At 47.7% G+C, this 535,793-nt stretch overlaps 27 protein-coding genes, 2 non-coding genes and 1 pseudogene across 79 annotated transcripts; 16 read left to right on the top strand and 14 right to left on the bottom strand.

Moving 5' to 3' along the window:
• Positions 1-20,353: 20,353 nt before the first annotated feature.
• S100A16 (S100 calcium binding protein A16) lies at positions 20,354-25,815 on the bottom strand. 4 transcript variants are annotated; one of them, XM_055324247.1, is made up of 5 exons: positions 25,602-25,815; positions 24,833-24,957; positions 23,058-23,274; positions 21,193-21,368; positions 20,354-21,039 (listed from the first exon to the last, which is right to left on the bottom strand). In XM_055324247.1, exons 4-5 carry the CDS (start codon positions 21,343-21,345, stop codon positions 20,881-20,883), a joined length of 312 nt encoding a protein of 103 aa, XP_055180222.1. In that variant the 5' UTR covers positions 21,346-21,368; positions 23,058-23,274; positions 24,833-24,957; positions 25,602-25,815; the 3' UTR covers positions 20,354-20,880. The 4 variants fall into 4 exon arrangements, with proteins under 4 accessions (XP_055180222.1, XP_055180221.1, XP_055180220.1 ...); XM_055324246.1 differs by lacking the exon at positions 23,058-23,274; XM_055324245.1 differs by lacking the exons at positions 23,058-23,274; positions 24,833-24,957 and having other exon boundaries at positions 25,602-25,813.
• A 987-nt stretch (positions 25,816-26,802) lies between these two features.
• S100A14 (S100 calcium binding protein A14) lies at positions 26,803-28,898 on the bottom strand. Of its 2 annotated transcripts, none has more exons than XM_055324243.1 (4): positions 28,823-28,898; positions 28,313-28,429; positions 27,740-27,886; positions 26,803-27,501 (listed from the first exon to the last, which is right to left on the bottom strand). In XM_055324243.1, the coding sequence occupies exons 2-4, from the start codon at positions 28,340-28,342 to the stop codon at positions 27,364-27,366; spliced, it is 315 nt and encodes a 104-aa protein (XP_055180218.1). In that variant the 5' UTR covers positions 28,343-28,429; positions 28,823-28,898; the 3' UTR covers positions 26,803-27,363. The 2 variants fall into 2 exon arrangements, with proteins under 2 accessions (XP_055180218.1, XP_055180219.1); XM_055324244.1 differs by having other exon boundaries at positions 28,313-28,393; positions 28,823-28,891.
• Positions 28,899-31,199: 2,301 nt separating this feature from the next.
• On the bottom strand, positions 31,200-40,703 carry S100A13 (S100 calcium binding protein A13). 2 transcript variants are annotated; one of them, XM_055324252.1, is made up of 3 exons: positions 40,568-40,703; positions 39,466-39,625; positions 31,200-31,422 (listed from the first exon to the last, which is right to left on the bottom strand). In XM_055324252.1, exons 2-3 carry the CDS (start codon positions 39,616-39,618, stop codon positions 31,279-31,281), a joined length of 297 nt encoding a protein of 98 aa, XP_055180227.1. In that variant the 5' UTR covers positions 39,619-39,625; positions 40,568-40,703; the 3' UTR covers positions 31,200-31,278. The 2 variants fall into 2 exon arrangements, with proteins under 2 accessions (XP_055180227.1, XP_055180226.1); XM_055324251.1 differs by lacking the exon at positions 40,568-40,703 and adding an exon at positions 40,108-40,241.
• Positions 40,704-40,869: 166 nt separating this feature from the next.
• S100A1 (S100 calcium binding protein A1) lies at positions 40,870-44,681 on the top strand. The gene is made up of 3 exons (XM_055324256.1): positions 40,870-41,001; positions 42,944-43,096; positions 44,394-44,681. The coding sequence occupies exons 2-3, from the start codon at positions 42,956-42,958 to the stop codon at positions 44,535-44,537; spliced, it is 285 nt and encodes a 94-aa protein (XP_055180231.1). The 5' UTR covers positions 40,870-41,001; positions 42,944-42,955; the 3' UTR covers positions 44,538-44,681.
• Positions 44,682-45,614: 933 nt separating this feature from the next.
• CHTOP (chromatin target of PRMT1) lies at positions 45,615-54,372 on the top strand. Of its 3 annotated transcripts, none has more exons than XM_055324239.1 (6): positions 45,615-45,887; positions 46,340-46,421; positions 47,750-47,903; positions 50,420-50,603; positions 51,385-51,522; positions 53,151-54,372. In XM_055324239.1, the coding sequence occupies exons 2-6, from the start codon at positions 46,357-46,359 to the stop codon at positions 53,354-53,356; spliced, it is 747 nt and encodes a 248-aa protein (XP_055180214.1). In that variant the 5' UTR covers positions 45,615-45,887; positions 46,340-46,356; the 3' UTR covers positions 53,357-54,372. The 3 variants fall into 3 exon arrangements, with proteins under 3 accessions (XP_055180214.1, XP_055180212.1, XP_055180213.1); XM_055324237.1 differs by having other exon boundaries at positions 50,417-50,603; XM_055324238.1 differs by lacking the exon at positions 45,615-45,887 and adding an exon at positions 46,026-46,182 and having other exon boundaries at positions 50,417-50,603.
• A 9,290-nt stretch (positions 54,373-63,662) lies between these two features.
• Positions 63,663-65,183, top strand: SNAPIN (SNAP associated protein). Its single transcript, XM_055324236.1, has 4 exons — positions 63,663-63,934; positions 64,145-64,191; positions 64,284-64,402; positions 64,553-65,183. The coding sequence occupies exons 1-4, from the start codon at positions 63,792-63,794 to the stop codon at positions 64,652-64,654; spliced, it is 411 nt and encodes a 136-aa protein (XP_055180211.1). The 5' UTR covers positions 63,663-63,791; the 3' UTR covers positions 64,655-65,183.
• Positions 65,184-65,300: 117 nt separating this feature from the next.
• Positions 65,301-72,471, bottom strand: ILF2 (interleukin enhancer binding factor 2). Its single transcript, XM_055324235.1, has 14 exons — positions 72,345-72,471; positions 72,053-72,112; positions 71,918-71,960; positions 71,467-71,571; positions 71,111-71,188; positions 70,256-70,358; positions 69,598-69,663; positions 67,851-67,967; positions 67,292-67,370; positions 66,895-66,982; positions 66,436-66,497; positions 66,246-66,360; positions 65,946-66,036; positions 65,301-65,800 (listed from the first exon to the last, which is right to left on the bottom strand). Exons 1-14 carry the CDS (start codon positions 72,347-72,349, stop codon positions 65,640-65,642), a joined length of 1,173 nt encoding a protein of 390 aa, XP_055180210.1. The 5' UTR covers positions 72,350-72,471; the 3' UTR covers positions 65,301-65,639.
• A 202-nt stretch (positions 72,472-72,673) lies between these two features.
• On the top strand, positions 72,674-72,745 carry TRNAM-CAU (transfer RNA methionine (anticodon CAU)). Its single transcript has one exon. It is a non-coding gene; the product is annotated as a tRNA-Met (tRNA).
• A 6,646-nt stretch (positions 72,746-79,391) lies between these two features.
• NPR1 (natriuretic peptide receptor 1) lies at positions 79,392-93,277 on the top strand. 2 transcript variants are annotated; one of them, XM_055324233.1, is made up of 22 exons: positions 79,392-80,173; positions 80,639-80,838; positions 81,241-81,354; positions 81,774-81,909; positions 82,274-82,365; positions 83,049-83,184; positions 83,412-83,496; positions 84,291-84,411; positions 85,205-85,279; positions 85,387-85,464; positions 85,862-85,966; positions 86,212-86,283; positions 86,386-86,542; positions 86,811-86,966; positions 87,221-87,389; positions 87,974-88,120; positions 88,221-88,344; positions 88,518-88,586; positions 88,833-89,007; positions 89,240-89,338; positions 92,063-92,154; positions 92,327-93,277. In XM_055324233.1, the coding sequence occupies exons 1-22, from the start codon at positions 79,459-79,461 to the stop codon at positions 92,387-92,389; spliced, it is 3,180 nt and encodes a 1,059-aa protein (XP_055180208.1). In that variant the 5' UTR covers positions 79,392-79,458; the 3' UTR covers positions 92,390-93,277. The 2 variants fall into 2 exon arrangements, with proteins under 2 accessions (XP_055180208.1, XP_055180207.1); XM_055324232.1 differs by having other exon boundaries at positions 86,209-86,283.
• Positions 93,278-110,604: 17,327 nt separating this feature from the next.
• On the top strand, positions 110,605-149,427 carry INTS3 (integrator complex subunit 3). Its single transcript, XM_055323640.1, has 30 exons — positions 110,605-111,200; positions 118,707-118,790; positions 120,285-120,368; positions 126,260-126,373; positions 126,567-126,651; positions 128,235-128,301; positions 131,023-131,167; positions 132,032-132,161; positions 133,434-133,531; positions 134,897-135,088; positions 135,959-136,046; positions 136,501-136,580; positions 136,942-137,033; positions 137,303-137,409; positions 138,100-138,219; positions 138,513-138,642; positions 139,021-139,075; positions 139,288-139,391; positions 140,095-140,139; positions 140,290-140,409; positions 142,670-142,823; positions 144,457-144,525; positions 145,212-145,287; positions 145,670-145,783; positions 146,107-146,155; positions 146,980-147,147; positions 147,451-147,551; positions 147,664-147,736; positions 147,892-148,048; positions 148,153-149,427. Exons 1-30 carry the CDS (start codon positions 111,057-111,059, stop codon positions 148,228-148,230), a joined length of 3,123 nt encoding a protein of 1,040 aa, XP_055179615.1. The 5' UTR covers positions 110,605-111,056; the 3' UTR covers positions 148,231-149,427.
• Positions 149,428-149,731: 304 nt separating this feature from the next.
• Positions 149,732-153,873, top strand: SLC27A3 (solute carrier family 27 member 3). Of its 2 annotated transcripts, XM_055323643.1 has the most exons (10): positions 149,732-150,424; positions 150,662-150,871; positions 151,144-151,302; positions 151,755-151,879; positions 152,066-152,260; positions 152,363-152,453; positions 152,562-152,760; positions 152,959-153,056; positions 153,141-153,271; positions 153,549-153,873. In XM_055323643.1, exons 1-10 carry the CDS (start codon positions 149,857-149,859, stop codon positions 153,723-153,725), a joined length of 1,953 nt encoding a protein of 650 aa, XP_055179618.1. In that variant the 5' UTR covers positions 149,732-149,856; the 3' UTR covers positions 153,726-153,873. The 2 variants fall into 2 exon arrangements, with proteins under 2 accessions (XP_055179618.1, XP_055179617.1); XM_055323642.1 differs by lacking the exon at positions 151,755-151,879 and having other exon boundaries at positions 149,763-150,424; positions 152,406-152,453.
• A 24,228-nt stretch (positions 153,874-178,101) lies between these two features.
• Positions 178,102-272,903, bottom strand: GATAD2B (GATA zinc finger domain containing 2B). Of its 2 annotated transcripts, none has more exons than XM_055324011.1 (11): positions 272,750-272,903; positions 194,079-194,414; positions 190,064-190,193; positions 188,175-188,306; positions 187,707-187,838; positions 187,138-187,308; positions 186,324-186,639; positions 183,591-183,793; positions 182,380-182,490; positions 182,174-182,291; positions 178,102-181,640 (listed from the first exon to the last, which is right to left on the bottom strand). In XM_055324011.1, exons 2-11 carry the CDS (start codon positions 194,411-194,413, stop codon positions 181,507-181,509), a joined length of 1,782 nt encoding a protein of 593 aa, XP_055179986.1. In that variant the 5' UTR covers position 194,414; positions 272,750-272,903; the 3' UTR covers positions 178,102-181,506. The 2 variants fall into 2 exon arrangements, with proteins under 2 accessions (XP_055179986.1, XP_055179987.1); XM_055324012.1 differs by having other exon boundaries at positions 186,324-186,636.
• Positions 272,904-275,867: 2,964 nt separating this feature from the next.
• DENND4B (DENN domain containing 4B) lies at positions 275,868-288,731 on the bottom strand. 5 transcript variants are annotated; one of them, XM_055324130.1, is made up of 28 exons: positions 288,603-288,731; positions 287,024-287,363; positions 286,341-286,593; positions 285,801-285,870; positions 285,485-285,654; positions 285,165-285,409; positions 284,823-284,889; positions 284,671-284,729; positions 284,350-284,494; positions 283,945-284,120; positions 283,732-283,832; positions 283,172-283,387; positions 282,686-282,831; positions 282,297-282,436; positions 282,088-282,214; positions 281,510-281,716; positions 281,143-281,271; positions 280,216-280,396; positions 279,776-279,943; positions 279,134-279,522; positions 278,852-278,974; positions 278,542-278,711; positions 278,319-278,460; positions 277,862-278,098; positions 277,262-277,379; positions 277,003-277,168; positions 276,852-276,916; positions 275,868-276,745 (listed from the first exon to the last, which is right to left on the bottom strand). In XM_055324130.1, exons 2-28 carry the CDS (start codon positions 287,338-287,340, stop codon positions 276,600-276,602), a joined length of 4,473 nt encoding a protein of 1,490 aa, XP_055180105.1. In that variant the 5' UTR covers positions 287,341-287,363; positions 288,603-288,731; the 3' UTR covers positions 275,868-276,599. The 5 variants fall into 5 exon arrangements, with proteins under 5 accessions (XP_055180105.1, XP_055180104.1, XP_055180102.1 ...); XM_055324129.1 differs by lacking the exon at positions 288,603-288,731 and adding an exon at positions 287,853-288,311; XM_055324127.1 differs by lacking the exon at positions 288,603-288,731 and adding an exon at positions 288,068-288,311.
• A 945-nt stretch (positions 288,732-289,676) lies between these two features.
• Positions 289,677-298,531, bottom strand: CRTC2 (CREB regulated transcription coactivator 2). Of its 2 annotated transcripts, none has more exons than XM_055324497.1 (14): positions 298,273-298,531; positions 295,688-295,789; positions 295,498-295,610; positions 294,973-295,038; positions 294,312-294,380; positions 294,026-294,129; positions 293,895-293,924; positions 293,660-293,724; positions 293,530-293,576; positions 293,174-293,424; positions 292,467-292,873; positions 291,063-291,332; positions 290,443-290,629; positions 289,677-290,314 (listed from the first exon to the last, which is right to left on the bottom strand). In XM_055324497.1, the coding sequence occupies exons 1-14, from the start codon at positions 298,423-298,425 to the stop codon at positions 290,094-290,096; spliced, it is 2,085 nt and encodes a 694-aa protein (XP_055180472.1). In that variant the 5' UTR covers positions 298,426-298,531; the 3' UTR covers positions 289,677-290,093. The 2 variants fall into 2 exon arrangements, with proteins under 2 accessions (XP_055180472.1, XP_055180471.1); XM_055324496.1 differs by lacking the exon at positions 298,273-298,531 and adding an exon at positions 297,845-298,106.
• A 500-nt stretch (positions 298,532-299,031) lies between these two features.
• On the bottom strand, positions 299,032-302,653 carry SLC39A1 (solute carrier family 39 member 1). Of its 2 annotated transcripts, XM_055323466.1 has the most exons (5): positions 302,590-302,626; positions 302,334-302,434; positions 301,875-302,093; positions 301,579-301,709; positions 299,032-300,544 (listed from the first exon to the last, which is right to left on the bottom strand). In XM_055323466.1, the coding sequence occupies exons 3-5, from the start codon at positions 302,059-302,061 to the stop codon at positions 299,888-299,890; spliced, it is 975 nt and encodes a 324-aa protein (XP_055179441.1). In that variant the 5' UTR covers positions 302,062-302,093; positions 302,334-302,434; positions 302,590-302,626; the 3' UTR covers positions 299,032-299,887. The 2 variants fall into 2 exon arrangements, with proteins under 2 accessions (XP_055179441.1, XP_055179442.1); XM_055323467.1 differs by lacking the exon at positions 302,334-302,434 and having other exon boundaries at positions 302,590-302,653.
• Positions 302,654-305,013: 2,360 nt separating this feature from the next.
• CREB3L4 (cAMP responsive element binding protein 3 like 4) lies at positions 305,014-311,535 on the top strand. 5 transcript variants are annotated; one of them, XM_055323721.1, is made up of 9 exons: positions 305,017-307,846; positions 308,181-308,418; positions 308,547-308,668; positions 310,253-310,345; positions 310,485-310,591; positions 310,678-310,746; positions 310,858-310,942; positions 311,124-311,220; positions 311,338-311,531. In XM_055323721.1, exons 1-9 carry the CDS (start codon positions 307,505-307,507, stop codon positions 311,529-311,531), a joined length of 1,347 nt encoding a protein of 448 aa, XP_055179696.1. In that variant the 5' UTR covers positions 305,017-307,504. The 5 variants fall into 5 exon arrangements, with proteins under 5 accessions (XP_055179695.1, XP_055179696.1, XP_055179699.1 ...); XM_055323724.1 differs by having other exon boundaries at positions 307,759-308,115; positions 311,338-311,535; XM_055323723.1 differs by adding an exon at positions 307,929-308,073 and having other exon boundaries at positions 307,767-307,846; positions 311,124-311,531.
• Positions 311,536-311,647: 112 nt separating this feature from the next.
• Positions 311,648-314,381, bottom strand: JTB (jumping translocation breakpoint). Its single transcript, XM_055323729.1, has 5 exons — positions 313,998-314,381; positions 313,854-313,891; positions 313,608-313,690; positions 312,604-312,683; positions 311,648-312,195 (listed from the first exon to the last, which is right to left on the bottom strand). The coding sequence occupies exons 1-5, from the start codon at positions 314,081-314,083 to the stop codon at positions 312,039-312,041; spliced, it is 444 nt and encodes a 147-aa protein (XP_055179704.1). The 5' UTR covers positions 314,084-314,381; the 3' UTR covers positions 311,648-312,038.
• Positions 314,382-314,507: 126 nt separating this feature from the next.
• Positions 314,508-321,952, bottom strand: RAB13 (RAB13, member RAS oncogene family). 3 transcript variants are annotated; one of them, XM_055323727.1, is made up of 9 exons: positions 321,471-321,952; positions 320,141-320,201; positions 319,307-319,367; positions 318,995-319,072; positions 318,798-318,887; positions 318,654-318,719; positions 318,514-318,567; positions 317,456-318,310; positions 314,508-315,761 (listed from the first exon to the last, which is right to left on the bottom strand). In XM_055323727.1, exons 1-8 carry the CDS (start codon positions 321,592-321,594, stop codon positions 318,233-318,235), a joined length of 612 nt encoding a protein of 203 aa, XP_055179702.1. In that variant the 5' UTR covers positions 321,595-321,952; the 3' UTR covers positions 314,508-315,761; positions 317,456-318,232. The 3 variants fall into 3 exon arrangements, with proteins under 3 accessions (XP_055179702.1, XP_055179700.1, XP_055179701.1); XM_055323725.1 differs by having other exon boundaries at positions 318,822-318,887; positions 321,471-321,724; XM_055323726.1 differs by lacking the exon at positions 321,471-321,952 and adding an exon at positions 319,751-319,977 and having other exon boundaries at positions 319,307-319,668; positions 320,141-320,174.
• Positions 321,953-323,817: 1,865 nt separating this feature from the next.
• On the top strand, positions 323,818-325,086 carry RPS27 (ribosomal protein S27). Its single transcript, XM_055323719.1, has 4 exons — positions 323,818-323,977; positions 324,252-324,360; positions 324,519-324,629; positions 325,001-325,086. Exons 1-4 carry the CDS (start codon positions 323,972-323,974, stop codon positions 325,027-325,029), a joined length of 255 nt encoding a protein of 84 aa, XP_055179694.1. The 5' UTR covers positions 323,818-323,971; the 3' UTR covers positions 325,030-325,086.
• A 153-nt stretch (positions 325,087-325,239) lies between these two features.
• On the bottom strand, positions 325,240-406,680 carry NUP210L (nucleoporin 210 like). The gene is made up of 40 exons (XM_055324386.1): positions 406,481-406,680; positions 405,273-405,409; positions 395,020-395,151; positions 393,802-393,895; positions 392,726-392,876; positions 391,239-391,371; positions 390,177-390,335; positions 385,150-385,218; positions 384,470-384,576; positions 383,518-383,658; positions 380,833-380,970; positions 378,862-379,017; positions 375,518-375,716; positions 373,453-373,598; positions 366,540-366,761; positions 364,649-364,822; positions 360,401-360,593; positions 357,241-357,329; positions 356,913-357,017; positions 356,512-356,613; positions 355,472-355,600; positions 355,017-355,144; positions 353,845-353,977; positions 352,680-352,742; positions 352,128-352,307; positions 351,679-351,759; positions 351,462-351,593; positions 349,059-349,217; positions 348,046-348,137; positions 346,612-346,786; positions 344,404-344,579; positions 343,575-343,792; positions 340,509-340,645; positions 333,934-334,060; positions 330,770-330,919; positions 329,224-329,474; positions 328,358-328,562; positions 326,002-326,106; positions 325,649-325,723; positions 325,240-325,563 (listed from the first exon to the last, which is right to left on the bottom strand). The coding sequence occupies exons 1-40, from the start codon at positions 406,678-406,680 to the stop codon at positions 325,460-325,462; spliced, it is 5,667 nt and encodes a 1,888-aa protein (XP_055180361.1). The 3' UTR covers positions 325,240-325,459.
• LOC129508717 (ubiquitin-60S ribosomal protein L40-like) lies at positions 361,615-362,080 on the top strand. Its single transcript, XM_055323718.1, has one exon. It carries the CDS (start codon positions 361,626-361,628, stop codon positions 362,010-362,012), a length of 387 nt encoding a protein of 128 aa, XP_055179693.1. The 5' UTR covers positions 361,615-361,625; the 3' UTR covers positions 362,013-362,080.
• A 1,045-nt stretch (positions 406,681-407,725) lies between the features above and the next one.
• TPM3 (tropomyosin 3) lies at positions 407,726-435,969 on the bottom strand. 15 transcript variants are annotated; one of them, XM_055323784.1, is made up of 10 exons: positions 435,787-435,969; positions 434,786-434,911; positions 424,444-424,577; positions 422,832-422,949; positions 422,237-422,307; positions 420,916-420,991; positions 420,149-420,211; positions 419,871-419,940; positions 418,912-418,990; positions 407,726-408,998 (listed from the first exon to the last, which is right to left on the bottom strand). In XM_055323784.1, the coding sequence occupies exons 1-10, from the start codon at positions 435,901-435,903 to the stop codon at positions 408,995-408,997; spliced, it is 858 nt and encodes a 285-aa protein (XP_055179759.1). In that variant the 5' UTR covers positions 435,904-435,969; the 3' UTR covers positions 407,726-408,994. The 15 variants fall into 15 exon arrangements, with proteins under 15 accessions (XP_055179759.1, XP_055179758.1, XP_055179757.1 ...); XM_055323781.1 differs by lacking the exons at positions 407,726-408,998; positions 420,916-420,991 and adding exons at positions 417,987-418,191; positions 421,539-421,614; XM_055323783.1 differs by lacking the exons at positions 418,912-418,990; positions 420,916-420,991 and adding an exon at positions 421,539-421,614.
• Positions 435,970-441,507: 5,538 nt separating this feature from the next.
• CFAP141 (cilia and flagella associated protein 141) lies at positions 441,508-447,221 on the bottom strand. The gene is made up of 3 exons (XM_055324126.1): positions 447,184-447,221; positions 442,269-442,398; positions 441,508-441,755 (listed from the first exon to the last, which is right to left on the bottom strand). The coding sequence occupies exons 1-3, from the start codon at positions 447,192-447,194 to the stop codon at positions 441,654-441,656; spliced, it is 243 nt and encodes an 80-aa protein (XP_055180101.1). The 5' UTR covers positions 447,195-447,221; the 3' UTR covers positions 441,508-441,653.
• Positions 442,978-448,421, top strand: LOC129508879 (ubiquitin-conjugating enzyme E2 C-like; annotated as a pseudogene).
• On the bottom strand, positions 447,985-459,536 carry CUNH1orf43 (chromosome unknown C1orf43 homolog). Its single transcript, XM_055324125.1, has 7 exons — positions 459,103-459,536; positions 458,653-458,754; positions 453,828-453,945; positions 453,557-453,610; positions 452,178-452,344; positions 452,032-452,090; positions 447,985-448,907 (listed from the first exon to the last, which is right to left on the bottom strand). Exons 1-7 carry the CDS (start codon positions 459,166-459,168, stop codon positions 448,712-448,714), a joined length of 762 nt encoding a protein of 253 aa, XP_055180100.1. The 5' UTR covers positions 459,169-459,536; the 3' UTR covers positions 447,985-448,711.
• A 135-nt stretch (positions 459,537-459,671) lies between these two features.
• Positions 459,672-500,830, top strand: UBAP2L (ubiquitin associated protein 2 like). 14 transcript variants are annotated; one of them, XM_055324110.1, is made up of 29 exons: positions 459,672-459,708; positions 463,767-463,896; positions 465,038-465,115; positions 465,678-465,788; positions 470,193-470,361; positions 470,761-470,856; positions 471,265-471,310; positions 471,797-471,909; positions 474,435-474,494; positions 476,396-476,448; positions 478,058-478,143; positions 480,402-480,573; positions 484,434-484,632; positions 485,246-485,523; positions 485,868-486,040; positions 486,965-487,154; positions 487,935-487,989; positions 488,412-488,586; positions 488,933-489,005; positions 489,812-490,007; positions 490,088-490,176; positions 491,203-491,256; positions 491,872-491,953; positions 492,675-492,892; positions 493,378-493,483; positions 497,952-498,019; positions 498,773-498,970; positions 499,365-499,415; positions 500,236-500,830. In XM_055324110.1, exons 2-29 carry the CDS (start codon positions 463,807-463,809, stop codon positions 500,329-500,331), a joined length of 3,375 nt encoding a protein of 1,124 aa, XP_055180085.1. In that variant the 5' UTR covers positions 459,672-459,708; positions 463,767-463,806; the 3' UTR covers positions 500,332-500,830. The 14 variants fall into 14 exon arrangements, with proteins under 14 accessions (XP_055180085.1, XP_055180084.1, XP_055180082.1 ...); XM_055324109.1 differs by having other exon boundaries at positions 474,435-474,509; positions 498,776-498,970; XM_055324107.1 differs by having other exon boundaries at positions 474,435-474,509.
• On the top strand, positions 491,660-491,796 carry LOC129509204 (small nucleolar RNA SNORA58). Its single transcript, XR_008664313.1, has one exon. It is a non-coding gene; the product is annotated as a small nucleolar RNA SNORA58 (small nucleolar RNA).
• An 871-nt stretch (positions 500,831-501,701) lies between the features above and the next one.
• HAX1 (HCLS1 associated protein X-1) lies at positions 501,702-504,709 on the top strand. 2 transcript variants are annotated; one of them, XM_055324122.1, is made up of 7 exons: positions 501,702-501,849; positions 502,305-502,564; positions 502,735-502,928; positions 503,804-503,855; positions 503,983-504,089; positions 504,217-504,307; positions 504,456-504,709. In XM_055324122.1, the coding sequence occupies exons 1-7, from the start codon at positions 501,791-501,793 to the stop codon at positions 504,539-504,541; spliced, it is 849 nt and encodes a 282-aa protein (XP_055180097.1). In that variant the 5' UTR covers positions 501,702-501,790; the 3' UTR covers positions 504,542-504,709. The 2 variants fall into 2 exon arrangements, with proteins under 2 accessions (XP_055180097.1, XP_055180099.1); XM_055324124.1 differs by lacking the exon at positions 501,702-501,849 and adding an exon at positions 501,882-502,051.
• A 5,912-nt stretch (positions 504,710-510,621) lies between these two features.
• On the top strand, positions 510,622-513,847 carry AQP10 (aquaporin 10). Its single transcript, XM_055324207.1, has 6 exons — positions 510,622-510,908; positions 511,456-511,582; positions 512,191-512,328; positions 512,426-512,544; positions 512,760-512,977; positions 513,405-513,847. Exons 1-6 carry the CDS (start codon positions 510,804-510,806, stop codon positions 513,592-513,594), a joined length of 897 nt encoding a protein of 298 aa, XP_055180182.1. The 5' UTR covers positions 510,622-510,803; the 3' UTR covers positions 513,595-513,847.
• A 3,294-nt stretch (positions 513,848-517,141) lies between these two features.
• Positions 517,142-534,203, top strand: ATP8B2 (ATPase phospholipid transporting 8B2). Its single transcript, XM_055324052.1, is given in 28 exon segments — positions 517,142-517,375; positions 518,609-518,667; positions 518,976-519,089; positions 519,213-519,311; positions 519,591-519,652; positions 519,748-519,820; positions 520,531-520,601; positions 520,831-520,874; positions 520,877-520,909; positions 521,729-521,887; positions 522,091-522,179; positions 523,802-523,998; positions 525,908-526,116; positions 526,776-526,819; positions 527,105-527,270; positions 527,380-527,568; positions 527,717-527,832; positions 527,920-528,084; positions 528,171-528,282; positions 528,384-528,489; positions 528,575-528,719; positions 528,867-529,050; positions 529,140-529,363; positions 529,519-529,602; positions 529,890-530,135; positions 530,279-530,417; positions 532,382-532,512; positions 532,765-534,203. Coding segments are annotated over 28 exon segments (3,627 nt in total). The 5' UTR covers positions 517,142-517,287; the 3' UTR covers positions 533,044-534,203.
• The last annotated feature ends 1,590 nt before the right edge of the window (positions 534,204-535,793 follow it).

Here is a 535,793-nt window from a genome sequence, read left to right as displayed (position 1 = left end):
CTGTTTATTTGCTTGATTCTTTCTCTTAGTTTGGAAATGATCATATTTTTCCCATTGTAATTGGCAAAACACGCAGGTCCAGCTTCAAAGATAGTGGAGTTTGGTGACAACCTAGCCTGATCCAGTTTAATGCCTCCCTGCACCCCATGTCATAGAGAAGGAAATTGATACCCTGCATAGGGGCAGACACTCACATCATCATGCCAGCTCCCCACGCAACCTGCTAAGATTGTCATCTTCATGTGCCCTGGCTCTCTATCCACCAACCAGACTCTGGTTTGCATTTGGATTCTCAAAGGGACTTTCCTGCTGGGAATAAACTGAGCTGATTTCTGGAATGTTTGGGCTTGCCAGGCAGTCACAGGAATGAAGAATAATTAATCTCTCAGAACACGATTATCACTAACTGAAGTGGTAAAAGAATGCCTTTCTGAACCTGCACAGCTTCGAGCTAGATAAAAGAAAGAAAGGAGGGCAAGCAGGAAGGAGGAAAGACACTGAAGTTTACTAAGGGCCTACTTTTTGTAGACATCGTTTTGAGTACAACACATACACTAATTCAATCCTTTCAACCACCCTATAATGTGAGCAATGTCTGTGATTAACAGATCAGGAAACAGAGGCTCAGAGGATGAAGTATAGAGTCAGGATTCGAACTCAGTCTCCCTCACTGCCACCTCTCCACCCCAGGTTCCTGCCCTGGCCACTTCCTGGTTATTCTTCCTTTCCCTGTGCCTGCTGGTGGGGCTGTCATTAGTGTCTACCTTTTTCTCTCTTGTTCTCTTGCTCACTTACAGTGGTTGCCTTTCATCTCTTCCCCTTTCTCAGAGCATCATCATCTAGACAACTCCTAGAGTGAAAGGATTTGCCTCTGCACTCAGGCAGCCCCACCAGTGCAGCCCTAGGTCCTGGCTGCTGCCCCAATGTGGACATCGTCTCTGACTTGCTCCATAGAACCCCAGGCCTAGCCAGGCAGCCCTGGCCATCCCAAGTCCACCCACGGACCCTTCTTCTCTGTACCTACAGCTGCTGCCTCATCCCAGCTGTCCTAAGGCATCAACCTCCTGACCAGTCTCTTCCTGGACTCCCTTCTTCATCCATTCTGATCACAGCTGTCCATTCTGTCACTCACTTGCTCAAAACCCTTCTGAGTCTCTCTACTCACCACCACATCTTTTAAGATTTATTTATTTATTTGAGAGAGAGAGCACAAGTGGGAGGGTCAGAAGGAGAGGGAGAGAGAATTTGAAACAGATCCTGTGCTGAGCGCAGAGCCAGATGCAGGGCTTGATCTCAAGATCCTGAGATCATGACCTGAGCTGAAACCAAGACCTAGACACTTAACCGACTGTGCCACTCAGCGCCCTGACCACCATATCATTTAAACTCTTAAGTATGTTGGGCAACCCCAGTGGCTCAGCAGTTTAGCACCACCTTTGGCCTGGGTTGTGACCCTGGAGACCAGGGATTGAGTCCCATGTCGGGCTCCCTGCATGAAGCCTGCTTCTCCCTCCTCCTGTGTCTCTGCCTTTCTCTCTCTCTCTGAGCTTCTCATAAATAAATAAAATCTTTTAAAACAAACAAACAAACAAACTCTTAAGTGCAGCTCTCAAGGATCCAACTCCCTAATTCATTATTTATGTGTACACTCAGCAAATCTCTTTTCAGCAGTGACACTGTCTAGGCCCCAGGGATACAGTGGTGAACAAGAGAGACATCCCTTGCCCTAGTAGAACATGTAATCACATGGGGAAGATGGGACATAAATGTAAAGTACAGGTTGTAATAAGGGCTAGCAACAAAAATGAACAGGTGTACCGACAGAATTATCACCTGGGCAGGTGGTCAGGGAAGGATTTGCTAAGGGAGGAGCCCTGAAGGATGAGGAGTGCCTATACTGGGAGAGGAGGGTGTGTTCCAGGCTGACCCAAAGGTGCAAAAGAGTTTGGGGTGTGAAAGAAGAAAAGAGCAGTGTGGCAGGCCATGGATGGTGATGGGGAGAAGGGCGGTGATGGAATTGGGAAGGTCAGGAAGGGTCTAATCATGTAGAGCCTTGTAGGCCAGTGTAAGGATTTTGGATTTTATCCTAAGTACAACAGGAAGTCACTGGAGGCAGGTGGGATACGCCTGGCTGGTTCAGTCAAAAGAGCATGCAGCTCTTAATCTTTTTTTAAAATTTTTTTTTTATGATAGTCACACACAGAGAGAGAGAGAGAGAGGCAGAGACACAGGCAGAGGGAGAAGCAGGCTCCATGCACCGGGAGCCTGACGTGGGACTCGATCCCGGGTCTCCAGGATCGTGCCCTGGGCCAAAGGCAGGCACCAAACCGCTGTGCCACCCAGGGATCCCCATGCAGCTCTTAATCTTAGGGTCATGAATTCAAGCCCCACGATGGGTACAGAGACTACTTAAAAAATAATAATTTTTTAGGGGCATCTGGATGGTTCAGTCACTTAAGTGTCCAACTCTTGATTTCAGCTTAGGTCACGACCTCAGGGTCGCGAGATCTTGCCCTTTGTTGGGCTCCATGATCACCACGGAGCCTGCTTGTCCCTCTCCCCCAGCCTTGTCAGTCCATCCCCCACCCCTTCTCTCTCTCTCTAGAGTAAACAAGTAAATAAATAAATAAAAAGATAGATAAAGGGATGCCTGGGTGGCTCAGCAGTTGAGCACCTGCCTTCTGCCCAGGGTATGATCCTGGGGTACCAGGATCGAGTCCCACATCTGGCTCCCTGTGAGGAGCCTGCTTCTCCCTCTGCCTGTGTCTCTGCCTCTCCCTCTCTCTCTCTCTCTGGGTCTTTCATGAATAAATAAATAAAACCTTTATATATCAATCAATCAATCAATCAATCTTAAAAAAGATAGATAATAAAATCTTTTTTTAAAATTATATATATATATATATTTAAAGATTTATTTATTCATTCACAAGAGACAGAGAGAGCAAAAGAGGCAGAGACACAGGCAGAGGGAGAAGTAGACTCCCCAGAGGGAGCCCGACACAGGACTCGATCCCAGATCCCAGGATCACACCCTGAGCAGAAGGCAGACGCTCAACCACTATGCCACCCAGGCATCCCCCAAAATAATATTTTTTTAAAAGATGTTTCTGGAGGGCAGCCCGAGTGGCTCAGCAGTTTAGCACCACCTTCAGCCCAGGGCCCGATCCTGGAGATCCGGGATCAAGTCGCACATCAGACTCTCTGCATGGAGCCTGCTTCTCCCTCTGCCTGTGTCTCTGCCTCTGTGTGTGTGTGTGTGTGTGTGTGTGTCTCATGAATAAATAAATAAAATCTTTTAAAAAATAAGTAAATAAAAAATAAAAGATGATTCTGGAGAATTCTCAGTGAAAGATGGCAAAGTAAAGGTATTTATTTGTGTCTCCCCTTCAGAGCCACACCAAGAATAACCAAACACAACAAAATGTAAAGAGAAGAAAAGACCATGTTCAATGAAATTTGTATAACTTCAAGTCACAATCATGAAAGGCACCTGCCAAATGTAGTTATGTGTGTATCTAAGCAAGGGCATTACATGAAAGCAGAAATATGCTGCCCAAACCCTTGGATAGGACACCCCCTTAAAGGGATATCCAGGATCCCTTTGTCTGAAGCAGTAATACTGAAGTTGAGAACAGGCTGAGGAAACGTTTCCCCTAGAAACCTGGTTTGACACCTCAGGACAGCAGAAAAGGAGTAGTTTAAGAAGAAATCATGCTGGGATGACATTCCTATTGCTTTGTGACATGGCCTCCTAATCAAGGATGAACTGAGGGGGAGCAGGACAAAATGCAAAGAATGTCAGACTGTGTGCCAGCAAGTTTTACCGTGACATGACCCTATCTCACAAATACCAAAAACTGAGAGGAGATGTGTCCCTCCACACACCTTCAGGTACTCTCCGCTGAGCAGGGAGCCCGATATGGGACTCAATCCCAGGACCTAAAGACCATAACCCAAACTGAAGGCAGACACTCAACCATTTGGGCCACCTAGGTGCTGATGAATTAGATTTTAAACCAAAGACTGTAATGAGAGATGAGGAAGGACATTATATCATAATTAAAGGGTCTACCCAACAAAAAGATTTATCAATTCTAAATATTGATGCCCCTAACATGAGAGCAGCCAGTTATATAAGCCAATTAATAACAAAATTAAAGAAACACATTGGGGACACCTGGGTGGCTCAGTGAATTAGCATCTCCCTTCGGCCTAGGGTGTGATCCTGGAGTCCTGGGATCGAGTTCAACATCGGGCTCCCTGTGTGGAGCCTCCTTCTCCCTCTGCCTGTGTCTCTGCCTCTCTCTTGCTGTGTCTCTCATGAATAAATAAATAAAATCAAAAGAAAGAAAGAAAGAAAGAAAGAAAGAAAGAAAGAAAGAAAGAAAGAAAGAAGAGAAGAAAGAAAGAAAGAAAGACATTGATAATAGTACAATAATAGTAGAGAACTACAACACCCCACTCACTGCAATGGACAGATCATCTAAGCAGAAGGTCAACAAGGAAAAAGGGCTTTGAATGACACACAGGACCAGATGGACTTCACAGATATATTCAGAACATTCCATCCTAATACAACAGAATACACATTCTTCTCAAGTGCACGTGGAACATTCTCCAAAATAGATTCTATACTGTGCCACAAATCAGGTCTCAACCAGTACCAAAAGATTAGGGTCATTCCCTGCATATTTTCAGATCACAATGCTTTGAAACTGAAACTCAAACACAAGAGAAAATTCAGGAAGAACTCAAATACATGGGGCTAAAGAGCATCTTTCTAAAAAATGAATAGGTCAACCAGGAAATTAAAGAATTTTAAAAATTCATGTGAACAAATGAAAATAAAAGCACAACTGTTCAAAACCTTTGGATGCAGCAAAGGTGATCCTAAGTATATATCAATACAACACTTTCTCAAAAAACAAGAAAGGTCTCAAATACAAATACACAACTTAATCTTATACCTAAAGAAGCTGGAGGGCAGCCCGGGTGGCTCAGCAGTTTAGCACCGCCTTCAGCCCTGGGCCTGATCCTGGAGACCCGGTATTGAGTCCTGCGTCGGGCTCCCTGCATGGAGTCTGCTTCTTCCTCTGCCTCTCTCTCTCTCAATGTGTCTCTCATGAATACGTAAATAAAATATTTAAAAAGAAGAAGAAGAAGAAGAAGAAGAAGAAGAAGAAGAAGAAGAAGAAGCTGGAGAAAGAACAGCAAATAAAGCCTAAACCAAGCAGTAGGAGAAATAATATAATAAAGATCAGAGCAGAAATCAATAAAACAGAGACCAGAAGAACTGTAGAACAGATCTATGAAAGTAGGAGATGGTTCTTTGAAAGAATTAGTAAGATTGATAAACCCCTGGCCAAATTTTCCAAAAATTAAACAAAAAGGACCCAGATAAATAAAATCATGAATGAAAGAGGAGAGATCACAACTAACACTGAAGAAATACAATTTTAAGAATATATTATGAGCAACTACATGCCAACAAATTAGGCAATCTGGAAGAAATCAATGTATTCCTAGAGACATATAAACTACCAAAAATGAAACAGGAAGAAATATAAAATATAAACAGATCCAAAGCCAGCAAGTAAACTGAAGCAGTCATCAAAAACCTCCCAACAAACAAGAATCTAGGGCTAGATGGCTTCCCAGGGGAATTCTATCAAACATTTAAAGAAGAATTAATACCTATTCTTATGAAGCTATTTCAAAAAATAGAAATGGAAGGAAAACTTCTGAACCCTTTCTATGAGGCCAGCATTACCTTGATCCTAACACCAAAGACCCCACAAAAAAGGAGAGTTACAGACCAATAGCCCTGTTGAACAAGGATGCCAACATTCTCAACAAGGTATCAGCCAATAGGATCCAACAGTACTTTAAAAGGATTATTCACCATGACCAAGTGGGATTTATTCCTGGGCTGCAAGGGTGGTTCAACATCTGCAAATCAATCAGCTTGCTACAGCACATTAATAAAAGAAAGGACAAGAACTATATGATCCCTCTCAATAGATGCATAAAAAGCATTTGTCAAAGTATAGCATCCTTTCTTGATTAAAACTCTTCACAGTGTAGGGATAGAAGGAACGTACCCCCCCCAAAAAAAAAAGAAGGAACGTACCCCAATGTCATGAAAGCCATCTACAAAAAGCCCACTGTGAATATCATTTTCAATGGGGAAAGCCTGAGAGCTTTTCCCCTAAGGTCAGGAACACGACAGGGATGTCCACTCTCACCACTGTTAGTCAACATGGTACTAGAAGTCCTAGCCTCAGCAATTAGACAACAAAAAGAAACAAAAGGCATCCAAATTGGCCAAGAAGAAGTCAAATTCTCAGTCTTTGCAGATGACATGATACTTTATGTGGAAAACACAAAAGACTCCACCCCAAGATTGCTGGAACTCATACAGGAATTCAGCAAAGTGGCAGGATACAAAATGAATGCACAGAAATCTATTGCATTTCTATACACTAACAATGAGACAAGATGAAACAATAAGAAAGAGAGATTAAGGAGTCAATCCCATTTACAATTGCACCCAAAAGCCTAAGATACCTAGGAATAAATCTAACCAAAGAAACAAAGGATCTGTACTCAGAAAACTATAGAAAATTCATGAAAGAAACTGAGGAAGACAAAAAGAAATGGAAAAATGTTCCATGCTCATGGATTGAAAAAACTAATACTATTAAATGTCTATGCTACCCAGAGCAATCTATTCATTCAATACAATCCTTATCAAAATACCATGAACTGGGATGCCTGGGTGGCTCAGTGGTTGAGCGTCTGCCTTCAGCTCAGAGCATGATCCCAGGATCTGGGATCGAGTCCTGCAGCAGTTTCCTTGCAGGGAGTCTGCTTCTCCCTCTGCCTATGTCTCTGCCTCTCTGTGTGTGTGTCTCTTATGAATAAATAAATAAAATATTTTTTAAAAATACCATCAACTTATTTCACAGAGTTGGTACAAATAATCCTAAAATTTGTATGAAACCAAAAGGACAGGGCGGGGGGTGAGGGTGAGTGGGTGACGGGCACTGAGGGGGACACTTGACAGGATGAGCACTGAGTGTTATTCTGTATGTTGGTAAATTGAACACCAATAAAAAATTAATTTATTAAAAAAAAAAAAGAAGCAACCAAAAGGACCCCGAATAGCCAAAGGAATGTTGAAAAAGAAAACCAAACGGGCGCCTGGGTGGCTCAGTAGTTGAGCATCTGCCTTTGGTTCAGGGTCGTGATCCCGGGGTCCTGGGATCGCGTCCCATGTCAGGCTCCCCGTTGGGGAGCCTGCTTCTCCCTCTGCCTGTGTCTCTGCTTCTCTCTGTGTGTCTCTCATGAATAAATAAATAAAATCTTAAAAAAAAAAAAAGAAAAGAAAAAGAAAACCAAAGCTGGTGGCATCACAAGGCCTTTATACAGCTAGTATAAAGCTGTAATCATCAAGACAGTATGGTACTGGCACAAACAGACACATAGATCAATGGAACAGAAGAGAGAACCCAGAAATGGACCCTCAACTCTGTGGTCAACTAATTTTTGACAGGGCAGAAAAGAACATCCGCTGGAAAAAAAGACAGTATGGGGAAATGGTGTGGGGAAAATTCAACAATTCAACACCATTCAACAAATGGTGTGGGGAAAATTGGACAGCCATGGGCAGAAAAATGAAACTGGACCATTTCCTCACACCATACACAAAAACAGACTCAAAAACGAATGAAAGACCTAAATGTGAGACAGGAATCCATCAAAATCCTAGAGGAAAACACAGGCAGCAAACTCTGTGACCTTGGCCACAGCAACTTCTTGCTAGACACATCTCCAAAAGCAAGAGAAACAAAAGCAAAAATGAACTATTGGGATTTCATCAAGATAAAAAGTGTTTACACAACTAAGGAAAACAGTCTACAAAACCAAAAGGCAATCTACAGAACAGAAGATATTTGCAAATGACATATCAGATAAAGGGCTAGTATCAGAATACCTGGGTGGTTCAGCGGTTAAAGTGTCTGCCTTCAGCTCAGGGCATGATCCTGGGGTTCCGGGATGAGTCCTGCATCGGGCTCCCTGCATGGGGCCTGCTTCTCCCTCTGCCTATGTCTCTGCCTCTCTCTCTGTATCTCTCATGAATAAATAAAATCTTTAAAAAGGGGGGGAGGGGGCTAGTATCAAGATCTATAAAGATCTTATCAAACTCAACACCTAAAGAACAAACAGTCTAGTCAAGAAATGAGCAAAAGACATAAGCAGACATTTCTCTGAAGAAGACAAATGGCCAACAGACACATGAAAAAATGCTCAACATCGCTTGGCATCAAGGAAATACAATCAAAACCACAATGAGATACCACCTCACACCTGTCAGAATGGCTAAAGTTATAAGTCAGGAAATGACAGATGTTGGGGAGGATGTGGAAAAGGGGAACCCTGTACACTGTTGATGGGAATGTAAGTTGGTAGAGCTGCTCTGGAAACCAGTATGGATGTTCCTCAAAAAGTTGAAAACAGAGCTATGCTATGACCCAACAATTGCACCACTGGGTATTTCCTCCAAAGATACAAATGTAGTAATCCAAAGGGACACCTGCACCTCAATGTTTATAGCAGCAATGTCCACAATAGCCAAACTATGGAAAGAGCCCGGATGTTCATCAAAAGATGAATGGATAAAGAAGATGTGGTATAAATAAATATATATAATGGAATACTACTCAGCCATCAAAAACAATGAAATTTTGCCATTTGCAAAGACATGGATGGAACTAGAGGATATTATGCTAAGTGAAATAAGTCAATCAGAAAAAGACAATTATCATATGATCGCACTCATGTGGAATTTAAGAAACAAAACAGAGTATCATAGAGGAAGAGAGGAAAAAATAAAACAAGACAAAATCAGAGAGGGAGAGAAACCATAAGAGATTTTTAGTCATAGGAAACAAACAAGGGTTGCTGGAGTGGAGGAGGGTCGGGGGATGGTAACTGGGTGATGGACATGAAGGAGGGCATATGATGCCATGAGCACTGGGTGTTATATAAGACTGAGGCATCACGGACCTCTACCTCTGAAATGTATTATATGTATTATTATACATTATATGTTAATTAATTGAATTTAAATAAAATTTTTAAAAGAACCAATAGGGGGAAAGACTTAAAAGTAATTGATTAGTTTATGTGTTGACTGAATATTATAAAGCATAATGAATAATAGCAATGACCCCCCCAAAAAAAATCAGGGTAATAATTTTGATATTTGATAAAGAAAAGTTCAACATGAAAAAAATGAGACAAGTAGAAAATAATACAAGAAAATACAAATATCGGGCAGCCCTGGTGGCTTAGCGGTTTAGCGCCGCCTTCCGCCGGGGCGTGATCCTGGAGACTCAGGATCGAGTCCCACATCAGGCTCCCTGCATGGAGCCTGCTTCTCCCTCTGCCTGTGTCTCTGCCTCTCTCTGTCTCTAATGAATAAAATCTTAAAAAAAAAAAGAAAGAAAATACAAATATCATAAACACAGAAGCACCAAGAATATAGCCTCATAGCCTCAAAATATATGAACCAACAACTTTGCTTTGGAAGAACTAAATAAATAATGGTTAGACTTTAACACACTCTTCTGAGAACTGAATGATCAAGGAGATGAAAATAGAGGTATAAAATAGATGAGTAATCTTATTGATAAATTCAAGATACTGGCAAATATAAACTTCTACACCCAAGAAAGAGAAAATACACATTCTCATCTAATGCATTGCTATATATATATATATATATATATATATATATATATATATATATATATCCCAGGACCCGGGATACAACCTGAGCCAAAGGCAGATATTTGGGCCGCCCAGGGGTCAGCGGTTTAGTGCTGCCTTCAGCCCAGTGTGTGATCCTGGAGGCTCAGGATCGAGTCCCATGTCAGGCTCTCTGCATGGAGCCTGCTTCTCCCTCTGCCTGTGTGTCTGCCCCCACCCCCATCTCTCTCTCGTGTCTCCCCCATCGTCTCTGTGTGTGTGTCTTTCATGAATAAATAGATAAAATCTTTAAAAAAAAAAGGCAGATGCTCAACCACGAGGCACCCAGGTGCCCCACTCCTTTTTATTATAAATAACATGTATTATGGTCCATGTTTGTGGCTTTTTTTCCTGTAAGTACCCCCTCTCTCTCTGTCTTTCTAGCTGTTTTATACTGTGAGAGATCTAAATGGTGCTCACTCAGTGCTAGTGCTTATTCTGGGTAGTGGGATAGTGATTCCTCTGTTGCATCAGGATTTGCTGTATTGCTTGAATTTTTGTCATTGCTGCTGGGACTCATGGATATGGGTCATGGACATTCTAAAAAAGAAGCAGAAAAGATGAGCCAAGTGGTTGTTTCTAGCAGCCACATGGGAAGCGGGTGACAGGCTCCTGTAGAGTGGGGGGTGGCAGGGGTCTGAAATGAGGGGAGGAGCATCTGAGAGGGAAAGAGAGAGATTGAAGACTGATTTCTGAGGTAGAACTTGCTGATGAATTGCATATGGGAAGTTAAGGTGAGGAAAAGTCCAGATCTGACCGGAGGGACTGAGTAGATGGGGGCACCATTACCGTGTGGGGGGTAGCACAGATTTAGAGAGGAAACCAGGAGTTTGTTTTTGGACTTAGTGGGTTTCAGACACTGCGAAACATCCATTTGGACATCCATGGGCTCAGCAGGTGTGTGCCCTCACTGTGTGCTGGCCCAAGGGCAGCCCAGGGCACAGGACAGACCTGACAACCTTCCGTCCTGCAGCTTGGTTGGGGCTCAGGGAAGGCCAGGCAGCATGAGTGATGCACACATATTTCAGAAGTTACCTGTGCAGTGCAGGGGGAAAGGCCACAAGGAGGAAGAGCCTGCGGGGAGGTTAATTGAAAGGAAACTGGCCGGGATCCCTGGGTGGCGCAGCGGTTTGGCGCCTGCCCTTGGCCCAGGGCGCGATCCTGGAGACCCGGGATCGAATCCCACGTCGGGCTTCCGGTGCATGGAGCCTGCTTCTCCCTCTGCCTGTGTCTCTGCCTCTCTCTCTCTGTGACTATCATAAATAAAATAAAATAAAAAAAAAAATTAAAAAAAAAAAAAAAAAGAAAGGAAACTGGCCATGAAAGGCTCCATGGGAACAGCTGCATTAAGCAAAAGCCTTGAGGAGAAGAGGTGGGGCGGAGGGGTGAACCTGGCAGGTGGCGGGCAGGTTCTGGGCTCACGGGGGCCTCAGGGCCACTGACAGGACTTCGGCTTTCCCTTGGAGGCCAACAGGGGGCCACTGAGATATTTTGAGCATAAGGCAGACATAATCTGATTGGCACTTGCAAAGGATCCCTCCAGCTGCTGCACGAGTATCTAAGATGAACATGTGATGCCGTCATCCCCCATTTGTGCGGGAGTGTTTCCAGGCCCCTGGGGGAGGCTGCACCTGCCCATGGTCGCCAGCCCTCACCACTGTGCTTTCCTGGGTATGCATAACCTATACATCCACCTTACAGACTTGGCTCAGCAAGAGATGACCATGATGCCATGAAGGACATGGATGACAACAACAAAAGTACTCAGAACAGCCCCTGGTATAGTATAAGTACTTGGTAAAAAAAAATATAATAATAGCTGTTATTTGCTATTGTTAAAAATTACCTCCTCACCTGTCTCCCTGCATCCGCCCTGCCGTTCTTCTCTCAAGCTTTTCCATATTGCAGACTGATATTATTCAAAATAACTGATCACATCACATGCACAAGTGCACACACACATACTTAGATTGCTGAAAAAAACTTTTAGGAGTGCCTGGATGGTTCAGTAGGTTAAGTGTCTGCTTTTGATTTCAGCTGGGGTTGTGATCTCAGGATCATGAGATTCAGCCTCAGGTCAGGTTCTGTGTGCATGGCATGGAGTCTGCTTGGGATTCTCTCTTTCCCTCTCTTTCTGCCCCTCTCCCCCTAAAGAAAAAAAATTCAGTGGCTACCACTCTTTAACATGCTCCTTGAGTCCTGTGCACCTCTCTAGTCTTGCCCTGTATCTCTGTCTATTTTGCTCTTGAGCTACAGCCACACTCACTTTCCCTCAGAAATTCGGGCTCAACTTGCCCCCCTCCTTCTAGAGGGCTTTTGCATGTGATGGTCCCTCCATTTGGGAAGCCCTCCTCCCCTCAGCTCTGCCCTTCGCCTGTCCTGCTCATCTTGCACATTCCAACTCCAGCATGGCTTCCACAAAGGTGCTCCCCACTCCTAGGCTAAGTTACATTCTTTGTTAAAAATTACCACAAATGTGATCTTTCAGAAATTACCTCTATTTGTAATTATCCATTTGTTTGTGTGATAGTGTGGTTATTTGCTGTCCTCCCCTCTACACTGAAAGCCCTGTAAAATCAGGAGACATATTGGTTCCTACTGTTTTTGCTGCAGCATTCTACCTTGCCTGGCACATACAAGTACTATATTCTGAATGAATGAATGAATGAATGAGTCTGCAGAAGAAGCAACCACAGCCAACACACAGGGTCCATAGGGGACACTCTTGGCCCTTCCTAGTGACAGGGCAAAGCCGCTGACTCCAGTTAGTGAGAGGCGGGGTCTGGGTCAAAGGTGTGGTGGGGCAGCAGTGTGTCCTTGGCGGAGTTCTGTAGCCTACATGAGCCTCAGTGTCTCCATCTGTAAAATGTGGATCATGATTCCTACATCACAGGGTTGTCAGAAGGACCAAATGAGCCTTGGATAAGATAGCACATTTTTAAAATTTTAAGATTAAACGAGGTAATAAGTTGTTTAGTTTTTCAAAAGGAATTTTGCCAGGAATCAAGATGGAAAGAAAAACCAAATATACAAGTACCAAGGCTGACGCCGGCAGTTCTGACAACTTACTCGACGTGTAAGCCCGGTTCTTAGCCCAGACGATGGCAAGTCTGGCTACAGATGGGCTTGATGGGCACTATTTCCTGGGACCACCTCAGTGTCCAATGGTTTGGACACAAGGCCAGGTCACTGCGAGACCCTAGACAGAGGGACCCAGCCCAGCCCAACTCTGGGACCCTCAAAGAAACCCATTTCTGCCACTCGCTCCCCAGGGTGGCTCAGGTCCTGCTCAGGCTGTGCCTTGTGGTCCAGAGACCTCTGGGTGAGGGAGGAGGCACTCCTGCCCCAAGCTCCCTCAGGCGGACACTCACTCCCTGGGACAGTCTCCAGCTGAGCAGTCTGAACCTGTAGCAGCTGCTCTTGTCCTCTGGGGCCTCTCGAGCTCCAGGCAGTGAAGCCCAAGGCCTGGCTGCCTCTGACCTTCTCTGGCCTCCCTGAAACCCAGCTTCAACAGCAGAGCTCTGGACTTGGGCTTCGGCCTCTAGAAACAGGCCTCTAATTGGGGTCACACACATGTTTGTTTCACACCAGCCGTCCTAAGATCTTTGGGGATGGGGTTTCCAGAAGCACAACCTCTCCTCTCAAAGAAGCCAAAATGGGTCCTGGGGAACAGGGCTGGGAGTGGTCCCCAGACACCGGGCAATCTGGTCTCTGACCAGGCACCCTCTCTGTCCCACTTTCCCCTCCCTCCCCACTTTCTCTGTCCCTCTGGAAGGAAGGTCAGAAATGTTGAGTGGGTAGGAGGGAAGCAAGCACAGCATAGGAAGTGGGAGATGAACTGAGTCGTTTGTGGGAAGAGGAGCAGGAAGGGCTGCCCTAGTCTGAGTTCCCAGGATTCTTCATGGCTCCAAGTCACCCCCCACCTGAACACTGTGCCTGCTCTATCTCCGTCCCTGCCCACTAGATCTGCCCTTCCCCTGCCCCTAGCCCAGCCCATTGATCCTCCAGAGCCTCCTCAAGTAGCACACACTCCACACCTCAACTCAGGTGACCCTGCTGCTCCCCCAAGGAGCGGTCTATCCCCATAGTCTTCACATCTGTGCTCCCTAAGGGAATTTTTTGGGGAAAAAAAAACTACATGGGACGCCTGGGTGGCTCAGTGGTTGAGTGTCTGCCTTTGGCTCAAGGCCTGATCCTAGGACCGAGTCCTCCATGGGGCTCCCCTTGGGAAGCCTGCTTCTTCCTCTGCCTATGTCTCTGCCTCTCTCTGTGTCTCTCATGAATAAATAAATAAAACCTTAAAAAAAAAAAAAACTACTTACTACCTTGAATGTATTTTGACAGCTAATTTTTTTTTGTCATTAGTTTAAATTATTACAGAGGATATTTCTGATGTCATGACTTTTCTTGTTTAAAATAGGCTCCACGCCGAGTGTGGATCCTGAGATGAAGACCTGAACTCAAAAACCGACTGAGCCTCCCAGGTACCCCTAAGTGTTGTAACATTTTTAAATAAAACCATTAAGACTTTTTTTTTAACATTTATTTATTTGAGAGGGAAGGAGAGAGAGAGAGAGAGCACTTGGTGGGAAGAAAGAAAGATCACTGAGCTGCAGGAGAGGCAGAGGAAGAGAGAATCTCCAGCAGACTCCATGCTGAATGTGGAACTCAACATGGGGGGTCAATCCCACAACCTGGAGATCATGACGTGAGCTGAAACCAAGAGTCAGGTGCTCAACCAACTGAGCCAGCCAGGTGCCCCCATGAAGACTGTTTTTGTTTTGTTTTTTTTTAAAACTGTTTTTAAATGTGTGTTCAGGGACACCCAGGTGGCTCAGTGGTTAAGTGCCTGCCTTTGGCCGGGCATGATCCTGGAGTCCCTGGATGGAGTCCTGCGTCAGGCTCCCTGCATGGAGCCTGCTTCTCCCTCCCTCCTGTGTCTCTGCCTCTCTCTCTCTCTCTCTCTCTCTCTGTCTATAATAAATAAATAAATAAATAAATAAATAAATAAATAAATAAATCTTTTTTTTTAAACTTTAAAGATAATAATAAATAAATAAAGGTCTGTTCAATACAATCTAAACATCACAATGGTTTGACACCATCCATTGTCTCTTTATATACAAATAGACAACTAGACAGAAGAGCAGTAAGGAGACAGAGACACTTAGCACTATGTGCGGTGGATCCATCACACACACAGATGGCAGCAGAATGCACACATAGAACATTCTTCAAGACAGATCACATGTTAGGCCACAAAACAAGTCTTAACAAAATTAAGAAGATTGGAACCAAGTGTCTTTTCCAATCACAGTGGAATGAAATTAGAGATCAATAGCACTAGGAAAACTAGAAAATTCACAAATATGTAGAAATTGAACCACCAAGGACCAAAGAAATCATAAGGGAAATCAGAAAATATCTCAAGACAAATAAAATGAAAACACAGGGACTCCTGGCTGGCTCAGTCAGTAGAACTCTTGATGTTGGGGTGGTGAAATCGAGCCCCACTTAGGGCATAGGGATTACTTAATTTTTTTTTTAATAAAAGTAAAAAATAAAAGGGCCAACTGGGTGGCTCAATGGGTTAAGCATCTGCCTTCAGTTCAGGTCATGATCCCAGGGTCCTGGGATCGAGCCCTGCATTGGGCTCCCTGCTCAGCAAGGAGTCTGCTTCCCCCTCTGCTCCTCCCCCTAACTGTGTTCTCTCTCTCTCAAATAAATAAATAAAATATTAAAAGAAAAAAAGAAGGAAAAAAAGAAAAAAGGAAGGAAGGAAGGAAGGAAGGAAGGAAGGAAGGAAGGAAGGAAGGAGACAGGAGACATGACAGCTAATGCTGAAACAACACAAGGAATCATAAGACAGTACTGTGAACGATTACACACCAACAAACTGTACAACATAAAAGAAATGGATAAATTCCTAGAAATACATGACCTACCAAAACTGAATCATGAAGAATTAGAAAATCTGCAAAGACCTAAGGAATGAGTAATCAAAAACCTCCCGACAAAGAAAAGCCCACAGCCAAACAGCTTTACTGGAGAATCTTACCAAACATGTAAAGAAAATTAATGCCAATCCTTCTCAAACTCCTCCAAAAAATTGAAGAGAACAGAACACTTCCAAACTCATTCTATGAGGCCAGAATTACCCTGATACCAAACACAAAGGCACTATAAGAAAACTAAATACCAACATCCCTGATAAATATTAACACAAAATCCTCAACAAAATACTAGCAAATCAAATTCAACAGTACATTAAAAAACTTATACACTATGACCAAATGGGATTTATTCCTGGGATGCAAGAAAAGTTCAACATAAAAAAAAAACAATAAACATAATACACCACATTAACAGAATAAAAGAAAAAAACACGGGATCCCTGAGTGGCGCAACGGTTTGGCGCTTGCCTTTGGCCCAGGGCGCGATCCTGGAGACCCGGGATCGAATCCCATATCGGGCTCCCGGTGCATGGAGCCTGCTTCTCCCTCTGCCTGTGTCTCTGCCTCTCTCTCTCTCTCTCTCTCTGTGACTATCATAAATAAATAAATTAAAAAAAAAAAACACATGCCCATCACAACTGATATAGAAAAAACATTTGAGGGAATCCCTGGGTGACTCAGTGGTTTAGCGCCTGCCTTCAGCCCAGGGCATGATCCTGGAGACCCAGGATCGAGTCCCACATCAGGCTCCCTGTGTGGAGCCTGCTTTTTCCTCTGCCTGTGTCTCTGCCTCTCTCTCTCTCTCTCTCTCTCTCTCTCTCTCTCTCTGTCTCTCATGAATAAATAAATAAAATATTTAAAAAAAAAAAGAATACTTTGGGTTTCAACACCCTTTCTTGATAACCACTCAACAAACTAGGAAAAGAAGGAACAACCTCAACATAGTAAAGGCGATATATGAAAACACACAGTTAACATCATACCCAAGAGTGAAAAACTGAGAGCTTCACCTCTAAGGTCAGGAAAGGGCAGGGACACCCCTCTCGCTACTTCTGTTCAGTTCTGGAAGTCCTAGCCACAGCAATCAGGTAATGAAAAGAAATAAAAGACATTCAAATGATCAACCAGGCAGAAGACTCATCTGCTGAAAACCATAGAACATGCTGCTGAAAGGAAGAAGAGACCAATAGAAAGAAGCTCCATGTTCATGGATTGGAAAACTTCATATTGATGAAATGTTGGTCTTACTCAAAGTGATATACAGATTAAATGCAATCCCTATCAAAACCCCAAGGGTGTTTCTTTTTTTTTGCAGAAATAGAAAAAAACTATCCTAAAATGCATATGGAATCTCAAAGGACCCCATATAGCCAAAAAAATCTTGAGAAAGAGGAACAAAGTTGGAGGTGTCATACATTCTGATTTCAAAACATATTACAAAACTACGGTAATCCAAACGGTATGGAAGTGGCAAAAAGACAATAAAGACAGGCATATACACCAACTGAATGGAATGAAGAGCCTAGAAATAAAGCCTCATTTATTTGGTCAAATGATTTTCAGCCTTTTATCACATACAAAAATTAATTCAAAATGGATTAAAATCCTAAACATAAGACCTGAAACCATAAACCTCCTAGAAGAGAACATGGGGGAAATCTCCATGACATTGTAACAGGCAATTATTTCTTGGATATGACACCAAAAGCAGGTAGGTAACAAAAGCAAAAATAAACAAATGGGACTACATCAAACTTCAAAACTTCTGCAGCGAGGAAGAAATGTCAGGGTGAAAAGTAGCCCACAAGAGAGGAGAAATATCTGCAAACCATACATTGCACAAGAGGTTAATATTAAGGATATATAAAGGGGCACCCAACTGGTTCAGTTAGTAGAGCAGACAACTCTTGATTTCAGTGTTGTGAGGTCAACGTACACTGGGTATAGAGATTACTTAGAAAAAAAGTTATTAAATTTAAACACCTGGGACACCTGGGTGACTCAGTGGTTAGGCATCTACCTTCAGATGTGCCTCAGGATGTGATCCCGGGGTCCTGGAATTGAGTCCTTCATTGGGCTCCCTGGGGCTCTCCCTCTGCCTGTGTCTCTGCCTCTTTGTGTCTCTCATGAGGGATCCCTGGGTGGCGCAGCGGTTTGGCGCCTGCTTTTGGCCCAGGGCGCGATCCTGAAGACCCGGGATCGAATCCCACGTCAGGCTCCCAGTGCATGGAGCCTGCTTCTCCCTCTGCCTGTGTCTCTGCCTCTCTCTCTCTCTCTCTCTCTCTCTCTCTCTCTCTCTCTCTGTGACTATCATAAAAAAATTTAAAAAATAATAATAATTTCTGTGTCTCTCATGAATAAATAAGTAAAATCTTTGAAAAACATAACTAAAGATAATAAAATTTTTAAAAATTAAATCTTTTTAAAAAATAATACATAAATACCTGCTACAACTCAATATTAACAACAACAACAAGACACAAATAACCTCATTTAAAAATAAGCAGATGGGGAACACCTGAGTGGCTCAGCGGTTGAGCATCTGCCTCAGGGCATCATCCTGGAGTCCCGGGATCGAGTCCCACATCAGGTCCCTGCATGGAGCCTGCTTCTCCCTCTGCCCGTGTCTCTGCTTCTGTGTGTGTGTGTCTCTCTTGAATAAATAAATAAAATCTTAAAAAAAAAAAAGCAAATAGACATTTATGCAAAGCAGATATGCGAACAGTCCATAAGCACATGAAAAGATACTCAACATCAGGGAAATGCAAATCAAAACCACTACATATTACCTCACCCCTATTAGGATGGCCACTATCAGTAAAACAGAACATAACAAGTGTTGGCAAGAACGTGGAGAAATCAGGGCGCCTGGATGGTTTAGTTGGTGAAGCGTTGGCCTTCAACTCAGGTCATGATCTCAGGGTCCTGGGATTGAGACCCACATCAGGTTCCCTGCTCAGTGGGGAGTCTGCTTCTCCCTCTGCCTCTCACCCCACTCGTGCTCTCTCTTGTTCTCTCTCCCTCTCAAATAAACAAATAAAATCTTTTTTAAAAAAAGAAGAATGTGGAGAAATCGGGCACTGTCAGCGGGAATGCAAAAGGGTGCAGCCGCTGTGGAAAACAGTGTAGAGGTTCCTCAAGAATTTAAAAATAGAACTACCAGCAATCCCACTTCTGGGTATATCTCAAAAGTATTGAAAATAGAATCTTGAATGGGACGCCTGGGTGGCTCAGTGGTTGAGTGTCTACCTTTGGCTCAGGTTGTTTGGCTCAGGGTGTAATTCCGGTCCCGGGATCGAGGCCCACATCGGGCTCCCTGCGAGGAGTCTGCTTCTCCCTCTGTCTGTGTCTCTGCCTTTGTGTGTGTGTGTCTCATGAATAAATAAATAAAATCTTTAAAAAAAAAAAAAGAAAGAAAAAGAAAGAAAGAAAGAAAGAAAGAAAGAAAGAAAGAAAGAAAACAGAATCTTGAAGAGATGTCAGTGCTCCCAAGACACTGATGCAAATTGCATGTCTGTCCACCCACAGGTGAGTGATAAAGAATATGGTACACATTGAATGGAATATTAGCCAGCCTTTAAAAAGAAGGAAACGGTGTTGTGCGCAACAAGAGGGATAAACCATGAGGATGTTATACGACATGATATTAGCCAACCCTAAAGAGACAGATATGGCATAATTCCACTTATCTATCTAAAGTCACTGAGCTCAGAGAAACACAAAGTGGAGTAGTGGTTGGCAGGGGCTAGGGGGCCTGCCATGGGATGGGCACAGTCTTGGGCACGTGAGAGTTCTCAGGCCCTGCAGGACCATGACAAAGTGCAGGGAGGTAACAACCATGGCGTACAACTTGCAAGTTGTTGGGCATGAAATTACGTTACGTGTGTTTTACCACAATAAGATAGAGAGCCCCCTTGCCAAGAAATGTGAACAAGCTCTTCCCCACTTAGGGATATTGGGACAGGCAAAGGGGAGCTGGGGATGGGCCGTTGGGGTGGGGGTGCCAACTTGACTACAGACCTGTCCTGAGAAGATTATCCTAAGAAGTTGAGGATCTGTAAATGGAGTCTAATAAAAGTGTCTGTGCCTGCACATCTTGAAGACTGAAACTTTGGAGTACCCAGCCCCAGACTGAAAAGCCCTGATCAGAGCCTGCTGGCTGGGTCTCCTGCCCTCCTGGGGGGCCATGGGGCACTGTTCCTGTGCAGGGGGCAGCCAGCATTGTCCCCACCTCACAGTCCAGATCTGGCCACTCTGTCCCTCCTCTTCACTCCTACTTCCCGGTTGCACAAACTATTAGAAGGATCTATTGAGAAGGATTCAGGACCCCAGCACAGCTTGCGACTCCAGGCCGAGGGTGGCGGCTGCTTGCTCAGAAAACTGGAAGGAGACCTGATGGGACACCCTGTGTGCCCGAAGTGGAATGTGTGGCCCTGGTGAGCTGTGAGGGCCCTGGTGAGCTGTGAGGGCCCTGGGAGGCTAACAGCCCTGCCAGGATCAAGCGTTCTGGCTCCTTTCTCTGTCTGGCCAGATCCCCCCTTGCCTCAGAGCCCAGGGTAAAGACCACCAAGGAATCAGGACGCTCCAGGGAGTGGAAAGGCTTTAATGAGCATCACAGATGGACCGGGTGGGACGGGTACACATTCCAAATGCAGTCATTGCCTCAGTGAGCAGGACAGTGGAGGCCCAGGCCTGCTCAGCTGTCCTCTGACCCACTGGCAGCTGAGGGGAACCCCTAGGCATCCCCTGCACCCAGCACAGGCCTTGAGAGGAGGGGGCAAGGGCTGCTGCTGCCACCTCAGCAGGAAGACCTCAAGCAGCAAGCTGACCTCCAGAGGTCAGGAGAGGCCAGGAATCAGACAGAACGTGGAATCCCGTGGGGTCCCCAGACAGCATGGAAACTCACAGAGGGGCCCCCAGAGCCAACTGGCTCCAGGAAGTAAGACCTTTAGGGAATACCCCCAGACTGAGACACTCACAAAGGGCCAGCAGAGGTCTGGAGGGAGAAGCAGGGGTGGGGGCAGGGGGGTGGAGGAGGCCGGGGGGAGCCAGGAAGAGCACCAGGGCTGGGCGCCGGGTAGTGCCATGAAGGGGTGCCGGAAGGGGTCTTCTAGCTGCTGCTCTGCTGCTCCTGTTGGCGGATGAGGTTGGCAATGGGGCTGGTGATGCCACCTATCAAGGTCCAGTACTCGTCGAAGCTGATACGCCCATCGTGGTTGGCGTCCAGGTTCTGGATGAGCTTGTCTGCCGCCTTCCGGTTCCCTGTGTCCTGAAGAGGAATGAGGGTCAGCGGCGCTGAGGGCAGGAGTCCGGCCTGGGGCTCTGGCCTGAGCGCTGCTGCCCTGGAAGATGTGGACCGAGACTTCCCTGGTCATGCCCAGGCAGGGTAGGGGGTGGGACCCTGGTTTGGGGGGTGCCTCACCGTCAGCATATGGTTGAGCTCTTTCTGGAGCATCTTCCGGAAGCTGCTCTTGCTGATCTTGTTTTTGACCAGGCTATGCTTAGACACATATTTGTAGAAGTTTTCCACCAGGACCACGACTGCCTTCTCCAGCTCCGTGTAGCTGTCTGCCATCTCACCGCCTCACTCCTCAGGGCCTGGGCATCAAAAGCACAGGGGAGGTGAGGAGACCCTGCAGGCCAAGTCCCCTGCAGCCTCCTGCCCCCATCCTTCTGCTGCCCGCCATCCACCCCTGCAGGTGCTCCACAGGAGAGATGAGGCTGAGACAGGGAAGCCTGACTGGGGCAGCCAGGCAGCTGGGTGGGCCTGGGACAGAAGTGTGTGGCTGCTGCCGTAATCCAGGCACTCACCAGCTAAACCGCCCCAGCAGGTTCCCCCAGCACATTCCCGAGGCCCTGCCCCAGCCCCAGGCACCAGGCCTGTCAGGGCCCCAGCCAGAGCAGTAGGTCCTATCCCTCCGCTCTCTCCACACCTGACCCACCCAGGGCCCTCCTCAGGAGCAGCACAGCTACAGACTTCGAGGACAAGCCAGAGGGGCCAGGAGGCAGAAGCCATGTCCCCAACCCAGGCAGCAAAGCAGGGGCAGGCACCTAAGCCCTCCCCAGTCCCTTCAGCCAGGCGCCAGGACAGGGACTGCAGGAGCGCAGGGAAAGGAAAGGACAATGTCCTCATTCACTGAGTTAGACTTTCTGCAGACCCCCAGCCACCTCCCGCTAGCCTGCCCTCCTTAATATCCACCCCCAAATACATAGGAGGCCCCAAGAGCCCTGCCCCATTACCTAAGGAGGAGCTAGGCCTGGTTCTGCCCCAGCTGGAGGCAGAGCTGCAGCCAGTCAGAGACTACATGCATCACCCCCTCATCCCAGGACAAAAGGCACTCAGTCCAAGCGGATACAGCCTTCAGAATAACAGGATATGAGGGGAACAGGCGGATCTACTCCAGGAGTCGCCGCCCATGCCCAGAGCCCCCCCAAGTGAACCCGGGGAAATGAACCTCCCCTCCCGCCCCCAAGCCCAGGAATGAGCTACAGTCACCCAGCCCATCAGGTCCCAGCAAGGGAAGGTAGACACAGCCACTACATGGGCCTGGGCATCGTGTGCCCCAACTTGGAAGAGAGGTCTGCTGGCCAGGCCTCCCTCAGCACAGCCTCGTGCCCTGCCAGCGTCCCTCTGCTTCCCTGGCTCTCAGGGAAGAGGCTCTTTAGGGAAGAGCTCCCAGGCCGCACTGGCAGGGGTTGCCGACTCTTCCAGGATCTGGTCTCCCCAGGTACCAGGCAATTCCTGAGGCAAGGATAGTGTTTCTTATGTGCAACCATTGTGTTTTCTGAACCAAAATACACGACTCACAGACTTTAGGACCATTTTTTAAAATCCTAGGTCCATGAGCTCCCTGCTTTTAATTTCTACCTTTCCCCTTGCCTGCATCATCTGGCCCAGTGGCTTACTGGAGGTAGACGTTCTATAGATATGATACCTCCCTCCAGCCCTGGAACCAGATATCCAGAGCCCCTGACCACCCTTCTATCATTTGTCCCTTAGGAAGCTCTTTATGAAGGAGGGACATCCAGAGGGATGAGGCCCTAATGGAGGGAGAGAGGTGGGCTGAGGGAGAGGAACAGACCAGGGTGTCTCTGAGACGGGCCCTTGCCTTCTGTCCCTGCTTCGCCCACCTGACCACTCTGGTCTAGGGCCAGAGGACGGAGTGTGGAAGTGGGACTACAAGAAACCACGTTCTTTCCCCATGCTCCTCATTTATCAAGTGTGTGACTGTGAGGTCCAACATTCCCATCTTTGTGAGACTTTCATACAAACATCCTAACACTCACCAACGAAGAGGGAGAAAAGTTCCGATCCACAAAATGCTGCTCCACTGGCCCTAGTCAGGGGAGGCCCAGGCCCACGGCCAGCACTCCTGGGGGTTCCAGAAGCTGTACTCACTTCCACAGGGACTGTGTGCCAGGCCTACTCCCAATCAAGCTTCAAGAGTTTGAAGAGAACCCCCAAACTTAACCATCCCAGACCTCCTTCCCTAAATGAGGAACCCTGTGGGAACCAGGCAGCAAGAGGAAAGAGGAAAAAATCAGGTTTGGGGTACTACACCTCTGACCCTGACCCACCTTCCCCTCATAGCCTTTCTTAGAGTCTGGTCTCTCTGATCAGGAGAGACTCCTCTGGCCCCGACCTGGCCTCTGGCAGCCATGCAGGCCAGACACTGCTGGGCACCCAGGACGGCCAGCTGCTGCCTCCTTCAACACCCTAGTTTCGGGTCCCTAGCAGTCTGCACCCACGCCCCGATCTTCTTCTAGTCAAATGGGAATGCTGGTGATAGCCATCTGGATAAGGGCTTCTCCGAAGCTTTTTCTGAAGGAAGGCTATCAGAGTGGGATGGTCAGGTGCCATTACCCTGGTCCTCCTGCTTCCCTCCCCTGGGGGCCAGGAGACAAGCTCTGCCATGACACTCACTCACCACACCTGCTTCTCCCACCTGCCCCATTCTGCCACCAGCCAGAGGGAACTAGGCCGGAGGGGTCACGCTGTGGACATGGACATTAGAGCCCAAAAAGTGGGAGTGGGGGACCACTTGTCCTCCAAAGGGTCCTCTCACCCAGGGCCCCCCCATCCTCCCCCAATGTCCTTCTTGTCCCTTCCTCAGCTGATTCATCCCTTGAGCAACCAAGAGGCCCCACCCCCAACCCCGCCCACCTCAGTCCAGCTTGCTGATTTCTCCCAAACTCTGTGGGTGCTCTGACACTTGACCCTGGGTCTCAGCCACTGCATCCCCGCCTCCCACCCCCAAGTTCTAGGCTCTACCCCTCCAAGTGCCTCCTAACCACACCCAGCCCCCTTGGGTCAACCACACACAATCCACCTCTCCCACCAGAGTCTCCAATGGTCTCTAGGGGCCAGTGATGTCCCTGAACTTCTCTACCTCTTGGTCACTGTCCTCTTGGCCCTCTCTCAAGCCTCAATTTGGCCTTTCATGTGTCCCTTCCATCCACCTCAAATTTGTTCACTTGTTTCTCATCATTTATTTCCTTCTTCATCCATTGCCTCATTTATTCACTCCTTCATTCACCTACTGGTTCTCTCATTCATTCACTCACTCATTTCCTTCTTCATTCATTTGTCTGCCCCAAGTACCTGCCCTGCACAGGGGAAGTGTGATCCAAACTGGCTAGTAGGGATCCCTGGGTGGCGCAGCAGTTTGGCGCCTGCCTTTGGCCCAGGGCGCGATCCTGGAGACCCGGGATCGAATCCCACATAGGGCTCCCGGTGCATGGAGCCTGCTTCTCCCTCTGCCTATGTCTCTGCCTCTCTCTCTCTCTCTGTGACTATCATAAATAAATAAAAAATTAAATATAAATAAATAAATAAATAAATAAATAATTAAAATAAACTGGCTAGTAACCGGTCACTCCATTTGCAAGGCTGTTTCAAATGAATGTCTCCAATTAATGGCCCCATTCTGTGCTCCCAGTTCCAGAGGCTAATGCGTGACCCCAGGACCCCTGCCTCACCCTCCGCCCTCCATGACCTCACAGGACTCACTGCATCCACTTCCCACATCCACACACAGAGCCCCCAGGTGCCGTGCACTCACTTCTGCTTCAGAGCAATGTCACTGGAGGAAGAAGGCTGCTTCTCTGGAGCGTTGTCCAGACAAGTGGAGTTGGAGGATGGTGTGGATTTGGAGGATGGTGTAGCGGCTCACACACCCGGCTGCCCCTGGTCTCACCAAGGGCCAGAGAGCTCTTTACTAGTCAGCAAGGAAGCCTGAGCCCAGAGCACAGGAACCCCCAGGGCTCCCTCTCCAAGCGCCCCTGCCCTCATCCCCACCCTCCAGGGCAGGACACAGCACAGGTGGCTCCGTCAACCACAGCCAGTCAAGCCACCATCTGCCCAGAGTGGAAATAAGCCTCCTGTCCTTGGGCTCTTGGGCTGGCTGGGCCCTGCCCGGTTCCTCTCTCAGGACAGAGTTCCCAGAGCCCAGTGAGGCCTGTGTCCAGGTCTGACCACCCCCAGCCGCCACCAACACGCACTTGCCCTTGTTCTGAAGGCAGGACGGGAGCAGCTGAGACAAAGCTCCTGAGCGCTCTGCTCTGCCTTGTGGCACAGGCCCTGCTCGAGAGCCCAACCAGCATCCGGGTGGGGAGGGGGCTGCCCCAGCCGCTCCTCTGAAGGCCTCTCCAGCCCCCAACCCCCCCAGATGTCTCCATTCCCAAACCAGCCTGTGGGAAAATTAACAATTAACCAAACCTTCCTGCCCGGGGTCTGCAGGCCCCTTTCACGGCCCCCTCTCCTGGCCCCAAATGCCGGCAGGGCCTCTCCGGCAGCCCCCAGACCTCCCAGGCTGGGCAGGGGGTGCTCACCTGCCTCCTGGGACGGCGTCCTCTGCAGCAGGGCTCTGGGGCCTGGGCTCTGGCACTGCCAAGCAGCTCCCCCCGCTCAGCCGGTCCAGGACTCCTCCCCGCTTCGCTCCCAGAATCTGTCCTACTCCCTACAGCTGGCCGGCCGTGCCTGGCTGAGCTGGCTGGTGGGAAGGTAGTGACTGAGATCCCTCTTGACTTGGCCCTGGGGTTGGGCCCTCGTTAAAGAGATACACACCTTTTTTAACACCCCTCCACCCCCACCCCAAAGGGAGTGGTGGAAGCTGGCACCCCCCACGATTCTACCCTCCTTGCCCTGCAGCGCCTGAGGAAAAGAACCTAGTCAGTGGAGAAAGAAAGGGAAAGGCTATCACCTGCCCTGATCACCTGGATCCCTAGCAGCCCAGTTTCAAGGTTCCCCCCACCACACACACGTTCAGTCAGCATTGCAGGCCAGCCTGGCTGGCCACAGACCCCCTTGCTATTAGGATTTCAGGAGTATTGCCTGAGTTCTGTGGGTCCCATGAGAAGGCAGCAGCTGAGCCTGGCCCCTGGCCTTCCCACCCCCTTCTCAAGCACCAGGAGCTGACACCCAGTATGCAGTGGAGGATTGTTCTGGGAACACCCCCACCTTCCCAGGACACCCAAGGGGAGCGGCCAGTTCAACATATGGAGGCAACAGAGCAAACCCCAACCATAGAGACCTCAGCTCTGGGTGCTGGCTCTGTCAGGCTCTCCGCTAAGGACTTTACACAAGGTGTCCATTATTCTCCAAACAAATCTGTGAGAGATATGGACACGCCATTTTACAGAGGAGGAAACTGACACCCTGGGAGCATGCCCAAAGCTCCAGAGATGGTCAGTGGCAGAGCTAGGTGCACACCCAGGCAGCTCAGCCTGTTTCTCAGCCCAGCATTCCCCTGCAGCCAGTCAGCCAGGCTCCAGCACACCCGCTTTCTCAGGGGAGCACGCAGTGCCTCCTCTCCCGTCAGAGAACAAGTGACTTGGCAAAGAGAAGCCTACCCTTCAGAGAGGACCAGGTCTCCCAGCTTTGGGGCCTCCACTGAAATCCATGGGGGAAGTGAGTCCCCGTTCACTCCCACTGCAACTACTGCAGCCCCACAAGTCCCGGGCCTCCAAGGACTCTGAAATTCACCCCAAGCACCCATGGACCAAGGGGGAAGCATCCAGTCAAGACAACATCTTGCACTTTTTCCATTTTTTTATTCATCAAATGATACAAAACAACCATCCTTCTTTAAATGCCCAAGCACCCTGTTGATCCTCCCCAAAGTCACACCCTCCTCAGCCTGCTCTCTCTTTTCCTGCCCAGGGGCAGAGCGGGAGGCAGGAAGGTGTAGCACTGGACAGACAGCTACCGTGTGGGTTGGGGAAGAGATCTGGAAGGGCAGGTTCTCAGAGGCCCTTCTGAGTACCAAACCTCTAACCCCCTGCTTCAGAACATTTCCAGTAGCCCAGCTCCCCGCTGCCCTCCTCTGTAACCCAATCACTCAGCCCTACACCATCCTTGTCCCCCCAGTCTCTCACCGAATCCATCCCTGGCCCCCACCTGCCCCCCTCAGTGGGGGCCTCTGGGGAGCTCTCAGAGACCCCGGGAAGGGCTGCTGAGGCCTGGCCCTTGCAGAGGTGAGGCAGGTACAGACAGGGGAATCGTGTGGTGCTGGCAGAGAGTTTAATTTCTAGGCCCACAGTCTCCAAGGTCCCCTTTCCCCCAACATCCCCCAAGAATCCCAGGGAAAGGTTCTCAGCTGCTCCGCACAGGGGTCTCCAGCTTCACGCTCCTGGCTGCTTCTCCAATCAGCTCCCAGAAACTCCCAAACTCCAGTTTAGAGTCAGTACAGCTGCCCAAGTTGGCAATTTTCTCTTCCAGCCCATAGTTGCTCTGAGGGGAAGGAAGACAGCACAACTCAGCAAGGCGGCACCTGCCGCACCCTGCCCAGCAGGAAGCAGGCCCTGAGTCTACCTGCCATTGGCAAAGGGAAGGGCTAGGGCTCCCTCGTGCAGGGGCCAGCCCAGCTGTGGATGCGGTCTTGTGGCCCTTGCCTGGAAAGTCAGGACCTTGCCTGGGAAGTCAGGATGCTGCCTGGGGCGGGGCGGGGCAGGGCAGGCCCACCAAGTACCGGCATAAGGTGGGGCAGCTGCTGGGTGACCAGGGCCTGCAGTTCTGAGGGAGTCAGCGTCTCCTTTCCGCCTTCCACAGAGTACTGGTGGAAGCTCCTGATGAGGGTCTCGATGGCCCTCTCCACCTCACTGAAGTCTTGTGTATCCTGAGGACCAGAGAGGGGGGAGCACTGGGTTAAGGAGGCCCCGCCCACCCAACCACACTCCACCTCCCCAGCCCCCCAAGGCCCACAGGGCAGAAGACAGCTGGAAGGCAGAGGGGCTCTCACCCACCACAGAGACCAGCATACAGCTCCCCTCGCCCCCGCTGGCCTCTGCCCTGAGCCTCAGGCTGAGCAAGGCCTCCTCCCTGTCACCCACAGCCCCCACGCAGGATGGTCCCGGCATGAGGCAGAGATACCCTTTCCCCAGAGGGCTCCTTGTGTGGACACATCACCCTGTATGAACCCCAGAGAGGAGTTGGGGTCTCCCGGGCAAGGTCTAGGGCACAGGCAAAGGGGGCAAGTCAGCAGGGATGCAGACCCTCAGGGTGGAAGATGAGCCTGGGAACAGAAAGGCATGATTGGCCCCACCTCAGCATTGGCTGACCGACACTGTCCCATGGCGACTGGTGTGCTGGTCCTGGTGAGAGCTGCGTAGTCCTACAGCTGGCCCTAGAGGAGTGGAAGGTTCATGATCTGCCTGGAGATCTACGGAGACAGTGGGGGTGGGTGTCAGCATTTCTTTCTCAACTATCCCCTCTAGCTGTACCCCAGATACTCTGTGCCTCATTCAGGAGGCCAGAGCCAACTCCACATGAGGCTGAGTTCCTGCAGGGGATCCAGGAGCTAAGATCACAGCCTCCAGGCCCACCCATCTAGAGGGAATCCCTTGGACCTCACCCCAGATCAGCCCTCCCATTTCATCCCACCACTCACCTCTGCTACACACACACACACACACACACACACACACACACACACACACACACACACCAGCCTCCAGGACCTGCCCTTCTCCTGGCTGGCTAGGGCAGAATAATCAAGTGTCACCCTTTGGACAGGGGGCAGCCCCTTTGAGTAAAGAGCCCTGCATCTCCTTACCTGCTGGCAGCTGCTGGGACAGGAGGCTAGGAGTCAGCTCACCTGAGCTTAGTGCTTATACCTGGGGGCAGGGAGAGAAAACAGGGGGCTGGGCCTCCTCCTAAGCCTCCCCTGTTTTGGCAGTCATCCGGGCTGTGAGCCAGCTATGCGGGGCCCCACCCTCCACCGGCCAGAACTCCAAGCCCGCCCATCCTGCCTTTGGAGGGAACCCTGGATTGCCCCTGGCTCCAGACCAGCAGGCCAACTCAGGGCAGGAGAGAAGGAAGGAGAGGTCGGGGAGAGAAGAGTTGGGGGTTGGCAACACTGCAGTGTCAAGCCTGGGGGGAAATCTTGGAGGAACTGTAGAGCAGGAAGTGGAGGGGCTTCTCGTCAATAACCAGGAAAGGAGAAGCAGAGGCTCATGGTCCAGAGGGAGTAACTACCCATGAGCTGAGAGGTCCCCCTGGACCGCACTGTCCTTGGACAAGTCTCACATACATTCCTACTCCTCCCAGCTGGGCCAGTCTGGGCTGGGACACTCAAACCTGCAGTCCCCACAGCTGAGAGGTCAGGACTCAGGTGGGGAAGGAGCTCAGAAAGGGCACAGTATAAGAGATACCCACATGGCTCAGCTGGCAGGGAGTGACCTCCCCAAACAGGTTGGGCTGCCTACTCCTCCCTCCCTCCCACGCCTTTCCTGCACCCCAATCCAGTGCCCAGGATGACATCCCCAGTGGGCCCTTCACCACCAGATGGGGAAGGGGAGGGAGACAGGCAGGGGAGTTAGGGGGGTCCAGCCCATGATGAGGTGGGGTCCAAAGCCTGAAATCTGAGGTCAGGAGCATGTCTCCCAATGCTCTTCCCTGTGTCTCCTGCTAGGACTCCCCTGTACTTCTAGAAGTGTCTCCATGAAGAGGCCCTCCCAAGAGCATCTCATCTCAATCTGAGGGCTTTTCCAAGTGTGCCTCAACCCGGGGTCCCTGTGAGAAGTCTCCGTCTGGGTGACTCTCCTAGGGTGTCTCACTGTGGGGAAGCTCCTGTGAGATCCCTTCTGGGATGTCTCAGCCAAATGACCCCTGGAAAGGTCCCCCCCTGGGGGTTCCTCTAGAGTCTCTCAGTCTGAGGGCACTTAGATCAAAGGTCTCAATCTAGGACCCTTTCTGGTGTGTGGTACAGAGGTTGCCTCAGCCTAAATGTTCCTCTGGACTAATGGACACCAAACCCTGGAGTGACCTCAGCTGGAAGGCGGCAAGGCCACTACCCCCCTACCCACCGCCCCCTGCCCAGCCCCGGGCTGCCCCACCTCTGCTCCCTCTGGTGGCGGGCAATGCAAACCACATACCCTTCAAGTCCAGAAGAATAGAGAGGATGTACCACTGCCCATCCCAGCCTTCACACCTTGTGTCCATTCTTCTGCTTCACCCCTGCTATGGTGGGAGGAAGGACAGGAGGGCTTGCTTCTCCCAAGCCACCCATCCAGAGAGGACCCCAGTTCATCACAGACATTATGGAACAGCAACCCAGTTCCCCCTATTCTTGTCCTGGTGAGCTTAGGCTCTCTAAAATCTGTCTCCTCATCTCTGATACAAGACTTAAAAATAGCACGTCCCTGGAGGGAGGTGAGCGGGGATGGGCTAGACAGGACCTGCAGCAAGGAGGGCACCTGTTGTGATGAGAGCTGGGCGTTGTATGGAAGTGATGAATCACTAAAGTGTGCTCCTGAAAACAATACCATACTGTATGTTAACTAACTAGAATCTAAATTAAAATGTGGAAAAAAGGGACACCTGGATAGCTCAGCGGTTGAGCATCTGCCTTCGGCTCAGGACATGATCCCCGAGTTCTGGAATCAAGTCCTGCATCAGGCTCCCTAAGGGGAGTCTGCTTCTCCTTCTGCCTGTGTCTCAGCCTCTCTCTGTGTCTCTCATGAATAAATAAAATCTTTAAATAACCAAGTATTTAATTAATATGTGAAAAGAATACTACCTACCTCAAAGGGCTGTGAGAATTAACTAGGTTAACACAGGAATTGTTTGGTACTGTGCCTGGTACATAGCCAGCCCTCAACACAAATTCACTGCTATCATTATCATTCTATAGCAGAAAACTCAGGTACTAGAAAAGTGGGAGCTGAGACCATCTGCCCGAGCCCCAGGAGTCACTTCACCTGCCCCAGAGATCTATTCTCTCCCTTTCATATACTCATTCATTAACCATTCATTGAACAGCTACCTTGTATAAGACCTGGTGCTAGATGCTGTAGAGTATTCAAAGAGGAGTAATATTCCTGGTCCTTAAAGAGCTCATAATTCTGGACCCACTCTCAGGTCAGGGCAGAGCTTTCCCACCACCTACTCTTAAGAGAAGAAAGCAGGGCAGGGTGTGTAGGAGAAATGTGTATTTTCAGGAAGAGACTTTATTTGAGGGGAGTGGGGTTCTGCTGGCCAGCCCAGCCCAGCCTATCCTGGTCAGGGGCTTTACTTCTTCCGGATCTCCAAGGCTCTCTCCTTCTGGATCTCCTTGGCCAGCTCCCCAATCAGTCTCCAGTACTCATGGAACTTGAGCTCGGAGTCCTGATTCACATCCAAGCTCTTCATCTTCTCATCTAAGGATCCGACATCCTGAAAGGACACCAAAGGAAAGGGCGGGTTAGAAGTGAGAGTTCTCAAGACAGCGAGAGAGGAGAGAACAACTAATCTCCATTCTCTTTCTATGGGACGAGGCTGCAGCCCCAGGACAGCACTGCCGTGGTGTCTGCCACTGAATAACCTCTCCAAGCTGTGTGAGCTCCAAGGGTGGCAGCAGTAGGACATGGGGGACCTGATCTGTAGTCTTTGCCAGCAGGACCACACACATGGTGTCAGTGAACATAGAGCTGGCAAGACATGCACACAATGCTCTGTCGCCTACAGGTGAGGTGGGTCCGCTACAGGACGCTTGGGCAGCCCCAGAGGCCATCAGTAGCACCCTTTCAGGCCCCTTCGTCCTCCACAGAAAGCTAGAGAAATTCACAGCCCTAAGTTGCTCATTTGCATGACCCCTATATAGTCTCCTTTTTCCACTTTGGTTATTAACCTGATTGACCAGGGCAATGGCAACAAAGGATTTTGTCTGTGACAAAGTTTCCCATGACAGGCCTATGAAATAATCTTAATTATTTAAGTAAAATCTTAAAAAAAAATTGCAGGGAGGCCAAGAAGCCATGCCAAATGCACAGAAGCTAAAGCTCATTCATAGAAACACTAAGCAAGAACTTTGTAAAAGCCACAATCATGCTTTTTAAAAGTAATATGATTTTGGACAGCCCGGGTGGCTCAGCGGTTTAGCGCCACCTTCATCCCAGGGCATGATCCGGGATCGAGTCCCACGTAGGGCTCCTTGCATGGAGCCTGCTTCTCCCTCTGCCTGTCTCTGCCTCTCTCTCTCTCTCTCTCTCTCTGTGTGTGTGTGTGTGTGTGTGTGTGTGTGTCTCATAAATAAAAATCTCTAAAAAAAATAAAAATAAATAAAAAATAAAAATAATAAGATTTTATATATTTGGGGGGGGGGGAGAGTGAGTGCACAAGAGCAGAGGGAAGGGCAAAGGAAGAAGCAGATTCTCCACTAAGCAGGGAGCCCAACATGGGGCTCAATCCCAGGACCCTCCTGGGGTCATGACCTGAGCTGATGCTTCATTGGCATTGGTGCCCCCACAGTCATGCTTTTTTTTTTTTTTTAAGATTTTATTTATTTATCCATGAGAGACACGGGGGGGGGGGGCAGAGACACGGGCAGAGGGAGAAGCAGGCTCCATGCAGGGAGCCCGACGTGGGACTCGATTCCGGGACTCCAGGATCACGCCCTGAGCCAAAGGCAGATGCTAACCCCTGAGCCAGCCAGGTGTGTTCCCCGCCCCACCCCACCCCACTCCCGCCAGCCCACAATCATGCTTAATTGTAAAACGCTATAAGCATTGTCAGTGGAAGGCAAAGATGCCCAGTGTATCGGGAGGGGGGAAAATATACAAGAGAAAGAAAGAAAAACTGTAAGTACTAAGAAAGAAGAGGCAAATTCACCTCTTATTATATTAGCAAGTATGTAATTGCATAGGTAGGAGAAACCAAGAGTGATAATGACTAACATTTCCACAACTGTAAGCCCTTGATCACGCCAACTGTTCCAAGTCTTCTGCTAAACACGGTACATGCCTTCCCCCATGGAACTTCGCAATCTCTGAGTGTGACGGTGACTCTGTCCACCTTGCTCACCTTCACAACCCCAGAGCCAGAGAGAACATCTGGCACACAGCACGTGCTTGTTTGTCACTGCAACCCAAAGCCCAGGACATGGTAGATGCTCGATAAATACTGACTGAATAAATGCAAGACCAATCCCACAAGAAAGGTATTATTAGAAGACCATTTCACAGGTAAAAAATGATGACTCAGAAAAAGTAAATGACCAAGGAAGACATGCTAGAATCTGCATTTGAGCCTAGATTGCCTGACTCAAAGTTCATGCTCTTATCCACTATTCTGCATCTTTTCCCCAAAAAAACTATTAGAAATGATTAAGTATCTGCTTACAACATTAACACACAAACCCAGTACTTTTTAGGTGTTATATTAACCAGTCATAAAGTATATGAAAAATCCTGCTTAAAACACTAAAAAATGGGGCTCCTGGGCGGCTCAGTCAGTGAAGCATCTGCCTCCAGCTCAGGTCATGATCTCAGGGTCCTGGGATCGAGTCTAGTATCAGGTCCAGTATCACGTTACCTGCTAAGTGAGGAGTCTGCTTCTCCCTCTCCCTCTGCCCCTCCCCCTTGCTTGTGCTCTCTCTGTCTTTCTCTCTCAAATGAATAAATTAAAAATCTTTAAAAAATAAAATAAAATGGCAAAAAATGAAATAAAGCAATTAGGCATAAATTAAGAAATTTATTAAGCTTTTGTGAAGAAAAAAGAACTAAAGAATCTAAAACATGAATAGAAAAATGTACCCTTAACGACTTTTGGAGAAATAAAAGTCAATTCTGAGGGTGAAAAAAAGAAAAGAAAATTCCCCCCCCCTTTTTTTTTTTATTTATGACAGTCACAGAGAGAGAGAGAGAGGCAGAGACACAGGCAGAGGGAGAAGCAGGCTCCATGCACTGGGAGCCTGACGTGGGATTCGATCCCGGGTCTCCAAGATCGCGCCCTGGGCCAAAGACCGGCGCTAAACCACTGCGCCACCCAGGGATCCCTGTACCCTTTTTTTTAAGAGAGAGACTCAACAGTGTAAAGATGTTAATTTTTCCTGAAATATAATTTTATATGATGCTAATAAAATATCCACAGGATTCAAGTCCAACGTGGGGCTCTCTGCAGGGAGACTATGTCTCCCTCTGCCTATGTCTCTGCCTCTGTCTCTCATGAATAAGAAAATAAAATAAAATAAAATAAAAAATAAAATAAAATAAAATATCCACAGGATTCTTTTTTTTTTTTTAGTTTTATTTTATTTTATGTTTTTTTAGTAACCTCTGCACCCAATGTGGGGCTCAAACTCACAATCCTGAGATCAAGAGTCACATGCTTCCCTCCAACTGAACCCACTAGGTGCCCCTCCAAAGGATTCATTTAACATGATTAAATGTTTCTAAAATTCAGGGTCCCTGGGTGGGTCATTCAGTGGGCTTCTGCCCTCAACTCAGGTCATGATCCCACGGTCCTGAGATCCAGCCCAAAGGCCGGCTCTTTGCTCAGCAGGAAGTCAGCTTCTCCCTCTGCCTCTGCTGCTCCCCCAGCTCATGCTCTCTCTCTCTCTCTCTCTCTGTTGCTCACTCTCTCTTAAATAAATAAATAAAATCTTATTTTTAAAAATGTTTCTAAAATTCTTCTTGAAAAACAAACTGCAGGATCCACCACAAAATTTTGAAAAATGAGAATAATGAGAGAACTAATGCTACAGGTAATTAAAGCATAGTAAAACTACAGTAAACAAAATTGGTACTCAATAAATAATAAACAGATTAATGAAACACAGTAACGAGATCCAAAATACGCACTGGAACTGAATAAATAACAGAGATGGTATTTCACATCAGTAGGAAAATTTTATTTATTTATTTATTTATTTATTTATTTATTTATTTATTTATTTTTAAAGATTTTATTCATTTATTCATAAGACACAGAGAGAGAGAGAGAGAGAGGCAGAGACACAGGAAGAGGGAGAAGCAGGCTCCATGCAGGGTGCCCAATGTAGGACTCAATCCCCGTTCTCCAGGATCAGGCCCTGGGCTGAAGGCAGTGCTAAACCTCTGAGCCACCCGGGCTGCCCGGAAAATTTTAATAATAAAACAAATTGGTTTTTTTAAGATACATTAAACTCGGGAAGACCTTTCCAAACGTGGCATAAAACACAGAAGCCATTCACAAAACTTTGAAAGATCTGACTACATAAAAAAATTTTATATTCTGTATGGCAAAAACTACCAAAAATAAAGTCAAAGGACAAACAAAGGGCAAGTTAGGAGAAAATGTTTGCAACACATATAATAGACAAAAGGCTAATTTCTTTATTCTACAAAGAGTACAATAAATCAGTATGAAAAAGAAAATCTCTTTAATCTCTTTAATAAAAGAAATAAGCAGTTCACAGAAGGATTACATATGTCCATCAAAAAAATTTTTAATGTTCCATTTCAGTCAGAACTAAGTAAGTGTAATCAGAACAAGATATCATTTCCACATATTAGATTAGCAAAAATCAAATCTGATAAGACCTGATTTGGACAAGGACACATGGAAACAGGCATTTGCATACACTGTTGGCTATGAAACCTAATACAGCCTGGCTGGGAGGCAAACTTGAAATAGCCATAAAAATGAAAAACAAACATGCCTTTTGACCTAACATTTCTACTGCCACACATTTACCCTAAGTAGATATTTCCCTCAAGTATGTAAAGATATGTAAACAAAGAAGTTTGCAAAAGAGAGAAAACGGACATGAGAATGTCCTTTAATAAAAACTCAGCTGCATACATTTGTTAACCCATATACCATCATGTGCAGTGCATCATGTTCTTAAAATGGGAAAATATCCTATATGCATGGTTCCATTTTTTTAAAGACTTATTTATTTAGTCATGAGAGACACACAGAGAGAGAGAGGGAGGGAGGCAGAGACATAGGCAGAGGGAGAAGCAGGCTCCTCACAGGGAGCCTGATGTGGGACTGGATCCTGGATCCTGGGATCAGGCCCTGAGCCAAAGGCAGACACTCAATCACTGAGCCACCCAGGGGGGCCCGCATGTTTCCATTTTTAAAAAGGCATTTGTAGAACAGTAGGTAAGATGCATTTATTCATTTACTCAACAATTCTTACTCTTTTTAAATAATTTTTTTACAATTTCACTTACTTGACATTTTGCTGGGCACCTACTTAGAAGTCAGGCACTGCTCTAAGTACCAGAGATAAAACAGTGAGCAATTCCTTTCCTTCATGGGACTTATATTCCTGGTAACATTCAAGTGTGTAACGTAAGTCAGGTTGTGATGGGTGTGTTGTGAAAGAAAATAAAGAGGGTAAAGGAACAGAGCACAAGGGAGGTGAGAGGTGAAGGAAAGCAAGCTGAGGATTTGCCATCTGAAAAGAAATTGGATTTTAGTGAGGAATAAGCCTAGCCAATACCTAAGGAGTGAGCATTTTGGAACAGGAGAACAAATATATATAAGTAACTTTGCTGCTTTTGAGTTTTGCTATAAAGGGGAACAAAGATATAAGACATAGCTGGGGAGAGTTATAGAGCCAAGAGAGAAGGGTTTTTTTCATTTGTTAAGATGGGAGATATTACAGTATATTTGGGAACCAATCAAAACAATCTAGTGGAGAGGGAAAATTGATGATGCAAGACAGAGAAGAAAGTGAAAGAGTCCAGATTTTAAGTGGTGAGAAGAATGGAGCCAGGCAGCAGAGGAGAGACTGGCCTGGGGCAGAAACAGATGCTTCAGGTAACAGGCAGGCAGGGGAGATGCAGCTCTTTCCTAGATTTGGGGAGACAGTACACAGGAGTTTCTTGATTGCTCTTATTTTCTCCAAGAAAATTCTCACTGAGAAGAATGTGGAGAGAGGGACCTTTGAGAAGACAGGAAACATTATGAAATTATCATCTGAAAGGGCTGGTGAGTGAACCAAATTGGGAAATGGAGAACTGGCTGGCTGTGCCCAGGGTCCCCTTGGAGCTTGTCGTTATAGACTTAGAGAGAGATGGGACACCTGGATGGCTCAGCACTTGAGCATCTGCCTTTGGTTCAGGGCATAATCCCATGGTGCTGGGGTCGAGTCCTACATCAGGCTCCCTGCGAGGAGCCTGCTTCTCCCTCTGTCTAGTCTCTGCCTCTCTGTGTGTGTCTCTCATGAATAAATAAATAAAAATCGGGCAGCCCAAGTGGCTCAGCGGTTTAGCGCCGCCTTCAGCCCAGGGCGCAATCCTGGAGACCCAGGATCGAGTCCCAAGTCGGGCTCCCCGCATAGAGCCTGCTTCTCCCTCTGCCTGTGTCTCTGCCTCTCTCTCTCTCTCTCTCTCTCTCTCTCTCTCTCTCTCTCTCTCCCCCCTCTGTCTCTCATGAATAAATAAAATCTTAAAAAAAAAGTGATTTCGTAAAAATAAAATAAAATAAAAATCTTTAAAAAAATAAAGATTTTGAGACAAGTCAACCCAGTGTACCAAGTATACTTCAATTTTAAAAATAAATAATAAAATTAATAAAGTGGGACAAGTCAACACGGCAGCACCTTTTTCTGCAGGCAGATTCAGCTATACAAGAGCAAATGCAGAATGGTTTGTAGATTCATTGACTGGGTTTTGTTTTGGGTTTTTCTTTTTTTTTTTTTTTTTGAGAATGGAAATTTTTGCCTTATTTTGATATGAGAAAAAAAAATGATAGATTTAACCATCAAGTTAATGCAGGTGAAATACTGGCCTTAACCTAGATTAAGACTCTGTCAAACAGGGATCCCTGGGTGGCGCAGCGGTTTGGCGCCTGCCTTTGGCCCAGGGCGTGATCCTGGAGACCCGGGATCGAACCCCACGTCGGGCTCCCGGTGCATGGAGCCTGCTTCTCCCTCTGCCTGTGTCTCTGCCTCTCTCTCTCTCACTGTGTGCCTATCATGAATAAAAAAAAATTAAAAAAAAAATTAAAAAAAAAAAAAAAAAGACTCTGTCAAACAATGAGGACAGGGAGAAATAGAATCAAGGGAGCTGGGATCCCTGAGTGGCTCAGCGGTTTGGCGCCTGGCTTTGGCCCAGGGCGTGATCCTGGGGTCCTGGGATTGAGTCTCACGTCGGGCTCCCTGCATGGAGCCTGCTTCTCCCTCTGCCTGTGTCTCTGCCTCTCTCTCTCTCTCTCTCTCTCATGAATAAATAAAAAAATAAAATCTTAAAAAAAAAAAAGAATCAAGGAAGTTGATTGAGCCTTAGGACCCCTCTGGGTGAGAAGAGAATGAGGACAGGCGGGGATTGCATGGGAAAGAAAATGTGGTGGTCCCCACAGTCGGGGAAATGCTGGAGTGGATGAACAGAGCTGGAATGGCACGTGGTGGTGCTCACGGAAAAAGAGTGGGCTGTTCTGAAGCAGGACAGAATCTTTGAAGGTGAGGGGTTGATGAAGTGTGGAGGCCCAGGTGTTGGATGAATTTTCTGTGTGCAGACCGAGGACCGCAATGAAAGCAGTGGTGAGAAACTGCAAGGCAGGAGCTGAACTTACAAGGAATGTAGGAAAAGGGGGGCAGGTGGCCCATGAGCTTCCAAGGAGCTGTGCATCTTAGGAAGAAGAAACCAAGATCTGGAAGCAGTGACAAAAAGCAAAGAGGTCACTTCTTGCATCTCCAGGCCCAGAGGGAGTTGGATTTGGAGGGAAAACCAGTCATTATGTGGTAAGGCCGCAGGGAATGTCACACCTCCTGTGGAGTCTCAAGTCTCCTGGAAGAAGACGAAGGGAAAGGTCTGAGAAGTCTAAGACTGTAGGGGGTTTATGGATGATAGACTGAGCTTCCAAGACTAGTTTTTTGTTTTTTGTTTTAATCCATATGCACACACTTCATTTGCCAGTGAATTCTCAGAAAGGGTGTAAAAGAAACTGTTAACAGCCTGGGAGGATTAGGCAACCCAAGTGGACGAACTCTAAATTCCTACTCTGTCCACCAAGTGGGAGAGAAAGAATGACCTTATCAGGGTCATTACTAAGGGGATTCCCAGAGGGAGTGAGAAGTAGCCAATGGTTACTTACAGGTCCCTCCTACCCTGAGCTTTTATCACTACTTTATTATTTTTTGGCAAATCCCTTTCTGCAGCTGGGCCTCAGTTTCTGTACATGTGAAGTGAGGCGTTTGGACTGTCTTCTCTTGGCCTCCTTCTAGCACTGATGGTCTACAACTCTCCCAGAAACACCTTTGGGTCCCCTCCTATACTGGGGGAATGAGACCAGGGAAGCACAGAGTAGACACAAGTGCCCACAGCACCATTTGAGGGTAGCACACTTGCATGCTCACCAACACAGCCACTGAGCTACACACGCAGTCACTCAAACCCTGCGTTCACAGTATTGTGTCAGGAATATCACCGCACACCCACAGGATCCTGTAGCCACTGTCTCCTAAAGTCTCAGGCCCAGAGACCCCCACATAAGACCCCCACATACCTTGAGCAAGTGAGGCAACTGCTGAGTGACCAGTTCCCTAAACTCATGGATGCTGAGGCTGCCCTTCCGGCCCTCCTGCCCTGCAAAGGTGAAGAAGGTGGTGACCACTGTCTCAATGGCGGCCTCCAGCTCCGTCAGGGGCTCCGCCGCCATCAGGACTCTGCAGGACAGGAAAGGAGGGAAAGGCAGAGTCAGAACAGACCCAAGGGCCCCTGCCGGGGCATTGCCCCCTCGGGCCGGCCTGGGAGAAGAATTACAGGGAAGCAACGGGGAGGGGGCGGGGACAGGGATGGAGATGCGGAGCAGGAAAGAGTGGACGCGGCGGAGGGGGAAGGGCGGTGGCGCTCAGAAACTGGTTCTCCCCAGCTCCCGGGGCCCCTCTGCGTGGTCTGAGCGGACCCCGGCGGAGTGGCCTCTCTGTAGGCTTCAGTCCCAGGGCTCTTCCTGGGAGGCTCCTCCGGCCCCCAGAGCCCAGGAGGCTGTCTCCTGGCCTGTGTGCGCGGGGACCCCTGCCACCCGGCCCACACCCGGGGTCAGGCCTGGGGACCCCGCCCGGCGGCCTCTCCCCGCCCTCCCCTCCGCGAGCACTGCCCTCCTGGCTCAGGGACGGCCCGGGGCCCAGGGCGGGGACGCGGGGCTTACGGCGGCCAGGCCAGGGGCAGGTGGGCGGTGGGCGCCGGCACCGCAGGGGACCGCAGGGACCGCAGGGACCGCAGGGACCGCAGGGCGGGAGGCAGCAGAGGCCCGGCCCGGAGGTGTCCTGCCTCGGCCTGGATGCTGGAGGGAGTCTCCGCCCAGGCCCGCCCCGCCCCGCCCCCGCCTCGCCCGGCTCCCCCCCCCGCCCCCCCCCCCCCCCCCCCCGCGCCTCGCCTGCCCCCAGTGGCCCCCCGTGGCCCCTCAGCCTCGGGGTGGGACCTCAGCAGGGGGAGGCGGTGGGGAGCCGCTTGGCCCTCTCCGCTCTGCGGCCTGGAGGGACTGAGTGTGCAGTCCGAGAAGCACCGCAGAGAACCCCCCATGCGATCCTGAGAAGGACCTCGCAGCCCAAGATCCCTGAGAGGGGGACCCCGCTGAGACCTCCGCGGAGGAAGATTAGGACTCAAACCTCTGAGGGGGTATCAGGCCGGGGCCCCCCAGCCAGACTCCCGAGATGAAGTGATTGACGGAGAGGCCCCCTTCCTGAGAGCCCTCGGCAGGATCAGGATCGTCCCTCTCCTGTCTCTGCCAGGACCTTTCCCACCTCCCTTCCTCCTGTCCTCCCGGGCCCTGCCTGGGGGACCGTGGGGGAGGGGAAGCCAGTGAGGCTGGACAGGACACAGGGCAACCTGTTCCAGCTCGGGAGACAGAGGGCGCCTCTGTCCACTCTGGGCCCCTTGGCCCCCTGGGTGTCTGTCTGGGAAGGGGTGGAGCCGGTGGGAAGGGGGGGCAGCAGGGGGGAAGGCCTGAAGACTAGTCTCCCCACACAGCTCCGTTAACCACATTTGCAGACTGTCCATCTGTCCAGAACCTGCCCCCACCTCAGGTCCAGGCTGACTGACGGTGAGTGTCCTGCACCCTGTGTGCTGGGTCTCTGCTGTGGCCAGCTTAGGGGGAGAGGGGGCTTGGATGGGGCTCCCAAAGTCTGGGGTGGGAAGAGATGGTCTGGGAAGAGTTCCAGGGACAGCAGTTTGGGATTTGGGAGAGACAAGGTGTGGATGGTAGTGCAGGGAAGCCAGTGGAGGTCAGAGGGAGGTGTGCAGTGTTCCTCAGAGAACGAAGAAGCCAGTGGGGAAACCAGACACCAAGCTTCCTTGGAGCCCTCCAAAGTTCCCTCAATCTCCCAGGGGCTGGGGGTGGGGTGGGGAGGGCATCCCCGACATTGCTTCCAGTTGAGTAAGCAGAAGAAAGCAAATGGAACTGTGGCTTCTGCCCCCACCTGACCGTCCCCTAGCCTTGCCAAGAACTCAGGTCCCAGGGAAGTCTGGGGGTGGCAGAGCATGGACCACGTGAGATCAAGAGGAGGGGGCATTCAGGTCCTGCACCCACTCCCAACTCTCCTCTCACATGACCTTGCCTTTCCCCTCCTCCATCTTTGGCCCAGACTTCCAAACTCCTCTTTCCTTCAACTCTTTCCTTCTGTTTTGCTGTGTGCTACCCCCACCCCCCGCCCAAGTCCTCTCCAAATGCCCCCCACATAAAATCCCAGGTTGCTCAAGTGCCCCTACTGGATGGGGCCAATAATGGGGCCACCGACAGCCAACCTCTTCTCTCCATCAGCCTCAGCTTGGGTTCCATCTCCCCACATCTCTTTGATGACTGTTCCTCATGTCCAAAGTTCAGGTGACACTCACAAGGCTCCCATTGTAAAGATGGAATGTCATTCGATCAGGGCCCATTGTTCAGCCCTCAGGCCTGGGGGAGGACAAAGACACTTGATCTGAGACACCAGAGCTGTCCCCTGAGGCTGCAGAGGGGATGACCATCCCAAGACCAAAAGAAAGAGACCCAGTGGCATGGCAGTCCCCTTCCTCAACAAAGCCTTCCTTTTCCCTCTTCTCACCAGCCTCTGGAATTCAGAGGACACACTCAGCCTTTCATGTCTGTCCCCCCAATACATGGCCCCATTCTCCTACGAACTGTCCTCACATCATCCAGGCTGGGCCTAGGTGGGGGAGTGAGCAGCAGGAGGGACCAGGCCCCAGAGGCCTCCTCTCACCTTCACTGGGAGCCCTGGCTCTGGGGAAAGGCTTGGCCATTCCTCTCTCCCTTCCCACCATCACCTGATGGAAGGCCTGATTCTGCAGAGAAGTAGGAGGAACCAAACTAGAGGTAATGGAGGTGCACCCCAGCACAGCTGAAGCGACCTGTTGAGGACAGAGCAGAGTTGAAGGACCAAAAGAGGCCTGTCTGCCAACAGGAAGCTCAGAGGCAGTTAGATCCCCCTCCCGCATGAAGCCTTAGGCCAGCCACTCTGGCTGACTCCATCAGGCTGGCTGAGGGCGTCAGACTGATTCCTTGCTAGGAGCAGACAGCAGAATCAAGGCTGTGGGGGGGAATGAAGCCCACCACCCTCAGCAGCAGAGCTGGGCTGTGCTAGGCAAGCAGAGCAGAGTAAAAATAGAGCCAGAGAAAGCTTGGCAGTGTCCTGTGACCACTCCCGCCTGCCTGCCTCACCCTCCTCAGTGTCCACCTTGGCAGCCAGGAGCCACTGCAGAGGCCACTGGAGCCACTGCAGAGGTCCAGAGCTGCTCCACCTCCACAGCCCAAGCCCTGAGTCCCTCTGGCTGGGATATGGATTGAGGGAGAGAACAAGCCTGGAGGTAGGCCTGCTTGGGTTCCCACATTCTAAAGTTTCAGTGAGAGATAAAGTGCAGTGTGGCTCTGATCTCATGGCGGTTTCAGGTAAGGGACCAGGCCAGGTCTGAGGGCTCCCCTCACCCCAACCTCAGATACCCTCCCTGAGCATGGTCCCCTACTTACTTCCATGGTGGGGGGTGGGTAGGTGAGCTACGCAATGGGCTCTGAGCTGGAGACAGCGATGGAGACTCTCATCAATGTGTTCCATGCCCACTCGGGCAAGGAGGGAAACAAGTACAAGCTGAGCAAGAAGGAGCTAAAGGAGCTGCTGCAGACTGAGCTCTCCGGCTTCCTGGACGTGAGCACAGGGCAGGCGTACAGGGTGGTATGGGTGAGGGGAGGAGGAACACCTGGGGACCTCTCTGCCACCTTCCCACCCCACCCCCAACCCACTCCAATCATCTTCTTCCTCTGCCAGACTTCTCTCCTGGATTTTTCTGGGCTCCCATACTTATCCTGTTTCAAGACAAAAATACCCTAATTTGTTCATCTCCTGTTAAGTGCTAGAACCTGTGCAGATGCATCATTAAGAAGGCTCACAGTCTAGGAGGGAAAGACTGACATGAAAGTAAACCATGAACACTGGGAAGTGAACTATTGAGGACAGAGCAGAGTTGAAGGACCAAAAGAGGCCCCCAGTCTGCTGGCAGGAAACTCAGAAGCAATTAGACCCTCTCCCCATGAAGTCTCCGGCCAGCCACTTAGGAGCTACACAGAGCATTAACAGAATTGCCCAAAAGGATTATGGGACAATAGTAACCTGACTGAACGGGGCTTCTCCAAAGACGGGGCACTTGAGCCGTGGATTTCCTTTGGAATATTATTAGGGTAAATGTAGGCATTTTAGGAGGTATCTGCATAAACAAAAGCATGAAAAAAAAAATATGGAGCACGCTCAGTAGTTTTGACCTGAATGAAAGATGCAGAAAAGTAGGCTGCAAATGCTGACAGGGGCTCTATGATACAGAAGCCAGTAGTAAGTGTAGTAAGTGCACCAGCTTCGAGGTTTTATCAGCCCTGGGGTTTCAGTTCTGATCCTGCCACCTTCCAGCTGTGTGAGTCGGGCACATTATTTAACCACCAACTGTTAATTTGTTTATTCCTCTAGCATTTGTGCTAGAATTAACAATTTTACAAGACAATGCTTGTAAAGCTTCGAGTGTACTACTCTTATATAAGCACTCACCATACAGTCATCAATGTTGTTATTACTCTGCCTTGTTAAGGAGCTTATTTGGTGGGTAACAGAAGGCCACAAGTGTTAGTTTTTTGTGTTTTTTTTTTTTTAAGATTTTATTTATTTGTTCATGAGAGACACACACAGAGAGAGGCAGAGACACAGGCAGAGGGAGAAGCAGGCTCCATGCAGGGAGCCCTATGCGGGACTTGATCCCTGGACTCCAGGATCAGGCCCTGGACTGAAGGCAGCGCTAAACTGCTGAGCTACCTGGGCTGCCCAAGTGTTAAAGAGGATTCAGAACAGTCCCATAATTGATGTAGTTCTCCCTCCTTCCTCCCAATCACCCATCTCCCTAGCCCAATTCCATACTATCTATCTCGCGATGTACCCACCTCTCCATCTCCTCCCTCCACAGGCCCAGAAGGATGCGGATGCTGTGGACAAGGTGATGAAAGAGCTAGATGAGAATGGAGATGGGGAGGTGGACTTCCAGGAGTATGTGGTGCTGGTGGCTGCCCTCACAGTGGCCTGTAACAACTTCTTCTGGGAAAACAGTTGAGCAGACACCCCCAGTGGCCAGCGCCCTTCCCCATCCCCCTGCTTCTCTCCCCACACTCCTACCCTTGCCCACCCTCCACCAAGGGCGCAAGAGTAGTGGGCCAGGCCTGCAACTCATCTTTCATTAAAGGCTCTTCTCTGGCCAGCTGCTGTCTGTCTCCTTTGGGGTCTGGAAGTGAGTGGGAAAGTCAAGGTTCCTCACTCCCAAGTCACCTTATTTGGTAAAGGATCTTATTGTGAGAGAGGTCAAGGGGACATTACATCTTCCTGGCTGAGGAATGCTCAAGGCCCAGGAAGGTAGGCATTCGAAGTTCCAGCTGCAAATGTAGGAGACTTCAGCTTCTCAGCTACAAAGCCAGAATTCCCCTTCAGTCTGCAGAGAATATTTACTGAGGACCTACCGTGCGCTAGACGTTGTGAAGGAGCAGTGAAGTTCAGTAAGGATGGCAGACCATCACACACGTGCAGGTGCTGGGAGGGAAACAAAAGACCCTGATGTACTTACGCGCAGAAGAGTCAAAGAAGCGCCTGTGCCTCATTTGCCCAACCCCGGCGTGTTCCTACTGTGCACCCAGGCCCAGGGAAAGCCCAGGGAAAGTGTGCATGGAGGTGCACAGACTGGTGGATGGGGAGGGCATCATCAGGCGAACGCGGACACAACGCCCACAGGGCTTTAACAATATTCAAGACGAGGAACAGAAGCAGAAGCGGGGGCGTCCCTGGCTCTCCCGGGCTCGGGGCTCGGAGACAGCAGCAGGTGCTGCTCGGCCGGGAGCAGGGGGCACACCCCACGCGCAGAGCTGCGGACGGCCGCCCTGAGCGAGGCCGAGGCGCCGCGAAGACAGAGGAACGGCTGTCTCCCCGGCCCCCGCACCGTCCTCCGCGAGCCGGGCCGGCGCGCGCTAACCACGCCCCTCGGTGGGCGGGGCGAGTAGTGGCCCGGACCCCGCCTACTCCCTAGGGCTCCGCCCCAAGCCTCGCGCAGGCGTAGCGTTCAACGTCTCGCCCCCTAGCAGTGCGCGGATCTGACGTCTGACGTAATTGCGTCGACGCCATTTTAGCCGGTCCTAGTCGGCTCTGGGCGTGGCGGCCATTTTGTTTTGGACACCGAGCGGGAGGCGGCGGCGGCGGCTGTGGTGGCACCGACACAAGGCAAGAAAGGGCAGGCCGGGCAAGCAGGCGACCCGGCCGACCAGATAGCCGGCCGGCAACAACGAGCTAACCTAGCAACCTACCGCTTACATCTCTAACCAACCGCCCACCAAGTCAAGTCAGGTTCCGCCGGGCCCCGGCCCGCGCCCCGCAGCCGTGGTGGCAGCCCCGGGAGGCGCACTGGCGTCCGTTTCCTTCGGTGCGTTTCCGTAGCGTGGGGGGAGTGGCGGGGCGGCGGGCCCCGGGGGGCGGAGCCGGCGGTGGGGGGCGGTGTCGGGGAGGGGAGCGGGCGGCGGAAACCAACGTCCGGGTGGGGAGCGTTGAGGGGGGCGCCCCGTGGGTCCTCCTTCCGCCGGGGCCAGTGAGGGCCTTGGGACCCTCGTGTGTGTGCGGAGGCTCCTCGCGGCCTCGGCTGACGAGGACCGGTCCGGGTTAAGACCAGTCCGCTCTGTCGCGTTGGGGGTCGGGCGGTGGCCTCCAGGCCCGGATTGGCCGTAAGTGTGTGGGGACTGGAGCCCCCGGAGCGGTGTTCAGGGCGAGCGTCGGTCCTCGAGACAGGTCGTCCGTTGTCCTGCCTGTCGGGCCCTTGCTGCCCTTGAGACGAGGGATCCTTGGTCTGACTTGGTTTATCCTCTTAATTGTCCTTTGTAGATTCTCGGGATTTGAAGATGGCTGCACAGTCAGCGCCGAAAGTTGTGCTAAAAAGCACCACCAAGATGTCTCTAAATGAGCGGTGAGGCAGCCAACAGCAACTTCAGCTCGTTCATAAGAAAACATTACTTAACTTGGCCCTGGGGTCCGATGCACAAAAACCAGTTGTAAATACCAACAGAAGGCTACAGACCTCTGTTTTTAGTTGCATCTGATGTGGTACACGAAACAAATTGGGCGGTTGTTTCAAAACCCCTTATCAGTAGATTTTTATGTTAAGCTGTCTGAAATATTTAGCTGGTGGGATGTATTTTAAAAAGACTCCTCACACCCTCCCTCTTCTTCACATTTTTTTTACATTGATACAGGGGTGGTGCAGCTCGGTAGCATGGTACCTCGGCTGCAGGAGGCTTGCTGCTCAGTCCAAGGCCAGCAGTGTTGTGTCTGGCCTGTAAGAGGCAGGCAGCAAGCTGTGGATATGTCCAAAGGCCCTTGAATGCCATTCTTGGGCCTTGTAAGAGGCACTTGCTTTGCTCCATTTCTCTTTCTTTGAATTCTGCTTTTAGTTTGTTTTTGTGTTAGATTCTTTTACAGTTAAGTGTTCTTTTTTTGTGCAATTAAACATACTTTGACAGGAGTAACAGAGGAGTGTCTTCACAAGCTTTTAAGTGATTAAAGTAATCTGATTTTCTCAGAAATAATCACATGCAGTCAGGAAAAGTAATCAGATCAGACTAAAAAAAGTTAGGGTGCCAAAAGCTCTTTATTGAGCGCCTTTGACCAGTGATTTTATTTAGTTGATGTTAGACCACAAAAGATCCAGAAGATTGACTTGATGTTTGCTTTTGCTTTTTCTGAAGCATATGTACTGCTTCTTACCTCTTACACTGTGATATACTGATTTTCCATACTTCTATGTTCCTGAACGAACAAATACATGAAGAAAGTGAGATCTACTCTGATGACTTACATGGGTGTACTACTTCCATGGGCTGTGAAGGTGCTCTGGTCCTTCCCTACATTCGCCCTTACAGCCACCCTCCAATTCTCCCAAGAGTTTGGCTTTCTTTGTTTGTCTTTGAAACTACGTTTTCTGTCTTTTGTTGTCCTCATATCTGCTTATTGCGTGTTTTTCATACCTCCCACCTCTCTAAAAGCCGTTACCCTGAGCCCTTGTTATCACTTTTGATTGAATGTGCTGCTGCACTTAGCTGCGTTTCTGAGTTTCTGATTCTTGCAAGTTTGTGGAAGCCGAGGAGTCTTTAACCCACATCAGCCTTGATCTAAGTGTACCACTTTTACTTAAAGTTCGTGGGATCTGGAGCTCCTGGTCTAGCAAGCCATGAAAATGCCAATAAATGTTTTGTAATAAAGCTTTTATTTAAACATCCATTCTGTTCGACCTTGAAGCTTTACTAATATGCTGAAGAACAAACAGCCGATGCCAGTGAATATTCGGGCTTCGATGCAGCAACAACAGCAGCTAGCCAGTGCCAGAAACAGAAGACTGGCCCAGCAGATGGAGAATAGACCCTCTGTCCAGGCAGCATTAAAACTTAAGCAGGTGAGAAGATGAGTCTTAATGCTCCAGAAGCAGCTGGTGATCTCTGTCAGGCAGTCCAACTGAGGCTGTCAGGACGTGATGGATGATTGTAAGGTGGCTCAGGGCAAAAGCAGAAACTTCTCTGGAGGAAAGAGAAGTTCAGAGAATTCCCATTTTGGCAGGTACCAATAAGTAACTTTCGTTGTCTTTCTCTTTTAGGTAGTTTGCCATCAGTGGCCTGTTTCTGTGTTATCAATGAGTATTAATCTCTTTCTTTCTGATCCTTTGCCCTTAAAGTAAATTGACTGGATTCTCCCACAAAGAAATGTTGGTGTCTGTTTTAGATGACTTTCAAAAAATGCTTTATTCCCTATTGAGTGACTTACACATGAGGGAAATAATTTTCTTGTTTCTTCCTTGAGCATAGGAAGTCTGAACAGCCTTAGTCAAGGATTTTCAGTGCTAAAATAGAGAAAGAGTAAGGTGACCCTCATCTCCACAGCACCTAAAGTTATGTCAGTAAAATAGAATGAGAGCACTGAATAATTAAGAATTAGTAGGTTATTTTTCAGACTTCCAGTAGGAGATAATCCTAATCAGACTTGAAATAAAACCTGCTCTTTATTATTCATAGACTTTATATGCAAGTCCGGACAGTGGCTGTGGAAGGATATGTCCAAGCTGTGGCTGGGCGTCTGGAGGGCGATGCCATGCAACTGTAAGGACTTTAACTGGTAGCACTGCATGGCTGTGCATAAATTCAGCGGTTAAATATAACACCATCCCACCCCCACCCTGAACTGTTGGGCTCACTGACCAAAAATAAACAGGGCCTTCTGCTTCAGCTACCTTAAGCCTTGGAGTTCCTGTATTTGTCCCTGACCCAGGAAAGCGGTTAAAAGGGCCCCACCATTTTCCAAGAGAGGCAGTTCTAAATTGCTAAAGATAAATCTATGGCAGATCATTCCAAGGGACCTTTCTAGAAGAAGCTTTAAATACAGGCTGGGCAGAAAGTAGCCTCTGGAGCAGAGGTGTCTGATAGAACTTTGCGCAGTGAAGGGAATATTCTTATCTGCTCTCCAAATTTGGTAGCTACCAGCCAGCCACGTGTGACAATTGAACACTCAAAATGTGGCTAGTGTAACTGAGGAGGTTTTTAAATTTTATTTACTTGAAGTTTAAATAGCCACATGTAATCTTAGCATTACAGCCTAGCTCTAGAGTAAAGCTAGATGGTATAGGAACATCCTTAAGCTTGCTGTGTTAGAGATTTCTATTGCTGAGGTCTCTATACATTATCCCCTGAAGCACAGGTTTTGGGAGAATATACTCAGGATCACTGAACAGAAGGGATTTGGAGAATGAAGTCCTGACCTCCTACTAATGTGTGCCGTCAGGGGAATGATGCGACAGACTCTTAGGGTTGGTTATGCCTAGGTGCATAATGTTCAGAGCTTGCCCTTTTAATTAGAAGCAGTTTATTATGTTGTGCTAGAAAGCTAATAATAATAACAACTCAAAGCATGTGGTTGCAAAAGAAAAAGTCCTTGGTAACCATCTATGGGTGAAGTCTGAGGATACACAGAATTTATTTTCATTCATACTGACTGATGGCTTTATAGGAAAACGGGTTTGCTGGGGCCTTGGTTGTGTTCAAGGCTACACAGTTCCTTTTACTTTGAAGGAATTTCATTCGCTGAGATATGGTTTTAATAGTTTCTTTCTGAGGGGCAGTTTATTGAAAATCTCCATGTGTGGTGTGTCCTTGTTCTAAAATACAGCCCTGAGTTTTGTGATTGTAGGTCACCTGTCTTAACTCTAATGCAAGTTGGCCTTTTCACTGGAGATACATTTGAGTATTTTTAATTAAAAGGTCATTGTACTGGCTTAATGGAGGTGTTTGCAAGGGGAGACATGGAATTAATAGCGATTTAAGAAATGTAAGGAAAGGAAGTTTGACTTTTTTGTGTTTATTTACATCTTAAGGTAAAAAGTGGACCGTCTGGAGATAGATACTCAAAGGAAAAATGGAACACCCTGGCCTCTTTGACTGAAAAAATCAAATCTTGTTTTTAAATGACAAGAATTCAAATGAACTTATAATTTAATATTTCCCAGAGTGTGATGAACTTCCCATGGTGTTTGAGTAAGCTTCTGAAGACAGTGGTAGTCCTTGGGCAGGTACGAATCAAGTCATATCATTGTCAACCTGTGCTTCAAAAACAGCAGAATCCAGGATTTGAGATACAGAGTCCGAGGAATGGTCTATGGCTTCTGTAGCCAGACTAGAGAGGTAACTTGTGTTGGGGCCAATGTCAGGGGACCGTACTGAAGCTGGATCAGAATTCTCCTTTTATACCATGTCCTGAGGCAAAGGCTAGTTTCTGGTTTAGGATCTTTGTGACACCTACAGCAGGTTTATTTATCTCTCTGCACACAGCCATCTCACTTGCTTCTTTTTCTCTGCACTTGAGTTGCTGAATCCCACTGGAATGCTTTTTTTGATCTCAATCCCCCAACACCTTTTCTTCCAGAAGAGCTTAAAGCAGCGCCTGGGTAAGAGTAACATCCAGGCACGGTTAGGCCGACCCATAGGGACCCTGGCCAGGGGAGCAATCGGAGGACGAGGCCTGCCCATAATCCAGAGAGGCTTACCCCGAGGAGGACTGCGTGGGGGACGTGCCACCAGAACCCTGCTTAGGGGCGGGATGTCGCTCCGAGGTCAGTGCTGTGTACTTGATCATTGTCGGGCCTACCCCTTCCTTTTCTCTTGGGCTGCTTATGGACACATTTGTTTTAACATCTTGAATCCTGAATTTGTATTAATATAATAACTTTTGAAATCACGTATTTTTAATAGTGCTGCATGTCTTTTCTCGATACCATTCCCTTTCTGATAATGTGCAATGGTGAGAGGCTATGACCTGCATAACGACAGGTAATTCATGTCATCTCCATTCCGTCTAAACACCCTGCTGCTGCTTGAATCAAAGCACATGCAAGTTCTAGAAATAAGTCAGATCTGAGAAATATTTGGTCCCATGGCCTGTATCTTAACTAACCATCTGTGTGCTAGTGAAACATTGTTCTATTTGGAAAAGAGAACAAGTTGACCCATAGCTACGTGTTATATTTTGGGCACTGTTACACTGTTCCCTGTGTTGTTCTTGTCCCTTGTAAGAATGTATTGAGAGCAGGAACCATATCATTTATTTTTAAATCTATGGTAATGCTAGGCGCACCTATCTGGTTATTCAGATATTCATTGTATGTACTTACTAATTAACTTCCAGCTTCTTCAATGGGTTTGTGGTCAGACTTACTGAATTGATTGAATAAAGAGCAGTTTGATCTGTTCACACTTGGTGTACAGCTTGCCCCAACCCAACCTAAAAATTAACTGAATTAACTCTCACTTAACCCTCACCTCCTTCCTTTGGTTAGAGTCTACTTTGTTTCTCTTGGATTTACCTGCATATACATTGTATGCCTCCTCTCCAAGGTCAAAACCTGCTCCGAGGTGGACGAGCCGTAGCTCCCCGAATGGGCTTAAGAAGAGGTGGTGTTCGAGGTCGTGGAGGTCCTGGGAGAGGGGGCCTAGGGCGTGGAGCTATGGGTCGTGGCGGAATCGGTGGTAGAGGTTAGTCAGCTACCAACTTCAGAGAATAGCTCCCCCTTATTTCTCTCCCTTCAAAACTCAGAGCCACCTTTCTGCACAGCTTTAAGTCATAGGCAGGCTTATTTGTTTGTCTTGTTTTGTTTTTTGAAACTGGCTTCTTTTCTAAATTCACATGCTGGTAGTGCGAAAGTCTGTCATGGGTTGTCTGAGAGCCAGTCAGGTACATGTCAGAGCCAAACTATATGCAGTCTTTTTCCAGGTTCTTGCAAATTTAAGTCCTATTGTCAGTTTAAGGTTTTACCTTTCTGTGCCCCTGCCCCACCACACACACCCATCCCATAGCTCAAAACCACACTGTGAGTCTGAGAATAAAGAAGGGAGGTATACAAAAATGAAGCAGTTTAAAAGGATGATGAGATTGGAACTGGGTATTGACTTTGAAGCCAAGTAAAGTCAGGGCACAGTTTGTGTCTACAGGAAATCAGAGATGACTTTTTTTTTAAAGCAATTTAGAAAGCAAGAAGGTACCATGTCAGTTAACTGACAGACTCTTGTTGATAATCTTACCCTTGAGACTTAGTGATATTTGTCTTGTGACCTCATGACCCAGATGGGAAAGAATTTAATGGTGTTGCTGTCGTTAATCCAAATCTCATGGGAGTTTTCTGACTTAGAGCTTAGTGGAAAACTCTCAACAACACCTGCCCGGGGCGGGATAGAAAACCTATTCCTGTGGCCTCTGCCTCTATCTGCTCTGGTCTTTTGCAGTGTGTGGTGGGTCTTCCATAATTGATGACCTTGAAGTTGCCAAAGGGTAATAACTGTTAGGGAAGGAAATTTGATAGCCAAGGACTTGTTTTCTTCGCTCCCATTATATGTTTGGCTTTCTGAGTGAAGTACAAGCTAGTTTGGGTTTCAGGATGAAATAGCATATTTCCAGATTATCTTGACCTGGTTTCTGAGAGAGCATTACAGGGCTTGGGGGAGTCTAAAGGAGCTTTCCAGAAACCTTGCCTATGTTTTAAGTGGATTGAAACCACCTCTCAGATAACCATCATTGTTATAAGGCGACTAGAATCTGAGATGGAAGTGGCTACTCTAAATGTATCCCACCGCCCATCCTCTCACTTTGTTCCTATGTCAGAATAACTCATCAGGCTCCCAATGTGGGGTGGGTGAGCTCATTAGGTTTAACAAATTGAGAAGAGATAAGATAATTTTCCAGAAAGATCTCCAATAAGGCTTTAAGAACTGTTTAGCCCTCCCCCCTGTTTCTCTGTGCCCCTTTTACTTCCTCCCTATCTTACTGAGTGGGGTTATCTAGAATGTATTTTAATTATGAACCGATAGTGGGTCTCAAACTTGAGATACATTTGTTTTAGGAGAAGTTAAGATTCTTTTAATTGTCAGTTAATTTCCCTTTGTTGACAATAAAGTCAGCACATAGAGATGAGCATGTAAACAGGGATTCATTATGTGTGCTTTCCATGTGTTGCTTTCTACCCACTGTGTTTCCTATTTTCCAGATTTCTCCTCTTTGCCCTGCCCTTTCAGCCTTTCTCAGCTAGGCCCTGCTGCTCTGAGGGGCATTTGCCATAACATCCATTAAACCTACTTGTAACTGTCTCCTTTTTTTCCCCTTGGGCCAGGTCGGGGTATGATAGGTCGGGGAAGAGGGGGCTTTGGAGGCCGAGGCCGAGGCCGTGGACGAGGGAGAGGTGCCCTCACTCGCCCTGTGCTGACCAAGGAGCAGCTGGACAACCAGTTGGATGCATACATGTCGAAAACAAAAGGACACCTGGATGCCGAGTTGGATGCCTACATGGCACAAACAGATCCAGAAACCAATGATTGAAACCTGTCCACCCTACTGTGAGAGACTCTTATTCAAAAGTCACCACATCTGTAAATAACCTTGAGATAACAGATGGAGAAGAAACCTGATCGATGATGGAAGGACCTATCACAATAGGCTATGGACTTATTTGCCACCAGTTTGTGCATTTAGTGTGTTCCTTTTACTTTTTTTGATACTGTGTTGTATGAAACCTTTCTTTCCTCTGACTTGAGTTTTGTTTTGTGTTTGGGGTTTTTTTCCCCAATCGCTCTGACTTCTCTTTAAACATGAATGTGGTGGCCTTGTGGCTAGAACACACTCTTCCCACCTCTGCCTCCCTTCATCTGTCATATGCTCTGATATTCTGACATTCCTCTCGTCATTTCTGTGTCCCAATGGATAAAGCCCCAGAAAGAGCCCATCAGTGTTACTTCCTGGGTTTCTGAGAAACGGTTGTTCTACATAATCTTTAATAGCTTCTTAGAACTGTTCAGAAAATCTGAAGCTCAAAAATGAATTCTGCCACATTGATATTTTGGGGTAGTAAATTAGGGACACTGATATAGCCGCAGGGCCACATAACAGGTTACCCGTGGTAGCACTTCAGATTTGATTAAAGTTACTTCCCATGTAAGTTGACACCACATGACAAGTGTGCTGGTGGGTTGGGTCTGTGCACTTCAACCCTGAAATAACTTTGCTCTTGGCTTTGTATCCTGTCCTAAGAGCTGCTGTTCTGTTGGCTTACACCTGCAATAGAGAGGAAATCGCCGTTTGATTGGGCAGGTTGTTCAGAGAAAGGGCTAGAATGATAGCACATACCTTCTAGGATTCAGAAGATACCCACCCTGGAATGCTATTGTCCTTATGTTTATCCCAAACCAATCCTGAGCCTCTTCATTCATTGGCTTTGTTTGAACCTCTATTTCCCTTGAAGGTTTAAATAAGTTCAACCATATTCTGTCAACTGTTCGAGTTTTCAGTGGAATCTTGTATTTCTGGTTCATCATAACAAGAAATCGTTCTCAAATCTAGTCAGGACTTTTTCTTCTATCGTTGGGCTCCTTGAAACGCTGTGGCCACTATAACAATATCCTGACCTACCCCTTGTGGAATTCAGAGTCCTTCCTAGGTGTATTAAAATCAAGTCCCTAAACTGTTAGAAGGTGTGTGTGGCACACTGGGGAGGAAATTCTGGTAAAGACAGCTTGGACTTGAGTCCTATCTGTAGGACTTGGGCTTCATAACTTCCAGATTGTGAGGCAAGTGGCTTAGTTAGTCCTGTGGAAGAGCAAGATTGGTAAGACCAGTTGGTGTCAGGACAGAACCACACTCAGAATCCCACCTGGTTTGATTTTGAAGTGTCTGTACTATAATCACTTTATTAAGAATGGACTGTGAGCCTAGAGGTCTTCAGGCAGGCGTTCATAACCCATAAGTAGAAAGGATGTTAAGTATTTTTATGTGGCCAAGGCCAGTCGTAATGATAGGTTGTTAAATAGACCCCAGATTGGTCAGCACCCAAGGTATGTGAGGGAGGTGCTGACTGGCAGTGGACAGGGTACCCTTTGCAAACACCACTGGTTACATCAGGGACTTTCCAGGACACCTTTGGAAAGAAGGGAAGGGAACTGCAGAGTGTGGAAGTTCCTTACCCACTTCACACAACCTTGGATGACCCATCCTCAAGGTAGCAGGTGCATGCCCCCAAATAAGACTTTACTAACTTAGTACTTGCCCTGAAGTTATTTATTCAATGACTTTATTAAGATTTTATTTATTTTAGAGTGTGTGCAAGGCTGGGGCAGTGAATAACCCCAATCAGATTCCTCACTGAGTTGGACTTGATCCTAGGTCCCTGAGCTGAAACCAAGAATCCAGTGAGCCACCCAGGTTCCCCAACCAGTGGCTTTAGAACTCTCCCCACCACCACCAATCCACTGAGTTCCTCTAAAAGATTCACGGAAGGCTTTGGGGTGAATGAGAGAAAGGAAACACTACTCCCCACACCTATGTGCCCGTGTCCCCGCTTCGGTTTACTCACAGATGACCCCACACTTGGGCAAGATTCCAGGGTAAAAGCAAAATGTGTGAGTTAGGAAATGGCAGTGCAAGACATGGAGTGGTGGCGCTAAGCCCACGGCACTGCCCTCTGGTTTACTGGTTGAGTTCCTTTGTATGTTCCCACCCCACTCCTGGGTTAGAGAAGCAGAAGTGTGGTCTGCTGAATGGCTTTGCTGCTCCCTCATAGATCAGTCTCTTCCAGCCCCACCATCCTGCTGGCACTGGGCTCTTGCCCACAGGTGGCCATCAGGAGGACTTGCCCCATGGCCTCTGCATTCAACTATTGAATGGGCCCAACTTGTAGCTGCTGTTTCTGGCACCTGTGTGAATGCTGGGAACCCTGAGGCATGAGGGGGCACTCTGAAGGTCCCAGTGGACCCTCCAGTGTATCCTCCCTACATTAGGAAGGAGCTTTTTTTTTAGATTTTATTTATTCGTGAGAGACACAGGCAGAGGGAGAAGCAGGCTCCATGCAGGGAGCCCAACGGACTCGATCCTAGGGCTCCAGGTCCATGTCCTGAGCCAAAGGCAGATGCCCAACCGCTAAGCCACCCAGGCATCCCAGGAAGTTCATTCCCAGCAGTGGGCACAAGGAACTCCCTACCAGCCCCAGACACTCCTGCTCAGTGCAGTTGTCCTCTCCTGAGCCCTGTGACCATTTTTGCGACCCTCAATCTGAGTGTCCAGGGTAGAGAAGGTCAAGGATATTGAGCCTGGTTACTGGGTCATCCTTTTCTCTTCAGCTACCATCTGCCAAGGGTTTGCTGTGCAGACACTGACCCAGCTGTTTGTTAGAAAGATTGGGGCCCATCTGCCTCAGTGGAGCATGTAACTCGATCTGTGCGTTTAAGCCTCACATTAGGTGCAAAGAGGTTTTTTGTTTTTTTAAGTTTTTAAAGGGATCTTGGGACCACAGAAAAGAGATTAGAGCTGGACCTTTAGGGCAGCCCCGGTGGCACAGCGGTTTAGTGCTGCCTGCAGCCTGGGGCGTGATCCTGGAGACCCTGGATCAGAGTCCCACGTCAGGCTCTCTGCATGGAGCCTGCTTCTCCCTCTGCCTGTGTCTGCCTCTCATTCTCTCTGTGTGTCTCTATGAATAAATAAATAAAATCTTTAAAAAAAAAAAAAGCTGGACCTTGAAAGTCACAGTTTGGGGCATCTGGGTGACTCTGTGTTAAGCATTGCACTTGATCTCTGCTCCTTTTTAAAAAAAAAAAAAAAAAAAAGATTTATTTATTCAGAGAGGCAGAGAGAGAAGCAGGCTCCATGCAGGGAGCCTGACGTGGGGTCTCTGGGATCACGCCCCGGGCTGCAGGCGGCGCTAAACCGCTGCGCCACCGCCACCAGGGCTGCCCTCTGCTCCTATCTTGATGAGGGTCGTGAGTTTAAGCCGCACACTGGGCATGGAGCCTACTTAAGTCAGGAGAGTTTCACAGAAGGGGAAGAATCTCCCAAGCACAGAAGCCTAAATGTGAGTTGCCTGCTGGGGAGGGAGTGTTCAGTGGGCCTCCATGCCAGGGTGGGAGGCAAGACACAAGGTCATGTAGCCTGGAGCCCACCTGTCTGCTAAAGAGCTTGGGCTTCATGCTTTGGGTAATGGGGAGTCTGCAAATTTTCAAGGAAGCTCGTGGGATGATGTACATACACATGTTGCTGGGAGACCCTGTGGCTGTCGGGTTGGTGTGACCACTGGAGCGGGCTTGAACCTGCTCAGTGGCAATGTGGCTGTGGAGAAGCCCACACCCTCAATGGTTTCCTCAGGGACATCTGGGCATCGGTCAGACACAAAGAGGCAGTTGGAGCAGCCCAAGCAAGCTGCCTGTCCCCATGGTGACCCCATGATGTCTGATCTGGAACCAATGGCAGCACTGCTGCCCACGGTCCAGTCGAGCCTCCACCACTGCTTCCCACTCCTACGGCCTCATACCCTAGAAGGTGCCAGGCCTCCAGGTAAGAGCGGTTGGCTGAGGATCAGGCCCCCCGCATCTCCCTCCCCTCTCAGGGATTTCCTGAGGTCTCGTTACTAAGCCCCGACAGCAGGGCTATGCTCAGACCAGCACCATAAGCCATGCCCAAGAAGCTGGGACCTGGGACAAGGGCCTGGCCTCTGTCCCCTCTCCATTTCCTAGGAGCTGTCCTGTCCAGCCCTCTGAAGCCTAAATGCCCTTCCCCCAGTTTCCCAGGCAATGTGGGAGGGGCTAGGGGGCCCCATCCTCCATTTCTCTGGGCTTTGGGGACCTCTTAAGGATTCACTCCTCACAAACACAGACGCAGTTGACACGGTCTTGAGTTCTGACCCAGGACCTCCAGATACCATCTCCAGGCTCCTGATGTGTGGGACAGGTGTTGAGCTGCCACTGGCTGCCCTCTACTGTGGGAGTGGGCTCTCTGGCCTGCCCTGCACTCTGATCAGTGAGGGTCCTGACTGACCACATGGCCCAGGGGCAAAGGACAGCAGGATAGGGGGACCTGAGGGTGGAGACAGAGGCCAGGACGGCCATGGGGCCTGTGATAGCGGTAACAGTCCTCGGTCATGGTCCTCTAACTGTGTCGGGCAGGCTGGCCAGGAGGCCCCAGGAAACCTCTTTAAAGGATTCACTTGATTCTCTATTTAAGGCTTGATTTATTGGATTTCTTTGCCCTTTAGTGTAAGATGGCTATCAGCTAAATATTTATACGTATCTGTGGTGTGATCTTGTGGTTTATTATAAGAAACATGTATTTGGTCCTCATCCCCTTCCTGGCACAGAGCTCCTAAAACCCATGGAATTTCCTGTGATAAGAGCCCTAAAGGTGTCTTTTGTTATGCTAATGAGGTGGCTCCGAAAACCCCTAGGTAGCCTAAGGATGGAGGCTGGTTGCCAGGGGTACCAACCTGTGATTGGAGCCCCCCACACACACCCAGACCTCCAGGAGGAGAGAGGGGCTGGAGGTCCAGTCCATCACCAGTGGCCAATGACTTAATCAATCATGCCTCTAGAATGAACCCTCCATAAAAACCCAGAAGACAGGGTTCTGAGAGCATCCTGTTGGTGAGCACTTGGAGATGTGGGGAGAGTGGTCCCCCCGGAGGGCGTGGGAGCTCTGTGCCCCTTCCCACACGTGTACCCCTCTGCATTGGAGCTAGATCCTTTTATAATAAACCGGCATTCCAGTAAGGAAAATGCTTCTCTGTGACCCATGAGCCACTACAGCAAAATAACTGAGCCCAAGGCAGGGGCTCCGGGGACCTCCAGGCTAAAGTTGGTCAGCCAGAAGCACAGGTGACAGAACGGGCTTGCCTGTGACTGGTGTCTGAAGGGGGACAGCCATCGTGTGGGGCTCACTTAACCTGGGGGATCCGGTGCTGTCTCAGGTGAGGTAGGGCCGGGACACTGAGTTCTCAGATCCCAAAAGACCTTGGAGTAAGATGTGCACACAGTGGAAAAGCTACCTGGATGTCTTGGGCGAAATGAGTTCTTCCAAAATGCCCTAAAGCTTTCTCCTTTGCATTTTACCTCTTAAATTCTGCTTAAACCTGTTTAATGCACATGTTCCAAAGGAGTCACTTAGGTTGTCACCAGACCTGGGCTTTATACCTGACCAAATGGCAGTTTCACCCTCCCCCAGAAACTCACTCTTAACTGGTCAGTCGGGATTATCCTGGTCGGCACCTGTCAGGAGCCCGCCACCCCCCACACCCCTACCCCATGCCCAAGAAGGTGAGGTCATCTGCAGGACAGACCCCTCTGCTCCCCCCCCCCCCCCCCCCCCCGCAAGGGAAGGGGACCTAGCCTGGAGCAATCCTTCCCTTTCTTTTGCTGATAACTCTTTGCCCCACCCTCCCCCCCTACAAAACCCTTCCAGTCTGTATGACTCTCCAGAGTTGCCCTCTCCTGCCTGATTCGTGACTTGCTTAAAAAAGCCAATTAGATCTCCAGATTCATTAAGTTGAAATTTTGCTCTTTATCAAACTGAAAGCACATCCTCTAAAGGAATTTCATTTCTGGAGAAAGCCAGGTTAGCATCAGAGAGAGGAGATTCAAGGAACCTGGAGAGATAACAGGCCAGGCCTCTGCAGCCTTCCCACACTCCTCAGCGCTGCCAGGGCCAGGCAGGACTCCACCTCAGCTTCTGACCCCTTATTTGTAAGCAGGAATCCTGCAGTCTGACCGGTGAGCCCAGATATGGGGTCTGTGGGGGTAGCTGCTCTCCAGAAGGCCTTCTGCCAGCTCTCCCCATTTCCACCCCCATCCCTGTGCTGATCCTTCCTTCCTCTCTGCCATTGAAGCATCATAGGGTTCCCTCAACCAAATTCTGATCTCCCAGAAAGCAGGGTGGATGAGGAAATTCCTGTTCCCTATCTGTGATGAAGTTTTGGAATACAGATGAGGCCTGGAGCCAACGACCAAGAAAGAATTCTTGAGACATTTTTGGTGCAAAATGGTGGTTTTATTAAAGCCCTGGGATGGGGGATCCCTGGGTGGCGCAGCGGTTTGGCGCCTGCCTTTGGCCCAGGGCGTGGTCCTGGAGACCCGGGATCGAGTCCCACGTCGGGCTCCTGGTGCATGGAGCCTGTTTCTCCCTCTGCCTATGTCTCTGCCTTGTCTCTGCCTCTCTCTCTCTGTATGACTATCATAAATAAATAATTAAAAATAAATAAATAAAAAATAAATTAAAAAAAAAAAAAGCCCTGGGATGGGACCCGCGGGCAGGAAGAGCTGCTGCCCGGGGGATGTGAGGGGTGGCTGCTTATATACCCGGGAGTTGGAGGGGTTTGGAGATAGCTTACTCTCTGAGGAATTTTGGAAGCAAGGTTTCCAGGACCTCGAGGGGGCTAGCTGTGGTTGGGTAAGGGTCACTTATTACCGTCTAATAAACACTGAGTCATGAGACCCTTCAGATGGATATGGGTGGGCCATGTACTTGCCGGATAACTACCAACATGTATCTTGGGGGGTAGAGATAAAGGAAATTTCTGAAGGAATTATTTTATTTTTAAATATTTTATTTATTTATTCATAGAGATGCAGAGAGAGAGAGAGAGGCAGAGGGAGAAGCAGGCTCCACGCAGAGAGCCCGACGTGGGACTCGATCCCAGGGCTTCAGGATCACGCCCTGGGCTGCAGGCGGCACTAAACCGCTGCGCCACCGGGGCTGCCCCCTGAAGGAATTTTTTTTATGTTAAGGTGGACTTCCAGCCTCCTGGGGGTCAGGCTAAGATTGCCTTTTGCCCTCAACAAAGTATGAACATTGAGGCAGTGGAGTCCGTAGAGGAATGTCCCTTTGCCTGTTTCAAGGACTTGTCAATGTGCAGCCCCAGGCTTGTGCCTTGTCCTCAGCTACCCCTGTGTTCCCCCATCATTAGGACCTGACTCTAGGGCCCCTCCCCCAATCAGGACCCTCTGAAAACCCTGACCACCAATCCCACTGCCCCACCCAGGCTCTGGGCAAAGGGCATGGTGTGGCTGTACCCCGTGCCAATGCAGTTTCTCCCTGTGCATGCTCCTCAGGACCTATCCTGACCCATGGCCAGCAAAGAGGAAGCAGGTCAACCTAAAATCTCCTATGGCCTCTATGGGCAAGCCGAGAACTGAAGGCCACGGTTCTAACTCTGTAACCAGCAGGGAGGGAAGGCTTCTACACCAAAGACTTTGTGCCCTGATGCCTGGAATTCGATAAACATTTAAAGAATGAATAATTCAGCCAGCACTGGACTTAAAACTGTTACCAAATCTCAGAGTTAAAAAGCAAATTTCAACTCAATAAATCTGGAGATCTAATTGGCTTTATTAAGCAGGTCATGAATCAGGCAGGAGAGGGCAACTGGAGAGTCACACAGACTGGAAGGGAGAGAGGGGCAAAGAGTTATCAGCAAAAGAAAGAGAAGCTCCAGGCTTTTTCCCCTTCCTGGGGGGGGGGGGGAAGCAGAGGGGTCAGTCTGGCAGATCACCTCCCCTTCCAGGGGGGGTGGAGGATGGGCCTCGTGACAGGCAGCCTGACTGACCAGTTAAGACTGAGTTTCTGAGGGATGGTGAAACTGCCATTTGGTCAGGTATAAAATCCAGGTCTGGTGACTTGGCCTAAGTGACTCCATCTTGGGCCCTTGGTTTTCAAGATTCTTGCCTGGCCTCCTTTACAGAAGTGTCGAAGAGACCGTGGAAAGATTCTCAAGTTCCTTTCAGAAAATAAAAAATAAAACCCTTTCAGAGGCACCTGGTTGTCTCTCAGTGGAACATGAGATTCTTGACGTTGGGGGGGTGAGTTCAAGCCCAACGTTGGGGTCAAGCTTACTTTAAAAATAAATACAGATTCCCTTCAGCATCTGTGTTCTCTGAGTAGGTTCTTCTGTGACCTGATATTACAGAGCGTAGGCAAGACCAGTCAGGAGGCGTTGCAGCTGGCGGTGAAAGGAAGAGTGGAAAGGAAAGCATAAACAGAACAGTGAGTGATTTTTCTCAGAACCAGCCTTTGGGGCAGCCGGGGTGGCTCACGGTTTAGTGCCACCTTCAGCCCAGGGCCTGATCCTGGAGACCTGGGATGGAGTTCCACGTCGGGTTCCCTGCAAGGAGCCTGCTTCTCCCTCTGCCTGTGTCTCTGCCTCTCTCTGTCTCTCATGAATACATAAATCTTTAAAAAAAAGAAAAGAAAAGAGAAAAGAAAAGAAAAGAAACAGTCTTTGAAGTATTACAAGATACTTACACTCAAACATTATTTGTTGTTGAATGATGCAATTGAGTGGGTGATTCTTGATATCAGCTTAGGTCATGATGTCGGGGTCATGAGATCAAGCCCCACATCAGGCCCTGTGCTCCTCCTGTCCCAGCAGGAGTCTGCTTGGGACTCTCTGCCCCCTCTCTTCTGTCTCTCAAATAAATAAAATCTAAAATAAATTAAAAATAGTCATTTGTTGTTTATCTTAAATTCAAACCTACCTAGTATCCCAGGGTTCTTGATTGTTCTGTTTTCCCAATCTCACAACCTTACCTCATCAAGGTACCTGAAAGGACTGTGGCCCAACCCAAAGGCTTCTTGTGGAGATGCTGAGCCACAAGCCTCGTTCTCTGTCCAGGATTCGGCCCTCTCCCTTTCCTCTTCAACATGGTCACCAGTGGCTCAGCGCGACAGGCCAGTCACCTCACTGACCCTTCCTGTTGCTTATTCCCACTGTAACCTTCAGCCTCTCATGAGACTTTCCACTGTAATCACACAGGATGGAACGATACAGGGAAATAAAGATGATATACAAGTGCACAAGGCTTGAACCCTCAGATTTCCATCTGCAGACCACCCTGGTCCCTCCTCTTCTGAGGATGAAGCTCCAGGCTAGACCCTGGTGCTGTGAGACCCCCTGGCCCTCCGGGAGCACAGTGCACACACCTTAGTGGGCGGCCACAGGACCACGAGCCACTGAGCACACCAGGACACATAACCCAGGGAAGCCAAAACAAAACAAAAACAAAAAACAGCAAAACTAAGGAAACTTTTTTTTAAATAATTTTTTAATTTTTATTTATTCATGATAGTCACACACAGAGAGAGAGAGAGAGGCAGAGGGAGAAGCAGGCTCCATGCACCGGGAGCCCGACGTGGGATTCGATCCCGGGTCTCCAGGATCGCGCCCTGGGCCAAAGGCAGGCGCCAAACCGCTGCGCCACCCAGGGTTCCCCTAAGAAAACTTTTTAAAGGAAGAAAAAAAAATTAAAATATGGAAATACAGCTTTCAAATATTGCTTTACTGTGGCAAAATACACATAAAGTTTACCACATTAACCATATTTAAGTGTACAGTTCAGTGGCATTGAGTAAATTCACATTATTGTGTCGCAATTACTGTCTAATTACCCTGATGTGGTAAAGACCGTACACCCCATTTTATCTCCACCTCTGGGCACCTGACGTAATGTGTCCCCCCGCCAATCCGGCCCCTGGCAGCAGTGCACACAGACTGCGCGGCTCGGCCTCCTCGTGGGGGCGACACCAGCACTGTCCCCTGCACACCTGCCCCCCACCCCAGCTATGCACACGGCCTGCGCGGCTCACGCTCCGGGTGGGGGTGGGGGGCATGAGCACCGTCCCCGGCACACCTGTCCCTCGACAAATACGAGCCCGGCCCGTTGAGGGCAGCCGGGGCAGCGCGGGGCAGCTACGCACACCTGGCCACACAACGTCGGTTTCCACCCCCGCAGCACAAGTAGCCGCCCCGACAGGGCTCCTTCCAGCCCCCCAGATCTGGAGGACCCGGACCCCGGACCCCGGACCCCGGCCCCGCCCGCGGAGACGCGGTGTCCCGGAAGTCCCCAGGCCACGTCCAGCCCGCAGCTCCCCGGCGCCCCCCGGCGGCGCACTTCAGCGCAACTCCAGTTCCCGGCGGCCCGCGCGGCAGTTCCCGGCGGAAGGGCTGCTCGTGATGGCGGCGGCTGGTTCCGCCGCAGTGTCTGGGGCAGGGACCCCTGTGGCGGGTCCCGCAGGCCGTGACCTCTTCGCCGAGGGGCTCCTAGAGTTCCTGCGACCGGCTGTGCAGCAGCTGGACTCTCACGTCCACGCCGTCAGGTCCGAGACGGCGGGGCGGGGCGGGGCGGGGCGGGGCCGCTCCGCGGGTTGGCCGGGGGCGGGGGGCGGAGGTGGCCCGGAAGCGGCGGGGCCTGCGTCGGAAGGGGCGGTGGGGCTGGCGGGGAGGCGCGCGTGGTGGCGGCGTCTTCCGGCGCTAGGGGAAACCCTAGGGAGTGGGCTTTCCAGTGTGGGCCTCGTCCCTCTTCGCAGAGAGAGCCAGGTGGAGCTACGGGAACAGATCGACAACCTAGCCACTGGTGAGTAAGCGCCCCGCACCCAAGTAAGGCCTTGGGCTGGGGTGACCGCGGGGCCTCCATCCGGTGTCAGCGGCTCCCTCCTTCCACCCCAGAGCTGTGCCGAATCAACGAGGACCAGAAAGTGGCCCTAGACCTCGACCCCTACGTGAAGAAGCTGCTGAACGCGCGGCGGCGAGTCGTCCTGGTCAACAACATTCTGCAGAACGCGCAGGTAAATCGTCTCCCCGAGCTGCGAAAGCAGAGGGAGCGGCCTGCGAGGGCTCCCCCATACGAGCTTGCGTCCTGGATGGAGCGAGCCTGGGGGCACAGGGAGCGCCAGGTCTTCCACGGAGCAGTCAGCGTCCCACATCTTGTCTCCTAGGAACGGCTGAGGCGGCTAAACCACAGCGTCGCCAAAGAAACAGCCCGCAGGAGGGCCATGCTGGATTCAGGACTTTACCCCCCTGGCTCCCCAAGCAAGTAACCTGCAGGAAGAGGGAACCCGAGCCGCCCTCCGGCCTGCCCTGTGTCCTCCGGGGCGCCCGCAGACCTCAGGACATGGAGAAGGCAGCCCTGGCGTGTTGGAAGCAATTATATCTTACCCGTGTAGAGCGGGACTCAAGATCCCAAAGGATTATGGCTCTTGCTTCCAAGAGTGAGCTGAGGCTTCTACACATTCACTTGATATTAGCCAAAAGGCTGAAAAGCGATGCCTCTACACATTCAAAGTCCAACTCCTCTGCCTTCAGCCCTCGTTAATGAGGCGCTTCCTGAGTTGCATGTTCTCTGACTAGTTTTCCTTTATTTATAGGGGATTTGGAGAAGAGGGCAGGCAAAGTCATGGGAATGACTTCTGCCTACCCTCGTATTGATTGCACTTGGCTTGAATATAGTGGCAGTATTTCTAGAACCATTTAATTAAATAAATTCTTAAACAGTGTTCTTACTTTACTCTGGTATATGGAAAGGTTCCAAGAGTCTTCATGCATTAATTCTAATAAAGCTTTAAATTGTGATCTAGCATTTACGATGAAAAGACTCAAGTATCCTTTTCACTGAAGACTATGGAAAGCAAAAAAAAAAAAAAAAAAAAGGGTTGCCAGACGCCAAGGAAAAACAAGACCCAAGAGCCCTACTAGGAAGTATTTTAATCATTTTTCTTAGAAAAAAAAAAAAATCCAGACACTTAACAGTTCACAACATTTCAACAACAAAGTACTGGTTGGAGAGGTTTTCAAGAACTGGGTTTTCTGAAGTCTTAGGAGAAAAGCTGGTATTGTTTCACTATACATGGATGGCATAGGTCATAAATGGAAGACTTCTGGCTACTGAGCCAATCAGAACCCAGTGGAATGACACTTCCTGTCTCCCCTATCCCTCAGAAATGCCCCCTTATTAAAGCCAGGAGCAGTTAACTTAGGCTGGCAGTCTTCCCCTTGGACAAGAAAGGGGGTGAAGAGAAAGGAAGGTCACTCTTGAGTCTCCATGCTTTCCTCTTCCTCTCCTTGAGGTGGTTCTTCTGTATTCTCCTCCTCCTCTTCTCCTTCCTTCTTCTCTGGTGGCTTCTCATAAGCTTTTTCTGAAGGTGTCACTATCACTCCATCCCAGGTAGATATTTCAGAAGCAAGATCTAGAAAAGAAAAAGTAATTTCAGGCCAAGTAGCCCAGCATACAATTAGGGATCTACACAGTGGAAATACCAAGACTGAGTAGTGCAATGCTGCTTTACAGACCACAGAGTAGCATTAACAACCCTTGATGCAGTGATCACTCACAGCTGGCATCACCCTCCTGGCCAAGAATCTTCCGAAAACCACCATGTGAGAGGATACGGACCAGAGTCTGAGCTGTATAGCACACCATGTCCTGAAGGAGAACCAAGTGAGGGTAAACAAGGTGAATCAAAATAACTACCTGACGAACATTCTCATGAAAATAAAGATGAAGACAACATTAATTTCAAGACCAAAGTCTGAGAACCCCCAAATCCTGACCCCTAAAGACATTCCCTTTGCCTTCTGACCTGGAGATTCAAAAGTGGGTCACAACAGACTGTATCTGAGCCATCCAAATACCTGTTGTTCCAGAGTCATGACTGTGTGTACTCTAAAGTTGCCACTTTCACAGGGGTCAGTGATTCCCACTGACCCTGGCAAGAACAGTCCTGCAGCCAGAATCTGTAAGCAACGCCTGAAACACAAGAACATTGAAAGAACAGACAAGACCACATATAACCAGCCCCAGACCCAAAGCAGCATGTTATACCTGTATGCCACATTTAGGGCCAAAGGCTGTCTGGTGGGATTGTTCATTACAGCATAGTGCCCCTGAAAAATAAACAATCTGGTTGGTGTCCTATAAACAGGACAAATCTAGCCAAGCAAACTGAAACCCCAAATCATCACAGAGAAAACTGGTTACTACGGCCTAGCTACAATGTTGAGAAGCAATTATGAAATGGTTGCTCCTTCAGTAACTTCCTTCCATTATCACATTACTAAAATGACATCAGTAACGAAAAGGCATAGTGGCATCAATTACTCCTTCAACTGAATATTCCAAAACCCCAACAGTAATTAATAAACATTTGAGTATTTACTGGATTACTTGTCCACCACGAAAGTTTATTTTCAGATTCACCAAATTTCAGACCCTGATAGGTTTCAGAATAACTACTGTTAAAGAGGGATGATCAGAAACTCCCAACTGCCCTTGTTAACTTACGAGTAGGTCAAGGATCCAGGGTGTGAGTGGCTCAAAGCCAGGAAAACGAATCCTCAGGTCCTTCAGCAGTCTAATGAGAACTTTAACTCTGAAGATAAGAGGGACCCAGGCATTAAAAGTAGTAAGATCATGTATTTCCATCCCTGAGGTACAGAGCTAATGCTACTTCCAAAACTATACATTCTAAAAAAAAAAAAACAAAACAAAAAAAAAAACAAAAAAACAACTATACATTGTTTCTCTCAGTCTAAATTTACTTAAAGTTAAAAAAAAAAAAAAAAGCCTAACAAATTATACCCAAAGAAGTTCTGAGAGAGGTAGTATGGGAGATCTTGCTACTACTTATTACTAATACAATTAGAAGGATTAGATTATTTTAACTCAAATAAGGACTCACGTGGACTGAGAAGCATTTTCCTCAAACCAGCGGGCATGTCTGATGGCTGCTAAGGCACTCTGCAACACCTTGATATCCACTGTAAGACAAATACAACAAGCCACGATGAAACACTCCTGTTATTAAGTGAGCAATTCGATCCCATTAGCATAGTTCAAAATCTTGGAAGGAGACAGGGTAACTTCCTAACTTCTTAAACCACCCCATGTTTCTCAGATCAGCAAATCACTTGTCCAAAAATCACTATTCCTCCCCCAAACCAAATTTATAAGCATGCAAGATCTACCACTTTCCCGGAGAGCCTACACCCTCCATAAATATTTCCTCAATCCTTAAGTCCTGCACTCCAGTTGCTTTCTTGGCTATCCCATTTGACAGTTTCACTAACAACCTGGTAAAACAGTCTCCAAATTCCAGAGGGAAACTCGGGGGGTCAATTTAGGTCCAGAAGGTTTCACATGGAATAGCAACAAGCTAATAAGTAAACTCAAATGCAATCTTATATACCATGTTTTGAATTTCCCCCAACTATCCCAGCAACGGAAAAAAAAGAACTAACAATGGAGTTCTGGGTCCAGTTTTCGGAGATTGGGTGGCACTGTTGTAATGAGAATCTTCACTGTAGCATCAGAAGAACTGATCTCAAAGCCAGTTTCATTGGTCAGCATGGTTAAAACTGAAAGAAAGTAAAAGACTATAACTTTCCTATTTCCTTTACATGACCAGAGATAAATCTACAGTGGGAATAAGGGAACAGATAGGTTTTTAAAAAACAGCAAGAGTTCAGGGACACCTGGGGGACAGTCTACTGGGCTGTCGGCTCTTGGTTTTGGCTCAGGTCCTGATCTGTCATGAGATTAAGCCCCGTGTTGGCTCTGCACTGAGCAGAGTCTGCTTGTCCTTCTCCCTCCCCCTCTGCTCCTTCTTCCCTGTGAAGGAACTCTCACTCAAATAAAATAAATAAAAACGTTAAAAAAAAATTACAAGAGTCCAGAATGAGGATTCAGAATACAATTTTTAAATTTTTTTAAAATTTATTTATTTATGATAGTCACACAGAGAGAGAGAGAGAGAGGCAGAGACATAGGCAGAGGGAGAAGCAGGCTCCATGCACCGGGAGCCCGATATGGGATTCGATCCCGGGTCTCCAGGATCACGCCCTGAGCCAAAGGCAGGTGCCAAACCGCTGCGCCACCCAGGGATCCCCAGAATACAATTTTTAAAGTAACAGAAATGGGGGACCTGGCTGGCTCAATTAGTAGAACATGGGAATCTTGATCTTTAGAGTATGAGTTCAAACCCCATGTTGGGTGTAAAGTTTACTTAAATAAACTTAAAAAAAAAAAAAGGGCACCTGGGTGACTCCGTGGTTGAGTGTCTGCTTTGGCTCAGGTCGTGATCCTGAAGTCTCAGGATTGAGTCCCACATCGGGCTCCCTGCATGGAGCCTGCTTCTCTCTCTCTCATGAATAAATATTTTATTTATTTTTTTAAAGATTTTATTTATTTATTCATGACAGACACTGAGACAGAGAAGCAGACACAGGCAGAGGGAGAAGCAGGCTCCAAGCAGGGAGCCCCACACGGGACTCGATCCCCGGGTCTCCAGAATCAGGCCCTGGCCTGAAGGCAGCACCAAACCACTGGGCCACTGGGGCTGCCCTAAATATTTTAATAAAATAATAAAAAACATAAAAAGCAGGAGCGCCTGGGCAGCTCAGGTTACGTGTCTTACTCTTAATTTTAGCTCAGGTCATGATCTCAGAGTTGTGGGATGGAGGCCTGCATCTGGCTCTCCACTCAGCACGTAATCAGCTTGTCCCTCTGTTCCTCCTCCTGCTCTCTCTAAATAGATAAAATCTTAAAAAAAAAAAAAAAAAAAAAAAAACTAGGGGTGCCTGGGTGGCTCAGTTAGTTAAGCATCTGCCTTCAGCTCAGGGCAGGATCCCAGAGTCCTGGGATCCAGCCCAGCATCAGGCTCCCTGCTGAGCAGGGAGCCTACTTCTCCCTGGCCCTCTGCCCCTCCCCCTCCCTCCTTATGCATGTGTGGGTGCACTTGAGCTGTCAAGTAAATAAAGTCTTTAAAAAATAATCATACATATATATATATATATATATATAAAACAGTAAAAGTAAAAGAGATGAACAGGATCTTAAACACTGGAGATCAGTGGCAAAAATTTCCCCAACACTGAACTCTGCATTCACTCCTCCTTCTAGCCTGATCTGGCTTTATTAAAAGTGTCCTTGTAGTTACAGACCTGCCTCCTATGACCATTAAATACATGTTCAGCAACAAATTCAAACCTTCAGAAGGATCCTGTGCTCTCAGGCTTTCCACAACTTTGTTCCCTAGGGCAGCAACAGCTTCCACTAGATTGAGAGAAAAGGACACCATGAATATTATAATGATTTCTAGACATTCTATACATGTCTATACCACTCCACACTCTGATTTCTGCCCCACAGGCAAGGCTGGAGCAAAGGTAAGCAAGAATTAACACTTTTACAAGGGAAACTAGCACCTGAACACAAAAACTGGAAGACTCAGGGAACAGGATACCTCCTACACCCACACCCTTTTTTTTTTTATAGTGGGGTTTCTCATCAATGGCACAAATGCCATTTGGGGCTGGATAATTCTTTGAGGGCTGAAGGGCAGACTATGTCCTATGCACTGTAGGATGCTTAGCATCATCCCTGATCTCTATTCCTTTATTGCCAGTAGCCCAAACTGTGTCTAGACACTGCCAAATAGTCCATGGAAGAAAAAAATCACCAACTGAGAAACACTACCCTTTAGTAACAGCCATACATTCTTTCAGACACACAGTCCGGACTTTGTCCCTTATTACCCCAACACGTGTTAAAAAAATGACCTTTCTCACAAGAAATTTGGGCTTTGAAGACACCTATGCCTCAAACTCAACTTTCTGCTCCTGTGGCCAGAAAGAGATGCACTCACATGTTGGCAGAATCTTTAGGATTACCACCAGGTCAGCCACATTGTGTCCTGTAGTCATTGTTCCTTTTTTATAGGATCCCACCTGTCGCACTTCTTCAATTTGCTGTTGGAAAAGGGATTGGGAGATGTAGAAGTGAAAAAGATTATCTAGAGGGGCCTGGGTGGCTCAGTCAGTTAAATGTCTGAGTCTGACTTTGGCTCCAGTGGTGGTCTTGGGGTCCTGGGATCAGTCATGCTTCTGGCTCAGCAGGGATTCTGCTTGTCCCTCTCCCTTTGCCCCCACCCCCCCAATCCACACGTGCTTACTCTCAAGTAATAAAACCTTAAAATTAATAAATAAAGGACTGCCTGGTTCTTCTCAGAACTCAATTACAACACAATTATTACCCAGGTTTAGAAGTAGCAGAAGTCAAATCGTAAAATCACCACATGGGGATGCCTGGGTGGCTCAGGGCAAGATCCCAGGGTCCTAGGATCCAGTCTCACATCAGGCTCCCTGCAGGGACCCTGCTTCTCCCTCTGCCTGTGTCTCTGCCTCTCTCTCTCCCTCCGATTAGATAGATAGATAGATAGATAGATAGATAGATATAGATAGATAGATAAAATCTTTAAAATAATCTATCAACCAATCAATCAATCCACCACATGAAGAGCCTAATACACGGCTAGCTGGTAACACTGATACAAGTCTTGTCCCCAAGATCACCACCACAAAGGGATCCCACTGTACTTTCCTTCCCATCTTAGGCTTGGCTTTGGTGAATAAGTAACTGAAGACTTAAGAGGAGGAGAGAAAGAAACACTACCCACACCACTAAGGCTGCCCTTTCCAATGATTAAATCACTAAAACTCACCACTTCGAATGTCCCTGGAGCCACAATCAAATTGTCAATCACATTGTTGATTTTTGTCACCAGAGAAAGGATAGATGCCTGAAAAACAGCAGGAAACAAAGATACCCTAAAGTGAAAAATTATAAGCAACTTCTCAGAGTTGGGGTATTTTTCCATAACTTTTTGACCTAAAGATGCATCCCTGAATAAAAACATAAATGCACATGGAATCTGTTGGTATAATCTTGTGACTCTCCCCCTGTACCCACAGTGAGAAATGAGATCAGCTGAGCCTGTGCGGAGTATAGGCTCTGGTAACAGCAACCTGGGTGGGAGGTTTTTAGAGAAATCTCAGGAAGAAAGCCCAAGGAGTAGACCTGTTCAGCAGAATTAGGAGCAAGGTCCTGATTCCTCTTCAGCAAGGCCTCACTGAACGAAGTTTCGTCAGGCGCTGGCTTGACCCGGGGGAAAGCCATCTCACACTAAGGCACAAAGAAACAACGACATGCTATTTACCAAAAATACTTGTTTTTACTCGTTAAGGTACTCAAACCAGAGTACTTGCTGCAAGGACCAGCCAGTGTTTAAGTTCTCATTGCGCTACAGAAACAGATATACCAAAGAGGGCATTCATCATCCAGAGCAGAGGCCACAGTCCTGTTGTTAGCGCCCACAGGAGCCCCGTGAGCACACGGGCTTTGCAGGCGACCCGAAACCCTACTGCTTCCTGCCGGCCCGAGCTCCCCGTGAACCCCGCGCACCCGCGGCGAGGCACGGGGTTCCAGGGCACTCGAGGTCAACGAGGCTCAAAAGGAGCCAGTTACTCACCAGATAGAAATCAAATGGAATATGTGGCACAAACGGCCGGAACCTGAAACAGGAAAAGGGATCCCCGTTACTCCTCAGCCAACTCTCACCGCGAGCGGTGCCTCTGGCTGGCGGGCACTGGGGACCGGCACTCACCCGCCTCCTGGGCCTCCTCGGGACCCGAAGCGCCCGCCGCGCCCTCGTCCTCGGTCACCCCTAGGAAGGCAGACATTCCCGGAGGTCTTCACTGCGTCCAAGGCACCGCCACCGCGCCGAGCTCCCCGCTCCCAGGGCCCGGGCTCCAACCGCGCGTCCGGGGGACGTACACCCGGGATTCCCGGAGCCGTCGCCCCAGGTCAAGGCCAGTCCGCCCGCCGCCCAGGCCGCCCTGCCTGCCCAATCCTCGGCCCCTGGGCTCCGCCCGCCGCCTTCCCGCCCCGGCCCTTACCTCATGGCGCCCTAAGCCCCGAACAATGGAAGCCACCCTAACCGCCCCTCGCCTCCGAGGAGCAGACACCAGAGACACGGCTGGCCGGAGCGTCCCAACAAACTCTGGCCCGATTGGCCCCCGCTCTACGCCGCCGCTAATGCCCATTGGCTTATTTTCGCAGACCGGCCTGCGAGCCAATAAGAAGCGCCTGCTGTGTCAGAAATTAGCCAATAAGAACAGATTTCACAGTAACAACCCTTTTTTTTTTTAAGCCAGGCACTAGGTGGCGCGGTGCAAAGATGACTGGACAGAACTTGTCTAGATGCTGAAAGAAGGGTATCGCCAGTAGCAGAGTGGCGCAGCGGAAGCGTGCTGGGCCCATAACCCAGAGGTCGATGGATCGAAACCATCCTCTGCTATGAGGTTTTTACATCTTTTCCTTGGGTGCTACGTGTCCTTTCAGTGCTTACAACCACCTTTTCCTCCCTCAAAAATGCAGCCTTTAGAACCGTTTTTGCCAAAATGCAGTGAAGGGGATGGGAAGGGACTTCAGGCAACGCTACACGCCTGGGCGGGGCTCACCGAAGGCGGGAACCTGAGGCAAGAGAAGCCGATCAGACTCCTATCAGACGGAAAGCCCTGATGACAACGGGTTAGACTAGAGGAGAAACTGAGGCAGCCTTTGAAAGACCCTTCAGGGGCACCTGGGTGGCTCAAGGTGTGATGTCGGGGGTCCTTATATGTGTTCCCGCATCAAGCTCCTTGCCTGGAGCCTGCTTCTCCCTCTGCCTGTGTCTCTGCCTCTCTGTGTGTGTCTCTCATGAATAAATAAAATCTTAAAAAAAAAAAAGTTCAGAAAAAGCGATGAGGGGAGGCTGTAGAGGAGGAGGAACCCGAGTCGCCTGGGGAAGGTCTCGCTCCCCCAGGTTCCCCTCCCTCCGCGCCCCCCAGGGCACCTGCCCCCCACCCCCGCCAGGTGGCTCCCAGCGCGCTTAGGCAGGCGCTCTTTCTCCCGCCCCCGGGTCGCGGGCAGCCGGTCCCTCCCGGGTCCTTTCTCTCCGGCTTCTCGCCTTCTGCACCGGATACGTTTACCTCACTTCCCGCACGTTTTCTACTTTCAGCAGAGATTTGCGGTCTGTGTGCTTCCCCGCTGGTGGACAGTGTAGGGAGGACTCCGCTGCAGCCCCAGGGTCACACGCGGTGGCTGCTGCGTCATTCACTCTCAGGGACGGCCACAGCAACATGCAGGACCGCAAGCTTTTCCTCTACTTTAACTGAGTGATGGGCTCCGCCGCGCAACCATCACCCAGGTGAGGACAAAGGACTTGTGCCTGCGCTCCTGACCCTCTGCCCGCCCGACGGGCCACCCCAACTCCGATTTCTGTGAGCACAGGTTGGCTGCGTCTGTTCTCAACTTCACAGAAATGTCTGTACTTTCTGTCCAGCTTCTCTTGCTTGACACGGTTCAAGACCCTCCCACGTGTTTGCATGTATCAGCAATGTGCGGATTTTAGTTATGAGCAGCATTCCATGACATCAATACGTCCACTCCCCTGTAGAGTCCCTCTCCCACGTACTGGGCCCCAGGAACACATTTGGGTTGTTTCCACTTGGGAGCCATTATGAATAAAGCCGCTGGGAACATCTGTGTGCAAGAGTCCTGGGGCCAGTTGCGTGCATTTCTCTTGGTAGGTGTGTATGTATACAGAACTTAAATCCTGTATGTATTTTTTTTCTTTCTCTTTTGTTCTTTCTTTCCTGAGTTCAACATGGGGCTCAAACTCAGGAGCCTGAGATCAAAAGTTGAGGCTCCACTGGCATTTAGCCACCCACGTGCCCCATAATTTTCTCTGGATAAGGAACTCCAGCTTGGAAGTTATTTTCTTTCAGCACATTTGCTATATTAGTTTACTATCTTTGGCCTCCATTTTTGCTGTGAAAAAACCTTTTTTTTTTTTTTGCCAACCTAACGGTTGCTCCTTTGGGTTTTTTTTTTTATTTATTTATGATAGTCACACACAGAGAGAGGCAGAGAGAAGCACGCTCCACGCACCGGGAGCCCGACGTGGGATTCGATCCCAGGTCTCCAGGATCGCGCCCTGGGCCAAAGGCAGGCGCCAAGCCGCTGGGCCACCCAGGGATCCCATGGTTGCTCCTTTGAAGGTAATCAGTCATCTTTTTTTCTACTTTAAATATTTTTTAAAGATTTTATTTTTTATTTATTCATGAGAGAGAGGCAGAGACACAGGCAGAGGGGGAAGCAGGCTCCATGCAGGAGTCGGATGTGGGACTCAATTCCAGCACCCCACGGTAGCCCCGGTGGCGCAGCGGTTTAGCGCCGCCTGCAGCCCAGGGCGTGATCCTGGAGACCCTGGATCGAGTCCCATGTCAGGCTCTCTGTATGATGCCTGCTTCTCCCTCTGCCTGTGTCTCTGCCTCTCTGTCTCTATGAATGAATAAATAAATAAAATCTTTAAAAAAAAAAAATATTATATAATATATATATATATATATATATATATATATATAAATCCAGGACCCCAGGATCATGACCTGAGCCAAAGGCAGAGGCTGAGCCACCCACGCGTCCTTATGTTAAAGATTTTGCCTTTGATTTAATTTCCTGCTATTTCACCCTGGTGGGTTCAAATATGGACGTCCTTTTTAAAAGATATTTTATTTATTTATTTATGAGAGACACAAAGAGAGAGAGACAGGCAGGCTTCTTACAGGGAGTTGGATGCGGGACTCGATCTCTGAATCTGGGATCATACCTTGAGCTGAAGGCAGATGCTCAACCTCTGAGCCACCCAGGCACCCCCAAATGTGGACGTTCTTAATCTTGAGATTTGTTGAACTTCTTGAATCTGTGGCTTTATTCCCCACTCCTTCCTGGGTTCCAAATAAAGGTATGTCAGATTTTTTTCACATCATCCTGTCTCTAACATTCTAAACACATTCCTGTTTAATCTGTGCTTCATTTTGGGTAGTTCCTCCATTCTTTCTTCCAGTGCATTACTTGCTCTTCAGTTGAGTCTTACTGGTAAACCTATTGACTGATTCTTAATTTTCTTTTTTTTTAAAGATTTTATTTATTTATTCATGAGAGACAGAGAGAAAGGCAGAGACGCAGAGGGAGAAGCAGGCTCCATGCAGGGAGCCCGATGTGGGACTCGATCCCAGGACTTCAGGATCACGCCCTGAGCCAAAGGCAGACGCTCAACCACTGAGCCATCCAGGCGTCCCCAATTGTGTTTTTGTTTTGTTTTGCTTTTTTATTTAGGGCTGTGAATTTTTTTACTTCTGGTTTACCCAACTCCAAGGCTTCCCTCAGGAGGACAGCTTTCAGGATCCTAAACCCAAATCAGAAGGTGGTTTGCCAGGTTTCTCATTTTGGAGGACATCTGGACTATAATTTTTGTCTCATTTGCCCCACACAGCTCATTTGCTGCCACCAGTTCCAATCTGCAAACAACCCCAAGATAAAAGCAGTCCTACTACTGGTCTCCCCTCTCTGCTTTCCTGTCTTTCATGTTCTTAACACCAGTAATTCCTCACTGTCTTATTAGTGCTGTGAGTTTTCAAAGTACTTCATCTAGCATTTTCAGTTGTCTTCAGCTCAGGGATTGGGCAAATTGTTCCATTCATTATTGAAAGAGGGGCTCAGTTACTAAATTAGTTTTGAATGTAGTCGTTTCTCCTGAGCTCCACTCCACTAATCCAATAAGCCATTGGACACTTCCACCTGGGGATCTATAGGCACCCCCCCCCACCCAATAAACTAAAATTGTTATCACTCCCCAAAAACCTGCTTTTTCAGCTCTTCAGCAGATGGATCGATGTCACATAAACTTCAATTATGTGTATATTGTCTTTTCTTCTTGAAGTCCAATTGATTCTACTTATAAAATATTTCTCTATAGTCAACAATATTATGCACTTAAAAAGTTGTTAAGAGGGGCACCTGGGATGTAGTTAAGCATCTGCCTTTGGCTCAGGTCATAATCCCAGGGTCCTGGATCGTGCCCTACATCCAGCTCCTTGTTCAGCCTCTCCCTCTGCCCCTCCCTGCGCTCATGTTTATCGCTCTCTTTTGCTTGCTTACTCTCTCTCAAATAAATAAATAAAATCTTTAAAAAAAAGGAGGGGCATCTGGCTGGCTCAGTCAGTAGCACATGTAACTCTTGGTCTTAGGGACATGACTTTGAGCCCCAAGTGGGGGATAGTTTACTTAAAAAAATAAAGGGGTTAAGGATGCCTGCATGGCTCAGCGGTGGAGCATCAGCCTTTGGCTCAGGGCTTGATCCCAGGATCCTGGATCCAGTCTCACAACAGGCTCTCTGTGGGGGGCCTGCTTCTCCCTCTGCTCCCTCTGCCTATGTCTCTGTCTCTCTCTCTCATGAATAAATAAACAAAATCTTTAAAAAAATAAAACAAAGGGGTTAGTTAAAAACATTTTACATACACACACAAGGACACAAGGAAACAGTGGAGGTGATGGATATGTTTATTACCTCGATGTGGTGGTGATGCTTCACAAGTGTAGTATGTATGTCCAAACTCATCAACTATATAAATAAATATGTATAGTTTATGCCATATCAGTTATACCTCAATAAAACTAATTTTTAAGAATGCCCCCCCCCCAAAAAAAAGTGTCCCAATCTCCTATTTATCTCTCTTAGCCTCTGGAGCACCCCATATAGGACAGACATTTGGTCTACCACACAAACTCTTGCATGACCTGCCCTCTACTGCCCTCTCTTGCCTCTCCTAGTCATTCCTGCATGCTTACATCACAGCTCTGGACTGAAGACATAAACTCCTACAGCAGCCAGGCAGATGGAGCACATGACTGGACAGGGTGGGTAGGAAGGATCTGTAACAGACTAGATTCACCTCAAGGAAGGGATGCAAGACTTATCTATTGCCAGCCCTCTGATATTTCAAGACAAGTCAGAAATCCAAATGTTTCATGTGCCATCTGCAGATTTTATTTATTTACTTTGAATAAGCTCTGTGCTCAACTTGGGGCTTGAACTCAGGCCATCAAAGAGTCCCACCCTCAGGGCACCTGGCTCACTCAGTCCGTTAAGCATTAGACTCTTGATTTCGGCTCAGGTCATGATCTGGGGGTCCTGGGGTTGAGTTCTGTGAGAGGCTCTGAGCTCAGTGGGGAGCCTGCTTGAGGTTCTCTCTTTCCCTCTGCCCCTCCTCATCCCATTCTCTCTCACTCTCTCAAATAGGTAAATAAATCTTTAAAAATAAAAAGTAAGGGGATATGCTCAGTGGTTGAGCATCTGCCTTCAGCTCAGGTGGTGATCCTGGGGTGCAGGGATCGTGTCCTGCATTAGGCTCCCTACAAGGAGTGGTCTTCTCCCTCTGCCTAGGTCTCTGCTTCTCCCTCTGCCTATGTCTCTGCCTCTCTGTGTCTCTCATGAATAAAATAAATACATCTTTTAAAAGCTAATAATAATAAATAAAAATTCAAAAAAGAGTCCCACCCTCTGCTGACCGAGGCAGCCTGGCGCCCCTCATTTGCTGATTTTTAAGTGTAGGCAATTAAGTCAAATATAGAGAAAGAGAATGCAGTCAGAACAAAACATTCCTGCATCTGAAGTTGGTCCCAGGGGTATACCATTTGTTCTAGACCATAAGAAAAAATGGTCCCAAAATTCTCCAAAAATTCCAGAAATAGGGAATATACTTCCGTATTCTGCTCTCTGCACAGAATCCCTGTTCATTGTTCTACTCTTGCTTAATTATTTCTCTTGGGAGATTTTCCTGGTCCCAAAGCAAGCAAAAGTTAAATCCTCACCTGGGCCTCTTAGCAGTTTATCCATCTCTGCGCTGTGGTCCTCAGTCAGATCACTCAGTACGACCACTAGCCCCACGCAGGCTCCTCCAAGGCACTACCGTCCGCATACTCACCTTCAGCCCACGCACAGTCGGCGGGCGGGTGTCGCGAAGGGGTCAGTGACCCCTGCCCGCCGCGAGGGGGCGGAGCGACTCCACAACGGGGACAGGCGGCGGCGGTCAGGACCCCTAACCCGTCGCCCAGTGGACGCCTCCGGTGGTCGTTTCCAGCCCCGTCTCCCGCCGCCACTGCAAATCCCACTTAAATATCCCCCTCAACCCGAAACAAACTCACACTTGCCTTCCGGGAGCGGCCCCGGGGGTCCCCGGTCGTCGTCCCCCGCACCCCAGCTCCCCATCCCTAAACCTGTGTGGGAACTAAGGGTTAACTCCGCCCGGCCGCTGGGTCCCTGTACCCCACGAACCCGCCGGACCTGAAGCTGGGGGGCGGGGGCGGTCCTGGATGAGCCGAGTCACGAGGACCCGGGGCTCCCCCACTTCCACGCCCTTTCCAGAAACCCGCCCCCCTCGCGTCCACCCGCAGGCACACACACTTGCGCACACTCACACCTTTCCTTGCCAAGATCCCCAACAGCACAGCCCCCCCCAACGGAGCCAGGGAGGGGGAGGGGCGAGGCGGGGCGCACCGCGGTCCCGCGGCCCCGTCAAGTCCCCTGGGTCCGCTCCCGCGCGCAGCAAGGAGGCCCCCGCCGCGAGCGCGGCTCTCGGAGCCGGAGGGCGTGGAGGGTCCCTGGGGAAATCGCGCGGGCTGGGGGCGCGGGCAGGTCCGCCACTTCGGGGCGGGGACGAAGGGGTTAAAGATCCAGTCGCCGAGTCTGGGAGGGGAAGCGGCGGGAGGAAGGACTCGGAGCTGGGCTCGGGACCTCCCCTGTCCCCCCCGGACGGCCGGACGCCCCCGCTGGCACCCTCCCGGGGCCGGCGCTCACGCGCGCACACACACTCCACTCCCCTTCCCTCCCTCGCGCCCTCTCCCACCCTCCTCCTCCGACCGCTCGCTCCTCCCGGCACACACGCACCGGCGCGCTGGTCCTCCGAGCCCAGGTCCCCGCGGCTCGCGCCCACCTGCCCCCCCGCCGGCGCCCGCCACGCGCCCCCGACCCCGAGCGGCCCCGCTCGAGGGGGCAGCGGGCCCCGGGGTGGGCGCGCCGGGTGCCCGTGACGGCGGGCCGCCGAGCCGAAGGTCCGAAGGGGGCCGAAGGGGGCCGAAGAGGCCGTGTACGGGGCGCACTCGCCCGCCGAGCTGCCCGCCGAGGCCATGCTGCGCCCCGGGCGCCCCGCCGGCGCCCTCCCGCTCCCGCCGCCGCCGCCGCTGCTGCTGCTGCTGCTGCTCCCGGGCAGCCACGCGGGCAACCTGACGGTGGCCGTGGTGCTGCCGCTGGCCAACACCTCGTACCCGTGGTCGTGGGCGCGCGTGGGGCCGGCGGTGGAGCTGGCTCTGGCCGCGGTGAGAGCGCAGCCCGACTTGCTGCCCGGCTGGACGGTGCGCACGGTGCTGGGCAGCAGCGAGAACGCGCTGGGCGTCTGCTCCGACACGGCCGCGCCCCTGGCCGCCGTGGACCTCAAGTGGGAGCACAGCCCCGCGGTGTTCCTGGGCCCCGGCTGCGTGTACGCCGCCGCCCCGGTGGGGCGCTTCACCGCGCACTGGCGAGTGCCGCTGCTGACCGCCGGCGCCCCCGCGCTGGGCTTCGGGGCTAAGGACGAGTACGCGCTGACCACCCGCGCGGGGCCCAGCCACGCCAAGCTGGGCGACTTGGTGGCGGCGCTGCACCGACGGCTGGGCTGGGAGCGCCGGGCGCTGGTGCTCTACGCCTACCGGCCGGGCGACGACCAACCCTGCTTCTTCGTGGTGGAAGGGCTGTACGTGCGCGTGCGCGAGCGCCTCAACATCACCGTGGACCACCTGGAGTTCGCCGAGGGCGACCTAGACCAGTACGCGCTGCTGCTGCACACCGTCAGGCGCCAAGGCCGAGGTGAGGCGCGAGCGGGCCGGCAGTCCTCCAGCTCCGCGCAGCTCCCCGGGCCCTCGGCCTCCGCCCGCTCGCCCCGGGGTCACGGGGTGGGGGGGTGCCTGCTGCGCCCTGACACTCCCGGGGGCCTCGGCTTATGCCCGGCCCTCCTTCTTCTCCTCCATTTTCGGCCTCCTCCCAGCGGCCTCTCCCTCCATCTTCCCCTCACACTCCCTCTCCCGCCGGCCCGCCTCCTCTCCCTCTCCGGCTGACCCCACCTTCCCCACCTTTGGCTCCGCCGGCCCGCCTCCAGCTATCTTTGCTCCTTCCACCGCGGGCGCCCACCGACTCCTCCCAGCGCTCTCCACCTTTCTCCCGCCGCCGCCTGGAGCAGCCCGGAGTCTGGGGACTTCCTTCCCCGAGTTCCCTGACCCGCTCTGCCGCGGGCTAGGCTTTTCTCTCTTTCTGACCACCCCCCTCCCTCCCCAGTTATCTACATATGCAGCTCCCCGGATGCCTTCAGAACTCTGATGCTTTTGGCCATGGAAGCTGGTCTGAGTGGGGAGGACTACGTGTTCTTCCACCTGGACCTCTTTGGACACAGCCTGCAAGGTGCCCCCGGCCTTGCTCCCCACAGGCCCTGGGAGAGAGGGGATGGGCAGGATGTCAGTGCCCACCAGGCCTTTCAGGTGTGTCCAGGCTGTAAACCCAGGCTGTGGGACTCTGAGCTTGTGGCACCTAGCTTCTAGGCCCTAGGTTCCTCCTCCAGGTCTGAAGGGGTTCCAGAAAAGAGGCTCTTGATTGCTCAGGAAGGTAGGTAAGCAGGCCAGGAGGGCTAATGGCTGTATAGAGAGGGCTGGGAGACTTCTGAGCCAGGAGGCTAAAAAGATGAGCGAATGGGCTTGAGGTGGGAGGATGCTCCATTGCCACCCACCAAGACACCTAGAGAAGCCATCCCATTGGATCCATGCTTTGGAGCAGGCAGCATCTGACAGCCGTTCCACTTTGCCCTTGAGCGAAGCAGAGATGCCCTGGGAGAGGTGGGCCCCAGGCTACTGGGAGGACTGGATCAGCTCTGACCCTTTCCTCAGGCTGCTAAAATCATTACCTATAAAGAGCCGGAGAATCCTGAGTACTTGGAGTTCCTGCAGCAGCTAAAACACCTGGCCCATGAGCAGTTCAACTTCACCCTGGAGGACGGCCTGGTAGGAGGGGTCCTGGGACCCTCCAGCATGGACATCCAGCCCCCTCTCCATGGCCCTCTGCTGACAGCCAGCCTGTTCTCTCAGCCCTCTCTGTATGCCCATGCCTCCCCTGTTTCCCCTTCCCCCAGTTGCCACGTTCTCCTGACGACCAAGAGGGACCTTGACAAGTTGCTCAGCTTCAGAAACTCAGGTCCTCATCAGTAAAATGATGATGACTTGTCTTGCCCTATCTGCCCAGTAGCATTCAGAAGCAGAGAGATATGTGGAGGCATCTTAGAAGCAGTAAAAATCTCTGTCCCGTGGGGATGTTTCCTCTCACCTTTATCCAAGCCCCCAGGGCCCCCATGTCCTCCCCTCATAGGCCCCCCTTGGAACCCCTCATCCCTCCCACCCCAGCCTAGCTCTGCTGGCACCTGCAGGTGAACACCATCCCAGCGTCCTTCCACGATGGGCTCCTGCTCTATGTCCAGGCAGTGACAGAGACTCTGGCACATGGGGGAGCTGTCACAGATGGGGAGGCCATCACTCAGCGGATGAGGAACCGAAGCTTCCAAGGTCAGAGGCTGGAGGTGATAGAGATAGGCTTTACTGTGGGGTGCCCCAGGCAGGAGGTCCCAGGAAGCCTCTAGCCTACTGCTAAGGGGGTAACTCAGCCGTGCCTATCCTTCTCTTTCTTATGTCTTCCCTGGGGCTCTTTCCCATCTTCCCTGCTCCCTAAAGAAGTCCTCCTAAGTGCCCGACCTCATTCATTCCTACTGCTGAAACATATGCCCCTTCTGTCGTTATTAGTAATACATGTGTGTATATCATACACGCACATATGTTTAGAGGGCAGAGAAGATCAAGGGGTAGAGATAACCTGGGGGGAGTGTGTGGAACTTCCAGTTTCTCAAAACAGCCATCTTCATGCATGCCACAGGTGTGACAGGATACTTGAAAATGGACAGCAATGGAGATCGGGAGACCGACTTCTCCCTCTGGGACATGCATCCTGAGACTGGCACTTTCAGGGTGAGCTTGTGGCTTCAGAGGATGGTGCCCCCTGGGAATGACATCTCATGCTCCCCCTTGCCACCCCCCACAGCCCTGCCAGGGCATCTGTCTGCTCTGGGTCACCCTACCATGCTTGCTCACTTTTGGAGAGCAAAAGATCTGGAGGAGCAACTGGAATGATAGTGACTCATAGGTGTTAGCCTTGGGGAACCCCATGTCTGAGGGGAGGAGCACAGCCCACCCTCAGGAAGTCCCATGTCTCCTAAAGTGGGCAGGACCCTCTCCCAGCAGAAACAGGCTGACGTGGGGACCACACAACTCTTCAAGTTCAGGAGCAGGAGGGAATTGAAGCCACACACACTAAGGAGCAAATCATCCAGGGAAGACTTCCTGTAGGAGGGGTGCACAGGTTAGGCCTGGGAACATGGCCTGACAACATGGCCTTTTCCTGTTTGCTATGTGCTCCTATCAGAGATTATAAACTTCCTCAATGTCAAATTTGGGGTTCTACACAGAGTTCTCTTTATAAAGCCAGACTTTTCCACTCGGACAACATGGGTACTCATCAGGCTTGCTAAGTTGTGGACGGCCCGATACAGGCCCTGGAAGCAGACATGGGGTGTGCGGGAAGCAGCCCTGCTCCCCTGGACTTGAGGCATTACCCCAGGTTTGGCCTGCCTACCACTCCGGCCCTCCCATAGGTTGTTCTGAACTACAACGGGACTTCCCAAGAGCTGGTGGCTGTGCCGGGGCGCAAACTGAGCTGGCCCCTGGGGTACCCACCTCCTGACATCCCCAAATGCGGCTTTGACAACGAGGACCCAGCTTGCAGCCAAGGTGACTGCCTCTTGCCTTCCAGGCCTCCATTCTGGAGACATTCCATCATCTCCCTGCCTCAGGAGTCAGAGGTGTTCCTCTCCCACGCTGTGGGCTTTCTGGAGAGAATCCTCCTGCCTTTTTCCTCCCTTCATCCATCTTCCTAGTTCACTGATTAACTATTAGAAGTTTCCTCTTCCTGTTCTCGAAGCAAAATCTCTCTTCCTGTAACTTGAACTCCTATGCAGATCACTTTTCCACCCTGGAAGTGCTGGCTTTGGTGGGCAGCCTCTCCTTGCTGAGCATTCTGACCGTGTCCTTCTTCATATACAGGTGAGCCTTGGGATGAGGGTGGGGAGTGAGGCTGGGAGGCCTGCAGAACCAGCAGAGGAGGTAGCAGGGACCTGGGGTGGGGGAGGGGCAGTGGAGGAAAGCCATAGGAGATGGGGAAGGACGGAGGCTAAAAAGCTTTAGGACCCAGGGAGGAGAGAAGGAGGAGGGCAGACGAGTCTGGGAGATAGCAGGTGGGCATCACAGGTGCCTGGGTCTGGCCTGGGGGCTGGTCTGTCCTCCCTTCTGACTGGCGTGCAGACCTGATGGAGCATGATGGTTCAAGCCCTGTAGCACTGGGCCCTGCCAGGTGAGCAGGGGTGATGAACAGCGCCGGGTGCTGGGTGCTGGACCCAGAGTGGAGGAGGATGTGAAGGAGCCCCGCTCCTGCCTTCCAGTGGGAGGTCAAGATGGAATGCAGATGTTAATTCCAGAAGAATGCAAGGAGGGGAAGATGAGTGCTGCTTGAGCCTAGACTGTGTGCCAGGCCCTGCCGTGCACTATTTCTTTTCATTCTTATAATAATGCTTTGAAATAAATGTCGAGGTCTCCAGTCCCCAAATCAGGACACTTGGCCAGGAGGACAGGAGGCTGAGACATGAAGTGACTGCCCAAGGTCCCCAAGGGGCAGGCAGGACTTCCCCCACACATCCTGACTCTCAGCTGACAGGAGAGGACTCCCCCAGCCACCTGTCAGCACCTGCCCTGCTCCCAGGGCTCTGAGGTAGGGCTGCTAAGCTGCCCAGCACAGGGTCAGAGGTTCAGACGTGGGTTCAGATGGCGGTCTCACACCCCAGGAAGATGCAGTTGGAGAAGGAACTGGCCTCAGAGCTGTGGCGGGTGCGCTGGGAGGACGTGCAGCCCAGCAGCCTTGAGAGGCACCTCCGGAGCGCAGGCAGCCGGCTGACCCTGAGTGGGGTAAGAACCCTCGTGAGGGAGGGGGGGAGTGTGGGGTGGGGGCAGGGCAGTGCCTGGTGCTAGGGTAGAGGGCCTTTGCTTGGTGTGTGACCTGAGGCGAGGCCTGCAGCCCCTCTGAGACCACCTCAGATAATGATTACGTCCTTGCAGCCTCTTTCATAGGAGGCTTTCAAAGATCAAAAATAGTGTATGCAGGACGCCTGGGTGGCTCAGCAGTTGAGCATCTGCCTTCCGCTCAGGGCTTAATCCTGGAGTGCTGGGAGCGGGATCGAGTCCCACATTGAGTCCCACATCAGGCTCCTGCAGGGAGCCTGCTTCTCCCTCTGCCTATGTCTCTGCCTCTCTATGTCTCTCATGAATAAATAAGTAAAATCTTAAAAAAAAAAAAAAGAATAAATAAGTAAATCTTTTAAAAAATAGTATACGCAAAAATACATTTAAAGAAGAAATGAGGGGTGCCTGGGTGGCTCAGGTCATGATCTTGGAGTCCTAGGATTGAGCTCCACCTCGGGGCCTCCTGTTCAGTGGGGAGTCTCCTGCTCCCTCTGCCTCTGCCCCTCCCTCCCCACCCCCCACTTGTGCATGTGTGCTCTCTCTCTCTTTCTCTCTGTCCCTCTCTCTTTCTCAAATAAAATCTTAAAAAGAGAGAGAGAGAGAGAAATAAGGAAAGAATTTGATGATGTGGACTGAGAAGCAGGATGACACAGAGGTTAGGCCGCCGGGCCAGGGACTCGTGCGTATGGTGGAGCTCCCAGGCTGACTGCCTGTCCTCTCCTGCTCTCCATCCCTCCAGAGAGGCTCCAACTACGGCTCCCTGCTGACCACGGAGGGCCAGTTCCAAGTGTTTGCCAAGACAGCGTATTATAAGGTGGGCCAGGGGAAGGACTGCTGTCCTCTGGGTGAGCACAGTGTCCCTGGAGCACTTGGAACCCCACCACTGGGCCATCTCAGTGACATCATCCATTCCTTGCCCAGGGCAACCTCGTGGCTGTGAAACGTGTGAATCGTAAGCGCATTGAGCTGACGCGAAAAGTCCTGTTTGAGCTGAAGCATGTAATGTGGGGGAGTGAGGCAGGGGCCTAGGGGAGAGTCCTAGAGACAGGGAAGGTTACAGGGGGACCACAGGGTGTTCCAGGACAGGGATGGACCCTCAAATACTGTGTGTGGAAGAAGAGACTAGGAGAGGCATCCTGGAGGAGGGATGGGAGATTGGGGCCCCATGAGGGGCCCTATCTAATGCCTCTGGGGATGGAGGCATTAGGAGGCCCAGTGGGCAGGGAGCAGATTCTGGGGGAGGGTCCTTTAGGACATTGGTGGGAGCCACCAGGGTCCTAGGATGTCTGCCGAGTGAACAGCACATGAAGAAGATGGAGGGGTCCCTGAGGGTGGGGGGACCCTTGGTGAGGGATGAGATCTCTGTCAGACCCTTGATACTGGCTCCCACCTCCAGATGCGGGATGTACAGAATGAACACTTGACCAGGTTTGTGGGTGCCTGCACTGATCCCCCGAACATCTGTATCCTCACAGAGTACTGTCCCCGTGGGAGCTTGCAGGTGAGGGAACAGGGGGTGACAGGAGACCTGGGTCTCACCCTGATTCTGTCCCCTACTGGCCATAGGACCTCAGGCAAGCTCCTCCATCTTTCTGACCTTTATTTGCCCCATCTGTAAAAAGGGCGGGGGGATGGATTCACTAGAGTAAATCCAGAGCTTCGTCCCGTCAGTGCCAGGGTCTGTGGGCAGACCTCTGCACCCCTCCTGGAGTCCCCGGGGTGTATATGTGACTCATTGCCTAGCAGGACATTCTGGAGAATGAGGGCATCACGTTAGACTGGATGTTCCGGTATTCTCTCACCAACGACATCGTCAAGGTGGGCGCAGAGGAGCCTGGGATGTGTAGGGGGGGGCTGGGCATGCTTCTCCCCGACTTCAGGTCTCACACCCCAGACCTCTGCCCCCCCACAATCTCCCAGGGAATGCTGTTCCTACACAACGGGGCCATTTGCTCCCATGGCAACCTCAAGTCATCCAACTGTGTGGTGGATGGGCGCTTCGTCCTCAAGATCACCGATTTTGGGCTGGAGAGTTTCAGGGACCCAGAACCAGAGCAAGGCCACATCCTCTATGCTAGTGAGCCCCAACTCTGACTCCTGAGACACCCCCCCCTACCCGGGCCCCACCCAGCAAGGGGATGGATGCCTGGCTTCTGAAGGGTGTGGCACACCTTTCTCATTCCTGGTTCAGTTCATTTGCCAGCAGAAAGGGCAGCCTGATGCCATGGTCTCCAGGCTTTCTCCGTAGTATTGAGCATGCTGGCTCCAGATTGCTCTGGCCACATCTTCCAGGACTTCCTTTCCTCCTGCCCTTCGCCCTGTGACTCCTGACCTCTGACCTGCAGAAAAGTTGTGGACAGCCCCTGAGCTCCTGCGAATGGCCTCACCTCCTGCCCGGGGCTCCCAAGCAGGTGACGTGTACAGCTTTGGGATCATTCTTCAGGAAATTGCCCTAAGGAGCGGTGTCTTCCATGTGGAAGGTTTGGACCTCAGCCCCAAAGGTGAGAGAGAACCACCGTGTCCCCAACCCTGCCACAGCTGCAACTAAAGTGGCCCCAGGGCGAGAGACCCAGAGCGAGGGACCCCTGGAGTCATCAGCATGCTGCCACCTGGAATGTGGTACAGCCCCCAGCCTCTGTGGCTCTGCTGCCAGGGACCCTGATGCATGCCTGCCCCTTCCCCGGCTTGGCCCTCTCCCTGTCTCTACCTGGCCCTCGGAGGGCCCCTCCTGTCAGTCCCTCTGCCCTCACCACAGAAATCGTGGAGCGCGTGACTCGGGGTGAGCAGCCCCCCTTCCGGCCCTCCCTGGCCCTACAGAGTCACCTGGAAGAGCTGGGGCAGTTGATGCAGCGTTGCTGGGCCGAGGAGCCGCAGGAGCGGCCGCCCTTCCAGCAGATTCGCCTGATGCTACGCAAGTTCAACAGGTTGCTGGTGTAGTTCCCAGCCCCTCCTGCCCCCTAGAGTGTGCCCCACACTGTGCCCCACACATAAGTCTTCTTCCAGAGGCAGAGGGACCCCACTGCAGCTCCCACTCTATGTGTGCTGCGTGACCCAGCTGTCCCACCCCTCCCAACATTGCCCCCCCAAGGGCCCTTGTCTAAAGGGGTGCAGGACCCATGGAGCCCATACCCCCCACCTCCTGACCCTCCACAGGGACTTCCACCCCACAGAGCCCTCCACACACCCCTCTGCCAGCCTGGATGTCCGCACTCTGTCCCCATTTGTCCCCCGGCCACCTCCACCGCGGCCTCCTTCTAACCAGCTTGTGCTCCACAAAGATGAACACAGTAGCCACTCTCTCTGCAGCTTCAGGCCTGACTCTGGGGTCTGGGAGATGAATGCCCGGCTCCCCCAGCCCGACCCTGCCCGGGGCCCCACCGCAGCCTGGGGATGGGCTGGCCTGGAGCCTGGGAAGGGCGAGTGCCAGGGTGGGCCCTGAGTCACGTGCTGGTCCTCTCTCACTGGCCCGCCGCCCCCTCGCCTGCACCGCGGCACCCCCGGGCCTCAGGGAGAGCAGTAGCAACATCCTGGACAACCTGCTGTCCCGCATGGAGCAGTACGCCAACAACCTGGAGGAGTTGGTGGAGGAGAGGACCCAGGCCTACCTGGAGGAGAAGCGCAGGGCCGAGGCCCTGCTTTACCAGATCCTGCCTCAGTGAGTGCCAGGGCCTGCTACCGCCTGCCGCCCCCAACTGCCTGCCACCCCCAGCGGCCGCGCCTTGTGCTCTGACTCTGCACCCATCCTGCCCCCACAGCTCCGTGGCTGAGCAGCTGAAGCGCGGGGAGACGGTCCAGGCCGAAGCTTTCGACAGCGTCACCATCTACTTCAGTGACATTGTAGGCTTCACGGCCCTGTCCGCACAGAGCACGCCCATGCAGGTGAGCCAGCACAGAGCACGCCTGCGCGCCAGCGCAGGTGAGCCCAGGTGAAGACCAGACACGCGTGCTTGGCCTGGCATTTCCACCCTATCAGGCCTGCCCGCTGCTCTCCCCACCCCATCCCAAGAGGAGGCCCAGACTCCTAATACCCTTGGGCTTCTCATCCCTTGCAGGTGGTGACCCTGCTCAATGACCTCTACACTTGCTTTGATGCCGTCATAGACAACTTTGACGTGTACAAGGTGAGAGTGGGAATAGAACACATAGTACTGGACGGGGTCAGAGAAAGGTAAAGGGCAGAATGACATAGGGCCTTAAGAGATGAGACAGTGAGACTGAGAGATGAGGACAGAGGCTGTTACCTGGAGCCCAGGGACAGGCAGAGAAACCTGGGGGATGGGGGCGCTGATCAGCACACGGTGCACATGGTGGCACAGGGATAGAAATTGCCGGTGCTCGTGCCCTGCATCTTCCGGCGGGCCCCACAGGTGGAAACCATTGGTGATGCCTACATGGTGGTGTCGGGGCTACCTGTGAGGAATGGGCTGCTGCACGCCCGAGAGGTGGCCCGCATGGCCCTGGCACTGCTGGACGCAGTGCGCTCCTTCCGCATCCGCCACCGGCCACAGGAGGAGCTGCGCTTGCGAATCGGCATCCACACAGGTGAGGGAACCCTAGGGGCTGGGGCCATCTGCAGGCCCGACTGTCCCCAAGGGACACCCCCCTCACCCGCCCCAACCACACACACACCACCTGGATTCCCAAGGGCCTCAGGTCCCACCTCTTGACTCTCCGGGAACACCTCAGACCTGCCCAGCAACCAGCATCCATTCCACCCACCGACTATCCTTAACACCCTTGCTCCCTGTGGCTGAGGGGCCTTCATTCCGTCCAGGACCCGTGTGTGCCGGTGTGGTTGGGCTGAAGATGCCCCGTTACTGTCTCTTTGGAGACACGGTCAACACTGCCTCCAGAATGGAGTCTAACGGGGAAGGTAAGGTGGCTGCCCCGGGCAGGCTGAAAAGAGCAGACAAGCTAGAGCCAGGAGGGGCCCTTTGGGCAACACCCTCACCCAGTGTACCAGCACCCCCCCCCACCTTCTTCCTCCCAGCCCTATGTCAGCATGGGCACATCACCTCCCATCCAGTCAGAGATCCAGCTCCCCGCCTGCCAAGTGGTTGAAAGTCTTTCCAGGCCAGTGTCCCATCAGTCCCCCAAGGGAAGCCCATCCTTAGCAACCCCCTGCTGCCTCTTGCTTCGTGCAGCCCACCAAGGTGTGAATCTTAGCTCCACAAACCACACAGCTCCATTTCCTCATCTGCCAGGTGAGAATAAAACACCTTACAAGAGTTATGTGTGAAAGCCATATAACATGACTAGGTCATAATTGTGGTTCAATTTTTCTGAGCTTCAGCTGTTTATCTATAAAACGATACTTGTCTCAGCATTGTGGAAAACCTAGCACAACCCCTGCATTCAGTAGGTACCTATTAAATACTTGCTCCTACCTCTTCCCTAGTCTTATTTCCTGCCATATTCAACACTATTCAATTCAGTAAACATGTATTGAGTGACTACTCATTGCCAGGCCTTAGGGTATTAAGACGCCCCAAACCCAATGGAGGCAGTTTATGCAGACCCCATCCAAGACTCATGGCAGGAAAAGGGCTACATGGGCACCCAGAGGGTCTCGGTTCAGCAGATACTCCCTGGTCCCTGGGTCTGGAACAGTCAAGAGTAGGAGAAAGGCCCTCACTGAGGTCCAGTCTTCAAGGAGCACGTTCTCCAAAATGGTTCAACAACAAAACAAGGCCACAATGATACAGACCCCAGGAGTGGCAGGGGCAAGGTAGAGGTGTGGGGAATACTAAGCCAGGGGCCGGATCTCCTCCACTAGGCCTCTGCTCCCTCAGCCATAAAAAGAGTGTTGAGTTAAACAGGAGTCACAATGACCACATACAGACTGCTTCCTGTGTGCCAGAATCTGTTTAAATACTTTAAGAATATTAAATTTAATCCTCATGACAAGGCCTTGAGGTGGATACTGTCACTAACAGCATTTTACAGAATAGGAAAATGAGGTACAGAATTTATCCTACTTCCCCAAGTGAGTATCTGAACTGGGATTTGCTAGACAGAGCAGGATCCGAGCCATCATGCTATACTGTCTGTCTGGAACCTGGTGGCATTCTAGAATGTTGTCCAGTATGTTCTTTAATCTGTGCTGTCCATTGGAGTAACCTCTGTCACAGGAGGATATTGATCACTTAAAATGTGGTTGTGCAGGGTGCCTGGGTGGCTCATTCAGTTGAGTGTCTGACTCTGGATTTCAGCTCAGGTCCTGATCTCAGGGTCATGGGATCAAGCCCTGCATCAGGCTCTGAGCTCAGATGGGAGTCTGTTGGAGAGTCTTTCTGCTCCTCCCCATACTCCCGCTCTCTCTCTAAAATAAATAAAACCATTTGGGACGCCTGGGTGGCTCAGCAGTTGGGCGCCTGCCTTCGGCTCAGGGCATGATCCCGGAGTCCCGAAATCGAGTCCCACATCAGGATCCCTGCATGGAACCTGCTTCTCCCTCTGCCTGTGTCTCTGCCTCTCTCTTTGTGTGTCTCTCATGAATAAATAAATAAAACCTTTAATAAATGGTAAAAAAAAATAAAATCACTTGTTTATTTTAGAGAGAGCATGAGAATCGCTTCTTGGCCTTTTGGCTAAGATCAAGTGTGTAGAGAACATGAGACAGCACAGAGGCAGAGGGAGAAGCAGACTCGCCCCTGAGCAGGGAGCCAGATGTGGGCCTCCACCCCAGGACCCTGAGATCATGTCTTGAGCCCAAGGCAGATGCTTAACCAACTGAGCCACTCAGGCACCCTGAAGATAAATAAATAAATCTTTAAAGAAAAAAAGAAAGAAAGAAAGAAACATGATCGATACAACTGGATTTTTAACTGTATTTAGGGTTTTTTTTTAAAGATTTTACTTATTCATTCATGAGAGACACACAGAGAGAGAGGCAGAGAGAGAAGCAGGCTCCATGCAGGTGGCCCAATACGGTACTTGATCCTGGGACTCCAGGATCACACCCTGGGCTGAAGGCAGGCGCTAAACCACTGAGCTACCCAGGGATCCACTAACTGTATCTAGTTTTAATTATTTTTTAATTTTTTTTTATTTTATTTACGATAGTCAGAGAGAGAGAGAGGCAGAGACACAGGCAGAGGGAGAAGCAGGCTCCATGCACTGGGAGCCCAACGTGGGATTCGATCCCGGGTCTCCAGGATCGCGCCCTGGGCCAAAGGCAGGCTCCAAACCACTGCGCCACCCAGGGATCCCTAATTATTTTTTTAAATTAGGCTCACACCCACTGTGAAGCCCAATGCAGGGCTTGAACTCACAATGCTGAGATCATGGCCTGAGCTAAAATTGAGAGTCAAGAGTCAGACACTTAACTGACTGAGCTGCCCAGGCACCCATAGTTTGAATTAATTTAAATTTAAATAGCCACAAGTGGCTACCAGTTGGACAACACAGCTCTAGAATTCTAAGGTGGAGGCCAGTATGGTCAGTCTCTCCATATGGAGGGGTGGGGCTTTGAATTAGGAGGCTTTCAGGCCAAAAGAAAGGAGAGAGAGCGTCCTTGTACCCTGCAGTTCCCAATCTCCCCTGCTTCCAGTTCTTGCATCCCTCACCTTCCCTTCTTCTCCCTTATCCTTCTCAGCCCTGAAGATCCACTTGTCTTCCGAGACCAAGGCTGTTCTGGAAGAGTTTGGTGGTTTTGAGCTGGAGCTTCGAGGAGATGTAGAAATGAAGGTAGAGAAGAAGGCCCCTGCCCTCACCATCCCTTGGGGTCCCAGAGGCGGTTACCTTCCCCCAGACCCTTTCTCAAGCAACCTCACTGCCATCCCTAAACCTGTCCTCTCATTTGGGAATGTGGGTAGGTGTGCTACTCCCCACCTCAACCGCCTCTTCTTTTCCCCTCCAGGGCAAAGGCAAAGTTCGCACCTACTGGCTCCTGGGGGAACGGGGGAGCAGCACTCGAGGCTGACCTGCCTCCCCTCTTGGCTGTCCCTTCCTTGGGCCGAGGTAACAGAGGTGCCAGACCTCAGTCTCACTCACAGCCCCGCCATTGCCAAAGGATCGGAGAACGTTTGAACAACTCAAATGTGCTAGCCCCAGTGGAGACACCAGATATGACCCCCGAAGGAGGACTGTGTTGGGAGAACTTGGGGAGTTCATGGACCTGGAGCACACAGTCCTGCCCAGTGGCACACACACAGACACAGGCACCCACTCTCCACCCTGACCCAAGCCAAGCTAGGGTGTGGACCCCTGGATCCTGTGCCCCCACTCCTTCAATAAATAAAGCAACACCAAAGGTAGTTGCTACACTGGGACTTCTAGGGGGATGAGGAAAAGGGATGATAGGTGAATCTAGGAGACGAGGGGAGTCCACATCTGGGCCCAGCCCATGTGGGCATAGACGCTCCTGTGTTCCCTTCCCAGCCTAACACTGGACACACTGCATAGGGGAGAGGAACAGTTTGCAGGGGTTGCGGGCCCGTACATCAATTCCTCCTGTGAGCAGAGACCATTAACATCTTTATTCTAGTGACTGTCTCTAGAAGGAGAGTAGGTTGCCAGAAGACACAAACATGTTCCCTACCCTCTACTCCAAATGAGACATGCTCCTGGAGCTGGAAATGGGATATCTGACAATGGCTGCAGGTCCTTCCAGCTACCTGAGAGCCTGTGACCTTCCCTAGCAGTGCTGACACTTGTGGTCCAAGGACCCATTTACACCCTTCACAATCACTGAGGGCCCCAAAGAGTCCTTGTTTATGTGGGCTAAATCTATCCATATATACTGTATTAGAAATTAAAACAAGTCCTATTAACTCACTTAAATAAGTAAAATAAACCAATCTCATGTTAATGTTTTGTTGCTGCTTTACCAAGGACATTCTTAAGAGAAGCTGGCTTTTTATTTTATGTATTTTTTTTACTGCCAATGTGGGGTCATGAAGAATAGAGTGCCCATTCCTGCCACTGCCTTGATTTTAGCTAAAACACCAGCCTTTTGCCTGCACTGCCTCCCTATCCTCAATGTACCTGTCAAGTCATGAAGAGGACGCCTATGTTGGTATGATGATGCAAAGTGTCTTGACCTCATCTATCCCCTGAAGGGTCTCTGGGGGCTCCCAGAGTCTGCGGACCACAGCAGTTTGAGAAACGCTCTGTTGTCCAACACCGGAGCCCGGGAGCCGGAAGGAAGGTGGATCCTCTCTTACCTCCGTGGAGATGTGGATTGACCACCAGCCCCTCCATCCCCTGCCAGTGTAGACAAAGTGACTCTCGGCTGGCCCTGCTCCTGCTCTGGCCACCCACCCCAGCCCTTCCGGAGCAGGCGGGCAGGAATGCGAATGAATGCGGGGGAGAGGTGGCCGCAGCCTCACCTCCCCCGCTGGGAGAGAAAGTGCCAGGCATTTCTTCGGGCCATCCATCAAGCGCGGACAGGCCCTTCCCGGGGGCCGGGGGCCGGGGCCGTGCAGGTGGGGCGGGCCAGCCCCCGTCCTGCGGCTCTGCGTCCCCCGCCCACCCTCGGGGCCTGCCAGGTGGGCCCCGCCCCGGCCGGACGGTCGCCCCGGTGACCACGCTCGGTGCCCCGGGCGGGCGGGCGGGGACGTCCGGGAGGCCGGGGCCGGGAGGGGGCCGGCCTGCGAGCGCTGGACGCCCGCGGACCGCGTCCAGAGAGACAATGTCAGGAAGTGGCCGGTCAGATCCTTCCGGGGCAGCCCGGCTCCAGCGCGGGCGCTCCGGGGGAGGGGGCGGGGGGGCCTGCTGTGGCTGGGCTCCCCAGCGTCCCTGGGGCAGGGGAGACTGGGCAGGCCGTGGGGGTGGGGGTATGCAGGGTGGGGGGTGAGGGGGTGCAGGGCGGAGGGGCTGGGGGAGACGCGGCAGGCCGTGAGGTGGGGGTATGCAGGGTGGGGGGTGTGGGGGTGCAGGGCGGAGGGGCTGGGGGAGACGGGGCAGGCCGTGAGGTGGGGGTATGCAGGGTGGGGGGTGTGGGGGTGCAGGGCGGAGGGGCTGGGGGAGACAGGGCTGGGCGTGGGGGTGGGGGGCCGAGGGAGACGGGGCAGGGAGTGGGATGGAGGTGTGTAGGATGGGGGGGTCTGCAGGGGGCAGAGGAGACCCAGGCGGGCCGTGGTGGTGGGAGGCCGGGGGCGCCAACGGGATTTCCCTGGAGAGGGGTCACAATGAAAACCACAGCCCTCCGTGGCCTCCAGCGGAGCCTGGCCGCTGACAAAGGCTCGCACGCGGTGAGCTCAGCGCCCACGTGACGCAGGACCAGGCAGGAGGGTCCAGCCAGGGTCCAGCCGAGCTGCAGCTGGGGGGCCCCGCCCCAGCGCCCGGGGACTGCAAGATAAAATAGCGGGAGCAGGAGGCAGTTATCACCCCCCCTTTTCTCTACGTCAAAGACCTTGAATTATTTACTTGTCATAACAATACTTTTAGTAATAATCATATTTTTTAATGATTTATACTTTTCAGGACGGATCTATGGAATCTAGTTAGCTGCGGAGGCCAGTTTTGCAGGCTGAAAGTCATTTTTTGATTGCAGGGGTTGTAAGACTATAAAAATAAATTAATTAACCACAAAAAAATTACCAATGCTGTCCAGGGAGATTTATTCTCATTGAGTTGGAACAAAAGTAAGATTCCAGCGGAGGTGTTTACCACCAGGATGAAGGGTTGGGATACTGATGAATTTGGTGTTGCACAAGGCAGAGGCAAGGAGGCTTGAGAGGTGAGTGAGACCACAGGAAGAGGGCAGGTAGGAATCAGGAACCCTCCTGAGAGCTAGTACCAACCTCAGGTCAGTGAGGGGTTCCAGATAGGAAGAAACCCCACTCACCCAGGTCCCTATCACACAGGTGGCACCAGTGAGTGAGTGAGTGAGTGGGCTGCTTGCCCTTTAAGAAGCTTTCTACAGCAAACAGAGATTCCAGAGTCTGTACACCTGTCAGTCACTGTGATGCCCCTTCTGGACAGGATGCAACTATCCCACTACTACTCTGCTTTTGGCTTTCAGATGTGGACTGCATATGGCATACTTTGGCTGTTGATAAGTCCTGTGATCAGGTCAGCTTTCTTATCTCAGCCCACCATACTAACAGCAGGCTAGAACCAGGCCAAAATACCACTTGGATCTCCGTATTCAGAACTGCAGCAGTTTCAAACCTCTGTCAAGTGAGAGGCAGCATCATGTTGATTAGGAGGCTAACTTGGAGACAGCCTGCGTGGATTCAAATCCCAGCCCTGTCCCTTCATGATACATGGAACCCAGGCAAAATCCTCAACACGGCAATGATCGTAATAAGACCCTATCTCATGGGCTGCTGTTGAGGATTACATGAGTTAATTCCTCCTGTTACATGCTTAAAGGCTGACTGGCAGGTGATCCAAACTAGTTAAGTATTTGTTAGTGTTATGAAGAGTCTACATTATGCAAACCACAGTGATAGGTGTAAGGGTTATTAAAAATAATTCAAAATTAGGTACAAAATAAATATTTAATTAGAATGCAAAAATAAATTACACTGGCTTAGTCTGGAGAGTACTTGACTCTTGACCTCAGGGTTGTAAGTTTGAGCCCCACACTGGGCACAGAGATTAAAGATCTAAAAAAAAAAAAAATTTTTTTTTTAAAGATTAAAAAATTTGAAAAGAAAAAGGGAAGCCTGGGTGGCTCAGCAGTTGAGCGTCTGCCTTTGGCTCAGGCCGTGATCCCAGTGTCCTGGGATCAAGTCCCACATTGGGCTCCCTGCATGGAGCCTGCTTCTCCTTCTGCCTGTGTCTCTGCCTCTCTCTCTCTCTCTCTCTCTCTCTCTCTCTCTCTCTCTGTCTCTCATGAAAAAATAAATAAAATCTTCAAAAATAATAATAATAAATTGGGTTTTTAAAAAATTAAAAAGAAAAAGAACAGTCTTTGTGAATTGCAGTTAAAATATCTCACTTTTGCAAATTTTGCAAACCTGTGAGCATGCTGGGTGAGTAGCCTGCTTCCCACCCCCAGGGGCCCTCCCCCAGGAGCCCAAAAACAGAGCAAGTGAGTGACTCTGAAGCCTACTCTGTGTCAGCTCCTTGCTGAAGCTATGTCTATCTCCATCCCTTTGCACTGAGATCTCCCAAATTCCCCAGGATCCAGCTCCCAGGGACCTCAGGTCGGTCTCTCTGAAAATAAACCAGTTTAGGTGCTTACAGAGCAGAATAAACATGTCTTTCTCTAGGGCAGTCAAAAATTAATTAAAATAAGTCAGTTTAATTATAAAATCAGCATTTCCACAGTTTGAAAATAAATATATATGTAAAGATATACAGTGAAAAGTTTCGCTCACATCTGCCCTGTTAACGTCTATGTCCACATACCTGTGAGTGAGCACTTTAATTAACTTCTTGGTCCTTCCAGGCCTTTTTAATGGGAATATAAGTGCATACCACTGTATATTTTCCTCTCTCCCTTCTTACACAAAAGATAAGCTCACTTGCTTAACTCACTTAATAATATGTCTTGGAAAAAAATAATAATATATCTTGGAAGTCCTTCCATATTAGTTTGGAAAGAGCTGCCTTATTCTTCCAAATAAATAAATAAATAAATAAATAAATAAATAAATAAAATTTAAAAAAAGTAAAAACAAAAAACTTTTTAAAAAATATTTTATTTATTCATTCATGAGAGATACAGAGAGAGAGAAAGAAAGAGAGGCAGAGACACAGGCAGAGAGAGAAGCAGGCTCCACGCAGGGAACCTGATGTGGGACTCCATCCTGGGTCTCCAGGATCACGCCCTGGGCTAAAGGCAGACACTCAACCACTGAGCCACCCAGGCACACCTAAAATTTTTAATAAATTTCAAACTTACAAAAATGTTGCAAAGTACTAAAAAAAGAAAAAAGAGGGACACCTGGGTGACTCCATCAGTTAAGTAAGTGTTTGACTCTGGGGGCAGCCCGGGTGGCTTAGCGGTTTAGTACCACCTGCAGCCTGGGGTGTGATCCTGGAGACCTGGAATCAAGTCCCACATCTGGCTTCCTGTATGGAGCCTGCTTCTCTCTCTCTCTCTCTCTGTGTGTGTCTCTATGAATAAATAAACAAAAATCTTAAAAAAAAAAAAAGTGTTTGACTCTGGACCTCAGCTCAGGTCTCAATCTCAGAGTAGTGAGTTCAAGCCCCAAGTTGTATTCCACACTGGGCATGGAGCCTACTTAGAAAAAAGAAAAGAAATGAAAAAGAAAGGATTACTAAGAATCTCTGTATTCCCTTTAACCAGATTTACCAGTTAACATTTATCACTTTTTTTGTACCATTCTCTTTTTGTCTCTCTGTATGATTATACAATCTCTCTATGTGTAATATAAATGGTTAAGGTTTTATATGTTGTGTAAATATATATATTTACATATTACTTTTATGTATGCATAAATATTATATATAATATATATATAATTCTAAAGAACAAGGACACTCTCTTATGTAACCACTATTTGTCAAAATTAGGAAACTTGCTCTTATCTATAGTATGTATGCAAAATTTTCAATTTCCAGTTGTTCCAATAATGTACATTATACAAATACTTTTTTTTTTTTTCAGTTCAAGATACCGTTCCAGATCACATTATGCACTGAGCTGTGGTCTTTGGGTTTGTTTTTTGTTTTGTTTTGTTTTTTAAAGATTTTATTTGTTTATTCATGAGAGACAGAGGCAGAGACACAGGCAGAGGGAGAACCAGGCTCCATGCAGGAAGCCTGATGTGGGACTGGATCCCAGGTCTCCAGGATCAGGCCCTGGGCTGAGGGCAGCGCTAAACTGCTGAGCCACCCAGGCAGCCCAAGGATTTTTCTTTTCATTGTAGCTATTTTATTTCTGAAAGATTTTATTTACTTTAAAAATATTTTATTTTTAAAATTGTATTTGTTTGTTCATGAGAGACACACAAAGAGAGAGGCAGAGATGTAGGCAGAGGGAGAAGCAGGTTCCCCGTGGGGAGCCCCATATGGGAATCGATCCCAGGACCCGGAATCATGCCCTGAGCCAAAGGCAAATGCTCAACCACTGAGCCACCCAGGAGTCCCTAAAATATTTTATTTACTTTTTATTAGAGATTAAGAGGGGCAGAAGGAGAGAGAGAATCTTAGCAGGCTCCATGCCTAGAGAATGATCCAGACATAGACTCCATCTCACTACGCTGAGATCATGACCTGAGCTGAAATCAAGAGTCCAACGCTTAACTGACTGAGCCACCCAGTTGCCCTTCATTATAGTTCTTATTTAGTTACTTTTTTTTAAAGATTTTATTTTTATTTTATTTTATTTTATTTTATTTATTTATGATAGGCACACAGTGAGAGAGAGAGAGAGGCAGAGACATAGGCAGAGGGAGAAGCAGGCTCCATGCACCGGGAGCCTGATGTGGGATTCGATCCCGGGTCTCCAGGATCGCGCCCTGGGCCAAAGGCAGGCGCTAAACCGCTGCGCCACCCAGGGATCCCCCAAAGATTTTATTTATTTATTCATGAGAGACACAGACAGAGAGAGGCGGAGACAGAGGCAGAGAGAGAAGCAGACTCCATGCAGGGAACCCTGTGGGACTCAATCCTGGGTCTCCAGGATCACGCCCTGGGCTGAAGGCAGGTGCTCAGCCACTGAGCCACCCAGGCGGCCCTCATTATAGTTTTTAAAAATTATTTTTTACTGTGGTAAAATACACATAACACAAAATTTACTATTTAAACCATTTTTAAGTCTGTAAATCCGTGGGATTAGTCATATTCACAATCTTATGCAATCAGCACCACTATTTCCAAAACTTTTTCATCATTTCAGATAGGAGCTCTATGACCATCACACAACAACCTGCCATTCCCACATTTCCCAGCCCCTGGTAACCTGTATTTCACGTAAGCAGGATCATACATTGTCTTTTTGTGTATTGTGTTTTCAAGGTTCATCTATATCGTAGCATGTATTTCCCTAATGACTAACAATGTTTAGAACCTTTTCCTGTCCTTGTTGGTCATGTGTGTATCTTCTTTGGACTAGTGTGTATTGAAGTTTTCTGCCCTCCATTTTAAAAAATTTTGGTGAGGGGGATCCCTGGGTGGCGCAGCAGTTTAGCTCCTGCCTTTGGCCCAGGGCGCGATCCTGGAGACCCGGGATTGAATCCCACGTCGGGCTCCTGGTGCATGGAGCCTGCTTCTCCCTCTGCCTATGTCTCTGCCCCTCTCTCTCTGTGTGTGTGACTATCATAAATAAATAAAAATTTAAAAAATTTTTTTTGGCGAGGGATGCCTGGGTTGCTCAGTGGTTTAGCGCCTGCCTTTGGCCCAGGGTGTGGTCCTGGAGTCCTGGGATAGAGTCCCACATCAGGCTCCCTGCATGGAGCCTGCTTCTCTCTCTGCCTGTGTCTCTACCTCTCTCTCTCTCTCTCTGTCACTCATGAATAAATAAATAAATAATTTTTAAAAAAATTTTGGTGGGCTCCTTCCATGGAGCCTGCTTATCCCTCTGTCTGTCTGTCTGTCTGTGTCTCTCTCTCTCTGTCTCTCATTAATAAATAACTAAAATCTTTAAAAAAAAACTTAAAAAATTTTTTTTGAGGGGATGCCTGTGTGGCTGTGGTTGAGTGATTGTCTTTGGCTCAGGTCATGATCCTAGGGTCCTGGGATCAAGTCCCCTATTGGGATCCCTGCAGGGAGCCTGCTTCTCCCTCTGCCTATGTCTCTGCTTCTCTCTGTGTGTCTCTCATGAATAAATAAATATGATCTTTAAAAAAAAATTTATGTAAACTTTATGACCAATGTGGGTCTTAAAATCATGACTCCAAGATCAAGAGTCACGTGCTTTACTGGCTGAGGCAGCCAGGCATCACAATTGTCTATAGATTTATTCTTTTATTTCTGGATTCTCAATTTTATTTTATTTTAACATTGTTTATTTATTTATTCATGAGAGACACATAGAGACAGAGACATAGGCAGAGGGAGAAGCAGTCTCCATGCAGGGAGCCCAATGTGGGACTAAATCCCAGAACTCCAGGATCACACCCTGAGCTAAAGGCAGACACTCAACCGCTGAGCCACTCAGGCATCCCTTTATTTTATTTTTTTAAAGATTTTTTATTGTGATCCCTGGGTGGTGCAGCTGTTTAGTGCCTGCCTTTAGCCCAGGGTGCGATCCTGGAGACCCAGGATCGAATCCCATGTCAGGCTCCCGGTGCACGGGGCCTGCTTCTCCCTCTGCCTATGTCTCTGCCTCTCTCTCTCTCTATGTGACTATCATAAATAAATAACAATTTAAAAAAAATAAAGATTTTTATTTATTTAGAATGCAAGCAAGGGGAGGGGTAGAGGGAGAGGGAGAAAGAATCCCAAACAGATGCCTCACACAGTGTAGAGCCCAACACAGGGCTCAATCCCACAATCCTGAGATAATGACCTGAGGTGAAATCAAGAGTCGGATATGTAACTAACTGAACCACGGCCCCTGGACTCTTAGTTTTATTTCATTGATATATATGTATATCTTTCTGCCAGGACAACATCATTCCATTACTGTAGCTTATTATAGTAAAATTTGAAATTGGGAAGTATGAGTCCCCTGACTTTGCTCTTCTTCTTTTTTTCTTTCTTCTTTCTTTCTTTCTTTCTTTCTTTCTTTCTTTCTTTCTTTCTTTCTTTCTTTCTTTCTTTCTTTCTTTCTTTCTTTCTTTCTTTCTTTCTCTTTCTTTCTTTCTTTCTTTCTTTCTTTCTTTCTTTCTTTTTTTCTTTCTTTTTTTTAAGATTTTCTTTTGACAGAGAGGAGCACAAGCCACTGGAGCATCAGGCAGAGGGAGAAGCATGCTCCCCGCTGAGCAGGGCGTCTGATGTGGCCTTGATCCCAGGATTCCGGGATCATGACCTGAGCTGAAGGTAGATGTTTCACCAACTGAGCCACCCAGGCACCTCTGCTCTTCTTTTTCAAAGATTATTTTGGCCATTTAGAGTCCCTTTTGGTTCTGGTGAATTTGTGGATTGGCTCTTCCATTTCTGCAAAAAAGGCTGTTGGAATCTTCTTAAAGATTTTTAAAGGCTTATTTATTTATTTTTAAAATAAGCTCAGGCAGCCGGGGTGGCTCAGTGGTTTAGCGCCACCTTTTTTTTTTTTTTAAGATTTTATTTATTTATTAGACTGAGAGAGAGAGAGAGAGAGAGAGAGAGAGAGAGAGAGAGAGAGGCAGAGACACAGGCAGAGGGAGAAGCAGGCTCCGTGCAGGGAGCCCGAAGAGGGACTCGATTCAGGGTCTCAAGGATCAGGCCCTGGGCCGAAGGGGGCGCTAAACCGCTGAGCCACCGGGGCTGCCCTTTAGCGCCACCTTTGGCCCAGGTTGTGATCCTGGAGACCCGGGATCCGGATCGGGTCCCAAGTCGGGCTCCCTGCATGGAGCCTGCTTCTCCCTCTGCCTGTGTCTCTGCCTCTCTCTTGCTCTGTGTCTCTCATGAATATATAAATAAAATCTTAAAACATAAAATAAAATAAAATAAAATAAAATAAGCTCTATGCCCAACATGCAGCTTAACCTCATGACCCCAGTGACCCCAGGATCACAAGTCACATGCTCTACCGACTGAAGCAGCTAGGCCCCTTATTTATTTATTTATTTATTTATTTATTTATTTATTTATTTATTTTCCCTTATTTATTTGTTTGTTTGTTTAAAGATTTTTATTATTTATTTGACAACGAGAGAGATTGAGAAAGAGAGAGAGGGGCAGCCCAGGTGGCTCAGTGGTTGGGTGTCTGCCTTCCACCCAGGGCGTGATCCTGGAGACCTTGGATGGGTCCCATGTCGGGCTCCCTGCGGGGAGCCTGCTTCTCCCTCTGCCTGTGTCTCTGCCTCTCTCTCTCTCTGTTTCTCATGAATAAATAAATAAAATCTTTTTTTAAAAAAAGAGAGAGAGAGCACAAACAAGGAGAAGGGCAGAGACAGAAGCAGACTCCCTGCTGAGCTGGCAGCTTAATGCGGAGCTGCATCCTGGGACCCTGATACAATGACCAAGCCAAGCCATCAGGCCCCCTGATGAGGTCTATACTTTTATTCAAGCTTTCCTGGATTTCCATGTGTCCATTCTCAGAGCAGCCTGCCTTACTTTTCACTTGAAGGTAACCTGAGGCTCCAGGACAGACCCTGGCTGCAGAGTTCCACAGGGCAGCACGTCCCTCTCGCAACACCATGTCTGGAGCCCTCCCTCTGCTCCATGGTCTCTGCAGCTGACAGCAGTAGGACTCAGGTACTTTGTGTAAGCCTTTACAGTAACCAAAAACTTGCCCAAAAGACTAATAGCCAGACCAAACGTTTCTGGGTAAAAGTTGAACTGGTACTTGAGTTTGGCCAGCCACTGAATTACTTCCATCTCTGGGTTGCAGAAACATTCTCATTCGTAGGTTTTTTCAGCACATTCACCTCCCACACCTGGGTTTTCCTAGAAATTGCCTTTTCTTTTCTCTCTCTTTTTTAAAAAAAGATTTTATTTATTTATTCATGAAAGACACAGAGAGAAAGGCAGAGACACAGGCAGAGAGAGAAGCAGGCTCCATGAAGGGAGCCCGATGTGGGACTGCTGAGCCACCCAGGCGTCCCTCTAGAGCCTTTTAATTGCTCTAGAATTTCCAGTATCTCTTTGTAATTTTAATTACCCTAATAATTGATAATGTTGACACTCTTTTCATATGTTTATTAATCATGTGATGTCCTCTTTTTTTAAAATAAATTTTTATTTATTTATGATAGTCACACACACACACAGAGAGAGAGAGAGAGAGAGAGAGATAGGCAGAGACACAGGCAGAGGGAGAAGCAGGCTCCATGCACCGGGAGCCCGACGTGGGATTCAATCCCAGGTCTCCAGGATCGTGCCCTGGGCCAAAGGCAGGCGCTAAATCGCTGCACCACCCAGGGATCCCAATCATGTGATGTCCTCTTTTGTGAAATGCCAACTCAAGTTGTTTGTGGACTTTTTCAAATGAGTTGTCTTTTTTTTTTTTAAGATTTTATTTATTTGGGACACCTGGGTGGCTCAGCGGTTGGGCATCTGCCTTCGTCTCAGGGTGTGATCCTGGAGTCCCAGGATCGAGTCCCACGTCGGTCTCCCCGCAGGGAGTCTGCTTCTCCCTCTGCCTATGTCTCAGCCTCTCTCTGTGTGTCTCTCATGAATAAATAAATAAAATCCTAAAAAGAATTATTTATTTATTCATGAGAGACACACAGAGAGAAAGAGGCAAAGACACCGGCAAAGGGAGAAGCAGACTCCCTGCAAGGAGCCCAAAGTGGGACTCGATCCTGGGTCTCGGGATCTGACCCTGGGCCAAAGGTGGCGCTAAACTGCTGAGCCACTTAGGCTGCCCAGGTTGTCTTTTGTCTTTTATATATCTATACCTATCTAACTCTAGATACACATTTATCTTCTGATACCAGTACTTTGTCAGATATATGCGCTACAAATATTTTCTCCTAGTCCATGGCTTGTGTTTTACCTTAATGGTCTTTTAATGGATAGTTCTTAATTTTAATGAATTCCATCATTCCATTATGATTTCTGTATCTATTTGAGAAATCTTTGCCTATCCAACTTCATGAATTTTTTTTTTTTTATTTATGATAGTCATACAGAGAGAGAGAGAGGCAGAGACACAGGCAGAGGGAGAAGCAGGCTCCATGCACCGGGAGCCCGACGTGGGACTCGATCCCGGGTCTCCAGGATCGCGCCCTGGGCCAAAGGCAGGCGCCAAACCGCTGCGCCACCCAGGGATCCCCATGAATTTTTTTTTAAAAGAGACATTATTTATTTAACAGAGAGAGAGGAAACACAAGTAGGGAGAGCGGCAGGCAGAGGCAGAGGGAGAAGGCAATTGAAGTTACAAAGAGCCAGGGATTTTTTTCTTTTGAGGGGGTGGGGGCACTATACTTGTCTTTTATATGAATCAAATAATTAGGCCTTAGAATCAAGAAAAACTGGGGCACCTGGATGGCTCAGTTGGCGAAGCATCTGCCTTTGGCTCAGGTCATGATCCTTGGCTCATGGGATGTAGTCCCAAATTGGGCTCCCTGCTCAGCAGGGGAGCCTGCTTCTCCCTCTTCCTCCGCCTGCAGCTCTCCCTGCTCGAGTTTCTTCTCTCTGACAAATGGAAGGTCTTTTGTTCTGGAAATCAACTGGGGTGTGTGTAGGGGGGTTAGGATAAGGGAAGAACTAAAGTTCTTCAGATATGAGGAGAATTTTATGAGGTCATTAAATAGAGTGAAGTAGATCTCTGTTTTGATTTGGAAAAAAAAATGGCCAGGTTGTATTTTCTTTTTCAGGATATATTAATTTTTAAAAGCAAAATTTCTAGAACGTGATGTCATTTTTGTTAGAAACCAAACAAAAACAGTTGATGAGGATTAGCTAAGGACAAAGCACAAGCCTGGGACAACACATTGACAAGTCCTTGAAACAAGGAGAGTGACATTCCTCTGTGGACTCCACTGCCTCTATGTTAATACTTTGCTAAGGGCAAAGGCAATCTTAGTCTGACCCCCAGGAGGCTGGAAGTCTACCTTAACATATAAAAATTCCTTCAGAAATTTCCTTTATCTCTACCCCCCAAGATACATGTTGGCAATCATCCGCCAAGCACATGGCCCACCCATATCCATCCGAAGGGTCTCATGACTCAGGGTTTATTAGACGGTAATAAGTGACCTTTCCCCAGCCACATCTAGCCCCGTCAAGGTCCTGGAAACCTTGCTTCCAAAATTCCTCAGAGAGTACACTATCGCCAAACCCCTCCCAACTCCTAGGTATGTAATCAGCCACCCCTCACAGGCCCTAGGGCAGCAGCTCTTACTGCCCATGGGTCCCATCCCAGGGCTTTAATAAAACCACCATTTTGCACCAAAAACATCTCAAGAATTCTTTCTTGGTGGTTGGCTCCAGACCTCACCTATATTCCAAAACTTCATCACAATCAAGTAAAGAAATAAAATGTGGGTATGTGATTATCTGTTTATACACATTTGAAAAAGTAGAGGATATACAACAAATTGGTGACACTGATGATGCAGAATTGAGATTGGATGGATGGGCTAGACGAGAAAAAAAGAGGGTTCACGTGTATTTTTTTACCTTTTGTCTGTCTTTAAAGATTTTATTTATTTATTTATTTATTTATTTATTTATTTATTTGGGGTAAGGGGAAGAAGCAGAGGGAGAGAGGGACAAAGTCCAATGCAGGGTGGGAGCTCACGACTCTGAGATCACAACCTGAGCGGAAACCAAGAGTCAGAGGCTCAACTGAGGCTCAACCATGCCACCCAGTCATCTCTGATTTTTTTTTTTGACAGTGCCATCAATTTTTTTGGAGTTTATTACAGTAAAAATGTTTTTGTTTACCCATAACTCTGTTCTTTTTCCTTTTTTAAAAAAGATTTTATTTATTTATTCATGAGAGACACACAGAGAGAAAGAGAGGCAGAGACACATGCAGGGAGCCTGATGTGGGACTCTATCCTAGTCTCCAGGATCAGGCCCTGGGCTGAAGGCGGCGCTAAACTGCAGAGCCACCTGGACCGCCCCTGTTCTTTTGTTTTTGACCCTATTGTTTTTTGTTGTTGTTGTTGTTACTTAAAAGTAATATATACTTACTTAATTTTTTTTTAATTTTTTTTTAAATTTTATTTATTCATGATAGTCACAGAGAGAGAGGAAGAGACATAGGCAGAGGGAGAAGCAGGCTTCATGCACCGGAAGCCGGACGTGGGATTCGATCCTGGGGCTCCAGGATCGCGCCCTGGGCCAAAGGCAGACGCCAAACCGCTGTGCCACCCAGGGATCCCCAGTTTTTTTTTTTTTTTAAGATTTATTTTTTTGACACAGAGAGAGAGTGCGTGCAAGCAGAGGAGGGGCAGAGGCAGGAGAAGCAGGCTACCTGATGAGCAAGGAGCCTGACATGATGTATGGGGGCTTGATCCCAGGACCCTGGGATCATGACCTGAGCTGAGGGCAAACACTTAACTGACTCTGCCACCCAGCTGCCCCTTTAGTACATTTTTTAAAAAACAATAGAATTATAAGTTAGATTTCCAAATCCCCACTCCACTTCTTTTACTTTTTTTTTTTAAGATTTTATTTATTTATTCATGAGAGACACAGAGACACAGGCAGAGGGAGAAGCAGGTTCCCCGCAGGGAGCCCGATGCAGGACTCAATCCCGGGACTCCAGGATCACACCCTGAGCCAAACGCAGGCACTAAACAGCTGAGCCACACAGGGATCCCCACTTCTTTTACTTTGTATTAACAAAATGGCAGTGTGATGTAGGGGTCAAATGTGCTTGCCCTGAGACTCCTGGGGTTCATATCCTGGCTATATTAGTCTGCTTTGGGCTATTACAACAAAACTGTAGACCTGGTGGCTTAAACGACAGAAATTTATTTCACAGTTCTGGAGGCTAGGAAGTGTAAGGTCAGGGTACTGGCAATGTAGGTTTCATTCTGAGGCCTCTTCTTTTGGCAGTCATCACCATCCTGGTGCCTAAGATCACAAGACCCCTTTATTTGTACTTGTTGTGGAGGAAGGGGTGGTCCTTTTATAGGGGTGCTAATCCCATCAGAAGGGCCCTACCCTCAGGACCTCAGTTAAATATAATTACCTTCCTGAGGTCTGGTTTCCAAACACCAGCACATTGGGGCTTCAACATATTAATTTGCAGGGACATAATTCAGTCCTACATTTCCTAAACCATATGACCTCTACAAATTATTATTATTATTTTTTAGATTTTGTTTATTTATTCATGAGAGACAGAGAGCAGAGACAGAAGCAAGCTCCATGCAAGGAACCCCATGCGGGACTCAATCCCAGAGCTCCGGGATCACGCCCTGAGCTGAAGGCAGAGGCTCAACCGCTGAACCACCCCAGATGTCCTGACCTCTATAAATTCTTCAACTTTTCTTTTTTTTTTTTTTTTTTTTTTTTTTTTAATTTTTTTTTTATTTATTTATGATAGGCACACAGTGAGAGAGAGAGAGAGGCAGAGACACAGGCAGAGGGAGAAGCAGGCTCCATGCACCGGGAGCCCGACGTGGGATTCGATCCTGGGTCTCCAGGATCGCGCCCTGGGCCAAAGGCAGGCGCCAAACCGCTGCGCCACCCAGGGATCCCTCTTCAACTTTTCTATGCCTTAGTTTCATTATCTGTGAAATGGGGAAGATAATACTACTTAAATCAAGGGTGTAAATGAAATAAAACATGAAGTATTGCAATGATGCCAGGTATGTAGCAAGCTCTTGATAAATGTAAGCTGTCATTTTATTCATAAGAAGCGGAAAAAAAGTTAAAAAAAAAGTGCCACCTGGCTGGCTGAGCCCAAGGGGCCATGGGACTTTTTTTTTTTTAAGATTTTATTTATTTATTCATGAGAGACACACAGAGAGGCCGATACACAGGCAGAGGGAGAAGCAGACTCCCTGCGGGAAGCCCAATGTGGGACTCGATCCTGGGACTCCAGGATCACACTGAGCAGAAGGCAGATGCTCAACTGCTGAGCCACCCAGGTGTCCCCAATACTAGAGCTTATTTTCTGACTAAAGTATTGGAGAAAGGAAGGTATGCTTTCCAATATATATGTATACTAATATATACACACATGGTGTATATATATTATATATACTAATATATACAGTAAATACACATAAATACTAATATATATATATATATATATATATATATATATGGGGTTTTCAAAGATTTTATTTATTTATTTAAAATATTTATTTATTTATTTATGATAGACACAGAGAGAGAGGCAGAGACACAGGAGGAGGGAGAAGCAGGCTCCATGCCAGGAACCCGACGTGGGACTTGATCCCGGGAGTCCAGGATCGCACCCTGGGCCAAAGGCAGGCGCCAAACCGCTAAGCCACCCAGGGATCCCTGATTTTATTTATTTATTTGAGAGAGAGAGAGAGCACATGCACACAAGTGGGGAGAGGGGCAGAGGAAGAGGGAGAAGCAGACTCCCTGATGAGCAGGCAGCTGGATGTGGGGCTAGATCCCAGGAACCTGAAATCATGATCTGGGCTGAAGACAGAGGCTTCAGCGACTGAGCCATCCCAGTGCCCAAAAGTTTATTTATTTACCTAGGTAATCTCTACACCCAATGTGAAGCTGGAACTAAACCCCAAGATCAAGAGTCATGTTCTCTTTCGACTGAGTCAGCCAAGTGCCCCTTGAGTAAAGTTTTTTTTTTTTTTTAAGATTTTATTCATGAGACACACACACACAGAGAAAGAGAGAGAGAGAGAGAGAGAGAGAGAGAGAGGCAGAGACACAGGCAGAGGGAGAAGCAGGCTCCATGCAGGGAGCCAGATGTGGGACTCCATCCTGAGACCACAGAATCACAGAATCAGTCAACTGCTGAGCCACCCAGGCGTCCCACTGAGTAAAGTATTTTTAAAGAAGTACTACATTTAAATGGTGCTCAATTAAAAAAAAAAACAAACCGAAGTGATGAGGGGGAAGGCAAGATGAGGACAAAGCACAGGCTGACACTCTGCAAACCACACCCCACACCCCACTGGGATGCACGTGACATTCCTCAGGCACTCCTAGCAGTCCTGAAACTAAGGAAGGGAAAAACAAATGATTAACTGGCAAAGATCACAGTCTTCAGGACAAGAGTCTTCCCTCAGTTTACAAATGTCTCACCGACAAACAAGGAAAAAGCATTCTTATCCATAGCCTAACTGCCAGAGATCCATAAACTCAATTTCCTGGAGCTCCAACATCGCGCTCCCCTCCACAGTGATTTGGAAACGAAGGAGTGGTGTCGAAACAAAGGTAGAGGGAAATGCAGGTAAAATCAAATTTCCTTATAAAAGTTCTGCCGCCCACTGACAAGGACTTGTGATGGGGAGAGTAGAACCTTCCTCCAAGAAACTCTCCCTGACTTAATGCTTTACTAAAGGGAAAACTACCTTAGCTGCACAATGGGAAGGCCTCCTATCCGGAAAGTCTGCTTTACCATATCAAAGTTCCTTGGACACCTCCCTTTTTCCTTACCTCCCTCATCTCCCAGCCACGCCTCAGAATCACCTGCCCACGGTCCACCCGGGCTTTTTTTTTAAACCTCCTTTTTGCACCAAAGCCGTTTCAAGAGTTCCTCCTCGGCCGCGGACCCGCCAAGCTCTCCGACATCCCGAGCTCCCACCGCGTCTCCCAGCCACCCAGGGCCAGGCGCTGTGAGTGCTGGCAGAGTCGACACCCTTCCCTGCCTTCCCGCTCGGGGAAGCCCCCCCACACAAAGGGAGCACGCCGCCCTGTGCTAACCCGGACTCTTCTCTGTGGGCCTTCCGTCTGCGTCCAGGTGCCCACGCAGGCAGAGCGGCACACCCGGCCCACAGCACCCACAGGCCTGCAGTCCGAGTTCGGGGGTGGGGGGGCCGCCAGCCAGTCCGCGGCACTGCACATACACAGAACGAGGTCGTGCACGAGTCACCCCAAAGGTCAACCACATCGTCTCAGGGCACGTGTGCAAAGTATGAAATCATAACAAGTGTGCAAAAAGAGCGCCCTGCGGTGACAGCCACTATCTGCACAACTTCGCTGACACAGTGACCCTCCGGAAGGCAGCCCCGAGCGCCCCGCACACAGCAGGCCAGGCGCCCGGGTCTCGCGTCCCAGATCTAAGCCGTCGTCAGGGCTCCCGAGGAACCGGCAGCGCCGCGGCTCAGACCCGGTCAGCACGAGGGCGGAGCCGGTCCGCGTACCGGTTCCCGCAGCAGCCGACGGCGCCACATCCTCAACCCCGGCCAAGAGCCGCCGGTTCGCGGTCCCCGTACCCACCCCGCCCCACGCTCCTGGAAGGAGAGCAGAGGCCGGCCACGCGCATGCGCGCCAGGACACGCCTGTCAGCGCGCGCAGGCGCAGCCTCGCCTTCCTGATCGCCTCGCGCTCCACCCCTCTCCAGGAAGCCTTCTAGTCCCGCCCCCCGAGAGCAACGGCGAATGCGATTGGGCACTCTGGTTGTCCATTAGGCTGGCCTCACTGCCATTGGCCGCCGGGGGAAAAGCCTGCCGCTGGTCTTCGGCCTGCTCGTGCGAGCCCCCGCGCCACCGCGGAAGCCGCCATTGGCGGAGGCTGGGCTCGCGGCCGCTCACTTCCGGTCTCCGCGCGCCCTCCCCGCCGCCGCCGCCGCCGCCTCCACCGCCGCCGCCCTCAGCCTCCCCGCCCCCCGCCCTTCCACCATGGCCGCTCGTGTGTGGTGTGGGGAGAAGGTGGTCCTCCGTGTCGCCCTGTAGCGCGCACTGCCTCACCCTCACCCCGGGGGGCCGGATCCAAAGGGACCTCGGGGCCCCAGCCAGGAAGGGCTCCCACCCCTACCTCAGGGGCAGGACTCCCGAGGCAGACACTTAGGGGCTCCTGTGCCTGTCGGGGTGCGAGACCGAGAGGGCTCCGTCCGTCCCGCGGGGCGGAAGGCTGCCCTGCGCGCCTCCGAGAGGCAGACCCTCAGCCAGCGCCCCGGGCGGCAGCGCCCCTGCAGGCACAGGACCCAGAGGGGGTCCTCGGCGCGGGGACCCCTGCCCGGCCCCGCTCGGAGCGCCGGCCCCCGGGCCTCCTCCCGTCTGGTGGCCGCAGCCATGGAGTTACAGAAGGGAAAGGGGGCAGCAGCAGCAGCTGCTTCGGGAGCAGCGGGAGGTGGAGGAGGAGCGGGAGCAGGAGCCCCAGGAGGGGGGAGGCTGCTACTTTCCACCAGTTTGGATGCCAAGGATGAGTTAGAGGAGGTAGGTGTGGGGGTGGGGAAGGGATCCAAGCCACGGGCCGAGGAGGGCCCCGGAAGGGACACGGGCAGGGGGGTCGGGGACGCGGCCTGCGGGGGTTTTCCGAGGCGACGCGAGCGCCGCTGCAGACTTCCTGCTCCTGGAGGAAGGAGCGCGGGCCAACTTCCTGGACAGGTTGTCATGGCAACAGCAGCCCCGGGACCAAGACGGGTGGGGGGCGTTCGAGGCTCTGCCGGCCGTATTGTTGACATTGGTTTCCGCGCGGAGGCCCCAGCTCGCCTGCGCACCGGCCCTGCCTCGGCCGGGGTGCCGGGGTGGGGTGTCCACCGCACTGACCTGCGGATGCGGACCCGAGAAGCAGGGGTGCGCACGAAGTCCCAGCCCGCGCAGTGGTGCGGTGACTGGGGGCACCGCCCTTGGGAAGCAGACGGCGCGCGGCTCCAGGGAGGTCACGCTGCGCGCTGGACCCCCCCCCCCCCATGCCGCCTTGGCCCCCTCCCTTGTCCCTGACGGGCCAGAGCACTGTGGGGAGACCCAGGGCTGAGCCCTGACTGCGGAGCCCTAACGCAGTCAACTCCGTGGTTATCCGGGCGCCTCCCTGGCGGTCTCCCTGCTTCTGACGCGGTCACTGCTGCTACCACTACCTGCTAGTACAGGGTGGGCAGGCACACAGGAGGAATTCATGGTTTAGGATGATGAAAATGATGGAACAGATGCAGAAATGAACTTTGTAAATCAAGGTGGCTGGATCTGGCTTTTTGGATCATCCACCGACAGATGTATGCTCACGCTGCTTTTCTGTCCTGCTTCTCCCCCATAATTCTGTGTGCATTTAGAGAAATCAGAATTTTTCTACTGCTATTTCTGTCAGCTAAGATAGATAGAATTAGGAACATCAACAATGCTACTAAAAATAATGTATTCCCAAAACAAATAAAAATGACTAGGATTGTCTGGCACTTTGAATTACCCACTTTTTAAGGAATGGCCACAGTCGTTGTCAGAGTGTTTATTAAGCCCAGTCTGGTACCGCAGCCCTAAAATTGTAGAAAGAACATGGTTGATCCCAGTTTGGGTGGAGGGGAAAAGACCCCAAGCTTGGATGAAAAATCTGTTCCCCACCCTGATTGGCAGGGTTCATCTTGGTACAGCATCCTGCTCTGAACAGGGACACTTGCCAGTGAGCTCAGTGATAGGGCAGGAGAGAACCATAAAGGAGGAAACATTTATTTATTTATTTATTTTGCTTTTTTGGACAGCATGAACTTTCAACTGTTGGGGGGGGGGGAGGATGGTCTCTCTCTCTCTCTCTTTTCCTCCTGTCCTTCCTGTTGTAGATATTTCCAGCATGTCTTGGCTTCCCTGTTTCATTCTTTGGCCTTTACCCTTTGCATTTGAATTTTCCAGCCTCGCCATTGCTTTTAACCCATGTGTGTAGTTCCTGCTGGACCAGAGTGTCTCTAAGGGTCCGACTTACTGGCTTCTTTCTCTGGGTCTCCCCACAGAGCTCTGCATACAGACGTTATCAAAACCTGCTGTTGACTGGTCTCTATTCTGCTGTGGTGGTTTGCATCCCAGGCCTACCTGTTGCCCAGGAACACAGGGAGCTTCCTAATCCTGTATGCTTCCTATGCGCAAAGTCTCAGGAAAGTAGGATGAGGGAGACCCACATCTGCTTTATAGAGCTTATCATCTGAAGATTGAGTGAGCATGCCCACAAGGAAGGGGAAAAAAACAAACACCCACTCCTGCACCTGGTCAAAGTAGTGAAGAGGCTGGGGTCATTGTAGCTGGACATGATGAGGAGAGGCCCCTGGGCGTCCTGGACCATGAAACACTGCTGACGAGTGTCCCCGCCAGGCCTGTGACTCTTACCCAAGGGAGTGTTTGTTGGATCCTTGCTTCTCTTTGGCTCTGTTCCTCTCTGAAGGGGAGATTCTTGCCCGACCCTTTCTAGTTTGGGAAATGAGATAAATATAGTGCCAGAGATTGGAGCTGGTTGGAACATTCAGCTCTTAGTCTCTGGGCCCACAGCTGTCTTTCATTCCTCGCTAGGAAGGACCTGGTCCACTTTGAAGTCAGACTGAAAGCAGGACCAGTGGCTCGGATGAGTTAGAACTTCCTCCCAAGTTGTGGACAGGTCTAAGGTTGCACTGGGTCAAGGTGTATCCATGCCTTGTCTCTGAAGAATCTCCAGGGAACAGGCTTTGAGCCATCTCTCATTTTTTTCCCCTGAAATCCTCATTTCCCTGATGTGGGATTCTTGGCTGTAGAGTACTTGGAACCTAGCATATTCCTATTTAGTAGCTCCTCACTAATGTAGGCTCTTGAGGACTCTGTAGATTGGAGTACATCTTCTTTTCCTGAAGAGAGTGGTATTTCCTCTTTCAGGGCCACTGACTTCCCGTAAGAGAGCAATATGTGTATGTTCACCTGTCTGAGGGAGCAGAAACTGGGAGGTTAGGGGGATCTCTCTGACTTCAGTCCCCAATCCAACTGGCCACTTGGAAGGCCTTCCCCTTCTCTGCCTCTGCTCCGTCTATTGCTTCTGTGAGGGAAGAACATGGTCAGGTAGTCTTGGTACTAGAAAAATGATTTCAGGAGCTCCTAGCAATGGTAAATATTTACTCAGCTCTCTGAGGTCCTGTCATGGAGGGCTTACTCTGAAGCAATTGTTGGCAACTGCATGTATGATTACGTGTTTACTGAGGGCCTCTGGGGACTGGGGGAGTAGTAGGGGTACTGCTACTTGGTTGTAGGGTTTGACATCCTGCAACCCTCTTTGACAGGTTGTAGTCCTGTGGTTCTGAATCCTTTGGGTTTTTTTGTTTTGTTTTGTTTTTTAATCCTTTGTAATTAGGTCTCCCATCTCTGTTTTGAAAAGTTATTTCTGCAGTTTGGGAAGAGCAGAACCTTTTACATTTCGGTTGCCTGGAAAGGACTGGTCCTCACTTTTCTCTCCTCATGGCTTTTATCCGTCCCTCCAGATTCTAGACTCTCCCAGTTTGTATGTCCTTAACTGGGCCACCCTATTCCAAGAGGCCGCTTTTGTCTTGACTGGGCAGTGACCCGAAGAAGTGACTCAAGCTTCTGAGTGGAGCTTCGAATACCAAGGAGGGGCCTAGAGAAATGTGGTTCTGTCCAAGGTGTGTTACATCATAGCCAGAAACTCAGCCATTCCTTAGGGTCGTGTACCCAGCTTTGCATGCAGATCGTGGTGCAGAGCCCAGAAGTCATGCCTTCTCCCACCTCCGGCACCCTTCCTTTCCTCTTTCCTACAAGACGAAGTGTACAGAGGGTAATTAGGACAGGAAGCTTTCACATACATTATCTTGTGTAATCCTCAGACTAACCTCATAATGTTTGTTTTTTTTTTCTTTTTTTAAACAAGCAACGTTTTAAAACTTAAGTAATTAATTTTGAGAGAGCATGAGTAGGGGAGGGAGTAGAGGGAGTGGAAGAGAGAATCTCAAGCAGACTTCCTGCGAGTACAGAGCTGACCTGGGGCGATCCTGAGATCGTGAGATCATGACCTGAATTGAAATCGAGTCTGATGCCCAATCAATTGAGCCACCCAGGTGCCCGTTTCTGTTTTTCAGATGAGAAAAATCAGAGTTTAGAGAGTCCAAGGAACTCACCCCAGATTAGCTTAAAGTGGCAGATAGTGGGGTGCTTCTCTGCCGTGCTTGTCAGTGTGCTCATTAGCTAGTTGCTGTTTGACTTTTCTTGCATCTCTGTTGATTCAGCAGAGACTTCCTCCTCCGAGTAGGAAGTAATCTCTAGAATTTTAGGATGCAGATGTAGTAACTGGAGGAACTGGTTCTCCAGTCACTGATAACTACCTTGGGTTAGACAGGGATGCGATTTAAAAAGGAGAATCCATTCTGATGTTTTTCCTTCCGTCTTCCCCTGTGGGAGCCAGAACCGGAGCTGGAACTCACAGCTCAGCTTTCATGTGATCGATGCGCCTCACAAGTACACAGGTGCTTTGTGTGAAGGCTCAGTGTGCTCATCTGACCTAATTTGGAGGCTAGTCAGACCTGATGGGCAGTGAGATTGTGATACCTTCAAATTGGAATGGCTTTGGGCCTGATATAGGTCAGAGGTTTGTGGTTGTGGGAGCTCCTTGCCATAACACTCAGTTCTCTGCACCATCCTGTGCTTCGGGTCAGGAATGGATGCTGGCAGCCTTAGGGCGCTGTGAAGGGAGAGACGTATGATCATCCTTTATTCCTACACCACTTTTCCATTGCCTTTATTCATGGGTTCCTCTCAATGCTTCAGTGGATCCACTTCTCAGCAAAATGTTTGTGACAACCTGTAGGATTGGGGGGAAGTAAGTTGCCTGCCTCTGTTCAGTTTGCCAGCATCACCATCACTGGGAATTGGGTATTGGTTTTCCTTAAAGAGTTTTGGAGTTAGTCCTAAATATAAAGTTTTAAATGATGCCAAGAAGTAATTTAGGTGGTGATAATGGAGAGGCTTGCTGATTTAATGAGAGATACGTCTGTCAGTGTCTTCTCAATATTTAGTGTTTAGCTTCTTTGGAACAGGGACCAGTGACTAAGATCTCCTTAGAATAATGAGCACCTGCCATGTTAGACTTGGCCTTTGAAACTTAGAGTGGCTTTGGGTGGGCTTTAATGCACCCGTCCCCACCTTTGTGTGACCAGAGGCTTGAGCAATTTGGCCTTTTGTTCATTAGTCCTCTTCTCACATTCATTTTTTTAAATTTATTTTTAACTTTTTTGGGGGACATTTCAAACATAAAAAAGTGGGGAGAATAGTATGATTCCGCTGGAGCCACCACTCTGCTTTGGTACTTACCAGTCCACAGCAATCTTGTTTTATCTCCCCCTAGTCTCTGGATTATTTTGAAACAAATCCAGTGATATTTATCCAAGATAAATAATTTCCTTTGCAGATACTTCATCTGTACGTCTGTGAGGGAAGAATTTTTTTTAACATAACAATGATGTCATGCCTAAAAATATTAATAGTAATTCCTTAATGTAATAAAATATTGCTCAAATTCATTGTCTCACAAGTTCTTTTTATAGCTGGTTGTTCAAATCAGTGTTCAGACAAGAACTGCAACGTTGCATTTGATATGCTTCTTTAATTTTTTTTTTTTTTTAAGATTTATCTATTTTAGAGAGAGAGAGAACAAGGGGAGGGGCAGAGAGTATCTTAAGCAGACCTTGTACAGAGTGCATAGCCCAACACAGGGTTCGATCCCAGGACCTGAAATCATGACCTGAGCTGAAACTAAGAGTCAGATGCTCAACCGACTGTGCCACCAAGGCATCCCAATTTGTTTCTTTAAATTTTTTGTAAAGATTTTATTTATTAGAGAGAGAGTACTGGGTTAGGGGCAAAGGAAGAAGGAGAAGCAGACTCCCTGCTGAGCAAGGAGCACAATGTGAGACTTGATCCCAGGACCCTAGGATCATGACCTGAGCCGAAGGCAGACTCTTAACCCACTAAGCCACCCAAGGAACTCCACTGTTTCTTAATTTTTTAAAAGCTTTTTATTTTAAAATGATTTCATAAATAAAATCTTTAAAAAAAATGATTTCAAGCTTAGAAAAATAATACCTAGAACTCTTATATATTCTTCACCCAGATTCAACAGTTACTGACATTATTTCTCTGTATACATATTATTTTAACCTTTTGAGAATAAGTTGCAGCCATGAGGCCACTTAGGATTTAAATACTTATTGTGTGTTTCCTAAGAACAAAGATCTTCAGTTACATAACCACTGTTCTGTTGTCAAGATCAGAACATTTAATATCAATATGCTACTGTTACGGAACATACTCAGATTTTTTTTTTTTTTTTAATTCATGAGAGAGAAAGAGAGAGGCAGAGACACAGGCAGAGGGAGAAGCAGGCTCCATGGAGGGAGGCTGATGGACTCAATCCCAAGACTCTGGGATTATGCCCTGAGCCAAAGGCAAGACACTCAACCACTGAACCACCCAGGTGTCCCGAACATACTCAGATTTAACAGTTGTCCCGATAATGTTGATACGGTGTCTAGGATCACAAGTCGAGTTTAGGTGCACTCTAAAATCTAAAGCAGATTCTTAGTCTCTATTTTTGATGACTTTAAACACTTTAGACAGGTCAGTTATTTTGTAAAATATTTCTGAAATTGGGTTGTCTGAAATTTCTTCCATGACTGGGTTGAGATGATTCAATTTTGGCCAGAAAAGAACAAGTACTGTTCTAGTGTCATCAGTGCACGGTGTTGAGGCATATGTGTCACGAGTCCGTTTGTGTCCTTATCAGTGATAACTAATTTTGATCACTTGCTTAAGGTGGTATCTTCCAGAATTTCCTGCAGTTATTCTTTCCTCTGTGTAATTAAGTATTTTGAACCCACGTAAATATTCTCTTGTGCAGCTTCACCTCTGACTTAGTGCCCATTGATGACACTCGCCTGAATCCCTTTATTTTTTTTTAAGATTTTATTTATTTATTCATGAGAGAGAGGTAGAGATATAGGCAGAGGGAGAAACAGGTTCTTCACAGGGAGCCTGATGTGGGACTTGACCCCCAAATTGGGATCACATCCTGAGCCAAAGGCAGACGCTCAACCACTGAGACACTCCTGAATCCCTTCTTGTTCCTGTTGTTTCTAATGCATTATTGGTTGACATTCCAGTGTGAGGGAGAGCTTTCCTTCTTTATGTATTCATTATGGGTGTATCTATTAGTATGGATTCTTATTTTATTCAATGGGTTATAATCCTTTCTTTTTTTTTCCCCCAGTAAACTCTATACCCAACATGGGGCTTGAATTCATGACCCTGAGATCAAGAGTCATGTGCTCCACTGACTGAGCCCCCCCCTCAATGGGCTATAACCTTAAGTCTATTTTAATACATGGGTCTCCCCCTTCCTGCTTTTTTTTCTTGCAATTTGTATGTTAAAGACCTAGGTACTGGGCAGCCCAGGTGGCTCAGCAGTTTAGTGCCGCCTTCAGCCCAGGACCTGATCCTGGAGACCCGGGATCGAATCCCACGTCGGGCTCCCTGCATGGAGCCTGCTTCTCCCTCTACCTGTGTCTCTGCCTCTCTCTCTCTCTCTCTTTTTTAAGATTTCATTTATTTATTCATGAGATACACACACAGAGAGAGGCAGAGACACAGGCAGAGGGAGAATCAGGCTCCACGCAGGGAGCCTGAGGTGGGAATCCATCCCAGGTCTCCAGGATCAGGCCCTGGGCTGTAGGTGGCACTAAACCACTGAGCCACCCAGGCTGCCCCAAATAAATAAAATCTTAAAAAAATAAAAAAAATAAAGACCTAGGTAACCTGTCATGTTTTCCACCCTCTGGACTTAGCTGATTATATCCCTGTGTAACTTCACTTGTAAACTGGTAGGTCTAGAGTATGGTGAGGTTTACAGTTCTTGAAAACTTTTTTTGAGGTCAGAAATACTTTGTAGATGTACAAAGTGGTGTGACACACTCTGAACTTTTTCTCACCCCTTCACAGAGATTAGAAAGATGCATGAGCATTGTGACATCGATGACTACTGGTGTCTCAGAGAGGGAGGCCAATGATGCCCTCAATGCTCACGTGAGTATTATGCTCTCCTCCGTCCACTCTGCTTTGGAAGCTTTGAGCATGATCCAAAAGAAAGAAAGACTTAAGTGGTTGGCAATCGGGTGTGAAGTAACTGTCTAGGCTCCTGGAACTGGGCTTCCCAGCTCCCCTCTCTCTCTCTCAATGTGGGAATCTGTCTCTTGGTGCTTAGGTGACTTTAAATAACAACTTTTAAAAATAACTCCGTTCTTTAGTGACTTTTTTTCTTTGCAAGTTATTCTCGCATATTTGATCCTTTACACTCTCCCCCCCCCTTTTTTTTAGAGGAAGGGAGGGGCAGAGGGAGAGAGAGATTAAGCAGGCTCCACACCTAGCACAGAGCCCAACTTGGGGCTCCACCTCATGACCCCGAGATCAGGACCAAAGCAAGAGTCAGAGTCAAAACCAAGAGTCAGATCCTTACCGACTGAGCCAGCCAGGTGCCCCATGATCCTTAATATTTCCTAATCTGTAAGATTGAAAGGACTTTAAATAGTACCTGTAAGGATCTTAGAGTAATTCCTGGCACATAGTGAACGTTAAGTAAATATTTCCTTTTTATTAGTAGTATATTATTTTTATTGTGTCTTCACCTTACGAATACCATAGGCTCAATGATTTGTCCAAGGTCTTGACTTGATAAGTATGCTTATCACCCCGTGAATTGCTCTGCAGTATCTTCTTCCCTCCTAAAGGCTGTTAAGGTCTGGTAAAGGTGGTAGAGTAGGATTTTTTTTTTTAAGTTTTCTCTGAAGATTTACTTATTTTAAGACTTTGTTCATTTGAGAGAGGGAGAGCACACGCATGTGCACAAAACAGTGGGGGCAGGTGGCAGAGGGTGAAGCAGACTGTTCACTGAGTAGGTTGGAGCTCGATGCGAGACTCCATCCCAGGACCATGAGGTCATGACCTGAGCCAAAGGCAAACTCTCAACTATCTCAGCCACCAAGACACCCCTATTACTTATTTTGAGAGCACAGGCACATATGAGAGAGGGAGGGAAAGAAGGAGAGAATCTTTCACGCAGAGTCCCTGTTGAGCGTGGAGCCTGATGTGGCTCCATCTCAGGACCCATGAAATCATGACCTGAGCCAAAACCAAGAGTGGGAACCTCAACTGACTGAGCCACCCAGGTGCCCTTAAAGATTTTAAGTAACCACTGTATCCAACATGGAGATCAAGAGTTTCTCACTCCATTGACTGAGCTAGCCGGGTGCCCCTTTTCTTTCCACTTTAAACACTTTCTTATCTTCTCCTTCTGGCCTGCATCAAACCTTGGAGAAAACAGTAGGCTCTGTCCTTTCCCTCCACCTCTTTCCTGAAACAGATAACTTCATCACTTTTAGGAGAAGGAAGTCATCGGATAGAAGATTTAATGATTCTCCTATGCAGATTATTCAGGAGGTCCCAAGTTTTCTGGGAGAAACTGTTCAGGAACTTTCCTCCTGTGAGTGACAATTAGTTTTTTTTCCCTTCCTCATATCCTAGGTATGCAAAGGCCCCCCGCAGCATGAGGAAATCTGCCTGGGCCTCTTCACCCTCGTCCTCACTGAACCTGCCCAAGCCCAAAAGGTAAGACTCCCTACTCTGGACCACAGACTCCCCTCATATAGTCTGAGGATATGGTGGAACGTAATGGTTAGCTGGCATAGTGCTGGCCCTGTTAGCCAGAACTGGGCCACCTAGTTGTCTGGATATGTTTACAACTGCCTGCCTTTTTTTTTTTTTTTTTTAAGATTTTATTTATTGATTCATGAGAGACACAGAGAGACATGCAGACACAGGCAGAGGGAGAAGCAGGCTCCTCACAGGGAGCCCGATGCAGGACTCGATCCCAGGACTCTGGGATCATGCCCTGAGCCAAAGGCAGACACTCAGCCACTGAGCCACCCAGGTGTGCCTACAACCCCCTTTTTGTTCTCAATGAATTGGTCATTCTCTGACTCCGATCCTTTCTCTATCTAGATCCTGAAGCTAAAGGGCAAGAAAAGTATTTGAAGAGTTGCACATTGTAGGTTGACGAGTCAGGGCTATGAGCGTTGGGATTCAATCCAGAGAAGACAGAATGAGTACAACCAAGTCCACTGAGCGTTCTTAATCTCAGAGGAGTGTGATTTGCAGTTTTCAGGTTCTGTCATTGGTAGCTTAATATCAAAGCATATAGGATTTAACAGCTTAATACTGATAATTGATTTAGCAGTAGTGTAGTGACCAGGAGAACCTTGGAACCCACTGGAGCCAGACTTCCTCAGGAATACTATGTGAAAACTAGTCTGGGGTCTTCACAGCCAGAAAAGTATCTTTTTTTTTTTTTCTTTTACAATTGTATTTTATTTTTTTCATGAGAGACAGAGAGGCAGAAACATAGGCAGAGAGAGAAGCAGGCTCACTGTGAGGAGGCTGATGGACTCAATCCCAGGACCCTGAGATCACAACCTGAGCCGAAGGGAGACGCTCAACCGAGCCACCCAGATGCCCCTAGAAGAGTGTCCTTTATGTGGAATGATTTAAATGGGATCCTTGCCTGGGGTGAGGGATTGGGAAAGATGATCTTTTTGGATTCTACTCTTTCCATAATAAAGCAGCAAAATTCTCTTTTGCGTCTCCAGATTTTGCTTTTCTAGCAGTTCTGTGTCCCTGGATACTTGGGGTGATGATTTAGAAGTATGTGTCTGGTATCTGGCATTAACTATATGACACTACAGAGGGCAGCTTGGAGGGGGTAATTCCATGTTCTCATTGGCCCTTCCTTGAACAAGTATGGAAGGAAACACACATGCTTGGTGGCCTGCTATGTTGGGCTCTATCTAGACAAGATTTCATTTAATCCTCTCAAAAGCCATATGAGGTTGGTGGTGTTGTCCCCTCTTTCCAAACTGCTCCTAGTTTACCTATAAATTAACTGGAGATCAGAGACCTTGTCATTTGTTCAAGGAGAAACAAAGAAAATCATTCCCAGGGACAAGGACAGGATGCCCCTGGCTCCCTGGCATAGCTGCTTGAATTAACCTCAGGGGAAGGATCTATGGGTGTGGCAGCTTGCTGTGTTTATACTCCTCTGATGCCAACTGGAGCAGCATCCAAGATGAGGATAGGTGGTAGAACAGCAGGTAGTCAGTCACAGGTCCTTGGTGTCTCAGGCCATTTTGGGCTGGAATCTCACTGAGTTAACTTGACATTTCATTTTCATACTGCATTTATCACCGAGATCCTTGAAGACAAATGAATGTCTCCAATTTGGTGCTGTTGAACAGTAATAAGACCTGCTATAGCTACTCTATTGAGAATAAATTGTTATAAAGAAGATGTGGTATCTATATTCAATGGAATATTACTCAGCCATCAGAAAGGACAAATATCCACCATTTGCTTTGATGTGGATGGCACTGGAGGGTATTATGCTGAGTGAAATAAGTCAGTCAGAGAAAGACAATCCTCATATAACTTTATTCTTCTGTGGAATATAAGAAATAATGAAAGGAACCATAAGGGAAAGGAGGGAAACTGAGTGGGGAAAATTAGAGAGGAAGTCGAACCATGAGAGACTCCTAACTTTGGGAAACACACAAAGGGTTGCAGAAGCGGGGCTGGGGCAATGAGGCGACTGGGTGACAGGCACGGAGGGGGGCACGTGATGGGGTGAGCACTAGGTGTTATACTATATGTTGGCAAGTTGAATTTAAATAAAATATTTTTAAAAAGAAAATAAAAAAGAAAAATTGTTGGCAAAGATGGGGGTAGAGAGGTTGAGATTAAGATTTCATTTTCTTGGACAGGCCTGGTGGCTCAGCGGTTTAGCGCCGCCTTCAGCCCAGGGCGTGATCCTGGAGACCTGGGAACTGAGTCCCATCGGGCTCCCTGCATGGAGCCTGCTTCTCCCTCTGCTTGTGTCCTCGTGAATAAATAAATAAAATCTTAAAAAAATTTTTTTTTGTTTTCTCTTGTGTGGGTTTTCATAAATATAGTTAAAATCTCATGTAGTCACCTCAGTGCAAATTTGTCTAATCTGCTGGTTTTGTTTGTTTTGGGTGGGATCTGAATCAGCAAGGTCCATCAGTAAACCTTGTGAAGGGGACGAGATGTGGGTGGTATTTCTAGCTTTTTACCTCACCTGGCAGTGAAAGGCCATAGCGCTCTGTATTGTGAATGCCTGTAAGGTTCTGAATTCAGCCATCCAGACATGGCAAGGACTAGAGCACTTTGTCTTTGTGCCCTGGGACAGCCCCATGCGGGTGGCCCAGGCGCTTCTTTTTCCTTGGGCCTCATAGCTGCACCAGGATTGTATTCACACGCTGTTTCCAAGTCAGTCCCCTCCCTGGAGCATATGGGGCGAGAGGCCCCTGTCATGGCTCTTTTTAAAAAAAAAAAAAAACATTTTATTTATTTATTCATGAGAGAGAGAGAGAGGCAGAGGGAGAAGCAGGCTCCATACAGGGAGCCTGATGTAGGACTTAATCTCGGGTCTCCAGGATCACCCCCTGGGCTGAAGGTGGCGCTAAACCGCTGAGCCACCCGTAGGGCTCTTCAGATAAAGCAGTGTAGTTGGGTTCGGAAGACAGCTGAAGAACTGGTAGGTGGTAAGTCACTGAAAGACCTTGAGCCAGGTCAGAGTGTGGAAAGAATTGGTGGCATATCTCTGAGGTGCTTTGATCCTTTCCCTAAAAGGGTGATTATCTTGTGAAATCCTTCTGTCCTACAAAAGTTTTGGGTAGGAGTTACTGATGAGGACTGATTCTGATGCGTTTTTGGCTTCAGCTTAAAACAAGGGGCCGGTGTTTTCTAAGGGTTTGTTTGCAATTGACTCTGTCTCTGGACCAGAAACCTCAGGATGGAGTAGAGATTTGGTTCCTAGAGATTCTCAGGCTGAGAGGTAGGAGCAGGACTGGTGGAGAGAGTGGTAGTGGAAACAGTCTTGAGTACATTGCAAACCTGCTCTGGGAAAGCAGGAGCTAAGGAGTGAGAGTGTGCTGGTGGGCGGGCTCAGACATCCGGCCCGTTCTCTGCACTAGTTGGTGCAGCAAGGGCCGGTTGGACAGGTGCAGAAGAGCACTCAGTTACCGATAAAGCAGGCTGGGTTTTGGTGGAGACTGGAATGTGCATGGAGTGGATTTTGTTCTAGTTGTATACCTTTTTAATTTTTTTTTTTAAGATTTTATTTGTTTATTCACGACAGACAGAGAGGCAGAGACACAGGCAGAGGGAGAAGCAGGCCCCATGCAGGGAGCCTAATGTGGGACTCAATTCGGGGTCTCCAGGATCACACCCCGGACTGAAGGCGACGCCAAACCGCTGGGCCACTGGGGCTGCCCACCTTTACTTTCATCTGGCCTTTTGGAGCTCTTCCGTTTATAGTCTGAGTTTCTTTCTTTTCTATTTGATGTCTGAGCTGAATAGCTGGGAGCAGGCCTGATTGGGAGATGGAGGGGCTGTAGCAGTCAGTAGAGGGCTGTAGCAGTCAGTAGACAGAGCGGATAGGAAAAGTATAGCATCAGTGAAAAGGTTCCTTCTCATGGAGGAGTCAAGGCACCAGGCCTGGAGGCTGCATAGGCTCAGGCTGGAGCACTGCCACTACCAGCACCCTTGGGGCAGAGGCACTACCTCCTCACTATCCAGACCTTTCCTTTCTTTGGAAACTCTCTGCTTCTCTTTCAAGCCAGTCAGAAAACTGGCACAGAAGTTGGTGAGGCAACTGGCGGCATCAGGATGGGGCATCCTAGTGCTCAGCTGCACGTGTGAGCAGCAGTGTGGTTGACCAGGTCCCACATGGCACGTACAATTAGGCAGACAGTATCTTCTTTCTTCATCTGTCCCTGGTGTCTCCAGAGAGACTTGTCCTCCTTCCCTGTCCTGTGTCTATTCTACATTTCTGCTTTTGATTGAACAGACAGGGCTCCTCTCTGGTGAGTCTGGTCTCTGTCTTTGTCCTGACAGAATTTCCTTCTGCCTCTGTCTCTCTCTTCTCTGCCCATCCTCTAAGTTGTATCTGCAGGGGAGGCTCCATTTACTGACTGGTATGTTGGCAGTAGTTCACTGGTTCCGTGTAGATGTTCTTTATTCCCTCGCTTGGGCTTTTTGATCTCAGACAGAGCCAGAGGATAATCAAATCCTCCTTGGTGTGTCAAGAGTTTGTGGCACAGGAGAGATGTCTAAGTGTTGGTGTTTTTATCAGATCAGTCATTTGACTTAGGGCAGTAGAGGCAAGAAGTGATAGTAGTTTACCTCTCGGGAGTCCCTCCTTACACCGAGGCCAGAGAGTAGGAGCACTTCTCTTCTGAACGACACTGATGAAGGCACTCAGGAATATGGTCTCAAAGCCACCCTCAGTCCCCACCCACCTTCCCAGCATGCTCTTCTCCTCACAGCAATTTCTAGCCCTGGTAAAGAGGTGTTAAGAGCATGGAATCTAGATAGACTGCCTGAACTTTGATTCTGGTTCTTCTGTCCCTTCAGTGACCTGGGCCGAGTTACTTTACTCTCTTCTACTTGTTTCTTCATCTGTAGGGATAAAGAAAATAGTACCTATTTCAGAGGGTTGTTGTGGGATTCAAATGCAACCATATATATGATTGTTGATGCCACTGACTTTCTGAGGTGGTGGGGTGCAGCCCACCTCATTTTTACCCTTTGTGCTGAGACCCTCCCCGAATGGAACTCAGCAGGCCAGTAAGGCCTCTTAAGGCCTTTGTTCTGGAGTCTGGTCTCTAGAGAGCCAGGAGACTGGGAGCAAGAACACTCAGAAGATTGGCACGCCCTCCCACACCTTCCCGGGGTGGGGTATCCTTACAGACTCCTTCCTTTTCCAGTCTTGGCAGGAGCAAAGGGCAGCACAGAGAAAAGGAGAACAGTGTTTAGTTAAGGAAATTCACTTTGGTCCCGCCCCTTCCTTCTGGGGCCTTGGTCCCTGAGATCCCCTTCCCTAATGCTCCTAGCCCTTTGCTTCATCTGGCCAAGTCAATACTGGGCTAAAAACCTCCTTGGGGTCCTTTCTGGTCTGTTCAAACCCATTCTGCAGTGACCTTTCACTGGCAGATGAAAAGCAGATGGCCTCCACAAGTTTTGAGGAGAGAGAGAGGCAGACAAGGAGCCTTTTTTTTTTTTTTTTTTTAAGATTTATTTATTTGTTCCTGAGAGACAGAGGCAGAGACACAGGCAGAAGGAGAAGCAGGCTCCCTGTGGGGAGCCCGATGCAGGACTTGATTCCAGGATCACGAGCCAAAGGCAGATGCTCAACCAGAGTCACCCAGGTGCCCCGACAAGGAGCCTTAGCAGAGTAGCTTTGCTCCTTCTCCTCACCTTGTGTGACAGGGCCAGGGGTGGGTTCAGGATGGAGGAGCCCTGTGGAAGGACAGCATCCAGAGCGGAAGGTCTTTTGTTGCCACTTATATCCCATGGGTGGAATTTAAGGGGAAAGGGGGGAGCCTGTCCTCGATCTGCCGGCTGCTTAAAAACCTTGCTTCTCACAGTGTTACCGGGACTTGGCTCTGGTGAGTCGTGATGGCATGAATATCGTCCTGAATAAGATCAACCAGATACTCATGGAGAAGTACCTGAAGTTGCAGGATACCTGCCGTACTCAGGTAAGGCCAGGAGAAGAGAGATCCAGCTCAGAGACATCACAGATGATGGGTCCTCTCTCCTAAAGGGAAGGGAAGGAGAAATTGGGGTAACACACCCCTACCTTTATACACCTGAACTGTAATGTGCTTGGATTCACCCCTTACTCAAATTCACAGGCCCTCCTCTTCATCCATCTTTTCCTCTCTCCTTTAGTTGGTGTGGTTGGTACGGGAACTAGTGAAGAGTGGGGTTCTGGGAGCCGATGGTGTGTGCATGACATTCATGAAGCAGATTGCTGGTGAGTTGATGGCAAGAGCATAAAGAAGAAAGGAAAGGAACCCAAAGGCTAGATGCGGGTGATGGAGGACTAAGCGCCCGGGGGTCTCAATTCCTGGGTTGCCTCGACTCTCTTTCTGAGACAGGTCTCCTCTGGCCACACATTGCAGAAAGAAACATAAAAGTCAATGGGGTCTTTTGAAGCAATAAGTCTGCCTTGTTTTCCTTCCTGCCAAATTCAGGGTCTGATATAGAATAGTTGGCCTGTGTTGGCCAGTCCTCACTCTGGGGCTCCATGGTATGTTGGATCAGGAAGGATCTGAAAGGAATGAGAAGTGAGGGCACATCATTTGTCTCCATCACATTATGCTTTCAGAAATCCAGTGTCTTCCTGGGCTACACCCCCATGTTCTGAATGCTTGCTTCCAAATAGTTCTGACATGTGATGGGGACCAGTTTAAGGGAGGAACTATGTCATAGAAGAGACCCTGACATTTGGGTTTTATTATCTCTTTGGCATCAGTGATCTCTGTCCAAGCCACTAAATACCCAAAAGGCCTGCCCATGCTACCTCTTCTACTCCCAATATCACATATGTTTGTTTAAAACTGACTCTGCTCTCTATCTCACTATTCCCATTAGCTCTTTGCTTCCTCTATAGGATTTGCTGTAACACTGGTATTCCTCTTCTGTTGTGCATAAGCTGTTGTGCATAAGCCTTACTCTGTGTGATACGTGACTATGTGAACATTGACTTTTAAATTTTTTTATTATTATTTTTAAAGATTTTATTTATTTATTTATTTATTTATTTATTTATTTATTTATTTATTTACTCATGAGAGACAAGAGAGCGAGAGAGGCAGAGAAACAGACTCCCTGTGGGGAGCCTGATGTGGGACCCGATCCTGGGACTCCAGGATCATGCCCTGGGCCGAAGGCAGGCGCTAAACCCGCTGAGCCACTCAGGGATCCCAACATTGACCTTTTAAATTAGGACTGGAGCAGGCATAGTGTTTTGCTGGCTTTTACCTCCTGGCATTGCCTTCCCAGTTTGGTCCATAGTCTCCTCTTCCCGTCCTCAGACCTTGGTCTGGCATCACCAGGTGTTACTTCTGTCCCAGGAAGTTCCATAGCAAGCACGGAAGACCATGATACCTGGAAACAAGAAACCTTTGGCCTGTCATGAGCCTGACTTGGGATTGGGGACACCCTGATGCTGTACTGCCAGTGTCACTGGCCACCTGCACCACAGGCCCTATTTGAGGTGTCACCCTTTCTTCCAACCAGGGGCTCTTCATGTCTCTCCCAGACATGCCCTTTCAAGGGTCAGAGTATTCCCATTCCAACACCCAGTCTCTGGAAAAGTCGCAGCTCTGGTTTCTGGAAGAATCTAGAGCTTCTCTTCCTTTCCCTTCTTTCTCTGAGAATGCAAAGGAGAAACTTTAAAGCCTGACTGAACAGAAGGCAATTTTTCCAACACTCAGAACCTCCATGACAGGATTAACAGGGATGGAGAAGCAGGATGGGTGAAGAAATGTGTTGAATTAGCTGAGTTGTTAATCAGAGCCATTTTCATTTTGTTTTCTCTTTCTTTGAAATCAGGTGGAGATGTTACTGCAAAAAATATCTGGTTGGCAGAGAGTGTCCTGGATATCTTGACAGAACAGAGGTAGAGTCTGCCATGACAGGCAAGAGCGTGGGCGGCAGGGTGTGAGGGCTGGCAGGCGGCCTAGGAACACCTGGAGTTAGGGTGAGGTGGGGGAGGGAGAGGCAAATGAAGGAATTAATGCCATGGTCTGGCCCAAAGGGATGAAAGGGTGGGATAGAAAGTCTCAGAGCCCAGGAAAAACTAGTTTCATCTGATAAGGGTCTATTTTTGATCCAGACCTCCTTGGAATGTTTGTCTTTGGGGGGAGATGGGGGAGAATGAGCTCAGCATAGTGGGGGCCAGCCAACCACTCAGGCCTGGCAGGTACCCCTTTCTCCTTCTGAGGCTTTGCACCCGAACTGTGCTCTCCTGAAGCCTCAGGGCCTCAGGGGGAGTGGTGGGGCACTGAAGGAACAGGCCTGGGAACTTGGCCCAAGTTTGCACACAGGGCATAGAGGGCACACCGGGCTTCTGGCTAGTTCTTTCCCTTTCCCATCGAAGGAAAGGCCCAGAAATTTTATGAGGGCTGTACCATATCTGCACTTGTTTGGGGTGAGGCCTTCTCTTGGTCCAGTGGCCTGGTCTTCTCCTTGCTTGACTTCTGAGTGCGTGTGTGCAAGGGCAGCGCAGTAGTCAGACGATTGAAAGGGCTAATGGTGTCTGTATTTCCTGTGGATAGGACATACCTCCCCCTTACTCACACTTGTTCTAAGCCCTGCACGGTGGAGGGCTGGGTCAGGTGCCTTGCAGCGCCACCTAGTGCCACTTAGTGCCCTGGACGCGGCTGGGGCTGCAGCTGGGGCTGCAGCTGAGGCTGTGGTGGGTCTTCCGCCCCACCTTTCCTGCCTCCGCACTGCAGTATCTTGCTGGGTCTCTGCCTTTCTAGAGTCCTGGGTCCGATAGCTTCACCTTCCCTTTCTCTCCATTACCCCATCCCAGGATTCAGATACATTGATCACCTCTCACCTCTGCTCACAATCTTCCTGAAAAGTGGTTTTTCTCATTTTGTTTCTGGTGCCAAATACCTCCTGCTCCTGTAAAGCTGAATTTTCCTCATTTGGGCAGTTAGAGTAGTCTCCATGTACAAGAGTCAGATAGTCAGAAGAGTCTCCTACCCTCCAAAAGCTCAAATCCTTTGGTGCAAATGAGTCCCTGGATGTTTAAGACTGTCTTCTACAGCCTCCCTCTCTCCCTCCCAAGTGTATGTTGGGCAGCAGAATTAACAGAGAGCAGGTGGGGAGGGCCTCCCCAGTGTCCTTGGTTACTGCATTCGTTCTGTGAAAAGAAAAGACCAGAGTTCTTTAATTAGGTGGCTTGAGTGCTTTTCCGGAATCAGGATATTGCCTGGTTGAATTAATTAAACTCCTCGGCTTCTTCCTCAGGTTCCTTGCTTTTCAGTAGAGCTGCCAAGCCCGGATAGCTACTTGCTTGGGAAGCATAGTTCCCCGTTTGGGCACTTTGAGGCAGCACTGGAGAGTTTCTGTCATCTCCCCACTGTCTTTTTAGCTTTATTTTTATTTTTTTAAATTTTAAATTAAAAAAAATTTTTAAGATCTATTTGAGATAAGAGAGTGTGAGCGGGACAGAAGGAAGGGGCTGAGGGAGAGGGAGAGAGAATTCTTAAGCAGATTCCCCACTGAGTAAGAAGCCCGATGCAGGCCTTGATCCTGAGATAATGACTTGAGTTGAAACCAAGAGTCAGCTCCCTAACCAGTTGAGCCATGCAGGTGCCACAACTTTAAAAAAAATTTTTTTTTTGAAGATTTTATTTATTTATTCATGAGAATACACAGAGAGGAGAGAGAGAGAGAGGTAGAGACACAGGCAGAGGGAGAAGCAGGCTCCATGCAGGGAGCCTGACATGGGACTTGATCCCGGGTCTCCAGGATCAGGCCCTGGGTTGAAGGCAGCGCTAAACCACTGAGCCACCTGGGCTGCCCACTTTTAAAAAATTTTTAAGTGAGCTCTACACCCAACATAGGCCTTGAACTTAACAACCATGAGATCGAGTCCACACTCTTCCGGCTGAGCCAGCCAGGCATCCCCTTCTACTCTTTTTAAAGCAGCAGGGAACACAGTTCTCTTATTACCCTCTTTTCCCCCGGGAAAGTTCTAAAACTCCTGGAACAATAGGCTTTGCCATCCAAAATCATGTTGTTCTCTTCAGATTGTGATTCATTGTCTGGGAGTGGGAGCAGTGGCCAGAGAGCCAGCCAGGGAAAGGCATATAACATGGTGGGCTTCTAATGGTAGGTACAATGGAAGGGCTGACACAGTGTGTCCTAAATCCTCCAGGGTCCTCAAAGGGTCTTAACCCCTAGTAGTCCTCATTCCGTGCTGTTAGAGCTGCTAACTTAGGGATGCCTCTAGAACCTCTTTCCCCCACTCTGAGCTGGGGGGCAGCTATGGTGTAATCTCTGTCCCTAATACCTCACATGGTGTTTGACACATGATAAGCATTCACAGTTAATTTATTGGAAGCTAAGTAGTTCTGTGAAAAAGAGAGTTTGCTTTCATTTGGTGCTTTATTGGGCGCCTGGTAGAGCAGTAGGAAGTTGTCTCTACCTTAGCCAGTTGATGGTCCAAGATAGATAATGAGCAGGCAGTCAAGGAATCAAAGAACCACTTCCCCATATTAATCATCAGACATTGCTGAGGCCCCAGAGCCACATGTGGGAGGTGAATTGGGAGAGTGAACGGGCCTGAACAGAGCCCAGGTGCCAGGTGTCCCCCCTTCTGCAGGGAGTGGGTGCTGAAGAGCAGCATCCTCATTGCCATGGCTGTTTACACATACCTCCGTCTCATCGTCGACCACCACGGGACTGCCCAGCTCCAGGCCCTGCGGCAGAAGGAAGTAGACTTTTGCATGTCACTGCTTCGGGAACGGGTGAGGATGAAAACAGTGTAGGCAAGTGAAACCCAGGATGGGAAACTTAGTGAGTTTTGTGAGGTGATCTAGGCCAAGGATGTCGTTTTGGAGAGATGGAGGGTTTGTTTTTTTTTTTTTTTCCCATCCTTCTGAAACAAAGGTAGGGGGAGGGTGGGGAATCCGTGCGGGCTAGCCCTGGCTCCTACAAATGCTGTCTATTGAACTGGCATCCTAGGGATTTTCCTGGTCAGCTTCAGGAATGCTGTTACACACCACAGACATAAAGCTGCCAACGGTTATGTCACCTTCCTGCCTGCCCACCCGGGTGATGGCTGTGCTCAAGTGGGTTGTGAATTGTCCGCTGTCAGATCTCCCAAGAGAGAGCCCAGAGTTATAATCTCTAGTAGCCACTCCCCACATGTGGCAATTAAAGTTAACTAAAATTAAAAATTCAGTTACTTAGTTGAGTTAGCCACATGTCAAGTGCTTGTTAGCCGCATGTGGCTAATGGCTATCCTTTTGGACAGCACAGAGATGAAGATCATTTCCATTATCACAGACTGTTCTGTTGGACCAGGGGGTTTGGGGAAAGTATCTGGGGCTCAGCTTGCTAGTCCTGTCCTGTCCTCTTCATCTGGGAGGGCAAGGGAACAAGTTCATGCAAAAGTCAGCAGGGCTTCAGTAGTTTGCAGTAACCTGTCCTCTTGAGCTCAGCCCCCAGCTTCTAGCTCTGTTCCCCTTTGGTTCCAGAAGAGAAGAAACCCTCTTGTCCCTTGGGCCCTCCTTCCTTCCTTCCCTAGAATGAGCTGCTCCTTGGTTCTCCCCACAGCAGGTAAAATAGTCTGTGTTTCTATTCTCTCTTCACTTCCTCCCCTCATCAAGTTCATGGAATGTTTGATGATTGGCCGGGACCTGGTACGACTACTTCAGAATGTTGCTAGGATACCAGAATTTGAACTGCTTTGGAAAGATATTATCCATAACCCTCAGGCTTTAAGTCCTCAGTTCACAGGTAAGTGAGGACCAGGGCATCCTGCCCTTGAGAGGTGGGAGGTCAGTGTATGTGTGCTGAATGAATCAAGAGGGTAGAGGCTGGAGGGCAGGAGAGGCTTTGGCAGCCAAATACAGGAAACTTGGGGTAGGGCAGGGTCTGCCAAATACAGCTGGATGTGGGAATGGCAGAGGTACAGAACAATTCATGTGGTTCCCAGCAGCCCCTGCCTGGCAGACTCCAGCTGCCATTGCTCCTAAGAAGAACTGAAACAGAACTGTGATCATCCTCCTCCTCCCCCTGCAACTCTTAGACTTGGGAGGTGAGCTGATGACCAGCCTCCAGCCTCACTGGGTCCAGAGAGGGAGTCAGAGATCAGCTCATAGATTGAGTCAGCAGAGGGGCTGGAATTAGCCCTGTAAGAGTGCAGTCTTGCCTCTGAATTCCAAGAATCCCACTTAGCCAAAATTCTCTTCAGGGAGAGAGTCTTTGAGCTTCTCCCTGACAAGGTCCTTTAGATCGCCCTTTCTGCTTTTCGGATTCCCCACCCCTCCTCCAGCACACATGTGTGAATAGGCAGATCGTGTGTGTATGTGTACATGGGTGTGCACATGGAAACAGTCGCCTAGGCCCGGCAGAGTCAGGAAGGAGAGGAAAATCCTGATTCTCCTTATATCATATTGCTTTTACATTGAACATGTGTTGTTTTGAGTGCTTACTGTGTGCTAGACACATGTATGTTAACTCATTTAATCCTCAGGACAACCCTGTAAGATGGATATTTTACTTTCCATATTTACAGATAAAGAAAATGAGGTTCAAGGAGATTAAGTATTTTGCCCAAGGCCACACAGCTAGTGAGTGTCAGAGGCAGGATTTGGATCCAGGTCTGTCTGACTCCAGAGCCCTTGCTATCCCACAACACCACATTGCTCCCAGGACCCAGGGATGGGACCGTCAGGAGCAGAAAGCAAGGCTAGGGTTTCCCCTGTTTCCCCTAACTTTCCCACATGTTGCCACCTGGAATAATGTGAGTAGAGGGCTCTGGATGGCCAGGGACAGAGGAGAAGTCATGTGTCTGGTCCTCGGGATGGTGGTTGGTTGGAGCAGAACATGCAGATGCTGATTAGAACCCCTACTTGTGTCAGTGCTGAACTCTCTTGGTCTTGTCTTAGAACCTCCCCCAGAGCAAGACCACTAGCCATCAGTACCTGGGCCAACTTCTCACCTGCCCTCCATTCCTTCTGGTCCTCAGGGCTCTCTCTTTTCTCTTCCTTTACACACTTGGTTCAGGTATCCTGCAGCTTCTTCAGTCAAGAACATCCCGAAAATTCCTAGCATGTCGTCTGACCCCTGACATGGAGACTAAGCTCCTCTTCATGACCTCCCGGGTAAGCTAACCTTTTGCAGCAGGAACAGAAACTGCAGGTTGGCTGGGTTTCTTTGTCCAGCCTGCAGATGCCTTACCACTGAACGTCGACTGGCAGAGTGGTGGTCAGGTAGGAACCCAATCTACCTGGCATTGGGCAGGGCGCTACAAGCTGGGGATTCAGGGTTGAGTAAAAGAGGTGCAAACAGTTGGAGCTCTTGTGAAGCTTCCAATCTGTCTAAAATAGTCTTTAAACTAATAATTACACACAAATGATATAATTAACACGTGTGATGTACCGTAAAAGGGTAGAGTGAGGTGTTCATTCTGGGAAACCCACTGTTCCTCTGGCTGCAGGCAATTCTCAGGAAGAGTGCAATGGCCATTTCATTTCCAAACATGGCTGAGTTATGGCAGAATCGCTTGAGCAACATGTTAAAAATACACCTTCCTGGATCCTAGTCTCCCAGATAATCTGATTGAGGAATCTATGTTTTTAACAGGGTTTCCAGGCAGTGGCTCCTCTACAGTCTGTCTGGGGTTGGGAAGCCACTGGCCCAGTCCACTTTTGGTTTCCTGAGTCATCCAGGAGAACCATCCAGATCTGTGCTATCCCATGTGGTGGCCACTAGCCACGGGTTGCAATTTCAAGCCAGTGGACCGTGTGACTTTTGATCTCGGGGTCATGAGTTCAAGCCCCACATTGGATGTAGAAGATGACTTTAAAAATCTTGTAAAAAATAAATAAATTAGCTAAGGTTAGATACAATTAAAAATTCAGTACCTCAGTTGCATTAGCTACATTGTAAGTGCTCAGTAGGCACCATCTTTGCAGGAAGTTCTACTGGATAGTGTTGGTCCAGGAGTATTGTTTTATTCTTTCTACTCTGTGTTTTGGGTATGTTTGGAGAACAGAAGAGGAGAAAACCCAGCTCTCTCCTCTTACTTGGTAGAGTGTGATCAGGGGAAGGCATTGTTGCAAGAAGGCTTGAGGAGTCTGTGACCCCATAGGTCACTGAGTGTCCATGCTGAGTGGCAGACAGGCTCTGCTCTTGTTCTCGAGGAGTGTGCCTTGCTGGCCACAGGGGCTCGAGATGATGCTTAGGACTGAGCCTCAGTGACCAGCACAGGAGAAAGGAGCCAGAAATTGGGGGGGAGGGGTGGCAGAAACGAAGGCATCCTGGCACAACAGGTGAGTGAGGAAGAATCTCAACACTGTTTCCAGTCAAGGAAGAGTTAAACAAGGACGTCTTCCCAAAGAAGGAGAGAATAGAGGAGAAAGTGAGTTAATGAATGAATCGAGGGAAGAGACTGAGGTCTGGGTGAAGCCTGGTGGTTTCCTCTTCCCAGAGACCCTGCATGTCTCTCCAACACCTCTTTCCTGCAGGTGCGGTTTGGTCAACAGAAGCGTTACCAGGACTGGTTCCAGCGCCAGTACCTGTCCACCCCAGACAGTCAATCTCTGCGCTGTGACCTCATCCGCTACATCTGTGGGGTTGTTCACCCTTCTAACGAAGTGCTGAGTTCCGATATCTTGCCCCGATGGGCCATCATCGGTTGGCTCCTGACAACGTGCACGGTGAGGGGTGAAGGGCCTTACTCTAAGATCCCCCTATTTCCATGCTTCTTCCTGATGCTCTGGGCGTCCTGACCCCAATGGGCCATCCATTCACTTTTTTCCTGCTGAATGTCTCAGCCTTCGTCCAGCCTCTAGCCGGGTCTCTGGAAGTGGACAGTACTCGGTACTCCCCATCTGCGTTTGGGATTGAACAGGCCCATCTCTTGCCTTTATTGCTGATCCCCAAGCCCAGATTTCTCAGGCCTCCCTGTCTTTCCTTTTAGCTTTCAGAACCATGTGTGGTCATGTCTCTGAGATGGCTCCTTCCTCAGATTCAGGGCTTGTGTTCCTGAGACCCTCACTTAGCAGCCTTTTAGCATCCACTTTGGATAGTTCCGCAAACATAGGGACTCCATGGGGGCAGCCATGTCTTCCCAGCACTTTTCTCCCTATTCCTTGTGTGGGAAACTCCACACTGTCTACTCTCTGTTCTCTAGCTGCCTTCCGACCTGGTCCTTGGAATGTGCTGTTTCAGACACAACAACAGGCTGTCCTTCAGGGGTCTTTCAGTCAGGAATGTGCCTGGGGAGCCCAGCCAAGGCAGCCTAGGGGTGTCAGGGCAACGCAGAGGTGTGTCAGCTAGGCCCCCAGTCTCATTTTCTAGGCCAGGGATGTATGAAAACCCAGGTCAGTCCTTGGCCCCCTGGTCAGTGAGACCATGGCCATTCACACTCATGTGCAGACTTAAGTGCCTGTCACCCCTGGGGGGCTCTACCCGTTTCAGTAGGACCTGAACTTATTTCATACATAAGCAGCAGTGGATCTGGAGTCTGCCTTGGGCTTCTGAAGCTGCTTGATGAAACCAGCCCTCCTTTATCATCTCTCTTCCAGTCCAATGTCGCTGCCTCCAATGCAAAGCTGGCTTTGTTTTACGACTGGCTGTTCTTTAGCCCAGACAAGGATAGCATCATGAACATAGGTATGTGACTGGGCCTGGGCAGCACCACCTCTGTCTCCTAGGCCCCCGCCTGGCCTCGGGAACAGTGGCTGTAAATCTCAGCCATGTCAGGGGAGGCAACATATCTGGGAGCAGTTCCTCACCAGTGCTCCCTTGGTGTAGAAGGGAGATTGCTTTTGTGAGGCCAAGGGCTCACTCCTGCTCTTTTGCACTAAAGCTTGTGCTTGGGCTTCCGGGGTGGGGGTGGGGGGCTGTTGCTTTCCTACTACCTCCCTCGTCCAAGCCTCTGGGGACAGGGGAGATATGGGCTAGAAGCTGCTTCGGGGGTTGTCTGCTTTTAGGTCCGGTCAGTGGGAATCGGGGGTAGGCATACAGCTCTCTCTCAAACCATTCCTATGTACCGACTGATGCCTTGTTTCATGGAACTGGGAATGGACTGTCTGATGTGGGGGCTCTTTAATTCCCCCTTCCCCAGAACCAGCTATCCTGGTCATGCACCACTCCATGAAGCCACACCCAGCCATCACCGCCACACTCCTGGACTTCATGTGCCGTGTAAGTGTGTGTCCCTTCACCTTATGGGCCCGTAAGTGCCCTTCGTCATGGGAGCAGCTGTGGTCATAGGTCCTGCCCCCCAGGTTAATGAATGCTCCCCTTCCATATTCCTACCATGTCTTTCCATGTCTTTCTTGACCTCAGGGATAATGACTTAAGGTAGAATCCAGTCTCTGAGGAACAGCTAGATCTAGAAAGAATGAGCCATTTTAGTAACCTGAAATGGTGAGGAATATTCCAGACCTTTCTGCAGCCATCCTCCCCAGTGTTTCCTTTTCAGAACCAAAGCAGCTTTTTAGCTCTACTTCAGCAGAACACTCTGTGTTGTGTGCTTATTTTCTGTTCTTTTCTTCCCTTCCAGATCATTCCCAACTTCTATCCACCATTGGAGGGCCATGTGCGACAGGGTGTGTTCTCCTCCCTCAACCACATTGTGGAGAAACGGGTCTTGGCGTAAGAACTTTATGTGTCTATAGACGGGGGAGGCTGTTTTCTCATATGTCACTAGGTCAGGCACATTCTGATACTGTCATACCCCTTGCTGACCCTTTTTTGAGTGGTACAGAAAGTATGGCTCTGTGTCAGACTGCTAGGATGACTCCTAGAGGAATTTCTGTCTTGCCAGCATAGTCCAGGAGTCTGAGTCGTATTAGTTGGCATAGACCTCTCTCTAACTGAAGTGAGGAGCTCTGATGTTGACCTTTGTTCATGTTCCCCACTAGGCATTTGGCTCCTCTGTTTGACAATCCTAAATTGGATAAGGAGCTGCGGGCAATGCTGAGGGAGAAGTTTCCTGAGTTCTGTAGTTCGCCCAGCCCACCCGTGGAAGGTATGGGGCCCTCCCATTCTGTCACCTGTTTGAGAGGAGGCGTGGAGACACCCAGGGCGCTCAGCCTGAGCTGTATGTCTGTCACCCTGGGGCGGTTCTCTACCTTCGTGATTGTCCCAGGTTGTCATTCCCTACTTTCTAACGTGTGTCTGTGTTGTCTTCTTTGGTCCTCCCTCTCCATACAATCTTACCTGCTCCTCAGCTCCTGTATTTTCTCTCAGTAGCCTCTCCTCTATAGGGAAGGCTTTTGTGGGACCTGTGTTTGCCTCACATACTTCCTGCAGCTCTTCTCTCTTCTCATCCCCGGGCCCCGAGCCCCTGATGAGAGGTGGTCATGCTGGGTCTCAAGTCTTGCTCCCAGTGATACACACACGTCTTTCTTTGTTATGGTGTAAGGCTTAAGCCAAGCAGAGCTTCCCAGCTTGGTTTTCAGGGGAAGAGCACTTGGGGCTGTCCCCGGTCTCAATCTGTTTGCCGATGCAGGCGGAGCTCAGTGGGTATGTCCCACACCATTCTTGTTCCTGACAGGATTCCCCTGCGAGTTGTGGAAGGTTGTGAGGACCAGATGTCTGTCTTTCCAGGGTCCATAGTCCATTTTGGTCATGACTCTGTAGAGGCCCCTGCCCCCTACCCCCAGCCCAGCATGTTAGGTCACTGGAGACCCTCAGACTGCCTTGTCTCTCCTTCCAGTCAAACTTGAGGAACCGGTTTCTGTGGAGATGGATAACCACATGTCCGACAAGGATGAGGGTTGCTACGACAACGCAGAGGCAGCCTTCAGTGACGATGAGGAAGACCTGGGCAGCAGAGGTGGGCGCGGCCCTGGTCCTGGCCCCGAGAGGACCGGGGGTGGCTGGAGCAGCTTTTCTGTTGCCTCAGCCCCCTGACTTCATTTCGTCAGCAGGGCTAGTGGGTGGGAGTCCAGGGCGCAGAGCCCCACCCTCAGCCCTGAAGCAGGAGGGGAAGGAGGAGCCGTGGCCCCTGAGGCTGAGTACGCACATGTCCAGGGCACATGCCGCGGGCTCTCTGCACCGCCGGCATGTGGCGCGCCCCTGTTGCTGGAGTCTGGGCAAAAGACTGCTGTCCTGAATCTTTCCCATCAGGAAAGAAGAGGGAGTTTCGCTTCCACCCTATCAAGGAGACAGTTGTGGAGGAGCCGGTCGATATCACCCCTTACCTTGACCAACTGGATGAGTCCCTCAGGGACAAAGTGCTCCAGCTCCAGAAGGGGAGGTGGGTGCAGCTCCTGCCCTCTGCCTCAAGAGGCTCAGCCCCAGGCTTTCTGCCCGCTACTCCGTGGGGTGGTGGGAGGACCAGGGTAGGGTGGGGTTTTGGAGGCTCTGGGGGTATCTTCTGCTGTTTGGGTCAACTGGGCACCCAGAACACACTCTACAGCTTCTGAGAACCAAAGCAGGATAGTGGAGATTTCCCTGCTCTTAGGGCCTCTGCCGGGGGAGCCCCAAATTCTTGCCTAAAGCCTCCCCTACCCAAGCCTAGATTCACACAGAGCTCCTTTGTTTTGTCTGTGTGTGAGTGGGTTGTGTTGGTCGTGTGTCCTGCCCTCAGCTGCCATTTACATCTCTGATGTTTCCTCTCCATCCCATATGACAGTGACACTGAGGCACAGTGTGAGGTCATGCAGGAAATCGTGGACCAGGTCCTAGAGGTGAGGAGGTTCCCCACCCCCAGGAGGAAGCAGCCCAGCCTACCCCGTGCAGATTTCCCTCCACGCCCAGGCAGCTGGCTCCTTCCTTCCTGTCCCTCCTGCCCCCGATGGGTCCCCACTGCAGAGCAACACTTTGTGGGTCCTGGAGTTGGAAGCATATTGTGTAGAGGCTCTAGGTCCTGTGGTGACGCCACTCACTTTCTCACCACCAGGAAGACTTTGACTCCGAGCAACTGTCCGTCCTCGCTTCCTGCCTGCAGGAGCTCTTCAAGGCACACTTTCGAGGGGAGGTGTTACCAGAGGAGATCACTGAGGAGTAAGGCTTATCTTTCCTGACCCCTGCTGGTCTCCAGGGGCCAGAAGTGGGTTCTTAGGGCCTTAGTCCTGGAGACATCTTGCTGTGGACTTGAGAGAAATAATCATTTCACTTTTTTTTTTTTAATAATTTTATTTTCAAGCAATCTCTACCCCAGTGTGGGGCTTGAACTCAGACCCTGAGATCAGGCATCACGTGCTCCATTGCCTGAGCCAGCCAGGTGCCCCTCTCTTCATTTGTTCTTAATCTCTCATGTGCTGATTTACTTAAACAAGGATTCATTTTTGTCTGCTGAATGTGGAGTGTGGGGCAGGGATGTGCACCGTAGATAGGACTGGACCCTTGTCCTGGACCCTCCCTGAGGGGCAGGAATTGTATTTTCTTTTTCTTTTTTTTTTTTTTAAGATTTTATTTTTAAGTAATCTCTTTACCCAACATGGGGGCTCAAACCCAAACCCCAAGATCAAGAGTTGTATGCTTCTCCAACTAAGCCGGCCTGGTGACCCCGGAATCTCATTTTCAATGAGTCACAGCCTAGACTGTGGTGTCTGTTAGGAACCTGCTTTCTCTGTGACCAAGCCTGTGAGGCGGCAGGAAGTTGCCCTTTGCTTAGGAAAGGGGACTCTGGCATCCAGCCTCCATAAGGTCTGCCTGCAGCCTGTCTTCTCCACTCATGGTTCTTAGATGTTACCACCTTTTGCAGGTCCCTGGAGGAGTCTGTGGGGAAGCCTCTCTACCTAATATTTAGGTAAGGACCCAGCTGCTGGGCCATCTGTCCTTCCTGTCAACAGTCATATACTCTCTCCTGGGGTGATGGGACCCCCTTTCCAGAAGGCCCATGCCTCTGCTGAGGCTCCACAGGAGGGTCTGCTCCCTTCTTCCCATCTCCCACCTCCAGGAACCTGTGCCAGATGCAGGAAGACAACAGCAGCTTCTCTCTGCTTCTGGATCTTCTCTCTGAGCTTTATCAGAAACAGCCCAAGATTGGCTACCACCTGCTATACTATCTGAGGGCCAGGTGGGTACCCCATAGAGCAGATGTCCTGGAGAGCCTCTCCTATGTGTGCTGACTGCCCTGCCCCACCACTGGGACCTTCCATGTGTTGTTGGGGATTTTTTGTTTGTTTGTTAAGATTTTATTTATTCATGAGAGACACAGAGAGAGATGCAGAGACATAGGCAGAGGGAGAAGCAGGCTCCAGGCAGGGAGCCCGATATGGGACTCAATCCCAGGACTTCAGGATCACACCTGGAGCCAAAGACAGATGCTTAACCACTGAGCCACCCAAGCGTCCCTGGATTTTTTTAATAATAGCTTTAAAACTACAATCCAGTGGTTTAAAGTATATTTGCAAAGTTGTATGATTATAGCTGCTGGCTAAATTAGAACATCTTCATCACCCGCCTGAAAAATTAAGTCACATTTAAAAATCACCTTCTCATTCTCTCACCTCACCCCTGTCAATCATGGATCTGCTTTCTGTCTTTATATAGATTGACTTCTGTGTATTTCGTGTAAATGGAATTGTACAGTGTGTGGTTTCTCATGACTGGCTTTCATCACTTGGTGTAATGTTTTTTTGTTTGTTTGTTTGTTTGTTTTGGTGTAATGGTTTTGAGGTTTACTCCCGCTGCAGCATGTGTCAGGACTTTTTCTCATGACCAAATAACACTCCATTGTCTAGATCCTGCAATTTATCTGTTCACACATTGATGGACATTTGTTTCCACTTTTTTGTCTGTTGTGAAAGGAGCTGCTGTGCACATTCACATTTTTACCTGGATATGAGTTTTCCGTGTTCCTGGGCATATACACCTTAAGAGTGGAATTGTCATCAAACAGTAGCTCCATCTTTAACTTTGAGGAACCGCTGAACTCTTTCCCAAAGCAACTGCAACCACCAGCAGCATGGAGAGTTCTGATTTTTTCACGTGCTTCCCAGCACTTGTTATTGTCTGGCTTTTTCAGTACAGCCATCCTGTTGGGTGTGAAGTACTGTCTTGTTGTGGTTTTGATTTGCATTTTCCTGGTGGCTAATGATGTTGAGTGTCTTTTCATGTGCTTGTCATTGGTCAGTTGCATATTTTCTTGGGTGAAATGTCTGTTCAGATCTTCTAGTTTTTTGTTTTATTTTTTAAGATTTTATTTATTTATTCATGAGAGACACAGAGACACAGGCAGAGGGAAAAGCAGGCTCCATGCAGGGAGCCCGACGTGGGACTTGATCCCGGGACTCTAGGATCACACCCCGAGCCAAAGGCAGATGCTTAACCGCTGAGCCACCCAGGCGTCCCTGTTTTTGTTTTAAGATTTATTTATTTATTTGAGAGAGAAGAGTGTGTGTTTGCATCAGGGACACGCAAAGGGAGAGTGTGCAAGGGGGATGCACAGAGGGAGACAGAGTCTCAAGCAGACCTCCTACCAAGCATGGAGCCAGTGTGGGGCTCGATCCCATTACCTTAAAGTCAGGAGCTGAGCCACCCAGGTGCTCTTCCTCTTCTGTTTCTTAATTGGGGTTATTCATCCTTTTATTGTTGATTTTTAAGAGTTTTTTGTTGTTGTTTTTTGTTTTTTTTTTAAGATTCTATTTATTCATGAGAGAGAGAGAGAGAGAGGCAGAGAGAGAAGCAGGCTCCATGCAGGGAGCCCGATGTGGGACTTCATCCCGGGACCCCAGGATCGCGCCCTGGGTCGAAGGCAGGTGCTCAACTGCTGAGCCACCCAGGCATCCCTTAAGAGTTTTTTATATATATATTCTGAATACAAGTCCTTTATGAAACAAGATTTGCAAATATTTTCTCATTTTGTGAGTTGTCTTTTCACTTCCTTGATTGCATCCTTTGAAACACAGAAGCTTTACATTTTGAAGAGTCCAGTTTTTCTCCTGGTACTTGTGGTTTTGGTGTCATGTAGATTTTCTCCTGTGTTTTCCTCTTGGAGTGGTATGGTTTCAGTTCGTACATTTGGGCCTCTGAGTCCTTTTGAGTTGTTTTGATCAGGATGTGAGGTGGGGGCCTCCGTATATGGTTGCCCTCATTGCTTAGAGCCCAGAAAGCAGGAGAAGTAGCTTTCAACCCTCACCAGTTAGCAGCTTCATTAACTGTGGTCAGCCCTGAGTCTGGAGCATAGGGGAAGGAGGGGAGGGAAGGGTGGGGGGAGGGCCAGGAGACTGATGAACCCAATGCACCCATCCAGGGCAGCAAAGGGATTGCAGAGGAGGGCCTACCTGGGGGATGTCTGGGGCTGGCTGCTGGCTTAGTCCCACCTGCTATTGCAGCAAAGCCGCTGCTGGGAAGATGAACCTGTACGAGTCATTTGCCCAGGCCACGCAGCTGGGTGATCTGCACACCTGCTTAATGATGGACATGAAGGCATGCCAAGAGGACGATGTGCGACTGCTGTGCCACCTAACACCCTCCATCTACACGGAGGTCAGTGTCTCTGATGGAGTCCCTCTGGGACAAGGCCACACCCTGCCTGCCCTCATGTGCAGCTATGTGGGGTGGGCTCACAAGACTGCACCTCTCTCTGTGTGCAACCCTGACCCTCCTTCACCTACCTCTGCTGGCTACGGCAGGCCATTTTTTCTCTCACCACTCCTACCTACCCACCCTCCCATCAAAGCTTAAAAAATATCTAAAACCCCCAGAATTCCTATCCTGTGCTTTGTGGCGTGAGCTGGGATCTGGGCCTCCACACTTGGCTTCTCAGCTTCAGCCCCCCGACCAAGACCGCATTCACACACTGCAGGCTTCTTGCCATTTCAGTGCTCACCCTCAGTTTCTCTGGTGGTTCCCAAAGACCAGGCCTTTGTGGTGGGGACTCGATGCTCACTTCCCTCCTTCACTCACTGTCTTTTCTAGGGACTGGGACATCGGACAGGGTATCAGCCCTTACTCTTCTTAGTGAAAGTCCCTGGGAACAGGCATATCTGGGCACGGGGGTATGGGCTTGACCTGAGGAACTGTGGTCTCAGCCAAATACTGCAGGGGGGGTGGGGTATGAGCCCATCATAGGGCACTTTCTTTTTTTTTCTTTTTAATTTTTATTTATTTATTTAATTTTTAAAAAATTTTTAAAAATTTTTTATTTATTTATGATAGTCACAGAGAGAGAAAGAGAGAGAGGCAGAGAGAGAAGCAGGCTCCATGCACTGGGAGCCCGACGTGGGATTCGATCCCGGGTCTCCAGGATCGCACCCTGGGCCAAAGGCAGGCGCCAAACCGCTGCGCCACCCAGGGACCCCAATTTTTATTTATTTATGATAGTCACAGATTGAGAGAGAGGCAGAGACACAGGCAGAGGGAGAAGCAGGCTCCATGCACCGGGAGCCCGATGTAGGATTCGATCCCGGGTCTCCAGGATCGCACCCTGGGCCAAAGGCAGGCGCCAAACCGCTGCGCCACCCAGGGATCCCCCATAGGGCACTTTCATCCTCTACTCCCTCCCTGGTCGGTGGGTCTCCCCAGGAAGGCATCCTGCCTGCCCTCATGTACCCTGAACACTCACACTATGCACTTTTCTCCTTGGCTGGGAGTTAATATACATTAGATGCAAATCCTTTTTTTTTTTTAAGATTTTATTTATCTATTCTGAGAGAGAGCAGCAGAGACATTGGCAGAGGGAGAAGCAGCCCCTCCCCCCCCCCAGGGAGCCTGATGTGGGACTCGATTCCTGAACTCCAGGATCAGAGCTCAACCACTGAGCCATCCAGGGGTCCCAAAATGCTTATTTTGTTACCGCTGCCACACAGCACTTACCTATCGACCAGTCCTCCTCAATTCTATCTTTATCTCCAGATGGCTCCCCATTCTTCCCGGAGACACGTGCACACTCACACACTCTTCCTGCTGTGAACACAAATAGCAAATTTGGGTTCTTGAAGGGTCACAGTCCTGGCTTCACAGCTGTGGATCTTTGTGTAGGTGTTTGTGTTAGAATCCCATGTCTGGCTAACCCAGACACCCCCTGAGCATGTGGGAGGAAAGGGGAGGGGATTAGGAGGTATACACCAAGGGGTGCACCACGGACTCTTTCCCCACCTTCCCTCATTTTTCTGTCCAGTTTCCAGATGAGACTTTGCGGAGTGGTGAGCTGCTGAACATGATCGTGGCTGTTATCGACTCTGCACAGGTGCTCCGAGGGCTATCATCCTGGGAGGCCTGGGCCTGGGGGGTGGGGGGGTATGCACCTGTGCATGGTTCAGGCCTGGGGGCTGGAAGGGAAATGGGTCTCCAGGGAGACAGGGACTCCAGTTCCACACGGAAAGTGAGGAGAGTGGGGTTTTTTTTTTTTTTTTTAAGCTCTCAACTATCTGTCCCCAGGGCTCCGGGTGAAAACAGGCCATTGACCTTCCCACCATGTATAGGGCCTCAGGAGGCTGCAGCATTTCTCCTAACTGAGGTTCTGTGTCTACGCTTCCTCTCCACTCACTTGCCCCATTTAGGACAGAAGAGCCCTCTTTTTCTGCCTCCCTCCTGCCCACACCTGAGTTCAGAGCTCAGCCTTCTAGAGCCTGTCCCTCCTCCTCAGGCTCCGGCTGGCACAGACAACGGCCAGCTAGACAATTTGCCCGTTCTCCCCCTGCTGTCAGGACATGGAAACCGCTCATACAGTCTTAACTGTTTTTGCCCCACTGGAGCCTTCAGCTGTTCTTCACAAGCCTCTCCATCCTGCAGAGACTTGCCTGTGCCTTTGAACTAGGTTTTCCCTTCCTCTGGTTTTTTCCCCATGGGAGCCCTCCTGCTGCTTCTCCTTCTGGCTTCCTGGCTGCTTTTAGAAGCAATGGCTTTGACCTTCCTCCTCCTCCTCCTCCTCAGCTCCAGGAGTTGGTCTGCCACGTGATGATGGGGAACCTGGTTATGTTTCGAAAGGACTCTGTCCTCAACATACTCAGTAAGTGAGCAGGCCCTGCTCCCTGGGGCAGGGGCATGACCTGAGGCCCTGGGTCTGAGGCTGAGAGTGGGGTAGATGCCCTGTTGTGAGGTCTCTTGGTATCTGTGGGTTCCACTCTTGCTTAAGCTGTAGCCTTCCCACCTCAGGGCTGGTGGGACGATAGAAGCCACATGAAGTCTTTGAAAATAACAGTATGGAAAGGGAGAGCCCTTGTGGTGTTAGGATCACTGTCACCACCTGTGTACCACACCTGTGTACCTGCCTGCTTGGGTTGCTGCTGGTCTGTGGATTAGCCCTGTGTGTGTGTAGGTGTGTGTAGGAGAGAGGAGAGCCTAGCACACTCCCGTGAGCGAGCACGCCTGCCCTTCTCTGTCCCCTGCAGTCCAGAGCCTGGACTGGGAGACCTTTGAGCAGTACTGTGCCTGGCAGCTCTTTCTGGCCCACAACATCCCCTTGGAGACCATAATCCCCATCCTGCAGCATCTCAAATACAAAGGTGAGTAGGGCTGGGAGCAGGGATAACTGGGAGAAGGACAGTCCCAGGCCCTCTGGGGCAAGGCTGGGCCCCTTGGCTCCTGGGTGAGCAGACCCACTGCTGCCCTTCCATTCCCGCAGTCAGTTCCTTGGGCTCTCCACCTGAGCCCTCCAAGCCCGCTCTGAGCAGGCACGGCCTCGGGAGTTTCTGGACACAGGGGACAGTCCAGGCCCCTTAGGGAAGACTGTCCATTCCTCGAGTGGCTGTTGACTAGGGGGTGGGAGAGGTACCGACTCTTCCTGGAGCTACACAGCCCTCTGAGCAGCCTCTGCCCTCCCCCACAGAGCATCCGGAGGCCCTGTCCTGCCTGCTGCTTCAGCTCCGAAGAGAGAAGTGAGTTCTACTTTGAGACTCTAGTTCCGGGTCACAGCCTCCCAGAGAGGAGCATCCTGGGGCTCTGATGCTGCTGCTTCGGCTGGGGGCTGGCCAGGGTTTTTCCGACTGGGGACATCTGCTTATTCTGCCCCTCCCCCCAGTGATTTACAAACTAGCAGCTCCCCTGGGATGTGGGCTTCCTCTGGACTTTATCTCCCTGCCCCCTGCTCCGGCCCTGGGAGGAGGGGTGGGGTGCATGGACGGATATCCGGCTTTCCTGCTCCCCACCCCTCCTCCGCTGAGGCCCCTGAGGCTGTGGGGACTACAAGGGTGGGGCCTGCAGGGGGAGCGGCACTTTTCCAATAGCCTAGATGAGCAGGGCAGCGACTGTGCACCTTTCCTTCCTACCTTCCTGCCTCCCTCCCACCTCAGTGTCTCAGGCAGTGGAGCAGAAAGTGGCACAGAACTTCCTGAAGGAAGTGGGCGGGCTCAGGGCAGTGTCTTACCAGTCCCCTTCCCTGTGCCTTCTCGGGCTGCAGACTTCAGTCCTTTTACCGCCCTGGCCCATTTCCTGACTGTTCTGGGCAAGGTGAGGGAGCGTTGGTGAGCCGCCTCCCCAGTGTGCATGCCAGCTATGACAGCAGGAACCCAAGAATCCCTCTGCCTTCTGGCTTCAGCTAAGGCTGAAACCAGCATTCCTTGGCCCCAGGAGAAGAGGGGAGAGGGTGTGAGAGCAGGAAGCTACAGCAACTCAGGTTGGGGAGTAAGCAGGTGGGAGTAACCAAGGGACCCTCAGGTCAGGGAGTAACCAGGGGACCCTCCTCCCCTCTCATGCCCCCCAGGCCGAGTGAGGAGATGGTGAAGATGGTGTTGAGCAGACCCTGCCACCCCGACGACCAGTTCACCACCAGCATCCTGAGGCATTGGTGCATGAAGCATGATGAGCTGCTGGCTGAGCACATCAAGTCCCTGCTCATCAAGAACAACAGCCTCCCCCGCAAGAGGCAGAGGTGGGCCAAGAGGCAGAGGTGGGCCTTGGGCCCCGTGGGGGCTGCCCACATCCACAGGCCAGTGCCAGGGCTGGTCTTTCCTGGTTCGTGGGTGACACCTAGTGGTGTGACGCTGCCTGGTGTACAAGCCCACCCCAGCCTTTCCCCTCCTTTCCTAGTGCCCAGTGGTGGGTCCTGTTCCACCCTACCCTTCCCTTGTCTGGGCTGTGCCCACCTTCAGGAGGGACCCTGGTCGGGAGGGTGGCATACACTGCCTCAGCCCTGCTCTGGGGCTCAGGCTCTGGCTGGGTGCCTTCTCTGCAGCCTGAGGAGCTCCAGCAGCAAGCTGGCCCAGCTGACTCTGGAGCAGATCCTCGAGCACTTGGACAACCTGCGTCTCAACCTGACCAATACCAAACAGAACTGTATGTACCATGCCCCTAGTGCTACCCCGGCCCAGACCAGTCCTGGGGGGGGGGGCAGGGGCCAAGAGCTGAGGGGGCTCTGCCACTTCTCACAGGCCTTCTTTCCCTCTAGTTTTTAGCCAGACTCCGATTCTCCAGGCCCTGCAGCACGTCCAGGCTAGCTGTGATGAGGCCCACAAGATGAAGTAAGGCTTCTGGCACTTACGGCCTGGGAAGCCTTGGGAGGCCTAGGAGAGGGGCCCTGCTGGGGAGGAGGACAGGGTTGAAGAGAAGTAGAACCCACCCTGCAGGGGACAGAGAAGAGCCTGGGAGGAATGTGAGGGCATGTTCTTTCCCTCAGGTTCAGCGATCTCTTTTCTCTGGCTGAGGAATATGAGGACTCATCCACCAAGCCACCCAAGAGCCGGAGGAAAGCAGCTCTGTCCAGCCCCCGCAGTCGGAAGAATGCCACCCAGCCTCCCAATGCCGAGGAAGAGTCAGGCTCTAGCAGTGCTTCGGTGAGAGCCCTCACTTCTGCACGGCAGCAGCATTGGGAGCAGGAGGGGCTGGATCCAGCAGCTGCTCAGGCTGATGACTGACCCCCTCCCCTCACCTCTTTCAGGAGGAAGAAGACACAAAACCGAAGCCCACCAAGCGGAAACGGAAAGGCTCCTCTGCAGTGGGGTCTGACAGTGACTGAAGCCCCGATTTCCCCATCCCACCCCCAGTTGGACTGCCCTCCCCTCCTTGGTGAATCAGAGGTTAATAAGGGCTGGGGAGATAGTGGGTAAATACCCTCTCCCCTTGCCCAAGGCTCACTGGTGGGAGGGATGAGCTTCTTCCTTGGCTCAGCCTGAGAAGCTGCCATGCAGCCCCAGTCCCCTCCTGTCCAGGGACCCCCCAGCCCCATCACACTGCTGCTCCCACCGACTCGGGTCCCACTGAAGCTAGTAGAGGCTGTGTGAGATCTGGGCTGGTGCAGGTCCTCAGCCCCTGCCCCTCTTGCCCCTCCCAAAGAGAAGAGGAATGGCAGATGGAGCTGCTGGTTAGAGAGGATGGGAGAGAAGACAGTGTGGACACCCCTTCCCATGTTCACCATCTCGCCTTGATTTGCTCTCCATCTTCCAGTGTGAGATGGGCATTTCTTCAGCGACGTGGTGCAACTGCCCTTTCCTGGCCCGGGATGAGGGGAGAGGGAGGCTGGAGCCCCACCCCCCAGGCCACAGAACTATCAGATGGTCCTGCTTCTTTGGTTGTCTTTTTTGTTTTGGTTTTGTTTTTTGGCAGAGATAATCGCATTTTAAAAGTTTTTAAATGACAATAAAACATGCCAGAATTGGCCCATCTGCACTTCCTGGTGCACTCAGGTGGCCTTGGAACTTACTCTTGTCCTCCCTGCACACCCCCTTGTCTGGGACAGGAGGGGCTCTGGCTTCGCTGTCCCCCACCTGACCTGCCTTCCTGCTGTCCTTGGGGCCTTGGGCCAGGCACTGATCTGTGCAGGCACCCATCTCTCTTTAATTGAACTCTTCCTCCCCGTTCCTCTGAAGAAACTAGAGGCCTCCAACAAGTGAGTATATAGTCCATTTTAGGTCTGTGTGCTTACCACCTACTGGAGGACTGCTAGGGCGTCGAGGATGCTCCCATCTCGGATTCTGAAGGATGGAAGTGGGCCTGGTGGGGACAGTGGAGTGACCAGCGACAAGGACCTTCCTCGTTGCTGTCTGGCCACATGCCGTCCCCTGGGCTGCCCCGGAGGCTGGGTGGTGCCCTCGGGACTGGGGAGGCGGCCTGGGCTCTGGGGGCCTGCGACCTACGACCTACGACCGTTCTCTGGAGGCTTCTTCCTCTCCTCTTCCCGCCCCCTCTGCCCCAATTAAAACCAGAATGGAAAGCACTCCCTGGCTTGCCCCAGTTCTTGCGCCCTTGCCCAGAGGGAGGGGCCTCAGCCGGCGCCCCTCCGGAACCGCGGGTCAGGGCCCCCGCCCGTCCCCTGGGGCTGCCGCCGGAGCTGCAGAGGGGGCAGGGACCTGGCGGCAGGCCCGCTGGCGCTTTGCTGGCGACTTTCGACTTTCTCGGGAGTGAGCGGTGGCCTCCTGGGGAGTAAACCTGAGCGCCGCCCTGGAAGGGCGGGGGGCCGCCGGCTGTCTGGGCGGTCTCTGGGCGGAGCGCAGCGGTGGGGGAGCCGCCCCCCGCCCCGCCCGGAGAGGGAAGGGCGGCGGGGGGGGGCTGGGAAGGGGCGTGTGCCGGCGCACGCGCGCTCCCGGGCCCGAGGCTAGCGGCCCCAGATTTACGAAGGGAACCTCGGGCTCACGACGGGGGTACTATGGCCACCCTCCTGCTGCTGCCGCTGCTCCTGCTGCCGCTGCTGCTGCTCGTGTGGAAGCTGCACCTCGGGCCGCGGCTGCGCTGGTTCGCGGCGGACTTGGCCTTCGCGCTGCGCGCCCTCCGCTGCAAACGGGCTCTCCGAAAGCGCGCCCTGGCCGCGGCCGCCGCCGACCCCGGGGGCCCCGAGGGGGGCTGCAGCCTGGCCTGGCGCCTCGCGCAGCTCGCCCGGGAGCGCCCCGCGCACGTCTTCCTCATTCACGGCGCGCGGCGCTTCAGCTACGCGGAGGCCGAGCGCGAGAGCAACCGGGCTGCGCGCGCTTTCCTGCGGGCGCGGGGCAGGGACGCGGGGCTGGGCGGCGGTGCGGAGGACGAGCAGGCCGCGGCCCCCCTGGCACCCGGGGCTACCGTGGCGCTGCTCCTGCCCGCCTGCCCCGAGTTCCTGTGGCTCTGGTTCGGGCTGGCCAAGGCGGGCCTGCGCACGGCCTTTGTGCCCGCCGCCCTGCGCCGGGGTCCCCTCCTGCACTGCCTCCGCAGCTGCGGCGCGCGCGCTCTGGTCCTGGCGCCAGGTGAGGCCGCGGGCCGGCCGGCCTCGGAAGAAGGCCGGAAAGGGTCCTTGGGGTTGCCAGTCTTTGGGTTTGCGAAGTGATGGAGGCGGGTCTTTGGTTCCCAGAACGGTGATGGGATGTTCGCACTTCCCCTCGCCCGACAGCAGTGAGGTGGTGGGGTGGGGCAAGGGAGGCGTAAATCGGCTGGGGTGGAGAAGCCTTCTGGGCCGCCCAGCCAGGCCTTCGCACCCCATCCAGAGTTCCTGGAGTCCCTGGAGCCTGACCTGCCGGCCCTGAGAGCCATGGGGCTCCGTCTTTGGGCTGTAGGCCCTGAAGCCCATCGTGTCGGAATCAGCGATTTCCTGGCTGAGGCCTCAGCTGAAGTGGATGAGCCAGTGCCGGGGTACCTATCCGCCCCCCAGAGCATAATGGACACGTGCCTGTACATCTTCACTTCTGGCACTACGGGTGAGCACTGGACACCATGCTTCCCTCCCAGAGACTAAGGCAGAGGAAAGCAGAGGGCCGGCCTCAGTTTCCAAGCCGCTCCAGGTCGCTGGTCTCTCCGATCCCGCTCATTTCTCCACGTCCCTGAACTTCCCACGTTTCCAGGACAGCTTGGCCTCCCTTCTCAGCTTCAGCCTCGCCTCTGCCTCTTTCTGTGGGAACCTCAGGAGGAGCAGAGGGAGGCAGGGCCTGAAGTTCAGACCCTTCCCGGGATCTCCCCCTGCCCCCCACAGGCCTCCCCAAGGCTGCTCGGATCAGCCATCTGAAGGTTCTGCAGTGCCAGGGGTTCTACCAGCTGTGCGGTGCCCTCCCGGAAGATGTCATCTACCTTGCCCTCCCACTCTACCACATGTCTGGCTCCCTGTTGGGCATCGTGGGCTGCTTGGGCATTGGTCAGTCTCCCTGACTCCCACCCCAGCCCTCCCCCACTGTAGTCCTCCAGCAAGTGTTTTTCTAGTGAACATTTAAGTACCTACTCTGGTATGCTCACCTGGGGAATGCTTCCTGAGTCCTTCAGCTAGAGAATCCTGAAGAAGGGGGAGGGGGCCACCTCTCCAAGAGCTCCTGGTACCATAGAGGAGCATCAGTCCTGAACCAGTAGGGAGGCCGTTCACAGAACTCCAGACCCCAGGGAGCGGTGGGGAAGGGCTGTGGCTGGAGAAGAGCATGGACTGTGTGTGGATGAGAAGCAGGGAAAGGGCATTAACCTCTCTAGGCAGGTGGGAAAGGAAGCTGGCCCTGTGTTTGATTGTCACAGCAGGGCCTCTCCTGGGAAGGAGGGGGTTGGGGTGTCCCCACAGCCCAGAACCTCACCTTCCTGCCTGTCCTCCCCCATTTCTGGCAGGGGCCACAGTGGTGCTGAAGTCCAAGTTCTCTGCTGGTCAGTTTTGGGAGGATTGCCAGCAGCACAGGGTGACAGTGTTCCAGTACATTGGGGAGCTGTGCCGATACCTTGTCAACCAGCCCCCAGTGCGTGCGCTCAGGTCATGGGCAGGTCATGGGACACTGGGAGACAGTTGTCTGGGGGCAAGGAACAGCAGGGCAGGGTGAGGAGCGAGGCCATAGGGGAAGGGGCCTTGGGGTGGGATACAGGACAGCAGTCTCAGGAGCTGGCATCACAGCATGGAACCTTCTGCCCGACTCCCCTCATCTCAGAGCAAGGCAGAACAAGGCCACAAGGTCCGGCTGGCTGTGGGCAGTGGGCTGCGCCCGGACACCTGGGAGCGCTTCGTGCGGCGCTTTGGGCCTGTTCAGGTGCTGGAGACATATGGACTCACAGAGGGCAACATCGCTACTTTCAACTACACAGGAGAACTGGGTGCTGTGGGACGTGCTTCCTGGCTTTACAAAGTAAGGGAGGGGGGGAAAGAACCTGGGTTCCCCCGGGAGGTGGGGAGCAGGGAGGGGCTCATGCTGCTGAAATGACCCTGTGCTGGGTCTCCCTTCCCCTAGCATGTCTTCCCCTTCTCTTTGATTCGCTATGATGTCACCACAGGGAAGCCGATTCGGGATGCCCAGGGGCACTGCGTGGCCACATGTCCAGGTTTGTGCCTGGGGATGGGGGCGGAGGAGGGGCACAGCCAGCAAAGGAGGGTGGGGACTGGACAGTGGGGTGAGGCAGAAAGCAGCCTGACCCCAGTGACTCTGCCAGGTGAGCCGGGGCTGCTGGTGGCCCCAGTAAGCCAGCAGTCCCCATTCCTGGGCTACGCTGGGGGGCCGGAGCTGGCCCTGGGAAAGCTGCTGAAGAATGTCTTCCGGCCTGGGGATGTTTTCTTCAACACTGGGGACCTGCTGGTCTGCGATGACCAGGGTTTTCTCCGCTTCCACGATCGTACCGGAGATACCTTCAGGTATCTGACTTTCTAAGTCCGTTCCCAGACATCCCATCTCTGTGACCCAAAGTCCCTAACCCTAACTCCCTAAGTCCCACCCAGAGCCAGACCTGTCCTCTCAGACCTCCTCAGCACCTGTTGCCGGTGAGCATCTGGCACTCCCATCTATCCTCCCTCCAGTGCCTTGTAGGTCTCAGAACCTCTGTCGTCTTGCAGGTGGAAAGGGGAGAATGTGGCCACCACTGAGGTAGCAGAGGCCTTGGAGGGCCTGGATTTTCTCCAGGAGGTGAACGTCTACGGAGTCACCGTGCCAGGTGTGGGTACAGGGGAGGTGGGGGAAGCTGGCTCCCCGTCCTGGCATTCCTTGGGCACAGCTGCTGACCCCCCCCCACCCTCAGGGCATGAAGGCAGAGCTGGGATGGCAGCCCTGGTGCTGCGTGCCCCCCAACCGTTGGACCTTGCGCAACTCTACGCCCATGTTTCCGAGAATTTGCCACCGTATGCCTGGCCTCGATTCCTCAGGCTCCAGGTGATCAGCTGCACCTGCCCCCCCACCCCTCATATCTGCCGCAGTTGCTGGTCCCCAATCCCCAAACCCACACAGGGATCCTCACAGAACACTCTCCCTCCTGGACATGCATGCCTCTGCCCTCCTTTAGACGAGACTCCTCTTCCCTGCCACCCCTTCCCCTAACCCCTGACCTTGTACCTCCTTTCCCCTGCCCCCTGAAAAAATCCAGGTGGTTCACCTGAAGCACCTGGGCAGAACATGCCTTCCCTCAACTCCTCTTGCTGTCCTTCTTCAGGAGTCTCTGGCCACTACAGAGACCTTCAAGCAGCAGAAGATGCGGATGACAAAGGAGGGCTTTAACCCGAACGCACTGTCTGACCCCCTGTACATTCTGGACCAGGCTGGGGGTGCCTACCTGCCCCTCACACCTGCTCGGTACAGGGCCCTCCTGGCTGGGGAACTTCGCATCTGAGTCCTGTTTGTACAGGTGCCTGAGGCAGCAACTTGGTGGGTTGGGGGCATGGCAGGTGTACTTGGGGCGTCCAGAATCTTTTTTTTTTTTTTTTTACCAGATTTGGAGTCATTTTATAATAAAAGGGGCCGGAGCCAGTCTAGTTCTTTCTGATCTGCGATCATTTGGGTCTTCCTTGTCTGTGGAACTCCTTTTTCCTGGCACAGAGCCACACACACCCCTGCCCTGACGTCACATGGGTCTGGACCTCAGTGACCCCTCATGATCCTTGTCCTTAAAGAGCCCCGGGTGGCAGATGTCATACCTGAGCACGGTGCTGGGCTGCTCTGTGGTGCTGGAGGACTCGGCCAAAAGGCACAGGTGGACAGCCGGATGCCCAGAAATGCTGCCCCTGGTGGCTGGCAAGCTCATCCCCACCAATGCACGTGTGGCTGGAGAAGAGTCAGCCAGGCAAAACACAGTTTTGATTTGGGGGGGAAAGGATAATACTCTTGACATCCCTCTTCTCTCACAACCTCTGATAAAGCCGGTCAGTGAGAGGAGAGGGATACAACACCCCCAACTCCAAAGTTTCAAATTTTACCTAGTCCTAGTCTTAGTCCTATATTCCCAGGTTGGGGTTTCTCAGGCTCTAAGGACACTTGCCTCTCCTGGGAGCAAGGCTCAGATGCCTGTGGCAGCAGGAAGAATGGGGGAATCAAAAGGAACAAGGCCTGGGTAGACCCGGTGGTGCAGCGGTTTAGCCCCACCTGCAGCCCAGAGCGTGATCCTGGAGACCCTGGATCTAGTCCCACTTCAGGCTCTCTGCAGGGAGCCTGCTTCTCCCTCTGCCTGTGTCTCTGCCTCTCTCTCTCTGTCTCTATGAGTAAATAAATAAAATCTTAAAAAAAAAAAAACACTTTAAAAAAAAAAAGGAACAAGGCCTGTCCTTAGGCTCCAAATGAAACATCAGAAAAGTTCATCATCTCAACACTTGAAATGATGAAACTCCTGCTTCCAAAACAAGCCCTGCCTGTCGCGGCAACTGCTGGCTCAGTCAGTGGAACTCCAGTTTGGAGGTTCTTGATCTCCGGTTTGTAGGTTCAGAGTTCCATGTTGTGTGTAGATTACTTAAAAGTTTTTAGGGGGGATCCCTGGGTGGCTCAGCGATTTAGCGCCTGCCTTCAGCCCAGGGTGTGATCCTGGAGACCCGGGATCGAGTCCCATGTTGGGCTCCCTCCCTGCGTGGAGCCTGCTTCTCCCTCTGCCCATGTCTGCCTCTCTCTCTGTGTCTCTCATGAATTAATAAAATCCCCTCTGGGGGCACCTGGCGGCTCAGTTAGCTAAGTAGCTGCCTTTGGCTCAGGTCATGATCCCAGGGTCCTGGGAATGAGCCCCACATCTGGCTCCCACTGAGCAGGGAGCCTGCTTCTCCGTCTCCGTGCCCCCAGCTCCTGCTCTCTCTCAAATAAATAAATAAAGTCCCCTCTGTTTTGAGCTGTGGGTTCTCAACATTGTCTGCTACTTTACTTCGGGTTATCTTTTCTCTTCAATTCCTCTCCCCACTGACCACCTCAGGTCCCAATGTCTCACTCCTATTCCAAAACACAGATTGCCCCACCCTCCACCAGAAAACCCAGACAGCACGACCAACAGAATAACAGGTGCACACTGAGGTGAAGTTTGCTTCATGCACTGACCAATAAATGACAAATTTAGTTCATTTTTCTCACCTCTCTAACTCAGCCCAGAAAGAAATCAATAGGCAGTGTGTGGGGGAGGTATCCTGCAGCTGTCCTCAACCCAGCCCATTTCCCAGGACTGTGAGCTGAGGAGCCATCTCTTCCCTTATGGAATCGCATTTTTTTTACAATCCCTGTTTCATTTAAAAAAAAAAAAAATCCCTGTCTCATTTGGCCTAAATCTGTGCTGTCCAATATGGTAGCCACTAGACACCTGCCAACTGAGTGCTTGAAATATGACTAGTCTGAAGCAAGATGTTCTGTAAGTGTAAAATACACATCAAGTTTCAAAGACTTAGTACATCCCCCAAAATGCATTTTTTTTAATTTTATATTTTATATTGCTTACATTTTGAAATAGCATTTTGGATGTATGGAGTTAAATAAAACACTAAAATTAAACTTTTTACTTTTGTAAATGCAGCTACTAGCAAATTTTAAATGTCATATGTGTCATGTATTTCCAAGGAATGGTGTCTGGCCTAAATCTTGCCCGGCCCGCACCTCACTCTGCAGACCTACAAATACCAAGCATAACAGGTCAGTGGTACTTGGGCGGCACATGCCCGTGAGCCAATATCTTGGCAAAGACAGCTGGAGAAGGGAATTCTGTTCCGGGATTGGCATGTGTCAAGACACAGCCCCAGTACAGACGTGATCAACAGTAGTAAAAATTGACAGCTGCAAAAAGACACGCTTTTACATCCAGAAGAACTAGGTTTTCCATTTACCACAATTATAAAAATAATAAATCTTAAAAGAATTAGGTTATCCTGGGCAGCCCGGGTGGCTTAGCGCCACCTTCAGCCCAGGGTGTGATCCTGGAGACCCGGGTCGAGTCCCACGTCGGGCTCCCTGCATGGAGCCTGGTTCTCCCTCTGCCTGTGTCTCTGCCTCTCTGTTTCTCGAGTAAATAAATAAAACCTTAAAAAAATAATAAAAGAATTAGGTGATCCTACCAAAAAAAAAAAAACAACCAAAGAAATAAAATAGAATGGGATCATGAGACAGCCTGCCAAAAGGAACTAGGCTAAACCTCCAGTACTTCCCCACGTGGAGCCGCTGATTGGCGGGAGGGGGGGCGGGCAGCGGAGGTGGAGCCCCGCCCCCAGCCCTGGCCCCGCCCCCAGCCCTGGCCCCGCCCCCGCGGTCGGGCCGGGTCTGGCCGGGTCCCGCGGGCTCCGGTCGGCGGCCGGCCCCTCGTAGGCAGGCTTGGCAGGCTGGCACTGGCCCGGGGGCGGGGGCGGCACACCGCGGTGCCGGGGTCGTACAGCCGGCGGGCTAGGCATGGATGTCGTATTTTACTGAAGAGATAAAGGAGATATCATGATGTGTGAAGACAACGGGGGATTCCGAGGTCCGCGGCCGCCTTCCCGCGTCGAGGCGAGCCGTCGGGACAGTCCGCGCGGCTCGCACGGCCCGGTCCAGCTGCTTCGCGGGCTCTGACGCCAGCCCCTGCCGCGGGGCGTACCGGGCCCACTTCCCGACGCGAGGTCCGCTCACACTACCAGCTGGGGAGAGGCCGGAAGCGCTGACCTCTCGACCACATCCGGGCGCCCACCAGCCCTCGGCTTCCTCACGGCGCAAGCGCGAGCTGGCGACCACGGCTGGCCGCCGCGCATGTGTGCGCGCTGGGCGGAGGCGGGGCAGGCCTGACAAGTGGGCGGAGTCCTTCTGCGTGGGTGGGGCGAGCCTGCGGACCAAGAATGGCGCCTGCGCAGTGGTGCCGCGCGCCCCTGGGGGGCCCAGGGTCAGCGCGAAACTGAACGAGGAGGGGATGGTGGGCCTCACGTTCCGGGGTCTCTTCCTTGGGCCTCTAGGGACAAAGGCGGGGAGAAATATTGGGGTTTGGGAGGGCGGCTGGGTGGCTCGGTGGGTTGAACCTCTGACTCGGTTTTGGCTCAGGTCCTGATGTCCCCACCTGGGCTCCTGGACCCCCTCCGCCTCCATCGTTCTCTCGCGCGCGCAAATAACAAAATCTTTCTATAAGGTTTTTGGGTGTTTTGCAACTTGATTACTGCAGTTTTTGTTTGGGGGTTTTTTGGTGCTTTTTTTTTTTTAAGATTTTAGTTATTCGTGAGAGACACAGAGAGAGAGAGACAGGCAGAGAGACAGGCAGAGGGAGAAGCAGGCTCCATGCAGGGAGCCTGACGTGGGACTTGATCCCGGGTCTCCAGGATCAGGCCCTGGGCTGAAGGCAGCGCTAAACCGCTGAGCTACTGGGGCTGCCCGCTACTGCAGTTTTTGAAACCTTTTGGTTTCCATTCCTGTTAGCATACAGTGAATGTTCTGGGTTCAGGTGTGTAGTGACCCCACAGGTGCATGCATCAGCATGGGATCCTCCTTCCTCCCCATCACCCGTTTCCCCCCACCTCTGGTGATCACCAGTTGTTCTCTATAGTTAAGAGTTTATGAGAAAAAAAAAACTTTTTATTTATTTTTAAAGATTTTATTCATTTATCCATGAGAGACACACAGAGAGAAACAGAGACACAGGCAGAAGGAGAAGCAGGCTCCATGCAGGGAGCGGGATGCGAGACTCAACCCGGGTCTCCAGGATCATGCCCTGGGCCAAAGGCAAATAAATGCTCAACCACTGAGCCACCCAGGGATCCCCCCAAAAACTTTTTAAATTACGTTGTAATTCATATGTCATAAAATGCACCTTTTGAAAGTAAGGTGCACGTTTTTTTACTATGTTCATAAATTTGGGCAGCCGGAGCCATTATTTAATCTAGAACATTTTCATCACCCCCAAGAGAAATCCCTACTCAGTAGGATCTCTCCTCTCTTCCCCCCTCACTGCAGTCCCTGGCAATCACTGATCTACTTCCTGTGTCTGTGGACTTGCCTATGCTAGACGTTTCATATATAGTCAGAACACGTGGCCTTTTTTATCTGGATTCTTTCACTTAGCATAAAGTTTTTAAGGTTCATGTTGGAATGTACTGATTCTAAATTACTTTTTTAACAATTTATTGAGGTAAAATTCACATAAAATGAACCATTTTGAAGTGAACAGTTCAGTGGCATTTAGTACATTCACAGTGTTGTGCAACCACTACTACTTTCAGAAAGCTCCCATCGTTCCAGAGTGCAAGCTCCCATCTTTGCAGCAGTTTCTATTTGCACACATCCTCACCCAAACCCCAGCAACCACCAACCTATACTCTGTCTCTCTGAATTTATCTTTTCTAGATACTGTGTGTAAATGGAATCATACAGCATGTGACTTTTTCTGTCTGGTCACTGAGAGCATCATGTGTCTGTGGCTCATCCCCACTGTCATATCAGTACTTCATTCCTGTTTATGGCAAATGAGTATTCTATTGGATGTAAAGTAGGTGATGGGTGTTAAGGAGCACACTTGTGATGAGCACTGGGTGTTGTGTGCGAGTGATGAATCACTAAATTCTTCTATACCTGAGAGGTGTCTGGCTGGGCTCAGTGAGTAGAGCGTGTGACTTTGGTCTCAGGGTCGTGAGTTTGAGCCCCATGTTGGGTGTAGAGATTACTAAATAAATCAATAAATAAACTTGAAAAAAAAATTCTAAAACAAAATTCTACAACTGAAGCTAATATTGCACTGTTTGTTAACTACCTAGGATTTAAATAAAAACTTGGAAAGGAAAAAAAAAACTCCCGGTTTAAAAAATATATATGTTCTACTGAATGTATATACTACAATTTGTGTATCTATTCATCAGTTGATAGAATTTTGACTGCTTCTACTTTTTTTTTTAAAGATTTTATTTATTGGGGATCCTTGGGTGGCTCAGCGGTTTAGTGCCTGCCTTTGGCCCAGGGTGCGATCTGTCTCTGCCTCTCTCTATATATTATATGTCTATCATAAATAAATAAATAAATAAATAAATAAATAAATAAATCTTTTAAAAAAAGATTTTTTTTTAAGCCACCCGGGCTGCCCAAAGTCTTTAAATTTTGATGAAGTGCAGTTTATCTATTTTTTGTACAGAGATAATATTGCAAGAATTAATTTTTCCCTAAGGACAAATAAAGATACAAAGATACCATTTCGGGCAGCCCGGGGCTGTCAATACCATTTTGAGCTCAGCGGTTTAGTACCGTCTTCCAGGGCATGACCCTGGAGACCCAGGGTTGGGTCCCATGTTGGGCTCTCTGCATCCAGCCTGCTTCTCCCTCTGCCTATGTCTCTGCCTCTCTCTCTCTGTGCCTCTCATGAATGAATGAATAAAATCTTAAAACAAACAAAAAAAACCAAAACAAAGATACCATTTCATGTGGTAGCATACTTGTTGATAGTAATATTGGGTATTAATATTTAGAACTATTTTATGGCATATTATATAATAATACACATACTAGGAGTCACTGTTTCCAGAGCAAGAGAAAAAATGATATAAGTATAGAATAAAATAAGTGAAGTAAAAATCTTGCAATGTTACTGAGAAGGCCTAGAAGCTGTGGGACAATCTGACAGCTATGAGGTCTGCTGGTGCCCAGCTCCTTGTAGGAAAGACTGATTTCCTGAGAGGGGCAGGAAATACTCAGAATGGGCCTTGGGGCATCTTTTGCCAGAAAGCAAAGATATCAAAGAATTGGGTAATAGCACACAGAGCTCCTAAAATAGGGCAATCTGAATGTCACAAAGTTGAAAGAATGCATTTGAAAACCTTGAATATACAAAATGTATCGGATCAGAGTGATAGTAAACAGCAAGGATAAAAGGAGAGAAACATTAGATAAAGCACTAGCCCCTTACTCTGAAAATTAGCAACTAAAAGAAAGAACTAGACATTTGTCCCTGTGTGAATTCTATTTCCTGTGTGAATTGTATCTCAGGGTTACCAAATCGTCCTACTTGATGAGGGAAAGTTCTTTTTTTACCAAGAAGTTCCAGTTTATAAATGAGAAAGGAATGATAACATTGGAAAATCACTTTGCAACCCCCAACGAAACTGAGTCAGGCAATTATCATCAATGAATAAAACTATGAGATGGAAGATTGCTGGTGAATTTACAGTGGGGGGATCAGGTTGTCACCATCTGAAGCTCCTACTCAATCTTAGAATCACTAAAAGTAGGACCACCAAACACTGCATACCTCCTAAGAGATGCAATATGTCACACACAGCACCACCTGTACAGTTTTCTTCTCTAAAAGTGGAGCCCAGGCACCTGGGTGGCTCAGTGGTTGAGAGTCAGCCTTCTTAGGGCATGATCCCCGTGTTCCGGGATTGAGTCCCACATCCCACAGCCTGCTTCTCCCTCGCCTGTGTCTCTGCCTCTTTCTCTGTGTCTCTCGTGAATAAATAAAATCTTTTTTAAAAATTTCATTTATAGAGGAATATATTCAATGACACCAAATAAATCAAACCACCAGAATATGGGAATTCTACTGGAAACATAACCATCTCCAGCTTGGGGGAGTAGTGTGCGCTTTCAGTTAGATCCTTAGGAGACTTAATAACTTAAGCAAGGGGGTGCCTGGCTGGCTCTGTCAGAAGAGCATGAGACTCTTGATCTTAGGGTTATGGGTTCAAGCCCCATTTTGGGTGTAGAGATTACTTAAAAATAATTATTTTTTAAAAAGAGAGACATAGGGGATCCCTGAGTGGCTCAGCGGTTTAGCACCTGCCTTCTGCCCAGGGTGTGATCCTGGAGTCTTGGGATCGAGTCTCACATCGGGTTCCCTGCATGGAGCCTGCTTCTCCCTCTGCCTGTGCCTCTGCTTCTCTCTCTCTGTGTGTCTCTCATGAATAAATGAATAAAATCTTAAAAAAAAAAAAAAAAAGAAGCATCTAGAGAGGGAAGAGACCCCATGAAGCCCCCAGGACTGGTGAGGCCCAGGAAGGTGGGAGCCCATGGGGAGCCTGGGACCTTTGGGAGGAAGTTCCCAGAGTTGGGATATTACCCTGAGGGTGTGCAGGGCCCAGCACAAGAGACTGGACAGACAAGCATCTGTGCAGGGCCTGGGGCTGCAGCGGGGGCAGCAGGGGCGGCGCACAGAAGCACAGGGAGGCAGCCATTCACTCCGCCCTGCACTGGGGCAGGATATAGAGCCCGCTGCGGACGGATGGATGGACGGATGGACGGATGTGTTGGACTTGGGTTTTCAGGGCTCGCGGCTCTGCTTCCGGCTCTGGCTCCCCCTTATCCACGTCCTGTGCCGCAGGCTTTGGGTTCATAGCAGCAACACACAAAGTCCCTGAGCTCAGGGCTCATACCCCGGTGGAGGAGATGCAACAGCACAGCAGATGGGAAATGAAACATCACTGTGTGACGATGTCCGAACAGAGTAGACAGCAATCCCGTCACGTCTTCCATCTGCTGCTGTAACACAGGACTGCACACGCAGCGGCCTGGTCTGTCTGTCTGCGCAGCTCCATAGGCGGGATGCCAGACACATGTGCCGCTGGGCTAGCACCTCGGCGTCCGCAGGGCTGGGCTCCCGGTTCCCGGGGACAAGCTAATCCTTCCCTTCCCAGCTCCTACAGGTCACCCTTCTTCTGAGTCAGTCACTTCGAGTTAGGTCCTCCTCATATCACACCACGTGGACCTTTCTCCCTCTCACTTCTGATGGCCGCTTCCACTTTTAAGGACCTTGCAGTGACACGGTGCCCACCTGAATGACCAGGATACTGTGATAATCTCATTTTAATGCCAGATGATCAGTCACTTTTATTTTGTCCACAACCTGGACTCCCCTTGCCATGTCACTAACATATTGGTAAATTCCAGGGATTAGGATGGGGGATCTCCTCAGGCTCCCTTACAGTTCCTGCCACAGATGAGGACACGGAGAAAGGAGTGTAGGAGATGAGGTGTGGGGAGAGATGGAGTCCCAGCCGAGAGGAGAGCCCTGGGGAAGGAGGACACAGGGCCCAGGAGGATGATCACTCATTGGGAAGGGAGTAAGAGGACAGCTCTGGCAAGTCAATCCTGCCAGCATCTGCTGAAGGTCAAGGCTGTTGGGGCTCGATCCCTGTGACCTCCTGACCTGGGGCAAACACAGACATGCCTGGGAACTAACTGAGCACATCTCCTGGGAGAGCTTGAAGGAAAGTTTCCTCAAATTCTCAAAGGGGCCTGGGACCAGTACAAAGTTAACTCTTGGGGCCCCTGAATGGTCCAGTCGGTGAAGCGTCAGCCTTTGGCCCAGGTCAGGATCCCGGGTCCTGGGATCAAGTCCTGCCTGGGGCTCCCTGCTCAGCACAGAGTCTGCTTCTCCCTCTGCCTCTCCCTCTCCCTCTGCTCGGGCACACTCTCTCTGTCCCTCAAATAAATAAAATCTTTTTTTAAAAAGTTAACTCCTATCTTTTTTAAGATTTTATTTATTCATGAGGGACACACAAAGAGAGGCAGAGACATAGGCAGAGGGAGAAGCAGGCTCCCTGCAGGGAGCCCTATGTCAGACTCCATCCTGGGACCCCAGCATCATAGCCTCAGCAGAAGGCAGACGCTCCACCACTGAGCCACCCAGGCATCCCAAGTTAACCCCTATCTTAAGGGGTATAAAAAGAAGTGCTTGGAATGTAAAATGCTACAGCCACTTTGGGAAATGGTTTGGCAGTTCCTCCAAATGCAGAGTTACTTTATGACCCAGAAATTCCAGCCCTAGGTCTATACTTAAGAGCACAGAAAGCATATCTTCATGCAAAAACTCACACACTGGGACACCTGAGTGGCTCAGCGGTTCAGCATCTGTCATCAGCTTAGGGCATGATCCCGGGGTCCTGTGATCAAATCCCGCATCAAGCTCCCCACAGGGAGCCTGCTTCTCCCTCTACCTGTGTCTCTGCCTCTCTCTCTCTCTCTTTCTCTCTCTCTCTCTCTCTGTCTCTATGAATAAATAATAAAATCTTTAAAAAAAATTTACACACTAAAGTTCACAGCACCATTACTCATAAGAGCCAAAAAGTGGAAACTACCCACCCAGTGAGTGATAGGCTGCAGGGTGCCCCCACAATGGCCTAGTACTCAGCCATAAAGAGGAATGACATGCTGATGCTCAGTCTTATGTAGATGAACCGTGAAAACATTGTGCTAAGTGAGAAAAGCCAGACACCAAAGACTGTACTCAGTCTGGGCTTGTGTGTGGGAGAAGCCCAGGACAGGCAGGAATGGGAAGTGGATTGGTGGTCACCTGGGCCAAGGGGTGCAAATGGGGCATGAATGTTAGTGCTATTTCTTTTGGGGATGCCGAAAATATTGTAAAAAGAGGATGGTGATAGTCATGCAACTCTGTAGCTACAATGACACTGTTGACCTGTCTGGCTTACACGGGTGGCCTTCATGTTACGTAATTTTATGTCAGCCAAACAATTTTAGGAAGGGGAAGGTGCCTGGCTGGCTTTGTCCCCACAGTAGTGACTCTTGATCTCAGGGGCATGAGTTTGAGCCCCACAACTCGGGGTAGAGTTTACCTACCTGATGATAGATGGCTAGATAGGTAGACAGACAGATAGACAGACAGATAGGTAGGAGAAGCAGAAAGAGGAGACGAAGAGGTGGTTGCATAGTCCTCACGTGGACCTCATACTCTGAAGGATGGGCATCCTCTTCCCAGGCCCTAGGCGGGCCATCTCAGAGGTGAGGGACACCAGCCCAGGGCATGATGGCTGCTGAGTGACTTGGACCTCGGTCTTCTGGCCTGGTCCTTCTCTGTTCTATGGGACGTGCTGGAGGATGAAGGTGGAGGTGACAAGGCAAGTCCTGCAGACCGGGGGCATCTTCTCATCTCTCCGGCAAGCTCAGGCTCCAGGGGACCAGCCAGAGCAGAAGCTGTGCCTGTCACACACCTGTCCCTGTTTTATCGAGGGACACATAGTTGCTAAGGGATGTGGACCCCGTCTCTCTGAGTCTGCCTGAGAGGCTGCTCCAGGAAAGGGGCAGATCCCAGGAGGCTGCAATACAGAGAGGCCGGGCAGGGGAGCGGAGGCTCTCTTGCGGCCGGACAGTTCCTTTCCAGGGTCCCCGGGCCTGGGAGGCCCGTCCAGAAGAGGAGAGCCCACAGGAGGCCGAGCCAGGTGGGGAAGTGTGTGGCCGGGTTGTGTGGGGTGGGGGCCAGGCCGAGCAGGGCAGGGCGCACCGCGGACCAAGGCTGAGGGGAGAAACTCAGGGCCAGACTGGCAGAGCTTCTGGGGTGGGTCCTGCCCCACCCCTATGTTTTCTCTTTGACCTCTCTCACAGAGACTCCTCCACCCCCACCCCCCACCTCCGTGATCTTTCTAGAAGCTCTGCTTCTGCAGGGGAGACTACAGTTTAGTGGGGAGGGCCTACAGAAATAGTAAGTCTCAAAACTGCCCCTTTCAGAGTTGTAAGCTCTCTTGGCACAAGAGTAGCCCTATTGTTTGCATATTTTAAATGACCAGATGGGCAAGGGGTGGGGGTCTGGGCCTCTTTCTTCCCTTTAGAATGGGATAGTGAAGGCTGAGGCTGGTGACCTTCTGGCTCCTGAGGGCCTCAATCCATTGTCCCCACAAGAACGGACACAACAGCTTTGGACAATGACATGGTGACCAGAGAGGGCAGCAGTGACTGCACTAAAGAGATGAGATCCCCATGTGGGCCCTGGCTTAGCATCTGGGACAGCACCCTTCCCTGGATCCCCAAATTGGGCCCCAAGCCACCGCTGTTTGGACACTGGGTCCCTAGAGACAGCTCCAAGGGGCAGATCCCCCAGCTCCCTGGAGCTCCAGTCCCATTCAGCGAAGTTGGTGAGGGAGAAAGAGGTGTCTGACGGACTGAGAGGGTTCTGGAGGTTGGCGGGGGGGGGGGGGGGGGGCTTGACTCACCTAACTTGTCCCTCTCCTTTTCCTGCCCCGGTTGTCTGGGTGTCAGGGTGATGGGGGGAACACAGGGCTAGCTGAGGACAAGGCACAAGCCTGGGGCAGCACATTGACAAGTCCTTGAAACAGACAAAGGGACATTCCTCTGTGGACTCCACTGCCTCTATGTTAATACTTTGCTGAGGGCAAAAGGCAATCTTAGCCCGACCCCCAGGAGGCTGGAAGTCTACCTTAACATATAAAAATTCCTTCAGAAATTTCCTTTATCTCTACCCCCCAAGATACATGTTGGCAGTCATCCGCCAAGCACATGGCCCACCCATATCCATCCGAAGGGTCTCATGACTCAGTGTTTATTAGACGGTAATAACCTTTCCCCAACCACAGCTAGCCCCTCGAGGTCCTGGAAACCTTGCTTCCAAAATTCCTCAGAGAGTAAGCTATCGCCAAACCCCTCCAACTCCCGGGTATATAAGCAGCCACCCCTCACATCCCCCGGGCAGCAGCTCTTCCTGCCCGCGGGTCCCATCCCAGGGCTTTAATAAAACCACCATTTTGCGGGCGGCCCAGGTGGCTCAGCGGTTTAGCGCCACCTTTGGCCCAGGGCATGATCCTGGGGTCCCGGGATCAAGTCCGGTGTGGGGCTCCCTGTGTGGCACCTGCTTCTCCCTCTGCCTCTCTCTCTCTCTCTCATGAATAAATAAAAAATAAGTAAAATCTTTAAAACAAACGGGACCTCACCTATATTCACTGGGGGTCCTGGCTCCAGAGAGGAAGATGGTGTGGAGGGGAATGGGGAGGAGACACAGCTCCACAGAGGACCTTCCGGGGGCAGCAGCCTCCAGCCCCACCCCCCCCAGACCTGCAGAGGTGGCCAAACAGATTCCATGCTTCTAAAGTCTGTGTGCCCCCAGCGTGGAGTGGGTGATGCCCACAGCACAGGGGCCCCCAGGAGCTGAAGGCAGAAGATGGGGGCTACTTGGGGAGTAGCCAGCGAGGCTATGGGCCTGGAAATGTTTGTGCTGCAGGTGAGGGGCCGAGGCCTGCAATATGACCGAGAAGGGAGAGGGGGGCACTGGGAGAGACTGGGGGGGTGCAGAGGGAATGTAGAGATGCAGAAACCCTGGAGGGGGGTGGGGGTGGCACGCTGGGAGGTCAGGTGTGTGCAAGAAGGACCTCTATGTGGGGAGGGCCCTAGCTTCAGTCATTGGGGCTGTGGGGGCAGCGGGCACTGGGGTCCTGCTGGTTAGTGGCTGGGAGGGGCTGGCAGGCAGAGGGTCTGGAGAGGCAGGGACCCAGAGGCTTCCCCACAGAGGCTCCTGACGGTATGCAGGCTGGCTGAGCTCTGGCCACTGAAAGGACCCCTGGGCAGCCTGTTCACTGCCCCCAGTCTGCCCAGCCTTGTGTGCTGAGTTCTGTTGGAGGGTGTGCATGACAAGGGGGGTCTATGTGTGTGCGTGCACAGCTCTGCTCGTGTAGTCCTGAGCTCCCAGCATTGGTGTCTGTTGCTGGGTGCCCCTGTGTTTGTGACTTGGAATCTGCAGGGAATCTGTCTGTGACCCATGTTTGTGCCACGGATGGGAGTAGGTGTCTGGGACGGAGACTGTTGAGAACATGGAGTGGTCTGTGAGGTCGGGAGTTCAGTCTGAGTGTGTCTATGAACGTGTGAGTGTAAGTGTGTCCTTTCCCTGTTTGGGGGCTGGGGTCCTGGCAGGTGGAGGGGGAGAGCCTGGAGTCCTGGGAAGCTGACCCTGCAGGGAGACAGGCAGGTGAGACAGCAGGGATGGGGGAGGCAACCCCGCCCTGCCCCCCTCAGTACTGGGCCTGCCCCACCCCCTCTGTTGCCAGGGCCAGCTGAAAGAGGCCATCCATCCTGGGCTGCCAGGCCTAGCCTCCACTGCCAGCCGGACAGTGGCCGGCCTGGTCGTGCCTCTCGGGCTGCCAAGCCCCCTCCCCTTCCTTGCTGCCCGAAGTCCTGCATCCTCCCGCCTCACCCCATCTGGGAGGCCACTGCATCCACCCTCTCCCGCTGTCCCCTCAGGCCATGTTGCAGGCTTGGAGCTGGCGGCCAGGGATGAGGTGGCTGAGTGGGAGCATCCACGGCTGCTGCCCCGCCAGGCGGAGACTGAGCCACCCACGTCTATTTCCTGGCAGCAGGACGGGCTGGTCCTGGCCAACGACAGCAGAGCTGCCGTGATACCCAGGGTTTCCCTGCCTCTAGCTGCCCTGCCCCACGTCAGAGCCCCCTTCCCAGTCCCCAAATTCCATCCTGTGGCCCAGAACCGCTATGCGAGGCTGGTGAGCCCGGGTACAGCTGGCAGGTAAGTGACTGGGCTGCTCCTGGGGGTGGAGGGACAGGCAGGCACAGGGGCATCCAGGGGCCCACAAAAGTGGTTTAAGTTTCTGTAAAACCAGAGGAAAAATACAGGGACGCCTGGGTGGCTCGGTGGTTGAGCATCTGCCTTTGGCTCAGATCGTGATCCTGGGGTCCTGGGATCATCAAGTCCTGCATCGGGCTCCCCATGGGAGCTTGCTTCTCCTTCTGCCTGTGTTGCTGCCTCTGTGTGTGTGTGTCTCTTGTGAATAAATAAATAAAATCTTTTTTTAAAAAAAGATCTATTTATTTGTTTTAGAGAGAAAGAAAGAGAGTGTGCCTATGTGTGTGCTCCAGTGGGAGGAGCAGAAAGAGAGAGAGAGAGAACCTCCAGCAGAGCCCCGCTGAGTGTAGAGCCCCATGCCCTGGTTAGATCACTACCTGAGTCGAAAACAAGAGTGGGATGCTCAGCCTGCTGAGGCACCCAGGCGCCTTGAATTTTAAATGTTGTCTATGGAGGAGGGCAAGGTGCTCACGGCTCCTGAAGACAGGAGACTCCAGGGCAGTGGTGTGGTGACGAGGTCAGAAAGAGGTGGCAGTGGTGGGAGCTGGGGCAGAGCTCTGTCCTGGGTCTGTCCCACCATCACCAACACCCAGGGTCCGTGGAAGTGGAGTGGGGAGGTGTCGCTGCCCCCAGGGATGGATGGGGTAGGGGCGGGCGCCAGGGCCCTCAGTTTCCCCACCGCCCAACAGTGGTGAGCACCAGCCAGGAGCGTGTGGCAGGTGGCAGGCGGGGGCCGGTGACCTCTGTATCCTCAGGGTCCCACCACTGCCCGGTGACATCCTACACATCAACCGTGTGAGCTCGCCTGACATGGGCACCTATTTCTGCAGGGTACGCAACATGGCTAATATCTGCGGCAGCCAAGATGCCCAGTGGACCCCAAGGACCAGGGGGTGCAGGGTGTAGGTGGGGCTGAGTGGAGGCCATGCTGTTGGAGCGGGACACGCTGTGGCTGCCACAGTGGCATCTGTTTCCAGCGGCTACTCCAGGTGCTGTGCTGGGCATGGGAGCTTTGGTCCATTGCTGGTCTCAAGTGCACAGAGAGGGACGTGCTGTGGGCACCAGGGCAGGGGTTATCAGCCTGCGGTTATGGGCCAGGGACAGCTGGGGGCTTCAGGTTGAGGGGGAGCAGAGGAACGTGGAGGTCAGAAGGTGGGCAGGGTGGCAGTCCCTGCACGAGCTTCTGAGGACAGCTCAGCTCGCAGGGGCAGCTCCACGTGGCCGCAGCCGGAGTGCGCAGATCACGGTAACGAGCACATGACGGGCGCCGGGCCCATCGTGACAAGGAGTTTGGACTGGATCCTGAGGACTGTGAGAGCCCTTGATGGGTTGGGAGCAGCCTGTGCACCTCACACTGACGCGCGTTCTTTGGGAGTGAAGATGAAAGTAGCCGTTAACTGGGGCGAGACACTCAGCCTGACCCCAAATGCGGGGAACGGGTATGAGGGCTGAGGAGCCCCCAGGGGGCTGGCACCTGGCAGGTCATCCCGGGGCTCTGTGGCCAGGGCCTGCAGTCTCGCCCACTAGCCCCCCCCCCCCCCCTGCAGCCCAGTGCCTCCGCGGGCCCCCACGCGACACTGCCGGCGACACTTGGGCTTGCCCGGGATGGAGGATTTTTAAATGGAAGATTGAGAGGCGCAGGGGGAGTTGTTGATCTGATCCCGAACTGTTTGGAAACTGAAGCAGCAGGAAGCCTGGGCATGTTCTGCCCCTGCCTCCCATTTCCCACCATCAAGCATCTGGGGCAGGAGGGCAGGAGGGCAGGAGGGCAGGAGGGCAGGTGGGATGTGTGCCACTGGCAGAGGCTGGGAGTAGGGGGAGGAGGAGGAGGAGGTGATGGGAAATGGCAGGAAAAGAGCTGGGGTCCACGTGGACTCTTCCCCAAGGGCTGGCGACCAAGTCCCCCAGCCACCAGCTGCTGCTGACACACTCCCCAGGCCTTACTCTGGAGGGACACCCGGGACGAGGACTGCCCGAACTTCCAGCGCAATGAGCGGCCGGAAGGTGTGTGGCCAGCCGCCTCGGTTCCCGCCAACCAGTCTCAGCGCCTTTTCAGCTCGTCCCTCCAGCACTGGACATGTCAACTTTACCCTCTCTGATGTTTGCTCTTCTCGGGTCTGTAAGCTCAGAGAAATAAGAGCACCTGCCCCGCAGTCTGTGGAGGATTCCACGTGGCCGGGGCTCACAGCACAAATCCTGGCAGGTGCAACGGCTCAGCTGGGGGCAGCCACGGTGTCTCGAGTGCTCCACTCTATTCCAGGGAACAGTCCAACCAGGAGAAGCACAGCATCCTAGGCCCAGGCCAAGACGTTCCTGGACGAGAGATCACGAGGGGCAATTTGAAGGAAGCAGGTCCTTGATATATGGCTATGGGATAGATGGATGAAGAAAAGGAAGGAAGGAAGGAGGGGAAGAAGGAGGGAGGGAGGAGGAGAGGACAGAAAGGGAGGGGAGGGAGGGAAAGAGGGGAGGGAGGAGGGAAGGAAAGGAAGGAAGAAGAAAGGGAAAACTTCTAGGTCTCATGGAACATTTAATGATGTGTAAGGCTTTATATTATCCTTGAGAAACTTTCACTTTAGAGACAAAAGTTTGGATGTGGGCGTTCTTAATAAAGGACATTTATGAAAGGGTTTATGATATGTTACAAAGTTGCACAAAATACAAAATGAAAATAGAAATGAGGTGACCAGGTAAGGGAAAACACAGGTGCACTTCCCCGAAGTGGGCAGGCCTGACCACGCAGCTCCACTGATGATCTGAATCACCTGAGAGGACCACAGGACAAATGAAGACTTGGTCTAAACCCAAACAGCAGTGAATTTCAAAACACATTTCCTTTTTTTAAAAATTTTTATGTATGTATGTATGTATGTATGTATGTATGTATGTATGTATTTGTTTATCTATCTATCTATCTATCTATCTATCTATCTATCTATCTATCTATCTATTTATTTTACAGAGAGAGAGAGAGGCAGAGACAAAGGCAAAGGGAGAAGCAGGCTCCCTGTGGGGAGCCCGACATGGTACTTGATCCTGATCCGGGGACTCCAGGATCACACCCCGGGCTGAAGGTAGGCGCTAAACTGCGGAGCCATCCAGGGATCCCTCAAAACACGTTTCCATCCATCCTGAGAGGCTGGGACACAGGGGCTTCCTCTCCGATGGAGGGTCCCCCGCCAGTCTGGGCTGGGGGAGCCTGTGGGGCTGGTCTGGGGGGACATACTTTGCCAGTTCTGTCCCTCCCCACCTGGTGGTGCTTCCTGGGCTGCCCTTAGGCAAGACATCTCCTTCATCTGTGAACCAGGAATGAGGCAGCGATGGCCTAGTGCAGCTCTGAGGCCTGGTCACTTGAGGACTAGGCACAGACAAGGGAGGTTCTCCCTCCCACAATTTGCCGTTTCCACTTCACAGCGGGGTCCCTGTGGCAGAAGCCTCAGAACCTGATGCCCTGGGTGCATCAGATGGCAGTGCTGGAGCACAGAGCCACCCATGGCCACCACGGCCACCCGTCTCCCAGAGCCACCTGGGTACACAGCTGCCGCACCCCACCCACCAGAGACTCCAGCCTTGGGCCCTCTAACCAGTCCTGACCTCTACCCTCCCCCGCAGACAGCTGCTCTGTCAGTGGGGACGGCATCCAAGTCCTGGGCACTGGGGACCTCATGATTTCTGAGGCGTGTGTCCAGCGCCTGGGTGTCTGTGTCTGTGCTGCCAATGGGCCGGGCACCCGTGTCTGGCACATGGCACAGGGTGTCCTACTGGTGCAGGGTGAGCCCTGAGGCCAGATGGGGAGGGCCCTTGGGCTCCCTCACCGTGGGAACCTGGAAGGGGAGAGGGAGGGTGGGGCAGGAGGGGATATGATGCCTTCACTGTCCCCCACCTGTTTGTCCTTTTTCAAGGCTCCACATCCAGCTGTGGCCCAGGGACGTCCCTGAGCCCCCTGGTCTGGCTGAAGAGTGGGCAGGTGCTGAGTCCTGGGGACAACACTTGGCTGGCCCACGGCAACAGGGCCCCAGGATCCTGTGCCCCACCGGGCCCCCCAGTGCTACCCCAGGCTGTGCACCGTGTGCCGCACATGCTACCTGTCTCTAAGGTCCTCACAGACCCCCAGCAGGTGTGCCCCCAGGCACTAGCTGCACTGTGGGGAATGCTTGGACACGTCTGTGGTCTCTAATCAAGACAGGGGCACTCTTAGGACCACCTAACCGGGGAAGGGGGCTTGGCAGGAAGGAGCCCCCAGCAGCTGCATCTTTCCCTAGCACACTGACACTCTCACAGGAGGACCAGATCACCTAACAACTTGTGGTGGAGAACAGGGTGGGCTCCAACCAGGCCACCTGGCTGGGAGGGGGACCCAGAGCAGGCCCCTCCTCAAGGGGGCTGCTAGTGATGGCCCTCTCCACCTCTGTCACCTGCCTGTGCTGAGACGTCACCTGCCTGTAGGAAGTGAACAGGAATCCTCAGCCGCCTCTGTGCCTAGTGGCTGCTCCCCCTGGGCAAGAGCCCTCATTCCTCCTGCTCCCCAGACCCGGCTGGGCCCTTGCTGAGCCTCCGGGCCCCTTGCTCTCTGGTGTCTCCTCATGCCCTGGTGCCCTTTCTTATGCTAGCTCCAACTTCTGCGGCCCTTCTCTGCCCAGCCAGGCACCAGGAGGGGCTTCGTGCCCCCTTCGTGGGCTGGGGGCTGTCCATGTTGAGGAAGAGTGTGCTAAGCTGCCCGATTGCTTTACTCCTCAGAGATGGCTGACCTGGAGCTCCAAGAGGCCGGGGAGAGAGGCAGCTTTGAGCCTGTCTTCCAACTGGAGCACCGTGGCCTGCTGTCCACCTGTGGCCTGACTCGGTACCTGCTGGACTCTGCATCCACAGATGCCTCCACGGTGGGCCTGCACAGCGCAGGCCCCAGGCAGTGGAGCTGCCAGCTAGCTCACGCCGTCCGCTCTGCAGTCCCACCACCCCGGGCGGCTCCACCAGAGCACTCGGAGCCACCTGCGCCCCGCCACCCCGCCTTCCGGGCAACTGCCACCCCGCCTTCCGGGCAACTGCCACCCCGCCTGGCCCATCCACTGCTTCAAACTCTTCCACCACAAGCTGCCAGCTGCTCATCTTAAGGGACCCCTGCTCCCTCCTCCCAGAGTCAGCTCCTTCCTCCGCACAGATCTGGGGGAGGCCCCAACCCTTCTTATGCCTCCAGCGCCCTTCTCAGCACTCTTCCCAGGGAACTGAGCTTTCCCGCCCGGAAAGGCCTGCTGCCTTAACCCTGTGCTGCTCCCTGTGGACCCAGCCACTGGCCACGGACACAGCGGTTCTCACTCTGTCTCCCAGCATGAGGTGGTTGTGGCCACCTTTGGAGAGTGGGTCCACTAGGAGGGTGGCAGGTGGGGGGGGGGAGGCAGAGCAGACCCCTCCCATAGGACCCAGGATCATCAGTTGTCAGTTGGGGGAGGCGGGGTAGGGGGTGGTGGCTGGGCTTTGTTGCCACCTGGTCCATGGACTGATGACTGATTGCACCGGCACCCTGTCACAGAGCCCCAGGCTGGGGGCTCCCCTGTTGGGATGGGAGCCCCTGGCTGCCTGGGGCTGTGGTAAGTGTCTGCATGGGCCTTTCGGCCCTCAGTGTTCACCTCCTCTTCCTCCTCCTGGGCTGGGGACCCAGGGAAGGGTCAGGCTGGTGCAGGTGCAAAGCTGCCAAGAGACCATGGGCATACTGTGGCCTGGGGGCAGAGCAGAGAGAAGGAGCCGGGGCTCCCAGAGAGCACTGCCCTCCACCCCCAAGCAGAGGTCGGGTGACTGTGCTCCGGCCCATGGGGAGTGTGCTAAGCTGGACAGAGGACCCGGGCAGGTCCCAGTGCTGGTGCTTCCCACCTGGGCAGCAGACAGGGGTCCAGAGTGCTGGGCACTGCCTCTGACCACCTGCCTCCTGCTGAGCTGGGGACCATTGTGGCTGGGCTCCGGGGAGTTCGTGGGAAGGGAGTGTGCTGTGCTTGAGGCCTGGCGTGGTTCCCTCCCTAGTGTCACCAGAGAACCTATGTCACCTGTCCCTGTCACCCTACAGTCAGGAGAACCAGCTGTCCCTCAGCTCCTCTCCTGGGAAGTGCATGCCTGACCACAGAGGGGGAGCAGAGGGTGTGGTTTCTCTTTTCCTCTCTCCTCCCCAACACCCCTAAACAGCCTCCAATTAAACCAAGCTCAGCTGGGAGTCATCCCCAACCCCACCACACCTGCCTCATAACCCCATCCAGGAGGATAGCCTCTCGATCCAAATATGAGCCTATCCAGAGTTGGAGAGCTTTCGGGGTCTCCCCCAGGCAGGAAGCAGGCCAAAGGGCTCTGCCATCATCACCTCTACCTCATGACCAGAACCCCTGGTCTGACACCCATCTCCTGGTCCCCAAGCTGGGGTCTGACCCAAGGACAGGCAGCTTGTGCTTCTAGTGAGGGGGCAGGTGGGCGAACAGAGCTCCTTGCCCCTTTGTCCCAACACCATGAAAGTCCTGAACATCTGGGCTGATGGCAGCTGCTACCTGAGCAACCAAATAGCCATGTTCCTCCTCCCAGATCCAAAGCACTGGCCCCTTTGCAGAGGGAGCACTCCTCCCCATGTGATTTCTAGCTTTGGAAGACAGTAGCTAGAGCTGGGGTTTTGGTGGCCATGAATCCTGGGTAGAGAGCATGGAGGCTGTGGAGCACCCCAACCTGTGTGACCCGTGAGTGTAGGTGTCCGAAGAGGGCATCCTCCTCCCCTGGGCTCTCTGGCAGCACCTAGGGCGGTTCTGCATTGTGCCTGAGGATGGAGGACCCGGAGGAAGGAAGAGCCAGGGTTTAGAGGAAGACCTCAAACTCTGCCTCCCCTGTGCTACTGCAAATGACACTGGTACCAATGACAAGATCCCAGCAAGGCTGGCCCTGCCACTGCGAAGGGACAGAGAGCCTCGCCGAGACATGTGGCAGGGGTTTGAGGGTTAAGAGCAGCCCCAAACTTCCTCATCCCTGCCAGAATCTGTCCTTTCCTGACTTGTTAACTCTAGGCGTTCCGACAGGTGTGAGGTGGTATCTCACGGTGGTTTTTTTTTTTTTTTTAATTTTTTTTTATTTATTTATGATAGTCACACAGGGAGAGAGAGAGAGAGGCAGAGACATAGGCAGAGGGAGAAGCAGGCTCCATGCACCGGGAGCCTGACGTGGGATTCGATCCCGGGTCTCCAGGATCGCGCCCTGGGCCAAAGGCAGGCGTCAAACCGCTGCGCCACCCAGGGATCCCCTCACGGTGGTTTTGATCTGCATTTCCCTGATGATGAGTGATGTTGAGCATTTTTTCACGAGTCCGTTGGCAGTTTGTGTGTCTTCGGAAAAAATGTTCATGTCTTCTCATTTCTTCACTAGATTATTTATTTTTTGGGTGTTGAGTATGATCTCACTCATACGTGGAATTTAAGAAACAAAATAGGATCATAGAGAAAGGGGGGAAAATAAATCAGGGAGACAAACCATAAGAGACTTAACTTGGAAACAAAATGAGGGTTGCTGGAGGGGGACAGAGTGGGGGGAGGGGTCACTAGGTGAAGGGCCTGAAGGAGGGCATGCATGTCCTGAGCACTGGGTGTCTACCTCTGAAACTAATGATTCACTATATGTTAATTAACTGAATTTAAATTTAAAAAATGCTAAGAAAAAAAAAAAAAAACAGCTCCAAACTTCAATATCCTGTCCTCTTGGTGGGCCTGACTGAAGTGCTTTGCTGGAAACAAAAAACAAATTGAAAAAATAGGGATGCCTGGGTGGCTCAGCAGTTGAGTGTTTGCCTTTGCCTCAGGGCATGATCCAGGAATCCAGGGACCGTCCTGCCCTGCATGGGCTCCTTGTGGGGAGCCTGCTACTTGCTCTATGTCTCTGCCTCTCTCTCTCTGTGTCTCTCATGAATAAACAAAATCTTTTTTTTAAATTTTTTTAAATTTTTATTTATTTATGATAGTCACAGAGAGAGAAAGAGAGAGAGGCAGAGACATAGGCAGATGGAGAAGCAGGCTCCATGCACCGGGAGCCCGATGTGGGATTCGATCCCGGGTCTCCAGGATCGCGCCCTGGGCCAAAGGCAGGCGCCAAACCGCTGCGCCACCCAGGGATCCCGAATAAACAAAATCTTAAAAAAAAAAAAAGATTTTATTCATTTATTCATGACACACACACACACACACACACACACACACACACACACACACACAGGTGAGGGAGAAGCAGGCCCCATGCGGGGAGCCCGATGTGGGACTTGATCTCCGTACTCCAGGATCACGCCTGGAGCCAAAGGCAGACGCTCAACCACTGAGCCACCCAGGCGTCCCTAAATAAATAAAATCTTAAAAAAAAAAATTAGGATCTGGTTAATGTTCTGCGTTGATAGAAACCTGGGGATGGTTGGTGTGTGGATGGAGTAAATGCCGTGGGGCGGTGCAGCAGGGGCCATTCTAGGGCGACCACCTGAGGATAGCACGTTGCCAGTGCTCGCAGAGGTTTCAGCAACTAGGAGACCAGAGTAGTGCAGTGTGATGGCAAGGGCCAAGGACAGCTGGGGACTCGGCCTCCTTTCCGTCATGGGGTCAGTGGCTTTCAGAACACCGGCTCCATGTGGAGGAGGAATGGTGAGGGCGTCCAGTCACTATTGCAGTGGAAGGAAAGGGGGTCCCCAAAGCTATCCCATGACTGTAGGGAGCACAGGCACAGCTCCTTCCAACCACCCCTGAACTCCCCCACCAAACCACCATCCCCACGCCAGCCATGACCAAAGCATGAGCCACAGGAAAGTTTAGAAACCATTCCTTTCTTTATTAAACATAGCTTGCAAGTGATAAATATTACAAAGTTTTTTTCTTTTAATCCTTTCTCCAAAAATTAGCTTATTATTTGAATCTGTTACTGCTGAAATGCTCAGCAGCATCTGAAACAGATGGGAGTGTATTTGCCTTTTTGAAAACCAGTTTCTGTTGGTCTTAGTTTTTTCATTTTAATTTCCAAACACAATGCAGAAAATCAGAATGAGTTAAAAAAAAGGAAACTTAGAGCCTGTGCAAAAGGGTCTTGCCCCCCCACCCCCATTCAGAGAGGCCCATCCCCGCCCCAGCCCTGCTCCCCGCCCCGCCCCCACTCTGCCCCACCTTCACCAGGCCTCAGTCACCTTCCTGGATCCTCCCCAGGATCCACCCCAGGCTTCCTGGGGCCAGGAGCCTGGAGTGTGGGAGCCTCAGCCCGGGCTGTGGGGTGCCGCCTGCAGGGGCTCCCATGAGTTCTGAAGGAGACCAGAACTGGGGTGCATCTGAACTCTGCTACGCGGTCGCCAAGATGGGCAAGTTCTGCACCCTGCAGTTTACCAGGGGTGCAGGTGACTAGACCTGCAACCCGAGGGCCCTATCTGTGGCTGCTTGTCTTGGGGCCAAGGGCCTGAGGGCAACGGGGTCACAGGTCTACTGATGTCTAGACATCACTCTTGCTGCCTTTCCTGAAACCAAAGTTGTGGCAAGGGCCTGGCCGCTGTGCAGGGTGCAGTTGCACACAACTGCCACCTCGACACCTCAGTTCTGCACCTTGTCGTTTTGCAGGTGAGAAAGGAAGCATAGGTAGAGTCTCACTCTTGGTGGCCAGATGATCTCTCCTGATCTCTCCTTCACAAATAAGAAAACCAAGACCTGGGAAATGAACTCTACCAAAGGTCACATAGCAAGGTAGTGGGAAAGCCTAGGACCAGCCCCCCAGGGTCTCCAGACGGTGTTGTCACCCCACCCGTGAGCCCTGGCGCTCCATTCTCTACAGCCCAGACCAGGAGCCCTAGCTTTCATGCTGGCCCACCTCACCCCAATTTACAAAGCCTAAAACTGTGTGCAGACGCATGCGGCTCTGCAGGTGAGGCTTTCTCAGGATGACTTGTTAAAATCTTTTCTATCATCCCCTGATAATCTACTCGGAAAGACCCATGGAACTAGGTTCTTTTTTATGGGGTGGGGTGGGGTAAATCCCTTGCATAAGAAAGCTTGACACTGAATTTTGTTATATAGGTATATTGTATATATGCTGATGCAATCAGAGGAAAAAAAACAGTGCAAATACAGTTACAATTCATAATAATACTTGGTTTCAATGCCCCCGGGGACTGCCCCATTCCTCGGCTACCTCCCGACCCCCAGCACTTCCCCACAGTATCCACCTAATGCTGGGGGGCTGGGAGGGGGGCAGGTTAGGGTAGGGAGTGGGCTCTGCCAAGGCAGTGCTGGTGACCCGGAGGACGACTCCAGGGCGGGGAGGCAAGGCACAAATCAGGGGTGGGTGGTGGGGGAGGTGGCATCTCTAAGGAGGGATGGGGTTGGAGCAGCTGCCAGTCTGTGTGCTGGGCCCGGCCCACTCCCCTGCCCCACCCTCCAGAGCCCTGCCTCCCTACCCCCACCCCTTCCCCAGAAACCCTTTTGCACGGATCATACACAAACGGGCACATTACAAAATGACATAACACAGTTTCACAATATCCATGGCGAGGGCTTTTTTTTCTCTTTTTCAGTTTTTTTTTTTTTTCTACACAATGTACAATTCCTTTTAAATGGATCAAGAAATAGCTTATATACACGAATGAGTCCTTGTTATAACATCTCGGCAGCAAGTATCATAAGCTAATGAAAGTCTTGTTGGAGGGCGGGGGAGCCTAGGGCCGGGTGGGGTGGGGTGTGGAGAGGAGGGTTAAGGGGGAGTGCTTGGGAAAGGGACAAAGTAAAATACCAAGAAGCATCTTTACAAAGCGGCTCTATAGCTAAGTCCTTTTAAAGGGGAAAGGAAAGGTAACCAAAGCAGGAAAACATTTATCTTTGTGTCTTAAAAAAAATGGTCTACCATACATACATCCAAAAATGTTGAAAAATACTTATTCCGGGGATGGAGAAAGTCCAGATGCTGTGGTCAAATGACAAAAATAGGAAATGAAAAAAAAAAAAAAAAAGACAAATGACCTCTGTCCCTCAGCTTCTCAGCTTTCCCAAAGCTTTCCTGCTCATCTACCCAATTCAGGTGTCTCAGGAGTAAGCCACTGTCCACGAACCACCACCTGCAGAGCCTCTGGATATGGAGGAAGCCGGGCAGAACCAGCAGTGTCCTCGGCCTTCGTGTCCCCAAGCTTCAGAGCACTAGGGGAGAGGCTAACTGAACAGAGCGAGGTTCCTCCTATCTTTAGGCATGAGGGTTAGTGTCTATGGGCCCAGCCATCCTCAGGGACTGGAGGGACACAAGGTTATTGGTGATGAAAAACTAGAGAATTAAGGAAGACAGACGGATGGGGGTGGGGAGCAGGGAGGAGGTGGAAGGCTAATACTTCACCATGATTAAGGAAAACTCACCCCCATCAGTAATCCCAGGAAAGGATATGAAAAATGGGGAGGAAGGGTAAGAAATCAAACCTCAGCGATTGAGCAAAGGGTCATGGAGCTACACTAGTCAACAAGCAGCCTCTATGCAACTGAGCCCAAGGGAACGAAGAGGGAGGCTCCCACTCTGCCCGTCCTCCTCTGTCCTCCTCCTCCATCGCCCCAGCACCCTGGCAGGCACTCGGCTGGGCATTCCTTCCCCATCACTCCTCTGTCTACACAGCCTACTTCCAAACCCCATTCAAAGGTGGCCTGGCTCCCAAGGAGGAGGCTCGGCTCAGGGCAGGGATCGCCCCCAACCAGACGGTATTGCACATTCTCTGTTCCTTACACTTAATCTCAAGTGACAGATTTGGGCACCTGGTACCTCCAAAGCTGGGGGAGGGGAGACATAACAGAAATGGCACTTCATCATGGTGGGCGGGGCGAAAGAGGCTGACAGACATGCCACAAGGCAAGATGACTTGTAGAGGAAGGAAAAAAAAAAAGCTTCCAATTTTGTGGAAGAGAGAAAAGCAAAACCAAACGATTTATCCAGTGCTTTCAAAGCACAGAGGGCAAAGAAAAGATGTAAGAATATATCTTTATATATATATATAATTTTAAAATAATCCCAGACCCAGTTTCATAACCCCCCTCCCTCTCCCACCACTTACAGTCAGGGGTACCACATTCCCCCTGAAAAATACTCCAAACAGCCCCATCACTATCTGTTACTAGCATCTAGCTTCAGATCACTTCACCACTGGGGAGCCCAGACACAGGCTGTATCTCTGCTCCTTTATTAAGTGCTCAATGAGTTTGGGGGAAGGGAGGAAAGAAAAAAAACCCAGGAAGGCCCGTAGGGCCAGTAGAGCAACCCGCAGTGGCTCTGGGGTATGGGGAAGGGGACTGAGCCTGATCCCAGCTCCTCCACCACTTCCCCCAATCCCCAGACTTTACGGGGAAGATGTGCAGTTTGTGTGTGTGTGTGTTAATTTTAAAAGTGCCTTCTTATTTTAAAAAAATCATTTAATTTTAAAAAATAAAAGTGGGGGAACTTTTCCAGGTGGCTTTCAAGGGCAAAATGCCAAACTCCTCTTCACATCTCTCGGCTCTGAGCAACCCTTCTTGGCACTCTGGCACCTGCTAGAGCTGCAGACGCAGGTGAGTGAAACCCCTGCCTTGAAGGGGCTTCCCTAACCTCCAAACCAGCCTGGTCCCTGCCCCCCACCGCCTTCGGGTGTGGGCAGGTGGGATGTTAACCTCCCATCCCCAGAACAGCAACATTGCACAATTCAGTTCATTCTCTACATTAGTAGCGCTTAAGAAAAAGCTGAAAACAGAAGAGGAAAATTAATAGTTTGGGGGGGAGGGGAACACAACTACTACTCTGCACAGAGGGGTCCAGAGCTGGTTTTGATGAGAGATGTCTGGCTCTGAGCAGCTGGTGCGGTACTTGCGGTGCAGGCCTCCTTGCCTCTCCTCTGGGCACTCAGGGTGGAAGGACAATCTGTCTTTCCTCCTGTCTCACTCAGCATGCCTGGCCCAACCTCTAGGACACCGGCTAACTCAGGCTGGGAATAGCCATGCCTCTGCATTACAGATAGAGAGACAGATGGGGCTGTGCTTCCCAGAGATTAGTATTGAAGGCGGAGGGGGGTGGGGGGCAGAATTTTACAAAGAAAATAAGATGAAATAATTTTGGGCTAGTTGACCTGGAACAGACTTCCATCTTCACTGGGACCAGCAGAGCATCCAGGAGGCCAAGACCAGCCTCTGTCCCACTCTGGCTGAACACTAACCTTGTCAACCTGTCCCTCTCCCCGTTCCCTGTGGGTCAGTTCCATGGTGTTTACATTTTAAAGCTTCTCCCTCCAGGCTCTTTCCCTCATTCTTAGAGCCCAACTTCTGTACAAAACACAGCCTCCCAGACCTTCCAGACCAGAGACACCCAGGGCTGACGTCCTCTTTGTTTGATGCTGCTACCTCCCCCGACCCCAGGTTAAGTGCATTAAAAACTTCTGCCCCCAACACTCCCAGTCATGTCCCCTCGGGGACACCCTGCCCAGCAATGCTCCTGTTGTTTATCTGAATGTCATCTGTGTTTAAAAAAAAAAAAAGGGGCAAAAAAAATATTGAGGGAAAATAAAAAGGCTTAACTGTCCACTGAACAAAGGGAGGACACACAACATCATTAAAAATGACAATAATTATAGCATAAAAACTTTAGAAACACACGTCAGGGGCTTAGGTGTCTCCCCAGGACCTCACTCTGACCTCTAACAGAGGTAAAGAGCACCTCACTGTGAATGGAAACCGGAGAGAAGACCAGAGCAGCAGGATCGCAGCAGTGAGAGAAGGGGGTGGCGGGGCAGGTGCATGTTCTCCTGTTGATTTCTACGTTTGTCTTCTGTTTCTCTGTTTTGTTTTCCGTGTATGGTAGGCACCAGTACAGGCACTGCATGCGACGGAAGTTGGGGACCATGGGAGAGAGGGGGCAAAGGGTTCGAGGCTGGGGCAGCACAAGAGGACAGGCGTTATTTCTGCCCGCTGATGGACTGCGCTATAGACCGGGGAGGGATCATGTCTAAAAGGTACTCCCGCTGTCGGTCTGCCAAACTGGGAGCTTTGTGTCCTCCAATGCCGGTGTTCAAGTATGCAATATTGACACCTGGACCCAGGAGACAAAAGCGGGGAGGGGAGAGGGCAGGCATTAGAAGAGGAAGCAGCAGCAGCCATCTGCCCCAGCTTTAGGGAAAGGGCATTCTTGACACTTCAGTCCTACCAGGAACACCAGCCACATGGTCTTGATGGGATGGCAGTCAGAGGCACAATGGTGACAGGGGGTTTGCCAAGACAAAGAAGCACTTACAGAATCTGCTCTGGGTTTGGGGCTACCGCTCAAGAAGACACGTCCCTCCATCACTCAACCAGGAGTGGGACAGCTCACCCTGCTCTTCTCCATACACCCACTGACAGGGCGCACCAAACAGCAAACTGGTAACGGCAGGGATTGGGCCATGTTCACCACTAAAGCCCTAGGGTGCTGTGGTTTGAATGTATCATGAATTTAGCCAACATATGCCAAATAACAGTGAATGGAGAGGGGTGTAAAAAGCCGACAGAGAAGAATAAACTATTCACCCAAAGAGCTGCATCCTAACCAGCCGGTCCCTGAAGAGCTCTCCCCACAGCCCCTCTCACCTGGCATCCCGAGGAGGCCACCTGGCACAGACAGCTGGGGCGCCTGTGCGAAGTTGGACAGCATGGAACGGGCAGAGGTGGGTATGCCACGCTGGAGGCTGCTCTGGGGCTGTGGAGCCTGCAGTGGAGAGCAGACGGTGGATCACAACATTGCAGCCACGGCAGGGATAAGGGGGAAGTAAGGAGGTGGGAGGACAGAACCTCACCTGCCGAAGGGTATGATGTCTCATTATGGTGTCTTGTTTACTGACACTGGACACGGCTGGAGCCGCAGTGGGGGACAGGGCAGCCTGCTGCTGAAGTCGCTGTTCAATTTCCTGTTGGGAGTCATCAGGTCAACTTGGCAGGACAGCCCCTAATTTCCTACCCAGAAAACCTAGAGGTTGTCTTTTCTCTGATGCTGCCAGCGATTAAGGGGGATATGGAAAAGTCAAGAGTTGGATGGGATGGGTGCACTAAGATCTCTGGGCACAAGGAGCCAACACCGCCTTGCCGGTCAATGGATCTATGTGTCTAGGAAAGCGGACACTCAGAAGCTGGCAGGAGGGATCCCTTGGTGGCTCAGCGATTTAGCACCTGCCTTCTGCCTAGGGTGTGATCCTGGTGTCCCAGGATTGAGTCCCACATCGGGCTTCCTGCATGGAGCCTGCTTCTCCCTCTGTCTGTGTCTCTGCCTCTCTCTCTGTGCCTCTCATGAATAAATAAATAAAATCTTAAAAAAAAAAAACAAACCTTAAAAAAAAAAAAAGCTGGCAGGAGAGGTCTGGATGGTGGCAACCAGCTGACTGATGCGATGAAGTCTGACGAGTTTACTGAAGTTTTTTGACTCCTGTCTACCCATTTTCCAGAATATCCATGATGTAACCCAAAGGGGTCTGATGGGTAATGGAGGGGAGATGGGACAGAGAAGGATCCAAGCTTCCCAATACATCTTTCCATCTCTCATATGTTCCGACTCTGTTAACACTATAGGGCATGTCCACTCACCCCATGCCCCTCCTCCCTGACCATGTTACAGTCCACTCTCTCCGCTGTCATCCCCTTGCCAAACATGGACTGTGGAGATTCTGTCTCTCAAAGAGATTTCCAGTTTAGGTTTGAGAAGGAAATGAAGAGGGAATGGAGGGGTTTCTCTGGCACCTCTAGGGGTTTCTCTGGCACCTCTATGGAGAGCCATGTCTCAGCTTCCTATCCCTCCTCACATGCGCCACTCTGTTGTTAGGCTATTGCCCAACCAGAGAATGTCAAATGGAAATGGGAAAACAAAATATAAGGAGAGAAATAGGGAACCCAGACTTTGAGGCCTAGGCTGTTGGGATTGTGGGGATCACACAGACAGCTCCTCTAAACTAGAAGGAACTACCTTTTGGGAAAACCCAACTTGAGCAGGTGGCTAGTGAGAAGTCAGAATTCTTACCTGTTCCTGCTGTAGGGCTTTAACAAAAGCATTTTTCAGCCGGTTGGTGTGTTCAGCCTTTAGAGCCTTCTTCTGGTTGGAGGTCATACACTGCTCACACAGAATCTTACCATTCTTTTCCTGCTTCCAGTGGGGGGTGAAGTCTGTGCGGCATTGAGCACACACAAAGGGTTCGACCCGCAGGAGTGAGGCGCAGCTTTTGCCTAGATGCCAACAAAAAGAATAATCAGGGCTTTCACATTTCCCCATCTTCTGTTCCTTCATCAAATGAACTTTTTTTTTTTTTTTTTAAAGATTTTACTTATTCATTCATGAGAGATAGAGAGAGAGAGGGGGGCAGAAACACAGGCAGAGGGAGACGCAGGCCCCATGCAGGGAGCCCGATATGGGACTCGATCCCAGGACTCCAGCCAGGATCATGCCCTGGGCTAAAAAGGCAGGCACCAAACCGCTCAGCCACCCAGGGAGCCCTCAAATGAACTTTTTAGAAGGTTATTCTGCTGAATTAAGAAAGAGATTCTACAATTTATTTATACTTTTTAATTTTTTTAAATTTTTAAAGATTTTATTTATTTATTTATTCATGAGAGACACACAGAGACAGGCAGACACAGGCAGAGGGAGAAGCAGGCTCCATGCAGGGAGCCTGATGTGGGACTCAATCCTGGGACTCCAGGATCACGCCCTGGGCCAAAGGCAGGCACTAAACTGCTAAGCTACCCAGGGATCCCTATTTTTATATTTTTAAAGATTTTTATTTATTTACTCATGAGACACACAGAGAGAAGGCAGAGACATAGGCAGAGGGAGAAGCAGGCTCTGAGCAGGGAGCCCGATGTGGGATCACACCCTGAAGCACGCTCAACCGCTAAGCCACCCAGGCATCCCGAGATTCTACAGTTTAGAAGATACTTTTATTTCATTTGACTGTAACAAGGTCACTGGGGGACTCAGAAATACTGCTCCGTGTATAGACAAGGAAGCAAAGTGTAAGCAGCATGGCTCCTAACAACAAAGCTGGCACAAGAACTCCAGCTCCCTGACTTATTTCAACAAGAAGGAAACATGTTTAATTCCATCCAACTTGGCCAACACTTTGGCTGTTTGGAATCCTTTTACATCAGACTGCACCTATCCCGGGCCCAGATACTTAAAATTTTTAGTTATCAGTGTCCAAATCACACGCTTTGTGATCTGTTTATAGTCAATACTGAGTCCTTCAGGCACCTTCCTCTACAGTCAAGTGTTCCGCTAAGTCTATATGTTCAGAAATTCAGGCTTACTAACTTTGGTTGGTGTTAATACTTGATAGTCTGGTTCACAGGTTCCACGTGGTCATAGTTTATCTCCTTAAGTCTTTCTTTCTTTTTAAGATTTTGTTAAAAAGATTTTATTTATTTATTCATGAGAGACATAGGTGAGAGACAGATGAGAGAGATACAGAGATATAGGCAGAGGGAGAAACAGGCTCCATGCAGGGAGCCCAATGTGGGAATTGATCCCGGGACCGTGGGATTACTCCCTGAGCCAAAGGTGGACGCTCAACCACTGAGCTACCTAGGCATCCCTTTTTTAAAGATTTTATTTATTTACTCATGAAAAAAACAGAGAGGGCAGCCCTGGTGGTGCAGTGGTTTTGCGCCCCCCCTGCAGCCCAGGGTGTGATCCTGGTAGACCCGGAATCGAATCCCAGGTTGGGCTCCCTGCATGGAGCCTGCTTCTCCCTCTGCCTGTGTCTCTGCCTCTCTCTGTGTGTCTCTATGAATGGATAAATAAAATCTATAAATCTATAATTAATTAATTAATTAATTAATTAATTAATTAAAAAAAGAAAGAGAGAGAGAGGCAGAGACATGGAGGAAGAAGCAGGCTCCATGCATGAAGCCCAATGCGGGACTTGATCCTAGGACCCCAGGATTACTCCCTGAGCTGAAGGCAGAAGCTCAACCACTGAGCCACCTAGGTGCCCCTTAAGTCTACTTTTTCTTTTTTTTTTTTAAATTTTTTTTTTTTTTTTTTTTTTTATTTATGTATGATAGTCACAGAGAGAGGGAGAGAGGCAGAGACATAGGCAGAGGGAGAAGCAGGCTCCATGCACCGGGAGCCCGATGTGGGATTCGATCCCGGGTCTCCAGGATCGCGCCCTGGGCCAAAGGCAGGCGCCAATCCGCTGCGCCACCCAGGGATCCCCAAAGTCTACTTTTTCAACTGTAAGTGTTCAAATGGCAGGGACTGCTCAGTGCCAGACAGACATGGACAATAAAAATAAGTGTTCAAATTATGCATATTTCATTCTAGGCACCAATGAAAAGAACTAAATATACTGTAAAAAATATACAAGATATACAAATATAGTAAAAATATTAAGCCTAAGCTATACTGACACACGAAAAGTGTTTCTGATGTGCTGCTCCCAAAAAGCCTCTGAATAAGGAACAAGTAGGGACGCCTGGGTGGCTCAGTGGTTGAATGTCTGCCTTTGGCTCAGGGCGTGATCCTGGAGTCTCGGGATTGAGTCCCACATCAAGCTTCCTGCATGGAGCCTGTTTCTCCCTCTGCCTGTGTCTCTGCTTCTGTCTCTCTCTACCTCATGGATAAATAAAGAAAATCTTAAAAAAAAAAAAAAAAAAAGGAACAAGTAAGGAGAGGTTACTGACAGTACACAGTACCGTGTCAATCAGGCTCGGCAGCCTCTTGCTGAGATAAAAGACTGACCAGAGGAAGTAGCCTCACCTTGGCTGTCAATGACACTCTGTACGACTTCCTCCAAGCCCACCATGTAGATGAACTCGCTATTGGCTGCACTAGGCAGGAAGTGAAGCAAGGGAGCAGGAGGTTTAGGGGGTGGGATCTCCAGGAGTGTCTTTTCCAGCTGTTTGCGAAGAGCCAATTTGGCTGCAGCCTGGGAGTTGGCAGCATCGGTCATGGCGCTGGGGCTAGGAAGTGGTGAGGACACTCTGTTCACGGTTCCTGGCTGGATGTGGGAGGCAAGGTTCATATAGATGGCAGAGGATGCTGTGCGCTGGCAGGGAACAGAAGAACTCGACTGCTGGAATGCAGGGAGCACAGGGATCAGTGATGGGATGTGGCAGCAAGGGCCAAGTCTTACTTTCATGGCAGAAAACAGTATCTGAGCCTAGTCTGGATTTCTTATATTTCCCAAAACTCAGAAGATAGGAGGTGTCCAACCTCAATGAAACAGAATTCTAGCACAAGGGAAAGGAAGAGTGCCCACGAGTGACAACTGCTAAGAGGAAAATGAGGGGATCTCTTTGCCCTCTGTCCTCATGCCTCTTCCCCAGGGCCCTGCTTTCTTCCAGGCAGGTGTCAGCCCGCTGCTGCTCTGCTATGCAGCCTCCCTCGTCTATTCCTATCCTTAGGAAATTCCTCTGTGTTTCCACTTTCAGGACTGTGGTGAATCCAAGTGCCACCAAAACTACCCTGGGTTGTCCTACAGCTTCTCTATATCCAAAACTTTAAATTCTATGGTTCTTTTAACAGAGAAAGCAAATAAAAGACTTCTCTGTTTCCATATTAGGGCTCTTACCGGTTGGTAATTGATGGCAGGATTCATGTTGGGTGTTGTGGTGCGTACAAGGCCAGGCTTGGGTGGGCCCCGCTGACCCTGGAGCTGAGTTGGGTTTGGTGCAATAACACGTTGAGACATCAACATATGTGGGAGGGTGGTATTGGTCGCTGAACGGATGACACTGTGACCCTGAAGGGGAAGAAGAGGAAATGAAGTCAGAGGGGGTAAAATGCCTATACCACATAGCTGAGTGGAAACATAGTCAGGCTTGGTAATTTTGTCTAATGATCTATGAAATAAATGTACCATCAATGTAAACCCTAATTAGTGGTATAAGCTATCTAACCCTAGATGGAAAGGGCTAAGCTAGAACTGTCCAGATAAGAAAAATAATAATGGGAAGATGAGGATATTCATTGTATGGTGCTACCAAGTGCCACCACACTCCAATTATGCCAGAAGGGACCCACGACAGTAACAGCACCTCTACCATAGTGGGGTTCTTCTATAATGATCACAAAAGTCCCAAACCAGAGATGGGATGGATAGGGCTCTCTAATTCAAAGACCCTGTGGTGGGCCACATACCTGTAATGTTCTCAGACTCTGTGGTTCAACCCCTTGGGCCCCTGGCCGGGAGGGAAGCTTTGACAGGCCCTGCTGTGCCCCATGAGCAGGAGACGGCTGAACGATGGATGCTGCATTCTGCACAACTGGGGTCTGGGAGAGAGAAAAGACAGTGAAACACAGGAAGAAAGCTGGTACACTCCCAGACTTTTAAAATTTCTTGTTGGGGTGAAGCTTATGTTGACCAAAAGGAAAAATAAGAAAAATGGAACCAAGGCTTTCTTGATTAAAACCTAAGATTAAAAAAAATATATAAACTATTATATATATATATATATATATATATATATATATATATATATATATATATAAATATTCTTAGAAACTAAAAAAAAAAAACATGGAACCAGAGAAAAATGGACTACCCAACTGAACCTACCCGAGTCAGTCCATTCTCAAACCCACACCCATATTTCTAGGGCATAATACCTTCTGGACCACGTTCTCTTTCTGTAGCTGGCTCTGCCTCAGTTTCTTTAATAGCACCAGCCGGGCTTCTTCCAATCGCAGCTCATCCCTTAGCTGCTTGATGAGCTGCTGCCGTTCTTCCATGCCTTTCCCCTAAGAAAACAGGAGGCAGTTAACTATGGGAGCAGGAACCCAGAGTCCCTTCCTGCAAGATGATCTCTTCTTCTAGGTTTGAAATCATCTTCCACACAAAGCAGAAGGAGCAATGGGGCTGCTATCTTTGTGTCTCTGGAGTCCAGAACAGTGCTTGGTATTTAGCAGGTGCTCAAAAAATGCTTACAGAATGAGAGGAGAGACCACATGAAAATCATAATCAACCAGATTTGTCAAAATAGAAGAATGCTCACAGGGAGACACTGCTTTCCTTTAAAATAATGTGTCTAGGGATATCTGGGTAGCTCAGTGGTTGAGCGCCTGCCTCCAGCCCAGGGTGAGATCCTGGAGTTCTGCGATCGAGTCCCATATCGGGCTCCCTGAGTGAGGCCTGCTTCTCCCTCTGCCTGTGTCTCTGCCTCTCTCTCTCTGTCTCTCATAATAAATAGATAAAAAATCTTTTTTTAAAATTTTTATTTAATTTTTATTTAATTTTTATTTTTTAAATAATAAATTTATTTTTTATTGGTGTTCAATTTGCCAACATACAGGATAACACCGAGTGCTCATCCCGTCTTTTTATTCATTCATTCATGAGAACACACAATAGATTTTTAATCTATTTATGAGAGAGAGAGAGAGAGAGAGAGAGAGAGAAAGAGAGGCAGAGACACAGGCAGAGGGAGAAGCAGGCTCCACGCAGGGAGCCCAATATGGGACTCGATCCTGGGTTTCCAGGATCAGGCCCTGGGCTGAAGGCGGCGCTAAACTGCTGAGCTGCCCAATAAATAAAAAATCTTAAAAAAAGAAAAAAAAAGTTTCTGGATCTTTTCAAGCCAAGTTTCTTCTAGATATAAAAACTTAGGAATCCCTTCATGTTATAAGAACCAGGATAGAATGGTTCCAGTCAAGAATTTACGTTATGTGACTTACGAAGTTTTGTTTTCATTTTCTGAAAGATGGATTATACTGAATATGCTTTGTCAAACTGTCTTCTTCACTTGGTTCTAATAGTTCCTTCTAAAAGGAGTGCCTGGCTGGCTCAGTAGGGAGGTGGAGCCTGTGACTCTTGATCTTGAGGTTGTAGATTCAAGCCCCATGCTGGGTGTAGAGGTTACTGAAAAATAAAATCTTTAGGGGAGCCTGGGTGGCTCAGTTGGTTGAGCATCCGACTCTCGATTTCAGCTCAAGTCATGATTTCAGGGGCCATGAGACTGAGCCCCCTGATGGGCTCTGTACACAGTGGGTAGTCTGCTTGAGACTCTCCCTCTCCCCTCTGGCCCTCTCCCCACTTATGGTCTAAAATAAAGAAATCTTTTTTCTTAAACTGTTTTTTTTTTTTAAAGATTTTATTTATTTATTCATGAGACAGAGAGAGAGAGAGACATAGGCAGAGGGAGAAGCAGGTCCCCTGTGGGGACCCAGATGTGGGACTTGATCCCAGGACTCCAGGATCACACCCTGAGCCAAAGGCAGATGCTCAACCTCTGAGCCACCCAGGCGTCCCAAAAATAAGTAAATCTTTAAAAAATAATATAAAGTAAAATAAAATCTGAAGGAAATAAAAAAATAAAAGGGCATGCCCTTGAGGTTGAGAATCACTTATAAAAAGTTTCACCAAAAAAAAAAAAGGTAATTATTTAATTAAAAAAATAAACTATGAAAAACACAGAACTGGGACTCTTAGAGAACTGAAGAAAATAGAAGAAGCAAACAATGAAGAAAGAAATTTTTTTCTTTCTTCTTCTTTTTTTTACCTTAAACATCTCTAAGTTGGCTGCTTTGAGTCTTTCTTCCATTCGGGAACTGGAGCGGGGGCTGGAAGCCTCATTATCAGATAAAACAATGATGTCTGGGGAAGGAGTCAGCCTTCCTCGGTCTGGCTCACTAGACAAGAAAATAAAAAATTAAGGTATTTCAACAGTGAATGTTCACAAAAAACTTAAAACTTTTTTTCTACACTGAACAAAGAAATCCAATGGAACTTAGGTCTGTCCCAATTCACCAGGCGGACTCAAATCCTAGGATGAAGAAGACACTGAAGTGGTGCTAAAGCCTCAGCAAAAGTACTTTCCATCCAAATGCCTTGTGTGGGGACAAGACACACATAGTGACTGGCTCCAAAAATGGGAGTAAGAGATGAGTGTTCTTATGACATTGATTTGAATCAAAATTCTAAATGTTTTCCTTGTATCTCACTCTCCTTTGGGTTATCTCATTAGTTGTGCAGAGGCTCAAGAAGGAAGCCACTAGCTGGAAGGGGGAAGAAGGGCAAAGGCAAAGGCAGGAGAGCTTAGGTGCAGATGGTACACGACTAAAAAAGCAGCTTGTATACTGGTGACAACATGGTGCTGGCTATCTAAGAATTTACAAGAGATTATATGACCACCCTAATGGTAGTCTGTCAAGGGTTAAGGTAGAAGAAAGTACTGTAGTCAGCTGCTTGAGGGAATGCATGGTGCTAAGTCTTCTGGAGGATTCAAACTCCAGAACTAGATATATGGAACTTGCATCTACTGGCTAGACTTCTACTTAGCATCTTCCCTCAGCAAGAAAACTCTCCAGAAATGACTCTGAGATCTGGGTCCCTTTATTCTCAATCTTACTCAGACAATCATAGTTTTGGTCTTTGGGGGCTAGCTGTCAAAGCATCATACTTGTTTCTCTAAGATGGTAAAAAATGGCACTGAATTCTGGAGATTATAATTGTCTTAGGTTCCCAAATCAATGACATCTTCTAACTCTGATCTCCCAAAACCTACTTCCTTGAGATTTTAGGTGCAGTTAGGAATATACTGATCTAAAGCAATGTGTAGGGGCACCTGGGTGGCTCAGATTACTAAGCGTCTGCCTTCGGCTAAGGTCATGATCCCAGGTCATCAAATTCTTAACATCCACAGATCTTTAGACCTGAGAGCCTCTCTACCATTTCTCTACGTCCCCTGTTCCAGCTGTTGGGACATTGATGCCTTTTCAACAGGGCACCCTGGCTAGTTGGGATAAGGATCCAATTTCTCAATAGGGTAAAACAGAATTGGTAAAATCAATCAAATTCAGGTAAGAAAACAGAATACAGGGACAGAGTGACATGCATAACTATATTGGAAACTATTACATTTGTCTGGATTGCTCTATAACCACTGGTTGCACATAGCAAGCTGAAGATGTGGGGTTACAGAAAAAGAAGCCACTAGAGGGAGAAGAGCCCATGTTTCTCTGACCCCGAGTTGCTGGAATAATGGTCAGGCCTACAGTGTTGGATTTCATTTTCTGGTGATTTCATTTTCCATTTCTATATTCCTTCATCCCTTCCTCCCATCCCAACACTAACACAGGTGACTAATTTTTACTTCTACTTGAATTCCCAGTGTCTATTTACATCAACAATCTGAAGCTCCTTCCATTCTGGTCCTGGCTGGATACATACATCAAGATTATCTCTAAGCTAACAAATTCCTCCTTGCTCAAATGAATGCCACCCACTGCTTCAGGACTGCCCAGCACTAAGACAGGCAGAGACATTCCTGGATGGAGACTGTGGGACTAACCAGCACCTATCGAGAAGTTGTATCTGAGAACAACCCTAACTAAATGAGATGTTATTCCTGGATATAAATCAGATCCACATTAGATAGATAATAGTACAGGCAAGACAAAACCCAAGTAAAGTTCTGTTTCATTCTTTGTTTTTTTACTTCTGACTTGAGATTCTGGTCTTACTAATTAATCAAGCTTTCCAGGGACAGAAATTATTTTGCTACTTTCCCAAATATATATGTGATTTACATTATTTGGTGTTCTTAAGTATGAAACTTTACCTGTTGGAGAGAGATTACTAAAACTCTGATTTGTTGCTGACATCACTTATGACTCAGACTGGCAGATTCCCAAAAGCTGTTACTTCCAATCCTCATTCTAGTAGTAAAAACAACTAAATAGAAAGAAAACTGCCATGTTTCTCTAGCATCCCAGAATGTAAGCAGTGGTTTCACACACACCTTATTTCATATACATTATAACCTTCCTGGCAAAAAAATAAATTAAAAATAAATTTTAAAAATATTTAGGCAATTATGATATGGCTATCATTGATGTCAGGGGCTCTGCAGCATTCTTTCTGCTTTAAAATTGCCTTTTTAAAATCCAGATCAAAGACACTGTTGTTCTCCTTGCTGAACAATCTATCAATCCTGTTCATTCTTATAAAAAGCTTGGGGCGAAGTGGAAATAATTGTCAGTATATCTGGTGAAAGGGGAGAAGTGTCAGGGGTCAATAGAATGGGGATCTAGGTAGTTTACATCAATCCTCTTTTCCTGGAGACCATTAAAAACAGTTCCTGGTTTCCAAAGGATCAAGTTTCAAAAGTTCATCCCTCTAAAATAAAAATTGAATGCAAAAGAAAAAAAAATGAAAAAATGAATGCAATGGTAGAGTTTTCAGCAGTCTTGACTTTTCAACACAGAATTTATTTATTTACCATAATACCAATAATAGTACTACTGACATCTCACCAGAGTGTATAACAATATTTCTACAAAAAATGCACTTTCAGAGTCAATTTGGGATGTGAGGACTCCATCCAACATTTATCCTCTTCCACCTCCCCATTCAAGTAGGATCAGTACTTGCTCCAGAAGGGTGAGGGTGGCTGATGGGCAAGTGGGTTGCTCCGGGGCATGGTCTCACTCATCTGCTTTCTTTTTTCTTAAAAGATCTCAGGATTAATCTATTTTCATAATATTCTGCTGATACTACATATAGCTTCCAAGCTACCCAAGGATTTTTCTCCTTTTATGATCGATTGGTAATTTATTTAAAGTTTCCTAAGGGTTTTAAATGCTATTACCAAGAATAAATGATCCCTCATTGGCTGTGGTTTAAAAAAATAATCCAGGGATAGTACTACTAAGTAAACATTAGAAGCTAGAGAAAGAAGCCCAGGTAAGGCTCTAACCCTTTCTTTCTCCTTCAATCATAAGACAAATTCAGGAAGGCCAGCTAGAGGGCAAGTGGACACTGAAGAGTAATTCTCATGCCCTATCAGCTATATCTGAACTATTAATAAACTGAATGTTCTCAGAGCTAGGGTTGTCCACGCTATGATTCACTGTCCTGGAAATCATCACCCTCAGCCAGGACCTCTTAGCACGTGCTCCACTGTTTCAAGTACTCAGCCTTGACAGACACCAGAAAAAAGTCCTGTGAAAACGTGTGCCTGTGAGAGTGCACACGCACAAGAATCAGTGTATGTGTACAACATATATATATGTTTATGCATGTGTGGAAGTTGAAGACAGTGGCACAAACAAACCAAGAATGCAGAGAATTAGCACATGAAGACAATTTCCTCGTTCACACAAGAGGAGCGGGGCCCATCTTTTTGGATGTAACAGAAATGAGGACTCCTTAACAGATTCTGAAACTCTCAGGGTGACTTGAAAGAAAGACTATTGCCCTTCTAAAATGGCCCTAAGATTGGAGTGAAGCCAGTATCATCTCACTTCCAACTGGTATAGCAGCTCTAAGGTGCCTCTCTCATCCAAAAATGACCGTTTTATCTTAAGGGTGTTAACTACAGGATTCTCTGAGTGCTAAGCAGATATATGAGGCATTGAGTTTCATTTGGAAGTGAGAAGAATTCATGGTCAAGCCAAATGGCACACATACGTCTTCTTTCAAGAAGCACCTCCTTTCACTGGAATTCATCCCATTTTCACAGGCTTAGTTTTTGAGGAGACCCCACTGCGAGAGGCAGCTGAACCATGCCATACCTCCGCCTTGCACTCATATCCACAGGCTCATCACTGATGTTTTCTTTGCCAGGCCTTCCAGAAGTCCTGTTGTCTCCATGAGGCCTGAGATTCCCATTGAGCTTCTCTTCATAGCCCTTGACACCACTGCTATCCTGTTTGGTGGGCAACTCATGTGGCACTTCAAGATTCGCCAGATCCTTCCGTTTAAGGAGTGCCAGCATTTTCAGGCGTTCCATGGCCTCATGACCCTCCATTTTGAGTCGTTTAGCCAGGACATCATCTCGCTCATCTGCTGGGTCCAAGCTCCGCTTCAACAGGTTCAGGCGAAGAGCATCTTCTGTCATTCTATCCATCCTACAGAAAGGAAAATACAAGTGAGATCAGAACACAGCCCCTTCAACAGTCCATAAGGAACAAGGGTGGGTGGCAGAGGTACTTGGCAGAATTACAGGGGCACCCCGGCTGGTTCAGCTGGTAAAGCCTGCAACTCTTGATCTCAGGGTTGTGAGTTCAAGCCCCACACTGAGGGTAGTGCCTACTTAAAAAAAAAAAAATCATAGATACATGGAAGCTTAAAGGTCATGAGCTTACTTACCCTCTATCTTCCCAGAATACCTATACTAAATGAGATTTCTCCACTCAACTTCAGCAGTGGAAAGTAAATTTCAATTACTTTGTAGTCATCGAGGTCCTTACTGTATCACCACTACACTCACCTGGATGGTCCATTAAAAGCCTACATCTCTTAGAAACTAAATATTCTTTTGTGACTGGCTTTTTTGTGTCTGTATACTCAAAGTCAGATGACTTGGTTTTAACTATCATACCAAATTCTTCTCCTGGAAAATGACTTTTATGAATAGGAAACTCCTCAGATCACCCAGACAGATCTTCAATTGGTCTATCTTAGGGGAAATATGAGAAAGATGAACTAAACAAAGTGCATTTAATGGAAAGCCTCAGCTGTCTGGATGCAATAAGTCTATATAGATACAGATTCAGTATCTTAAGATACTTGGCTTTAGGGGTGCCTGGCTGGCTCAGTTCAAAAGCACCTGACTCTTGATCACAGGGTTGTGAGTTCAAGCCCACTGGGCATGGAGCCTACTTAGAAAAAAAAAAAAAAAAAGATAACATGGCCTTAATCAAAGACTCAGGTGTTTAGGCTGATAAGAGGTAAGACTTTCTCCACTTACAAAGCAAAATTATTAAAGGCAAGAAAATTATCATTTTCCCTCTCACTTTGATTTTTTATACTAACAAAATCTAAATGCAGCATTTCTTCCATACTTTTAAATCCAGGGCTGTTTTCCTGGTAGGAAATAACAATAAGGCACTGGAAAGAAAATTTTTTGAGCCATAGAAACATAGGTTCAAACTGCTAATTACTTTTATAAGGTCAAATATTTAATAAGTTACTTTATCTCCCTAAATTTCAACTTTATCTGTAAAAGTGGGTACTTAGAAGATGACCAACAAAATTTAATTTCTATACCCTAGGATTATGGACTTCTATACCTAAAATAAGAGATCATGCCCAATAATTCACAGACTCAAACAGCAGGACAGAGAATACTACCAATGTTAATTGGTGCTCTTGCAAAGAAAATTACGTTTGTGCTTGCGGCATCTTCCTTCTTGTAGCAAGGAGTAATATAAGAGCTATTTGATCCCTTCTTGGGTATGGCAAAAACAACAACAACAACAACAACAACAACAACAAAAAGAAACAGACATTTTGGCTATCAGGAAAAAAGTCAAAAGCCAGATCTCTAAAATTTTGGGTAATGTCTTTTTTTCTTTTCTTTTTTCTTTTTCTCCTTCCTTCCTTCCTTCCTTCCTTCCTTCCTTCCTTCCTTCCTTCCCTCCTTCCTCCCTCTCTCCCTCCCTCCCTCCCTTCCTTCCTTCCAAGATTTTATTTACTTATCATGAGAGACACAGAGAAAGAGAGGCAGACACACAGGCAGAGGGAGAAGCAGGCACCCCGCAGGGAGCCTGATGCGAGACTCAATTCCAGGACCCCAGGATCACGCCCTGAGCCAAAGATGGACACTCAACCATGGAGCCACCCAGGCGCCTTTTTTTGTTTTTCTTTTTAAAAAGATTTTATTTTAGAGAGAGTTGGGGGGGGGTGAGTGAGAGACAGCAGTGAGAGTCTGAGCATAAGAAGGGGGGGGGTCAGAGGGAGAAGCAGACTTCCCGCTCAGTGGGGAGCTTGATGTGAGGCTCAATCCTGGGACTACGGGATCGTAACCCTGAGCTGAAGCAGATATGCTTAACTGACTGAGCCACCCAGATGCCCTTTTTCCTTTTAAAAATAAATATTTTATTATTTTTTACTTATTTGAGAGAGAGAGAGAGAGAGAGAGAGAGAGAGAGAGAATGAATGAATATGAGTGGAGGTGTGGCAGAAGGAGAAGCAGGTGCTCCGCTGAGCAGGGAGCCTGATGCGGGACTCAATCACAGGACTCTGAGGTCATGACCTGAGCTGAAGGCAGATGCTTATTGACTGAGCCACCCAGGCGCCCCTGGGTAATATTTCTTAATTGTTTTTATGTTTTGAAGATTTTATTTATTCATTCATGAGAGACAGAGAGAGAGAGAGAGAGAGAGAGGCAAAGACATAGGTAGAGGGAGAAGCAGGCTCCTTGCAGGGAGCCCAATGCAGGATTTGATCCTAGGACCCCAGGATCATGACCTGAGCCAAAGGCAGATACTCAACCACTGAGCCACCCAGGCGCCCCCTTAATTCTCTTTTTAAAAGATCAACTTTATTGAGATGTAATTCACAGATCGCACAATCTACCTATTCACAGTACACATTTTAGGGTGCTGGGTGGCTCAATTGGTCAAGTGGCCAACTTCTGATTTTTGGCTCAGGTCCTGTTCTCATCTTAGTTAGGTACTTGATCTCAAGTACTAAGCCCTGCATTAGGCTCCAAGCTCAGTGAGAAGTCTGCTTGAGGGTTCTCTTCTCTTCCTCTCTCTTTGCCCCTCCCGCGTCTTACGTGTGTACACTCTCAAGTAAATAAATGTAAAAAATAAATAAAGTGCATATCTCATAGGTTATTTTTTCTATTTTTTAAAGATTTTATTCATTTATTCATGAGAGATAGGGGGCGGGGAGCAGAGACACAGGCAGAGAGAGAAGCAGGCTCCATGCAAGTAGCCCGTCGTGGGACTCGATCTGGCACTCCAGGATTACGCCCTGGGCCGAAGGCAGGCACCAAACCACTGAGCCACCCAGGGATTCCCCCCTCATAGGTTTTTAGTATATTCCCAAAGCTGTGTAACCATCACCACGATCAATATTAGAACATTTTTATCATCTACTCCCTAAAAAACCCATACCTATTATAGCAGTCCTTCTATCCCCATCTCTGTCCTCAACTAATTTACTTTGTCTTTAAATCCACAAAGTTTCCCCTTTTATGGGGAGTGGGGGTAGAGCCAGGAAGTGTACAAGGGAGGAGGTGCAGAGAGAGACTCTTAAGCAGGCTCCATGCCCAGTGCAGAGCCTTACCAGGAGGCTTGATCTCATGACCAGGAGAGATCATGACCTGAGCCCAAATCAAGAGTTGGATGCTTAACTGACTGAACCACCCAGGTGCCCCTGGACTTTTCACATAGATGGAATCATACAATATGTGGTTTTTTTGTGACTGGCTTCTTTCACTGAGCATCATGTTTTTAAGGTTTGTTCATGTTTGTAGCCTGTGTTAGTACTTTGTATCTTTTTATTTCCAAACGTTATTTCATTTGTATAGATATATTTTGTTTGTCCATTTATCAATTAATGGACATCCCCCCACCACCACTTTTTGCTATTATGAACAATGCTGCTACGCAGTTTTGTGTACAAGTTTTTGTGTGAACATGTTTTTAGTTCTCTCGGGTATAGACTTAGGAGGGAACTGCTGCATGGTAACTCTTTGCTCAACATCTGGATGCAGCACTGGGCTTCTTTCCAGATGGGCTGTACCATCTTTTTAAAAATTTTTAAAGATTATTTATGAGAGAGAGAGAGAGCAAGAAAGCACGCTCATGAGCTTGGGAAGGGACAGAGTGAGAGGGAAAAGTAGGCTCCCTACAGAGCAGGGAGCCTGATGCAGAGCTTGATCCCAGGACCCTGAGATCATGACAGGAGCTGAAGGCAGAAGCTTCACTGACTGAGCCACCCAGGTGCCCCAAGGCTGTACCATTTTTGGTCCACGCCAGCAGCACATGAGGTTCCAACTTCTCCATATCCTCTTAGTTCTATTTTAATAGTTTCAGATAGGGGACATATTCTAGAATATACAGTCTTTAGCTACAGGTCCCCCTAAAAATCTGGTATTTTGATGTAATTTCTGAAGTGGTTTACCTCCAAAAATTACCCTCAAAGTGGAAATTGGAAAGCTGAATGCTACAGATCAAAAGTTAACCTCCATCTCCATGTTTTTTTTTTTTTTTTTTTTATGATAGAGAGAGAGAGAGAGAGAGAGAGAGAGAGAGAGAGAGAGAGGCAGAGACATAGGCAGAGGGAGAAGCAGGCTCCATGCACCGGGAGCCCGACGTGGGATTCGATCCCGGGTCTCCAGGATCGCATCCTGGGCCAAAGGCAGGCGCCAAACCGCTGCGCCACCCAGGGATCCCTCCATGTTAACCGTGTTCCAGGGAACTTGATCAACATCTCATATTGAGAGGACAACTAAGAATCCCATGGGGGGGGGGGCAGCCCCGGTGGCGCAGCGGTTTGGCGCCGCCTGCAGCCTGGGGTGTGATCCTGGAGATCCGGGATCGAGTCCCACATCGGGCTCCCTGCCTGGAGCCTGCTTCTCCCTCTGCCTGTGTCTCTGCCTCTCTCTCTGTCTTATGAATAAATAAATAAAATCTTAAAATAGGGGCGCCTGGCTGGTTCAGTCAGTAGAGCATGTGTTGCTTAATTAACCTCAGGGTCATAAGCTCAAGCCCCACATTCACTAAGGAGCCTGCTTAAAATAAAATTTTAAGAAATTCTGTAAAATAAATGTTATATTTTGCTTTTCAACGCCTAACCAAGCCTTGCTTCCTATGGGCTGCTAATGATAACAGCTAATCTTTCTTAAGTACCTACTTAAAAGCCAAACACTCTACTGGGCACTTACCACATGTTCTCATTTAAATCTCCTCAACAAGTTACTAAGTGGTATTATCCCTACTTTACAGTTGGGAAAATGTTAAATCAAGTATCCCCAAGACTATAAAGCCTTTGACAGTGAATCTGGGATTCCTATGGAGGTCTAGTTCACTTCAAAAATGTGTTATTGGGACACCTGGGTGGCTCAGCAGTTGAGCGCCTGCCTTGGGCCCAGAGCAGGATGCTGGAATTCCAGGATCGGGTCCCACATCGGGCTCCCTGCAGGGAACCTGCTTCTCCCTCTGCCTATGTCTCTGCCTCTCTGTCTCTGATGAATAAATAAATAAAACCTTAAAAAAAAATCTGTTATACAGATTGATTTATCAGAGCTGGATAATCTTAGGATTATGCAGGGTTGCTGACAGCTGGGTGATTTTAGGAAGCAGTGTTGGGTATTCATGAATGTGCATATCCATCCATCCTCCACAAGTACCAAGTATACTATGTACTGCCTTCAGGGTTAGCTGTTAGGAATAAAGGCTAAAAAAGATTAGGTTACTGTCTTTTTACAATTTCATTTTGATAGGGGACAGATGTGCATGTTACTAAACAAAGTACTTGGGTGTTCACATGAACCCATCTCTCTTGCCTTCTTATAGTCTGCTTTTCTTCCTTATATTTCAATGAAGAGAACAGAATTCAACCACAGGCAAAAAAGCTAGAAACCTGGGAGATTATCCCTGACCTTCCTGACTTTTAAATCTCCGTTACCAGGTCCTATCCAGTTCTATGTTCTCTTCCTCTGAATGTGAATATGAAAATATGCAGTCCTGGCATGCTGCTGCTGGCAGCCATCTTGTGTCCATGAGGGAAGGAAGGCAGGCAGCCTGCAGATAAAGTAGACACTGCACAGAACACTGGGATGGGAGCAAATCATATAGCTGTGCCACACACCAAACTGCCCTGAAGCTAGTTTCTGGATTCCAGTTACATGGGCCAAAAATTCCCTTAATGTTTAATCCAGTATGAGCTAGGTTTTCTGTTACCTAAACTGAAAATATCTTAATGGAAAGCTGTCAGAAGTGCCAATATGAAATCAAGGTGGGCATATTTAATAAACAGGTGGATACCATGGCAAACAAACTAAAGAGCCATTGCTCAGGCCAGAGCTGGAGATAAATATTTGAACAAGTAGAGGAGGTAATGGAAGTAATGTATGTGCAGTAAGTGAAACTGTCCAGAAAAAATATACAGTCACAAGAAAAGAGGGTCACACATAGAACCTTGGGCAATACCTACATTTAAGGGTTGGCTGGTCAGAGGAAACTAAAAAATGGCCAGCGAGCTGGGGGAAAACTAGGAAAACAGGACATACCAACAAACTAAAGGGGAGTTCCACAAAGAGAGCAGTTAATTATGTCCAACAATTACAGCAGAAAAATGCCCAGCTTTAAATCTCCTGTTGACTGTTGTAAAAAACAAGGATAGCCAGATGGTAACATAGCTCTACACCCATGCTTGTCAAGTTTTTGTTTCACCGTTAACTCCAAAACAAAATCTAAAGATTTTATTTATGTATTTGAGAGAGAGAGTGTGCGTGCAAGCACGCATGCAAAGGCAAAGGTGGAGGGAGAAGCAGATTCCCTGTTGAGCAGGGAGCCCAACATGGGGCTCCAACCCAGGGCCCTGGGATCATGACTTGAGCCAAGGGCAGACGCTTCACCGCCTGAATCCCCTAGGAGACCCCCAAACCAAAATCTAGATCTGCAGCAAAGACTTAAGAGGATCCTGAGAGAGAAGATGGAGGGATGGAGAGGATGAGCAAACTAAATTAACATCTATTTTTTTTAAATTAACATCTATTGAATGCCTGTTTTTCACCATGCAATGTACAAGGCCCTTTACATGTGCTTTCCCACTTAATCACATCAGAGGACTAATAGAAAAATTTTAATTGTTAAATTAGAAAATCAAAATTTTGGGGGCACTTGGGGGCTTAGCAGAGCATGGGACTATTGATATTGGGGTTGTAAGTTTTTTTTTTTTTTAAGATTTTATTTATTTACTCATGAGATACACACAGAAAGAGAGAGAGGCAGAGACACAGGCAGAGGGAGAAGCAGGCTCCCATGCAGGGAGCCCGATGCAGGACTTGATCCTGGGTCTCCAGGATCACACCCTGGGCTGAAGGCGGCGCTAAACCGCTGAGCCACCCGGGCTGCCCAGGGTTGTAAGTTTGAGCCCCATGCTGGGTGTGAGGCCTACTCAAAAAAGAAGAAAGAGAAGAGAAGAGGAGAGGAGAGGAGAGGAGAGGGGAGGGGAGGGGAGGGGAGGGAGGGGAGGGGAGGAGAAGAAGAAGAGAAAGAAAAGAATTCAAAAACAATGAAATTTAAGCTTATTATATGAAAGCTAAACGGTATTTCTTTTTAAAAAAATTAAATTCAAGTTAGTTAACATGTAGTGTAGTATTGGTTTCAGGACTAGAATTCAGGGATTCATCACTTATACACTACACGGAGTGCTCATCACAGTAAGTACTCTCCTTAATACCCACCAGCCATCTAGCCCATTCCCCCTCTCCCCCCCACCTCCCCTCCAGTACCCTCAAAGTTGTTCTCTATAGTTGAGACACTTACAGCTTTGCCACCCTCTCTGTTTTTATCTTACTTCATTTTTCCTTCCATTTCCCTATGTTCATGTTTTCTTAAATTCTACATATGATTGAAATCATGTAGCATTTGTCTTTCTCTGATTGACTTCCCTCTAGTTCCAATCATGTCCTTGCCAAGGGCAAGATTTTATTCTTTCTGATGGCTGAGTAATATTGTTGCATATATACATCTTTTTTTTTTTAATTTTTTTAAATTTATTTATGATAGTCACACACACACACAGAGAGAGAGAGAGAGGCAGAGACGCAGGCAGAGGGAGAAGCAGGCTCCATGCACCGGGAGCCCGACGTGGGATTTGATCCTGGGTCTCCAGGATCACGCCCTGGGCCAAAGGCAGGCGCTAAACCGCTGCGCCACCCAGGGTTCCCTATACCACATCTTCTTGATCCATTCATCCTTCAACGGACATCTGGGCTCTTTCCACAGTTTGGTTACTGTGGACATTGCTGTTATAAACACTGGGGTGTAGGTGATTCAGAGGGCTGAATCAGCATTTTAGTATCCTATGGATAAGTACCTAGAAGTTCAGTTGCTGGGTCCTAGGGTAGCTCTATTTTTGACTTTTTGAGGAACCTCCATACTGTTTTCCAGAGCAGCTGCACCAGCTTGCATTCCCACCAGCAGTGTAAGAGGTTCCCCTTTCCCCACATCCTTGCTGACATCTGTTGTTTCCGGACTTGTTCATTTTAGCCATTCTGACTGGTGTGAGGTGGTATCTCATTGTGGTTTTACTTTTATTTGAGAGAGGGTGAGAGAGAGAACATGAGCAGGGGGGAGGGAGAGAAGCAGACTCTCCACTGAGCAGGGAGCCTGATGTGGGGCTCCATCCCAGGACCCTGAGATCATGACCTGAGCTGAAGGCAGATGTTTCACCAACTGAGCCACCTAGGCACCCTCATCATGATTTTGATTTGTATTTCCCTAATGATCAGAGATGTTGAACATCTTTTCATGTGTCTGTTGGCCATTTGTATGTCGTCTCTGGAGAAATGTCTGTTCATTTCTTCTGCCCATTTCTTGACTGAATTATTTGGTTTGGGGGTGTTGAATTTGGTTAGTTCTTTATAGATGGAGAATATTGGCCCTTTATCTAAAAGACATTTACAAGTATCTCCTCCCATTCTGTAGTTGCCTTTTATTTTTTTAAAGATTTTATTTATCCATTCATGAGACACATGGGAAGAGAGGCAGAGACACCGGCAGTGGGATAAGCAGGCTCCTTGAGGGGAGCCCAATGCAGGACTCAATTACAGGACCCCGGGATCATGCCCTGAGCCAAAGGCAGATGCTTAACCACTGAGCCACCCAGGTGTGCCTGGCTTTCAGTTTTGTTTCCTTCCTGTGCAGGAGGTTTTTATCTTGATGAAGTCCCAATAGGTCATTTTGCCTTTGTTTCTCTTGCCTTTGGAGATGTGTCTAGCAAGAAGTTGCTATGGCCGAGGTCAGAATTTTGCTGCCTATGTTCTCCTCCAAGAGTTTGATGGATTCCTGTCTCACATTTAGTCTTTCAGTCACTTTGAGTTAATTTTTGTGTATGGTATGAGGAAATGGTCCAGTTTCATTCTTCTGCACGTGGCTGTCCAACTTTCCCAACACCATTTGCTGAGACTGTCTTTCTCCATTGGATATTCTTTCCTTTGTTGAAGATTAGTTATTTAACACATAAAAAGTAAGTTGTTTTGGGGAGCCTGGCTGGCTCAGTTGGAGAAGCATGCAACTCTTGATCTTTGGGCAATGAGTTTGAGCCCCATGTTGGGTGTGAGTTTTTTTGTTTTTTAAGTAAGCTCTACATCCTACACACACACGTATATATGTATATATATGTATATACATGTATGTGTATATATATTATATATAATACAGATGTGTAAGATATATATTCATATAAATATACAAAATATACTTCTCATGAATTCTGATACTTTTGTTTTTTTAAAGATTTTATTTATTTATTCATGAGACACACACACAGACACACAGACACACACACGTGCCCTGAGCCAAAGGCAGATGCTCAACCACTGAGCCACCCAAGTGCCCAAGGGTTAGCTTTTTAAAAAATGGCTTTTAATATAATTCCCTTGAGATTCATCCAAGTTGTTGCATGCACCAATAGTCTGTTCCATTTTATTGCCAGTAGTAGACCATGGTATGAGTGTACCCTATTTTTTCAACTGCTGAAGGACAACTGAGATGATTCTAATTTTGATTTTATTTTTTGCCATAACAAATAAAACTGTTATGAACATTCATATACAAATTCCTGCAGAAACATAAGTTTTCATTTCTCTGTGATAAATGCTTAAAAGAGTAACTGCTGAGTAATACAGCAAATTAATGTTTAGGTTTTTTTTTGTTTTTTCTTTTTTTTTAATGTTTAGTTTTATAAGAAACCACCAATCTGTTTCCCAGTGTAGTTGTACTGTCATATATGCACATAAGCAATGTTTGAGAAGTCCAGTTTCTTCATAACCTCACTGGCATCTGGTGGTGTCATTATTTTTTATTTAGGCCATTCTGAGGTGTGTAGTGATTCTTCACTATAGTTTTCATTTGCATTTCCCTAATGGCTAATGATCCTGAATATCTTTCTGTGTGCTTATTTGCCATCTGTAAAACCTCTTTTGTGAAAATCTTCTGTTCATGTCTTCTGGCCATTTTCTAACTGGACTGTTTTTTTACTGTTTAGACAGTTATTCATATATTTAGACCCCGGTCATTTGTCATATATGTGGCTTCGTAACTTACATTTAGTGAAATTAAACAGTACAGATACAGCTAAAGCACCTTGCATTAACTGCATCCTCAAACCATTCCCTACCTATCTCCTTCTCTCACCAGAGAAAGGCATTATTATGATGGATTTATCATTTCCATGCATATTTTTAGATTACTGCATATATCTATATTTAAATAATATAGTTTGTGTATTTTTATAAATTAGTTTTTAAAAATTTATTATTTTTTAAAATATTTTATTTATTTATTCGAGAGAGAGAGAGAGAGAGAGAGAGAGAGAGAGAGAGGGGCAGAGACACAACACAGGCAGAGGGAGAAGCAGGCTCCATGCAGGGAGCCCAATGTGGAAATCGATCACGGGAATTCCAGGATCACGTCCCGGGCTGAAGGCAGGCACTAAACCACTGAGCCGCCCAGGGATCCCCATAAATTATTATTATTATTATTATTATTTTATTTACTTATGATAGCCACACACACACACACACAGAGAGAGAGAGAGAGAGAGAGAGAGAGAGAGAGAGGCAGAGACACAGGCGGAGCGAGAAGCAGGCTCCACGCACCGGGAGCCCAACGTGGGATTCGATCCCGGGTCTCCAGGGATCCCAAGGGATCCCCATAAATTAATTTTAAAAGTAGTTCTTGTACATACCCTTTTTCATTTGCCTTTCAATGTTCAACATTTTTTAAAATATTTAAAATCTAGAGACGCCTGGGTGGCTCGGCTCAGTGGTTGAGCATCCGCCTTCGGCTCAGGATGTGATCTTGGAGTTCTCGGATCGAGTCCCCCATCAGGCTCCTGCATGGAGCCTGCTTCTCCTCCTTCTGCCTTTGTCTCTGCCTCTCTCTGTATTTCTCATGAATAAATAAATAAAATCTTAAAAAAAGAAAAAGAAGTCCACTGCAAAAATATGTAATTTAGTAATTCATTCTCCAGTTCAACATTAGGCATCAGTTCGTTGTTTAACGCTGCAAAGTCCACTTCTGGCCAAGATGGTGTTAACATGGGTCAGACTTACCCTCTCATCTGAAGTAAAACCCCCCCTTTTTAAAATTTTATTTATTTATGATAGTCACACACACAGAGAGAGAGAGAGAGAGAGAGAGAGAGAGAGAGAGAGAGAGGCAGAGACATAGGCAGAGGGAGAGGGAGAAGCAGGCTCCATGCACCGGGAACCCGACGTGGGATTCGATCCCGGGTCTCCAGGATCGCATCCTGGGCCAAAGGCAGGCGCTAAACCGCTGCGCCACCCAGGGATCTCTATGTGTTGTGAAGTAACAACCCCTTTAGGCAAAATACAAGAAATGAGGTTTTTAAGACACTGGACATCAGGCAACAAAGGCAGTGTTCCCAAAGGAAGAGGAAAGAAGGTGAGCTCATCAACTGCCCTCATTTATTGTCTTGAGAGAGTTTCTAGGACATGGTATGGGCAGGGGGAACTGAGGCAGAGCTAGGCAAACTTGTGAGCTGAAGAGATGGAAAGGACGTACAGTGAAAGGACAGAGTACTACAGAGGTGAGAGCTGCAGAGAGATACCTGTCACAAAAAACACAGTAAGTGTTGAACCCGTAGAGAAACTGGAATCTTCACATGCTGCTGGTGGCAATGTAAAATAGTGCAATCACCTTGGAAAAGAGCTTGGTAGTTCCTCACAAACTTAAACACAGAGGTACTATATGACCATCCACCAACTCCATTGCTAGGTATATACCCAAGAGAATGGAAAACATTTTACAGGCAAAATTTTTTACACTGGGACGCCTGGGTGGCTCAGTGGTTGAGTGTCTGCTTTTGGCTCAGGTTGTGATCCCAGGGTCCTGGGATGGAGTCCTACATTGGACTACCCCACAGGGAGTCTGCTTCTCACTCTGGCTATGTCTCTGCCTCTCTCTGTCTCTCATGAATAAATAAAATTCTTAAGGAAAAAAAAACACTAAGGTGAAATAAAGATCTTTTTAGTCATTTGAAATTTCATCTACCAGTGTTCTCCTTTACAATTTATATTTACTTATCTTTTATATTTACCTATATCCCAATGTGGGACTCAATCCCGGGACCCCGGGATCAGGCCCCAAGCTGACGGCAGATGCTCAATCACTGAGCCACCTAGGCATCCCAATTAAAACAAAAACAAAAAACTTCTGTGACCCTTTTTAACAGTATTTACCTGAATTTGTCTTTCCATTCAACCTGATAATGTTCCTTTAGATGGTTAGTTTAGTCCATTTATATTTATTATGATTACTCATATATTTTGTTTTATTTCTACCATCTTCATGCTACTACCTTGATTATTCTGTGCTTTTTTGGTCTTTTATGCCTTCTTTTGACTGGACTGATAAATTTTCTTTATTCACTTTCCTATTTTATTTCAATCCCATTTTGTTTTTTAGCTTCTATCAAATTAGTCATAAAAAAGATTAGGGATGCCTGGGTGGCTCAGCGCATGATCCCGGAGTCCCGGGATTGGGTCCTGCATCGGGCTCCCTGCATGGAGCCTTATTCCTCTGCCTGTGTCTCTGCCTCTCTCTGTGTGTCTTATGAATAAATAAATAAAATCTTAAAAAAAAAGATTTTATTTATTTGAGGGAGGAAGGGAGAGTGGGAGTGAGAGACAGTGCAAGCATATGTGGGGGTAAGGGCAGAGAAAGAGGGAGAACACCTCAAGCATACTCTGTGCTGAGCAGGGAGCCTGACACAGGGATTGATCTCATGGCCCTGAGGTCAGATCTGAGCTGAAATCAAGAGTGGGAAGCTTAACCAACTGAGCCACTCAGGAACCCCTCAAATTAGTCATTATTAATTAGTGTGTTATATACAGTGAAAGCTACCTTAGATTTATCCACAAATTTTTTTTTGTCCTGCCAATCTTCGTGGATTCAAATTCTTTTCTCCTGATACATACAGTTTATTAGTTCTGTTAGTAGAAATAACTAAGCTGCTAAACACATTCAAGTCTTCTTGAAAATGTTTACTTCATTCTCACTCTAGAATGAGCATAGAGTTCTAATTCACTTATCTTTTCTCTATACTTTGAAAATATTACTTTGCTGGCATTTTCTTGTTGTGATGTTTGAAGTCTAATTTTCATTCCTTTGTGGTAATGTTTTTTCCGCCTTGACTGCTTTCATGAATTGTCTTTGATGTTTTACAAGATTCAGTATCACTAATGTGTTATGTTTAGTTTTATTGTTCCTTTCAGGATTAGCTGTTTTTTTCCTAAAGTAGAAGATTGGTATCTTCAGCAATCTGGAAGAACATTATTACCATCTCATTCTTCTCAATCCTAGAACCTCTATGAGATATATCTTGGGCCATCTTACTCTGTTCTCCAGGTCTCAATCTTTTTCTCGTATTTTCCATTTCTTTCTATCTCTACGTTGTATTCTGTGTAATTTCTTCCTGTTGCTCCTCATTCCCTCTTTAGCTATACTGAATATGCTGTTTAACAAACAGATCTTCTAAGTTCTTAATTTCACTGATCTACTGCAAAACACATCAACTTTGGTACACATTAGAATCATCTGAGAAACTGTTAAAAAAAACAAAAACAAAAAACAAAAAACCCCAAACAACCCAACACCAAAAAAGCAAACTGATACCAGGAGTACCACTCATTCCTAAAGATTCTGATTATTTATTTATTTATAAATATTTTATTTATTTATTCATGAGACATACACAGAGCCAGAGACACACAGGCAGAGGGAAAAACAGGCTCCCTGGAAGGAGCCTGATGTGGGACTCAATCCCAGATCACGGGATCAGGACCCGAGCCGAAGGCAGACACTCAACCGCTGAGCCATCCAGGCGTCCCAAGATTCTGATTTAATTGGTCTGCCAGGGGATTCAAGTGTCTGCATTTTGGGGCAGCCCTGGTGGCTCAGCGGTTTAGCGCCGCCTTCAGCCCAGGGCCTGATCCTGGAGACCCGGGATCGAGTCCCACATCAGGCTCCCAGCATGGAGCCTGCTTCTTCCTCTGCCTGTGTCTCTGCCTCTGTGTGTGTGTGTGTGTGTGTCTCTCATGAATAAATAAAATCTTAAAAAAAAAAGTGTCTGCACTTTAATGAATGCCCTAGTAGTTTCCATTATTCAGCCAGTGTTGAGAATCATTCTATCTTCATACCTAGTTGGTATAAAAACTTTCTCATGACCTCTTACCTATTCCATTTACTGCCCCATTTCCCTGTATAGTCTATAGCAAAATCCCTCAAAAGTATTCTTTATGGTCTCCACTTTCTCTTGAAACTGCTCAGTTCAGATTTTGTTCCCATCAATGAAGAAACTGTCTTTTCCAAGTCACTAATTAATAACTTGATGCTGCCAAATCGAATTTTCTCCTAAACTAAAAAAAAAAAAAAAAAAAAAAAAAAAAATCAATCCTCATTTTACTTGAGCTTTCAGCCAAATCAGTAATTCTTCCTCATTTTTTGTATTTTTTTTTAGAGACAGAGAGAGAGAGAGCACACACCTAAATTGGGTGGGGGGGGGGAGGAAGAGGGAGAATCTCAAGCAGATTCCATGTCCAGCATGGAGCCTGACACATAGCTCAATTGCACAACCCTGAGATCATGACCTGAGCCAAAACCAAGAGCTGGATGCTTATTAGCCAACTGAAGACACCCAGGCACTCTCCATATTCTTTCCTTAAGTGCTTTCTTCACTTGGGCTTTAGGACTTCATGTATCTGGGTTCTCATCCTACATTCAGGACCATTTATGCTTGCTTTTTTTTTTCCTTCATTTGAGGTATAATTGACATGTAGCATATTAGTCTCAAATATACATAATGATTTGACATTTGTACATATTGCAAAATAATGACCACAGTAAGTCATACTATTGGTCCCCATACAGTTTTTTCTTGTGGTAAGAACTTTATAAATTTTTATTTATTTTTTAAAATATTTTATTTGGGATCCCTGGGTGGCGCAGCGGTTTAGCACCTGCCTTTGGCCCAGGGCGCGATCCTGGAGACCCGGGATCGAATCCCACGTCGGGCTCCCGGTGCATGGAGCCTGCTTCTCCCTCTGCCTGTGTCTCTGCCTCTCTCTCTCTCTCTCTCTCTGTGTGACTATCATAAAAAAAAAAATTAAAATATTTTATTTATTTATTCATGAGAGACACACACAGAGAGAGATAGAGGCAGAGACATAGGCAGAGGGAGAAGCAGGCTCCACGCAGGGAGCCCAATGTGGGACTTGATCCCTGGTCTCCAGGATCACACCCTGGGCCTAAGGCAGCGCTAAACCACTGAGCCATCCAGGCTGCCCAAGAACTTTTTTTTAAAAAAAGATTTTATTTATTTATTTATGAGATACAGAGAGAGGCAGAGACACAAGCAGAGGGAGAAGCAGGCTCCTTACAGGGATCCTTTTTTTTTTTTTCTCCTTACAGGGATCCTGATGTGGGTCTTGATCCCTGAACTGGGATCATGCCCTGAGCCAAAGGCAGATGCTCAACTGCTAAACCCTTGAACTACCTAGGCATCCCTCAGTTATGCATTTGAAAGGAAGTTTAAAAAAAAAAAGTTTGTTATATTTTATCTAGCATTACTAGTTGTTTTGTAATGGAATTACAAAGGATTTTAAGGGCAGCTCTGGTGGCTCAGCGGTTTAGCGCCACTTTTGGCCCAGGGCGTGATCCTTGGGACCAGGTTCCACTGGGGCTCCCTGCAGGGAGCCTGCTTCTCCCTCTGCCTGTGTGTGTCTCTGCCTCTCTGTGTCTCTCATGAATAAATAAATAAAATCTAAAAACAACAAAAACCAAAACAAACCAAAACAAAAAAAGGATTTTAAGGTTATATGATCTGCCATACTTGAGTCAAAAAATGATGATCTGAAAGTGTAAATTTTATATTTATAATAACTACTTTAGTATCTTTTCAGAGCAGATAAGCCTCCCAGCTTCAATAAACAAAGTAATTCCACAGACTTCTATGTGTAAAGGGAAAAACATACTTTCACAATGGAGAGATCTTGCTGTCACCCTCAACACAGGGATCAAACTTGGCAGTGCAAATAGTGAGACTATTAGATATTATTTGCCTGATATGGTACAGTATGAAGCACACAGTATCTCCAATGAACTATTTTTGCCAAAAACATGCAACCTTCACAAGAAGTCTAGTTTACAGGAAATCCAGAGAATCAGAAAGCAAGCTAAATGATACCATATGGAAACAATTTGACAAACCTAAAATGTGGAAGATGTTGCAAATGGAGACTGGTCTCTTCAAAAGTTGATATGAAAAAAGGTATTGCAGTTGAACAGGAAATTGTTTTTATTTTTTATTTTTTAGAGAAGCAACTATGTAAGTTTTCTATGGCTGTTGTAAGAAATCACTACAAAATTAGTGGTTTCAATAGTACAAATTTATTATCCTAGAATCTAGAAGTCAGAAATTTGAAATGAGTATTGCTGGGCTAAATTTAGGGCATCGGTAGGTAGGTGGTCTACATTCCTTCTGGAATCTCTAAAGGAAAATCCACTATCTTGCCTTTTTCCAACTAGATACTGCCTGCTTCCCCTGGCTCATGGTCATTTCTCCATCTTCAAAGCCATCAATATTGGGCCTCCTCAAGTTGTCATCTTTCTGACTCTCTTCTTTTTCCATGCTAAGGTTCCCTTGGGATCACACTGGGCCTACCTCAATAATCCAGACTAATATCCCTATTTTAAGATCAGCTGATTAGCAACCTACTCTTAATTGCCCTTTGCCAGGAAACTGGAACATAATCACAGGTTCTAGTAATTAGAAAGTGGCTATCTTGGGGAAAGGGGCATTATTCTGCCTAACACAGCAAATCTAAGTATTTAGAAGTCTAAAACTTACTTTGAAATGGTTCAGAAAAACTACACATATGCAACATACCAATGAAGCAAATGTGACAAAATGTGTACTGTTAACTGATGATAGTTACATAAGTGTTCATTGTTGTATGTGTGTGTGTGTGTGTGTGTGTATTTAAACATCTTGAATTTTCTTAGAAATTGAAAAGTTGGGATCCCTGGGTGGCGCAGCGGTTTGGCGCCTGCCTTTGGCCCAGGGCGTGATCCTGGAGACCGGGGATCGAATCCCACATCGGGCTCCCGGTGCATGGAGCCTGCTTCTCCCTCTGCCTATGTCTCTGCGCCTCTCTCTCTCTCTCTGTGACTATCATAAATAAATAAATAAAAAAATTAAAAAAATTTTTTTGAAAAAAAAAAAAAAAGAAATTGAAAAGTTTTTAAGATTGTTTTAACTGAAGGGGTGGGGCAGAAGAGACTCCTTTTTCAAAAAGAGGCCTAAAAAAGAAAAAGCCTTTAAGTCTACCATATAGAATTATAGAAAAGTAATGTGGCAGAAGAATACACACAGTGACACTCAACTGAGCAGCAATATTAAGGTGAAGTGCAGGTGGCCCTCCTGAACTATGGATATGGTTACTGTTGGGCTTGTGTGAGATAACAGAAAATATATATGTCAGTCTCTGCCCCCGGTTCTTGGCACAGAGCTGCTAAAACTCTTATAATTTCCTATGTGATAAGAACACTAGGAGCATCTTTTGTTCTAATGAGGCGGAATCTGGGTGGGCACTTGGATGGCTCCCAGGTCGGGGCTGGTCACTGGTAAGACCAAGCCCTGATTAGAAGCTTGAAACTTTCACCCCCCCCCCCACTCTCCAGACAGGGGAGAGGGGCTAGAAATGGAGTTAATGATCCATCATGCCTATGTGAAGAAGCCTCCATAAAATCTAAAAATGTGGGGTGCAGGAGTTTCCAGGTTGGTGAACAGTTGGAGGTATTGGGCACTCCTGGACAGCATGGAAACTCCTTAGATTCTATGAAATTCAGTATTTAGGAAATGCCTACTACTTATTATTAACGTATTCTAGTCACTGAAGATGCAATGTTGAACAAAGTCTCTATCCTCCTGGGCTTAACATTCTAATGGGAAAGAGAAAACAGTAAATAAAACATACGTATGTAAAATAGGGATAAGTACTTTAAAAGGGTTAAGCATGAAAACAGATTAGGGAGCGCTAGACTGGGGGGAGGTGGGGAGGGGAGAGATGCCTTTACAGCACAGTCAGGAAAGTCCCATCTAAGGAAAGAATGAACATTTGAGCAAAGTCCTGAAGTGAGGAAGTGAGGAAGTGAGGAAGTGAGGAAGTGAGGTTGGCATGTATCTGAAAGAGAATGTAACAAGTACAGGAAACAGCAAGAATGCTGCTTGAGACAGGTACTTACTTAACATATGCAAGAAACAGTTTTTTTTTTTTTTGTTTTTTTTGTTTTTTTAAAGGTGTAGATGAAATGCCATTATCTGAGAGAGTGGTAGGAAATGAGGCAGGAGAGGTAATCTAGGGACCGAATCAGGTATGGCCTTGAATCAGGATTTACATCATGAAAGAAGGAACAAGAGAAATACTGATATTCTGGATGTGAAATATGAGAAAAAGAATAGCCAAGGATAACTCCAGGTCTTTTATCTCTACAAATGAGAGAATGACGATGCCTTCCATGAAAATGGTGAATATCAGTATATTTGGAGTGAAAAATGAAAAGTGTAGCTCTGACATAATAACCCTGAAATCCTGAGACACAAGCTAGAGCTAAGAGAAAATGTTTAGGGTGAAGATACAAGTTCAAGAACCCTAAATATACAGAGTGTAAAGTCATGGGGGTAAAACAAAATCACTTTGAAACAGTGAGAGCAAACAGAAGAGTCCAGCATTTATGAACTGAGGAGAACACCTAGCAAGTAAGATGGGGAGTGGTCTGATAGGTAGGAGGAAAGCTAGGAGCAGCTGTCCTGGAAGCACAGTGACTTTCCCCCACAAGTCTAAATATTACCAAAGATTTAAATATTTCTGGAGCCTCTCCATTCTTTCCAACTTTCCTGCCATTCTTTACAGTATCATCTTTTCTCTCATCTACAGCAAATACTTTATCTATCTATCTATCTATCTATCTATCTATCTATCTATCTATCTGCAAATATTTTAAACGATCTTGTGGTTTCGGTATCTAAGGCACCTAAATTGACCCTCCACACTGAGACACTATCAAAGGGAAAAGGGATGCTTTTATCACTATGAGGGGACAACAGGTATAAATGGTACTGTTCCATGCAAACATGTGCACACTGTCACCCTATTCATAAAAGAAACATCTTTGTATAGTGTTTAAAGAGTTGGAAGAAGGCAGCCCACGTGGCTCAGCAGTTTAGCACCACCTTCAGCCCAGGGTGTGATCCTGGAGACCTGGGATCAAGTCCCACATCGGGCTCCCTGCATGGAGCCTGCTTCTCCCTCTGCCTGTGTCTCCGCCTCTCTCTTTCTCTGTGTCTCTCATGAATAAATAAATAAAAAATCTTAAAAAAAAAAAAGAATTGGAAGGTTTACTAAATATCACACAGTTAAGCTTGGAAGCATGAGAGAATACGTAGTGTATGTAGCCCATAAAATACGAAGGAGTGACAGATTAAGATTGTAAAGGTAAATTGGGACCAGATGATATAAGGACCTATGTGTGTTGTTGTAGGTAATGGGAAGTCTTTGATTTTAAGGCTGACATGGTAAGATTACACTTTCTTTTCTTTTCTTTTCTTTTCTTTCTTTCTTTTCTTCTTTTATTGAGATCACTTTACTGGCTATGTGAAAGATGAATGGAGGGTCAATTTTTTTTTCAAAGATTTTATTTATTTATTGATGAAAGACAGAGAGAGAAGGCAGAGAGGTAGGCAGAGGGAGAAGCAGGCTCCATGCAGAGCCCGACATGGGACTCGATCCCGGAACTCCAGGATCACATCCTAAGCCTAAGGCAGACGCCCAACCACTGAGCCACCCAGGCGTCCCAAGGAGGGTCAATTTAGATAATCATCCTATCTATGAAAGCTTCCTCCATTCTCCCAGGCAGTATTTTTTTCCCTCAGTGTTCTCAAAACATTTTGAACACATCACTACCTGTGTCATTACTAAATCACTTGTCCACTTCCCTTAAAAAATTATACGATCCCAGAGGTCAGGAACCATATGTATCATTCCTTTTATCTCTTGCACCTAACTATACATAACAGGCACCCAAAAATTATTTTGTTGAATGAATTCCTGGCTTCAAGGATCTCTATCTCTTGCAAACACTCTGAGAGGAGAAGCTAGGCAGAGGAGAGAAATGGCGTGGAGTTGGACGGCAAGCTTGGGACTGGAAGCTAGTTGGGAGGAGTAATCTGCTTGAGGATTAACAGGAAAGGACCCACACGCAAGTACCAGAAACTTCAACTCAAAAAGGTGCCTCTCTCCAAAATGCTTCCAATCTATTAGAGAACTATATGCCTTCAAAAATTCTTATTTCAGAATTATTACAAAAAAAATCACCAAGTTTTACATTTTAAAAATGTAAGCATGCAACTGGAGTTCAGAGCAAGATTGTCCAAGTCTAAGACATTTTTATGAAACTGGAATTTAATCAGCTATGCATATTGCCAACCTTAAGTGGCAGATACATGACCAAATAGAAAGCTCCTTGCCATATCTCTCTATATCCCTATTTGTTGACAAACTCCCTGCTCAATGATATGTTCAGGAAATGTTTGTGATGATTAATATAACTTACATTAATTTTTTAAGTTTGCAATGTAATTTTATTTATTTATTTATTTATTTATATAAATTCTTTTTGAGACACAGGCAGAGGGAGAAGCAGGCTCCATGCAGGGAGGGAGCCCGACATGGGACTCAATCCCGGGTCTCCAGGATCACACCCAGGGCATAAAGGTGGCGCTAAACTGCTGAGCCACCCAGGCTGCTCTGTTTTATTTTATTTTTTTTTAAAGATTTATTTATTTATTTATTAGTGACAGAAAGAGAGAGAGAGGAGATAGACACAGGCAGAGGGAGAAGCAGGCTCCATGCAGGGAGCTGGACGTGGGTCTTGATCCCGTGTCTCCAGGATCACACCCTGGCTGAAGGCGGTGCTAAACCGCTAAGCTACCCGGGCTGCCCTGCCCTATTTTTAATAAAGATTTATTTATTTAATAGAGAAAGAGAACATGAGCCGGGGGGAGGGGCAGAGGGAGAGGGAGAAGCAGATGCCTCAGCAGGGGGCCCTAGTGAAGCTGGATCCCAGGACCCTGAGATCTTGACCTGAACCAAAGGCAGATGCTTCACTGACTGAACCACCCAGGTGCCCTATTTACTTGAGAGAGAGATTGTGTGACTGTGTGGGTGCATATGAGCTCAAGAGGGGAGGGGGGGTTGGGGGGAAGGGCAGAGGGGGAGAGAGAGAATTTAAAAAAAAAATTTTTTTTATTTAGTTATGATAGTCACAGAGAGAGAGAGAGAGAGAGAGAGAGAGAGAGAGAGAGAGACAGGCAGAGGGAGAAGCAGGCTCCATGCCCCGGGAGCCCGACGTGGGATTCGATCCTGGGTCTCCAGGATCGCGCCCTGGGCCAAAGGCAGGCGCCAAACCGCTGCGCCACCCAGGGATCCCAAGTAGACTGCACACACAGTGCAGAGCCCAATACGGGGTTCAATCTCACTACCCTGAGATCAGGACTCAAGCCAAAACCAAGAGTTGGATGCTCAACCAATTGTGCCACCCAGGCACCCCAGGTTATAATGTATTTTTACATATGTTATTTCTTATATAGTCCTAAGATTCCTATAAGATAAGTAAAGTAGTAAAAAAAAAAAAAAGATAAGCAAAAGTAGTAAAACTCCCAATTTTATAGATGAAGAAATCAGACTTCTGGGGAATTTCAACACAAAATCATTTTCATTTCTGAACACTATTCAAAGTGTGGTCCACAGATTGCTGCTGGCCAGTGAACTGCTAGTTACCACTCCGCAATAAGATAAGCATAAATTGAGAGTATTTAGAAACTTTTAATTTGACAGTCTTTTTTTTGACTGTTCACTCTAACAGTAAAATACCGGGCTTGGACTTTTGTATACCTTTTTTATCCTCTTTTTCTAGTAATTCATTTCACTGTATTGGTTCCTGCTGTATTAGAAAACAAAACACTCGTCCTTTCCCACAGAATGTTTGGAGAATATGTCTACAGAAGACAATGTAGACCAGGGTGTGACCATGGAGGGCACCCAATACATGTTTAGTTTTGTCATTTTTCTTTCTTTTACATGATGATTTCATCATCGTGTTTATCTTTTTTTTTTTTTTAAGATTTTGTTTATTTATTCATGAGAAAGAGAGAGAGAGAGAGAGGCAGACATAGGCAGAGGGAGAAGCAGGCTCCATGTGGGAAGCCCAGTGCGGGACTTGATCCTGGACTCTGGGATCATGCCTTGAGCCAAAGGCAGATGCTCAGCCTCTGAGCCACCAAGGTGTTCTGAAATCAGTGTTTCTCTAAGTATTGTTTTAGACTACCTATACTAGAATTACTACTGATATTTATTTAAAATGCATTTTTGCAGGCCCATTTTCAAGTAATAAACTGGAATTTCTTAAGCAAAAGATCTGCTGCATTTTCCCAGTGATTATTAGGCACTCTATTATACTTTAAGAACGACTGCCACAGGGGATCCTGGGAGCTCAGTTGGTGAAGTGTCTGCCTTGGCTCAGGTATGATCCGAGGATTGGCCAGTGCTCTTCCCCTCCCTCCATCCCCCACACCTACTCTCTCTCTCTCTCTAATAAATAAATAAATAAAACCTTAAAAAAAAAAAAAGAGATGATTGCCCTAAACTTTCACAAAAGAAACAGGCAAGTAAGCCTGTTTCTAGGGTATACATAATTAAAGGAATAGGAGTTAGACACATTTTTTCAAGCTCCTTTAGAATTTATCTATAAAACTTTTTTTTTCTGTGCAAAATAGAACAAATGTAGGCTTTCTGTAGGAATATTATTAAAATAACACTTAAGGGATGCCTGGATGGCTCAGTGATTGAGCGTCTGCCTTTGTCTCGGGTCATGATCCCGGGGTCCTGGGATTGAGTCCCTCATTGGGATCCCTGCAGGGAGCCTGCTTCTCCCTCTGCCTGTGTCTCTGCCTCTCTGTGTCTCTCATGAATGAATAAATAAAATTTTTAAAAATAAAATAAAATAATACTTAAAAGAAAAAAAAATCTTTTTCATGTTTTATCCCAGGCTACTAATAACAATGGGTGGAAGGAGAGATTAGTTTTGAATGGCTAACATATCTCACAATGCTCTGAAGAATATCTGCTAGGTACATTTCATACACACATGTTTGGAAGAGCCCCTTCTCAGATAAACAAAATTTCAGGTAATACATTTATCACACAAATCTGAAAACAGTTGGGGGAAAGTGCACTTTAGCAGGAAGAAAAGTAGCAAGGTGTGCTTGGGGGCAAAGAGGAAGGCAAAATAGGGAAAGGACAACAGCCAAGTGAAGAACCACAGAACAGTATTTCATTTAATTCTCAGCACATTCTTGTGTGGTCTGTATGATCCCCAACCATCCTATGAATGAGGTAACTGAGACTCAGGAAGACTAAACAAATCTGCCGAAGATCACACAATAAATAGGAAAGTCACAATGAAAACCTAGGCTAGGGATGCCTGGGTGGCTCAGCAGTTGAGTGTCTGCCTTCGACCCAGGGCATGATCCTAGAGTTCCGGGATATAGAGTCCCACATAGGGCTCCCTGCATGGGGCCTGCTTCTCTCTCTGCCTATTGTCTCTGCCTCTCTCTGTGTATCTCAGGAATAAATGAATAAAATCTGAAAAGAAAAAAACAAACAAACAAAAAAAATCTGAAAAGAAAAGAAAAAGAAAAAAGAAAAGGAAAGAAAAAAGAAAAGAAAAGAAAAGAAAAGGAAAAGAAAGAAAAGAAAAAAGCAAAGCAAAGCAAAGCTAGGTCTAGGGCACCTGGGTGGCTCAGTGGTAGATCGTCTGTCTTCAGCTCTGTGATCCAGGGGTCCTAGGATTGAGTCCCGCATCAGGCTCCCCAGAGGGAGCCTGCTTCTCTCTCTGTCTCTCATGAATAAATAAATAAAATATTTTAAACAAAAACAAAAACAAATATCTAGGTCTTAGGGCTCCCAGCTGGCCCAGTTGGTGGAGCACCTAACTCTGGATATCGGGGTTTTGAGTTCATAGAGATTACTTAAAAGTAAAAAAAAATTTTTTTTTAAATTTATTTATGATAGAGAGAGAGAGAGAGAGAGAGAGAGAGAGAGAGAGAGAGAGAGAAAGGCAGAGACACAGGCAGAGGGAGAAGCAGGCTCCATGCACCGGGAGCCCGACGTGGGATTCGATCCCGCGTGTCCAGGATCACGCCCTGGGCCAAAGGCAGGCGCCAAACTGCTGCGCCACCCAGGGATCCCTAAAAGTAAAAAATTTTCAAAGTATTTTTTTAAACTTGAGAGAGAGGATGAACAGAGGGAGCAGCAGAGGTAGAGGGAGAAGCAGACTCCCCACTGAGTAGGGAGCCCAATGTGGGGCTCCATACAAGGACCCAGAGATCATGACCTGAGCCAAAGGCAGATGCTTCACTGACAAAGCCACCCAGGTACCCTAAAGATAAAATCTTTTTAAAAAACTCAAATACCCACCCCTTGCAAAATCTAGATCTAATTCTAGTACCCAGGACAACACCCCTTCCACCACACCAAGGATGGCAAGGCAAATGTAGCCAGCTTCGTACCATTCATGGTGGTCACCTGTAATTACTGTTCTATCTATCAGTAAAGACTTATTCAGTTATTATCTTCTATAGGTACAACATATTTACCACACTCACACACTCAATAGACTAGTAAAAGCCAGAGGCATCTGAATTCATGGCCTGTGAGGGTAACCACATTCTTGCACTTTGAGGAAACAAGAGCTGGGAGGTAGTCGCGACAGGGAAACAAACAGCAGTGATCTACAAACCACAGGAAAATCTCACAAGTCTTTGGCCTCACAAAATTTTTTCCAGAATATCCCTCAGGAGTATTCACAGTTCTATGTACTAAATTAGTTACAGTAGAGAAGGGAGAATGTTGTAAGTAGTAACCCAGATAGATATCTATTCCAGAGAGTAGGCTTAGGAAAGCTTCTCAATGACAATTCATGTACTTTGAAGGGACAAACATAATCACACATATAAATTTTATCTCAACAGTGTTTCAGAGATTAGTGGGCTTATGCCCTCTACCTGCAACCGTATAGCACAATGAATGGCCATTTGTCTCCCACCAAACTGGAAGCAGACTGCACTTCCAGGTCCTGCAGAGCAATGATCCTGTTTTGCACATCTTCAACCTACCCAAATGTGAACCAGACATGTGAGCTCCTTCCAAGCTACCTAATACCTCCTGTTGCCAAACATTCCCAGCAACTAACTCTGCGCTTTCCCAGATGCAACCTCTCTATTTCAGTTCCCTAAAGGAACTCACACACATATAAACCAAACTACAAAACAAATTCCTCAAATGGGGGTGAGAGCCCTAAGGGGTAACAAAATGGCTATATAACTGGTTTCATCTTACCTGCTACAAAGAGTGAAATTATCTCCAAATGTACTTTTTTCCTGGATCATTTTAGAGACTGCTTCCACACAGACCTAGTGGTAGCAATCTCTAGAACCCAGCAATTGGTGGAAATCCAGGGTGTGGACAAGGGCTTCAGAAGAGTATGCGTCAATGTGAGTATCTGAGCTCTATTAACTTTCTTTCTTTCTTTCTTTCTTTCTTTCTTTCTTTCTTTCTTTCTTTCTTTCTTTCTTTCTTTTTCTTTCCTTTCTTTTCTCTTTCTTTCTTTTTCTTTTCTTTCTCTCCTTCCTTCCTTCCTTCCTTCCTTCCTTCCTTCCTTCCTTCCTTCCTTCCTTCCTTCCTTCCTTCCTTCCTTCCTTCTTCTTTTAAAGATTTTTATTTATTTATTCACAAGAGACACACAGAGAGAGGCAAAGACATAGGTAGAGGCAGAAGCAGACTCCCTGTGGGGAGCCCGATGCAGAACTCTATCCCAAGACCTCGGGATCACGATGTGAGCCAAAGGCAGACACTCAACCACTGAGCCACCCAGGTGCCCTATTAACTATTTCTCATTAGGAGGAGATCTAGCTAATACAAAACCAAAAATGACCCCCCCTACAGTCCGTACAGGATAGAACATATCACACCCTAAAGTGATTATACTAATAGTATATCTGGCCAATCAGAGGAAACAGCCTGACACAACTATAGAGATGCTGGCAGATTACTACAAACACCCCTAAAGCTGCTACAAAAGGATCAAGCCTGTAAAGAAAAAAGCTGGGGTCCAAAGAAAAGTAGAATTCATGTTTATCAATTTCCTGCTGAGCCAAGACTTACTTCTCCAAATTAAAGCTGCAAAAATTACATATAGGACACCAAATCAGAAGTTGTCTTAAGCTCTTCTTAGGGAGAATATCACAGATCCAACTACTTAAATTGATCTACACCAAAAATGAAAGTACATTAATCCTTTCTCTTAAACTCTACTTTGGTTACTATTTTTAAGTAATCGCCACACCCAACATGGAGCTCAAACTCACAACCTCAAGATCAAGAGTTTTGTGCTCCTCCAAATGAGCCAGCCAGGCACCCCTTCACTTTGGTTTGATATGGTATGCATTTGCTTACTGTGGGTTTCGTTCTCCCACTGATTTTTATCTATGGAGTGAGGACTTTGTCTACTTTCTTCACTGCTACACCACCACTTCTCAGGTAAGTTCCTGGTACTTAAAAATCACTCAATAATTATTTGTTAAAAGAATAACTGGAAAAATAAAAAATAAAAATAAAAGAATAACTGGACCCTTTATGCTTTTTGGCAGGGCACAGGAAAGGGGCTTAAGAATGAGCATATGTGGGCAGCCTGGGTGCCTCAGCTGTTTAGCGCCACCTTCAGCCCAGGGCCTGATCCTGGAGACCCGGGATCGAGTCCTGCATCGGGCTCCCTGCATGGAGCCTACTTCTCCCTCTGCCTGTGTCTCTGCCTGCCTCTCTCTCTTTCTCTGTCTCTCATGAATAAATAAAATCTTAAAAAAAAGAATGAGAAAATGCTAACAAATTCTAATTTCAAGGGCAGAACTGATTAATTTCTGCTATTTCAGGATTATTCAGCCTCCTCACTAGATGAAGATTTCTGGTGGTTATTCTGTGTATAAACATCTTCCCATTTCTAAAGCAAGAAGCCTCAACCCCATACAATATCCCCACCTAGTCTAGATGGTTAGTTAAGTCTTGGCTTCCCATTTTTCATTTGGGTTTATGGGCCAGGGAGGTAAGTGGATGGATACACATGCCACTTCCACTTCTGGGGTCACTTTAGGGAAAATTATGGATCAAGAACACTATTTGGGTAATTAGCAACCAGAGCACCAAGGGCCCCTAAAATGGTGTTTGTGATTATGATTTACAGTGGGAAAATAACAATACAGAGCATCACCAACAGAGAAGACCTCAAGGCCATTAAGCTTTTCAGCTTTTTGCTATTTCAAGTTCTGATATAAATCTGATCAACCTTCTTGCAATATAATATTCTCCATTGTTACTTTTACTGCCTGGCCTTCTCTCTTCTGCTTTCTTAACCAAGGACACTGTCCAATCTTAAAAAAAAAAAAAAAAAAAAAAAAAAACAATAAACAATAAACAAAACCCCACTCTCACTTCTACAGGTCTATACCACCCTCCTAAAACACATTCCCTAGTTAATTAAGCCTAATCAAGTATTTATTCTTCCAATGTCTTGATATTGTTGCTCACTGCCCATCAAAATTATTTCTCCCTGGGCAGCCCGGGTGGCTCAGCGGTTTAGCGCCGCCTTCAGCTGAGGGCGTGATCCTGGAGACCTGGGATCAAGTCCCACGTCAGGCTCCCTGCATGGAGCCTGCTTCTCCGTCTGCCTGTGTCTCTGCTTCTCTCTCTCTCTCTCTGTCTCTCATGAATAAATAAATAAAAGCTTTAAAAACAATATTTCTCCCTTTTTCCCACAGTAATAGAAGTAGGCCACATGGCTGTTCAGGTACACTACACTTCCTACAATAGAATAAAAAGGAAGTCATGTGTGCCACTTCCTGGCTAAGAATTATAAAAGGTAGGCAAACTCTTCTATATTCTTTCCCCTTCCCATCGGCTGTATCCCAGTTTCAACCCCACAGAGAAGGACAATACCCTGGAGATTGATACCCCTACTAGTGGCATTAGCATCCTGTGGGAATTTGTTGGATATAAAACTTTCTTTTCTCTTTTTTAAAGATAGATAGATTGATTGATTTATGACCGAGAGAGAGAGAGAGAGAAAGAGGCAGAGACACAGGCAGAAGGAGAAGCAGGCTCCATGCCGGGAGCCTGACGTGGGACTTGATCCCAGGACTCCAGGATCATGCCCTGGGCCAAAGGCAGGCGCTAAACCGCTGAACCACCCAGGGATCCCCCCCCCCCCCCGCTTTTTAAAGATTTTATTTATTCATGAGATACACAAAGAGAGAGGTAGAGGCATAGGCAGAAGGAGAAGCAGGCTCCACAAGGGGAGCCCGATGTGGGACTCGATCTGGGACTCCAGGACCACACCATGAGCTGAAGGCAGATGCCCAACCACTGAGCCACCTAGGTGTCCCTAAAACTTTCAAGCCCCATCCCACACCTATTAATCAGAAATGATGGGGATGGGGATGAGGAATTGTTTTAACCAGCCCTTCAGGTGACTCTCTATGTCCACTAAAGGATGAGAACTACTATCCTAGGATCAGTAGAAAAGTTCATGTAAAGGAGACTGAGTTCCTCAACTGTCACTTATAACAAGAGAGCAAGAGGAATCACCTACCTTAGGCAATTACATTAAAGAGATACTTTCTATATTGTTTGAGCCATTTATTTTTTATTTTTAAAGATTTTATTTATTTATTCATGAGACACACACAGAGAGAGAGAGAGGCAGAGGGAGAAGCAGGCTCCATGCAGGGAGCCCGATGTGGGACCTGATCCTGGGTCTCCAGGGTCAGGCCCAGGACCGAAGGTGGTGCTGAGCCACCCGGGCCACCCCTGTTTGAGCCATTTTCTTAAAAAAAGATTTTATTTATTTATTCATGAGAGACACAGAGGGAGAGAGGCAGAGACACAACACAGGTAGAGGAAGAAGCAGGCTCCACATAGGGAGCCCGATGCGGGACTTGATCCCAGGTCTCCAGGATCAGGCGCTGGGCTGAAGGCGGTGCTAAACCACTGAGGCACCGGGAGCTGCCAGAGCCATTGTATTTTTAGATCTTTGTTGCAGCTGTCAGACACACTCCTGGTTCTCAAAACTTTTTTGGCCTCAGGATCCCTTTAAGAGGACACTTGTAAAAATCAAGGACTTCAGAGATTTTATAGGCTACAGCCATCAATAGTCACCATATCAGAAATTAAAACAGAATTTTAAAAACATTATTCATCAAAAAAAATACGCCCACGTTCCAAGTTAACATGGCACACCCTTTATAAAAAAAAAAAAAAAAAAAAAGAACTACTTCCCCTCAAAAGAGAAAAATATAGCGAGAAGAGTGGCATTATTTTACTTTTTTTTGTTGTTGTTGAAATCTCATTAATGTCTGGCTTAATTACTCACAGACAGCTGGACTCCTTCAGCTGCTTCTGGTTCAATCTGCAGGCCCTCACTGCACTTACTTACAACATCTCCTAGGTCCCTCCTTCCAAACTGTGATATTTCTTACTCTTTCTTCATCTTCATATGTTTGAAGAGTACTGGCCAGTTTTTTTGTAAAATTCCCCTAAATTTGGATTTACCTTATGTTTTCTCATTAGATTGAGGTTATATATTTTTGACAAGAATACTGCAGAAGTGATGTTGCAACCTTCTCAGTGTATGTTGGCAGGAAGTACATGGTGCCATTATGTGGCACTAGGATGATGTTAACTGTAATCACTTAACCTAGGTGGTGTCTGACAGGTTTTTCCATTGAAAAGTTACCAAGAGAAGACACTTGGAGGCTATGATAAATATCATTTTGCATCAAACTTCTACCCCTAATCTTAGCATTCATAGACAATTCTTGCCTGCAACAATTACTAGTATTTGCCTAATATTTTCATTTCTCTGTATTTATTAATTTGAATTTTCCTGTAATCAACAGCTGTCTCCTATTTATTAAAAGCAGCATGGACTTGTGGATATTTATTTTATCCCATGAGTTATTACTCATTACTATCATTGCTTATTTTGTTCTTCAAATTGTCCCAGATCTAGATGTCAGAAGTTCCTTTAGGTTGGCTTACTTTCAAAAAAAAAAAAAGAGGGGGGTATTCTGATTTTCTGGTACCTATGTGATGGTTCAAGTCCATACGATGTTTTTCTCTGCCCTAGTCATTTCTCCAAGGAACTCTAGTTTTTTTGTTTTAGGATTTATTTTTAGTTGGGGGAGGGTACATGTATGAGAAAGCAGGAGGAGGGGCAGAAGGAGAGGGAGAGTCTTTTAAGCAGCTCCCCCCGATCCCCTGAACATGGAGTCCAATGTGGGGCTTGATCTCCTAACCTCAGGTTCAATCTCATGACCGAGGTACACAACCTGAGACAAAACCAAGAGTTGGATGCTTAACCAACCATGCCACCCTGCTACCCTGGAATTCTAGTTTCTTTTATTGGAGAATGGGATTTAGAAATCAAGATCTGGTGTCAAGTGTGCTCATTACTATGGTGGTGTCACTGCTTCCAAATCCAGTCAGAAAAAGGAAATACATGTACATGTGTGCATACACACCTCCGTATCTATTTTTGTCTCCACCTGTATGTGCACTCATGTGCATAAGTGTGTATATATTAAAACTCATGAGTTTATACTGATACAAGAGACAGGTAGTCTAACCATCTTTTCAAATGAGAATTGTGGATACCTTCATTTTTTATATATTCAAAACTCAATAAAGGGGTGCCTGGATGGTTCAGTTGGTCAAGCTCGAGTCATGATATCAAGCCCCTCATTGGGCTCCATGCTCAGCAGGGAGTCTGCTTGAGGATTTTCTCTTTCCCTCTCCCTCTGCTCTTCCCCCTGCTTATGCACATGCTCACTAGCTCTAATAAATAAATTAATTAAAAAAAACCCTCAATACATGTGGGCAAAGGACTTGAACAAGAAGATGTATTAATGGCCAATAAGCACATGAAACGATGCTCAACATCTATAGTCATTAGAAAAATGCACATCAAAACCACCATAAGATACTGATTCACACCCATTTGGAGGACTATGATAAAAAAGACAGAAAATAGGTAAGTGTTAGTGAGGATGTGGATAAAGTGAAATCCTAGTACAGTACATTGCTAATGGGAATGTAAAACGGTACCACTACTTTGTAAAATGGCTTGGTGATTCTTCAGAAAGTTAGAATTATCAAAAACAATTATCATATGACTTAGGAACACCATTTATAGGTAAATATCCAAAAGAACTGAAAAGAGAGATTCAAGAAAACTTCTACAAAAATGTATATAGCAGTACTATTCACAATAGCCAAATATCCATTCACTCATGCATGGATAAGCAAAATATGGTATATTCCTATAGTGTAGTATTAAAAAATAAAAAGGAGTAAGTTAAAAAAAAAAAGGAGTAAGTTATTGGGGTGCCTGGGTGGCTCAGTCAGTTGGGCATCTGACTTGATCTCAGCTCAAGTACTTTTTTTTTTTTTTAAGATTTTATTTATTTATTCACAAGAGATACAGAGAGTCAGAGACATAGGCAGAGGAGGAAGCAGGCTTCCTACAGGAAGCCCAATTTGGGACTCAATCCTGGGATACTAGGATCACGCCCTGATGTTCAACCACTGAGCTACGCAGGTGTCCCTTAGCTCAGGTCTTGATCTTAGGGTTTTGAGTTCAATACTTGCTACAACATGAATGAACCTCAAAAACATGCTAAGTAAAAGGACAAGACACAAAAGGTCACATATTATATGACTCCATGCATATAAAATATCCACAATAGAGAAATCCATCAAGATAGAGAGATTAGTGTTTGCCAGACACTGAGGAAAGAAGAAATGGCTGGTGATGGCTTAGAGGGTATAGATTTCCTTTTTAGGTGATGAAACTGTTTTGGGGTTTGATTTAGATGGTAGTTGCACTGCAAATGTACTAAATGCTACTGACTCATACAAACTAAAATGATTAATTCTATGTTATATGACTTTGACTTCAATTTAAAAAAAAGCATAGTAGTTTCTAAGGGTTACTTGCAATGTGAAATCTGAAACTTATCAATGAACTCTTCACACTGTTAAATCCATTGGTTTATCTTATTCTTTGTTTTTTGGTTTTTTAAAAAAGATTTAAAAAATATTTTATTCATTTATTCATGGGAGACAGAAAGAGAGGCAGAGACACAGGTAGAGGGAGAAGCAGGCTCCATGCAGGGAGCCCAATGTGGGACTTGATCCCAGGACCGGGATCATGCCCTGAGCCAAAGGCAGACACTCAACCGCTGAGCCACCCAGGCATACCTATTTTTTATTTTAATATTATCATGGGGGATCCCTGGGTGGCACAGCAGTTTGGCGCCTGCCTTTGGCCCAGGGCACGATCCTGGAGACCTGGGATCGAATCCCACATCGGGCTCCTGGTGCATGGAGCCTGCTTCTCTCTCTGCCTGTGTCTCTGCGCCTCTCTCTCTCTCTCTGTGTGTGACTATCATAAATAAATAAAAATTAAAAAAAAAGATTTTAATATTATCATGGGCGCAAATACAATTAGTTGTTCTCCCAAATCTAAACACCATGGTTTGCCAATTATTCATTCTTTAATCAAGTAAGTAGAAATGGTGTTCTATAAAGAAAGCAACTAACTAGCATACAACTCAACCATACTTTTCCTTGAGACAACTACTGTACCTTAATATGTAGCAAAAACATTTTATGAATACTTCCCACTTTATCATACAAAATATTCAAAAGCCATGTTCTGAAAGATCAAAATTCATTTTCACTCCCTCATCAGAATATTTGTAAGTGAAACTGGATCTTTTTGTTTGTTTTTTTAACTCCAAGTTTAAACTGAAGCGGTGAAGAATACAGTGACTATTAGTATAGTTTGGTGCCACCACTCTGATGTTAAGGCACCAGCAGTATTACTCACTATTGCTTCTGGATCTGATTCAGTGTAAATGTCGACACCGTGAAAAAGGGGGGCGGGGAGCCTTTCTATCTTTCTATTATTATAAAGTAGTTTTGATCTCAAAACTCCCTGAAACACTCTCAGGAATCCCCAGGAGTCCACAGACCACACTTTGAAAACTACCAGCCTACTCCAACTAATACACTTGTTTAATAAAGTGACATATCAATTCATATTATTTTCCAGGTTTTTAAAAAATGTAATCTCGAGACACGTGGGTGGCTCAGCGGTTAAGCATCTGCCTTTGGCTCAGGGCATGATCCTGGAGTCCCAGAATCGAGTCCTGCATCGGGCTCTCTGCATTGGAGCCTGCTTCTCCTCTCTCTTCCTATGTGTCTGCTTCTGTGTCTCTAATGAATAAATAAAAGTCTTTAAAAAATATTTATGTAATCCCTCCCCCTAATGTGGGTTGTTGTTTTTTTCTTTTAAGATTTTATTTACTTATTCATGAAAGACACAGAGATAGAGGCAGAGACATAGGCAGAGGGAGGAGCAGGCTCCACGCAGGGAGCCGCATGCAGGACCCGATCCCAGGACCTGAGATCACGACCAGCACCAAAGGCAGATGCTCAACCACTGAACCACCCAGGTGTCCCAGCCCAATGTGGGGTTCAAACTCACAACCCCGAGATCAAGAGTCACATGCTCCACCAACTGAGCTAGCCAGGTGCCCGTTTTCCAGGCTGAATGCAAACTACTCGGTGGCAAACATTTCTTCCTTGTATTTCTCTTTAAATACCCACCATATGAAAGGGCTCAATAGACTACATAAGTACTATTATCACCTAACCAACTCCAAAGGGTACTTTCCTTTACCTTGACTCATATTACCTATGTCAAGGACCTTCTTCCTACTATTCTCCAAGCTACAAAATCCCATACTTAAAACCCATTCCTTCTGGTCCAATTAAACTTAGTCTGTTTTGGAGATCCCTGGGTGGCTCAGTGGTTTAGTGCCTATCTTTGGCCCAAGGCATGATCCTGGAGTCCCGGAATCGAGTTCCACATCGGGCTCCCTGCATGAAGCCTACTCCTCCCTCTGCCTTTCTCTCTCTCTCTCTGTGTCTCTCATGAATAAATAAATAAAATCTTTAATAAGTAAATTTAGTCTATTTTAATTACCTCTCTTTTGATTTCTAGAAATTCCTTTCTGGCTCATTTTTCTAGGAAAAAAAGACTCTTGATCTAACCCAGGAGTCTGCAAGCTTTTTCTGTCAAAGGCCAGATAATAAATATTTTAGACTTTGTGGACCATCTACTCCATTCTGTTTTTTTGTTGTAAGGAAATGGGTGTGGCTATGTTCCAATAAAACTTTATTTACAAAAAAAAAACTTTATTTACAAAAACAGGCACTGGCTGTAGTTTAAAGGCTTCCAATCTAAACTCTTCCAACATGTAGGTCAATAAAGTCAGTCTTAATAGAAAGATTATGTCAAAAGCAAAACATGGAGGTGGCCACAGATTAAAAGAAACTAGTAGGACCAGTGAAAACAGCAGTAAACAAACCCAATAGGTAGAATATTAGTAACAGGTGCTGACATGCACTGAGCTCTTATTACTAGCTAAGTACAGTAAGTGCCTGGTGCCAAAGTGCTTTACAATATATTATCTAAGTCCTTTATAGGAGGGCTTTAATAATTTAAACAATTCTCCTTTTATAGAAAACAGACAAAAGCTACATAACTTTCGAAGGTCTCAAAGTCTGTAAGGGGCTAAGCCTAATTCAAACACAGAAGTCTTTTTTACTTCAGGTCCAGGTGGCATCTATCTTTATTGCCATTCTTGATTTTTTGATCCAAATTGGTAAGACAGTTACTCCAAATAAGAACAGTCAGGCCATTGTTGTTTACTTGCTCTTACTAGTAAGTCTCTTCTGTTTCACTAAGCTTCCCACACAAACTTGGCCTCACATCATCAAATGGAAGAACCTAGGTGGCCATGTTTTAGGTGACACAGTGTTTAGCAATGTACACCAAGGATCAAAAGGCCTCTATGCTTAACTGTGACAATTTAGGGTGTGCTGCCTAAAAACCTAATGAATAGGAGGTAAGCAATCCTCCCCTACTGTCATCTTATAATAAATCCTTATGATAAATCAGCACAAAATAATAATATATTATTATGCTAATACATATTCTAATAAATCAGCACAAAAGTTCTGGCATACAAAGAAAATCCTGCCAGACATCATCATCTAAAACAAGTGATATTAGAAGGAAGGAAACAAAGGTGGTCAAAGGACAGATTTCATGCATCCTTCAAAATGACTCTTCAGCCACTCCTAAACAATAACTAGGGCCTGTGCAAAGAAATAAAAAAGTCTGTCCATTAATAAAATATGTTAACTTATGCCTCACTGATTATAACTACCTAATCGTAAGATTATCCCTACTAATCTGTTTCTGAGCACCAAGAGAAAAGTTAGAAATAAAAGGTTGCTAAAGATCTTTTTTGAAACCTACTGATCCAATAAGCAAACAGCAGAATACAGAGTCTTAAATCATAGAGGGTGGTAAAGGGAGAAATAAACTACATCCTCACTTCTCTTTATATTTAATAGAAACCAATATAAGAGGGGAACCTGACAGCACACATTCACACATGTAAAATGTCTACTTCCCATGAAGAACATTATTACCAAGTAATTGTATAAAAAAATGGCATCAACTAAAAAAAGGTAGTTATTACTTCTAAGAACTAGGGAATCTCACAACTCAAGAATGAATCTTTAGTTTCTGGTTTGAGCTAGGTTGGTCTGATAATGTTTTATCTTCTAGTATTCAACTGACTGGGAAATAATCTCCCTTAATTCATTTATAAAGAAAATGAAGAATAGTGGCTCCAGCTACTTGGGGTAGGGAAATAACCGGGGACAGCCTAAGCAATGAGCCCAGGCCAGCCACTCTGGTAAACCCCATCCAGCAATCCTTTTTTTAAAAAAATATTTATTTGTTTGTTTATTTATTTATTTATTTATGATAGAGAAGGAGACAGGCAGAGGGAGAAGCAGGCCCCATGCCGGGAGCCCGACGCGGAACTCAATCCTGGGACTCCAGGATCGCGCCCTGGGCCAAAGGCAGGCGCCAAACCGCTGAGCCACCCAGGGATCCCCCCATCCAGCAGTCCTAATACAAAGTATAACTTCATAAGCACCTCCTAACACTTGCACCAAAATTCACATACCAAAGGGAAAAATACACATATTCAGACTGTTGGTAGTAAAAATGTGGCAAGAGTACAAATTCATAGGCTATAAGAAAAAGACTGAATTAAGGAGCTTCCTCTAGACTGCAACCTGACAACGCTATTAGAGGATAAAGTAGTTCTAAAGTTTCCTACTGCTCCAACTACTGCTTATCAGCACCATTATTCTGAAAGGTCAGACAAGTATGTAGCAGTATGTTCCTCTTTTATTCATTAATACACTTTTATTTCACATTTCCTCCTAACACAAGAGCCACTTCATATACGTATCATACCTAGGAAGCACATAAAGACAAATTAAGAAAAAAAGACACCACGGTAAACTGGCAGTAAGTTGAAATATAATTTCTAAACAAACGTCCAGCTCCTAATAACCAATGGAAGATACAATCATTCCAAAATGAATCTCCAAATTGCAACACTTGCAGCGTCTGGGAGCTTGGATCTCTATTTTTCCTTCTTTCCATGTGGTGACTTTCCTTTTGTACAACTCTAACTCTGTAGCAGATGGCAGGGGAGAACACTGCATTTTTATAATACACTAAATAGAACAACAACAAAAAATAAAGATAAGGAAAAGGGGAGGGGGACCCAAAGGAGTAGTTAGCAGATATTATTTGCTCTATTATCTGGCTTTTTTTGCTTCTCCTTAAGAGCACCACCTTGGCCATCAACTCCTGTACCCTCGGCAATCTTGAATGATTAAAAACAGTCTGGTGGGGGTGGATCTTAACAAATTACAGCTGTTAAATCCAGGCAGCAATTTCCTTCTAAGGATCCGAAGCCTCAAACTGGCACACCTCTAAATGGGGGCAGGAAGAAAAGATGAGGAACAAACAGCTTCACCACCTAGAAGAGTTACAAGTTCCACTAAGAACACAGTTACTGTCACCTGGACAGAGATGTTCCTTCTCATTCTGCTACAACAAAAATACCATTTTTTTTTTAAAGACAGGAAGGAAAAATGTAAGAGAGAGAGAGTGTATGTGTATCAAGCGGGTATTTTTCTTGCTCTAAACCTTGCCCTTTTCCTTGTCCATCAGCCCAAGTAAGCAGAGATGACGCAGACTTCCTTATATAATAGCCTGTGATTTCCTAGACTGCAGGCCTTTCCCTTTGTGTTCAGTATACACTCATACACGCGAGCGCGCGCATATTCTCACTGCTTTGCAGCCCCTGGCGTAATGCCAGCACTCAGTCAGCTGGCTGACTCCATTCACAGAGCAGGGTTGGAGCTGACATGGAAAAGGGGGGGTAAGTGAGGGTAAGGGGGAGCTAGAACCATCATTGCTACAGACAAAAGAAATTTTTTAAAAAAGAAAGAAAAAGAAAATCTTAGCATAACATTCTTCTTATAGCTTCAGCTCCAAGAAAACTAGAAGCGAGAGACCATTACAGCAAAAGGATGAAGGACTGAGGATCCAAACCAAAAGGAGCTTTGTATGAGAAACGATTACTCCACAACAAATTTTAAAAAGCAACAGTATTTATTACTTCAATCCCATTAGAAACCTCAGCATATCACCTTCTACACATAGGCAGGAAAAGGCTGTGAAGAACTCAGAGCAATTCTGAGTTTCTGCTTTTAGAAAAAGAAAAAAGGGAGGGGGGAGCAAGACAGTTAAAAGTACTTACAGGTATACATTTTTCTGCTCCCTCCTCTAGCTGCCAGGAGAACTGGAGACAAGAAGGGGGTGGGGGGAGGGAGGACAGAAAAAGGAGGAAAAGAATGAATAAAAGATGGGTTTAGGTTTTTGTTTTTTTGGGTTTTTTTTTTTGTGGGGAGGAGGTGGGGGAAAGGTTCCCTTTCTCTTTTCTATCGTGAGAGGCTTTTTCTATAGCACAGGGACGACCCCATACGTGCCAGCCCCCTTGAGAGACCTGCATAAACCCGGTCTCCAAGCGGGCACTGCCCTGCCAATCACATGGCGTACTGTTACATTAAACAAAAGAAACAGGGGGATGCTTACTTTTACCCATGATGCCTAGCGGGGGCAGGAGGGGGGGAGAAAAACCAGTTGTAGCCGGTTTATAACCTCAGGACATGGAATTATCTCTTAATTTTTTAAAATGTCATTTGTGGTACAAAAGTCAGTTAATCTCCCCACCCTAACTATCCCCCCATTATTCTGGCCTAGTGCCAAACTTTGCCTTCATTCATGAGAGCTAGCTAGTTTCCTCTCAAATCTTGATGCTTTAACTGTTTAGTTTCCAAAGCCAACATCCAGGACAGGAAATCACGGCATCAATACTAACATACTACAAAATTACAAAAAAATAAAATAAAAATAAAAAAGGCGACACTGCCAACCAAGCTCCTTGTCTTCATCCCTTATTGATAGTGTTAGGGAATAGACATCAATAAAACAGTAGATGTGTTCATTAAAGATCTGTTCTGGAGCTGTCCCACAAGTAGATACTGATTTAGTCTATCAATTTGTAGCACTCAGGGCAGCTGAAGCCACATCTAACACAAATTACAGCAAGGTTTCAGAGGGAGTAGTCACAACAGTGTATGTACACTCCATAAACCTGGGTTAGGCTCTTCATAGGCATATTTTACCACAATTAAAAAAATATATAATGGTTTAGGCCTAGCCATAGTATGGTTGCAGTATCATTCCAAGTTCCGGTGTCCCAGCCAGAATACTCATTCCTTTTCACATTCCAGCAAACCTCTCACTTACCAGGTAGCATTTACCACACCATCCTATGTCATTCTACAGACTGATCAAGACTCTAGACATGTCCGAAACTTTCTCCTGATTAATTTTCCTTTTTCTGTTTCAGAGCAACGATCTTCAGTTACTTTATAGGGAGTTTTCATTTCTCAAAAGTACTCACAAGGGGTCAGAAGTGGTGGGGAAGTAATCCAAGCAAACAAAAAAGGAGGTAAAGCAGTAATAATTGTTTTGGAGATTTACTGGCTGGAGGATCCTTACTCTAGGATCTTTGTTTAAGGAAAAAGTTCTTTATGAACTGTGACAAGAAATAACAAGAGGCGAGTCCTTATTTTTCAGCTGATCTCTCCCATCAATATACCACTACAAACACCTTTTATTTTAAGATTTTATTTATTCATTCGTTCATTCATTCATTCATTCATTCAGAGTCAGAGAGAGGCAGAGACACAGGCAGAGGGAGAAGCAGGCTCCCTGTGGGGAGCCCAATGCAGGACTCGATCCCAGGACCCCGGGATCACGACCTGAGCCAAATGCAGATGCTCAACCACTGAGCTACCCAGCTGCCTGTCTCAATTGGGCCTCCAAAATTCAAATCATAATTGTACTGACTCCATCAGAATCTCTCACAAAACCCTTATTTTTTCAAATATTAAAGCTTCTAGAGTCTAGAGAGTACAGAGAAAAATAATCTACACCCTACCCAAAGATTTTAGTTTGCAAATAAACGTCTTCCTGAGCAATCTAATATTAATCTCAATTACAAAAAAACAAATACTGAGCTAAATCTGAAACAGGCAGTATTGGCCACCGGCAAAAGGCATTCAATAACTTACAAACTACAATACAAATGAAAACCCTGCATCTTCTCCAAGCTAAGCTTCAAGTGGATGATGTTGTGACATCTTAGTCACAATAAGATGTACTTAATAGAAGCCTATCAGAGGTCCCCAGATCTAGGTACTGCTGTTATTTTAGAAGATAAGGGAAATCATTCCATCTGTGAAAAACAGAGCCAAGAAAATAATTCACTCACCTCTTATTCAATACATTTCCACAAGAGACCAACTACGAATTTCAAACTGAAGCTCACTAGGTTCCATGTTTAATCAGGGCAGGGACGACTGTATTGTTTAAAAATCACTCAGATATCATGCTCATGTAAATCCACTGAACACATTTAGCTACATTTAAACACTGGTCAATTTCTACCAGTCTTTGAGATTATATAAAAGGCTTAGATACAACCAAGCAGTCAACAGTGATTACCATTAACTACATGGTTAAATTCTCCAACATTACACAGGCTGAGGCAGTATATACTGTTTACTACAGTACTTCCTCTGTATACTACACTGCTTAGCAGTCCAGAGGTACCAGAGATGCTTTCAAACGAACAGGTATTTTTCTTCAGGGTCCTGGAAAATTAACAACAATGTGGCAGCCAACAACTCCGATCTTTTAAGCTGAATCATAATCATCCAAAATCAAAAGTACTTATTGTGTAAGCTGAAAACTGTACATTTTAAGATACTTCTTGGTTACCGTTATCCAAATTGTGATGCTCTGAAGAACATTAAATGCTTTCAGAAAAAGAAACTATCTAACATTCACTGAGCATTTTAATGTACTAAATATTTATTTCACCCACATAACAAACCAAGAAGATAGATCCTTTTCCTATTTTACAGATACGGAAATTAATTTGGTGAAATTAAGAAATCTGAATGAAGTCATTCATTTAGCTAACAACAGAAGATGCTGGCCCCAGAGCCTATACTCACTCTGTTATACCACAATGACTTGAGCATCTCTTGGTCAAAACTCAAGAGAGCAGTTCACTATGTGTGCCTCACCAATATCTATTCTAAGCCACAGGATTAAAGAAAATATTAGCCAAATACAACTGAGGTAAAAAATACAAACTCTTGGGACACCTGGTTGGCTCAGTGGTTGAGTGTCTGCCTTCGGCTTGGGTCTTGATCCCAGGGTCTTGGGATCGAGTCCTGCATCTCCCGGTGGGGAGCCTGCTTCTCCCTCTAACTGTGTCCTCTGCCTCTATGTGTCTCTCATGAATAAATAAATAAAACAACAAACTCTTTGGCAGGCATGTATGATTTCCACTCACAGAAGACTTGATCCAGGACTTCTTTGGAAAGGCTGATAAAGACATACAATCTAGATATGCACAAAGGAGATCTGACAGATAAATGACCAGGAAGATCAATTCATAAAGGGTAACCATGATAAGAGAAAAAGCAATTCTTGTCCAGACTTAGGAAACAAAATTTCAAATTGAATACAACTAAAAGCTTGAAGGAAGTATTAACTTTGTACAAGCAAGCACATAAAAAATACCCTAACAACAGGAACAAATTTGCAAAAATTATATAGTCCCCATCTTTGCTCTTCACAAGTTTTATAATAACCTGCTAAATTTTTTGTGCCAATCTTTTTTTTTTTTTTTTAAGATTTCATTTATTTATTCATGAGAGACACACAGAGAGAGAGGCAGAGACACAGGCAGAGGGAGAAGCAGGCTCTGTGTGGGAAGCCCGGTGAGGGACTTGACCCCGGGACTCCAGGATCACATCCTGAGTCTATGGCAAACACTCAACCACTGAGCCACCCAGGTGTCCCTTTTGTGCCAATCTTAACACAAATGCTTGGGCTCAAAGATCAAGAGGATCAAAATCAACCACTGTTAAGGTTGAAAAATAAAAATTTATTTTTTAACAAACCAACTTTAAAATTTTGTGTAAAATTCACAAGCTGTCTACTGGTGTCCAAGAAAAACAAGCTGAAGTTTATCCAGCTGTTAGTCCTCTGCAAACTCCCTATGGCTGTTTTTAGTCTATTTGGATAAATCAGCTCACGATGTTTCAAAATTACTATTACAACATTAAATTAGATCACAGAACAGCAGAATTCCATTCATATGATCAATACGATTTACTTTTTTCATTAAATGTAGAAAAGCTCACTTAGTCAAAATATTTTTTTAAAGATTTTATTTATTTATTCATGAGAGAGTCAGAGAGAGAGATGCAGAGACATAGGCAGAGGGAGAAAAGGGCTCCATGCAGGGAGCCCAATGTGGGACTCGATTCCAATCACGGGACTCCGGGATCACGCCCTGAGCGGAAGGAAGATGCCCAACTGCTGAGCCACCCAGGTGTTCCAGGAGAAGTTAATTCTTAGAAGATGGGAGTTCCTCTCCACATTATTTAAAGTGGTATAAGATGGGCAGCCCGGGTGGCTCGGTGGTTTAGCACCGCCTTCAGCTTCAGCCCAGGGTGTGATTCTGGAGACCCAGGATTGAGTCCCTCGTCGAGCCCCCTGCATGGAGCCTGCTTCTCCCTCTACCTGTGTCTCTGCCTCTCTCTCTCTCTCTCTCTCTCTCTCTCTCTCTCTCTCTCTCTCATGAATAAATAATAAAATCTTTAAAAAAAAGAAAAAAAAAGATGGTATACGATACAATCAAGCAGTACTACAAAAAAACACAAAAACAAACAAAAACCCATCACACAAAAACTGTGTATTGCAAAGCTTAATACACAAATTGGGAATTACTTCCAAAATTATGTACTGATTTTAGTCTCTAGAAATCGGCGATTTGTACTCATTATCTAAAACAGAATAATTCCAGAGCGCTGGGATGGCTCAGGTAGTTAAGCATCTGGCTTTGGCTCAGGTCATGATCTCAGGGTCCTGGGATGGAGTATCGTGTCAGGCTCCCTGCTCGGCAGAGGGTCTGCTTCTCCTCCCTCTGCCACTCCTCCACTTGTGCACATGGACATGAGTGCTCTCTCTCAGATAAACAAAATCTTTAAAAAAAACAAAACAACAACAACAACAAAAAACCAGAATAATGTCTTATTTAAAGGAGGAAAAAGTCAGTCTTCAATTACTTGGGAGTTATAAATTAGTGATTGATCAAGTGATTGATACTGAAATGTCTACCACTAATTGGGAGAATGTACTTAACTAAAATTTTGGCTAAAACCAAGTAAAGACTAAGGATACTGCCTTATAAAGCAGAATACAGACCAGATCTTACACAGGTAGAAGAGGAAAGGAGAAAAAAATCCCTGTCCTGACATAGCATTTGAATTAAGGAGTACTGTTTTTCTCAAAGCAGGATTCCTTAACGTGTTCACTATTGGTTTACAGGAAGTAGGATTGCTGCAAAGGTCATAAAAACTTCTACAAGTTGATTCACAAACTGCAAATATCAACAGCATGCTACTGATTCTCAGTGACCAGGCCTGAAACCAGTTGATTTCTTTTTTTTTAAAATATTTTATTTATTTGTAAAGATTATTTATTTTAGAGAGAGAGTACATGTGCAAGCAGAAATACAGGTGGAGAGAGGGAGGAAGGGAGGGAAGGAAAGAGAGAGAGAGAGGGGATCCCCGGGTGGCGCAGCGGTTTGGCACCTGCCTTTGGCCCAGGGCGCAATCCTGGAGACCCGGGATCGAATCCCACATCGGGTTCTCGGTGCATGGAGCCTGCTTCTCCCTCTGCCTGTGTCTCTGCCTCTCTCTCTCTCTCTCTGTATGACTATCATAAATAAAAAAAAATAAAAAATAAAAAAGAGAGAGAGAGAGAGAGAAGCAGACTCCCTGCTGACGTGGAGCTCACACTCATGACCCCAAGGATCATGATCTGAGCCCAAATCAAGGCAAGATGCTTAACCGACTGGACCCCCCATTGCCTCTCATTCTTATTATTATTATTTTTTTAAATAGGCTCAATGCCCAGTGTGGAGCCCAATGTGGGGCTTGAGACCCTGAGCTGAGACCAAGAGTTGGACACTGAACCAACTGAACCACCTAGGTCCCTCAACATCTCCTTTCTTAATACTTGACTGCTGATTATTTTCATTCTCTCCATCTGTACCTTCCATGCATCTTTGCAGGGGCAATTTCTTTTCAGGCAAGCCACAAATGTTCAGATTTATTTGACAGTAAACTGGTACTTTGAAAAGATAAATGAAATTGATAAACCTCCAGCCAGATTTGTTAAGAAAAAGGGCTGAAATAAAATCAGAAAGGAAAGAAAAGTTATAAGTGCCAATTATATGCCAACAAACTGGAAAACCACCTAGAAGAAATGAATAAATTTCTAAAAACACACAACCTTACCAGACTGAAGCACAAAGAAACAGAAAATCTAATAGAACGATTACAAGTAATGAAACTGAATCAATAATTTAAAAAAACCCCAAAAACAAATGTCCAGGACACAATGACTTCATAGGTGAGTCTACCATTTATTTTATTTCATTTTTTGGAAGATGTTATTTATTCATGAAAGACAGAGAGAGGGCAGCCCCGGTGGTGCAGCAGGCCTGCAGCCAGGGGTGTGATCCTGGAGACCCGGATTGAGTCCCACGTCAGGCTCCCAGCATGGAGCCTGCTTCTCCCTCTGCCTGTGTCTCTGTCTCTCTCTCTCTCTCTCTCTCTCTGTGTGTCTCAATAAATAAATAAAAATCAAAAGAAAGAAAGAAAGAAAGAAAGAAAGAAAGAAAGAAAGAAAGAAAGAAAGAAAGAAAGAAAGAAAGAAAAGAAAGAAAGAAGAAAGAAAGAAAGAAAGAAAGAAAGAAAGAAAGAAAGAAGAAAGAAAGAAAGAAAGAGAGAGGCAGAGACATATGCAGTGGGAAAAGCAGGGTCTTTCTGGGGAGCCCAATGTGGGACTCGATCCCAGAACCCTGGGATCACACACTCTGAGATGAAGGCAGATGCTCAACCACTGAGCCACCCAGGTGTCCCTGTCTACCAAACATTTATTTTTTTTTTAATTTTTATTTATTTATGATAGTCACACACACAGAGAGAGAGAGGCAGAGACACAGGCAGAGGGAGAAGCAGGCTCCATGCACTGGGAGCCCGACGTGGGATTCGATCCCGGGTCTCCAGGATCGCGCCCTGGGCCAAAGGCAGGCGCCAAACCGCTGCGCCACCCAGGGATCCCTCTACCAAACATTTAAAGAAGAGTTAGTATCTATCTTTTTCAAAGTATTCCAAAAAACTGAAGAGAAATGAGCACCTCCAAACTCATTTTATGATGTCAGCATTACTCTTTAAAAAAAAAAAAGATTTTATTTATTTATTTATTCATAGAGACACACAGAGAGAGAGAGAGGCAGAGACACAGGCAGAGGGAGAAGCAGGCTCCATGCAAGGAGGCGGACGTGGGACTCAACCCTGGGTCTCCGGAATCATGCCCTGGACTGAAGGCGGCGCTAAACCGCTGAGCCACCCGGGCTGCCCAGCATTACTCTTATATGAAAACCAAAGATATCATACATACACAAAATTTACAGGACAAAATTCCTGATGAATATAGATGCAAAAATCCTCAACAAAATATTAGCAAATCAAATTCACAATACGGTAAGAAGGTTCATATGTGATCAAGTGGGATTTATTCCAGAGATGGAGGGATAGTTCAACTTCTATAAATCAACATGACACACCATATTAACAAAATGAAGGATAAAAACCATATGATTGTCTCAATAGACACAGAAAAAACATTTGACAAAATTCAACAACCATTTATGCTAAAAAAAAAAAAAAAAAAATCTTAGGGCAGCCCGGGTGGCTCAGTGGTTTAGCACCACCTTCAGCCCAGGGTGTGATCCTGGAGACCCGGGATCGGGCTCCCTGCATGGAGCCTGCTTCTCCCTCTGCCTGTGTCTCTGCCTCTCTTTCTCTGTATGTCTCTCATAAATAAATAAATAAAATCTTAAAAAAAAAAAAAATCTTGGGTGCCTGGCTGGTTCAATTGGTACAGTATGTGACTCCTGATCTTGGGGTTGTGAGTTTGAACCTCACATCGGGTGTAGAGATTACTTTTAAAAAATCTTGGGTTATTTGGGTGACTCAGTTGGTTAAACATCTGCCTTCAGCTCAGATCATGATCCCAGGGTCATGGGATAGAGCCCATACTGGGCTTCCTGCTCAGTGGGAAGCCTGCTTCTCTCTTTCCTTCTGCCTTCTTCCTGCTTTTGCTCTCTGACTCTCTCAAATAAACAAAATGTGTTTATTTTATTTATTTATTTATTTTAAAGATTTTATTTATTTACTCATTGAGACAGAGAGAGAGAGGCAGAGACACAGGCAGAGGGAGAAGCAGGCTCCATGCAGAGAGCCTGACGTGGGACTCGATCCAGGGTCTCCAGGATCACGCCCTGGGCTGCAGGTGGCGCTAAACCGCTGCGCCACCGGGGCTACCCCCAAAATGTGTTTAAAAAATCTTAACAAAGCAGTTTAGGAGGGACACACTTCAATATAGTAAGAACCATATATACAAAACTACAGCTTACATCATGTTCTTGGTGAAAAGCTAAAAGCTTCTCCTCAAAGAAGAGGAACAGTACAAGAATGTCTACTCTTACCACTTTTATTCAACATACTATTGGAAGTCCTAGACACAGCAATTAGGCAAGAAAAAGAAATAAAAGACATCCAAATTAGAAGAAGTAAAACTTTCACTATTTGAAGATGACATAATGCTATACAGTGAACACCCTAAAGACACCACCAAAAAACTATTAGAATAAATGAATTTATCTGACAACAAAAAACTCAGCTTAATGTACTAACACCTGTCATGAAACTAAGTGCCCCAGAGAAGGGGCACCTGGGTGGCTCAGCTGGTTAAGTGTCTGCCTTCAGCTCAGGTCATGATCTCAGGGTCCTGGAATCAGCCCCACATCAGGCTCCCTCTCAGTCTGCCCCTCCCCCACCATTCCTGCTATCTTTCCTTCTCCCTCTCCCAAAATAAATAAATAAAATCTTTTTTTTAAAAAAAGTTTGCCACAGAGAAATTAGAGAAAAGTCATGATTTAATAGTCTTTTAAAAGATTTTATTTGACACGGTGCATCTGCATGCACAGAGGGAGTGGAGTGGGAGAGGAGAGGGAGAAGCAGACTCCCCACTGAGCAGAAAGCCTGATACAGGGCTCAATCCCAGGACCCTGAGACCATGATCTGAGCCAAAGGTAGCTGCCTAACCGACTGAGCTACTCAGGTACCCCAATTGTCTTAGTAATGTTGTTTGGCCACAGACTGTTTTTTAAAGATTCATTTATTTATTCATGAGAGACACAGGCTGAGAGAGAGAGAGGCAGAGACACAGGCAGAAGGAGAAGCAGGCTCCCCACAGGGAGGCCAATGCAGGATTCGATTCTGAATCCCAGGATCACAACCTGAGCGGAAGGCAGATGCCCAACCACTAAGTCATCCAGGCGTCCCTGCCACGGATTTTCTAAGCACTTAGATCCTATTTTTTAAAAATTATTATTCAATAATAAATAAATAAATAAAAATTATTATTCATGAAAGACACAGGGAGAGAGGCAGGGACACAGGCAGAGGGAGAAGCAGATTCCCTGTGGGTAGCCCAATGCGGGACTCAATCCCAAGACCCAGGTACCACGACCCGAGCCAAAGACAGATAGATGCTCAACCACTGAGCCACCCAGGTGTCCCTAGATCCTACCTTTTTTTTTTTTTTTTAAAGATTTTTATTTATTTATTCATGAGAGATACACAGAGAGAGAGGGGCAGAGATACAGGCAGAGGGAGAAGCAGACTCCATGCAGGGACTTGATCCCGGGTCTCTAGGATCATGCCCTGGGCTGCAGGCAGCGCCAAACTGCTTGCGCCACCAGGGCTGCCCTAGATTCTACTTTTGACCTGGCTTTTTTCTTACTAATTTCCACCCAGTGTCTCCCCTGCCTCTACCTTTCCAAGGGTAGAGGCTCCCAGAAGAGAAAGAGCTTCACTTAGAGCTTCAGATATTTTACTCTCCATTAAGCTTCCTATCTTTCGCTTTCACTGTGAACACTGATCTTTTTTTTTTTTTTTAAGTTTTTTATTTATTCATTCATGACAGAAAGAGAGAGAGGCGCAGAGATACAGGGAAAGGGAGAAGTAGGCTCCATGCCGGGAGCCCGACACGGGACCGCGCCCTGAGCCACCCAGGGATCCCCTGACCTTATCTTTATCATTCCTTGAAGTTACAAACTGCCCCCCAAAACCAAAACCCACCCACCCTCTATAAGCTAATGTTTCACTCAATCTCTGACTTTAAGAGTCTCCAAACAGGAAAGAAAAAAAAAAGAGAAACTTAGATAAGAAAATAAATTACAGCTACATAGTAACTTCCACAATCTTCTTAACCTATCTTCCACTTTTCAATTATTACCACACTGGATTCCTATGATCTTTAGGCTATGCTAGAAGATGATCTAACTATCTACTGATGATCAGAGATGGATCCTGGTCATCCTCCTGTCCTGACAGAGCAAGCTGAGAATGCACTTCATTCAGATTTCTATGATAATCTTGGTAGACTGATGAGGCATCAGTTACCAGAATTTGAGGACAACCACAAAATTATCTCCCCATATTATATGAAAAAAAAAAATGGAAGTCAATATAAAAACAAAGATCAGGAAAGAGAAAACAGTATATGGGTTATCAAATTTAGGGCAGCCCCGGTGGCTCAGCGGTTTAGCGCCGCCTGCAGCCCAGGGCCTGATCCTGGGGACCCAGGATCGAGTCCCACATTGGGCTCCCGGCATGGAGCCTGCTTCTCCCTCTGCCTGTGTCTCTGCCTCTGTGTGTGTGTGTGTGTGTGTGTGTGTCTCTCATCATGGGTAAATAAATAAAATCTTAAAAAAATTAAAATAAGCTTTCATATTATTAAATTTTACATATCTTCAAAATATTTTTTCTATATGTTCAATATTGAAATTAACTGTAAATGGCAAAATGTTGCTATTTTTACAGTTAAGTACTGAGTACATGTAAACTAATGACTTTATATCTCCTTATTTGGGTGTATATTTTAAATTCTTCAGAATAAAAAGGTTAAAAAGAGAAAGACAAAAGTCTTTGTATTATTTATTTATTTATTTATTTGACAAAAGTCTTTTTAGGTTTATAATGTCTACCTTATCTGTAGAAAGATACCAAGAAACAGGTAAGTTCAACCTCCACAAAAGGAGACGTACTTTTTTACTGCAGTCCTTTTTCCAACTATGAATACTGCATCATGAGCATATACTACCTAACCAAAAAACAAATAAACTTTAAAAATAAACATACTGGGGATCCCTGGGTGGCTCAGCAGTTTAGTGCCTGACTTCAGCCCAGGGCATGATCCTGGAGACCCGGGATCAAGTCCCGCATTGGGTTCCATGCATGGAGCCTGCTTCTCCCTCTGCCTGTGTCTTTGCCCCCCTCTCTCTCTTTCTCTCTGTGTCTCTCATGAATAAATAAATAAAATCTTAAAAAAAAATACTGATTGAACTTAAGATAATTTCTAAAAGACGTATATGCATAATGAAAGGAAGGGACAGAGTTCTCAGACCCAGCCAGAAGGGGCATAACCTACCAGTAAAACTCCATAGGAAGATAAGAAACAAGACTATCATAGTACACAGAATACTAGCAAAGATACCCTATTGGCTAAAGAAGAGAGATACAGAAAGAAATAATTTAGCTAACCAAATACTAAATATACTGGTAAGTTAAAGGGGGTCTTTCAGAGTCAAAGAAGCATTACTCAACTAGAACTGTAATACTACACAGGGTTTCACTAAAACATATCTGTTTATGCAATTAACTTGTAAATGGTCAAGAATTTTAAAACTGGGGTGCCTGGATGGCTCAGTTGGTTGAGCAGCTGACTTAGGCTTCAGTCATGATTCTGGAGTCCTAGGATAGAGCCCTGGTCAGGCTCCCCACTCAGCAGGGAATCTGCTTCTTTCTCTGCCACTCTCCAATGCTTGTGCTCTATCTTGCTCTCTGTCAAATAAATGAATGAATAAATGAATAAATGAATAAAATTTAAGGATTTTATTTATTTATTCATGAGAGACACAGAAAGAGAGGCAGAGACATAGGCAGAGGTGTCCCAAATCTTTTTTTTTTTTTTTTTAGGTCATGATCACAGGGTCCTGGGATCAAGCCCTGTTCTTCAGGCTTCCTGCTCAGCAAGGAGTCTGCTCTCCTCCTCTCTCTGCCCCTCCCCCTGCTTTGTTCTCTGGCTTTCTCTCAAATAAATAAAAAAATCTGGCTTTCTCTCAAATAAATAAAAAAATCTTTAAAAAAAATTTTTTTTAAGTTTAAAATCAAAATTGATGGATGAAATATTCCAATGGGCATTTTTTAAAAAGATATTTATTTATTCATGAGAGATACAGAAAGAGGCAGAGACACAGGCAGAGGGAGAAGCAGGCTCCTTGCAGGGAGCCCAATGCAGGACTCCAACGCACATTTTGAACATTCATCACTCTTATACAGCAATATGTAAAAATAAGAATCTGGATGTAAAAATAGGCCCAGGATTAGATATATTTCATCCAGTATACATGCAAAGAATCTTCCTTACTGAAATGAGACAAGAACATATTCCTGCAGGAGTGGATTTAAGTACTATGAAACTATACCTAAACACTGTCCACAAGGGAAAACTTGCCTGGTTTAGATTTTACCTAGAGAGAACTTCTAGCAGACTATTAGCTATGATTTGCCTATCAGTGTTAACAGGCTTTTCTTCAGGGACAAAGATCTGGGACGGTTGGTAGGACCTGGTAACTCGAGTGATCAAGAAAGAGGTTTATCAGTTTATCAGGCAGTAAGTATTCACCTTTAGAAGTTTACCCTAAGGTGCCTGGGTGGCTCAGTCAGTTAAGCTTTGGGATTTTTGGTTTAGGCTCAGGTCATGATCTCAGGGTCATGAGATCAAGCCCTGCATTGGGCTCAGGCCAGAGTCTCCTGGAGATTCTCTCGCCTTCTGCATGAATGTTCTAATAAATAAATCTTTAAAAAAATAAAAAAGTTTACCCTTAAGAGTTCCCCATAAATAACAATTTTTCCCATAAAGATTTTTGATTAATGACAAAAGTTTCAAAAGGAGAATGTTTTATTAAAAAAAAAAAACTGAGGGATCCCTGGGTGGCGCAGGGGTTTGGCGCCTGCCTTTGGCCCAGGGCGCGATTTTGGAGACCCCGGATCGAATCCCACGTCGGGCTCCTGGTGCATGGAGCCTGCTTCTCCCTTTGCCTGGGTCTCTGCCTCTCTCTCTCTGTGTGTGACTATCATAAAATAAATAAAAATTTAAAAAAATAAAAAAATAAAAAAAATAAAAAAACCCTGATATTTTATTAAGTTTTTTTTTAAGATTTTATTTATTTGACACAGAGCAGCAAGGCAGAGGGAGAGGGAGAAGCAAAGAAGCAGACTCCCTGCTGAGCAGAGAGCCTGGTGTGAGGCTTGATCCCAGAACCCCAAGATCATGACCTGAGCTGAAAAGCTTAACCAACCAAGCCACCCAGGCGCCCCCAGCTTTTCTTCTTCTTCTTCTTTTTTTTTTTTTTTTTAAGATTTTATTTATTTCCTTGAGAGAGATAGAGAATGAGTGTGAGCGAGAGTACAGGCGAGGGGAGTGGTAGGCAGAGGGAGAGGCAAAGAGAGAGTCCTCAAGCAGATTCCCTACTGAGAACAGAGCCTGATTCTGGATTTGATCTCATGATCCTGAGATCTTGACCTGAGCCAAAACCAAAAGTGAGATGCTCAACCAACTGAGCAGCCCAGGCGCCCCCAGAATAGGTTTTCAACAACTGAACGTATCACTGCCAGTAGGTCCTAGCTCTCAGAACAGGGTTTCTCAACCTCAATACCATGGACACTTTGAGCCAAATGATTCTTCATTGTGGGAAGCTGTCCTGTGCCTTGTAGGGTACTTAGCAGCACCTCCAGTCTCTATATTCCAGATGCCAGTAGCACCACCACCTCTAATTCTGAGAACCAAGAGTACCCCCATACATAGCCAAATGCCCCTGGGGGGCTAAACCCTCCCTGTTGAAAACCATTATATTCAACACCACCAACAGCATTTTACCCTCAAGAGGTCTGTAACTATTATTACCAACAGTCTCTACCCCACAGCTGAACAATGCTAGCAGAGGAAGTCAGAACAGTGGTTATCTGTGGGGGTGAGGAAGGAAGGATAAGGACTAGGAGGGAGCAAGGAAAAAGCTTCTGGGTAGAGGTAATCATCTATCTCCATCTAGGGGGTCACCTTATGAAGCTTCATCTGTATGTATATTATACCTAGGAGGAGAAGAGAAAGTTCACCAAAAAACACAACAAAACAGAAACTGATAAACAAGGGACTGGTAGTATTTCTTTGCCTCAATGCTGCTAGAAATCAGGTGCAAGAGGTATAGAACAAGACAACTGAGAGGCAGAAAGATAAGTCACTAAATGCTTCATTTTTTAAAAAGATTTTATTTAGGCAGCCCTGGTGGCACAGCGGTTTAGCGCTGCCTCCAGCCCAGGGCATGATCCTGGAGACCCTGGATCAAGTCCCACATCAGGCTCTCTGCATGGTGCCTGTATCTCTGCCTCTCTCTCTTTCTCTGTCTCTATGAATGAATAAATAAATAATCTTTAAAAAAAAGATTTTATTTATTCATGAGAGACACACAGAGAGGCACAGACACAGGCAGAGGGAGAAGCAGGCTCCTTGCAGGGAGCCCAATGTGGGAATCGATCCCTGGTCTCAGGATCATGACCTGAGCCAAAGGCAGATGCTCAACCGCTGAGCCACCCAGGCATTCCCACTAAACCCCAATAAATGCTTCTTGACGGTGCAATGATTTATACTTAATGTCAAGATAGGTGACAGTATCTACGTCTTTCCTTTAGCCATGTAGCAAAAGTTGCCAATTCCTTCTTACCTAAGAAGGGGTGCCTGGCTGGCTCAGTTGGTTGAAGCATACCAACTCTTTGATTTCAGCTCAGATCATGATCTCAGGGGTCAAGAGATCAAGCCCTGAGTTGGGCTCTGCACTCAGCATGGAGTTGGCTTATCCCTCTCCCCCTGCCCTCCCACGTGTCCTCGCTCTCTAAAATAAACAAATCTTAAAAAAAAAGTTTTTGTGTTTTTTTTGAAAGATTTTATTTATTTATTCATGAGACACACAAAGAGAGAGAAAGGCAGAGACACAGGGAGAGGGAGAAGCAGGCTCCATGCAGGGAGCCTGATGTGGAACTCAATCCAGGGTCCCCAGGATCATGCTCTGGGCTGAAGGTGGCGCTAAACAGCTGAGCCACTCAGGCTGCCCTAAAGAAAAAAAAAAGTTTTCTAAGGTTGATTATTGTTATCTGAGGGTCAGGGGTCATGTATCCTATTCACTGAGACTTTCCTACCTTTGACTTTGGTAGTTAAGAAAGGCTCTTCAAGGGGTGCTGGGTAGCTCAGTTGATTACCTCTTTTTTTTTTTTTTAAGATTTTATTTATCTATTCATGAGAGACACACACACACACTGAGAGAGAGAGAGAGAGAGAGAGAGAGAGAGAGGCAAAGACACAGAGGGAGAAGCAGGCTCCATGCAGGGAGCCCGATGTGGGACTTGATCCCAGGACTCCAGGATCACACCCTGGGCCAAGGGCAGGCACTAAACCACTGAGCCACCCAGGGATTCCCCCCCCTTTTGGTTCAAGTCATGATCTCAGGGTCCTGAGACAGTCCTACATCAGGGTCCATGCTCAGTGGGGAGTCTCCTTCTCCCTCTCCCTCTCCTTCTGTCCTTCCCTCCCCCCTCCTTCATGCTCTCTTTTTCTCTCTCAAATAAATAAAATCTTTTCAAAAAAGAAAAACGAATAGAGCAGCTCTTCAAAAATCCCTAACAAGAAAATCTCTAAATAGCATTAAAGAGGTCTACACAAGATCAGGCATGAAACATACTGGCTCCTAATATCACGACAGTTGCCTATTCCCAAAGCAAAAACACCACTCAACAAGAACTGGATTCTCTACTCCACTTAGGACAAATAAGGGGATAATCTGAATCAAAAAGGAGAGTAGGAAGGACCATAAAAACAGAATGGCTTGTGGTCTTTTCTGTAGACAGGAAAATTTTCAGACCAAGAAAGCAATTCCCACTGTTGACTCAAATATTAACTACAGAGGAGATTAGAAGATCATCCTCCTTCATTCTACATATACATCCCCAGCTTCTTGGAGAAAAATAAAAGTCATCAGACTAAACATTTTATGTTTCACTGCTTTTTATATTTTTATATTACAACTTTATTAAGACCCCTTTTGGAAGGATCTTTTATTTTTACTTACTTTTTATTTTTTGGAAGGATCTTTTAATAAGAGAAATTGGTAAAGCAAATACTTTCAGTTAATTAAACACTGTGGCTATGGCTTTGCAAACTAAAATAAATATCTCTTAAAACACTTTTTGGGAGTGTGTGGGTGGCTCAGTCATTTAAGAGGCTGCCTTCGGCTCAAGTCATGATCCCGGAGTCCTGGGTTAGAGCCCCTAGTTGGGTTTCCTGCTCAGGGAGAAGTCTGCTTCTCCCTCTGCCCCGCCTCCTGCTCACGCAGGCATGTGCTCTCCCTCTCTCTCAGATAAATAAATAAAATATTAAAAAAAAAAACAAAAGAAGCGCTTGGGTGGCTCCGCAGCTAGGTGTCTGCCTCCGCTTCAAGATGCGATCCTCAAGGTGTGATCCCGGGGTCCAGGATTGAGATCTGCATCAGGCTCCTTGCGGGGAGCCTGCTTCTCCCTCTGCCTATGTCTCTGCCTCTCTGTGTGTGTGTTTCTCATGAATAAATAAATAAAATCTTAAAAAAAAAAACACACACACACACAACAAAATTCTTTTTTAAGGAAGAAAAGATGAAGAGCACTCAAATCATCCAATTTTGTCTTTTCCATTTCTTCTATTATGATGAAAACAGAATAATCTCATGCAGCTTGGAGAGACTGTGAACAAAAGACACTCACCTGAAAATAGTACTAACTTGACATATGGTGCTGTTTCAGACTACCTAATGGACTGCATGGGAAAGATTAGTACTTCTCAAGGAAATACTGAATAAGTCAATATTTTTCTACAATTAATTGAAATTACATCATGTTGTTCTGAAGTGGAAATCTGCTTAAAAATTTCTTCCATAGGGACCCAGTATTATGTCTTTAAAAAAATACCAACATGGATTCAGACCACCACTTCCACTATATAGTGTTAAGTCCCCAAGGTTAAACACTTGGCCAGAGTTTAATACATCTTAAAACTAAAAGGGCTGCTGAAAAAGCCGCCCTTACTTAACTGACTTTGTGTGTTTGCATATTTAAATATCACATTCCTCTAAAATGCTGATTTGCTCAAAGTTGTTGGAAAGGAGAAATAATAAACTACCAAAATACCAATCCCAAATCATTCAGCTCTGGTAGGTATTTAAAACTGTCAAATATCCAATATGAAACTAGAATTAGGAACTTTAATAACAATCAAAGAGAGAGTCAAGGGGAGACTGCATTAGATTTTAACTTACCCAACAAAATGAGATTTCTGGATAGTCATTTTAGTACCATTATTTTTTAAAGATTGATTGATAGTTTATTTATTTATTTATTTATGAAAAAGAGGGTGCACAGGCACACAAGCTTGCACTGGCAGGCAGCGGGCTAAGGGAGACAGAGAATCTTAAGCAGGCTCCATACTTAGCATGGAACCTGCTGGGAGACTCGATCTCATGACCCTGAGGTCACAACCTGAGCCAAAATCAAGAGTTGGATGCTTAACCCACTGAGTAGCCATTTTAAGACTTCCATGAAAGTTGATTTCTGACTGGCTGATTTTCCTCTGAACAAAACACCCTTTCAAAAAATACAATTTGGGAATAACTACCTCAAACTTATTACAAATGTTTACTAAGTAACAGCTCATCTGCCTAGTTATACCACCATCAATGTAGGGCTGTACTTTACACCATGGACTGGCCTTTTCTGTATAAGGCCAGATAGTAACTACTTTGGGATCTACGCAGGGATCCCCATAAATAAAATCTTAAAAGAAAACTGTATTGTTTTCTAAGTTTAAAAGTTTTTACGATATTAGATAATATTACATATATTATGCCAACTCACTTTTTTCTTTAAGATTACCTTTGATAGGGGATCCCTGGGTGGCGCAGCGGTTTGGCGCCTGCCTTTGGCCCAGGGCGCGATCCTGGAGAGCCGGGATCGAATCCCACATCGGGCTCCCAGTGCGTGGAGCCTGCTTCTCCCTCTGCCTGTGTCTCTGCCTCTCTCTCTCTCTCTCTCTCTCTCTCTCTCTCTGTGACTATCATAAATAAATAAAAATTAAAAAAAAAGATTACCTTTGATATTTATCCAAATTATATACATAACTAGTTCATTCATTTTAAATAGTATATAGAACGTCAATTATGAGTATGCCACTATTTAAATGTTCTATTTCCTGTTCATGCAACAAATTAATCACATGTCATATGGCAGATACTGCTCTAAGTCCAGGGCCACAACCATGGATAAGGCATAATTAATTCTTCCCCTCCACAGAAGGGACATAAGCATTTTTTCTTCATTCTTTTTTCCAAGTGCAGTCTCAAAAGTGGCCCTAAGCTAGGGGCACCTGGGTGGCTCAGTGGTTGGATGTCTGCCTTCAGTTCAGGTCATGGGTCCTGGGATCGAATCCCACATCAGGCTTCCCACAGGAAGCCTGCTTCTCTCTTTGTGTGTCTGCCTCTCTCTGTGTCTCTCTCATGAATAAATAAAATCTAAAAAAAAAAAAAAAAAGCCCTAAGCTAATTGTATCCAAAAAATGAAGAATGGGGGAGGGGGAAAGGCCACCAATTTAAGTAAATGGAAAGAGAAAATCTTTTACCTTTTCTTAAGGTTTGTCTATTTTTTTTTTAATTTTTATTTATTTATGATAGTCACACAGAATGAGAGAGAGAGGCAGAGACATAGGCAGAGGGAGAAGCAGGCTCCATGCACCGGGAGCCCGACATGGGACTCGATCCTGGGTCTCCAGGATCGCGCCCTGGGCCAAAGGCAGGCGCTAAACCGCTGCGCCACCCAGGGATCCCTTAAGGTTTGTTTAAAGATACTTCTTGTTGGGCAGTCCCGGTGGCGCAGCAGTTTAGCGCCGCCTGCAGCCCGGGGTGTGATCCTGGGGACCCGGGATCGTGTCCCACGTCAGGCTGCCTGCATGGAGCCTGCTTCTCCCTCTGCCTGTGTCTCTGCTGCTCTTTCGCTCTCTCTGAATAAATAAATAAATCTATAAAAAAACCAAACAAACAGATACTTCTTGTTGAGGTCAAAGAGATAAAATAAAACTCCAGGAGTGGGAATCCCTGGGTGGGTCAATGGTTTAGTGTCTGCCTTCGGCCCAGGGTGTGATCCTGGAGTCCCGGGATCGAGTCCCATGTCAGGCTCCCTGCATGGAGCCTGCTTCTCCCTCTTCAGGTGTCTCTGCCTCTCTCTTTCTCTGTGTCTTTCATGAATAAATTTTTTTAAAAATCGTTTAAAAATAAAAATAAAACTCCAGGAGTAAATCTCACCCCAAATATCAGAACTGTTAACACTTTAAAAGTAGAACCCCATTGCAGTTGCCTTCACTGACACTTATATGACAATAGGTCAATAGTGATGGTAACACAGTTGATGAGTCCAGTTTCTTTTCATTTCCAAAAACAAGTCTCAGGCAGTAAGGAAGACACAGGATCAACAGTGGATACAAATCTTCTGATCTATCAGCAAAAGGAAATATCTTACTAATCCCAAACTTAAGGGAATATATCAGGGGTGCCTGGCTGGCTTAGTTAGTAGAGCTGTGACTCTTGATGTCAGGGTGGTGAGTTCGAGCCCCACGTTGGATGTACAGATTACTTAAAAATAAAATCTTTAAAACAACAACAGAGAAAGACACAAAGACAGAACTGATGTCAGCAGTCCCAGAAGACAAGCTCTTCTGAAGGATTTAAAAATAAGACTTTAAAAAAAATTAAAAAAAAAAAAGATTTCTTCAATAGGAATTAAGCAGAAGAACACCATCACCGACAATAAATTAATGAAAATCTTCAATGGTCTTTTAATCTCAAGAGATGGTAATTTCAAACATACCTCATGCCCTTGAATTACTCAAATTTCCTGTCACTCCTTAAGAATGTTTATGAAAACTAAGTTTGTTTCATTTTACTCTTGACACTAGGCTCAGAAAGTGGGACTAAGGTACCACCAAAAGTAACCCCTCTACTCTGACCCTATTAAGTCCCACTACTAGTAAGTTCTAAGTTCACTAAACAAAATTTAAATCTATTAAATAAAACAAACCACCTTCACTCTAAAACCACAGAAACAGAATGAGGAAGACAAGTGACCCACTGGGCAGGAAAACTAGTCAGAAAGGAAATCTAAGCTGTAGAAGGCATTGGTCTTACATCTGAACATCCCGGTCTCCTGGAAACAGTATGACCCTGCTGACAGTAGTGTTTGGCTCTCTGCCTCTCCTGTTGGGAGTTCAACAAGAACTCCAGTAAGGAGTTGCCATGTGAGCAGCCAATTGAGAAATGTGCATGCTTTTTACTCCTATAGTTGTTCTGATTTTAAAAGACTGTGGTGACAAGAAGCCAATTTATCAAAATTTTTACATTTAGATTGGTAACTGAGAGGTTTTTTTTTTTTTTAATTTTTATTTATTTATGATAGTCACACACAGAGAGAGAGAGAGGCAGAGACACATGCAGAGGGAGAAGCAGGCTCCATGCACCAGGAGCCTGATGTGGGATTCGATCCCGGGTCTCCAGGATCGCGCCCTGGGCCAAAGGCAGGCGCTAAACCGCTGCACCACCCAGGGATCCCGGTAACTGAGAGGTTTTGAGGGACATTTCAAACATGAACATCTTTCTTTTAAAATGCCTAGTCCTCTTTCCTTTTTTTTTTTTTTTAAATAGCATGCATTTTTTTTAAAAAATTATTTATTTATGATAGAGAGAGAGAGAGAGAAGCAGAGACACAGGCAGAGGGAGAAGCAGGCTCCATGCACCGGGAGCCCGACGTGGGACTCGATCCCAGGTCTCTAGGATCGCACCCTGGGCCAAAGGCAGACGCTAAACCGCTGCGCCACCCAGGGATCCCTCTAGTCCTCTTTCCAACAAATGGCTACAGTTACATGGCCAATAATCAAAATCCAAAGACATTTATTTGCTTTCATCAAAAGAAATGCTGATAAGGTACATAAGTGTTCCCAAAAGTACCTGAAGAGAGTTCTCAGTGTCACTGTCCAACCACACTACTTCTGTCAAATTTAAATTGGGTTGTTTTAGAAACTCTCATAGCCTGTTGGTATGAATATAAACTGGTACAAACGTTGGAGAAAAATGTAATATCTAACAAAAATTTAAATGTGCATACACTCTGATTCAGTAATTACATTTCTAGGAATTTTACTTACAGATAAACTACAATATAAAGATGTATGTAAGATGTTTCACTGGAACATTGGTTATGACAGAACATATACACACACACACACACACACAAATTGGAAACATCTTAGATGTTCCTCAGAGGGAACATCCTACAATCCTACATCCTACAATGAAATATTAGACACTGAACAATGACATACATGTGTGTAACATGTATGTATGTGTGCACCCACCCACAGATAAGAGTACAGCACAAAGCTCAGGAGTTTGAGCCTAAGAGTCAGACTTTCCGATTCCACATACCAGCTCTTGTGCTTAGATCTATGTGGCCTTAGGCAAATCACCAAACTTCTCCACACTTCATTTTTTCATTTGTAAAAGAGAGTAACAGCATCTGCCTTTAGAGTACCATGAGGAGGGACAGCCCCGGTGGCTCAGTGGTTTAGTGCCGCCTTTAGCCCAGGGTGTGATCCTGGAGACCCAGAATCGAGTCCCATGTCAGGCTCCCTGCATCCTGCATGGAGCCTGCTTCTCCCTTAGCCTGTATCTCTGTGTCTCTCATGAATAAATAAATAAAATCTTTTAAAAAAAATAGAGTACCATGAGGATTAAACAAGTTAATTAATCTGTAGTGTTTGTTAGTTATCAGTAAAAACATATCCAAAAAAAAAAAATCCAAGGTATTAAATGAATATGGGGCAGGCAAGCACAATAGCTAAAACTAAAGCAACAGGGATAGACAGAAATTGAGAGAATCTGGAAGTAGAATTTTCAGGATTTGGTATGCCTGTCTCACAGTTAGACCTAAGTTGTAAAACGGGCTGAATAAAAGTACTGTTCTTACTTCAAAGGGACTTTAAATGCTGGTTACTTAATTTATAAACACACACTATCAAGTACTGTAGTTATTTTAATACATGTCTTCTCTTCTGGGCTATATATCTTCTAGAAGACTGAGGTTGTGTCATCAATCTATATATATTCTACAACACCTACATATATGTCTTTTCCATAGCAGGTGCATAGCAAACATTCTGTGAATACATGAATGGTCAGGGCTTTTCAGTTCCCCACAATCAGCGAATTTAAGTGGTTACAAAGCTCTGACAGGCAGAACAAGAGAAGAAAACCAAGTTTCCCTCCTCTTTCTTCCCAAGGTTTCTCTTTATCAGAGTGATTAACTGTCATTTTCCTAGGCTGAATCAATCTAGGATAAAGAAAGACACATGGGGTCTATACTCCATGGACTGGAAAAACAACCCCATATCAATGATCAGAGCCTTGGATTTTCTGACATAATCTGATTTCATGAACTAGGTCGTCAACATTCCTAAATTAAGTTGTTGGGTTCCTTAAAAGATTTTCTTTTTAAGTAATCTCTACACTCAACACAGGGCTCAAACGCACAGCCCTGAGATCAAGAGTTTCATGCTCTACCAACTGAGCCAGCCAGGTGCTCCTCCTAAATTAAGTTTTAATAATCTAGTAGTATGCAAATTATGTATATTCAATGCTAAGACAATAATAGCAATAAAAATCATTAAAGAACAAGACTTGGAGCAGCCCGGGTGGCTCAGCGGTTTAGCGCCGCCTTCAGCCCAGGGCCTGATCCTGGAGACCTGGGATGGAGTCCCACGTCAGGCTCCCTGCATGGAGCCTGCTTCTCCCTCTGCCTGTGTCTCTGCCTCTCTCTCTCTCTCTCTCTCTCTCTCATGAATAAAAAAATAAAAACTAAAAAAAAAAAAAAAAAAAAGAACAAGACTTACAGGCAATAGGAAAAGTACACAGCCATAAGCCTATATTCTTTCCCAATCAAGTTCTCATATCCATGAAAACATTCCACCCATAACATTTTCATTTAAAGAGGTGTGTTTGAGTGGCTCAGTTGGTTGAGCATCGAACACTCTTGGGTTTCTGCTCAGGTTATGATCCTGTGGGTCACAGGATCTGGCGCACTGCGCCTCATGGGCTCTGCACTCAGCAGGGAGTCTGCTTGAGGATTCTCGTCCTCTGCCCCTCCCCACTATACGTACCAGCTTTTTCTCATGTAAACAGATAAACATTTAAGAAAAAAATGCTTCAAGAGTAATTCTCTATGTACAGATTTGAAAAAGAGCTCATATTACACAAAAAAAGCAAGATGTGGAAAACTATTCTTTGTTTTTAAAAAAACTAAATATAAATTTACATTTGTATATATGCAAAAAAAAAATTCTCAAATGACCAAAAAAAAGGGTAATAACAATGATGGACTTTAAAAGTAGGCAGGTAATGGGATGCCTGGGTGGCTCAGTGGTTGAACATCTGCCTTCAGCTCAGGGGGTGATCCTAGTCCAGTGATTGAGAGTCCTGCCTGCTTCTCCCTCTGCCTATATCTCTGCCTCTCTCTGTCTCTCTCATGAATACACAAAATCTTTAAAAAATAATCTTAAAAATTAGCAGGTAAAAAACACTGATGAAAAACTTTCACTGCATATCTTGGTTTTTATAAAAATTTGAACTAGGGCAGCCCCGGTGGTACAGCGGTTTAGCGCCGCCTGCAGCCCAGGGAGTGATCCTGGAGACCCTGGATTGAGTCCCACGTTGGGCTCCCTGAATTGAGCCTGCTTCTCCCTCTGCCTGTGTCTCTGCCTCTCTCTCTCTCTCTCTCTCTCTGAGTGAATGAATGAATAAATAAATATTTTAAAAAAATTTTTTGAAGTAAACTTTTTTTTTTAAAGATTTTATTTATTTATTCATGAGAGAGACGCAGAGAGAGAGAGGCAGAGACACAGACAGAGGTAGAAGCAGGCTCCACGCAGGGAGCCTGATGTGGGACTTGATCCCAGGACCGCACGGACCGCACGCGGTGCTAAACTGCTGAGCCACCCAGGGACCTCCTTGAACTAAACTTTTAAAAATAAACAAACCATTTCCGGGGAGGCTGGGTGGCTCAGTTGGTTAAGTGTCTCTCTTTGGCTTAAGTCATGATCTCAGGATCCTGGAATCGGGCCCCACACTGGCCTCCCTGTTCAGTGGGAGCTTGCTTCTCCCTCCCCACTGCTCATGCGCAGGCTCTATCAAACAAATAAAATCTCTTAAAAAATAAAAATAAACATACTGTTCCAACCATAACAAAATAATTCACTATAAGAGCAAAGGTATTTGGAGGATCCTGGCTTCTAATACCATAAAAGACTATGCTTTCAGAGATCATTTCTATAGTTACTAATACCATAAAGAAAAATCTTGTGATCCAAGGAGTTAAAAGTCAATTAAAAACTCACTGACAGGAATCAGCTGCCATATTGTAATACGGTCCCATTCAGTTTAGTTTTATATTGTTTGGTCCAATGTAAAAAAAGCATGTGAACAGAAAAAACCTAGCCTAAAATTCATAGGGATCCCAAATGACCAAAACAGTCTGGAAGAAGAACAGAGAGGCATCATACTTCCTTACTTCAAAACCTACTGGAAAAATAGGATATCCACACACAAAAGAATGATGTGGGACCCTTACAGCATATGCAAAAATTAACTCAAAATGGATCAAAGATCTGGGGCACTGCCTTCAGCTCCTGTCGTGATCCCGGGGTCCTGGGATGGAATCCCACATCATGTTCCCAGCTCAGTGGGGAGTCTGTTTCTCCCTCTCCCTATGCCACTCCCTCTGCTTGTATTCTATCAAATAAATAAATAAATAAAATCTTTAAAAAAATGGATCAGAGACCTAAATACAAGAACTAAAACAATAAAACACTTAGAAAATAACATGGGGGTAAAAGCTTTATGACTTTGGACTTGGCAACAATTTCTTCTTCTTTTTAAAGATTTTATTTTATTCTTTTTAAAGATTTTATCTATTTTTAGAGTGAAAGAGAATGCACACATGCAAGTGAGAGCAGGGGGAGGGGCAGAGGGAGAGAGAGATCTCATGCAGACTGCCTGCGGAGTGCAGAGCCAGTTACAGGGCTTGACCCCATGACCCTGAGCTGAAACCAAGAGTAAGCCACACAACCGACTATACCACCCAGGCTCCCCTATATATATATTTAAAACATTTTATTTGTTTATTTCAGAGAGAGAGAGAGAGAAAATGAACATGAGTGGGGAGAGGAGCAGAGGGAAAGGGAGCAGACTCCCTACTGAGCAGAGAACCCATGCCAGCTTGATCCCAGGACTCTGGGATCATGACCTGAGCCAAAGTCAGATGCTTAACTAAGTGAACCACCCAGGTGCCCCTAAAAGATTTTGCTTTTCAGTAATCTCTACCCCAACATGGGGCTGAAACTTAAAATCCCAAGATCAAGAGTCCCATGCTCTACTGAGCCAGCCAGGTGCCCCAATAATCCCTTGATTATGATACCAAAAATACAGGCAACAAAAGAAATAATAAACTGGATCTTATTAAAATTAAAAACTTCTGGGAAGCCTGGCTCAGCAGTTTAACGCTTGCCTTCGGCCCAGGGCATGATCTTGGAGACCCGGGATTGAGTCCCATGTCTGGCTCTTTGCATGGAGCCTGCTTCTCTCTCTGTGTCTCTCATAAAGAAGTAAATAAAATCCTAAAAAAATAAAAATAAAAACTTCTGTGCAGGGTGCCAAGGTGGCTCAGTCCGTAAAGCATCTGCCTTCAGCTCAGGTCATAATCTCAGAGTCCTGGGATGGAGCCTCACATCAGGCTCCCTGCTCAGCAGGGAGTCTGCTTCTTCCTCTCCCTCTGCCCTTGCTCCCCCTTGTACTCACTCGCCCTGTCTTGCGGTCTCTTTCAAATAAATAAAATCTTAAAATAAATTAAAACTTCTGTGCATCAATGAACACTATCAACAAAGTAAAAAAGGCAACCCACAAAATGGGAGAAAATATTTACAAATTATACATCTGATAAAGAATCAATAAATATCCAGAACATATATGAACTCCTGCCACTCAACAACAAAAAAACAAACCAATTAAAAAATGGATGGAGAAAAAAAAAATGGATGGAGGGGGGCTCCCAGCTGGCTCGGTCAGAAGAGAGTGAGATTCTTGATCTTGGGGTCATGAGTTTGAGCCCCATGTTGGGTGTAGAGATTACTTAAAATCAAATGTACAAAGAAATTGGGCATGGACTTGAATATATTTTTCTAAAAAAGATATACAAATGACCAATAAACACATGAAAAAATGTTCAACCTCACTCATCATTAGAGAAATATAATCAAAATCATCATGAGGTACCACTTCACACTAATTTGGATGGCTTTTATAAAAACAAAGAGAGAAAAAAAAACAAAGAGAAAATAAAGTACTGGTAAGTATGTACAGAAGCTGGACTCCTTGTGTATTGCTGGTAGGAATGTAAATGGTACAGTCACTGTAGAAACCAGTATGGTGGTGGTTCCTTGAAAAATGAAACACAGAATTGTCACAAGATCCAGCAATTCCAACTCTGGGTATATACCCAAAAGAAATGAAAGCAAAGACTTAAACAGATATATGAACACTAATGTTCATAGCAGCATTATACACAACACCCAAAATGTAGGAACAGCCTAAGTATCCATCGGCAGAATAAAAGAAAAATGTGGTTAAAAAAAAAAGAAAAGAGATAAAATGTGGTATATACATAAAATGGGATATTATTCAGCCTTAAATGAAATTCTGGGTGGCCTACTCAGAAGAGCTTGTGACTCTTGATCTTGGAGTTGATCTTGACTCTTGATCACCGAGTTCCACGTTGGGTGTAGAGATTACTTTAAAAAATAAATGAATGGGGCACCTGGGTGGCTCAGTGGTTGAGCGCCTGCCTTTGGCTCAGGTGGTGATCCCAGACTCCTGGGATCAAGTCTTAGGGGAGCCTGCTTCTCCCTCTGCCTAGGTCTCTGCCTGTCTCTCTGTCTCTCATGAATAAATATTTTTAAAAATTTTTAATAACTTAAAACTTGTTTTTTTTTAATTTTACTTATTTATTTGAGAGAGAAGGAAAGGACAAGTAGGGTGAGGGGCAGAGGAGAGAAGCAGACTCCCCCTTGAGCAGGTGCTTCATCCCAGGACTCCAGGATCATGACCTGAGCCATAGGCAGATGCTCAAACCGACTGAGCCACCCAGGAGCCCAAGCAAGGAAATTATAACACACTACAAAATATGGATGAATCTTGAAAACTTTATGCTAAATGAAATGAGCCAAACATAAAAGGACAAATATTGTATGATTTCACTTATATGAGGTACCTAAAGTTAGTCAACCATATAGACAGAAAGTAGAATGGTGGCAAGGGGATGAGGGTGGGGTGGGGAGGGATAGCAGAATTGGTTTGTTTGTTTGAAGTAGGCTCCACACCCAGCGTGGAAGTCAATGTGGGGTTTGAATTCGACACCCTGAGTTCAAGACTGGAACCAAAATCAAGATCAGATACCTAGGACAGCCCGGGTGGCTCAGCGGTTTATAGCGCTGCCTTCGGCCTAAGGGGTGGTCCTGGAGACCCAGGATCAAATCCCAATTTGGGCTCCCTGCATGGAGCCTGCTTCTCCCTCTGCCTGTATCTCTGCCTCTCTCTGTCTCTCATGAATAAATAAAATCTAAAAAAAAAAAAAAAAAAAAAAAAGAATCAGACACCTGACTGAGCCACCAAGGTGTCCCTATTTTTTAACAGGTATAGAGTTTCAGTTTGGGAAGATGAAAAAGTTCTGGAGATGAGTAGTGGTGATAGTTGCACAACAATGAGAAATGTACACATTAATATACAGTATGGATATAGTATATATTACAATGTATACAGTAATGCCATTGAACTGTATACTTAAAAATGGTTAAAATGGTAAGTTTATGTATATCTGACCACAAACTATGTGCTAAATTTACCATTATCTTTTAAAAGGATGTCTAACATTTACTGAATAATTACTCTCTGCAAGGCACAGAAAAGTTAAGTAATAGGTCTTACAAGTTAAGTGGTTGAGTATAAATTTGAACCAGGACTTTGAACCAGGACTTTGACTACAGACCTATACTTTTAGTCATTACGGTGACCAAAAGATATTCTAGTTTAACCAAGGAAGGAAAACTTTCAAGTAATTAAGTGAAAAATATCCACCAAGAATAGTAGCAATACTAGACTATTCTCTCATATCCAGACAATAGAATTCAATTTATGTATCACACTGAGAATGGTTGGTTCAGAGGTGGGGGGCTTGAGGGGGGGGAGTGGGAACCACACCAAAGCTTTTCAGACTAGCAACCAAAAGCTAACATAGCACAGTCTAGGCAGCACACTGAGGTGTGCTAAGCAGTCCCAGTAACAACAAAACTAAAACGACAACTTCCAAAGATTCTTTAGTTAATTTATAAAGCTAGGGCAGCCCGGGTGGCTCCGTGGTTTAGCGCCCCCAGGACGTGATCCTAGAGACCCGGGATCGAGTCCCACGTTGGGCTTCCTGCGTGGAGCCTGCTTCTCCCTCTGCCTGTGTCTGTGCCCCTCTCTCTGTGTCTCTCATGAGTCAATAAATAAAATCTTTAAAAAAAAATTTATAAAGCTATACAACATGACTGAAAACCAAACAAAAGGGCAGCCCGGGTGGCTCAGCAGTTTAGTGCCGCCTTCGGCCCAGGGCATGATCCTGGAGACTCGGGATCCAGTCCCACGTCGGGCTCCCTGCATGGAGCCTGCTTCTCCCTCTCCCTCCGCCTGTGTCTCTGCCTCTCTCTCTTTCTGTGTATTCTCATGAATAAATAAATAAAATCTTAAAAAAAAAAGAGTAAAAAATCTCACTGTCCTTCTATAATAATGCTTTGAGCTATAACAGTACTCCTTATGCAGTTTTTTCCACACCCTCAACTCAACCATATACAGAAAATCACATAACTACAGAAGATTTAAAATTTTATTTTTGAGGGACGCCTGAGTGGCTCAGCGATTGAGCATCTGCCTTTGGCTCAGAGCATGATCCCGGAGTCCCGGATCAAGTCCCATACCGGGCTCCCTGCATGGAGCCTGCACCTCCCTCACCTATATATCTCTGCCTCTCTCTCTCTGTCTCTCTCATGAATAAATAAATAAAATCTTTTAAAAAAATTATTTTTGATAGAATTTTATTTACCATATTATAATTTACTCTCTCCTATGAATATTATCAGGTATTGACCCAGCCAAAATACAAGGTTTAATTTGGAATGAAGACTGTCCAGGTTCTAACGTTGGTTATACTCTTTTGTGACATCCACTACTCCTTATTTGACAAAATTCGGAACTTAAAATTTAATACCAGATAGATATCAAGGCCTTGATACGCAACAGTCATACAACAATCAAACTGGCTCCTAACCAGGAGTGCCTGGGTGGCTCAGCCAGTTAAGAGTCTGCCTTCTGCTCAGGTCTTGGGCTCCCTTCTCAGTAGGGAGTCTGCTTCTCCCTCTCCCTCTGCCCCTCCCTCTGCTCCGGCATGCTTGCACTCTAATAAATAAAATCTTAAAAAAAAAAAAAAAAGGAAACCCAGCTCAAAACAAATGGTACCTAAATAATATCTGTAGTAAATCACTAGATGAAAGAAATTTGATACCCTTACTTAGGCTAGAAAGATTTTATTCTCTTGAATCCTCATGGTTTTTCAAAGATGCACTTGTTATTTTTAAGATGTTTCTATCACTGCAAAACACAATTTTAATAAAAAAATCTTTTTCCAGTCACCCATATTCCTTGAAACCTTTCAGTTCAATATCAATGCATTATACAATTTAGATGGGAAATAGCTCTCCAAGCAGAAGGTAAAGAGTTAAAAATGAAGGCTAATGAAAATTTAATATTAAATTCAGGGATCCCTGGGTGGCGCAGCAGTTTGGCGCCTGCCTTTGGCCCAGGGCGCGATCCTGGAGACCCGGGATCGAGTCCCACGTCGGGCTCCCGGTGCGTGGAGCCTGCTTCTCCCTCTGCCTGTGTCTCTGCCTCTCTCTCTCTCTCTCTCTGTGTGACTATCATAAATAAATTAAAAAATTTTTTTTAAATAAATAAATCTTAATGCAATAAGACACCAATATTCTAGTTTCCACTCATTTGGCACAAAATACCTGGATTTAAAATACTCCAAAAAAACAAAACTTTCAAATTTATAATGCATTCAGCTGAGAAACTGAGCATTCTTTACTACCTGGATTATAAAATAAGAAAAGAATGGCATCAGAGTAACTACTAATTTATGCATGGACACTTATTATTAGCCAAAATCTAGTATATGGCAGGAGTGGCAAGCTACTCACATCAAATTTTCATAGAAGCTAATATAGGGTCTTTGTAGACAACCTGTCCAGGGCAGCAGGAATATACAAGATCAATTACTTCAATCTTTTTAATAACAATACATCAATCTAGCCAAATAAATGTTAAAGGATGATTAGAAAACTGCCCGTCCCTCCAAAAAATGTTATCCTATTCAGGAAACATTTTCAATACTTTCTCCCACCTCCTTTTTTATGAGTACAAACAGGATAGTGGCAGGCAGGGGGAGAGGGAGAAGCACACTACCCACTGAGTAGGGAGCCCGATGATGTGGGGCTCAATCCCAGGACCCCAGGATCCTGACCAGAGCTTAAGATGCTTAAGAGACTGAGGGGAAGCCCAGGTGGCTTAGTGGTTTAGTGCCGCCTTCAGCCCAGGGCCTGATCCTGGGGACCCGGGATCCAGTCCCGTGTTAGGATCCCTGCATGAAGCCTGCTTCTCCCTCTGCCTGTCTCTCTCTCTCTCTCTCTCTCTCTCTCTGTCTCTCGTGAATAAATAAAATCTTTAATAATAATAATAATAATAATAATAATAATAAAACAGACTCAGCCACCCAGTCACCACACATTTTCAATATTTTCACAGGTAGCTCAAACTCTGAGATAAAAGTTTCGAATTCAGGGATGAATACCATTCAGGTAACCTTTATACTTTTAAAAGATATAAGGGCAAATTTCTCCAACTTTTGTTTTCTTTTTATTTATTTATTTATTTATTTATTTATTTATTTATTTATTTATTTATTTATTTATTTATTTTAAAGATTTTATTTAGGGATCCCTGGGTGGCGCAGCGGTTTGGCGCCTGCCTTTGGCCCAGGGCGTGATCCTGGAGACCCGGGATCGAATCCCACATCGGGCTCCTGGGGCATGGAGCCTGCTTCTCCCTCTGCCTGTGTCTCTGCCTCTCTCTCTCTGTCTCATAGAGACAGGCGGCGCTAAACCACTGCGCCACCGGGGCTGCCCTGTTTTATTTTTAATTTCAAGATCAGCATATCATCTTAAAAAGACCGAAAACCAAAAGTCCTTCTGTGTGCCTCACAGTCCGATGGTGGGCTTTACAGATTCTGTAGTGCTATGCTAACATCTTCACAGAAAAGAAGAGCTTCTTGCTCTAGGCTCAAAGGTTTCTATTCACTTACAAAGTTGCACTCTCCAGCTTCTAGCACATTAGATTAAAGATGGAGGGGACAGCAGCTCAATTATCCTCTTGGGAATTCATTGAAAGTAGGAGCCAAGTTGCATGAGCTGTGCCATTTGCCTTGGAAGATTCATGGGGGGAAAATGGCAGCCATCATACCAGTGAAGTTTCCAAAACATATCTAGCTTATTAATGCCACCATTCTAGTTCTTTGGAAAACTAGCACACAAAAACAATCAATTCCCTCATTCCACAGTAACAACCCTTAAAAAACTTTTAACTCAAAGAGGAAAGCAGAATAACAAAGTGCAGTATTCTCAGAGCACGGAGATCACCAATACTTTAAGCTCTTTCATAGTCAAAAAATTTTGAGGACCTCTGCATACTTCAGCCATTCTTTTACCTCTCCCAATGTACAATGTATACTTAAACATGCAAGGCTCTGAGAAGTCATGCCATAAAGAAATGTGCCTTAACATAATTTATCCCAGAATTTTATTTTTCAAAACACTATTTGACCACATAACTTAAAAAAAAAAAAGACCACATAATTTTTTCACATAAGACCTATTATTACTATTCTATTTTTTGTTTTTGTTTTTTTTTTTTAGGGCAAAACAAAACTCTATGAGGAAAGTTAGGAGGATGTTAAGATCACAACCTTTGAGATCAAGCAGAGTTGTTCAAATACTAGATTCTAGCAAAATGACAATGTCTCTGGGAATTGGGCTTTCTCATCTGTACAGTTACCATAAGAATCAAAGTAGTACAAAGCCTTACACAAAGAAAGTCCTCGAAAGATTAGTTTAAATTAAAAAAAAACTCCTTTTGAGGGATGCCTGGGTGGCTCAGCGGTTGAGTGTCGTCCGCCTTCGCTCAGGGCATGATCCCAGGGTCTCGGGGATCGAGTTCCGTATCAGGCTTCCTGCATGGAGCCTGCTTCTCCCTCTGCCTATGTTTCTGTCTCTCTCTCTCTCTCTGGGTCTCTTATGAATAAATAAATAAAATCTAAAAAAAAATAAAAATAAAAATAAATAAAATCTTAAAAAAAAAATCCTTTTGAGAGGTGCCTGGTCAGTGCAGTCAGTTAAGCATCCAACTCCTGGTTTCGGCTCAGGTGGTGATCATAGGTCATGATCTCAGGGTCGTGAGATCAAGCCCTACATTGGGCTCTGTGCTCAGCACAGAGTGCTCAAATTTCTCTCTCCCTCTGGCCCTCCTGCTTCTGCACATGCACGTATGCAAACACTCTCTCCTCTCAAATAAGTAAATAAATCTTTAAAACCAAAAAATAAAAATTCATTTTAAGTTCTGAAAGTTGCAAAAATGCAATCCAAAAATATTGAGAGGGGTACCTGGATCAGTGGGTTGAGTATCTGCCCTTGGCTCAGTTCATGGTTTCAGCGTTCTAAGATTGAACCACATATAGGACTCCTTGACCATCGGGGAGCCTGCTTCTCCTTCTCCCTCTGCTCCTCTCCCCACCTGCTCTCTCTCAAATAAATAAAATCTGAGGAAAAAAACCTGAGAAAAAAATTACAGAACTCATGACTGAGACATTCCTCGAGAAGAGTAACTTCCCAGGATTTTGCAACCTTTTTTATCCACTGAGATACTGGGAAAGCCTTTAAATCCTCCCCATTTACGGTGATATTCAGGGGTACATCACACATACTGACGAAAATGGCTATGAACAGAATACATGTTGCAGAAGAGTATTATTTATGGTTTTCAATGATTTAAAAAATAAGCCTCATTTCAATATGAAAAAGAAAAAAGGAGTTGTGAGGAAAGCTCAGCTTGTGTCAGCACATAATAATTAATGATTGTACAGTTCCTTACAGTTTATAAAGCACCTTTATGTATAATCTCATTTGACTGACACAGGAACCTAAACCTAACCAAAGAGATAAAGCAGCTGTTGATACCCATTTCTAAGGTGAGGGAACTATGGCTTGAAGACTTCAAAGGACTAAACCAAGGTCACACAGACAATAAATGGCAGTATAAGGACTCCAACTTTGTTCTTCTGCCCCCAGAACATAACAAAAGAGGTGCCTTCTAAATGTATGCAATATTTTCTCATATTCCTATCTTTACTATCTTTCAAATGATGAGTACCATCCTAGGCACTGGAGACACAACAATAAAAAAATGTATTGGGGATCCCTGGGTGGCGCAGAAGTTTGGCGCCTGCCTTTGGCCCAGGGCGCGATCCTGGAGACCCGGGATCGAATCCCACGTCAGGCTCCCAGTGCATGGAGCCTGCTTCGCCCTCTGCCTATGTCTCTGCCTCTCTCTCTCTGTGTGTGACTATCATAAATAAATAAAAATTATAAAAAAAATAAAGACTTTAAAAAAAAAAGAATCTTTAAAAAAATAATAAAAAATAATAAATAAAAATAAAAATAAATGTATTTTTCAGGATGTTTACAGACCATTGGGGGGAGACAATTAGCATTTATAGAGTGAGATCAAAGAAAAAAGCAAATGTAAGTCTCTCTGGGAAAGTCAGGGGAAGGTTTCCCAGAAAGTAATATTTGAAAGGAGACATGGAAACTGATCTAGGAACTAGAACTTTATCTGCTCATGTATAAGCTATAAGGGAGAAATGTAAGGCTGGATAGAAAGGCAAAGGCCAAGATTACAGGGCCTGAACACAACGCAAAGTTTAAAATTTATCTTTATACAACTGGAAATTATTGAATACTTTTGAGAAAGACCAAGAGAATAATCAGATCTCTGTGTCAGACCATTTTGAAGACAATAAGATTGAGAGTTTAAGGGATCTCTGGGTGGTGCAGTGGTTTGGCGCCTGCCTTTGGCCCAGGGCACGATTCTGGCGACCCGGGATCGAATCCCACATCGGGCTCCCGGTGCATGGAGCCTGCTTCTCCCTCTGCCTGTGTCTCTGCCTCTCTCTCTCTCTCTCTGTGACTATCATAAATAAATTAAAAAAAATTTAATAAAAGGCAACAAAATTAAAAACAAAGAGAACTATAAGATATCCTGGCAATCTCCCAAATAAGAGTTGCAGGCCTGAAGCAGGAGACCAGCAATGGAGACAGAGAAAGAGGTAGTAGTTCAGAAATATTTAGAAAGTAATGGGTAAGAGGGACACCTGGGTGGCTCAGTGGTTAAGCATCTGCCTTCGTCTCAGGTTGTGATGCCAATCCTGGGATGAGTCCTGCATGGGCTCCTTGCAGGGAGCCTGTCTCTCTCTGTGTGTCTCATGAATAAATAAAATCTTTTTTAAAAAAAAAAAAGGAAAAAAGAAAGTAATGGATAAGAGAGAACGGACGACGATGCTCCCACCTCTGGGTTAGGTGACTCCATGAATCAGAGAAGGGAAGCTGATGATGAAAATGCTAAGTGTGAGGTACCAATGGAACACAGGTGGCTATGTTCAGCACACAGTAGAAAACCAGAAGCAAGAACTTGGGAGTTCAGGAGAGATGTGATAATCGATGTTGAGTACACAGAAGATTTTTCTGAATAATCACGTATTATTTACCATTTCAATGGGAAGGCAATAATTTTATCAACATTATTTGTATGATGCTTCAGAGTTCACACTTTAAAATCCCATATTATGCTAATCACATTTCGTACTTTTGTAATAAACAATGAGATTAACAGTTATTATTCTTATTTGATCAACAAATATTTATTAACTAGGTACCAAGCACCATATTAGCTGTTAAAACACCAAAATAAATCCATGCTTTTATGGACCTTGTATCATAGGAGGGGAAGCAATATGCAATAAATGTTAAAAAAAAAAAAAAAAGGCAGGGGACGGGTTGCCTGGCTGGCCCAGTTGGAGAAGCATGCAACTCTTGGTCTCAGAGTGGTGAGTTCGAGCCCCATGTTGGGTGTAGAGATTAAATAAACTTTTTAAAAAAGACAATAAAAGTGAACCAGATAAAGACAATTATATGGCTTCACTCATATGTGGAAATATAAGAAACAGGGCAGAGGATCATATGGGAAGGGAAGGAAAACGGAATGGGAAGTAATCAGAGGAAGACAAACCAAAATAAATTCTTAACTCGGGATGCCTGGGTGACCAGGGGTTGAGCATCTGCCTTCGGAGCCGGGCGTGATCCTGGAGTCCTGGGATGGAGCCTGCTCCTCCTGTCTCTGCCTCTCTCTCTGTCTCTCTCATGAATAAATAAATAAAATCTTTAAAAAATTCTTAAATCTTTGAAACAAACTGAGGGTTGCTGGAGGGGAGGAGGATGGGGGGAGGGGGTAAACTAGGTGACAGGCAATTAAGGAGGGCACGTGATGTCATGAGCACTGGGTGTTATACAGAACTATGAATTATTTAACTCTACCTCTGAAACTAATGCGCTATCTGTTCACTAAAGTTTTTAAAAAGACAATAAATATAACAAATGTTATAAAGTAATAAGCACTGGGGAAAAAAAGAAAATAGAGCATGGAAAAAATCAGGAGTGAGAGATGGGGGGAACTGAAGGTACAATTTTAAGAGATCTCACTGAAAAGGTGACATATGTAAGCAAAGACTTGAAGGTGAGGAAATTAGTCATATGTATCATCTCTGTAGGAAAAACTAGCTATTTTCCACTAGAGGGAATAGCTAATGCAAAGGTCCTAAGATAGTGTGACTGATGTATTTAAGTAATAAGTCAAGGTGGCTGGGATGGAGTGAGCAAGAGGAAGGTAACAGATCAACAGAGAAGGGGGGGAGAACTGCAGATCATTAAAGACCTTACAGGTCACTGTCAGAATAGATTTGTACTGAGAGAAATGGGGATATAAAAATGAGGAGCCTTGGGCACCCCAGGTGGCTCAGCGGTTTAGTGCCACCTTCAGCCCAGGATGTGATCCTGGAGACCCCGGATCAAGTCCCATTTTGGGCTTCCTGCATGGAGCCTCCTTCTCCCTCTGCCTGTGTCTCTGCCTCTCTCTCATGAATAAATAAATAAAATCTTAAAAAAAAAAAAAAAAAAAACCTTCCCCCAAAATGAAACAAGATCAAGAAAGCTATGATCAGGTGGTTTAAAGCAAGACTTTCAGGTTTCAAGTAATGGTAACCTGAATTATTTTAAAAATGTATACCATTCAAATGTGAAACGCAAGAAGAGAATGGCTCAGGAATGTTGAAGTATTGTCATTTTTGTTAATACTTTACTGGTTAGTACTAATAACAATTAAGCTTATGCATTGTCAAAGAAGTTTCTGCAATTACTATGTCAGGTCTGGATTTGACCAGTTTCATACCTCAAAAGCAACAAAATATGTGTTCTTATTCATCTGTTGCTTTTGGTACTATAACTCACAACTCTTGATAGGTTCTTGCCAGTTAATGGCAACTTAAGGCAATGACAAAGATCAGAGGATTTTGAGGGACGTACCATCTAAGAAGTAGACAAGTTAAGCTTTTTAATGACCCTGGGTCACTCCTTTCCTACTGAATGAATTCAAAATTACATAGGAATATTTTAAATATCCATAAGAGAGTAAGAAATGGAACATGAGGATGGAGCATTTCAAATCAGATCTATTCTTCAATGCTTTCATCATTATTACACAAATACAGGATTGTCTCTACTTCAAGGACTCTGAAGCCACCAAAATCGCTAACCAATACCTATAGAAAATATCACTGGGATACTGAGGCTAAACCACACAATACAGCTAATAGATTTCCCCCTAAAAGGCACACCTTTTCAACAAAAACTGAACTTCCTTATGTATCTTTTCTCAAGCTTAACCAATGCAAGGGAACTGCAACTTTGTGTGGCATCCTCTGATAGGTTAGATTTTTCCTGAGCAAGAAGTGGACAGTTTTACACCAGGGCTAGATTTATAGTCAATCTGGGTGTGTCTTTTCTTCCCTCCTCCCCTCCAAACTACTTCAGAGTTTTTCAGTACTGTAAAAGGTCTGGAGGAAATAATTCCTTGGTCCTAGTTAAGGACCTAGTTAAGGCTCAAATCTTAACAGTTTCTGGGACACCAGGATGGCTCAGCAGTTTAGCGCCTGCCTTTGGCCCAGGGTGTGATCCCAGGGTCCCGGGATCGAGTCCCACATCGGGCTCCCTGCACAGAGTCTGCTTCTCCTTCTGCCTATGTGTGTGTCTCTCTCTCTGACTCTCATGAAGAAATAAATGATATCTTTAAAAAAAAAAAAAAACTTAGTTTCTCTAGCAGTTGTTTTAATCAATCCAAGCTGGTTTGGCTTTTCTCGATGAGCCAAACAACATAAGTATTCTGAGTGCAGAGTGTCTGCCTGTGAACATGCTTATCCCAGTGGGTTGACTGACATGGACTATACTTGAGTCTAGAAATTAGGACAGCACACAAATGATGTTCCCCACCTATGTCCCTCTGGCTCAGTAGGTGTGGAAGATAAGGAACAGTAAATTGAAGCAAGAGGCCTGGTTTACATACAACATACTGCTTAAAGCTAGGATGAATCCAGAGGTGCCAGCATATGATCAGGATACTATTAATGACACACTGACACCCTTCCCCCCCATCCCCCCCTACGCTGCTGTTCTGTAACCAAAATCCAACCTGAAGGTCTGGCCAAGCCCAGACAGAAAAAAGAAGAAGGAGGTGGTGTGTGTGTGTGGGGGGGGGGGGGATTATTGGAAACATTTGTCCAAGAAAAAAAAAAGGAGAAAGATGGAGAGAAAGAGGGACAGCACACAGGCTTTTGAATATACTTTAAGACTATGAGGTTCAAAAAAATCTTTCACATCTTCTCTCCCCACACCCGTGGTCTTATGCTAAACACAGCAGTAAAAGTTACTGCCAAAACTTAGACTTGAACCGCTGATCAGGGTACCTGGTCAGTACTGTTCCTAGACAAGTATCTGAGTGCAGCCTCTGTTTAGAGCCTTTTCGGACTGCCTCTAAACAGGAAGTTAACAGACATCACAGTCAGGGGAGGCAAACCACAGTGTCATAAAGATGGATGCTGCTGTCGGCTACAAATCCCTCTCACTTTATTGAAAGTATTCTCAAGGAAGAAGCAGAACAAAGGTCCATAAGCCTCATCTTTTCTCAAACTGGGTCACTCAGCCTACAGGTCTGGCCTTCTGATTCCCACTGATTGTTTCTCTGCTTCATGCCTGCCCATGATGGCTATACCACTGCCCCTAGACTAAAAAACTATATTCCTCTAAAAATGGAAGACAGTACAACCAGATCAGTACTCCCACTAAGTCACTCTTCATACACCCAGCTTAAAAAGCCCAAGGAAAGACTATTCTTGAGCCAGCCCATCCTCAAATACAGACTCGATATCAGTCACCTAAAAGCAGCACCATTTCCTTACACACGTGGGCCTTCCTTTAAAATACCCGGAGGCCTTCCATAGCACCACCGTTAGAAGCTCCCGAAGTAGCCTCCTTCCCCATCACGCCGGCACCAATGCTGACCACTCCGGCACCGAAAACGGGAGTCAGACTTCAAGGAAGAGTTTAGGTCAATGTATCAAAGAAAAAAACAAAAAAAGTGAGCACCGAACACCCCACGAGGTGAGACTCCAACACCGAGGCAGCAAGCTGCTGCCAGAAAACAATCAGAAACCAGGCACCAGGGAGTGAGGCTCGGTGGCTGGAGAAGTTGAGAGGGGAGCCTGCATTTTGAATCACACGCACCCAGTCTACCAAACACTAAATTTTCTGAAATAAAAACGTTTCAAAAACTCAGAAGCATCAGCTCGTCGTCGACACGGACGAGAGACCTGCCCTGACCCCGGAGCCCCGCTGCAGCCCGGCCGGGAAGCCGGCTCCCTCCTTGCCGAACCTCCGCACACGCACACAAAAGCCCTCGGAACCGCCGCGGATCGGAAGCCCGAAATCCGTCCCGAGGGCCGCCGGAGCCCCACCGACAGCCCCCGCCCCCGGGCCCGCTCCTGCGCGCCGGGGGTCGGCGAAGGGGGAGCGCCGTCCCGGCCCGCGGGCGGCCCAGCGGGAGGCCAGCGCCTCGGCGTCCCCGCGAGTGGAGCCACAAAGTCCTCCAAGTCCCGCGCCGCCGGCTCCCGGGCACCGAAGGAAAGCGCTGCCCCCGAAGAAAGAGGAGCCTGGCCGGCGCGCGGGGAGCGGCCCCCACAGCCCCGAGGGCAGCCCCGGGGGCGGGGGCGCTCGAGAGGAGCGCGGGGGCGGCGGGCGGGCGGGCAGGAGGCCGAGAGTGGAAGCGGGGATGGCGGGGGAACGGGGCGCGCGGGAGGGGAAAGGGAGTAAAAGCAGAAGAAGCGGAGGGACGCGAGGCGGGGGCGCGCGAGGCCGGAGGGAAAGGCCGGGGCGCGCGCGCGGGCGGGGGAGGGGACGAGGTGAGCGGAGCGCGGGGCGGGGGCGCGCGGGGCCGGGCGGGGGAGGGGGACGCGAGGCGGGGGCGCGCGGGCGGGCGTCGGCTCGCGGGCGCTTCCCCTCCCCCGCCCTCCACCTTGCCCTTCCCCCACCACCGCCGCCGCCGCCACCGCCGCCTCCGCCTCCGCCTCCCGGCTCCCTCCTGTCCTCGCCGCTCGCCGCCCCCGGGCGGGCGGGAGGCCGGGCGGGCCTAGGCCACAGCTCCTCACCTGGCGGTGGCGGTGTAACTCCCGGCGAGCTCGCCTCCTCAGGCGGCGGCGGAGGCGTCGAAAAAGGGAGGCGACGGCACAGTGGGTTCCGGACCCCGCCGACAGGACCGGGGGCGGGGGTGGGGGAGGGGGGCGGGCCGGACCGGGGCGGGCGGGCGGAGCAGACACTGCGGTACAGACGGGGGGCAGCGGCGGCGGCGGCGGCGGCTGCACCGGCGGCGGCACCACACAAACAAGGACGCTGATTGGGCAGCTGCCAAGCGCCTGGGCTCCACCTTCCCTACACGCCACGACGCCCATTGGGCGACCTCAGCCGGCCTCCCCGCCCTCTTCTTCCAGGCCTCGCTAATAGCAGGCGGGATGCCGGGACTACACCCCACCCTTGAAGAGTGAGTGGCTGGAGGAGCGCTGATTGGCGGCCGCCGCACCCAATCGTGCGCGGAGGAGGGGGATGGTCTAGCGGGGGCGCGTTAATGGGTACCTCGGCCAGTCCCAGACACATCCGGGTCTTCGGCAGCCCATTAAGTGTCGGGGGTCAAAAAATCGCTTCAGGCTGCAACTTTCCCTTGGAGACGTTTTGGTCCCCAGGCAGCCGCCGTACCCCGTACCCCACACCGGGATCCCCAGGGACCGCTCTCATCCTCCCGACTCCAAAGATGGAGGTCGGCGGGCAGCGCTGGGCTCTGCGTGGGGGGTGGCCCATCGCGACCGAGCCCTGGAACCCGACGAAGGCCGCGGCGGCAGGCGCCGGGCCTCGCGGTCCGTGCGGGGCGTGGCCTCCGGGTGTGCGTGGGGCGCGGGCGGGGCGGCGGGGCCGTGAGCTCGGGGGCCCGGGCCTCCAACGGTGGATGCGGTGTCCGCCGCCCCCCGGTACAAGCCCGCGGCCCGGGTGCGGCTGACACCCCAAAGCAGGCTCCGAGACGCCGAGGGCCTGGCGCGGGAGACTGGCGCCCCGGCCGAGTCCCTGCGGCTCCGCCTTCTCCCGGCCATGGGCTCCGCTGCACGTCCCCTCGCCCGGACGCTCTGTGCCTCAGTTTCCCCATCTGTCAAACGGGAAGGATGGAGAGGAGCGCCCGTCGCACCGGGTCATCGTGACGATAAGATAGTACGTTCAAGGAGCGCAGGTCGGCGCCGAGGACGCGGGCAGCACTCAGCCAGCGCGACAGCAGCCACGAGCAGACTTTTCCAACAATTGCACTGAGTCGCACATCCCGCTTCCATCGGTGCCCTCCTTGCAGGCACCGAACACGGTTTCCCGTCCTAACGTTCTCAGCGACTCGGTCATTTGACACAAACCCACAGGCCCCTGTGTGCGGGGATGTGGCGGGTGACCTGCCTTCAGGAGCGGCCGCCCTCTTCCTGACCTGTTCTGCACCCCTCACCAGCTGGCCCTCCAGGGCAGACAGGGGAAAGGCGGTGGCCGGAGATGCCAGCCTGACCAAGGTGCCAGGGAAGCCCCAGAAAATACCTTAAAGGCAGACTGTGGAAGGGACTTTGAATATGGGGCCTCAGACTCCAAGGACAGGGGTGAGGCCACCACTGCCCAGCGGACCTGACCTTTCCCTTCACAGACCACCTGTTCGTTGGCTTTTCTTTCCAAAGCCAGTGTTTATGAAGTGTGCTTAGCACTTAATAAGGATTGTAGGATTAATCTTGGTAAACAATCTCAATTTGCAGATGAGGAAACACTGAGGTGCAGGAGTTAAGTAATTTGGCTGATGTAATAAAATTAGTAAGTTGCAGAGACAAGATTTAATTGAACTGTCAAACTCAAGCCTGTATAGGCTCTCAAGTCTGGTAAGAAAAAACGAGCCAGGAATAGGCCTGTCCTCCTTCATCTAGCTCCCTAGGCCATAGCACAGAGATGTCATAGGTTGTAGTGAGTACTTTACTCTTGGAATTTCCAGATATTCCTGGGGCTAAAGGATTCTGTAGTCCTGTCCACCTGACTGTAGGTCTCTACAAGGAGGCCCAAAAGTAAGAAGTACAGGAGTTGGAAGTGAGAGTGATTATCATTACTGTCTGAGGCAAGGGGTGCTCTAGACCATCAAGATGGTATGCTCTGTGAAGGTAAGGGACTAAAATCCTCTCATTCCAGACAGTTCACTCTGCTGGACATACTATGCCCTACAAACACTTGGGATATCAGGAAGGCGGTTGCTCCCTTGCAGATATAGGCACAGGATGATTCTGGGGAGTCAGGTCCGATCAGAACCTGGACTGACAGGAGGGTTTCCCTTCTGAAGGACACACCTCCCAGTCCCCAGCAGGACAGAGCGCATCTCCTAAACCCTCACTTCCCTCCCATGCAGCTCTTTTAGGATGCTGGAAAAGCATCCACCATGCTCACTGCAGGATGCAGAAGGGTCGGTCCTGTGGCTCGAAGTTTCCAGTACTCCTCTCTCCATCCACTGTTCACCACCCCCAGGAATTTGCACTAAAGCCTCATGTAAGTTATCCCTTCCATTGACACTCCTGCCCTCCTTCCCCAAGGCATGTGTTTTGTTGGCTAATTCCCTTTGGTGATTGGTTCTGCAGCTCTTTGGGAGTTGTTTCCTGTGTTTATTTCATTCTACAGGAAAGGGAGAATTCTGAGTGTCTCCTTCTTGTCCAGTGAGCTCCTTCATCCTTGCCTGTCTTCCTGGTCCTGTCCACAGGCTGAGACCCTAGTTGGAAGAGCACCACCTGCACCTAGAGCAACTGAGGGGGTCTAGGGGGGCTGCCAGAGCTCCCAGGGTACATGAGAGCTGCCAGTACCGCCTACCCGGGAGTGGGCTGTCCTCTCTGTGGAGGTACTAGAGAAGCTGGGAGAGAGGAAAGAAGGCAGAGATGAGCTCAAGGCCCCCAGAGAATGGAGCCTTTGTGTGGGGTACAAATGAGGGACAAGGGGGTGATTGTGTGGGAGGGCCGGAAGAGCCACACAGCCTGGCACCACCATAGCCAGCACCGGATTCACCCATCTCCTGCTCCGACAACTCCCTGAGCACCAAGGGACCAGCACCAGACCTGGTCGGGGAAGGCATGGCAGACTTGATGCTGCAGGGATGAAAGTGGAAAGGAGGAAAAAGAAATACCTCTGCCGTTCATTATCCCAGACCCAGGGAACAGGAGGCAGAAGGAAAAAACAGAAGCAGCTTTTACTATATTTACATCCAACAAAACTTCGCAAGGAACAATCCTTACTGCACAGCCAGGGCCCTGGGCAGAGTGGAGGTAACAATGAGGACTGGATGGGGCTCCCTCAGCTCCCTCCTGACTTTCCAGGAGCTACAAACCGCTGAACCACGGTGCCCCATTTCCCTTCTCTCTCATCATCCCCAGGAACCTCATCAGCAAGGGGGCTGTGGCTCCAAAATAAATAACTTAAAATACAAACACTAAGGTAGACAGTGGGGAGCTTCAGGCTACTTCAGCAGTTCCAGGAAAGGAGGCCTGTCACCTGGCCTGGCAAGGAATGACATCCCTCCCTCCTACTCAGGGCAAAGGCTCAGCAGCTCTGTCGCTTTCCAGTTGTTTTTTAAAACAAAAACTTAGAAAATGCCCAGGGCAGTGCAGACCTGTGGGTGCCCTGGAGGAGAGTCCCCGGTGTAATCTGGGGAGGAACAGAGCTGTGCCAACTCCCGCCAGATATCGTACTACATCAGCATAAGCGTACTGGGTAGGCTGGAGATAGGGGCATCATGACTTCTGGTAACAGGGGTCCCTCCTCTCTTTTGTTGCCCACATTTGGAGCCTAGGGCTGGGTCTGCTTTCCAACTCCTCTATGAAAGGAGTAAGGAGAGCAGTTATCTCCAGGATGCCTTCTCCCTCACCTCCCCACCCCAGGCCAGAGAGGAGAGCTTAAGGGTTCCTAGCATTCCAGAGGTGCTCCAAAACATTTCCGGCAATCTATGGCCTTTGGGGTGGGCATCTGTGCCCGTCGCTGCCTCAGCTCCTCCTTGCCCATGCTGCTGGCCAGCTTGTTAAAGGCGGACTTGTACTTCTTGTCGAAAGCCACTAGGGAAGAGGATGAAAGTAGGTCAACAGAGGAGGATTCCCACCCCCCTCCTCCAACATCCAGCCCCAGATACTTAAACTCCTCAGGCCCCTGCTGCTCCCTTACCTATGTCCACGTGGTCCTTGCCCAGAGCAGCCATTGTCAGGAACAAGATTTCACGGTAGATGCCCCTGGAGTGGAGGCAGAGGGTATGAATGAGAGAAGGGGTTATGGAGCCTGGGACAGGCCAGGTACCTCCCAGAGAGGTGCACCATACCTCTGCAAGTGCAGACCAGCGGGAGGTGGCCCTAGCGTTTCCAGTAGGAGCCCTACAGCCTTGTGCACCTCATTGAGACCAACGTGGCGCAATACTGACTCCAGCAGGTCCAGGCTGAGGGGTGCAGGGATGGGGCCTGGCCATACCACCCGCTGTGGGATCTGGCCTGGGTGAAAGAAAGGAAAGCAGCCAGGATATTACTGAGCCCTCTGGGTGTGGGACGCACTCCTTCCCAGCCTGGGCCAAACACCACACTCACTGTGGATCCTCCAGAGCACGTAGAGAGGTGGGCAGCTACTGGGATCAGGGGTGAGGACATCCCACAGCAGCCGCACCTGCACAGATGCTGGATCAGGCATCAGCCAAGGAGATGGGGCCTGTAAAGAGCCAAGACAAAGGCAGGCTCACGAACTGCAGGCGGAGGGCTTGAGATGGACCAGCAATGCTCTGAGAGAGAGGGGCATCATGGGATGCAGCCAAAAAAACAAGGGGAAGGAACCTGTATCCCCCATGAGAGTGCAAGCTCTGAGAGCATGCATTTGTCCTGACATCTGCATCCCTCGTGCCTAAAAACTGCCTGGAACCTGAAAGGTGCTCAATAAATACTGGTGTCATGACAGACAGACATCCAGGAATCATTGTGGGAGGTACTGGGCACCACACAGGCATCTAACCCTGGGCCCTGGGCACCTAGGCCGCGTCACAAGTCCGCAGACGAAGGCTTAGTTGTAAAGTGAACAGGCCAGGGATCAGACTGGGGCAATGGACCCAAAGAGCCTGTGCCAGCTCTTCGGGGCGTGAGACACCAGGAGGTGAGGTGGGCCATACCCAGCAAGCGGGGCGACATAAGGGCACTGACCTGGGGCAGTGGGGGCCCATCACAGGAGGCCAGCACCAGGCATGGCAGAATGTTAGGCAGGCGCAGCCGCTGGAAATACCACAGAAGGTTCCAGAAGATGATGGGGTGGGCAGCAGGCAGCTCAGGCAATGCCAGCACCTCACTGCCCTCATTCTCCACCAGTGACTCCAGCTCTTTTCGCAGCACCAGGGGGCTCAGGTAGGCCCAGGCCCCACCCTCAACCCGCCGTGGCACAGCCTGTCAGGTATAAAGATGGAGAGCAGTACAGGGCAGATGCCGGCCATGCCCCTGGGGTGCCCCCCCCCTCAGGCCCCATCCCCAGGACCCCACCCCCAGGACCATGCTTCCCACTGAGTCACCTCATCCAGCAGCTCTGGGCTCATCATGCCCTACCACCACTGGGGAACACACAGACACATGCACCCTGTGCCCCAAGCCCCTGTGGCCCAGACCTTACCCCCATGTGCCCGTTGCAGAGCTGGGGCTCATCCAGAGCAAGGCAGAGCCTGCGGTCACTGAGCACAGGGCCTGAGCCCCCAGGGGTCGGGGCATCTTTGCTGTTACTGGCACCAGCCGGGGCAGGTTTGGGGCTGGGGGCACTGCAGGGGAACAATGGGGGTCAGCCCTTGAACCTCTGCCTCCCTGTTTCCACCCTGAAGCACTGGCCCTGCTTTGGGCACCTGGGTCGGGAATCCAGGGTCTGGACACTGAGCAGAGGCACAAAGGGGCAGGCGCAGAAGGGGCAGATGGTGTTGAGGTTAGAGTCATCGGGTGCCCAGCCGGCCATGATTTCCTCATCATACACCAGTGAGTCACAGGCACGGCAGGAGGAGCAGCTGGACAGCAGGATCTGCAGGCAAGAAGACCCCCCCCAGGCTGAAGAGCCCAAGCTCCTTGCAGGTGCCGCAGCCCCTGCCTTCAATGGAGAGACAGAGGGAATAGGCCCTGTGCATGTTTCTAGCACATCTAGGTGGGTGGACTGCTCCTCACTTCCAGGGACGGTGGCTGCGAGGACCCGGGGGTGTCGCTGAGGCGCTCCGAGGACCGGCGGAGGCTCAGGCTGCTGGCAGAAGACTCAGAGAGGTCCCACTCGCTGCCCAGAGAGGCTGAGCTCTGCCGGCACGTGAGAAGGAGTGGTCAGCAGGAGGTTCTCTGTTAGCAGTCCCGCCCCGGGCCTCATGGAGTTACAGCAGCTGGACACCCCCCCAGTGGCTGGCTCCCCCTCCACGTTGGCTCCCCCACAGCTGACTCCCCCCCACCCCAGCTGGCTACCTCAGACGCAGTGGATCCAGGGCGCTCGCGGGGGCGCAGGAGGCTGTCCATAGGGCTGCGGCGGGCGGGGGGAGGCAGGTCGGGGGGCAGCTCAGGTGGGGGAACATGAGAGGCAGGGGAGCGGCGGGAAGGAGTGAGCAGTTGTTGCAGGCGAGCGCCCAGCCCTCGTCTGGGGGTGCTGGCCTCATCCTGACGCCCACTGGCCTTGGACGCCCGCCCACTTGGCCCTTCCAGGGCTTCAGTGGACTGGGCACCCAGGGCTGAGCCTGAGTCCTCCAGGCTGCCTCCAGGGGCCAGCTCTTCACCTGTCAGGCTCAGGTCTGAGAGGCTTCCATCATGCCAGGGCACAGGCGACCCCCGGGGCTCCAGTACCCCCAAGGCCTCTATCACTGCAGGGCAGAGGAGAACCGTAGGAGACAGCACCTCGCTGTCCAGGAGCCAGGGAGACACCCCCTGGCTGCACAGACCCTGGCACCGCCACTACTACCACCACAGTGCCATGTCCCAGGCAAGGTCCCCCATCCTCTACAGCACACCCCACAGAGGGCCCCTGGAGCCTGGCTCTGCTCTCCTCCTCTCTCCCTGGGAAGCAGTCAGGAGAGCAGGCCGGGGGTATGGGTATGGGTCAGGCTGGGCACTCACTGTGGGCCACGCCGGCCTCCACGGTGGGCTGGGCCCCACGGGCACTGCCCAGGCTGCCGCTTTTCACCAGGCGCCCTGTGGGTGAAGCTGGGTCCCGGAAGCTTTGACCAGCCCAAGTAGTCTGGCGCTGAAGTGGGCGGGTAGGGGAGTGACGCTCGAGATAGGGCTCTGCAAACACCAGGAGGAGGCTGAAGACAGCCCACCAGAAAGCCCACCCTGTCCCAAAACAGGGCTTCTTGCATGGGCCTGGGGTTGTAGGGCTCCTCCCAGACAGAACATCCTCTCCTTCGTGACCAGCCAAGTGCACAGACCTGTCCCCAAAACACCCAGGTCCCCAGAACAACCCATGCCAGCCATGAAGCTAGCACCAGTTCTCTGTGCCCCTGCCCCACCAGGGCTTGGCTGCATGTCCCCAAGCAGGTTCCGGGTCTCCTACCCACCTGTCTGGGAGCTGCCTGCCTCCTGTGCTGATGCTTGTTGCTGTTGCTGCTGCTGCTGCTGCCGCCGTCGTTCCCTCAAAGGCTGGCGGAACTGAGCAGCCCCCAGGACGACATTCCGGAGCTTGGCCCAGCGCAGGCGCCCACCCGGTGTACCAGACAGCCACTTGCTTTCCAGCACAGCCTGCCAAGCACAGTGCTCATCAACATGGCCTACTTCCACACCCTGACTCCAGCCTGATGGCCACTGCCTGTTCCAGGGACACCAGGGACCCAGGGGCCATCTCCCCCTGCAGATGTCCTGCCTGGTCTGTCCTGCTGATGGCTCGGCCACCGCCACTCTGAGGGAACTGAAGGAAGCCAGAAGCTATGCGGATACTTTGTATGCAGTCTCCGCTACTTGTTAAGCATAAGGCTTTGAAGAAATTTTTTCATGTTTCTAGTCATGAGTTGTATCACATAAAAACCAGGAGGCACTTTAGTATTGTGGTTAAAGTCCTGGACGCACAAAACATCACTATGCCTGTGTTCATGTCCTGACTCCCTGACCTCTTCCCTATGGGATCCTGGACCCGTAACATGGGGCTAGAGGGAGGCGGGCCTGCGGAAACGATGAAAGGATAGAAAACACATGACATGCCTGGAACAGTGCCTGGAACAGTGCCTGGCATGCTGGCTGACAGCATGGATACCAGTGGGGGGTAGCAGTCCTTGCCTGGCCACCCCGTCAAAGCTATGAGGAGTGAGTAAGCTGCCAAGCAGAAGGGATGCTATCTGGTGCTAAACCGCTCCAATGGTCCAGTGGCTGACAGGGGTTACAGGGCCCTGTGGACTTTCCATGGTCACTCTTCAAGGGGGCATGAGGGAACAGCATCCTCCCTGAATCCACACTGGCACCGGCTGCCATCTCACCCCAAACAGTTTCAGTACCTTGTTGTAGTAGCCATAAGTGATGGTGTTGGGCACAATGCCTGCCCGCCTCATCTCCAGCATGACCCGCACGGACAGCACAGGCTGCCCATAATGGGAGCACAGCTGCATTAGTACGCGGTAACACACCTGGGCCAGGAGAGGACAGTGTGAGGGGCCCCTTCCCATCCCCAACCCCCAGGTCCTGCAGACGTCACCAGCCCGGGACAGCTCCCAGGGCACTGCAGAGAAGAGCTACTTGCCCTTCCTGGTTCTACGCCCTTGGGGTTCACGGATGCACCCTGAACATACTCAGTGAGCATCACAGGCACCTGCCCAGCTCCCTACCACTTCAGGGGCCTCCCTGGGGATGGGCGTGGATACCCACCTCATCGGGCAGCACCACCTTGCGGCTCTCCATCTGGCGCAGCACTTGGTAGGCTGTATGCAGGGCCTGCACACGGGAGGGCGCTGAGCGCACATAGGCAGGCAGACACAGGAACCACAGCCCGTAGCAGTGCCCCAGCAGGCAGCGCGCCCACAGCTCAGGTACAGCTGCTGACTTCTGCGCCATCCGCTGCGCAACCTTCATCTCCTGGATGGGGCAGGGCACACCCCGGTGAGGACGGTACCAGGCCAGGGCAGGCCTGGGGATGGGGTGGGGGAAGCGGCACCCTCCCCAGGGTCTGTGCTCTGAGAAGGCAGGAGGGATGCTGCACACAGGGTTCATTTCATCCCTGGGGCCCAGGCACCGAGGCCTAGCTCTAGAGTCGGGGCCCCCGCCTTCCCAGAGTGCTCGGAAGACAAAAGTGATGGGGACGACACTAACAGCTAACATTTTAAGTGCTTTTTATGGGCCAGGCACATTGAAACCTGCTAATAATAGCGTAGGTACTATCAGATCCGTTCCAGAGATGAAGACACGGCCTGAGTCAGGTGCTTCTGTAGGGCCCACATCCCTGTTACCTGTTTGGTACGGCGAGGGGCAGGGCTGCTGGGGGCGCTGCGGGATGGGCCTGGCACAGGCAGAGCACCAGGCTGCTCATGAGGGGACTCAAACAGCTCAGCCCGCAGCTCGGGAAACCCGTCGTAGCTGGAAGGGCCGAAAGAGGCAGGATTAGGAGTGGTCGATGAGCAGCCAGCCATGGCCTCGGCCTCCCAACAGAGGCTCTCACCAGTACTGGGGGGTGGAGTCACTGCCCTCAGGCGCTGCAGGCTCTTCAGGAGGTGTGATGAAGACGGTGAGCTCACTCCCTGACAGCTCCTCAAGCTCCACCAAGGGTGTGGGCTCAGGCTTCTCCTGCTCCGGGTGGACCTGAAGCAGGACAGTAAGAGTGAGCATGGAGACAGTGGGCACAGGGAAAAGCCAGGACATCCAGAGGAGAGCACCCCTGGAAAGCACAGCTATGGGGAAGAAGCACAGGCACTCGGGCTCCCCAAGATCCTGGAGACATCACCGGGGATGGAGTCAGGAATGGGAGGGCAGACAGCTGTGTGGCCCCGACAACTGGTGAGACGATGCGCTTTTAACAGCGACTATGGGCAGGGGGACAGCATCCAATACCTTGTCAACGCAAGAGTCGAAGAACTCAAGGGCAGCGTGCCGAGCAGAGCCAAATGAGCATTCCTCGATAAACTGGGAGAACATCTGTGTGCGCAGCAGCTGGCAGTACAGCTTGTGGCTGGAGCGCTCCCGGGACTTGAGAAAGCCTGGGAGTGAATGTGGACCATGGGGCTCAGCAGGCCACAGGCCCTATCACGACCTTCCTGAGACCCTGGGACCCAGTCGGGGCCCCTCTGGCAGGACAACTACAGGTGCCAAGCTAGCCGGGGGTCCCTCCCTTCTGTCTGCACCTGCTCCCTCAGATGGGGAGCCCTGAGGTCAGGGTCCTGGGGATGGTTTGGCCTACAGGCTGCTTACCCCAAGCCCTGAGCCCTCGGAGGGCAGAGCCAAGGCCCCAAGGACCATACAGGCTCAGGGCTGGTACCAGTGGAAGAACAAGCCAGGGAGTCTGCCCTCGGACCCCCACCCCAGGCCAGCTCTCCCTACCCTGCAGGAAGAAGAGGTTGTCCACATCTCGAACACCCTCCGAGGGGGCCTGGGTGAGCGGCCGCAGGAAGTCCCGGTAGCCCTTGAGCAGACAGGCCATGAAGCGGAGGAAGGCTCCCTGCACTTCGCGCTCCAGCCGGGCCCGGCGGCCACACACTGCCTCGTAGTCTGTCAGCAGAAATTCCAGGGACGCCTCCTCCTCGGGACCTGTGTATGCTGGGGACCAGGGCAGCCTGGGTCAGGGCTAGCCCCGACCCTGCTCCTCCCACACCTGTGCTGAAGCTAAGGCGTCCCTGGTAGGTACCCTCTTCAGGCCTCCCCAGTGACTGGATTGCCCCCAAGCCCTTGCCCCCCGCCACCCCCCAACTCACCACCACCACCACCCCATCCCTGGCGCACACATTCAGAATCGTGATGTAGCAGTCCCCACACTCCCAGGAAATTGGCATCCTGGCCACCTCCTCAAGCGAGTGAGGTCTGGTTCTGCACAGGCCTTCCAGCCTGGGGTCCCATGGTCAGGTGGGTTCCCAGTCCCACCCACCCCTGCCCAGGGTGCTCACTCTGATCCAGCTGCTGGTACAAGTTTGTCAGAGTTGCCAGCAGAACCTTGTAAGGTCTGCGGGGCAGGGTCCGAGGGGACAGTGGCTTCTTCTCCTCAGTCCTATGACAAGAGCAGAGGGAAGGAAGGGCTGTGAGGCTCCTGGCTGGTCTCTCCCACTGCTTGCCCACAGCTCTGCAAGCAGCGCTGACTGATGGACACCCAGCCCTCTTACTGGAAGAGCGTGTTGGTGTCAAGGTCGACGCAAATGACATCAGCAGGCGGGTCGTGCAGATCGAAGTAACTGGAGTGGATACCCACAATGAAGGGCACAGGGGCGCTCAGCACATCTGCCAGCACCAGTGGACAGAGCGGGATGTAGGGGCACTGCCAGTGCAGCGGGAAGATCATCTGGAGCGGCAGGGAGCAAGAACCAGTGGGCGGGGGGGGTGGCCGGAGTGTTGGCCAGGGTCAAGGAAGCTGCTGGAGGTGGGATCCCGAGAACAGCCCCTGATGCAAGTTGTGTATAGACTGTACCCCCCAACCCCCCAGAGGAAGGTAAAGGAAGTAGAATCTGGACAGGGGTGGGGGCACGTGCGAAAAGCTTCAGGGAAGGTGGGCTGGGCAGGGTGGCACTCACAGAGACCAGGGCCTCACAAACACTGGTGAGCAGGTCAGGCCGCAACGAGTGCACCAGCAGCTTGTGCTCTGTGAGCACAGCCAGCAGCAGCGTGATGGCCAGCTCGGGGCCGAGGCTCTGCAGCAGCTGTAAGAAGCTGGCACCGCTGCAGGCAGTGCAAGAGGGGCAGGGTCACCAGGGTGCCCTGGAGACCCCTCCCCAGACACCGGGCGCAGATACTGCTAGGGCCTGACCTGTGCAGACCTCAACGGCCATGCCCACCTGCCTAGCACCTACCAGGTCCTCAGTAGCCACAGCCCTCCCCCCAACCTGGACACATACCTGAGTGGCAGGGGTGAGGATACAGGCTGGCAGAGGAGCAGGTTGTCATAGGGCGACATCTGGGAGGCAGAAGAGCCGCAGGTCAGAATGAGAGGCTGGCCCCTGCCAACTCCCTCCGCCCAGGCAGCCCCACGCTGGGTGGCAGCTCTCACCTGCACCAGGATGCGAGGTCTCTGCGGGGAAGGGAAGGGGACGTTGTGAATGAAGTGGGAGATGTGCCTGGGAAAGAGAGGGATCCGGGTCAGAGGCAGATGCCCCAGCCCCCCGCCCATGTTCCGCCCTTCTTCACCTGTGCACCAGAACCTCGTAGTCCCTAAACTCAGCACAGCCCCTGCCCTGGGGCCGGGCCAGGGTAAACCAGGCTTCAGGCCCCACTCTTCCCTCAGCCAGGGGCACTTTTCCGGTGGACAGATTGCACAATCCTGTCCCTGTTCCTCCGCCCGCCTGGCCCTCCCTCGTCACCCCTGACCAGCAGCGGGGGCTGCCATGCTCACGCTTCCAAGGGCAGGCGGTGGGGGCCTGAGACGGAGTAGCGGTAGAGGAAGGTGAGGAAGGCGCGGAAGGCGGGGAAGGCCGGCCAGCGGGACAGCACAGCGATGGCGCGACGGCTGCGCACTGCCCGACCCCCCAGCGCCCGGCCCCGCTCCACAGCGCTCAAGAGCCCCAGGGCCCGTGCTTGGCGCTCCGACAGCCTGGCCCTCGGGAAGGCCTCATAGAACTGCAGGGCAGCGCCGTACACCTGGCGGGGGGCAGAGAGGCCGTGAGGTGGGCTCAGCAGAGCTGGACCCTTGGGCACAGCATGCTGTTCACCCACCTTGTCACCAGCTGCACCCGTGAGCACGAAGGTAGAGAAGACGGGCACGGGGTACTTGGTGTGGGCAGGCCAGCACTCGACAGTGGCTCCCATGGGCAAACAGAAGACGGGTACGGACTCGGGCAGGGGGAACGCCTCATTGTCCTCCTCAGGGTACCGGCCCAGCAGCTCTGTGGGGGGACCCAGGAGATGCCAGAGAAAAGCCACGTGGCAAAGGAGAAGCGAGTTCTGAGCATGGCGATGTTGCCAGCCAATAGGCACCAGGGCAGGTGGACATGAAGGAGCAAGGGTCTGGAGGCACACGGGGGCCACTCACCTGCCTCGTAGACCAGAGTGTGGGCCTTGGCTAGGCCCACTTTGTAGCACAGGTATACCGCTGGACCCCACTGTCCCAAGAATGACAAGACATAGATACACACTCACAAAGTTTTCTGGGCTCCATTTTGTCTACCATCCCTTAGCAATCTTTTCTCTTTATTTAAAAAGTGATTGTAAGTAGGCTCCATGCCCAGTGTTGAGCCCCAGAGCGAGGCTTAAACTCACAACCCTGAGAGGGAGAGTCAGACACCTAAGTGACCCAGCCAGCTTGGGGGCCAGTGGTCTTTTGTCTTTAAAATTCCCAACAATTCTGGGGTGCCTGGTGGCTCAGTCAGTTGAGCCTCTGCTCCTCCCCTCATTCACTTTCTGCCCCTCAAATAAATAAATCTCAAAAAAAGAAGAAGCCCTCCCAGGAATCCTGGTCCCCCAAGAGGAGAGTCACCCCTGAAGGCCTGCCGCGGGTGTCGGAAGCCCTCTAGCCCTAGGTGGCCTCTCTGCCCCAGTGCCCACACCCCAGCACACCACAGGCCCTGCTCACCACACCAGGGTTGAGGTTGCGGGGCAGTCGGCAGTAAGTATGAGGAGTGCCCTCCCCCTTGCTGGGCAGCACCAGGCAGACGTCGGTGATGCCAAGGGCATGCAGCCCTGCCCCCTCTGCTGCCCGTCGGCAAGTGAGGTAGGTGCGGGGGTGCCCAGGGCCCGGAGGGGCCAGGTTGGCCGAGTGGCTGTAGGGCGTTGTGTCCAGCACCTGAAAGCCAGGCTTGGGTCTTTCCTTCCCCTCGTACAGGACCCTGAACATGGAGAGCAGGGCAAAGGTCAGGGGTTCGGGGCAAGTCCTACTGACCAGTCTTGTCACAGCAAGCACCAGGGCCCACTTCTTGCTGGACTCTGCCCTCCAGCCTTCTGTGGCTCCTAACTGTTCACAAATGTGAGGGGGAAAGGCTCCCGTGGACTCACTGTGTGCCACATCCCACATACGGATGACCCTGTTGGGTCTTCTCAAGCACCCTGCGGAGGTGTTCTCCCCGTTGAACGGGGACATGGGCCCACAAGGGCTCACCACCCTGGCCAAGATCCCATAGCTAGCAAGCAGCTGCAGAGTCCACCCGCTGATTCCACGTGGGGACTAAGTGCATCCCCCCACCCTGCCCCCTTCCTGCTCTCATCCCAGCCCCCACCTCACCCTGCCTCCCCTGGTGCCTGCACAGAAGGGGCACGCACCCCAGCTCCACGAGGGGGGGCTTGTCACGGCCCCTGCGGTAGCAGATGACGGGCTGGGTTCCACCCAAGAGCCCAGCACTGAGTTCCAAGGGGTGGCCCCCAGCGGAGGACTGGATGCAGGTGTAGCCCTGGGGCACTTCCTCGCCCAGTGCCCGAGCAATGACCGCCATGTCTGTGATGGGCTCGGCTGGCCTGGGAGGGCGCAGGGGCCCACTGGGTTCGGAAACCCGTGTCTCCTCGGGAATGGGAGCTCCGTTCCCTGCAAGCCCGGCTATCACGAAGTAATCCACCAGCCGGGGGGGCCGCTCCTCCGCCATGGCCCCCCCCTCACTCACTGCATCTGGAACGGTCAAGTGGGGCAGAGGTGAAGAAGGGAGGCAACCAAGGCCCCCCTCTGCTCCCTCCTGTCCCCAGTCCTTACAGGGGAGGGGAGGGTCGCGGAGGTCCGCCAACCCCGAGCTCTCCCGCCTGTGACGTCACCAGACCCTTAAAGGGACCCGGCCCTTCCCGCGAGCAGCAGCAGCCCTCTCCCCCAGCAGGGCCCCAGCAGCGCCCCAGCAGCGCGCCCCAGCAGCGCGCCCCAGCAGCACGCCCGCGCACAGCTGACCGCAGCAGCCGCCCGGGGGCTCTGACCTCGCACCGCTGCTGCGGCCCCTACAGAGGCCCGGCCGCCCTCACTCCCCACAGTCGAGGTCACTATCTTTCCTGCACTGGCCCTGCCGTGACTTCGCCAAGCTGACAGTCTGTTTTCGGGGTTTCTGACCTTCCCACCCCTCCTGATGACATCACTAGAACCTCACGGTCCAGCCGAGGTTCTTAAAGAGCGCACCTCTACGTTTTCAGGAGGACCCCCCCGGGTTCCAGGAAGGCCCAGAAAATCCAAGTTTTCGTGTCTTTCCACCAGCCTCGGGTGTCCTCCTGCCTGCGGGTGCACTGACCCCACACACCAGCGCCCTCCCACCTCCAGGCTCCTGAAGTTGGGTCCGACGCGGCCGCGGGGGCGGGGGAACAAGGGCGCTCCACGGGCCTCCCCTGTGTGCTCACCTGCCGCCATGGCCTAACCCGGGGGTCCCCAGAGCCCGGGGCACGGAGCCGGGGCGCAGCTCGGCGAGTGGCTGCAGCACCGGACGGGAGGCGTGGGGCGCTCGGGAGGGGAAGGGAGGGGACTTCCCGAAACCCCGGAGGGGAAGCTGCGCGGGCGGAAGTCGGCCCCGGGGCGTGCGGCGGGGGCACCGCCAGGCCGGCCCCGCGGCTCTCCTCCCCCCACCTGCCCCGCCCCCGCCCCGGGCCCCCCAACCCCGCCTCGACGCCCAGCGCGGCCACACGCAGCCAGACGGTCCGTCCCCACCCCGGGTGGGGAGCCGCGGCCGCGGGCAGGGGTGGGGGGCAGGGAGCGGGGGGCCCGGGGCGGGGTGGAGGGGTGGGCGCCCTCCGGCCGCCGCACACCTGCGCGCCCGCCCTTGTCCCGCGGGCTCCCCGCGCTTTCACTTCCCCGCGGCGGAGGAAGCGGAACCAGCTGCGCCGCCGGAGCCCCGGCCTCCCCGCGCCCCCTCCCCGCCCGCCGCCAGCCCGGCCCTACCTGCCGGCCCGCGGCTCCCCGGCCCCCCGGCCCGCGGGCGGGCGGCTCGGAGGCGGGCGGCGGGCGGCGGGCTACCCGGCCCCGGACATGGCGCCCGGCTCGGCACGCTCCCGCCGGGAGGCGGGCGGAGGCACAGGCGGCCCGGGCGCCGCGCCGGGCTCGTCGGCGCGCCCCGCTTTCTCCGCGGCCCCCCCACCCCCCCCACCCGGGCCGTGACCCCGCCGCGCCCGCTCGGCGCCCGCAGCGCGACCCCTGGCGGCCGGGAGGGCCCCCTGCACGCAGGCGACGGCGCCCGTCCCTCCCGGGGGCCCGGTCACATGTGGCCAGAGGTGGGGGGTGGGGGCCGGGCTGCGCCGACCCGGCGACGCCCCGACTTCCAGGCTTAAGGCGCGCTGCATTCCCTGCGGGCCTGGGTTGCGAGCTCTCAGTTCCCTTTCTGAAAAAGAGCTGGGCTTCGAAAAGAGGAAGAGAGGGCGGAGCTGCGGGGTGCGCCCCGAGGGGAGCGGGGGCCGAGGCTGGAACCAGTGGGATGGACACCGAGAGGGCGCGGGGCTGGCAGCCTGTGGCGGCAACAGGCACCCCTCGGGAACCCTGGGAGCAGGCCAGCACTCAGGCAGCACTGTTCCTCAGCGCGGGGAGGTAGCCAACTTGGAGTGGGTCAGAGGCTGGCCCTGGACCACTCGTCTTCCAGGTTCTCTAAGCTGCAAAGGCCGGGACGCAGGGGAGACCAACCCGAGCCCTGTCTGGCATCCCCAGCAGGTAGGACATCCTGAGGAGACGCCCTCACTTGGGGGCCTGCTGCCCCTGGGGAAACACCAGGTATCTCAGGCAGCAGTCGCCTCACTCGCCTCACCTCTGACTCAGCCGGGACAGACAGGTGGGAGGGCACAGGAGGGAACAGGTGCTGCCCTGGGAGCCTACATTCTGTCTGAACTCCCGGGTTCGATGCTGGGTACAAATTCTGAGGCTTGGGGCCCCAACAGTGATGAGAAGGTGCAAAAGGACCCCACCCCCAGGATCCTCTAAATTCCCAAATGCATCCCCAAGAGTAGACACCACACCAAGTGTTTGATATAATTTTTTTATTAACGTATAATATATTTAATAAAAAATAATATCCACTCTGGCTCTCTCCTCCATTGCAACGGGAAGAGTGGTGAGGAGGGGCTGGCACTGCCCACCCCTAGGCATCTGGGCAAGCCCTGCCTCCGGGGCTCCCCTCCACCCCTGCTCTCCAACAGGCTCTGACCTCCAGACAGACGGTTCAAAGTTACAAGTGCTTTAGGCCCTCCCTTGAACTCCCCTAGGCCCACCCCTTGTGCAGAATTCAGGGGCCACCTGGACAAACCCCTTGCTTTTCCTCACTCTTAGGATCCCTCATTCACATTAGAAAGAGGATCTTGGGGCAGAGTGGAGTCTACTGGCCAGGGGGAAGGGAGGAAAGGAACAGTGATGGGGCAGGGCCACGGAGAGGGGTGCCCAGGAGGCCCATCATTGCAGCCGGTCACTACGGAATGAGTCCTCCACCGCAGGGTCAGGCAATAGGGCACAAGGGTCACTGAGCATGTGGAGCCCCTCCAGGCCTAGTGGCTCCATGCGCAGCTCCTCCTCCAGCCCCAGCCCCAGCCCCAGCCCCGCTGCTGACACCTCGAAGCCAGGCACTCCAGCCAGGGCTGCCGCAATCTCCTTAGAGAAACCCGGGGAGGACTCTCCTGTGTAGGCAGAAGAGATGAGTGAGGACCTATGGCCCTCGAACTCCTCTGGGACCCCTCCATCTCCCACCCCATCAGCAAATGTATCATCGCCTCCTGCCGTGCCCTGTCACCACCCACCCGCTCACCTGGAAGAATGATGTTGGGCCCTGAGGCATGGCGGGAACAGTGGGTCAAGTTCTGGTGATTGAGGGCATGAGGGTCCTGGAGGCTACTCACTGGTCCCTCACCCCCTAAAAATGCAGGCCCTTCAGAAAAGCCGGGGGGATCCAGCGCCAGGCTGGTTGATGGGCTCGCCATGCTGAACTGCTCCAGCTGTGGACACACAGACAAACCCTGAGGAAGAGACCTTCACAGCAGGGTGTCCCAGCCACCCTGCCTGCCCTCCAAAGCACCCCCACTCCTGGACTCCAGGAATAAGAGCAGAGACAGAAAGAAGGCCACAGGCAGACCAACAGAAGGGAGCACAGGGCCCGGAGTAGGTATGGGTACCATGCCTCCTGCGACACAGCGAGTACATGCCAGGAAGAACTCAGGGCAGAGCAGCAGTCACCAAAGAGCTCACTGGGTGGAGGGAGCAGGAGCAGGGGTCAAAGCAGGAGGAGAGAAGCCTCAGGTAGGCAGTGCTCTGTTATCTGGAGGGAGCGAGGATCTCCCCAATTCAGAGTGCACCAGTGATCCTGCACTGGCCTCTCTGAGCCTCCCCCAACCCCTGCCCTGCTTCCAAGCCAGGGACCTGGGTACTCACGTTTCCCAGGCTGAAGTCACTCATCGGCCGGAGGTAAGACTGCTGCCCATGCCCACTGGAGCCAGGCGAGCACAGTGTACCATAGTGTGGCGGCCGGCCCAGGGGCTGCCCACCTGAGGGCTGCATGGAGCAGGCCTGAGAAGACAGCCCTGGCTGCTGCAGAGGCTTTGGTGTGGGTGCCTGGCTGGGCAGAACCAAACTCGGGGGGCTGTACGGGTATGGAGGCAGCCGCTGGTCAGTGGACAGTTTGTTGGTATCCAGGGGGACGCCCTAAGGAGAAGCAAGGAGAGGGGGAGATACTTACCCCTCAGGAACGCCCCCCCAGGGGAGCTTGGTCAGGGCTTCCCACCCTGTGAAGCTGCAACCATCCTCAGCGCACACATGACGGTGTTCTGGGGGGGGGGGGTGTTCCGTGGGGTGCCCCGGGGCTGGGTGCCGACATTCAAACACAAAATGAAAGCGACTGAGTGAGGCCAGTGTCAGGAGGCCCCAGGTTCCCGGCAGAGGGAAGCTGCTCCAAAGCTGTGCACTGTCACACTGCCTGCAGCAGCACAGCCCACAGGCAAGCGCCCACATGCACTGAACCTGAGGCCAGTGGCAGGGAGAACCTACAGGAGGGAGGGAGGTCAGGCCACTCTAAGCTCCAAGGGAGCAGAGCCGTGCTGGCCCGGGCTTACCCTTTCCTCTGGGAAAGGGGCCTGCGTAGGGATGGAACCCGGAACACACATCCTAGGAAGCAGTAAAGGTGCAGACCAGGGCAGGGGGGTGGGGGCTGGGTGAGGGGGTGGGGAGCCACATAGCTCAGCACTGGGGGAAGAGCCCCCTGCTAGGTTCTCAGCCTGCTCCCAACTCTTCCTAACTTGCTGAGTAAGCTCACAGTGAACCTTCCCTCTGGGCAGGGTCCTCATCTGTAACATGAAGAGACAAGGCTCTAGGATCGAGAGCCCCTGACTCTATGAAATTTGTGGAAGGACAGCAATGGGAGCGGGCATGGGACAGGATGGAGGCATGAGAGACAGACAAGGAAAGAAGCATGAGGAGAAGAGGGAGAAGAGAAGAAGCAGCTACCATCTGGGGAGCATGCACCTGGGTGGGCACAGCCTAAACATGTCCCGTACGCGACTCCTGTGATCCTTACAACAGCATCCTTGTTTTACAGGTGAGAATGTGAGGCTCACAACCGGGATACCACCTGTCCAAGGAGACTGCTAGGAAGAGGCGGGGTCGGGACAGGAACCGGGGAGCTTACCCAGGGCTTGTGCCCGTCAGGCAAGAGGTGAGAGGGACAGAGGAATGGAAGGGGAGCACAGAAGTGAGGAGAGGGTGTCTGAAGAAAGGAAGGTGGGAGGGAACACGTGGCGGGGGGGAAGCCAACGGACATAGACGGAAGGCAGCCACGCATACCTGAGTGATGGAGGACAAGGTGGGTGACATTGTTGGCGAAAACTGTTTGGGCAGCTGCTGTTGGGACCTTCTGGCGTCAGCTGGGCCCGCGGGCAAACTCAGGGGGCTGAGGGGCACGCGGCGGTGGCGGGGGGAGGCTCCAGGGGTCGATGTGGGGTAAGGGGGGGCACTCGGCACAGGAGAGGCAGTGGAGGAGGAGGATGTGGAGGAGGAGAGGGCTGGGGCGCTGAGGGAGGGATGGCCCAGGGAGGCGGTAGGCAGTGCGTGGCGGGCCAGGGAGGATGCGGGAAGGGAGGGGTGGCTGTGGGAGCCCTGGAGCGGGGGCTGGGGGCTGCTCAGGGAGGCCTGCAGGTTGGGATTGCTCAGGGAGGACTGCAAGGATGGATGGCTGAGAGGAGAGTGAAGTCCTGCAGACACAGACAAAAAGCAGAGATGCCGACGTTACCAATGGGAGCCGGGCCTTCCTCCGCCCAGTACGGGTAGCAGCGACCAGACTATGAAGGTGGCAGCACGATGTCCTCCCTGCTCTGTCCCTGACCGTGAGCTTGGCGTGGCCCACCTGGGGGCTGCCCTCCCTCACGTCTGCCTGAGAGAATGCTGGGGAGGGCTGGTGTGCACGGTCCCTGGGCTCCCAGGTGCGCCAGACCCACACCTTCAACCCTCAGCCGGGCAGTGCTCCACGGCACACAGCCAGGATCACCACTCACCTGGCACCTCATAGCCCGAGCCCGGGCCCAGTCCCAGGCCCCCGCTGATGCCAAGGTGGGTCATGGTGTGAGTCAAGTTGGAGGTACTGTTGCCTCCACTCAGGCTGGGGTAGGCTGTCTCCTCAGGGTCCAGGGGGGTGGGCAGTGGTGGGGGAAAGTGCAGATTGGTGAGGTCAGGTAGGGAGCCGCCTGTGTTCATGGCAGGTGGGAGGACGGGCACGCTGGGAGGCTGGTCGGGAGATGGAAAGATGCTGCGGGAGGAGAGCCGTAGATGGGGGCGGTGGTCGGGGAAGGGCATGGAGGCTGGCCTCCCACGTTTCCCTCAGCCCCTTGGCCAACCTCACAGAGGCACCTACTTAATTCCAGGGACTTCACAGGACCGAGGTCGGGAGGAGGATGACAGCTGAGGAGAGATAAAGAATGTGGGAATGGAGGACTGAGGAGGGCCTGTCCCACAGAAGGAAGAGGGCAGGGCATCACACTGACCTTCTTAGCATCCCATGGCTTCAGCAAATGCTCGTCATCTAGCAAGTTCTCCTCAACAGCAGGGACTTGAAAGAGAAAGACTGGCGGTGAGAGGGTTGGAGAAGGAGCCAGACAGACCAGAGAGGGAGCAGAGGCGAGTGGGAGCCGGCCCTGCTTCCAGGCCCGACATGAAGCCCCCAACACCAGCCCAGAGGTTCTTGGGTATCAGGACCCACAAATGGCAAGAAAAACATACCTTTAGAGCCCAAGTCACCATCCAAAAAACCTACAAAGGATGCAGTAGAGTTGGGTACAGCCCATACTTCTCTACCCACTTCGAACCAAAGCTTCTCAGGCTACTCCCTGCCCGGGGCCAGGGCCGTTTACCTCCGCGGCGGCTGGGCAGGATGCCGGGAGGGGCAGGGCCTGGATATGTGTCCTGAGGGCTGGGGTTCATCACACTGGTGTGAAGGGCAGAGTCAGAACTTGTCCTGTGGCGGGGGGGGTGGGGGGTGGTGGAGGACATGAGCTGGCACCTGTGCCCGTCTTCCCAGTTCCTGTGCCCTGCTCAGTGGGGGAAAACACTGGCTGGGCTGGGACAGGGTGGGGCGAGGGAGCAGGGCCCAGAAAGCACAGATAAGAGACGTGGCACAGAGAAGTCCAGGGCCATCACCTGTTCAGTGCAGATGGTAGTCGAAACAACTGCCCCTTCTCTGCAGGGAAGTTGCCCCAGGGCATCGTCCTGGGGTGGAAACACAAGGTCATGAGGAGAAAGGCAAACAGACAGGAAAGGGGCTGGAGAGAGCCGTGCAGCCCAGGCCAAGATGGACAGGGCTGGGCAGCCGGCGCGGTGCCTCCTTTCTGGTTCTTCTGCTACCTGTGACCCATGACCCCTCTCCCACAATCAAGCTAAGAGATCTGGATATTCTCAACCTGTCTCTGTCGGGACAAGCTGAATGGGAATCCTGGAGCCCAGCAACTGGCCACTGAGGACGCCATAGATAGGAGAGACTCGGAAATCTGAGCGCCAGAACCGCGCAGTTGGCACCCACTTCTGTTGAGAGGCAGTCATTCTCCCTCGCAACACACACACCCCAGCCAGCCACAGTTACCATTGGTCCTGCACTGGCTGGCCTGGGAGGCTCGGCTGCCCGTGTCAACATGGCCAAGACTGGACTCTGACCCACCTACTACACCTGCCCTCACCCCTCCCAGCCCTGCATTATGGAGCAGGTACTGTTCCGAGCCTGCCCAGAGAGCCTAGCCCCGACCCAAGCTCCCCCAAAGACATGTCAGAGAGTAGACAGGAGATCCTGTCTGCCCTAGACACTGACCTCCGCCAGCTGGACTCCGGGGGAGGAGATAGGTAGGCAGGACTATAGGGAGAGCTGTCGACGTGAGCCGCACCAGTTAAGGAGACAAGGATGAGGGGGGCAGAGGATCAGAGACCAAGGGAGAGGAGAATACTGGAGGAAACTGATGAGTCATTTTTAGAAACAAGTACCCCCTCTCTTCCTCAAGCAGCAACGACAGGGCTGAAGGATGGAAAAGTGAACCATGCCCAGCCGAGTTGGAAGAACAAGGGAGAGTAACTGGACAGGGCTTGGGAATCAGGTCGTGAAACCTCAGTGACTGAAGGGGGGACCAAACCCCCTTCGGCAGGAGACATGTATCCTGCTCTGGCAGCAAAGAGCAGGCTGCACACAGCCAGAGAGAATGAGGCACAGCCACGCAGGCTGGATGGCGGCTTTCCTGGGAGGCTGGCACAAGACGGACCCAACCCACAGGCAGTGTCCCTTCACGCAGAATCCCGTCCCCAACCCTGCAGACAGCCCGAATCCTTGGTGAAGGATATGTGACGGGGGTGGCGGCGGAGCGGGGACACCATCCTTCGGGGGTCTCGCTGCACCCGTTCCACCAGCCCGTGGTGCCGCGTGCCCCGGGAGGAGTCCAGAGGCGAGTGGAGGGGGCTCTGCCAAAAGAGATAGGTCAGTCAGCAGGGGAAGCTGCCCGACAGCTTGTGCTCCCCCTGGGCTGCTGTCCACTCACCTGGAACTCGGCCAGGCCACAGCCAATCTGGTTCACGTTGGGCAGAGAGCCGCCGTAATGGGAGCTCCTCGTGTAGGCCAATCGCAATTTTTGGGCCTGTAACTGAGACATGGAGGACAAGTGGGAAAGTCAGGAAAGATTCTGACTACCGTTCCTATCCTTTGGCCACTCTGGCCATCTCTCCCCAGGGTATGCCACTATTGCTGGTGCATTTAGGAAAGCTGCCAAAAGAAAAGCCAGAGCTGGGCCAGACAGGGTGTGGAATCTGCCCAACCAACAGCACTCATGGCTGGCATTACCCTGCCAGGCAGGCCTGACACTTTGCTCAGGGCCTGTCCCGGTTGGCATCAGCCTGAACAGAGTCCCTGAGGGCTTGCCGGGAGCCCCCAGGCTAGTCATATGACTTAACTCCTGGGAAGGATGCCTATTAGGCACCTCCGCTTTCCCTTCCAGATGCGTCCAGGACTAATTGGAACATGAGGGGAAGGCCACAGGTGGATGCCACAGAGCCATTATCAACAGCCTCTTTCCCTCCCACTCTGGAGGGCACAGGCTTCTAGGCTCTGCCACTTGGCCAGCATTAGGAAAGCTACGCAGATCTTGCACCACCCTTGGAACATCTGCACATCTAGGAAATGATGGCTCTCCTAGCTGGAAAACCAGTACCAAAATCAGGAGGCAGTCTTCTTCCACCTAGCTCTAAAGCCCCCAAACTGGCAGGGGAGCTTTGAGAAGGGTGGTGAGAGGACGATCAATAGCCAAGTTCAGCCTGGGCAGAGCCATGTCCCTGGCCTGATCCCCACTGTGGGGAAACGTATCCAGCACTGCAGTGAGAAGCACAACCCTCAGTCCGGCACAGCGTCAGCCTGTCTACAGATCTTAAGTCCCTCTGTGAGAGGTGAACACCTACTTCTGGGGCTCAACCACTGCAACCAGCCAAAAACTAGACCCAGGGCAGCTGATGAGCTTCGGGGATCATGCAGTGTTGTGCACAGGCCAACATCAGAACTAACTTTCTGTTCCAAGAGGCCAGCCCACTGAGTGTAGCAGACACTATATAAACCTTTGGGCCACTCAAGATTGCTATTAATACATGTGCTAACCCCAGCCTTTCAGCAGTAGAGGACTTTAGGCTGTATCTGCCTCAAAGGAGCCCTCTCCTAGCCAGATAACAAGCTAAGCCCCAGATCTCTTATCTCTAATTTTAGACCCTTGGGTACCGACACCCTGGCCTTGTATGCCCACTAGACATGTATGTGCAGCAGAGGAGTAACCCTGCAGTTGCAAGATGGGTGGAGGGAGCGTTTCGACAAACTGAGGCATTACAAAGTCAGAGGCCTCAGCTCTGAGCTTTTCCCAGTCCTTCTCTTTGCACACACAAACCCTAAAATCCCACCATGCCTCTGCTGGAGTTACAGTCCAGACAGAGGATAGAGGCCCAAACCGAGCTTCTTGCCTACCTTCTTGCCTCCACACTCACCATGATCAAAAGCTCCTCCAGGGAGCAGTCAGCAGTTAGATCATGATCCTTGTGGCATTTAGAGGGAGTTGTGTATGTGTGCACCATTTGTTTCCCCACGTCTCTCTGTTCTGACTCCCACAAACTAGGACACACGGTCTCTAGAGACCAAAAAGGGGGAAAAAAAACACAAGAAAAACTAACAGGGGAGACAGAAGCAAGAATACAGCAGAACCACAGCCATAGACTCAACCCGTCAGATCAGCAGAGAGCTCTGAACCATCTCCCCGAAAGTTCCTTCTAGCTCCCTGCCCTGGGGGATCACTGCAATATCCTCACCTGCTGTTTTGAGAGTAAAGTGTCCCTAAATTAGGACTGCATACCAGCTGGGCAGACTCCCCACCCTCACTCCCTCTGACATCCAGTCCCGGGAAACAAAAAACGAAGGCCAGAGGGGTTCCAAAGCCAACTTTGCCAGGATGCCTCCCTCCTGGAACTATGTGGGAATGAATATCCGCTACACAGAAAAGTCCCTCCAAGGCACCTTATAACTGACCACAAGGCAGCCGTCTTCCTAGAAAGCTCAGCAAACCTAACCTGTCGCCAACTGGTTACCCGCTTCGGAGTTTCAAAATCCCACCTCCCCTCCGCGGCGGCCAGGGAAAACATCAGCACAGTCCGTAAGCAATGGACCTCACCTTCATTCTCGTCGGAAAACCACAAGAAATATTTGAAAAAGGAAGCAAAGGGAAGGGACTCAGGAGGGGACTTCCTGCCCCAGCAGACCCAGCGCGGCGGCGCAAACCACTCAGGGGCCCTTTCCCGGAGGGACGCAAGTGCCGAGAGTGGCCCCGCGGGGCAGAGCGACCGGCTGGAGATCCCCGACTCCGAGGGGCCGGGCCGGGCACCCGGACCATGCCCCCGCCCCAGGGCAGGAACGTCCCCGGGGCGTCGACTCGGGAGCCGGGCCCGCCGCCCCCCCCCGCCCCGCGGCCCTCCACCCGCGTCTCCCGGACTGCCGCGGCCCCGCTCCGCCTCCCTCGCCGCGGCGCCCGCCCCCGCCCCGCCTCCCGGTCCCCAGCTCGGAGACAGCTCTCTGGGCTCCTGCGGCCCGGCGGCCCCTCACCCGGGTGGAGCCGATGTCCATCATCACCTCCTCGAAGGCCGCCGTCTCTTCGGCCTGACGCTGCTTCTGCAGCGCGATCTTCTCGCTAAACTTACGCGGATTGGAAGCTGCGGCCGTGGCCGAGCCGGGCCCGTTCGCGCCCGCCGTAGCCATCTTCCCTGTGCGTCCCTCCCCGCCACCCTCCCGGACAAGCCACGGCCCCGCCGCGGGCCCCGGCTCGCGCCTCCAGCCGCAGCCGCCGCCGCCGCCGCCTCGGCGAGCACCGCGAACCCGGCCCCAGCCTAGCCCGGACCTGCCGCGCGCGGGGACCGCCGGGTACTGTAGTTTGTTTACGTGACCCCTGCGCGGCCCTAGGCGAGCAGCGCGAGCAGGAAGCGGACTTCATTTCCCAGTAGCCCTGGGGCCCCGGGGGCCTGGAAGCCTGGCCCCTCCCCCCGGCTCCTCCCTGCGCGAGGCAAGCTGGGAAAAGTAGTTCAAAATTGATCTGGAGCCTCTGAGCGCGAAGGGGAGCGATGTACAGGGGAGGGAAGGACCGGGAGGAAGAGGAAGGGGAAGGGGTGGAGACAGGGCGGGAAGAAGGAAGGAACAAAAGAGGGAAATTTGGGGTCATCAGGGAAGGGGATTACGGATCCTGAATGGAAACGGATCCTGAATGGAAACCGTGAGAGCAGGGATAGTACGACTGGGACTCAAGCCTCTCAGACTGGCCACGTGCCCACCCCTCGCCCAAGATGAAAGAGCCGAGGCACTGTACAAACGTATAGAAACTGCTTTTATTCGGGTAACAAGTCCCAAAACAGGTCAGTTAGTAAAATAGATTCTGGAGAACATGGCTCTATCCACAGCCCTCCCTCCCCAAAAATAGCGGGGGTGAGCCTTCCCCCCTTCCCCTTGGGCTCCTCTGATATAAAAAGTTTTGGCAGCTCAGTATTTATCACCTGGGCACGGGGCACCGTGTCCCTATCTCCTCCTAGGGCGCAGGAGCTCTGCCACCACCCCTGCCAGCCTCAACTCAGCAAACATTGCTGCCCCTAACAAAGAGCAAGCAGGGCCCCTCCCATGAGGTCTCAGGTAGGGCTCAGGGCCATCACTGTGCTTTCTGACAAAGGGGAAGGGATTTATTTGGCACTTTAAAAATAGAGAAGTGAGCAGGACTAGAGAAGGCAGAGAAGGTACCAAAACTGGCAGGAAAAGGCCATTTGGCACTAGTTCCCTGGAAGAAAGGAAGCAGAAGATAGATTAGGAGCTAAGAAAGAGTAGTAGGAGTCCACTCCACCTCAAGAGACAGAGGGCTGAACTGGGCTAGACGCAGGCCTGCTGACTTGGAGCTGTGCCTTCTCCACACCTCCATCCCACAGCAGCCTTCCCAGTGTCAGCTCGGCCCTGTATGTAGCATCTGACCCTGGACTCTAGCAGTCTTCCCCAATAGGAATCACTAGTCATCTTTAGTCACCTGACTATCCCCAGTCCCTTGGGGCCAGGCTCTTGTCTACCACATCCCTGTCATTGGTCAGGTAGTCCCAAAGACTCCATCCCTACCTCCCGGAGAACCCTTGGATCCTCAGTACCTCCCTTCCCCGCTCCTGCTTACCCTGGGGAAGAGCACCTGGAGCCCTTAGACTTGGATGAAGAGCAGGCCAGTGAGCAGGGCAAAGCCTGCGAGGAGCAGGATGACCTTGAGGATCCTCTGCTCAGATGCGGCCAGCTCCTGGGGCAGGATTTCCAGGAAGGTGATATAGAGAAAGGTGCCAGCCGCCATGCCCTCCAGCACAGACTGGGCCAGCTGGTGCAGTGGCCCCGCAGACTCTGCCAGAGCTGCACCCAGCCCAATGCCCAGAGGTGTCATGCATGAGAAGAGGATCCCACAACCAGCTACCACCTGCGCTCGCAGATGGCTCTGCAGCAGCCGCAGGGACAAGCTGACTGCCAGAATACCCTTATGGAGCAGCAAAGCCAGGCACAGCTCCATGGCCCGAGCCCGGTCTCGCTGCAGCCCCACTGCCAATCCTTCGAACACCGAGTGCAGGGCCAGGGAGAAGACCAGTACGCAAGCACGCAGGGCTGAGGGGGCTGCTGGAGCTCCACCTGCCTGTGGAACCCCTGGCCCATCGTGCCAGTGCTGTGGCCCACCATTTGCCGTTCCCAGCAGCGCCCTCGTCTCCTCTCGAGGTGGTGGCCCCGACTGCTCCTTGTAAGCTAGTGTTATCTGCTCCATCACCAGGACTAGGAAGAAGCCCATTGCCAGGATAAACTCTTGTAGGGGGAACTGGAGCTGCGGGCAGACAGAGCAGCAAGTTCAGGAGACAGGCCAAGAATGGGGAAGGAGTCAAATTCAGTCTAGAAGGGTCCCAGTTGTACAGACTCAGGATCCCCTATAGACGCAGGCCACTCAGTTACACAAACACAGAATAATACACAATCACACAGACTATAGTGTCACAGTACTATATAGAGACCAGTTTCTCAACCTCGGCACTATTTAAAATTTTAGGTTGGATAATTAATTTTGGAGGGCTGTCCTGTGCTCAGTAGGGTGTTTAACTGCATCCCTAGCTGATGCCCATTAGATGCCAAAAGCAAGAACAAAGTCTTCTGTCCAGGAGTTGTGACAACCAAACATGTTTCCACATGCTTCCAGTGGAGGAGGTGCAAGACACCCCCCCCCCCGCCCCCGAGAATCACTGATGCAGGTTACACAAAGTGTGACATGAAGGTACATACACACAAAGGACCACACGTTACCCACCTAACCCACTCTCATGGGGCTGTTCAGACTTACACAGAGTCACAGTCTCGGAAGGTACATCCCATGTTACTTCCCCAGTTTTAGGAAGTGGAAGAGCACAGGGTGCCTTCCTGGCACCTCCACACGATTGTCTCAGTTTTTCCCATGAGACTTTCCTCTGTCTGGTACTTGACCTTCACATCCAACTTCCTTGGGCTATGGCCTCTGTGGTCAGGAACTCCAAGCCTCCCACCCTTCCGAAGCCTGTAGGGCCCTCTGTTGCTAACCCCTTCAGGAAAGTGGTATGAGGGCGAAGAGGATTCTTGGAGGCTCGGACAAGAAACTCAAGAGTAGGTCACATGCCTAGGAAGAGGCTCCTCTCACTGTTCCAGAGAGTGCACAGCAGTCACAGAGGGATTGGGGGCGAGGGCAAGCACCCCCGGAAGAGTTATGCCCCATAACTACAAACCCCAATTCAGAGGGTCCCATGCTGAGTGACGTCCATGGCAAGGGCCACTTGTCCCACAGGTATATGATGGAACACACCCACACAGGGTCACATGCAGCCAGTAAGGGCTCACCGTCACGTGCAGGGCTGCCAAGGCCTCATCTATGGCAGCCAGGTAGTCAGGCAGTAGGTCCAGGAGACAAGTAGCCAGAAAGACACCCCCTGCGAAGCAGCTTACTAGGCTCAAGGCTTTTTGGCGGGAGGCTGGAGTGGAGCACACAGACCCCGTGAGCGACGCACCCCTGGAGCCTCACTGCCCCAACCCAAGTAATGGTCACTCTCACCTTCCCCTCTTCAGATGGACATCCTTAGCCCCAGAGCCCTCCCTACCCCAGGCTTGGGGAGGCAGCAGGGACAGCAGAGGCTCACCTAAGGCTTCAGGACCAGCCCCCGGCCGGCGCAGCACACAGATGGGCACGAGACTGCAGAGGAGCGTGAGCAACAGCAGCAGCACTAGGGCCCCCATTTTCACCTCCAGCCCCACGGGCCCTGGGGGCTCAGAGGCCACCGCCTCCGGGCGCCACACCAGGAGCTCTGGCTCTCCCCAGGGCCCCATGGTGGCTGCAGCTGCTCCAACGACGGTCACACCTAAGACAAAGTGAGTGGGGTATTGGCCACTTGAAGATGGGGCCAAGCAAAGGGGAGGGCTGGTCAGCCGAGGAGAGCTCCCACACCCTGCCGCCCTGCACCCTCTCCAGCCCGGTGTGACTCAGGCTCCCCGGTACCGGGAACGGCCCCCGGCCCCCGCACGCTTCACCCCTTCAAATAGCTCCTTCGGGGACCCCGCGAGGGGGGACCGGCGTCGGGGCGGTATGGACGACTCATTACCCTTCCACCTGGAGCTGGGTGCTCCCGGGAGAGGAGAGGCGGGGACCACCGCAGGAAGCGGCAGATGGAGCTGAGCTGTCGCGGGGCGCTTCGTGGGCCACCTGGGCAGGGCGAGTGTGGGGCTCGGTCCGTCCGCGCTCCGGTCTGCCCAGCGCCGCGCCCGAAGCGGAGAGCGGCGGGCAGATGGCCACAGGCGCCGCCCGCCCTCGGCCAGCCCCCGGCCGCCCAGCCCGCACAGTCCCGGTCGCACACTCACCTCGCCAGAGGCCCCTCCGCCACAGCCGCCGGGATCCTACGCGACTCGGGACCCTGCCCCGCCGCGCCCCGCCCCCTCGCCTCCGGGGGCCAATGACGGCCCCCGGGGGCGGGTCCAGGTCCGGAGTGACGTGCCCTAAGACCAATCCGAGACCGGTAGGCTGGCTGCGGGGGCGGGGCGGCTAGGGGGCGGGGCGTGGGTCTGCGGGGCCTGGGGCGCAGCGGGGCGGTCGGCCTGGCCCTACTGGCCGGAAGCTGGGACGCCCGAGGGCTAGGCCAGAGCCCGGGCCCACCCGCATTCCCAAGTCTTCCGCCCGGCTTGCTGAGCTCTTCTTCCTGGTCTAGGGAAGGCTGTAAGGCCCCTCCTGTGCATCTTGGCGCCAGAGGGAAAGCCTCCCTTCTGAGACCGACTTCTTCCTGTCTGGGCTCGCCAGCGCTCACAGCGAGGGAGAAACACGAGGCCGACTGGCAGAGAGGGCACCTCTTGAGAAGGATCCCTTCTCGGCAACCAGTGGCCTGAGCTCACTGCTGTGAGTCCTCTGTCCACCCTGAGAGTGTGCGGGACTGCTGGGACCCCCTCTTTTACCCCGCCTCCAAAGTCACCTTGAACTCTGCAGCTCCTCTCCCCCTGCTCTCCTGGCCTCCCTGCACCAAAGCATTTTCTGATGGGGAAACAGAACTGACTGAGGACAAAGCACATTGACAAGTCCTTGAAACAGGAACAGAGGACGTTGCTCTACGGCTCAACTGCCTGGATGTTCATACTTTGCTAAGGCCAAAGGCAATCTTAGCCCCCCCCCCCATCCTGTAAATCTAACATATAAAAATTCCTTTAGAAATTTCCTTTGTCTCTAAACCCCCCCAAGATCCGGGTTGGCAGTCATCCCCCAAGCACATGGCCCACCGATATCCATCTGAAGGGTCTCATTACTCAGAGTTTATTAGACAGTAATAAGTGACATTTTCCCAACCACAGCTAGCCCCCTCAAGGTCCTGGAAACCTTGCTTCCAAAATTCCTTAGAGAGTAAGCTATCGCCAAACCCCTCCCAACTCCGAGGTATATAATCAGCCACCCCTCACAGGCTCGGGGCAGCAGCTCTTCCTGCCTGCGGGTCCCATCCCTGGGGTTTAATAAAACCACCATTTTGCACCAAAGACGTCTCAAGAATTCTTTCTTGTTCATCGGCTACGGGCCTCACCTATATTCCAAAACTTCATCATTTTCTACTCAGGATCCTCATTGTTTCCTTAGGCTGGATCTTTTGTTTGTTTTTAAAGATTTATTTATTTGTTTGTTTATTTATTTATTTATTTATGAGAGAGAGAGAGAGAGAGAGAGAGAGAGAGGCAGAGACACGGAGGAGGGAGAAGCAGGCTCCATGCCCGGAGCCCGACGTGGGACCCTATCCTGGGACTCCAGGATCGCGCCCCGGACCAAAGGCAGGTGCTAAACCGCTGAGCCACCCAGGGATCCCCAGGCTGGATCTTTTGACCCACATTCCCTGTGCTATCAGAATCCTCTTCTAACCGCTTGGGAGCGCAGGATATAAAAGAAGAAATTAAGAAGGGGGCTCAGCCTAGTCTTTGCAAAGGCAGAAAGACCTTGTCTCAAAAAGAGGCAGAGTGATGGCTCTAAGGCTCTGGGAACAGAGGCCAGCAACTTCCTTAAGTCAGAATGGGAGCACTTCTTGAGGGAGAGTCCAGAAGAAAGGAATCAGATAGGACTCTTAAGATTAGGATGTAAGTGAAATGGGAAAGAACTGTACCATCATTTAATAATTATTATTGCCGAAAAAAAATTCATTGCTGTCCCAAGCTTTTTTTTTTTTATGATTCTATTTATTTATTTATGAGAGACACAGAGAGAGGCAGAGACAGAAAGAAAGAGAAGCAGGCTCCATGAAGAGAGCCCAATGTGGGACTCAATCCTGGAACTCCAAGATCACGTGAGCCAAAGGCAGATGTTCAACCACGAGCCACCCAGGTGTCCCCCAAGCTCTTAAAGATAAAAATTAGTGTTAAGAGGAACCTCTGGGGATGCCTGGATGGCTCACTTGGTTGAGCATCTGCTCCCAGAGATCCAGCCCCAGCCCCACATCATTGGGCTTCCTGCTCAGCAAGGAGTCTGCTTCTCCCTATCCCTCTGCCCCTCCCCACTGCTTGTGCTTTCTCTCTCTCAAATAAATAAATTTTTAAGGAGAAAACTCCAAACTATTTGAGAATATTATGCATGCTATGGTTTGTGGCAAATTATGCTTTCAAGATTATTATTTTTAGGGGATCCCTGGGTGGCGCAGCGGTTTGGCGCCTGCCTTTGGCCCAGGGTGCGATCCCGGAGACCCTGGATCGAGTCCCACGTCGGGCTCCCGGTGCATGGAGCCTGCTTCTCTCTCTCTCTCTCTCTCTATCATGAATAAATAAAAATTAAAAAAAAGAGATTATTTTTAAAAGATTTATTTATTTTAGAGAGATAGACAGCATGACTGGGAGGGGCAGAAGGAAAGGGAGAGAGAATCTCAAACAGACTCCATGCTGAGCACAGAGCCTGATATAGGGATTGATCCCAAGACCCGAAGATCATGACCCAAGTGGAAACCAAGAGTCACCCAGGTGCTCCTTAAGATTATTGAAAATTAGTAGCATTAACAAGGAATCATGGACTGGGAAACAGGACAGGACACCTGGGTACTTGTCCCAGCTGTACCTTAATTTGGCTGTTTTTGTTTTTAAAGGTTTTATTTATTTGAGAGAGAGAGAGAAAAAAAAAAAAAACAGAGGGAGGGTCAGAGGGAGAGGGAGAATCCTGAAGTAGTCTCCCACTAATTACAGACCCCAACTCGGGGTGGATCCTAGAACCTGGAGAACATGCCTGAACTGAAATTCATTTTTTTAAAAAGATTTTATTTATTTAATTATGAGAGACACAGACAGAGAGGCAGAGACACAGGCAGAATGCAGGGAACCCGACACGGGACTCGATCCCCGTTCCCCAGGATCATGCTCTGGGCTGAAGGCGGCACTAAGTCACTGAGCCACCCAGGGATCCCCTAAGCTGAAATTCAAAAGTCATTTAACTGACTGAGCCACCCAGATACCTCAATTTGGTTTTTTTTATATTAATTTTTATGTGTTTTTTTTTAAAGATTTTATTTATTTATTCATGAGAATACACACACAGAGAGAGAGAGAGAGAGAGGCAGAGACACAGGCAGAGGGAGAAGCAGGCTCCATGCAGGGAGCCCGACGTGGGTCTTGATCCCGTGTCTCCAGGATCACGCCCTGGACTGAAGGTGGCGCTAGACCGCTGAGCCACGTGGGCTGCCCCTATGTGTTCTTTAAAAAAATTTTTTTTATAAAAGATTTTATTTATTTATTCATGAGAGACATAGATAGCCCTATGTGGGACTTGATCCCTGAACTCCAAGACCACGCCCTGAGTCAAAAGCAAAGCTCAATTGCTGAGCCACCAGGCATCCCTTAATTTTTATTTTTAAATAAGGTCAATGCCCAACGTGGAGCTTGGATTCACAACCCTGAGATCAAAAGCCGCATGTTCCACTAACTGAACCAGCCACATACCCATCTACTTTAATTTGATGTGTGATCTTAAGCAAGTCATTCTCCTTCTCAGGAATTTGATAAAGCAGACGAAAGAGAAGTCATACTAGAAGATGATGATGCCAGGACGCCTGGGTGGCTCAGCGGTTGAGCACCTGCCTTTGGCCCAGGGCATGATCCTGGAGTCCCAGGATTGAGTCCCACGTCGGGCTCCTGCATGGAGCCTGCCTCTTTCTGCCTATGTCTCTGCGCTCGCTCTCTCTCTCCTTGTCTCTCATAAATAAATAAAAATTTTAAAAAGTGATGCCATCCAGTTCTAATTAATGTAAGCAGATTCTATTTTCCACATAATCATCTCTGCAAACGCAACCTGTAGGAAGCCCCTTGAGGCCTTTGTTGCTCTAGGAAAGATCTCCGCAAGGACAGCTCCAGCTTTCCTTAGAACTCTGCATCAATCCAGGAAGCCTACCTTGTCTCCTCAGTCCTTGGGCAGGAATGCAGGAAGATGAGCAGGAAATCTGAGAAAACCCCAGCAAGATAGCAGAGTGCAAACAATGTGAGCTCAGGCCTCCAAACCCTGGCTCTACTTACAGAATAACCTTGAAAAAGTCACTTCTGTCTTCCAGCTATGACTTCCTATGGAAACTGTGTGAGTAATGTGAGCATGCTAATGGTCACTCAATAAATACTAAGTCCTCTTCCTGTCTTTATTCTCAGCACGTGCGCATTTTACGAGAATACCAATTTGAATTCTGGATCCACACCCCAGACTTTCAGGCCTTCTTCCCTGAGAGCAGCTGCACGACTGCATCTCAAGTGAGTTCCTGGCCCGTCGGTGTCCCGGCTGTGTGTCCTCACCGGTCAGGCTAGGGAAACGCTCCTTGCCCCAGGGTCGCGTGGTGTTAAATAGGGGACGCCACTGTCGAGCTCGACAGATGTAGGACATGACATGCAAACAGTAGGATGAATTCCTGCACCAACCTCGGCGGCCGTTATCCTCTGGGCTCCCAGCCCCTGGCCCCCGCCAGTTAGCGGAGTCCTGGTTTCTCCAGCCGGGCCGACAGGTCAGTCAGCCTGGCCGATGTTGTATCGGCTCCCAGCACCTGCCCCCGGGCTCGCGGATCCTCCCTGGCAGCTGCCCGACCAGTCGGCGCGCAGCCTGCCCCGACACGGCACTCCTATTGGCTCCACGCGCTGCCCCTTAAATCTCTTGCGTCCAAACTCAAGAGTGGAAAGAGCTCCTGGGGTGGGGGAGGAGATGCTTGCGCGAGTCTCCAGCGATCCGGTCGCGCGGCTTTCCGGTTTTGTTTTCCAGCCTGTGAGCCGCTTTTGACACCAGTGACGGCCGGCACTTCGTATGCTGCGGCCACAGTCATCGCCGTCCTTTCCCGAAGAGCCCAACCCCTCAGGAAGATTTGCTGTCGCTAGGAGAAACGGACGTAAAGGGCGGGGCGGCCCGTGCTTTCCTGAAGTCCGGTTGGCGGACGTCCAGGCTCCCAACCCCCCACTTCGCGGTCCCGGGGTCAGGCCGGGGGCGGGGCTTGGCTGGGCAGGTCCAGGATGCGAGATCCTGGAGAGAAGAAAGGCTGCCCGCGGGCTGCAGAGGGGTGGGGAGGGCAGGGCAGGGCAGGGCCGAGGCGGCAGTCGGCCCCCAAGTCTGAAGCGGAGAGAAGGCCCGAGACGAGACCCCCGGTGGCAGGTGAGGAAAGGGGAAGGGAAGGAGGGGGAATCAGCCGCTCGGTAGGCAGGCCGCCCTCACCTTCCTGCAGCTCTGCCCGCAGAATGGACTTCCGAGCCCCAGACCTGCTGGACCAGTGGCTGGAGCCCCCAGAAGAGGTCTTCTCGGCAGGGGCCTTCCTGGAGCTGGGGCCCCCCTGCCCCCATGCAGAGGCTCCCGGGACCCCTGAGCAGGGGCTGCCAGGCAGTGTGAGTGTAACAGCGCAGGTGGGGCTGGGCTGTCCAGGAGCTGTCCAGGCCCGTGGCGAATCTGGGTCTGGGGTCAGGTGGCACTCCAGAACTCTTTCCTTCTGTAGGGCCTTCAAGAGAGTGAGCCCGAAGATTTTCTGAAGATTTTCATCAACCCCAATGAAGTGTACTGCTCACAAGCATCTCCTGGCAGTGACAGTGGAATCTCGGAGGACCCTGGCCATCCTGATGGTCCCCGTGCCCCCAAGGCACCCAGTTCCCCTGCTCTCTGTGAGGCTGTCTTTGAGGCAGGGGTTTTGCAGAGGATGGAAGGGCCAGCTGGGCAGCTCATCTCTGTCCAGCTAGGTCAGTGTTCTTTGTGGGAAGGGGACACTGGCCTTTCAGGTCCAGCCCTAATCCTTGGGCTAAGGGGTTTCCCCAACCTGTGCCTCTCCCTTCATCTCCTTTCTCCTGGTCACCTGTGTCTCCCTCAGATCAGTGGAGCCCACCACTTCCAGTGCCTGAGGCCTGCATGGTCTGCGAGCTGCCCCTTGATGCTCACACTCACACCCTGCACAGAGCAGGCAGTGTGAACCCAGTGCCTCCTGCCACCCTGGTGAGTCTTCAGTCAGCTGGATCCAGTACTCCCAGGTACAAAGATATGTACCCACACAGGTGGGGAAAGGGCTTGAGAGAGGGGGAAACTGATGCTAAACTCTTTGCTCCAATTTTTCATGTCAATGGGCCTGAACATCAAAGTGGCATGAGCAACTTTAAGAGCAGGAAAGGACAAGGGAGATAGAAGCCCTTGGGGGGTGTGGTGGTGACGACTCAGTTAAGGAGAAAGTTAGGTCAGGGAATCTGGGGATAGGGCCTGGAAGAAAGCCCAGACCTTGTGTGCAGTTTGCTCAGCCACGGCCAGCCATTGTTTCAGCCTTGGGTTAGGACATGAACAGGCTGCCTGGGAATCCAGCCGGCTACGAGAAACAGGGTATAGGAGAAACAAGTGCCACCATTTCCACTGGAACTGTGCACCACATTGGTTCCTGCAGTGGGAGTGAGCAGGGGTCTTGCTCAGGTCACTGTCAACCAAGAGTCACTGGGAAGAACTGCTTGTGTGTGAAACAGGGAACAGATTCTCAGCTCTCGGCCAGGCTGTGCTTGAAGCTGAGACCAGAGTGGAAGCCAAGCAACTCAGAATCAAGGGACCCTAAAAAGTCTGATATTTCTAGGCTTTCCATCAAAACACTGGGGAATTTGTGGCTTCAGGAGAGTAAGAAGCGGTCATCAAGAAAAGGCAAGAAGTCAAGAAATGGTTTGGTTAAAAGCCAAAGACCATCAGGAGTCAAAAGCAAAAACAAATTCCTCTTAAGCTAAAGTGAAGCATAAGTATTTCAAAAAGGAGTATCAGGGCAGCCCCGGTGGGGCAACGGTTTAGCGCCGCCTGCAGCCCGGGGTGTGATCCTGGAGACCCGGGATCTAGTCACACATCGGGCTCCCTGCATGGAGCTTGCTTCTCCCTCTGCCTGTGTCTCTGCCTCTCTCTCTGAATAAATAAATTAAAAATATTAAAAAAAAAAAAGTTATCAGAAGGCCAGGTTACTCAGTGGGTAGGCTCATGTTCCCCAGATGTCGTCTACTTGCTCCACATACTATGTTCCTAGAAGATGTTAAGTTTGCTGGCCATGGGAGTTCTTGGAGACGAGACAGAGCTTCAGTCTCAAAAGTGGAGCCGAGACCCTGAGGGCAAGTGGGCCACTGCCCAGGGAGCTCCCTGAGGTTGACCTGATGGAATAACACACTGCCAAGTGGAAGTTAATGGCCAAATGTGAATCATTTGCTTATTGTGAGATTAAGCAAACCCCACCTTAGTGTGTTCCTCCCTGTCTTCAAATACCCTTAAGCTCTGGGGAGGTGCAGACCAGAACAAGCCCTCCCTAGTTTGCTCAGGGTGCCAACATCCTGAGTCTGGGGGCAGAGAATGTAAGGTCTCCTATCACAGCTCCAGAAGGTCCCTTGGGCTTGGTCCAGAGCCCGTCTGAATTAAGGTCCCTTCCCTCCGCTCACTTCAGGGTTATTTACTCCTAAGTGCAAACGGGAAATTCTCCAAAAGGCATACAGGGGTGTGTGGCCTTGGGTGCCAGAAAAGGAAAGACCCTCTCCACCTCTCATCTACCTTCCCTGCTCTCTACTCTACCAGCTGCCTTGTCAAACCGTGTTCCTTACAGAGGAGGAGAAGCGTCTGCTGGGACAGGAAGGGGTTTCCCTGCCCACTCACCTGCCCCTCACCAAGGTAACATGCTTCCCCAAAGGGCCTCCCAGTCCCAACCCCAACCCGTCTCATCGTGGCCTCTGAAAGAGCCAGTATTACAAGGTTAAGGGGTAGTTGAGGGAGGTTAAGGGCCCAGGACTGACACACTTTGGGCCCTCAGGCAGAGGAGAGGGTCCTTAAGAAGATCAGGAGGAAGATCCGGAACAAGCAGTCAGCTCAGGACAGTCGGCGTCGGAAAAAGGAATACATCGATGGGCTAGAGAGCAGGTATGTCTGGGCCTCCCTCCTTACCAAGGAAGGCAAGGTCAGGGACCACCTAACTGCAAACGGTCCTACCTGTCCACACTCCCTAGGGTAGCTGCCTGTTCTGCACAGAACCAGGAACTACAGAAGAAAGTCCAGGAGCTGGAGAGGCACAACATGTAAGTGAAAAGCATAGTGTGCACCCCTGGAAAAGGGTGTGTGGCACACGGGGGCACCATTCCTGTGCCCCAGCCCCCAGGGGAGCTTACTCTTTATTCATCCTTCTCTAGCTCCCTGGTAACTCAGCTCCGCCAGCTGCAGACGCTCATTGCCCAAACGTCCAACAAAGCTGCTCAGACCAGCACCTGTGTTCTGGTACTACTTCCTGTCTCCCCCTACTTCCACCATCTTCTGCCACACTTCCATCCTGACACCCCCAGTCCCAACCATACTCACCTTCCCATCCCTGATGATCCCAACTACCCTTTGTTCGTTCTGCCCTTAGGTTCTTTCCATTAGTGTCTCCACAGCTCAAGTGTCCTTTTGCTTTCTCCAGATCCTTCTTTTTTCCCTGGCTCTCATCGTCCTGCCCAGTGTCAGCCCCTTACAGGGTCTCCGGGAAGCTGGTTCTGAGGATCACCAGCCTCATGGAGGTAAAGCAGGGGCAGGGCTACTTTCCCAGGGTGGTCAAGATGTGGAAGGGAGGTCCTGTCTAGGATTCCCCCACCAAGGAAGCACTCTACTACTGCCATTTTTCTTTCACTTTCCAGTAATTTCTAGAAATATCCTGACTCATAAGGACATGATAGAAAATTTGGAGACCACGGTGGTAGAGTCCAGATTGGAGTGGCCACCTAGGGCCAAGGATGTAAATGGCTCAACAAGGACCATGCTTGAGAAGATGGGAGGGAAGACGGGCCCTGGTGGGCACATCAGGACTGTCTTGCATGCAGATGAGATGTGAGCTGGACACATCCCAACCACAGTAAGGAGTCCAGGTTCCCCCAGGGGTCTGAATCATTTCAGGACACCCTTAGGGTCTGTACTCAAGGCCCAGGCTATATAACCAGTCATTGCAGATACTTTGTTATACATCTGCAATTTTATTTTTGGGGGTGGTTAGGGTTGAGGGAAAACAGAAGTTTGGGCTGATGAATAAACTTTTTTCCTGGAATTACATCTTGAAAGTTTTAAATAAGTAGAAGAAGAAGATAGGTAGTTGGTAAACTGGGGTTGAAGGTTGCTATCTCATTTCTGCCGCCAGGACTTCCTGTCCCAAACCAAATTATTATTATTTTTTTAAACCAAATTATAATAGAGAAAAAAACTATATTTTGCTCATTAATGATCTAAACAAGAGATAGAGAAGGTGATACCACCACAGGTTCCTAAGAAGGAGGGGCACAAATCCATTCATTCTGTCTGTGTCTGAGATATAATCTCTTAGACCCCATTGAAGAGTGGGAGGTAGCTATATGGACTCGATTTGCTTCCGGACCTTTTCCAGAGCTTTTCTGTCCAGCTGTCGCTGACGAACGATGACAAGGCAAGCGAAGACCAAGGCCACACCCACGACAGCCCCTTCAAATTTCCAGAATAAGTGTTGTTCCATCAGAGCTGAACGACAGCTAAGAGCAGGAAGAGACAGTTATTCCCAGGGAAGGCTGGACCACCACTCCCTCCAATCTCCCTTCTAGTGAAGCCTAACCAAGATATACCTGAGGAGAACAGAGGAAGCCACAGTTACCCTTCTAACATGTTTACCCTAAACAAACCCCACTCAAATATATCTACAACTTATTTTCTAGTGAGTTAAACAGAGCTGGTATTAATCAAATCTAGTGATGAGAAAATAAGACCAGTGACGAAGTGCTGAGAAGTAGAGCTGGGACTTGGATTTAAATACTTTGGTTCCCCCCTCTTCCAATATGCCATGCTACCCTAGACAGAGAAGAAGATGTAGGACTATTAGTCTCCCTAAAATCATGAGAACAAGAGGTGATGTAGGAGGTTACAAGATGAAAAACAGCACTTGCCTTTTGAATTCATTCCTCTTAGAAGAGCTGCATGTGATTTTCTCCACGTACCCTGTGGAGCCACACTCAGGGGTGGTTTTCTGTCAGGAAAAAGGGACCAAAGCACATATCATGAAAGGACACTTGAGCAATAGTCTAGGAGGGACAGGGACAGGTTCCAGGGCCTACTGGATTAAAAATTATCATCATGACTGGGGTGCCTGGCTGGTTCAGCCCATGGAGCATGTGTCTCTTGATCTCGGGGTTGAGTTTGAGCCCCACATTGGTGTAGAACTGACTTAAAAACAAGATTTTAGGGGCACCTGGGTGGCTCAGTTGGATGGGCATCTGTCTTCGGCTCAGGTTATGATCTTGGGATCCTGGGATCCAGCCTGGCAATGGGCTGCTCCCTGATCAGGAGTCTGTTTCTCCCTCTTTCTCTGTCCTTCCCCCAGGCTTATGCTCTCTTTCTCTCAAACAAAACCTTTAAAAACCCATCTGGAATAATTACAGGTTTGGTTTTTTTTTAAGATTTTATTTATTCATTCATGAGAGACACAGAGAAAGAGACACAGGCATAGGCAGAGGGAGAAGCAGGCTCTATACAGGGTGCCCGACATGGGACTTGATCCTGGGTCTCCAGATCAACACCCTGGGCTGAAGGCGACGCTAAACCACTGAGCCCCCCAGGCCGCCCTAATTACAGGTTTTTTAAAAAATCTTTAAAGATTTCTTTCTTAATCTAGAGAGAGTGAGGACACATGAGCAAGGGAAGGGGCAGGACCTTGAGAAATCACCTCCCAAGTCGGAGGCTCAACTGACTGAGCCATTCAGGCGCCCCCCCCCCAAATGAGATCTTTTTTAAAAAGTGAACATGATTATTAGCCAAATACTCCCATTCACTTAGGAAAGGGCACGTTTTCAGAGGAAAAACAGGTTCAGGTGTGGACATTGAGGCTGCATGGAACACTACAGGAGGACGATGCAGCGGCACACTGAGACGGAGAGAGAGAACGAATACTCACGGCCCGAAAACTAGAACACGGAGCACATTCCTCTGCCACCACAAACTCTTCCACCAGCCAGCAAGGCAGATTTGAGGTGCTCACTAGAGAGGGAGAGAAATGCCGGCCCCAGACCTCACTGAAAAAATTTCTCCCAAAGATGCTGCCCATCCCACTTCCCAGCACAGCTGAGCGCCCTCCTTCGCCGCGGCGCCCCCCGTCCCACCTGTGCTCCCGGGAGTGTCGGATCAGCGCAGCATCACCCACCTGACAGCTTCTCTGCCCTCTCAGGAGCCTCCGCTCGGCTGCAGCCGCGGGGGGGGGGGGGGGGAGGCACAAGTCAGAGGCCGGAAGATAGGGACTCGCCCCTCCCCCCTCCCTTCCCGTCCTCGGCGTTCAGCCTCTTCTCACCAGAGCTGTAAGGTGAGAGCGCAGAGCAGCCAGCACAGGTGGCTGCGCTGCTGGGGGAGGCTGTGCCTCCCCGCGCCCGCAGGCATGGAGTGCTCAGGGTCGCGCCCGTCGGGACCAAGGGACCTGCCTGACTGGCCGCTTGCCTCCGTCGGGGCGCGTACACTGCAGCCCTCCGGGAGCTTCCAGGTCAGGGCTGCGAAATGCTGGGACTGCCTGTCAGGGCCCAGGCATTACTGGGACGGCCCCACGGCCACTTGTGGACGGGGCTGTGAGCTCACGTCTTCGGACCCGCACGGACCTCGGGAAAAGCCGCGGCGCGTACGGTCTACTGCCCCGTCACCTCCGGGGCCGTCGCTGTCGCGGCCATCTTGCCCCGCAGAGGATGCCGGGCCGCGGAGGATGCCGGGCCGCGGGGGGGCGGGGGGAGAGACGCCGCAGCCTCGGGGGATGCCGGGAGCGGGGAAGGTTCAGGAGGCTGCGTCGCTCCGCGCAGGCGCGCGGGGCGGGGCCGCTGGAGGCCGCCGGCCGGGTTCATTTTCCCTCGGCTGGCTCGGGCTGGGACGACCCGGGCTGTCGTTCGTGGGCCCGTTCTGGGCGACGTGAGCAGCGACACGGAAGCACAGTCGTCTCTGCCTGAGAAAACGCCAGGGTGGCCCCGGTGGCCGGGCGGGAGGCGACGCTGCACTTGCTGCCCCTGGGCGCGCTGTCGCCTTTCCGAAGCTCATTGGAGTTTGGTTGGTTGCGTGGTCCCTGCGGCCTGGGACGCGTCTGCCGCCGACTCCGATGCGGTGTGCTCGGGACAAGGCCCTGCACCCTCCAGGGAGCCTCCAGAGCCGAGTCGCCGACTGGCAGCGTCGGGGTTTGGCGGGAGCCTTTCCTTCCCCTACGACGGCGCCTGTTACTGCCCTGCTTCTTGAATTACACACTTAGGTCTGCGTGTCTTCAGTAATGCTCAGGACTCTGGTATCTTGCGAGTAAGCTCGGGGTAGAAGTGACTTCCGAGGTGACCCAGTGAGTGGGAGCCCAAGTAGACCGTGCCGCCCCCTGCAGTCAGAGTTGGGCCGTGGGCCTGCGCTGGTTTTGTGCTTCCTCCCGGGTCGTGGGCACCGTGGGACCCTGGCCGGATCCTCCTTCTAGGGCTACAGACCACCATACCGTGCAGCCTCGATGACCTACTGAAACTCACATATATAGTCAGTAGTGGTCATTGGTGGTAATCTGCTCTCCCCAACGTCTTCAGGCGAAAGGGCTAGTCCCAGACTTTCTTGTTAACCCTATCCCACACTTTTCTGGCCCAAGAAGCCTTCCTAACTTAAACTACAACAGCCGCTGATTCCACCGCGCAGCCCTAAGGGCACCAGCACTTTATTCCAGGAATGAGAGTATAAGTAAGCCCTGTGATGTCCTACAAATTCTATCTTCCCTTCAGACATAGAGCTGGCTCCTCAGAAGCAGGAACAATCAGACTGTGGAAAGGTCATTAGATGGCAGTTGAGACTGAGCTTTACTTTTCTTGTGACTATACCCTCATTCCGTTAAGTTGCTGTTTCTGTGTCTCAGTAGTTGTATGTTCCGGAAAGTAGGTGTGAGTGTTCTCCAGTATCTTTTAGGCATACGGAAAGTCTTGCCGAAATCTTCTAGTATCTTATCAAACCTGACCACGTCTCTTGACAAGCTGTGGGAGTTGTAAGCTCTCACTTCCAATAGCTGTACCAAGCAACTGAGTAGGTCTCTACACTGAAACTGGATCTTAAAACATCTGCCCTGGGGTGTGATGAAGATGTCAGTTAGTGTTCTTTCTGGGATTCACAAAATAGCAAGTCTTTTCTCATAACCTTAAGCAAAGTACACCAGCTGGGCAGTTGACTACAGAGCCTAGGCATGATCTTTACCCCATAGAAGTTTGGTACTTAACACATTTATCCAATTATCCTGAAGTTCTCCCAGCATGGTCAGGCTTTTTCCCGGTGGTGTGTTTTACCAACAAACAGCAACACAGAAAGCTTTGCTGCTGACCCAGGGTTGTGCCATTTGCTTCCTCACAATAGGTGTGGGGATTTTTTAAATGCCTGAATTTCCTTTTTTTTTTTTTATTTTTTTTATTTTTTTATTTATTTACGATAGTCATACAGATTGAGAGAGAGAGGTAGAGACACAGGCAGAGGGAGAAGCAGGCTCCATGCACCGGGAGCCTGACGTGGGATTCGATCCCAGGTCTCCAGGATCGCGCCCTGGGCCAAAGGCAGGCGCCAAACCGCTGCGCCACCCAGGGATCCCTCCTTTTTTTTTTAAAGTATTTTTTTTTAATTTTTATTTATTTATGATAGGCACACAGTGAGAGAGAGAGAGAGGCAGAGACACAGGCAGAGGGAGAAGCAGGCTCCATGCATCGGGAGCCCGACGTGGGATTCGATCCCGGGTCTCCAGGATCGCGCCCTGGGCCAAAGGCAGGCGCTAAACCGCTGCGCCACCCAGGGATCCCTCCTTTTTTTTTTAATTTAAGATTTTATTTATTTATTCACGAGAGAGAGAGAGAGAGGCAGAGACCCAGGCAGAGGGAGAGAAGCAGGCTCCTCATAGGGAGCCCGATGTGGGACTTGATCCTGGGTCTCCAGGATCAGGCCCTGGGCTGAAGGCGGCACTAAACCACTGGGCACCCAGGCTGCCCTGCCTTGAACTTCCTATCTGTGAATTAAACTTTTAATGGTATTTTGTCCAAATCAAATGTGACATTTTCATTATTCCTGATAAAAGGTCATCTGTGAGGTAATTTTGCTGTTTAGAAACTATTGTATAAGGATCAACAGGGGCTATGAATGTTTAAGGGCAGTGTGCAGCAAACCTGGGATTTTTGGTGCTGGTTCTTTTTTTTTTTTTAATTTTTATTTATTTATGATAGTCACACAGAGAGAGAGAGGCAGAGACATAGGCAGAGGGAGAAGCAGGCTCCATGCACCAGGAGCCCGATGTGGGATTCGATCCCGGGTCTCCAGGATCGTGCCCTGGGCCAAAGGCAGGCGCTAAACCACTGCACCACCCAGGGATCTCTGCACCACCCAGGGATCTCGGTGCTGGTTCTTTTGCATGCCAATAGTTTTGCCTCTTTGTAATTCAGTAATTGGGAGCTGTTTTTGTTAAAATTTTCTTGTCCTTCTTGTAAGTTCCACTCAAAGATTATATTAACTTGACTATGTTGTATGGCACATATCAGATGCTCAATAGATTGATGACTAGGGCGCCTCGGTGGCTCAGTCAGTGAAGTGTCTGTGTTCAGCTCAGGTCATGATCCCAGGGTCATCGTGATCCCTGCTCAGCCAGAAGTCTGCTTCTCCTTCTGCCTCCCCCCACCTCCCGCTTGTGCTCCCTCTCCTTCTTTCAAATAAATAAATAAAATATTTTAAAAAAATTTATGACTAAATAAACCTCTTCTGTGTCTGAAAGTGGAAAATAATGCTTACCAGCTACCTAAAAGGATTACTGGCGGAATCAGAGACGCTTGAAGAAATCACAGGTTAAACAGTACAAGGTCCTGTTATTTCCTTGAGTCTGCATGTCACTCCCCTGGGAAGGCCCAAGAAAGAGTCTTTCTGAAAAAAGAAAAGAGTCCTGGAAACCAGACAAGGCTCTGCCCATAGGACCCTCTAAACCCCATAATGGAAAGATGACCAGACCTTCAGGTTCAGAGAACCTCCTTGCTCTTTTCCTCATTGTGTAGGGACAGGTCCTGGTGTCACAGGAACCCAGCCCAACCACCTTAGAGGCAGGAATTAGGTCTGATGATAAATTTCGTTACCCAAACCAGGGACCTCTGTGTGGGTGGTGGCCTTTCATACCGAGCCAAAGCATGTAGAGTCCTAGGGTCAAATCTCTAGAGGGGTGCTGAGCCAACCTCATACAACCCTAAAGCCGGATTCAGTAACAACAAGTCAACTTTTTATTTACATTTGTGTCTGCCCTCAAGTCCCGGGAAAGGCTGACACCCAGGGCTAGTGGTTTCCTCCTCCCCTTCTTCCTACCCCCTCACCTTTTTCTGCTCGCTTGCTTCTCTCTCCTCCTTGCCTCTCCTTCCCTGTCCTGTCTTCTCTCCTCTCCCCTTCCTGTTTTCTTTTACATTTGCTCCCTACTCTTCCACCATCTATCTCCTCTAGACCCCCTCCCCTCGCCCCACCTGCTGTTTCTCCCCTGCCCACCCATAGCCCTGCCTCCCTGAGGTTCAGCCTCTGGGCCTAGGGTCCTCAGCCGAGGGAGCACTTGCTGGTGTTCTTCTTATCACAGGGTTTCAGGTCAGTGCCGGGGGGCTTGTGGCTGTTTCCCTAGAGATGGAAAGGCACCGGGATCAGAGTGACAATGGTGGGCTGGGGTCTGAAACAACATTGTTTGAAGGGGACCTACTCTCATGGGCAGTGTTAGTGCTCCTCTTCCTGGGGTTTCATTTCTAGCATGCGTGTGCGCGCATGCACACACACACACACACACACACACACTCAGCTGGCTCAGTCCCACAGAACCAACTCACCGATCTCCGGCCTCCTGACTTGAGCAGGATGTCCCGGGCCAGGGAACTGAAAGCCTGCCAGGGAAAGGAGTGAGTGGTGAGGACAGGCCTGCCGACCAATAATGTCCCAGGAGCAGGTGTGGGCACAGACTGTGGCTCACCTCATCCACATTCGTGCTGGATTTGGCACTTGTCTCAAAGAATCGGATTCCATGCTCCCGAGCCAGCTGTGGGGTGGAGGGAGAAGAGAGGTGGGTCAAGGATAGCACCCTCTGGCATCCAGCTCCATCTGGCCTGGCCCTCACCTTGATGGCCTGCTCCTTCTGCACCTTTCTCTTGGCCTCCATGTCACACTTGTTCCCTAGAAGCAGGCGCTCCACCCCAGCTGAGGCATTCTGGAAGCAAATGGTAGGAAGAGTACAATTGGGTCCTGCTTAGCTTCATGGCTTCCTCACCCTCCAGGTTCTACCCAGTCCTCTGGCTCTCTAGGGGGGGTCCTCACCTCTTTGATGCTTTTCATCCAGTTCTGGATATTCTCAAAGGATTTCTCATCTGTGATGTCATATACGAGGATAATGCCCTGGGGAATGGCAAGAGTTCACCATGGAGCCTTGGGCCACATGCCCCCATTTCTGCTTCCTGCCCCTTTAAGTGACCCTGTAAGTTCTACCCATGAATCTACCCCTTGGTCCACATGGGGCCCTCCCCTGTCACCCAGAGCCCCCTCCCAGTTTCCCTGCCCAAGCTCAGCCCCTGGGGACTCAGAAATCTCCACTTTATGGCCTCATCCCTCGTCCAGACCCACAGCTCATACCATGGCTCCACGGTAATATGCAGTAGTTATTGTCTTGAATCGCTCCTGGCCAGCTGTGTCCCTGAAAAGTGGCATGTTTCGTGGGGCAGGACAGAGGGAATGCTTCTCCAAGGAGTGAATCCCCCCTGCTAAGAACTTAGCTTTTACACCAGGGTGGGGCTGAACCAAACAGAATCAGAAAACAGTAAAGGGAGAAAAGGATGGAGGATGGCTGGGAGAGGACACAGGCTTAAGGTACAAGGTCTCATTGAATACTTTATACCAAGCACCATCTTCACCCTACCCTTGGGAGACATGTTTTCTGGCCCCTGTTTTACAAAGGAGGACAGAGATTTCGAGAGGCTCCATCACTGAAGGTCATCCTGCATCAGAAGGAGAATGCAAACCACAATCTGCTTCTATCTGTAGCACCCTAAACCTTTGAGCCGCCAGCCACTTCCACACCTTCAGGATGTCCAGGTCCTGTGGCAGGTCAGCCCTCTTTCCTCGGCTTTCTGGGTTCCCCAGACTTGAGAGAGAGTACAGACTTAACAAATTCTGCTGCTTGCCATGGATCGGCTTTCATGCCATCTCCACGTGACAGCTCTGCAGACACCTGCTGTCAAGTTCAGAGAAGGCTCTGGAGCCAGGAGAGGCAAGAGTTACCAAAGAGCTGAAAAGAGTTGAGTGAACTGGAAGAGAGATGGAAGGACGTCTGAGTGGGGGATAGGAAGTGGCCTGGGAGAAGTACCGGAAGGAGCAGGAGGGGAGAGGGAGAGATGGGCAGCCACAGGGAGGGGACTGGTGCTCAGAGGTGAATGAGGGAATATGCCTCGCAGCCCAGGGTTCACTCACCAGACCTGCAACTTGATCTTCTTCCCCTCTACATCCACAGTGCGGATCTTGAAGTCGATTCCTAGGAGGGGACACACACAGTGAGGCTGAGGCCATGTGGGTACATGGGGGGCACAAGGGGTAACCAGGGGAGACCAGGAATGGAGTGCCAGCAGTGCCAGGAATTCTGTAGGGGGTGCGCCTGGGAAGCAACCTTGTTGCAAGTGTAAGACTAGGAGAATTTTTCTCAACTCTGTATTTGTATAGTAAGCATATTGTTTTTCTGGGGATGTCACGGACCTGAGGGGGAGGTGACAGAAACTCTGCAGAGAAGTGTAAAGCGCCGCTTGGGTCCCCTCAGAGGCACGAGTTCACAGCTCTCCCAATTCAGGGTCTCCCTCAAAAGAGAGCTTTCTGATTCCTCTTTTCTTGGTCCCCAGAACCCAGTAGTCTGAGGCTCCAGCCATCCCCAGCCTCTGGGACCAACAGCCAGAAAAGGCTGATGCCATCTGTGTGTCCATTAGTGGGCCAGGCCCACTCCTCTTGCGACCCAACTAGGAAAGACGGGCACTTTCCTTCCATTTCCTGACCAGAATGGTCTTGAAACTCCCCTGGCTTTTGTTCCCAGGCCAGAGAAGGTGGACTAAGAGGGGGAGGAGAAGCAGAGAAGCAGCGTTCTTAGTGGCAATGCGGGCCCCTCCCCAGAGCCTGTGGGGAGCCCCAAGAGGACGCTGAGTCACCAGGCTGACTCAGAGCCCCCAAAAGTTCCCCCACTCCCACCTTCCTTGACTGGCTGACCGCACATTCACCATCCTGGTCCTCGGGCTCCCCTTTCAGCACAGCCAGCCACTCTGTTCCAACCTCCCCACCCCCAACCCCCATGAAGTGGTGGCAGGGAGACTGGGAAGTGCTTGGGATGGAACTCAGCAGGACAGGAAGAGGCTGATGGGATTGGAGAGCAAGTTGGGGGGCTGGGTACGAACCGGTCAGGGGTTCTAGGGAGGCGGTGGGGAGATGCGCGGCGGGAAGGACAGACGGATCCTGTGGATCTGGGGGATGCCAGAGAAGGACGGTACCAGGAAAATGAGGGGCGGGCACAGGGAGTTACTGGGGGCCTCAGAGAGCTTGGAGGTCGGGAACCATCCTGAGCCGTGTGTGGCCTGGGGCTGACATGGGGGCTAAGACACTGGACTTTAGAAGCCTCCTTCTGGGGCACTGAAAAGTAGGGCCACTAGTAACCTGGGAGCCTGGGGCGCCGGGGCTAGTGAGCCCAGAGGGGTCACCGATGGTAGAGATGCAGGGGTGAAGGCCTGGGGGCGCCGAGGGTCGGGGGCTTGGCCAGCGGGCTCACCAATGGTGGAGATGTAGGTGTTGTTGAAGCTGTCCTCGGCGAAGCGAATGATGAGACAGGTCTTGCCCACGCCCGAGTCCCCGATGAGCAGCAACTTGAAGAGGTGGTCGTAGGCTTTGGCCATGGCGGACACTGGGGAGCCGGGGGCGGCGCCGGGGGGCGGGACCGCGGGACTGGCGGACGGAGTTGCCCGGAGCCCAGGCCAGGAAGAGTTTCCCTCCCTCTCCACCCAGGCTCCGGGACGGAGGGGAGGCGGCCCCGCCGTGGGCCCCACCCCCGGCCTCCCGCCCCCGGCCGCCTGCCCTCTGCCCCTGACGGCCGCGAAAGGGTAGCCGCTGCCCGCCGCCCTGGCCGCCTCAGGACCGCGGGCCGAGTCTGGGCGACACGGGGGGCTGAGCTCGAGGACCCGAGGGTCACTCCGGGGTGGACGCCTTCGGGGCACCTCTGGGCTTCGGCCTTCCCGGCCCTCAGGTCCCGCCCCAGCTTCCCGGGATCGCTACCGCGCGCCAGGAGCACCAGCTCTGGTTGGGACCGGGTGCCCCCTGCTGTACCGCGCGAGGAAGCTGCCGCCTCGCAGGGGGAGGGGGAGAGGCGGGACACAGCACACAATATACACACCGCACAACACATACAGCAAGCACTACACAACATACCACGTACACACACACCACATACATATACCACGCACACATCCCCTACACCAAATAGACACACACCACGCACATACCACACATATACCATATCTCACACACACACACACCCATATACCACACAACGCACCCCCAGCACACCCCATACCACAGCCCCCCACACACATCATATACCACACATACAGATACACTTTCACAGAGACACATTCTGGGGCTTCATTAGCAACAGTATTCCTTCTGGGACCCTGTGTGTGCGTTTCTCAGACAAGCCAGTTACAGGAAGAGAGATATTGGTACCATAAATGTCTGGTTTCGTACATTCTTTTTTTTTTTTTTTTTAAGATTTTATTTGACAGCAGGGCAGAGGGAGAGGGAGAAGCAGGCTCCCCGCTGAGCAGGGATCCCGAAAAGGAGCTCGACCCCAGGACCCCAGGGATCATGACCTGAGCCGAAAAGGAGATACTTAACCGACTGAGCCACTCAGGGACCCATGGTTTCATTCTTTGGATGAGGTATGGATCTTTAACACAGCCCTGAGGCCGCCCTCTTGGGACCACATGAAAGGGCTGTGAAAAGGCAAGGAAAAAGCTTAAGTGGAAAACATGGCTATAAAGAAACAAGTTTATCTTTGCTTTTTGGGGAAAAAAAAACTGTTCAAACTATTTGCTTTTCTAACAGTGGGTCAGAATTGTCCTCGTGTAGAGCGTACTGGCACTACACTTCCCTCATCCGGTCACGTTCGCGCCGGCGCTTGCCCCTTCTCAGACACCACCACTGAACCCACTTTGTCCATTCTCTCACCTCCCACCATGTCTTCAAGCTGTATCACAAATCTTGAGTTTTCGCTATTTCTCCTCACTAGCCAAAGTGTCCTTTATTCTTCAACTTTCATTAATTCTGACAATAACCCAGCAATTTTTTTGTTTTTTTCCATTTTGCTTGGAACTGGACTCCATCCCCAGAGTGTGGTGCGTGTGGTGCCCACCCCTCCAAACGGTACCGATGCTGGGGTACAATAGCTGTTCCTGAACCCGACCCCGGACGCTCTGCCCTTCACTCGGAGCTCCGGCAACTATGCCTCCCCTCCGTCTGGCCCTGGGTTTTGTCCGTCAATCCACACTGTGCTTCTGTCCAGACTCCGGCCCGTCAGAGATCCCTCTTCCCAGTGCCGCTGTCACTCTGGAAGTTCGACTCTGGCCGCGGGGCGGGTGTTTGCACCCGACACTCCACGCCCCTGACCGGAGCTCACACGCCTCTGCTTGGATTCCCAGACGCCGTCGAGAAGTCTTCGGTCCTCTGGTGACAAAGGGACCTTCTAGACGCTGGGCCCGACAGCAGAAGACGTGGCTCCGGTCCCGGTTTGCTTTCTCCTCGTCCTTTCCCGTGTGTCGGTGCGGGTGTGCAATGTCCGGCCGCCACAGCCGCCCAGGGCGAGCACTACGCCAGCGTCTGATGTCATCGTCACTTAGAGGAAAACCACTGGATAAAACAAAACAGCCGCTGACCTCGCAGCAAGCTGGGGATGCGGGGAAATAGGCGGGCCTTCTTTTCCCGTGTTTACACTTCGGGGTGCTGACTGGGCAAAGTAAACCCACGGAAAAACAGCAAAGGAAGCAGAGAGGTCGCAGGCAGGGCGGGGCGCGCCTCTTCGTCAGCGTACCCTACGGACGCGCTCCCACGGTCGCGGCGCAGCAGCCCGTCCAAAGGCGCTTGGTTTCTGCCACAGGCGGCGCGCGGACTTCGGCATGGCGGCCGAACGCGCGCGCGCGTCACTTCCGGCGGGCGGCGGATATAAGCGGCAGGATTTCCGCTTTCGCTCCTTTCCGGCGGTGACGACCTCCCCACGAGAACATGCCCGTGAGTTCCTCTGCCCGGGTCTCGGCGGAGCCCTCGCTCCCCGTGCGCGCGCGTGCTCCTCCGCCGGGTGCGGGCCGTGGGGGCCGGCCGCGGACCGCGGGCGGCCGGGGGCGGGCGGCGGGCGGCCCGGGGCGGGGTAAGATGGCGGCCCCGCTGCGGACGCCGGGCGGTGCGGGCTGTTGCCGCTGCTTTTGCTTCTTGCTCCTGTTCCTCCTCCTCCCCACCCTACTACCCCGGGCCGTTGCCGCTCTGACCACACCTTGTGCCCTCGTAGCTTGCGAAGGATCTCCTGCACCCGTCCCCGGAAGAGGAGAAGAGGAAGCACAAGAAGAAGCGCCTGGTGCAGAGTCCCAACTCCTACTTCATGGACGTGAAGTGCCCGGGTGAGGGGCGCCGCCAGGGGGGGAACGACGCTGGAGGGGGAGGGGAGGGCCCCGGGGCCGGGGTGAGGAGAGCGGCGGGTTCCGAGCGGGCTCCAGCGAGGAGGGCCTGAAAAGGCCTGAAAGGTCCTCACTCCCCGCTTCCTGACATTTCTTCCTAGGATGCTACAAAATCACCACCGTCTTCAGCCACGCACAGACGGTAGTTCTGTGTGTCGGCTGTTCTACTGTCCTCTGCCAGCCCACGGGAGGAAAAGCAAGGCTTACAGAAGGTGAGCTGCTGAGCGAACGTCGTCGTTGGGGCTTGAATCTTGGAGCGTGGGTGGGGTGGTGTCGTGTGTCCTCAGACCGCCTCGTGCAGGCTGTTGGATTGGAAAGTCCGCCGGCCACCCTCCCGCAACAGGATTGCCAGAAACCACACATTCCTTAGATCCGAAACAAACCTAAAGCTGTACCTGGGTAATGATGAAAGGGGCTTCATATGAGCGAGCACGAGGGCTATAAACGGCTGAGATGGTAGCTATAAGTTTTGAGGAAAGTAAAGATGTAGTTTTCCTGTGGATGGATTAGCAGCCAAGCTCGTTTCTTGGGGGTGGCAGGATAAGTAGGCTGCTATCAACCTCTGAACCGTTTTTTCTTCCAGGATGCTCCTTCAGGCGGAAGCAGCACTAAGAGCTCCCTGAATCAAGATGAGTGGGACACTATCCGAATAAACAGATTTTGGATACATCCTGTTTATTGTCTTTGTTTTACTGCTAGGAAGTTCCTACTCAAGTACTCAGGGGCACCCAGAAGAGTGGACTGCTAGTCATTTGGGGCAAGTAAGTGGCCAAGTACTTAAATCCATATGGAACATTGCTATCCAGCTAGGCTCACTGATTAAATCTTTGGAACTTGATAGAAACATGGGATGCTATATAAATGGGATATTTTCTTTCACTCTTAGGTTTCCATTTTTTAACTGCTAGTTGAAAACAGTCTACCACACCACTTTAGTGCCGAACACCTTAGGATCGATCCTTTATTTACAGTTTTTGGAAACCTAGTTTGGGGGCTTATGGCTCCAGTTCTTTACAGCTGAAGGGATTTGTCTACGTGGAGTTTAGTGCCTTACACTCCACAGCCAGTGTTGTAGCCGACTCTGAGCTGGTGGGGGTTGGGAACTCAGGAAAGGCGGAGGAGAACGTATGGTGGGGGTATAAGAACCTAGGAGTAAAAATGAGAGACAGATGAAGTGTGAACGAAATGTGGGTATTTGAATTTTTCAAAGGTAAGGGTGGTGATTCTTTACCTGGTTGTGATGTTCCTACAGTTGGCACATAAACAATGGGAACTGTCTGTATCTTGTTTAAGATGGCATTGTATGCTGGAAAAAACAAGGCAGACGTCCCCATTATCTCAAGGTTTAGCAGTGGATTCCAGTTCTGAGTGGGGTCTGTCACATGCAGTTTACTGCTACTTGGTAAGTTGAGCAGGACCTGTCATCCACTTGGTGACTGGGGCTAGGTAGGCTGAATGAGTTCCAGCTGCTTATCACAAATAAGATGTAATAAACACCTGATTTATATCCTCATTGTAGGTGAAATTAAAGGAAAGCAGTTTCTAAGTTAAAAGTCCAGGGTGTTGAACGTAAAGGCTCCTTACCTAGAAAGATGAAAGCTGTTGATGCCAGCATTGCAAAAAGGGTAAAGAGGATGGTCTGGTGAGAGCTCAGGAACTTCTGGAGGACACTTGAATCTTTACACTGATCTGTGCATTGGTCAGAACAAAAGATGTAATAGTTACTTAGAGCATTTAGGGCAGGTGACCACATTTGAAAACCCATCATGGGTATCCAGCAGAAGTTCCAGCCCAGCCCTCTGGGAAATAGTTTGGATTCTAAAAGAGGCGAATTATGTACTTGGCTCCTCCACCTCTTTTTTGGCTTGTTCCTATCTCCTTAGGTTATAAACTCCCAAACTTTGACTCTTCTGTTTCTTCTCCACTTACAAATGGATAAATACTCTGCTACTTAAATACCTGTTGCCTTTCCTGTGTACCTTAATCCCAAGTCACTTGGTTCTCTTCACCAGATTTGTAATTGTGGCAACTGAGCTTCCGGTTCTAATTCCTTCTACCCTGAAAATCTTTGGATCACCAATCACCAACCACCTCTTAAATCCAGGAGTCCTCCTGTCCTTTTTTACTTTGGATGTCATTTCTTTTTTTTTTTTTTTTTTCTTAAAGATTTTATTTATTCATGGCAGAGACACAGGCAGAGGGAGAAGCAGGCTCCATGCCGGGAGCCCGATATGGGACTCCATCCCAGGTCTCCAGGATCACACCCCAGGCTGCAGGTGGCACTAAACCGCTGCGCCACTGGGGCTGCCCCTAAAAATAATTTTCTATTCTAATCCTTGATTAGGTCCAACTGTTCAAAGCTTTTGGCTTTCCAATGTTCATAGGGTAAGAGTCCAAATAAAACTTATGGGACATTATCAGCCTTTCCAGTACCCCTTTGTTCTGGCTTCATTGAACTAATTACTATTTTGTTAATTAGGCCCTGTTTTAAATTTGATTTCTGTACTAGGTATGCCTGGCATAAACCAGTGGGCACTCAATGTGCTTGTGTGAAGAACGTGAAGGCTGGTTTGTATCTTAGTGTCTGACTACTCCTAACCATCATGATTGTATTGTTCCCACTGGCCCTCTTAGGTCTGAGAAGTGTAAGGGTTCTTAACCATTTATTGTGCCATGAGCAACTTGGGAAGTATGGTAAAACCTATGGATCCTATCTCAAAATATAATTTTTAACGCAAAAAATAAGGAAAGCTATAACTTTTGTGTAATTTTGAAGTGAATTTTGAGATCTAATATTTGGAACATGAAAATATTTGAATTCTGTTGGTGACAGTCACACATAATGCTGTTACTGTGGTTTGTTGCCTATATTCATAAAATTGGTGGAAATACAAGCTTTCAATTAGAGGTTAATTGAAAATGTGCAGTTTTTCCTCCCATTGAAGGTCATGGGCACCTAGAATTCCATCCATGGACCCTAGCAAAAACCTGTTAAAACTCTAGATTTAAAAACTCCAGCAGAAAGAACAGATTAGAGTTGAACACTGTTTATAGTGCTGGGACCTTGAGCACCTCAATTTGCTCAGTTCTTAAAGGGAAAAACATCTACTTTAGAGTTACCAGAGAACAAATGCACTTGTACTGGCCAGTATATAACAGGTTCTTGTAAAAACAAAACTTCCTCCCACTGGAGACAAATAAGGGCTCCATCTAGTTCACTCCCAGTTAATTCAAAGAACACTTTCTCACTTTCTCTGGAGGGATGGACAAATAGAGGTGGCAGTATAAAGAGGACCATTTTTTTTTTGGCTTTCCTAACACTTTTCCATGACTACACATGGCATAGTTTCTAAACTAAATAATGGCTAGAATCAGGGATTTTGGAAAGCAAAGTCTTAGTTCTAGGGCTATCACCATTTGCTGCTTGCTTGATCTAAAAAGATCTGCCAGGGCAGCCCGGGTAGCTCAGCGGTTTAGCACCGCCTTCAGCCCAGGGCCTGATCCTGGAGACCTGGGATCGAGTCCCAGGTCAGGCTCCCTGTGTGGAGCCTGCTTCTCCCTCTGCCTGTCTCTCTCTGTGTGTCTCATGAATAAAGTCTTAAAAAAAAAAAAATCTGCCAGATATTTTTGAAGAAAAACACTTAACAAGAGGTTTAAAATAGGGAAAGTGGTACACTTAACAAAGCTGAGAAGCTCTTAAGCTGATAATAACTACCCTTAAATAATTGTATGTTAAGTAGAACATCTTGATGGTGATAGAGCTACCTGAAGGTTATGTTTTAGGTAGGTGTGGAAAATAAAGATCAGGCCCCAGCTAATTTGAATAATCTTGGTCAAGTGGCTGAACGTTTTTTAACTAAGCAATACATTCTGTCATTTCCACCTCTGTAGATTAAAAACCAGAAAAAAAAAAATAAAAACCAGAGCCCCCAGTGCTCACCTGTACCAGATTTATCCTTCAGAGCTCTCACTAGCACAGCCTCACTTTGACTGGTGAGCGCACAGGAAATATTGATGAAAATGGGTGATGCCGTCTGCTGAAGGGAGGTGAAGTTGACTACTCTTACCGGGTAGACAGCCAGGCCAGGTGTGAGGGAAGACTGCCTCTGGCCAGAGACCACTAGAACTGGGGAGCTGGGGAAGACCTTGAAGAAAAGATAAAATGGCACTTGTTTGACAAGAAAAATCAGTTTTGTATCAATATTGCATTCCAATCTTTTTTTTTTTTTTTTGCATTCCAAACTTAAACATACAGTAAGATCCCTGTATTATTAGCTAGCAATCTGACAATAAGTCATATGCTTTTTCACACTTAGATGTGTTGAAGTAGATAAGGAAGAAAATGATTTGTGAGGATGAAATAGGCTTTCAGAAAGCTCTGAACTAGCGGTGCCTGTGTGGCTCAATCAGTCAAGCGTTCGATTCTTGGATTCGGCTCAGGTCCTGACCTCATGGGTCATGGGGTTCCATGCTCAGCAGGAGTCTGCTTGGATATTTACACCCTCTGCCACCCCCTGCCCACCCTCACTCTCAAATTTCTTTTTTAACTTTTAAACTAGAATCATATTTTTTTAAGAGAACATTGGTGTTATCTTCCAGACTGACAAAGCTCATGACCTAAATTTTGGATTCTGGGAGTCCCCTGCCATTGTGAATGGGATAGGTTTCTTCATTCTAAGAAACAGCCCCCGTGGTGAATTTTATCAAGTCACTCCATAACTCTTCCTTTGCCCTTGGACTAAGAATGAAGACTCCTTTTTGAAAACCTTGATCTCCATTATGTTTTTGGTTCAGCGCTTCATATACCTCTAGCTTCTCAAGAACTCTGTCGACCCCCAGCACTCTTATCTCCCCGATGTCTTGTCTGTGGCTGAGAACCACTTCTGACTGATTGATGTAAAAGGCTGGGATGAAAGGAATGAGGATTCTTTGCATTCCGTTCCTGCTCGGTTCACTGACCAATGTAGCCCACCCATAGACTGAGGTGTCAGCCACACTGAGGACCTGTAGCAGCTCTTCTGACTGGGGTCGAACCTTGATTAGGCAGACATAAACTCCTGAAGAAAAGATGAAAAACTGAGCAGAAAGGTTCAGAGACAAAATGGAAGCAAATTCAGAAGAAAATGTGAACTCAACTTTGAGTGTTTACTATTAGCAAATTATTGGCCTCTAGAGGGGGAGGATACCAAAGAAAAACAGTCCCAGGCAACCTAAGTTTGAACTTGTTTAAATCAACATGTCAGGTAGTAATAAATAACAGCACAAACAGGGAAATTGAATATATAGAATGAAGTAACCAAGAGTTGCTGAGGTCAGGAAAAGGTTTGTGAAAGACGCTTTGAGAGTGTGGCTTAGTCATGTCTCTGACTGTATCTCAGCGGCCTTAGATGGCCTTATTTTTGACAACAGTATTGTTCTAGTTATCCATGCTCAAAGTCAGCTGGTTTTTGACAGACACTCTTTCCTTCATTCCTAAATCCAACTATCCTCCAAATCTTGCTAACTTATTTTTTGAAATGTCTCTGACATCTGCCCCTCTCTATCTCCCTGTTACTCTGGGCTAGATTCTCATCAGTTCGTACTTGGGAGTACTGCAGTGGCCCCTTCATTGGCCTCCCTGCCTTCCACTCTTCCCTCTCCATTCTGTGTCCTGCCAAGCTTGGAGCTCTGTGTCCTGAGATGTCACCCTTCCACAGGCCTTGCTGTGTAAAACTGCACTCTAAGCCCTGGGTTTGAGGTTAATGCTCCTCCTCCTACCTCTGCAGCATCTCATGCATCTATTCTGTACATAGCGCTGATGAAAATGAAAAGCCCTGTCTTGCTCTCCTGTTTACAACCATGGTCTGTCTTTGCACTCAGTAGTCAGTTCAGTGCCCACTAGTTTGCTGAGTGAGCTGCTCAGTAATCAGTACTCACACCATAGTGCCTAGCCTTGGAGCAGGTCTTAGGCTGTAATATTGTCCTATTTATACGTTATGTTTGACATGAATTCTCCCATTTTGGATCACTTGATTAATATGAAAGCATTCCAATGTCATGCCTATTTCTACTTTATGCTAGTTAATGCTACTCTGCTTGGAATATCCTTCAGTTCAACAACAAACACTGCTACTTGCTGGGGGTTAAAGATGAATGATCCAAGCCTAGAGATAACAGGGACTAGCTAAGAAGAAAATAGAAGACTATAACAGAAAAGCACAGGGTGATACAGAGACTGAACAAAAATGTTGGTTGAGAAAGTTTCCATTGTTATATAGTCAGCGAAACTGGAAAGTGCAATTGCAATCCAATAAGGAAGTGACAACTGTTAGAGATGGAAACAAGGGCACCAGATCCAGCTGGTGGGACCCACCTTTCTCCATGCTGAAACCTGCATGGACATTGAAGATTTTGCTTGCTGGGATGTCTAGCAAAGTATTACTGAACTGCACATGGCATAGCACAAGGGTCTCAGGAAGAAGTATTGTTGTAATGGCCAAGGCCTGACTTGGGGTACAGGATCCTAATAAGCAGAAAAAAGATAAATAACTGCCTTAAGACTTTGTGAAAGAGGAAACATATATAGGTAGCAATTTGATTTAAGAAAAAAAAAAGGGAAAGGGAAAGATGCTCAATTGGTTGAGCATCTGACTCTTGGGTTTGGGCTCAGGTTGTGATCTCGGGGTTGTGAGATTGAGTCCTGTGTCAGGCTCTGTGCCCAGCAGGCGTCTGCTGGAGATTCCTCCTTCTGCCCCCCCCCCCCCCCGCCATGAATAAATCATTTTTTATTAAAGGAGGGAAAAGGGGTGGCAGCTGGCTGGCTTAGTCAGAAGAGCATGCACTCTTGATCTCAGGGTTGTGAGTTCAAGGCCCACATCACCCAATGTAGAGATCATTTACGTAAATAAAAACTTAAAAAAAAAATAGTGAAAAAGGTGGTCAATTCTCTCTGATCTGGCCAGCCCTGTTGGCTCCTGCTACAATCAAGGTGAAAGAATAGCTAAGACCCTTGCTTTTGCTGGTTTGTGAACGACTATAGTGGGGGGTTCCATTATCAATATCATAGGGGCCCTCTTTCAAAAGTTTTTGGAATTCATCAGTGGAAATGAGATAGACTCTAGTGAAACTAGACAGCTATTACAGTTGCAAGGTAGCTTTTCAGTCTAAGAAGGTTTGTTTCCCATAACCAATTGCAGTGTGATTCAAATTAGAGATCTCTAGAATTTTATTACAAATGGTATCTTAAACAGAAGCCACACAGCCAGCAAGAAATGGACTGGTGCCATGGTTGGGTCAGCTGCAATGGATGACATTCTAGATTAAATAGGAGCTGGTGTCCTGTTAACAAGATTTTCCCCTGCACAGTTTCTTAATGGTCTCAGTTGGTTGAAACTCTTTCTTAGCTGCCAGTAGTCCAGTGACCATTCTTATCTTTTGGAAACTATCAGCAAGTAATAGCAAAGGAGCTGTTTCATGAGGTTTTGTAATAAAATAAGTTGTCTTAGAAAGATTCTGGGGGAAAAAATTGCAAGGTGTAAATCATAAGACAATAATGAGTGGTTATGTTATAAACAATACTTTGTAAAAGAACCTTGAAAACTTTAAAAATCAAATATTTATATATACTTATACTATGATAAAATTAAATAATCTGAAAAGAAAATAAGTTTAAAAATTAAGGACAAAAAGGGCAATTACACTTTATAGATAGGTCAGCCCAGGTGGCTCAGCAGTTTAGCGCCACCTTCAGTCCAGGACGTGATCCTGGAGACCTGGGATGGAGTCCCGTTTTGGGCTCCCTGCATGGAGCCTGCTTCTCCCTCTGCCTGTGTTTCTGCCTCTCTCTGCCGCCGCCCCCCCCCCCGCCTCTCATGAATAAATAAATAAAATATTTAAAAAATAAAAAAGAATAATAAACTTATAGATAGTAATTATATTCTGGACTTTAGTTTTGCATGTTCTCTTGGCAAAAAAAAAATAGAATTTGTTCTTTCTTAAAAAAAAAAGAATGAAAGAATTTATGTGGACTTTGGAGTGGGAAGATCTACCACTTCTGCCACTAATTGTTACCTTGTACATGTTACTTGCTCTTAGATTTGCTATTTCTCATCTTTATAATGATGATAATAATTACGTAAGATTGTTAAATGAGGGGCATCTGGGTGGCTCAGTCGGTTAAACATCCGACTCTTGATCCAGCTCAGGTCTTGATCTCAAGGTGTGAGTTCAAGCCCCATGTTGGGTAGGGGGCATGGAGCCTACTTTAAAAAAAGACAAAAAAACAAAGATTGTTAAATGACATAAAATATATAAAAACTGCTAACATAGCACACTAGAATCTATTAGGAGTTTCTTGTATTTTAGTTTTCTTTACTCTTTAATGATTTTTATTATTTTTTAAAAAGTAATCTTTAGGGGCACGTGGGTGGCTCAGTGGTTGAGCATCTGCCTTTGGCTCAGGTCATGATCCTGAGATCCTGGCATCGAGTCCCACATCAGGACTTGCAGGGAGTCTGCTTCTCCCTCTGCCTATGCGTCTGCCTCTCTGTGTCTCTCATGAATAAATAAAATCTTAAAAAAAAAATATATATATATATATATATATAGGAATTTCTATACCCAATGTGGGGCTTGAACTCAAGACCCTGAGATCAACAGTTTCACGCACCTCTGAGCCAGTCAGGCACCACCCCCTCACCTTTTTTTGACACTAAATTATAGCCCAATAACAAAAAAACACCACAAAGTAAATGTGCTGAGCAAGTAACAGTTAAGATGTTGCCTACTCCAACCGTTCTTTTTTTTTTTTTAATTTTTTTTAAGATTTTTTTTTTTTAAAGTTATTTATTCATGGCAGAGAGAGAGAGAGAAGCAGGCTCCATGCCAGGAGCCCGACACGGGACTTGATCCCGGGACTCCAGGATTGTGCCCTGGGTCAAAGGCAGGCACGAAACCGCTGAGCCACCCAGGGATTCCCCCAACAGTTCTTAAATCTAGAGAAGCTGGAAAAGAATTGGGTCTTAGGCCTTATCCCAAACTTATTCGATCTCTGGATGGAGCCTAAGACCATATTTTTAAAAAATTTTCATGGGTATCCTTGAAAATCAGCCATGTTTGGAAATCCCTTGTTTAGGCCACCTGTCAGGCAAGGTTATAACTAGAAAAACAAGTGACTAGATTTAGCCTATATCAAAACCTGATATCCAGTCATTTGTGAGGTCATAGCTGTCAGTGATTTATCAAATATTTTATTTATTTATTCATGAGAGATGCACACACACACACAAAGAGAGAGAGGCAGAGACATAGGCAGAGGGAGAAGCAGGCTTCCCGCAGGGAGCCTGAAGCGGGACCTGATCCTGGGACTCCGGGATCATGTCCTGAGCCAAAGGCAGATGCTCAACCACTGAGCCATCCAGGCATCCCTGTGATTTATTTGTTAAAGGAAATTTGGATTACTAGTCTAGGGGGTAAATGAGTTGAAGGAGGATGGGAAAGTTGGAAACAATCACCCAGACATAGAAAGAGATTCCTGACCTTTAAGATTAGCACCATTTCTGCCAGTGGTAATGAAGAGCTTGAACACAGCTGAATTGGGGGTATTGGTGAGGTGGGTCTTGAGGTCAAAACTGAGTGTTAATCTTGATGATGCATTGACCACCACCTGTCAACAAACCAAAGGAAAATCTGTACCTAAGTTCTTAGAAAATACTGTTCCCTCCCTTTCTAGGCTTCATAAATTATTTAGCCAAAAGCATCTGTTTCACACAAGTGCAAACTGCCCTTCTATTTTATCACATATTTAAGAACTACAAAATCTGTTTACCTTTGAGAAGAAAATAATATTTTTTCCTAAAAGTTGGTCTTTGTCCATTATTCCGTTTGACATCTTTCCTTTTGGATGACTCCCTATTAAAATGCCTTTGAAGACAAGTGCAACTTTCTTTAGAAAGGCTTCTTTTAGTTGCATAGTATCTCAGCCTTTTCTGAAACTCCAAAGTACTTTGTTTCTCTCAATAATATTTGTAATGTTCTGTCTTGTATTGCAGGTATTTTTTTGTCAAAAATCACTCCTATTAGAATCTAAGTTCTTCAATGGAGAACCCTAATTTATCTTTGTATATCCTGTATTGTGCCTTGTCTTTTTTTTTTTTTTTTTAAGATTTTATTTATCCATTAGAGACAGAAAGAGAGAGAGAGACAGGCAGAGAGAAGCAGACTCCATGCAGGGAGCCTAACGTGGGACTCGATCCTGGGTCCCCAGGATCACGCCCCAGGCTGAAGGTGGCGCTACACCACTAAGCTACCGGGGCTGCCTGTGCCTTGTCTTTAAGGCAAGTGCTTAATGATTACAATGAGAGAAGATAATTATGATCCTTTCTCCCCAAATATCTTCAACTTCATGTATATTATCATATGTCATTATTCATGACATTATGTCATTATAGTAAACGTATATTATAATATAGTCTCCTCAGTACTACCACAGTTTTTTGCTTTGCAAATATTCAAGGCCCTTGAAAGCAAGTTAGTGACATTAAAAGCTCAGTAAGGAAAGGAGTTTGGCTTTTTTTATCTTTGTGTTTCCAGAGCCTGGTACAGGGATGACACAGAAGAGGCCTCAATGAGTATCTGCTAGTTAGTGAATAATTAAGTGATGATTTAAAAAAAAAAAAAAGGGGGGGTATCCCTGGGTGGCGCAGCGGTTTAGCGCCTGCCTTTGGCCCAGGGTGCGATCCTGGAGACCCCGGATTGAATCCCACGTCGGGCTCTCAGTGCATGGAGCCTGCTTCTCCCTCTGCCTATGTCTCTGCCTCTCTCTCTCTCTCTGTGTGACTATCATAAATAAAAATTAAAAAATATATTTATTTATTCATGAAAGACATACAGAGAGAGAGAGAGAGAGAGAATCAGAGACACAGGCAGAGGGAGAAGCAGGCTCCATGCAGGGAGCCGGACGTGGGACTCAATCCCAGGACTCCAAGATCAGGCCCTGGGCTGAAGCCAGGCACTAAACTGCTGAGCCACCCAGGGATCCCCTAGTGATGATTTTATAAAGGACACAAACTAGGGGGCGCCTGGGTGGCTCAATCAATTGCCTGCTTTAGGCTCAAGTCATGGTCCCAGGGTCCTGGGATGGAGCCCCTCAGCAAGGCGTCTGCTTTTCCCTCTTCCTCCCCGCCACCATCCCCCTCCACCACCCGCTCACATTCTCTCTCTCAAGAAAATAAAAAACAAAGTACACGGACTAGGAGATCACAACCTTTTGACTTCTCTGTAGCCTCTGACAGCACAGACGGCTTCCTCCCTTGTGATCCCCTTTTCTTGCTTTCCTAGCACTGAGACCCTTCTCAGTCTCCTCAGGTTGTCTTCTCATGCCACCTCTGCCCCCAGCCCACTCCTGCTCACCATAGAAGTTCTCTTTAGATGTTATCTGATTTTCCCTTTCTATCTTTATAAACTTTTGCTGAAGCCACCCTGATTTATTCATTGGTCTTCAAGCAACATCTACTTTTGTTTGCCTTTGCACATCTACGCCTTTAGTCTAAAATAACCTGTTCTTTTGGGGCATCTGGGTGGCTCTGTTGGTTAAGTGCCTGACTCTTGGTTTCACTCAGGTCATGATCCTCAGGGTCGTGAGACAGAGCCCCACGACAGCCTCTGCACTTGGCTTGGTGGGGAGTCTGCTTGAGATTCTCTTTCTCTGCCCCTCTCCAACTTGCACATATTCTCTCTCTAAAATAAATATATCTTTAAAAAAAATTTTTTTTTAATTTATTTATTTATGATAGTCACAGAGAGAGAGAGAGAGAGAGAGAGAGAGAGAGAGAGGCAGAGACACAGGCAGAGGGAGAAGCAGGCTCCATGCACCGGGAGCCCGATATGGGATTCGATCCCGGGTCTCCAGGATTGCGCCCTGGGCCAAAGGCAGGCGCCAAACCGCTGCGCCACCCAGGGATCCCTAAAATAAATATACCTTAAAGAGAAAATAAAATGCTTTCTCTTATCTGCCAGACAAATTCCTAATCCTCAAGACACCGTTTATTGTTTTGTGTGCCATGACTCAGATCTCAAGATTAGGTTTAAGTGTCACTTCTAAAGGGGTGCCTGGGTGGCTCAGTCAGTAAAGCATTTGCCTTTGACTCAGGTCATGATCCTGGGGTCCCCACATCAGGCTCCCTGCTCACTGGGGAGTCTGGTTCTCCTGCCACTGCCCCTGCTTGTATGTGCTCTCTCTCTCAAATAAGTAGATAAATAAAATATTTTTTTAATGTCACTTCTAGAAAATTTAGCCTTAGTGTCTAAGCAGAATTAAATGACTTTCTTCTGCATTCTTTTTTTTTTTTTTTTTTTAAGACTTAGCCACCTATTTGAGAGAGAAAGCAAGAATGTTGGGGGGGGCAGGGAAGGGAGAGGAAGAGAAGCACACTCTGTGCTGAGCACTCAGCACAACTCAGGGCTTAATCCCATGCTCCTGAGATAATGACCCAAGCCGAAATCAAGAGTCAGACACTTAACTGACTGAGCCACTAAGGCACCCGTCTTCTGTATTCTAAGAGCAATTTATTTTTTAAGTTGACAATTTGTTTTTAAAGCTGTACATCAAGAATTGCATGTTCCTCCAACTGAGGCAGCCAGGTGTGTCCAGACTCAAGGAGCATTTCTGACATGTCACTTGTAAAGCACTGGTCAGTTATGTTGTAGTTATTTAAACTAAATGTGGGGGGGGGGTACTAAATGTGGGATGCCTGGGTGGCTCAGTCGTTGAGTGTCTGCCTTTGGCTCAGGGCGTGATCCCAGAGTCCTGGGATTGAGTCCCATATTGGGCTCCTTGAGGGCTCCTTGCAAGGAGCCTGCTTCTCCTGTCTCTGCCTCTCTCTGTGTCTCTCATGAATAAATAAATAAAAAATATATTTTTTAAATAAAATATTTTTAAAAAACCATATAAATGTAATGATTTCTATCACCACTAGGCTCTGTCTCACGACCCTGAGGATCATGACCTGAGTGAAACCAAGAGTCAGATAGATTTCAGATAGAAATCATTACATTTATATGGTACAGTAAGGCACCACATACTATGTAGGCACATCTTAGGCAATTTACTCATCTAAAAAAATTGGGATAATACTTTGCAGAGTTGTTAAGATTAAAATTATACTGGATGTAAAATCAAAATTTAAGAAACAGACGCAAAATGCTAAGCCCATAGTAGATGCTCAACAAACAATAGCTGTTACATTTGAGTAATGTAAGGAGGAACAAACAAGTCCTCTGAGCACAGAGGAAGGAGACAGTCATTTCAGGGGAAAGAGGAAAGGCTTCAAGCCCATGCTTCACTTTTCCCCATCTCACCTTGCTTCAGGAATTCTCCCTATTTCTGCATCACATTTTCCTTCTCTACTTAATCTCTCCCATCTCAAAAAATGATCAACAAAAACTTGACTCTAGTTCCTCACAGAGCTGTCTTATGCCTGCCATCCCCATGTCCTCTCAATTCTCCAGACTTACGCTCCCATCACTGCACTGAAGCCACTCATCAAAGTAACCATACTCTACTGCGAACCCATTAGTCATTTCTTTTTTTTTTTTAAAGATTTTATTTATTTCTTCATGAGAGACAACAGAGAGAGAGAAAGAGAGAGAAAGGCAGAGACACAGGCAGAGGGAGAAGCAGGCTTCTCGCAGGGAGCCAGACGTGGGACTCGATCCTGGGACCAGGATCATGCCCTGAGCCAAAGGCAGATGCTCAACCGCTGAGCCACCCAGGCATCCCCCATTAGTCATTTCTGTTTTCAGCTTACTCGACCTATCAATAACATTTGACATGGCTGATCACTTCCTCCTTCCTTGAAATACAGGGACCCCTCCACTTTTTTTTTAAATTTTTTATTTATTTATGATAGAGAGAGAGAGGCAGAGGCAGAGACATAGGCAGAGGGAGAAGCAGGCTCCATGCACCGGGAGCCCGATGTGGGATTCAATCCCGGGTCTCCAGGATTGTGCCCTGGGCCAAAGGCAGGCGCTAAACCGCTGCGCCACCCAGGGATTCCTCCACTTTTTGAAAATTTGCATTAAGCCCCATCGCTTTTATGAAAGACATTAATATGTGGTTTCCCTAAGGAAAAGAAAATCCAAAGAAGATTTTTGCTTTTCCAAAAAAAGGTAAAAGGTAAAAATAGCATTCAGCATGTTTTGCAGCAAGCCATTACAGAGGCAGTATGCACCCCAGGCCCCTTTCCTGGGAACCACACTCAGCAGCTCGGCATTCAGCCTCCAGATTTTACTTATTTGAGAGAGAGAGAGCATGAGTGGAGAGGCAGGTAGCAGAGGTGGGGTAGGGACAAGCAGACTCCATGCTAAGCACAGAGCCAGATGTAGGACTCAATCTCAGGACCCTGATATAACAACCTGAGCTGAAATCAAGAGTCGGATGTTTAACCTACTGCACCACCCAGACGCCCCTCAAGTGATGGCAATTCTGTCCTTTTTGCTATTCAGTCAAAAACTTGAAGCTGGGACATCTGGGTGGCTCAGTGGTTGAGCATCTGCCTTCGTCCCAGGTCAGGATCACAACAGGCTCCCTGTGAGAAGGCTGCTTCTCCCTCTGACTATGTCTCTGCCTCTCTCCCTGTGTCTCTCATGAATACATACACAGGTAGAGGGAGAAGCAGGCTCCATGCAGGGATCCCAACACAGGGACTCGATCCTGGGTCTCCAGGATCACACCCTGAGCTGAAGGCAGCACTAAACCGCTGAGCTACCTGGGCTGCCCAATAAATATTTAAAAAACAAAACAAAACAAAACAAAAAACAAAACCTAAAGCTATTTTTTTTTGTTAACTCTGAAGTCATTCTTGATTTTATCAGATGCATTACATATAATCTGTCAGGAAATTATACTGGATCTACCTATAAAGTACACTAGAATCTGACCAACTTCTCAGTACCACCTCTGTTACCAGCCTGGTCCCCTGGTCCACATCATGTCTCACCTGGATCATTTCAAGAATAGCTAGCTTCCCAACTTCGATCCTTGCCCTACAGTTTAGTACCAACCAGTAGCTACAGTGAGAGGGAGAGGGGGAGAGGGGAGAGGGAGAGAGAGAGAGATTTTAAAACCACTAACCATGTTTCTGCAGGGGGAGGGTTGGTGTTGTTTTAAAATTTTATTTGGGGATGCCTGGGTGGCTCAGCGGTTGAGCATCTGCCTTTGGCTCAGGGCATGATCCCACAGTCCCGGGATCGAGTCCCACATCAGGCTCCCTGCATAGAGCCTGCTTCTCCCTCTGCCTATGTCTCTGCCTGCCTCTCTCTTTCTCTCTCTCTGTGTCTCTCATGAATAAATAAATAAAATCTTAAAAAATAAATAAAAATTTATTTGAGAGACAGAAACAGAGGGAGAAAGAGAATCAAGCAGACTCCCTGCTGTGCACAGAGCCTGATGCAGGGCTCCATCTCACAGCCCTGAGATCATGACCTGAGCTGAATCACTGAACTGACTGAGCCACCAGAGGCCCCGCCACAGTAATATTTTAAAGTATAAATCACACTAGTCATTCTTCTGGTTAAGAATCGTAATCACGGGATCCCTGGGTGGCGCAGCGGTTTGGCGCCTGCCTTTGGCCCAGGGCACGATCCTGGAGACGTGGGATCGAGTCCCACATCGGACTCCTGATGCATGGAGCCTGCTTCTCCCTCTGCCTGTGTCTCTGCCTCTCTCTCTCTCTCTCTCTCTCATAAATAAATAAATAAATAAATAAAAATTTAAAAAAAATCGTAATCACTGGGACACCTGGGTGTCTCAGTGGTTGGGCGTCTGCCTTCAGCTCAGGTTGTGATCCCAGGAATTGGGGATTGAGTCCCATGTTGGGCTCCCTGGGAGCCTGCTTCTCCCTCTACCTATGTCTCTGCCTCTCTTTGTGTCTCTCATGAATAAATAAATACAATCTTAAAAAAAGAATCCTAATCACTATTTAGCTTTGTGTTCCAATAAAGTTTTCTGGCTAGTTTTCTATTTGACATGTGAGTGTATTTCTTTTCCTGGGAAGTGTTTTCTATATGCATACCCCCAAATATGGGAATAGTCACCCTGGCTTTGTTAGGGTTACCTCTCGATATGTTTTCACCACTCCTGGGATGTCATGAAAGACCACTGCTATTCCTGGACTCCTGGCTACTCCCACTCCAGTGCCAGTATCTGTTTGTAGAATGTTGTCAGCGGAAATCATCCATATCCCAGGTTCACCTAAGAAAAGACCAGAGAAAGTACTTGGTCACAGCCTCTATCTAAATGGATGCTCACTAACCTCATTCAGACTCCATGTCAGTAGACCATTTAAGCATACAGATCTGCTTTCCTAGGAGAAACAACCAGCTCTTTAAAAAAAAAAAAATTTATTCATGGGAGAGAGAGAGAGAGAGAGAGAGAGAGAGGCAGAGACATAGGCAGAGGGAAAAGCAGGCTCCATACAGGAAGCCCGATGTGGAACTCGATCCCGGGACTCTGGGATCCACCCTGAGCCAAAGGCAGATGCTCAACCACTGAGCCACCTAGGTGTCCCAGAACATCCAGCTCTGAAGATAACTTCATTTTCTGAGTGTCAGGCTCCCCTTTATATACCATCATACCCACAAAATAAAACAAGAACTACTGATCTTCAGAATCACAGAAGGAGCTACTTAGCAGGAGAATTTAATGTTTTTTCCTTAGGAAAAAGGAAAAACTGGGATGCCCAGGTGGCTCAGTGGTTGAGCGCCTGCCTTTGGCCCAAGGTGTGATCCTGGAGTCTCAGGATCGAGTTCCACATCGGGCACCCACATGGAGCTTTCTTCTCTCTCTGCATGTGTCTCTGCCTCTGTCTGTCTTTGTCTCTCATGAATAAATAAAAAAATCTTAAAAAAAAAAAAGGAAAAACTCGTTTTACACCCAGGGATAATTCTCTTACTGCAACAGGTGACAATTGGCAGGAGACAATTGTTCACTTTGGCTGAAGTCTCAAAGTGGCAGAAGAATGCCACCTTGAATTTAGGTTAGATTACTGATCCTTTTGCTTCCTCATCCAAAGTAGTATAGATTTAGGATGCCCAAGTATTCCAGAAGGGAAGAGAGAGGGACAGTCTTGACAAAACCTAGCAAAAGAGTAAAGTAACAAGTGTTGTTTCAGTGACAAGAAATGAACAACCGGGGATGCCTGGGTAGCTCAGTGGTTTAGCACCTGTCTTCGGCCCAGAATGTGATCCTGGAGACCCAGGATCGAGTCCCATATTGGGCTCCCTGCATGGAGCCTGCTTCTCCCTCTGCCTGTGTCTCTGCCTCTCTCTGTGTCTCTCATGAATAAATAAAATCTTAAAAAAAAAAAAGAAATGAACAACCTTAAGACTGCAATTCTGGCAACCTAATTACATGTTAATGGTGGTTGTTTGCAACTCAGTCATTATAGGATTAGGGTATCTGACCTGAGTGAGTAGACTCCCTCTGCATCAAGCCCTAAATATACAGAATCTGCCCCATGTCACATCACTGCACTCAGACACACGGATCCATAGTTCCCAGAGCCACATACCACCCCCACCAGTCCTACTTGGATGGATTATTTGGGAGCATACACCCAGGCAGGGTGCACCGCTTTGGAATATGCTTTCTATAAACCCAGAGAATTAATACTCATTTCTTAACCAAAGATGGATTTTCTTGTACTCAGTAGTACTTTTTTTTTAAGATTTTATTTATTCAAAAAAAAAGATTTTATTTATTCATCAGAGAGAGAGGGAGGGAGAGAATGAGAGAGAGAGAAAGAGAGAGAGAAAGAGAGGCAGAGACACAGGCAGAGGGAGAAACAGGCTCCATGAAGGGAGCCCGACGTGGGACTCCATCCCAGGTCTCCAGGATCACACCCTGAGCTGAAGGAGGCGCTAAATTGCTGAGCCACCCAGGCTGCCCTCAGTAGTACTTCTTAGGGTAGAAATGCTTTGCTGATCAAGAGTATAGTTTAGCCCAGTACAAGGCCAAACCTTATTACAGTGATGATATATTTAAGAGTTAGGCCTTCAAATGTCCCTCACAAAACAGTGTACTCACAATTGGTTCCTAGAACTAAAGTCTTAGTACCCTTTCCTTCCTTTTAGTTCATCCTTTAGAGTTCTTCAACTTATTACCTTTATTCAGAAGCTGGAAATAGAGAAAAGGCAAAGTACCTGCCACCATCTACATAATAATACAGTGAGCCAAGCATTCAGGAGGTGTATGATCAATATTCCTAGAGAGGCCCTCAGACTTTTTTTAAAGATTTTATTTTGGGGGGCACCTGGCTGGCTTAGTTGGTTAAGCATCTGACTTTTGATTTTGGCTCAGGTCATGATCTCAGGGTGGTGGGATCAAGCCCCAGCTCAGGCTGGCCTCAGCGGGAGTCTACTTGATTCTCTCTCCTCACTCTGCCCCTGCTCCCACTGTGCTTGCTTTCTCACTCTGTCTCTAAAATAAATAAATCAAGTTTTTATTATCTTTTTTTTAAAGATTTTATTTATTTATTTGACACAGAAAGCACAAACAGGGGGAGTGGCAGGCAGAGGGAGAGAGAGAAGCAAGCTCCCCGCTGAGCCAGGAGCCCATTGTGGGACTCAATCCCAGGACCCCGAGATCATGACCTGAGCAAAAGGCAGATGCTTAACCAACTGAGCCACCCAGGCACCCCTAAATAAATCCTTAAAAAAAAAGATTTTATTTTTGGAAGAGAGGAAAAAATAAAACAAGACAAAATCAGAGAGGGAGACAAACAGTAAGAGACTCTTAATCATAGGAAACTGAAGATCTGTGGAGGGGTGAGGGCTGGGGGATGGGATATCTGGATGATGGGCATTAAGGAGGGAACATGATATAACGAGCACTAGGTGTTATGTAGACCAATGAATCACTGACCTCTACCTCTGAAACCAATACCTTATATGTTTAATTGAACTTAAAGTTTTAAAAAGATTTTATTTTTTTAAGTAATCACTACATTCAACGTGGGGCTTGAACCTACAACTTTGAGATCAAGAGTCGCACACTCTACTAACTAAGCCAGCCAGGCACTCCATGGCCCTCAGATTTAAATCAGTTTGAAAAAATTATCTAAGGAATGAGTTGCTTTCTCATCTTGTCAGCTATGAGGTTAAGAAAGGGAAGGTATCCAAACCATTGTGGCTGAGGAGGTGAGTCCTGAAGCAGATGACATCTCCAACAAAGGTGAGGTGGGTGTCAGGCTCAATGGCATGCTCCACAGCAACAGGGATGTAATCTGCCACACCTGGGTGCCTCCGGTCCCAGATTCCCAAAAGTGTCACTCCTGTGTTCACTGCCTGGGCCACGTAAGTATAGTTTCTATTCCCTGGCCCAATAAGGAGCAGGTCATCTCTGAAAGGAAGTAAGAAAGCAGGTCATCTCTGAAAGATCATTGTTAGGACACAGTTCTGGGGGCAGAGCTGATCACAGCATTTTCTATTCAATAGCTCAAAGGTTCAGAAGCAACTTTAAGGTGGAAGGCAAGCAGTGAGTGGCCAAGGGTCAGGTCTATTACCTTCATACACAGAGTACTCAGTAAACCCCCCCCCTTTTCTTTAATTAAAAATTTATCTTAAGTACAGTTTTTGTTTTGTTTTTGTTTGGCATGGAGCCCCAGTGTGGGGCTTGAACTCACAATCCTGAAATCAAGACCTGAACTGAGATCAAGAGTTGGATACTTAACCAACTGAGCCATCCAGGTCCCCCAGGACAGCTTTTTGATAATAATACTCCAACAAGCTCCCTATGGGGGCTTTCTGTGAACTAGGGCTTAACAGACTGAAGACACCCTGAAATTCTTCTTCATTAAATAACTAATACCATTCTAGTGTTTCACATCCTAACGAAAGAAATAAAGATCAGATTCTGAGTAGAGAACTTTAATTTACTGGAGCTACTTTATCACCCTAGCCTATCTGCACAGTTTTTACTACAATGTGGACATCACTCCTTTGACTCCACACCTGTTCAGAGCCAGATGAAGCTGGGTATTGTGTGTGTGGAATTTCTCTCCGATGCTGTTATAAAACTGGACAATGAAGGTGAGAGACATGCCCACGGGAAAGGCTGGCAGGGTCCTCCCATGGGCTGCATACAGCTTGGGTTGGCTGCTCATCCGCAGGTATGTCACTGGTGCCACCTGTGGGAGAAGGGCTGCTAGAGGGGAGCTGCGACAGATTCTGAAGTTCACAGTTCACAGTAAAAACAGGGTTCTTGGGACACCTGGGTGCCTCAGTGGTTGAGCGTCTGCCTTCCACTCAGGACATGGTCCTGGAGTCCCAGAATCGAGTCTCATATTGGGCTCCCCGCAGGGAGCCTGCTTCTCCCACTGCCTATATCTCTGTGTCTCTCATGAATAAATAAAATCTTTAAAATAATAAAAATAACATAAAAACAGGGTTCTTCTTTCATACGAAACAGCTCCTGATCTGAGATGACTTAAATCAGAGTGAGTAAGAAATATGACAGTACAAGGGACACCTGGGTGGCTCAGTGGCTGAGCTCCTGCCTTTCACCCAGGGTGAGACCCTGGAGACCTGGGATCGAGTCCCACATTGGGCTTCCTGCATGGAGCCTGCTTCTCTCTCTGCTTATGTCTCTGACTCTCTCTCTCTCTCTGTGTCTCATGAATGAATAAATAAAATCTTTTTTTTAAAGAAATATGACAGCACAGGAAATGGCTCCTTAATTATTAAAGCTGTAGGAATGTGGAGTAGTTGGAGCTTTAAGATTTTATTTATTTATTATTTTATTTATTTATTTATTTATGATTTTATTTTATTCGTGAGAGACATGGGGGGGGTGGCGTGCAGAGACACAGGCAGAGGGAGAAGCAGGCTCCATGCAGGGAGCCTGATGTGGGACTTGATCCCGGGTCTCTAAATCAGGCCCTGGGCTGAAGGCAGCACTAAACTGCTGAGCCACCCAGGCTGCCCAAGTCTCAGATTTACTATCAACTTATAGATTTTTTTTAAAATTTTTTAATTTATTTATGATAGTCACAGAGAGAGAGAGAGAGAGAGGCAGAGACACAGGCAGAGGGAGAAGCAGGCTCCATGCACCGGAAGCCCGATGTGGGATTCGATCCCGGGTCTCCAGGATCGCGCCCTGGGCCAAAGGCAGGCGCCAAACCGCTGCGCCACCCAGGGATCCCCTAAATATTTTATCTTTTTAAAGGACTTTATGTATTTGAGAGAGAGAGAGAAAGAGCCCTCACAATGGGCAGAGAGAGGAGAAGCAGACTCCCCACTGAGCAGGGAGCCCGATGTGGGGCTTCCATCCTAGAACCCTGAGATCATGACCTGAGTCAAAGGCAGATAGTTAACCAACTGAGCCAACTACGTACCCCTAAAGATTTTAAAGTAATCTCTACACCCAGCATGGGGCTTGAATCCATGGTTTCCAGACCAAGAGTGGCAGGTTCCCCCAACTGAGTCAGCCAGGTGCCCCCAGATTTGGTGTCCATTTAGTGGAGAATAATAATGCCCACCCTCAAGGGCTTCTTTGGTAGTTAGGATAATATACACAAAAGAAGCAACATAGAGGCTAGAATATGCTAGATGTTTAATGCCTGAAATATTTTTGTGTATGTTAAATTTTTTTTAAAGATTCATTTATTGAGGGAGAGAGAAAGAGCACATGCAGAATTACGGGGAGGGGCAAAGGGAGAGGGTGAGAGAGAATCTCAAGCCGATTCCATGCCAAGCATGGAGCCTGACACAGGGCTCAATCTCACAACTCTGAGATCATGATCTGAGCTGAAACCAAGAGTTGGATGCTTAATTGAATGTGCCACCCAGGCACTACATGTTGCACTAAATTTTTTTTGATTAAATTTTTAAAATTCTTTTTTTTTTTTTAATTTTTTTTAATTTTTTTTTTAATTTTTAAAATTCTAATAACAAAGCCTAATTTTGGTAGCAAGAGTTCTACTCGCTCCCACACCCTTTTGCCAACACTGCTCAGAAGTATACCAATTTGAAGCTAATCCCTCTTGTAACAAGGCCTCTAAAGGCCATTTTAATTGGATGGTTTATACCAATGTCAAGATTGTTGACTTATCTTACAGTTCCTTCTGTCTGCCAGAATAGTTTCTAGTTATTAAACCAGGAAATCTGCCTCTTCAGGCCACGATATCCCTTTTATTTTTTTGAGTAAGTCCCTGAACTCACCTGAACTCCAGTTATGGTTGTTTGGTTGACTCCAAAAGGTTCTACAGAAGTGACTTCCAACACAGCAGTACCTGCAATGGAACCAGCTTTCAGTAGCCCTTCACCATCTTCCTCGATGACAGATGAATTAGGGAAACACTTGAGAACACGAGAACTCACAAAGGCGGCCCCTTCCCTAGGGAACAAATGGAACATGTGGCATCTCTTGGGGGCTCTGACCAGAAAGAAAGGAGTAGATATTGCCAGGATTATTGTTAGAGACTAAACTCTGAAGAAACTGTTTGCTATTCTCCATGTTGTGTGCTTATTTGTTCCTCATGTAAAAATCTGCCTTTGCATTATGCCTATCTCTTTAAAAATCACATCCCATATTATCATTTAAAAAAAAAATCACTCAGCTAAAAAAGTTCAGTCTTTTTGAACAAGTATTCAAACAAACAGTTGTGTATGAATGTTCATAGCAGCATTATTCATTGCAGCCAAAAGGTGAAAACAACCCAAATGTCCAACAACAGATGAATGGATAAACTAAGTATGTTATATCCATACAATGGAGTATTATTTAGTTATTTAAAGGAATGAAATAGGGGCGCCTGGGTGGTTCAGTGGGTGAAGCATCTGCCTTCAACTCAGGTCATGATCCTGGGGTCCTGGGGTCAAGCCCCCAGGTTGGGCTTCCTGCTCAGCAGGAATCTGCTACTCCCTCTGCCTCTGCTGCTTCCCCTGCTTGGGCTCATGTGCATGCATGCTCTCTCTTTCAAATAAACAAGTAAAATCTTTAAAAATAAATAAATAAAAGGAATGAAATACTGATACATCCTGTGCTGGGAACGAACCTCAAAAACATGCTAGCTGAAAGAACCCAACACAAAAGGTCACATGTTGTATGATTCCATGTAAATGAGATACACAGAAGGTTAAATCCAGAGAGAGATGATCAGTGGTTGCCAGAGATTTTAGTGGTGATGAAGATGTTCTGGAATCAGACAGAGGTGACGGTTGTACAATTCTGTGATGCACTAAATGCCACTAAATTGTCCACTTTAAAATGGTTAATTTTGGGGATCCCTGGGTGGCGCAGCGGTTTTGTGCCTGCCTTTGGCCCAGGGCGCGATCCTGGAGACCCGGGATCGAATCCCACGTCGGGCTCCCAAGGCATGGAGCCTGCTTCTCCCTCTGCCTGTGTCTCTGCCTCTCTCTCTCTCGCTCTCTGTGTGACTATCATAAATAAATTAAAAAAAAAATAAAGGATTATCCTGATACTATCTCTGTCCTTTAAAAAAAAAATAAAATGGTTAATTTTATGTTGTGTGACTTTCACTTCAACTAAAATAACTTATTTGTGGGCTAGAAAAATCACCTAGAAGGCAACAGTTCTCTCCATGTTCCTAAGGGTAGGGTTGGAACCTGGCCTGCCTTCCCCACTCTCCTCACCTGTTGGTGTGGAGTCTGAGCTGGGAATTCATAGGCATCAGAATTTGCTCAGGCTGACACTCTGGAAAGAACAGTCGGAGTTTCTCAAACACCTAAAGTGAGAAAATAATGTCTTCCTCATTTCTGAAAGAGACTAACGATGACCTCTGCTCCCATATCGACAACTACAATCAATGTCCTCCTCACTCCAGCTTAACCAGAGGGCCCATAGAACTCTTTTCCAAATGAGCCAGACACTTAAAACACACCTTGGTATTCCAGAATACAGATCTATTAGTAGTCCTGCTTCTGACAAAGTTTGCGCCGACCCACCACATCCTCTATATCACTTAGATATTAGACATAAAATAATTTTAAAATTTCTAATTTTAGCTCTGGTAACCTGAAAAGAGATCTGAGAACAAAAAAACCTGTAATAATAAATTAGCAAGGGACACTATTCAGGTTCTCCCTAGTAAAATGCTCTTTCCTCTACCCTCCTCACTAAATTGGAGAAACAAAACCAAAATAAAGGAGAAAAATAGAAAAAAAAATCAGTCCTAAATTCAAAGGTAGAGAAACTTACTTGCCCCTCACAAATGATCATTTTTGTTTTGAACACTAAAAACAACAGGACCAGTTAGCTTTCAGCCTGAGAACACCTGTAGAAACCAACCATTCATGCTCTTACACCTTACTAGAAGTTAGGGTTAGAGCTCCTAAATGGATGGTATCATAGTATCTATGTCAGGCAGAGCAGCTCAGAAATGAATCCCTTTTTAGTTATTCTGGCTTCATATCCTGTGTTCATTGTGTGGGGAGTTAAGGGGAGTGCATGTTCTCACAGCTTCTAATGCCAATATCTACATAGATGCAACTAGCAAGAATGACGAAGATCTAAAAAGTATGAGCATGTTCTAGGGCTCCCTCTTAGCATTCCTCTACTTCTATCCAGACAAATCTCCTCATAGATGATAAGAGGATATCACTTTCTTCTTCTTGATATGTAAAAAGATTTAGGTTTGGGATCTTACCAGGATCTGAACTTCATCAGACAATTCTAAGAAATTCCCCTCAAGCTGCCCAGAGGAACTGTTCATGCAGCGGACAGTGACTTTGATACTGGTCCGACCAGCTGCCTTTGTGTGGACAACCATGGCAAAGTTATTTTCTACTGGGAGCTGTAGGAAAACCTGGAAAATAGTCAGGAATGGATTTAGAAATATTCATTAATAATCATTGTGCCCTTCCCTCTGTGTTGTAACAATAAAGAAAATGTATGCTAGGTAGATCTGTATAAGAGGACTAGAGTACCAGGGGTTATTTTCATAGTTATTTCTTTTCATATTCCCAGCAACACAGTCATCTCTGAAGTAAAATCTGTGTATAGCACTCAACTAATTCTGGCAAGCCTCTGTGAGAGTCTCATATAATCTTGAAGAATGAAAATGAAGGAAGAGGTTTCTAAAGTGGATTCAGATAGTAGAACTTGAATTGGCAAAGTGAGGCAATGAACATCTGGAGTTCAGAGTGGTAGCAAGGAAGGAGGAACAAGAAAGGAAAGCTATTTCAGTACTATGCTCACACTAGCTGGCCATCTCCCTCCTGCTTCCCCACTATTCTGGCCCAGACTGGATAAGGCCATCGGGAAGGCAGGGCCAACATTTAGACAGATGTTGGAGTAGACACTCGTCTACCTTCGGGGCACTCGTTTCATGTCCTTTTTCTCCTGCCTGTTTGGTGTCCACAGCCTTCAAGATATTTCTTCCAGCTCTCTTGACTCATGTTCCAAAATCACCTTTCCCTCCTCCCCCACAGAAATATTCCCATTCCCTTTATGCAGATCTTAATCGGCTGTCTGGAAGGAAGTCTTATGCTAAAGAACAAGTGGTTTATAATATGTTTGACCCACGTGACTTTCTGAATGATGACAGCACCTTGCAGGAGACCTCCACATGGGGCTGGGGGACCCTTCCCTTGCTACTACACTGATCGGCTCACCCTGCAGCATCTGAGGCAGGAGGAGAAACTGTGTATGGCTCTCAGCCACTACTCCTAGAGACAAGAGTGGGGCTTTAGATAAAGGTGGAGGAAAGGAGAAGTAGAACAGATGCTAAAAGCCTACAGCATCTCTTCTCTTCATATAATCCCTGGTTGCTAGTCAAGAAAAAGAGCTGAAACCCTGTGCAGAATTCTGCTAAACTAAGTACAGTTCCATCTCTCCTCAATGCTGAGAATACACAGGCTTCTGTGTATTCTGTCGGGGAAGCCATGACAGAAGACCCAAACACCAGGGTTTTCCTAGACTAAAGATCTAGGATATTTTTAGGATTACAAATAGATTTTTTGACTTTTTTTCAGACTTCTCTTTTTAGCTGGCTCCAGAAATACCTATCTTTTTTTCTTTCTTTTTCAGGTTTCTGAGTAACTATGTGCATTAAGACATGAAAGCTATTTTCACTTACCACAGAGTACAGGTACAGCTCAGAGATACTGCAGGTTCAGTTTCAGACTACCACAATAAAGCAAATATTGCAATAAAGTGGATCACATGAATTTTCTGTTTTTTCAGTGCATGTAAAAGTTATGTTTACACTATACTGTTATGCAATAAATAGCATTATATCTAAAACAATGTATGTATCTTAATTAAAAATACCTATTGCTAAAAAATGCTAACCATCATCTGAGCTTTCAGTGAATCATACTCACTGATCACAGGTCACTGTAACAAATAATAATGGAAAAATCTGAAATATTGTGAGAATTACCAAAATGTGACACAGAGACACAGAGTGAGCAAATGCTGTCAGAAAAATGGCACCAGGGATCCCTGGGTGGCTCCGCAGTTTAGTGCCTGCCTTTGGCCCAGAGCCTGATCCTGGAGTCCCAGGATCAGGCCCCACCTCAGGCTCCTTGCATGGAGCCTACTTCTCCCTCTGCCTATGTCTCTGCCTCTCTCTGTGTGTCTCTCATGAATAAATAAATATAATATTTTAAAAAATGGCACCAACAGACTTGCGGTTGCCACAAAGCTTCCATTTGTAAAAACATGCAATATCTGTGAAGCCCTATGGAGCAAAGCCCAGCACAGTGCGGTGTGCCTGGATACAGACCTTATATTCATAATGTGTTACTACTACTCATGAACATAGTCAAATACTCACAAATACAATAATAAAGGAAACATTGTTTTCAAGAGCCCGTTCCAGCAAAGTATATTAAAAATTACATAGCATTAACTGAGTACTCAAATTGAATTTTTCATATGATTTGTGGGTTTCCAGAGTTCACAGAACAAGAGGAAAAGGAGGTAAGTAGTAACACTGTGTAGTTTAGAAAGTCAGTCAGTCTCAAATTTAAGATGAAATAAGGTGAATTTACTATCATTGTCCTGAGATTATATAATAGAGATTATATAATAGACACATTCATACCTCTGAATGCCTGGGCACTAGATCCAATACATCCCTTTTGCTCATGGACCAATGGAATGTGAGCCCAGGGTTGGCATTGCTGAAGGAGAAAGGGGTCTGGGTACTCGTCACTCCCATGACATAAACTGGCATCTGAAAAGGAGAAATAGCACTGTACTCTATGTCCTGCCCAGCTAGCACTAACAGAGCACACTGAGAACAGAGCCAACTTACTGACCTCAGTGGCTGTAATGAGTCGAGTAGCAGCTGCGAGGATCCTAACAGCCCGTAGCTGGACCACTTCAATGTATACTTCATCCTGCTCAGCAGGTGGCAAGGAGCAAGCATAGGCTAAGAGGGGGTGTCTGTGCAGTGGGCAGAGGATGCTTATGGTAACTACTTTGTTGTTTAGGGCATTCAATAAAAAAAATATGCCATAGATGTGTTTGTTTTTGTCCCCTACACAATTCCTTAAGAATAGGAACACTATGTCTTATAACAATGCCAAGTATTCTGTGGGGTTTTCACTAAAGATTACATATTTCCCATGCTTGGTTAAGAGAATAACAGGTAAGGAACTCAAAAGATTTTTCTCAGCTGCTGACAGCCCCCTAATCACCACCCCACATGCCCCAATATGGTTCCCAGATGGAAAAGTGGAAGTAGAACAGAGGAAAGAACCAATACCTGGGAAAACACAATAACTTTGCCAGTATCTTCATTTACTGTCTGGATGGTGCCATGGACCACAGCTGTGCCGACTACCTTCCCTGTAACCTGCCCCCTCCTGTTCACTACAGCCACAGTCTGGTTACTGATAGAGAAGTGAATGATAGATTGGGGCTGGGGGCCACCTTCAGACATTACCTGGAATTTAAACATGCCAGTAAATGCCTGGAACATGGGGAGAAATCACATCTCTTTTCCCAATATTTTGTCCAAGCAATTTGACTTCTTATTTTCCCCCACTTGCCAACAGACATATCCCACACATCAGCTCAACTGCAGAAGAAACTCAAGTGCCACACCATAAATGATCTATGGGGTTCACAAGGCAGGTTATACCCTGTTCATTAGGGAGCAGGGAAGTCCTCATTTTCTTCTTTATCAGATCCTGCTGTACTTGGCTGGGAGGAGACAAGAGGAGGCCAATAGGAAGAAGGGAGTGCATGTGTGCTGGGGTGAGGCAGAGCAGGGTGAGGAAAGAGGGTAAATCCCATTTCCTGACTTTGAGATCACCTGCATCATGTTGGCTGGAATCAGTGTCATTTTCTCTGGAACAAGTCTGAATGGAGGAAATACCTTAAGGAGAAGACCAAAAAGACAACAGGGATGGATGACAATTTTGTAACATATGATTACACAGCTTATTCTATGGAAAAAATCCTATACACGGATATGTATTTTTACTTTTTAAAATAAATATAAATTTTATTTAAAATAGCAAAAAATTGTAAATGAGAATGCTTAAAAATTATATATTCACTCGCTGGAATAAAGGTGGTCATTAAAGTTATGTTTACAATTATCTTTTTTTTAAGATTTTATTTACTTAATTATTCATGAGAGACAGAGAGAGAGAGAGAGAGAGAGAGAGGCAGAGACACAGGCAGAGGGAGAAGCAGGCTCCATGCAGGGAGCCCAACGTGGGATTCGATCCCGGGTCTCCAGGATCAGGCACTGCGCCGAAAGCGGCACTAAACCGCTGAGCCACCCGGGCTACTCTTTCTTTTTTACCTTTTTTCTTTTTTGTTTTTAAAGATTTTATTTATTTATTCATAGAGACAGAGAGAGAGAGGCAGAGACACAGGCAGAGGGAGAAGCAGGCACCATACAGAGAGCCTGATGTGGGACTCGATCCAGGGTCTCCAGGATCACACCCTGGGCCGCAGGTGGCGCTAAACCACTGCGCCACCAGGGCTGCCCTCTTTTTTACCTTTTTTCAAAAGACATATATAAAAGTAGAGAGAACAGTATAAAGAACTCTCAGGGACCTATTACCCATTACCCAGCTTCAACAACTGCCAACACATGGCCAACAATGAGCTTTTAATGACATAAAAAACACTTTTGATATAAGATTAGGATGAAAAAAGCAGTATGGTTCATCTATCTTAAAATAAGCATGTGGAAGAAGTGAAGGAATATTAATAATTGTTGCTCTAAGTAGTGCAATTATAGGTGATTTTCATTCTGTATATTTATTATTTTTTGCTCTCCAAATTTTCTACAAGTGTATTATTTTTATACACTAAAACAAAAAGCAAATTACATATTGTTTCAAGAGTTAGACAACTATCATTTTATTCAGTCAAATAATTTTTAACTTGTGCAAACTAAATGGAAAAAGATGAATAAAGCTAAAAAGATGAGGTATTAATTTTGGATGAGATAATTTCCTTACCTCAACCTGGCGAGGAGCTGATGTGAATTTCCTCCCCATCTTGTCCCTGGCAATGGCCACAAGTGTGGTTTGCCCAATAGAGACAGCTCGAAGGATATAATTTTCAGAGTATTCATCCTGTTCCTCCACTAGCCTGCAAAGACGTATGGTTTTTTAAAGGCAAAGGAAGGGCAAGTTATTTTTTTAACATTTTATTTATTTGTTTGTTTGTTTATTTATTTATGAGAGAGAGAGAAAGAGAGGGAGAATGAGTGGAGAGGAGGGACAGAGGGAGAAGGAGAAGCAGACTCCCCAGTGAGCAGGAAGCCCCATGCATGCAGGGCTCAATCCTAGGACCCTGAGATCATGACCTGAGCTGAAGGCAGATACTTCACTGACTGAGCCACCCAGATGCCCCAAAATACATGTTTTTAGGTAAGAAAGATTTGATTTTGGGGCACCTGGGTGGTTCAGTCAGTTAGATGTCCAACTCTTGGTTTTGGCTTGGGTCCTGGTCTCAGAGTCACGGGACTGAGCCCCTTGTCTGGCTCTCCCTCCCCCTCTGCCCTCTGGCCAAAATAATTAAATAATACCATTTTTAAAAATTTGATTTTAAGAGTGGCCAGTTATGCTTCTTTCTAAGATATGTAGCATTTTCTGTTCATTTTAACTCTAGTTAGAGGGAACTTCCAGAAAATAAATTCCCAGAGTTAAGACAAAGTTCATGGCAATGGCAGAAAGCTTCTGAAGGCTACATATTTGTTCTAAGACCCTAAAGGAATAAGGACAACATAAACATAAGACTGGCAAAATTGCAAATACTAAATCATCTCAGAATTTCTGTACTCCCCCCTTTTGCAGAAGGTAATACCAGCACCTCTGCTTCTAGATAGATCTTTCTTTCCTTTCTTTCTTTCTTTCTTTTTTCTTTTTTAGATTTTTCAAGGTTTATCCTCTAAACACCCCAGGGATATCATCCAAGGAGAAGTTTCATAAAATGGAAATATTCACGAGACACACGTTTGTCCCAAAAGAACACATCTGAGGATATGGAAGAGAGCTGAATGTGGGAAGAGTATGGGCTGAAAGGCACTGTGAGAGAGAGAAAAGAAGAAAATCTAAAGTAACGTGCAGAGAGCACTGAGTCTCTGATGTTCAGCCTGGGGAAAAGGAAGTGTGGAGGTGGCACTCACGTCAGGGTAACGATGGCAGAAGCCAACTGCAGTTTAAGCTCCATGTTTCTGAAGTATTTATTTCGGAATGGGCGTTTGGAAGAGCCAAGAACCCTCACAGTTACTAACACAGTTTTACCTATTTCAACCTAGTAGTTAAAAAACAAAGGTAATTTTAGTAGACATGTCTCATTCACCAGGGACAGTCTAATTCTTTGAGGGCAATAAACTGTTTTGTTTGTGCTGAATGCTCCTGGTCAGCCTTTGATCAAAGAAACCTAACCTACAAGGTATCTGCTCTTTCACACCCAATTTTCCTTACAATGTTGGAGCATCGTTCTTAAAGGACAAGTATGTCTATTAACATCCCTGAGGGTCCTGCTGGGTGCACAAGATCCAAATAAGCTACAGGAAGTGGGGCTACAGAGCAAGACCGAGGCCTGCTTCTCTGATGCAAAGCTGCCAACCACCCTCACCTTATCAATCAGATCAAGTTCCAGCTCTTGTATGTCTGACACCCTGAGGTAGGCCACGGCTGGACCCAAGAAAGCCAAGCACAGATCATAGACCTCCAAGGTGAGAAATCCAGAGTGTACTGGAACTAACTAGAAGGAAGAAGAGAGCCGCTGTGTAAAGAAGCACACACACTCCAAACATAATCAAAGCAGAAAATATAATAACGTATTTTCTTTGTGATGGGAACGGAGAGGTCACATTACCTGTTTCAGGCACAGCATAATATGCACCCTTAACAAATATTAACTCATAAAGAGCAAGATTTAAGTTGACTGAATCGAAGCAGAATCCAACATAGATATCCAGCTTCTGAATCATGAATAGGGAAAGGAGTTCATGAAGAAAATCCAGTCCAGTTATGCCGAAATCACCAGTGGGGGAGGAAGTATATAAGGGGACCTGGTTTTGTGCCATGTGTGGCAGGTCCTAACCCGCATGGCAGGTATTTTCACACCCTGTACACAGTGCTGCAATCTCCTCACTTAAACATTATGACCAATGTAAGTTAAATTCCTTTGAGCTCTTAGAAGAAAAAAAAATATACACATATGTTAATGTAAGGTATTATTTTTATCACTAAAAGTCCACTAAAAGCAAATCCCTTGGCATAACTGACTACAAAAATAGTAATATATTGAGTTGTCATATCCTGGCTAAAAACACTATATACACAGGTTATAAAGTCAACAGTATATTTAATTACCCACATAGTTCTATGCTTTGCAGTTTATAGAAATGAACCTTCTTTTCATGGAAACCTTAAAATTAGATGTCTTCTATACTCTCTCAGTTCAACCACAAACAAAAATTGCCCACCTAGTTGAAGAAAAAAAACCACAAGCTTGTTTTTGGTTGGAGAATCTATGAAGGTTAAAAAAAAAAGAGGCAAATGTCACTTTTATAACAACTCTGAGACATACAATGGAATTTTCCCAATCAGTCTCATAAGGATAAGATCTGACTTGAGATTATCAACCTCTAGGCTATCTTTAGACCTCACCTGGATAGAGTTTTCTGCTTCCATGTAAGTGATGGTGACAATGTCCTGCTCACTGCTGTTGACCAGGAAATAACCAGATCCTTCCACAAGGCTAAATATCTCCTATGGAAAGATCAGAAACAGGACATTCCATTCTCCTCAGTTATTTTACAGAGAAAATAACTCTTATCTACTTAAGGAAGAGTATGGGATTAAAAGATTAAGGTCAATGGACCAAAGACAAACTATGACTATTCAAGTATTACTGCTAAGGATATTGCAGCTAATTACTGCATATACGTTATATATGCTTATCAGTGATTTTCAACATATAAGTGAATTTTTTAATTGCCATACTATTAATAACCTCATACTCTTCCCCTCCAATCAGAGCCCATTAATTAGATGCCTCCAAGTTTCACCTTCACATCAGGGTGGTTATAGATGGTGGCGTTCTCAGGCAGTACAGTTACATCATCTACCAGCAGCAGCTCTATAGCCGCAGATCTGAGCAAGTTGAAAAGTTCCTAGAAATGCACAAGAACCACAAAAGTGAGTATAAACTTTTAACTGCTCAAGTGAGAAGATGATTCCAGTGCTCTTTCACATGCCAAAGATAACAGAACCAGAGAGACGCACAATTCTCAGATATACATTCTCAGAATCTCAATTCTCAGATTATAAATGACATTTCTTTGTTTTTAAGTTATAAATGAAGATCCTTACATTTCAGTCATTTCTATATCTTACCTCTGGACTTTTCTTCTCTGAGTAGCCCACAAAATTGACTCCAATAAGTACAGTCCCTTTTAACTGATGTACTTTAAGGACCTGATGACCTGGAGACATGGAGAAATGATAACATGTAGAATACAAATGTGTCTCCAGAAAACCAATTTTGCCCCAATTTTTTCCAAATCATATTCTATTGAAGGAAGAAAAAAAAAACTTTGTGGGGAAAGACACACAAAACGGAAAATTGAGGCAGCCCTGGTGGCCCAGCGGTTCTGTGCTGCCTTCGGCCCAGGGTGTGATCCTGGGGACCTGGGATTGAGTCCCATGTCGGGCTCCCTGCATGGAGCTTGCTTCTCCCTCTGCCTGTGTCTCTGCCTCTCTCTGTGTGTCTGTCATGAATAAATAAATAAAATCTTAAAAAAAAAAAACAGAAAATTGAATTTTGTGTTATTATATTCCTATGTGACTCTGGGCAACCACTTTATTTCTGTTTCTTTATTAAATGAGGGATTGGGCCAGGAAAAACCTAAAATTCTTTCTAGCTCTAATGGTCTGTGGGTCCAAACACAGACTGACAACAGTGTATGGGGAAACTCTGATTTAAAAATTGGAGTGAGAAATAAAGGTCCAGTCCCGCAAGGCCTTTCACTATTCTAAACTGTCTTGTAAATGTGAACATCACATCTTGTCCACTTTAAACAGTTATTCCTCGGGATCCCTGGGTGGCGCAGCGGTTTAGCGCCTGCCTTTGGCCCAGGGCGTGATCCTGGAGACCCGGGATCGAATCCCACATCAGGCTCCCGGTGCATGGAGCCTGCTTCTCCCTCTGCCTGTGTCTCTGCCTCTCTCTCTCTCTCTATCATAAATAAATAAAAAATTAAAAAAATTAAAAAAAATAAACAGTTATTCCTCATTAAAGCAATTAAAACTCCTTCAACTAGTATTTGAAATGTTCCATAATCTGATCCTGTCTTCCCTTTTTTCTTTCTTTTTAAAACTTTAACGTAAATCTACCACTTAAGTCAATGTGAGAGTTTCTCATGATGCTCCATCCATCCATCAATCCATCCACCCATCCATCCATAAACAAGGATTTATTGAGAGGCTACTATATGCCAGGTACTATGCCAGGTAATTAGGATGCAGAGATGAAAAAAAAAAGAAAAAAAGGATGCAGAGATGAAGAAAGAAAACACAATCCTTGCTTCAAGAAGCCTGCAGCTTTAGTATGGTGACTATGGGATAAACCAACACTATAATACTGTGTATTGACTGCTACTACAGCATTAAGTACAGAACACAGAAAATGCTTTCCTTAGATTGGTGATATAGAGGAACAGAAAATTCACAGATGGCAAGAGGAGAACTTAAGCCCAGCGATGATGCAAGAAAAGAAAACATAAACAGATGAAAGGGAAGAGGTACGACAAGCCTTGTCATGACTAAGTACATGTACATACAAAGTAGTTGAGTGGGGGTGCCCAGCCAGCTCAGCGGAAATAGTGTGTGACTTTTGATCTTGGGGTTGTCAGTTCAAGCCCCATACTGGATATAGAAATTACTTAAAACAGTACAATCTTTAAAATCTTTTAAAAATAAAGTTGTTGAGTGTGAAAAAAATGTAGGGTATACAAGGGTAATAAGGGCAAGTAAAGCCAAAGAGGTAGGCAGGGGTTGGTATGTTAAGCTACAACATACAAATTTTATCCTGAAAAACACAGGAAGTCCCTAAGGGCAGTGTTGTGATAGTACAGTCAGTGGTTTAGAGTATAGGGTTTGGTGTCAGAGAGCTTGCAGCTTCATGTATTTTACTGTTGTAATCTCAGAGCTTAAAACTAGAGGGACGCCTGTGACGCTCAGCAGTTGAGTGTCTGCCTTTGACTCAGGGCGTGATCCCAGGGTCTGGGATTGAGTCCCACATCCAGCTCCTGCAGATAGCCTGCTTCTCCCTCTGCCTAGGTCTCTGCCTCTCTGTCTCTCATAAATAAATAAATAAAATCTTTAAAAAAAACTATACCTAGAATACAGTAAGAATACATAAATGATGAGTGAGCAAACGTACATAATGGGAATAATAATAATGAATAAATAAATAAAACTCTTAAAAAAAAAGTTGCCCTCTGTACCCCTTTCTTCTTCATTTCTTTGCTCTGTGGCAGACTTCCATGCTATTGGCCTGCAGCGAACCATGCCTGCTGGTACCCATGCCCTTGAGCAGTGCTCATTCACCCTGAGTCTGGTTTTCGTGGGTGACCGGCTTTGGTGAATCGACAAATGTCATACAAGCAGAGGCTTGAGGGCTGATGACATGTGACAGTGTGCTGTTTATACTTACTCTTTTTTTTAAATATTTTATTTATTAATTCATGAGAGAGAGAGAGAGAAAGGCAGAGATACAGGCAGAGGGAGAAGCAGGCTCCCTGCAGGGAGCCCAACATGGGACTCGATCCCGGGTCTCTAGGATCATGCCCTGGGCTGAAGGCGGCGCTAATCCACTGGGCCATTGGGGCTGCCCAGCCTTCTCTGTTCTAAACTAAGTTAGGTTCTCCTGCTATGACTCTTAAACCCACATTTTTCCTTCAAAACACCTAACACAATTATAATACTTAAAGCCTATGAGTGGGGAACCAAGGGGCCCAGTCAGTTAAGCATCTCTCTTGGTTTTTAATCAGATCATGATCTTAGTGTCATGAGATTGAGCTTTACATTGGGCTCTGCACTTAGCAGGGAGCCTGCCTGAGATTCTCTCCCTCTCCTCCTCTAAAATAAATAAATAAATAAAATCTTTAAAACATATATATATATAAAGTCTATGAGGGCAGAGGCCATGACTATCTCATGTACCATTCTATCTTCAGGTACCCAGAACAGGGCCTTATATGGAGCAATCACTCAACAAATATTTTCTAAATAAATGAATGAAATTTTTGTAATATTAGGCAAATAAGAGGCAATACATTAAAAATTTAATTTTATGTCCCTGTGAGAAATGTTGGATCCTAGACCCTGGCTTTGCAATCAAGAAATGTACATTTACGTTTGTTAAAACATACAATGATCAAAGATAAAAGGAGAGATGATAAAATCTGAAATAAACTGTTACCCAAGCAAGGGAAATACTTAGTGGAGAAACATTTAGCAGATATGTAAAAGGATTTGTAAATCACCATAATACCATGTAGCCGAGTTTGCCCACTGCTGTCATCCTTTGCTACCATCTCCACTGAATTATAATTTTCAAAATGAGCTAGTGTTTCATTTGAGGATTTCCATTCCAGTATTAGTGAACTGAAATTATCAAACTTTCTCCTGTGTTGATCAAATACTGCCAGTTCCAGGACTGTGTCCCTCAGGCTTGATACAGGAATCTGCATTTAAAAAGAAAAAAGAAAAAAAAAGAAACCAACAGTAGCTTAGGAGGCAGTGAGATACCCCTGAAGCTAGAGTTCATTTTTATCAGTCTTTTTTCTTTGAAAAAAAAATTTTTTTTAAATTTATTTACGACAGTCATACAGAGAGAGAGAGAGGCAGAGACACAGGCGGAGGGAGAAGCAGGCTCCATGCACCGGGAGCCCGACGTGGGACTCGATCCTGGGTCTCCAGGATCGCGCCCTGGGCCAAAGGCAGGCGCCAAACCGCTGTGCCACCCAGGGATCCCGAAAAAAATTTTTTAAGATTTATTTTTTATTTGAGAGAGAGAGGAGGAGGGGAGGGACAGAGGCAGAATCTCAAGCAGACTACCTGCTGAGCATGGAGCCCAACGTGGGGCTTGATTTTATGACTTTGAGATCATGACCTGAGCCGAAACCAAGAATTGGGCACTCAACTAACTGAGCTGCCCAGATGCCCCTCTTTGATAATTTTCAAACCTACTAATATGTTGAAAGAATAGTATGAGTACACACACCTCATCTGGATTCACCATTTGCCTTACAAAAGATTTGAATAAACATCTCTCCAAAGAAGATTTACAAATGGCCAATAAGCACACAAAAAGGTACAACATCAATAATCACTAGAAAATATAAATCAAGGGGATCCCTGGGTGGCTCAGCGGTTTAGCACCTGCCTTTGGCCCAGGGCATGATCCTGGAGTCCTGGGATTGAGTCCTGCATCAGGCTCCCTGCATGGAGCCTGCTTCTCCCTCTGCCTGCATCTCTGCCTCTCTCTGTGTCTCTCATGAATAAATAAAATCTTAAAAAAAATGTAAATCAAAACCAGCACGAGATACTACTTCTCACTCACTAGGAAGGTGATATCAAAATGACAACAATAACAAGTGTTGGAAAGGCTGTGGAGAAATTGGAATTCTCATCCCTCGCTTAGGAAATGTAAAATGGAACGAGGTGGGCGAGCGGTTTGGTGGCGGTGGCCTTGCAGGTTCGCTCCAGACGCAGAGATGCAGATCTTTGTGAAGACCCTGACGGGCAAAACTATCACCCTTGAGGTTGAGCCCAGTGACACCATTGAAAATGTCAAAGCCAAAATCCAAGACAAGGAGGGCATCCCGCCTGACCAGCAGCGTCTGATTTTTGCGGGCAAACAGCTAGAAGATGGCCGAACTCTGTCAGACTACAATATCCAGAAAGAGTCCACCTTGCACTTGGTGATTCGCCTGCGAGGTGGCATCATCAAGCCTTCACTCTGCCAGCTGGCCCAGAAATACAACTGTGACAAGATGATCTGCCGCAAGTGTTATGCTCGCCTGCACCCCCGTCCTGTCAACTGCCACAAGAAGAAGTGCGGCCACACCAACAACCTGCGCCCCAAAAAGAAGGTCAAATAAGGCCCCTCCACCGGCTCTTCCTTTGCCCACAGGGCAGCCTCCTGCCCGAGCCTCAATAGGTCCTGGGGGCTCAATAAAGTTTCCCTTTCATTGACTGGGAAAAAAAAAAAAGGAAATGTAAAATGGTGTGGCTGGTGGTTCTTCAAAAGGCTAAACACTGAGTTATCATATGCCAAGAAATTCCATCTCTAGATAGAACTCAAAAGAAATGAAAACATGTTCATACAAAAATGTGTGCATGAATGTTCACAGGCAGCATTATTCTTATGTTACAGCCAAAAAGTGGGAACCACCCCTATATCCATCAATTGATACATGGACAAACAAAATGTAGTATGTATATCTATGCAAAGGAATATTATGAAGCCATAAAAAAGAATGCAGTACTCATTCATGCTACGATATGAATGAATCTTGAAAACATGGGAAATGAAAGAAGCTAGCTGCAAAGGCCACATATTATATGATTCCATTTATATGAAATGAATGGAATAGGCAAATCCATAGAGACATATGGTCCAGGGGCTGGGGTGGAGGGATTGGGGGGAAAGTGACTGCTACTGGGTGTGCATTTTTGGGGGGGGAAATGAAAATATTCTGGAGTTGGACAGTGGCAATGGCTGCAAAACTCTTACCTGTACAGTTTTAAAAGGGTAAATTTTACAGTATGCAAATTGTACTTAATTATTAAGGAAGAAATTCTAAGTATGGAGAATTACAACTGTAAATTAATCCTTACGGTTCTAAGAAAAAAAATGTCTTGCTATTTTTTTTAAAGATTTTGTTTATTTGAGAGCAAGAGAGTATGAGCTGGAAGGAGGAGCAGAGGGAAAGGATGAGAGAGAATCTCAAACTGACTCCATGCTGAGTGCAGAGCCTGATGTGTGCTCAATCCCAGGACTCTGAGATCAGACCTGAGCCAAAACCAAGAGTTGGGCACTCAGGGACGCCTGGGTGGCTCAGCGGTTGAGCGCCTGCCTTTGGCTCAAGGTGTGATCCTGGATTCCCAGGTTCAAGTCCCAGATCAGGCTCCTTGCATGCAGCCTGCTTCTCTGTCTGTCTGTGTCTCTACCTCTCTCTCTCTCTCTCATGAATAAATAAATAAAATCTTAAAAAAAAAGAGTTGGGCACTCAAGTGACTGAGCCACTGAGGTGCTCCTTTTCTTGCAAATCTTCTATAAATTTATTTCAAATGAAAAACTTGACACTGAAGGACAATTATATGGATAACTTTTATTCTGCTCCATCTAAGTGATTTTTTAAAAAGTAAATCATTTATAGGGGTGCCTGCATGGCAGTCAGTTGAGTGTGACACTGCTGGTTTCAGCTTAGATCTCATTTCAGGGTCCTGGATCGAGCTCCAAGTCTGGCTCCGTGCTTAGCTCTGAGTCTACTTGAGTTTCTCTCTCCCTCTTCCTCTGTTCCTCCCACCTGTGGTCTCTCTCTCTCTCTGAAATAAATCTTTTTAAAAAGTACATCATTTACAAACTTCAAATAATACATGTGGAATTTAGTTCTGAAAAAAATGAGTTCCTTAATCTGTAACACCTCATATTCTTGTTTGTTTGTTTATTTATTTATGACAGATTTTTTTAAGATTTTTTTATTTATTCAGGAGACACACACACAGAGGCAGAGACACAGGCAATGGGAGAAGCAGGCTCCATGCAGGGAGCCTGATGTGGGACTCGATCCCGGGACTCCAGGATCACACCCTGGGCTGAAGGCAGGCGCTAAACTTCTGAGCCACCCAGGCACCCCAATTCTTGTTCTTTTAAAATAAAAAGATAGAATAAGGGCAGCCCTGGTGGCTCAGTGGTTTAGCACCACCTTCAGCTGGGGGCGTGATTCTGGGTACCCGGGATCAAGTCCCACGTCGGGCTCCCTGTGTGGAGCCTGCTTCTCCCTCTGCTGGTGTCTCTACCTCTCTTTTTCTCTCTGTGTGTCTATCATGAATAAATAAATAAAAAATCTTTAAAAAAAGAATAGCATAAAAGTAAAGAAATAGTATAAAAGTCAATAATGTGCTTTGCAGTCGGACAGACTGTGCTATGTTTTAGCTTTATGCCTTTGGAATAATTATTCAACCTCTAGGAGCCTCAGTTTCTCCATCTGTAAAACAGGAATAATTGATTGTTCGGTACAGGCTAAGAAAGCACTTCTATTCTCCTGTGCTTATAATTAAAATCCACCTCATTTAGTATACAGTCTGATGTTCCAGTTTCTAATTAGAAAACTCATTTTTTCCTCAACCCCTACTAGCTACGCTATTACTTATCATTATTCTATATGATGGGTTTGGAGTGGAGATAGATTCTATTACTTACCAATAATGCCAATAAAAGATCTGGTAGAGAAAGATATTATCCAAACTATCTGGAAGTTCAGAGACATCTCCACTGTCTATTGCCATAACTGCAAGCTGACTACATCCCTACATACAGTAAGCAAACTCACTAAATCACTAAGTATAGCCAATTCTGATCTGTTTAATTATCTCTTTTCGACACTGTTAGAGAATAACAAATAAAAGTGTCCTTAACTTTAATAAGATAAAAGCTATACATACTTCAGACCATTTAGCTGTAAAGCACAGAAGACAAAAGTACCAAGTTAGATGAAAACATTGCACTTACCAGTTGTTTATTGTGCTGTGGCAGAGGGCAAGGCTGGGCACCAGCTGGCACTCTGTATACTGGGGTTACTGACATGCTGGCAGGGTGGGCACACATGAAGCGTACCTGTACAGCCTCAACAGCTGGACTTGGGTTCAGGACACCTGGGTTATTTCCAATTCTGAATGTCAGAGTCTTTAAGGAAACAACAGAGCAAGAGGCAACTGTGGGTTGACATCAGTTGTACCAATCTACATGTGTTAGAATTATTCAAACTCCAGTATAGGATCTTTCTGGACATTAAAATCATCATAGTTCTTTCTTTTAAAGATTTTATTTATTCATGACAGACAGAGAGAGAGAGGCAGAGGGAGAAGCAGGCTCCATGCAGGGAGCCCGATGTGGGACTCGATCCCGGGTCTCCAGGGTCAAACCCCGGGTTGAAGGCGGCGCTAAACCGCTGGGCCACTGGGGCTGCCCAAAATCATCATAGTTCTTGATCATGGCTAAGACAAATAAGGGTATCATGGAAATTTATAAACAAATAAAATATTTTTTAAAAATCTAATTCTGACCAATCACTTGTCTTTTTCTCCACCAAATCTTCCATTAAAAAAAAAAGATTTATTTATTCATGAGAGAGAGAGAGAGAGAGAGAGAGAGAGAGAGAGAGAGAGGCAGAGACACAGGCAGAGGGAGAAGCAGGCTCCATGCAGGGAGCCCAACATAGGACTCGATCCCCAATCTCCAGGATCAGGCCCTGGGCTGAAGGAGGCACTAAACCGCCGAGCCATAGGCTGCCCTCCACCAAATCTTTCAAATCTTTTGTTATCAGTTGGCAAAAAGTAGAAAAACTATTTTGTGTTTCAACCTTTCTCTAGTGGAAGCACCAAATGAGTAACAGAATGTGGAGACAAAAGACAAGAGGGTTCCAACAGGAGTGACAACTCTGACAGTGCTGACAGCCAGCCAAGTTCATAAAAGACATTAAAAAAGAAGCTCAGTTCTTGGGCAGCCCCGGTGGTGCAGCGGTTTAGCACCGCCTTACAGCCCAGGGCGTGATCCTGGAGACCCTGGATCGAGTCCCACGTCGGGCTCTCTGGATGGAGCCTGCTTCTCCCTCTGCCTGTCTCTCTGCCTCTCTCTCTCTCTCTCTCTCTCTCTGCATCTCTATGAATAAATAAATAAATAAATTTAAAAAAAAGAAGCTCAGTTCTTACTAAGTTAAAATCATACATCGATTCCTTGTGGGCTGGTTCCATACAGTCATACACTGAATTCTCAACCTGGTCAAACTGTAAACCTTTGTTACTAGAAGGTTAGAAACAGGGCACAACTGTGGATCTATCACTACCTCTAAAATAATAAAACTAATTCAACTGATAAAGGGCAACACACTTGCTATCTTATAGCAGATCTAAATGGTTCTTCAAAAGTGCTCACCACTCACAATTGCTAACCAATCAAAACTGCTAAGAGTGAAATTTCAACTTTCCCTTTCCCTTCCTTGCATTTTTTTGGAAGTGGGAAACCTCTAGTCTAGACAACAAGCAAATGGATTATAGTGATAAAGTTGAAATTTATCGAACTTATTGAAATAAGTTCGTTACTATAAAAAGATCTTGAACCATTTGGTAGATTGTCAGAATTCTAAAATGAGTGAAATCTTTGAGTATATTTAAAGGATAGTAAAGTTAAGAAAAACCTTTAATCAATAATTAGAATTTTCGTATGTTAATTAACTAGAATTTAAATAAAATTTTGGAAGAAAAAAAGTATTTTCCTGTCTATAAATGAAATCTGTTAGAATCTAAAAAGGAATGACTAGAAGTATAAAAGATTTGGAATATTACTGGAATATTTAGTTTAGTGACTAAAACAAATGTTCAAAAAAGATCATTTTCCTACTTACTTGTTCCCCTAAATCCAGGCACAAGACCCGGTAGATATACTGGTTCTGTTTTCTCTTGGCTGGCAGCCGAACTTGTGTTAATTCAATTTTCTCTGTCTTCTCCATGCTCAACTCCAAAAAGAATCGAGAGGGCTCCAAGATCCATGGGCGGGGGCCCCCTTCAAATACCATTTCCTTCACAGACTGCCATGTCACCAATGCCACCTCCACAGGGTTTACAGCCTGATTGGCATTCAAAGAAATGAATCCTTGATTAGTCAGGGAACTCAACAGTTTTCTAAAGTAAAAAACCGGTTGATTGCTGAAAATGACATTAGACTTAATTTCCAAATCAGGGGATCCCTGGGTGGCGCAGCGGTTTGGCGCCTGCCTTTGGCCCAGGGCGCGATCCTGGAGACCCGGGATCGAATCCCACGTCGGGCTCCCGGTGCATGGAGCCTGCTTCTCCCTCTGCCTGTGTCTCTGCCTCTCTCTCTCTCTCTGTGACTATCATAAATAAATAAAAATTTTTTTAAAAAAATTTCCAAATCAGGAGACATGTACACGATGCCTCTCACTTGGATGTTTCTCAACCTCTGTACTCATTTTGATCCTATCATTCAGGCCTAACTTGTGTGTTACCTTACCTAATAATATCTGATCATTCCAGACCACAACCACTTCCACATCCTCTTATAATACTCATCTCTATTATTCACTGTATACTAATTCATCTCCTAAAGCTGTTTGAAGGTATCTAATGTTTCACATGTATGAGTATAATAATTCTTATGCTATTATCTAAAATTATTCAGAGAAAAGAATATCTTTTACCTGTATTTTAAAAGAGACTGTCTCTTCCTTATTGGGATCTACTACAATGTTGAGCTCATAAGCGGTATTGAACAAGTAGCTGTATAAGCATTTTAAATGGAGATTTTTTTTAAAAATCTGAATATAGGTGACACACATTAGTTTCACATGTATGACACAGAGATTTGACATCTATGTTATGCTGTTCTCAGAAGTCTAGCTACCTTCTGTCCCCATACCACACTATTACAGTACCATTATGTTCCCTATGCAGTGACTTTTATTCCCATGACTTAATTCATTCCATAACTAGAAGCTCGTATGTCCCACTCCCCTTCATTCATTTTGCCCATCCACCTCCCCCCTCAATCTGGTAACCATCAGTTTGTTCTTGGGACTGATTGTGCATTTTGTTTATTTATTCATTGGTTTTGTTTTTCTAATTCCACAAATGAGTGAAGTTGTATGGAATCACTGGTCTTCCTCAGTCTGACTTATTTCACTTAGCATAATACCATATAGGCCCATCCCTGTTGTCACAATGGTTTGATTTCATCTTTTTATGGCTGTGCAATATTCCTCTGTGTGTGTGTGTACATATACACACATCTTCCTTACCCACTCATCTACCAATGGGACTTTTGGGCTGCTTCCATACATATCTTGACTATTGTAAATAATGCTGCTATAAACATAGGATGCTTACATCTTCTCAGATTAGTGTTTTCATTTTCTTTGGTTAAATACTCAGTAGTGGAATTACTGTATCATATGATAGCTCTATTTCAGTTTTATGAGGAACCACAATACTGTTTTCTAGAGTGGCTGCCGCAATGTACATTCCCACCAACAGTGCACAAGGGTTCCTTTTTCTCTACATCCTCACCAACACTTGCTGTTTCTTCTTTCATTTTAGCCATTCTGACACAGGTGTGAAATGATCTCGTTGTGGTTTTGATTTGCATTTCCCTGATGATGAGTGATGCTGAGCATGTTTTCATGTGTTGGCCATCTGTGTGTCTTCTTTGGAAAAATGTCTCTTCAGGTTCTCTGCCTATTTATTTATTTTTATTATTTTTATTTTATTTTTATTTTTTTTTAATTTTTATGATTTTTTAAGATTTTATGTATTTATTCAAGAGAGACACACACAGAGAGGCAGAGACATAGGTAGAGGGAGAAGCACGCTCCCTGTGGGGAGCCTGATACAGGACTCGATCCCAGGACCCTAGGCTCACAACCTGAATTGAAGGCAGATGCTCAACCCCTGAGCCACCCAGGTGCCCTGCCTATTTTTTTATTGGACTTAGTTTTTTAGTGTTGAGATGTATAAGTTCTTCATATATTTTGGATATTAAACCCTCATTAGATGTATCATTATCTGCTCCCATTCCATGGGTAACCTTTTGTTTTGTTGTTGGTTTCTTTCACTGTGCAAAGGCTTTTTATTTTGATGTAGTCCCAATGGGTTTGTTTGTTTTTCCAAAGGTTTATTTTTGCTTTTGTTTCCCTTGCCTCAGGAGACAGCTAGAAAAATGTTCAATGTCATTGGCTAATGTCAGAGAAATTACTGCCTATGTTCTTTTCTAGGATTTTTTAAAAAGATTTTAAGATTTTATTTTTTTATTCACGAGAGACACAGAGAAAGAGAGAAGCAGAGACACAGGCAGAGAGAGAAACTGGCTCCGTGCAGGAAGCTCGGTGCGGGACTCGATCCCAGGATTCCAGGATCACACCCTGGGCCGAAGACAGGTGCTAAACCACTGAGCCACCCAGGAAACCCCTCTTCTAGGATTTTTATAATTTAAGGCCTCTCATGTAGGTCTTTAATCCATTTTGTGTTTATTTCTGTGTATGGTGTTAGAAAGTGTTCCAATTTCATTCTTTTGCATGCAGATGTCGTTTTCCCAGCACCATTTATGGAAGAGACTGTCCTTTCCCTATTGTATATTCTTGCCTTGATTGTTGAAGATTAATTGATCATATAATCATGGGTTTATTTTTGAGATCTCTAGTCTGTTCCATTGACCTATGTGTCTATTTTTGCGTCAGTTCCATACTATTTGGATTATTATAGCTTTGTAACATATGTTGAAATCTGGGATTGTGATACTTCCAAGCTTTGTTCTTCTTTCTCAGGATTGCTTCAGTTATTTGGGGTCTTTTGTGGTCCCATACAAATTTTAGTATTTTTTCTGGTTTCGTGAAAAATGCTGTTGGCATTTTGATAGGGATTGCAATGAATCTATAGATTGCTTTGGCTAATATGGACATTTTAACAATATTAATTCTTCCAATCCATGAGCATGGGCTATCTTTCCATTTGTGTCATCTTCAATTTCTTTCATCAATGTTTTATAGTTTTCAGAGTATAGGTCTTTCACCTCCTTGATTAAAGTTATTCCCAGGCATTTAAATTCTTTTTGGTATAATTATAAATGATGTTAATTTTCTTAATTTATTTCTGCTACTTCATTATTAGTGTACAGAAACATCACTGATTTCTGGGTATTAATTTTGTATCCTGCAACTTTACTAATTAATTTATTACTTCTAGTATTTTTTTGGTGGAGTCTTTAGGATTTCCTATGTGTAGTATCATGTCCTCTGCAAAATGTGATAGTTTAGCTTCTTTACCAAATGGAAGCCTTTTGTCTCTTTTTCACTGTCTGATTGCAACAGCTAAGACTTCCAATACTATGTTCCATAAAAGTGGGGAGAGTGAACATTCTTGTCTTGTTCTGATCTTAGAGGAAAAGCTCTGAGTTTTCACTACTGAGTATGATGTTATCTGTGGCTTTTTCAAATATGGTCCTTAATGTGTTGAGGCATGTTACCTCTAAATCTACTTGGTCGAGTTTTTATCATTAATAGATGTTGAATTTTATCAAATGCTTTTTCTGCATCTGTTGAGATAATCATGATTTTTATAATTTGTTTTGTTGATGTAGTAAATCACATTGATTGATTTGTGAATACTGAATCATCCTTGCTTCCCTGGAATAAATCCCACTTGATAGCAGTGAATCATCTTTTTCTTTTTAAAGTTTTTATTTATTTATTTATGAGAGATACACACACACACACACACACACAGAGAGAGAGAGAGAGAGAGAGAGAGAGAGAGAGAGAGAGGCAGAGACACAGGCAGAGGGAGAAGCAGGCTCCTTGCAGGGAGCCTGATGTGGGACTTGATCCCAAGTCCCCAAGATCACACCCTAGGCCAAAGGCAGGCACTAAACCACTGAGCCACCCGGGCTGCCCTCCTTTTATTTTTTTTTTTTAAGATTTTATTTATTTATTCATTAGAGACACACAGAGAGAAAGGCAGAGAGAGAAGCACACTACATGCAGGGAGCCCAATGTGGGACTCGATCCCAGGACTCCAGGATCATGCCCTAAGCTGGAAGGCAAACGCTTAACTGCTGAGCCACTCAGGCGTCCCATGATCCTTTTAATATATTGTTGTAGGTGGTTTGCTAATATTTTGTTGGGGACTTTTGCAGCTATGTTCATCTGTGATACTGGCCTGTAATTTTCTTTCTTTATGGTGTCTTTGTCTAGTTTTGGTATCAGGGTAATGCTGGCCTTGTGGGATGTATTTGGAAGCTTTCCTTCCTTTTCTATTTTTTGGGTTAGTTTGAGGAGAATAGCTATTAACTCTTTTTTAAAAAATGTTTGGTAGAATTCACCTGTGAATGCATCTGGCCCTGGACTTTTGTCTTGGCATTTTTTTGTTTACTGATTAGCAATCAGTCTGTTCAGATTTTCTATTTCTTCCTGATTCAGTTCTGGAAGACGTATTGTATTGTATTGATTGATTGGATTCATTTATTTTAGAAAGAAGGGGGAGAGGGGCAGAGGGAGAGAGAATCAGCACACTCCCTGCTGAGCACAGAGCCTGACACATGGCTTAGTCTCACAACCCTGAGATCCTGACCTGAGCTAAAATCAAGAGTTGGACACTTAACTAAGCCACCTAGGTGCCCCAGGAAGATTGCAGGTATCTAAAAATTTATCCATTAAATGGATATTTTATTAAGTTAGCAAAGAACTTTTGTCCTAAAGATAAAAATATAATACAGCTATATACTTCATCCTATTTCTCAAAGAACTCTCACCTAAGAGTATAGTCAAGATTGGTATTATTTACTCAAGTATCCAGAGAAATGGGATCCTATTACAAATGTGTTTTAGGAGAACATCAAAGTGAAGGTGATTTTCATGTAGTACACAGTGACTAAGTTGCAAAATGAAGTATAGAGTTTGAGCAATCATTCTAAAGATGTAAATAAACCATGCCTTAGTATTTCTTTCCTGAACTGGGCAAGTTTATTCTTGAATACTATTAAAATTAAACATTCCTATGTCTGATGGCAGTATTCTCTTAAATAATGTGTGTCTATATAACTTAATTCAACAATTATTCATTGATGGCCCATTGGGGATATAGTAGTAACAAGTCAAATAAGGTTTTGCCTCACAGTAGAACTCACAGTCTGGGAAAAACAGATTTGAATAGGTAGAGTATATTGGGCATTACAAAAAGGCATCGTACAGTGTGCCATACAACCCTCTAATAGAAGAAACAGAATTAGAGGTTTCACAAAAGGCCTTCCTCAGAAAACAAGACAGAAATCATTCCTTTATCCTAGATACATAGTCCAAAATTAACCAGATCAACTGAATTGGACTGATATGTAAAAGGACAAATTTAAAACTATACCATGTACTGAAACATAATACTGATTAAATAAAGGCAGAAAGCATATATCCTTTTAAGCAGGTAGGGGGAAAACATACAACCAAAGCACTACATAGAGAAGGAAAATCATCATCTTATTTCCTTTCTTTTAAGGGTGGTTTTCATCCAGGGGAGATCTGATCTGTAGACACTCAATAAATATAAAATAAGGCTGGGAATAATCATAAAATAAAAAACCTAATGAAATGACAATGAGTCACAGCCAAGTACTTTCACTGAACTAGGCAACTAGGATGATTCATCCACTGAGAACAAATGAAATATGCTTGAACTGTATGTTTAATACTTAATGCTGCATAATGTGCAGTAAGGCCAACTCAAAATGCAAGGCTTTAACAAATTTTTTTTAAGATTTTATTTATTTATTCAAGAGACAGAGAGAGAAGCAGAGACATACATATGCAGAGGGAGAAACCGGCTCCATAAGGGAGCCTGATGCCCCGATCACACCCTGAGCTGGAGGCTCAACCACTGAGCCACCCAGGTGTCCCGCAAGCTTTAAAATTAATAACTTACCTTGCTTCTTTCATTAGTGTTAATTTTCCCCCCAAGGGTGACTCCTTATCTCAAAAGACCCTGATTCAAGATTTGCCACGCTCTACCAGCAAGAATTTGTAGACATCAATTCTAGCTCCTGAAGGATTCAAAATATGAACAGATACCAGGCTTTACTTTTGTTTTGAACTGCTACCTGTCATAATGTCCGAATCATAATGGACTAATCCTTAGGCCCTAAATAATGACTGTTGTGCTGAAAATCCTTAAGTATAAAGATTAAAGATGACAAATCTCCCTCTCTAGAATAGTTCTCTTTCAGAGTTCTTCAAAAGAGACCATCCTAATATCCAATATTTTATTCAGCATCATGTTAACAGTGATACATGCACATGTAAAAATTCAAATAGTATCTTAAGAGTGGCATACTTTATATACCTTACTATATGCATATTTTATACTTCAGTAAGAAAGAAGAAATAAACGGGGACTATCTAAAGCTTGCTGACACAACTTAAAGATATTCGGGGCACCTGGGTGGTTCAAGCAGGTGAACATCGGCCTTCAGCTCAGGTCGTGATCCTGGGGTCCTGGGATCGAGTCCCATATCGGGCTCCCCGCAGGGAGCCTGCTTCTCCCTCTGCCTATGTCTCTGCCTTTCTGTGTTTCTCATGAATAAATAAATAAAATCTTTTTAAAAAACAATCAAAACAAAACAAAACAAACAAAAGCAACCTAAAGATATTCCTGTGGTAGAAACATGAGGGAGTAAACTCCCTGATACTCAGGTTTGATAACTTTAGATATAAAAACGAGAGTGGTAAATAAAGAGAACACAAATATAACCATGAAACATCTCACCTTTAGGGGTTCATAAGCAGCAAATGTGGCACTGCTCTCCAAGTACTCTTCAGACTCAGTCACACTCACTGTGACCAGGGTATGGCCTAAAGACTTGGCTGCTATATGTGTACTAGAGCAGTGTGTTGGTCCAGGTCTTTGAATACCTGCAAATCAAAAAACATGACTTCATTACAGTAATAAGCAGTCAGTTCTCAAGGGGATCAATCTACAGAAATATAAGAATTTTAATACATTAAAAAACATCTTGATTTCATACATTAACTACTAGGCCTCAATTGTTTATATCATATCAATATAAACATCTCTTCCTTTTATTAACAGATATATATCAATTAAGAACGTAAGACACAATTTTATGTTCAGTGAAGATACAAACATAAGCAAAGATCCCAACTTCAAGGCTAAGGGAGAGTGAACATTTACATAAATTAAGGTATAATGGGACGCCTGGGTGACTCAGTGGTTGAGCATCTGCCTTCAGCACAGATTGTGATCCTGGGGTCCTGGTATTGGGTCCGTGTCGGACTCCCTCTGGGGAGCCTGCTTCTTCCTCGGCCTATGTCTCTATCTATCTCTGTGTCTCTCATGAATAAATAAAATCTTTTAAAAAATTAAAAATTTTTTAAAATTATTAGTAGAAAATGATAAGCAGTATAGAGGTCTAGGAAACAGGTTACTTCTAGTTGGAGAGATCATGGAAGATTCAGATACATAGAAGACAGTATCTCAAATTGATGAATTAGCAAAGATAGAAATATAATGATATACACATGAGTATATAAAGGAGCAATACAGGAAATTTTAACTTAAATAGTTGGTTTAGCTGGAGCCACATATAAAGGAAACCCAAGTATGAAGTAGTTATGAAAAACAGATTGGGTTATCTTGTAGAGACCTTGAACATTAAACTAAAAGGATTTTAGCTCTACTCCACTGGCAATGAGAACCCCCTCACATTTTTTGAGCAGGAAAAGTAATACTGAAAGTGAGCTTCATGAAGGTCCATCTGGTAGCCACGGATTATCAAAGGTGAGCAACAGTTAGGAGGATATTGTTCTATTCTAGGTGAGAAATAGTGAGGGCATAAAAATTAGGAGACATACCCAGAGAACAGAGATAAGAGAGATTATACAGTATACTTGGCAAGGGCAAGGCAGAAATTCAAGTTACAGCAAATAGCAAATACTAAGTAAATGTTAGATGCTACTACTACTACTATTATTACTGATTAAAAAACAATGGTAAGGGCAGCCCGGGTGGCTCAGCGGTTTAGCGCTTGCCTTCTGCCCAGGGTGTGATCCTGGAGTCTGGGGATCGAGTCCCACATCAGGCTCCCTGCATGGAGCCTACTTCTCCCTCTGCTTGTGTCTCTGCCTCTCTCTCTCTCTCATTAATAAATAAAATCCTTAAAACAAAAACAAAAATACAAAAAAAACAATGGTAATCAGGATCACACAGACATTCAGTAACAGGAAATAATATTGGTCTTCATGGATAGCTTGTTCACATTCTCCTTTTATTAGAAAAAGATATTTTTGGGGGGTGCCTGGGTAGCTGAATTGGCTAAGCATCTGCCTTTGGCTCAGGTCATAATCTCTGGAGTCCTGGGATGGAGCCTCACATCTGGCTTCTTGCTCAGCAGGGACTCTGCCTCTTTCTCTCTTCCTCTGCCTCTCCCCCCTTGCTCATTCTCTCTCGCTCTATGTGTCAAATAAATAAAATCTTAAAAAAAGAAAAAACAAAGATTCTTTCTTTGAATAAATTTAATAATGGCACCACATCCATCCTAGAAAGAGGTATGATATATGTATTAAATAAAGAAGAAAAGAGCTCAAGACCTTCATTTGAGCTGAAGGAACAGCCACAACACTTCTCTGAACATGTTTTCAATTTCTGGGCTTTTGTTTTTAAATTACATTAACAAGGCAGTTGACAGAATAAATAGAAGTATTATACAGAAAGGTAATATGTAAATTTAGATTATAATTTGTAATTTCTGAACTGATGACTGGTCCTCTCATTTAATGACAAAGAAAGGAGAAAATAAAAGACCTACTTTTACCTTCCTTGAGAAGAGTAAAAACTCCTTGCTTATCCATGTTCAGATCCAATAATAAATGAGAGCAGTCACTGAACACAATGACTTCTTTGGTCTCCTTATTTACATGATACATTGCAATGGGGACTTCTATAATCTGGCCAATCTCCACATCAGCATGAAATGGTATCAGTTCCATTTTGTTCAGTTTCAAGACATATATCTGGGGAGAAAAAAATTAATCTTCCAACAAAGTTATGTTAGAAAATCTTAGAAGAAAATATTTCTTAAATATTTGAATACACATATTTTATATACAAAAATATGTATCATATACCATGTGTGTGTTGGGGGGTTGGGTGCTTGAGCATGTCATTCATTTCATTCCTCCATCAATTGATTCTTCTACAGCATCTGACACCATACAGCAGGAGTCTTCCAAATGATGGCCAGTGCCCAATTTTCTTAGTTTTTGTAAGTGAATGGTTTTTACATTTTTAAAAAAAGATTTTATTTATTTACTTGGCAAAGAGAAGGAGAGAGAGCAAAAGCAGGGGGCAGAGGTAAAGGAAGAAGCAGATTCCCTGCTGAGGACGGAGCCAGCTATGGGGCTCCATCCCAGGACCCTGAGATCAAGACCCGGGCAAAAGGCAGATACTCAACTGACTGGGCCACCCATTTTTACTTTCTTAAAAGGTTTTATAATAAACAATAAATAAGAATATGAGAATATATGTCTATAGGTCTATTGACACTAACATATTTACTATCTATCTGGCCCTTTAGGAACAAAGTTTGCTGACTTCAGATACAGAGCACTTCCTCTTTCTTGGTATCTTAAAAAAAAATCTTTTGTCTTTGCTATAGATTGAATGTTTGTGTCCCCCCCCTCAAATTCCTATGTTGAAATCCTAAACTCCCAATATGATGGTTTTAGGAGGCAAGGCCTTTGGGAGGTGATCAGGTCATAAATGAAACTAGTGCCTTTATAAAAGAGACCCCAGAGAGCTCTGCAGCCCTTCCACCATGAGGATGCAGCAAAAAGACAGCTTTCCATGACGCACGAATTTTCCCTCACCAGACACCAAACCTGCTGGTGCCAGGATTTTAGAATTGCCAGCCTCCAAAACTATGATAAATGCATTTAGGTTGTATATATGCCATTGATCCATGGTATTTTGTTATGGCTGCCCAAAGGGATAGCTTTTTTCTGTCGCTTTCTAAGCTCCTTCTGCTACTTCATCTTGTTCTATGTCCCTTATAACGGCACCTATTCCTCAGAGTTCATCTTCTCTTCTGACCATATGCTCTTCCTGGGAAATCTTATCTGGTTCCAAAATTTCAATGACCAACCATATGCTGATAATTCCAAATTTTTATTTCCAGTCCTAATCTTCCAGTTGTACTTTAGAGCCCTATTTCCAATTACTAACATTCGCCCAGATGCACCATAGGAGAGTCACACTAAATGTATCCAAAACTGAATTCATCATCTTCCTCTTTTTCCTTTTCTATGTTTTCTATCCATCTAGCTGCCAAAGCTAGAAATGCTTATGTCTAAATCCTTCACTTTTCCCCAACCCACTAGGCATCAAATCTGACTAAGTCTACCTCCAAAATAATCTTCCAGGGATCCCTGGGTGGCTCAGCAGTTGAGCACCGGCCTTCAGCCCAGGGTGTGATCCTGGAGTCCCACATCGGGCTCCCTGCATGGAGCCTGCTTCTCCCTCTGCCTATTCATTCATGAGAGGCAGAGAGAGAGAGAGAGAGAGAGAGAGAGACAGGCAGAGACACAGGCAGAGGGAGAAGCAGGCTCCATGCAGGGAGCCCGATGTGGGACTCCAGGATCACACCCTGGGCTGAAGGCAGGTGCTCAACTGCTGAGCCACCCAGGTGTCCCAACGTCATTTTCTTAGTGTTATTTAACTTCATGTGACTAGATCTTACTATCATAATTTAAATTCTTTAAAGTAGAGATGATATATAATATTTCTTTGAATGTCCTACGATCCTGGTATGGTGGTAAGGGTACTCAGTAAATGTTCAATGAATGATAACAAAACACTAAGTTTTTCAGAGAACAACAACATACATAAACATGTATTAGATGTGGGGGAAAATAGTAATATGGTTATATAATATAGTAAAAAGGAGTTTTCAATTTTTAGAAACAAGACTGACAAATATGAGACCAGAAATAAAGTTACTATGAAAGTCATATTATGGGATGCCTAACATCGGACTCCTCATGGGGAACCTGCATCTCCCTCCATCTGTGTCTCTGCCTCTCCCTCTCTGTGTCTCTCATGAATAAATAAAATCTTAAAAAAAAGTCATATTATATATGATAATGACAAAACATGATAACAAAAATAGGTAACATTAAGTATTGAATGAATATATTCCAAGCATTGAGGTAAAACATTATCTCATTTAATTCGGACAGTAACCCTTTGAGGGTCAGGCTCCCTGCAGGGAGCCTGCTTCTCCCTCTGCCTGTGTCTCTGCCTCTCTCTCTCTAGGTCTCTCATTAATAAATGAATAAAATCTTTTTAAAAATTGTTAAAAAAAATAACCCTTTGAGGTAGATACTATCATTATCCTTATTTTAAATAACTTCTTTTTTTTATTTTTTTATTTATTTATGATAGTCACACAGAGAGAGAGAGAGAGAGGCAGAGACATAGGCAGAGGGAGAAGCAGGCTCCATGCACCGGGAGCCCAATGTGGGATTCGATCCCGGGTCTCCAGGATCGCGCCCTGGGCCAAAGGCAGGCACCAAACCGCTGCGCCACCCAGGGATCCCCCGCTGCGCCACCCAGGGATCCCCATTATCCCTATTTTAGAGACAAGGAAACATAAACACCCATTCAGTAACTTGCTTTTTTTTTTTTTTTTTTTTTTAGTAACTTGCTATTAAGTGACTTAGGATTCAACCCTGGTCCAGGAATATTTAAGGAATATGTATTTCCAGATGGAATTTGAGCTTCATTTTCAAATACCCAATTTGGACTACAAAGATTTTTTTTAAGAATAAATTTATTTTTTATTGGTGTTCAGCTTACCAACATACAGAATAACACCCAGTGCTCATCCCATCAAGTGCCCCCCTCAGTGCCCGTCACCCATTCACCCCCACCCCCGCCCTCCTCCCCTTCCATCACCCCTAATTCGTTTCCCAGAGTTAGGAGTCTTTATGTTCTGTCTCCCTTTCTGATATTTCCCACACATTTCTTCTCCCTTCCCTTATATTCCCTTTCACTATTATTTATATTACCCAATACAAAGATTTTTTAAACACGTTCTGTACTTAAATTTAGACACCAATGTCTCAGGGGTGATAATATGTTCTTTGGAGAGTTGTTTACCTTAATTTCTCCATATCGAAAGGGATTTTGTACATCTCGAGCCAAAACAGTACTGCTCCCCCTGACCTGACCAGCAGTCACTACTCCTTTAGTGGTCACCATGGCCACTGTTTCATTAGAAGAAGTCCAAGTGAAGTTGCCACTGCCACCCTCTACCTGTAAAAAAATACAATTTTATATTTAACTGCCAAAGGAGGAAAATGAAATTTAAGTAAAGATGTAAAATCTGATGAAATAAGAAATAATAATAATAGCAAATAAGATAATAATAAAACTATAGGGGATCCCTGGGTGGCACAGCGGTTTGGCACCTGCCTTTGGCCCCGGGGTGTGATCCTGGAGACCCGGGATCGAGTCCCATGTCGGGCTCCCAGTGCATGGAGCCTGCTTCTCCCTCTGCCTGTGTCTCTGCCTCTCTCTCTCTCTGTGTGTGTGACTATCATAAATAAAAAAAAAATAAAAATAAAAAAATAAAATAAAATAAAATTGTATAACAAATTATTTCTGGGCAGCCCCAGTGGCGCAGCGGTTTGGCGCCGCCTGCAGCCTGGGGTGTGATCCTGGAGGCCTGGAATCGAGTGCCTCGTCGGGCTCCCTGCATGGAGCCTGCTTCTCCCTCTGCCTGTGTCTCTGCCTCTATCTCTCTCTCTGTGTCTATGAATGAATAAATAAAAAAAAAATCTTTAACAAATTATTTCTTTCTGGACACATTAAGAAGCTGTGATGCAGGCAGCCCAGGTGCCTCAGCGGTTTAGCATCACCTTTAGCCCAGGGCCTGATCCTGGAGACCTGGGATCAAGTCCCACATCGGGCTCCCTACAAGGAGCCTGCTTCTCCCTCTGCCTGTGTCTCTGCCTCTATCTCTCTCTCTGTGTCTCTCATGAATAATTAAATTAAAAAATCTAACAAAAAAGGGGAGCCCCGGTGGCTTAGCTGTCTAGTGCCACCTTCAGCCCAGGGCGTGATCCTGGAGACCCAGGATTGAGTCCCAGGTCGGGCTCCCAGCATGGAACCTGCTTCTCTCTCACTCTCTCTCTCTCTCTCTCTGTATCTCTAATAAATAAAAAAATATTTTTAAAAAATCTAAAAAGAAAAAAAAAGCTGTGATGCTGGGATGCCTTGCTGGCTCAGTTGGAAGAGCATGTGACTCTTCATCCTGGGGTCATAAGTTTGAGCCCCACATGGGGTGCAGAGATTACCCAAATGAATAAAACTTTTAAAAAAGCTGTAGTGCAACAGTAAAGTAGCTAAATGGGCAAGGGAAATACTGAAGGTAGGTTATGTAATTGGCAGGATCACAAAATGTCAAAAAGAGCACAAGGGAGCTTGACAAAAACTTTACAAAAGTCACAAGTAGGGATCCCTGGGTGGCGCAGCGGTTTAGTGCCTGCCTTTGGCCCAGGGCGCGATTCTGGAGACCCTGGATCAAATCCCACGTCGGGCTCCTGGTGCATGGAGCCTGCTTCTCCCTCTGCCTATGTCTGTGCCTCTCTCTCTCTCTCTCTCTATGTGTGACTATCATAAATAAATAAAAATTAAAAAAAAGTCACAAGTGGGATCCCTGGGTGGCGCAGCGGTTTGGCGCCTGCCTTTGGCCCAGGGCGTGATCCTGGAGACCCAGGATCGAATCCCACATCGGGCTCCCGGTGCATGGAGCCTGCTTCTCCCTCTGCCTATGTTGCTGCGCCTCTCTCTCTCTCTCTCTCTGTGACTATCATAAATAAATAAAAAATTAAAAAAAGAGCATGCAAAAAAAAAAAAAAGTCACAAGTAAAGGATACATGGAAAAGAGAGAAAGTACAGCAAGTCTTGTTACAATGATACTATTCAAGAATATGACTTGGTTATCAACAGAAACTGAATTAGGATTAGGGAAAAATAAAAATTAACATTAACCAAATTTCAATAAATTAAGATAGCAGAGAAACTGACTTATCTTTTTGTAAATTCTCATATAATAGGACACCATACCTGTACTTTATAACGATACAACATTCCCATAGGATGATGAGGAAATGCCAGAAAGTTGGGTGTAAGCTGGATGGGAAAATAAATCTTCACTTCTTGCTGATGTATGATTGGAAATTTTACAGGCTGAATATTTTTATTCTATAAGAGCAGGGGAAAAAAGGAGCAAAATAGATTTTATAAGGACTTTTTATAATCCACATTCATATTTAAAGCATCAGCAAACCGGTGTGCTAATGAATTATTCAACCAGTTTCTTTCTATAAAAGAAGTAAATAAATGTTCCTATTCATTAAAGAAGCATAGCTATTTTGGTTAAGTAATAATGAGGGGCTCCTGGTTGGCTCAGTCAGTTAAATATCTGACTCTTGATTTTGGCTCAGGTCATGATCTCAGGGTTGTGAGACTGAGCCCTGCCTGCTGGGTTCCATGCTCAGCAGGGAGTCAGTTTCTCTCTTTCTCTCTGCCTCTCCCCCGACTCATATACCCTCTCTCAAATGAATAAATAAAATCTTAAAAAGAAAAGAACTGGAGCATTTGGGTGGCTCAGTTGGTTAAGCATCTGCCTTTGGCTCACATAAGCCCTGCACTGGGCTTCCTGCTCAGTGAGTATTCTGCTTCTCCCTCTCTCTTTACCATTCCCCCTGCTTCTGCTCTCTCTCCCCCAAATAAATAAACAAAATCTTGTGGGAGGAAAAAAAAAGCTAAAAACTTGTCCATCAAAGGAGTGTATCATTGGGCAGCCTGGGTGGCTCAGCGGTTTAGCGCCACCTTCAGTCCAGGGCCTGATCCTGGAGACATGGGATCAAGTCCCACGTCAGGCTCCCTGCATGGAGCCTGCTTCTCCCTCTGCCTGTGTCTCTCCCTCTCTCTCTCTCTCTCTGTGTCTCTCATGAATAAATGAATAAAATCTTAAAAAAAAAAAGGAGTGTATCAAGAAAATGATAAGTGTAGTGCCTGGCTGGCTCAGTTGGTAAAGTGTGCAACTCATGATCTCAGGGTTGTAGGTTTGAACCCCACTTTGGATTTACAGATTACTTAGAATATTTTAAAAATGTTAAAAAAAAAAAGTGAAAACATAACCTACAGAATGGGAGAAAATATTCATAAATTGTATATCTGATAAGGGTCTAGTATCCAGAATATATAAAGAACTCTTACAACTCAACAACAAATAGACAATCAGACCAAATTTAAAAATGGGCAAAGATTTTTTTTTTTAAGATTTTACTTATTTATTTGAGACAGAGAAAGAGAGAGAGAACGGGCAGGGGGAGGGGCAGAGGTAGAGGGAGAAGCAGACTCCTCACTGAGCAGGGAGCCTGACACGGAGCTCCATCCCAGGACCCTGAGCATGACCTGAGCTGAAGGCAGACACTCAATCGACTGAGCCACCCAGGTGTCCCAGCAAAGATCTTGAATAGATATTTCTCCAAAGGAAATACATATGGCCAATAAGAACATAAAAAGATGGTCAAAATCATTAGTCATTAGGGAAATGCGACTCAAAATCTCAATGAGATACCATTTTAGGATGTTTGTAATAAAAATTTTAAAAGAAAGCGGAGGGCAGCATGGGTGACTCAGCGGTTTAGCGCCACCTTCAGCCCAGGGCCTGATCCTGAAGACCTGGGATCGAGTCCCACATCAGACACCCTGCATGGAGCCTGTTTCTCCCTCTACTTCTGCTTCTGCCTGCCTCATTCTCTCTCTCTCTCTCTCTCTCTCTCTCTCTCTCTCTCTCTCTCTCTCTCCCCATGTCTCTCATGAATAAGTAAAATCTTTAAAAAAAAAAAAAAAAAGAAAAGAAAACTGAAAAGAACAAGTGTTGGCAAAGATGTGGAGAAACTGGAGCCCTTGTACACTGCTGGTAGAAATGTAAAATATTCAATTACTATGAAAACAGTCTGGCAGATCCTCAAAAAGTCAAATTATATAATGTTAGCAATTCCACTCTTAGGTATATTCTCAAGAGAACTGAAAACATGTTTATACAAAAACCTGTACATGCAGGTGCCTGGGTGTCACAGGTGGTTAAGCATCTGACTCTAGGTTTTAGCTAAGGTCCTGATCTCAGGGTTTTGAGATTGAGCCCTATGTTGGGCTTGTTGCTCAGTGCAGAGTCTGCTTAAGACTGTCTCTCCTTCTCCCTCTGCTACTCCCCTCCCCTCTCTCTCTCTGTCTCTCAAATAAGTAAAATCTGGGACACCTGGGTGGCTCAGGTTGTAATCCTGGGGTCCTGGCATCAAGTCCTGCATTGGGCTCCTCGCAGGGAGCCTGCTTCTCCCTTTGCCTATGTGTTTGCCTCTCTCTATGTCTCTCATGAGTAAATAAATACAATCTTTAAAAAATAAATAGATATATTAACCTTTTGGATTATCAGACTAGAAAGTACTCTTTGTAAGCCTGACAACACATGGAAATGTACACATGAAATAATTTTTTAAAGGAGCCTCTAATGGTGTATATATACACAATGACCACAAATGCAGGCATGAGCAATAACAAAGATTGCAAAAGAAAATCTGTACAGGTATTAACTACCAAGTGTACTGTTTATCAGTGTCTTTTTCATTTTTATGAAATATAAAGGTGGAATATGCCATGTATCTGCTCACAAATCAAGAAGTCAGCCAAGCTTCATCAGTGTTCTTGGGATTCAAATGTTTTGAGCCTTTGAATTCCTACCTGGTAAATGATGGAAGTCAGGGATGCATTTATCACCACAACACCACTCTTCACAGCTTTTACTACATGGTAAGATCCATTCACAGTAGTTAGCTGCTCTTCAAAGTACTCCCTTAGAAACTGGTACATAATCCTGAGATTCTGAAAATCAGCCCAAAAGCAACACAAAACTGAGAAGATTTTTTTCCCCTAAAGTCATCGTAATCTGAAAGCATTTAAAAAATAAAAAGTATAGCTATGCACTCTGGGGATAAATAAAAACAAAACCTTTGCTTTCCTCATGGAAATTCTAAGTTGGAAAGATATAATTTTAAAATAGTACTTGAAAGATCCATTAATGGCAAGTAAGCAGAAACCGAGTCTATGTTTATATAAATTTTGTTATAATTTTTGCCATTCCGTAAGTTGACATTTTTCAGGGAAAAAAACCCAGAAGAGTGCTAGAGAGTTAGTGAAGCACTGTCACTCTTGAGGCTCCACTGCTCTTTTTTTTTTTTAAAGATTTTATTTATTTATTCATAGACACAGAGAGAGAGGGGCAGAGACACAGACAGAGGGAGAAGCAGGCTTCATGCAGGGAGCCCGACGCGGGACTCGATCCCGGGTCTCCAGGATCACACCCCAGGCTGCAGGCAGCGCCAAACCGCTGCACCACCGGGGCTGCCCTCCACTGCTCTTAACACTGCCACACAGAGGTGGCCAGCTCTGAGGGAGTTCTAGAATGAGACACCCTAGTGTTTTGGCCTTCTCTTCGACTCTTTTCTATTATTCTGACCAAACTATATATCTTACTTCTGGTTTAGCTTTCCTCATGGACAAAACTATTTAATAACCATAATAAAGTAGTACATTTAATAAAATCTGGAAACAAAAGAAAAAAAGCCTTTCTAGCCAGAGAGAGGCCCTTCAAGAAGTTATCCATATACGGGGCTAAAAAATACGAGACACTCACATCTGAAATATAGACCTTTGTACTGCTTTTATCAAACACTTCTACTGTAATGACATACACCTGTCCCACCTCTAGACTCCAGCGGTCTCCAGGTTGAACTGTGAAACCTGTACACAAATCAAGAAACAAAAATATCAGAAGAGGCCAACAATTTTCTACAATGAGTTATAAAATACAAATTTATAAAAACTATTGAATGAGCAAAACTTGCTAACAGATGGAGATGGTTTCCAAAGTTGACCTTTTAGTTTCCTCCCATCAAATTGAATAATTTGGGATTCTAAATATACTGGCTTAACTTAGTTCGTCTCAGGTATAAAGAAACACTCCCACATCTGTATACAAAGCAAACCACAGTTTTGCTCATTCCTTTTAAAAAATATTTTTTAAAGATTTTATTTATTCATGAGAGACAGAGAGAGAGAGAAAGAGAGAGAGAGAGGCAGAGACATAGGCAGAGGAGAAGCAGGCTCCCTGCAGGGAGCCCTATGTGGGACTCGATCCCAGGACCCAAGGATCATGTCCTGAGCCAAAGGCAGACACTCAACCACTGAGCCACCCAGGCGTCCCTTTTAATTTTTTATTTAAAGATTTTATTTATTTGCGAGAAATATGCTGCCCTCTCTCTGTCTCTGTCTCTGGCCCTCTTTTCCCCCAACCTCTAAAAAAAAAAAGAATACCTAAAAATCCAGGCTCTACGACATATATGGTGCAATTTGGGAGTCCAGACACAGATCGCATATGTACATCTTAACTTTTGTTTAAGGAAGTTACATGAACCAGAGTTGAGTAAAAAGAGAAATGTGAATTACCAAAGAAAAAAATAATAAATGCACAAACAGAAACAAACAAAAATCTTATCTTTTATTATCCTTTGGAAACCAAAAACTTAAGTGTGTACACTTCTGAGAAAAGTCTGAGGGACTCAGTCATAACAGGAATCAGGTACTCTTGAATTTCAAATTTAAGGAGAATGGAATGATTGAAAAAAGATCATGCTCCATGGTTTCAGTATTCATTTAGCTATAGAACCATTTCTGTAAGCAAATTCTTACATAAGGGGCCCATTATGGAAAGCAGGACAAAGTGGCATCACTCTGGCTGTTGAAATGAATATGGTAATGAAGAGGAGGGAGGGCCATGACTTACCATCCAGCCCAGCAATTTGCCTCCGGCTTTGCAGACAGTTATAAAAATCATGAGCTGACTTTCCATTATCTATGGTAAATATTATTACCAAAGTGTTTTCTCTTTACCATGAAAGATACTCCTACTTACTTATACCATACTACCCCCATCTCTGCAGTTAAATTTAGCAAAAATACAAATTTATTGTTTTTTTTATTATTGTTTTTGTCCTATACAGAATCTAAGTACGAATATACTTCCATCTCTAAAATAGTGTATCCAAAGGCTTAGAAGAAATATATAAAATATATAAAAATATATATTAAAAAAGAAGAAATATATAACTGAGATGACTGAACAGAAAACATTCATTCAAAGTACATTAATTTAGGAGTTGTAGTAATTCAGTCATGTGTTAGATTACAATTTATCACTACATCATCCATTGTGATAATGGAAGATATTATTTAATCCACTGGAGTGATCAAACTTTAAAACTGTCTCAATATTCCAAATGAGATATTGATACACATATAGTTTATAAGTCAATTAAAGATTACTTTTATCTAGTCATTAAAGACTGTACAGACACCTCTGTGCCAATCTAGGTTTGGTTCTGATATGTACTCTAATGTAACATTCATAAAATATAAGAGCTACAAATAAATTCAGAGATACAACATTCCCTCCATTTTACAGAGGTGGAAACAGATCTTGATAGATCTCTAAGCGAATTCATTCCTCCTCTGTCAGAATAAGAGACCTTCCTCCTTATCCTTTCCCCCTGTTTTGAATCTCATTTTCTTTTGCCCTTCAGAAGCCTTGTTCCATCAACTGACCCTCCTTTCCCCATCTTTCTGTTTACCTTACATTCAAGTCTGTTTTATCTTTAAAAAGTTCTCATGTCTTGGGGCACCTGGGTGGCTCAGTTGGTTAAGCGACCAACTCTTGATCTCAGCTCAGGTTGTGACCTCAGGGTTGTGAGACGAGAGCCCTGCCACATGGGCTCCGCACTCAGCCAGGTCTACTTAAGATTCTTTCCCTCAGGCAGCCCTGGTGGCGAAGTGGTTTAGTGCCGCCTACAGCCAGGGTGTGATCCTGAAGACCCAGGATAGAGTCCCACATCGAGCTCCCTGAATGGAGCCTGCTTCTCTCTCTGCCTCTCTCTGTGTCTCCATGAATGAATAAACAAAATCTTAAAAATATATATATATATTTTCTCCCTCTCCCTCTGCCCTTCCCTCCTGCTTGTTTTCTCTCTGTCTCTCTCAAATAAATAAATAAAATCTTTTTTTAAGATTTTATTTATTGGGATCCCTGGGTGGCGCAGCGGTTTGGCGCCTGCCTTTGGCCCAGGGCGCGATCCTGGAGACCCGGGATCGAATCCCACGTCGGGCTCCCGGTGCATGGAGCCTGCTTCTCCCTCTGCCTGTGTCTCTGCCTCTCTCTCTCACTGTGTGCCTATCGTAAATAAATAAAAATTCAAAAAAAAATATTAAAAAAAAAAGTTTAAAAAAAAAAAAAGATTTTATTTATTTATTCATGAGAGAGAGAGAGAAAGACAGAGGCAGAGAGAGAAGTGGGCTCTATGCAGGGAGCCCGATGTGGGACTGGATCCTGAGACTCCAGGATCACGCCCTGAGCCAAAGGCAGATGCTCAACCGCTAAGCTACCCAGGCGTCCCAATTAAATAAAATCTTGAAAAAAAAAAAAAAGAGAGAATTTCTCTTTTTCCATATGAACCTTAAAAGCTGGCATTATAGTCTTTGGTCCTCTTCTCCTCTCACTCTATATACTCTCCCTAAGTGATTTTTGTTAACAGTAACCATTCAACTATCACCTATCTATAAACTGATAACTCTCAAGTATCTATCTTTATCCTCAATCTTTCTCCTTCAGATGCATAATAAAAATATCTGCTGGGGGCACCTGGGTGGCTTAGTTGGTAACACGTCTCCCTTTGGCTCGGGTCATGATCCCAGGGTCCTGGGATTGAACCCCAGTTGGGCTCCCTGCTCAGTGGGGAGCCTGCTTCTCCTGCTCCCTCTGACCCTCCCCTGACCTTGTGCTTTCTCGGGCACTCTCTGTCTCAAATAAATTTTTTTAATAAGTCTTTAAATTTATTTTTATTTTTTAATTTTTTTATTAAGGATTTTTATTTGTTTATTCATGAGAGACACAAAGAGAGAGAGAGAGAGAGAGAGAGAGAGAGAGGCAGAGACACAGGCAGAGGGAGAAGCAGGCTCCATGCAGGGAGCCCGACACAGGACCCGATCTCCAAATCTGGGATCACACCTTGAGCCAAAAGCACAGGCTCAACCATTGAGTCACCCAGGCGTCCCTCAAATAAAATCTTTTTTTTTTTTTATTTTTTTTTTTATTTATTTATGATAGTCACACACAGAGAGAGAGAGAGAGAGAGAGAGAGAGGCAGAGACACAGGCAGAGGGAGAAGCAGGCTCCATGCACCGGGAGCCCGACGTGGGATTCGATCCCGGGTCTCCAGGATCGCGCCCTGGGCCAAAGGCAGGCGCCAAACCGCTGCGCCACCCAGGGATCCCCCTCAAATAAAATCTTAAAAAATAATAAAAATTAAAAAATAAAAATATCTGCTGGCATGCCTTTCCCACAGGTACTTCAAGTTAATTTGTGAAAAACTAATCTAGTTTTCTTTTCCCTTAAACCTGCTGTTTCTCTTGTTCTCTATCCAGTCTGAACAGTGTCAGCAGTTACCCCACACTGAAGAAATTACGAATAGTCATTATCTATATTCTCAAGGAAGGCATATAAATAAATATATTTTAATATCTACTACTTTGGAATAAATAAAAAACACAACAACAAAGTCCATCTAAATCTGCCTGGGAAGGGACGCCTGGGTGGCTCAACGATTAAGCATGTGCCTTTGGCTCATGGCGTGATCCTGGAGTCCTGGGATCAAGTCCCACATTGGGCTCCCTGCATGGAGCCTGCTTCTCCCACTGCACATGTCTGTGCCTCTCTCTCTCTCTCTCTCTCTCGAATAAATAAAATAAAAAATCTTAAAAAAAAATCTTCCTGGGGAATTTGGGGAGTTCCTGACCTTCAGCTGGGGCTCAAATATTTAATAACTTAGTTTGTTTTGTAGCTACTATTGTATCTGACGACCAATATCCTATGCACCTTATAATGACTATAGAACAACTCTGGACCAAAACCCTCCCTACTATGTTTTAGACAAGTACTATAACAGCTAAATAACTAACATGATTATACAAGAAATACTGTCTTTTCCAGCCTACTGGGTGCTACATGACTTCATCCCTCCCCGGCTCTGCCACCACTTCTACTTTCTTCCCCTGATTCTTGGCACTTAAGCCTCAGAGCCTCCTGTGCTCATCTTTAAACAGGTCAGATACGTTCCTGCTTCACAACCTTGGCAACCACTACTTCATCTTCCTAGAGCTCCACCCCCAGGTATCAGCCTGACTCACTGCAGCAGTGTCTTATCAGAGAAGACTTTCCTAACAACAGCAGTCCGCATCCCCAGAGTTTAGAACAATGTTCAGCATATTGCAGGAATATCATAGATATTTGCTAAATGAATTAATTTCTTTCAGATTCAAATATCCAAAACTACTAAATACTAAATATTTCAAAATCAAACACTGAGAAATGGAGTCCAAACATTTCAATTTTCTAAGGTTTAAGTCTTTGTTCTGTTTTGTTTTCTTTGACTATAACAGAGCTCTAAATATCTCTCTTTGGTCCTTACAGAGCATGTTTAGAGAATTTTAAAAAATTACTCTCAGGGGTGCCTGGGTAGGTGAGTCAGTTAAATGTCTGCCTTTGGCTTGGGTCATGATCCCCAAGGCCCTGAGATCAAGCCCCACATCGGGCTCTCTGCTTAGCAGGGAACCTGTTCTCCCTCTCCCTCTGCCTGCTGCTCTGCCTGCTTGGGCTCTCTCTCTTATTCTCTGTCATATAAGTAAATAAAATCTTTAAAAATAAATAAGTAAAATAAAAATTACTCCCAACTCAACTTAACAAATATTAATTAAGCATCTACTGCAGACAATACCACACCATCTGTTCTTAATTATTCATGTGGAAATGGGAAAGAACAAATTATTTTTTTAAGATTTTACTTATTTATTATTCATGACGGATACACAGAGAGAGGCACAGACACAGGCAGAGAGAGAAGCAGGCTCCTCACAGGGAGTCTGATGTGGGACTCGATCCCAGGACCGGGATCATGCCCTGAGTCAAAGGCAGACGCTCAACCGCTAAGCCACCCAGGCGTCCTGGGAAAGAACATATTAAATAAAATTCACACAAGTTTTTTCAAGTTGTTTTCCACAATCTCCTAATTATAATTTAACTGAGGTTGCAAATAAGCACTGGAGTCAACAGACCCCAAGTCTGAATTATTCTTTTCCCCATCTACCCTTTGCTAGAAATTATGACAATAATAATTTATAGTTCCATGTTAAATAAAACCTATCAAAATAAGGATAATCTTAACAAATTACTTTATCAAGTAACATGACTAGCATGCTCATGAAATATATTGGCAGCTAAAACTTGAAAAGGATACTTTTATGGACAAAGACAAGGTTAGTTTGGCCCAGGTGGACAGCAGTCACCATGGCTGTTTTCTCATCCAGTAAAGCCACTTTCCCAGAAAGAGACCCATTACATCCAGCTCTGGGGTCTTGCAATTCCAGTGTGTAGTGTTCGAGAGGAAATCCCACCTCTATAAGACATGAAAGGTACGTAAGTGTAGCAAGAACAGACACTGCAAGAGGTAACGGTGTATTGTTGGATTATAAGAGGAAAACCAAGAAGCAGGCCTAAATAAGAGTGTGATCTGTTTCTACTCCCTTTCCCACTATGATGAATTTCAACATGTAGCCATTTTGGCAGGTGTGTGGGGGTACTATATATGAGTTTATTGTTGGTTTTTCTTGCATTCTTAAAAACCAATGAACTGAAAGAAATAGGAAGGATCCCAAGTAAGGAGTAATGCTAATGGAGCCAATGCACACTTTATAAACTCAATGGGACTACTAGGGTCAACAGAACGTTAAATTTTCAGTTAATAAATTAAGTTTCTCAAGAAACAACTTTTGCAAAGATCATTCAGGTCCCTTCTCATAAAGTTTCCTCACTTGCTCTACAAAATCTAGTAAATATTTGGTTATTGTTTTTTTTAAAATATTTTTTAAAGCTTTTATTTATTCATGAGAGGCTCAGAGAGAGAGAGAGAGAGAGAGAGAGAGAGGCAGAGACACAGGCAGAGGGAGAAGCAGGCTCCATGCACCGGGAGCCGACGTGGGATTCGATCCCGGGTCTCCAGGATATAGCCCTGGGCCAAAGGCAGGCGCCAAACCACTGCGCCACCCAGGGATCCCTATTTGGTTATTGTTTTAACAGAGAATTCAGATGCCTACAGGCACTGATGCTAACATTAGCCTGTTCAAGACATGGGGACCATCTCAGTCCAATATTATCTCAAGTATAGCAATTAAAGAATACTTTATCACAAAGTTTAAAAACACAAAGAAGTATTTGTATACATAAAGAAGAGGTGCTTCTCTTACTGTCAGCAGGAAGGATTTGGGAAATGTTAGACTTAGGAAAAGATAAATCACCTTACCTGTCATTCTTCCCTGCACCATTTTTGCAACTCGGTATTTAATATATGCTCCTACTAAGAGATAAATATCATGGGATGGTATAAGAAATATATTCTCCAAAACTAGCAGACGTATCAATGCTGCTGCCACTTTCTAAAAGAAGAAGGAAAGAAAAACTAGGTTCCGTAGGCAAAATCCTGAAGGCCATTTTCCTTGTTAAAAGTTTACTTCTTGTAAGTCTCTTCTAAAATACCATTTAGAGATTTAAAAATGCTTTCCTAATCACAAATCATAATTTCAGTTAGCCTTAAAAAAAAGTGATCATGAATCTTAATAACTACTTTCTAAGTCACTCAAACTAAGAACAGAAAATGACAAGACTTCTAAAGCAGAAGAGTTGGTAAATAAATAGGTACATATGCTAAAATGAAACAAGGGAAGACTTTATGGGGTACCACAGAAATTCATTGAGCCAGCCTCCAACATACTGACTTTCCAGAAAGTACTCTCTACACTTGTTGAACACCTTGATTATTGTGAAGGCTGACCTGACACAAGGCTGGGAGACTGCTCTCTATGATATCCACACTGTGTCCTTGCCATTTGAATTAGACACTCACCAAAAGACACTGATTTTTCCCAAACCTATTTATGCCATTGCACTTTTAATTATAATTACCTTAAAAAATAAGCCACAAATGTGAAAACAGAGCTATTTCTATAAAAAATTTAAATGTCTTGAAAAGAAGTCAAAAGTAACCTGCTAAAATATACTGTTATCAGTTAGGTGTAGGTGAGAAATGTAAAAAATTAGAGAAAAATCCTGAAAAATATAGAATTATGTACTCAAATTGCTTCACATGTCTAATTTGTCACTCGACTATAAAATGAAATGAGGGGATCCCTGGGTGGTGCAGCGGTTTGGCGCCTGCCATTGGCCCAGGGCACGATCCTGGAGACCTGGGATCGAGTCTCACGTCGGGGTCCTGGCATGGAGCCTGCTTCTCCCTCTGCCTATGTCTCTGCCTCTCTCTCTCTCTCTGTGTGACTATCATAAATAAATAAATAAATAAATAAATAAATAAATAAATAAATAAATAAATAAATAAATAAAAATTTAAAATGAAATGAAAAATGAAAAGAAAAAGAAAGTAGGAACTGCGACAGGTGCAAGCATGAGCATATGTGTTTCTAACCCATAAGCTCGTGGCCAAAGAAATATTTTGGGCCTATCCCAAGGGACAGGTGAACTAACTGCACTTACACACTGGAAGAGAAATACCAGTTGTATGTATAATTATAATTAGGTAGTAACAGGCTTACAGAAAACAAGTTTTTTTTTTTAATGTCTACCTACTTCAAATGACTTTTCAATTAAATGACCAACTACTGACCCCAATCATATCAGGTTAGATGGCTTCTATTATAGATAAGTATAAAGAACAGTATTTTCCATGGGCAAGGCCCTTAAATGAAAGTTTGAATGTTTATGGCACAAACTTTTTACCTTATAGAATGGCTCATAAATTCGAACTTTTACAACAGCAGTACCAGTTCTGATCCCAGACACCAAAATCATATCTCCTTGTTTCTCTTCTTTTTCCATCTCAGCTATATACACTGGTGGAGAATATTCTGCTTCAGAGTATTTCAGAATCCTTAAGAAACAAAATAAAGTTTGTTTCTAGTGAAATCAAATAATGAGTCATCTTCTAAAAGGTCCTACGAGACTTTAAACATAGTCTCTTCACTGCCTATACAGTTTAAAATGTCTTAAAACTTGTTTCCCATAAGGGTTAGCTAGAACAAAAGTACTTAGCGTGCCTCTGGCTAAAACTGTTGTGAAAATAAATTTTGGGACTGTCTGAGAACTATATCTTAGTACTAAAGACAAAATTTGGGCAGCCCCAGTGGCGCAGCGGTTTAGCGCCGCCTGCAGCCCAGGGCGTGATCCTGCAGACTCTGGATCAAGTCCCACGTCAGGCTCTCTGTATGGTGCCTGCTTTTCCCTCTGCCTGTGTCTGTCTGTCTGTCTCTCTCTCTCTGTGTCTCTCTATGAATAAATAAATATTTTAAAAAACTTAAGACAAAATTTCATACTATCATCAACTCACTGTATTCCAGCATGCGCAAATAGCATGAACAACAAAGCTGCTGGAAGATACACTTGGCTCAAACAATTTATATAGTCCTGAGCTCATGAATTCTTATGCAGTGGTTCAAATTAAATGATCACTAAAGTACCTGCACCCACACCATGTCATTTTATCAAAGACATTTCCTCCTGGTAAAGTTATCTGTTCCAAAAAATTCCAGACAGGCAGCCCGGGTGGCTCAGAGGTTTAGCACCACCTTCGGCCCAGGGCATGATCCTGGAGACCTGGGATCGAGGCCCACATCAGGCTCCCTGCATGGAGCCTGCTTCTCCCTCTGCCTATGTCTCTGCCTCTCTCTGTGTGTCTCTCATGAATAAATAAATTAACTCTTAAAAAAAAAAGTCCAGACAGCAGCATTATCAAAACCCATACAAATGGTAGATGTCTCCTTCAAAGTCAAATGGTTTATGTTTGGTTTCAATGTTACCTAATTTTGCTAGACAATTCTTCTCTTGCTGATTCGTTATCCTGGGTGACACTCCACTCAAACATCATACCTGCCAAACTACTAAAAGTATTTCCTGTAGAGCAAGCCAAAAGCAGAATAGGACAAAATCACATATTCAAAAATATTCAGGTATCTTTAACAAGAAAGAGAAATCTAACTAGAAAATTTTATTTAGGCCTCTTTCATTAACAAATAGACACTGCCATTAACGAATTTAAAACACATAATACCAGGAAGATCCCTACACAAACAATTGAAGTGCTATTGCTACACAAACTTTCTAAATGTAGAAAGGACTCAAGCTGATTAACCTCTGGCTGACAAAAGTTATGCTACTCTTTCTGTACCTTTCTACATAAAGGCCACTGTACAGTCTACCTCAGGGTTGATAGGCATCCCTAAATCCTGCTCCCTTCAACAAAAATTTTTATAAAACTAGATTCCAGAATATTCCTAATAATATTCATTTTCAGATTAAAAAATTATTCTTTACAATAGCTTACAAAGAAAGTGGCAATAAATTTAAATGTTTTAAATATATTGCATATTAATACAATAAAAGCAATTTAAATTAGTCTCAAGAAAGATAAAATTATAAAATTTTTTCACAGGTTTACACATAATTCCCCTGGCCTACAGAAGGTGGACTGATCAAAACAGAGCTAGGAATAAATCCCAAATGAATGTTCTTATGGGCTAATTTGGGACCATCAGCAGAAGCTCAGCAATTGAATCTGGGTATTTAATAAAACTTCTGAGATAGCCAATAATTGAATATAGCAGGAAGATCTTATGAAAATATGTAGCTAATACATTGAAACATCCTCATGGGATCCCTGGGTGGCGCAGCAGTTTGGCGCCTGCCTTTGGCCCAGGGCGTGATCCTGGAGACCTGGGATCAAATCCCACGTCGGGCTCCTGGTGCATGGAGCCTGTTTCTCCCTCTGCCTGTGTCTCTGCCTCTCTCTCTCCCTGTGTGACTATCATAAATAAATAGAAATTTAAATTAAAATAAAATTAAAAAAAAAGAAACATCCTCATAATTATCAATCCTTCATGTACATTATCTTCATATAAAAAAATAAATGCTATTTCTAATCTACTTTTATCTTTCAAGTTGCTTTTTTTCCAAGTGCTAAACACAAAGGATTACTACTTTATTTTAGGTAATTTGTTGAATCCTTTAAAGTCCTTTACCTTCAGCATCCAATGCCCTCACCATCAGTTCCAGTGGTGAATCATCTACGTAGAGTTCCCGGGTTCGAGATACAATTTCAATGCTGTTTATCACATCAACCTTAACATCACAGCGCAGTTCATGGTCAGTCACTATGATGAACCCAAAAACTTAGAATTTAATTCAATAGATCATGAATCTATAAATGTCTCAAACACTCAAAAACTTATTCTATATTATAAAAAAGAAAGCTATAACAGTTGCTTTTAACCTGTGGAAGAAAGGAACATAATGACAAAATACAAAAACCTCAGTTTATAAGAGACAGCAGACCAGGCATTCTCAAACACTGATCTATAGTGTTTTCATTCACCCATGGAAAAATGAGAAAGGTAAGAATCTTAACATAGTGAGTAATAAAAGTAAATGGATTCACTTGAAAGGAATATATTTTAGGGGAGCCTGGCTGGCTCAATCAATGGAGCATGCAACTTTTGATCCTGGGTTGTGAGTTTGAGACACATGCTGGGTATAGAGATGACTTAAAAAAAAATATTGGGACCCCTGGGTGGCTCAGCAGTTGAGCATCTGCCTTTGGCTCAGGGCGTAATGCCAGAGTCCCAGGATGGAGTCCTGTGTCAGGCTCCCTACACGAAGCTTCTCCTTCTGCCCCTCTCTCTCTCATAAGTAAATAAAATCTTAAAACAAAACAACAACAACAAAAAAGAAAAACAAAGGAGAATATTATTAATCAGATAATACAGGCAAGTGCTCCTCATAAAAGGTCAAGGAACAACAAAATATGCTATTTCAGGCAAAGCTATACTTCCTTTCACAAGAAAACACAGAAACTGACTTAATCATTCGGCAATTAGAATTACATTGAGGTTCAACAAATTAGTAAATATACTATAGATACAGTGTCAGGTTTCTTACTAGCAAAGAAAGGAGTTACACTGTGGTGCAAGATTAGTACCAAAGATATCAATATGATCTCATGTTTACATTAATATATACACAAGTATAGAAGTAAATACAGAAAAAAAAAAGAAGTAAATACAGATGTATATATACATATACTTCCTAGCACGGTCTGCTGAGAGGGCCTAGAAACAGTGATACCACAGGAGCAGCGAGCACACTAGCAGGCAGATCTTGGTTTCTAAACATAGTTCTTTAACAAAAAGAACCAGGCTGGGCGGGGAAAATACAAGATGGGCCTGGATCATCTTATAGCGCTAAAGTAAGGAAGTGCTACAACTAATTACTTAAGATGGGGCAGGCCCAAAGGACACAGGAGTCAATCTGAAAGTTCCCAATAGCCTAAGCTAGAAAAACTGGAGTAACAAAATAAATTATGAAAATATTGGATTATAAACCAAAAATATCCATGAGTTGATACTTACATAAATAATGAATGAATAAATAAATGAGAACGTGTTTGTAAGATATAAGTTATCTTCCTTACAGAAGAATGCTACTAAAGTGTGGAAAGAATGAGGGAAATAGAAAATCACCATCAGAACTCCACAGTAATAACTGTGACAGGCAAGATTCATAGATAAATGCTAAAATTAGCGGGTGGAACTTTGTTTTTTGTTTTTTTTTCAAAGATTTATTTATTTATTTATGATAAACATAGAGAGGCAGAAACAGGAGGAGAGAGAAGCAGGCTCCATGCCAGGAGCCCAACGTGGGACTCGATCCCAGGACTCCAGGATCGTGCCCTGGGCCAAAGGCAGGCACTAAACCGCTGAGCCACCCAGGGATCCCCAACGGGTGAAACTTTGAAGAGAAACAAGATATAGCAAAGCATCTCCCTCAAATATTTATTAGTTACTGTAGTGATTTTAATAACATCCACAAATTCTTTGACACTCCTTCGTTCAGGAGGTGAAGCTTAATTTCTCTTCCTTTGAGTGTGGGCTGAATTTAGTGATAATTTTTAACGAACAGTATATGGAAACTTTAGAGTGGAGAAATCTGACAGATACTACCTTTAACTAAGTGATCAAGCTTAATGTCACTAGTGATAAATCATGTTGATATGTACCTCCTGAAAATGCATTGGAAAGGGCTCTTCACTTCTGTGGTTTTCTTCCTAAAAATCTATAAACCAACCTAATCATGAGGAACATCAGACAAACCCAAACTGAAAGCCATTCTACAAAATACTTGACCAGTCCTCTTTAGAAGTGTCAAGGTCATGGAAGACAAAGATTGAGAAACCGTCATAAGTCACAGAAGATGAAGGAAACACAACAACATAGTTTAGTAATGTGGTATCTTGAATTAAATCCTAGAACAGAAAAAGGTTATTACTGGAATATTAAATGAAAACTGAGTGAAGAGTAAATAGGAACTCTGTATTATCTTTGCATGACTTCTGTAAATCTAAAATTATTTTAAAAGAGAATGTTTTAATTCATTTGAGGGTGCCTGGGTGGCTCAGTCAGTTAAGCATCTGCCTTCGGCTCAGGTCATGATCTTGAGGTCCTGAAATCTAGTTTTGCATTGGGCTCTCTGCTCATTTGGCAGTCTGATTCTCCCTCTTCCTCTCCCCTCCCTGCTGCTCATTCTCTTTCTCTCAAATAAATAAAATCTTTTTTTAAAAAAAAAGTATTAAAAATTTACTTGATTAATCTTTTACTTAATGGGACGTCTGGGTAGTTGCTCAGTGGTTGAGCTCCTGCCTTTGGCCCAGGGCGTGATCCTGGGGACCGGAGTGGAGTCCCACATCGGGCTCCCGGCATAGAGGCTGCTTCTCCCTTTATGTCTCTGCCTGTGTCTCTGCCTCCTCTCTCTCTCTATGTCTATCATGAATGAATAAATAAATAAAATCTTTAAAAAAAATAAAAATAAAAATAAAAAAAGACCCAAGAGAAGCTGAAATCTCACGGGATCTGCTGGTAAAACATACTATTAAGGAAGTATTCCAAGGACGGCAAAGGAAGGAAGGGTGACCCTAGATAAAATACACTAATCAGGCACTGGATAATCTAATAGTAATTTTTTTAAATTTTTTTTTAATTTTTTTTTAAATTTTTATTTATTTATGATAGTCACATAGAATGAGAGAGAGGGGCAGAGACACAGGCAGAAGGAGAAGCAGGCTCCATGCACCGGGAGCCCAACGTGGGATTCGATCCCGGGTCGCCAGGATCGCGCCCTGGGCCAAAGGCAGGCGCTAAACCACTGCGCCACCCAGGGATCCCATCTAATAGTAATTAAATGGGAAATTAAATACTTTTTTTCTGAGACGCCTGGGTGGCTCAGTGGTTGAGCATCTGCCTTCAGCTCAGGACGTGGTCCTTGTCCCAGGATTGAGTCCCACATCAGGCTCCCCAGAGGGAGCCTGCTTCTCCCTTTGCCTGTGTCTCTGCCTCTCTGTGTATCTCTCATGAATAAATAAAATCTTTAAAAAAATACTTTTCTTCTATGGAGAAATACATAGGACAATGGTAGGAAAGAAGTAGCTGTAACCTTACATAAAAAATATGAAAACCCTTGTGCATGCAAAGACTACCCATCTGACTACAATAGCAATAAGCTTTTCAATACATGGCCATTGATTATAAAGAAGAAAAATTACCTTGTATGAATTATAGGTAAATTTAGAGTGATTAAGAGAAATATACCTCCAACTTAAAAAAAATTTTTTAATATTTTATTTATTATTTTTTTTCCTTTCTTTTCTTTTCTTTCTTTTTTTTTTTTTTTTTTTTTTTTTTTTGGGTCAGGAAGAGGCAGGGGGAGGGGCAAAGGGAGAAAGAATCTTAAGCAGGCTCCACACCCAGTGCAGGGCCTGACAGCTGGATCTCACAGCCCTGAGCTCATGACCTGAGCCAAAATTATGCATCAGATATTTAACCAACTGAGGCACCCAGGCACCCTCCAACCTATCTCTTTTAAAAATAAAAATGAGGGATCCCTGGGTGGCGCAGCGGTTTGGCACCTGCCTTTGGCCCAGGGCGCGATCCTGGAGACCCGGGATCAAATCCCACATCGGGCTCCCAGTGCATGGAGCCTGCTTCTCCCTCTGCCTGTGTCTCTGCCTCTCTCTCTCTCTCTGTGACTATCATAAATAAATAAAAAAATTAAAAATAAATAAAAATAAAAATGAATAACTTTATTAAAAAATAATACAATGAATATTCTTATCTACATGTCCACATTACTTCAGGTATACTTTAGGTCTACACAGGACTAAGGTTATATTTTTATTTTTTTAAAGATTTTATTTATTTATTCATGAGAGACACAGAGAGAAAAAGAGGCAGAGACAAAGGCAGAGGGAAAAAGCAGGCTCCATGCAGGGTGCCTGATGTGGGACTCAATCTCGGGTCTCCAGAATCACGCTCTGGGCTGAAGGCGGCGCTAAACCACTGAGCCACCCGGGCTGCCCAGGACTAAGGTTATAAAGAAAGAAAAAAAATGAAATAGGAGAGTTGATCCAGGGAAATGAATAAGGAAGAAGAAAAAAAATAAGAGAATGATGCCAGTATTGTAAGAACCAAAGGGATGCAGAGCTAGTAGTAAAAAAGAGGGAGCAAAAATGGCAAATATTTCCTGCCTTCCCTGATTCTCATATTTATCTTAGCTTCCAAATCAACTCCTCTTGTATTATACAATTATAATCCACTATAGCACCTCATCAACCAGTGAGTACTTATGGAACATCAATAAAACGCTGAGGCCACCACAAAAAAAGTACTGATTGCCCTATATACCTCTCTCTCCATACCAAAATCATCCAGTTATCCAAATACTTTCTTCATCCTCCATGTGAGCTAAAATCATGCCTTCATCTCCAGACTCCTCCACTGTCCTTTACCTAAAAGGGCACATCCATATATTCAGACTGCCTCTGAAGGATACAAAAAAGTGGCTGCCTCTTGGAGAATTGAAATTAGAGGCTTACTTTTCATTATATAACCTTCTATATTCTTTGAAGGTTTTACCCAATGAAGTAGCACCTAGTCAAAACAAAACAAAAATCAGGGCAGCCTGGGTGGCTCAGCGGTTTAGCACTGCCTTCAGCCCAGGGCGTGATCCTGGAGACCTGGGATCAAGTCCCACGTTGGGCTCCCTACATGGAGCCTGCTTCTCCCTCTGCCTGTGTCTCTGCCTCTCTCTGTTTCTCATGAAAAAATAACCTAGCAGTATGCCTGGGTGGCTCAGTGGTTGAGCATCTGCCTTAGGCTCAGGTCATGATCCCGGAATCCTGGGATCAAATCCCACATCAAGCTCCCTGCAGGGAGTCTGCTTTAACCTCTACCTATGCCTCACTTCTCTCTCTCATGAATAAATAAAATCTTTAAAAAAAAGAAAGAAATCCAGCACACCTACCAAATAAAATAAGCCCCTTCAGTCTATCACCTCTATCTGTCACCTATCATAGGCACTAATTTGCTTTACTAGTGTCATAAAAAAATATCACAAACAAAATTCTAAGCACTTTTAACACCAATGGAGTGCTTAAATCTATCTTTACAGACACCTTACAGTTAGTAGGCATTTCAATAAATATCTTGTCAAATGAATGAACAATCTCTCTTAGGCATATACTTCCCTTTCACAATGTCCTTTCCCTCTCCCACTTCCCCCATCAGAGTGCTCTTTTCTTTTTTTTTTTTTTTTTTTTACTTATGATAGTCACACAGAGAGAGAGAGAGGCAGAGACACAGGCAGAGGGAGAAGCAGGCTCCATGCACCGGGAGCCCGACGTGGGATTCGATCCCGGGTCTCCAGGATCGCGCCCTGGGCCAAAGGCAGGCGCCAAACCGCTGCGCCACCCAGGGATCCCCAGAGTGCTCTTTTCTACTCAGATGAGAATGTACCTGGTAGGACACTGAAACTGACACTGAAACTGGCATTTATCATTGAGAGTCTAGCAAAATTGGGAAAGCTGACTGATTTTTTAAAATATTTTATTTATTCATGAGAGACACACAGAAAGAGAGGCAGAGACACAGGCAGAGGAAAAAGCAGGCTCTCACAAGAAGCCCAATGTGGGACTTTATCCCGCATCCTGGGATCACGCCCAGAGCTGAAGGCAGACACTCAACCACTGAGCCACCCAGGTGTCCCGGAAAGTTGATTTAAAAGATACTTAACTTTGGATATTTATCAGTCAGATGAAATTAAACTGAGAGCCAGATTTGACATTTTTCCTAGCAACTGTGTAAACAAATCTTTTGATATCAGAATAATTCATGTAGTGAGGAGCAATTACATTAAAAAATGGCTTATGTGCCAAAACAATTCTTTTCTGACCTTGGTAGACTATTGTAGCTGCCCTGTATGATATATTCCTCAAAGATTCTTATCTTTGAGAGTTCTTATACCATATTTCACTGATTCTAAGTTACTTTTTGACATTTTAACATCTCTATTAAAATTGAGATTTTTGTCTTATAACTGATGATTCTTAAAATTGCTGTCAGCCTGGCCACAGTCACGACATAGTTGTCGTTGATCTCATTTGTGAGAACATTAAAAGGGCCAGCAACAAAACTCATAGAATGGGTATTAGTAGTAGGAAGAAAATCTGGTGGCCAATAGTGGCACACTCTTTAATCCCCTGGGAATCCAGTGGTTAAGGAGATGGGGTGGGAAGGGTAGTAACTTAGATGTGCCAGGCACTTTTCCATAACTAGAAAAAAAAAAAAAGACCACTTTCATATGGTTGCAAAGCTAACTTAAGAGCCCAATATTAGGGAAGCCCTGGTGGTGCAGCGGTTTAGGGGACCCGGGATCAAATCCCACGTCGGGCTCCTTGCATGGAGCCTGCTTCTCCCTCTGCCTGTGTCTCTGCCTCTCTCTCTCTGTGTCTCTCATGAATGAATGGATGAATAAATAAATAAATCTATCTTTTTAAAAAAAGAGCCCAATATTATAGCTTTCAGGCTTTTTAAAAAGTTTTACTTATTTAAGTAATCTCTATATCCAATATGGAGCTAGAACTCACAACCCTGAGATCGAGTTACACACTCCTGGAGCAATTGGCTGGGTCAGTCGGTGGGAGCATGTGACTCTTGATTCAGAGTTGGGAGTTCGAGCCCCACTTTGGGTACAGAGATCACTTAAAAATAAAATCTTGGGACACTAGGGTGGCTGTTCAGTGGTTGAGCATCTGCCTTGGGCTCAGGGTGTGAGCCTGGGAACCCTTGGATTGAGTCCCACGTCAGGCTCACTGTGGGGAGCCTGCCTCTCTCTGTCTCTCATTAATAAATGAAATCTTTAAAAAATAAATAAAATCTTAAAGTTGCATGCTCTTCCAATGAGGCAGTCAGGTGCCCCAGCTTTTAGGTGTTGTTGGTTTTAATTTTTTTTTTAAGATTGTATTTATTTATTTGACAGAGAGACATGCAGGGGAACAAAAGGCAGAGGGAGGGAAAAAGCAGGCTCCCGACTGAGCAAGGAGCCTAACATGGGACTCCATCTCAGGACCCTGGGATCATGATGTGAGCTGAAGGCAGATACTTAACTGAGCCACCCAGCACCTCAACTGATTTTTTTTTTTTTAAAGATCTTATTTATGTATTCATGAGAGACACACAGAGAGAGGCTGAGACAGAGGCAGAGGGAGAAGCAGGCTCCATGAAGGAAGCCCAATATGGGACTTGATCCCGGGACTCTGGGATCACACACCCTGAGCCGAAGGCAGATGCTCAACCCAGGCATCCCTCAATTGATTCTTTTCTTAAGATTTTATTTATTTACTCATGAGACACACACACACACAGAGGCAGAGACACAGGCAGAAGAAGAAGCAGGCTCCACGCAGGGAGCCTGACATGGGACTCAATCCTGGGTCTCCAGGATTAGGCCCCAGGCTGAAGGCAGCACTAAACCGCTGAGCTACCTGGTCTGCCCTCAATTGATTCTTTTAAGAATACTGCACCTCTAACAGTCTTGATGCCACAGAGGAAGATATTGTGGATAAACACAGACACTGATGATTCCCAGTGAAACAGCGTTTCATCTGAGAGAGAAACACTAAGGTAGTAGTTTTAGAAATATCTTAACAGGGACACCTGGAATAAATAAATGAAATCTTAAAAAAATATCTTAACCATTTTATTTATATTTTCCCTCTTATTAGGCATGAGAGTGAAGCATAATAAAAAATAACCATCTAGGGATCCCTGGGTGGCGCAGCGGTTTGGCGCCTGCCTTTGGCCCAGGGCACGATCCTGGAGTCCCGGGATCGAATCCCACGTCGGGCTCCCGGTGCATGGAACCTGCTTCTCCCTCTGCCTACTATGTCTCTGCGCCTCTCTCTCTCTCTCTCTCTCTGTGACTATCATAAATAAATAAAAATTAAAAAAAAATAACCATCTAATTAAGTCACGGTTCTTCTGTAGGTACAAAGTAGAAATTCTAAGTGAAGAAAAGCATAGTTTAATTGGCTATGTGGGAATCTCTGGGTGGCGCAGCGGTTTGGCCCCTGCCTTTGGCCCAGGGCGTGATCCTGGAGACCCAGGATTGAATCCCACGTCGGGCTCCCGGTGCATGGAGCCTGCTTCTCCCTCTGCCTATGTCTCTGCCTCTCTCTCTGTATAACTATAATAAGTAAATTAAAAAAAAATTAATTGGCTGTTTTTCTTAATGTACATTAAAAAAAAAAAAAGAACAGCTTTAGGGATGCCTGGGTGGCTGAGCGGTCGGGCGCCTGCCTTAGGTCCCAGGTCATGATCCTGGGATCTGGGATCGAGTCCCGCATCGGGCTCCCTACAGGGAGCCTGCTTCTCCCTCTGCCCCTCTCTGTCTCTCATGAAAAAATAAATCTTTAAAAAAAAAAAAACCCAGCTTGGGCAGCCCGGGTGGCTCAGCAGGTTAACACCACCTTCAGCCCAGGGCGTGATCCTGGAGACGCAGGATCGAGTCCCACGTTGGGCTTCCTGCATGGAGCCTCCTTCTCCCTCTGCCTATGTCTCTGACTCTGTCTCCCGTGAATAAATAAAATCTTAAAAAAAAAAAACCCAGCTTTATACTAGATGGGTCTTCAATCACGTGAAATACGGTATACCAAAAAACGTGAACTTCTGTTTAATAACCTATTTAATAACGTACAGTATAGGTATATCATACAGATATTTCTGGCCTATCAATGTAGCAATGAAGTGCCAGAAACTCTGGGATCGAAAAAGCTTTGCTCTGGTTTGAGATACAAATAGCATTTCTCTTGCTGCTCTGATCTAAAATAGACTGGTGCTGTGCTTCCCAAATTTTAGTATGCATGAGAATCACTGAGAGCTTTTTAATTCCCTGGGTCCACTCCTGAGATTCTAATTCAGCAGAACTGAGATGGGGCCTGAGAATTTACATTTCCTTTCTTTCTTCTTGCATCTCACAGTTACATTTATTCATGCCACAAAGGAAACAACACATCTATAAGTGTACAGCAATGATCCCTGTTCCCATCCAACAGAGCTTGCTCTGACAGAATGACATTCCATCTGATGTGTACCCTAAGTAAAGGTGGTTGATGATGAGTATGAGCAGGTGCAGGACTCGAAGCAATCCTGGGTTTTTTGTTGTTTGGTTTGTTTTAGCAATCCTGGTTTTATAAAAGAAGAAGCCCATTAACTCCATTCCTACCCAAATCTCCTGGTAAATCTGGGTACAGTAAGGCCTCATGGGGACCCAAACATTTTTAACAAGGCTTTAAAGCATCTTGGCACAGGACCCCTGACTCAGGCTACCCCAACCCACATAGCCAACAACTTGGAAAAGTCACCGAGTGCATTCTTTTCCTTCCAAGATTTTATTTTTAAGTAATCTCTAAATCCAGTGTGGGGCTCAAACTCACAACCCAGGGATAAATAGTTATGTGCTCCATCAACTGAGCCAGGTGTCCCAAGGATTTACATTTCTAAGACTCCAGGTGATATCGATGATGCTGATGACATAGGTTCACAAACCACACTGAGAAGTACTAGCTTCTATAGTACATTTTGCCTTACTCAAGACCCACTTCAGACCTTAACACCTAAGCTAGTTCCAATAAATAATTCCTTTCTTTCTTCAATGATTCAAACAACCAGGGTTTCCACTCTGTATCTGCTACTATGCCAGGTACTAGATAGAGATATAGACACAGATACAGATAAAGTCACAGAATAGGATGCCACAATTAGGGTTATTCTGCAGAATGCTCTTTTCTACTTATCATTTGAGCCAACACTGTTTGTATTATTCATGCATAAAAGGTATCAGATTATTCTACTCTAGATGAACGATTCCATAATGTTTTCTCTCAACATACCTATCTCTCGAGCAAGAATAATACTGCTTAGGCGAATCGGTTGGGTAGATTCAGCAATAAGCACAGCTTTTTGGGAACATAAGGTGCCATTTTCATATAAAGGCTCAACAGTTACTGCGTCATGATGGGTGGAATGCCTGCCAAAATAAAAAACTTAAAAGAGTCTGAAATAAGAATGTGGGTTAAAATTAACTTTTAGCAGAACACAGATTCTTAGTGTTTCCGTGTTACATATTACCAGGTATATTTAAATGATATTCCTTAAATTTAGTAGAATCCATGCTGAGACCAAGATTTCAGAGGCTGATCACAACCTTTTCCCAATGACCACTTCAGCAATGTTACACAAGTATTATATTCCTCTCTCAATATTTAAAATAAGATTGTTCCATTCTTCCCTCAGTTTGTAAAAACAAGATTGAGGTTTTCAATAACGAGAGACATAGATTTCTATGACATACCCCGAGAAAGGAGTTTTGTCCAATCTTAAAACTGGGCTGTTAAAACAGAAAAACTGCCTAAATTACGAGGTGTGAGTCCAACTCAAAATACAATGTTAAAGTTAATGTTTTGGGACGCCTGGGTGGCTTGGGTCATGGACTGAGCCCCACATCTGGCTCCCTGCCCCCTCCCTCCCTCCCTCTCTCAAATAAATAAAATCTTTAAAAGTCAAAAAAAAAAAAAAAAGTGTTTTGGCTTTGGAGGCTGAGATTCTGTGCATCAGCCCGACCGGGGTCATCTTGGAAGCCGATGCCCTCACCCTTCCGCAGGGCGGGGGTGAAGTCCTCACGCTCCACACCAGCCTTACTGCCCCTCAGGAAAGGGGAAAGAGCAATCCGGGGGTGCGGGGCGGCGGCGCCCACTTCCCCCGGAGCTGAGGCAGCCCCCCTATACCGCCCCCAGGCAGGCCTCCTCTCCACCCAAAGCGAGAGGCGAGTCTCCCCGCTTCACCTTGTTGGGACCTCGCCTCGATCCGAGAAGCGGAAGCTCAACCCACCAGGCCAAGTTCGGTGGGTCGGTGGGGACGGCAGCCCTGCCCCGAGACCCCCGGCCCGCAGCGATGTGCCCTCAGGCCAGGCGTGGCCCACCTCCCGCTCCAGCAGCACCCCACAACAAAGGCCCCTGTGGGTGCGGTCCTCGTCGAAGGCAGCCCGTCCACCCTGGCGGGACCACGGGGGCACAAAGCCTCGGGGCCCCCCACCCCTCACCAGGTGTAGCAGCCCCGCTGCGCCTCCAGCAGGAAGGGCACGCGGCCTGGCTCCCGGCTGAAGGGGAGCAACACCTGCGGCACGTTGAGTTTGCTGCCCAGGGTCCCAAGCAGGCTCTGAAGCAGCAGCAGGATGCCAGGGGCTGGCCAGCCGACAAACGGCTGGACACGTCGGTGCCGCGAGGTCCCCGAGCCAGTCATGGCGACCACTGGGTCTGCAGTTCCCGCTCGCCTGCGGCTGAGGCCCGACCCCAACGCCGGCCAGTGCGCGGGCACGACGTCACAGGGGGCGGTCCCTCCGCCTGGCTGGGAATTATGGGAGTTCCTCCAAGGAGCGCTTGACGAGGCTGCGAGGGCAGCTGGAGGCGCGAAGGGAGCCCGTTGCTCCGAAGTCCCGACGTCTTGGGCGACATTTTTCTTTAATGGTAAAGAAGCAAAACGTCTGAGTGGTGCTGACTCCTCCCAGCTTAACTTCTGCTGCCTACCTTGTGTTCGGCTACGAGCCATAAACAAACGTTCTCAGTTCCCCATCCACACTGGTCCGCGCCTGCAAACGGCGAGCACCCCCAGGCTTCTCCCACCCCGCTCTCCAGGCCCCCGACCCACAGCCCCTTGGCCCCCAGCACCCCAGGCCTGGTATCAACAGCTGCACTGTGCCAAGGACCTGCGTCGTGTCGGGCTTCCAGGCCAGAGTGCAGGAGATGCCAGGCCCCAGTGTCTCCACCACACACTGCCCGCCTCCACAGACCTGAGAGGCCCTCAGGTTCAATTAAGTGGTTTTCTCCGAACAGCTGGCGGACTATCCGTTCAGAGGCGATCCTGGGCCATGTGATCGGTGTCGCAGGCTGTCCAGGCCAGTTCAGAGCCCTGAGCCTCACAAGGCCACACTGCACAAGAATGAACACCGTGCTGAAGGGAAAAAAGCACAGCCTACCCTGAACGTGCCAGCACTGAATCAAGTAACTCATAAGAAGCCTGGCACATAGCTACCAGCTCGAGTATTTACATTTACCCTGCTCATACATATTGTCTTTATTTTACAGATGGAAGATTTAAATTGTTTATATCAGGACATACAAGTTAAGAATCTCTGAGCTGACTTTGGAACCCAATTTCGGACAGCTTCCAAAGTGTATGCTCTCTTTAAATCCTGTTGCTACCACCCACAAAGATCTGATTTTTCACTCAAATTTCATAGTTCCTGTGGAGAAAACATATATGGATTAGTAAATAAGAGTCTAGTAGGTCTGAGGATCAGAGGGACTGGTTCTTTATTTCAAAAAGACACTTGTCAATTTTCAGTATCAAAACAGTTTGCACTATTGGTTTCTTTCTCCCAATCGGCCCCCAAAGAGAGGCCACCAAAGGAAGAGTGCATTTTAAGCCAATAAGCTGCAGGATGCACACCTAACAGACCTCACGGAAACCTCACCTAAAAGGGGAGTTGGGGAGGGAAAGAAACTTTTAAAAGATCAGCACACTGTCAGCCCACAGACTGTAGAGAGTTCTCAGCCAGACGGGGTGGTCAATGTGCTCCAACCCTAAAGAAGCAAAGTTTCAAAATAATATAAAATTTAAAAACAGTTTTGTACATAAGCTATTCAAGATTTCTCCAGCACTAACTGATACAAAGCACGATGAGATGGCACGTTTAGAGGCAGCAGCTTTGGACCCAGAAAAGGGTGATGAGATGAGTTTGATTCAAGTGGCTAAATCAGTGGCGAACATAATTCTCTTTTTTCTTTCAAGGAGGCAGGAGAACAAATAAGTGGTCACCTCGACATAAGGGGAACATGATCCATTCTGTAAGCAGTTAGGACAAAGATAGGACAAGGATTTGGTCTCAGATCGAGGTCTCACCATCTTAATTTTTGTTTGGTCACATCTGATGGAAAAAAAACATTATGTTGCTCAAAGATAACCTTAAAGCTGAAACCCTTAGCCACACTTTTTTGGCCAACTTCTGGAATCACCTTTCTAATTTGGCTGGTATTTTGGACAGAGCAACGAGGCTCCAGTATTCATTAGGCTGAAAAGTTAATTCCAAATGGGAGGAAGGGGTTAGACTGCTGCTTCAGAACTGTGTAATTATTTGGAATGTTTTACAAATGTCCTACATCAACTACAACAAAAAAGGTAATTACAAAATGTGTACATCACAACATGCTTTTAAAGACACTTTGCATTGTGCTCACATTCCCTTAAACATTGTTCCCAAAGGTGCTCAGCCTCAAACCCAACTGGAATCTCTAGGGAGAGGCAGAGACAGTTTGGTGAATAAGACACAGGGGTAGGGGTGGGAGAGGCAGCAAAAGGAGAAAGCAGCCTTCCAGTTAAAGATCAGCCCTCAGTTTCAAGGCCAGCTTCGGGCAGGCTGGGCCTCAGGCAGAGTCAGGGTCAGAGGGAGGAGCGGCGGCACGGTGGGACTGAGGTGCTCTACATCTCATTCAGGTCAAGCAGAGTCTGGTCCAGCATCCTTTGTGTACACAGGTGCTCCTCTTTGGTGCATTTCAGCTTATCTAATGGAGGTAAAGGAGAGACATCACAAAAATAGAAGTAAATGTCAATATCTACCCACTCCGAGAATCAATCACTCCTGCTGCAGGAAAGCTGCAGACTCATAGAGCAGCTGTCTTCTCAGCAAGCCTGAGCTACTGCACCAGTGGCTTCTGCAGAGCCTCTGGCTGGAGCTGCAGGTGTTGCTATACTTCGGGGGGAGGAGGGGCCTATCAGTCGTTTCCTCATTCATTCACACCCAACAAGGCTTTCGGTTTTCCATCACTGAAGGAGGCAATAAGCCTCAAGCATCAGCCATCCTTTCTTCTAGGTTTTGCCCATAGGACAGTGCCTACCTGCCCTGGCTCACTGGGGTGTGACCCCCCAAGAACAAGGATGGGCATGTTTCCACCAGTAAAAAGAATCTCAGTTGAGAAGAATATAAAAGGAACATTGTACACTATAGGCTTCCTCTAAAAAGGAAGGGAAAGGAACTGGGGATAAATGAATAACCCCCGTGGCCTATCACAGAATCATTAGAGGAAACAAAGCCAAGAATACTACCAAAAATATAAGCAAAATCTCAACTGAGATTTTTATAGAGCTATTTATTGTCCAAAACTAGCCTGATAGTTACTTACAATTCAACATAAAACCAGGAAAAAGAAGCAAGAAGGAACATGTTAGAAAGAAAACCAGTTGCATGAACACCAAGGAAAATCTAATCTGCTAAGCAAGCAAACCACCACTCAGACTATTCTAGTGGAGGGGGGGAAATACTCAATACAAGACATAGCTATTAATACCTACACCCCTTTTCTTTCCCTTCCCTTTTTTCCACCTAGTCAGAAAGGCCCATCTCTGGGCCTGTAGATGAAGCAGTCACAACACCTTGTCCAGTTGCTCCTTTTATTGTGAGAAAACATCCATGCAGGGGGAACACAGCCTACAGTTGATGCACAGGTGACAGAGCAGGGAGTAAAGGTAAAAACCAGAAACCTCGGGGATCCCTGGGTGGCGCAGCGGTTTAGCGCCTGCCTTTGGCCCAGGGCGCGATCCTGGAGACCCGGGATCGAATCCCACGTCGGGCTCCCGGTGCATGGAGCCTGCTTCTCCCAATGCCTGTGTATCTGCCTCTCTCTCTCTCTCTCTCTGTGACTATCATAAATAAATAAAAATTAAAAAAAAAAAAAAAAAAAACCAGAAACCTCTCCCAGGTTCCTATGATCTCTCAGGCCCCTCCTTTCATCGCCCATTATCTCTTGAAAAGGGATAAAAATGCAGTGTCAACTGTTCTCACTCTACAGTGCAGTTAGGAAGTCAACAATATTCTCACTGCCCAGAGTAAAAAACAATTTGTGGAGTGCCTGGGGGGCTTAGTCGGTGAAGCATCTGCCTTTGGCTCAGGTCATGATCCCAAGGTCCTGGGATGGAGCCCCACGTTGGGCTCCCTGCTCAGCACAGAGTCTGCTTCTCCCTCTCTTTCTGCCCCTCCCCCGCTCTTGCTCTCTCAAATAAATAAAATCTTAAAAACAAAACAAAAGGGACGCCTGGGTGGCTCGGTGGTTGAGTGTCTGCCTTCGGCTCAGGGCGTGATCCCGGGGTTCTGGGATCGATTCCCGTATCAGGCTCCCTCTGAGGATCCTGCTTCTCCCTCTGCCCCTCTCGGTGTCTCTCATGAATAAAATCTTTAAAAAAACAAAACAATTTGCTAGGGCAAAAGGACTCTCTCTCTGTGACTGTCATAAATAAATAAAATTAAAAAAATAAAAAATAAAAATAAAAATAAAAAAAATTAAAAAAACAATCAGGGATCCCTGGGTGGCGCAGCAGTTTGGTGCCTGCCTTTGGCCCGGGGCGCGATCCTGGAGACCCGGGATCGAATCCCATGTCAGGCTCCTGGTGCATGGAGCCTGCTTCTCCCTCTGCCTGTGTCTCTGCCTCTCTCTCTCATAAATTAAAAAATTAAAAATAAAAATAAATAAAAATAAAAAAAACAATCAGCTTTTTGCTGGGGTTCATCATGTCAGTGGTGTGAGCAGTAAGCTCGGCCTAATGGGCACCAGTGAGTCCTGCCTGTCAGTCACATAGAACATGTAGTGTCAGCCGCAGCTTGCTAGAGAGCAGGCGGTTTCGCTCAAGTTGACTATAGACATGCTCTGCAGCAGCAACAGAGGAAAGAACACAAGAGGAGGAGGGGAAACAGAAGAGAAAAAGGAAAATGGGAGGTTAATAGAGTAGCAGAGGTTAAATTCTGAGACTTCTGACGAGCTGGTATATGTAACATGCATCTGTAAGGCCAAGAGGATGCAAGGAAGATTCAGAGGACAGTAAGAGTTACCAGGTGGTAGAAAGACCAACAGAGGAACAAAATAAAAAATCCCAACTGACAAGTTGGAAGGACAACATTCTGAGAAAGAAAACAGTATCTCCTCTGCAAAGGTATTTATTCCCTGGGTTGAGACACAGACAAGCACAACAGGGCAAAGGAAGGAACACAGCTGGCTTGTAATCAGGGTTTGACAAGAACTGGAGCCAACAGTGGGAACACTTTCTGTAAAAGCATTCAGTACAGCATTATGAATGTTAAATTGAGGTCAATATCCTGACACCCACTCAGTCCTACTTTCTACTGCTCCTTGTTATAGGTGCTCAGTGGTAAACCTACCTTAGTGGCCTGCCCATCAAAACCTCACCTCCCCTTTCCAAAAAAGAACTCAACCCTATTAGGGCCAGCAACACATCCAGCTCAGGGAAGGTGAATCAAGATTATCCTGTTCTGTTTTTCGAGCCTCTCTTGCAGTTAGGGGTGATCATGGGATCCAGTTCTGGCCAATGAGACATAGGGGGTACTCTGCTGGAAGTCTTCTGGGAAAACTAACTTGCTTTCTCACCTTGAATATGGATGTGAGGGTCAGAGTTACAGATTTCAACCGTAAGAGAATCATAGAAACTGAGCAAGACGAGGCCACAGCTGCTCCAATTGGGACATGTTATTATGGGAGAAAAATAAGTCCCATATTTATTTATTTATTTTTAAGGATTATTTATTTATTTATTCATGAGAGACACAGGCAGAGGGAAAAACAGGCTCTCTGCAGGGAGTCCGATGTGGGACACAATCCCAGAACTGCAGGATCATGACCTGAGCCAAAGGCAGACGCTCAATCACTGAGCCACCCAAGTGCCCTAAAAGTCCCCGTATTTAGTAAAGCTACGGTTAAGTGGTTTCCAATAACCAATGCTTTGGTTTTGGAATAACCAAAAGCATTCCTGGTAAGAGTAGTTAAGTGCTCAAATCACTGACTTTATCTGAATTTTCCGCTTGGAATGCACCCTTCAAGACAGAGTACAAAGAAACCAAACCCATCTGAGCAGCGCAGGGATAAGAGGAATCTAGGGAGAGACCTTCCTGGTCTCTGACTCTCAAGCTCACAAACAGATTTCTTTCCATGTTTTACAGTCTGTTTCTTTTTTTTTTTTTTTAAGATTTTATTCATTCATTCATGAGATACACACACAGAGACAGAGAGAGAGAGAGAGAGAGGCAGAGACACAGACAGAGGGACAAACAGGCTCCATGCAGGGAGCCCGACGTGGGACTCGATCCCGGGTCTCCAGGATCACGCCCTGGGCCGAAGGCGACATTAAACCACTGAGCCACCCGGGCTGCCCTACAGTCTGTTTCAAATGGTCTTAGGACCTCAATACAAAGATATACTCTTCTGTCTTAAAGACCTATTGCATCTGTGGAGCTGCTGTGCCCACAGTCGAGGCACTGCCAAGTACTTTGCCCTCTGGGCAGAGGTCTTTCTCCAGCTCTCCCTGGAAGATGGTGGCCAGTATGGTCCCAAGGTTATTTGCCACTTTATGTACACTATCAAAACATAAAACATATGTATACAAAATTTATCCTGGAGGAGAATAGCCAAAAATCATAGTTGTACTAAAGGGCAGAATTAGAGCGAACTTTCAGAATTGTACCAGTGGCTCTCGGTACGCGTGCCCGTTCTCTCCCCTTGGAAGGAAAATTGGAAACATGTGGGGACAGGTTTTAATTGTCACAATAACCAGAGACCCTACACATATTTATCGGGCAGGGGACAGCAATAAGTAGGACTGTTCTGTACATCCCAGAATCATCCTGGCTTAAATGACCAAAGTCCCCCACTAAGAAACACTACATGAGTCTATAACTCCATGAGGCCAGGGATTGGACCTGTCTTATTCACTGGGCATCCTTGACAAATGTAGAGGTTCAAATTTGTGAACTTATTTCTCAAGCTTTCTGTGGTGTTATAAACAGATTCCAAGTACTGCCTGACTCTTCTGTAGCATCCATATCCAGGTTACTGAGTGTGACTCCCACTCTGGAGAGAGAAGGGTCCTATCAGAATCTAATCCCTCAAAACAGCTTGGTCAGTGAGGGTTTTGTTCCATTTAGGGAAGTAAAAAAGAGACAGAAGTGGAATCATTTTCTTGCCTGATTAAATCGTAGAATGCACAGTTCCCTAAGAAGTACAGGAAGTCAAAAGGCAAATGTGGTTATTCTCACTTTAAACTTAGTACAGAAGGTTTTCTCTATTTTTTTAAAGATTTTAATGTGGGACTCAATCCTGGGACTGCAAGATTACACCCTGATCCAAAGGCAGATGCCCAACCACTGAGCCACCCAGGCGTCCCAGTACGGAAGGTTTTTAACACTGCTGTCTCTAGTGACTACAAATTCAGGATCAGATACCAGCTCATTAGTAAAAGTTCTTAGTTCCCTGATAACAGCAAAATAAAGCAAACAAAAAAAGGCAAGCCAAAGAATCTATTTGGTCTGATGTTTCTTTTAGGCATGTTCAATTAAGTAGGGAACAATTCCATGGATGCTGGACGTACTTAAGCTCCACTGGTCTGAATCAGGTCAATTCCATTCTATAATAGGAAAAGGCAGTGGGGAGGCTAAGAGTAAAGCAAATTACACATGCTTTAAAGCCTCACAATTTGGGACACCAGGGTGGCACAGTGGTTGAGCGTCTGCCTTCAGCTCAGGGTATGATCCCAGTATCCCTGGATAGAGTCTGACACTGGGCTCTCCATGGGACCCTGCTTCTCCCTCTGCCTATGTCTCTCATGAATAAAACCTTTAAAAACAAAACAAAAACAATTCTAGAGATGAGAAGGAATGGGTTTTGCCTTTTTTTAAAAAAACTTTCCCCTAAAATTAAAGCTGGGGGGCGGGTATTTAGCTAAGAACCAAGAGAAAGGAAGAGATTGGGTGGGGCTAAGATAAGGCTGCCCAGCACAACAGGGCAGTTCCACCCACTAGGTAACACTAGGTAATTTGGGATCTAGTCATGTGTTGTGCCTCATCGCAACACTGTCATAAGGACAGGTAGAAAAGACTCTAACACATCAGCCTGGGGTTCATTCCCAGAAATAAAGTGGGAGGGACACCTGGGTGGTTCAGTAGTTGAGTGTCTTCCTTCAGCTCAGGTTGTGATCCTGGGGTCCTGGTATTGAGTCCCACCATCAGGCTCCCCACAGGCAGCCTGCTTCTCCCTCTGCCTATGTCTCTGCCTCTCTCTGTGTCTCTCATGAATAAATAAGTAAAATCTTTTTAAAAATTAAGAAAGAAATCAAGTGGGAAAAGAGATCAAATGCTTTGCTCTGAGATTACCAATGATGCTTCTTGACCCCATTCTGATTGCTAATCCAGGCTCAAGTAACACAGGGTGGAGGAATGATTTTATTAGCATGACACCATATTTCAAATTTCACTCAGGTATGCTGGCTTGTTGGTCTCCATCCTTGCTTACACCAGTCACACTCGTGGGGAAAGACAGAGCTACTAGAAGTACAGTGCCTCACTTTTCCTCTAACTTCTCTCCATTCTCACATACTTCTTTATTTTCTAAGCCTTTCTCTGTGCCAGTCAAATACTAAAACATCTAGAATTGTACTATTCAACACAGAGTCACTAAGCCACACATAGCTACTTAAATGCAGATGCACTAAAAACAAGGAACAGAATCTTAGCTCCTCAGTCCTATAAGCCATGTTTTGAGTGCTCGACAGGCTCTACATGTGGCTAGTGGCTACTGTACTGGGCATCACTGTCTAAAGTTTTGCTGGATGGCACTGGTCTAAGCCATATGTCTTGCCTGTATTTTCCTCACACTAGTTTACTTTTCTGCTCCTTGAAATGTGGCTTCTCTCCTTGATTTTAATGTTCAAAACACACCCTCGAATTAATAAAGTGTCAATGACAATGTCCCATCTTGAGCTATCTTTCCTCTCAACTTGTTGAGAACCTCTGGAAATCATCCAGTCATCAAGTTTTTATATCAGCAAAGTTACTCTTTCTCTTTCCATCCCACCAACCAGTCCCATTTGGATTCCTCCTCTGCACAGATTTTCCTTTTTGCTTCATTCCTTTTACATCTGCAACTGTCTTTAGGGTTCTAAATGTACTTTCATGGTCTAAACGGCTTGCCACCTGTGTGGAGTTCCAAACCTCTCTTAGATCAATCAGCCTCTCCCCTCAACCCGCCAGAATTTTGTTTTCACCTGGATACCTGCCAGTATTTCAAACTCTTATTCCCTTACACCTCTCTTGCCTCTTCAAAAAAGGACCACTTGACCTCCCAACACCTGTCTTACTGCTGTTTCCTAAGATCCAAACCAGTCAGCCCTGACTCTTCCTCCTCACACTGAGTGCCCTTCACAGTGAGCATCTTCAATGCCATCTCTCTGCGATACAATCTCTGGGAAAACTGCAATAGCTAACCCAGTTTTTCTCGAAGCATGGCATACTCACTGCTAGTGCTATGCAAGATTTCTGACTGTATATGCTTCTAAACTTTAAAAAAAAAAACTTACTTGCTATATTGTTAATGTACATTAAGTACATTAAAAAAATCACTAGCGTACCTCAAACATTTGATTTTAAATTAGAATTATTACAGTAAGAAAATCTGAGGGCAGCCCGGGTGGCTCAGCGGTTTAGCGCCGCCTTCAGCCCAGGGTGTGATCCTGGAGACCCAGGATCGAGTCCCACGTCGAGCTCCCTGCATGGAGCCTGCTTCTCCCTCTGCCTGTGCCTCTGCCTCTCTGTGTCTCTAATGAATAAATAAATAAAATCTTAAAAAAAAAAAAAAAAAGAAGAAGAAAATCTGAAAACAAGAGTATATGTGAAGAAAACAATAATGTAGGGAGCACATGAATATGGCAAAAGCCACCAAGTGACATACAAATGACCGAAATTCAGGAATCATCACCTTAACGGATCACTTTGATCATCTGCATGCCTTGCAACACATTAACTTAGCTGCCGAATCAACTCTTCTTTTTGCTACTCACACCAGAACATATATCCCTGTTCAAAATCTCCATTGGTATCCTCAATCTCTACACAAGAAAACTCCACACCTGATTTCAGTACACAGTGGCCCCTTCTCTGTCCAAATCTACTTTCACAACTATTATATCCTTCCCACTCTATCTATGCTTCTACTTTTGCTTCTGACTAAAATGCTCAATAACTATCCCTCAACCAAAATCTGTTTGTCAGAAAATCAATCTTTTAGAACCCAATAAAAATGAAGAGTTTTAACATGTTTATTAATTAACTATTATGTGCCTCCTTCTGTGAATCTTTCCTAATCAATCCCCCTGTAATCAATCTCTTTCCTTCTGAATTTCCACAAGTTTATTATTTGTGGCACTGATCACAGATCATCTTTAGCTTTATATATATGCTCTCTCTCCTACTAGATTCTGGGCAACCTAAAAATAAGGATGGTGCATCCATCTTGGATTATTTCTGTCCCCACCTCAGTAACTTTGTACCTAAAAGATACCAGTTAAATGTCAGCTGAATAATCAATACCTTAATCTCAAAGGCTATGTAGCAGCAGGAAATGGTATGAACGAAAAGAAACCTGAATTCAATGAGACCTCAAGTCTCACTGGGTCTCATAGGGACCCAATAGGGAAAACCTCTCCACTTGGCTCTGTTTAAAAGAAAAGCAAGTTTCGGGACACCTGGGTGGCTCAGCAATTGAGCTCCTGCCTTTGGCCCAGGGCGTGATCGTGGAGTCGCAGAATTGAGTCCCACATGGGGCTCCCTGCATGGAGCCTGCCTCTCTCTCTGCGTGTCTCAAGTAAATAAGCAAAATCTTTAAGGAAAAAAAAGCAAGTTTAAATATATAATCTGCTGCGAAACTGAAGTACTAAGTGAGCCCCTTGGTGACCACCACACTATTTAGACTAAAATCATCCTGCTATGTAAATTGGAGTAAGAGTTTGCAAAATGTTTTTATATAATCCCACAATATAAACTAGGAACAATTTTACGAGCAGAAACTTACCATTTTTATGTATGTAATAAACTATTACTACCTTGTGCACGTTATCTGAAACATACATGATGGGTTGTTCTAGTTTTTCCAGTAATAATCGTTTATCATCTGTTTTAGATTCCACAGGCACATACCAACAAACAAGTGGCAATGAGCCTCAAGTATGTGAGAAGGGTTTGGACAAGAAACCAAAAATCTGTTGAAAATTCTGTGTGCTTTTCTGTGACTTTGGATGATCTAATCAGTCAAGTTTGGTAGTAAGACATCTGAGTTCATCAGATGCTCTGAGGATGTACCATTTGAACAACTAGAAAAAGGGCAGAGAATACATTATCGGGAGGCTCTTGGATGCTATCAAAGGAGGAGAGATTGAGAATAGGAGCCTCAGAGCCCTCCAGGTGGGCTAAGTGAAGTGCTCAGCTTCCCATGGCCCACATGTAGACTCAAGCTCCTACCCAAAAGAACCTCTGCTAGCCCACCACTCTGATAGACTTACATCAGTTGAGCTTAAATGTCAAGAAAAAATAGACACACACAAAAGTGGCTTTGATTATATAAGTCAGAGGAGGGAGGGCTGTTCTCCACATCACACCCCCAAGGCTCCTTCTCAGGGACAGCAGCCGCTTTGTAAATGACACAAATGCAGGGGGGGCAAGAGGCTTCCAGCAGCTCAACATTTTAATTTGGGGGAGGAGGGGTGGTGGAGTGGAAGAATACATAAGTTGCTTTGTGCCCCCCACTATATCCTATTGCCTTGGGGACCAGCCAGGCCGACCCACATGGAATCCAGAGCGAGAGTGGGGCGTTGGGCTCCCCGAGGAAAGGGGGGGCAGATCCAGAACAGAGCAGAAACGGTGATAGTTATCTGTATGAAAAAGTAAGGAGACTCTAGGTAAGAAGGACTAGCATCCATCTACACAGCAATTTGGGAGAAAAGGGAAGAGAAGGCAGTAGGAATGGGAAAAGACAGCCAGACAAGACTCATTGCCTGAGTCATGTGACTTCTCAGGGTTAGTGGGAAAGATACAAAGAGGAGAATTAGCATCAAGTGTCCACAGCAAACGGATAAAGTCCCCAACAACTCTTTTTGGTGCTTTTTACCTCCTGGCTTGCTCTGGGACTCAGCTTAATTCTTTGGTGAATTTGGTATTTCCAATCATGGGTTTCCCCCAGAACTTTAATATCAGGACACAAATTAAAGGAGGAGTCATGAATTGTTATGCAACGTTAGGCCCAAGTCACTGGCTCTTTGGGCCCTACATCCTTAGTTACAGGATGACATGATTCTACTTTCAGTAGCAACCCCTCTAAGAAGACTAAATTTGAGAACCAAACAGAAAAACCGTGGTGTTATAATGAAGGATCTATTAGCACAAAGTATTCAAAAACCACATGGAGATCAGGGTGCTACCCATTCAATATGAAATGCCACCCCAGCTTTTGCCAACAAGTAATAAGCACCAATATTTTAAGATAGCATGAAGATTCTAGTTTCCAGAGGATAAAACCAAAGCACACTATACATAGCCTATAACCCCACCCACCCACAAGCCAAGGTTCCAGCCCCACTCTGTCAGATAGTTACATAGAGGTCATGTCATTGAGGGCGTGGTCCAGCTCCTCACTAATGGCCTTGTACTTCAGTTTCTGGGCATAGAGCTCATCTGGATAGGAACAGGAGTACAGAGAGGAGCGTGGGGACAGTGAAAAATGTCAGAAGCATATGGAGAGAGGGAATCATTAGAAATTTGGAAAAGTGTGACTGCAGGTCTAATACCACAGGTTAGAACATCTGTCCTGGGTTGAGAACCTGGACACAGTCACGACTAGAAATTCCTATTACCAAAGGCATTCAGGAGGATCCCACTCCCACCCAGTTAACCTCATTCCTAGCAGGGATGGCACAATAAAAATAGAAAAAGGAAAAAGCACACATTAATATTCCAACACTTCCTTATCTACCAAGCAAGACCAGTATTCTTGGACCCTCTGCTCTACAGGCTACCTCCCCAAACTCTCCCAACGGAGCACATCTCAGAGTTCTCCAAATTTTCGCTTGTTAGAGCAGACACAGTTGCCAAAATGTGGGGAGAAAAGTATTTAGAAAGCCCCTGGGATTGGTCAGCTCCGAGATTCTTTATCTCTTAGAGAGGTCCCCCACAGCTGAAGTGATGAACAGGATTGCCAAATGTAGCCACAGGGTAACATGCACTCTTATGCCTCCTGAAAGCATGGCTACCATTTCAACCCAGAGACCAGGATTTAAGACTACTAAATTGGAGGTAAATGCCTCCATTACTAGTCTCCTCCAAGGGAAGGATGCAAATTCCAGAATACTAGATGAAATCTTATTAAAGGAAAAGGTTGTATATATAAAAACCCAATTCTAGGATTGGATGTATTTCACCTAGCTGTGGCAGAGGACAGAGCACAGGACATGTGCCAGGTCACGACCACCTCCCTCTGGTGGACAGGGAAAAAGGTTAACATCAATGGGCAAGGTCTTCCTCTGTATCCCTCTAATTCCTCTCCCAGGCTCCATACCTTCCAAATCATCAATTGTCTTCTCCAGCTTGGCTACCGATCTCTCAGCAAACTCAGCACGGGTCTCTGCCTGGGGGAAATATGACAGCAGCAAGAATCAGACATGAACAAGACAATAAGAGAAGGATTCTCTATCTCTTCCACTATTTTCTACCTGTAGACCTTTCAGAACCAAACCCAGCTTGTCTATGTCTAAATGACCGCCTCATACACCTCAGAATGTTTTGATCCCTTCCCTACAACCCACCTTGTCCCTTCCTTATAACCCCTCAGCTCACCTCCTTGAGTTTATCCGTGAGAATCTTTATCTCTTCCTCATATTTGTCTTCCTTTTGAGAGTACTATAAGACAAGCGGAATCAAAGTTTCAGAGTAGAAATTACTCATACAGACAATCCTACCACCCTACCCTACCCCCTGCCACTATATTCACTCTTACAGTAAATAGCCTCTTGGATTTAATATGCTGAATGGCCCCTGAGAAAAAGAGCAAGGCCCATTACTGGACAACAGATCCTTTAAATCCACAAATCAGTGTCCTTACGAGCCTTGATATCCTCAGATTAGAATCCTCCAGAACTTTATTTTTAAAACGGTCTAAGTTTTTATCTTACTCAGATCAACTCGAGGAGGTATTTTTCCTTCCTCCTGTTTAATGAGTAGGTGTAGGTGTAGCAACACCCCAAGGCCACATGGCTGAAATTGTCCCATATCATGGTAAAGACAAGTCATCTGTCTTAATTCTTAAGTCTCATATCTACTATCTGATGCCCCCATTGGTCTGCTAGAAAACCTTTTAGGACCCATAATTACTGGTATTTAGCACAGTGGTATCAGCCTGACACCATGACCCCAAGCACCTAAGACCATGAAGTGACTTTGGACTAAAGAAATCAAAGTGCAGAGGAATTAGCATTAAACCCAGAATCTGGATGACAAAGACATGTCTCACTAGATTACATAAGGAATGGGTTTCTCCAGTCTCTCACCAAGGGCAGGGCTGAGCCCAGGCCCCAAAGCCTGTCACTCTCACAACCAGCCCCTACCTTCTCCGCCTGAGCCTCAAGAGACTTGAGGTTGTTGGTGACATTCTTCAGCTCCTCCTCCAGCTCAGAACACTTACTGTGAATGTTTTAAATACCGCAGGAGAGGAAAGGGGAAGGAGGAGAGAATAAAAAAAAGGGAGAGAAAGACACACAGACGTGAATTGAACCTATATGTAGAGAGAGCTGAAAGGCATACTGGGGAAAAGAGAAGTTCCCAGGTCACCTGAGCAAGTGTCAACCCTCCTCCCTCTACCACTATCAGAAGCTGGGCTCTGCTGGGCTAGGACTCAGAATGTTTGGATACTAATAAAATACTTGAGAAAAATCACTAGCAGGAACAAGTCACCACTGCTAGCTGGGGCAGAGGTGGGAAGACACCCAACCCAAAGAGTCCCCCAAATCACCCACGGGAAGGAGAGAGCCTGTGAAGAGGTGGTGAAGCAACTAGGAAAGAGATGAAAGATGCCAAGTAAGTGGGATAGAATGGAGCATTCCATGAAGAGATGAGAAAGCACTCAACAATCAACCAGTGGAGGGGAGGCAGCTGCAAAATAAAAACAGAAACGGAACAGAACGAAACCACACCACACACGTAACCTCTCTGTGGGTCTGACGGTTAGTACCTTTTCCTCAGCAGCACTCAGACACTTCAGGTTCTGGTCCATCAGCCTGATCTGCTCATCCATCTCTCGGCAACGGCTGTTAGTGACAGTCACAGGGGTCGCACAAGCCAGGTGGTAGGTGGGGAGGGAGAAAGGTCAAAAAGGACACAGCAAGGAAACAAGCAGCAAAACGAAAAAAAAAAATTTTTTTTTTCCAAAACATGGGAAGAAAATACCACCATGGTCATGATATGTCATGTCTGGGAGAGGGGAATACAAAGGAAGCACAAATACATACGCATCAGCACTGCCTTTGTTATACAAGGCCCAGAAGGTGCCTACAGAGGAGCACTCCCTGTCTGCCCTGGCCCTCAAGGTCCCCAGACTGGCAATGTAGTAAAAGAGATCTGCAGTCAACATAGGCACCACGCCTCAAGGAGAAACAGACTCCGGGTGGGAGGACCCTGTAGGGCCTTCCAGTTCACCACTCACCAAGGATTAAGTAGTCTTTACTTGCCCCTAGTTTGCAAACCCTCCCTACGAGAAATAGAGGAAGTGTCGTTTGTCACCACCTGTCACTAGTGGAGAGAGTTAGAGAAGCCCCCTCTCTAGGCCCTGTTTAACAAGGCTGAAGGAATGCTAGTTTACTCACATGAATGCGCAAGCCAAAGGGGAAGGGACAGAATGGTATGGAAAGATTTTGGGAGCAAGATACTCACGACTCTGCCAGCTCAGCTCGTTCCTCTGTACGTTCCAAGTCCCCCTCAATGATCACCAACTTCCTAGCCACCTACAGAAGACCCCATACAGCTCAGTGAAGCAAAGAGAAAGTTATTCCCCCCATTTCCTTCTACCATGATTCTTTTCAGAAACCCAATGACAGGGATCCCTGGGTGGCTCAGCCATTGAGTGTCTGCCTTTGGTCCAGGGCGTGATCCTGGAGTCCCAGGATCGAGTCCCATGCCATACTCCCTGCATGGAGCCTGCTTCTCCTTCTGCCTGTGTCTCTGCCTCTCTCTCTCTCTTTTTTTTTTTTTTTAATTTTTATTTATTTATGATAGTCACACACACAGAGAGAGAGAGAGGCAGAGACATAGACAGAGGGAGAAGCAGGCTCCATGCACCGGGAGCCCGACATGGGATTCGATCCCGGATCTCCAGGATCGCGCCCTGGGCCAAAGGCAAGCGCCAAACCGCTGCGCCACCCAGGGATCCCCGTGCCTCTCTATCTCTCACAAATAAATAAATAAAATCTAAAAAAAAAAAAAAAAGATACCCAATGACAACAAAGAGGACAAACACAAGGCACCATACCTCTTCATACTTCCGGTCTGCCTCTTCTGCAATGTGCTTGGCCTCTTTGAGTTGGATTTCCTGGAGTTCCATCTTTTCTTCATCTTTTAAGGCTCGATTCTCAATAACCTTCATACCTCTGCCAAAGACAAGAAGAACAAATGTAACACTGTCACCCTGGGGAGTCTGTCACCAGCTCCACTCCAAGGGCCTCGGAAGGGCACCCATCCCTTTCTGCCTACCACCCAAAAAGAACTCCCACAGCAACCCCTACCTTACTTCAATTATTTTAATACTTTTTCAAAACAATAAGCTTTTTTTAATAAGAAAAAATATGCACTTAATATTTAACTATATAGTTTAAGGGCACAAAATAAGCCTCCCCACTTCTAGCCCTGCTCAACAGGGAAAAACTCTTCATAACCCTTTTAGAAGAATTTTATATAGATAAAATGCCTTAAACTTTAGTTCCACTTCGCCACACTCCAAGAGAATCATACACTACCTTATTCCGCAACACATTTTCTTCCCTTTCTAGAATTTGGACACTACTCTCTAACATAGTGCATACTGCAACATTTCTCGTTTTCACAGTGGCACAGTGTCGCATATTCTGATAGTGCATTTTCAATTCTGAAAGCCTTCCTCTGACCCCACGCATGTCGTCACACACCTTTGTTCTAGTTTAACTCACGGCAAGAAGCCAAAAGCCAATTGCTATTTTCACCAAAGAAAGTTTTGACTTGGTTCAAGGACTTTGATTCTCAACCCTGGACACACATTATCAGAGGAACTTTAAGAACACCTGGGCCTCTTTTAGCCTCTTTTAGCGCTGCCTTCAGCCCAGGGCCTTATCCTAGAGACCCAGGATTGAGTCCCATGTCAGGCTCCCTGCATGGAGCTGCCTCTCCCTCTGCCTGTCTGTCTGTCTGTCTGTCTCTCTCTCTCTCTCTCTCATGAATAAATAAGTAAATAAATAAATAAATAAATAAATAAATAAACTCTTAAAAAAAGAAAAAAGAAAAAAGAACACCCAGGCCTCTTGCAATGCACTCTCACTGAACTGGGGTGGAATTCCAGGCATTCCAATATTTTTAACTTTCCAATGATTCCCTGCCCCTACAGCCCTATGATTCTTAGGTGTAGTGGATGCTGACAGAGCTTTTTCCACACTGATTGCTGGGCTCCACCTTCAGAGTTCCTGACTCCTAGATCTGGGTGGGGTAAGGGCTGAGAATTTGAATGGAAATTCAAACTTGGTGGAAAACCTGGGAGCTTACTCTAAGAACTACTGCTTCAGAGGGACTAACCTCACAAATTAAGTCTGATGCACTCAGTGGAGGCCATCCTGGTAACCTTATTGAAGGTTACCTTATTGACTTATCATTAGATCAGTCTATAGGGTAACATCAATTATAAAAGGTCACACCAGGTCACTCCACCCAGGTAACCCTTACTCTGTCTTCAAGTAAAAAGAATATGCAAAACAGAAACAGAGACAGGTTACTATTCTAATATGTTAACTAAGTAGAATTTAAATAAAAACTTGGGGGAGGGGGAGCAGGACTGTAAAGAAATCCAGAGTGTCATGAGCTCCTAAAACCCACACTCCAACAGGTGCTCATCTACACACCTCTCACTCTCATCAGCAGCTTTCTCCGCTTCCTCCAGCTTTTGCAGGGCAGTGGCCAGGCGCTCCTGGGCGCGGTCCAGCTCCTCTTCAACCAGCTGGATCCTACGGTTCAAGGAGGCCACCTCAGCCTCAGCCTGTGTTTGAATGAAAGAGTGGAAAGGAGAAGCAGAGCTGACTAAGTTTGGAGCTGATTGCCAAGAAGAAGCCAAGGTCCAACATGGCAACACCTGTTTTAGCGCAGAAACAGACACGGTGACATATACACCCATTTCCTCCCTTCCCATCAGCACTAGACTTCCATGCGCTCCGCAGGAAGAGAGTTTTAAAACTCAGTTCCTTTGCCCAGCCCAGTGCCAGTTAGTACTACCTCCTTTCTGGACTCAGGTCAAACCCTGAACACACTAGTGTCAGAAAAGGTGGCCAGTGAAGGTTCCTGCTGCCTGAGCTCTTGGCTTAGAGCAGTGTCCTAGTCTTTAGCAACTTTCATCTAAGTGTCTCATAAAATGAAAAAATAAGCAAAGTTCCCTAAAGAGGAAAATTTGGATTATCTATTAATATGCTGCTTAACCCAATCCTCCAATGACCTTATCCTAACATACCAAGAGGATCACTAGCTAAGAGAAGGTTTTTCAGAGTAACAGATTAGATCAGAAAGGAAAAGGATGTAACACTGGGATATTTATCTCTTAGCCCTGTGACTTGCTCCCCACCTCCACCTTTTCAGAGGTGTCAAGAAGCTCTTCTAGCTAAAATGACCTGCCTTGAAGACACACACAAAAAACACGGGAGCAGAAGAAAATGTTTCCTCCATGTCCACCCCCACTCCTACAAATTTCTGAACTGTGACTCCCTGCAACTGCTGCAGTCATCCCTGAGTCTCCCCCTCCTCATGGCTTGTGACAGTCCCTCATGGCATCCAGCGTATTATAAGGCAGAGGCTAGACTGCAAGCCATCCCAAGCCTCCTTGGGATGTGTAGTGAGAAACAAGGAAAGGAGGCAGACTGTGTGTGGATGAATTCTACTGGCAGAAAAGCCTCCCTCTTCAGACTATCTTTACCCTCCCTACACCTTTACTGGTGGCAAGTACACTGGCTGCACCACAATCATACAAGAATTTAATCTGCTCTGCATGCTACCCAGTTCAGATGCTTATCCAAGTGCTTGGTTAACATGATCTCTCTTCTACAGTCCAGATTGTACCTGAATTCTATTACCCTGATTTCCTCCTGGCAGTCAGTGGGTGGAAACAGCTACAGAAATAATCTGGGCCACAGCCTCTATGGGAGGGATATAGCCCAAAAGACTCCTTCAGGTTATTTGGGGGTACCAGGGTGCTTGCTCAGTGACTTAGGTGTCTGACTTAACTTCAGTTCAGATCATGATCTCAAGCCCTACCTAGGGCTCCCAAGGAGCTTGCTTGGGATTCTCTCTTTCTCTACCCTTCCCCCTCAAGCTCTCACTCTCACTCAAAAAGGGGGGGGGGGGAAATCAGGTTATTTGGCACAAAAATCACCAGATACAAACATGGGAGGTTCAAAGTACTGTGGGAGTTCGGACTATATAACCACCAACCCCTAGGAGAAAAATAACAAGGAATCCACATAAGCTGAAATTACTAAGAAACCATTCGTGTCTCTTACTATTTAAAATATCACAAAGACAAGTATTCTCTGATCCTGTCTTTTCCAAGACAACAGATGTCCCATGTCCCCCAGGACAAGACACACTGCACCTCATAAGCTCAAAAAGGCCAACAGGTCAAGATCACAAGAACAAGTTAAACTATCAAGCAAGAACTATTTACCTCATCTCTCCCTTCAAATGCCCAGAACGTTAAAAACATTTTAATTAAAAAGGAACTAGATTTGGAAGAAGCTGATAAAATCTCAGTCCCCATCCAGCTCACCAGTTGTTACCCAAATGGAGTAGAAAGTAACAGGCGATGAGGGCGGGGTGTACAGTTTCCATGACAACAAGCTAGCTTGGGCAGTTTCTCCCACAAATCAGCATTTACAATAGAATTCTTAGCAAGGCTGAAAAGGGAGGAAAAAACACATCCTGCTGCCCTCACAAGAGCATGTGCACACTGAACAAACCTGTATCAAAGGCAGAACCTGTCATGGGTGTCCCAGCAAAAGCTTCAGGGACGGGGGTAGGGGGTGGGGATGGGGTGGAGGGATGTTTACTGTTTTCTTTTTTCTCCTCCCCACAGAGGATCAGTTCTCTTTACAATGAACAGAAGTTTGCAGAATCAAGATCTATTACTACATGGAAGGGAACAAGGAAGACTCTTCCTTCAAGCCAGAACCTATGTATAACGCCTGTCCCTTCCAGGTCAACCAAGTCCTGCAAAAGACTGGGTGCGGCTTACTTGTGCAAACCAGACAGGAAACTTTCAACTTTATGCTATTCTAATCACCCTAGGGTTAGCATGTCCAGATGTGGTTTTGAATCTTCAGCCTGCCCATCTCTGCCCCACCTGGAGGATTCTTTCCTTTAGGTAATAATAGGATTCTCCATTGTCCAGGAAGTGAAGATCAGGGAGGAGGAAGGACACAGCAGCAATTCGGTCCCATTAGCAAATGGCTGATCACAGCTTCAGTTAGGAAATGAGTCTGGTTTCAATGCTACCATCCCCCATAGAGAAGATTCCCCAAGCACACCACATACCTCAAGGCAAGGAACTGACAGAGTATGGTGCTTGGAGGCAGATCAGGGCCAAGGACAGAAGGGGATTAGCCTAAATCTGGCAATCTGCCACTCTGGGGTTTCTCTTTTTAGACAAAAGCCACAGATGAAATTCAAAGGAAACCAGTAATAGACAAAGTTAGGCCCGAGCTGGTTAGTAAAGGGCTGCTGGATTCACTGTGTTCAGAAATATATCTACCCAGGGAGATACTGTGTCCTCAGGGACTTTAAATTCACCAAGGGGGAGGCCAGCTGGAGGGAGGTAGAGCTATCTGCCCCAGAGTAAACAAAGGTGGAGTATAGCCAAGGCACTCAGAGCAAAGGGCTATTTGCCTCTCCTCTCGGAGTATGTGCTCTAACATGAAGGAGAAAGGTAATCAGCAGTAAAGTAAACCTAAACCAAAGAAAGGTGATAAAAGTGGTTGTGCAGTCCACCAGACCCCACAAATAGTAAAGTCACACAGTACTCAGGCATTCTAACCCCTCCAGAGACTAGGAATTGAGAATAAAGCCAGACTCAAAACTGCTGTTTGAAAGCCCACTCACTTCTTCAATAACATGCCTCAATTTTTTAGACCAGGGGAAAAAAAAAAAAAAAAAGAGGTAAATACCAGGATAAGAGGAGAGATATATTTAAAAAGGGTGAACTGTAAAAAAAAAAAAGGTGAACTGTACTTAAAAGTGGTAAAATGGTAAGTTTTGTTATGTGTATTGTTACTACTATCAAAAAAACAGGTAAGGAAAAATACTGCATTTGAATATGTTTATGCACCCTGTTTAGCAAGAACTGCAAAGGAAATTCAAAATCGAAAAGAACAGGGCTACAATGTAAAAGATCAATCTCTGGGCTGAAAGTAGATAAGAAAGATGGATCCCAGAGCAACTCCTGAGTCTCAGCTTTGGATCCTTCCAGGTGCCCAACAAACAGTGAATGTTCACACAAAGCAACCAGAAAAATAATCAAGTGACAATCCCACTAACAGCATGAGATACCATCAGGGAGTGCTGAGTTTCCAGCTCCAGAGGGAGGAGCCTGCAAAACCCACATTCCAGAATGCCCTAAGAGGATAACAGGTAACCCAAGCACCCCCTCCCTCTCCAGGGGTGTCTCCTCAGGAGGAGTCCAAAGTTCCCCAGATCAGAAAGTCCATCCATGAAGCTCCCTCAAGTTGGGGAGTAAGAAGATACTGGTTTCATCAACATTTAACTATCACCCTACTTCCCCATCTGAGAACTTCCTCACTAAGACCTCAACTTGGTAAGCAAATTAGCAGGCTCTGAGAAAGGAACAGCTTAAGAAACATTTGAAGCTGTTCACTCTGCTGCCTATCATCTCAGGTCACCTAGGATGGGGGTAGGGGACCCAAATTTTCTTGCAAGGAGAACTACCCAATCCTAGGGGGAGACTGGGCGTCATCCACCCTAGAACTATCCCTCAGACACCCATAATGCAGCTCAACACATGGCTACTTGTTTAAACGCCATCCTGCCTTCCTCTTTAGGGGGATCTGGTCTCCATAACAAAGGAGATGAAAACGTGTCACAAGTCATAAAGAGTCATCTAGCCAGTCCATGTCCCTTGAATAAATTAGAAATTAGCAGCATAATAGGGCAAAAGCCCCTGAGAATAAGGTGAGGGAGAAAGACAAACTCCCAGCATTCCCATGCCCTGTTATAAAGAGTATTCTAACAATCTTTATGTACTAACAATAATTCTTTACACCCAAAAAATAATTAGCAGCCCCTCCCCAGAGAAGTACTCAAAAAATAAAACTTTTTTTTTTTTAACCAAGGAAAAGAACAAGAAATACCAATAAACCACAAAAATTCTTCATTACCTCTTCAAATTTTAGCAACAGTTACTTTTCTCTCCAGCCTCCGGATCCTCCCAAACCAAAGCCTGAAGTTAGGAGGTCAGCTCCACCCACCACACTGCACCCTAGACCCTGGAAAATCTGAGATTACGCTTCTAAACATAAAGTTTCAAGAGTCACAACTCATTCCATCAACATTTTATGTTCCAACTTTCAGTTGAACAAATATTTACTGATCAAAACAAAAACAAACAACAACAACAAAACAAGACATTGTGGCAGGTTATCGGAACAGCAAGAATCAAATCACATCGTCAGAGGCCCCCTGGATCTCATTATTCTGTCTGCACCAAGCACACCGGGGATCGACCAGAAACCGGGAACAGACATTGGCACTCTCTCCAGTTCTCCGCCGCACAAGCGGGCTTGTCGGCTGTGCGCTTTTCACGGGTTCGCTTGTACTGATCAAACTTGGGCAATACAGGCCTGAGGTCCCGCATCTCGCGGGGGGTGGGGGTCGGGGGGTGGCACGCGGGTTCAGTCGGCTCGTACATTTGCAAGAACAGAGCCAGCGAAAAATACTGACTCCGCTCCGCTGCTTCCCGTCCACTGAGAGAGTGGGTTCAGCAGCTGCTGCCACGAGAGGAAGAAGAGCCCAGGCCCGAGGATGGGAGGTGCTGCTGTGGCCTGAACCTCCTCCAGGGAGGGCACCGCGCTTCCTCCCTGCCGACTGCTGCCTCATTTCCTGAGCAGGAGGAGGGAGCGGAAAAGCTAGCGGCAGACCAGGCCGGGGGCTTTCCGGCGGTTCCAACCCCCAACCCCCACTCTCGCACTGGAGGCTCGGCCCTGCCCCTCCCAGACCAGAGAAGCACCCACCTACTCTCACCCTTCGGACCGGAAACCTCCAACGAGAGCCAATTCCGCACCCGTCCCCGCCCTCCACGGTGGAGTGGGGGAGGGCGAAGCCGCCGAGCCCCTCCCCCGGCCGCGCCTGGCTCCGAGGGCCCGAATGAATGAGCTGGGCGACGGGAGGAGCAATGCAAGGTTCCGGACCCCGAAAGATCCCGTTCCCTCAGAGGCCCAGCCTGCTCACCCTAGCACCCAGTTCCCCCCTCGCCCACCCCGGGTCCAACTGTGGCTGCGCCCCACCCCTACTCCGGGCCCGCCAGAGCCGAAGGACCGCGCTCCGCCGCCAAACCCGGGCCCCGTTCAAGGTCCCCGCCGCTGCACGCCTGCTCCCCTCGCGCGCCTCGCCGTCTCTGTACCTGCTCCCGGGCCCGCCTTTCCCCCTCCACTTCCCGCTGCAGGCGCTCGGCCCTCTCCTCTGCGTCATCGGCTTGCTGCTGCAGAACCTGGATCTTACGCTTCACCGCCTCGATGGTGGTGATCCCGGCCATGGTGCCCACCCAGCCCCTGCTCGCGCTCGGCTTCTCGCCTCCTCCGCTCCGCGCTGCAGCCGCTTCTCACCCCCACTTCCGCCTGCTCCGCCCTGAAATACCGGAACTCGCCCACCCGCCCGGACCTGACGTCACCGCCGCGCCCTGCCGCGCGGCGCCGCTGAAGGACCGCCCGCGGCCCTAGCGGGGGGGCGGGGCCTTCCCTGGCCAGCAAAGGGGGGCGGGGCTTCTCGGGGAGTGGGGCGGGCCGCCATGGCAACCCTGAGGCGAGCCGCGGTCCTACCTCCCCTCGGTCGGGACGGGCAGCCGCCTGGCCGTCGGGCGCCCGACGTGCCTCTGCCTCCGCGCTCCGCACGCGGGCTCCGAAGGCAGGTGCCTGGCCCGCGGGGCCCGCAGCCTAATCTCCATCTCCAGCGTGGCCGGCAGGTCCTCTCCGCCGTCTGAGAATCAACGAGGGACGCGCGGACTGGGACGGAAGCCGGGTGGGCACTCTGCGTCTTCTGCTTGGCATCAGCGACGCGCTCTTTCCCTCTTACTACGGAGCAAGACTACCCGGCACACCAGCGGCTTACCAACCTGCCCGCCCTTCCAAATCCTAAGTAACTGGGGCTTCGCTAACTAATCATCACTTACGTTTCTCTTCTCAATTGGGAAAGGTGTCTTTCTGCCCCCACTTTATCAAGAAGGAATCCTCTATTATCGATCACTGTTACCAGAGCCTTCGTGCAACAGCCACATGAGTGCCTGGAACACTGTCCTGTGCAACCCAGTGTCTACTCTGGATTAACATCCCCCAATTTCACTGCCACTTCTGCTTTCAGGGGCCTGAGGGAGCTGTTTATGCTACAAACTGCCTCTGTAGGCACTGCCGTGCAGGACTTTTGAAAGCACAATAGTAAAGAGACTTGAAAGTTGTACTATCTTCTCTCTTGTTTGTTTGCACCCCTCCTGCCTTTCTAGTAAACCATCATAACAAATGTCTCCTTGGTGCAATTCTCTTTCCTCCTCAGAATTATGTTGTGGAGCAGGACTTTGAAGAATCCTGACTCCTGAAACGGCTGGTAGGTAAGACAAGCGCTGCTCTCAAAGCCTGATTTTGAGGACACTCCCTCCAGAGGCTCTGTCTTCCCTATCTCCTTTTAGAAACAATGAGCCTATTTAGAGGAAACAATTCAAACAGTAAATAATTTGCTTGGTAGAGTAACACTGGTTTCTGCCCCCAGAAATTGGAAAGGAAGAACAAGGTTTTGAACCTCAGTAAACTCTACCCTGATGGCCTAAGAATTTTTCTCTCTCTTTTTGAAGAAATCTAATCAGAGGGACTATGGAAGCAGAAATGAGACGTTGTCATCTAGGTGCTAATCAGCAGGGGGCACTGTTTACCTCCCTTTGTCCTAGAGAAGGCACATGAGACTTCATCTTAGACAAACCCAAGGCGGCTGAGAGCACCACAGTATGTCTGAGACTGGTAGATGTGAACAGATAATCTTCTCTTGATCCAGGGAAACAGGTGACACCCTTTAAAGGCATGATGGATGGGCAGCACAGGGCCCAGCGCTATTGTTTTCCTGGTGACCAACAATACAACAATATATCAGCAGGTGTATATGTCCATCCCCAATTCTTGTCTCCCATCCCTTCCACGTCTGGTATGACTCTATGTCCTGACCATCACATTCCTCTTTCTCCTTGTTTTACCCTAATGAGCATATGACTTCACCTAGGACTGAGAGGACCTTGGACATAGTTGTACAACACTGTGAATGTTCTGCCACTGAACTATACACTTTAAAATGGTTAAAATGGCAAATGTTACGGATATTTTGTTACAATTTTTTTTAAAGAGGACCTCAGACAAATTCCAGGAGGAAAAACAAGTTTGGACTGACCTTGCCATACCCTTGCCCTTTCTTTGTTCAAGCAATCCAGAAAATTCTGTGCTTTTCAGAAAAGCTTCTCCGGTAACCAGAACTCCCTGTGTATACATACACTTACTGATTCCCTCTTCTCTCTGCCTCTTATACCTACATCAAAGTTACATGCTCTGTTAATCTCAAAGGTGGAAGCTGAGCTGTGAACTTCCTTGGACCGTGGTATTGGACAGAGTGCCCTTCACCCCCAAAAGGCATATATCATGTTGCTGATGACTCTGACCCTTGCTCTCTACTTTAAACTTTGTTGTCTTCTCCTTACTCAGCACTTTCCAATTCCTATAAACACTTCACTTTCCTTCTTTGATCCTTTGAGCCAGAAATCCCCCAACTTTTTCTGTAAAAGGCCAGACAGTACCTTTTCCTGGCTTTGTAGGGAAGCCACAGGGTGTGGTGACTACTCTGGTGTAGGGAGAAAGCCAATAAATAATATGCAAGTGAATGGGCATGGGTGTTGTTCCGATAAAACAGTACAAAACTAGGCTAGGGCAGGATTTACCTCACAAGTGGAAGTTTTACTAACTCCAGCTTTGGGGAAAGAAACCTTTCTTCCTGCTTCCATCTTAACCCTGCCTAAAGGATTCTTGCCTCCTGCTTACAGCCTTCCTCTCCCATTTCTTGTTCTCCAGCACACCTCTAAGGGCACTTACTGACTTGGAAGGAAAGCTAACAGGGAGAGAAGCTAAATGAGATTTTCTACCCACATGTTACATATTGAAATGGGTTTTGGTGGGTTCCTATATAAACAAAAATTTCTTTCAAGTGAATATACGGAGTCTATCCTGTCTAGATGGAGAATGACAGTGTGTTTTAAGTATGAATCCAACAGCTTCCTTAGGACAGATAGAATTCATCCTTCCCTGGGAAGGAATTTCCTTTATCTTCTGAGTAAAACTGAGGTATTGTCTAGAGCCTCTATGTTACTCTCTTTCTCCCAAGATCTAGGGTTAGACTTTGTTGTTTTCATTGCTCCTGAACACACTTCCTCTAGCCCACATACTAGCTGTTTCAGCCTCCAGACTCTCCCGGAAAGTTGTCACCCAACATCTCACAAAACTGTCATTAGCCTGACACTCTGCCAGTTTGGGAAAACTCCTGTCCCTGTATCTGTCTATTGGAGCCAGAGAGATCTATCCATCTATACCTGGAACCTTGGCCAGGCAGTTCCAGCAGGCCATTGAGCATTTGCCCAAAGCTCTGGAGGTAACCTGTGTTCATTGCAGTTTTCCAACAAGGGAGAATTAATGGTTTGCAGAGGCCTAAACTTTTGGAAATTATGAATATGTATAAAGTATATGATCTGCTTTATTTCTGATCTCTAGTATGATACATACAACTATCACTGTGTTCCCTGGCCACTGAAAGTGCCAAAAAACCAAAGAAGATGAGAGACCTAAGAGCAAAGAGACCAAATGTAAGCATCTGGAAACATTTGTGAATGGCTCACTTTGTCTCTCCAGCTATCGTCCAAAACAAAATGTGATTTAAAAAAAAAAAAAGTTCTCCTTAGGGGCACCCAGCTGGCTCTGTTGGTGGACCATATGACTCCTGATCTCAGGGTCATGAATTCGAGCCCCACATTGGATGTGGAGCCTACTTTTTAAAAAAATTTTAATTAAGAAAAAATACTTGCTCCTATTTTCCTATTAATTTAGTGCTAAGAATTGACTTCATTTCCATGAATACCACGGCATTCTTTTGTTGCTGGTATGTCACTTTTCTTCCAAACATCTTTCCTTTGTAGCCTTTCATTTATCATTGTGCTAAGCTTCAAGTTGAACACAAAGGGAAATAGGTGGTGACAGGACAAATATGAATGGAAAAAAGAATTTATTTCATGTTCAAATTGAAAAATTCAACCCTAGAGAAGCTGAGTAATTGAATCAATGCCACAGAGTAAGATCTGGTGGTGACAGTTTTACCCCATAGGATCCCTTCTTGTTTCTGTTCTTGTTTCTGATCTATCAAAGATCCTGTTTGCTGCCCTATGAGCAATGCCTGCTATGGCCTCTCTGTGGCATAAGGGCAGATGCCCACATCGGCCCTGATAAATAAACCCATATAGGGCCAGGGTCAATGTGACCTCTTTTGTCCCATTGTGAAATCTGAGCTGGCTCTGCTGGGCAGTTGAGAGATGAGCGTTTCCCTATTAATACACATATCTACGTGCCAAGTCTTGGACACAAAAGCTAAGAATGTGGCATGGGGGAGGAGATGGAACAAGTGGTAGCAATCTGAACTTGGAGTCCCCTCCCTTTGACCAGGTTCTGAGAAACCTAGTTAAATTCCTGGGTTGAGGGCAAGACAAACATGAGATTTCTCCACATGCCTGAGAACAAATATGTGTACAAGAGTGTGTCCATGTGTGACTATAGATAAGAATGTATGTATCTATGTCTCCGCTCTGTGACTCCACACGTATGTATGTGTCCAAGTGTGTTTGGCTTTAGTGATGTTAACATGGTGCTGTGCATGTGTGGGTTAACCCCTTTCCATCTCTTTAGTACTCACGTCAGCAGCCTTCTTCTCTGCCAGCTCCAGCTTCTCCTGCGCATCTTTCAGGGCCTCAGAGTACTTGTCAAGCTCGTCCTCTGTCCCTTTCAGCTTCTTCTGCATGGCAGCCAGCTCATCTTCCAGCTACAGGAGCCCCAAGAGTCACACACAAGACATACACACAATAGTGCAGGCTCAGATCCTGGGCTCCGAAGCCCTGATGGACCTCTGTACCCAGCCTATGCTAACATGGGTTAGCATTCCTAAAGAGATGTACTTTCTCTCTGTCCACTTCCAGCCAGCTGCCCTAGGAGTCAGGCCTTGCTGTGTGACCCTGGGATCTCCAACCCCAACATAACCAAGCCATGATGGATTTTCATCTTAAGACCCTGGGATGGGAAATATCTTAGGGAATAGATGCCTGTGGCTCAGTTGGTAGAGCATATGACTTTTTTTTTTAAGATTTTATTTATTTATTCATGAGAGACACACACAGAGAGAGAGGCAGAGACACAGGCAGAGGGAGAAGCAAGCTCCACGCAGGAGCCCAATGCGGGACTCGATCCCGGGACCATGGGATCACACCCCGAGCCAAAGGCAGACACTCAACTGCTGAGCTACCCAGGCATCCCTGAGCATGTGACTCTTGATGTCAAGGTTGTAAGTTCGAGCCCCATGTTGGACATAGAGATTACTCTTTTTTAATAGAATCTTAAAAAAAAAATTAAGGGAAAAAAGATGCTACATGCCAAGCTCCCACCTTTTCCTCTAGAAATCAGATCCTCCCAGAACATGATCTGCCCCCATTTAGATCCAGCAGACACACCATGGCTCAGAGGAGGCCACAGGTTTCTCTAAAGTCACATAGGCAGCCTGAGGCAAATATTCTAGATGTCTGCCTATCCAGCGAGCCTGGGGACGAAGAGGGTCGCTCCCACTCATTGCCTTTCCTGTGAGGACTGTCTCCTGTCTCATGGGTTTGCTCACCAGCAGCTGAGGGAACCGATGCCAGAACCCACCTGTTTACTTCTCTCTTCTGCCTGCTTCTGCTCAGCTTCAGCTTGCTCTGCCCGGTCCAGAGCATTCTCTTTGTCCAACTTCAGCATCTGCATCTTTTTCTTGATGGCCTCCATCATGAGCAGTGGCTGTTGGTGAGCTCACCTGTAACACTGGAGAACCAGAGATGAGGGCAAGAAAGGAGGGGCTGCTGCCTGAATGACGAGTTCTCCTAGACTCAAGCCTTTATCTCTGTCCATGGCTCCACCTCTCCTTCCTAATATGGTCTTTCCAGCTCCTTCCATCCCATTATTGTTCTCCCTGGGGAAGCACGGGGTGAGACACTTTGATGGACTGACATCACCAGCAAAGAAAAATTAGGGAACAGCTGAGGCTGATTTTAGACAATGGAAAGTGGGGGCAGGGAGAGGTTCTCCCTGACCCTGAAACTTTCCACTCTCCATACAGCTCTGTGGGTGTTTTAAAAGAACAAGGCACAGGGAGAAGGAGAACACTGACAGGGGGGTCACCTGGGTGCCTCAATGGTTGAGTGTCTGCCTTCTGCTCAGGTCGTGACCCTGGGGTCCTGGGATCAAGTCCCACATCGGGTCCCTGTGGGGAGCCTGCTTCTCCCTCTGCCTGTGTCTCTACCCCTCTCTGTGTGTCTCTCATGAATAAATAAAATCTTAAAAAGAGAGGGAGAGGGAGAGAGAGAGAGAGAGAGAGAGAGAGAGAGAGAGAGAGAGAAGTGTACTTTGGCAATTCCAGATGGGTGGTTCTCATCCAGAGGGTCCCAGTTACCCTTCTGTTTCCCCATTACCCTCACCCTGCTATAATGGATGCTGGTCAGACTCCACTGGTTGACTTTTACCTTTTGATTCCCAGTATTCAGGAACCTTGAGTAATAGTGAAGAGGGAGGTCACTCCTGATCTTTGACAAGTCCCCCAGATCCCCAGATCAAATTACCGTGCTATTTCAAGAGTCTCTAATTGGCAGGGAGACATCATTCCTCCCCCTTAAGAGCCACAGGGATGGAGTGAGCAGTGAAGGTTGGTATCTGGAAGGCCCTCCCAGAGCTTAAAGTGCGGTGAGGGAAAGAAGCAGGGGAGGGTCAGAGTCTTCTGGGTAGGGTCATGCCCTCTGTTTGCCAACAGGGATCTTTAAGTAGAACTTTCATACCCACACTGACCAAGCTCTGCGCTGCTCTCCACTCTCCTAGCTCTCTGTTCCTTCCTTACCCCCACCTGACCTTCCTACTAACACACACTCATCACAATCACATCACCCTCACCATCTCTGTTCTCCCTGGCTTCTTTCCAGGCCATGTCATTCTTCCACTTGGAGCCTCTTACTGACAGGTGGCAATTGATCCCAGTATACCAGCACCATACAATCTGAGAATATGCCTGGGGAGAGAAGGGCACTATTCAAGATGACCAAAGCTATCAGAAAAGAACATGAAGGGTTCCAAGTAGTCACATGTCAAGGATTGATGGCTATCGTTAATATTAAGCCCCAGCAGTGGGGTAACTGAGACACCCACCAGGGCACAGGGTAAAACTGGAGTCCACTCTTAGGAGCTTCCAGTCACTAGAGGTAGATGGGCAGCTAGACCATCAATTGACTCTTGAAGGAAAGCAGAAAAACCACAGCCCCTCACTGCAAGATGAGTGAACAAGGAGGTCCCAGGGATAGGAAGCAATAGTCCATAAGGGTCAGGGCAGTGTTGAATAAGGAGGAAAAACGTACAAGGACAGAAGATGAGAGATCCATCCCTTCTAGTACAAGGGAAAAATACAGAGAGATTCAATACTCAAACTCCAGCCCTCGCACTCCCACACTAGCTCTCCAGCTTAAGATTGATACCCACATACATCGCTGCCACTAGCTTTCCAAAGGAGTCCTGGAAATAAACTGTTCAGTGAGAGCCCCAGAGCCCCAGAGGTTGATGCCAAATTTCCCACTGCTGTAAGAATATGTTCGATATTTAGTTGATTCCTAATTAAACAACCCAATATCAAACATATCACACAGAAGCAGGCAGGAAAGCTTTAGTGGTCATTTGCCTCCCTCCCCTCCAGCCACCAAGCATGGCTAGATGGCAAGCCATATCCTTGGGGAAGGACACTGACCCCTGCTCTTCACCTCCCAAGATAGCTGGCTTTTACTCATCTGCCCTTTGTGCCATCCCTATATCAACTCCTCTCCTACCAGTGCCTGGCCTTTGCTGGATCACGTTAGCCTAAACCAGGAAGCGTACCTGGCAGAGCTCCACATCCGGGCTCCTATCCTTAACAAGGGCTCCCACACAGAGCCTCTCCCCCTCATGTCATGACCACAGTGCTGAGAGCCAGCCTGGCCACCTGCTCCCCTCATCCTCCTTCCCACTGCCTTGAGGCTTTCCGGGGGTTGTGGGCAGGGGGCTTGCACATCCTGATTTACCTTTCCAACAGAACACTTAATCTTCCAGATCACCCCCAGCAGACACTGAGAGCCTTCCAGCTGACCCCCTCCTAGAATCCTCCCACCTCAAGTATGACAGAAAAGTAGCCATGAGAAACTTCCAGAATGCCTGGCTGCTTCCTCCCATCATCTTGTCCCTTCTCACCTTCTCCCCATGTCTTGCAGGCACCCTTAAGGTCACCCTTGGGTGTCCAGAAGAGAAGAGTGGCCTGTCTCATTGGCAGGCTCCAGCCTAGGCTCCAGAGGTTTATGGTCTCCCCTGCCTGGTAGAACAGAATCAGGGGAAGAACCCCTCTGCCAGAAAGAAGCCTTCAGTTCTTAGGGCTCTTCTGGAACATTTTACACCAAGAATTCCTGGCCTGGCTTCTCTAAGAGTCTTCCCTCATGGGATCCAGCCTGGTTCCTTTCTGGGGGATTTTTCTTCTGAAGAGGATCAGATCTGTTGAATGTCATGCGGCAGACAGATGCTTCTCTCCACTGTGGCAGAAAGGAGCCCAAGTTATAGCCGCACAGGGCAGGCAGGGGGCTCGGGTGGAAGTGCAGGGGTGGGAGGAGGGGGCTCTGCTTCAGCCCCAGGCTTGTTCCATGTGTCCTTGTTCCCATTAGTCTGGATTCCCGCCCCCCCCCAACACATCCCCCAACGGCACAGTGCCCTTGATGTAGATCAATAGCTTGTCCGAAGGCCTAGTCAATTCCCGTTCTGTGGCCCCTGCCTTCCAGAGAAGACAGACACAAGGGCATCCAAGCCCAAGGTAGCCCTGTGCTCTTGTCCCCACTCCTTTGTGGCTCCTGCTGGGCCTGCATCAGTTCTGCTTTTGTGGCCACCTTTCTTACCCCAAAGCCCACATTTAGTTCCTTTCTCTGGGAACCTGGACTACCCCGAGGGAGCTAGAGGCTGGGAAAGGACCAGCAGGAGTTGAAGGGATTTGGTGTTTGGGGCACCAGGGGACGGAGGTAGTGAGTGTTGGTGTAGAGGAGACTGAGTCCAGGCATCCCTAGGCAGGAACAGCAAACCTAGAATGAAGGAACGCACAGGGCAGAGAGGCTGGCCTCATGTGAAAGCTTTCTCGCTCTCCGGCAAGTGCCTTCTGTGTAGCCCCTCTGAGCCAGAGATGGGTCAGGCACTAGCCATAGAGGAAGAAGGGGGTGGCTGGGTGTGATGGGGTGAAATAGTTGATGTGATGAGAGCAGACAGCAGACAGAGGGGACTGGGGGAGACGGGCTCCTGAGGGGCCAGCCTGCCAATACCCGAGCCAGCCTAGCACTGACAAGCCCTGGGGACAGAGGCCAAGGTCGGGGAGGCAGAGGGGGCAGGGTGTTCTGTGGATGCCCTGAACTGCGGAAAGGGGAACTAAGGAGATGCCAAGGAGTGTGGTGGGGGGATGGGGAGCAGCCAGGTAGCAGAGAGGAAATAAAGACGGGAAGAAGTATCCCAGGGCAGGAACTCATCACGATGGCTGACCATTCATTGGACATCAGATGCCACCTCTCTACAGAGTGCTTTATTTAATCCCCAGTGAGGGGAGGTGTCATCTCCATTTTATAAACAAGGAACCATGACCCAGAGAGTTAAGGCAGCACACCCCAAGCCACACAGGGCGTAAGTGACGGAGGCCAGATCCGGACCCAGATCTGCTGTGTTCCATGAGACCAAGGCCAGGCCTCCTGGGGGCATGGGAGCTGCAGAGCCGGCTGGGGGTGGATGCTGGGCGCAGATAAAGCCGGGGGCGGGGGGGGGGGGCACAGGCAAGGACGTGAACAGAGGGGTTCGGGCGAGCACGAGCCCCGGCCTCCAGCTGCAGGTCAGATCCCGGCCGAGTCTGCCCACTTTTGTCCCTGGCAACGCGGTTACCTCACCTCCCCTATTTATTTTAGAGAGTGATGGGAAGGTGGAGGGGCAGAGGAAGAGAATCCCAAGCCGACTCCCTGCTGAGGATGCAGGGCTTGATCCAAGGACCCTGACATCATGACTGGACACCCCAGGCGCCCCTCACCTTCCTTCCTTGTCCATGCCCACCTTCCCAATAACCCCACGGCCCCAGGTCTTGTTGGGTACAGGAACTTGGGAGTCATTGACTAAAGACACTTGGGAAACAGGGTGATGGAGGCTGGAGGATGAGCAGATACACAGGGCAGAGAGGCAGGCATGGGATGGAGTGACACCTCAGCACCACCAGGGGTGGCCAGGGTCACAGGGAAATCAGAGAGGGAAGGGGAGGATTCCCACCATTTGTCCAGCACTAGGCTTGCTCTCTGCATACATTATCTCATTTAATTCTCACAATGATCCTGTGAGATGGAAATTATTTCCTCCACTTTCAGAAAAGGAAAGTGAGGCTCAGAGAAGTACCTTATACAAGGTGAGGACAGTTCAGCGATGAAGCTGGACTCTGAACCCACATGACTCCAAAGCCCGTACCCTTCTCTATACCTGCTGCTTCTGTGCCCAGCGGTGGGGTGTGGAGGGAGAAAAGGAGCAGGCTCTGACAAGAACTGCACCCTGGAGGGTGGAGCCAGATGAGGGGCAGGGGCAGGGAGGGGAGGGGAGATGGGAGTTGTGCAGAACATGCACATAGCCCCCTGGAGTGCAGGGGGGTGCCAGGTTAGTATGCAGAGGATGAGTCGCCAATGAGGACACAGACAGCAGGTGAAGGAACAGGGACAGAGGCCTGGTGGTGTCCCTGCACTTTGTTAAAGCTGCACAACGCGGATCCCTCAGGCTTGCCTTGTGGTTTGATGTGAAGTGGATCTCCATAGCCTACAAACATATGTGATCCATCAGTACTTACAATTCTTCAGAATTTGAATGTCCTTAGATGTAACATGCTCTTGGCAGTTCACCATAAATGTCACTGCTTCCCACTTCCCTCCGCCTGCTAGTTTCCCTGCCTCACTGCCCAGGGCACTTCAGTTTGGAGCCCTGTCAATTGGCAAGGGTGGGAAAGGCAGGAATTTGAGTCCAAAAGAGAGATACTTGTCCTGGGTCTCATGACTCCAGACTTCCTGACACCCAAGCACAGGAGCCCTGTGGGTGAACAGCCACACTTAGAGATATTTGCCCAAGAAGACAGAAAGACCAGGGACGCCTGGGTGGCTCAGCAGTTGAGTGTCTGCTTTTGGCTCAGGGCATGATCCCAGGATCCAGAATTGAGTCCCACATTGGGCTCCCTGCAGGGAGCCTGCTTCTCCCTCTATGTCTCTGCCTCTCTCTCTGTGTCTCTTGTGAATAAATAAATAAAATCTTAAAAAAAAAAAAAAAGAAAGACCAGAGGAAATGACATCTGAGCAGCAGTGAGCAAAACCCACGAAGTTGTTTTAAGGTTACAGCTATGAATAAACATTGTCCAAACAAGGAAGATTTAGGGCTGAAGAACAAGCGTATGTCTACAGTCGAGCCTTTGAGAGCCAGCTTTGTCTCAGCTGCCATCAGAGTCTCTCCACATAAAATGCTTTGCCCATCTGACTTAGCTCCTGCTTGTACTGCCGATGCTCCTTTGCAAACAGCTGGTGCAGGGCCGCTTGACGGACCTGGCGGGGAGGGCAGAACACAGTGTCAGGTTTGCTTTCTGCCTGCCCTCGTCCTCACTCTCCCCCTGGTAGCTATCCAGCTTGTGTCCTCTTGTGGATTTGGATTTAGCAGGGACATAGAGCTGGGCAGTAGCAGAGAGGCTGCACCGCCAGAGGGGAAGCCCACCCAATTTTTTCTGCATGGATGAAGCCCCATGTTCAGCAAATAGTTGCTGAGAGCACCAGGAACCATGAGCTCTGCTATGCACCCAGGAAAGAGGGGCTCTAGGAGGCTAGTGAGCAAGGACACTGAATAAGGACGAGTCTGCGCTCTGGGACGTGAGAACGTGCCACCTGCCACTGAATGCAAAGAGCCACTTCATGAAGAAGGTCACATCTCTGGTGTAGTCCTGAAACCCTCAAAGGCAGATGAGATGTGTGAGTAATGGCAGCCACAAAGAGTCTGGGAATCCAGTGGGCATTGGCACAGGGTAATAGTGGATGAGGCTTCAAGTCACCCTTGCTAGAACTCACCATCAGTAGCTGCTTGTTGGCCAGTGCCAACTCCTGTCCCATGGTGTCCTGCATCCTTAGGGTAGCATACAGGTTTCTCCTCTGGCTCAGTGTCATCTGCCACATACAGCGAGTATGTGAATTTCGCCACCTGCCCCAGATACAGAAGTAGGAGCTAGATGGGTTAGTGAGGAATGGAGATATAAACCCTATTGGCGAGGCCACTTTCTTCCCAGAACCTCCATGCCAATGTCAGAAGATGGCAAACTCCTTGAAAGGGTAACTAGAATTAACTTAAAACCCTAGTCTATGTTGAATATGTAGGCCATTTAATCATAACAGCCATGTGTCAGATACCAAATTTTGCATCATACCATGAGAAAACAGTTAGGTAAGGTACCCAAGGTCACTTAATGGCAGACCTGGGTATCAAATCCAGTGTAAGAATTAATACCTTCTGTTATACCATGATTCTCAATCTTAGCTAGACAGATTCTGGAATAATTTGGTAAGGTGCATTTTGTTGTTGTTATTTTAGATTTTATTTTATTTATTATTATTTTTATTATTATTATTATTATTTTTTAGATTTTATTTTTAAGCAATCTCTACACCCAGTATGGGGTTCAAACCCACAACCCCAAGATCAAGAGTTGCATGTTCCACCAACTGAGCCACCCAGGCACAACCAGGTTGCTTTTTTTCTTTTTTAAGATTTTATTTAGAGAGACCAAGCAGGGGGAGGAACAGAGAGAGGAACAAGCAGACTGCACCAAGCAGGGAGCCCAATATGCAGCTTGATCCCAGGACCCTGAGATCACAATCCAAGCTGAAATCAGAAGTCAGCTGCTCAATCGATGGAGCCACCCAGGTGCCCCTAATACAGAAGACGATTATGCATTTCTCTCTCTCTCTCTCTCTCCCTCTCTCTCTCCCTCTCTCACACACACACACATCCTCTGCTCAGATAAATCCTGTTGAAAAATTTTAAAAAACATTTTATTTTTATTTTTTTTTAGAGAGGGGAGAGGGGCAGAGGCAGTGGGAGAGAAAGAATCTTAAGCAGATTCCACATTGAGTGCAGAGCCTGAAGAAGGTCTTGATCTCACTGATGTAGTTTTGGAATGTTGGGAAGGTCCAGAGCCAATGGCCTAGAAAGAATTCTTGAGAAGTCTTTGGTGCAAAATGGTGGTTTTATTAAAGCAGAGGGTGGGCTGGGGGGCAGGGGAAAGACACCAGACCTTGGGCGAAAAAGCTGCTGTGCCCCAGGTTTGTGAGGGGTCAATGATTATAAACATTGGGGTTGGGTGAGGTAAGGAAAAACGGAGGGTTTTTTTTTTTTTTTTTAAGAACTTTCATCTGCTAAAGAAGACTCACAGGATACTGGAGGCCTTACCATTGTCGAAGTTAAGGCTGTTTTTCCCTCTAGGAAAGCATTAACATTAAGACATTTGGGAGCTTCCTTCTGGAAGTGAGGTTATTGATAAAAACGCCTTTTTCTTGTAAATCACTAAGAAAATTGTAAATTTTGTAAATTGAGGGAGACTCTAGTCCTGTAGGATTGTAATCTCTATAAATTAACCATTTGGTTTTCCCTCCCTTAGTGCAGGGCAGCCAGGGAATGTCACACATATCCCACCTGGAAGTTGGGGGGACTGCGGGGTGTCAGCCTATGCTTTGTCCTCAGCTTGCTTTCTGATCTCTCACCATCATGACCCTGAGATCACTGATCCAAGCCAAAATCAGGAGTCGAGTACTTAATCATCTGAGCCCGTAAAGATTTTAAGTCATCTCTACACCAAGCGTGGGGTTGAACTCAGTCCCAAGATTAAGTTATGTGCATGGGATGCCTGGGTGGCTCAGCTGTTGAGCGTCTGCCTTCAGCTCAGGGCATGATCTCAGAATCCTGGGATCAGGTCCCACACCGGGCTCCCTGTGAGGAGCCTGCTTCTCCCTCTGCCTGTGTCTCTGCCTCTCTATCTGTGTCTCTCATGAATAGTTGGATAGAGACTTAAAAAAAAAAAAAAAAAGTTATGTGCTTCACCTACTAAGCCAGTCAGGCGCTCCCGCCCTGTTGAAATTTTTTTAAAAATCAAGTATTCTTTTTACAGATGATAGAAAATTTAACCCATATAGAAATATACTGAGAGTCGCAGTCGTGCTCTCCGAGTTCCTGTCTCCCTGCCCACGCTGCCCAGATGGCCTCCCGCAACTGCCACCCAGCGGCTGCCAACAAAGGAGCCCAGCCCAGAGGGGGTGCTGCCTGGGACCCTGTGAGCAAGAGGCTGCATGAGGAGCTTATGTCCCTCACGGATGTCTGGCAACAAAGGAATTTCTGCCTTCCCTGAATCAGACCTTTTCAAATGGGTGGGGACCATCACAGAACAGCTGGCAATGTGCAGGAGACTGAGGTACAAGCTCTCCTTGGCGTTCCCAAGGGGCTCTCCTTACAAGTCACCCACAGTGAAGTTTTTCACGTTTGCTACCACCCCAATGTGGACACCCAGGGTCACACCTGCCTGGACATCCTGCAGGACAGGTAATCTGCCGTGGGTGACGTTAGGACCATTGCTATCCACTGAGAGCCTTCTGGGAGAAACCAACACTGATAGCCCTATGAGCTCCAGAAAAACCCATGGCCTTTAAGATGTACCTGCAAGAAACCTCAGAGCAGGTCTCCAGCCAAGAACCCTGACTATGGAGTGTCTCTCCTTAAAAAAGCGCTGTCTTTTAATTTTTTCCTTAGATGTTCTGTCCTTTCCTTTATTTCTGCCTGGGATTTTGCTCTCTAAGCTGTGGTATCATCTTTGTTTTGTTTTTTTTTTATTAATTTTTTAAAGATTTTATTTATTTATTCATGATAGACACACACACAGAGAGGCAGAGACATAGGCAGACAGAGAAGCAGGCTCCATGCAAGAAGCCCGATGTGAGACTCGACCCCTTAACTTGGGGATCATGCCCTGAGCCAAAGGCAGATGACCAACCACTGAGCCACCCAGGTGTCCCTGTTTTTTAAACGAAGTCTCTGGTTGAGCAGTTGTAATATATTCAATAAATACACCGTGTTTAAAAAAAAAGGGGGGGGGAGGTGCCTGGGTAGCTTAGTCAGTGAAGCATCTACCTTCAGCTCAGGTCATAATCCCAGGGTTTTAGGATCAAACCTCATGGAGGGCTCCCTGCTCAGCAGGGAGTCTGCTTCTCCCTCTCCCTCTCCCTCTGCTGCTACCCCTGCTTGTGCGAGCTCTCTCAAATACATAAAATCTTCTAAAAAATTTAGAAAAATTTTAAAGAGGGCTGGCTCAGTTGGTGGAGCATGTGGCTCTTGATCTTGGTATCATGAGTTTGAGCCTCATGCTGGTGTAGAGATTACTTAAAATCTTTGGGGTGCCTGGGTGGCTCAGTCGGTTAAGTGTCTAACTCTTGACTTCAGCTCAGGTAGTGATCTCAGGGTTGAAATCCAGCTCCTATCAGGCTCTGTGCTGGGTGTGGAACCTGCTTGGGATTCTCACTCTTCTTCCCCCTCTAACCCTTCCTCTCCCTCCCTCCCTGTCAAATAAATAAAACGTTAACAAAAATAAAATAAAATAATAAAATCTTAAAAAAATATACTAAATGAAAAGTGAAATCTTTCTTCTTCTGTTCCAGTTCTCAACAAAGCTGTATTTGTGTATACTTCCAGAATATTTTACTATCATATACCACTATTATTACCTACCATGAATTCATACATTTACGTAAATACTATTTTCTAACAACTTGAACTTTTTCTTCCAGCACAGAGAATTGCTTCATTCTGTGTAAAAGCTGCCTAGTATTTTTATATCATAATTTAACCAGCTAGATTGTTTCCACTTTTTAGTTTTTTTGGTTTATTTTTTAAAAGTAATCTCTACACCCAACATGGTGCCTGAACTCACAACCCTGAGATCGAGCTGCCTGCTCCACCGATTGTGCCAGCCAGGTGCCCCCTTTTTTACTTTTATAAACAATGGCTGTCTAGAACACTCTTGTGTCTGTACAATCTTGAGTCTTTGCTGGTGTGTGTATATATATATATGGTAAACTTCTAGAAATACAGTTGCCAGTTCCAAGGATGTGTGAATTTTGAGATCTTAAGTTTTGACAGATTTCATCAAAGTGTCTTTGTAAAAAGTCTCCATCAGTCTGGACTCCCATTAAAATTATATGCAGTTGCTCCCTCATATCCTAATTGCTAGCTCTGGGTATAACCACCTGCAAAGCCTCAGAAAACTGGCTTATCCTACCTAATCGCAGACCATCATAGTCAGAATTTTCTAGATTAAGACCTGAGCACATGTCTTTTAAAAAGCTTCATGGTGAAGAAGAGATGACATATAGTCTAGTCTTCTCATTCACTCCCTCACCAAATACTTACTGCAGGGGCGCCCAGGGGGTTCTGTTGGTGAAATGTCTGCCTTCAGCTCAGGTCATGATTCCACAGTCCTGGGATTGAGCCCCATATCGTCGGGCTCCCTGCTCAGTGGCGAGTCTCCCTCTCCCTCTGTCCCTTCCCTGCTCCTGCTCTCTTTCAAGTAAATAAAATCTTTAAAAAAAAAAAATACAGCATACCTATCACATAATTAACAAAGCAAATACTTGCATTCTCCTTAACAAATAAAAGAACAAAAAGTCGACCTGATTTCCCTTCAGAGAATAGGAAGAAAGGGATAATAAAATCACCATGTGGGTAGCAGGACTAGTGGGCACTGGGAGGCTGTCCCTGAAAAGGGCTGCTTCCTGCCCCCACCCCCACTTCCTTCTCAAGGAGCCCCGAACTAGAACGAGGACCAGGATGAGTACAAGGACCAGGATGAGGACGAGGCCGATCTGAGAGGTGGCTGGAAGGGACGTGTCATGAGAGGGTGACAAGGTCAAGAGAACAGGTAAGGGAAGGGGTAGAAGCAGACATTACCTGTCAACCATCTTCTTAAATCCCTGGACCCTTTGAAAACTCTGCAAGAAAAGCGAGTTGCTCATGTCCCTTGATGTCCAGCACCCCGTCCCCAGCACCTTTCCCTGAGGGCACATGGGCTTTTGTTTCTTGACAGAGAATGGCCACTTCCTAGGGAAGTGAGGACAAAAATGCTACTCCTTTCAGAAGGGGTCAGAGAAAACATGCGGAAGGAGCTGGTAGGGAACGACCAGCAGTTACAGCATGGGCCCCTCAGGAAACCGTCTGCTTCTGGTCAGCTAGCCCCCTTCTTCCTCTGCATACCTCTTCTACTTTCATTGTCTTTTCCACAGACATGTTCCCAAGCTGGCAGGACGTGAGACGCGAAACAGGCTCTCCTTTCTGTCCAATGGGTCACCCAGGACTCAGTAGTCATAGTGACACATTCTCCTCCAACAACACATTGAGCCTAGGACTTGATTGGTCACCTGGCCTATTGCCCTGGAGACCTGAGGTGAATCCTGGTTCTCCTGCCTTCTATTAGTGACACAGGCCATTTTAGAAGCAAGGACCATAGTCCCAATTTTAGGACTTTTGTGGGGTCTCTGTATGATCCTAGGTCCAAAGAACACCTGAGTGGCTCAGTCTGTTAAGCATCTGATCCTTAATCAGGATCTCAGGGTCCTGAGATGGAGCCTCCTGTCAGGCTCCACCCTCAGTGGGGTTATCTGCTTCTCTCCCTCTGCCCCTCCCTCTGCTCACACGCATGCACATTCCCAAATAAATAAATCTTTAAAAAGAGAATAACTATAAAAAGATGAATCATGTTTTTAATTACTCATTTTATTAAATAATTTAGAATGTCAGAACCGTAGATTGGTCTGACATTTCTTCACTGTCCCATAAGCACCCCAAGTAAGTGGGGGGATGGGATTAGGATAGGTGCCAACATTCCTTTTTCCATTTATTCAAGACAGTATGGAAAGAAAGCACAAGGGCAAATCCTTGCATGTCAGGGAAGTTGTGTTAATGTTTCCACACATACCAGTTTAAGTGGAGAACCAGACAAACCACTCCACATTGATCTCACGGCCTCACAAGATCTCCCCACTAGTTCGTGTCTGTCTTTCCTGCCAATCACCTCTAAGAGAGCTCAAACCCAAATGGTCCTCATTCAGCTGTGCATGAAGGGGTAGACATGGAAGACACCAAGCCCCACCACCCCAACTCTCACTCAGGATTATTTATAGTCTGGAAAATGGAAAAAAAAGGGCAAATGAACTATAATCAAAACCAAGTGAGGATTTTTAAGGAAGCATTAATGGAACATTAAGAAAAACATCTGAATTCAACTCCAGGAAAAAGTACTACCAAAGGAAAATAAAGTCCTGACTCTCTGAAACTAACTGTAAGAACAGGCTGAAGAACGATTCTCTAGGAATGAACCCTAAAAGTGCTGGACACGGTGGCACTTCAGCTGACCTGGGCCCACAAGCCAGATGACCCGAGGCCACTGGCCCTGCCAGCAGCAGCAGCGTCCATCAGGCAGTCACAGTGTACTTTCCAGTGTGTTATAGTTGTCCTTAAAACTTTTCAACTCCAGGAAGTGCTTGGCACGTTTACTCTTCTGACTGGAGGGGAGGTATGTCACCTGGATGGTTGTCGGGGAGACTTCAGGAGACTGGGTTAGATCTTTGGCTGCCGACTGGTGCTGTCTCTGAGAGCTCCCGCTTCGTGCTTTGACCCTGGAGAATATAGAGAGGGCAGGTCGAGGACAGAACAAGGACTAGCACAAGAATACAATTCAAAGCTTGTCCATTCTACATAAACGTAGCTATAGCCACAACTGATCCCATCCCATCTAAAAACTAGTTACTAAAATCCCATCCGATAGCTTGGAAGTAACAGAGAAACCAATTTTCCCACTGAGTCCCTGCCTCAACATTTTTTTTTTTTAAGATTTTATTTATTTATAGAGACAGAGAGAGAGAGAGAGAGGGGCAGAGACACAGGGAGAGAGAGAAGCAGGCTCCATGCAGGGAACCCAACGTGGGACTCAATCCCGGGTCTCCAGGATCACACCCGGGGCTGCAGGCGGCGCTAAACCCATGCTCAACATTTGCCCATGGCTCAACATTTTCTTCCTCTCACTATAAAGAAAACTTTAGGGCAGCCCGGGTGGCTCAGAGGTTTAGCACTGCCTTCAGTCCAGGGCCTGATCCTGGAGACCCGGATTGAGTCCCACATCAGGCTCCTTGCATGAAGTCTGCTTCTCCCTCTGTCTGTGTCTCTGCCGCTCTCTGTGTCTCTTATTAATAAATAAAATCTTAAAAAAAAAGTTATTTAAAGAAAACTTTAAGTTCTGCCGATTCCTCTAATGCATGTATGCCACTAATATATTCCCAATCCAAAAACAGTCCTTTGAAAACTCAACACCAAAAAATAAGAACAGGAGCAGCTACTGAGTACTTAGGACATGTTAGGATATTAAATTTGTTTTACCAACATCTAATTTACTGATATCCCAGTATCTCTAAATGGTGGTAACATCCCCATTTTCCAGGTTAGGAAACGGCCTGAGGTCACAAAGCTATCAAGTGACAGGGTTGGGGTGCAAATCTAAGTTTTCCAGATTTCAGCACCTATCCTCTTCACTAGACTCACTGAAAATTTCTAGAAACCAGCAATCAAGGACTGAATTTTTTTTTTAAAGTTTATTTATTAAAGTGATCTTTATACCTACCATGGGGCTTGAACTCACAACTCCAAGATCAAGAATCATGTGCTCGGGGTGCTTGGGTGGCAGTCAAGACTCTTGGTTTTGGCTCAGGTCATGATCTCAGGGTCCTGGGATACACCCCCCTTTGGGCTCCATGCTCAGCAGGGAGTCGGCTTGAGATTCCCTCCCTTTGCCCCTCCCACTCGTACTGTTTTTCTCTTTCAAATAAATCTTAAAACAAAACAAAACCCCAAAAAAGGAGTCACATGTTCTTCCAACTGGGCCAGCCAGGTACCACTTTTTATTTTTTAAGCTCTAAGCCCAAGGTGGGGCTTGAACTCATGGTTCCAAGATGACAAGTTGCATGCTCTACCAACTGAGCCTGCCAGGAACCCCAAGGACTGAATAAAACAAAAAACAAACAAAAGACAGACTTATTTATTTGAGAGAAAAAGAGAAAAGAGAATGTGCACACATACAGGGGTGAAGAGCAGAGCGAGATGGAGAATCTCAAGCAAACTCCTTGCTAAGTGCAGAGCCTGACGCCTCATGGGACTCAATCTCCTGACCTGACCCAAAAACAAGAGTCGAACACTTACATTACTGAGCCACCCATGCGCACCCCCACGCCCAGGACTGAATTTTCAACAAAACTGTGGTAAAATACACACATTTACTACCTTAACCAGTTTTATTTTTATTTTTTTTCCTTAATCAGTTTTAAATTTTTACAGTTCAGCAGCATTAAATACATTCATTGGCTGTGCAGTCATCCCCACCATCCGTCTCCAGAGCTCTTCTCATGCGGCAAAACTGAAGCTCTGTTCCCATTAAACCCTAACCCTCCAGCTCCTGGCATCCACCATCTTCTTCCTGTCCTTATGAATTCGATAAATCTAGGGACCCCAGATGAGTAGAAGCAGAAGGTACTCAAACAGGCTCCTTTGAGTGACTTCCGGACTAAACCCCCTTCCTCATCCTCTCCCCTGCTCACTTTTACTCCTGTTTTGAGCAGTTTTTACTGGACCTTTAGCTTTTGGAACAAGGCAGTTTCTTTTTAAGGGCATAGATAAGAAAGGATAGATATACTCCTCTTTTGGGAAAGAGCCATATTCAACAGAGCAGAAAACAGAGGTGGTTCTTTTCAAGGCTGGTAACTAACTTTATTCTACATTGGTTTTCCCTTCCCACCCTTTTGAAATTTGCATAAACACCACCACGAAGCTACTGTTAGTGCACATTTAAAACTATGCCAGATGTGGGACGTCTGGGTGGCTCAGGGGTGGAGTGTCTGCCTTCAGCTCAGGGCGTGATCCAGTGTCCTGGGATTGAGTCCCATATCAGGCTCCCCACAGGGGACCTGCTTCTCTCTCTGCCTGTGTCTCTGCCTCTCTCTGTGTCTCTCTCTCTCTCTCTCTCTTTTTTTTTTAAAGATTTTATTTATTCATGAGAGACACAGAGAGAGGTAGGCGGGGGCAGAGACACAGGCAGAGGGAGAAGCAGGCTCCATGCAGGGAGCCCGACACGGGACTTAATCCTGGGTCTCTAGGATCAGACCTTGGACTGAAGGTGGTGCTAAACTGCTGAGCCACCCGGGCTGCCCACTCTGTGTCTCTCTTGAATAAATAAAACCTTAAAAAAAATAAAACTATGCCAGACAAAAGTCGTGAATCCTGTAACACACACTCAACAGCTGATACTACTACAGTGATGCCCTTAGTTTCTGACAGGGTTCCCAATGCTGTTTAAGTGCTAATAAAAATAGATGGCACTGAGCTGTTACTTTTATCAGACCAAGACATTAAAAAAGATGACACTGGAACCCTAGAAGAGAAGGAATCTCTATACTGAAAAACTTTATTCCCTTTATTGGTATAAATGTTACACCAATTCTGACAGTTCACTATTTTACTGAGCTAGTCCAAAAAAACAAAACCACAAAAACAGGAGAAGGCACTAGAGTAGGAGAGGCTTCCCCTTCTCTAAGCTTGTAGAGAAGCACATACTCTCAGCTGTGAGGGAGAGGCAGGATCTGCCAGCTCATCATGGTGATTTTGTTACCACTGCTTAGGAAGGGCACCTCGCTGGGGGTGGGGGGCATAGCAGCACTCTCCAACCAGCCCCTCCGACATAGTCTCCGCCACACTTACACGGTGGCAAGCTCACTCAGGGCCTCCTGGTAGCGCAGGTACTCACTCTGGCCAAAGACCTGAGGAAAGATGAAGGAAGAGTGAGACCCCCTCAGGTTGCGGTATCCCTTTAGGTCCCTGAAGGAAAAAGTGGCCATCCCTCTTACCCCTGTCCCGTAGCGGGCTGTTTCATAGCCATCCAGCAAGGTATCAATGAGGGCTTTGCGTACACCCTTAAAAGGAGTACTAGTGTTCCGAAGATCTAGCAGGTAGGAGCGGAAATTCTTGCCCATTAAGGAACGGGGATGCCTGCCTTCAGCGTGAAATGGTATCTCTGTGGGGATAATAGATAATGATAACCCTTCCCCCATTTATTAGTCTTCCTAGTTATCACCCACGTCAAGATATGGGTCCAATGAGTGAATTAGAGGAAAATTCTAATAGAATGAAGACCAGACTCACAGAGCTATATCTGAGTGGTCATTTGGTGGTGACAACACAGCTATAACCTACACCAAAGGTACACAACAGTGTCTCTAATTCACCCTCCTACTCGCTCATCCTGGCTCTATAATATAAACCATGTTTTTTACGGGGAGCCCAGGTGGCTCAGCGGTTTAGTGCTGCCTTCATTCAGCCCAGGGCCTGCTCCTGGAGACCCGGGATCAAGTCCCACATCGGGCTCCCTGCATGGAGCCTGCTTCTCCCTCTGCCCATGTCTCTGCCTCCCTCTCTCCCTGTTTATTTATTTATAAGATTTTATTTATTTATTCATAAGAAACAGAGAAAGAGAGAGAGGGCAGCAGAGACACAGGCAGAGGGAGAAGCAGACTCCAGGCAGGGACTCGATCCCAGGTCTCCAGGATCAAGCCCTGGGCTGAATGAAGGTGGCACTGAACCGCTGAGCCACCTGGGCTGCCCTCTCCCTCTCTGTGTCTCTCATGAATAAATAAGTAAAATCTTTAAAAAACAAACAAAAAACCCCACAACAACCCCCCCTCCCAAAACCATGTTTTAGCAGAGATGAAGCATATTTGACAATGGTCATAGAATAAAAAAAACCCTAATAACCATTTATCTTGGTCTTACTGAAAAAGCAGAGATCACCTTTTTTTGGTGGAAAAACAAGCAAATCACCACCATCCAGTTCATGAAACAAAACAAGGGCAGCCCGGGTGGCTGAGCGGTTTAGCACCGCCTTCAGCCCAGGGTCTGATCCTGGAGACTCGGGATTGAGTCCCACATCAGGCTTCCTGCATGGAGCCTGTTTCTCCCTCTGCCTGTGTCTCTGCCTCTCTGTGGGTCTCCCATGAATAAATAAATAAAATCTTAAAAAAAAAAAACAAAAAACCAAGTTCACTTACTGAAGAAATAACGTGCCTCCATCATTTCCTTAGACAAAATAATAACCTAGTACTCTCAAACTCTAGGAAATTCCTCCTAGCCAATGATGTACAGAAAGGACAAATTTTAGTATCTATAAAGTGGGTTCCTCCCTCTTCCCCAGGTGGGCTTTCAGAATTCTATCCTGTTGGATAACCCTTACCAGAGGCACGGATGGCATCCAGAGCTTTCATCCTGTATAGATAGTTGTAGCAATCTGTTAAGAAAGAGACTGGTCATAGATATAACCCTCAGAAGACTTCCCAAACTCCAGCAAGCTAATAAGTTGCCTCCCCGTATCTGAAATATACCCAGCAATAGAGGAACCACAGGTGCAGGTATTGCTAGCAGCTATGCTAACAGCTCGGAGACCAAAGGAATTCTGAACTTGTGGGAATCCTCACTGAAGCATCCTCCAAGGGCATGCCACATACTCTGATTTCCCTGGGTTTCCAGCTGTAGCAGTCTTGCATCACCATCTGCAAGGAGCTGAGGTTCATACTTGATATCTTGAACCCTGGATAGCCGGATATCAATCTCCTCTTTCAAGTCCTGTTCACACAGAGAAAACAACATACAACCATTTACTTTATACTCTGCTTTCCATCAACCTGGAAATGGGGCCAAGCAAGTGAACAACTAAGACAAAGGAAGCAGAAAAATAAAAATGCTCATCTGGCTGATAAAATTGCCAGGTAAGACTAAAAAATTTAAGGCTGGAATTAGGTTCTCTAAAAACTTTTCTAAACTGTACATTCCTTTTAATTTTTTTTAATTTTTTAAAGATTTTATTTATTTATTCATGGAAGACACAGAGAGAGAGAGACAGAGACACAGGCAGAGAGTAGCAGACTCCACGCAGGGAACCTGACTTGGGCCTTGATCCTGGGTCTCCAAGATCATCACATCCTGGGCTGAAGGCGGCACTAAACCGCTGAGCCACCGGGGCTGCCCCTAAACTGTACATTCCTAAGCTAGATGTTTTAACCTGCTAGGGCAGCCCGGGGGCTCAGCGGTTTAGCACCGCCTTCAGCCCAGGGCATGATCCTGGAGACCGGGGATTGAGTCCCACGTCCCACTCCCTATATGGAGCCTGCCTCTCTCTCTCTCTGAGTCTCTCATGAATAAACAAAAATCTTAAAAAAAAAAAACAAAGCCGTAAAAGGGACACCTGGGTGACTCAGCAGTTGGGTGCTGGCCTGCAATTCAGGTTGTGATCCTGGGATCCAGGATCGAGTCCCATATCGGGCTCCCTGCTAGGAGCCTGCTTCTCTATCTGCCTGTCTCTGCCTCTCTCAGTCTGTCTCTCATGAATAAACAAATACATCTTTAAAAAATATATATCCATAAGAAAGCCTATATAGGGACGCCTGGGTGGCTCAGGGGTTGAGCACGTGCCTTCTGCTCAGAGTGTGATCCCGGGGGGCCTGGAATAGAGTGCCCCATCGGGCTCCCCACAGGGAACCTGCCTCTCTCATGAATAAAAGAAATCTTAAAAAAAAAAAAAAAGCAAGCCTGTACATAATATATAATACCATAGGGGCCATTCTACCTGATGGACCACAGAACTTCTTAAGGCTTTCTCTAGAGTCTATTAATCCTTTAAAACATTTTTTTCTGATTTTATTTATTTATTCATGAGAGACACAGAAAGAGGTAGAGACATAGGCAGAGGGAGAAGCTGGCTCCCTCTGGGGAGCCTGATGGGGGACTCGATTCTGATTCCCGGAATCCAGGATCACACCCTGAGCCCAAGGCAGACAATCGCTGAGCCACCCAGACGTCCCTAAAGTTTATCAATCCTTTATTTATTTAAAAGATTTTATTTATTTATTCATGAGAGAGACACACAGAGAGAGAGATATGCAGAGACACAGGCAGAGGGAGAAGCAGGCTCTATGCAGGGAGCCCGACGTGGGACTCCATCCCGGGTCTCCAGGACCAGGCCCTGGGCTGAATGAAGGCAGCACTAAACCGCTGAGCCACCTGGGCTGCCCTCAATCCTTTTAAATAGGTAATTTACACCCATGGCTTAAAATTCCAAAAAAGTACTAAAGCCACCCCTCACTTACCCACAACCACTGTTAATAGTTCCAAGTTCATGTCTCTTAAGAGCCTCAGCAGATTTTCTTCTTTTACATTTATTTACTTAAAATTTTTTTAAGATTTTATTTTAGAGTAAGTGACTGCACGCACAAGCAAGCACAAGCAGCAGGTAGAGGAAGCAGCAGGATCCCCGCTGAGCAGGGAGACAAGGCACTCAATCCCAGGACCCTAGGATCAATGACCCAAGCCAAAGGCAGACATTTAACTAAGCCATCCAGGCGCCCCATATTTAAGTAGACTCTACATTCAGCATACAGCCCAATGCAGGGCTTGAACTCAGAACTTGAGATGGAGACCTAAGCTTGTGATAACTGACTGAGCTCCCCAGGTGCTTCTTGTTACTTTTTAGAAACTTTTAGAAACTTCCACTGTGAAATATATCAAGTGTGGAATACTTGTTACCTACATTTTAAGGAACTGAAAAATCATTAAGATGAACATCTATAACCACTATCCTGTTTATGAACATGTTACCAATGACTCTGAAGCCTTGAGTGCCTATCCCTGACTGAATGCAACTTCCAACCTTAATTTGTCAAAAATCTCACTTTTCTTTACTATTTTATCACATTACCAACCTAAACTAGATGTTTAGCTTTGTCTGGTTTTGAACTTCGCACAAATGGAAAAATATGTTTTGAATTCCTCTACAATTGTCTTTTAAAATTTTAAACACTTTATATTGAGGTTGAACTTATAGGAGATAAAATACATCCAACTTGGGTTGATGACTTTTGACAAATGAATACACCCATTCAACCACCACTACAGCCAAGATATAGAACACTTCCATCATCCCAAAACGTTCTACACGTCTCTGCAGTCAACCTCTCCTTCCCTGCTTCAGGCAACATTATGTACTATTGAGATAGTCGTCTATTGTAGAATTTCATAAAAAAGGAATGGAACAAAATGGTAGTTTTTTTATGAATGGCCTCCTGTTTTTTTTTTTTTTTCCACTCAGTATGTTTTTGAGGTTTACTCACGTTTGTGGCTTTTTTCATTCAAAAACAGTTTAGTGGGGATGCCTGGGTGGCTCAGGGGTTGAGTGTCTGCCTTTGCCTTTGCCTCAGGGCGTGTGTGATCCCAAGGTCCTAGGATTAAGTCGCATATCAGGCTCCCCACAGGGAACCTGCTTCTCCCTCTGCCTGTGTCTCTGCCTGTCTCTCTCTCAATGAGTAAATAAAATCATAAAAAAAGTTTAATGTTTATATATTTGTTGCTTAGCTTATTCTTGTAGTATTCTAGAATATAAATACATTACAATAAATATGCTCAACTAGACATTTGGACTAAATTTTTATTTTTTTTTAATTTTTATTTATTTATGATAGTCACAGAGAGAGAGAGAGAGAGAAAGGCAGAGACACAGACAGAGGGAGAAGCAGGCTCCATGCACCAGGAGCCTGACGTGGGATTCGATCCCGGGTCTCCAGGATCGCGCCCTGGGCCAAAGGCAGGCGCCAAACCACTGCGCCACCCAGGGATCCCCTGGACTAAATTTCTTCTTGAAATATCACAATCACTGAAACACTCATACATGTCTTTTGGTACAATATTAGCAAAAATTAATTTCTCTTAAGGTAAAAGTAGAATTGCTGCATTACAGATTAGGTACATGTGTTATCTTACTAGATCATGCCCAATTATTTTCCAAAGTAGTTTTACTTATTTGCATTTCCACCAGCAATAAATGAGAATCTAGATGAGAGAATTCTTTAAAGTAGAGGGAATCTTATCTCATGTAGTCCAGAGAGCTCCTAAATAAACTTTGCCTGGATCATGATGTGCTGGAAGCCAGCCCTAAATCCCTCTTATAGAGCAGTTGGCATCTGGAGAACTGAGGGAATGTGGAAGAAGCTCTGTTGAGGGTTTAGGCCACAACACGTTAAGGTTTCCATGAAATACCTTAGCAAAGAACAAAAAGAGGAGGATTAACAGCACCGGTTGATGAAAGGACACTGATCTAGGAGTTGAGGGAATTATGTACTAGCTTTAATTCTCCCAGTAGCCTGTTTTGTGACTCAAAAATTACTGGGTATCTGTTAGATATAGGCAGGGGCCTGCATTCTTTTTTTTTTTTTTTAAGATTTTATTTATTTATTTATTTATTTATTTATTTATTTATTTATTTATTTATTTATTTATTTATTTATGAGAAACAGAGAAGAAGAGACACAGGCAGAGGGAGAAACAGACTCCATGCAGGGAGCCCGACATGGGACTCCATCCCAGGTCCCCAGGATCACTGCCTGGGCCGAAGGCAGCGCCAAACCGCTGAGCCACCCAGGCTGCCCCAGGGGCCTGCATTCTTGAAGCTTACAGTCTAGTGGAAGCTGGGCATTAAACAAATTGACACACTCAAATTTGTGATAAATTAGTATCTAAAAAAATATCAGGATAGTATGAAAAAAATTAAGAGCACCTACTTAAAAATAAGCAATAAGTATTCTTCTTTGGAGAGAAATCACATCTGAGCTGAGATCTAAAGGGCAAAATCAGCTAGCGAGAGCGAGGAAGGAGATCACTAGGGCACAGCAAGGCACGTGTAGCTGGAGCCCAGCTAGACCTCTGGTAAGTAGGGAGCACCGCACTCAAGGGCTGGGGCCTCGCGTGCCTGTCGGACGGCAGAAAGCTACATACATGCAGGATTCGGCAGACATTTGGGAGAGAGAAAATTCCGCCTGTATTTAAACGCTGAGAGGAAACCAGTTACCTGAGGAGAAACCGCAGACAAAAGACCACTCGCGGTCTGCACGTCCTGCGGCTTCCTCAGGTTCCTGTCACAGGAATGGGGGACTTGGACCTTCAGGAGAACCCTTGTATCCGGGCTAACAACCCCCCAACCCATCCCATAGCGAAACCTGAGCAGGAAACACGACGCTCAACGCCGAACTGTCAGCACAGAGCCGACAACATTAATCCGAGTCTTTCACTCCGCGAATGCGGATGGCGCCGGGCAGGAGCGCTAACCCCGCGAGTTAGCCTTCCCTCTCCTCCCCTCCCCGCTCTCTCCAACCCCGAGAGCGCCCGGGCCACTGACAAGCACAGCGCGACAGACTCATCCTCAAGGCAAAACACATCCCGTCCTGCGCCCCCCTGGGCCCTCCTGCGCCTGCAGAACCAGGCCCCTCTCGCGCCTGCAGGACCTACCTTGGGGGCATTGTGTCCCACAGGGACATGAGGTCCCCTTCGGGATTTCATTGCAAAGCGCATGATTTGTCTCTTCACAAAAATAAATAGCAGAACAAACACCTGTGCAAAAAGTGAGACAAGTACGGAATCTTTAATAACAAGTCGATAAAACAAAACAGAACAAAACAAAACACGCCTCCGTTTTAAATGCCCAGATGCGGCTCTCACGGGTGCTTCGGGGACAAAGTGGGGTGGCAGGCTGCGGGGGTCGGGCTAGGCTCCGGGGGTCGGGTCCGGGGCAGGGCTCACGGCCCGGCGGGGGGCGGGGCGGCCGAGGCCGTGGCTTAGGTCCCCGGGTCTGGGAGGAGTCCAGGCCCAGAGAAGGTGCAGGAGAGTGGGTGGAGGTTGAAGACCAGGTCTCTCTTGGGTCAGAAGCGACGGCAGAAAGGGGTGGGGGAATCTCCTCACCAGGCTCCCGTAGGCCATCACCAGCACGACATTCACGCCGGACAGCCAGTTACTGCTGGACGCCATGACCTCCCCACCCCGCGCACAACTGCTCCAGGTCTCCCCGCCGCCTCGCTTCGTCAGCCTGGGCTCCGCCGAGGCACTGGCGCCGGGGCTCCCCAAAGCCCCTTGGCCATTTCCTCACAGAGAAAATCCAAGGCTGACCCGGCCTGAAAACATGGCGGACGACGGCCGAGGAAAGAAGAACGTCGCCTTCCCGCTCCCCTCAGCACGTGACCTAGACCCGCACCGGCCCCGCGAGCGGCGCGCGCCGAGGCGCCGAGCAACGCCAGGAACAGGAAACGGAGGCCGCCGTGCGTCACACGGCAGAGGCGAGGCGAACGCGCGGAGCCGCACCACAGCGGCTCCTGGCCAGGTGGCGCGCGCACGCTTGCGTGCGCGTCCCTTTTCGCGTCACGTGCCGGGGGACGCAGGCAAGCAAGTGGGAGGGGGAAGGCGCGAGCGCGAGCGCGAGCGAGGAAAGGAGGGAGGGGGTGGGGAGGAGGGAACCTCACATCACGTGACAGGGGCGGCGCGGCCCGGGGTGTCAGTGTGGAGGAGACTGAGGTAAAGTTGGGAGCGCAGCGGCGTTGGCGGCGGCGGCGGCAGCAGCGGCAGCGCGGCGGGGCCGGGTATTGTCCGCGGCCCCTTTAAATCCGCGGTCTCCTTTTCCCCTCCCTCCCTTCTCCCCTACCCCGCCGCCCCCCCCAGTAGGCCCCCCGCCCCATGCGTTCCCCCCACTGGACACCCCTCCCGGTCGCGCGAACCCGGCGCCCCCCCTCGAGTCGGCCGCCGGGGGTTTTGTTTATGGTTGGATTTGCGGCCTAGTGGGCCGCGCCGGAGCCGGGGCCTCGATTTGGGAGCGTGGCCGGGGCGGGGCTTGGGCGGCCGGAGGGGGGGGGCCATGCGGCTAGAGCCCGAGCGGGGAGAGCAAGGAAGAGCGCGGGCGAGCGCGGCTTGGGCCCCGCCTGAGGTAGGGCCCGCTGAGCCTCGGCCGCTGCCTGTGAAGACGCCCGGGGGGCCTCCTCCCTTCCTGGCCCGCTGCGGCCTCTTCGGGTCCGGATCCGGCCTGGTTTGGGGGCGGCGGGGGCAGGGCGGCGGGGTGGAGCTGCCCCGAACTCCCCCATGTGGCCCTCGGTCTGGAGTGCGGAGGATGAATTTGTTCCGGGTGGGAGGTGAGGCGGCGGGCGGGGAGCCCCGCGGGGGCGCGGCGCGGGGTGCGCCTCCCTTCTCCGCGCGTGGGCTGCGGCCCCTCTCGGCCCCGGCCTCTTTGTCAGCCTGCGGGAGCCCCGGCTCCGGGAACGTGTTCGCGGCGGCCGCGCGGGCTGGCGAGGGGCAGTCGGGGAGGCCCGTGGGGGTGTCCGCCTCGGGGGCGCCCCTGAGCCCGGGCCTGGGTCCGCGCCCCTAGGGTAGCGCGGGGATCCCAAATTCCTTCAGACCCTGTGCTCTGTGGACAAGCCCCAAATTGCTTTGCAAACTGATGTCACAAACAGGAGACGGTCTCTCCGCCTTGAAGTGTAGTCTCCTCGGGTGGAGGGTGTCGTGGAAGCAAAACACAGTAACAGGCCCTTTTTGTTGTCATTGTTACCGTGTTCGCCCAGTGTCCCCGAGCATGAGGCGGAGAAAGGCGTTTGCTGCGTTCTCTCCATCCCCCTCCGCCGCCCGGGTGCTGCCGAGGGACGGTCCTGCCGGGGTGGCGAGGGCCGCTGACCGCCAGCCCTCCCGGAGGAGGAGGAGGGAACCGCGTTGGTCCGCGACGCTGAACTCCCCCAGCATTGTCCGTAAGGAGTAGCCGGTGCCAGTGATGGTTTCCGCTGTGGACAGCGAGCATCGCTGGCCCGGAGCTAATGATGAAAGACCTTAAGTCGGGCTGTTTGGGTCCTGAGTTTTGAAGCCCCTCTTTGCTGAATGTGTCCTATCTGGCAAGTACTCTTTTTAAAATTAGACTAGAGTGTACCGAGAAGGGGACGCAGGGTCATTTCCACAAAGCACCTAAGGGAGTTAGTCGTTCTGTTAGAGGTAGCGAGCCTCACCCATCCCAGTCCAGCTTCAGAGTGTCTGAATTGTTGCTCAACTTAGATTGTAAGCTCCCTGAGGGCAGCAACCGAGTCATACTGCTTTTGTATTTCCTAAAGTACTGGACACATAGTAGATACTCAATAAATACTTGTTATTTATTTTTTTCTGTAAAATTTCTCTGGCTATTTTTTCAAGTAGCTGGTTTTCAAAAGATGGTCAAGGACACACCTGTGTTCAAACCAGTATTTGTTTCTACGCTGTTCCCTTGGTCTCCCAACACATCTCATGTGTTTCCCGTAAATATTTTTATTTGCTAAGGAAAAGTTCTTAAGATTCCTCCATTCCACTGTGATAACTCTAGTTACATGTCTCTGCTTGCTACTAAAAGGCTACTGATTTTGTGCCCTCCAGTGATCCATCCCAGATCACTTAGTTTTGTTTGACCCGTCCTTCAGTGGTGTTAACTACCTAGGCGGTAAAATTTTCTTAGCTACATGTCTCAAAGCACCTGTAAGAGAGAGATGAAGTTAACAGCAGGAGTGATCAGGAGTGGTGGGTCGTCCCACCCCCCCTTCGGTAATTAAGTGGCTTTCAAGAGGACTTTTTAATATATATTTACACTGGTATAGTACATGCAGTTATCTGTATTGTTAGTCATGCAGTTTATAGTATTACGGTTGTAGGTTGAAACCACATGTGAAGTAGAAAGCAGCCAGTTTCTAAGTTACAAAAGCGTTTATTATTTGCATTAGAAACTTCATTTTAGAGCCACTTAGTAAGTATAATAGTTTTCGTCCGTTTTAATTTTTCTCTTTGATTTGAATCCAGGGGTACTGGTTAAAGAACACTTGTTCTTTTGTGAGTGATGAAACTTGGCTATAATGCCAGTCTGGGAAAATGGACTACTGTGTAGCAAATAATCCTGTACTAGTTGGAAATACGTACAGGCCTTTGTGTGCACATGTGCATGTGTGTAGGGAGAAGAGACAGTAGTTAAAGAATTAGCTTTGAGATTTCCTCAGAAATTCTGATGATAGGGACTCCTGGGTGGCTCAGCGGTTAAGCATCTGCCTTCTGCTCAGGGTGTGATCCTGGAGTCCCTGGATTGAGTCCACATCGGACTCCCTGCATGGAGCCTGCTTCTCCCTCTGCCTATGTCTCTGCCTCTCTGTCTCCCTGTGTCTCTAATGAATAAATGAATAAATCCGAGAAAAAAATAAATTCTGATGATAGAGACTGAAAAACTCTTAATTCTTATTGATTGTATCAAAAAAAACTTGATTCAACTTGGTGAAGAATATATCCACAGAGAAGTCAGCTTTCTTTGTAACCTGAAAAACTGGTGAAATTCACTTACCTAATAATTAATCCTTCTGTATTCCTTTAGAGGCTCAACCTGCCTCTTCCTCAAATTCAGCATTGTCTTTGGGCAGCTTAGCATTACCCCATATAAAGTTTTTATTAATGAAAAAATTATAAGTAGAGCAGAAAATACAAACTTACCCTCTTTGAGAGTGAATAAAACAACACAGTAATGGCATATTTTGAACATTCCATCATATTGTGAATATTTTCTTTGTTTACTAAATGCAACAGCCGAGGTTGCGTTAAAGCAAAGTATGAATGAAGGGAACTTAAGTTCAGGAGAATCCTAGTTTGCTAGAACTGTTAATAATGAAAACCATTCTCGTTTTGGGAAAGGCTCTATATGCTCTCTGTCTCTCTAAAGACTCAACAAAGTACTATTGCTGGCAATAGTGTCTCAAGTTTAAAATGATAATCCTAGAAGTCCTTTCTTCCAAATAAAACTTTGTACTAGATGCTTTTGGTTTGGGACAGATCTGTATATTAAGGTGAGTGGTAAAGGGTATTTGCATTTCTGGTGCCTGGGAACTGTGGAGTAGGTGGTCAACAGAAGTAGCTGCAAAAACTGTTGGAATTATCTAGGGAACTGAGATTCTGAGCAAAGTCACTGGGGCCAATACTTGCCTTGTTGAAGGTTATACAAGCTCCCACTGCATGACGAGAGATACAACTTGAGGGAGAAAGACTAAACTTGAGCTTGTCCTTTCCCAAGTGATGGGGGTCACATGCAATTTATATAAACTGGTTGTAAGGAAGATAGGACTTTTCATAGGTAGACTTGAGTACAATATTTTAAGTTATTTTTATTTGGAGTATAGACTAATCCCCTTCCTGGAAGGCTTTTATTTTCCAGGTTTTGCTGATTGTCTTTTCTTTTGTCAAAGGGACTTTAGATATTTTTGTGTAGAAGGCTTTTGATTCTTAACATCATTTTGCTTGCTATTAAGATAGCAAAACTTCGCTAAGCCTGTGTATAGGGGACTAGGAACCAAAGCATGCCCATAATAACTTAAAAACAAAAACTGTCACTTGACACATGCTTTTTATATTTCTTGTTTTACAAAAATAGATTAACAGCCATTGTTCCTTAAGGAATTTGTCAACTAAATATGTCTCAACAGATGAATCCTTTTGTTTTTTTTCCTTTAAAGAAATGAAAATGGCGAAGATGCTGATGAAAGACAATGAAAATACATTTTACCCATATTTAACCTCTAAATTTTTTTTTTTTACTCTTTCAGTATTCTACCTTGTAAATACTGTTATTTGTATATACTGTAAATGATGACGTCGGTGGGCACTAACCGAGCCCGGGGAAACTGGGAACAACCTCAAAACCAAAACCAGATGCAGCACAAGCAGCGGCCGCAGGTAAAGAACCCAAGGGGTATGGATCTGTTGGTAGCACTGCTGGTTGATGTTGGTTTCCATTCAGTGCAGCATCATTCTTTGCTTTGGATTGTTGGTTTGGGTTTTTTATTCTTGATTTCTAGTCCTTCATTTTACTTAGAACCTGATGATTGTTGATATGCTATACAACGTGCTTGCTTTTTGTTGTTCAATATTGCATTATGAGACTTGGAAAGAATGGGTCCTGTGCTTTGTTTTTGTTTTTTTTTTAAACCTTTTTAAAAAGATTTATTTATTTATTTATTTATTTATTTATTTATTTATTTATTTATTTATTTATTTATGATAGAGAGAGAGAGAAAGAGGCAGAGACACAGGAGGAGGGAGAAGCAGGCTCCATGCCGGGAGCCTGACGTGGGACTCGATCCCGGGACTCCAGGATCGCGCCCTGGGCCAAAGGCAGGCGCTAAACCGCTGAGCCACCCAGGGATCCCCGGGTCCTGTGCTTTGAATATCTAAGGTAGCATTTCCCCAGGACGAAATCTTATGTTATTCTCAAGCCTAGAGATAAGAGGGTAGCATTGGTTCTTGCAGGAATGGGAATAGGGTTTACACGTGACTTTGTAAATAAAAAATGAATTATTTGAGGTATAAATGTTTCAAAGAGGTACTGTGATCCCAAAATGGGAGCTTCTTTAACTGTGAACTTTGGTGAAAAAGCTTCCTGTTTTTTTAAGGATCATAGAGCAGAATAGTGACAGCTTCAGTGTTTAGTTCTTTGTCATTTTGCAAATTTAGGCATCTTATTTTATTTTTTTCTTAGATTTTGTTTATTTATTCATGAGAGACAGAGAGAGAGAGAGAGGCAGAGACCTAGGCAGAGGGAGAAGCAGGCTCCATGCAGGAAGCCTGATGTGGGACTCGATCCTGGGACCCCAGGATCACACCCTGAGTCAAAGGCAGATGCTCAACCGCTGAGCCATTTAGGCGTCCCAATTTAGGTATCTTAACTGGTGTTAGCATTTTGTTACTTGGTCATTTGTAGCAAGGAGAAGGAAATTGGGCAGGGAGATGGGGTGGGTTATTGACTACATAGGTCCCTCTTATTTCTCTAAACTCTTGTCTCTTGATCATGCTTTCTTGAACTTGACTTAATTCCTAGGCTACTGCGGAACAAATTCGACTTGCACAGATGATTTCAGACCATAATGATGCTGACTTTGAGGAAAAGGTGAAACAAGTGAGTATTGCTAATTTGCTCTAAGCGATGGGGAAAGACCTCAGGATTAAAACGTAGTTAAATGTCATAGGTGGCTACCAGGGTATTTTGTACTGTAGATATTGAAAGAATTATGACCTGAAATGTATTAAGCCTGTAAGTGCTTTTGTTTGATTTACTGTCCCCCTTTGGACAGCTACCTTATTCGAAAAGGTTTTATCTTAATTTTAACTTATTTATTGGACGACTTTGTTGATGCCATATTTATAGCAATTTTGAGCAGTTGTGCCATCTAGGAATTGTAGAAATTCACAGTATGCTGAAGCCTGTGTGCTTCTGGATTTGATTCTCTATCAGATATTTTACTCTTTGTTTTATAAGTACTTTTGACCCCATCCCTAATCACAGTTGTTCATATTTTGCTTCTTGAACTAGCATACCAAAATTATGCATATTTTGGTTTTTTAAGCCTGAGGTTCTTTCAGACTCAGCTGGTGTCTTCTCTCTTTTCTCTTGTTCACCTGGTTTTCTTTTGTGAGGAGTGCAAACTTGTTCATAATGGTTGCTGATCTTTTTCTTTCAGTTGATTGATATCACTGGCAAGAACCAAGATGAATGTGTCATTGCTTTGCATGACTGCAATGGAGATGTCAACAGAGCCATCAATGTCCTACTGGAAGGAAACCCAGATACGGTAGAGTGTTTAAATAGAGTGTTCTAGAAAGTGGGTCCTTGGCTGAGAAGCTCAGAATATTCTAAAAATAGCAAGTGGAGTAACTCAACTTAAAGGAGAGTACTTTATTCTCCAAATGGAGCTGTGGGTTGCAGATACTTAAAATTTATATAGAATAAGTAGAAGAAAACATAAAATCCATCTCCCTTAATTAGCTTAGACTAAATTATTCATTCCAGGCTAGTGACTGTTTTCCAGACTGAGTTGGCCTAAATTGGAGATGCTATATATTAGCCTTAGTTACTAATCATAGAACATTCTGCTCACCTGTTTTATTGTGTTGAACAAAGTCATAGAAACTAGCAGATTCTCATTTCAAGATATTCCCATCAGTGTCACCTTTTACAATACATTTTCAGGGATCCCTGGGTGGCGCAGCGGTTTAGCACCTGCCTTTGGCCCAGGGCACGATCCTGGAGACCCGGGATCGAATCCCACGTCAGGCTCCCTGCATGGAGCCTGCTTCTCCCTCTGCCTATGTCTCTGCCCCTCTCTCTCTCTCTCTCTCTCTCTCTGTGTGTGTGTGTGACTATCATGAATAAATAAATAAAATCTTTAAAAAAAATACAATACATTTTCATTGTTTGAACTTAATTTCTGTTGAGGTAGTAGAGAGAGTTAACAGCCTGTTGACCATCCCTGGAGATGACGGGATATCTTTTTTTTTTTTCCTTGAGATGACATCTCTTACCCTAAAGTTTCACCTCTTCTCTTTTCCACTTAATGAGATCCTTACATTTTTGTGCTTATCATTGTCCCAAATTGTTAAGTCCCTTAAGAACAGGGGTTCTGCTTTACTAACCTTTGGAATGTTCCTGTAGCGCTTAGCAGAGAACTTTATTGTTTTAACAGCAATGTATCATTTTAAAGTAATTTTCATTTACTTGGTCTTACACTGGGGATCTTTGGTTGGGATAGATAACCAGAGTTTTTTACCCTTTGAGAGATCAGCTTACTGGTATTACAGCATCACATTAGCTAAATATTGGAGGTTTGTCAGATTCCTTGAGACAATAGGAAATAAGAGTGGGAAACTTTTTTTTAATTTTTTTATTTTTTTACTTATTCATGAGAGACACAGAGAGAGGGGCAGAGACATAGGCAAAAGGAGAAGCAGGCTCCTTACGGGGAACCCGATACAGGACTCGATCTTAGGACCCCGGGATCACAACCTGAGCCAAAGGCAGATGCTCAACCACTGAGCCACCCAGCTGCCCCAGTGGGAAAATTTTTTTAATCATTGAATTTAAATTTGTGGATTTTTCTCTTCAGAAATATGGTCTTAGGGGAACCTTACTAGCTCGGGAGTATGGGGCTCTTGATCTCGGGTTTTGTGTTCAAGCCCCATGTTGGGTGTAGAGTTTACTTTTTAAAAAAATGTGGTTTTTGATTTTACATTACTGATCTTATTTGAAAATTACTTTCTGGATAATTAGATAATAGTGCCTTTGGCTCATTGTGAGTTTACTGAAGATTTTTGGGTTAGGGGAAGAGTGGGACTAGTCCTGGCTTTTAAAAGTCTGGATTTCAGGGACACCTGGGTGGCTCAGCGATTAAGCATCTGCCTTCCAGCCCAGGGCGTGATCCTGGAGACCCGGGATCGAGTCCCATGTCGGGCTTCCTGCGTGGAGCCTGCTTCTCCCTCTGCCTGTGTCTGTTTCTCTCTCTCTCTTTGTGTCTCTCATGAATAAATACATAAAATCTTTAAAAAAAAAAAAAAAACAACTTCTTTAAAAAAAAAAAAGTCTGGATTTCTTTCTTCCCTCCCTCCCCCTTCCTTTCTTCCTTTCTTTTTCTTTGCATAAGTCACATTTTGTTTCACTTTCTAGCATCTTCTGCCTAATGCTGCAAATCTAACCTTCTATAGTATCAGAAAGGAAAATAAACTGGAGAATGTAGGCTTGTGGCATGAATAAAACAGCCACTAGTGAAAGTGGGGAGTAATATCAACTGCCAAGGGAAGTTGGATGTTGGTGGATGAGATCTTATCAGAAAACTGGCAGCACCTTTGGGAAGATCATAGTAATTCCTTTTCCTTATAAACCTGGGTAGTGCCAGCAGCTGATACATACCATAGAGAAGGAAAAAGGTGAGAAGTTTCTGAAACTTGCCAGACAGACTAGCTGAAAACTCTGAGAGCTAGCTGTTTTGAGTCTAGTTTCCAGGGTTCCTGATGCAGATTTAGTTATAATAGGGATACTATAACTTATGAATCGAAGCTACTGTGAGCATAAAATGACCCACCAGTTGTAGTGTGGAATGAGCTTAGACTGGAAGGGTAGGCAACAAGGAGCTGCCAAGTCCTGGATGGATACTTAATCTTTTTAAAAATTATTAGTGAACTATTATAGACTCTTCAGAATATGTGAATATGATTTTGCTATAATTTTAAGCTGAGTTTTTAACTTAAAAACTTTTTTAAAATTATAGTGAAAGGGCAGCCCAGGTGGCTCAGCGGTTTAGCACCGCCTTGGCCCAGGGCCTGATCCTGGAGACCGGGGATCAAGTCCCACGTTGGGCTCCCTGTGTGGAGTCTGCTTCTCCCTCTTGCCTGTGTCTCTGCCTCTCTCTCTCCCCCTCCCTCCCTCTCTGTCTCTCATGTATAAATAAAATCTTTAAATAAATAAATTATAGTTAAATATATTTAAAATTTATCATTTTAACCATTTTTAAGTGTACAATTTAGTGGCATTAAGTACACTGATGATGTACAACCATTAGCATTATGCATTTGCAGGACTTTTTCATTTCCTAAATACTGTATCTATTAATAACCCCTGTCCGCATATTGCCAGCTCCTGGTAACCTCTTCTATTTTCTGTTTCTATGAATTTGCCTATGCTAGGTACCTCATGTAAGTGGAATCATACAGTATTTGCTTTTTTATGTCTTATTTGGCATGGTGTTTTTAGATATTCATATTATGGCCATGTGTCAGAATTTCACTTCTTTTTAAGGCTGAACAATATTCTCTTTTTTTTTTGAACAATATTCTAATATATGTATATGCCATATTTTATTCATCCGTTGATGGACACTTGGAATTATTTGGAAGAAAGTTATAGACGTCATAAAATACTCTGCAGCATGGTTCCCTTAAAGAAGGATACTCTTCTATATGATCACAATATTGTCAACCCTGGAAAAATTAAGTCATTTCATATTATACTTGGTCCATATTCTTGAAAGTTATTAGATATTAGATAGCTGTTGCTGAGCACTAGGTCCTTGAGTAAGATGGTAACTAGGCTAGTAAATATCTGGTAGTTTTGGTGTTTGGAAATTTTGGTTTGTACATATTTTCTGCAAAGATAGTGTGAATGAAGGGGTGTGTTTTTAAAATTTCAAATTTATAAAACTCATTTCTTGAGGAATGAGGTTTTTGCAAGACGGATTAGCTTATTTTCCTTATCACAAATTTTCCCTCCATGCAGTCTGGAATGAATCATAGATTATTCTGCTTTGGGGAAAGTTTAATTGGACTATATCCAGTTAGGAAGTATAAATAGAATACAGTGTGTAAAACCTGGAATAGAGGGCTTCCTATAGTCCATGTCTCAGGGCCAGGGCTGTGCCTTCTTGACTGCTACCTGGTCTTTTAGCAAAGGAAGTTGGTGTGCATGTCAGGGAGTGGGGTTGGGGGTGGTTTAGTGAGGAGTAGGTGTAGTTATTCTCCTAAATTCTGGTTGCTTGATTAGAGAGTGCCTATGCTGTTCATTCGTTCTGAATTCAAAGTTAACCTTTAGAAACTTTAATTTTTAAGTTATTTTATTCTTCTTTTAAAGATTTTATTCATGAGAGACAGAGAGGCAGAGACATATACAGGGGGAGAAGTAGGCTCCCCCTGCAGGGAGCCTAATGGGGACTTGATCCTAGGACCCCAGGATTACGACCTGAGCCAAAGGCAGACACTCAACCACTAAGCCACCCACGTGCCCCAACCTTTAGAAACTTTTAGGTTTCTTTTCTGCTTTGACATAAATAAGACTATAAAAAATTGAGTGTCACTGAATCCAAAGGGAGTTAATTTTTTCAGCCCAGGAAACACACTTGAAAGATAAGGACCAGTAACTAGGTTCTTTGACTAATTTGCCTAGTGACTACACTGGATGATCTTGACCATCCCTTTGGAAGTGATCTCTGCAATCCAGCTATAAGTGCCTCCTGTATAAAAAAGTATTTTAGTTTTGCAGTGATAGAATTTGTTTTGAGATTGTATCCTCCATTTAAATAGATATAAATTAGTAGAAATGTTTTAGATTTGGATAATGAGAGAGGAATGGTTAACAGTTTTCACAGCTTTTACCTGTGGTTTCCCAATAGCAATCCATATTGATTCGATGTCATTGCTCTGCTCTTCTTTAGCATTCGTGGGAGATGGTCGGGAAGAAGAAGGGAGTCTCAGGACAGAAGGATGGTGGCCAAACGGAATCCAACGAGGAAGGCAAAGAAAATCGAGACCGTGACAGAGACTATAGTCGGCGACGTGGTGGGCCACCAAGACGGGGGAGAGGTGCCAGCCGTGGACGAGAGTGTATGCATAGGGCTTTATCAAAACCAGCTGTGGGTCAGTAATGTCTGGACATCAGGGATGTCAGGGCTCTGCTAGGCTGGACGTAGTCACCATTTTATCATTCTTTTTAATTTTTTCTTGCCTCCATTTGTTCTGAGACCTGGGTATCTCTTATATGTACCATTTTCTGGCTACAGCTACCAGTTTGGCATGAAATTACCCTGCAGTCATTTGTAAAATTGTCTGACTTAGACCTCTCTGTTGTGGTTCATGACCTTCCCCTAGTAACCATCATGTCCCATCTTTCCAGCTCATTTTCTTTTCCTTGTTTTTGTCTCCCCACACCATCTGTACGTGCTACTTACATATTTACGTAAATTCTATTGACTCTGCTCTGGCTATCTGTGTTTTTAATTTTAGTTCGGGGTCAGGAAAATGGATTAGATGGCACCAAGAGTGGAGGGCCTTCTGGAAGAGGCACAGAAAGAGGCAGAAGAGGACGTGGCCGAGGCAGAGGTGATCGATTTCTTGGGGGGGCAGGGTTATTCTTGCTAGTTCTATACGGGTTTACTTTATTTGAAAACCAGCAAATTTACATGGCATCTCATGACCTTAATTGTTGAGATGTTATGCAAATTATAGAGATTGTGGAGTGGGAAGTGGAAAAGAAGGTAGGTGTCATTTTCTTTAGTCTTTATTGTTGATGTTAAAGTATTTGCTTAAGGACTCAGCAGTTTGGTCAGCAAAGGAACAATCTGTCAATAGTAATGAGTGTACTACTGTAGTATATTGACTATACTACAGGGTGATAGAAAAAATATTTAATAATATCAACCACTTACTATTCCAGAGTTACCTTAGTTAGCAAGGTAGTTTTATATTAATTTCTAAAACATTTCTTTCTCTTTTTTTTTTTGTTGTTAGGTGGCTCTGGTAGACGAGGAGGAAGGTTTTCTGCTCAAGGAATGGGGTAGGTTTCATTGATTTGATGCCAGACTTTTTAACTATTTTTCCCCTATGCATCACTATAATATTTTAGAGTGGCTGGTATCTTGGTATCCTGAGGATAACCGAAATGCAATTAGAAAGCTTTCTAGATCATTTAATCAAATAGGTATGTAGACTTAGGGCTTACAGATAAATGTTTACCACCTGGGTCATTACCTCTCATAGCTTCATTTGAATGCATATAACTGCTGTCTTCCAATATTCCGTGTGGATTTTATTATGATTATTGATGTCCTAATCCAAAATAGGTCAAGATTTAAATTGAGATTATACCATAGAATTTAGGTAAGTGAGGAAAGGAGACATATACAGGATTGTAGAATGGGGCTGTGGTTGATCTGTACTAGGAAAAAGTCAGGATTCTTGTGGCCCTCCTCGCTGAGTTAATATTTGCTGGTGCTGCTTAGAGGTCAGAGACTCTTTTAAGCTTTTTTTCCCCCACCCCCAGAACCTTTAACCCAGCTGATTATGCAGAGCCGGCCAACACTGATGATAACTATGGCAATAATAGCGGGAATACGTGGAACAACACTGGCCACTTCGAACCAGATGATGGGACGAGTGAGTGACTGTTTATTGTTTCCTGTCTCTAAAAACCTAAGGAAATAATTACTTTGAGGTTGTGGTCACATTTACAAGTAGAGGAATAGTTTTTGGGTGCAGAGATAGGGGAGATAGAGATGGCCATTGAAATGCTGTCTCTTCTCTTCCCTGACTGTGTGCCTATAGGCACTTCATAACGCTATTTCAGCTGGTCTTCATCACTGTTCTGTGAGATTGACACTGATCGTCCTCTCCAGATGACAGACTGAAAGGGTGGTTGTGAGTGAAATTTGCTAGTATTTGAACTCAGAATTGCTGGACTCAAAGCCCATGCTCTTTCTGTGTCCCTGTGTGGCTGCCATTAGGTCCAGGTATGATTCGTAGAGTTTCTGTTAGGGTGTCTAGCTCTGCCTTCTGAAAAGGTATCCTTAATTAATTAATCAAGCCACTACTTGTAGAGGTGAACACTGCCCAGAATCAAAGCTCACTGTTTATTTTTTGGCACTGAGATAATACCTTTTTTCCCTTCATTTTTGGAAAAATTTCCATATCTAGGAAAAAAGGAAATTGTATTTTTCTAGCTCTATTTATTTATTGGATGGTCTTCTGAACATCAAAGGATACTAGGGGGTTTGAATAAGATTTTTTATTTTATTTTATTTTTTTTGAATAAGATTTTTTGTTGTTAGCTAATTTTAGTGTCTGTATCTGAGTAGGATGTATATATTTAAGGATATTTTAGACTTGTGGTATACAGCAAGATGTGTTTTGGAATAAAAGATACTTTAACCTTTTTTTTATTATTATTTTTTAATTTATTTATTCATGAAAGAGAGAGAGAGAGACAGAGACAGAGACATAGGCAGAGAGAGAAGCAGACTCCTCATAAGGAGCCCGATGTGGGACTTGATCCTGAATCCTGGGATCACACCCTGAGCCGAAGGCAGGTGCTCAACTGCTGAGTAACCGAGGTGTCCCTACTTTTACCCTTTTATTTATTTTATTTTATTTTTTTTAAGATTTTATGAGAGACACACAGAGAGAGGGAGAGAGACACAGGCATAGGGAGAAGCAGGCTCCATGCAGGGAGCCCAATGTGGGATTCGATCCCAGGTCCCCAGGATCATGCGCTGGGCCGAAAGCGGCGTTAAACTGCTGAGCCACTGGGGCTGCCCACTTTTACCCTTTTAAATAAGAACAGTCTCTAGGCTCCAGAGTATTTTTTAATTATTATTATTTATTTATTTATTTATTTATTTATTTATTTATTTATAAAAAGATTTTTAAAAATTTGTTTATTCATGAGAGACACACAGAGAGAGAGAGAGGCAGAGACACAGGCAGAGGGAGAAGCAGTCCCGACACGGGACTCGATCCCAGGTCTCCAGGATCACACCCTGGGCCGACACTAGCACTAAACCCCTGAGCCATCTGGGCTGCCCTCCAGAGTATTTTATTATGGAATCTCCAACTTCCTTATGCTTGAGCCAGCACATGGAGAGCTTGAGACCTTTTTCTCCTGTAAAGGGGGAAATTATTATTATGATATCACCAACTTCCTTATGCCTGAGCCAGCACATGGAGAGCTTGAGACCTTTTTTTCCTGTAAAGGGGGAAATGAGTTAATAGTAGAGTGTGAGTTAGGTTCTTTGACTCCTTACCCATTTATTTGCCTTGCCCCTTTTCAAATATCATTGATCTTTGTCTCTGTCTTTAGGATAGCCTTTGGCACAAGCATTTCATCTACTGCCAACAAAATGTTATATTATACCTCAGGTTCTAAATGTTACTAGCTTTTTGTTTATCACACTATCTTAGAAATTCATTTTGAATACAATTTTCCCATTGGTGGAGGCTGAAGTTGAGTTATTGACAAGATGGTTATCTTTTTATGACATAGACCAGTTGGCTATGAAATATCTTTTTTATTCTTTGGAGGCACATAGTTGCACTTCATTCATCTTTTGATGGTTTTATAGAGGCAGTGGTAGCAGTGTAGCAGTCTGAATAACAAAACTTTCTGTTTTTGAGTTCTAGTTCTTGGGCATTTGATTTTTTATCATTGGTAGAAAAAATAATAGGTGTTAAGGGGTTTGTTTTCAGTTGTGGCTAGAAAATTAGGCATGGAGTTGCAAGATTGCAAGCCTTAGCTGTTTTCAGCAAAGATGTAGTTTGGAAAACTAGGAATTATGAGGTGTGTATTTATGTCTTTTGAGTAGAGAATGGCAGATTTGGGAGGTTAGAATCAGAAATCTGATTTGTGGCTGAATGAAAAACTATGTGATGCTGCTGTCAACTTGTTAATGTGAAAGAATTGTAAAATGCATTTCAGTTCATTTTGCAGTTTGAACTGACCTTCCTGCATGATCTCTCTGTTTTCATGATAGCATACTTCAAATTCCCTATTTTACTTAAAGAGAATTTCAAACCTACCCTTAAAATATCCACAGGTACAATGGGACTTATGTTTTTTGGGGAAAATGTTCTCATTCATAAGCAAAATTTCACTGGTTGTTTTTTCTTTTTTTCTTTTTTTGTTTCAGGACTTGATTTCATTGGGGTTGAGGGGTCAAATTATCCCCGAAAATTTGAGACTGCTCCTGGTATGATACATCCAGGTGCCTAAACTGCCCCGGATATTTTTACAGATTTTTATGAATTGAAATATCTGTGGATATGTCATTTTTCTGTCATCCTGCTTTTTTTCCTTTTCTGCCTTTCTCATATTCTGTGCTTTTTTTCCTTAAAAAATTTTGTCCATTAACGAATATTTAACATTTACATTGACTACTGTCTGCTGACAGAATGAAAACCTTTGTCATTCAGACCCTTTGTGCTCTTTCTATTCCTTCGTGCCTCCTCAGTACAGCCTTCTTGGCCACGACTGTGCATTCTGTATGGGATCAAGTAGGCATCTGCGTTCTTCCTTTCCATCCCAGATGCAGTCGCCAGAGTGCAGGAAACATTTCTGCCTTGAGAGGGTCTGTCAGTAGGAGGTAACTTCCCAGGTCACTTTGAACTCCAGGATTATGTATATGGACAGATCTTGGGCTCCATTTATCTAGAGCAGGATGGATGTCAATGCAGAGGAAGAAGAGTGTCACCAGAGAGAGAGAAGAATGTGCTTTATAACTTGTCTGACCTGAGATTGAACTTTGGTTTGGAGAAGGTTGCCATCTTTAAGTGGTTTGGAATTTCCGTGGACCAGTTATAATGGCCTGGGAGAGGCATTATAATGAACATCTTTTTTTTCTAGGAAATAGAGTTACTTCATTATCAAAAGTTTAGAAGAATTTAATTTTTTTTTAAAGATTATATTATGAAGTAATCTCCACACCCAACATGGAGCTTAAACACATGACCCCAAGATCAAGAATTGCATGTTCTACTGATGGAGTCAGCCGGGCACCCCTAGAAGAATTTCTGTGGGCTTTGTAGATGAATATTTCTCTTCAGAGACAGTGAAATATCTGAATGCCAGATTTTCATTCTTAGAACAAAGCTTCTTCATTTGGAAAGAAGGCTTTAAAGTTAATCGGTGTGTACTGTTCTAGAGAAGAAAATGAGAAATGTTCTTGTCCTTTTATATAGGCAGGTTGTTATTTCTTACTCTGGTCTTTTGGTTAAGGGAAGAATCCTGGCTCTCAGAACAGTTTCCCTTTCTGAGGATAATGTATACACGAAGCAAAACAATAGGAGTGTTTAAGGTGGTTTGATTGCTGATGAACCTTTTCTCTAGAAACTCTCCTGACTTCATTGTTACCACCATGAGGAGGGTGTACACCTGCATTGTCTGCACAGTGCCCTTGGCAGATAGATGCCATGTTCTATAGGATTAGGATTAGGATAACTAACAGACACATTTGTTTCTTCAGTTTTGTCCAGTGTCTTCTGAAAAGAGCAGACCTGTGAGAGTTTCTGTGGTTAGACTTAAAAGATCTATAAATTTGACTGCTGCTGAGTATGCATTTTTAAAGTGAGCTCCTATAGCAGATGTTTGTCCCTGCCCTTAGTTTGGAAGCCTGTCCACTTTCACTGCTGTTCCATGATCACGTGGCAGCCATTTGTATTCCTCATCACTGCTATTCTCTCTCCAGATTGCCCACTGTGTTGTCTTATATCAGATGAGTAGGTGTAGTTTATGTTCTGGTTTACATTGGCTACTGCCATTTCACTTGAACTGACCACTAAGTCAGAGGGCTGAAGGATGTAAGAGATTGCCTGGAGCATTGGGTCTGTGGTCCCCCCACCCCCAAACCCCCACTGTCTTTGCTGTTAAAATTAACAAAACCTGAAAGTAAGTGTGAAATCATAATCTTATTAAAACCCTGGTGTTCTGAGGTATCACTCTCTAGTCTTTTTCTCTCCTTAGAGCCTAGGAATCCCTTCTGATTACTAAAATCTGGTTACACTTTAGGCTGCCAAAATGTTGATACATTAGTGTTTTTTGCACATGCTTTGTATTGGCACTTAAAGTACTTCACTGTTTTATCTTTATTGCCAGGTGCGTGGAGGACTGCAACAGAGGAGTGGGGAACTGAAGATTGGAATGAAGATGTAGGTATTCCCAGGTCATTCCTCACTAGTGCCTTCTATCCTTAAGTGGTGTTTAGGGATAGAAAATGGGTATGTTTCTACCCCTTAAAATCACCCTTGAGATTCTGACCCAAAACTTTTACATCCAAAATAGTGTTCTGAGCCAGAACATTTCACATATGTTATATGAAGGAGACTGGGCATGAACAGGACTCTGTGGAACCAGACTATGGAAAGGGCAAGTGCACCTGTGTAAGTCCAATATCTGATTGTCGGATTTATCCCAGGAAGAGATGGTGGTTGGGTAGGGCACCAGAAATGGAGTCAGGCAGGTAGTGCACTGAGTAATAGCTGCTGGTGGCACATGACTCCTTTGGAGTTAGTTCCGTTATTTGGTTTACATTCAGGCACTGAAGTATGGTCCTGTAATTGGCTTAGAGGTGGGTGCAAAATGAAAGATACGGTATCATGTCCTCAAGTTTACAATCTGGTTGGTTCTGGAACCCTTTTATTCACTTGAAGCCCAACTTTGTAATTGAGATGAATATATAGAACTGGCTGTCTTCCAGCTTGACTCAACTTGGAAGCCTCATACATGGGTGGTACAAAGATGACACATAAACAAGCTCCATGAATTCTCTGGAGTAGAACCTGAGCAGAAGAATTCTGCTGATTCTTGGTCACAGTCAAGCTTTTGTTGTGAATTCTAGTTTTCAGTGATCGTGGATTAACTTTTTTAACATTTTCAGTCTACTTTCATATATTTGTATCTATTCAGGCAAGACAGCTCATACAGTGAGAGGGTGATATGTCAAACTTTTGATTTGTGAGATCTGAGTTTTTAAAATTTCAGATGCATCAGCATCAGAGGGTGATTCTTTTCGGTTGTAACTGAGCTAGATTGCCTTGTGAATACTTTCTATGATTTGGCTTGTCTGTTTAAGCAATTTTCAGAGAATGGTATATTTGGAGGAATGGATTCCCTGTTTTTTAGAGAAGAGATTTTAATCAGAAAGTGAAAACAAAACCAAAATAAGTTTTACATAGTAGGATGTTTTTCCTTAACAATTGCTTATCGAGTTTTAGGGTTTTACAATGCAAAGAGTAGGTGTAATAAAGTCACTATTAAAGCAAAAATTGCATATTGTTGAAATTATCCCTAAAAAGACCTTAATTCACCAGCACTTGGGTTCTTACTGCTCAAAAGCTAGGAGTTAATTAAATTATTTTATTTCTGTCTTTGTCTTGGCTGTAACCTTTCTTTGAAAGGAGCAGTGGAAGATTAAAGTTTGGTTTGGGTAGCGGTGGGAGTTGGGAACTCTGATGAGAAAGTATAATAAGGTTTCTCTATTTCTGTGTGGCGTGTGTACTCAGCTTCTCATAAGTTGAATGTGCATATCCTGTGACTCCACTATATTTTATTAGGTTTCTTGATTTTACCCTCTCGATAAAATCATTGAACCTGTCTAGAAGGGGCATGCAAGTCAATCCGTGTAGGGTTCCTCTGGGTAGGTGGTTCTCTTTTCTGAGGGTTTTTCCTTTACCTTGGTATTAAATTCCACTTACGTATGCCAAGTTTCTGACTGTAGCCCACCTAACACCAGGAGTGACTAATCTCTCTGTTTTCCAGCTTTCTGAGACCAAGATCTTCACTGCCTCTAATGTGTCTTCAGTACCTCTGCCTGCGGAGAATGTGACAATCACTGCTGGTCAGAGGCAAGTGTGTGGTAAAGTTCAGCGTCTTTTCCCAGGAGGACCTGGTGAGAGAGCTGCAAGGAGGAGTAGCACTGGGCCTTTTATAAGCTCCCATGGTGCTGGTAGTAATGGTACCCAAGCCTACTAGGTTCCTCTCCAGTTGATCGATAGGTTTATAGGAGTAGATTTACTGAGTAGAAGTCCATATATTATAATTTTAAAGATGATTCTCTTCATAATAGCCTCTTTAATTACATAGGTCGATCTGAATTAAAACTTAAGCATAATGTAACTTTTCTGGTAGTAAGGTAAAGTTAAACATGGAAATATTTTCATTTATTTGAGTTTGCAGAACTGTTCAGAGCTTCTCAGGCTTTATAATTAAAATCTTTGTCCACTGAGTCTACTGAGTAAATCGATCAGTTCTACCTTAGGATCTGGCTAATGAACTTTTTTGAACTTGAACCCTAGGTCTTAGGGTCAGGAGAAGGAAATATACCTACCAGGAATATTTTTATCCCTGGAAAGCCTCTTGGATTATTTCTAGACGTGGGTATGATAGGTATGATAGGTCTAGACTCAGAAGGTCCTAAATTGCACTAGAAATAGGATATTAGGGACATTGTCCCCAGAAGTGAGGTGTATTGTTTTTCTGAAACCAGTTCTTCAATTCTTTGATACCAACCAGATGTTCAGTAATTCAGTTCAATTCTGACAGTGTCCAGAGTTAGCACAGACCCTAGTTGACACCTTTATTCCATAAGACTGCACTTGCTTTCGAGGTCAGCTGCAACTTGAGCTCAGGCTATCCACACATTTCTGCCTGGCTGACTACAGATTTGGGGATTCTCATAGCCTCCTTCTTAGATTCAGTAATCAGCTAAAATGACTCACAGAACTTAAGGAAGAGTTTCCTTGCTGTAGCTGGTTTATTATAACCGGTGCCAAATATAAGACTTGGATGCGGCAGGGCATGGCATGGGGTGCAAAGCCTTGAAGTTTCATTACTTAGATTGGCCTGATTGATTAAGCCGTTGGCTGTTGAAGGCAGTTTCCAGCTCCCTTCCAACAGTAAAAGTGGGTAGGGTGTGCCAGGGCTGAAAGTTCTAATCTTCTAATCCCCTTCCTGGTGTTTCTGGTGGCAGCCCCCTTCCTGAAGCTATGTGGGGGGGCCTCTTACTCTGAGTAACCTCATTATTGTACACTTTGGTTGAAAGAGGCTCATTGGGATGCCTGGGTGGCTCAGTGGTTGAGCATCTGCTTTTGGATCAGGGCATAGTCCTGGGGTTCTGGGATCGAGTCCTGCATTGGGCTCCCTGCAAGGAGCCTGCTTCTCCTTCTGCCTGTGTCTCTGCCTCTTTCTGTGTCTCTTAGGAATAAATAAATAAAGTTTTCAAAAAAAAAAAAGGCTCATTATGGGACACCTGGGGTTGCTCAGTCAATTAAGCATCCAACTCTTGATTTTGGATCAGGTCATGATCTCTTAGAGTCATGAGATGGAGCCCCATGTAGGGCTCCATCCTGGGCATGGAGTCTGCTTAAGATTCACTTTCTCTAATAAAAATAACAAAACACACTCAGGAAATTTTAAGGGTCTTAGAAGCTCTGTGCCAAGAACTAGAGGCAAAGTCAAGCTATATGTTTTTATTATACCACAACTAACTTTGGAAACTTTTTTTTTTAAAAATATTTTATTTATTTATTCATGAGAGACAGAGAGGCAGAGACACAGGCAGAGGGAGAAGCAGGCTCCACACAGGGAGCCTGATGCGGGACTCGATCCTGGGTCTCCAGGATCAGGCCCTGGGCTGAATGAAGGCAGTGCTAGACTGCTGAGCCACCTGGGCTGCCCAACTTTGGAAATTTTATAAAAATTAAGGGGGGTAATTCCAAAGACACTTGAAAAAGATGCCAGTGTTCTGGTGTATGTTTTTATGTATTAGGTATTGGTAATGACAAGTATTCAGTATTAAAATAATTGGCTAAAAACTTGTAAATTTTGGCCCAATATCATGCTGTGTTCAAACTAACATTTGCTATTCTATTAAATTGATTTCACTAAATTGAAATATTTAACATTATTATGGTTGACAACACCACTGGAATACAGCTAGATCATGTTTGGCTCTTATATATCAATTATTTTGGCAAATTAAGCATTTCAGGTCTTTGTGTTTTTGATGTGTGACTTTATTTTGACCTAACCATAATTTGAGTTGGAAGTTGGGGAATGCTATAGAATGTTCCATCATTATCAAGATATTGCATCCCTCCGCTAGAATTGACCTTGCTGTTCTATTGGGGAAGACACCATCTTCAGTGGAGAATGATTCATCTAATCTGGATCCATCTCAGGCTCCTTCTCTTGCCCAGCCTCTTGTGTTCAGTAATTCGAAGCAGAGTGCCATAACACAGCCTGCTTCTGGAAACACATTTTCTCATCACAGTATGGTAAGTAAGAAACATGGTGTCTTTTAACCACACTTTCCTGCCAACCCCAGCACATACATGTAGTACTGCCTTCTGGTGACACAGATTTGGGGCAGGGTAAAGCATCCCCTTTTGTGCCTTAAGCATTCTTAGGTGTAGAAATAAAGAGTTGTATAATAAGGGTGCCACCAGAGGAGGACTTCGTTTTGGATGGACTAAGTCTTCTAAAAATGAGTCAGCATCACTTACTCAATGCTCACTGTGCTGAACATTATTTGCTCTTAAAGAAGAAAAAAAATGACATAAAATTTTATAATCTTTTTTTAATCTTCAACTTTTATGGAAGGTTGTAGCACTTCCCTATTTCTTCATAGAGCAGAATTACCATAAATTTGTTTAAACCAGACGTTTTTGGATTAGACTTCCAAAAACTTGAGGTTTTCCTGAATGTTTCTACTATCTGTTACTCCTTTTTTCTATGAGCAAGGATCAGGTCACTTGCTCTGCGTGCCTTATAGAGCTGTAGAAAGATGGAATAAGATCATGGATAAGGGCTCTACAACTGAGAGCAACAGTGATACTGTTTATTAATACATAGAATACTTATGGCCATATGACTCATTGATTCAGCTAAAACATTCAAGGTCGTTAACTATAGCAAAAAAATCATTTAAGCTAGGGATGCCTGGGTAGCTCAGCAGTGGAGCATCTGCCTTTGGCTCAGGGCGTGATCCCGAATCCGGGATCTGGGATTGAGTCCCACATTGGGCTCCTTGCAGGGAGCCTGCTTCTCCCTCTGCCTGTGTCTCTGCCCCCCCCCCCCCTGTCTCTCATGAATAAATAAATAAAATCTTAAAAAAAAAATCATTTAAGCTGAACTAAGATGATGCAAGGACCTTTTTTTTTTTTGTAACTTAAAGGAAACTTTATTTGCAGTAAATAAGGATCATTTGGGGAGAGACCTTTTTTGGGGGGGAGGGACCAATTTTTTTTTTAACAGCATATCCTAAGAAGAATTGCTTTTTCTTTTTTTCTCTTTGCTTTTCCCTTCCTGTCTGTTTATTTTTTGGTGGAGGTACACTGTAGTTGTAAGAGGTAAGAGACCATGTGTGTGCATATAGTTTTATTTTTCTAGTAGTAGGATTATAGTAATTATTTTAAATAGGAAACAGCTGAGCTAGCCTCTGATCCAGAACTGTCAGTTTTTAACTACTGTCTTAAAATTTTATGTGTTAATAGTAATTTGGTAATTGATACTCTGTCATATATGAAAGGTGACAGGTGAGAAAAGGTGAGAAAGAAGGGACAGGGAGTGGAACATTAGGATTAAAAAAATGAGACAAAAATCATAAGATGGGGTCATGAAGATAAGGAAATAACTGTCAATTCTTGAGATATATATGGCAGGAAAAAGTGAAGTGCTCTGTATTTCTTTTAATTGGCTTTATAATGTCTGGAATTGTGAAGATTTACAACCAAATTCAAACTCTGATATCGAAATTAATGTCAGCATATTTCATTTATCCTAACATTCTGTTTAATATGTCACATGAAGTTAAAGTAAATAAAAATAACGTATTCTATTAGTTGTATTAATCACTGTGCTATTTATTAATGTTAGAGGAGTAATTTCCCTTAAAACATAATAGATGTAAATAATACAGGTGTTCCCCATTATCATGGATGATACATGGACATTATCTAATGTTCTATCTCTTTTTTTAAAGATTTTTATTTACTTATTCATGAGAGACAGAGAGAGAGGGACAGAGACAAAGACAAAAGCAGAGGGAGAAGCAGGCTCCATGCAGGGAGCCTGATGTGGGACTCGATCCCAGAACCCTGGAATCACTCCCCGGGGCCAAAGCTGCTAAACTGCTGCACCATGCAGGTGTCCCGTGCTATGTCTTTCTCCCTTTCTTTCTTTCTTCCTTTCTTTCTTTTCTTTTCTCTTTTCTTTTCTTTTTTCTTTCTTTCTTTCTTTTTCTCTTTCTTTCTTTCTTTCTTTCTTTCTTTCTTTCTTTCTTGTTTATTCATTCATTCATTCATTCATTCATTCATTCATTCAGAGAGAGCGAGAGAGAGGCAGAGACAGGCAGAGGGAGAAGCAGGCTCCGTGCAGGAAGCCTGACATGGGACTTGATCCCGGATCTCCAGGATCACACCCTGGGCTGCAGGCGGCGCTAAACCGCTGCACCACCGGGGCTGCCCTTTTTTTAAATTTATTAATGAGAGACACAGAGAGAGGGAGACAGAGACACAGGCAGAGGGAGAAGCAGGCTCCATGCAGGGAGCCCGATGTGGGACTGCATCCGGGGTCTCCAGAATCAGGCCCTGGGCTGAAGGCGGCACTAAACCGCTGCGCCACCGGGGCTGCCCTCCTGTGCTATGTCTTTAATGTAAAGCTTTGCACTTGCAGACTATTTGATAATCATTGCTATGTGAGATCATCTCTCTGTCATAATCCCATACTTTTAACTTGACTTTTGGTGTTTGTTTTTATAATCTTGTGATGTAGACTGGAGAGGGAAAAATGACTTACTTTGGATTAGACAGATTGGTTTTGTATAAGAAGGCATTGCTCAGGGGCACCTGGGTGGCTCCGTCAGCTAAATGTCCCTCTTGGTTTTGGCTCAGATTGTGATCTCGAGGTTGAGAGATTGAGCCCTGCACCAGGCTCTGTGCTCAGTGGGGAGTCTGCCTGGGATTCTGGGATTCTGTCGCCCTACCTTCCCCCACTTGTGCTTTCTCTCTCTCTCTCTCTCTCTCTCTCTCTCTCTCTCTCTAAAAATAAGTAAATCTTCAAAATAAAACAAAACACTGCTTAGTGTTGATGAGGATGAAATGGTTGAGTAAGACCCTAAGGAAAACTAGATTTTAAATCTCCCTGAAGGTGTTTTGGAGTAGTCAGGGCCTTCATCTTCTGGAGGAGGCTAGTCTTACCTGGCAATAGGGAGTGGGGAAAATCTCCCCAAAGCATTCAGTAAATTTTGCTTTGTTATTCGTGATCATGATCACTCTATAGAACTTGGATCCACACAGATAAAATAAATCATACTGAGTCATTATTTGTCTAGTGCAGAAGTTTTTTTTTTTTAATTAATTTATTTATTTATGATAGAGAGAGAGAGGCAGAGACATAGGCAGAGGGAGAAGCAGGCTCCATGCACCGGGAGCCTGACGTGGGATTCGATCCCGGGTCTCCAGGATCGCGCCCTGGGCCAAAGGCAGGCGCCAAACCGCTGCGCCACCCAGGGATCCCTAGTGCAGAAGTTTTGATAGGCCCTTGGCTTCTTCTCTTTGCTTCTGTGCTGGTTACTAGCAGCATTGAGGTGAGGCTCCCATCAGTTCTTCTTACTTTGCAGCTATTTAGTGGAGGGGGGAATGATCTTCTTGACTAAAGTGAAATTTGATGTTAGCTTTCATATTAATTTAATAATTACATACTGGTTGATTTAAAATTTTAAAAGGGAAAAAAATTTCTTCTAGTCATTAGATCTTTATCCCTGGGGAGGAGTGATAGTGTAACTTTTAATGGTTCTCATCTTTTTGAGTGCTTATTATGTGCTATGCATGTATTAAATGCTTTATGTACATAATCTGTTTGATCCTCCTCCAACTTTATGCAATACTATTTTCAGGTAAGGAAAATGAGGTACAGAAAAATTACAAATAACTTTTCCACGATTACATAGCCAGGATTTGAAAGGAGGCAGTCTGGCTGCAGAGATTGTGCCCTAAAGGGCTAGACTGTGTACTCAGTCTAGTGACATTCCTTACTTGTCTGATCTCTACTGGCTCTCCCTGTAGAAAAGTGTGTTTCTGAGTAGTGAACACATTTGCTTGCTGTAGATATTTCTCCTCTCTCTGTTGATTTACAGGTGAGCATGTTAGGGAAAGGATTTGGTGATGTCGGTGAAGCCAAAGGTGGCAGTACCACGGGCTCCCAGTTCTTGGAGCAGTTCAAGACTGCTCAGGCCCTGGCCCAGTTGGCGGCACAACATTCTCAGTCTGGAACCACCACCACCTCCTCTTGGGACATGGGCTCTGCCTCCCAATCCCCTTCGCTGGTGCAGTACGGTGAGAAGGATGGAAAGTGACTTGAATTCTTTAAGCGTTGGAGCATTAATGCCAGGAGCTGGCAAAAGTCAGGGGTGGGGTTGGGTGGAAAACGTGTCCTGAAGTTAGGGGAAGGGCTGCCAGCTGGCTAGTTTCCCGAACTGATTTTCCCCAGTCAGATAGGCTGAGTTCAGAAAGCTAGAGGGAATAGTAAAGAGTTGAGACTCAGTATCTCTTTATCAAAATTAGATACATACATAGTTGTAGTCTTCAGTTACCCTGGGGTTTTTTTTAGATTCTCCCTAGATTGGTTTTTAGTGTTTGAAAACAACATGTTACCTTTGAAAAGGTTCATGGACTTCACCATTTTAGAATTTTACACTCTAAATATGGGCATTTACTGGGCTCCTTCTTACACAGGGTAATAGCACTGATTCCATTAACTTATACTTAGAACGGATATGATCCAGTGATTGTCACTTTTAGAAATGAGAGTAAATCCTAAAAGAGAACCTGTTTATATGGGGTACTGAATCTTTAGGGCCTTATTTTGTAGCTCTAGAGCAGGATAATAGCATTTTATTGAGGTTTATTAGCATCTCTGGCCTTACACATATTGGGTTTCTTCATGCAGATTTGAAGAACCCAAATGATTCAACAGTGCACAGCCCCTTTACCAAACGCCAGGCTTTCACCCCATCTTCAACCATGATGGAGGTATTCCTTCAGGAGAAGCCATCCGCGGTGGCTACCTCCACAGCTGCACCTCCACCCCCCTCTTCTCCTCTGCCAAGCAAATCCACCTCGGCCCCACAGATGTCTCCCGGGTCTTCAGACAACCAGTCCTCCAGTCCACAGCCGGCTCAGCAAAAATTGAAACAGCAGAAGAAAAAGGCCTCCTTGACTTCAAAGGTATTTGAATTTTTGAGATGGGTGTCATCTGAGGGCAAAAGGGATGCGGGATTAGGGAATTGAGAGTCTAAGGGGAGAGTCTGGATCCCTGGGTGACAGCGATTTAGCACCTGCCTTCAGCCCAGGGAGTGATCCTGGAGTCCTGGGATTGAGTCCCATATCCGACTCCTGCATGGAGCCTGCTTCTCCCTCTGCCTGTGTTCTCTGCCCCTCTCTCTTTCTCTCTCTCTCTCATGAATAAATAAACATTAAAAAAAAAGAGGGGAGAGTCTGTATATTTGAAGGAGAAATTTTTATTAGTCCTATAGTAATGTTGTAATAAAACCATTACTTTTACTTTACAGATTCCTGCTCTGGCTGTGGAAATGCCTGGCTCAGCAGATATCTCAGGGCTAAACCTGCAGTTTGGGGCATTGCAGTTTGGGTCAGAGCCTGTCCTTTCTGATTATGAGTCCACCCCCACCACGAGCGCCTCTTCAAGCCAGGCTCCAAGTAGCCTCTATACCAGCACGGCCAGGTAGAAGAAACATCAATTTTAAGACTTTAGTTCTTGAGCTTCTACTACTTTTTCTGAGTCTCTTGCTGATTCCTATAACTCTGAAGAGGCCCAGCCTCTGACTGAGCGAAGGAAAAGTAGCCCGATTGTATTTTGTGAAGCATTTCAAAATAAACAGATGGAAATACACCGCTAGGGTACTTCTAGAGTGTCCATGCCCAGTTCTGAAGAGGCATGTGTAGCACCTTTAAATGCCCTCCCATTAGCATCTGGCTAATGATGCTTTTGGCACATTTGGTCCTTTGGTGTGGGCTTTATGCCAATGAAGGGTGTGACTGGCCTACTAGGGAATATATAGCATTGATATAGCATATAAGTTAAAAGAAACCTTTCCTGCCTTCTCTGATAACTTTCAGGGAGGGCCAACATAAGCAATAGAAAATCCTGGAGGAATTTCTGGGACTAGGCTGTTTTCCTCAGTACTTTGAATTTAAAAATACAGGATTAAACCCTAGCGAATCATAACTGCCATTAATGCATGTGAATATTTTAAAAGTTCTTCTCAGGGGAGTTCTACTTTATATCTAATAGGGCTATTGAGAGAGCCGGGGTCTCAGAATTCCTTAAAATGAATATGAGTAAAAGGTAACTTTTCCTGTGCTTAGGGTTCACGTTAGGATATATCAAAGGAAAAAAAAAAAAGAGTAGTCTTTTCTACTTTGGCCTCTTTTTCTTACGGGTGTAAGAATGTTTTAGGTTAGACCCCTGACTCTGTAGAATGTGGAATACCTATGGTTGTCGGGAGAAAATCGTTTATTTGTTGCTAGAAGTTTTCTTTCTGAATGTAATGGAATTACTATTATAGAAGATCTCCGCCATTTCCTTGTTACCAGTGGGTCTGTTCTGCTTCATTTCTCTGAGATTTTCCTTCTGCATTCCCCACAGTGAATCTTCATCCACAATCTCATCTAACCAGAGTCAGGAATCCGGTTATCAGAGCGGTCCAATTCAGTCGACAACCTATACCTCCCAAAATAATGCTCAGGGTCCTCTGTATGAACAGAGGTCCACACAGACTCGGCGATACCCCAGCTCGATCTCCTCATCACCCCAAAAGGACCTGACTCAGGCAAAGGTAGTGGGTTTACAAGTCCCTGGGTGCTAGTTAGAACAATATTGGGCAAAGACTCTTCAGTGTCTCTCTCTTCTTGACAAATGGTGCTGGGATACCTCAGAAGTGCTGACTGAGAAGCTGAAACCACATTTCTGTGATTGGTGAAATTAAAAAGTTCTTTTCAGCAAACCTGGAGATTCAGAGCCAGAAAACCATTCTCTTTGTAGTAAAGATTCCTTCTCTGTGGTAGAATCAGTGTCAAATAATTGTTTACTTTTTTGAGACGATCTGAGTGCTAGACCCCTGGGTGTCTATCAGTAGATACCTTGCTGACCCAGCAAGGGGACAGCATGTCCCAGGGTGCTGTGGAGGGACAGTCATGTGCAGCCAGAAACTGGCTGGTTTGGCTGATCTGACATACTTCCTGTCCTCCCCCAGGGCCCTGGACTTAGGCCTTCCCTGTGTCTCCTCTGGGTTTGTGACCTCTTGAGCAGTTTAGGAGTTGTCTTTGCTGCCATGGGTCACAAAGGATTGGTGTACCTTGTTTTCTTTCTTTCTTTCTTTCTTTCTTTCTTTCTTTCTTTCTTTCTTTCTTTCTTTCTTTTTTTTTTTTTTTTTTTGTGTGTGTGTACCTTGTTTTTATTCCCATTTTAAATTCTTGTAGTTTTGTTTGCTAGTCTTTGTTCTGTTAATCCTTTAGTTAGCTTGCAGATTTATTAATGGATATTGAGCTGAGTCAGTGCTAACTTGACCTGTTTACTTGAGTTTGTCTTTTCCTTACTCCTCTGTTTTTTGTCCCAGAATGGCTTCAGCTCTGTGCAGGCCACGCAGTTACAGACCACGCAATCTGTTGAAGGTGAGTGTTCTCTAGACATTTGCCTCTACATTCTAGTGTTTTTCCTCCTCTCTTAGTATTTTTGCTTTTCTTAGATTATAGTGAGAAGAGCCCTGGCTCTTCTGGTTATACTCTTCATTTGGTTCTGCTTTGCTATTTAATAGCAAACAAACCTAAGTTTTTCTGTGTTTTAGAACAGTGATAACACCCTTGGCTCCTTTGTTGGGTAAATGAGATCAGTGCTCTGAAATGCTTGGAATTTAGGCAAAAAAAAAGAAAAAGGAGGAGAGAGTCAACCTAAACACATACAGTCCATTATTAAATAACTCAACACTTTTAGCTTGGGGACAGCCTAGGACTCCCATGAACAGGAGTTATCTCTTCACTTCTCCTAGACCCTCCTTTTCCTCTGATGAGGTGAATTATTTATGCTTTATTTCTAGGTGCTACAGGCGCTGCAGTGAAATCTGACTCACCTTCTGCTCCTGGCATCCCCCCTCTCAGTGAAACCGTGTCTGCAGCTTCCTTACTGACAACAGCCGGTCAACATTCATCATCGTTGGGTGGCTTGAGCCACGGTGAGGAGAGTCCAAATACTACCACCACACAACACAGCAGGTGATTTGGGTTACGGTTGGACGCTGGGGTTGGGAGGGGTGGTATTGGCTCCCTGCCTCGGTCCTGCCTTGCTGCCTGGTGGGGGCCACATTAGTGAGGTGGACGACTTGAAAACTGTGGGAAGCAGAAGCAGAGGAGGCCTGTCCTCCTTTCTCAGCAGCCACTCTCATTCTGTCTGCTGCCCACCTTTGGCTGGCCACAGTGCTCCCCACGATCTCAGGCTTCCTTGGTCCCATATTCTGCCTTATCTCCTCGTCTGTGTTCCTGACAGAAGCTCCCAGTCAAATAATCATAACACTGTGAAATAATCATAACACTGTGCCTGATGGCAACCTCTTCTTTGCAGCACATTATCCACACAGCAGAATACCCTTTCGTCATCCACATCTTCGGGGCGCACTTCTACATCCACTCTTTTGGTAAGTGTGATGCTGCAAAAGAGAACGTGTGGTTTTCTTGCACTTAGAACTCTCCAACTGTAAGACTTCTGAAGAAGTGATTCCTGGAAATCTCTTCACGAGGTGGCAAAATGATCATTGATCTCAGGTTGCGGGAATGGAATAAAAGGATGTTGGGAGGCAGGAGAATCCAGAAATACTAGAGAGCTGTGAGCCAATTCTCCAAACCCTGGATGTGACTCTTGAGTCTTTATGTGACTTTTTCTTTGCTTTTCTTCTCAACACTGAAGTGGGTGGGGCTTTGTGTGCTCTGGTAAATGCTGTAGGGACGCCCCTTTCTCACTGCTACAGCATTCTCATTCCTTGGTCTGAGTATGCTGAACATGGCTACTAAAAGTCATGTGTGAGTCTGAGCATCCTTTGAAAGTGCAGGCCAGATGAAAGCTTTTGACCAAATAATTAATTTCGCTATTGTGATTTGGAACAACCATTTGGGGAATTAGGCTGAGATGGTAAGGAAGACTCATTCTGGGCAAAGGTGTCTGGTTTGCCAGAAACCAAGGGGAAGATGGTGCTGAGGCTTCCTGAAAAGTGTTTTTCCTTAAATATAAATATTCTCCTTGATGAGTCTTGGGGAATGGGTAGCTGGAGGATAATTTGTAATTTCTTCTAATTCCTTTGGCAGAGGACACCCCGTACTCTGCCTCAGCTTTTTAAATTGGGAACCTGATACGCTCTCACCAACAGAAGGGAGTATGCATCTCTTCTGACCTGTTTTGCTAATCACTGTTTCCTCCTCCTGTCTTCCACTGCTCCCCCTTTTTAAGCACACAAGCGTGGACAGTGAGGCGAACCTCCATTCTTCCTCCAGCACTTTTTCCACCACATCCAGCACGGTTTCTGCGCCTCCCCCAGTGGTCAGTGTCTCTTCTAGTCTCAACAGCGGCAGCAGCTTGGGCCTCAGCCTCAGCAGCAATTCCACTGTCACAGCCTCGACTCGGAGCTCAGTTGCTACAACTTCAGGTAGAAGGTGGATGGCATTCGTCTGGGACAGAGGAAAGAAGTAATTGTGTGACAGGATACAAATGTGGTTTCTCTTTTAGGAAAAGCTCCTCCCAACCTCCCTCCTGGGGTCCCGCCATTGTTGCCTAATCCGTACATTATGGCTCCTGGGCTGTTACATGCCTATCCGGTAAGTGAGACGACGCACCTTCTCCAGAAGGTGAAGGTGGGTGGCCACTCTAGAGAGGAAGGACTAAACAAAAGCCATTTCTTCTATTTGTATTTTCTGTGAGTGAAACACAGATTCTGGGCCTCTGAAGCCAAAGGCCAGAGTGTCCACCTGGAATCCCTTTTAGTTTTCTCAAAGAATTATTTTCTCTGGTTGGATTGATTCCCTGTCTTGGAGGGTCTGTGCTGGCTTTGACTAGTCAGAGCAGAGTTCCCTGACCTGATATCTGGGACTATCTAAGAGGGGCCGATGGACAGTGGTAGCTGTTTGCCCTGGGGCATCTTCCGTCAAATCCATGGATTCAGTGTCTATTAAGTGAAGGGTATTTATTTGAAATGTTTAAAAAGACATCTGTTCTTGCTCCTCAGTGTAGGTGAATATCATACAGAGGAAACATCCATTTTACATTTTTTTTAACAATAAACATAACAATTTAGTAGTTATATGTTACAGAAAATGAGTAAAATGTGAATTCTTCCTGAAAGAGATAATTTTAAGTATTTATTTATTCATGAGAGACATATACAGAGAGGCAGAGACACAGAGGGAGAAGCAGGCTCCCCACAAGGAGCCCGATGTGGGACTTGATCCTGGATCCCAGGATAATGCCCTGAGCTGAAGGCAGACATTCCACCACTGAGCCACCCAGGCATCCCAGGGAAAGCCTTAGAACCTTTTCCCAAATCACTGAATCTCTTTGTACTTCACTTCTTTCCTCTTAAACGAAACTGAAAGAAGTAATCTATGACCTATTCTTCCTAAGAATGACTTAGCTCTGGGTGCCTGGGTGGCTCAGTGGTTGAGCCTGTGGGGAGCCTGCTTCTCCCTCTGCCTTTGTCTCTGCCTCTCTCTCTCTGTCTCTCTCATGACTAAATAAATAAAATCTTAAAAAAAAAAAATGAATGGCTTAGCTTGTCTCTTAGCACCTTGGTTTGCTCCTATGGTAACCAGTTCCTATTAATATTGTTACATGTTTGTATTTTCTAGCCACAAGTATATGGTTACGATGACTTACAGATGCTTCAGACAAGGTTTCCCTTGGTGAGTATGTGATGTAGAGCTTAAGAAAAGAAAGTGATTTTCACCTTACTGTTGAGAGGATTATTGTAGGTGTTCAGTTGATAACTCACAGGCTTAGCTCTCCCCAGCCTGTACCCTCCATGTGCAAACTTTGGTTCAAGATCTCTTAGAATACAGGGACTTGGAAAGTGGTTTTAACAGAAGATAACTTTCCTTTTTTTAATTGGTTGTGACTTCCTCGAAGTAAACAAGTTTTAAGCTAATGTATAGCTCAGAGTTCTCTGGAGCTCTCTGGATGCTTTTTATGTATCAGGCACTTTGAATTACAGAAAGACTAGTTATTTTTCAGTAGTAGATTCTTAGGGATAGTACCTAAAGATTTGAGAATATTTTTGGTTCTGTTGGACTTGATGTATTTCCTGGCGAGCATACCCGTAGACCTCGTCTGACTGTGCTTGTGGCCAGGCGAGGGGGACAGTGTATGCAAGAGTAACTTGGAGTTCGTGCCAGGTCTAGCCAGCTAAATCAGTAGCTGGATAAATTGCAGCACTCCCAACATTCTGCCTCTTAACCCTGTGCTGTTACTCATGCTGGGAAGTGGCATTGAGTGTCTGCTCTTTGATTTCTCTCTTCTAGGATTACTACAGCATCCCATTTCCCACGCCCACCACTCCACTGACTGGGAGGGATGGTAGCCTGGCCAGCAACCCTTACTCTGGTACGGTTGGGATGGAGCCGAACGAAGGGAGAATGTGTTGGGATTGGTGAATAGCAAGAAAGGACCCATTTCTCACTTTAACTAAGACCTTTGGCGGAAGGTATAGAGCAGATGTGATGAATCAGGGTGGGTAGATTTGCAATGCTGCTGAAGATTGAGATTTCCTTCTCTTCCTGCTTTGTCGTCTCCCTGAAGTTCCGAAGTAATACCTTGACTTAGTTTTCTCTGCCATTCTCCAGTTTTTTCCAGGAAGTACAGTGTTTGAACTGGCCTTCCTTTGCCCTTCTTTGCTCCTGTTCCCTGCTCACAGTGGTAGTCTCGTTGCCTTGCTAAGCCACGATCCTTTTTATGCCTGACAGGTTGTCCTCTTTGACCTATCTTTTTCCCTGTTACTATTCTGAGTCCAGCAATGAGTGTTCTTTGAGGAGAAGCAGGGGAAAGTGGGAAGGGTGGGGAATGAAGGATAGGAATGGATAGGGAAATCATGCAGGAGCTTTGATCTGGGGGCCTGTCTCCCACAGGACGGTACAGGCATCTGACATTTGGCTCAATTTTGCACTGTGCTGTGTGCTCAGTGGTGCCACATGTTGCTGCAAGGAAACGTAATTCAAAGAGTCTTGGATCAGGGTCTTCTGGAATCTTGTGAAGCCAAGAGAAGGAAATTTGCTTTAGGGTCAGGGGTGAAGGAAGTAGCAGGTACATTTAGCCTCTTCTGTCATAGGTGACCTCACAAAGTTTGGCCGTGGGGATGCCTCCTCCCCGGCCCCGGCCACAACCTTGGCCCAACCCCAACAGAACCAGACGCAGACTCACCACACCACACAGCAGACATTCCTGAACCCGGCGCTGCCTCCTGGCTACAGTTATACCAGCCTGCCATACTACACAGGGGTTCCGGGCCTCCCCAGCACCTTCCAGTATGGGCCTGCTGTGTTCCCTGTGAGTACCTGGCCTTGGCCTTTCCTTGTGGCCATGAAGAGTCCCAGCCTCCCAGACACTGTCCTAGCTGCCTTCAAGGCTATATGACTTTTTAATAATGGATAAGGAGAAATAGTTCCCCCTTTGGCCTGTTTCTGGCCTGGGGACGGGAGGGGGGCTGGCATTGGTGGTATTGGGATAGAGGTTACCTGTTCTCCATTCTCTAAAGAGGGGACGTGACACCATACAGATGTGTCCCCTGGACTGCCCTTCTTCCCTGCTGCCACTCGCCCCTTTCTCTTCCTTCAGGCAACCATTTTGTGACTTCACTGGTAGATTTTATAAAGCTCCATAGGGAGCTCTATAAAGCTTATTTCACTAAGCAAACTGATCAGCCTGCCTCAGGATGGTAGCTGTCTGAATGCCTGATTCCTGGAGTAGGACAGGTCGGGGGAAAGGCTCACTGTCACCGTTGTCACCTCACTCCTGGCCCTTTTGCTCTCTAGGTGGCTCCTACCTCTTCCAAGCAGCATGGTGTGAATGTCAGCGTGAATGCATCGGCCACCCCTTTCCAACAGCCAAGTGGATATGGGTCTCACGGATACAACACTGGTAAGCTTACCTTGACCTGGGCTGTCCGTAATGGTTATAGGATGTGACTGAAGGAGTTTTAGGGAGGAAGACGTGCTGCTTGAGAAAACAGGGTTGGTGAAGTGTGCCACTAGCAGCTCCATGTAAGATTTTTCATGTTTGGCTGATATGGGTGTCTATCTGAGCAGCACCAGCGGAGATGCTTAACGTTAAAACACATGTCCAGCACTCATGCCCTGGGGCATGTGTTGGCTGTTAGAATATGTTGGCTGACCTAAACGCTGGGCGGGAAGCAGAGCCAGGGGCCCCAGTATTTCATGGAGATGTCAGTGGAGGTACGTGTTAGGATGTCTGGTAGTGGTAATACAGAAGCAGAGGTGCTTCCTGAATAGCAGAGTTGGGTGGGTTTGGCATACACTCCTTTTCTCATGCAACCCCTTTCCGTTCCCTATTTGGGAGATCTAGGATGTGGAGAGAAAGGCATGGGTTGTGAATGCTCAACACAGGGAGAGCTGGACCTTAGAATCCCTTGTTTGTATGGTTGGTTTCTTGACAAGCTCTGTTTGCACATTTGATGGCAGGAGGGAAATGTAGAAATCCTCTCAATGGGCACTGACCTGAAAGATACCCAGTCTGTCCCCTGCTCCTATACCTGACACCTGTACTCCGCTTCTGGAGGACAGGGACTAAGGAGTCGTTTTTGAATAAAACCGTGCCATCTACTTTTGTCCATGATTTGTAGACAAATATGGGGAAGAGGTTGTTGGAGTTGCAGAGAGTTGGGGTTGGGGGTTTTTCAAAATCCTAAGCTCACTTACGTGTTCATGGTGATTTGGATGGAGCTGCATCTGTGTTCTTACCCCTGTGTGGGCTCCAGGTGGGTCAGTTGCCCAAGGTTTTCCCTAATTGGGAAACTGAGCTGAGCACGGAGGGCAGTAGGCCTGGGAACTAACCGCGAGGTGGAGCTGTGAGCTGTGTCGGAGCACTCTGGGTGAGTCTGGATTTAACCTGGAGAAATCCTGGCATGCCTCACTCCTTGGAGCTGCTCCTCTCACTGAGCAAGATGCACCCTAATCCTTGGTGGGGAGGATTATAAGCTCTCTGGACTTGGAATGGCCCCATTCTCAGAACATTAGATTTAAGGTTTAGTTGGACCAGATTCAAGAATGTTAAGAGGTAGGTGATTGATAACATAAGAGAATGGCAAACCTCATTCTGGAAATCTTAGTTTCTTATGTCCCTTAAGATTTCAGAAATCTACTGTAACAGTTTTTTGAGCACCCCCAGTTCCCAACCCCACAGAGGGCTCTTGTCATCCCATTCCGCATCAACCTCTAAATTCATTTATTTTTATGTATTTGATTCCTTTTAGGAAGAAAATATCCACCCCCTTACAAGCATTTCTGGACGGCAGAGAGCTAATTTGGCCCAAGGCTGGGGGCTATGTTTTGTGTGTGTGTATAAATTTGCACTGAAGTCTTGTTTCAGAAACCAGACCACTGAGGAGAGCCTGCTGAGCTGAGGCCATGGCCTGCGTGGCTTGGGGAAATGAGTTGGTGGATACCTTCTGGGCTTTGAACTTGCCCTTCCCCCATTTCCCTCTCCCCCATGTGTCTGACCCTGTCTTACCCATTTCGAGTTCAAGCGGTGCAGCACCTCCGAAGCATCAATGCACACACCTGCTGTTGCTTTTGATTCTGGAAGGCATGTAGTTTCAACTTGTAACAAAATATTTGTAGTCTTCAATAAACTGTGGTATTTCTTTAGCTAACTCTGGCGTTCTTTCCGTGCATGTCTTTCTGGACACTAGGAGCCAATGTTGTGCTGTGGATGAAGGGGGGGGGGGGCTTTTCAATCAAATCCCAGCATAGCCAAAGAACTATTAACTTCTCGTCATGGTGATTTTATGAAGGGGGGCGAGGGGCAGCAGCCTCAGTTTCCAACCCTTTGATTGATCAGTAAAGAAAGCTATTGGTAGAAAATCCCTGATTCTCCCTGCTTATTACAGCTCTTCACTTTTCCACTCAGCTCTTTCCCTGGTCTCTGACGTGAGCAGAGGGAAAGGACAGAAACCGCTTGGAGTGTCCTGTCATGGTGAAAGGCAGAAGAGGTGGTTTTCAGAGCTGGTTTAGGGAAGTGGCTTCCAAGGGCCTTGGCCAGGTGGCTGGTTGAGATCTGATGAAGTCTTTAGTGACCAGCTAGTTGATGACTCAGGCTGTGTACACTGCTGGCCTGCAACATCGTTCTTATTCTTCATCCCTTGGTAGGCTTTTCAGGGATTGTGGAGTACTCGTGGTTTTGTACTTGTGGGTGTAGCTAAGGATGCGTGGGAGAGGTTTGCTTAGACGACTCCTTGACTATGGAAATTCTTATCCTCACTCAGTCTAATTACTAGTACACCTCACCCCTTTGTTGACAGTTACCTTGTAGGCTGAGAACACCATCCTTTGTTCATTGGAAACCCAGATACCCCATTCCCCTAGAGGCTGCCATGCTGGGAGACATTAGTTCTCGTTTCTCCTCCACCGTCCACATCATGTCAGTGTGGCCGTCACTGCTTGGGAGTGGGGGATAGACGGGATGTTGACTGTTGGAAGGAAAGCTCTAGTCTGATGAGCTTTCTCATAACTGGGGAAGGGTAAGTGGGGAAGCTGACAGCTGTTCCATTAGTGCTCACACTCAGGCTGTTAGGGCTGCTACACTGTTGTCTCATCCTGCATCTCCAGTCCCTTTAACCACCCCGACTACAGCCTCAAGCCTAGAAGCTGGATGTTAACTAGTCCAGACTCTGGAAAGAATGAAACCAGGGTGGGGGGCACTCCAGAACTAAACTCCTCCCTGCTACCCAGCTCTAGAAACCAGTAGGCCTTTTCTCCCATCCAGTGTGGGGTGACCCTGGGTGTCTGCAGGGTGTTTGAACTTTTGTGTCTTTGATTTCCTTCAAAAACGTTGTTTGTATCCTGTCTGTCCTGCCTCACTCTCAGCCCTTCCACACAAACCTTCCCAGTGGCCTAGTCTTTTCCATAAATGAACTGTTCTTAATGCCTATTACCCATTAAGAGGGAAGGGGAAGATCTACCCCATCGGTCCCTGGGTCGACCCCTTTTATTTCAGGGCCTTTGAAGTGATGGGGCCGTATTTCTCATGCTGTTTCCATAGTTCTGTTCTTTGTCTTGGCTCCTCCACCGAACCATCTAGACTTGTGCTATGAAAGAAAGATCCTGCAGCGGCTATCCAAAGGGGGCTTAACTTTTTGAAGGCTGCCTTTGTCCTAGACATTGGGGGGATTGGGGTTCTGGAGTTTGAAGGGGGAACTGCTATTGAGTTATGGGGGAGTTTGTGATTTGGTCAGTTTATAGACAGTGCTTCTTAAATACTCTTCCATCAAAGTGCCCCTCCCAGCAGGAGAGAAGGATCAAGGACACAGGCTGAAATGCAGTTTTTCTGGTTTCATTTTATCTCCTGTGATGAGACTGAATGTTTCCTTAAAAGTGTGCTTTAAATTCCAAATTAAATGGAGTTATTTTTCCTCAAATATTGGCATAAAATCTCTCTAGTAAGATGCTGGATTATGTTATCTGATGACTTTTTCCTGTCTTCCTGACCCATGGCCCCATACCTGAGAGTAGTTATATGTATTTCAGTTTAGGGAGTAGAAATTAAAATGAGGAATGGTACTGCTTTAGTTTCTTTTAGGTGGTGGTAGTGGTAGGAGGGAGTTCACCAGGAAATGTGCAGGTTGGTGGGAGTATGGATCAGAGCCCGTGTCTCATGGAGAAGCTCAAGTTGTAAACAACGAGGATGTCAGGTTTTGTGTTCCACGTAGACTGTAGGAGATAGCCTACCCCCACTGCCTTCCTAACCCCCTCCCTTCCCCATGCTTAGGCTTAAATTAGTTAGCTGGAAGTGCACCTCTCCATCAGCTCGTTAAGTCATAAGTACATAGCCGAAAAGAGCCAAGACTGGAGCAGCCGGGCCAGGGAAGCTGAGACTCCAAGAACGGACCATGCTCTTGGGGCTGGATTGGATTGCTCCTTGAGCACTTTTCTTATGCTGTGAAAGCACAGATCCTGAGCCCAAAGGTCTCTTCTGAACAGGAAGAGCCCAGATTACCTGTCTTAGGAGCAGGACTGAGCGGAGTCTGGGTGGGTTGATTTGAAATGGACATTAAAATTTTATTACATTTCTTTTCAGCTTTGGCACAAAAGTGTTTTGAAAACTATATGCTAGTGAGATTTGGCTATATCCGCTTGCCCCACAAAAAGTAGCTCAGCTCGCTTTCTCACATACATTCTCAGTACATACCTGGAAAGGACAAGAGATTTGGGTCATGAGCTCTCATCTCTCTCGGTGCTGACCTGAGCTGGAAAAACAGACCAGAGTCCCCTTGCAGTGTGATAACTAGAAAGGCCGCACACGCCATCTCCTTGCCTAGAGAGGGGCAGCAGCTAGCCCAGCTAATCCTCCTGTCTGTTTCCTCCTCCCCCAGGTGTATCAGTCACCTCCAGTAACACGGGCGTGCCAGATATCTCGGGTTCTGTGTACTCCAAAACCCAGGTAGGTGCCTAGCTCTGGGTAGAAGTGGAAAGAGATGGGCATAGAGGAGGTGGTGTTGCAGTGACTGAAGTCCAATGAACAAGCACGACCCCAAGAGGTGTAGGAAACCTGTCCTAGAAGATGAGTGGTCTCTAGATTTGTTTCTCAAAGAACTTTAAATTTAGCTCTTTGAGAAAGGTGAGAGAAGTGTGCCAGGAAAGTAAGACGTGGCAGGTGGCTGTGATGTGTCTTGAGACTTACTGTGCAACTGTCCTGACTTTCTTTCCATACCACGAGCCTTTTTGCAACTTTCCAAGAGAATGGAATGAAGGGAAACTAGTTTGTTCCGTTCTTTGTAAAAACAAAAGGTGGGAACGGAAGAGTGCATCTGAACTATTAAGCCTGATACATGCAGTGTTAGGAGTTGTGGTGGAGCACTTGGTGACCGAGACCTTTGCCACCAGGATGCCCGAGCTGCACGGTGGGGGTGGTTTGTGATGGTAGAGTCCCAGAGCACGCTCACAGCCGTCCTCTCCTGCTGTGCTGACAGCTGGGAGTCAGCACCCCTGGGTTATGTGTGAGCAAAGATCAGAATGAGTGAGTACTTCTCTCAGGATCCCACAGCCCTTGGAGAACAGAGCAGACCCACGCACGTGCCTTTAGTGCTGCTGTTCTGCTGCATACTGCTCTTGGGGGGTGGGGGACTTGGGCTCTGAAACTCCAGGGCTTGGTTTGCTGACCCCTTTTACTGTCTCTCCCCATCCCTCTGGATAGCAGTCCTTTGAGAAACAAGGTTTTCATTCCGGTACTCCTGCTGCCTCCTTCAACTTGCCTTCAGCCCTAGGAAGTGGGGGGCCCATCAATCCGGCCACAGCTGCTGCCTACCCACCTGCCCCCTTTATGCACATTCTGACCCCCCATCAGCAGCCGCACTCCCAGATCCTCCACCATCACCTGCAGCAGGATGGCCAGGTAATAGCCCTCCCCCTCTCCTCTCCCTTCCTCTTCCTTCCTGTCCCCTACAACTGCCTCCCTTTCCTTCTCTTACCCTTCCTCACAACCACCTTCACCTAACCCTCCCAGCGCCAGCCATGGGCACACAGCACATACACACACAAGTGCACATAACACCAGCTGCCGGCAGAGGAGATGTCAGAGAAGGGGCCAGGCTGAAATTTCCTTTGGGGCCTTTCTCTTCTGCCTCCTATAACACAGCTGCCTCATCCCATCAGACCTGGGTCACGCCTCCCCTCCAACCTCTCCCAGCCTCCCCCATTCCCTGACATTGTAGCTTTCCCTTCTAATGGTGGAGTTCTATTGTCAAAGTTTGTCCCTTTATTTTCCATATATCCTGGTTCTGCCTCAGCTACCATATTTGCAGATGATTCTCTGTTGCCAGCGCCAGCAGGAGGAGCAGGTAATGAAACTGAATGATGATGTGCTTGAACCCACTCCTTTCCAGCCCCCATTTCACCTCCACAGCGTCAGGGAACTTGGAAAGGCTGCACGGTCACAGATGAGGACACACAAACACAGACACCTCGCTGAGCTCTCTGGCCTCCCATTCCTCTCTTGTCCTCCCTCCCCAGTGCCCTCTTTCTTTCTGCCCTTCCCTGACTCTGGAAGCACTTGGTTACTGGAATGGAAAGGATTCTTGGGGCAGCCCCTGGAGCCTGGGGCCTCAGACTGTCTCTCCTACCTCACCTGCAGTGGGCTCTCAGCTGTGCTGTGTGGTAGGGGTGGGGAGCTTGGGGTGGTACAAGTGACCTCTCCTCCATCACGGGTGGCTGAGGAGCTGGGATAAGACAGCTTTCCAAATTGAGGTATTCATGGGATTGATGAAAATGAAATCTCCGTGTGATCACTCCTCTCCAGGAGGCTGTGATTCTCTCTAGAGAGAGAGAGCCTTTTCTCAGAGCAGTGTAGGTGGGAGTGGAGGGAGAAAGTGGAATTGAAAGTGGGGAGAACTCATTCACTGTCTTGTCTCCAAAAGGTATTCTGCCGTCTTTATGTTGTTCCCCTGTTCAAAGCTTGAAAATGCTCTCTTCCCTGTCACAGGTCCTCTAGCACCTATAGAAACCAAATTTTCTGTGGTGGGGAAGTAAACTTCAGAGTCATTTCTAAGCAAGGGGAGTGGGAGAGCAAGACAGTTTCCAGAGCTCTACCTGCAGATATCACAGATTTGTCCCACTAACCAGACACCTTTTTCCTCCTCCTCATCATCCCATTCCCTGCAGACGGGCAGCGGGCAACGTAGCCAGACCAGCTCCATCCCGCAGAAGCCCCAGACCAACAAGTCTGCCTACAACAGCTACAGCTGGGGGGCTAACTGAGGCCCGACCCCCCTCCCGCCCGGCAACCACGGAAACGGCATCAGAGAAAGAGGAAGGGGGGGTTCCGCTGCCCCTACCTCCAGTGTCCCACCCCATGCCTCAGCTTCATGTCTGTCCCGTCCCCATACCACCCCTACTCTGTTGTATGTATTATAGGATTTGTATTTTCTCCTTTTTTTTTTTCCTTTCCTCTCCTCCTCCCCCCCTTGCATTCAAGATTATGAAACTTTGCTGTGGGCCCCGCCTTCCTTCTCCTCCTGTTCACCCTGGTGGTGTATAGGTGAGGTGGGGCAGGGGGACCCCCAAATATATATCAGCCCAACAGCCCTACGTCTCCTCCTTTATTATTAGGAAACAAAACAACAACAAAATGGCGTCATGAATATGAACAGCATTGTCAGATGAATTAGTTGAAGTGTTTTTTTTTTTTTTGTACTGTGTCCTCGAATTCAATGGATTAATGTGTCTTGTATATATAAAAAGAAAACCTCTACCTTCAGCCTCTGCCCGTTCTTGCTCATCTAAGACAGTCTGGTCAGCCAGCTCGGTGAATGAATATTCCGTTCCAGCTGGGCCCCTGGCAGGCTCTGGAGGCCCCAGAATAAAGAGAGCTTCTGCCTTCACCTGCCCTGCTGGGATTCCCTCTCCTTCCCCAGGGGCTTCACAGCCTAGAAGGAGCTGCTGCAAATTTTCATTTCCTCCAGAAGCTGCTTCCTCTGCAGATTTCAGGCTGTGACAGGAATGGACAGCAGACACAGGGTAGAAAGCTGGAGAGTGGGTTTGGGGAGCGGTCGTGTACTGTAGATGGTCCAGGACAATGGGGGGGGGCATGCAGTTCCTGCTTCTTGAGTGCTGCTGGCCCCTTGAAAAGGAGGGGTCAGGAGACCGGGGCCGGGGTGCAGGGAGGGTGGGGGCGCAGGAAAGGAGAGGCTTGAAAGTCAGGGGGCAGGCAGAGGGTTACTTACAGCTCCAAACTCCTCCCCCGGCAAAGCTTACGGGATTTCCCCGGCTCTCTTGCCAAGCCTGTGCCTGCAGGCTGCAGAACCTGCCTAGGGCAGCTAGGATCGGTCACGGTCACCGCACGCCCCTTGGCCGAGGAGCGCCAAGTCCGAGCATCCCCAACCGACCCGTGGATTCAAACGCCGAGCCTGGAACACCTGCCGCACCGGCTCGCTGGGCGGAGGTTGCCCCCTGGCGGCGGCGGCCGGTCCCGGACAGGAAGGCGGCTTAGGGTTCCGGGCCCTCGCCCGCTCCCTTCGCGGGCAGGGCGGGCGGCTCGGGACCGGGCGGCGCCCCGCGCCGCCTGAGCCGTGCAGACGGTCGTGTTACGACAGCGTGCCGCGCCGCCGGCCTGCTTTCCGGCAGGCGGCCCGACGCTGCTCTCAACTTCCGGCGGCGGAGTGCAGCTGTGGCCAGGTGCGAATGGGCCTCGGTGGGGTCTGCAGGTTCGAGTCCCAAAATGGGGATGAGCTTCTTTGATCTCTTTCGGGGCTTTTTCGGCCTTTCTGGACCTCGGAGGTTAGAGTGGGTCGGGGTCGGACGAGGGTGGGGTGTCCTGAGGGGAGCTTGATCTCTGACACCCAGTTCTTGGGAAGCCGTCCTCTTCGTCACTCCTTCACCAGCTGCGGAGAGGACAGAAGTCTGCGCACTCGCCCCGCGGCGGTCACCTGGGCGGCCGCTGAGAGGACTAACCGCAGTTTAAGCCTTTCTCCAGTCTGGGGTGATGCAACAGGGGCCTGGGCGGGAGAAACAGTGGGGGCCCGGCGGGGGTGGGGCGCGGGGGGCAGGGGCACGGCCTGCCTGCGAGGTGAGGACCGACCCTGACACAGACGGAAGCCCGACGGCGCCCCGCCAGCCTCACTCCCGCACCTCGGTGCGCAGACCTCTGCCCTTGGCTCCTCGGCCACCCGGAGCTGATTGTGCGGCCGAAGGTGTGGCTGAGATTCTGGTGCTCAATCTACCTTCACTCCCAGCCACAGAGATCCCTTTTTTGGAGGGATGACTCGAGATGAAGATGAGGACGATGAGGAAGAGGAGGAAAAAGCAGCCCCGTGGAGCCATGGGAGCTCGAGGTCTGAGGGTCCCCAGGCCCCGGAAGAATTTGGCTTTGGCTTCACCTTCACTCCAGGAGGGATGCGTTTCCATGATAACTTCGGCTTTGATGACCTGATTCGTGATTTTAATAACATCTTCAGCGAGATGGAAGCCTGGACCTTGCCTTCCCGCCCTTCTGGTGTGTGGCTGCCCCTGGAGCACCTCTGGTTTCTCCTGGGTTAGTGGGTGAAGCCAGGAGCCTGAAGAGAGTAGCTGGGGGGGGGGGGGGTGAGAAGAATGATAATATCAAGGCTGTGAGGAGCCCAGGTCCTCTCCCACCCCCAGCATCCATCTGCCCCCTTTTCCCAGAACTTCCAGGTCCTGGTCCTGAATCAGAGACACCTGGTGAGAGACGCCGGGAGGGACAGACACTTCGGGACTCAATGCTTAAGTATCCAGATAGTCACCAGCCCAGGATCTTTGGGGGGGTCTTGGAGAGTGATACAAGAAGTGAATCCTCCAAACCAGCCCCAGACTGGGGCTCCCAGAGACCTTTTGGTCTGGTGAGTGCTTCTGGGCCCCAAGTGAGAGCCTGCGGGAGGTAACTAATAAAGCACAGACTGGAGCTTGTCAGAATCTAGCAAAGTTGGGTTGGGATCCTAGGTTCTCCACTTCTAGTGTATTTATCTGTTTTCTATTTTAAGCTCCTTGTAGGATTGGGCGGAGGGGGCGCATGAGGGTGGGAGTTCTGCTTTTTTCTTTATTTTTTTTATGACTTTTTTTTAAAAGGTTTATTTTATTTTATTTATTTATTCCTGAGAGAGAGATAGAGGCAGAGACACAGGCAGACGGAGAAGAAGGCTCCATGCAGGGAGCCCGATGCGGGACTTGATCCCGGATCTCCAGGATCACGCCCTGGGCTGAAGGCGGCGCTAAACCGCTGAGCCACCTGGGCTGCCCTATAACTTTTTTTTAAAGATTTTATTCATTTATTCATGAGAGACAGAGAGAAGCAGAGACACAGGCAGAGGGAGAAGCAGGCTCCATGCAGGGACGTGATCCTGGGGTCCTGGGATCCAGCCCCACATTGGGCTCCCTGCTCAGTGGGGAGTCTGTTTCTCCCTTTCCCTCAGCCCCTCCTGTACTCCCTGTCTCTCTCAAATGCGTAAAACCTTCAAAAAAAAAAATCACCAGTCTGTATGATTCTGGGACAAGACGGATTGTTAGATAGGATAGAGTGTCAGTTGAGGAGAGCCTTTTGGTGGAAAGATAGATTGAACGGGTAGGACAGAAAAAGGGGTGAGTAAATAAAGCTATCCTGAGTGGAATCCTCTGTCCCAGGGGAAAAGTAGTTACGGAACTTAGGAATATTTTGGATTCTGTGACCTCTCAAGTTTCAGATTGAAAGGTATCATTTCACCTATTTTGCCTTCTACAGTTTGATGATAAGTGGCCTGTGACCCCCCGTTCTAGAGCCAGAGAAGATAATGGTGAGTCTGGAGGGAGGGGACATTTAACGTACCCTCTGTTCTCTCTCCCTTACATTTCTTCTTGTCACACTTGGCCCCTTCTTTTCCTTTGGACTCTTGATTTCGTGTTTCCTCTCTGCCCTTCTAGATCTTGATTCGCAGGTTTCCCAGGAAGGCCTCGGCCCAGTTCTGCAGCCCCAGCCCAAATCCTATTTCAAGAGCGTCATGGTGACTAAGATCACTAAGCCAGATGGGGTGAGTTGGAACAGAGGAGTAAAGGGAAATGTGGCCAGAGGATGCCATGGAAGAGCAATCTATATAAAGAAACCTGTGAACTCACTCGTATTGATCTTAGAGATATGGTTGGGGTCTCTCCTTGTAGACAGTAGAGGAGCGCCGGACTGTGGTGGATAGTGAGGGCCGGACAGAGACCACAGTAACCCATCAAGAAGCAGATGGCAGTCCTAGAGATGGTAAGTAAAGTGTGTGAATCAAAAAGGTCCATCTCTTATTTCCTTGGGCAAAAAACACACATACTTTTTCAGCCTTTGATATTCTTCTCCTTGTCCACTGCCCATTCTTTTTCATTTAGTGTGTCTGTATGTATCACTTTCTCCTTAGATCCAGAATCACCAACACCTCCAGCCCTGGATGATGCCTATTCCATCCTGGATTTATTTCTAGGACGTTGGTTCCGGTCCCGGTAGCCTTGTTAACCCTCGGAGGCCTTCAGATTCTTTCTACCCTTCGCTCACTGTCAGTGGGCTTAGCTTCTCCTGCCACCTCAGGGTCTTGGGTGTATGGAACAGTGAGTTGGGGGTAATGTCAGTATGTGACTCACCTAAACTGACCAATAAAACCTTTATTTATGCTAACTCCTTGGTCTTAGTTTTGTCTAGGCTGTTCTACCCTTTTTTTTTTTAAAGGCCTCCCAAGCTCTCTCCAGTCGGTGGGACCCGCCTGCTGCGCAGGGTGAGCGGAGGCTCTTCTACTTTGTAGTACCATCCAGGGCTTCCCAAATTATTTTGGCCCACATATTCTTACTTCTTAATTTTTTGTTCTGCTTCCCAACCCTGATTTGATAAATAGGGTCAGGTACTGGTAGAAAATGAGTATTCTTATGGAGGAGATACCTAGAGACAATTCCAGGAAAATTTACACAGGGATGCATTAGTCTAACAAGCGGAAGTGTGTGTGGAAATGTAGGGACACCTGCTTCCCCAGGTGTGGGATCACTACGATCGGACATTTCACGAGGTAATTTGATGAAATACATTGGCAAATATTTTTTCCTTTAGTGGGTATGTATTCCCCCCCCCCCCCCGCCCCATGTATGTTGGGGAAAATATAACTAGGACAAACGTTGCTAGATTTTTTTTTCTCATTAAAGAAATTCTTAGGAGCACCTAGGTGGCTCAGTCGGTTGAGCATCCAACTATTGGTTTCAGCTCAGGTCATGATCTCAGTCATGAGATTGAGCCCTGCATCAGGCTCCATGCTGAGCTCGGAGTCTGCTTGTCTATCTCCTTCCCACTCTTTTTTTTTTTTCCCTTCCCACTCTTTCCCCATTCTACCCCCCTGCTCAATCTCTCTCTCTCTCTTTCTCAAATAATAAACCTTTAAACAAAAACAAAACTTTAGCACTGTGGCTTATAGTGGCAGATCTTAAACATTTATTTACCTCTGTTTTCTTGAAATTTCACTAAAATGACAATAAAGGGATTTTTCTAAGGAAGCAAATCATAAGAACAAAGATATAATCATGAAATTTTGTCTTTTCTCTTTATTATATCTTTATGTGAACAGAAGTTGATTTATTACCCAAGAAGTTGTTTATATTTCTCTTTATGGTTAGTGCTCTTTATATCTTAGGAATCTCCCCAACCCAAGGTTAAAAAAGTATTTCTTTATCCTCTACAAGTTTTATTAGTTCTGCTTTTTATATTTAGGTTTTTATTTATTATTTTTTAAAGATTTTATGTATTTATTCATGAAAGACAGAGAGAGGGGCAGAGGGAGAAGCAGGCTCCCTGTGGGGAGCCCGATGCAGGATTTGATGCCAGGACTCCGGGATCATGCCCTGAGCCGGAGGCAGATGCTCAACCACTGAGCCACCCAGGCATCCCTACATCTAAGTTTTTAAATCCATCAAGAATTTATCTTCCTATGGGGTATGAACCACAGGACCAGGATGCCTCGGCAGCTCAGCAATTGATTGTCTGCCTTTGGCTCAGGGCATGATCCCAGGGTCCTGGGATTGAGTCCCATATTGAGCTCCCTGCATGGAGCCTGCTTCTCCCTCTGCCTATGTCTCTGCCTGTTTCTCTCTGTGTCTCATGAATAAATAAATGGAATCTAAAAAAAAAAAAAAAAAGAACCATGGGACCAACTTCATTTTATTGTATTTGGAAAAATACATATGCATATGTATGTACAGATATGGATATATTTTGTACACACACACACACAAATACACATGGTTCCCTGTGCTGGGCCTTTCTGTCTGTCCTTTTAATCTATTTGTCTCTGTGCCTACTCACATTTTAAAATTGCAGACTTGTATTTAGTAGAACATGTCCTCTGACTTTTTTCTCCTTTTAGTATGTAAGGATACAATTTCTTAATTAATTAATTAATTAATTAATTAATTTGAAAAAGCACACGTGGGCAGCCCTGGTGGCTTAGCGGTTTAGCGCCGCCTTCAGCCCAGCACGTGATCCTGGAGACCCGGGTTTGAGTCCCACGTCGGGCTCCCTGCATGGAGCCTGCTTCTCCATCTGCCTGTGTCTCTGCCTCTGTCTCTCTCTCTCTCTCTCTCTGTCTCTGTCTCTAATAGGTGAATAAAATCTTAAAAAAAAAAAACAGTTTGAGCACACGTATGAGTGGGGGCGGGGGGCAGAGGGAGAGAATCTCAACCAGACTCTGCTGAGCATAGAGCCCAGCTCTATCCCACAGCCCCGAGATCATGACCTGAGCCAAAGCCAAGAGTTGGATTCTGAACTCACTGAGCCACCCAGGCACCCTTACAATTGATTTTTCTTTTTAGGATTTTATTTATTTATTCATGAGACACAGAGAGGCAGAGACACAGGCAGAGGGAGAAGCAGGCTCCACGCAGAGAGCCCAATGCAGAACTCGATCCTGGGTCTCCAAGATTATGCCTTGGGCCAAAGGCGGTGCTAAACCGCTGGGCCACCGGGGTTGCCCACAATTGATTTTTCTAATCAGCTTTTCAGAGTACCACCTTAAACACATGGAGCTGGAGATGACCAGATATCTGTGGATAGCCTCCAGCATGAACAGTGGACTCAGACAAGAGAAGCGACTTGGGAGAAACATACCTGCAGAAAGATGAAGATTTAGCAAGGGCACGTTTTAATGTCCTTAGAAATAAAAGATGATACATCCATAAAGAAGGTATTCCTGCAAAAGAGGAATAAACAAAATAAGAATGAACTTTGAGGAGTTTAAAAAAATGTGATGGCAGAAATGAAAAACTGTAAAAAGATTTTATTTTAATTAAGAAAATTTTTTTTTATTTATTCCTGAGATAGAGAGGGGCAGAGACACAGGCAGAGGGAGGAGCAGGCTCCATGCAGTGAGCCCAACGTGGGACTTGATCCTGGGTCTCCAGGATCAGGCCCTGGGCTGAAGGCAGCGCTAAACTGCTGAGCTACCAGGGCTGCCCTTATTTTAATTTTTTTTTTAAACATTTTTTATTTATTCATTCATGAGAGACACGAGAGAGAGAGAGAGAGGCAGAGACACAGGCAGAGGGAGAAGCAGGCTCCACGCAGGAAGCCCAACGTGGGACTCGATCCTGGGTCTCCAGGATCAGGCCCTGGGCTGAAGGCAGTGCTAAACCACTGCGCCACCGGGGCTGCCCTTAATTTTTTTTAAAGATTTTATTTTCTATTTTTTATTTTATTTTTTATATTTTATTTTAAAGATTTTACAAGGCTGCCCCTGTATAAAGGTTTTAATGACAAAGGTGAGGAAATCTCCAGAAAGACCAAGTGATATAGAAAACAGGAAAAAAGTACACCTGAAACTAATAGAATGTTTGCATGTTGACTATGTTTCATAAAAATTTTTTTAGAAAAGGAAAAAAAAGAGGGGGACGCTTGGGTGGCTCAGCGATTGAGCGATTCCCTTTGGCTCAGGGTGTAATCTCAGGGTCCTAGGATTGAGTCCTGCATCAGTCTCCCCTGAGGGAGCCTGCTTCTCCCTCTGCCTGTGTCTCTCTCTGCCCCTCTCTTTGTGTCTCTCGTGAATAAGTAAAATCTTAGAAAAAGAAAAAAACGATAAGAAAACTAACAATGGGGCAGCCCCAGTGGCGCAGTGATTTGGCGCCGCCTGTAGCCTGGGGTGTGATCCTGGAGACCAGGGATCGAGTCCCGTGTCGGGCTCCCTGCATGGAGCCTACTTCTCCCTCTGCCTGTGTCTCTGCCTCTCTGTGTGTCTATGAATAAATAAATAAAATCTTTTAAAAAAAAGAAAGAAAACTAACAAACCATCAATGAAATAAACCTAGAGGGGATCCCTGGGTGGCGCAGCGGTCTGGTGCCTGCCTTTGGCCCAGGGCGTGATCCTGGAGACCCGGGATCGAATCCCACGTCGGGCTCCTGGTGCATGGAGCCTGCTTCTCCCTCTGCCTGTGTCTCTGCCTCTCTCTCTCTCTCTGTGTGACTATCATAAATTAAAAAATAAATAAATAAATAAATTTTAAATAAATTGAAATAAACCAAGAAAATATCCCGGAAGTGGAGAATTTTACTTCTTTTTTAAAAAATTTAAAGGCAGAGACACAGAGGGAGAAGCAGGCTCCATGCAGGGAGCCCGATGTGGGACTCCATCCCAGGTCTCCAGGATCAGGCCCTGGGCTGAAGGTGGCGCTAAACCACTGAGCCACCAGGGCTGCCCGAGAATTTTACTTCTAACCTGAAAGACCCACTACATGCTAAATAGCAAGGATAAAAATAAATCCACACTACTTCAGAACACTAGAGACAAAGGAAAATCAAAATGATTTGAGAGAAGGTTTAGAGGAATCTGGGGATTCAGGATTCTTAGTTGCATCTACCCAGATGTCCCTATCTCAAGTGTCAGGATCCTACCCTTTTTCTTTTAGGACCCTACCCTTGACACAGGAAACCTACTGGGGCTGAGAATTGCACTTTCTCTAAAACTCTGCTACTCATACACTTCACATCTGAGCTGGTCCTCCACTCTAATGCTCATTGGTTGCAAGAGGTTAGGCTTTCCTGAAATGCTGTCAAGGGAGCCCAGTGGCTTTTGCAGTCTGCCTTTGCTTGGTGATAGGTTTTGCAGAATCTAGTGACCATTTCCCTCAGCCTCTTCTTCAGTGCTGGAGATACTGCACAAGTGCATGTCCTTCCAACCAGTCACCGCTTCCAGCTGCCTACTGCTGGCCGTTTTAATCATTGCATCATTTCAAGCTAGAGACTATCCATATTCTACCTACTACCATGATAGAGTTCTTGTCAACCAGCCCGTGAGTGATCGCCCAAATTCCGTTCTAGATTTTGTGGAACCACTCCTGACACCAGCTCTTAAATTGGGTTCCCTGGGAAAAGACAAAGATGAAAAGAGACATGAGCAAGGTTTCTTGGGGGTGCTAGCACTCTCTGGGGATACAAATGCTAGGAAGTTGAGGAAGGCAGGATGAGGCAGAGTGGGGACTGACACAAGGAAGTTGCAAGAGAAGCCTCAGCTAATGCTAAGGGGACTTTGAAGCTAGAGTGACCCTTCAGGGTTGTTCTGTATTGAGGCAAAGAGGCCAGGTCGTTGTATCCCTGCATCAACCAGTTGTTGACATGAACCCTATAGGAGAGCATGTCACCTTGGGTGAAGCCATCTTAAGCCATGGAAGGTAGTACCACGAGGGAAACAGCTGTGTACTCTCAGCATCTGATATTCCCAGCAGCTGGGAAATGGGTGCATTGCCCCGAATGGGCACCTGTGTGTAGAGCATTCTGATATCCACTAAACCCAGTAAAGAACTACTGCGTACAGATATGCCCACTATTGCATTAGAACCTGGGGCTTATGGGGCCCACCTCTCAAGAACCTTGTAAACTATATATAGTATCTTCATGTGTATGTTTCCACCTACTAGAAGAACATGCTCTATGGAAGAACACACACTGTATTTTGCTCACCCTGCTCCCCAGGTCTGGAATTTGACTCATAGTTGAATGAACCTAATTGGAGGCTTGTGATAAGAAGTAGGAAGTGGTGGCTCTGTGTTATGCAGAATCAGGGTGGCAAGCATCCAGAGAAGCGGGGGTGGGGCTCCCTGTGGGCAAAAAGTGCTCCTTTAGCCATGGCAGGGGACACAAAGCTGTAGCACTTTCTAACCAAGGTGAGCTCTGCACGAGGGAAGTGCAAGTGTTCACTGAGTGGATTTCATTTCTGCAGCTTCTGGTCGTTGGCCCAGCTTCTCTGGATGCCTGTGGAACTTTGTAAGCATCCAAATGGAAGAAACACTTCTCATTCCACATGAAAAGCATTGTGCAATAGGGATGGAGAATCAGAAGATCTGGATTTGAATTCAGGCTTAGCCCTTAAGTAGCTGTGTGGCCTTGGAGAGTCCTGAGGGTCTCCAGTCCCTCATGGGCAGAGTGGGAGGAGTGGTGCTTCCTTCCAGGGTGGTCTAGGCCACCTGCACTGATGCAGGACACTTCCTCCAGCCCATCAGCACAGGAAGAATGACAATGGCAGACAAAGTACACAGAGCCCGGGCAAACTCCAGGCTCTGGTCGTGCACCAAGCTTGTCCTTGGACATTCTCCCATCATCTCTACGTCCTTAGCCTACACACGTGTACAGATACTGCTGTTCAAGAGCTGAGGTAATTGGTTTTAAAGTCTGTTCCTTATCTGGCAGGCACTACTCGTGTGCCTATGCAGACGGAGGGAGCAGCAGCCAGAGACAGGGTATCCTCACCATGGCCTACAGCCACCCCCTGGCTAAAGTCAAGAGCAGGCTCCAGATCCGCAGCCACCTGGCCCGACAGTGCCTGGCAGAGTTTCTGGGAGTGTTCGTGCTCATGGTAGGCTGGGTAACTGGGGAAGGAAAGAGGTGAGCTGGGGAGAAGTTTTTGGCTCCTCTTGGTGTCTCCCTTCTTTAACTGCCCATCAATTCTCCTCCCCTCCCTTCCCCTTCCCCTTCCCCTTCCCTTCCTTTATTCATGTGAGAGACCCAGAGAGAGGCAGAGACACAGGCAGAGGGAGAAGCAGGCTCCCTGCGGGGATCCTGATGTGGGACTGGATCCCCGGACCAGGGATTATGCCCTGAGCCAAGGCAGACACTCAACCACTGCCCATGCGTCCCTGCCCATCATTTCTCTCCCTGCCCTTGTCCCTTCCATTCCTGCCCATCTCTCATCCTCCTTCCCTGTTGTCACTCATCCTCCACATCTCTCCTTTATTGTCCCTCCATGTGTTTTTCTCCCTTCCCTGTCGACTCCTGCTCATTCAACAACCCGGGCTGTTCCTCTGGCTTTGCCAGGTGCTCTGTCCCCCTCTGGTTGCCCGGGCTCCCTGTTCCTGGGGCGCCCTGTTCCTGGTTCTCGTTCCTCATCTTTCCTCTCCCACCAGATCCTCACCCAGGGTGCTGTGGCACAAGCTGTCACCAGTGGAGAAGGCAAAGGCAACTTCTTCACCATGTTTCTGGCTGGCTCCCTAGCTGTTACGATAGCCATCTACGTGAGTGGTAATGTTTCAGGTGAGGAGGGTGGGAACTGGTCATCCTTGGGACAGAACGTGCACGTGAGTGTGGGTAGATGACAGAGCCTCCAGTGACTCATAAACATCGTCTCCTTGAGCTTGACCGGTGCCTTGGACTGGGATGACTGGGATATGCCTTGGGCTGGGTCCAGCCCTTCCCCTGTGTGTGTGTCTCCTGAACTCACTTAGGCAGAGAGCTTTGGCAAAGCGTTAGGGTAAGTGCTTGCCTTCTTGTGTCCCCTGCTGAAGCCCTCTGGAGTCATCACCTGCTGGTCCCCAGACAGGTGCTATTGTCAGTGTGCCTGGCTGCAGCCCTGAGATGTGAACACTGTCTTAGGAAGATCTGGGGCTTTCTTGTGTGATCCGGTTGAGCCTCAGCTTCCTGACACATCTGCCTGAGGAGTAGGGGGGTGGCAGGGGCACCTGGCAGGCTCAGAGGAGTGTGTGACTCTTGATTTCAGGATTGTGAGTTTGAGCCCCACGCTGGGAATACTATTTTAAATAAGTAAAAATTTTTTCAAAGTCGTGAGGAGTAGCAGTAGTACCTGGTGTGTGCCTGGCAGTGGCACTTAACGGATGTTGGTTTTCTTTTCTGGATCCCTAAAGGGGCCCACCTGAATCCAGCCTTCTCCCTGGCCATGTGCCTCCTGGGACGCCTCCCCTGGGCCAAGCTCCCCATTTACTGCCTGGTGCAGCTTCTGTCTGCTTTCTGTGCTTCAGGAGCCACCTATGCTCTCTATTACGGTAATGTGGTCAGGAGCATCTGCATGTGGCTAGGAGTGCCTTGCAGTGATTTTGAGCCAATGAAGATGGAAATCCTGGGTGTCCCCCTCCCCTGCAGATGCCCTACAGAACTATACAGGTGGGAACCTGACAGTGATGGGCCCCAAGGAGACGGCCTCCATATTTGCCACCTACCCTGCCCCTTATCTGTCCCTGAACAACGGCTTCCTGGATCAGGTAACTGTGAAGGGAGAGTTGGAAAAGCCCCAGTCTTTGCCTTGTCCCCTCTGGCCCTGGGGAATGTGGGGTTGGGTCTATTTCAGCACCACCCCCACTCCTGTATTGGACAAAGTCAGATGACATGGGCTGGTGGCCTAGGATGCTTGGGTGAGAAAGAGCAGTTGGACCATCTGGCAGCTTATGGGGGCTCCTCTGCCTCTGTTGACCCCAAGGTTCTGGGCACAGGGATCCTGATTGTGGGGATCTTGGCCATCCTGGACACACGGAACAAAGGAGTGCCTGCGGGTCTGGAGCCTGTGGCTGTCGGGCTGCTGATCCTGGCCATTGGGCTATCCATGGGTGCCAACTGTGGGTTCCCACTCAACCCCGCCCGGGACCTGGGCCCACGGCTTTTCACCTACGTGGCCGGCTGGGGCCCTGAAGTCTTCAGGTGAGAGAGGACAGCGTCCCTCTCCAGTACCTCCACTCTCCTCCCTCTGCGAAGGGCTCTGAGTCTAGGTCCCAGCTCTCTCCTCTTGCATAGTTCTCTTGGCTTGTTAGGACAATGTCCCTCATCTAAGCCCTGGTTCTCCCTTTGCCTCTTACCTCCTACTCCCTTCCCATACAAACTGTAGAGATGGTGTTCTTGGGCATGTCATATGACCTCCTTGGGCAGTAGCGACCTCATCAGCAAAATGGATATATTCAGATAATTCCCTAAGGCAAGAGGCTGGACCAGGCTCTCCTGGGGTCTCTAAGTGCCATGCTGTTGAAGCTCCCCAGGAACTGCTTTCAAGAGTGCACTAGGTACTGCCCCCAGTCTGCCATGAAGGCTAGGGGAGCCAGCCCTGAGGTCACCTTGTGTCCTTCTCTTGTAGTGCTGGTAATGGCTGGTGGTGGGTGCCTGTGGTGGCCCCTCTGGTAGGGGCTACGCTTGGCACAGCCACATATCAGCTGCTGGTGGCTCTCCACCATTCTGAAGAGTCAGAGCCAGCTCAGGATCTAGAGTTTGCCCAACATAAAGCTTCAGACTTGGAAATTCCTGCCTCCGCTCAGTGTAAGCTATGATTCTGACATGGCAGCCCTCACCTCCCTTGTGGACACTGGAGAGGGCCAGAGACCCAGGGCTGGTGACAAGACATTCTCTGTACCAGCCAGCATCGCAGTTCGCTCTTCAAGCCATCCTTTCCCCCTGAACTGGGCAGGATACTTAGACGGGGCGGTAACCCCGCGCCAGGCCCCTCCCGCTGGCCCTCCTTGCTCCCCCTCCTCCTCCAGCAGGTCTTGGGACAGTGATGGCTTCCGCGGACGAAGAGCCTCCCAGTGGCCGCCAAAGGGTGCACCCTGGAGGGGCCCGGGGTGGGGTGGGGGGCGGGCAGCCTCGGTGAGGGGGGCTCCTAGCCCCAAGACCTCTGCGCAGCCGCGGTTCCCTCGCGGGGCAGCTCCCCAGGTGGCGAGGAGACGACCGCGAGCGCAGGGGGAGAACTGAGGCACAGCCCGGTGCCCAGACGCTCCAGCCATCCCTCCCGGAGAGGGGTGCGGTGCGCCCAGGAGTAAGGCCCTGACTCTGGGGCCGCGGGGGGGGGGGGGGGCTCGCTCTCACGCCCCTACCTGGCCGCCCTCCCGGGACCCTTTCCAGTGAATAAGAGCGCCAGGGCTCCCTTTGGGGTGCCTGGCTGGCTCAGTCGGAGGAACTTGCCAGTTGATCTCGGAGGCCGTGAGTTGGAGCCCCATGTTGGGTGCGCAGATTACTTAAGTAAATGAACTTAAAAAAAAAAAAAAAAGTCTGGTCTCGTTACTCTCTGGCCGACTGGAGACGTGCGGTGAGGTGGAGGGGGCCCCTGGGTGGAGGTGCCTCTGGGTGAAGGGGCCGTGGGATGGAGGGGCCCCTGGGTGGAGCGCCGTGGGATGGAGGGGCCCCTGGGTGCAGGGGCCGCGGGATGGAGGGGTCCCGGGGTGGAGGTGCTCCGGGATGGAGGTGCCGCGGGAGGGGCGGGGGCCATGGCTCGGAAGGGTTAAGACCCCCCATCCCCCGCCCCGCACAAAGATGGCGGCTCCCTCCTTCCCTCCCCCTCTCCTCCACCCCAAAGCCCCCGCCCGCCCCCCGCCTCTGCCGCCGACTCCGTCACTTCCGCCCCGCTGCGGCCGAAACTGACACAAAGTAGCGGGCCGAGCCCCGGGGGAGCGGGGCTGCAGCTGGGGGCGGGAGCCCGGGGGAGCCGAGCCGAGCGCCCCCCGCCGCAGCCCCCGGCATGGGCTGGACGGGGCGGCCGGGGCGGGCGCCCGGCGCCGCGCGCTGAGGTGAGGCAGGAGGGCTGAAGGGAGGGGGCGGCGCGGCGGGGAGTGCCGCCCGACACTTGTAGGGTGAGGGATGCGTCTCTGGAGGGGGCCCCAGGAGGAGTCTGACCCTGACCACGGAAGGGGTACGGGATCCCATTTCCTGCTGTCCCCTTGACCTGCCAGCCTTCTCTGGGAGAAGGGTCCGTCTTCCCGGCTTAGGCTTCGGGCTGGAAGGGAGTGGGGGCCCCGCCAGAGGAGGAGCACTGCCTTCCTCCCAGAGCCGGCTATTTTTATTCTAAATGTGGCTGTAGAGGGGGCTGGGGCCGGGTGATGGGCAGGGCAACGTGGCTGGTGTGTCTAGTGTTAAAGAAACCCAGGCTGTGGGGAGCCTGGGGAGAAGTGAGTGCCTGCCCCCATGCCTCCCACTCTTGCTCCCTCCCCACCAGGGCCCCCAGAGGGGATGAGTTCTGGGAGCAAGTCAGCTTTCATTCTCCCCAGGGCCTTAGAAGTAAAACAACTTTCCTGCTCTGTGTCCAGACTCGGGAATCCTAAGAGTGTGTGTGGTCCCTTCATTAATTCTTTCGTAGGACTCAAGCCCAGATCTTCAGGCTGGTGGTGTTTCTTGATGGACTCTCTTTTGGAGGGTGGGGCTGGCTATGGAACTTGTGGTGCCCACCCTCCCATCTTCTCCTTTAGCCTCTTCCTCCACACCCCACCCTGCTGTGACTCATGCTCTAGACTGGGTGGAGACCCTGGCCAGGGCCCCTGGAGGAGGGCTTGGCATCTCCCAAACATGGATGAAGTTTTTTCCTCCTGAGCCAGGCACCCTTGGCAAGATCAGTGTTGGGAAGGGTCGGGGAGGAAGAGGACTTCTGACTTTCTGCCTGACCTGGGGTTCAGAAAGGGAGTCTGAGTTAGTAAAGGGATGGCTGGTGTGGGTGACAGGCTGTGGCCAGAGTCTGTAATTATAGAGGTTGGTCAGACAGGCAATCAGTATCTTTTTGGGCTGACAGGCTGGCAGGCTGTGCCTCGGAGGCCCAGGACAAGGGAACAGATGAGGGGGAAGGCTTTTCACCCAGACAGAGAAAGAGGAGGTGACAAGAGGACCCAGGGCCTGGCTGGCAATAGGGATGAGGCTCTGACCCTGTCTCCTAGGCCAGACCTTTTTACCTTTTTAGGTGAAAGGGACATGGTAAGATGGAAGGAAAAACAAAGGCCTGTGTGATTCTCCCTGAGCCTGTATCTACTGCCATCCTGGCAGGGCTGGGCTTGTGGGGAGGGAGAGAGAGGGTGACTCCCCAGCACAGTGGGCAAGGCCCCTCTGCTGACCCAGGAAGTGAGAGGAAGTGGTTTGGGGACCTGTTCAGGAAATGAAGCCCAGGCCTGTAGTGTGAGCTCCCCTGGAGGAGGTGAGAATGGAAGCCCCAGCAATGTGGGATGGCAGGGTTATAAGCATTTTGAGTAAGGTGGAGCTTGCCCACTGTTTCCTGAGGCTCTGCCAGGTGTTTCCTGGCTCAGGTTCCCTCCACCCTACCCTTTGGAAACTCTGCTTTCCAGTAAACACAGGCAACCTCTCATGGCCACCAGGAGGGCACAGGGGAGCATCCATTGCTGCGGGGATGGGTACCCTGAGTGCTGTGCTCCTCCTGTCTGTCTGGCCATTTCTCCTTGTCTGCTTCCTTCTCTGCAGGTCTTGGCTTTTGTAGACTGGCAGTTCTGACACACACGTATCCAGGGCTGAGGCCTCTGCAGAGGGTAATGAAGGGTTACCCTTGGCTTTCTGACCTCACACATATGTCACCTTCCTGCAGGGTCTCCCATGGGATTGCTGGGACCTTGCTGGGTGAGATGGCACTGTGTGCACAAAAGCGCCCCCCAGGTAAGACGGGGGCAGCGAGGGGCAGGGGGTGGGGGAAGTGGAGGCCCTGTGTCATTGAGACTGGGTGTTATACTGTGGCTCAGGGAGCTGAGGGACGGACTAGCCGCAGTGAATCTGGGGGAGGGGGGATCACAACCCTGGGGGGGGGGGCCCGGGGCGCCGGGTGCACCTGAGCGCCTCGCCTAGGGCCTGGGGCACTGGGTTCCCACGTCTCTTCTCCTTTCTCCATCCGTCCGGCCCTCCCGCTTTCCCTGCGGGCGGGGGTGGGAGGAAAGCGGTTACCTAGACAACGCTGCCCCCCCCAGGGGCGGGGCTTCGCGGGTTTCGCCTACGCGGCGCTGGCAAGCGCTGCCCTGCGGGCGGGGGGCGGGCGGAGGGTGGAGCCGGGCCGCGGCGCTCCGGCCACTGGGCGCGCGGGCGGCGGGGTTGGGGGCGGCGGCCGCGGGCATGGCCCGGGCTGCAGGTGGGGCGCGCGCCCGACGGCCGGGGCTCCCCTGTGAGCGGCCGCGGCTGGTGCGCCTGCCCGGGGGGCTGCCGCGTCGGCGCCGCTGAGGCCGAGGACGACCGCGGACCGCCCGCTCTCCCCCGCTCAAACCGGGATCATGACGGTCCCCAAGGAGATGCCCGAGAAGTGGGCCCGGGCCGGGGCGCCCCCCTCCTGGAGCAGAAAGAAGCCCTCTTGGGGGACAGGTAACGGGAGGCGGCGCCTGGTAGCTCTCCCGAGCTCGTGCCCCCCCTCCCCCAAGTTGTGTTGTCCGCAGCCTTCCCCAGCCTTCCCTGGGCCTCTCCTTGCCAGGCCCTGAGATCCTGGCTCCAGAGGGTCTGCTCCCGCCTCTCTCTTGCATGGTCCTTGGAGAGGATGCTGGGGGCTCAGGCCCTAGGCCCCCCGGGGAGGTTTCTGGGAGTAAAGTGCCACGCGGGGAAGGAGCCTTGAGTAGGCAGAGGGTGCTGTACTGAGCTCTCTGCAGGGGTTTTTGCAAGGCTGGTGGCAGGGGCCTGGAATCCTGCCTTTGGCTTCAGCATAGGTTGAGTGCCTTGTGTTGCCAGCCCCCCCCCCCCAGGAAGCCCCTCTTTTTCAGCCTGTGGCCCTTGTGACCCTCAGAGGTGGGCTGGAGGACCCTTCACAGGACAGCCCCATGTTCTGGGACATGGACTTGGTGCCTGCCGTCCCCCATCAGCGGGTGTTGAAGATGGGTGTAGCGCATCTGTCACTCAGTGGTAGTTGTTTGAGGGCGAGGTGTGCAGGTGGCCAGCCCTGTAAAGTCCACCCTGTTCCTGCCTCCTTCACTGCTGTTGCTGTCTTGGTCTGCATGACCCATATCCCTGACCCCCCTTCTCCTGCCTGAAGACGAGCTTTGAAATAAGGTGATGTCATTGTGGGCCAGTCAGAAGGCTCTGCTGGTGACATGTGATGAGCAAAGGCTCCTGGAGGGGGTACACACGTGGGGCTGTGAGCTGGGATGCTGCCGCAGAGCAGTTGCAGAGCACAGTGACCTGGTGACCACCGTCTTGCCACTCACCCCACCCCCAGGTTAGGAAGAGGGCAGTGCCCCAACCAGATCTGGAGGGGCTCCCAGGGGAAGGAAGGTCTTTGGCTGCAGCTGCTGTTCCTCTGAGGATTCCTGAGGCCATAATGACTAAGGTGTTAATTAAAGGGGTGGGGGAGGGGATGTGAGTGCCCTTAGCAGAAGACCTTGAGTTGTTGGTCTTGTCTTGTGAATGAATGCCTTCAGAACCGATTGGCCAGGCTGGTGGTAAGAGGGAAGAACTGAGTGACACCTCACATGTGGCACCAGCTCCTTAAAATTGAGTACTCTGGAAAGAGCCAAGGGCCCTCACTGGAAACCCCACAAAATGGGTAGGCCTGACATCTTGTCAGGCCTCCCGTTTGCTCCTCCTGATTGCATCATTGTTCTATTGCAGAAGAAGAAAGGAGGGCACGAGCCAATGACCGAGAATACAACGAGAAGTTCCAGTATGCGGTGAGTGACTGTAGCCCCCAACCCACTCCCTCCTCCTGAGGCCCAGAGGGCACAGGCCCCCTTTAGGCTGCGGCCAGGGCAGGGAACCCCCCCCCCCCCCCCCGCCAGCTGCTTTCCATACCTATTTTTTCTTGCCTTCACCTGGACCCCACAAGACTGTCTTCTCTCCGCCATTTCCCCCTCCCACACCTGTGATTACTAGCTTTTAGGGGCAGAAGTTTGGGAAGTGTCGAAGCAGGGGGCAACCTCCTCCTGGTTCTGGGTTGGGATTGGAGGCTGTCTAGTGATCTTCTCTCCCATTGTCGCAGAGTAACTGCATCAAAACCTCCAAGTACAATATTCTCACCTTCCTGCCCGTCAACCTCTTTGAGCAGTTCCAGGAAGTTGCCAATACCTACTTCCTGTTCCTTCTCATTCTGCAGGTGAGTGTCCTATAGGGAAACTTGCAACTCACGAAGCCAAGTAAAGTCTAGTTGCAAGGTCAGATTAGGGGGCTGAGGCACATGGGATGGGGCCTCAGAGCCATGCCCTCTTTTCCCTTGCAGTTGATCCCGCAGGTGTCTTCCCTGTCCTGGTTCACCACCATCGTGCCTTTGGTTCTTGTCCTTGCCATCACAGCTGTGAAAGATGCCACTGATGACTATGTGAGTGCTTCCATTCTTCCATTCCTGCACGTCTTCCTCACCCCTACTCCCAACATGCTCTCCTCTGCCTGGGACTGGTCCTTGGGGACCATGCCATCCCCCACCTGGCCCCTAGATCCGTGGCATCTTGGCCAAGGGCAGGGGCAGAGCCACAGAGAGAGGCAATCTGTGGATAGGTGCACTGGAGATGAGGACCCAGCACACTTTGCATCCCACTGATCATCTCAGTCCCTAGGAGGGGGGGAAGGAAGGTGTCTTACTGTTCTTAGTTCTTTTCAGTTCCGCCACAAGAGTGATAACCAGGTGAATAACCGGCAGTCTCAAGTGCTCATCAATGGAAGGTGAGTATCTGTTGGAGACACAGGGCCGCCAGGAGGAAGGGGCCCCCTGGGAACTTCTCTCTGACGGCTTCTTCTCTGTCTTCTCATTGCCTCAGCCTCCAGCAAGAGCAGTGGATGAATGTCTGTGTTGGTGATATTATCAAGCTAGAAAATAATCAGTTTGTGGCGGTAAGGGACAAGGTGGCCCTCTGGGCCTACAAGTCTCTTCCTCTTTTTTTTTTTTTTTTTTTTGGCAGAAAGAAATGAGTCTTTCTTCATTTATTACTGTCTCATAATTATCTGTGGATTGAACTTTCTTGAGTGGGGAGCTTCTCTTTTTAAATTTAATTTTATTTATTTACTTTTTTTTTTTTTTAATTTACTTATTCATGAGAGATACAGAGAGAGAGAGGCAGAGACACAGGCAGAGGGAGAAGCAGGCTCTGTGCAGGGAGTCCGTCGTGGGACTTGATCCTGGGTCTCCAGGATCACACCCCGGGCTGCAGACGGCGCTAAACCGCTGCGCCACCAGGGCATTATTTACTTTTTGAGAGAGAGTGCATGTGTGCGCACATGTGAAAGGGGGAGGGGCAGAGGGAGAGGAGAATCATAAGCAGTCTCCACGCTCAGTGCAGAGCCCATCACAGAGCTCCATCTCACCACCCTCAGATCACAACCTGAGCTGAAATCAAGAGTCTGATGCTTAACTGACTGAGCCCCCCAGGTGCCCTGGGTGGGAAGCCTCTGTGCCATATTAATATACCTGGGCTGGCTTCTTTCTAGCCATTCACACTTGGGACTAAGCAAACCAAGAATCCTTAGGGGAAGGAAGGATCAGCAAGGAGTGCATTGCGAGTGGAGGGCTGGCTGTCAGGCTTCTCACCAGGCTTTCTCTCTAGGCGGATCTCCTCCTCCTTTGCAGCAGTGAGCCCCATGGCCTGTGTTACATAGAGACAGCAGAACTTGATGGGTGAGTGTCACAAATTTTCTGTCTCCTTAAGGGTAAAAAGCTAATTTTTTGGAAGAGATTACCAGGTCTGGGATCTCTACCTTTTGAAAAATTTAGGGATCAGAAAGGCTTTGGGTATGTGGAAGTATTATACACTTAGTAATGAAGGTGATGCCCCAAGGTCAGGTGCTCCCAGATAGAGTCTAGAGGAAGTGAAGGGAGCCAGGACTTAGGGACGCTGTCCTTCCAGAGAGACCAACATGAAAGTGCGCCAGGCAATCCCAGTCACCTCGGAGTTGGAGACATCAGTAGGCTCGCCAAGTTTGATGGTGAGTGATTTTGGAGAAGCGACTTTCAGAGGAGGTGGGTTGGGTTTTGGGGTTTCAGTTGTACCTTCTCCGTTTTGCTGTGATGCAGCTCCCTGGATTTTTCTTTGTGGAGGAGTGTCAGCAATGTAAGGTGGCTACCACTACTTTTGAGTTCATGGCTGTTACAGGAGGTCTTCATGGCTGATACCTCCCTCCTTGCTGTGTGTGTTGAGAGAAATTCAGTTTATTCTTATCTGGCTCCAAATAGTGGTATATGTTAGAAGGCCAGACTATAGTGTGTATAAGAAAAACACCTCCTCCCTTCCACCCTGTTAGGTAGCCAGGTGCCCTGGTCCTTTAGTGCGTATCTGTCCACACTCTGTTCATACAGATGTGAGCACCAAGCCCTGGGATCGTACTGCACCCAAATCTCCACACCTGCCTTTCCTTACCTATTAAATCCATCAGGTTATCTTGTTGCATCGTGGTTTACAGAAACCTCCCTCGTTCCTTTTACTGGCTGTGTCATGTTCCTCAGAGCTGATGCGGTACAATGTTGCTTGACCATTCCATTGCCAGTTTTTTGCTGTTCAGAGAATGCTTGAGTAAACCCATTGTGACGTATGCTGTTGTTTCTGTAGAACAGAGTCCCCGCAGTGGGATCACAGGGCCGGAGGGTATGTGTACCTTTAATATCCGTTCATGCCAGCTCTTTCCTCCTGCTAAGTCACCAAACCTCAGCCCCTGGCGGTGTGCAGAGGCACCTCTCTCAGCTGTATCTTGGCTCATAGGAAGGCTGTCAACGGCACCTGGAATGGCAGCATTCTGTCTCCTGCTCAGGTGAGGTCGTCTGCGAGCCTCCCAACAACAAGCTGGACAAGTTCAGTGGGACCCTTTACTGGAAGGAGAGCAAGTTCCCCCTGAGCAACCAGAACATGCTCCTGCGAGGCTGCGTGCTGCGGAACACCGAGTGGTGCTTTGGGCTGGTCGTCTTTGCAGGTGAGCCTCCCAGGGCCCCAGGAATGAAGAGTGAGTGGTGGAGCCACAGCTGCCCTCCGGGGAGTTGGAGGAGCCCTCTGTCCAGGCACATTTCCAGCCAGCATCACTGCTCCACCCTGAGGTCCTGCAGTCTGGTGTTGGGGGTAAAAACCCAGAGGCACATTGGTGGTTTGGCTTCCCCAGCTTCTCCCATTCCTTTCTAGGTCCTGACACTAAGCTGATGCAGAACAGTGGCAGGACCAAGTTCAAGAGAACAAGTATTGATCGCCTAATGAATACACTGGTGCTCTGGGTGAGTCTCCTCCCAGGAGTCCTCGGGCAGTTCTCGTTGCTCCCACCTCCCCTCCCTGGTCAGTAGTCAGGCTGCAGGTTTTGGCAGTGAAGCCACTGACAGGTCAGCCACTCAAAGGCAGCGTTTATTTCAGGCTCCCTTGAGCCTTGGTAGATGTTATTTAAAAGAACCTTCAGAACGTGGATGAATCAAGGACTGGATGAGAGCTAAAACAGATCTTCCCTTCTCTGGATTGCAGTTATGGTGGTACTTTGCTGCAGCATGTGACCTTCTGTTTGCTTTTGGCAGGGACAAGGAGGCCTTCATGGGGATGGAGAGGGAATTAAAAGAAAAATTTCCATTTGGCAGATGGATAATGAATGGGGTCTTTTCCCCTGACTTTTTTTTTTAAAGAAAGATTTTATTTATTTATTCATGAGAGACAAAGAGAGGCAGGGACACACAGGAAGAGGGAGAAGCAGGGTCCCCACAAGGAGCTTAATATGGGACTCCATCCTGGACCCCAGGATCATGTCTTGAGCCAAAGGCAAGTGCTCAACCACTGAGCCACCCAGGTGTCCCTCCCCAGACTTCTAAGAGTGGATGATTCCAAAGGAAAAGTCTCTGTTTTAGTTTTTGACCATTCCTGAATCCTTGTCTTGTTTGACTAGAAATTTGAGCTCCTTGTTGGGTTCTCCTCCTCTTCTTGTGCCCCAACTGCCTGCTGCTGACCCCCCACATGCCAGCTTGCCAAGGTTGGGGCCAGCCCCAGCCTTAAAGGGTTTGCTGAAACCTCGCTGCCAAGGGTCGTTGAGTCTCTCATGCACAGGCTTATATCGCCCCCTGGCGGTCCTTGGGCCCCTGGGCAATTCCTGTTTGGTTACGAAGCATCCATGGTGGATGGAGCTTCAGAAACATGTCTGAAATCAGTCAGCTTTTTTCTTTTAACCACCAGAGAATCATCTTATTAACCTTTTTTGGGGGTTACAAGATTTAAGTCTTTAAAAGAATCTTTTACGATCTTTAAAAGATGTTTTACTTTCAAATCTATATTTATGAAGATAAAATTTGTTTCCCAGGGTAAAAATTTTTTCTGGCAATTTGTATGAGATGGTGAACATTACAGAAACTTGGCATTTTTGTTGGCTTGTAGAGGCTCAGTTCAGGTAGATGGATGAGCTGCCTTGTCACATTGAGGGTAGCTCGCTCACACCCCCTCTGACTGTCTGGGAAGGGCCCCAGTGTGTCCGTTTGGAAGCTGTACAGGTGTCTGAGCTCCCACGTCACGTGGTTAAGAAATGTTCAGAGCGAGGGTCACATGATTGTTGGTCAGCTGGAACCTTTTACCAGTTCTGAGTGCTTCCCAGGAGAACATGCCAGCATTTTATTTTATTTTATTTATTTTATTTTATTTTTTATTATTATATGTTATGTTATTTTATTTATTTCATTTTATATTTTATTTTATTTATTTATTTTATTTTATTTTATGTTATTTTATTTTACTTTTTTTTTCATGCCAGCATTTTAAAGATGCCTGCGCTTTTGAGGATTTAGGGTATGAGTGCTGATCTTCAGGGGTGTGCTTGGTTTTGGGGGCTTCCTAAGTGGCAGCCTAGCCTCTGCTTCTCATTCCTCACCAGATTTTTGGATTCCTGGTGTGTATGGGGGTGATCCTAGCCATTGGCAATGCCATCTGGGAGCATGAGGTTGGGACACGCTTCCAGGTTTACCTGCCCTGGGACGAGGCAGTGAACAGTGCCTTCTTCTCTGGCTTCCTCTCCTTTTGGTCTTACATCATCATCCTCAACACCGTTGTGCCCATATCGCTCTATGTCAGGTAAGCACTTGTTCTGCCCCGGGTCTCCCATGGAGCCCAGGTGGTCCCTTGGCAGACTTTTCTGTGAAAACAAAACCTTTGGGCAAGAACCTGGAGCTCCTTTTTAGGCCTTAAGTATCTTGTACTCTGTTTATCTGTGTGTGGAGCAAGCTTCATCACGGTTTCCTGGCCCTTTGGACTGTATTAGAACCAAAACCATATCGATTTATGCAGTACATGTTGCTTACGTGCCAAATTTGTGCTGTGCCATCTGCAAAGACATGTTGAGGATGGGCCGCCTTCCCTCCAGGTGCTTCAGCCTCATAGAGAAATCTAAAACAAATCAGGAGCAAGTGCCCTGGGAGTCATTCTCCCTGTAGGCTAGTATTGAACATGAGGGGTCACAGGTGTACAGGAGGGTGTCTGCCGTCACCAGCAGCGGGCTAGGAAGAAGGAGAGATGCCAGCAGGGTGACACATGGTACCCCACATTCCCATTGTGACGTCACATGGGAGGCACGGAGTGGGAAGACCACCATTCCCTGGGTAGTTAATCAGGGAGGACTTCTTAGAAGAGATGACTGGGCTGGATGAAGTTGAAGGCATGGACATGGGACCCTAGGTATGGTCATTGTTTGGCAGCAGCACAGAGCATGACTGGGCAGCTGAGCTGGTTCTTGATGATGCTCTGTCAGTGGACTTTGTATTTAGTAAGCCATTGAAAGATTCTTTAAAAAAAAAGTTCCAGGAATGCTTCAGGAAGTGTTGGCTGGCAGAGTGAGCAGCATGAACAGGGTCTAGGAGACACTGGGATGTCTGGGTGCAGAGAATGTGAATGGGGCCTGGGCCTGTAAGCATAAGTGGGAGGGGAAGAGGGAAGACAGCCCCTTCCCTGTGTCCTTACCGCATGGGAGGTGAGGGTGCCTGGTATGTGGCAAAGGAAATCCTGTCTGGATGCTCGGGACACTTGCCAAGGGCTCAGCGTCATTCATACAGCCTCCCCAGGTGCCCCCGTGGTCTCCCCACCACCCCAGAGTCCTAGCGCCCACAATGCTGGCCGCTGGCTCCCAGGCCACATGACCTTGGGAGGCCCAGGGCCACCAGAGTTCCTATCCTATCCTCATAGATGTTGTAGGGGAGGGGGTGGGGGGCAGAGACTAGATTGGAGGACCTGGCGCTGGGAGACACAGGGTGGTCACTGCTGCCGTTCGTCTGCTATCTGACTTCCATCTTGGGCTTGCTGCTCATCCAGTGTCCGAGGTAGCCACTAAGCCTCTTGCCGAGTCTGATGAGGTTCCGGGCTGTGTTGGGGGTGAGCCACATAGTGGGGGGAAGGTGCGGGGACCCCTCTTGGCAGCAAGCGGCATGCGGGATTCCAGGCTGCTCCTGGCTTGGTCTCCTTCCCAAGCAAGAGGACAGTGGACCTAGGCCTGGGGTCGGAGAGAAGTGCCGAGCTGGGTTGCCTGGGTTACTTCCCCCTGCGGTCAGTCCCATGTCCCCGTGTGGGGCCGCCCTGCACTGCGCCACGGGCCATGAGGGGCCAGGGCTCTCACCAGCTCTCGCTTCTCTTCCTTCCTTCACACACTTTCTCTTGTTTTCTCTGCATGGTTTCTGTGTTGTTAGTCCTGAGGTAAGACCCGGCCTAGTGCCTCGTGTGCAGCCCCCTCCCTGCTGTCCATCCCATCTGTCTACCTGCCCCAGGCCCCAGGCCCTCTGCACCTTCGTGTCTGGAGAGTCCCTGAGGGTTGGGCTCCGGGGCCGGAGGCACTCTCAGGGTCCCCTGGCCCTTCCCGCCCATGTGTCCATGCCCGGGTGTCCCCTCCATCCATCCTGTCTCCCTCCCCAGGCAGGGCAGGGTGGCCTGTGGCAAAGGCCCATTGGGGGGCCCTCCTTTGCTCCTGCCTGGGCCTCACTACTGGTCCCCTGTGCAGTGTGGAAGTCATCCGCCTGGGCCACAGCTACTTCATCAATTGGGACAAGAAAATGTTTTGTGCGAAGAAGCGGACACCTGCTGAGGCGCGCACCACCACCCTGAACGAGGAGCTGGGTCAGGTGGAGTATGTGTTTTCTGACAAGACGGGCACCCTCACCCAGAACATCATGGTCTTCAGCAAGTGCTCCATCAGCGGCCACAGCTACGGTAGGGCCGCGCCGACCCAAGCTACCCCATTCCCCCCTGAGGGGCTCCCCCCCCGAGGGGCTCCCCCCACACACAAGGGGCGCCTGCGGTCACCTTGTCATTTGGGATTTCTTCCCTCCTGCTCGAGTCTGTGGGGCTGGGACCTCATGGGCTCTGTATCCCAGGGTCAGGATGCAGTGCAGAGTGCCTCCCCTTCCTCTGCTGACGCCCTGCCCCTGGTCTCAGCCCCGCAGCTGTGTAGGGTGGCATCGTGGCAAAGGGGGTGCTAGACCCTCCCCACCCTGCTGTTCAGTGCCCTTGGGAGTCTCTGGAATGTGACCGTGGTCTCCAGCGTGGCCTCGCAGCCGAGCCACGGGGTGTGTGAGGCCCGATTCCAAGGCAGACAGAGCTCCCTCAGTGCTAACCCGGGCCTGCGGCTAGCATGTGGGGTGAGGCCTGCAGGATGAGGGCATCCGAGGGGCCTGGGGTCCCAGCAGGAGAGCTGGTGGGGGTAGGGGGGGTCGTGAGTGGGGTTTTGAGGTCCGCAATGCAATCCTGTGACTGTGGCTCGGTGGTTGGGGTTGAGGGTTCCAGATGCCTGCAGGGATTATATCCTAGAGGCTCCTCCCCAAGGCTCATAGCTCTGACGTGATGTCTCCTTCTGTCCTGGCTATGTACAGGGGACGTGTTTGATGTCCTGGGACACAAGGCTGAATTGGGAGAGGTAAGGTCTGGCCTCCATAGTCACTCTGTGCCGACAATGTGGGGCACTCACCCAGTAACAATGGGCATGGTAAGGAGGGGAGTGTTCTTTGGTTCAGAAGTGGAGGCTGTTGGGAGAAATGTGTGTTTTCAGGAAGAACTGGTAGCAGAAGGGAGGATCTGGGGCCCGCAGGGCACAGGGTCCTGGGCTGTCCTCTGGAAGGGCAAGGAACAATAGGCAAGGACAGCCCTCCGTGGTGCAACCTGACGGCTCGGCCTCTGCTTGTTGCTCTCCTGACTTCTCTAGAGACCAGAGCCCGTCGACTTCTCCTTCAATCCTCTGGCCGACAAGAAGTTCTTATTTTGGGACTCTACGCTCTTGGAGGCTGTCAAGATGGGGGACCCCCACACGCATGAGTTCTTCCGCCTCCTTTCTCTGTGTCATACTGTTATGTCAGAAGAAAAGAACGAAGGTGAGCCTAGGGGCTAGCTGGCACTGTCCCCAATCTGGCAGGGGCTTCTTGGGCAGGACATGAGGCCCAGGCAGCTGCTAACACCGCTCGTGCCTTCCTCCCCACCCAGGGGAGCTGTACTACAAGGCTCAGTCCCCGGACGAGGGGGCCCTGGTCACCGCAGCCAGGAACTTCGGTTTTGTATTCCGCTCTCGCACCCCCAAAACCATCACTGTCCACGAGATGGGCACAGCCGTCACCTATCAGCTGCTGGCCATCCTGGACTTCAATAACATCCGCAAGCGGATGTCAGTCATCGGTGAGGCCAGGCCTGGCTGCGGGGGGTGTTCGGGGGAGCATAAAGGCCTGGGTGGGTGAGGGGCTGGGTGGCCTTTGTTCGTGTTAGATTGGGGGGGTCTTTGCCTGCCTGAGTCTTTCTGGGTCTTTTCCCCATGCCGCGATCATAGTGCGCAATCCAGAAGGGAGGATCCGACTCTACTGCAAAGGGGCTGACACTCTCCTGCTGGACAGACTCCACCCGTCCACCCCGGAGCTGCTTAGCACCACCACTGACCACCTGAATGTAGGTGTGATGAGAGAGGCCTTGTGGTTCTGACCTCAGTGTCATGGGAGCTGGGGGAGACGGTGACCTTCTCGGCTCTGTCCCCAGGAGTATGCAGGGGAAGGGCTGAGGACCCTGGTTCTGGCCTACAAGGATCTGGATGAAGAGTATTATGGGGCATGGGCCCAGAGGCGGCTGCAAGCCAGCCTGGCCCAGGACAGCCGGGAGGACAGGCTGGCCAGCGTGTACGAGGAGGTTGAGAGCGACATGGTGGTATGGGCCACACGGTGGGTCAAGGGTGGTCGTGGGGGGGCTCACACCTGGGCCTCTTCTGTCTGGAACCCTTGTGGTATTTTCAGTTGCTGGGTGCAACAGCCATTGAGGACAAGCTTCAGCAGGGGGTCCCGGAGACCATTGCCCTCCTGACGCTGGCCAACATCAAGATTTGGGTACTGACTGGAGATAAGCAAGGTGAGAGCCCAGCGGGGCAGAGGAAGCTGCATCTGGGCCCAGCCTGAGCCTAGGACCTTGGGCTGGAGGGTGTGCTGACCTCACTGTCTCTCTATTGGTAGAGACGGCCGTGAACATCGGCTATTCTTGCAAGATGCTGACGGACGACATGACAGAGGTGTTCGTGGTCACTGGCCACACTGTCCTGGAAGTACGGGAGGAGCTCAGGTAGATGGAGGCCTTGCAGGCGGACATCCTGCGCTTCGAAGCCCCCGCTCGTCTGGAAGCCCACGGTGGCATTTCCCCTTCCCAGGAAAGCCCGGGAGAAGATGATGGATGCGTCCCACTCGGTGGGAAACGGCTTCACTTGCCAGGAGAGGCGTTCGTCCGCCAAGCTCACCTCTGTCCTGGAGGCCGTGGCTGGCGAGTATGCTCTGGTCATCAATGGGCACAGCCTGGTGAGCATCCCCATGCTTCCCGCGGCACAGTCCTTCCAGAGCACGCTTCTCCCCACAGGGCCGTTCGTCTTACCCTGTGCTTTCTGCCCTGACCTCAGTGGGGCCTACACCGGGGAAGGTGGGGCTCTCTCAGGCTCTGTGTTCCAGGCCCATGCGTTGGAGGCAGACATGGAGCTGGAGTTTCTGGAGACAGCCTGTGCGTGCAAAGCTGTCATCTGCTGCCGCGTGACCCCTCTACAGAAGGCACAAGTGGTGGAGCTGGTTAAGAAACACAAGAAAGCCGTGACCCTCGCCATTGGGGATGGAGCCAACGATGTCAGCATGATCAAAAGTGAGTGTGGATTTGCAAGGCAGGGGCTGGGGAGGCTCTGCCCTGCTGGGGTGCTGGGTGTGGGATCCTCTGCGCTCTCGTCTCTGCAGCGGCTCACATTGGCGTGGGCATCAGTGGACAGGAGGGCATCCAGGCTGTGCTGGCTTCCGACTACTCCTTCTCCCAGTTCAAGTTCCTGCAGCGCCTCCTGCTGGTCCACGGGCGCTGGTCCTACCTGCGCATGTGCAAGTTCCTCTGCTATTTCTTCTACAAGAACTTTGCCTTCACCATGGTCCACTTCTGGTTTGGCTTCTTCTGCGGCTTCTCTGCCCAGGTATGGTGCCCACAGCCCACTGCTTGCCTGTCTGTGAGGGAGCAGAGACAGGCTCCAGATAATCCCTTAGGGCCCTGCATGCCCCTCAGCAGCCTTCTTTTGCCTGAAGAAGGACTGTGTATTTACTCCTGTCTTGCTCTCTGTTCTCTTCCCAGACCGTCTACGATCAGTATTTTATCACCCTTTATAACATCGTGTACACGTCCCTTCCGGTCCTAGCCATGGGGGTCTTTGACCAGGTAAGGGACATGGCGGGGGGTCGGGGTCTGGGGGCAGGGAAGGGCTGCTCTGGGGAGGAAGTACACGGATGGGGCCCAGGCAGGCCGTCCTCCATACACAGGAGGCTGTGGCTGATGCTCCGGCTCAGCTGCAGCCGCCCTGTGACTTTCCTGGTTGCTGAACAAAGATGGATGGGGGGCTTGAGGTTGGATCTCGCTATGAAAGAATTTGGGAAGGAGGCAGCCGGGGTGGGCTGTACCCTTAGCCCTCCTGAGGCCTCCTGGCCCGCCTGGCCCCCTGCATGTAGGACGTCCCTGAGCAACGGAGCATGGAGTATCCTAAGCTGTATGAACCAGGCCAGCTGAACCTGCTCTTCAACAAACGCCAATTCTTCATCTGCATTGCCCGAGGCATCTATACCTCCGTGCTCATGTTCTTCATCCCCTATGGGGTGTTTGCTGAGGCTACTCGGGATGATGGCACCCAGCTGGCTGACTACCAGTCCTTTGCAGTCACTGTGGCTACTTCATTGGTCATCGTGGTCAGCGTGCAGGTATGAGGCAGACCAGGGCCTGCCCTCCCCTGGAAGGAGTAAGCCTCCTGTCCATGAGACCACCCTGGGCACTAAGTTCTCTTCCTATTATGAGGAAGGGTTGGGGGGATGCTCTTTCTGCCTGTGACACCTGCTTTTCCCAGATTGGGCTGGACACAGGCTACTGGACAGCCATCAACCACTTCTTCATCTGGGGCAGCCTAGCTGTTTACTTCGCCATCCTCTTTGCCATGCATAGCAATGGGCTCTTCGATATGTTTCCAAACCAGTTCCGGTTTGTGGGTGAGTCCCTGTGGCTTCTTCTTGAATCAGTAGGGGCTGTTCTGTGATGAAGGGAGTCAGTAGCTCATCGGCATGTTGTGAGCATTTGTTCAGCACTCCTCTCTGTCGGGGGTTCTGCAAGTGCTGCAGGCACGTCTGGGTGTCTGTGACCCAGACCTGGCCCTCAGAGGGCTCCCACGTCCACTAAAGTGAAGAAAGTCCTGCCAGGACATGGAAGTCAGGCTCAAAGGGAGGTCAAGTGGTGGCAGACCTCATGGTCAGCAAGACGACTGGTCGGGGTGGTCAGGGACAACCTCCAGGGAGGCCGCTGCCAGCAGAGCCAGGACAAGAGTCTGATTCCAGGCCAGAGAGCTGGAAGTGTAAGTGGGCTGGATGAGAGGCTAGAAAGCCAGGGAGTGGGAGGGGTCAGAATGCCAGGCTGTCAGATTTCGATTGGTTTTGCTAGGAGTTTTTGTTTGTTTTGAAGAAAGAGGATTAGTTTAAAAAGATGAATCTAATGGTCATTGAGGAGCTACCGTAGTGACTGGGCTTTCAGCCCTGGTGCTGGTGGGGCTGGAGGTGATAGAGAGGGCCGCTTGGGAGGCACAGTGTGTTGGATTTAGATCTGTTTGTCCATCCATTTGGTGAGTGGTTGGCACCTGCTGTATGCCCCCCACTGTCCTGGGTGCTGGGGATGTAGTAGTTGGCAGAGCAGGCTCTCCTCGCTCTCTTTGACTTTGTGTTTCAGGGAGACAGAAGGGCAGTTTATGGATTAATAGGTGAAACGTCTAGAATTAATAAGTCTTATAGGGACACCTGGGTGGCTCAGTGGTTGAACGCCTGCCTTCAGCTCAGGGTGTGATACTGGGTCCTGGGATTGAGTCCCACGTTGGGCTCCCCATAGGGAGCCTGCTTCTCCCTCTGCCTGTGTCTCTGCTGCTCTCTGTGTGTCTCTCACAAATAAATAAATAAAAATCTTATAAAAAAAAAGTCTTATAAAAAACCATTAAGCAGGGTAGAGAGAGGAGAGGAGTCAGGGAAGAACCTCCGAAGAGAGAGAACTTTGGTACAGAGAAATCTGAATAAAGAGGAAGAGTGAGGGATCCCTGGGTGGCGCAGCGGTTTAGCGCCTGCCTTTGGCCCAGGGCGCGATCCTGATAGACCCGGGATCGAATCCCACGTCGGGCTCCCGGTGCATGGAGCCTGCTTCTCCCTCTGCCTGTGTCTCTGCCTCTCTCTCTCTCTTTCTCTCTGTGTGACTATCATAAATAAATTAAAAAAATTAAAAAAAAAAAAAAAAGAGGAAGAGTGAGCCTGGAAGAGGAAGCAGTAGAGGAGCGGGGGGGGGGGGGGGGGCTTGCCTAGAGGTCCCTGTGGCAGAGGAGGGGTGTGAGGAGGCGGTCCCTGCTGCAGTGAAGCGGTGTGTGGAGGCAGGGCCGCGGTGGAGGAGGAGTATGTGGAGGAAGTGAGGTTCTAGGTTGGAGTTCAAAGGCAGGGCCTGGCTGGTTGGTGGGGCGGTAAAAATGGGTCCAGGTCCTTAACCCCTTGTTATTCAGGGTCAGAACTTTGAATTTTAATCTGAGTATGATAGGAAGCCATTGGAGGGTAATGAGCAAGAAGTGCCGGAAATCCATCTGTGACTTTTAAAGGACACTGTGAGGGTTTTCTGGGTGAGACGGCTCTGAGGGCAAAGGTGGAAAGTGGTGACCAGTTTGGAGGCTCAGATGGTGACCTGGGCTTGGGGTGAGGGAGGCTGGAGCTGCGCCGCTTCCCCCGGGGAAGTTTGGACATGGAGCCCGGCGTTGTAGGAGGAATCAGGATTGACAAGGGAGTGACGGCAGGGACATCCAGGAAAGGAGATGAGCCCGAGATTCCAGGGAGTCAGACATCTGGGGAGGAGGGAGGACTCGGGTATGGAGACGGGGCTAATAGGGCGCCCCTGGTCTGCCTGTGACCCCTTGGCCACTGGCTGCTTGCGTCCCCAGGCAATGCCCAGAACACCCTGGCCCAGCCCACTGTGTGGCTGACCATCACTCTCACCACGGTCGTCTGCATCATGCCTGTTGTCGCCTTCCGGTTCCTTAAGCTGAGTCTGAAGCCTGATCTCTCTGACACGGTGAGCAGTCGGGCAAAGGGATCTGGGGGACTGGGGACCAGGACGGGATGTCACAGGGCCGCATGGCTGCATCTTCTTGGCTGTGGGAGCCTGCGTGTTGACAGGGTCACCTGCTGTTTGTGGGCCCATCATTTGTGCGGCCCTAGTGATTCCCATCCCAGAGGCTCTGGGGTCCAGCCCATGATGTCCGCCCCATCACCATCACCGTCACCATCACCGACGTGGCCCCGTCTCCTGCGCTCCCCCCACCAGGTCCGCTATACCCAGCTGGTGAGAAAGAAGCAGAAGGCCCAGCACCGATGCCTGCGGCGGGTGGGCCGCACCAGTTCACGTCGCTCGGGCTACGCCTTCTCCCACCAGGAGGGCTTCGGGGAGCTCATTATGTCAGGCAAGAACATGCGGCTCAGCTCCCTGGCACTGGCCAGCTTTGCCACGCGCTCCAGCTCCAACTGGATCGAGAGCCTGCGCAGGAAGAAGAGTGACAGTGCCAGCAGCCCCTGCGGTGCGGCCGACAAGCCTCTCAAGGAGTGATGGCAACCGCAGGGCAGTCCAGCCGTGAGGGGCCAGCTACTTGGGACTGCAGGCCCCCAGCCATGCTTGCATCCCTCCCTGCAGAGTGTCCCATTGGCATCTCCGGGCGGGGGGGGCTGGGAGACAGGGGGCCCAAGGGCAGTGCAGAGGCAGGGCCAGCAGGAGCCACCTTGGGAAGGGATCAGATGTGGAACCCAAACCGGGAAGAGATTGAGATTGGTCTGCCCCTGCCCTGCCTGGAGCCCCTGGGGAGACTGTAATCTCTGTATTTTTTTACTCCCACTCCCCAGAGGGGCCGAGAGCCCCTGTTCCTGAATCACACAAGAATGTATCCTGCCGGGAAGCCAGCGGCCTGCTGGGGCCTGTGGGCCCCTCATGTTGTGTATGTCTCTCCTTGATTTGTGGTCATGTCCAGTTTGGTTTTGTGTTTTTTATTTGGCAAGAGGAAGGGGCCTCTGAACGACTTCTGTGTTGTGGAAAGAGGAACCTGGCCCCCAGGAGCGCCCCACCAGGCTGGATGGCGGGACTTGGGATCCCGATGCTCAGGGGCACCTCCATCCAGCTGCAGAGCCCTCTATTGGGTCTGGCTGAGGTGGGATGCACTGTCCCCCTGATAGGCTGACTCCCTCCTCACCTTGAGGGGGATGTGCTGTTCCTTCCCCTGACACAAGTATCAGTCCCTGGACCCATGAGTCCTGCTGGTTTCGGGCTCCCCGTCATTTTCACTGAGCTGGGTGTAAGATGCAGTCCAAAAAAAGAGATTCTGTTCATTTTAGATGTGGATCTGGGTTCATCAGAGTGTGTCTGTCTTCCCTCCTCCATTTGGCATGTTCCTGCACTGAACAAGTGGAACCCAGCCCTCTGGGCCCAGCATGGTCCAGGCAGCAGACAGTGGTGTGGGAGGAGGAGGGGGATGAGGCGAGGCAGGACCCACTGGCTGGCTTCCATGGGGTTGGGGGCTGGGGTAGCAGTGCCTGGCAGGGTCCGGTGTGGCTGTCCTTTCTCCCCACCATCTACACCCCAAATGAGGCTTCTCTCGAGTTAGTTGTTACCAGTTCAGTGTTGGTAGTATGGGAGGTGCTAAGGACTGGTGTGGAGTGGGGAGAGCTGTGCAGGTGTCCTTTGGGGGCCTCCAGGGAGGTGGGCCAGGTGGGGGGGGTGGGGGGAGGTGGGCAGGGGAAGCTTGACAGGGAAGTCCCTTTGGCCACACAGTTTACAAACCCAACATCATGTGTGTTTGTGTGTCTCTCAAGGTGAGAGTCTGATTTTTATACCAAAGAGGAAATGATTTTTTTTCATATTTGATTTGTCTATATTATATAAATATATAAATATATATATATATACAGCTATATATATATTATTTTTTTGGTTCTCTCTCATTTTTTAGCGAGGGAGGCAGTACCAAGTTGCATTGAGCTGTAATTAAGGAACATTCTGTATAATTTATGACACATTTCTATACTTGCAAGAATTCTATCATTTTATGGACATAAGAGAAAAAATGCCTTTTTATAAAATTCCAGTTTCTGAGAAGTGTGCAATTTGTCTCTTTTCTAATATTTAATTAAGGCTGGTGGTAAATGCAAAGACAAACTTTTTAAAGTGGAATTGAGTGGGTAGATCTATGTTGAGGTGGAGAAAACGGTCTGGCTGGTCTCTGCACACCGCCTGGGATGGAGTCTCAGTTGGACAGCGGAGCAGTGAGCAGACCTGGGCACTCTGTTTGGATGACAGCTTTCACGATTAGGGCCTCGAACTGTTTGCTTTTGCAAATAAGCCCTCCACACAGTCCTAACACAGCCAGATGGGTGGGGAAAGAACCAGGTAAATACTGTATGTTGACTTTTTACCCTGATTTCATGCTTTTCCCACTGGCACTGGCCTCCTAGCCTCGCATCTTCCTGGCTTTTCACAGAAGTGAATGTTGAGGAGCCTAAGTTAATTTCAGATTCACAGATAATGTGAACTTTGCGGCATGGAAGGGGGGCACCATGTCCCAGGATGGCTGGGGGCTGCTGCTGGTCTCCAACCGCCCCCCCAGCCCGGCCACCCCTGACCTGGCCAGTCTTTTCCATCACTGACTATCTTTCTTCTCTATGATGGAGTTCCGAGCAGGTACCAGGCTGGAGGGGAGATGTGGAGACAAGATGAGTGTCTTGGGGGCCAGGACAGGTGAAGCATCACACGGCCCTGAACACAGCGGGGCACCTGCCTGCAGCCTGTCCCCCGCCTCCTTCCTGAACCCCCAGGACATGGAAACAGGCCATAATTCCCTGATGTTGATGGCTCACAACTTCCTTCTCCCTGTGGACCAAAAGAGTGCTGCCCCTCCCTCCCCCAGTGACAGAGCCCCTCTGCCTCTGCCCCCAGTGCTGACCTACCAGGGGCCTCAGGGAAGAGGAGAGATGACCCACCATGGAGGGGTGGTCTCCCTGCACCTGGGTGAATGGAGACCCTCCTCGCCGGGCCCTACTGTGAAGGCCCTCTGACATTCTGCCCTCCACTGCCCAGTCAGGGATGCCTTCCACAGTGAACATGCTTGTGTGGAGGACCCCCCCCCAGCTCTCCCTTAGCTTCCCACTTCCCTGCATGCGGTCTGACCCCCCTATTCCCACCGTCCCCCAGGGCTTCCCAGACTTTGTGGATGAGTCTGGGCACCCCGTGTCCCCAGGAGCGGTGTCCCCCCAGATTTCAGTCCAGGGTTTGACCGTCCTTTCCCCAGCACTCCCACCACACGATGACCTCCT

Source organism: Nyctereutes procyonoides, unplaced genomic scaffold, assembly GCF_905146905.1.
Source record: "Nyctereutes procyonoides isolate TBG_1078 unplaced genomic scaffold, NYPRO_anot_genome, whole genome shotgun sequence".
NCBI classification, from domain to species: domain Eukaryota; kingdom Metazoa; phylum Chordata; class Mammalia; order Carnivora; family Canidae; genus Nyctereutes; species Nyctereutes procyonoides.
Note: the sequence above shows the minus strand (reverse complement) of the source record. Positions and strands in the feature narration are given on the sequence as shown.

What these genes read in the sequence shown, in the direction of transcription:
- S100A16 (XM_055324247.1), bottom strand. Translation starts at nt 21,345, where the DNA reads ATGGCAGACAGCTACACGGAGCTGGAGAAGGCAGTCGTGGTCCTGGTG. An exon ending in AGCTCAACCATATGCTGACG is followed by an intron (nt 21,040 to 21,192) that starts GTGAGGCACCCC and finishes ATTCCTCTTCAG; the next exon opens with GACACAGGGAACCGGAAGGC.
- S100A14 (XM_055324243.1), bottom strand. Translation starts at nt 28,342, where the DNA reads ATGGGACAGTGTCGGTCAGCCAATGCTGAG. An exon ending in GTCGGTCAGCCAATGCTGAG is followed by an intron (nt 27,887 to 28,312) that starts GTGGGGCCAATC and finishes TCTGGTCCTCAG; the next exon opens with GATACACAAGACTTCAGTGA. An exon ending in AGCTGCCCCACCTTATGCCG is followed by an intron (nt 27,502 to 27,739) that starts GTACTTGGTGGG and finishes CCTTCCCCTCAG; the next exon opens with AGCAACTATGGGCTGGAAGA.
- S100A13 (XM_055324252.1), bottom strand. Translation starts at nt 39,618, where the DNA reads ATGGCGGCGGAGCCCCTGACGGAGCTGGAGGCCGCCATTGAGACAGTG. An exon ending in AGTTGCCTCACTTGCTCAAG is followed by an intron (nt 31,423 to 39,465) that starts GTATGTGGGGGT and finishes GTGTCCTTTCAG; the next exon opens with GATGTCGGATCCTTAGATGA.
- S100A1 (XM_055324256.1), top strand. Translation starts at nt 42,956, where the DNA reads ATGGGCTCTGAGCTGGAGACAGCGATGGAGACTCTCATCAATGTGTTC. An exon ending in AGCTCTCCGGCTTCCTGGAC is followed by an intron (nt 43,097 to 44,393) that starts GTGAGCACAGGG and finishes CTCCCTCCACAG; the next exon opens with GCCCAGAAGGATGCGGATGC.
- CHTOP (XM_055324237.1), top strand. Translation starts at nt 46,357, where the DNA reads ATGGCTGCACAGTCAGCGCCGAAAGTTGTGCTAAAAAGCACCACCAAG. An exon ending in CAGCATTAAAACTTAAGCAG is followed by an intron (nt 47,904 to 50,416) that starts GTGAGAAGATGA and finishes CTTTTCTTCCAG; the next exon opens with AAGAGCTTAAAGCAGCGCCT. An exon ending in GGGCGGGATGTCGCTCCGAG is followed by an intron (nt 50,604 to 51,384) that starts GTCAGTGCTGTG and finishes CTCCTCTCCAAG; the next exon opens with GTCAAAACCTGCTCCGAGGT.
- SNAPIN (XM_055324236.1), top strand. Translation starts at nt 63,792, where the DNA reads ATGGCGGCGGCTGGTTCCGCCGCAGTGTCTGGGGCAGGGACCCCTGTG. An exon ending in TCTCACGTCCACGCCGTCAG is followed by an intron (nt 63,935 to 64,144) that starts GTCCGAGACGGC and finishes CCCTCTTCGCAG; the next exon opens with AGAGAGCCAGGTGGAGCTAC. An exon ending in GATCGACAACCTAGCCACTG is followed by an intron (nt 64,192 to 64,283) that starts GTGAGTAAGCGC and finishes CTTCCACCCCAG; the next exon opens with AGCTGTGCCGAATCAACGAG.
- ILF2 (XM_055324235.1), bottom strand. An exon ending in TTCCATTTGATTTCTATCTG is followed by an intron (nt 71,572 to 71,917) that starts GTGAGTAACTGG and finishes TTTGTGCCTTAG; the next exon opens with TGTGAGATGGCTTTCCCCCG. An exon ending in CCAGGAGGGTGATGCCAGCT is followed by an intron (nt 65,801 to 65,945) that starts GTGAGTGATCAC and finishes TTTCTTTTCTAG; the next exon opens with ATCTTGCTTCTGAAATATCT.
- NPR1 (XM_055324232.1), top strand. Translation starts at nt 79,459, where the DNA reads ATGCTGCGCCCCGGGCGCCCCGCCGGCGCCCTCCCGCTCCCGCCGCCG. An exon ending in GGACCCAGCTTGCAGCCAAG is followed by an intron (nt 83,185 to 83,411) that starts GTGACTGCCTCT and finishes ACTCCTATGCAG; the next exon opens with ATCACTTTTCCACCCTGGAA. An exon ending in CACAGAGCACGCCCATGCAG is followed by an intron (nt 88,345 to 88,517) that starts GTGAGCCAGCAC and finishes CATCCCTTGCAG; the next exon opens with GTGGTGACCCTGCTCAATGA.
- INTS3 (XM_055323640.1), top strand. Translation starts at nt 111,057, where the DNA reads ATGGAGTTACAGAAGGGAAAGGGGGCAGCAGCAGCAGCTGCTTCGGGA. An exon ending in ATTCATGAAGCAGATTGCTG is followed by an intron (nt 126,652 to 128,234) that starts GTGAGTTGATGG and finishes CTTTGAAATCAG; the next exon opens with GTGGAGATGTTACTGCAAAA. An exon ending in TCGTGGACCAGGTCCTAGAG is followed by an intron (nt 139,076 to 139,287) that starts GTGAGGAGGTTC and finishes TCTCACCACCAG; the next exon opens with GAAGACTTTGACTCCGAGCA.
- SLC27A3 (XM_055323643.1), top strand. Translation starts at nt 149,857, where the DNA reads ATGGCCACCCTCCTGCTGCTGCCGCTGCTCCTGCTGCCGCTGCTGCTG. An exon ending in GTGCTTCCTGGCTTTACAAA is followed by an intron (nt 152,261 to 152,362) that starts GTAAGGGAGGGG and finishes CCCTTCCCCTAG; the next exon opens with CATGTCTTCCCCTTCTCTTT. An exon ending in CTCGATTCCTCAGGCTCCAG is followed by an intron (nt 153,272 to 153,548) that starts GTGATCAGCTGC and finishes GTCCTTCTTCAG; the next exon opens with GAGTCTCTGGCCACTACAGA.
- GATAD2B (XM_055324011.1), bottom strand. Translation starts at nt 194,413, where the DNA reads ATGGATAGAATGACAGAAGATGCTCTTCGCCTGAACCTGTTGAAGCGG. An exon ending in GATATGAGTGCAAGGCGGAG is followed by an intron (nt 190,194 to 194,078) that starts GTATGGCATGGT and finishes TTTCTTGTCTAG; the next exon opens with TGAGCCAGACCGAGGAAGGC. An exon ending in CCAACTTAGAGATGTTTAAG is followed by an intron (nt 188,307 to 190,063) that starts GTAAAAAAAAGA and finishes CTGTTTTCTTAG; the next exon opens with GGGAAAGGCATGGAAGAACG.
- DENND4B (XM_055324127.1), bottom strand. An exon ending in CCCCCCCTCGTGGAGCTGGG is followed by an intron (nt 286,594 to 287,023) that starts GTGCGTGCCCCT and finishes CTCCATGTTCAG; the next exon opens with GGTCCTGTACGAGGGGAAGG. An exon ending in GCAACCTCAACCCTGGTGTG is followed by an intron (nt 285,871 to 286,340) that starts GTGAGCAGGGCC and finishes TTCTTGGGACAG; the next exon opens with TGGGGTCCAGCGGTATACCT.
- CRTC2 (XM_055324496.1), bottom strand. Translation starts at nt 298,063, where the DNA reads ATGGTCCGGGTGCCCGGCCCGGCCCCTCGGAGTCGGGGATCTCCAGCC. An exon ending in GTGGCCTGGCCGAGTTCCAG is followed by an intron (nt 295,611 to 295,687) that starts GTGAGTGGACAG and finishes CTCTTTTGGCAG; the next exon opens with AGCCCCCTCCACTCGCCTCT. An exon ending in CTACCATCTGCACTGAACAG is followed by an intron (nt 294,130 to 294,311) that starts GTGATGGCCCTG and finishes CCCCCGCCACAG; the next exon opens with GACAAGTTCTGACTCTGCCC.
- SLC39A1 (XM_055323467.1), bottom strand. Translation starts at nt 302,061, where the DNA reads ATGGGGCCCTGGGGAGAGCCAGAGCTCCTGGTGTGGCGCCCGGAGGCG. An exon ending in GGCTGGTCCTGAAGCCTTAG is followed by an intron (nt 301,710 to 301,874) that starts GTGAGCCTCTGC and finishes GCTCCACTCCAG; the next exon opens with CCTCCCGCCAAAAAGCCTTG. An exon ending in TGGCAGCCCTGCACGTGACG is followed by an intron (nt 300,545 to 301,578) that starts GTGAGCCCTTAC and finishes GTCTGCCCGCAG; the next exon opens with CTCCAGTTCCCCCTACAAGA.
- CREB3L4 (XM_055323720.1), top strand. Translation starts at nt 307,505, where the DNA reads ATGCTGCGGCCACAGTCATCGCCGTCCTTTCCCGAAGAGCCCAACCCC. An exon ending in ATCGATGGGCTAGAGAGCAG is followed by an intron (nt 310,592 to 310,677) that starts GTATGTCTGGGC and finishes CACACTCCCTAG; the next exon opens with GGTAGCTGCCTGTTCTGCAC. An exon ending in AGACCAGCACCTGTGTTCTG is followed by an intron (nt 310,943 to 311,123) that starts GTACTACTTCCT and finishes TGCTTTCTCCAG; the next exon opens with ATCCTTCTTTTTTCCCTGGC.
- JTB (XM_055323729.1), bottom strand. Translation starts at nt 314,083, where the DNA reads ATGCCTGCGGGCGCGGGGAGGCACAGCCTCCCCCAGCAGCGCAGCCAC. An exon ending in GAGGGCAGAGAAGCTGTCAG is followed by an intron (nt 313,691 to 313,853) that starts GTGGGTGATGCT and finishes CTCCCTCTCTAG; the next exon opens with TGAGCACCTCAAATCTGCCT. An exon ending in CGTGTTCTAGTTTTCGGGCC is followed by an intron (nt 312,684 to 313,607) that starts GTGAGTATTCGT and finishes TTTTCCTGACAG; the next exon opens with AAAACCACCCCTGAGTGTGG.
- RAB13 (XM_055323727.1), bottom strand. Translation starts at nt 321,594, where the DNA reads ATGGCCAAAGCCTACGACCACCTCTTCAAGTTGCTGCTCATCGGGGAC. An exon ending in AAGATCAAGTTGCAGGTCTG is followed by an intron (nt 319,368 to 320,140) that starts GTGAGTGAACCC and finishes GCCACTTTTCAG; the next exon opens with GGACACAGCTGGCCAGGAGC. An exon ending in CCAGCACGAATGTGGATGAG is followed by an intron (nt 318,568 to 318,653) that starts GTGAGCCACAGT and finishes TTTCCCTGGCAG; the next exon opens with GCTTTCAGTTCCCTGGCCCG.
- RPS27 (XM_055323719.1), top strand. An exon ending in CATGGACGTGAAGTGCCCGG is followed by an intron (nt 324,361 to 324,518) that starts GTGAGGGGCGCC and finishes ATTTCTTCCTAG; the next exon opens with GATGCTACAAAATCACCACC. An exon ending in AAAAGCAAGGCTTACAGAAG is followed by an intron (nt 324,630 to 325,000) that starts GTGAGCTGCTGA and finishes TTTTTCTTCCAG; the next exon opens with GATGCTCCTTCAGGCGGAAG.
- LOC129508717 (XM_055323718.1), top strand. Translation starts at nt 361,626, where the DNA reads ATGCAGATCTTTGTGAAGACCCTGACGGGCAAAACTATCACCCTTGAG.
- NUP210L (XM_055324386.1), bottom strand. Translation starts at nt 406,680, where the DNA reads ATGACTGGCTCGGGGACCTCGCGGCACCGACGTGTCCAGCCGTTTGTC. An exon ending in TGTATCGTTATAAAGTACAG is followed by an intron (nt 379,018 to 380,832) that starts GTATGGTGTCCT and finishes ATTTTTTTACAG; the next exon opens with GTAGAGGGTGGCAGTGGCAA. An exon ending in AAGTTATTGTGTTTTCCCAG is followed by an intron (nt 351,760 to 352,127) that starts GTATTGGTTCTT and finishes CCTGCTGAGCAG; the next exon opens with GATGAAGTATACATTGAAGT.
- TPM3 (XM_055323783.1), bottom strand. Translation starts at nt 435,903, where the DNA reads ATGATGGAGGCCATCAAGAAAAAGATGCAGATGCTGAAGTTGGACAAA. An exon ending in CAGAAGAGAGAAGTAAACAG is followed by an intron (nt 434,912 to 435,786) that starts GTGGGTTCTGGC and finishes GGGCTCCTGTAG; the next exon opens with CTGGAAGATGAGCTGGCTGC. An exon ending in TCACGGATAAACTCAAGGAG is followed by an intron (nt 419,941 to 420,148) that starts GTGAGCTGAGGG and finishes TATTTCCCCCAG; the next exon opens with GCAGAGACCCGTGCTGAGTT.
- CFAP141 (XM_055324126.1), bottom strand. An exon ending in CCAACAAGCAGCTACTGATG is followed by an intron (nt 441,756 to 442,268) that starts GTGAGTTCTAGC and finishes CCTCCCCGCCAG; the next exon opens with GTCCGTCAAGCGGCCCTGCA.
- CUNH1orf43 (XM_055324125.1), bottom strand. Translation starts at nt 459,168, where the DNA reads ATGGCGTCCAGCAGTAACTGGCTGTCCGGCGTGAATGTCGTGCTGGTG. An exon ending in TGGGACACAATGCCCCCAAG is followed by an intron (nt 453,946 to 458,652) that starts GTAGGTCCTGCA and finishes CTGTGTGAACAG; the next exon opens with GACTTGAAAGAGGAGATTGA. An exon ending in CTGAGTGAGCTTGCCACCGT is followed by an intron (nt 448,908 to 452,031) that starts GTAAGTGTGGCG and finishes TATATTCTCCAG; the next exon opens with GGTCAAAGCACGAAGCGGGA.
- UBAP2L (XM_055324107.1), top strand. Translation starts at nt 463,807, where the DNA reads ATGATGACGTCGGTGGGCACTAACCGAGCCCGGGGAAACTGGGAACAA. An exon ending in TTGAGGAAAAGGTGAAACAA is followed by an intron (nt 465,116 to 465,677) that starts GTGAGTATTGCT and finishes TTTTTCTTTCAG; the next exon opens with TTGATTGATATCACTGGCAA. An exon ending in CATTTTCTCATCACAGTATG is followed by an intron (nt 480,574 to 484,433) that starts GTAAGTAAGAAA and finishes GTTGATTTACAG; the next exon opens with GTGAGCATGTTAGGGAAAGG.
- HAX1 (XM_055324122.1), top strand. Translation starts at nt 501,791, where the DNA reads ATGGGGATGAGCTTCTTTGATCTCTTTCGGGGCTTTTTCGGCCTTTCT. An exon ending in CCCAGAGACCTTTTGGTCTG is followed by an intron (nt 502,929 to 503,803) that starts GTGAGTGCTTCT and finishes TGCCTTCTACAG; the next exon opens with TTTGATGATAAGTGGCCTGT. An exon ending in AGATGGCAGTCCTAGAGATG is followed by an intron (nt 504,308 to 504,455) that starts GTAAGTAAAGTG and finishes CTTTCTCCTTAG; the next exon opens with ATCCAGAATCACCAACACCT.
- AQP10 (XM_055324207.1), top strand. Translation starts at nt 510,804, where the DNA reads ATGGCCTACAGCCACCCCCTGGCTAAAGTCAAGAGCAGGCTCCAGATC. An exon ending in CGTGAGTGGTAATGTTTCAG is followed by an intron (nt 511,583 to 512,190) that starts GTGAGGAGGGTG and finishes GGATCCCTAAAG; the next exon opens with GGGCCCACCTGAATCCAGCC. An exon ending in CACCTATGCTCTCTATTACG is followed by an intron (nt 512,329 to 512,425) that starts GTAATGTGGTCA and finishes CCTCCCCTGCAG; the next exon opens with ATGCCCTACAGAACTATACA.